This window comes from Lissotriton helveticus, chromosome 11 (genome assembly GCF_964261635.1).
Source record: "Lissotriton helveticus chromosome 11, aLisHel1.1, whole genome shotgun sequence".
NCBI classification, from domain to species: Eukaryota; Metazoa; Chordata; class Amphibia; order Caudata; family Salamandridae; genus Lissotriton; species Lissotriton helveticus.
In genome coordinates, this window is record NC_136072.1 from 969,375,879 (window position 1) to 969,952,594 (window position 576,716).

At 45.5% G+C, this 576,716-nt stretch overlaps 1 protein-coding gene across 3 annotated transcripts; it reads left to right on the forward strand.

The window, feature by feature from the left end:
* Positions 1 to 55,299: 55,299 nt before the first annotated feature.
* TPST2 (tyrosylprotein sulfotransferase 2) lies at positions 55,300 to 478,570 on the forward strand. 3 transcript variants are annotated; one of them, XM_078667304.1, is made up of 8 exons: positions 55,301 to 55,422; positions 252,189 to 252,251; positions 282,868 to 282,954; positions 286,264 to 287,186; positions 379,775 to 379,973; positions 408,597 to 408,647; positions 454,998 to 455,046; positions 478,067 to 478,570. In XM_078667304.1, the coding sequence occupies exons 4-7, from the start codon at positions 286,351 to 286,353 to the stop codon at positions 455,028 to 455,030; spliced, it is 1,119 nt and encodes a 372-aa protein (XP_078523430.1). In that variant the 5' UTR covers positions 55,301 to 55,422; positions 252,189 to 252,251; positions 282,868 to 282,954; positions 286,264 to 286,350; the 3' UTR covers positions 455,031 to 455,046; positions 478,067 to 478,570. The 3 variants fall into 3 exon arrangements, with proteins under 3 accessions (XP_078523432.1, XP_078523430.1, XP_078523431.1); XM_078667305.1 differs by having other exon boundaries at positions 55,368 to 55,479; XM_078667306.1 differs by lacking the exon at positions 408,597 to 408,647 and having other exon boundaries at positions 55,300 to 55,422.
* The last annotated feature ends 98,146 nt before the right edge of the window (positions 478,571 to 576,716 follow it).

The window sequence follows — 576,716 nt, forward strand, 5'->3', positions numbered from 1 at the left end:
GAAAGGCTGGAGTACATCGTCAGCAGAATAGCTCTTCACATGGGGTGCCAAATATCATTGCTTAACAGGCTGTAGTGCTTTGGTCTAGCAAGGGCGGCAGGCATAGAGAGCTAGCGTTCACCTGTCCAGATTGGGGTTCACCTGTCCAGATTGGGGGTTCTGCTCGCAAATTGCACCAAAGCCCTCACCTAGCAGTATATGATGAAAAGGTCATCAAAATGTAAGAGACTGGTGGATTCATTGACCTCCTTTTAGTTGTTTTTTTAACGTTGCCTCCTAGCCGCATTAACTTGGCCAATAAATATTTACACTGGCTAACTGAAACAAAGCAGTCTTGCCAGAGGCCAACAGTAATGTTAATGATTCACTTGGGATTCTTGGATTACTCCCCGAGTCCAGGAGGGTAGGCACACACAGGTATCTGTAAGGATGGATAGAGGGTGTATCCCACATGCTGCAGGTGTTGCACCGGACGAGTTGTGTGTGACTGCACCGTAAGCTCTCAGATGTATCAGGGCTTACCCTGCGATCAAAAGCAGTATGAATAAAGTAATGCAATTAATTATAAATCAGAAAGTGCTTCAAGAGAGAGCACGGCTTCGGCAATGGGGAAAGTTGCTCTCTCAAAATGGCCATGCCTCCTCGGCTCTTATACTTATTTGCTAACATACCCATATTCCTCCTAGCGAAGGTTTTTCATAACTTTGAAAGCACTTTTAGAAGTCCTGATCTGGGGCATTGGGCATCACAGTGTTGATAGCAGGGGCTTGGAAGCGTATAATTTTGAGCATTGTTATTTGGTTTCCCAGACACAATGGGTTTGCCGCCGGTAGACGATAGATACAGTTGCACTGACAGTAGAGAGGGTATTGCAGCTCTTCTCTCCCGCACAAGTATCTTGTATTCCTCGTCCCATCTACTGTCAGTGGCCTACACTTGCTTGAGGTGAAACCTGCGACTCACTGTTGGGAAACAGCGTTTACACCGCTGTCAGAAAAACACAGTGCCAATACAACGCCGGCACTACAACAAACGTGTCGTTACCACACGTTCCATTACAACGCAAGCCGTTACAATGACTTGCTTTAGGGAACTCATTGTTGCATTTTAAATCCAACACCTTCCCTACTGTTGCACAGACTGGAGTTGGAATAGTAAAATATACTATTCTAAACTCCAGCACTTCCCTATAGCAAGTTGTTGTAACAACTTGCGTTGTAATGGAACGTGTGGTAAGGAAGCGTTCATTGGATTGCCCGCGTTGTAAATGTATGCGTTATAAACGCATGCATGAATACGTGGCCTATTCCTCAATGCTCAATCCACCCTCATGTGCCAGCAATTACCCTTCTATGTTTCTAGAACAGCAGCAGCACCTTAACTGAGAAGGCTCTAAAGAGCTGGAGCTCTATTGGCCTAGCAACCATGGGTTATCTTTCCTAAGATGGGCACCGCTTATCTTGAGATCTCAGAACATTTCACTATCCATAGAGGTCAATTCTCAATCTATAATGCAATGACATGTGCACTTCAGCGAGAATGGAACATTAGCACATCTCAGCCACCCACGAAAGCAATCTTAGAGGGCATCCACATTATGGGCCCTCGCAGTCGGCTGAGTACCTGGTTCACAAAGAATTTGGCGAACACACCAATTTGTCCCTTGTCAATCTGCGAGATAAAGGGGAAGCAGAATTTGAAATGGCCTTCAATGGTAAGGAATGGTACAGAATACTGGCTTACCCAGCAACCATTTCTAAAAATGCCAGATTGAAACTTATTTAATCCTGCACCCTACATGGGGCCTACCTTACCTTACCACCAGCAAAATCAACACGTTTCCCTAGTGCAGGCTGCTGTTGTCCCCGCTGCCAGCTGTCTGGCGCAAATATGTTACATACAATATGGTCGTGTACCCTATCTATCTATCTCAATATTGGTTAGCAGTAACAACTCACCTCAGCTAGGTCATTGGGTGTTTCACACATCATAGATGGGTGGTTTGTACCATGAGGTTCTTTTAGTGAACAAAGAACAATTTTTTGACTCACTTCCAGATCTGACCCTATTACTAGCAAAGCGCATGATTACCTGCTATTGGAGGGTGAGAGCAGCCCCCACCCGAGGCTGCTATGTGGTGCCGGTGGGTTTGTAATTCAAGAAATAGATCAATACAAAAAGGAAATTTTGCGACAGCTCGGAAACCATGAGCACTATTGCAAATTGCCGCGTAACCCCACAACTGAAATACAAAATCTAATATCTATAGTGACCAATGATGGGTTAGAGGCCGGTTTTTTATCAAAAAAGGAACATGACTTTCTAAATACCAAAGCCCCGAGAACCCCAGTCATATACTGCCTACCCAAGGTCCACAAGAATTCTGAACATCCCCCAGGGCCCCCCATAGTTTCGGGTTGTGGGTCCATACTAGAACCCTTGGGACACTACATTGATTATTTCATCAAGCCATTTGTGCCTGCCACCTCTTGCTATATTAAAGACACGATGTCAATGATTAACCTCATTGAAGAACACCCTTTTGATCCCACATCCAGCACCATGTGTACGCTGGATGTGGAATCACTTTACACTAATATACCTCAATTTGAGTCTCTGCGTGTGATTGAGAAGATTTTAGACACACGCCCTCGCCCCCACAATGTGCCATCTAACTTCATCCTACAACTTCTGGAAATCTGTCTTATCAAAAATGTATTTCTATTTGAAGGACAATTTTATGGACAAGTCCGCGGAACATCTATGGGGGCTATTTTTGCCCCCAACCTGGCGATTCTGTATATGGATCACCTGGAAACTTCTACCATCCTAGATGTATCAAATCCTTTCCACAGTGGCATTTCCATGAAAAGATACATTGATGACATCTTCATGCTTTAGACTGACTCAGATGGGTCATTAAACCAATTCCTACACTGGCTGAACAACAACAGTGGGGGACTTAAATACACCATGGCTAGCAGCAAGGAATCTATACCTTTTCTTGATATAGAAATAAAACACACTGAAGGCCTTCTCACAACAAGTCTTCATTGCAAACCAACAGGACGAAACACTTTATTGAACTATGGTAGTAACCACCCTCGAGCCCTTAGAGACTCCTTACCCTACTCTCAATTTTTGCGTATCCGCAGAAACTGCTACTTCAAACTAGACTACTTTACAGAGGCTAAAACTCTAAGTGCGAAACTTAGACAAAGGGGTTACCCACGAAAATTAGTACGTAGTTCATTAAAAAGAGCATGGTACTGCCCCAGAGAGACGCTTCTAGAACCCCGTACTAAGAATAATCAAGACAGAATCACCTGTGTAACTACATTCTCCCCAGCCTCTAATGCTATTAAGAAAAGTGTCCTGAAGCATTGGCCAGTACTAAATGCCGGTATCTTGAACTTAGAACGACCACTGTTTGCTTTCAAAAGAGCAAAGAATATAAAAGATCATTTAGTATGTGCCTCACTCCCACAACCAGAAACCAGAAGCACGCTCAATGATTTGTGGAACTTACCAACCCTTAGGGGTCACGCTAAATGCGGCCAATGTATCTCTTGTGACTCCACTGTTGAGGGTAAGACATTCTCCTTTGGGACAATTAAATATGAAAGACACCATTTTACTAATTGTAACTCTGCAAATGTAGTTTATGCAATCTTTTGTCCGTGCATGCTGATATACATAGGGCAAACAAGCCAGAAGATTAAACAAAGGATAGGACAACACAGAAGCAGGATTCACTGTCTAACTGCCAACGCACCTCTTGTGGAACACTTCCTGGAAAAAAGTCACACAGAAAATGACTTCACATGGACCGTGATCACACAGATTAAAGCCCCCCCTCGGGGAGCGGACATTTCTCAAATCTTGAACAAAGAGGAGTTGCATTGGATCCTGAGAACGGACAGTATACGTAAAGGCCTGAACAGGGTCGAGGACTGGACATCACTGCTTTAAAGCTTTTCAAACTTTCAATGCAGAGTATACATTGTTTTGAGTCATCAGTTCATACTGGTTAATTTATTGTGTTATATAGAAGTATTTAAGTCACCAGTTCAATACCTCACTTGTAATCTTTCCTTGCAAATAGTTGGTTCATCCAATACCACTCCAAGATGGCCGCCCCGTTTCTCTCCCTGCCACTAGCCCTTCCTCGATTTCTCCAACCATGCTTATAGTATCTTCCCCGCCCATCTCCAAGCAGCGATCACCGCCAGAACCCAGTCAACCTGCCATCGAGCAAGGGATCTTAAAGTAAGTTACCACTCACCCCCAATCTCCCCTCTTGCGTACCCACGCTTGTCATTATTATCCTGACTGTTGGTCTAACCAAAACCCCCCACCCCCCTTCCCTTTTCTCCCCGCCAGAAAGTTACTCGCCGGAGCATCACGCTGCCGTGCAAGTCCCCGTGGATACTGCTTTAACAAGTAAGTCCCACGAGTAAAAGCGACCATTCGGTTTCGTATATTCGTGACTATGACCAAACTGAATTCTCCCTTTTCCTTCACCCCCCAGCCATTCTTTTCATCTATTGCGCCACGCGCCCGTTTTTGCCAGTAAATTGTGAGTATATGTAACGATTTAAAACCGTATCTCACCGCTCATTCTACCGTTCACGGCAATTTAATACCAAGCCTCTCTCTCCCCAGCTCGCATAAAACCAACCCCAATAAGACCATTACCACGCCTCCATCCTTGGATTCATGCGTTTTCTCCATGGAGGTAAACCACGTTAGACTAAACCTGTCCTCCCTTCCCTCTTCTATGCACGTATCTCACTGCTCCGTTTTTTGTCACCGCGCCGAATAAAGCCTTGGTTCACAACACTTTTTAGGTTTTGCCTAGCAATGCGTACGAAGTACGCATGCGCTAACAAAACCTCTTGAGTTCTATGTCGGGTGATGACCCGCCTCTGTCTATCATTGGCTAGCTCCATAAATGGAGGCTAGCCATTGGAAGACATTGGCTGTCAATCATTCTTTCCCCTCGGAACGCGATTCGGGGGCGTTTCCGTGACTTTTTTTAAGTCCCGCCCCTTTTTCGTCATGGCATTCGGTGGGCGTTTCATCTGGCAGCTTCCAGCCCTCACCTCAGGTCAATTTTTAATTGTATTCACAGTTGACAAATGTAGACAATTCGGGGCCATCTTTGATTAATTCATTAACTTGCTATAGAAACATAAAACGTTTTGTTGATGTTACTTAAATGTTCAGCAAACCGAAAAGCAAAAATCTTAAAAAAATACTACGTTTACGTTTGTATGGCTCATTTTTTAAACGTTGTTTAATTAAATGACTTATGCGAGAAATATTGTTGGCCCGTAGCAAAAGGAATATTTTCCTTCATGTGACTCAGGCTGCGGCATTTCACAGTAGCTGTTGAACTCAGTATAAAAGCGCATAAATAAAGTATCACAGTGTTTCGCTCTGTGCAGGAGTCCTTTCACTATGTCTATGAAAGCCAGTTTCTATTGCCCTGGGGAGGAGTAGAGGAAGCCAACATCTCGCCATGGCTACTAACCGGAAGTGCGCGCGGATTCGGCAAAAGTGACTTTTCAAACCTAGGAGGCAGGCGCGAGGTTTCATGTTTGAGTTCGTTTACTTACTGAAGAAAGGGGTTTAGAGGACGAGCGTGCGGGGCTGGATGTGAGAACAGGGAGCGAGCGAGCCGGCCGCAGAAACGGACACCTGACCCGGTGCTCCTGGGGAGGGGGGGGGTGAGTTGTGTGTGAAGCCTCGGAAGATTGTACTACATGTTGGGTTTTTGAATTAAACTGTGTTGTGGCGAGCTGCGGGAGGAGGGGCGATATGACATTCACAGATTCAAATTAGGGACTCCTTTGAGTCAGCTGTGGCTTCTGTTAAAGAATCCAATAGAACAGCCTGCAGTTTATGATTTACTTCAGGGTGGGAGGGAGGTTGGGTGTTCAACTGAACTACTGATCCCATAATGCATTGTTCGAGAGTAACAGAACCAGCATAGCTCCCATTGCTCCTTGTTAGCAGCAGGGATGTCCCCAGCCCCCCAACTGTGCATTACCGCCAGTCACTGAGGCATCACTCACACTGGAGAGACTTGGCAAGATTGCTAAATCGGTCATCGATGAATCCAAAGGGACAGTCCCCATACTACTGTCCTCGTCATGACTGGGAGCCGAGACTGGGGCTGGTACTGGTGAACATACAGGTACTCCCTCCCCCTCCTTCACAAGACGGTGTTTAATCACTTTCAATGGATCAGCCAGCTTCTCTCCCACTCCGATACCACTGACCTCGGGGGGCACTTTCCCTTTCAAAGACCGCCGACGGAACAGCTGCGGGACAGTCCGCTTGCCTTTCAAAGAAACCGCAGAAACAGGCTTTGTAGTGCCGATAGGCACCGCGACCTTCTCAGCACCCCCGCTGGCAGCTGACGGCTCCTTTCCATCGGAATCACCGGGACCGGCAATGCATGTGATACCGCGTGTCTTCGCTGCTGCTGATGCAGTCTTAGAGGCTGTCTTTGGGGCCATATCGGGGGCAGAGCAAAATGTGAGGTCGATACACCTGAGGGAGCAGGAGCCGGAGGCGGAGCGCACGTAGACCCAGAGCGACTTGGCGGTAAATTTCGCTTGCAACTGACTAAGTCTGTGGATCATGGTCATCCAACTATGCAGCAATAGTCACCTGAGCATTGGCTGGCCAAAAGTCAAGTCTGCATGTCAAGTCAAGTCAAGTCAGAATTTATATAGCGCACTACATACCCATAGGGTCTCAAGGCGCTTGAGGAAGGGGGGGGGGAGGTTTACTTATCGAATATCCATGTTTTAAGTTGTTTTCTGAAGGCTAGGTGGTTTTGAGTAAGGCGGAGGTGGATGGGAAGGGAATTCCAGGTCTTGGCCGCTAAGTAGGAGAAGGATCTTCCTCCCATGGTGGCTTTGCGGATGCGCGGAACAGCGGCGAGGGCTTGGTTGGACGAACGCAGCTGGCGGGTGGGGGTGTAAAAGGAAAGGCGCGTGTTGAGACAATCAGGTCCAAGTTCGTAAAGGGCTTTGTGTGCGTGGGTGAGGAGACGGAATGTTATTCTCTTGTTGACGGGGAGCCAGTGAAGGTCTTTCAGGTGAGCGGAAATGTGGTCTGTGCGGGGGATGTCTAGTATGAGCCTGGCTGAAGCATTTTGGATGCGTTGGAGTTTTTTCTGTACTTTCGCGGTGGAACCGGCGTAAAGGGTGTTTCCGTAGTCCAGACGGCTTGTAACCAGTGCGTGGGTGACCGTTTTTCTTGTTTCGGTGGGGATCCAGTGAAATGTTTTTTTGAGCATGCGTAGGATGTTGAAGCATGAAGATGAGATGGCGTTGACTTGTCTGGTCATCGAGAGTGAGGAGTCCAGGATGATGCCCAGGTTCCGTGCGTGGTCCGTCGGTATGGGGGCTTTTCCCAGTGCCATTGGCCACCAAGAGTCGTCCCAGGCGGAAGGGGATGAGCCTAAGATGAGGACTTCCGTTTTGTCCGAGTTCAGTTTCAGACGGCTGTGCTTCATCCACTCGGCTACTTCTTTCATCCCTTCGTGTAGGTTGGTTTTGGCGGTGGTTGGGTCTTTGGTGAGTGAGAGGATCAGCTGAGTGTCATCAGCGTAGGAGATGATGTTGAGGTTGCGTTGACGTGCGATGGTTGCGAGGGGGCTCATGTAGACGTTGAAGAGGGTGGGGCTGAGTGATGATCCTTGCGGGACGCCGCAGATGACTTCGGTGGCCTCTGACTTAAAAGGGGGAGGCGGACTCTCTGAGTTCTTCCAGCGAGGAACGAAATGATCCAGTCCAATGCTTTTCCTTGAATTCCGATGTTTCTGAGGCATTGTATTAGGGTGCTATGGCAGACTGTGTCGAAGGCCGCGGAGAGGTCAAGGAGGATAAGGGCGACTGTGTCTCCGTTGTCCAGTAGTGTTCGAATGTCGTCTGTTGCTGCGATGAGGGCGGTCTCGGTGCTGTGTTTGGCTCGGAAGCCAGATTGTGAGGAGTCGAGTGATTTGTTGGTTTCGAGGAAGGTGGCGAGCTGGTTGTTAATGGCTTTCTCAATGACTTTGGCAGGGAATGGGAGGAGCGAGATGGGGCGGTAGTTTTTGAGTTCGGTGGGGTCAGCTGTGGGTTTCTTCAGAAGGGCGCTGAGTTCCGCGTGTTTCCAGCTTTCTGGGAATGTGGTGGAGTTAAGGGAGTAGTTGATGACATCTCGGAGATGGGGTGCGATGATGGAGTCTGCTTTGTTGAAGATGTGATGGGGACATGGGTCTGTAGGGGATCCTGAGTGGATGGAGTTCATCAGGCGAATGGTCTCTTCTGTGGTGATTGGGTTCCATTCGAAAAGGATATTCGGAGGAGGTAACGGATCGGAGGTGAGTGGAGTGGACAGGTTTACAGGTTGATTGTCAAAGCTGTTATGGATATCGGCGATTTTGTCATGAAAGAATGAGGCAAGGGAGTCGCAGAGGACTTGAGAGGGGGTGATGTCGTTAGAGCTGGCGGTGGGGTTGGTGAATTCTTTGATGATGTTGAAAAGTTCCTTGCTGTTGTGGGCGTTGTTGTCTAGTCGGTCTTTGAGTGCTGATTTCTTGGCTGTCCGGATTAGTTGGTGGTGTTTGCGGGTGGCGTTTTTGAAGGCGGCTTGGGTGATAGTGTTTGGGTCTGTTTTCCAAGTTTTCTCAAAGGAACGACAGAGCTTCTTGGATTTCTTAAGGTCATCGTTGAACCAGGGGGCGTACTTGTTTCCTTGCTTGATTTGATGTTTTTTCAAGGGTGCTAATTTGTCGGCGGTTTGGGTTAACCATTGTGTGAGGTTGATGGCGGCTTGGTTAGGGTTCGTTGAATATGCAGGGGGTTTTTGAAGGAGCGATGTTGAGATCTGGTCGATGGTGATTTTGTTCCAATTTCTTCGCAGAGTTTGTTGAGGGTTGTTGTGGATCGAGGTCTTATTGTAAATAAAGTGGATGCAGCTGTGGTCCGTCCAGTGGAGGGGTGTGGTATGAGTGAAGGAGATATGCTTGCTGGAAGTGAAGATCGGGTCGAGTGTGTGTCCTGCATAGTGTGTGGGGGTGTTAACAAGTTGTTTGAGTCCGAGATTGTCGAGATTGTCCAGAAGGGTGGTGGTGTTACCGTCGTTGCTCTTTTCCAGATGGAAATTGAGGTCTCCCAGTAGAATGTATTCTTCCGAAGGGAGGGCGTGTGGGGTGATAAAGTCAGTGATGTCTTCGCTGAATTTTGTACGGGGTCCTGGTGGCCTGTAGAGGAGGGTGCCTCTGAGTGTTGTCTTGGGGTCGGTGTGGATCTGGAAGTGAAGGTGTTCGGCGATAGCGAGGTTGTCATCTGAGCTGGTTGAGACGCGGATGGTGTTCTTGTGGACGATGGCGATGCCTCCTCCTGTTTGGATGGGGCGGTCCTTACGGATGATCTTGTAGCCGTCCGGGATGGCTATGGTGATGTCTGGAGCTGAAGAGGCATTCATCCAGGTTTCTGTTAGGAAGGCGATGTCCGGAGAAATGGTGTCGAGTAGATTCCAAAGGTCGATGGCGTGTTTGTGAACCGAGCGGGTGTTGAGAAGGATGCATTTGAGGTGGTTGGTGTTGGCTCTCTGTTTGGTGTTTGTGGATATGGTTTGGGGTTTGACGCAGGTGAATTTGCAGGAGTGGCAGGTGAAGGGTCCATGGGTGTGTCCTGGTGCTGCTTGGGCGCAGGTAGTGAGTCGCCCGTGGTTGAGTGCAAAGAGGGAGGAGGCGTCGTATGTAATGCGGGGAGGATGGGTGAAGCGGGGACCAGGGGGTCTGGCTCTGGGCGCGGTCCAGGCGCGGACGGGCGTAGACGGGCTTACCTTTGGCGCACCTTCGGCGCGGCCGAAGCGCGTGGACGCTGCGCGTGAGTGCATCTGTCATAAATGGAGAGTGGAAGGGCGGTCAGCTGGGAGGCGGGGGCGAGGTGGAGGGGAAGGTCTGGGGCGACACAACAAACAAAATGGCAGCTACAAAAACAAAACACTGCGAAGCAGGGTGAGCTAGGGGAATCACGATAAGAAAGCTGAGTGAGCAATGCAGCGCGTGTTAAGCTGTATTGGAACAGAGCGTATCTAGAGGGGTCAAAGCGCTATGGGATAATAATGGCCTACAGGTGATTCTAAGCACAATGCGACTCAGGCGTAGGCAGAGCACTATATCAATGAGGCGCTATGGGGCACAGACGAGTCAATTACAAAGCGGTGAGCAATTAATGCAAGCGCTAAATCAATGAGGCGCTATGGGGCCCAGACGAGTCATACTGCCTACAGCAAACACCACAGCAGACTGAAAAGCGGACAATCGCCTGGGCAAGAGGAACAGGGGGTGGTCGAGGCAAAAGACGATAGGGGAGGAATTCACCAGGGGAGCACTGACACCAGCCTATTCAGCCGAGCAAAATCCTAGATTCGTTCCCACTTAACGATGTGTTGGTTACTACATTTCGGATTGTCAACAACACTCTTAATTCGAAAGCAGAACTATGAAAATCATAATGCAGCAGTACTTAAATCAGAAACCTGTTAATGACTGGACTGCTCGTCTTTGAATAAAAAATGTATTCCTTTTATGGATATTGATTCTATCCAAGCAAGGAGCTGGGTGTGGTTACTTTTCAGTACAATGCAAAATTGTAATAAAGAAAAGGATAATGACAAACTACCAGCCGTGCCCACGTCATACAAGTCCGCTTCCCCCACGCCGCGAGGCTTACGCAGGCAGGGAGGGGTGCCTGTTTCGCGGCTTGTCCAGCCCTGACTGACCAATGAGATGCCGAGCCCGCCTCCCTCCTACAGGTGAGCTCATTAGGCTGCTATAAATCACTGAGCCTGACACGGCTTCTGTTTGTTGGGTCGGGAGGCGACAGGGGAAAGAGGGTAGTTTTGGCGGTGCATATTGACTCCGAGATGACTGAATGAACTAAGTTGTTTATTTTTGTGAACAGTTCGTGAGAAATCGTTTTTCTTTGTCCTCGTGAACGGGTTTACTTTAAAGCGCCATTAAATGTAATAATATGCAATTATTTAGTGGTAGGCCTTGAAAGTGTTTAGAAGTTTGGTTCTCTTTGCCCCCAAAAATGTTGCTTTTGAATAAATACTTGCTGGAAGAATAGCTCTAACTTTTCCAAAGGCGAAACCGTTGCATTGTAAATGCTTGTTTAAGTATGTCACGTATTTTAAATGCCGCATGCTATGCAAGCACTTATGAAATCTTTTTTTTTTATTTCAAGTCGTTAGCACTTATGAAATCTTGTTCTAGTATTCCGTGGAGACGCCACCAGTCACTATAGTTATTCGATGTCACCCTTTCGCTTTTACAGTGACACAAACTGTCCCGCTAAAGATTTCGTGGAGATGCTATCAGTTACTATAGCCATTCAAAGTCATTTTTCGTTTATATAGTGCTAAAAACTTCACTAGTAGAAATGGAATAATCAATTGAACTCATGCCTAGCCTCTTTGATTTCTAACAGTAATTATTTATGTTTTTCCCTCTCTTTTCCCCATCTTATTCATGTTGTTCTGTTATATATTAGAGGTTTTGTTAATTTGAATATGTTCTCAAGACAAACTTGATTTATTCCTTGTCCTGATGATGATGCATGTATTTTATAATTGCATCGAAACGTCGTCGACCTAAGAGCACCATATGTTTCCTACAAAGTCACTATAATGTCTTTTACAATGGTTGCCAAAATGTATTCTAGTCTGCAATACTGAATAATAGTACAGACCGCCTTGTGCGCCCTTGCATAAGTTGCTTTTACCTGTTTTGTCTTGTTTTCTGTGGGTCACAGGCTGTGCCCACTTGTATTTAAATGTTCACCACATGTGCCAGATCAAAATATTCGTGTGAAATAAATTTCCTGTCCGGCTGGACAAAGGACATACAAACTATTTAGTGTATGTTAATCTTTTCCCTGATCCTAAATTACTAGGGTCCTCTGTTCTGTGAAATAGAATACTGCCCAAGGACCCTAGTGCTATTCCTTTTGGGTTTACCTTGTCATGTTTAACAGCCGGTGGGTGGTGTCATGTGCAGAAGATAACAGCAGAGCACTTACACAAGAGGAGACGAAAGGCCAGAGGAAGCGCCTTCTTTCACAGGGCTGGGATGAACTGCTTATACCGCAATAGAATAGCCTCAAGGACAACAACTTACCCCTTTAAACACCCATAGACACGCCCTTAAGTGCAGCGAAGGCACACTGCATTTGTAGCGCTTTTGCAGTCGCCATAGCAGTACCAGACCAATTAGTAATCTACACACATCTGCTTGTGCATGTTGTGATGGGAGTAATAGTTGAGATGTCCATTATACACTCTGTTGTGAACATTGGGGGCATATTGGATGACAGACAATCATCCTCACCCTAAAACACGTCACCAGATTGTAGGCTAAGTGAATCCTTTACCATCTCCCAGGCTGGAAAGTCATACTCCATGCACAGGAAAATCCCTTGGTTTCATGGTCGTTTTTAGGATTCCTGTTCTGCTCCTTGTCTTCACTAACATCCTGATGAGAGCAGGTGAGTCAACACAGTGCTTTAAATGGCCCTTTACTGTCTGGTACTGAGTACTTGTAATTCTTTCATTTGAAAAGGAAAGTATTTGGGCTTCTCAGAACTGCTGCAATACGTTTAATTGGAGAGTACTGGCACTTCTCAGGAGCAAACAGGCACTCCAAAGAGACCTGAAATACTATATTTCCATTTAAACCACTGGTTAACTAGTTTACACCAGAACACGCTTGATAATGTAATGGTTCTCAGATGGCGCACTGATGGAAGTCAGCAACTGCGAAGGTTACACAAATTGTATGTATCTGTACCTGGGATAAACTGTGTTCTGCTTGAATCGTACAATCTAAAAAGTATCTTATCAAGAAGAGATGGAGAAAGCTGAACATTTTAATGAAAAGTTTACCACATAATCATATAGAAACGTGTTAAAAACATTAACATAGAAATGCATACTAAAGTAGATGTTTGGAAATGTGCTTTTATTAAATGTGCAAAAATTGAAATGCTGCTTAAATTTACAGAAAGCTTTTATTACTATCGTTCTCCAACTGCAAGGCCGCACTATTCTTTTATTCTTCTCTATCCCTTTTAGAAAAATAAATGCCTTTCATAAATAGTGATTTAACGCTATAACTGAATTATAGAGCCTGATCATTTTGTGAAACGTGCTGTTTCCTGCTAAATGTATTTCTCTACTTCTCACACCATATGACTTCATCTATTTAGATTGTTTTCTTTGTCACATATTCATAATGAGCACGTGCATTTATGAAAAGAAAATGCAACTGCAACTTACATTTTGTGATCGGACCAGGACATACCAGAATTCAAATGTTTCATTCTAAAGAGCAGCTCATTGTTACACAATGGGATAATATACAGCTAACCGAGTGGGCTTGCAAAGGTTCCCATGAGAACCTTCATAGATGTAACTTTTTGTAATACGTTGTAGCCACCTCTGAATAACTTCATGTTGACATGGATGTTTAAGACGGCAGACCATCAGAAGATCTTCCTCTATTGGATGCTGGTGACATTTTCACCTGTTTTTTACAATATGTTTATTGTCCTTTCAATATGGTACGTGCTCCTAGCTAGAGGGTCAAGTAATTTCTATGCACTTCTATACCTCCATGCCCCTCAGCACTTTGTTGTGTTAGCGCGAATTACCATATTCTATTGCTGACAGTGATTTTCTTTGACTTATCCTTATGCAGATTGAGGACACTTTCTGTCTTTATGTTTATCTTAGCTACTGTTGTGATTTCTCTCACTCTCTCGCTCATTTAGACCGTTGCTACTGCAACTGGCTGGTGTACTCGGCTGAGTCTCCAGAACTACCCTTTATGGGACGTTTGATCCTCTTCTTAGTTATCTGACTTTGCTTCATAATTCTACTTTCTCTTTTCCAGAAGGAACTCTTTATGGATTCTTGTTAGGATAGGATAGGTCTTATAGATTGGAAAAGGGAATATATTCTGAATGGAATGAAATCTCTTAGATTATTTATGTAATTGATCTGATCTGACTAACCTGAATAAAAGGAACAAAAATATCGACTAATCTCTGAATGAGAAAATAAACTTTTAAAACTTCACGAACCTCTCTTTAATGGCTGAAAATTAAATGCAAAAGATGATGTTGTTATTGTGAAAATTATGTTGTTGTGAAAAGGTGCAGAAATTCCAGTTTTGTTATGCAAGTATGAAGTGACGTTATTTACGGACATTTTATAAGATTTCTGTGCTCGCAAGATGTTATTAAATAGAGGAGCAGCCAGACATGACTTGCATCTACCTCATTCAAATCGTTCTTTGTTGGATCATATTGCCAAGAGGAAATCTCTGCACACAAGTTGGACGTGATCTAAACCACAAATAGAAACCTTGGAGACATAGGCAGAACTCAATAGTATAGGCCGGGCTTCTCTGCCAGTGCTTCCTTTTTTCTGATGCTTTTGCCAATAGCATAGGATAATTCTGCAGCACTTTCAAGTTTTCCTAAATACTAGCGATTGAAGCTCCTCTGCGCTAGAAAGACAACTAGCAAGTTGCCAGCTCTTACATGAAAGAAATGTTGAACTCAAATTTAAAAAATAATACAAGTAGCTATTTTTTTAGGAACAAACAATGATAACACCTTCTTTCTGCTTTGCAGAAATCACTAATAGAGTTTGCCTCACCAATGCAAATTATGATTATTTTTGACCTGTGATAATTATTCCTGTCTCTCTCTATAGGTTGTAACCGCTACTTTTGACGAAGTGGTTTACTTGAAGTAGACCTGGACCACCACTTCCAGAATGCATTAAGTTGTTAAACAGAATTCCATATTTGGAAGAAGAAGCCCTCGTGACACTATATGGTCAGCTGAATCAAGAAATATTAAACACATTCAGAGACCCTAGTCTATTATTTACTACCGCTCTCGCTTATTTTCATGATAAGAAAAAAAAATCGTAGTGCTCTCCATTTCTCACTCCTGTTTGTAAGATTATAGTGTGGGTAAGCTTGCCATAAGGTGTAAACCATGAACGACAATTCATCAAAATGCCTGGGGTAGTGAAAAAGACATCATACACCATTTGACCTTTACTCACTCACACACACATGCTTACACATACATACAGATGCAGACACACACTCTCTCGCATAAACACACTCACACCCTCAAGCACACATACAATATACATTTAAACACATTTTTTTACCAACTTCAGCTGCCGGGGTGTCATAGTCAAGCTAATTGTACTCCATTCTTTAGTACGCCAATAGTGAATAAAATGCTATTAATCATTATTTCGTAACATGGGGAGATAGGTCCTGGGACGTCAGGCCAGCTGGACCATGTATAATATCCTTAAAAAAGACAATTGCTGACCTAACAGATAAGTGATCTCCTTCTTTGGAGAGACAAAATAGAGAAAAAAGTTTCAAAATTTGTCTGGTATTATTTATTTTATACCTTCTTACTTTCTGTTTTGTTTTTTTGATTTAGAAATTCATTTTTTCCGAAAAAGATATACCATACACAATTAACATACATTTAGTCAAAGACACATATACAAAATACATTAAATATAAACAACAGAACATCAATCTTAGTGTTTCATATATACATTTGCACAAATGTTTGTGCAACACCAAAAACATTCAATATTTACACTCTCTTCCTTCAAACAAAGTGAATAAACACTCAATTAAGGAAGAAATCAAATGGAGAAAAACGATAAATGTTCAAAGCAATATAGCAGAGGACTGAAGGACTAAATCCAAATCTCAGTCAGGCAAGAAACCACTTATTGCTAGCTGTTTTTAGGTACTTGTCTCCATTATGCCGACGCGTTTCGAACTCGCTTTTGACTTTGCGCGTTCTCGTCACGGCTTTATGATTTTATCCTTGTAATAATCGTCACCGATTGATGGGGTTCAAAAGATTAACTGCGGAGGTCCCCGTCGCAATTTCTTATTCAAGTGTTATTCGTGTTGTTAATCACTCCAGGGATGACATACGCCGATTGGTCATGGAAAGCCACTGCAAGCGATGTCTGCAGACTAACCAGAGACACCGGGAATAGGTCGCGTCTCTGCAACACCCAGCGGACCCCGCCCTTGACTGCGAGATCTAACTTTGCTGAAGCGGACCGCTTAACAAACGCGCTCTCCGCCTCAGCCCACAATCCACGCTAGCGAGCACGAAGTGCAGGCAGGATTGTGGTACATGAGGGGCGTCCATGACCAATCGGCGTATGTCATCCCTGGAGTGATTAACAACACGAATAACACTTGAATAAGAAATTGCGACGGGGACCTCCGCAGTTAATCTTTTGAACCCCATCAATCGGTGACGATTATTACAAGGATAAAATCATAAAGCCGTGACGAGAACGCGCAAAGTCAAAAGCGAGTTCGAAACGCGTCGGCATAATGGAGACAAGTACCTAAAAACAGCTAGCAATAAGTGGTTTCTTGCCTGACTGAGATTTGGATTTAGTCCTTCAGTCCTCTGCTATATTGCTTTGAACATTTATCGTTTTTCTCCATTTGATTTCTTCCTTAATTGAGTGTTTATTCACTTTGTTTGAAGGAAGAGAGTGTAAATATTGAATGTTTTTGGTGTTGCACAAACATTTGTGCAAATGTATATATGAAACACTAAGATTGATGTTCTGTTGTTTATATTTAATGTATTTTGTATATGTGTCTTTGACTAAATGTATGTTAATTGTGTATGGTATATCTTTTTCGGAAAAAATGAATTTCTAAATCAAAAAAACAAAACAGAAAGTAAGAAGGTATAAAATAAATAATACCAGACAAATTTTGAAACTTTTTTCTCTATTTTGTCTCTCCAAAGAAGGAGATCACTTATCTGTTAGGTCAGCAATTGTCTTTTTTAAGGAGATTAATCATTATTGGCATAATGGAAAAAATCAACAGAAAGAAAGAAAAGTGGAGTCCCCAGCTGACCATAAGGACGAGCTGCCCCTGTGTTCCTGGTACTGATTTTGCCATGTCTGATGCGAGGGGTCAAAAAGGCAGTGACAAAGGTCGCAAGGGGCAAGCCAGAGATAGCAGCTGCGACCCCTGGCGACCCCTAAATGACGTCCCTGGTGTAAACACCCACCCTTCTACAGGTTTAGTGATAGAAGCAGGCTATTTTATTCAAACCAGTAGGGCTCCAGCACTTTGAAGCTACAGTAACTTCCGGATATGTGAACTTTAAATTATTTTACAAATCTTTAGAGATCTAATTTTTTCGCGAGCAAAATGTCCTTATTCTAGTGAACTAACTCTAATGAGATCATGGGCACTGTACTAGCAAGAGCCTTTTTTAGCAGAATAACTTATTTAGCATTTATACTATTAGTTTATAAGCCTATCGGGGCATATAAAGAGTAGAGGTGGGTTATAGCTGTGTTATAGTGAAGGTCTTTCTTGTGCTGCAATTCCTGGGGGAAAGGCTTACTTAAGGAAACTAGGGCCTGATTTAGACTTTGGCAGATGGAGGTAAATCCCTCAGTATGACAGAATACTTTTACACCCACCATATTGAGGGTTTTCCACCCGCAAAATTGTGTCCATCTCCCCAGTGAACATATTTTAACATTGGCAGGAACAGCCGTACCAGTGTAATAAAAGTTTGATGAACGGTACCGTCAAAATAATGGTACAGTCCATACCAAACTTGTAACATGTTTTTGCATTTTCAAAAACAAATTCCCAAAACAGACTTTTGTTTTTGAAATACAACAACTAAGGATCCCACACCATGGGAGATGTCTCCCGTGATTTCGGGGTCATTTTGTAGTTTTCATTATCCCTTGATGCCAGGTTTTACTTGGCGGCAAAAGGAAGTAAAAACTGGTCATTCGACTCAGGTGGGCCATCAAATTGCCAAACCTCTGATTGCCCTTACTCCGTCAGAGGAGTATGTCAACGACAGAGACGAAGTAGCCTCCATCGCTGACACTGAGAGGGTACTCTGTCGCCATTGAGGCAGAGTACCCTCTAAGCAAAACTCTAAATCAGCACCCTAGTGTATTTTTCTGTCACCATTTTTCAATAGCCTACAGTAAATAGTTTTGCAGTTTTAGTTGCCTGGATTGGCCAGTGGATGGCGGATTAAAAATTATCACTTAATATTAACACACAACCCTAATTGCCTTCCAAAGTTGCCCTCCAGAGAGCAGATTCCTCTAGTAGAAAAAAGAGAAATACATTGAATGATAACTTTGAACTTTCTATGCATATTTAGCTGGGAGATGTTAGTCTTTTACCTACATGCGTATTAAAAAAGTTATGACATTCATATATTTATAAAATAAAGAGACAGGATTGACTTCAACTATAATACATTAGCTAAAGATTGTTAGCACCCTAAGACTTAATCTTTAAACATTAATATTTCCATTCATTTAATATGCAATATAACAACGCCAACATACTGTGCAGAATCCTCAAGTTTGTTTTGCCTTTTTTGATCTGCATTTGCTGCCATTTTGACTCTGGTCGAGGTGAGATTTCCATTAAGTCTGACCGTTTGCATACTTTTCCCCTAAAACATGGAGCAATATTGGCTACATCCAATTTGATTATTTAGCTTTTAAATAAGCCCACATTATGGTGGCTCAGAAAATGCACTACTGGTGTGAAATGTAACTGGCATATGTGGCTTTCAGCATACATTTACACCACTCACATGTGTGACTGAAGAACCTTGGCTCCAGGTTCACTATCATGGCCTGTCTCACTGCATCTTGAAAACCTTGAAATAACATGGCACAGATAAGTGCTCTTACATGTAGAAAACAAACTGTTATATATTAGATATGTCACCCACCTAATGTGCCTTTTACCCGTTGCTTAATTTGAGCCGGTAGTTGCAGCCCACTGGAACGAACTTTTGGGAATCAAAAGTTATTTTTCCTCAACAAAATTTGATTCGAGCAAGCACGATAAAAACATGAAAGGTGAAAAGGCGGAGGAGACTTAGGTGGTCAGTCAGCTGACCTCCAGCTGCCATAAACCCTTTAAATTAAGGGACTACAAATGCAGAAGAATCAAACTAGAAGAAAACATTATAAAGCAAAGCATATTTGTATGGTTTGAAATCACATAAACCTGCAGAGAGAAGAAATTACTTTATGTTCACCTTCTTGCAACAAAACCAGATGTAGTAGGTCAACCTGTGACCTGAAATATGCAACATCCAAACAAATAACAATGGCGAAGTAAATTCCCAGAGCCACATGTTTACTCAAAGAATATGGCCTACATGCCCATCCCCCACACACTGTGTTATGATCTGCAGAAAATGGGGCGCTTTACAGCAGCCCCTCTTTGGCCATACGGAGGTCTGATTCCAGACAACAAAACAGAATGGGCACACGCCTATAGAAAGATGTACTTATAAGCTTTTAATTTGGAAGAATTCTTTAGAAACTTTAGCTGTTTGCCCTAGATAAAATAATCTAGGACTGAGGAAAAGTCTTTGTTGCACAGGTAGACCTACTGATGTTTAGATGACCTGCCCTGTTTCAAGCCACAGCCTGAGTCCAGCAGGCTCCTTTGTCACTGTGAGGAGCTTCAGCCTCAAAGACCTCCGAGATTGGAGACCTGTGAAGCTGCTCAGCCTTACCTAAACTGCAGCTTGAGCATCTCACTCACCCACCACCTTCTTAATTATCTACTAACTCATAAAAAACATTCACCGAGTGACTCATCCACCCACTCAGTCATTAGTCTACCTCTTCACTTGTTCCGCTACAAACACATAACTTTGTCTGTCTACTTCTTTTCCAATCACCACTTCCCAGCCAGGCGCTCTCTCATGAAGCCACTTATTCACCCATGTATCTACTAATCCACCAGCTTGTTCATCTATCCACAAATCCACAACTTGTCCAATTCATATGTGTCAACGGACCCGATTCAGGCGGGAGACTCTCGATTTGTTAAGTCCAAAATGGCCTTATTTTACCTGTGTCACATCTAAAATTTCCTCTGCTTCAATACAAGTCAGTGGGGAAAATACCTTTCCCCGATACTGTTTTCAAATTCTCCCACTTTGCGGTTCTGCAATGTTGGCATATATGCTAATTAGTGCAAGGTGAGCCTTTTTGCCCCAGAAGAAGCAAGAGTAACGATGCTTGCAGATCTAAGGACTAATCTGCTAAATATAAATGACAAAAAAATCTTAGCACATGTGCAATGGCTTAGCTTGGTCAATAAGGGTGGGGGTGGGGTGAGGTTCAGAGTTTCCTACAATCATACCGGCATATCATGTGTTGATCATCATGCTGGCAATTTAATAGAGCGAATTGCACGAGACAGTGTAGACACAACTGTGACAATATTGGAGGAAGGAATACGATTACACAATGCATAGGACAGTTCCAGTTTGAATGGCAACGAGACAGGTATAGAGGTAGGGGTCAACAGAACTTTGTGGGAAAAGGGATCTACACCAATTAAGTTTGAGGTTTTAAGCTATTGTTTTCAGTTCTATCCAAAAGAGATGGCATTTGAGCTGTTATTTTGGGAATTTCAACAAGGTTTTAGATTATGATATAAGGCTTGAGTCTAAGGAGATGGGGAACAATCTGAAAACAGCAGCAGCAAATCCAAGTGTAGTTTAGGCAAAAGTGTTCAAGGAAGTAAAAGACGGGACAGAGTCTTGGGCCTTTTTTTGGAGTGGCCTATAGAGAAAATGACTATTTCTCCTTTGGGTTTGGATCCCAAAAAAACCAATTAGGTGTGTTTCGACTAAAACACCATCTTTCATTGCCAGAGGTTGAGTCAATACGTTATTTTATTTCCAGTGAAGATGCAGGAGTTAAGTATGCATCAGTTACTGATGCCATCGCTGCATTAGTCAGGAGTTGTGGATAGGGGGCAGAAATGGCAAAATTTGACATCAAATCTGCTTTTAGGCTGCTTCCTGTTCATTCAAAGGATGTGTCTCTGTTAGCAGCTTGAAGGAATATTCATGTGGAGAGACTGTTACCAACGGGCTGTTTAGTTCTTTCCTACAATGTTTGGTTTGCTGTCAGATCTGGTTTTCAGTGTCACCCAATATTTGGATGATTTTATTTTTGTTGGCAGGAATGATTCTGGAGATGGTGGTGGGGCACTTCATCCTTTCTGAATGCGATGGAGAAGATGGGGGTGCGATTACATCGATGACAACTGAAGGCCCTGCTACTGTTCTGACATTTCTAGACATTGAGTTTGATTCAACAAGATTGAGGTGCGCATCGCCAAGGAAAAAGTACAGATGGTGTTGCAATTGTTGGAAGAGGCAGCTTACAAAACGAGCATTTGCAATGCAATCGGTCTCGCCTTTGGGACCTTATAAGGATTTAGCCATGCAGCACATTATCCTGGGTGCTGCAACATCTACTGTTCTTTAACATGGAAGCTTTGCCACCAATAGGCACATGATTGCACTGCTTTTAGTCTGATACAACTCTTTCAGCCATCTTGCCCTACATTTGATTATCACCAGTTATGTACACCCCAACCTTACTGTAAAAAGTATTCCTAATTCTTCCCAAGGTTGGGGGTTGCATAAAGTCACACCTTTAAGGGTATAATTTTCTTTAATGAGGTGAAGTAGTAGCGTAACATTGCCACTTTCGAGAAGGGTTGGGAGGGATAAGGGTTTTGGGATGTGTCAGCTCTGTAAAAAAAAATTACAGTCCTTTTCCTTTGTGGACAGCAGTCTACGCAAGAGGGGATTTGAAGAGATTTAGAACATTTCAGACAACTAAACCATTCAAAATATAATTGTAAACACCGAGGCCACAGGCTGCATGTTTGGGGGCTTTACATGATTATTTTGTTGCACCGTGTGATGCATTTAATTTGAGGACAGATTACGTGAGCTTTACAGACCTTACATTGCTGATTCCTAAATTTGTTTAGCTAAAGTTCTTCTAACCCTCTTAACTAGAGGTGGGACTGTGTGAAGGGCTGTTATTTACTACAAAGAGATGTCTAAAAATATGGGCCTCCCCGGTTCATCCCCTAAAACACCCTATGACCCGAGTGATGTTGGTTAAATGACACCAGCTGTGGGGCCTCTGTGATGGAGCCTGGTTCTCTTTCCCAAGTCCTAGTCCCCCACATTTTCCTTTCGGTGGTCTGTCCACGCGCAAAATTACGGGACCCGAAGCTCCAAACTGCATTACAGAAGTTTGTGTGTATGTGAGAACTCAAAGTGGGAGTATGTATTACAGACTGAGATCCGGGAAAATACCTGGGGCAATTCCGGCGCAGTGGAAGGCGCTGCTGGTCCTGCATTAAACCCTCCAAAGGCTACAGGCAACTCACGGGTGTTTGTCTTCCCCCCTCCCGCCGCCGCAGCTAAGACCTTTGCGGCCGCAGTGCGGAGGAGGGGACTACATCCCCCACAACCCTCAGCGGCGGCAGCGGAAGCCAAGCACAGCCATCGGCGCCCGGAGGCGCATAAAGCCCCACCTCCACCTCGGCAGAGTGGGCGGAGTACCGGGAAAATACCTGGGGCAATTCCGGCGCAGTGGAAGGCGCTGCTGGTCCTGCATTAAACCCTCCAAAGGCTACAGGCAACTCACGGGTGTTTGTCTTCCCCCCTCCCGCTGCCGCAGCTAAGACCTTTACGGCCGCAGTGCGGAGGAGGGGACTACACACCCCACAACCCTCAGCGGCGGCAGCGGAAGCCGCGCACAGCCATCGGCGCCCGGAGGCGCATAAAGCCCCACCTCCACCTCCGCGGCGCAGGACGCGCGCGGGCTGAGCCCGGGCAGAGGGTGGGCCGTCTGTGGCCGTCGGTGAACGGAGGAGGACGGGACGGGCCACAAATTTTGGCTTTTCTGAAAAGACACGCTCACCCCAGGTACTGACAAAGTGATTAACAGGGTGGAAAAACAGCAAGCGGCTAGTGAAACACCGACCAGATCACTGTTTCAAAAAGGCTTACACAATAGCAGCAGAAGCCATCATGGCTACAAAGCCCAAAACCCGTTCCACTAAAAATAAATTAGGCACACCTGCGAGACCTAAGAAGCCAGGGGTCGAAAATGCTACCTTGGCACCCCTCAAGGGTACCCCAACTGCACTAGACTTAATGCTAAAAAAGGTGGCGGGGGAGATAGAGCGAACGGAAAGACGTATATCCATGTCATTATTAACAGTGCCACTCTCACCCACGCAGTCGATAGATGGGAACTATAGCCAGATTTCTAATAGGGACACACAAAATGATCCAAGTGACGAGGTCCCATGTGCTCAGTTACCCAGGGAGGACGAATCAGTGTTAAGCACAGGGGAAACCTTATCAACGATGAAGGATGCGAGAAAAGGGGGGACGAAAAAGATACCAAGACGACGCCTGAAGCGCCCTGCCAGGAGTATTGAAGTAAGAGTGAGGGAGGATGTGCCCTCTACTCCAGAACCTAGTGCTCACTTTGTTCCACCAGGCTGGGTGAACGATATAGTTCTAGATTTGCAAAAGCACCTCGAAACCTTCATAGTTAATCAAATCAAACCTTTGATTAGTAGACTGGATAAAATAACACATGAAATCCAGAAGCAGGGAAAGGCTAAGGATACACAAACAGCAAATCAACCAGTCAATTCCAGATTAGACTCCACTGCCCCACCACAACAATCCCGACAGATAAATAATTGCGTGAGCAATGCCCAATGCAGCATTGCACAGGTACATACTGAACCGAATACACCACCAAGTAGGGGTCAGAAGGAAGCAAGGAAAGTGCAGGGTATTGGGGGGAATGATATAACATCAAGCCAGGGAAACCCTGTGTCTAGGCCACAAGGACCCCTCCCTACACTAAACCATGACTTTGAACACCACAATAGACACCAAGCCCATCTTCCATATGTCAACCTCCCGCCGGAAGCAAGTCCGTTTGCAGTTATATTTACAGGGGTCCCTGAACTCAGAATAGGGCAGAGAGAATCCCAGATGGAACTGAAGGGGGAAATTGCTAATTGGTTAAACCTCCATAGACCATTGCAGGCTGAAGAGGAGGGGGAAATCTTATATGTCAGAAGGGTAAGCTGGGTGGGCAGTAGACGAAAAGATAGAGAAGGCAACTGCGTTATTGCAAATTTTAAGAATCCAAACTTAGTGCAGTATATACTGGGGAATCATAATAGAAACACCACGAGTACAATCAGGGCAATGCCATTAGGTTTTTTCTACCCTAGAAAACTGGTTGCCTATCCCCCAAACCCCAAACAGGGGACTAGAGGAAGGATTGTGGACGACCATTGGGTAAGGCATAATGATAGCAGTGCGCAGTACCTCTCACACCAAGTAGGCCCCCAGTGGACCAATAGATATAACCCCCTTTACACGCTAGACGGAAATAAATGACAAGGGCTGCCATGCAGGGCTGAAGTGGGCATAGACAATAGGGGGAGGACCAAGGACCAGGCACCTATGGAGTCAAGAAATGCCCTAAGAATGCAAGCCTCAGTGGACACCGAACCTAACACTAGAAGCGAGGGGATTGGGTTACAGGTTAGTCCACCGCCCCAGGGTCCAATTGAAAGGGATGCCCGGGATGGCAATATAAGAGTTATTTCCTGGAATATAGCAGGGATAGCGGGTAAATTTGAAGACCCAGATTGGAGAAAAGAACTCCAGGGCTATAGTATATTAGCCTTCCAAGAGACCTGGGCAGTGGACCCGACACTGTACCAACTAGAAGGTTTCAAGTGCTTTGCTGTCCCAGCACAGGAAAGTAGAGCAGGGAGAGCGAGAGGAGGGTTATCCATTTATGTTGACATAACTTTAGAAGGTAAATGGACAGTCACATCCTGGACATCGCATACCCTGCAGGCACTTAGTTACAAAGGCAGAGGGCAGAAAATACAGCTGTTCAATTTTTACAACCCAGGGCCCTCACAAGGGGAACACGTAGCACTACTGGAATTAAGCAATAGATTAAGGGAAGAGACGGAACAAAGAAGCAAGGGGGGGGGGAGTTCAATCATTGTATTAGTGGGTGACTTTAATTGTCATCTCTGTCCAAACATTTCCACTACACAAGTAGATTGGGATGCCTGCCCACTACGAAAGGGGTCACATTTTGAGCACACACAGAGGGCACGTTACTATCCACTATGCTAGATACCTACTCACTAGTTCATACCTTGGACATGGTAGCCCAGGAGAGGGAGGATTCATATGTTCCTACATTCAAAGGTAGAGGTTGCTCCTCAACGATTGATTACATAATCATCTCTTCTTTTGCTCTGTCCAAAGTCAAGAAGGTAGTAACAAAATGGAGCCCCTTTAGTGATCACAACCAACTAACTATAGATTTAAACTACGGGGGCCGTAGAACTAATAGCAACAAAAGGGAGGGCAGGTTGCAGCCGGTAGCCCAAGGAAGGCGCCTTAAGTGGACAAAAGTAAACCCGCAGGAATTCTATAAAACACTAATAGTGGAAGGCAGGAAATATGTGGAGGAGTGTTTGGATCTCCAAATAAAAGGATCAGATCTAGTAGCCTCTTATGAATCCCTAACAAAACTAGCGGATAAATTGCTGGAAACAAAAGGCCCCATTAAGAAATCAACTCACCCACGTTGGTTCGACTTAAGTTGTTCCAAAGCACTAAGGAATTTTAAAAAAGCCCTTAAATGCAAACCAAGGGACACGGCACTAGTGGCCAATTGCAGACAAATTTACAAAGCCAAAACAAAGGAGAGGAAGCTGGTATTACAGGCAGAGGTATGGGCAGACCTGAGAGAGGCAGGTGAAAACAGGGATTATTCTGAATTTTGGAGAATTGTGAATAGGCCCTGTTTTCAGGATAACACTACCCCAGTTATTAGCGCAAACATCCTTCCTGACCAGTGGGTTAGACACTTTGAGGACCTGTATAATAACACCAAGGGGCCCACACAAGAGGGATTGTGGGAAGGTGACAGGAGTGTAGACCTAGCCTTTACACTTGAAGAACTCAAACTAGCGATACAAGGGCTCACACGCAATAAAGCACCAGGCCCCGATGGAACACCACTGGATCTATACAGAAGCAATATAGAACTATGGGCACCTATCCTAACAAGGGTCCTAAATGCGGCGGTTAGGTCTGGCCTGCCACGTTCCTGGTCCACCGCACTGATAGTACCTATTTTCAAGAAAGGGAGCCGAGAAGATCCCAAATGCTACAGGTCGATTTCTCTAATCGATGTTTCAGCAAAAATACTAGGGAGGGTGATATTAAATCGGCTAACTGAGTGGACCGAGGAACGCCATACCCTAGTGGACACCCAGTATGGTTTTAGATGTGGTAGATCAACTAGCGGCCAGTGTTTGAACCTATATTTGTTAACTGCTAAATATACCAAAGCCAGCAAGGGCACTGTTTATATGGGGTTTATGGACCTGGCAGCCGCATTTGATAATGTCAACAGAAGTAAACTATGGACGATGATGGTCACGACGGGCATGGAAGTGGAGCTCATTAACATCCTAAAAGAGCTCCATTGGAACACTACGGCTAAAGTGAGATTCAGCCCAGAGGGGGAACATACGGAAGCTTTCCCTTGTTCAGGAGGAGTAAGGCAAGGTTGCATCCTTGCTCCTTTTCTTTTTTCGTTATATATCAATGGACTAGAAAGCTCCCTCATCTCCCTTGCCCTGGATTGCCCAAGAGTAGGATCGCGTCAAGTCCCAGTACTCCTGTACGCGGACGACACGGTGCTGCTGGCCCGCACACCGAGGAGTTTACAACATCTGGTAAATGGTTTCGTGGAGTTTATGGCTAACCTGGACCTTGCAGTAAATCTAAAAAAGTCTTTTGTTATGGTGGCCGGCAAAAAACCAGCCAAGAAGCCAGTGTTCAAGATAGGGACACATACTCTTGAAACGGTTAACACCTTTCCCTATTTGGGCCTTTTGTTGGATAGTGACATGCATTTTAAATTGCTAGTTGAAGAACATTGCTCAAAGCTTATATCCTCCAATGGGGCAATTCTAAATTTTGCAAATAGACTGGGCCGGTGGTGTCCTGAACAAATAATGACGCTCTATGGCTCTATCACCACGTCAAAAGCAGTATATGGAGCTGAGGTGTGGGGATTCAAGGATCCGACAAAACTACAAATTGAAGAAGACAAGTTCTTTCGTAGAATCCTCAAAATTCCAAAATCTACCCCCTCAGTCATTGTACACCAAGAATTGGGGATGGGATACATCTCGGACGAGGTGAAGATAAGGCCTAACACTGCTTGGATTAGAATATGGACCAACCCAGAGGCTGAATTAACCAGGGAAATTGTAAAAGACTGTCTGTTAAGGGACAATGCACTCCAAATCCCCTGGTTGAAATATGTTAATGCTACTCTGACAACTATCCGCCAGTCTCATTTGTTTCTTGATCACACGCTGATTACAAATAATTGTAAAACGACAGTGCAGAAACTGTTATTAGAAAGCTTTGCAGCTGCCAGACTAAAAGCGGGGATACTTAAGAGATCAGTAACAGCACATAGCCTAGTAGACAACGGGGTGGGCATGGAACCCTATCTGTTTTTAATGTATAATCAACAGGACAGATTTTTAATGTGTCGTTTTAGGCTCAATCTTTTATCTAATATTTTAGCTTATCCTTCGGGCTTTACTGTAACGATTGAGCAGAAGGGTGCCTGCGGCTGCGACAATAGGTCTCCGCAGGACACCCTTCATTTTGTACTTTTATGTTCATTTTATCAATTGCCTAGGCGTCGATTTCTGGTCCACATACTTAAAAGCCAGAAAATACGCCATGCGAAAGCAGCCCTGTTGTTTTTACAAAAAGCAAAGGACACGTATACCCTGTGCGCCATTTCAAGCTTTCTAAAAATAGCTGTTAGATTAAGAAACACAAGAAATTTACTTTAGCACGAATTTTTTCATCAAATCATGATCCATGTACAATGTTCCCAGTCAATGTTTTAAACAGTCGTAATATTTAGAAATGTAATTTAATAACATTTTATGCACTGTTTATCATGTATTTTTATGATGATTTTTAATTATCGAAATAAAAACGGACTTGACTTGACTTGACTGAGATCAAGTGAGTGTAAGCCAGGCCACTAGGATGTGTGTGTGTGACAGGGGATGAAGGGTGTGCGAAAAAGAACACTGTCCTTGTGGCTCCTAGCGGGGCAGAGGACTTCAAACCTCGCATTGCATCCATGCCGAAATACCCGTGCTAACAATCGGATTTTAAACATGACATCCTACCGGCTTCATGTTTCTTCACAGGGCTGTACTATCGACCTCGCAAAGCTGAACTGCTTTATTTGAAGATAACATCCATAACAGGGAAGCAGGTTCATTAATCTTCTGAACTGTCTTAATGGAAATGGAACATGTTGCGAGCCACATGCCACGTGTATTATTTCCAATGACCGATAAATCTTAGAAAATAAGGGAGGCGGGGCTAGATCGAATCTGGTGAATTAGAACATTTGCATGCTTATAGAGGCTCGTCAGTACAAATCCGCACAGAGTAGACAAGCCCCAGCACTTAGCAGCCTTACAAATGGCATATGGGCGCTATACATCACTGATTAACACACCGTTCTACGCGATATATGTTATTGTATTCTTAAAAGTCTTAGAGAGTTTTTTGGATGGCAAAGACATGTGGAAAGTAACCCATAGATTCATCAAGCATCCATTTTGCGATTCCTTATTAGCGAAAAATAAGGATTCGCTAATAAGGAACAGCAAATGCTATGCATGAAGAACTCGCTTAAAAAAATAGCGATTTCTTTATTTATTTATTTATTTATTTTTTTAAAGAACCTTTATTTCAGTTAGCATGAAATTACAAACACGGGCCTACAACCAGTGTGGCCGGCCGCTAATCAAATCGAGCAGAAATTAAGTAAGCAGTATCACAGCAATCCGGCGCTTAAAAACAAAGCCACATACAGGATATAGCAGAGAATCAAGATAATACGCGATACCAAGGATTTGAAACGGTTAATTTTTAAATAACCAAAAATTAAGTCGATAATCGACATCGCATTGTCATTCCCGCTCCCAACACAGTCAGCTAAAACACATTATCACTCCGATGATGAGCATAGATTGAATGGGAAAGGAGAAGAGTACCAAAGTCAGAATAAATGCAATAGTCACGTACCAAGCACGGTATACGAGCCCCACCCCTGAAAGGGAACGTACTATGGGAGACATGAAGACGACAACATCGAAGAAAGAAAGGGCAAAGGGCCATAGAAACAAAAAAAAAAGCAGAAAACAAACCCATCCCCCAACCCCCCACCCTGCACCCCTGCAAAAGGCTACGGCCTACCCCCCCAGCAGCGTGCCTGTCGCCCTAAATGAGAGCCCCGAAATAGAGAAAAGAAGAAAAAATTTGAGGAGAAGAGCCGGCGATTCGGTTACCCATTCCCTCCCACCCCCGCATACTAAAATCGTATAAACAGAAACAGTATAGAAGTATACGTATCAGCAAGCACATAAAACGCAATCAATTACAGCCCCACTAATCGTGCCCTTGAATCACCATTAACCAGCAAGAAGTCCCTCCAAATCCCAGACGAGGTCACCCCTGGCCACTTCTGTCAATAGTAGCAATGTTGAACAGTCCTGCAGACAGGATACAATTCGGTGCAAAAGGTCCGATCGTTCCAATCAGACCAGGTAGCGCAGCCGCCCAACATGGTCGTAGCCACCGAGAGACAACTGACGATGCATGGCGGAGGTCGGATTGCAACAATACCCAGACCACCAACAGTCTCAAGTCCAAAAACAGGTCCGCCAAGCATGGAACAGAAAGCACAGGATGTGGGAAACACCGCAGCACAGTCCGGGCCTCATATACCATGGATCGATGCAGCTTCTCCACTCGCTGGACAGAAAAAGGCCCCGGTGAGACAATCACTAGCGGAACAGGTTTAACAACAGTAAGCTCAGAAACCAAATCTATTCGCACCTCCAAGACTGGAAACTCATCCGGGGAATATGACACTGCAGCAGAGGGAGACGCATCGGCACCAACGCGAAAGCAACCCAGTCCGCTACAAAATGGCGGGTCAGCAATGGCGGCGATCCTTCCTTCCAAGTCCCGGGCTCCCCGGAGCAGGGCAGTCCGCAGGGTTGTCAGCGCTGCCAATACGTGGCTACGCGTAAGCGTTTCCCCACATAGCCAAACTCCGGGGGTCTCAAGTTCAGCAGATTCTCTGTCCCTGGGAGGGGTGCACCCCGAGGCGCCATCCGCCATTTCAGCCATCCCGTTCTCCTCCTCTTCCCCTCCACTTCAGAGTCTCGTCCGACCACTGGACTCAGCAGGCCCCACGGCTGGATCTCGACAGTCGGCGCTTGCTGCAGAAAGGAGAGTCACCAAAAGGCCGGACGTGCTCCCCGCAGCTCGCCGGGAGCCACCCGCCGGATCCCGGACGGGACTATCAAGATGGCCGGGCGTCTCACCCAAGGGGAACCGGGCAACATGGGCTCTCTCCGGCTCAGCAATATCTCGGGTTCACGGGGCAACCCACTATTGGGAGTGGGTTGATACCAATTCTCCCGGATCGCGGCTCTCAGGCTCTCACTGAACGGCTTCTCATCCCGACCAGGGCCGCCAACGCTACGGTCACTGCAGGGCACCCACTGCACTCGAGGCCCCGGCTTCAGCGCCACGAGGCCGGCAAGCAGACGGGGACGGTTCTTCGGATCTACTGCACGGTGGAGCCCCAGAAACAGACGGTAAGTGATTGCTTCCCTTCAGCAACTTAGATCAGCAAACCTTGCTAGGGATTATCTTCAGGATATACGTGCGGGGAGGAAGGGCCACGGAGCCAAGCGTTTATGCAACCGGTCCGATCGCCATCTTGGCTCCTCCTGAGCGATTTCTTAAAATTCCTTAATTGCGACTTGCAATTAAGGAATACCTCCCCATTCATTCCTAGAAGCCCATAGGAATGAATGGGAAGACAATCTCAATTTGCGATTCTCAATTAGAGAATCGCAAATTGAGATTGCAATTTCAAGGGTGTCAAAAGGACACCCTGTTGCACCCCTGAAATCTGCATATGGGTACATCTTGCACACACACATGCCCTAAGGGCATGTTTGTGTGTAAAATGGAACTTTGAAAAATGCACTTTAGTGCATTTTTCAAAGTTTTTGCAAATTACCATGAAGTTAAACTTCATGGTAATTTGCTCCCCCTATTAGCGAATTCGCTAATTTTTTAAACTTTAATGCATTGCATTTAAGGAATCTCAATTTGAGATTCCTTAAATGCAATAGCAATTTAAGTAATCGCAATTTTGCGATTTCTTTAATTGCGATTTTTGCATTTGGGATGATACATCCCAAATGCAAAAATACCGGTCGCAAAGGGGCAGTTTCTGAGAAAAACCACACAGTGCACACATCACTGAAAGGTCCATCTGGAATGTTTTTTAGATCCTAGTGGCTCACCTTATACCTTGCTTCCAATTTTTTTGCCATATTTGTTGTATTTCAGAAGGCTCATGGGTGTATTATTTCAAATTATTTGAGCCCCGGTTGGGTATTGCATCCAATGGTCGATGTTTTTTATAGTTTTTTACTGTGCTGTCTTGCCCAACTGAACACAATACTCTATGCGAGGTCTCCAAAACTGAATACAGATCTAAGTAAACACAAAATCCGCAGAGGTAATCTTCAGGTTGTGGCATAATATGCCAGAAACAACTCATAAGATAAGCTGAGTAATACTCAATATGAGCAGTGCTTTAAATTGGCAGGTACTCAGTACCTGCACTTCTTTAATTTGCAAGAGATAGTACACGCCATTCTTGGCTCTGCTCCAATGCTTGTAGTGGGAGAGCACCGGCACTTCTCAGTAGCCAGCAGGTGCTCTGTGACAAGGAGAACCTTTGCTTATATGTTTCCATATCAATCACTGAATGTGAGGCATCGACCATGGGATGCAATACCCAACTGGTGCTCAAATTATTTGACATAATACACCCATGAGCCTTCTAAAATACAACAAATGTGGCAAAAAAATTGGAAGCAAGGTATAAGGTGAGTCACTGAGATCTAAAAAACATTCCAGATGGACCTTTCAGTGATGTGTGCACTGTGTGGTTTTTCCACATACCTTTTCGGTTTCTTTCATGCTTGCTCCCATAGTAAAGTCTTGCTGCATCCCATTGTAAAGTCTTGCTGCATCCCATTGTAAAGATGTGTAGGGCGGCCTAGGCCTGTATGCTGGGAGCTGTGCAATGAAGGATTCACACTAGTAGGGTCTCAGTGGGGGAGTAAGCCTCAAGAGTCCACGTGCTCTTTATTTAGCGCCTGGGCCACACCCGGCCGTAGGGTTTGCACAGAGCACACATAGTCTTTGAGCATTTGACTGGGGCAGGATTGGGCCTTATTTTGTATCACTGGCTCCTGAGGCTAAACAAGGAATGTTCACCTCCCTGGAGTGGCTTTTGACTTCTACCAGATTCTCCCTGTAAATTCCCCTGGGGTGGTAAAGGGTGGAGAGCCATTTCCTTTGGAAAGAGTTGGAATGTCAGAGCCATGTCCTTCTTCCACCAGGCTTCTGGGGGCAAGAGGCATAGCTTTGCCTCCCCTTCCCTCTAGGTCCTCCTAGGCCTCGATCTACTTGAACAAGGAGACATTCAGAGTCACCACTTTTCCTCCTCTTAGGGTTGATGTCATGGTGCCTTTGACCATGTCCACAGTCTATGATACCGGCTCATAAGGAGCCCTGAATTTACATCCTGGTTGCCGATTGCAGTTTGGCATATCTGCTCTGATCTCTGAGACCTTGACTCATTGATTATGGCTGGCCTGGTCATTTGTTCTCTTCTTTCACCTCTGGGCGCTCACAACGTCAATAACAGCAGGATTCCCTGCAGGGGCAACTGGGATGGTGTCTGGTACGGGCATTCCAATCATTAGAGTCATGAGAGAGCAGTGGGAGGTACAATGAGCGGTGTTTCTCTAGGTCCTGAGGAAATGATGCAGACTACAGTCCATATCTATGCCTTTGTTGACCGCAATGCAAAGACGTTTGTTCAAGGTGCACATGAAGCGCTCCACACCTTCGTTATCCTGTAGCCATTGGGGAGTGATCTTCTGTTGGGTGATCCCCAAGCATTCTAAGTACTCTTCAAGCTCTGATCCTTGGAATGGGGTTCGTTGTAAGTTCAGATTTCAGTGGGAAGGCCAAAAATGTCAAAAACAATTCTCCAAAAATGGATGAAATTTTATGGAATTTGGTGGATGAGGTTACTTCCGCAATGGGGTACAAAAATGTTTTCCTACAATAGCTGAACTGAAAGAAGTTTGGTGGACGAGGTTATTTCCAAAATGGGGCACTTTGGATATCCATCCTCCATCATAAACCTGTCACTCGGGAAGCTGTGGAAGTACAAGCGCATGGTTCTTCAGTCACAACATGGGCCGAAGGGCTTGTTCCTCTTGTCAGCGGTCACACAGGTAACTTTCTAACTGTTTCTTCAACTGCCTTGTCAAGCCATGGGAACCACACCTTCTCTCAAAGGCGAAATTTGGTATAGTATAGGGGGCCTCACTGGTGTCCTTGATGTGTCAGCTCCATAATCCTTTTCTGGAGTGTGAGTGGCATCATAATTTTATTTCCACTCAAGAAGATTCAGTTGTTTGTCGAACTTAGTTCATCCCTTACCCTTCACAGCTTAGAAAGCATAGCCTTGTCTGCAGTTACCCATCGCTGTGCCTCAAGCAGGAGAAGCTTCCTGATGCATGGTAGTTATCACTTTCTGGATGCCATTGTCACCTTGTGATGCTGTCCTAATATCTTCTAGGGTCATTATCTTCAGACAGGAACTATGTACAATTAGGTTAATGTACTCTTCAGTGCTGTTGTCTGTAACTTCTGGACTCCCTCGAGCCACGGGAGGGTGCTCTGACGGGTAATCAGCTGGGTTGCTGGCTCCTGTGCCTGGAGGAAAGGTTAAAGTGGACTGCTGACATTGCATCACCCACCTCTCGATTCATGGAGTAGGATGTTGGGTGGTGCCCCTAACAGACTTACTAGTGGTTTGTGGTCAGTAATCACTTTAAATTCTTGCCCATAGGGGTACATGTGAAAGTGGTGGCCTCCCCACTTGATGGCGAGAGCTTCCCATATGATCTAGGCATATCTGGCTTCAGTTGCTGCTAGTGCACTGCTCGCAAATGTTAGCGGTACCCACACCCATGGTTCCTGCTCCTGAGTGGGGACCACACCCAGCCCCACTGGACTTGCATCGACCACGAGCTCAGTGGTCTTCTGGGGGATCAAAATAGGCCATGGTAGTGTCATGCTAGAGTGCTTGATTAATACTGTTGAATGTCGCTTCCTCCGGGTCACTCCATTATCACTTTGCATCTGATTTGGTGAGTACCCTTAGTACACCCCCACGTACAGCTGCAAAGTTTTAGTTCAGTTTGCTTTTGTGCATTAATGAATCAGATAGATTTGCGAGGCTTGGCAGGAACCGTGATTTGTTGCCATGCCTAAAACACTTCTGACCTTTTAAGTTTTAGATGGCTCCATACTTGCAAGGATGTGCCCACATTCCACTCTTGGAAAACACGGACTCCAACTGGGAGCCACCGCTGGCCAACTCGCTGAAGGGAGGAAGCACAGTCATTGAAGCATGCATGGGCCTCCACCCAGAACGTGCTGGCAGTCTTATCGCCATTGGCACTCTTTGTGAGTCATTTGCCCAGGCCCCAGAGAGATGTATTCATCCCTTTCTTTGGCCATCCAGTTTTCTTTCGTTCTCCATCCTCTTTTTCTAGGTGGTTAGACTGGTTGCATAATTCTTTTGATAGTATGTATAAGAGAGATAAAATTTATTTCCTGCTGGGTTAATTTATAGTTCGGTTTGTTGTGGTGTTTTTTTGTTATCTAAAACCTCTTTCTTTCCATGTTAAATGGAGCACACTGCTGTCTTTATAAATATAAATTTTCCTTTTTCTCACATCTGTGTCCATCTGAGCACAATCGCTGTTGTCTCTAGTATTGGGGCAGTGTGTGATATGGTCTCATCGCCACACTGGGGGAGCGTCTACCCTAAATTAGCACCTCGCACTTCTCCATATCAGGAAGGGCCGGTGGTGGCCCCCTCATACCTCGATGGGGTGTGTCTCATCCAGTCTCACCTCACCCTGCTCCAATCGCCACAGACCCCCAATTTTCAGTCACGGCCACCGTGCCACTAGGAACACTAGGCAGTGGGAGGTTGTGGCTGTTGAGACAAATGACCGGTATTTTGCCAAAGCAAGCTGCTACTGAGCCATGGCACAGGCAAGTGGTGGTGGTCATAATTGCCCTCTTGTTGTCATTGTAAAATTGCACAGGATGGCCTAGGTGTGTATGCTGGGGGCTGCGCAATGAAGGCTGCATACTGTAGTGTCCAACCCAGCCCAGGCCCTCGCCACTGACTACAACACACACATAGAATAATTACACATGTCTTTATTCTTCAGCGTGTCATTAAGAACTCAACGTTCTAATCCTGCCTTCATTTCATTACCCTCCAGCGCCTACATCACACGTCTTTGGAGTCCATCAGGAATCAAAGGGTTCTGTCATTCATTAATACGACACTACACATACTATTGGGGTTTTATTGCGGGTGTGAGCCTATAGCAGCCACATCCCCTTTATTTAACTTCTCAGCTGTGCCCGACTGCAGGGGCAACTATAGCGTAGTTGAAGGTAGCTCCTTACACCTGGTAAAGTGGTTTTAATGAAAATGCATAATTGTATGGTATTACCACTGAGTGATTAACCTGATGAGTTCGAGATATTTTGATGAGAAGTTGTGTTTATTAACATCAATAATGTAGGCCACGATTTTAAAAGGGTTGTTGCTACCTATCGCCTATTTGTTTGTTTTTTATTGGGTTTTACATCAACTTCATAGCAAAAAATCAGTTGTTCGTTCCGTTGCCTTGCAATATGCAAGGCCACAACATCCTACTCCACATAAAATCAGGTGTTTGCCCTCCTGACCTTCTTTAACTTTTCCCCCAACTCCCCAGGAGCCTTGCCCAATAATTGTACATGTGCTAGATCATTATATGATGTCCACGAGTGTCCTAGTGGGAAATACAACTCACATAAGAATGTAATTGTCTTTCTCAGTGTTTGGATCTGTAGCTTTCGTAGGCTTGTTGGGCAGCTCCTGTAGGTGCCCCGAGTACTAATGAGTGACAGGTGCAGGCAATCCCCCAGGTGATGCTTCTGGTAATGGGGGTTTCGGGTATTTTAGGATTATTCACCAATGCCTCCCAGGCCTTGGCCATATCCAGGGAGCCTATCCAACTTCTTGCTTCTCTCAACAACACACCTCCCTCATATTCCACCCATCTCTCAAGTTCACTATGCCACGTGGTCACTCTTGGGCCTTCCAGTTCCAAGTAATTTCTCTTTTAGCCTAAATAATAGCCAGATCTTGAAATCTACAGGTTACCTTGATTCGGAGGTATGTGGGAACCAGCTCATTAGGCAATGGCCGTTAGAACAGGGGACCCCCCTCTTTATAACTTCAGCGACTACCAGTGTTATCTTGTCCCAGTAATTATGCAGCGAGGAAAAAGTCCACAACATATGTAAAAGCTCCACTTCTACTTCCCCACATCTTGGGCATGATGCGTCGGTCATATGGAAGTGTTTTTTATGGCGCCCTGGAGGAAAGTGTGCTCTGTAAAGGGCATAGTAAATGATTAATTTGAATTGGGCATTCCTAGATACCTTGGGGACCTTGTCTAGGACGGTCTCCCAATCCCTTTCTGGTATTGGGATCCCTAAGTCTTCCTTATTAGCGTTACACAAGGTCTCCAGGGTAAGAACATTTTGTCCGTATTGCCCTATATATACCTGTGACTGCCTTGAAGTTGTTTGAAGAAAGGGCAATATATTGATAACTTTTATGAGGCTTTGGTTCTGACATACCAGTATTCCAATGTTTATGGAATGCCACCATCACTGCTCTATGGCGTAAGAAGTGGCCCTGCAGAAGGTCAAATTCTGACCAAAAATTCCTCGAACTGAAGAAGCTCCGCTGTGCGGAACAGGTCCCCCACTCTCGTCACTCCCCGTCCTCCAATCCCCCCTAGTTTCTGCCGTGAGGCAGCATCTCTAACATAGTCATGGGCAGGTCAAGTGAGTATGGGACGTGCCTATGTGGTTTCTGTAAACATCTGTTCCAGCACCGAAAGTCTTGGGTGTCATTGAATGAAGGGCACCCGCTCTCAGCAGCACCCTAGACAGTCTGTGAAGCTCCGGGCCAAACAGTCATATGATGCGCTCTGCGGTCAGTCTGCCTGCCAACCATTGCGCAAACCATTGGAGTTGCACTGGGAGATAACAAGTCTCAAAGTCGGGAACTGATAGCCCTCTCTCTGTTGTCAGGCGTTGTATTGTGGACAGCACCACACTCCTGCAGTCCAACCCCCATACAAACGCTGTGATCAAGGAATCCAGCTCTCACAATATTGCCAGAAGGATACATACTGGGAACATCAAGTAAAAGTATAGCAGCATAGGGAACGCTACCATCTTAAGAAGTGCCACTCACTATTCTCCTGATAAAAGTAGAGTTTTCCAAAAATCTGTGTTCTTTCTCAGCAATCTGATAGCTAGCCCTACGTTAACCTTTAGTAGATCAGCTGGGACATGACAAATATCGACCCCCCCAGACAGGATAGGCAGCAAGACTCCCATTCCAGTAACTCAACCGCTCCAGAGGATCACAACCCTCTGTCTGGAACAGTCTAGATTTCTGCCAATTAACTTTTAAGCCTGATTAGAAGTCAAACTCTTTCAACATGCCCCTAGCCCCGGCAAGATCTGCTGCCATGTTCTAGAGGAAAATCAGTAGGTCATCTGCGTACAGGGCTTTGCAGTGATGATGTACACTAACCTGTGTACCCTGATATCTGCTCCCTGATCTAGCCAGGCTGGCCAAGGATTCCATGTCCAGCACAAAGAGCAAGGGTGACAGAGGGCATCCCTGCCTTGTCCCACCCTATAACTCTCAGATATGGTTTGACCCATGCAGATTCTAGCTGTGGGGTCCGTGCACAGCAGCTTGGTCCATGCCAGGAAGCCTTTCCCTAGCTGCATGTGTTCCATCACACCATACAGAAAGCCCTACTGCAAGCTGTCAAAGGCCTTTTCTATATTTACAGCAAACACAGCTGCTTCCTTGTGGTCATAATTAGCCTCCAACAGCGTCAGGAGGTGCCATATGTTGAGTGCTGGGTTGCGGCCATGAATGAAATCCGCCTCGTCGGGATATATTAACTTGGCAATAAGCGGAACAAGTCTAGTAGCCAAGATCCTGCTTAGACTCTTGTAGTTGATGTTTAGCATCGACAACAGTCTATAGGTTTTAAAGTCATATGTGGGTTTTCCCGGCTTTAGCAAGGGCATCACTAGTGCCTCTTGGGTAGATCCCCAGAAAACAGTCCGTTCCTCTGGCCGCGCTGTAGAGGTCCTCCAGTTCGGGGTCCAATTCTTCAAAATAAGTTGCATAAAACGCAACTAGGAACCTATCTGTTCCCGGTGTTTTACAGCGCTCTAAGCTCTTAATTGCTGCCTTTACCTCCCATAGAGTAATGTAGCCATCTAGTTTCTCTGCCTCCTCTTCTGTGAGGTTCGGGAGAGGTAATGGTGCCAGGAAGGCATGTACTGCCACTTCGTCATTTACTGTTGTGCTCCAGAATAGGTCGGAATATTAACAATAGAAGAGTTCATTGATTCACTCTTGTCTGTTTATATAGGTTCCATCCTCAGCCTCAATTTCGATTATGACTGAACCTCTCTTCAGTGGATTTGCAAGCCAGGCCAGCAAGAATCCAGTTTGATCCTGCTCGGCATGACCGCAATTTACAGCACCGGGCGGACTACGCTGCTGGCAGGCACATACTGGTTGTAGCGCCCACGCGCTGATCCGGACCCCTCAGTGCGGGGTCAGTTCTGATTCAAGTCTGCTTCAGGCGCAACTGCAGTCCAGCACTCTGTTCTCCTTCTTTGTGCTTTTCCCCATTTTGCTTCTCGCAGTCCTCTGCCTCCAGCCTGCAGTCCAGGCCCCAGTCTGCCCAGCTCCTCGCAGGTGGCTCCAGGGAGTGGCAGTTTGGTTGCTCCTCATCCCGCTGCAATCCAAACTCACAACGGGGTGGTCCCCAAGTCTGGTCCCCCAGTCGGCCTCAGGGGTTGTGTCAGGTTCAGGCTCTGGCTGATCCCGTCTTCAGCCTTTAGTTAGGTTGCAGCTCCCATCTTGGTGCAGGGGCCACGTGGCTCTGTTTTTGTCCCGCTGTGGCTGCAAGTTGCCCCCAATAACTGCAGTTGTGTCTTAGCCAGGCACCACGGGCATCAGGGGCTTCACAGCTACATGTTTCTGCCCCAAGTTGGTCTGTTTTGTCAGGATGGTGCTGGATGGGACTTCGATAGCACTAGCGCCACTCTGAGCTTCCTAAGCTATTGGCGCCACACCCCCTCCTCGCCATCTTAATCTTGGACAAAGTCAACTCTCTAGCCTTTCCCTACTACGTAGGCACTCAGCACACAATTGGTAATTTGGAGATAATGTTTCAAATACTATGTCATGCTGTCAGTGGTTGAAGTGGGCGGGATCTGAAGGGCACGGCGTGCCCCTACTTTGTTAATTTGTTGCAATCCGTTCCCCTACTTTTCTGTTTTTAGTAATGCGTCCTAGAATAGCAGAACTTGCGAAAGCCTTTAGATAAGGTGTGGCCGTTCGAGAACGGGCGGGGTGAGCAGAGAAGGAAAAGGACTCTGTCTCTCTTCCTTCTTGCCCAAGGAAGACAAGGACAGTACATGCTTCCGCTCTGCTGCTGGCAGCTGCCCCCATCTCTCTCATGTCTTCCCCTCATTGTCTTTTTTTCTATCTTCTCAGTTGCTGAAAACCGTGACTTCAGAAACTGCTTGAAACCATCTCTTTCCTTTAATTGTTCCCCTGTGAAATGGATCCATAAAACGAAAGAAGCCATTTTGCTGCAAATGTCTGTAAAGTGTTGAAGACGCTTCTCATAAAGAATTTAGCAGTTCTTTATTTGTAGGCTGAAGACAAACTTCGGGTACCAAGGGCCCAAGAGCACGAAGAACGGTAGCGTTCAAACAGGCCCAACAGAGTTCCGAACTAGAACATGAAGGGCACCAATAGCCTTACTAATACCAATTTACATAACAATAGACCGAAACAGAGAAGAAAAACTGAGGCAGCATGCCACAGTGTATTCTTCTGACATTTTCCTATTCCAAAGTGCAGCCTCAGGGCAGAGAGAAAAAAAAGTTCAAAATAATGAATGTTATGTTATGTTAAATGAATTTCTAGAGCGCGGCTAACACCATTAGGTTTCTTGGCGCTGTGCTGGGGGAGCAGTGAAAAGAATGTGAAACGGAGTCTAAAGGTATGAGGCAGTGAAAAGGAAAGTTTTAAGAAGTGATCTAAAACCAGGATATGAGGGTGCAGACCTGAGAGAAAGTGGGAAGGAATTCCAAAGGGATGGGGCCAGAAAAGAGAACCTAAGGCCCCCGTGTTTCTTCCTCTTGAATCTAGGAATAGATAGCAAGGCCATTTGGGATGAGTGTAAATTGCGGGATGGGGCATACGGATGAAGGAGGGAAGAAATGAAAGAGGGACCTTGCCCGGAGAGGGACTTTGAAATGATACAGCCTAGCTTGAATTTACAGCGGGCGGATACCGGGAGCCAGTGGAGACTCTTTAGAAGTGGGCGAACGTGCTGATCTCTCGGCTGGTGGTAAATCAAGCGGGCGGCTTGATTTTGGATCAGCTGGAGTCTTTTCAGTTGGTAATCAGGAATGCCTACATACAATGCGTTAGCGTAATCAAGTCTGCTGATCACTAACGCAAGTAGCGCTAAAGTGAGTGCTTCGGTGGTAAGTAGGCGGGAGATTTTTCGGATTTTCCTGAGTTGGAAATGGCTGGCGGACACCACTGCGCTGATCTGGGGAGTCATAGAGAGATCATTACTAATGACGACACCCAGACTTTTGGCAGAGTTAACTGGAGAGGGAGGGCTTCCAAGGCTAGCAGGCCAGATGGAAGGCTGCCAAGGATTGGAAGCTCCCCCGACAAGAATCAGTTCAGTCTTGTCGGGGTTAAGCTTCAGGTGGTTTGAGCTCATCCAGTTGCTGATGAAACAAAGTGTATTTTGGAAGGTAGAAATAGAGTCATCAGAGGAGTCGATGGTAAAAATCAACTGGATGTCATCCGCGTAGTTGAACGCGGTGACACTCATCCCACGAAGGGCACGGAGTAAAGGGGCTAAATACAAATTAAAAAGGAGAGGGGACAATGAGGAGCCCTGAGGAACACCACAGGTTAGCCCTACCTGGGTGGCAGAAAACTGGGACAGCCTGACGGCTTGTTGACGTTCCGTCAGAAAAGACTGAACCCAGTCCAGGGCGGTCCCGTGGATACCGGCCTCTCTGACACGGCCGACCAGGATACCATGGTCGACCGTGTCAAAAGCGGCCGATAGATCCAAGAGGACTAGGGCTTGTCGAATGTTAACATCAGCCCCTCTGCGCAGTTCGTCCATCACGGAGAGAATAACTGCCTCCGTGGAGTGCGCAGGTCTGAACCCTGCCTGCTTGGAATCAAGGACACCTGAGTCCTCAATAAAGGTGCTGAGTGTTTGAGTTACGTGCGATTCCAAGACTTTACTGAGGAAGGGGAGAAGGGATATAGGGCGATAGTTGCTCAAGATAGAGGGGTCTGCCGAGGGTTTTTTCAAAATGGCAACCACCTCGGCCTGTTTAAAAGAACAAGGAACTTCCCCTGTGGCCAGGGAGTTGTTTATAAGGGCCAGGGGAGGTTCAGGGCAGGAGGTGAAAGCTGCTCTAAAGGCCGAGGGGGGGCAGCAATCGCAAGGGGAGCCGGAGGAAATTTTAAGCAGGAGTGAGAAAAAATTTGTTATCGAGACGGAGGGGATCAAGGTTAAAGTATGAGGGTTGAGATAATTAATGGGCTCAGTGGGCAGGGAAGGGACAGGCGGGGCTTGGGCAGCAATACTAGATTTGATTTTGACAATTTTTTCTATAAAGAATTCGTTCAAGGAGTCACACAGATGTTGGGAGGGGAGGGGCCCTATTGTGAGTCTCGCTGGGTGAGAATATGTCCTTTGATTTGTTTGCGGAATCCATGATTTTATTCGAAAAATAGGAGGATTTGGCCGAGGCTAAAGCTGTTTTGTATTTTTTAAGCAGGGAGGAGAATACCTCCTTAGTCTCGGGGGAATACCCTCGGCGCCACCGCCATTCTGCCTGACGGAGGCCTAATTTTAGAGCTCTCAGATCCTCGGTGAACCACCTTTGAGCGTCATGACAGCGTCTTGCTCTAACTAATTTTAAAGGAGCTACTACGTCGGCAGCAGAGGTAAGCCAGCGGGTGAGGTTCGATGTCTGAACATCGATAGAGACGGATGGATCAGGGGTGGGGGGGACTGAGGAACTAAGAAGAGAACTGAATTCATTTAGGTCTGACCTATTCCAGTTATGAGCCAGGAAATTGGTTTCACGAGGCTTAGTAACAGGCCGGGGCATCCCTAGAGTGAAAGTAATTAAGAAGTGATCTGACCAAAGGCATGGCAGGACCAGAGGGGCAGAAATATCCAGGCAAGATGTCCAAACCTGGTCTAAGGTGTGCCCTTTTATATGGGTGGGCGAGTGGATATGCTGAATACAATTCAAACCTAACATGAGGTCTGAGAAGGCCAGTGAGCCAAGGGATTCATGGGTATCCGACGGCCAATAATTAAAATCTCCCAGGACCAAAACGTTGGAGTTATTGATGGTGAGCTGGGAGATAAGATCTCCAAACTGGGCAGGGAAGTTGGGCATGGGTTGAGGAGGGCGATAAATCAGGGCACATATGAGAGAGGACCCTGGCTGTTCCAATCTAAGTACCAAGCAATCCGTCATGGGGATGCTGGTAGAGGGCACTATGGAAAAACGAATCGGATGCTTAATGATAGCAGCAACCCCCCCTCCAACCTTGCCGGAGGCACGGTTGGCTTGTAGTATGTAATATCCAGGGGAGATGGCAGCCAAGATGTCGGGAGAGGAGTCATCTGTTAACCAGCTCTCGGTCAGGAACAAGATGTCCGGTTGTTCTGACCCCAGCAGATAAAAAATGTGTAACTGGTGACTGACCAGGGACCGGGTATTAAGGTAAAACACAGATAAAGAAGAGTTTGAGGCTCTTACTAATGAATGAGTACAGGGTCTGGGTTCCGAACCTAGGGACCTGGGGTAGGACGAGGAATGGTAATCTCTGGAAAAGAGTTACGGGTAGTGAACAAACCAAGAGAAGCAAGCCTGAGGGCTGACTCGGGTGGGGGAAGCGCGGGATTGTGGCATAAAATAAGGGAAGGGCGGGAATATGTAAGGAGAGGGACAGAGTAACGCGCCCCTAGCCCCGGTCAGCCGCGGACGGGCGCAGACGGGCTTAACTCAGGCGCAACTCCGGCGCGCCTACGACGCGCCCGCTGCGCTCGTCCGCTGCGCTGACACACGGGGGCCGTTGAAATAGGATGGTGGCGAGGGGGGTGTGGCGAGGCTCTAGCTCGCCAACCAACCCGCTCCAAGATGGCGCCCGCGGCCGCTGGGGAGCCCGTTAGGCGGTCTGCCCACAGCAGGCGGCTTGGCCTCTACGCGAGTGGCGATCTGCTCAGAAGGTGAGGGTCCCCGCTAGTAGTCAGCGGAATGTAAGTAGGGGTATTTAAAAATGAGGTCGCAGCTAGTAGTCAGCAGGGCCAGGTCGAGTAAAATGCTGCTCGTTATCAGCAGGACAGAAGTTAAAATAAGAATAATGGCAGCGCTCCAGCAATCGCGCGTCAGCCCCCTGCCACAGGGCTACTTGCAATCACTTGGAAAAAGAGGGGTGGTCCTAAAATAGGATGGTGGCGAGGGGGGTGTGGCGAGGCTCTAGCTCGCCAACCAACCCGCTCCAAGATGGCGCCCGCGGCCGCTGGGGAGCCCGTTAGGCGGTCAGCCCACAGCAGGCGGCTTGGCCTTTACGCGAGTGGCGATCTGCTCAGAAGGTGAGGGTCCCCGCTAGTAGTCAGCGGAATGTAAGTAGGGGTATTTAAAAATGAGGTCGCAGCTAGTAGTCAGCAGGGCCAAGTCGAGTAAAATGCTGCTCGTTATCAGCAGGACAGAAGTTAAAATAAGAATAATGGCAGCGCTCCAGCAATCGCGCGTCAGCCCCCTGCCACAGGGCTACTTGCAATCACTTGGAAAAAGAGGGGTGGTCCTAAAATAGGATGGTGGCGAGGGGGGTGTGGCGAGGCTCTAGCTCGCCAACCAACCCGCTCCAAGATGGCGCCCGCGGCCGCTGGGGAGCCCGTTAGGCGGTCAGCCCACAGCAGGCGGCTTGGCCTCTACGCGAGTGGCGATCTGCTCAGAAGGTGAGGGTCCCCGCTAGTAGTCAGCGGAATGTAAGTAGGGGTATTTAAAAATGAGGTCGCAGCTAGTAGTCAGCAGGGCCAGGTCGAGTAAAATGCTGCTCGTTATCAGCAGGACAGAAGTTAAAATAAGAATAATGGCAGCGCTCCAGCAATCGCGCGTCAGCCCCCTGCCACAGGGCTACTTGCAATCACTTGGAAAAAGAGGGGTGGTCCTAAAATAGGATGGTGGCGAGGGGGGTGTGGCGAGGCTCTAGCTCGCCAACCAACCCGCTCCAAGATGGCGCCCGCGGCCGCTGGGGAGCCCGTTAGGCGGTCAGCCCACAGCAGGCGGCTTGGCCTCTACGCGAGTGGCGATCTGCTCAGAAGGTGAGGGTCCCCGCTAGTAGTCAGCGGAATATAAGTAGGGGTATTTAAAAATGAGGTCGCAGCTAGTAGTCAGCAGGGCCAGGTCGAGTAAAATGCTGCTCGTTATCAGCAGGACAGAAGTTAAAATAAGAATAATGGCAGCGCTCCAGCAATCGCGCGTCAGCCCCCTGCCACAGGGCTACTTGCAATCACTTGGAAAAAGAGGGGTGAAAAATAAATAAATAAAGCAAGTCAGAGTGGTCACAAAGTGACCAGACTTGTTTTATTCACACTCAAACACATTAGCGACACTTTACAGAGTTTGCCAGTGAAGCGCCACTTGTTTTATCGTCTTTCTTTTAACAACTGGGCATATTTACAAAGAAGTGAGAGAGCGCGGCGTTAGCCGTTTAGGCTTAACGGCATGCTCCGCCACTTCTGAAATGCAGGACTGCACAAAATTTTCAACAATATGGTGCAGTCCTGCGTTTCCTCCTGCGCTGCCTAGCGCCAACACAGTCACTCTTGCACCATAGTGCAAGGGTGCCTGCGCTGTGGCTGAATGATTGTTTATGTGCAGGAAGGCGTCCCTTCCTGCACATAAACAATGTCAAATGGCGATTTGTAACTTCTATGTGTGCTGCTTTGTGTAGCAAATATAGAAGTAGCACACATAAAAACAGCAAAAACAAGGAGAAATAAAGCATTTCTCCTCGTTGCGCCCTGTTAAGCCCACGTTGTTCCTGTTTACCTCACATGCTTTACTTAATCTTGCATTCCCTATGAGTGTTTGCTTTTCCCAAGATGTTATTACTTTTTTTCAGGAAGCATATTACTCTTCTAGTGCATAATTTGAATTGAGTCACATCCAGGTGTTTATAGCTCAGTACAATTTGGTTATAGCTGAAGGCAGTGTGAGTTTTTCTCAGTGGAGCGGTATGGTGTTTAGTGAGGGAGAGTATGTGGCACTATGGCTAGAGCAGCCGGATTTGCAACTGGGGAACCAGGTTCAGCCTTCGTGACCAGGCCTTCAGACCACTCTCCTGAGGGAGCACATTCCCATACCTGACCTTAAAAGGCCCAGCTAGACTGTAGAAGCCATGGTGTCTTAGCACCAGCAGGTGGACCCTTCCAGTGGCAAGTGTGGGTTAACCATGAAGGCCTGTTCATCACAATCAATGCTGAACATCACCTCCAGTCTTGCGGGCAGGTTTACGAAGCAACACACCCCAGAGTGACAGTGACTCTGTCACTGAGGTCACAGGACCCTTGAAGTCAGTCCACCTCACCCATTGGTACCTCAATTGGCCTTGTTTCAGCAGTACTAGTGCAACTCACCAGGGACTGGCAATGCAGGATTTGCACGCACACCAACCTAAGTTTGCAAACTTCACAACCTCTCTCCTCCATGCACAAGCACTTTTAACATGTGCTGCCTGCTTTGGGGCAAGTAGAATTATGGAGCAAGAGAGAACAAAATGATGCCACAGTGTTGACTAAATTATGCAGCAAACAAAAAGGCTGCAGCGTAATGCGGTATATTTTATGATACTTCATTATTTTGACATTTGTATACATACTAAAAGTCTCAGCAAATATTTTGCCTCATTAGTACCAGTGTAACAACCAAATGCAGCAGTGAGAATGTTAACCAGTCTACCTCTGCTAGAGCCCTCCACTTCGCAGCAACACAAGTCACATTTGTAGTAATGTTTGATCCATTTGAGCTACAAACAATGTATTAGTTAATATCACCAGATTATGCAGCACATTATGTATATGTGGCAAATAGGGCAGATCCATAATTAGGTGGAAAACATTTGCAAACTAGGATATTTTGTCATTCATGTTTGAACTGCTTTTGTGGAAAAAGGAAGGAGAAGGGCTGATGACAGAAACTGCATGGCTTGGAGACAAGTGGCCTGTGCTTCCACTTTTAAGCGTATTTGGGACATTCTTTGAATGGAAGCGCATCCCACTTTGTGAACGAATTTTAATGTCAATAACACATATTACACCTTAAATAAACACGTATCCATTGGTTGAATTAAATAATGTAATAAGTTGTAACTGGTCAGTAAAATACCAAACAAATACTAAAAACAGGGATGTTTTGCTCTTTCTGGCCACACCTCTGACTCAACCCACTGACCCAGTCCACGGGTTATTCCTGCCCTCTGATTCTCCACCGACAGTTCCCCTACTTTTTTCCTTACTTTGACCACTGCAGGCTGTACTGTACAACATGATGATTTGTTCTCAAGCTTCAATCTCATGCTGTGTTAACAAAGTGAATGCTTTCCCAAGGTCTCACCTATTGGGACCACAGTGTGATTCTCATGAGAATTGCCCTTGATTGTAACAGAATTTGTACTAACTATAAGGTGCCAGAGGAACACCAACTATAGGAACTACACTATATGAATCTGTGGGACAGTGTTGACAAATGTGATTTTAAACCGTATTGTTCTTCCTCTAAACTCATTGTGTTCACACTAAATGTATGATCTCATTGTATTTCACCCTTTAAAATGGGCTTTAGCCAGAGAATTTTAGGTGCATCCTCCCCTGATCTTTGGATGGTTACACTCTTTTGGTCTGACCCCTGATTTATGACCTATTTACTGAGCTGAATTAGACTGTTTTGTTATTTATTGATTTGCATTTTATTCTGAGCTTCATGCTTCTATATTACAACTGACTAATTGATTCTTTGCCAATTATTTGTATTTTGTGTTGCCTTTACATTTTTAATGACCCTCAACGGTTAATCTGAAATGATATTTGATTTACATTTTGACCAAGTCCATTTGTGGAGCAACAAAATCTTAAGAAGGCTAACACCGCTGCTGGTTCACAAATAGCACCTTAGATTGAAGACAGGGCAAACACAACTACATCACACCCATAACTACTTTGAGTGCCACCATAGTTATGAAGACACTTCCAAATGTAATTCACACCCTCTCTATTATCTGAAGGATGACCCTCCATTATAGAGAATCCTTTTCTCCATGACTATGGAAGGGCCTTCCCAGTGTGTTCGACCAGCTATTGCAGTATTATCCTTCTACCTGTGTTTGGTACTAGTCTGTAACTTGCACACGTCACTTTTCTTTTGTAACACACTGTTTGTTACCTCTTATATTTTGTTTGATTTTGATACTTGCACAAGTGCCACCACTGCCTATGTAACGTTTGTTCTTGTGCCCGAGTGTCTGCCATTTATTGCAGTATTATACCTCTACTTGTACTTTGTACGCTTTTGTAACCTGCACACATGTCACTTTTTAGGTCAAGCTGGAGTTGCATCCGATAGGATGCTCCAGTTCGACAACTTTAGTCAGCCGTCTCGGGGGAATTAGGGACAGGAGGGTGTTACGCGCCTCTGTTGCCGATTTGGCTGGGTTTGGGTGCGTGAACGCGCACGCTTTCGCGTTGGTGTACAGGCACGCAGGCACACACACAAGCGCACATGCACGCAGGCACACACACACGCGCGCAGGCAGGCACGCACACACACACACACACACAGGCACACAGACACACACATACAGGCAAACTCACCCCCCCTCCCCCCTTACCAGGCTCGCACCACTGTGGCCAGCGTGTCCAGGTCTTCCAGCCGGTACTGCGGCGGCTCCTCTGGAAGCGGCGGAGGCGGCTCCTGCACAGAGGTAGGTAGGCACCAGGCTGCCTCCTCTCCTTGCTGTTTGCCAGTGCTGCTCGCCGGGCCGCCCGGCGCTCTAGCCGCCCCAGCCTCCATCGGCGGGGATCCCCCCTCACAGCCGCTGTCCTGGCCACGGAGTCCCCCGTCGGACGCCGCCCCGCAGGCCGGAACACAGCACTAGGAGCCCGGGGCTTCCGCGCCACATTACCTCGGCTCACAGGAAAGGCATGTGGATCTCGCCGGGGGACAGAAGCTCCAAACGGAGACAGCGCACCTACAGCCGGCAGCGGCGCCCAGCTACACACAGAGCGGCGCGGAACACACAGCCCCGCCCACTCAACAACTAGTAGCCAATACCAAACGCCCTAGGTCTCAGTACAGGCTCTATTGGCTGTGGCACGTTCCCACTCCTCCCAGCCCGGATACCACACTCGCGTTTTTTTTTTATTTTCATTCGCGGCCGCCAATGCTTGTTTTCCATGATTTAAACTCTTTAGTGTGATGTAGTTTATATGCTTCTTTCTGTAGGAGGAGGGCTGGAGGGAAACTGGCATTTACAAATGCAATAGGTTTGACCTTGTTTTTTAAATTTAACGCACGGGCGCGCTCGTGCGTGCGGGCGTGCCTTTATCTTGTTTATGAGTCTGGCCATTACAGCATAGTTACCGTAGTTACTCTTACAAGGCAATACATTTCCGGGACTCCATTTGCTCAGGGATATAACCTGAGCAGATAAAACTGTCCAAATGGCAACAACATCGCATCATAATGGCAAGTAAAATGTTTTATGCTTTTAGCATTCTATGTAGAGATCCGCTCTCGCCTCTTCAGGGAGGGAAGGCAGGGTTGGGGCTCGTTCACTTCTACATGGACAGACCCTGGCAAACATTCTCGAAGCGGGTCTCAATCACGCAGGGGCAACTGCGGTTTGATTAATTGGCCCGCGTGATAATGACTTCTGTGTCAGGCCCACAGTGTTGTCAACTGCAAGGAACCTTGTGCTTTTTGACGGCCCTGAAATAGGAGCGTTAGCTCTGCTGCGAGCATTCTAGTGAGGAATTTATCAGGCCCAGGGGAAGCTGTTACAGGCACCATGTCGAGGCTGAAACAGTTTTCTCTCATCATATTGTTCCTGTTTTATAGGCCAAAGATATGTGTATGGATCTTTATATGACTGATGTGCTGTACATCATGCACTGATATACTGCAGTGAACATCACTGAAAAGATGGAAGGACCATTACAGGTTAAGAGGAATGACTGTTGCTTCTTTACAGTGAAACCACACAGAACAGGCTGATTACGACACACAATATTACTGCACTGGGTTTGAGAGTCGTAAACCAGGACGCTGCAAGCTTGAAGCGATTGCAGGTCGGAAACAAGGGAAACAATTACCAGAAGGTATTTCACCGAAAAGTAAGATCAAATGTTTCTTGAAAACTGTACCAGCAACATTTATCTCAAAACAGTAGCCATATATTGCAGTTTATTCATATTTACTCCAAGTCCTACGTTTAATTTGCATAATTAAATGAGTAGGGCAACTGAATCAGAAATAATCAGCAATCTATATGCATTCTGAAAAATAGATTTTACAATCTGGTTCAGTATCACTTAATTGAAGACTGGGACGTACCTCAGACCCAGACCAAACGCACAGCTAAATGTGCCGCTTTGGCAGTAATTAATTCCTTTTATAAACCACTTGAACTTGTTTCCGTCATCCTTGTACTCATCTTTTTCATTTAACTCGTTTAACTTATTGTCCCCACTTGACTTCGTGCGCCCCGCATTCAGTATCACTTAACCCAGACCCCACTATTAGCACTACTGGAATAGATCAAAGATGCTACAGACAAGTTTCAAGATTTGTGGCGAAGGCAATACTGCTTGTAAAACGTAAAGCGCACTTTTCACCATTGGGAAGAAAATCTCACAGCAAGGATTGTGATGTAACAGCACGGCTAGAACTTCAGACCGAACTCGGTGAGATAGCTCAGTGAGTTCAGCGCTAGCTGCTGGCGCCTGTCGAGCCATTAGACGCAACTTGAAACCCTAGAGCCAGCTAAGCCTTTTCTCGCTCATGATGAGCTTAAACTGAGCACCATCGAGCAGGTGCCTCATAACACATCATCTCTATAGCGGTTCGAATCGGTCGACATGTAACCAAGCGCTATAAAGCCATGTCATTATATGTAGAGTAGTATTTATATTCTGTGCTAAAACAAAGAAATCACTTTTATTTTGCTTCTTGCTAAGGGCGCTAGCATGGGCGGGCAAAGCTAGGCTCGCATTTCACTTGTCTAAACACGGACTCATTTATTTGTATCCTTCTGTTTGTGTAGGGGATACTGCATAACCCAATGGCTTCAAGGCGCTTGATAGAACCGGTCCGGGGCTGGGATCGTGATTGCGAATCTTGACCTGCCGAGGCCTCGCAGTAGTGAAGGCGTTGTAGGTTCTGTAAAGCCCTAGTTAGGGCCCGAGGCATCAGGGCGCTGTAGGGAGCTCGGGAACCAGCCCTGGAAGCCCAACAAGAGAAACAGAGCCGGGCCAGACAGGGCCGAGAAGCATTTTTAACGTTTTTTTAAACATCAAGCCTTATTTTTTAATAAAGGAAAGTTAGGATGCTGGTTTATGTGATTGTTATATGTTTTTAAAGATGTTGCTAATTACGTTTTATGGAGATTTGTCTTAATAAACGTATTACTACTGCAACCAGAAGCGACTAGAATAGATAGCAGGCACTACACGCCTTCAAGGCACACGTTTCTGAGCTGGCTAATCGGGCCCCCGAAGCGCAACTACTTCACTCATTCAGAGTGCACTGTGTGACAAAGTGATCCAGGAGGGAGCGTGTGAACTGACTCCGCACTTGTTTTTGATGGCTGAACGGGACCCTGGTAGCTCGTGAGAGATAGTTCACCGAAGATAAGCATTTTGTGAGCGTCTGCCCTGATACACGCAAAAAGGGAAGTTTATATCATGCGTTTATGAAGCGCTTCATACGGTTGTCTGTGCCTTCTTCACCCCCGCCCTCCCTCCATTTGTCTGCGATACCTATCGTTTGCAATAGGTCTCGCATTTACGCGAGTTTGCGCTGTTGGCATTGTAAATGGCAATGCCTTTTATTCATGTTTTGGTTTTTAAAACATAAATATAAGGCATTGTCATTTACAATGCCAATAGCTTAAACTTGCGTAAATGCGAGACCTATTGCATTGCAAATGCTTGTTCCTCTTGTAATGCACCGTTTGCTACCTCTTGTATTTTGTTTGCTCACAATTGTCATTTGTGCCTCATGTAACTTAACGTTTGCTTTTGTAATTTGTTCATTTGTAATGTTCTCCCCATTTATCAGTTCTGTTCCTATTGTAAAGCGCTCTGACACCTTCGGGCAAAGTCCGCGCTATATAACAAGCATTGGAAATGCAATAGGTCTCGCACCATTAGAGTTAGTGCTTTTAGAATTGTTTATGGGTTTTTTTTGTAAATGTTTAGCATTTTTGTTTCCTGTAGCCAATGCTAAAGAATTACAAATAAAAAAAGCCATAAACATTTCTTAAAGCTCTAACTGAAATGGTCTGAGACCTATTGCACTGTGTGAGGGTGAGGGGTTGAGGATGAGTGAGGGTGAGGGTGAGAGTGGGTGAGGGTGAGTGAGGGTGAGGGGTTGAGGGTGAGTGAGGGTGAGGGGTTGAGGGTGAGTGAGAGTGAGGGAGAGTGAGGGTGAGTGAGGGTGAGTGAGGGTGAGTGAGGGTGAGGGGTTGAGGGTGAGTGAGAGTGAGGGTGAGTGAGGGTGAGGGGTTGAGGTTGAGGGTGAGGTGTTGAGGGTGAGTGAGGGTGAGGGTGAGTGAGGGTGAGTGAGGTGTTGAGGGTGAGTGAGGGTGAGGGTGAGTTAGGGTGAGGGGTTGAGGGTGAGTGAGAGTAGTTGAGGCTGAGTGAGGGTGAGTGAGAGTGAGGGTGAGTGAGGGGTTGAGGGTGAAGGTTTGAGGGTGAGGGTGAGTCATAGACGCCACTGCTACCAGTCAGTTCCCCTCCACAGGTCCCGCTTCATGAGGCCGGTGTACTGTTGTGGTATAACTTGGCTGTGGAAGTAGGCTTTTCTGGAAGGGCGGATTGATGCATTAGGGTTTTAAGCACTACATTGCAGAGTGAATGACAATGTTGTGGTGGTGGGGGTGGTGGGGGGTGGAATAGTCTAAGGTAAAGAAAGTGCGCTTGCACTAAATGTCCTCGCCAGTGTTACTGAGATGGGTGTTCTGGTGGTACACGTCATATACTCCATTCCTCGTATTTTATTTATCCCAAATAGTTGTAGGGAGCAATCTTTTATTGACCTACTTTAATTCATACATCAGCTGGCCTTACACACATCTTTTTAAATGGTGGCAGGATGCAAGTGCAGCGATCTGTAGGCCCTCAGTTTGAATCCGGCAAGACTGATTCGGAGGTGGCTAAACTCGGTAGCATTAAAGTTCGTATTAGTAGCGCCCGTCACTTAATGTGCCGAAAACTGCAGAAGGGCGGTATTAGGCGCTGTATAAAAAATACATAAATCTCCAATAATTGTGTAAATGCTGGCCGCGTTTTTTCTTCTAGAAAGGAGTTAAATCCTACGTTTGAAATAATCTAAACAATTAAACCTGTAGTGAAGTTGGTGGTTTAAACAAAGATCCGTTTGACCTCTCTCCCTCTTACCAACAGAGCTACAAACGCTACGACAGGCAATCATGAATTTCACGTGTCGTCTGGTCTGAATTGCATAGCAGGAGCGCGCCTTTGCATCCCCTGTAGTGGAAAGTTAGATATTCAAGGGGTCTCTTCAACGTGATGGCATAGTAATAATAATAATAATGCACGACTGAAAGGGAATCTGCGGTAATGCCTTAAGAGCATAGCCGATCTGGACTGGCAGTGCGCAGCATATAATTCAGCCTGTTATGCAGTGGCATTAAATATACATATTGTCGTGGAAGCGGATGCTTTCAGACATGTAAAATGGGGGTTTCTCGGTGGGGTGCTGCTCTCGCTGAGGCCCATCATACGCACTGAATAGGTGATATCTACAATGAAGTAGCTTCATGCAGACGCACTCGGGGCTGGGAGGGCAGCGAGAAACCTTGAACTGCAGGGGCAGCGCTTGTTTAGCAGCGGAGTGCTGGATGCTGCCAAGGTGAAACTGCAAGACTCAAACGCACGATTAGAAGCAATTTAATCTTATTAGCAGAGAGAGAGAGTGGGGAGGAGAGTAGGAGGAGGAGGGGGGAGGAGAGGAGGAGGGGGAGGAGAGTAGGGTAGGCACGGCGAAGGCAGAGAAGGGGAAGGGGAGGGGGAGGAGAAATGCGACACGGCGGGCAGGGGGGGGGGGGCGGAGCGGGGGTGTGGGAGGAGTGCGCCTTGAGGGAAAATACGGCTGGGGGCAAAGCGGATGCTTTCAGACATGTAAAATGGGGGTTTCTCGGTGGGGTGCTGCTCTCGCTGAGGCCCATCATACGCACTGAATAGGTGATATCTACAATGAAGTAGCTTCATGCAGACGCACTCGGGGCTGGGAGGGCAGCGAGAAACCTTGAACTGCAGGGGCAGCGCTTGTTTAGCAGCGGAGTGCTGGATGCTGCCAAGGTGAAACTGCAAGACTCAAACGCACGATTAGAAGCAATTTAATCTTATTAGCAGAGAGAGAGAGTGGGGAGGAGAGTAGGAGGAGGAGGGGGGAGGAGAGGAGGAGGGGGGAGGAGAGTAGGGTAGGCACGGCGAAGGCAGAGAAGGGGAAGGGGAGGGGGAGGAGAAATGCGACACGGCGGGCAGGGGGGGGGGCGGAGCGGGGGTGTGGGAGGAGTGCGCCTTGAGGGAAAATACGGCTGGGGGCATGTGCGCGCGCTTTTAAGCTCAATGCGCAGGCGCATTGAGCTTAAAAGTCACGGGCACTGCAAGGAATCGCCACGATTCCTTGCAAGTTGGACAAAGAGTGGATAAGCCCCCATAGTCTCGCTTGCTCGATGCGCATGCGCATCGACAGGCGAGACCTAAAAACGCTTAAAATAAAATAAATGTAAAGATACTATTGGGCAATGGGATGTTGTGCTTTCACCAGACGTAGGTAATGGTGGATCGTGGCATCCCACACAACAAAATAAATAACATCCGATGAGAAAATAACGTAGTCTCACGCATGTATACCTAAATACCCACAATTGTGCATCCCAAACGCGGAATATCTCAGACTGCGTGCCTATTCTACCAGTCTCGCTGCTCCCCAATACTTACCATAGCTCCTTCGGGAGGGATCTGGAGCAGTGAAAGCGCCCTAAGCCCGCGGCCATCTTTAAATTGTGTTCGGTGTGACAATTAATCACAAAACTGAGTTTTTTTCTATACATTTCGATTATTACTTTTCCTTTTCAGTAAGTTTGTAGCGGTAAGGTGATTCCCCATTTTACTGGATGCTTGGTTTTTAGCAATTGCTTTATATATCTACAGCTACATTCTTAAAGAAACGGAAGCAAAAAAACGCCAGACTTCTTTCAAACGAGCATGGATTAGCTGCTTTTACGGTATGTGTCTGCGAACGTGCGTTAAGAAGAATTCCCTTCAGCGTGTAACCGAATGTAACGTAACAGCCCGTCACGTTTGCTACAGACGTCACTGTGAGTATCGGTATATCGCAACAGGCTGTAGCCGAAAGACAATGCGCAAGCTCAGAGCGCTGACCAGGGCTGGGGAGACGGTTGGAGAACAGTGGGCAGATGCTCAGATGAGGGGGCGGGGACAGGAAGCACAGGGGGCGGGGTGGAGTATGGTTGCGACCGCAGTAGGAGGAGAGGTGGGAGGTCTGAAGCTCTCCAGCTAGCGGCTGCTTGTGTGTGAGAGAGGTAAGGTGACGGCAAGAGGAGACCCCCTGTTGCAAAATCCTACTGTTCTAACTCGAGGTACGCTCAGTGCAGTGCCATGTGACTGTTTCTGTGGCACCCCTAGTTATTTGCCGCTCCGCGTTCAGTTTGATTCTGTGCTGGGGGTGGGAGAAGATTGAGGATTCCGCTATGGCGAGGTAGCCTTGGGCCACTGCCGGTGCACTAGGTGGTCAAATAGAGATCCAACATGCTTATTTACATTTTGTTCGTTAGCAGAGAGTTCGCGAAGAACCGACAGAGGGGTGGGCTTCACGTGGGCAGATGAGATAGTCGGCTAAACAACCATTAAATACGTAAATAAACAATTCAACGTAGTTTACATTTTTGACGCTACCTGGTGCTGCACTTGGACCTGTTTAGGCTAAGGTGACACTCGATAGAACTTAATTGTATAGGTTTCGGACTCCTACCTATTTCAGAGACTACCTATTTCAGAGACAGTCTGCTGAACCAGTGCAATTGTTATATCAAAGTGCTTCCGTAGCCCAATTGTTGATGCCGGCCACTATAGTTGCAGTATAGTTATATTGATCCGATAATGAAGGATCTGATCATTGAATATGTTTAGAGCAGTAAGGACCCGGTTTATTTAGCTGTTTTCCTTTAGTTGGTGTACAAATTCTAGTCAAGCATTAATTAAAGCAAATACATTGTAATGTTCTATGGCCTCGAAAATAACATTTTCTGTAAACGCGCCCAGGGAAGCAGGGAGATATAGTGATCCCGCCTCCATTTTTAAAGGCTGTGATACTTAAATGTTGAGCTAAAATAAAAAATCATAGGCACCCGTCTTAACTGTGCCATAAATGTTGGTTTTGGAAAGCAGGGTCACTGCTTGTGAGGTGCAAATATTATAATGTATTTGTTTGTTTCCCTCAATAATAGCCTCTCTTTTCTTGTGTTATCTGCTGAGTGTTGAATTCCGATCACCCTGGATGTCTTTACTCCCCAGAGAAGCGGTTTGGGGAGGGGAGCGATTTTGAATGGAGGTGAAGGGTAGACTTGTAACGGACCAGCAAGCAGATACCACGGGACTCTATAGAGTTTCTCTATGGACTGCTTACCATCCTTAATTTCGCTGACTATAGGATGTGCATCCTCTTTAGAGGTGGCTACAGGTTTTTTTACCACTAGACTTTGGTCCTTAACTGATTTGAGGGTAAACTGTTGATCACTCCGTGTTTCCTTTTTTATGTAAACGTAGAACTCGAGGAAATAAGCGGTTTACAACCGTGCAATATCAGTACGTGATGACTGTCTCTAAGTAACTTAAGCGTCAGCACAATGATTTGTTATACCCGCAGGCACCAGATGTTTTTTAATGTCTTGGTATCATCTCAGTCTTTCGTCTAACGCATTTTGCTTTCAGCTATATGTTTTCATGATTATGATTTGCATGCAAACCTACATCGTTTATGGGTCAAGAAAGTAGGTCTAATAAGAAGGGATTCTAAACTATAGTATGGGCAGTTTTACCAATACCGTTTCATGATAGTGGGAGTCAGGCACGCAGCACCTGGATCTTTAGTGAAGTTACAGCTTGCAGTAGGTAATTTATTGCATGACTAAGGACATAACTATTCGATACCTGGTAAATGGAAGCTATTTACTGAAATGGTTGTGGAACCCAAATTAAAGTTGCGTTTATACCTATTTTAAGTGGCTCCTTGTGCACATTTCAACACAGAAAGGCATAATGTAAGGGGATGAAAGCTGTTTAATAGTAAATCGTTTTTAGTCCTGTTTCCAACCGAGGACAGCATCATAGTAAGAGAAACTCTGTATCTAAGTGCTTAGTTTGCTCTTGAGGCACTTCCTTTTGAGTTCATATTTTTAGGCTGGTGTTTCCTAATAATTTAATTTGTCTTTTTGGATGGACTAAGGTTACCCGATGAATCCATGTCATCATGGATGCCATTTTCCGGTCTTGAACTTTACTTTTTCACTTCCTGCATTGCTAGGGGTTGTGGTTTTAGTTTAATTTAAGTGAACCAATTGGACTAATACTCTTGATAACAATGATTGGTAAATATGAAGCCTAGAAATGTAACTTGATATCACTATTGTCATGGAGCTGTATGGACGCTGCACACATCCCTTGTTTCACATTAAATCTTATACATTTTTCTTTTCTCACAGCTATTAGTTAAATGCTAATTTTATAATTTTTGTCCCCTTCACATGTATTTCATAATTTGAACTCATTCATCCCCATATCACATTGTCTTCTTTCATGCGGGCGTACAAACTATTGAAAGAGGTGAATGGATTATATTGTCCCCTATAACTTGTCATACAATCTTAACTTTGAAAAAACGAGATTTGTGACCTGTGATAGCATGTTATTGATATCTCATCATCCTTTAACTAGGTCTAGGATTTTTTTAGAAACTTGAGGTGGCCAAATACTTGTCAAGAATGAACAGATAATCTAGGAAAAAACTAGTTGAAATTCTTGTCATCAGCCACAAAGGAGCTGATTCGTAACACGTAGCTGTACTCCTGGATTTTTCTGCATGTTTAACGGATTTCAAAAGTCCCTTGAGCACTGAAGAGACACCTTCCATATGAACACCTGCAGATTATTTAGAGGTGGGCGAGCCACTGAAAGCTTGAGCAAGTCTCGAGCTAGATGCCTGGCTGTGGTGCAGCTCGAGGTCTTCGTGATCCCTTGAGTCCAAAAGGTGCCAAGCTTTCATGTGGCTTCCGTCTGTTAACCACACTTTAATCTCATTTGCCAAGAATAAAAGACAATGCGTTCATTTTTTAAAATATAAAACAGGGGAACGAAATAGCTGTCTAGTGGCTGAATACATATCTACAAAACCTGGGATCAGTCCAGGCTTCCCTGTTTAATTGTGTGAAACTAGGTGACTATTTTATGTCTCCGAGCCTCCTGTTTTTTAAGCACATAACACCACACTTCAAATACATGACTTGTCTTTTATTTCAGTAATTGTAATGGCCTCTGGGCAGAGGCGGGGCATGAATGTGTCTGAGTTCACATTTAAAAACTGGCAATACCCCTCAGTGCCATCTGGTGGGCTAAGGGTAAACGCTCCCGCATATTTAAAAAAAAACACACGCACACTTTGAGTTTTGAAAAGACAGACATTATCATAGTTTTAAATGGTGTTTGTTGAACGGTTTCCCTGGCAGGAAACTTCCAGGGCCTATCCCATGCACAGGCTTTTAGAGCCAAGCCAGATCATAGGCTCAGCTCTCACTGTTAATTTTTTGGCTCGCCCACCTCTCAGATTACCTCCAAGAATAGTTTATGAGGAAATATTAATTTGTACAATTCCTCCCCTATTTCAGTTTGGAAAATATATTAAGGGGATGTTATGTGCTCTTTCGGGGGTTTAGTTACACTGCTTCTACATAGTTTGGGCTTTGTTGTTTGAACCTAGGGTGACAAATGCACTGCCAATGTTGGTAACAGAGATCAAATATGACTTTGTAGCATTCAGGGCATTAACAATAAGCACTCCAGTGGCAGCCCCACTAACCTCCACTGCTGATTTTTAGGTCTCGCACCTGGCGACGCAGCGCTGTCGCCAGCTAGCTATTGTTGCTGACTTGCCTCGGAAGGGAGACAGGAGATGGGCACGCACAGGGGCGAATGGAGCTTGTGAACACGCACGTACAGACACATGGTGTGCACATCTCCTGTCCTCCTTCCGTCCTCGCAAGCCACAAGCAGTCCTTCAACATCAACCAGCTCTTTTTTCGTTTTTGTGGATAACAAAACTTGGTTGACGGACCCTGCCTGCAGAGACACACCCACTACTACCTTTGCCGCGCTGCATACTTCGCTGAGTCTTACCGAGAAGCAGTACGGAACCGGAGAGCAGTCAACAGTGCAGCGGCAAGTAAGTGAAGTGTTCGTCGGCTTCTGCATTTTGGACGGTGGGGAGGTTTAAAGGTACAATACGAGGAACTATAAGGACAACAAATAGATTCCCTCGTTTAATACGGACAGCACCATATGTTTTAGTTTCTTAAGGCGGCAGCTGCATAATGTCGGAAGAAACAGTAAGAGGTCGGGAGGCCGCCTCCAAGGAACTATTTAGCAATCTACCCAAGGTAACCAATAAGGGGATTGCCTCTGCATCGCGCGGGCAGGTAACGGTCTCGACAACGGAAGCACAAATTAAAGATCTTTTCAAACGTTGGAAAAGTGCATGCGTAGCGAGTGCACCAAATGGTGGGAACATAAATCACTGTCAATGTATATAGCAGAGGGCCCAGTCCCTCTACGTTTACGAATTCTCCTGGCACCCAGCTATGAAAAACCTCACCCCGAAATGTTAAAGAGATGGGGTCAATGCAATTTGGACGCTTCAGCTAATTTGGTGCAACTACTGATAGAATACGCAGAAATTGATCGTTTGGATTTACTAAAAGAATTGGAGGAGATAAACACAAGTCTGCAAAAATTTGAACCAAACGACATGATAGCAATGTCCAGAAAAGCAATACAGGAACGGCTAATACAGCATGAAGAAAAAATCAAAGCACGCAAGGCTTACAAATTTGCGCGCGATAAAAACGATTACGAGCAAGGAAAAATCTATACATTTGCGTGTAAATTCGATAACGCAAAATAAATAAAAATGAATCCGAAGCATGCCCCCGCAAATGTACCATCCACATCAGTTGGAAACATGCAAGAAAATCATGCAGAACCTGCTCCTGGAATTAGCGATACTGACTCAGTGAACAGCAGAATATACTCTGACGACAGTAGTTCAACCAACATAACCACAGGAGGGCCTCAAATGGTACTCGACCTCGGTGAGGAAGTTGATTTTTTAGTAAGTGCGTGCCTCCAAACTCTGCGCCCTCTCAATCGGCGTCAACAACAGCAACAAAACGGGCCAGAATTAACAGAAGCCGCAAAGAACGCCGGAAAAAACATAAATACAAACAGCAACAAAAAACCCAAAAAGAGGAATCAATACTGGCGCAAAAAGAATTAAAAGACAGAACAATAATAAATCTATCAACTACTACACTTACTATCGCTGAAAACCAACTTCTAAGCCTAGGATCATCACATTGCCCTCTGACAGACTTCAACTATACTTCTACCAGAATAGACATTTTTCGATTTATACGGAAACTGAAACTACGCACATTTTTCAACATTAAAGATGGTCTGAATAACACCATGGAGACTAATGTACAATCTACTACCAATGTATTCCAGGCCCGGGATGCAAAAGCATTGCTTACCTTGCAACAAATGGGCACTGAGAATAACCAGGTGGATTGCAATCTGTCCACACAACAGGAACTTGTGGAAACTGATATTGAGCAGTCTGGTGCGCGCATGAGCCCGTTCAAACCAACTTCTTGTTTCATGCCAACTATGCCAAAAGACTCTATCGATTCATTTCATGAGGTAGTCACATCTGATTTGAAAAAACTTTATCACCAGGTGAAACATCGAAAAAGAATTAAAAGCCATAAAGAAATGCAATATTGGGCCCTCATTTCGAAACTGAAGAATGATCATAAAAATATTGTGTGCAGCTCTGACAAAGGGGGGAACATAGCAGGGGTGTGGAATTCCTATCGCCCGACGCCCGAGACATGTTGGTTTCTGTCAAGGGCAAGAAGATTGAATGTGGATTTTGCCCGACGGACAACTAGATATTAACTAACCATAAGCAGGATAAAGCTGTTGCACTCTGGTGCACACAGACCGTCACAAAAGCATAATGAAATTCAATCCGCATGGGAAAACTATCACGACTTGTAATAGACTAGAAGCACAAAAATCTAGCCTGATATTTGCCAAGGAAATACATTAAAACCATTCCGCAGGAAACTGCATTCTTGCTGTGAGGGTGTGTTTAGGGCCAGGCACTGTTTTGCTATTGGTCGCGAGGCGCCACACACTGTTCGTGAGGCAGTGAAGGAGGGAGAACAAAGACAATGCAGTTTTGTATAATTCATCTTCAGAAGCAGCTGGTAAGAGGTTGGGGGGCTGGGAGGGATTCTCCCCACACCAAATCTCGTTGCTCTCAGCTGGAATGTTTATGACCGAGTTTCCTGCCTGCCTCTCCTTGCAGCTTGCGCCTCGTGGTTCTGACTTCTGTGCCCCTGCCCCAGCTATTAGTTCCCCCAGGGCCTCTGATACCTTCTCACATTGGTGTTTTCTTCCACTCGGGCTCCAATATCCGCCCCATGCCTGATGGTGGTGTTTCTTTCTTTCCCTCCCCATCAGGCTTCCTATGATAATGGCTCTTGTCACATAACGCTCTTGCGCTCATTCTTTCCCCTCAAATCCATCCCTCACATACTTGATCCTGCCAGGCTTCTGATGTCCAATATTCAGACTAAGGGAAACTGGGAAATATGGAGTGTGTCAGATCGATTTATGTATTTTCACTTCTGTGCTTAGGGGCCTAGGTTTGTGTGCAAGGGTATATGGATACAGTCACTGCACCACAGAATCACTCACAAACCGTCTTTTGAAAGCTATTTATTTTCTCTACAAGAGCCAAAATAAGTGAACGCCACTACCTGGTCTTAAACCAGCAGGCCATCGGCCGTCAACCAGCTGTCAAGCGGACTCACATCTCCAATACAGGCTACATTTCTCCATTCTTCCCTGCACTGAGAGCGTGTCGAACCTGTCTGTTTTTTTCCATGTGTTGATTCCAGAAGGCAAGTTCACCTTTCTAATGGCACTTAATGCAACTGCTTGATATCATGCACTGACCAGGCAACAGGATAAACCATTTGGGAAGTGTTTTGCTGCATGGTAGGCCTGCTGAATGTGTTTGCTGCAGTGTGCCTGTGTGTTTGCAGGTTGTGTGTATTTGTTTACAGGGTTCGCCTATCTGTAGTTATGTGCTATCAGCAGATTGTGTAGGGTGGAATTGTGCGCGTTTGGAAGGTGTCTGTGTTTGTCATTGCAATGTTGAGTGTATGTGTGGCACAAGTGTCTCTGCATTGGGTTGTGTGTATCAAAGGTGGAAGGTGTGTGCATGTGTGTACCTCAAGGTCTGTCTCTCTGTGTCGGAGTATGTGTCTGCAGGGACTTTCTCTGCATACTCTGTGTGTCTATGCAAGGGGGTTTGTATTTCTTTTCAATAATGTGTGCTCTGTTCCAGGGTGTGTGTATCAGTGCCAGTCTGTGTGGGTGTCACTCCCAGAGTGGGTCTGTCTCTGCAGGGAGGGTTTGTGTGTCTGCCAGGGAAACTGTGTCTGTAGTTGGGTACTGTGTCTTGAGGTGTGTGTCTCTCAAAAAGTGTGCATCTGCTGTGTCATGTGTGCAGGGTTTCATGTGTGTTCGCAGGGTTTGATGTGTGTCTCCACTAATGTGTATGTCTCTGACGGGCTCGTGCATCTGTGCAGTGGCAGTGTTTGTTTAGTGGACTTGTGTGTTTGAGCAGTGGGTTTGTGTGTGCAGTCCGAGGGATACTGAGCCACAGTCCTACTACTGGGTTAAGGCAGGACTACAAATGGCCTTTGACTTTATTGCAGACATGACTTTCCAATGCCCCTTAGGGCTGGTGAATAAAATTCACCTGTAATCAAGCTGTTCACATTTTGGTCCGACATATTACTCTGAAGCAAATTGGCTTCAATGTACCCAAATATTTTGCTGTGAGAAAAGGGGAGAATGTCATGAATTGGAAATAATTTGATTTGAAATCATATTCCAGAGATCATAGTTTAAAAAAAGCATTAAGTGCTGTGAACTATCTTCAGGCTGTTCAATCACTGACCAACCGAGACAACACAATTTAATGTTAAATTCCAAAATTTTTATTTTTCTTTTTTTTTGCTTTGGTGCTCACCTACATCATTTATTTCTCTCCATTTGTTCTACTAATTCAAACCGTTACTGAAAAATCCTATATTAATAGAATTTATTAGCTACTCCATAAGTGAGCTCCCTCAGTCGTATTAGTGACTACGAGAGGGTTTATTTGTTCCCTTATAGAATCTCCTTGTGCTTTTCTCACAGCTGTGAGTGTTGGCATAGCCATCATTCAGAGCACCTTCTCCTAGCGATGGGGGAAAAAAATGTTTCATCACCGGGTGAGTGAATTCACCTATGTAGTCCAGGTGGGAGAGGGCTTCAACTTCGCCCATAAGCTCCTCGGTTGTGAGGGAGCTTTTTTGAAGCTCCCCTTACAGTACAGAGTGAATAAGAGGTTATTAATCCTCCCCTATTTAGCCCTCTTTTCTCTAGGTGGCTTTAAACGAGAACCTCCCGTTTCTCTTAAAGTGATCCCAGCATAATGGAGGCATGTGAGGAAAATTTTCCAGTCCCTCTGCAGTGAACTCCCCTATATGCCAAGAATGGCTGAGAGAGATAATCATATAATTACTGGTTCCGCCTCCTCCTCTTCCTCATGCAGTTTCAAAGGGCCACATTAAGTCAAAGTAATTACGCAGGTTACTTTCTGTATCAACCTGTCCTTTTTGTGAAATCACTGATGACACTTTAGTGATGAGAGAGATGGACAGTTGCTTTGTATCTTGGGTTTTAGAGGGCACAGGCTTAAGTACCTCTCCCCAGCATGGAGGTCCTGCATGTCATGCTTCCCTGCTTTTAATGCATCACTGCATTTCCTTGTTCTACTTCTGTGCAGGGGTGTGGAATTTATAAAATAAACTGCTTGTCCTAGGGATGAAAAGCAACTCAAATCTACTTGTCCTAAAATAAAATCTACTTGTCCCACCTATCGATAACATCAGTCACAAGGGCGAACACGAAAACCTTTGCCCATTATATAGCTTGAATATCTTATCTGTATTTGGGTGTGGTAAGTTTAAGTTAATGTTTTCAGGATGGTTTATATGTATATTGGTAAGTGGATATAGATGCAGCATAGATTGAATGAATGTACCATTAAGGTGGTACATTACAAGGCTGCGTTGTGGGCATGATTGGGTCAAGAGTTGTCAAACGTGTACTACAAGTTGATGTGCTCGTGTTGCTCACTCTGGATGTGCTGCTGAAGAGAAAATACTGACACAACTGAATGGCCTGTTACCATGCTATGCACAGGATGGTGCTAGCAATTGTGTCTAATATGTACTGTTGATATAATGAGGGGGGTCTGTTTTCTGTAGGGGTGTTAGTTGTAACAAGGCACAGATAGAGGAATATAACCTCCACGGTCAGATGAACAGATCCCACAGCTGTTTTCTGATAGGCCCTGCGACATCCACAGAAGTAGAACAAGGAAATGCAGTGATGCATTAAAAGCAGGGAAGCATGACATGCAGGACCTCCATGCTGGGGAGAGGTACTTAAGCCTGTGCCCTCTAAAACCCAAGATACAAAGCAACTGTCCATCTCTCTCATCACTAAAGTGTCATCAGTGATTTCACAAAAAGGACAGGTTGATACAGAAAGTAACCTGCGTAATTACTTTGACTTAATGTGGCCCTTTGAAACTGCATGAGGAAGAGGAGGAGGCGGAACCAGTAATTATATGATTATCTCTCTCAGCCATTCTTGGCATATAGGGGAGTTCACTGCAGAGGGACTGGAAAATTTTCCTCACATGCCTCCATTATGCTGGGATCACTTTAAGAGAAACGGGAGGTTCTCGTTTAAAGCCACCTAGAGAAAAGAGGGCTAAATAGGGGAGGATTAATAACCTCTTATTCACTCTGTACTGTAAGGGGAGCTTCAAAAAAGCTCCCTCACAACCGAGGAGCTTATGGGCGAAGTTGAAGCCCTCTCCCACCTGGACTACATAGGTGAATTCACTCTCCCGGTGACGAAACATTTTTTTCCCCATCGCTAGGAGAAGGTGCTCTGAATGATGGCTATGCCAACACTCACAGCTGTGAGAAAAGCACAAGGAGATTCTATAAGGGAACAAATAAACCCTCTCGTAGTCACTAATACGACTGAGGGAGCTCACTTATGGAGTAGCTAATAAATTCTATTAATATAGGATTTTTCAGTAACGGTTTGAATTAGTAGAACAAATGGAGAGAAATAAATGATGTAGGTGAGCACCAAAGCAAAAAAAAAGAAAAATAAAAATTTTGGAATTTAACATTAAATTGTGTTGTCTCGGTTGGTCAGTGATTGAACAGCCTGAAGATAGTTCACAGCACTTAATGCTTTTTTTAAACTATGATCTCTGGAATATGATTTCAAATCAAATTATTTCCAATTCATGACATTCTCCCCTTTTCTCACAGCAAAATATTTGGGTACATTGAAGCCAATTTGCTTCAGAGTAATATGTCGGACCAAAATGTGAACAGCTTGATTACAGGTGAATTTTATTCACCAGCCCTAAGGGGCATTGGAAAGTCATGTCTGCAATAAAGTCAAAGGCCATTTGTAGTCCTGCCTTAACCCAGTAGTAGGACTGTGGCTCAGTATCCCTCGGACTGCACACACAAACCCACTGCTCAAACACACAAGTCCACTAAACAAACACTGCCACTGCACAGATGCACGAGCCCGTCAGAGACATACACATTAGTGGAGACACACATCAAACCCTGCGAACACACATGAAACCCTGCACACATGACACAGCAGATGCACACTTTTTGAGAGACACACACCTCAAGACACAGTACCCAACTACAGACACAGTTTCCCTGGCAGACACACAAACCCTCCCTGCAGAGACAGACCCACTCTGGGAGTGACACCCACACAGACTGGCACTGATACACACACCCTGGAACAGAGCACACATTATTGAAAAGAAATACAAACCCCCTTGCATAGACACACAGAGTATGCAGAGAAAGTCCCTGCAGACACATACTCCGACACAGAGAGACAGACCTTGAGGTACACACATGCACACACCTTCCACCTTTGATACACACAACCCAATGCAGAGACACTTGTGCCACACATACACTCAACATTGCAATGACAAACACAGACACCTTCCAAACGCGCACAATTCCACCCTACACAATCTGCTGATAGCACATAACTACAGATAGGCGAACCCTGTAAACAAATACACACAACCTGCAAACACACAGGCACACTGCAGCAAACACATTCAGCAGGCCTACCATGCAGCAAAACACTTCCCAAATGGTTTATCCTGTTGCCTGGTCAGTGCATGATATCAAGCAGTTGCATTAAGTGCCATTAGAAAGGTGAACTTGCCTTCTGGAATCAACACATGGAAAAAAACAGACAGGTTCGACACGCTCTCAGTGCAGGGAAGAATGGAGAAATGTAGCCTGTATTGGAGATGTGAGTCCGCTTGACAGCTGGTTGACGGCCGATGGCCTGCTGGTTTAAGACCAGGTAGTGGCGTTCACTTATTTTGGCTCTTGTAGAGAAAATAAATAGCTTTCAAAAGACGGTTTGTGAGTGATTCTGTGGTGCAGTGACTGTATCCATATACCCTTGCACACAAACCTAGGCCCCTAAGCACAGAAGTGAAAATACATAAATCGATCTGACACACTCCATATTTCCCAGTTTCCCTTAGTCTGAATATTGGACATCAGAAGCCTGGCAGGATCAAATATGTGAGGGATGGATTTGAGGGGAAAGAATGAGCGCAAGAGCGTTATGTGACAAGAGCCATTATCATAGGAAGCCTGATGGGGAGGGAAAGAAAGAAACACCACCATCAGGCATGGGGCGGATATTGGAGCCCGAGTGGAAGAAAACACCAATGTGAGAAGGTATCAGAGGCCCTGGGGGAACTAATAGCTGGGGCAGGGGCACAGAAGTCAGAACCACGAGGCGCAAGCTGCAAGGAGAGGCAGGCAGGAAACTCGGTCATAAACATTCCAGCTGAGAGCAACGAGATTTGGTGTGGGGAGAATCCCTCCCAGCCCCCCAACCTCTTACCAGCTGCTTCTGAAGATGAATTATACAAAACTGCATTGTCTTTGTTCTCCCTCCTTCACTGCCTCACGAACAGTGTGTGGCGCCTCGCGACCAATAGCAAAACAGTGCCTGGCCCTAAACACACCCTCACAGCAAGAATGCAGTTTCCTGCGGAATGGTTTTAATGTATTTCCTTGGCAAATATCAGGCTAGATTTTTGTGCTTCTAGTCTATTACAAGTCGTGATAGTTTGTTCATGCGGATTGAATTTCATTATGCTTTTGTGACGGTCTGTGTGCACCAGAGTGCAACAGCTTTATCCTGCTTATGGTTAGTTAATATCTAGTTGTCCGTCGGGCAAAATCCACATTCAATCTTCTTGCCCTTGACAGAAACCAACATGTCTCGGGCGTCGGGCGATAGGAATTCCACACCCCTGTCTGTGGATGTCGCAGGGCCTATCAGAAAACAGCTGTGGGATCTGTTCATCTGACCGTGGAGGTTATATTCCTCTATCTGTGCCTTGTTACAACTAACACCCCTACAGAAAACAGACCCCCCTCATTATATCAACAGTACATATTAGACACAATTGCTAGCACCATCCTGTGCATAGCATGGTAACAGGCCATTCAGTTGTGTCAGTATTTTCTCTTCAGCAGCACATCCAGAGTGAGCAACACGAGCACATCAACTTGTAGTACACGTTTGACAACTCTTGACCCAATCATGCCCACAACGCAGCCTTGTAATGTACCACCTTAATGGTACATTCATTCAATCTATGCTGCATCTATATCCACTTACCAATATACATATAAACCATCCTGAAAACATTAACTTAAACTTACCACACCCAAATACAGATAAGATATTCAAGCTATATAATGGGCAAAGGTTTTCGTGTTCGCCCTTGTGACTGATGTTATCGATAGGTGGGACAAGTAGATTTTATTTTAGGACAAGTAGATTTGAGTTGCTTTTCATCCCTAGGACAAGCAGTTTATTTTATAAATTCCACACCCCTGACATAGTGATCTGGCCTCAGGCACAATACAATGCTGAAGCTAACAGACAACTCTCAGATATTGCCTGTTACCAGATTGCTAACATGAAAGAGTATGACCAGGCCAGAGACTCACTAAAAAAGATGCTACACAGGTATAGGAGAGAGGGCCTTATATCAATGCAGGAATTTACATTTCTTAATGTTGACCATCCAGTCATGCCCAGGTTTTACCTAATACCAAAGATACACAAAGGTACATTACCAACTCCGGGCAGACCAATAATTTCTGCCATAGACAGCATGGCAGAACATCTGGCGCAATTTATTGATTATTTTTTGCAAGAGCTGGTGACTAATTTACCTACTTTTATCAAAGACACTGGGGATTTTTTGAAGAAAATTAAAGACATCCCATGGACATCAAATTCTTTACTTATAACTTTGGACATAGAAGCTCTTTATACGAGCATTGAACATCAAGCAGGTCTAACAGCACTAGAATATTTTTGGGGAACAAGACCTCTCCATCGTTATAACCATAACAAAATGATTTTAGAATTTGTAACTTGGTGTCTTCACAATAACTACTTTGTCTTTGGTAAAGATGTATATCTACAGAAGAGGGGTGTCGCCATGGGGGCCTGCTTTTCCCCCAGCTACGCATGCTTGCACGTAGGCTGGAGGGAGAGGTGGGTCCTCATGGGAGAGCACTTTCAAACATTTTTGGAGCATGTGGCATTATGGGTTCGTTACATTGACGACGTGTTTTTAATTTGGAAGGGCGATGAAGAGAGTGCTAGAATGTTTATCTCAGGTCTCAATATCAATTCAGTAAATCTGAAATTGACTTCAAACATCAGTAGAGACTATGTGGACTTTCTAGATGTTAGTGTCCCCTAAAAATAACAAACTTTCCACCACCCTTCACAGAAAAGATACAGCTGGGAACTCGACCCTTCACATGAGTAGCGCCCACCCACGTCACGTCATAGACAATATACCCTATGGCGAACTGCTTCGCCTCAAACGAATCTGTAGTAGTGAAGTGGAATTTGGTAAATGCACTTCTGAGGCAGTGACCAGATTCGAAGCTAGAGGGTACACTGATAAGATACTCAATATGGCAATCAATAAAACCAAGCAAAGAACCAGAGAGTCACTGTTTTTACCCAAATCTTCCAATAACAACACAGGTATAGATCAAACCAAGTGTAACATCAGGTTTATTACAGCGTTCAGTTGCCAGGAAAGGAAAATCAGGGCTATTCTGACCAAGAGTTGTCCCATTCTTATGACGGACAGTGTTCTGTCATCTCAACTCCCTAGCAACCCCATTGTTGCATTCCGCATAGTTTCCATGAGAACATTGGTGTCTAACCCCTTTCCTGAATTAGCCATAAGTACATCTTGGTTCAAACCCCGGCCGGGGTTTTATAAATGTTCAAGCTGCAGAGCTTGTAAATTTGGGATAAATACTACCCACTACAGTACCCCCTTTAGTGCCGTTCCATTGTCCATCAAAGGAAATTACAGTTGCAAGACGGAGTATGCTGTATATGTTCTGGGGTGCACCTGTGGCCTGAGATATGTTGGCAGCACCAGGCTACAGGTGCATGCCAGAATATTGCAGCATCTTCGAGCAATTGTCAATAATGACAGTTCTTACCCTGTCGCGAGACACTTTAGGAGTGCACACAATAACAACTTACAGTGTCTCACTTATTTTGTACTCACCTCTGTACCCAATCCTCGAAGGGGAGGTGACAGGGACAAATTGCTTCGCCAACTTGAATCAAAGATGATACTAGAACTGGATAGTAAGGTTCCCAATGGACTTAACACGACAGAGGACCTTTACCATTTTCTGTAGGGCTCTATGGAAGATAAGGGGATGGCAATGTCTGATGGATTTCTTTGGGTGGATACTCTATATACACTGTTCCTTGGTTCTGAGCCTCCTTTGCCCGTCTTGATTTCATTCTGTAACATTGTATATTTTTATGAGTCATTACATTTATCTTATTCTTTAAGTAAAACATTTTTTTTCTTTTATTAGAAAATACTTTTTTCTTTACATAACACGGGGTGACACAGTTCTGGTTTATTAAATCCAGCTGTATGGGTACATTTAACTCTTTCATGGCAATTTTTGTTAATTTTCCCAAATACCATCATAGGTTCCACTATTTCCATCTAAAAAAATGTTAAGTGTAGGTTGTTCAGGCCCTATAACACTATGGGGCTGCCATCTATTTCAGATGTCTCCATCAACAGTGACGTTAATTGATTTATTCATGACAGCACTTGTATTCATTAGTAGACATTGTATGAATTGATCCGTTTACATTGCGACATTTTGCACATTCCATTAATGGAAAAAATAGTTTTTAGAAATTAGTATATTTGTATGTGGTTTTTAAGTATTTAAAATATTACTTTTAACACATGTTATACTATTTGCACGTTGCACAAATGTTTACAATATGCGAGATTTTGCACATTTATATCATGCTGCTAACAATTTGATACAATGTTCTTAGATCACTAAGTACTGTATTCAGCCAGCTTGTCAAAACCTACATTTATTTATGACACTTCTGCATTTATGCAGGTATATACTTTCTTGAATTAATGTAATTAGAAATAATTATGTTTTATTAGTGGAACAAAGATATATTATATTTGTATGCAAGGGATTCCTTCAAATGACCTCTCATGGAGCCATGTTCACTTTCATAGTTTGTTGTTTGTCTATTAGTCACATGGTGTACATCACACCATATAAGAATAAGGCATTTGCATTCGCATTTTATTGTGATCAAGGGCATCCGCCCGAAACGCGTCATTCCGCTGTTTGAAACTGGTGCAATAAAACATCTTGCCTTACTTTTGGGTTTCGCTGGTCTCTGTACCCACTGGTTGGAAGTTCAAGATCGTGTGTTTGGATTTATATATATATATATATATATATATATACGCACGTGAGCTCCAAGCGTGGCACGGTTTCGTGTGCATGCTGCCTCACCCCACTTACCGGCTCTGTGCTGCTCCTTGGCTGGTCTCCGTCTTCAGCCGGTCACTGCAGCAACAGGCGGGGCTCCGTCTTGTTTTTACAGTGGTCAGTGGTCTATATGCAGATAACTGGCGTTCCTAAGTCTGCGACCAAGCTCTGTTATTTGGAGGTACTGATGTGCAGAAAAATATTTTAGAACCAGAACCCATGTCTTTAGAGAAGTTTTTGTCATTTGTTTCCTCTCGTATGGCACCAGCAAGAGAAACCATTTGTGCAGTTCGTTTGGTGAGCATCTAAATGTGTTAGAGGGCATGGAATTCCATTTAGGATTTACTAGTGATAAGAAGTTGAATTAACACAAAGTTAGCCCGGCTGACTGTTAAACACATGTGCCACCAACCTTTTTTTTGCAGCTAATCAGTTAATTGTCCTCGTAGTTTGGAAAATAATTTTTAAAAAATATTTTTTGCTGCTTAAAAAATCGGATCATGCATGCCTTTTCTGCTGTATTTTACAAACCTATTTACAACAAGGGGTGGTGATGGACAGAGTCTCTGAATTAAGCAGAGTACTCTCACCCAGTCAAGAGATCAGGGCTAGATCCAACACCGTTTTTTAGCTCATTGCACCATCCCAGTTTCAGAACCTGGCTGTATGCAAATTAGTCTGTCCCTGGCCCAGTGCATCATGGGAACAGGGCAGACCAGACTACAAAAGCCAATTCTTACACTGGGAAGGAAACAAGCTTCCGGGGACCGGTTTCTGGCATTTCAGCCGTCTTCGGCCCGGCTTGCTTGAATCCTGATGGTGCAATGAGCAAGGGACTCACATCTGAGTATACCCTTCCACGCTTAGGGTGGACAAAATTATTTACAACAAGGGGTGGTGATGGACAGAGTCTCTGAATTAAGCAGAGTACTCTCACCCAGTCAAGAGATCAGGGCTAGATCCAACACCGTTTTTTAGCTCATTGCACCATCCCAGTTTCAGAACCTGGCTGTATGCAAATTAGTCTGTCCCTGGCCCAGTGCATCATGGGAACAGGGCAGACCAGACTACAAAAGCCAATACTTACACTGGGAAGGAAACAAGCTTCCGGGGACCGGTTTCTGGCATTTCAGCCGTCTTCGGCCCGGCTTGTTGTAAATATTTTTGTCCACCCTGAGCGTGGAAGGGTATACTCAGACATGAGTCCCTTGCTCATTGCACCATCAGGATTCAAGCAAGCCGGGCCGAAGACGGCTGTAATGCCAGAAACCGGTCCCCGGAAGCTTGTTTCCTTCCCAGTGTAAGAATTGGCTTTTGTAGTTTGGTTTGCCCTGTTCCCATCATGCACTGGGACAGGCACAGACTAATTTGCATACAGCCAGGTTCTGAAACTGGGATGGTGCAGTGAGCTAAAAAACGGTGTTGGATCTAGCCCTGATCTCTTGACTGGGTGAGAGTATTCTGCTTAATTCAGAGACTCTGTCCCTCACCACCCCTTGTTGTAAGTATTTTACAAACCAGCAAAGACCTTGAGATGTAATGCAACCTCACAAATAACTTTATCATAAGTCTGAGAATAGTGTTACTGTTGCCAGAAAAAATGTTCAGAGGACCCCTACATTTCATCTGGATTCTTTAGCCAGTGTATAGAACCAGCCAATTCTAGTATCCAGCAACGGACTAATTAGCTGTAACTTGTTTTGAAGAAAAGGTTTTTAGTGCAGTTCATTCGATCCGGAGCCTTCATAGCAAAATCAGTATTGAAGAGCGTTTTGTGTATTTCACAATTTTTAAAGGAGTTACTGATTGGCAGCTCTTCCCTAAGCAGGCCTTGAGATAAATTCCAGCGATTTCTTTGTGGTGGGGTATTCACAGTGGGAGTGAATGATGTATTTGTTTTAAACCTCGCCTTAAACCCCAAAAGATTATTGGCGATGCAAGCCACAGATCTCTAGAAGCCCAGTGCGGGCAGTTATTGCTCCTTGTAATTTAAACTGGCTGCACATCCTTTTTTTGATCCCTCATCTGCCCTCTGCTGCACCACAGATCTCGTCAGGTCTCCAGTAGGTCAGAAACACACATAGAAAGAAAGGCTGGCAGGTGTCATACTTGCCAGATAATACATTCAACTCCATACACAACCCCCCCCCCCCCGTTCATCTTTTTTTTAATATATTTCAAAATAGTTTTTTATTGTTTTATACAACATATGACATATAATCATCAACGCTTTGTCGTTACAGGGTGGCAACCCAGACAGGTTGTGTTAATGGTAGTACAATTTCACCTTGTATAAGTTTGGCTGCCCCCTATCCACTGTCTTAGTAAGAGGAGATGAGTGTGTGGAAAGGGGAAAGGATAGGAATTAAGGTAGAGAGAAAAAGAGATAGTATTAAGAAGTTTACTTTCTACACGTTAGTGTCGTGATCCTGTGACGGTGTGCCTCAGAGCCGATCGTTTTATTTTGTTAGTACTATTCATGTCCCACTATAAATGTTATTTAAGATGTGGAATTGTTTGGTAACATCCTGTAGGCGCAGATTACAAACTGCTAAACTTAGTTTGGGGAACATGGGCTCGAGTTTTATACTGTTGTTTTTAACGAAGTTTGATGATTAAACAGCATATCACAATGCGAAACCCTAGCTTCTGCTTTTTGTCACAAAGTACATTGTCAAATTACATGGTGTCTGCAGGAGAGATATGAGGCAATAAACTCTACCGCTTCCTTTACCACGCATAAAAAGCAGTATTTTGGTATTTGGCAAGAGACCTTGAAGTTTTGCAAGTAAATAGTTGTCACCGTACCATATGTAATCTGAGTCGGTAGACAAATTAAAGGACTCGGGTTACTTAACCAATGTTTTAGAGAGGATATTGTAGTATGTGGTCGGTAGGGAACTCGGGATTTTTTTTGTAGTTGTTTTTTTTAAATTGTATTTACATGACGAGAATTTACTGTAATATTGTGTGGTTCTTACAACGAAAGGGGTTCTTCGATAAAGGTAACCACAATATTGCAGTGAAAAGTCAGCTACGCATGTTGTTTTAAAAGTACGATAGCAGTGTATTCCTTGCTGTTTGGATGACATCATTGTCTGCAGTGTACACAAACTGTTGTTTTAAATAGATTGCCATTCTTACAATATTTTTTATGCGTTTTGTTTATTAAAGTTGGATTGCCACTGTAACACTGCAGCTTGCGAGTTCTTGAGTAGCGTTTCTGAAAGACATGCATGGACAATAGAACGTTTTCAGTATAATGTGCTGCCAAATACCACTCAGTGTAACTAACATAATGCTTATCCTTTGCTCGGCTACTCCAGTGTACTGGCACGTATGTTTTGTAGCTTGTTTTTCGAAGCATGTCCTGCCAATTTTGGTGAGAGGAGATGTGTTGACAACACATAAGCGCTTGATAATACTGATCTAGACGGTCATTTTCTACTGAAATAGTCGTTCAATTTAGGAACTCTTAATGGAACAACGAAATGCAGCGTTTTAAACTGTAGATTTAGTGAGTTAACTACCAGGTGTGCTACATACCAGGTGTGCTACACCTGCTTCATTTGGATTGAGGTGTGATGCTGCCTCAACTCTGCTCTAGCAAAGAAAAAAAAGATAAACAGACTTTAACATTTGTGAGCTCACACATAAGTCTGACATCTCAAAAAACAAAGAAGTTTGCGAAATGGACTTATGGTTTTTGTCAAGTTTACGGATATGAATACTATGTATATCACGTAATGAATTAAGTTTTTTCGTGGTTACATTGTTTTAAACACCCGATTATGATGTATATTTCACACTGGTCTTTCCGATGCATTGTTAGTCTGTAATTTTTGCGTAATAGTGAACAGCATAAGGGCGAGGCACTCTAAATGAGTGTTTGGGAATTTAAAAGCTTGGGGAAAGTCCAGCAGCATTTCATCTAGCAGGTTCATGTTTCAACGTGGTGCATTATGGGTCATTGAGCCATTCGAGAGTACATGGCGAGGTGATAGGTTTGGTTAGGCATGGGAGGAGGGGTTTCATAACCTGAGTTAATTGCAGGTGAAGAAGAGAACGGTTGAGAACACCATTTTACCTAGGGAATTGTTTGGGGAAGGATTCATGGAGGAAGAAGCAACAAAGGTATGCGAATGGATGGGTTTTAACTGGGGATTTAAGTTATGGGTAACAAGGCAGAAATAATAGGGGCATTTCTCAGTGTTGGGGGTGAGTAAGCATGCGGACAGTATAGTGGGAGAGCTGAGGGTTGTGTACACGTTGAGTATGGGGGAGTTTTCAAGCTTGCGTGTTTAGAGGGAAAGTGCAGTTACAAGGTCACTTTTAGGTCTCGGCCTGCGTAGGCTGTGCATGCGCAGTCTCGCTGGCGAGATCTTATGTTTTACAGAGTGGGGCTTGAACCCGCCCCTCTTCTCCATTGGCTGGCTTCCTAAACGGAGGCCAGCCATTGGAGAAGAGGGGCGTCTGTCCATTTAATCCCCGTCTTTTTGGGATTGAGGGGTGTGTTTTTTCGTTTCTTTGTCTCCTTTTCCCATTGGCTGCAATTTTAGATTCCAGCCAATGGGAAGAGGAGAGAAAGAAAAACACGCCCCCAGTCCGAAAATGACGGGGCTTTTCTGAGAGTCATTTCGGCTTCACCTCAGAGGAAGATGGTGGTGTGCATGCGTGGTCCGCTTTCCAGCTGGAGCTCGCTTGTTTTTAGCAAGGGTAAAGAGGTGCTGCATGGGGTAAGTATGAGCAGCTGATGGAAATTCGTAACATTGTACATCACAGTATCACGGAATTCTAGGCATGCATTCGAAGGGGTTATGTGTAGAATGTTGGGGGATTAACGACCAAGAGGTTAAGGTGTTAGCATTGTTTTCTGTGGCGTTGGCTTGTGGGCCTACTTTGTGAACAAATGTATATTTCTGACAAGATTCCGGTTTCCGAGCCATCATCTCGTCTCAAAAACAAGCACAACGCTGCCAGTTAAGTCCTTCTTCCTTGTCCAGTAGCCGCTGCCAAATTGTAGTTTTATTTCTATGTCATGCGTATGTCAGGGCTTTACGGCACATGCTTTCGCTTTACGGCTTGCTGTATAGCTCTCTTCGTGGCCGGGACTCCTTCCCTCCTCCCTTTCTACGCTTCACCAAGATGGCCGCCGGGGTAAGAATACGGAGCTGACTGGCCTGGATTAGGGAATCGGTTGCCATCCGCCTCCGTGAAAGGGGCAGCGGGTTCAGAAAAGTGTGGCGGTTGCTCAGGGTAGTACTGATAGAGTATTTCGATCGGGGTTCCTGTTGGAAGAGCAGACTGACTGGAAGATTGGAGTTATTCCTGGGCTGGAAAATCATAAATTAAGCTTAGGGACAATAATGTTGGGGTAGGGTACGCGAGACCACCGGTATACCGCAGGGCGCCTGGAGACCTTATAGTTGGGTAAAATTTTAGTAAGTTCTCGCTTAGGAGATGGAGTTGAGCCATTCAGGCGTGGAAGATTTCGGTCCGAAGCTCCAGAATGCATGCATGAAAGTTAGCATTTTCCAGTGGCTTGTTGCTGTCGATGAAGCCTGTGTGGCTTGTTGCTGTCGATGAATGCATGGTAATGTGCTACACGCTGTGGTATCAAGTTGATTGACAACGGCACTTTAGCATATGAAGGTTGTATACCGGTTCTTAAGGTGGCGTACACGCAGTTGTTACTACTCCCTTTTAAAAATGGGCACTTTAAGCCAGTCCTAGATTTTCGCCAGTTACATGGAGGACGTGGGAATATTTTGTTAAACCTTTCCCAATATACGCGTAAGTTTGTAATTCCCAACGTGCTTAAGGGAATTGTTTGAAAAGACAGGACTGGCTAAAAGTAGCCATCATAACGTGGTGGTAGATGGCACCATCAGTAAATGTGCACACGTTTTCGTTTGTCAGCACGAGAAATGGATCTCGGCGCTGTATCCTTTAAAAATATATATTGGCGCAAGGCGTTCAGCTGTGCTATTTGGCACCCCATATGAAGGGTGATTAGATTTAGTGTATTTTATCCTAAAGAACATAGCACACTAGTAAAACCAGGTGCTCTATGTAGCACACGGACATACCAACAAAGGGAATTTAAAACTGCATAGCTCTTGTGATGTAGAATAAATTGCGCTGCAAGATGAATAATTCAATATGTAGTCTTAAATTACGTATTTGTTTGTGCTTGTTAGGCGATATTGGTTGTGTTATAGATTGAACGACTGGTATGATGTGTGGGGTTGTTGGAAAACATGGATGACTGATTTTGAGATTGAATGATATGATGTGGTTGACAGCAGGGTGCTGATCGATGTTGATTGTGTTGGCGTTTGTTTCTATTTCAAGTTTTTGTACTTATTTTGTAACTTGGAAGCTTTGTAATTTGGGGGTCTTGTCCAGTGTCCCAGAGACTTTATTTCTTGCCGTGAAAAAACACTTTTGCCTAATCTGCATGTCTTATAGTATAGGAAATAGTCTGGTGTAATATGTATACTGGTGACGTTTCTGTAGCCAGTCTGGGGATTTTGTCTTGCGTAAGGTGTCCGATTATAAGTCAATTGTTAGAATGCATGCATGTTGGGCATAGTGTGTGTTGTGTGATGACCTGAGCTTTTGCCTAAAAAGTGATACCTACTGTCCCTTCTGCCTCCACACTTTGTGCTTTCCCTCCTTAAACTCAGCTATGCTGATGGCTGAGTACTGCATCAGCAAGGCCTGCAATTCTATTTCACTCGTCTGTCTTAGCAGATCGGCGTTTGCTTGATTAGGTAGAGATTGTTTGGCTTCTGAGGGCTACAGATAGTGTCCTGCCTCGCTCTGGTTTGTGAAGGCCAACGAGGCAGATAAGCTGGCAGAACAGAGGGAACTTCGAAAGCAAGATCATTTTTGTTTAGTGATGTAACCGTAGTGCCGTAGTGGACAAACTGTTGGCGTAGACCAAGTGGGCGTACAGGTTTTCACTTGATCTGTTAACTGTTTCTTCACCATGTTCAACAAAGGCTGTGTTGGGTAGTTGAACAGTTGGCATGTGAGTGTGTGGAATCAGAGGGTGAGGAAAGAATTTATAATGGGTCAGTGTCCAGTTCCACCAACTATTCGTAACCCAGCTTGTACTGTCCTGCAAGCAGGTTGCGTCACCTGTGACCGTGTTATTGAATTGTTCCCCACTTCGTACCACGCTGTCTTTCCCACTCAGCCTAGTCACCAACTGAACTAAGGTGAGCAGGCAAGTCGATTTAGGATCAAATCGGTAGTATTTTAACTGCCTGAGCTGGGGCCAAATAGACTATCTGCTTTAACAGACGCCTCTTCAGTTCCCAGTGGACGCTGGTTGTTTCAGTATTGGATTGCCTTTTTAACATGAAGCCTCCAATAATCTCCAGGATATTGCAGCATAGACATGGAAGTTTTGCAGAACAATATTGAGCTCTAAGCAGCGTTTCTGTACCACTTTAACGTAACTGAGTGAGAATGAATGCGTCAAAGTGAGTGAGAATAAGTAAAAATGAGTGAATGAAAGTAAAAATGATTATAAGTGAGTGAGCAGGCACCACCACCACATCCGCCACCACCACATCCGCCACTTCCACCACATCCACCACCTCCTCATCCACCACCACATCGGTGTGTGTGTGGCTCTATGTGTGTGTGGCTCTGTGTGTGTGGCTGTGTGTGTGTGTGTGTGGGGCTATGTGTGTGTGTGGCTATGTGTGTGTGTGGCTATGTGTGTGTGTGGCTCTATGTGTGTGTGTGTGGCTCTATGTGTGTGTGTGTGTGGCTCTATGTGTGTGGCTCTGTGTGTGTGTGTGTGTGGCTCTGTGTGTGTGTGTGTGTGTGGCTCTGTGTGTGGCTCTATGTGTGTGGCTCTATGTGTGTGGCTCTATGTGTGTGGCTCTATGTGTGTGGCTCTGTGTGTGTGTGTGTGTGGCTCTATGTGTGTGTGTGTGTGGCTCTATGTGTGTGTGTGTGTGGCTCTGTGTGTGTGTGTGTGGCTCTGTGTGTGTGTGTGGCTCTATGTGTGTGTGTGTGTGTGGCTCTGTGTGTGTGTGTGGCTCTGTGTGTGTGTGTGTGTGGCTCTATGTGTGTGTGTGTGTGGCTCTATGTGTGTGTGTGTGTGGCTCTGTGTGTGTGTGTGTGGCTCTATGTGTATGTGTGTGTGGCTCTATGTGTATGTGTGTGTGGCTCTATGTGTGTGTGTGTGGCTCTATGTGTATGTGTGTGTGGCTCTATGTGTATGTGTGTGTGTCTCTCTGTGTGTGTGTGTGTGTCTCTGTGTGTGTGTGTTTCTCTCTCTATGTGTGTGTCTGTGTGTGTGTCTCTGTGTGTTTCTCTCTCTATGTGTGTGTCTGTGTGTGTGTCTCTGTGTGTGTCTCTGTGTGTGTGTGCGCATCTGTGTGTGTGTGTTTCTCTCTGTGTGTGTGTCTCTCTCTATGTGTGTGTGTCTCTGTGTGTGTGCGTGTGTGTGTCTCTCTGTGGGGCTCTGTGTGTGTGTGTGGGGGGCTCTGTGTGTGTGTGTGGCTCTGTTTGTGTTTGTGTGGCTCTGTTTGTGTTTGTGTGGCTCTGTGTGTGTTTGTGTGGCTCTGTGTGTGTTTGTGTGGCTCTGTGTGGCTCTGTGTGTGTTTGTGTGGCTCTGTGTGTGTTTGTGTGGCTCTGTGTGTGTGTGTGGCTCTGTGTGTGTGTGTGTGTGTGTGGCTCTGTGTGGCTGTGTGTGTTTGTGTGGCTCTGTGTGTGTTTGTGTGGCTCTGTGTGTGTTTGTGTGGCTCTGTGTGTGTGTGTGGCTTTGTGTGTGTGTGTGGCTCTGTGTGGCTGTGTGTGTGTGTGGCTCTGTGTGTGTTTGTGTGGCTCTATGTGTGTGTTTGTGTGGCTCTGTGTGTGTGTGTGTGGCTCTGTGTGTGTGTGTGTGTGTGGCTCTGTGTGTGTGTTTGTGTGGCTCTGTGTGTGTGGCTCTGTGTGTGTGTGTGTGGCTGTATGTGTGCGTGTGTGGCTCTGTGTGTGGGTGCAAATGCAATAGGTCTCGCATTTGCTAGACCTTAAGCTATTGGCATTGTAAATGACTGTCATTTATCTATCTGTTTTCAAAAGCAACACATAAAGAAAAAATTTGTCATTTACAATGCCAATAGCTCTAACTTTTGCAAGGCGATACCGTTGCATTGTAAATGCTTGTTAAAATTGGCACAGGTTAAGTTTTGAAAACCACCTAAATCCTAATACAGGGTAAAAACATCGGTCCTATGATTAATGCGAAACAACTTCTGTCGAACAAGTATGGTACTTGTTGAGTAGCCAAAGTGGCTAGCTCCCCCCGTTTCGAAACCAGAGTTTACGTTATGTGACGGCCTAAGGGTACTCCTCTAAAGATCATCGAGAAGATGATAAACTCCCCAGACAAGAGAGACCAAGGGGCAGAATCGGAAAAGAACAAAAAACTAGAGGCAGACACCTGAAACTCCGAACACATAGAGCATCGCAATATGAGGACAAAAAAAAAAAGAAAAAAGAAAAAAAATTGGCACAGGTTTGGTGAAAAAAATGCATTATGTGAATCCGAGTGACTTGAGGCCTTAATTTAATCGCCTTGTTCTTTTATTTATAGCAAACCCACGAAGAAGGGCCATTCAGAGCCCGAAATGCATTGTGTAGCATCAGAGTTGCATTTGAGAATTGTTTACATTTTCGATCGTGCCCAGAAAAAGGCCCGGATGGGCATATCTGAGGCATGTGAAGCTGGTGAAACTGTAATTGCCTCATGTGTGGAAAAAAAGAATCAAGATAATAAACGAAGCTCAACTAAAAGGTTTTGGAGTACATTCGTTAATAATGTTTGAATTGAAAAAGTTGCTGGTGAAGTATGTGCAAGAGTTACACGTTCAAGCAGTGCATCTGGCGCAGGAGTCGAACTTTGCTCCGTTGTTGTTGATTTTAAATAGATTGCCATTCTTACAATATTTTATGTGTCATGATTATTAAAGTTGGATTGCCACTGTAACACTGCAGCTTGCGAGTTCTTGAGTAGCGTTTCTGAAAGACATGCATGGATCATAGAAGGTTTTCACTATAATGTGCTGCCAAATACCACTCAATATGACTAACATAATGCTTATCCTTTGCTCTGCTACTCCAGTGTACTGGTACGTATGTTTTGTAGCTTGTTTTTCGAAGCATGTGTTGCCAATTTTAGTGAAAGGAGATGTGTTGACGTCACATAAGTGCTTGATAATACCTGATCTAGACTGTCATTCTCTACTGAATCTCTGATCTGTAAATACTTAAAAAAGAAATGAGCAAGTAGTTTATAAAGTAAACGTAGGTTTTCAAATGATTTGATTCCTTTCTCATCGTACAAATCACCCAGTAGAGTAACTCCATATTTCGCCCAAGATTTGCCTGGTTGATCCTGAAACACCTCGGGGAACAGAGGATTCCCCCACAGTGGAAAGTTTTCGTGAAATGCTGGAAATTTTACATCTAGCAGAAATAGCTCGCCAAATATATACAGTGTCTCTGACGGTCTTGAACCTCACTCGCTTGAAATAGCTTGGGTCCCTGATTCCGTATAGGAACTTTTCCCTCTGGTTGCCTAAGATAAACCTAAAAACTGAGTCTGTCTGGTCAAGACCAAGCAGACTACGGAATCGACCCGTAAAAGCAGCCCAGAAATAATTTTTTAAATCCTGGAAACCAGAGTCCGCCTTGATCAAATGGAGATTTAAGCAACTCAATTGCTCTCCTAGGTTTTTATATCCTCGTATAAAACTGCTAAAGATCCCCTCAAGTTAAAAAATATATATATATTGGGGACTTTTAAAGGAATGGACCGAAACAAATATAAAAACTTAGGGAGTATTTTCATTTTTATTAGGTTACATTTACCTAATAACCATATAGGAAGCCTATACCAGTTTTTGAGCAGTTTCATAGTTTCATTCAGAAGTGGTAAATAATTTAAATCAATAATCTGATTGACTTTAGCTGTTACCTTTACCCCCAGGTAAGTCACAGTAGTGCAAGCCCCGGTAATAGAGTTTTGGGCCCCAAAATTAGTAAGCACTTGAGTCTTATTAGCATTCAGTTTATATTCTGAATCATTACCAAATTTCTCTGCTTCTTCCTTGATGCTTGTCATGGCCTCCCCTGGATTAAATGCGCAGAACGCAATAGCCTCAGTATATGCCGTGACCTTAATTTTGGAGATCTCGGATTCCAACGGCTTAATATGCATGCAGGATTGTAAAGTGCAAATGAATGGCATTATATATATATAGAGCGAACAATAATGGAAACAAGGGATAACCCTGCCTAGTCCCGCTAAGGATTTGGATTAATGTAGATCGAGACCCCATATGAGACAACTTAGCCTGAGGATTACAGTATAAAGCCTGCACCCAGGACTGGAACTGTGATCAAAGACCAACCTTGACCAGTACGACCCATAAGAAATCCCACCTGACCCGGTAAAAAGCCTTTTCAGCGTCTAATAAAATCATGCCGAAGTCTATCTTTTTTTTCTCTGCAAAGTCAAATGCTCCAATAGCCATGTTAACATGGGCAGTAGTATCCCTGCCCATGACATATCCATGCTGTCTTTCAGAAATTAATCCCGGCATTAACTGAGCCAGGCGGGTCGCCAAGACTTTTGAAAATATCTTGGCATCCGCATTGATAAGAGAAACTGGCTGATATGATTCGCATTCTGTTGGTCATTTACCCTTTAAAAAAAAAAAAAAACACAATCTGCGTCATACTCCACGACTCCGGTACCTGCCCGCTGATAGCCACCAGTTGTATTACCCTACTGAGGGGCGGAAGCAAAATCTTTTTTAAGGATTTATAAAAGTCTAGCGCTATCGAGGCATCTCCTGCCGCCTTCCCCGTTGGCAATGCTGATACCTCCCACTCCACTTCTTCTACTGATACTGTCGCATCTAATATAGCAGCTTCCTTGGCATCTGCCACTGGCAGGCAGCTATCATCGAGGTATCGTAGCATCTCATCTCGGTTTGGTGTCCACGTAAGTGAATAAAGCTGTTGATAGAACAGCAAAACTTGTTCTAAAATGGCTGAAGGTTCTGTATGCAAGAGCCCATCTGCGCCCTTTATAGCGCTTATCCTAGTTTTAGCCTTCACCTCCTCTGTCTGATAGGCCAGCACCTGCCCTATATGTTTCCCATATTCGTATTGTTCTTTTTTTTAAAAATATTTTTATTATCAGCACATAATGAAAAGTTGAACACAAACAATACATATATATCATCGTAATCTATACATAGAGCTATACAGAAAGGCATAAAATAAACGCTGAAAAAGAAGTAAATAAAAAAGTATACAAGAAAATTCATATCCTAGAATAAAAAGAAGATAAAGTCCCTGCAAAGAAGATTTTAGATGAAGTTGCCCCAAGTTTTCTCAAATTTAAGCAAAGATCTGGTACCCCTTATTCGAGCTAACCCAGCTTCCATATTGTGGATTTCATTAACCAGAAACCACCACTACATAATCTGTGGTGGCTGTGGCGAGATCAAAGCCCGAGCTATACTGAGTTTAGCACAAGATAACAAAATAGTAATTAAAGCTTTTTGGGGTAAGGTAGTGCTGTGTATATCTAGAAGTACAGCAGATGCTGACAGTTCTGGTGGTCTTACCATTTTAAATTTCAAAACTTTATCCCGATTAAACCAAAAGTCCTTCAGATGAGGGCAAGAAAATAACATATGTTCTATATTTGCACCCACAGTATCGCATTTAGGGCATTTGGTACGATCGGTATATAATGGGTTTGAAGACCATTTAAGAATCACTTCCGGGGTATGATATAGTAAACAAGAGGTTTTGAACTGTTGCAGACGAAGGCTAGCTGAATGAACCAAACTCTTTATTTTAGAGAGAGAGTGTGAGATCTTATCCGTATATATCGTAATTCCAAGTTTAGTACTCCATTTCTCCGCTAGTTTGGAGCAATCTTGTTATACATAAGAAGTTAGACAGTTATAGCCAGGGCTTATTACTGATTTAGTTTTAAATAAATAAAGGCAATCCCAAATATCAGATTCTGAAACAGCAAAGATTTTCATCCGACGTATCAAAAAGTCATGAATTTGAATATATTTAAACCTCATAGATTCTGTCAAATGATATAGATGTTTTAATGTCTCAAAATCTCGACCTGACCTGGTCAGAGCCGGTCGCTCCTCCCGCTGCCACTGCATTCATCAGATAAGTACTGAGAACGCATATCGTGCCTTCGTGCCGCTGCATTTGTAGTAGTCCTTGAGCCTGCATATTGAGCCTGTATCGATTGAGCCTGTATCGATTTTAACCGTGACTCCGTGCCCCTGTGTTGATTATCCTGCTTTTTAGCCCGTATTTGTGCCTCCGTGCCCTGTGCTGATTGTGCCGCATATTTAGATTGTCTCCCTGCCTCCGTGCCCCTGTATTTATTTACTGTGCCTCCAGAGCTCAGACAACAACCACCTAAAGTGCATCCTGCTCAACACCCGCTCAGTCCACAGACACGCCATTGAACTATGGAACTTACTCGACACCACATCGCCGGACGTCGCCTTCCTTACGGAAACCTGGATGAACGCCTCATCAGCGCCCGACATCCCCATAGCCATCCCGGACGGTTAAAAGATCATCCGAAGAGACCGTATCAACCAAACAGGAGGAGGCATCGCCATCGTCCACAAGAACACCATTCGCATCTCAACCAGCTCTGAAGACACCCTCATAGCCACCGAACACCTCCACTTCCAAATACACACCGACCCTAAGACCACACTCAGAGGCACCCTCATTTACAGACCCCCTGGACCCCGCACACAATTCAGTGAAGACATCGCTGACTTTATCAGCCCACACGCCCTCCCCTCCAAAGACTACATTCTCCTTGGAGACCTCAACTTCCACCTAGAGAATAACAATGACAACAACACCACCACCCTGCTGGACAATCTCACCAATCTCGGACTCAAACAACTGGTGAGTACCCCCACCCACCTAGCCGGACACACGCTTGACCCAATCTTCTTCTCCAGCAAGCACATCTCCTTTAATCACGCCACAGGACTCCACTGGACAGATCACAGCTGTGTCCACTTCAGCTTCAAAAAGACCATGACCCACCACCAACCACAACAAGCTCCCCGCAGAAACTGGAACAAAGTTACCACCGACCAGCTCACCACATCTCTGAAACAAATCCTTCCCACCATATCAACGGACCCAAATCAAGCAACCATCAATCTCGCACAGTGGATCACCCAATGCGCCGACGAATTAGCACCCTTGAAAAACCATCACAACAAACCAGGGAACAAAAAAGCCTCCTGGTTCAACAACGACCTCAAGAACTCCAAAAAGAACTGCCGCACCCTCGAGAAAGCCTGGCGAAAAAACCCAACCACAGACAACATGACCACCCTCAAGGACACAACCCGCAAACACCACCAACTGATCCGCTCCACCAAGAAAACAGCATTCAAGGATCGACTAGACAACAACGCCCACAACAGCAAGGAACTCTTTAGCATTGTCAAAGAGCTCACCAACCCCAACACTAATGACATCACTCCCTCTCAAGACCTCTGCGACTCTCTAGCCTCGTTCTTCCACAGCAAGATCGCTGACATACATAACAGCTTTGGCGACCAGACCACTCCCGTCACCACCGAATTGAAGTCCCCCTCCACCACCCTTCGCGCCTGGAACCCGATTAGCACCGAAGACACCATTCGCTTGATGAACTCAATCCACTCCGGATCTCCAACCGACCCATGCCCCCACCACATCTTCAACAAAGCAGACTCCATCATCGCACCCCAACTCCGGGATATCATCAACTGCTCCCTCAACACCGCTACCTTTCCAGAAAGCTGGAAACACGCCGAACTCAGTGCCCTCCTGAAGAAACCCACTGCAGACCACACCGAACTTAAAAACTACCGCCCCCTCTCACGCCTCCCATTCCCCGCCAAAGTCATAGAGAAGACCGTCAACTGTCAGCTCACCGCCTTCCTCGAGTCTAACGGCTCCCTCGACCCCTCACAGTCCGGCTTCCGAGCCAAGCACAGCACCGAGACCGCCCTCATCGCAGCCACAGACGACATCCGGTCACTACTCGACAACAGGGAAACAGTTGCCCTCATTCTCCTGGACCTCTCCGCAGCATTTGACACGGTCTGCCACCGCACACTGGTACAACGCCTCAGCAACGTCGGGATACAAGATAATGCTTTGGATTGGATCATCTCGTTCCTCGCCGGAAGAACCCAAAGAGTCCGCCTCCCCCCTTTCAGATCAGAGGCCACCGAAGTTATCTGCGGCGTACCACAAGGATCATCGCTCAGCCCCACCCTCTTCAACGTCTACATGAGCCCCCTCGCAACCATCGCTCGCCAGCACAACCTCAATATCTTCTCATACGCTGACGACACACAGCTGATCCTCTCCCTCACTAAAGACCCAAACACTGCCAAAACCAACCTACACGAAGGAATGAAGGACGTAGCCGAGTGGATGAAGAACAGCCGCCTAAAACTGAATTCAGACAAGACGGAAGTCCTCATCCTAGGATCATCCCCCTCTGCATGGGACGACTCATGGTGGCCACTGGCCCTAGGAAGCGCACCCAAACCAACAGACCATGCTCGCAACCTGGGATTCATCCTAGACTCCGCCCTCTCGATGACCAGACAGATCAACGCTGTCTCATCGTCATGCTTTAACATCCTACGTATGCTCCGAAAAATCTTCCGATGGATCCCAACCGAAACAAGGAAGATGGTCACCCAAGCACTGGTCACAAGCCGACTGGACTACGGAAACACCCTCTACGCCGGAACCACAGCCAAATTGCAGAAGAGACTTCAACGCATTCAAAACGCCTCCGCTCGACTCATCCTAGACATACCCCGCCACAATCACATATCCGGCCACCTGAGAGACCTTCACTGGCTCCCCGTCAACAAGAGAATAACGTTCCGTCTTCTCACTCACGCACACAAGGCCCTCCACGACCTAGGACCCAAATACCTCAACACTCGCCTGACCTTTTACACCCCCACCCGCCAACTACGATCGTCTAACCAAGCCCTCGCCGGTATTCCACGCATCCGAAGAACCACCATGGGAGGAAGAACATTCTCCTACTTAGCGGCCAAAACCTGGAACTCCCTCCCCACTCACCTCCGTCTCACACAAAACCACCTCTCCTTCAGAAAACAACTCAAAACTTGGCTGTTTGATAAGTAGCGAACCCCTCTCCCCCAAGCGCCTTGAGACCCTCTGGGTGAGTAGTGCGCTATACAAATTTTTACTTGACTTGACTTGAAAATCTAAAAAGCCATGGGTTGCCCAGACGCTAGCCCTGCTGTCATTAAATATCCCTGGAAGTCCTGGGTTGTCCCAGAGCCTCAATTTAGAGTGATAAAAGGAGGTTTTACAAAAAAGCATGATACCAAACCAGATCTTAGCAATGTCTCGAGCTGTCTTAAATTTAACTCTTTTGTAGAAATTTGGGTCGTTCAATCTAAGCAGAAACATTCTTGCATCTAAATTCAGCATTATAGTATGAAAGAAAAAATTATTAAGCTCAGGATTAAGTAAGGAACGAAGGCGTCCTATTAAAGTTGCCCAAAAATAAAGTTTGAAGTCTGGGAAGCAAAGACCTCCCATATCAATAGATCCTTTTAGTGAGGATAAACTTTTTCGAACTTTTCTATAACCCCAAATAAAGCTGCTAAATATTCCGTCTAGCTTTTTAAAAAAGATATTGTTTAATGCCAAAGGAATAGAACGGAAGAGATAAAGGAATTTCGGCAGGATTTTCATCTTAATTAAGTTTATTCTACTTATTATATTTAGTGGTAGTCTATGCCATTTTTAGGTCTCGCTGGCGTTGCAGGGCGAAGCCCTGCCGCCAACGAGACTTATAGTCGCCTTGCTCCCTGCCAAGGGAGTCAGAGCAGTGAGCGAGCAGCTCCAGACCTGTGCACGAGCCGACTCAGGTCCGTGAACGCGCGGGAACGTCAACGTGCACGTTCACGCGCGTCACGCTCCTGTCCGCCCGCGTCTCTTCTCAGGCGCGCTCCAGGCCGACTTGCGGTGTGCGTCACAGCGTGTTCCAGCGTTTCTGTGGCCGTAGGTAAGTGAGGGCCGGGGGGGGATTTGTTTTTTGCTTATTTGTTTGCTTGTTTTTATCAGAGGTCTCTTTTGAGTGGAAAGCTCAGAAACAGCGCTTTATTCCCACCAATACCGCTTTAGCGTGTACACTGGGCATAGCTTGTTTTATTTGAAGGAACGTGCCTTTCACCAGTCCGTTGCATGCCATTGTTTATTGTAATACGCCCAGCTTCAAGTGCGTTAAGGTAACCATGTTCCTGTTTACATGTCAAGAGCTTTACTTAATCTTGTTTTTAACAGCAGTCTGCACGGCCCCTGAGGGCCTATTACATGCTGCAATGCTGAGCTCATTATCGCCCCACCCCTACCTTGTCCTTGCATACCAGTGCGGATGCTGCCTCCTCTTCCCCTACTGCTTGTTTAATTTGATTTAAATCTAGAATGTGGACGTGAAGCTTGATTTGAATGTTAATCTGAAAGGAATGCTGTGCTTTCGTCTTTCCAGTGAGTATTCTCGGTTTAAAAAACAAAAAGGGCAATTCTTCAGTGTCCCCTCCCCCGCGCCACCCCTCTAATGATGTTTAAAGAAACATCTGCTTACAGTTTATGGGGGAACACTTTTACCCCATGAAGGTAACCTTAATCAAAGAGGATAAGGAAAGACACCTCATAGCTTATGCTTACTATATTAAACCGGTAGACCATTCCCATTCGACATCCGGTAACATTTAGAGATATTCGGCTTTCCCTCCTTTTCCTTCGTGGTCAGTAAGCATCCCTCGACTCACTCTCTAGATTCTCTGTAACTCTTCTGGAACTCAGGGCCCCTGTGCAGACGTCAGAGAACTCGGACAGCATCACTGACAAAGCCAACAGGTAGAGCGTCATCGCTGCATATTGTTTTTATCAGCACAACTGCTAGCATGTGATTAGAGCAGTCAGACACAAAGGTAAGCATTGTGCTTTGGGTATAATGTGCAGTGTGCTTGCTACATGTGCATCGTCATTGTGCTCTGTGTATAATGTGCACTGTTATGTGAAGAACGTGCCTCGTCACTGTGCTGTGTGCATAGTGTGCATTGAGATATGTGATGAACGTGCATTGAGCAGCACGTGTAACGTCACTGTGCTGGGTGTACAGTGTGAACCGTGTTATGTGAAGAATGTGCAGTGTCATGTGTATAACCTGCTTCATTGTTTATGTATATTGTGCATTGTGCCACATGTGTACCATGAATAGTCATTGTGCTCTGTGTATAATGTGCATTGAGCTATGTATGTAACGTGCATCGCCACTGTGCTAAATGTATGTGCTATATGTATAACATGGATTGTACTATGGGTATAACTGGCATGTACTATGCATAACGTGTGTTTTGTGCTAACACACAAAGAGACTGTAAACACCGCATTGCTTACATCACTTCCTGGGTGAAGGCAGCTGAATACACAGACAGTGAGCATGCTTGCAGTGTGACCTGGGCCCTACATGTGAGTTCCCTTCATATGATCAAACTCTTAAGCAAGGCACCTTCTGGCCAGACTCAATCCTTTCACACATAGGACTTCCAGGTTTCCAAAGTGCGAGTCCATTTAAGAGCAAGCTCAGGAACAACAAAGCATTGGCAAAGCCAAAAAGTCTCACCTTTAAAAGACCCGGTCGTCGATTTTGCCAATGATTGTTTCCCTTGACATTATGAAAAAGAATAATTACAAAATAGCTGTCCGTGCATCACAAAGCTGCGTGTGCGCCATTTTGGCCGTTCAAAAAAAATAAGTCATTTACCATCCAAGATGGCAGGCAGCCATTTTAGAATAGTAAATTTAAAAACAAGTATCCATGATGTTATGCAAAGCAACAGAAGCAAGCACTCTGGTAGCAGTGTGCTATCTCTGGGCCTTTGCAGCAATAATAATAAAAAAAGAATAAAAATAAAGCAACAGTGGGAAGCCGACAGGCGGGGATCACGACGAGTGGCGGAACCAGTGACCCAGTAATAGTCTGAAGATCCTGAGCTCTTCATCTAGGAATTATGAAAACATTTTCTAAGAGTAAAAAAAAAAAACATTGAAGCGGAGGTGTAAGGAGGTATAAAGGAACAATGAGAAAGCAGGGAGAGTGGTAAGCATAAGAAGAGTGGCACATAGAGACAAGCTGTGTGCTCCGTGGAGCACTAACAACCAAATTAAACAAGCATTTGCAATGCAACAGGTCTCGCATTTACACAAGCTATCGGCATTGTAAATAACTGCCTTTTATTTATGTTTTGGTTTTTGAAGCATAAATAAAACGCATTGTAATTTACAATGCCAATAGCTCAAACTCGCGTAAATGTGAGACCTATTGCATTGTAAATGCTTGTTTTAGAAGCTGCTTTGTAGATTTGACCAGCACACCATAGTTAATGGGAATTATATCACTAATCTTGGATGAAATTTTAACCCCCAAATAATTAGCTGCCCTGCAGACTCCCATAGTTCCCCCCGATAGCTTATAGTTGGCAACTATCTGAGGTTTTTTTCGCATTTAGTTTGTAGCCAGAGACGTTGCCAAATTTTGCCGCTTCAACCATGATACCCTCTAATGCTGTTGTAATATTTGATGAATATACCGCTATGTCGTCCGCGTATGCGGTAATTTTCAAACTATGGGGTCCGGAGCTAAATGGAATTATCTTGGGCTGAGCCAGGAGCGCTGATAGAAATGGCTCCATAGAGATTGAGAAAAGCAAAGGAGATAACGGGCACCCCTGACGGGTGCCGCGTGCGATGGGAAAAGCAGAGGATAGTAGACCTGAGTAACTGGTTTTAGCCATAGGTTGGTCATATAAGGCCCTGATCCAGCTGACTATGTTACCCCTGAGACCAATGAAAGATAGCACAGTCCACAGATAATCCCACCCCTCTCGGTCAAAAGCCTTCTCGGCGTCTAGTAAGATCATGCCGAGTGGGGAGTCTTCAGTTTCTGCAATATCAAAGGCTGTGATAGCTGTATTGGTATGAGTTGTTGTGTCTCTGCCCAGTGCGAAACCGTGCTGTTGTTCGCAGACAATCCCAGGGTTAATCAGGGCCAATCTATTTGCCAGCACTTTGGCGAAAACCTTCGCGTCAGAGTTGATCAAAGATATTGGCCTGTACGACCCACATTCCTCTGCCGGCGTATCTTTTTTTAAAAAGAAAATGATTTTCGTTATATTCCAAGAGTTCGGGGCTTTCCCAGTTAACCCAATGTGCTGTGTTACAAGGAGAAAAAGAGAAATTATTTCCTCAATACAAATTTTGTATACTTTCAGAGGAATTGAGTCCAACCCTGAGGCTTTCCCTGTTGGCAGAGATATAATAGCGTGTCTCAGTTCCAGCTCGGTGATATTATCCGAGAGATCTTCCAAGCCTGGTTGATTGGATTTTTCCTTAATATTACTTTCTAGGTATTTAAGTATATCCGATGTAAGGGGTTGATTCTCCGGAGTGCAGAGAGTATTATAGTAATCTCTAAATTGAGTCAAAATCTGTACCGGTTGATTATATTTAATTTGGTTAGGACCTTTAATACATTTAATACAAGTCTGGGCTCTGTCATCTGCTACTTTATAGGCCAGTAGCTTGCCGATCTTGTCCTCTCCTTCATAGCACTGAATTTTGGTCTTGAGCATTTTGGCACAGTTTTTTTCCATTAAGGTAGTTTTAAGATTAGATTTTAGTGATTCTAGTTTTAATTCTATGTCTAGAATATTGGTAGAACTGAACAAAGTGCCTTTCCCAATAAAATGTCATATTCCCTAATATCTGCTATTAATTTGTTAGCTCGTCATGAATAATGGATTTACATCTTATTCAGCACAGGAGGGGAAAAGTCATAGCACCCAAGGTGTTAAGAATATATTGTTGCGCATGGCCTCTAATACTGGCCTTACATGTATCCCAAACACATATATGGGAGGCGGTATGAAGATTTATCTTGATGAATTCAGACATATGGAGTTTAAGTTGGGAGATATAAACTGTGTCTGTCAATAGATAGCGGGGGAAAGAGAACAATCTGGTGTTATTTTGGCCCTCATCATAGCTATAGTTTAATAAAATGGGGTTGTGATCAGAAGACACCCGGGGGTAAATTTCCATAGAACTGTTCTGAATAATTTGATCTGTTGCCCAAGCCATATCTATCCGCGTACAGAGTTTATGGGGAGCAGAGTAAAACGTGTGACCAGGGATATTAGGATAGAGAGAGCGCCATACATCCTTAACATTGTGTACCCTGCTTAAATTTAAAATGGCAGCCCTAACTTTGTGCATGCGTTGAACAGTCCCGAGTCTAGTAGTATCCTGCTTATAATCCATAATGCAGTTAAAATCCCCCATTATGATTAATTCGCCCTCCCAACCCAATAATTCCACATTTAATTCATCAAAAACAAAAGCATCATCACTGTTAGAGCCATAGATTCCACATCACCCATCGACCCAATTTATCAGTGCCAGATCTCATTGTTTCGATTCTGGATCTTTTATCCTTTAATATGGCAACCCCCCTTAGAGAAACCATTTGAGAAGAGCAGATTATGACCCCCTAGGCCAACTGATTAAGTAATTTTCTGTCTTTATACGATATATGTGTCTCAGATAGAAAAATTAGCTGAGGATTTTAAAGCTTTAATTCTTCAGCTATAAGTCTTCTTTTATTCTTATTATTTAGGCCGGCTACGTTCCACGCTAGACATTTTAATGTATGCATTTTTGTAAATAGTCTAAATCAATTTTGCCATACTGTATGCTATAAAGCAATGAAAATAAAAAAAACAGTGCAGCTCTTTTAAGTTTAAGCATTTATCATAATGGGCTGGATTTTTAAATATTTTAACCCTTCACATACCACCCACCCCTCGGAGAACTGGGCCCGCCCCCCACACCCCCTCTCCCTCAGCCCAGAACCAGAGGGAGCCCCTTCCTTATCTGCCGCCGTTCAAAGGGCAGCACAGAGCACAGTAGCACCGGGGCTATTGGATCACCCATTCTCTCTCTCTTTTTTTTTTCCTTTCTTTCTTTTTCCTTCCTTCCCCCTTTCCTTTTTTCTTTCTCCATTCCCCCCCCCCCCGCCCCCATCTCCTCACTTTACCCCTTTTTTTTTTTCCCTTTCACCGCCCTGTTTCTTTAGGTTCCTCTTTTTTTATCCTTATCTCCCCCTTTAAGGGCCAGTGAGTAAAAATAAAAAAAATGTAAAAAAAATTTTGATAGCTATTATGATCACTCATCTCTAGCCCAGCAGTTAGCTCAAATTTGATATCATACTCTGCGCTTCGTTTTCATCCGAAAAATAGTAAGTGTGAGCACCTTTAATGACTTTGAGGCGGGCAGGTTCCTGCAAGAACGCTTGCCCCCCAATAGCTTTGAAGGGGTCTATACGCTTTTTTAGTCTCCATCTCCTATCCATCGTATGTTTGCTCAAATCTGAGCGAACAAATATAGACATATTCTCATATTTAATAGGAGAATTGGGGCGTGCTTTAAGAACTACTGCCTCCCTCAAAAGAAAATTCCCAAAGTAAATTATAAAGGGCCTAGGGTATTTGCTATCTCTCTTCTTCTGAAATGGGGGGAGACGGTGGACTCTCTGGACCTGAGAGTCCCAATCCCAGTCAGCTAGATCAGGTAGAGTTTTATTTAGTAATGCCACCACATATCCCCTAGCATCTGACCCCTCCACTCCCTCCAATACACCAAAGAGTCTCCGATTTGATCGGCGTTGACGGTTTTCCAAATCCTCAACCTTCAGCTGTAATGCCAGAATCTGGCTCTCGTGATCCTTTAGTGAAGTCTCGGTGTGGGCCGAGCACTCTTCAATGCAAACTACTCTCTGTTGAAGGTCTTCTATTTCCTGCGATATCCCGCCTAACTTAGAGGTCATTTCAGTCAGTGATTTCTGGAGTTTGGTGTTGTCCCCGCGTAGTTGCAAAAAATGTTCTTGCGCCTCAGCACGGTGACTAGATAATGTATGTAAGATAACCTCAAAAGTGGACATCTCAGGGCAATTTTCCACAGAACCTTCTGGAATGATATTGCAGGGAGAGCCGGAAGGTAGACGTGTCGATGTATCAAGACCATGGCTAAAAAAAAAAAAATGGCATGATGGTTCAAGGTTAACAGGGTAGATTGCTATTGTAGAACTGGTAGTTAAACAGGTCGGGTTCGGGAGCAGGGCAGGATCTTCGTCCAGAGCTAATACTGGCTCCGGCAAAGAATGAGCTTGGGGTGAAGAGTGAGTGTCCATCTGTTTTTCCTGAGATTCATCAGCAGAAAGGGCTGAGCCTGAGAGTCGAAGAGTAATACTCTTCACTAGTCCCTTAGCCTGCATCCATTTTCTGAGGGGGCTATTATCCAGATTAAGATTTTTTTCGTATTTGAAGCAAGATTAATTAAGGATAAACCTTCTGCTGGTGTTCTTTTCCCTTTCTTGTTCTTATTCTTTGACTTCTTTTTTGTTTGTTTAGCTTTGCCCCTTCGATCCGCCATAAATTTGGCTGTTTCTGCAGCAGTTCCGCCCCTTATCTCATGCTCTTCTCCTTCTTCATACTCGGACTCCTCAGCAGAGCAGTCTCTGTCAACCTCGCCTTCAACCTCGTCATCCCGAACCACAGCCCCCACGGAGGGTAACACAGTCTCGATTGTTGTACTGACCGTACTTTCCCCCATAGTAGTTCCTGGACGATTGATTAAGTCCAGTTCCAACTCCTTGGACCCCCCCTCAAGCAGCTGCCTCTTTAACGTTGGCTGATAGCATGTTCAGCTCCTGAAGAGAAGATTCTGCAGCCTCTCCTAGACTTGAGGCACCTTGTTGAGCCGATATGCTAGATGGATCATTTTTGGCTAGAGAGATACTGTCCTTAGACCTCTCACTCCTTTTCATTGTCATTTTTCTTTCCCGGGTCTAAGGGCGCCCCCTGGCTGTTATCTACAATGGGATCCGAGTTGGTAGTTAATTCCTTAATAGATTTAGTTGCACATTTTTTAGGAGGAATAGTATTGTCAACAATCAACACAGGAGGGCGTAGTACCTGTTTGCTTGTCGCTGTGCCCCTCACTGGTGTATTTGCTGCTTCCACCGGCAAAGATCGTGATACTGCCAGTGTAGTTGTCCCAACTGTCCCAGCTGTTGTTGCAGTCATAGCGGTGGCTTACCCTGGCGATGTTGTAACTTGATCTATTACTGCCGTCTTAGTTGTTCAAGTAGACCTGGGCACGTTTTTTGGAGCCATCCTCTCCACCTCAGCAATCCGAGGCCCGTGCTGCAGTCGCCACCAGCTGGATGTTTAGCTGGATGTATAGCTCTGGGCTAAATGAATCAGGCGGGAAGTGGAGAACAACCCCAAACGCCCAAGACGGCGATTTTGGCCAGAGCCAAAGCATTCGGTGTTCGTGAATTACAGCAAAGAAACAATGATGCAGAGGCAGTCTGTCCGGTGCAACAATGTAGCGGGGCCGTCAGCTCGCAGAGGAGCACCGGCCGCACCCCGCACGTCACACGCAGCCCTCCGCATATCTCAGCAGCCAGCGCCGGCGGCAGCGCCAACAGCACGCCGGCGTCTGTGAGCGCTCTCTCCCCTTCAGAAAGGCTTTCGGCTGAAAAGAGGCAAGGGTAGCTGAAAAGAGGAAGAATCAACACTCGACGAAGCTCCTTGCGGGGTTGAACATCACGGGAACGGGTAAGTCCAAGAGCCCCGGCAGCTAGCTGTGCTCTAGGGCGTCCTCACTCCGCCATCTTGGACCGCCCCTCACTTGTTTGTATTTCAACAAGTATTATTTTTACTTTTTTTTAATTTTTTATTTTCGTATTGTTCTAAGCAAAGTTTGCTATAACTAGCCGCAATTTTGTCCCTATAGAACTTCTTCACTAATATTCTTGCATCTATTAACGACAGAAGCAGGCTATCTTGAATCCTCTGATCTTTCTTTACTGCCTCCACATGCCGTTTCCTAATAGTGCGCAGGGTGTTCACCAATGTCTCCATTTCGCCTTTGCGCTTTTTATTCTGTAATAAGATGTATTTTTGCGTTATACCTCTGGCTTACACTTTCATTGTGTCCCAAACAATAAATGGGGATGCTGTCCCTGTGTTTTCTCTAAAACATTCCTCAAGTTGTTGGGCCATATTAACAAGATATTCACTGTCCGACAACAGATACCTGGGAAAGGAAAATGGCCTGACTTCCCTCTTGTCAGCTTCAACCTGAAAAGATAGAATAATGGGATTGTGGTCTGAGGTAACCCGAGGGCATATTTTCATATCTGATGCTGAGATTAAACTGTTCGAAACCCAGGCCATGTCTGTCCTGGAATACGAATTGTGAGGAGCTGAATAGAATGTATAACCTGGTACAGTTGGGTATAATTGTCTCCATGCATCCTTAACAGACTGAAGCCTTGCCATTTGAAACATCACAGCACGAGTCTTCCGCATTCTAAGATTAAGACATTTTCCGGTGGAGTCTATGCCGTAATCTATGACAGTTAAAGTCTCCCATAATCAGTCTTTCACCCTCCCAGTTTAGCAGTTCTAAATTAAGATATTCAAAGATAACCGGATCATCCACATTAGGACCATATACTACACAAGCCGCACATTTTTTACCCCTTAATTCAAACTGTGCCAGTGCCCAACGCCCCCATTGATCAGATTGAGTTTTAATCACTCTGCAGTTAAGCCTCTTATTTTTTAAAATAGCCGCTCCTTTTATAGACACAGATTGAGTAGTACAAACAATGGTATCATACCCTAAGTACTTTAACATGTTTCGATCTTTATAAGCGAGGTGAGTTTCTGTTAAGAAAACCAGTTGAGGCTGATACATTCGTAGCTCCTCGAGGACTAACTATCGCTTATTTGCACTATTGAGACCAGCCACATTCCAGGCCATACATCGAACCCAATACATAATGAAATTTCTGCCTTTCAAATAAGTCTCCTTTACCACCTCCAAATTCAACTAAGCAGTTATTTTTAGTATAACGCCTTCTAATCCAAAAGAAGATACCTGAAAACCTTCCATTTGCCTTAAGCCAACAGTACCCTAATGATGAATTTTTTTGCCCCATTATAACACCCTTACCTCTACCACCCGAGACCAAGCTCCAATAACCACCCTGTCCCATGGAAGAGGTCTCCTCCGCCCCCCCTTTACAAGCTGCCGCTGACTGGGCAGCCCTCAGAGGCACAGCCATAGGTGTCGCCCCCCCCACCCCCCTTGTTCTGCACCAACAATTGTATAAGATAGCGCTTTGCTTATCAGAATTGGAGTGAGAAAGAAAAATATGCAGGACTCAAAAACACAATTGAGAGAAAAAGGAAAAAGAGAAAATTAACCAAATAGAACCAACTAAGTTAAGCAAAACCCCCGTACACCCATTAAGCTTTTGATCCATGTCTAGAAACATTAAACACCCTTATTCTGGATCTTCTCTGCAGCTTCTGCTTGCCACTTAGCCACTGCCTGTTCGGTTTCCTTTTCTTCAGTAAAGAAATAAGTGCGTCCATCTTTAAAAACCTTTAGACTTGCGGGTTCTTGCAGAAAGGCCTGAGCACCAAGGGCTTTTATCAGATCTATGAATTGACGCAGCTTCCAACGCCTATCCATTATAGCCTTGCTTAAATATACAAGCTTACAAAAAAAGTAACTGCTTCAACTGTTACTGGAGAGTTAGGTCGGGCTTTCAATGCAACTGCCTGTCTCAACAAGAAATTTCCAAGAAAAATCAATAGTGGACGAGGATATTACCCCCCCCCCCCCCCCCCCACCCCCCTTATTCCTCTGGACTAATGGTACTCTATGCACGCTTTGCAACTGAGCATCCCAATCCCAATCGGACAGATCGGGGAAGGCCAAATGTAGTAGTTGAACCATGTAAGCCCTAGGATCCGCCCCTTCTGCGCCTTCTGGGATACCAAAAGGCCTGAGATTTTGTCAACGTTGGCGATTCGCCATGTCCTCCAGCTTAGTCTGTATACCTGAGATCTGAGCCTCATGCTTCTTGCGAGAACATCTGTAAGAGCGGATAGTTCTTCAGTGTCTGCAACCCTCTGTTGCAACTCCGAGATATCTCGGGTTAGCCCCCCCCCCCCCCCCCAAATTTATCTGCAATCTCCTGTAGAGACTGTTGCATACTATTGTCTTCCCGGATCTGCATATAATGCTGTTGAGCTTCTTGTCTCTGCTCATTCAAAGACTGTAAGATCAAACACAGCGAGGGTGTCGTAGCTTCCTGACTACCTATTGCTACATCCCTTAGTTGAGCCGCTGCATGGGTAGCCTGGGCAGCTTCTGCAGCATAGGCGGCTTTCTAAGCTGAAAATACTGTCTGCACCCCATCCGGGACCCCAACTTAGAACTATCCCCTGCTGTAGACACCTGGTGAGCCTTTGTCAAATTGCTCTCAGTGGGGCTGTTACCCGTGATCCGTAATGCCATAGTCTTGACCCCCTCCTTTCGCTTGCACCCTTTTTCCGTAAGGGGCTATTGTCTGAGATAATTTTTCCACGTGGAGATGCCACGCATTGCCCAGCAAGTGTTTTTTTGTTTTATTTTTAGCCTTGGCTTTCCCTTTCCTACCCACAGGTGCTTTAGCTATATCGGTAGAGGCCTCTGGAGAGAGCTGTGGAGAGAGCTTGCAAGATCTTCAATATCATCGTATGAGCCCAGCTCTTCACCTTCGCCTTCTTCCTCCAAAATGACATCTATAGCATCACACACTTTTATGCCTAGTTCGCCACCTTATCAGCTCTCGCCTTATCAACACTCGCCGCCACCACTGTGTGATTCATCGGATTTGATTGATTGAGAATCGCCGCCGGTGCATTAGATGCATTAGGTGGGCTCCTGCCAGGCACTTCAAGCCTAATCACTGACTGAGTTGACATGAGAGCTGGGGATAATACCCCTCCATCTCCTCTCCGGTGCCTGCATCACTTCCATTTACAGTTCTGACCCCCACTATCCGTGTCGGCTGCAAAACTGTTACACTCTGGAATTGCTGCGAGCAAGACTTTGGCAATTTTGTTGCTGGTTAAATCACCCCTGTCCAGATTGCCAGCAAGGAGTTCTGCAGCTTTCCCTGATTGCAGCAGACGCGAAAGTGGCTTACCAATATTCATGCTGGATTTATCCACCGTGCTCCCACCGTCCAACGTGCCTGCTTCCCCTGCAACAGCCGTTCTACCAGCACGTGTATTCCTTGGGGCAGTCTTTGGCGGCGCCATAGTTCTTTTAGCTTCAGACACCGAAGCCACTGCTGGAGTCACTACTAGAAGCAAACCAGACGTGTCGAGCATCGACCGTCCCGCCAGCCTCCAGGTAGACAGCCGAGACGCCCACAGTGAGCGCCCGATTTTAGCTGAAAGAGGCTGCTACATTCTTTATCTTTTTTGCAAAACGGAGCTCTTCAAACGCTCGATAGCAGCAGATTAACGCGCTTATTATCAGAGTCCTGCCACAGCGTAAACGCTTATCCCAATTCAATCAAAGGTGCGGGGAGAACCTCCATGCGGCTGCTGCTCCGTGGCGGCTTCAATCCGCCATCTTTCTCCTCCTGGCAGATGTTCCAAAGCAGAGTAATAGTCTCAAGGCCTCTTGGCTTTGCCAATGCTTGTTGGGTCTCGGCACAACTCCCTAGTGATTCTGAGCTGACCAGTTATTCTCCTCATGTGAAACTGTGTTTTTGCAAAACATCCTATCACAGAAACATAGAGCATGCATGTCTATGTCTCAGGGAAAAATGCATTGGCAAAACCAACACGTCTCCCCTATGCAAGAGCCATTGACTTTGTCATTTGTCATGTGATTTAGCCATGTTGTACACCAGTGTAGCCACTTTACAGCTTGGCTAAAAGTCAGTGGCGTAGAGGAGAGTAGTGTGGAATGGCGAAGAGTGGGGTAGAAATGGTTTCCCCCATGCAGAATGCTCTCATGGGGAAAACAGAATGAGCATGACACTTAAACAGATTGTTCGACCTGGCATCTTTGGCGTGGTTTCCCCTGACATTTTGCCTCTACCTCCTGTATTTTTGACGCTGTGCTGGATTTAGTTTTTGCTGGTTTAGATGCTTTGGGCACTTGGCCACTGCTGATCAGTGTCAAAGTGTAAGTGCTCCCTGAGTAAATTGTAAGTGTAATTGGTTATCCATGATTGGCATATTTGTATTACCAAGAAGTCCCTAGTAAAGTGCACTAAGTGTGCCAGGGCTGGTGATCCAAATGCCACTAGTGGACCTGCAGCACTGATTGTGCCACCCACATGAGTAGCCCTAAAATGGTGTCTCAGGCCTGCCACAGCAGGGCCTGGGTGCAGTCTGTGAACTGTCATGTCAACCTGGCCAGTGTCCCCACTGACCAGGCCTAACCCTTCCCTTTCTGTACACATTGGACACCCCTATGGAAGGCCCAAGGTACCCCCCGGGGCAGGGTGCAGTGTATGTGAAAGGTGGAGCATGTACTAGTGCAGGTGACATGCTCTGGTAGTGAATTACAGCCATTTTAGTTTTTCACTATTGTAAGGCTATCTTGCCCATAGGCTATCACGGGGAATGCTGTGTGCAGTGGTTACCTGCATATCTTCCACTAGGAGCAAGATAGGACATACAAGTCTGGTATCCCTGAACACAGAATTTATTAACACATCTTTTAGGAAAGGTGGTTTTTAAATCCTGTGTTTGAGAACAGCACTTTTTAGAAAGTGGCTGTTCTCTTGTCTGACCTTTCTGTGTGCCTTGGCCTGTTTGTGAATTGACTGTCTGGTTTGTGAGTGGCAGGGGCTGGGTGGCTCCCAGAGGCTGAATGGGCCATCCCTGGGCTGAATAGCTCCATCTAGAGTGGTGGGAGAGGGTAACACCTGGGCCTGAATAGGAATGTGCCTGCCTTCCACAATGCTGGCTCTACCTCCTGCTGGGCGACTGACGACCCTGCCCCTCTCTCTGAAAGGAAAGGAGAAGCCAGGAAAACAAAGTGCTCAAGGAACATCCAGAACTGGTTCAGACCGGCCCTCCTGCACAAAGGGAACAAAGACTTTTAGTGGTATAAGTACAGGACCCCAGACTACAGAAAATTAGATCATCCTGGAATCAAGAAGGAACCTCGGCCAAGGAGAAAGCTGGAAGACTGAAGAGGAAGGACTGTCCTGCTGTGTGTTTGTGGGCTGACCTGCAGTTGCTTTGCTGCCAAGGAGAGGGAAAGGACTTTGCTTTGTGCTGTGTCCCCTTGCTTGAAGAGATCTCCAAGGGCCTGAGTTGAGCTGGGTCCCTGTTAAGAAGTCTCAGGAACAAAAGGACCTCACCCCCAGCTTCCCCCTGAACTCTATTGAAAGAGTTCTGTCCTTCCTAGAGTGCTTGGGCCAGTTGTGGTGCCTCTGGAAGTTGTACCTGTTGGTTTGGAAGCTGGACAAGAAGAAACTGAGTCTTTCTACCAGGTTTTACGCATCGCTCGCTCGCGGAGCGCATCCCCGTCAGTGCAAGTAAATTTCAGTCGCCGCGAAGATCGAGATCGTTGCAGCGCCTGTTGCCGCAGCAAAAACCGACGCATCCTTCGCTTGCGGAACGCATCGCTCCGGTGCGGGAAAAGTACCATCGCTGCGAGTACCGTTGCACCGCCTGTCGTCACTGGGTGAGATCGTCGCACCGCTTGCTTGTGGACCGCATCACGTCGCTGCGAGATTTGTCGCAGAGCCATCGCATCGAGGGGCCGCAAGGGGAGAAGATCGATGCTGAGCTGCGCATCGTCGCTGCACCTGAGATCGTTGTCGTCCCGAAGATCGTCGCATCGTACCTTTGCGAGACGCTTCCTATGAAACCTGCGCACTGGAATCCACACAAGGTATCGCATCCCTCCCCATACAGACCACAGTCACCGCAACACGCCCGCTGTGTCCAGCTGGGTTGTCATATCGCCTCCCCAGGGTCTCAGGAGTGACGCATCACTTGTTTTTCAACGCTGCAGTTTTCACTTGGAAGTTTTGTCGCATCTAAAGGTACTGTTGGCGAAAACGTGAAGCAACTGCAAATTATTTTAAAGCAACCTTAAGAACTCTTTTGAAACCATATTCTTGAACTGACTATGTTGGATGTTTGTCGTTTTGGTCTTGTTTAATTTAGATTAAATACTTTTATTTTTCTAAACTGGTGTGTAGTCCATTCGTGGTGTTTTCACTGTGTTACTGTGAGTGTTGGCACAAATACTTTACACATTGCCTTTGATAAGCCTGTCTGCTCGTGCCAAGCCACCAAGGGGTTGAGCAGGGGTTATCTAAAGAGTGTATCCCCCTTACCCTGACTAGAGGCCAGGGTCCCTATTTGTCACAAGTTCCTACCTGTGCCAACTAGAGACCCCGAAATCTAACACAGACAGAATAGGATGTGCCCAAACCCCCTCTATTTACATATATGGATGTATTTAGAGTTGTTGTTTTTTTTTGGTTGTTAAATCCAGGGTTTGACAGACATTACTCAATTTAGGAAGTTCTAATAAGGGATATCACAAGTACTAATCTACCCCAAAAAGGTTTTACCGAAAGGTAACCAACACCAATCTGTGTGATTCTATTTTAAAAAAAAGTATAGAGTCTTAAACACTTGGCATTTACAGTCCATTCTTAAACACCCATTGGCTTCAATATATGCATTTCACGGTAAGTCAGGCGTACTTCCTTTGTCATGACTGCTCATAATTAACACATTTGACCAAGGTCATACTGTGTGTATTGTTAATTTACATAGCAAGTAAATTAGACATCTAGCTTCTGACTTACCGGCTTCTAACAAACCAACTAGGCCTATAACCATTATCATTGGATTGTTACCATAACCAAATTAGGCTACCTGTACTCTGCATAAGCATTTCTACAAAGCAACTATCATGATATTGTCATAAAATGTTAAATATGTATAACATTGGAGTCGGTAAACCAATATTGAACCCTTTCTGTAATGGCATAACAAGGATTCTCAAGGTGGAGATCTTCTACAGTGTGAAAATGACACCACAACTCTTCCACCACTATAGTTATATCTAAGGCTAGCCTTGATCTATAACCTTGATTAATGGCTTTTATTAATGGCTTGTCACCATAAACAACTCAGTACTGCTGTGGCAAGCATACATTTTAATACAGCTTTCTGAAAGAGCAGTATAAGCACTCCTTTTTATTGGAAGAACAGAACTTTTGTCCAGTCAAAATCTGTACTTCAGGGAATCCACATTTGTGCACGCCAAAATCCCCTTTTTTAGTAGTGAAATGTTCAAAAATATGTCCTAAATTACAGTTGGTAAAACAGCAACAGTCCATCCTAAAATGGCATAACCAGGGTTCTTTACGTGTAAATCTTCTTACCCCATATGCTCTTAAAATGCAAATCTTCTAACGCCTTGGATTTCTCTAAGGGAGTTAACCAACACCAATACACTTACCTAGTACATTATCTGCAAGTGCTCCTTTAACAAAGTACCTTTCTACAAGCTTTAACACACTGTAATAATGATCCACCCCAAAGAGCCTGTTGGTTTTACCTAAGCCTTCAAAATAAGAAACTTTTCATAATAAGCGTTTCAGGCCTATAGTCTTACTCGATGGCTTGTCAACTCCAGTCTTGCTTTGTGGTGCATAAGCTTTCCCCTAAGGCAAAACGCACAATACAAGTACACAACGTCTGACCAATCAGATTATATACTCTGGTGGAATCAACTTTTGGGTGAAGCCAAAGCTCTCTCCGCATTTATAAAGTTACAGATATGTGCAAAATTACAGTTGTCAAAATAATATACAACCCTTTCTAAAACGATTTAACAAGGATTCTCAAAGTACAGATCTTCTACCCCTCCGGATTGTGTCAGGGAGTAACCAATACCATAACCTTTGCATACTGTGGTCTGTTATGTACCTCCAACATAGGACTAAATAGCAAAATTACCTTTCAACTATGTGTCCTACCTTGGTCTGCATAAGGGTTCTAGCACTGACCTTTTACCCAGTTATGTAATGAATAGATGTCGATCAGTTTCCTTGGTACTAGCCTCATTTATTATGCATGAGGATTCCTAGAAAAGTCCCCTGCACATGATGTGTGTATATAACAGGATTAACACACTCTGTATAAAAGTCATGGTCATCTTCATCCTAAAGCGAAAGAACTACTTTGCATAATTGCAGGTACTGATTTAGGCTTATTTGCATAATTGTACTCAGAACACATCGATTGTGTTAGGAACCCCGAGGCTATCTTTATGGTATAAAAGAACCATACCTACACTAGATGGACAGAGGGGACGCTTCAATGCTGACTCAAGACACGGAGGTCCAGGCCTGCTTAAGCTCCTGCGCAAAGTGGGCTGACATCCCTTGCAGGGTGTTCAACTTGAGACTAAGACTGGATCCGTCGTTCTCTCATATCAGGTAATTGAGTATGCTCTTTCCTAGGGGATTCTTGGCTTTACACCTATATACATGCCAGGGACACTTGGGTAGGGTGTGCATTGTCTGAGTACGCTTGATTATTGTCATGTTTTATATGTCTGCATATATTCACTGGTTTAGCACCATGGTAGAATTCTACCATCCTTTTTTTAATTTTGATTTCAAAGTATTTGATTACATTTTATACATACAGTTATCATCGCTTTACCATTACAGAGTATCAGCCCAAACTAGCTGTCCTTGCCGAGGATACAGGTGAGTGGTATACAGATTATTACTAGACGACTGGACAAAGTAATATGCTCACTTATCCACCCGGATCAAAAAGGATTTATGAAGGGGAGACAGTTAAGGGAACTAACTTATGATCTTATTGGAGCTATTGATATGGCACAATTGTATAAGTCCTCCCTGGCGGTAATTGCATTCGATGCCTCCAAGGCTTTCGCCCAAGTTAATTGGACTTTTTTATTTAAGGTAATACAGCGTTTGGATCTGGGTGAAAAATGCATAGCAGCAATTAAAGCCATCTATAAAAACCCCTCAGCTAAAATCTTGGTCAATGGGAATCTAACAAGTGATACAGATTAGAAGAGGAACTAGACAAGGGTGCCCCCCTCCGCTGATACTTTTTAACATGTATATCGAGCCCCTAGCCTATAAATTAAGAGCATCACAGAAAATTATCCCTTTTAGAAATAACGGATGGGAGAAAAAATAGGGCTGTATGCAGACAACTTTGTTGTATTTACAGGGAATCTAGAAAAATCCTATTCAGAAATATGGTTAGAGATAGAAAACTTTGGAAAGGTTTCAGGGTATCTTCTCAACCAACAAAAGACAGAGTTAATGAAGTGGAATACGGACTTCGAAAGCATTTATGAAAAGAAAGAGATACGATACTTGGGAATCCATATAGTCCATAACATCGACAAGATCGCACAAGTCAACTTTGACAAAGTAACAAAAGAAGTACGCTCCCAATTACAATCTTGGGGGGGGATTATCTCTCTCTTTCTTTGGTAAATCCAATTTAGTAAAAATGTCGATTCTTATTAATTTGCCTTTTTGTTCAATACTATCCACCTGGAGTTTCCAAAAATCTGATTCAGGAAGGTTAAGGGATTTTTTTCAAGGTTTATTTGTTGTAATAAGTGCCCAAGGATTGCTCAGAAAAAAACTTTAAAAAAAAGGACTATGAAGGGATTGCAATCCCCGATTTATACCTGTGTATATGTGTGCATTTTAGTTCAAAAACTTCAGATAATTGATGCTGGAAGACTATGTTCTCACTTCTTTTTAAAGCTCTTAAAAGGGATCCTTTTAAAATTTGGCAATCCTAAATTCTTTAAAAAAGTTAAGTTGAAGATTCTGATAGCATCAGTAAAACTTTGGTCACAAGTGAGTCGTCTTCTAAAAATTCAATACTATAATAACATTACTCCGATCTGGGACTCTCCTGGGACACCATGTTGTTTGATAGATGACCTGGCGGAACCTCTGAGAAGATGCGAGATTAACACTTGGGACAACTTCTAATTGAGGCAGATCTTATTTCTTGGCCACATTTATTAGCTATAACTGGAAACTTGATCTCAAAGTTTAAATATTATCAATTGTTAAGTTGGACTAAAGCATCAGAAAAAGAACTGAAAGGGAACCCGAACTTAGCACTAAAGAGCTGTACTTGCGGCATTAAGGAAAAAGAGGTGTCAGATTGGTACTGGTTACTGGCTCAAAATGGAGAAGAGGAGCAGGCCTCATTTATGGAGATATGGAAGAAGGACCTGCCAGATGAAGATCTCGAAACTATTGGGCAAGTATCTATGTCACTTCTTTGGTCTTGTATAAATGCTGCACCATTAAAAAAGAATCACCTCTTTACAGCTCATAAGGCCTATTGGACCCCGCAGAAAATATCGAAGATGGGAAACCGGGAGGTTAAGAAATGCCCCAAATGCGGATAAGATAGAGCTAATGAGGTTCACATGTTCTGGAGCTGCCCGTTAATATCCGCATATTGGAATAAAGTGGGTAAGACCATATCAGATATTATGGGGCTAGAAATAAAACTAACAACCTTATCTGTAATTTTTGGGTTACCTCCTAGCGAAGTTGAAAAACGAAATCTAACAAAAAACCATAAAGCTTTATTTTTTACCTTGATTCTCCTAGCCCGTAGGGAACTTTGTATTAAATGGATATTACCATGTGCCCCTACAGAGAATGAATGGATTCACTCTATCCAGAGGGTAGCCCGATTGGATCAAGCAGGCAATTTCACGAAAAAGACTAAATATTGGGAAATTTGGGATAATTAGGCTGAGGCAGGGGCGAGACACATAAAATCTATGGTTTTCTAATCTCTCCACTTATGTTCTTTGTTTTCTTTTAGACATACATGTTCCTTGGTCCTATTATTAATAATATGTTTTAGACAAAGTCCAGGGGACTGGTCTAATAGGCCACTCACTGTAATGTGGGTCAATATTGGCCGCTTGACTTTCAAGATTGAGGCTGGAACCCGGGTAAGTAGTCGAAGGTGCGGCTCTGGAGATGCATAGTATCCTCTTCTCCCCTGTGGGGATGAAACCAGACCGGTAATTTCAAAATCTATCCTTCAGACACTTGAAGGGGTCAGAGAAACACTCTCTCTTGGTTTTCGGAGCATGTTATCTTTAAATGAGGACTAAAAAAATAAAAAGTGGTATACATGTTTGGCTGTCGTCCTTTCCACTGTCTTGCTAGAAGAATAAGAGTGGATGAAAGGGGAATGAAGGAGAATAGAAGAGAGAAGGGAGGAGATAGAATACAAGAAGATTACTTCAGTCGTGGGTCTCTTCTGGGCCTGTGGGGATATGCTTTGTGGGCAGGCGCCCTTCAGCTAAGTTCACGGGAGTTCGTAGGGGTCCAGGTACTTGTCCATTGATGCCCACATTCCCCTTTTTGCCTGTCTCCAGGGTGAGTTCCGCAGGGCGGCACTGTCTGCGCCTCTGAGGTACGTCACCCAATTGAGCCATCCTTTGAATGTGGTCTTAGCTGTATCCTTTCATTTGGAAAGTACCATTTTCACTGCTGAGGTCAGAAAGAGATCCAACAGGTCCCTGTCGTGCTGTGAATCTAGCTCTGCGGTCATAAACGCAGTGGCAAGGGTAGAGAACTCTGGCTTTAGTGTGCACCCCAGCGAAATTAATATTTTATCCCAGAACCCTTTAATTTTAGGACAGTAGAAGATGAGGTGTACTACGTCCCCCTTTTCGTTGTCGCAGTTCCAGCACAGGTCGTTTTCCCTGAGGCTTAGCGCTGCTAGGCGAGCTGGGGTCCAGTAGGTCTTGTGTAGTAGCCAGAATTTTGTCTGAGCTAGTACTGGGGAGATTTTGTTCCATGAGGGGGAGGCCCAGAGGAGATTCAGTTTGTGCTCGCTTAGTGTGGGGCCAAGTTGTTTTTCCCTGTAGTCCGCTGGTTTATCATTAATTTTGGTGATGCTAGGACGTAGTAGCTTGTAAAGGTGTGATACCTGGTGGCCTATTGTGTTGCGTTTCATCATGTATTGTATAATTGATGGGTTGTGTTGTGCTAAGTTTGCTTTTGTCAGGGCTGTTCTGATTTTTAGGAAATTGTAGAGCTCGATGTCTGGTAGGCTATGTTTCCCTTTTAGCGTGGTGAACGTGATGGGGTTGCCTCCCTCTTTCAGTTGGGCTGGGTAGGAGATTCCTTTCCTCTTCCATGTCTCTATGGACAGGGGCTTCCCCCTATACTTAATCTTGGTGTTTGCCCACAAGGATTCCCATTTCGAGTTCTTTACACTGTACTCCATTTTCTTGTCTATTTTGAGCAGGGCCATTTTTGTGTTTTTGAATATTGGGTTGGAGGCGTGTGTGTGTTTATTACTTGTTAGGAGTACCAGTGGATCTAGGTTGTTCAGGAAGGCTCGCTCGATTAATAGCCATACCGACGTGTACCCTTGAAGGGGTGACAACCAGTAGGCTCCTTGTTTTGCTAGGAATGCTGTTTGGAAGGTTCTGTAGTCTGCTAGGTTTAGTCCACCCAATTTTTTGTCTAGGCTTAGTTTTTTTATGCTTATTCTCGCTTTTTTGCCACGCCATAGGTATTTATTAATCATCTTGTCTAGCTTGCGGTGGAAGTCGTTAGTGAGTAGGAGTGGAAGCATGCTTGGCAGGTAATTAATCATCGGGGTGATCATCATCTTGACTGTTTCTACTCTACCCCACCATGTTATAAATTTGGGGTACCAGGACTCTAAAAGAGTCTTTATCTTCCCTAATAGTAGCTTCTCATTTTGGTCTAGTGTGGATTTAAGGTAATTGCCGAAATGTATCCCTGATGAATCCCGTTTGCCAGGCCAGGCCCGATCCCCCCCGAGTGTGTCCTTAGTGGAATGGATGTTGAGGGGTTTGCACTTAGACTTGTCCCTGTTGAGTTAATATCCGGAGTAATTTGGGTATGTTTCTATGGTTTCTATCAGGGCCGCGATGGAGGTCGTAGGTTGCTGTCACGATGAGGATGTTGTCCGCATACGTGGCTAATTTGACTTCCACTTCGTCAATGCTGATCCCCTTCACTTCCTTGTTAGTTTTGATATCTCTGATCAGGGGCTCCAAGGCCAGCAGGAATAACGAGGGGTATAAGGGGCAGCCCTGTCTTGTTCTGCGTTGTAATACGAAGGGATCAGAGACTGATCCATTAACTTCAATGCGTGCTCAGCGGTCCCCGTATAGCGCCATTACCCTCCGTTTGTATGTTTCCCCAAGGTTAAATGACCGCATGCAATGTTCCAGGAAGTTCCAAGATATCTTGTCAAACTTTCTCGGCATCTAGTGTGATAGCCACAGCTGGCTCATCTATTTTGGAGGTGCGTTCTAGTATGTGAGCGGGTGCCACAATGAAGACATTCCCCATAGGTGGAGGTTTAATAGTGACGTCTTGGCAGACCAAGAAACCAAAACCAAAATAGAGGAGGCCATAAAGGATTACCTTACGCATAATGACTCACAGGATACTGACCCCAAGATTGTACGGGATGCACTTAAGGCGACAGTCAGATGCACAATAATAGGAATCCAGGCCAAAATCAACAATAATTCTAACCAACAACTGACCCAACTCGAGCAGGACATCAAAAGACAGGAGATTGTTCACGCCAGAGACACACAGAACACTAGCACCCTAACAAAGCTCACTAGGAAAAAATACGCGTACAACAAAATATTGAGTGAGAGGGCCGAGCTGTGGGTGAACAAATATAAGGCCATTAATCTCTGAAAGGCTAATAGAGCTGGGAAGCTCCTAGCCTCCTACCTTAAGCACAAACAAAGAAAGTTTACCATCTCATCAATCACCGACTCACGCACACAAGACATAATGAAATCCTACGAACCTTCAAGTCTTCTATCAAGAACTATATAAAAAACATCAGGCCTTAGACCGGGAAGGTTGTGCAAAATACCTAGACAGGCTAGACCTCCCAAAAATAACGAATGTAGAAGCTCAGAAGCTAGGACAGGAAATAAGCTCGGCAGAGATAGAGATGGCAGTCAAGTCCCTTAGGGATAACAAAGCACCAGGTCCAGACGGTTACACTGCCACCTTCTACAAAGCTTTTCTAACGCACCTGAAACCCACCATGAAAAAGGTGTTCAACCACTGTGCGGAGAAGGGATTAGTACCCCAATCCATGTCCGAAGGGAACATAATTGTAATCCCAAAGGAAGGCAAAGACGCACTAATACCCAAAAACTACAGTCCCATATCTTCAATCAATCTGGACTGCAAAATATACGCTAAAATCCTGGCCACAAGAGTGAACCCCATACTACCAAGACTAATAAGCAACTCACAGGTAGGGTTCCTAAAGAATTCTACCTTCTATTTACTCTGTTGGTACTTGTAATCTTAGCAAAACACAGAAGATGATGGATGGAATGTTGCACATTGGCAAAATATTCACCCCAGTCACAGATCTGGGTTTAATCCATCGTTATTTTGCTCACCACGCCACCCCAGTTTAGACATGGCCATATGCAAATCAGTCTTGACCCTGTGCCTCATGGGAACAGTCCAGCCCGAACTGCTAAGCCATGTCTTCCCTGGACCGGAATCAGGCATCCTAGGACCGGTTTCTGGCTTTCAGCCGTCATCAGCCAGGATAGCTTGACTCTAGTGACGTAGTGAGCATGGGAACCACGTCTGGGCATACCCTTCCCACATAGGGTGAACAGTAAAACACACAAGATGATGGACGGAATGTTGCACATTGGCAAAACATTCACCCCCAGTCACAGATCTGGCTTTAATCCATCGTTATTTTGCTCACCACGCCACCCCAGTTCAGACATGGCCATATGTGTTGTACTTGTAATCTTATACATTTGCTTCTGCCTAATGATTGTCGTAGCAAACATGTTTTATACGAGAATGAAGCTGGTTCAATAAATGCTTATTGAAATTGGCCTTGAGCAGTTGCTGGAGGTTCCCACTCATTTGCGGGTCATATGCTGAATGGTGTCTCACCAATAACTCTCAGTTGACTATTGTGGAGGTTTTACCATTGTGCTTGTCAGATCACTACTCGATCTTATTCAACATAAAAGCCACTCATGATAGGCATGTCTCCACTCGATCTCGCTCTTTACAAACATACCGCCAATGGTCCAAAATCAAACACAGCCTGTAATGTGGAAAAGTAAATTTTGCCATGTTCTGTGTCCCTATGCGTCATCCATCATATGTTATTTGTGCATGATTAATATGCATATGTATTCCCTATGTTCGATTAAAGACGCAATTACAGTTGTGTCCACCTCTAGTATGCCAGTTTCCAGTTCTCGTGAATACTACGAATATCAGGCCCATGTGAAGTTACGTTGCCACGTTTCTCAGTGTGCACGTTATTCCATTGTAAAGTCCCCGTTTCTAGGCCTCAGAAGGGCCTGGACACCAGATTCAGCTCCTGTCTCCTGTCTCCTGAAGCCTCGCTGAGGAGCGATACAGCCCCCACCTGTATCCTCGACCCTTCACTTACTTCCTGCCTCGCAGTGCCCGGTTCAGCCTGGCTCTGCCTCTGAGTCTGCCAAGAGTATGTTATGATTCCAGTTATCAGTTCAGTACTCCTTCTCTGCATTCCTAAGCTACTGAATCGCATCAATAGTTTCCGTCATTGTCTAGCCTTTACGTCTCCACGCTAGAGAAATACTGCATTTTAATGGTCATTTAATATTCTTCATCACGCACTACATGTAGAATAATGCATGCTCCAGTCTTAGAGTCCGTTAGCCTCTCCCCTCCTGACTCTTAGTTCATATCAACATGTTCCCTAAACATCAGATACTAGATACTGCTTAGGTACATGTCGCCCTGACTCTCCAGACTTCAGTCTCTGCTCCTAGCACAGAGTTCGAAGCCCCCAGCTTCTCCTAGTGATACGTCATTGCCAGTTTGCGCGCACCATCAGGTTAGAGGTCCCGGCTCCTCAGGTAGCCCCCTCCATGGTTTCCGCCCCATTCATGACATATTCTGTTACGTTTGCATCACATGTCTATGTATACGCCCTGTTACACCTCTTTTCACCCTTATCTTTCGCGACTGCTATTGATCACACCCACTGCTCCGCCTATCGTATGTATTGTAATGCAACTGTTTTAGTATATATGATCGTGTATTGTTATTAAATGTTAGCGCGCTCATCCCAGATCCAGCCCCAGCAGCTGCTGGGCCCTGCCATCCTATTCCTATGCAGGTTGTCCTGTTCCTGTCCTTATGCTGTATTAAACCTGCAAAACTCCTACTACCTCGAATCTTGACTCTTATTTATTGAGCTATCTGTTATTCATTTATTCATCCAAAGAAATAGAGGTATTATTTATTTATTTACCACATAATGGCGCCCGAACAGGGACTTGCCCTTTCCCCACGCGTCGGTGAAGCCACACCGACCCCCTGACCCTCTGCAGTCGTGACGGAACTCTTCTGCGCACCGGCAGATATTTCTGCTTCAAGTATCCCTCAGGCCCACGGAGGAGACGGAGGAGGCGGTCCAGCATCCAGACGAGACGGTGGAGGAACGCGGCGAGTCCCGACCAGAGCCCAAGCCGAGAGTCCAAGGTCCGAGGTATCCGGAGGCCCACCCGTAACAGAAGTCCGAAGTTCGTCCGTCCGGCGTCCAAGCAGTCCCGTCCAGTCTGAGGCCTTCCGTTCTTGCTGCCCGGTGAGTACCGTTGCTGGGGTAGTATCTAGACAGGGTCAATCTGATTGACTCTGGTCCGTGGGTTGGTGGTACACAGTCCCACAAACGAAGTGTCCACTTCGGTGGATGCGGGTCCTGACGTGTCTCTGTATGAGACCGGTAAGTTTCGTACTGTTTCAGCAGTGCATCTAGTTTCTGTTCTAGTCAGTTCGGTTCTCGAGAAAATTAATGTATTCTGTTTTCCGTATTCCAGGTAGTATTCTGTTCGAACTGTTATTTTGAATGTTCTTCATGTATCTTGATGTCGTGGAATGAGTGTGAAGTAGTTATCGTGTTTATTGTGTATCGTATTGTGTCCAGATTATAGTTCAGTCATGCCGTTCTTTTCAAAACTGCGTCAGTTGAGAACTAGAAAAGGTCTGCTAGAAGCAGCAGTTCCTGTCCCGCCTAGGGACAGTCCAGGTCATTTTATGTATCAGAAGCATGGCATAAGCGCCATATTGTATCTAGATTTATGGGTCGAGTATACCAAACAGTTAGAGGAAAAGTATAGATGGCCTGTGTCAGGCACATGGGATGCCGAGTGCATCATGAGAGTAGAAGAAGCATTATGGAAAAAGAAAGCCAGACAGTCACAGAAAGATGCCATTGAGTTATGGCGCAAAGAATCTCATAAAAGAACCGAAAAAGAAATCAGAAAGTCAGAATTAAGTAGAGAATCCTTGGAACGAGCCCAAGAAAGGGAATTAATCGAGATTGGTGAACGAGTTAAAACTGAACAGTCAGACAGACAGAGGCATGCTCTTGTTAAGGGTATGTATCCTCTTCTTGCCGAGGGCCTGCCAAAAGCGACCCCGGAGGCATCCAGTAACTTTCCGCCACCATTAGTTCCGACCAAGCTACGTCACAAACAGACCGCAGCTGATATTTTCATTTCGTCCTATTTGGACGACACAGTCCCAGAATATGCAAATCCTGTTCGCGCTCCGCCAGTCCCTGTAAATCAGGCACTCCCCGATTCTCCAGACACCGGGGTACCCCTTGCAGTACCTGTTACGGTCCCCCCGGTCCAGCCCGCCATACCAGTTCAGCCCGCATTTCAATTTCCTGCCACACTAGTACGGAGAGGATCAGTCGACGATTCTAGTTTAGGGGCCGCAGGAGGAGGTCCTCCTCAGACCCCGCCGCCACACAAGCGTTTAACGTCAGCCGAATTACATGCACAAGCGTCACAGCGTACGCCCAGACATCAGTCTGTAGCAGAAATAAGAAAAGCCCTTAATGAATGCGGCTATGATCCAGTCCCAGGCGAGGATAATATGGTTTTATATTCATTACGTGTAAGAAAGGTGGCCGAGTATCTAGTCACCCTACCGAATATGAAAGAAGATCTAGACAGAATATATCATTTCATCCGTACAGGGGATGATCCAGAAAGCATTGGCGAAGTCATGTCTCAAAGGAAAGCCGAGATCCAGCTCATGATACTAAAGTTTTTGATTAATTGTTTAATAAGAGAACAAGATTACCCGTCCAAAGATCAAGCCGAAATGAGAACCCTGACAAAGTGGAGTGATAATATAGCCGAGGGTAAGCACAGGACCATCAGTGCTATGGAAAGTATGTACAAGAAAATCCGTAAAGAAATAATGATACACGAACAGCGTAAAGCAGCACAAGTGAGCGAGAAAGAAAGTAATTCTGATACTGAAGAGGTAGACGACGAGAATCCCGCCAGAATAGCGTATGTAGGAAAATCTAGATTTCCAGATCGCCATTTACGCCTAGAACACAAGTCAACTTTCCATCATCCAGCACCAGAACAAGGTTCTCTAGAACAAGTGTTTCAAGCTACCGATCACATTCTGAAATCACGAATCGGTTACAGTGAGTTAAGTACTATGCATGAACAAGAACTAGCCCGATCAGCAGTCCGATGGACTACTGATTCTACCACTTTTCCAGACGAAATAGTGGCACAAATGTTTCTGAAAATGCCCCCAGCCGAGCAACGACTGGCGGGTATGTATATGATTCAGCACCTCATTACATTGTATGAGGGTCAGCACTCTGATCCAGGCCCGTTACATGATATCCTGAACGAGTTACTCCAGTATAGATGGAAAGGTTTAGGTACCGATTTAATCAGTGTCATTCTAGAACAGCGTCACAAATATAGAACATTTTTGAACCCGCATTTTGTTCATGTCTCACCCCCAGAAAGTAAACCATTTTACATGGAGAGACAGAATCCGTTACGAGAAGTCCACCCAGTTAGAGGAACGGGTGGCGAACTAGAACGAGTGTTTGTTTACACTCCGATTACAAAGATGGAACTCCTAGAGATGAAAAAATGAATCCCCTGTCATGATAAAGATCCAGCAGGGTTCCATCGAGAATTAAAAGACATGCTCCGTATGGGAGAATACACGTATCCAGATATAATTAAAATGTTAAAGGTTCTGCTGCCCGCAGGGGTGTATGAAAAGCTCAAGGAAAAAGAATGGGAGGTGGGAGAGAAAAAGATCGATTGGGCAGTTCTAGAAGCTGAAGACAAGGCACGAGTACCAGGTACCGGCCTTGGAGATAAATGTAAAGAATTACCAGAATTATTAATACAAGTTTTGCCCAGGTTATTGACAACTAGAAAGGAAGACTGGGATGCAATCTCAGCCTGTAAACAGAAACAAGACGAAGACATTAGTGATTTTTATTCTAGATTTGAGAAATGTTTTAGCATCAACAGTGGCCTCAAGACGAGTAGCGAGTCATACCCTCATCTTTTTGTTACTAAATTAGTCGAGAATTCAAGTCCACAAATTAAGAATCGAGTTTTGAAAGTCGAAAGTACCTGGCAAGCTAATACCCCGTCCCAGATGTTACAGATGCTCCAATACCACCAGAATAGAATCAGAGAAGAGCAAGAACACGAGAGAAAACGTATGAAAGACACGAAAATGAAAGTACTAGTTGCACAATCTGTTCCTCAAGACAGTCAGAAGAGGGGTCCGAATCAAGCCAGTCATCCTGCAGCTCCCGTTAAAGGGAACTGCAATTATTGTAAACAGCCAGGTCATTTTATAAACGAGTGTGCAGTTCTGAAACACAATATAGCCACTGGTAAGACTAAAGAAAGACCACGTCCGCCTAGACAAGAACAAGTTTCACAGATTCCTCAGCCACAGAATGCACCACAGACAGTTACAGCACCGCAGCCCGTCGCTGCAACACAGCATGTTACACAGCAGATGTACCAGTATGCACAGTCTGAGTATCCAGAGTACCAGCAGTATTCATGAAACAGCCTAGAGAGGGAGGTAGGCTTGCCTCTCATCGAGATACCTGTAGATCAAGAAGGTCCCTATGTTCACAGTCAAATATTAGGGAAAGACAGAAAGTTTTTGATTGATACAGGGGCAAGTAGGACCACAATTAGCCACGCCGAAGTTCCAGGGGCTCCGCTGTCAGGCTCAAGAAATGTTTCCCTTGGATTTTCAGGAAAACCCATTGTAAATGAAATATCAAAGCCAGTTACTCTAGAAGTAGGTCCATTGTCCCGCACTACTGATCTGTTACTTACTAAGTCATGTCCAGAAAATCTATTAGGCATTAAAACACTGAAAGAATTAGGTGCAGTTATATGCTGTTCCCCAGAGGGAATACGATTGTTCCTGCGTGACTTTAAGGGTCACTATGTATTACGAGATTTTGATCCCAGATTGTCCAATGTTCCGCAGCATCTATGGGCGCAAGGTCCAACTGATGTTGGTTATATGCAAATCACACCCCATCGTGTGACTCTCAAGCCAGGTGTAGTGTTACCACGAATCAGACAGTATAGATTGCCATCGGAGGCTGTAGCAGCCTTATCCAAAATTATTGACGAGCTCATCGCTCAAGGAGTGGTTGTAGAAACTGACTCCAATGTATGCAATTCTCCGATCATTCCAGTCATGAAACGTACTGATCCAAATGCACCCCCAGTATATCGATTAGTGATTGACTTACGAGAGCTTAATAAATGTATTATTCCCCAGTACCCAGTTGTCCCAGACATCTCTTCCCTATTGACAGCCATTGATTCAGAAGCCTCATTTTTTACAGTCATAGACCTCAAGAATGCATTTTTTAGTGTCCCCATTCATCCAGACAGCCAGTTCCTTTTCGGATTTTGTTTAAATGGAAGGAGCTATATGTTCACACGAGCTCCTCAAGGTTTCACAGAAAGTCCTAGTATTTACAGTCAAGCACTTAAGAGACAACTAGACAACATTCACATGCCAACTGACACTGCCCTGCTCCAGTATGTCGATGATCTACTGATCACAGCCCGTTCTGAACGTGACTGCGAGCGAGCGTCACTGACGGTTCTGTATTTCCTAGCCGAGATGGGGCACAAGGTGTCCCCTTCGAAGCTTCAATTCTGTGTCCAGCAAGTGGTATACTTAGGACACTTACTGTCCAAGAGGGGTAGGCAGTTGACACCTGACCGTATCCAGTTAATAGCGAGTCTTCCTCAGCCCAAGACCCAGAAGGAGGTACGCGCTTTTATCGGCCTCACTTCTTATTGCCGACAATGGATTCCTCAGTATGCATTTCTAGCCAAGCCACTGATACAGTTAACGACACAGGAGGCAGCCGTATCGACTGTCCTCCCTTGGACATCTGAACATACACTCAGTTTCAATGAGTTAAAGAAAGCCCTATGTCAAGCTCCAGTTCTAGCTACACCAAACTACAGTAAGCCTTTTATACTTTTCGTCACAGAACGCGAAGGTACAGCATTATCTGTTCTCACACAAGATCAAGCAGGACAATACAAGCCCTGTGCTTATTTTTCGAGCACATTAGATCCTGTAGCCCAGGCTCTGCCTGCGTGCCTCAAGTCAGTTGCAGCCACAGCACTAGCTATCAGACAAAGTGATTCCATAGTATTAGGACACTTCCTGACAGTACAGGTTCCACACTCCGTGGAAGTTCTTTTAAACCGAACACAAACTCAGCACTTGACAATTGCACGTTTAACAGGTTATGAATTGACACTGTTCCAGCCACACATAGAAATCAGACGCTGCAACGTTTTAAATCCTGCTACATTGTTACCGTCAATTACTTCGAATTCTGCCACACACGACTGTGTGGAAGTAGTTAACATTATGACCAAGCCAAGACAAGATCTGACAGATATTCCACTACCAGATCCCGACCTGACACTTTATGTGGATGGTTCATGCATGAGAACTAGTACAGGAGAACTAGTAGCCGCGTATGCAGTGACTACTGACACTGAAGTTATTAAGACACACCGTATTGACACCCTGTCCGCTCAAGCAGCAGAGCTAGTTGCTCTGACACAAGCCTGCATACACGCTAAGAACCGGAAAGTTAATGTTTACACAGATTCACGCTACGCATTTGGAGTCGTACACGACTTTGGAGTGCTCTGGCAGGAGAGAGGTTTCATGACTTCTCATGGAACCAAGATTCGGCATGGTCTCCTTATTCAAGCTCTGTTAGATGCAATACATTTACCGACATCCATTGCTATCATGAAATGCAAAGCACATACGAAGGTTACTGACACTATTTCCCAAGGTAATGATCTAGCAGATCGCACAGCCAAGCTTACAGCTCAGACCCCAGACATTCCAGTTAACATGACACACACCCTAGATCCGACTACATGTATGACAGTTAAGGACCCTACTCAAGATGTCATAGATATCCAGTTACATGCTACTCCCGAAGAAATCAAGAAATGGTCCGAACAAGGAGGGGTCCAGACAGATCAAGGATGGTTAACGAAAGGAAAAGCCACTTGGTTTCTCCCCGACTCTATGGTTCAAGTCATTATCAATACCGCACATAGTCCAGCACATTTAGGAGAAAAAGCTATGTTAGACAGTATCCAGAACATTTGGTTCAACAAGCATTTACGAGCTGCAGCCAAGCAGAAAGTCCGTACCTGTATGATATGTTGTCAGTTTAATCCAGGTAAAAGTGTCCCGGTGGAACAAGGTGGATTCCAACCTCCTGACCACCCTTTTGAAGTCCTCCAGATGGATTATATTCAGATGGAGCGACGTCGAGGTTTCAAGTATGTCCTTGTAGTCGTATGCGCTTTGTCCAGGTGGACAGAAGCATATCCAGTCCCAGATTACACAGCCGCGACCACTGCCAAGCAGTTGGTTCGTGAGTTCTTCCCCCGTTATGGACTCCCTAGGGTCGTATATTCTGATAACGGCCAGCCATTCTCCTCAGAGTTAATGAAGCATGTTTCCCTTTTGTTAGGGTACCAGTGGAAGTTCCATTGTGTACGCCATCCTGAAGCAGCAGGTCTCGTAGAGAGACATAACCAGACCCTGAAAATTCGCATCGCCAAAGTATGTAAAGAGAAAGGTGTGGACTGGCTAGTAGCTCTGCCAGTCGCTTTGTTCCATATGCGCATGGTCGCACATTCCAGATCAGGCCTGTCCCCGTATGAGGTCGTATTCGGCCGCCCCCCTAACATGTGGGGTACACCCAGACCCCGAAGTATTACCGATGTTTCAAGTAATATGCTGACAGATTACCTAGCTTCCTTTATGTCTGCCCTCAACTCTTGTCGTTCACAGGTTGCCGCCGCATTTCCAGACAATACCGAGGTGGCACCGCATGAAATCGTTCCAGGATCCATGGTCCTGGTTCGCAATTTTGACCGCTCAAGTCCGCTAGAGCCTCGCTGGAAGGAGCCCCGACAGGTCCTCCTCGCCACCCGTACAGCCGTGAAGTTGGAGGGACGCAAAGGCTGGGTGCACCTTTCGCACGTAAAGAAATTTTATGGACTGAAACCCGTCTCAAAGAACATTTCCCAGGATTTGAAGGATTGCCAAAGTACTATTCTCAAGGACTGTCCCGCAAAGAACAATGATACTGCACCCTCCCCGTTAGAGAAAACTCCGCAACAGGAGTATAAGTTGAAACTCCGGTCTAGTAAAATAAGTCAGCCAGTTTGATTGTCTTAAGTCCTCCCCTAGGTGAAACGGTTAGACTGTTTCTGACATGTATAAAATAGACCCCCATAGTGAGAGAGTTAGTCAAAACTCAATCCGATGTATCGTTTTTCTATGTTTCATATTATTTCTCAGCATTATGATTTCCTGCACCAGTTATGCATTTTATCTGTATTTTTCAGTTTCTCATGTAAATAAGTCTGCTAATGCTACAGTAGAACACACGTTTAGTGATCTGCCTCCTCATGAACTCTCTTACCGCCTCGCTATGCGTAATAACTCTTTCATCCGCATGTTACATTATTCACACCAGACCAGCAATGCCACTAATTGTTGGGTGTGTGGCCGACTCCCCCCTTTCCAGATACCGAAGGGAGTTCTGCCACTCTTTCCTTATCCATTTTCACATAATGGTTCGTGTGGAGCATGGTCCACGTTAACGTCATCCTCAACAGATATGTCTTTTCTTAACAGTACATGTTTTCCAGACAAGCAAGGTCTTCCCCACAGAACAGGGTTAGATCTAGAAAATGAAGTGTATAATTTAGGTAATTATTCTTCGAATTTCATGGTCCTGAATGTTCAGTCTGATACTACTCCAGACTTACCTGCAATTTCGGTACTACCAGTCAAAGGCGAATTATGTGTCCGGAATAATGGTTCTACACACGTAGGACATAGTGATTGTACTACTATTGTCAAATATAGTGACAGTGGGAAATCTATTTTCAAAGCTTCACGTCATTCTTATTTTATTTGTGGTCAGACCGCATATGTTCGTCTGCCCCTCGATTGGGAGGGAACCTGTTACATTGCCTTCCTACTGCCACCTGTTTTCCTAGCCCCACCTGATTATCATAGAAACACACATCTAGTACACATTAGACATAGAAGGGAGTCCCCCATTGTCGATTATACTGAAACTGCTCTAGAACAGTATACAGATTTCAATAGAGGTTTCTTCTTCTTTATAGGACCTATCCAGAATAGTAAGCTAATCCGTAGGTTAACCAGGACCCTTGAAGTAGTAGTCAATGAGACTGCCTCTGCTCTAGGTAACTTAACTGAAGAGTAATCTGCTATGAGATTTGTCGTTTTACAGAATCGTCTCGTCCTTGTCGTCATATTGGCCGATAGGGGCGGGGCCTGTAGAGTCATCGGATCTAGTTGCTGCATTTTCATTCCAAATAACGCGCCGTCTGTTTATTCAGCTATAACCAGACTCCATAAAATTGCCCATCTGTTACACCAAGATCCAGGCACCTGGACGTGGTCCGGTTGGTTCTGGAACACAGTTTCCGCCTGGGGATGGAAAGTATTGTCATTTCTAGGTATTGCAGTAGCGATCATATTCAGCTGCTGCCTCTGTATACAATGTGGCCCTGCGATTTGCGGCATTTGTGCTACCTCTTGTATTCCTAGTCCCAAGCCCCGTTCTAAAACCCGTTCCCAGAAAATTCGAGACGAGCAAATGATACTGTATGAAATGATAGATGGTATCATGAATATTGATGTTTCCTGATGGAAACGTAGTGACAAGGAGGGAATGTGGAAAAGTAAATTTTGCCATGTTCTGTGTCCCTATGCGTCATCCATCATATGTTATTTGTGCATGATTAATATGCATATGTATTCCCTATGTTCGATTAAAGACGCAATTACAGTTGTGTCCACCTCTAGTATGCCAGTTTCCAGTTCTCGTGAATACTACGAATATCAGGCCCATGTGAAGTTACGTTGCCACGTTTCTCAGTGTGCACGTTATTCCATTGTAAAGTCCCCGTTTCTAGGCCTCAGAAGGGCCTGGACACCAGATTCAGCTCCTGTCTCCTGTCTCCTGAAGCCTCGCTGAGGAGCGATACAGCCCCCACCTGTATCCTCGACCCTTCACTTACTTCCTGCCTCGCAGTGCCCGGTTCAGCCTGGCTCTGCCTCTGAGTCTGCCAAGAGTATGTTATGATTCCAGTTATCAGTTCAGTACTCCTTCTCTGCATTCCTAAGCTACTGAATCGCATCAATAGTTTCCGTCATTGTCTAGCCTTTACGTCTCCACGCTAGAGAAATACTGCATTTTAATGGTCATTTAATATTCTTCATCACGCACTACATGTAGAATAATGCATGCTCCAGTCTTAGAGTCCGTTAGCCTCTCCCCTCCTGACTCTTAGTTCATATCAACATGTTCCCTAAACATCAGATACTAGATACTGCTTAGGTACATGTCGCCCTGACTCTCCAGACTTCAGTCTCTGCTCCTAGCACAGAGTTCGAAGCCCCCAGCTTCTCCTAGTGATACGTCATTGCCAGTTTGCGCGCACCATCAGGTTAGAGGTCCCGGCTCCTCAGGTAGCCCCCTCCATGGTTTCCGCCCCATTCATGACATATTCTGTTACGTTTGCATCACATGTCTATGTATACGCCCTGTTACACCTCTTTTCACCCTTATCTTTCGCGACTGCTATTGATCACACCCACTGCTCCGCCTATCGTATGTATTGTAATGCAACTGTTTTAGTATATATGATCGTGTATTGTTATTAAATGTTAGCGCGCTCATCCCAGATCCAGCCCCAGCAGCTGCTGGGCCCTGCCATCCTATTCCTATGCAGGTTGTCCTGTTCCTGTCCTTATGCTGTATTAAACCTGCAAAACTCCTACTACCTCGAATCTTGACTCTTATTTATTGAGCTATCTGTTATTCATTTATTCATCCAAAGAAATAGAGGTATTATTTATTTATTTACCACAGTATAACCAGCTCCTGATTGACTCTCAGCCCGAATCCGCTGCCGATCTTGAAAACCTCACTAACAGTTGCTCTAATTGGCTTTGTTTCTCATCCTACACATTAGCTCCCGCTAAGACTATAAGTCACAGCTGATGCAAACCTTCAGCGCCATGGTTTTCCGAAATAGTGAAACCTCAAAAACAGATTTGTTGGAATTAAGAAAGGGTATGGAGAAAAGACTACAATGAGCCAGGGAAAGTGAAATACAAGCAGGATATCGCAGCCTGCAAGGCCATCATAATGGAAGAAAAATCTAGTTATTTTATCCAGGAAATTGCCGGCCAAAAACTCAGTGAAAGAATTACTTTCGACAGCGAATAAGCTTTCTAATGATCCTTCTAACAATATCTGTAATCAGCCCTGGTATGTACCCTGTATGTTCAAGTGTTCTGCAGATGCTGATTTATTGATCAAGCCAAAGTATAAGCACATCTACACTCAATCAATCAGGGTTTGTATAGCGCGCTACTCACCCGTGAGGGTCTCAAGGCGCTGTGTGTGTGTGTGTGTGTGTGTGTGTGTGGGGGGGGGGGCGGTGTGGGGGGGGGTCGGGGGGGGGGGAGTGGGGCGGCTGCTCCTGGTCAGTTGAAGAGCCAGGTTTTGAGGTCTCTCCTAAACCTCTCCAGGGTCGGCGAGCGTCTGATGTTCACAGGGAGCTCGTTCCATATTTTCGCTGCGATGTAGAAGAAAGCTCTCCCGCCAGTTTTGTTTCTGCGGATGCGGGGGACATCTGCCAGGGAGAGGTCGGCGGAGCGGAGGTTCCTCTTGGGTACGTGGAAGGATAATCTCTTGTTGAGGTATTTGGTTCTGACGGGGAGCCAGTGGAGGCCTCATAGGTGTTGGGTCATGTGTTTGTTACGCGGTGTCCCGAGGACAAGGTCTGGCTGCGGCGTTCTGGAGCTTGTGTAGAAGAGTTTTGTTGATTCCGGCGTAGAGGGTGTTTCCGTAGTCCAGTCTGCTGGTTATGTATGCGTGGGTGGCGATTCTTCTGCAGTTGGGGGGGATCCATTTGAAGGTCTTACGGAGGATGCGAAGGCACTGGAAGCTGTTGGAGGCGATGGCGTTGATCTGGCGGTTCATGGAGAGGGAGGAGTCGAGTATCATGCAGAGGTTTTGAGCTTGGTCTGTAGGGGTGGGTGGGCTCCCGAGGGCCACCAGGTGTTGCCCCAGGCGGCGGTGCGGGGTCAGAGGATGAGGACCTGTGTTTTCTCTGACTTTAGCTTCAGGCAGCTATTCTTCATCCAGGCTGCCACGTTCTTCATTCCTTCCTGGAAGAAGAGTTTGGTGTCTTCGGGATTCTTTGTGAGTTAGAGGATGAGCTGAGTGTCGTCTGCGTAGGATACGATGCTGAGCCCATGCTGTCTGACGATGGCGACGAGGGGGGCCATGTAGATGTTGAAGAGTGTGGGGCTGAGTAATGATCCCTGGGGTACCCCGCCGCCGATTTCCGTGAGTTTGGAGAGGAAGGGAGGGAGTCTGATCCTTTGGGTTCTGCCGGAGAGAAAGGATTGGATCCAGTCATGGGTGGCTCTTTGTATTTCCGCGTTGTGAAGTCTGGCTGCGAGGGTGCGATGTGAGATGGTGTGGAAGGCTGCGGAGAGGTTAGAAGGATGAGGACCGCGGTGTGTCCCTGATCCAGTAGCATGCGGATGTCATCGGTGGCGGCGAGGAGGGCGGTCTCGGTGCTGTGGTTGCTGCGGAATCCAGACTGGGAGGCGTCTAGGATGGAGTTCTCTTCTATGAAGGCGGTCAGCAGGGTGTTTACGAGTCTCTCTGTGACTTTGGCTGCAAAGGGGAGGAGAGAGATGGGTCGGTTGTTTTTTCAGGTCCGTGGGGTCGGCTGTTGGTTTCTTGAGGAGGGGTTCAACCTCCGCCGGTTGTCGTCTGGGCAGATGCCTGAGCTGAGGGAGGCGTTCACGGTGCGTCCTAGTTCAGGTGCGATGACTGCGGCGGCCCTGTGGAATATGTGTGGTGGGCAGGAGTCTGTTGGGGCTCCTGAGTGGGTTTTCTTCATGGTCGTGGTGATGAGTTCGATGCTGGAGGGATCCCAGGACGTGATTGTGGGCTTATCAGTTGCGGTGGGTAGGGGGGTTGTGTTAGATGTTGGTTTGCTGAAGTTGTTGAGGGCCTTGATCTCCAGATGGAAGTAGGAGCTGAGCTTGTCGCATAGTTCCTGGGAGTGTGTGATGTCCGTGGCTTTGGCGAACTGCTGTATGACGTTGAACAGTTCCTTGGCGTTGGTCAAGTTGGTCTGAACTTTGTCTCTTATGAAGGTCCGTTTGGTGTCTCTTATTCGCTGGTGGTATTCCTTGAGGGCACACTTGTGGTTGTTCCGAGATTCTGTAGTTTTCAGGTTTCGCCAGGATTACTCTAGGCGTCTGCAGGAGCGTCTGGCTTCTTGAAGCTCTGAGGTGAACCAGGCGGCTTTCAGAAGGCGTTGTTTGGCAGGGGGGGGGGGCGGAGGGGAGTGAGCTTGTCGCCGCATCAGGAGATCCAGCGGTGAAATTCGCTGGCTGCGGAATTGGTGTCGTTCGTGGTGAAGGGGGGTTTTGACGGAGGGTGGTGCTGAAGTGCTCCTCTGTGACCTTGCTCCAGTTCAGTCGTGGCGGCTGCGGGTTTGGGTGTGGTGTTAGAACTGAATGTAAGATGGACACAGTGGTGGTTAGTTCAGAGGTGCTGGGTGGTGTAGCTGAAGCGGGTGTTAGTTCCTCCCGCGAAGATGGGGTCGAGGTGTGACCCGCTCTGTGGGTGGGCGTGTTGTCGAGCTGCTTCAGTCCTAGGTTGGCGAGGTTGTTGAGGAGAGTGGTGGAGTCTGGGTTTTTGCCGTTGTCGAGGTGGAAATTCAGGTCTCCGAGTAGAATGTAGTCCCTGGAGGTGATGGAGTGGGGTGCGGCGAGTTCGGCTATGGTGGTTGCGTGGTGAGTGCGCGGTCCCGCGGTCTGTAGATCAGGGTGCCACGTAGGGTGGTCCTGGGGTTAGTCTGGATCTGGAAGTGGAGGTGTTCTGGGTTGGAGTGGGGGTCACTCGTGCTGGATGTGGAGAGTCGAAGTGGGGTCTTGTGTGCAATGGAGAGTCCTCCTCCTGGGCGGTGCGGCCGGTCCCTTCTCTGCATCTTGTAGCCACTCGGGATGGCGGTGGCGATGTCGGGCCGGAGGTGACGTTGGTCCAGGTTTCTGTGAAGAACGCAATGTCGGGTGAGAGGGTGTCAATCAGGTCACATAACTCTACGGCGTGACGGTGCAGGGAGCGCACGTTGAGAAGGATGCAAGTCAGGGTTTCGGTGGTGCGTACATCGTGCGTGCCATTGACGGTCGAGGGGGGCTTTGTCGATAGTGAAGGATCTGCGGCAGGGTCTGCACGAGAACTGTCCATGGGTGGGGTTTGGCGAGGATCTTGCGCAGTCGGCTGTCTTCCAGGGTTGAGTGCGTGGAGGGTGGTTTAGTCGTAGCGGAGGAGTCTGGGAGGACCAGGAGTCCTGGCGCAGGTCGGGTCGCGGACGGGAGCAGACAGGCTTGCCTTTGGCGCGCCTTCCGCTTTCGGCCACCATTTGAAGGGGAGGGACGTGCAGCTTGGAGGCGGGGCGGTAGGGGGAGGAGTCGTAGGTCAGCGGTGGGGGTAGAAAAAAAACAGAAGGGGACACAGCTAGGAGCAAAGAGGAATATCACAAATGCACAGCAGCTGGCACAATAGATAAACATTAAGCACATAATTAAACACACAATTTGCACCAGAAGAAAGACTGAAGGCCTTCGTAGCCATGTCACCCCTTGCAGGGTGTGCCCCAAACTGGCTAAGGCTAATGCCTGCTTCCTGCATCACCCAAGGGACCCACCTGGCAATAGTGGGTGAAGAAACTGCCTTAAAGGGTTTCCGAAGCGAAATGAGTAGCTGTCTCTCCCCTGGGGGACAGAACTCCGTCATATCCTCATAAGCTTTGAGGCAACGAACCACACAACGTTTCGGGGAATCAGGAAACTCTGGATAAGAAATTGACCTGGTATGGCACTTCCGTGCGTCTAAGCAAATTAAACGTTACACCATCTGGAGTAAATATTCGGTTAGAAATGCCTAAAGCCCGTACGTCTGACCCTCGCCTACAAGAAATTAGGCACAGAAGCATGGCCAATTTTGCTGACTGCTCCTTCCTGGAGAGGTACTTGTTCTGCTGCCAGGATAGAAATAGGTTAAGGACTTGATTAACGTCCCAAAGTAACGCGACTTCAGAGGTAGGGACAGGCGAATGCCACGCAACAGACGGCAAACCAATGGGTGTTCACCCACTGGGGCGCCATCCACTGGGACGTGGCCAGAAGATACCGCCGACCTGAAGGTATTAATAGACCGATAAGCCAAACCGTCGGAGGCCATTTGGGCCAAAAAATTCACGATGTGAACCACATCTGTGACCAACGGATCAAAATCCCATCGCACACACACCAACTAGTCCATCTCTTCCATGCGGATCTGTACCTCTTGATAGTACTGTCCGCCCACGCCTGTGAGATAAAGGACTCAGCCTCTCGCGAAAGGCCAGAGGCTTCCCTTCTACTCCTGAAATCCGCCACGCCATGAGCCTCAGCGAGTTTGTGAACACTAGCGGATGAGGAGACCCGTCCGGACTCATGAGGAGAGTCTGAAACTGGGGGTGTAGGATTGGAAAATCCCAAGAAAGTTCCAGTAGAACTGGAAACCACACTTTAGTCTTCCAGAGCGGGGTGATCACAACCAGATCTGCTGCTTACCTGCGAACTTGCGCAGTCACCCTCATAATCATTGCGAAGGGCGGGAACGAGTAGCCCTGTTCCGCACTCCAACTCTGGAAGAAAGCATCCGTCGCTGTTGCCAAAGGATCCAGCCGCCAGCTAAAAAAAGTGGGACCAGGTGGCCCAGTCTGGACGCAAACCGGTTCACCGAGAAAGGACCCCAAAGGTTGCTCAGCCTCGCGAAAACCGACTGGTCTAAGCGCCAGAGACTGGAATCCCGAAAGTGGCGAGATTGGAAATCGGCTTCCAGATTGTCTCTGCCCGGGAGATACTCCGCAGTGACGGAGACTTGATTGTCGAGGCAATACTGCCAGAAACTTGCTGCCAAATACGACAGGGCCTTTGACTTGGTGCACCCCAGATGATTCACATAACGGACCTCTGAGATGTTGTCCATTTTCAGGAGTACACAAGACTGCACTGAATCTTTCGTCCAGCAATGTACTGCGAAGGACCCTGCCAGAAGCTCCTAACAGTTTGTGTAGCTTCTGTTCGTCGGGTGACCACAACCCTCCTGTAGAGAGATCCCCGCATCTGGCACCCCAACCAAGCCTGCTGGCATCCGATTCTATAACCATGTCCGGAGCAGATCTGAAGATTGCTCTTCTGTTCCAGGCCTCAATGTGGTCCAACCACCACTGGATTTCTGACCTTGCCTCGACGGACAAGAGGACTTTGTGTGAATACGGATACCCTTTGCGAAGGAAGAAACCTTTGAGGCATTGCAGGGCTCTGTAGTGGAGCGGGCCCGGGAAGATGGCTTGTATGAAAACGGACAAAAGACCCACCACCTGAGCCAACTGGCGAAGGGAAATCTGCTGTTTGGCCAGAATGTGACACAACTCGTGACAAATTTTGGTCACTTTCCTGTCTGGAAGACTGAGTGTGGAGGTAGTGGAGTCTATGACGAATCCCAACAATGTAATGCTCTGAGTGGGCTGCAACAGAGAATATTTTCTCGTTGATCACAAACTCTAGATCCTGGAGGAGCGACACCGCCATCTGAAGCTGTTGCAACAGGCGGTTGGGACAAGCTGCCATCAAGGGAAGCTCATCAAGGTATACGATCATCCTGACATCCCTGGAGCATAGGAATTCCACCACCGGCTTGAGAACCGTGGTAAAGCACCAAGGGGCCGACGATAGGCCGAACGGGAGAGACGTGAACTCGTAAGTGCGGTGACCCCAGAGGAATTGAAAAAACCGCCGGTGGGGTGGGAAAATCAGAACCACCAGATAGGCATCTTTGAGGTCCAAACGAACCATCCAATCGAGAGGCCGGAGAACATCCCTGAGACGATAGATCCCCTCCATCTTGAAATGGCGGTAAACCAGCCATTGATTGAAGTCGCTCAAGTTTCACTGGTCTCTTGCCGCCATCGGTCTTGTCGACCGGAAATATGTTGCTCAAAAAACCCCAGGCATGCTGGGTAGTAAGGGTGATAGCACCCTTCCTGAGAAGAGAAGAAACCTCTTTGGCCACCAGGTGGGCGTCCTCTACAGAGAGGAGGGGATGTTTGCACTGGGGTACCTTCGAACTCTATGTGAAAACCCCTCACAGTTTGTAGAACCCATGCATCGTGCATGATGGTTAACCAAACCTGAAAATACCTTGCCAACAGCACTCCTATGTCTTGTAGGGAAGAAGGGAGAACTCTCAACTGGGCTAGAGGCTGCAGCTCCTCCACTGTATCCTCTCCCTTTACCCCTCTTTCCTCTTGTGTGGTAAAAGTTTCCGAAACCTGGATTGGTCCCGATATTGTCTCTGGTTGGTCTGGCGTTGTTGACGACCGGCCGAGCGGCCCCTTCCTCGGCCAGCCCCGCGAAAAATACGGGGGAACACCTTTTTGATCGTGGACTGAGCCGGGTCTAGCGAGGTGAAGGTGTTAACAAATTTACCGAGCTCCTCACAAAGGGCTCGCCAAATAGACCACCCAGGGCAAAAGCGCCCGCTTCAGAATCCGCCAGGTCCCCTAACTTCGAGTCAATCTTAATAAGAAGAGACCGGCGGCGCTCCGTGGAAAGAGCACTATTAGCATTGCCCATGAAGATCACTACACGTTGTGCCCAGCCAGATTGGGTCTCGGGGGAAATAATAGAGCCTTACCTCTTCCGCCATATCCAGAATTTTTGTGATCGGGCCTAGGGGGAGCTTATCCTGGCAGGCCCTCCAGGATCTATCTATCCCCTTTTTGGGGTTCCTTATAAATTTCTGGAGGAAGGTGCCCATCCGTGGGTCAATATCTGGTGTCAAAGCTACCTAACCATCTAGGGTGGGTCGGGGCACTCTGCCCGCAAACAATTGTGAGCTTCTTTCTCAAGGGGATGCCGAATATGGGCGGCCACATAAGCAGCAACCTTATCGGCTGGTGTCCACTCAGAGGACCGACGGTGGACTATGTCATTGGGATCCAGCAGGACCACGGTGCTCGGTGGATCCTGGGATGTCCCAGGAAGAGACTGAGGGACTCGGACTGTAGGAAGGGGAACCTGACTGGTCGAAGAAACCGTGTCTGGAGCAGGAGGAACTGTGGCGGTAACCGCTGGGCGACTAGCCATGAAGGCCTGCGTAAGGCGTTCAAAAGCATCCCCATCCACACCCACCTCGCGGGAACGTTTAGGTGGTGGGGAGCACAGAGGGTCCTGAGTTGAAGTAGTAGGAATTTGGGGTGCAGGGAAGGGAGCAGTCTGTTGCGAAAGTTTGGCAAAAGCTTGCTCTATTTGGCGTGAGAGCCTATCCTCTAAAGGGGAAATGGCCTGGTCAACCGCCTTGTAAATAGAGGTATCCACTGCCTCATAAAAGGCATCACCCCAGGGCATGACAGCGAGGGGGTCTTCCTCCTCTTGATAGGCGTCATAGTACTCCATACTGACGACACCGACTAGCTTTGTGAAATAAAGCAACGTGGACTTCCGCTGGGCCTGCAAGTCGAGGCCTTCACAGGTTGGGTTGCTGCCTAAAGTATTCTTAGTAGCGCGGATAAATCGCAAATATATGGGTTCAAGCCCAGAGACAAATGCTGGCAAGCCAAATCAAACAAACCCTTTTACAGGGCCAACTGGTCTGGGTAGCGTCCCTTTACAATTGCCCCAAGTAATACTGGACCTCAAGAGTCGTTCAACAGCACCAGCTGAAAATACAGGCTCTGCCTTCAACAGGATGTTGTGTGCCAAGGCATAGAGCGTGGGCACAGAAAAAACGGCCAGGCGATTCTCAAATACCGCTGCGCTACAACCCTTGAGGTGTCTCCCTCAGACCAGGGCTCCTCCGTAACGCGGGCACGACGTTTAAAACTCTCTGAAGAGAGATCAAACCGCGCGCTGCGCCGCACTGCCTCCCGCGTCCTCTGGCAGCGGGAGGAACGGAACCACAGCCAGCGAAAAGCCACGTAGGGACGGAGAGCCGTGCCCGCGGCTAAATCCCTACAGCGTAGCCCACACGCTTAGGGAGATAAAGGAATGAACGCTTTGCCCGCGAAATGACAAAAAAAAACACACGCGCTGTATAACTAGATCAAAGCGCGCAAACACAGAGCCGATTAGCGGTTAAACTGCGCACATGAAAAGCTTCACACGTTCAGCAACAATAATAATAAACACGGCGCCAAATAGCACCCGCCATACAGTAAACACAATTAACATATCAAAGCACCAAACCGAGAAAATCTGAAGAGTACTCAACTTGCTGCGTAGCAGCTAAGAAAGAGAAGGAGAGGGCACTGTTGATGGACTATGTTTGGCTACCTGAGCCCTGATTGGACATTGGATTTATGCACTGTGATTGGTTGTTACCATGTATTTCTTGTTTTGACTACATGTTCCCTTTGTTTCATGGGAAATGTAGTCTTCTGTTAAATCTTCGCTGCTGTTCATTAAAGTGAAGAAAGAAGGCATATTTCCTCGCCTCCAGTCCTGACAAAAGAGCCATCCACTGGGACATTCTTGGATTGTGTTGGGTGGATATCAGAAATTCCGTTTGCATTTTGTTGAAAATCGCTGTGTGACTTGTTAACATTATGGGTTTTAGTGTGAGCTCTGTAATACTCCCTAAGATTGCACGACTGTGCTATGTTGGATATATGAGCATTGTTCTGTATTATGTGGTTTGTGTGATTTTGTGTGTTTTGTTTCTACTGACGAGGTTGTTGTAGGACTGGTGATTCCCCTTTATATCATATGTCGCTGTGCTAGATGTGTGAATTCTGTATGTTTTCTGTTTAATGATGGGTAGCAGAGACAAAACATTGTAGCCAGTTTTAATACATTCCATTGCATTGCTTACCTGGCTACAGTTAGATTTAAACCTTGATTGAAGACTGCTAAGTGCTCTAGTGGGGATATCAATAGGAAGGCCATTTGTTGATGAATTGGATAGAACTATTGATCCATTTTCTTTAGGCTTTAATTAGTAATGTATAAGAAGTTAATCACTCCCTATGACTGTGCAGAGATCAAGGACATTTTGCCTACTGGACATAGCTACCCAACCCACTATAGCACAAACTCTTTAGTTATCAGTATGATTGTGGAAATGAGATTGCCCGCCACTTCAGTTAGATAAGCCTCTCTAGTATATTATTCATTGACAGTATTATTTATGCTAGTTCGAGTTTTTTAGTAAGTTCTAACGCCCTTAAACTACCATGTAAAGGCTGTCTGACTTTTCTTGGTTCTTTTTCATTCCCTAGTCTTACAGCGCAGAAACAACGAGTTGTCCTGCGCTTTAGCAAGTAATTATTAGGTCTCGGCAGCGAGACCTATTGTTGTTAAAATGCCTCCCCAAGGGAGACACAGGTGCACGAGCCGCTTAGGGTATGTGGACACACACAGCGTTACTGAAGGCCGAAGGCACTCACAAACGCGCATACACACACAAGCGCACACACACACACACACACACACACCGCCGCCGCCCCCCCACGCACAAACACACACACGCCGCCCCCCCCCCCCAATTAAGCCCCACTTACCGTATCAGCGGCCTCAGCCGCCACTCCTGACGTCTGCTGCCACCGCGGGGGCTTCTCGCATAAGAATGCAGAACTGGATGAGATCCCTCGACTCTGGGAGCACCCTGCAGATCCGAAGCGTCCGCCATCCATGAGGTCGCTGCAACTGCGGCCTGCATCGGGCCTCTGGCCGGTCCACACCACGGGGGCTCCTCGTACTCTCAGGCAGGGGCTGCGCACTGCTGTGCACGTGTGCACGCCCCTGGCGACGTGCGCGCCCCTGGCGGCCCGAACCCAGGTCTGCCCAGTAGAACGGCGCTCACTTCATCCCTCTGTGAGGCAGAAGGTGAGTGTGAGTGCAGAGTGCGCAGTGTGCAGAGTGTGAAGTTGTGAGTGCGCAGAGTTGTGAGTGCGCAGAGTTGTGAGTGCGCAGAGTTGTGAGTGCGCAGAGTTGTGAGTGCTGTTGAGTGCAGGGTGCTGTGTATTGGCAATGTAAATGACAATGTCATTTATTTATGATTTAAAGAAAAAAAAAGAGATGTCATGAGCAATGCCAATAGCTCTACCTTTAATGATGCCGAGACCATTGCATTGTAAATGCTTGTTAATATAACTTGCCATTAATACATAGCCTTTGCTCTCAGTGCGAGTGGTTTAAAGAAATTCAGCAAGCTGTATTCCCAGCTAGCATTACTGTCATTCGTTCCAAAATGAATTGCTTTGTACGGTTTTGTAGAAATTAACAATTTGTGGCTAATAAATAATGCTGCTGGAATGCTTGTTAATTTTATGCAAATGATAGAGAAGAATAGAAACAAGATAGGTATTGTATTGTTTTAAATGAAGAATCCATGTAAAACCATTAGGGGCAAATTGTAAATACAAATATTGGCACAGCTAGTAGGTCTCTGTAGAGAAACCTTTTGACTTTCCCTTTGTGTTGTGTTTGGACTTAGATTGATGCCATTAAGGAGGCGGGTGGCAGATTAGAGGTTTGTCACCAGTCTACTCCTAGAGGTCATAAAGCTTACTAGACTACCAGTGATTGTTTTTTAGTTTGTACGGGGTTGGAGTGCTTACCCGTGTTGGCATGGGGCTGCACCCCATATCCCACGACCCAAAACAGTCTACTGCCTCCTTGGGTGGGAGGCAGAATAGGGATTTACCACCTCTCTGCTGGCCCATTTGTCAGAACAATGCCAGTTTCCGCTCACGTGCTCTGGGAGTGGCTGTATTGTTCAGGCTTTTGATCATCAAAACTGTACCAGCAAACAAGAACATACCTGCAGCATTTAGGGTTTCCTGGATGTTGTCTGATCCTGGACCGAACAGCCAGGGCATTACTGAAAACTTGACTCTGAAATCGAGGGGAGGAGTGGCTTGCATGAATGTTGCATGTTTTCCTTCCCAGAATGCGTTGCAAGTATCGGGCATAAGCGGAAATAACTGAATGTATGCACATTTCTAGTGCGGAATCAGAAATCTGCTGGAATCCTAAAATGTCCTACCACCCAGTGTTCCCACATGTCTCCTGATGAAAACAGTACTCTCCTTGTGGGATGGGCCTGTAGACACGCCTGGTAGTAGCAGAGGCTTTTTGCAGTCTCTTAGGAACTTCACCCCTTTTGTAATTGTGCTGCCCACAATAACTTTTCAATTTAAAAAGAAGCCAGCTACAATCACGAATACATCAAAGGAAATCAGGATGCTGGAAACCCCTTTTCTAAAATTGCTTTAACGAGTGAAAGGCAATACAATTAGCAACATGGAGCTAGATGGATTGAGGAAGTTGAAACTTGACACTATACTGTCTCTTTAGTGGGTCAAAAAGCACAAAATGTAATCGTGCACTGCTGTGGTAGCTGCTGTAGTTTATTTTGTCATCTCCTGTGATCAGAATGCCTGAGGAGGAGTGTGATCTGCTCTTTCTCTCTTTCATGAAAGGAGAATGTAAGCAAATAGCCTTATGTTTGCTTACAGTCTGCGTCATTCAGAGGCAAGGCTCTGTTTCCAACATTTCCAATGTTTGTTTCTATACCAGATTATCAACAGTTGTCTTCGTGGTTTGTGAAGTGTCCCTCATGTGGCAAGAGGAATTCAGAAAATGACCCCAAGATCTTCGTGTAGACTGTCCTCTAAACTTGATAATTTGAAGTATCATTTTTTTTAGAATATAAATAAGAGCTCGCAAGGACTATAAGGGTATCTAAATACGAGGCAGTTAGGCTTTAAGAGAATGCAGATGGAGAGTCTCAGCATTCTGGGAAAGCACAGTACGATCTTCTACTCACAGGTAGCAACAAATACCTCCTTCTCTCTAAACATATTTTCTTCCTCCATTTGATGTCCGTGAGTTCAGCGTAGAGAAAAGGCATGTTGTTATCAAGACTGATCTTGAAAAGAAATATGTTGCGGATTGATTTTTCTCATAAACTTTGAGGTACTTGCATCAGACTATTCTGATGGTTAATCTGAACCATGAAAGAAGACCGTAGTCACTGTCATTCCAGATATTCCTTATGTACCTTGTGCGGATAGACCAAAGTCACCTACTGAAGAGGTCCTGGATGGTGAAGTGCATCTGCAGAAGATTCGTTTTCAAGAGGCAACGCTATACAAGTTCAGACCGCTTACGCGGAGGTGAACTTGAAACAAACATACTGAGACCGAGGATTTCTAGATAAAATCATACAATCCAGGACATGATAAAACACCAAGATGTCATCGGATACCTGAAAGAGAATGTGTTCCAAGTAGGAACTGAACTCCTGTATGCAAATGGACACAAAGGAGATTAAGGAAACCACATCTGGAGTATTCACTGCCTCATTACACCATGCCGCAGCAGGGAACATAACCGAACCGAGGCTTATTTACCTACAACCACTGTGTAAAGAACATCACTGGTGGACACCATCACCACGTTATGTCTTGGTGAAATTTCGATCAAAGTGTAATCTTACAATTGCAGCTCCATTCAGATGTCCCAGACCAAAACTTCAGTGACCATCTCAGTCTCTCAGCACCAAGTGGCATACAAGCATTTGCAGTTGGGTGCAGGGCTCTATTAGCCAGATGTGATTTTTAGGTTTCGCACCTGGTGATGCAGCGCGAAGCCCTGTCGCCAGCGAGACCTATTGTTGCTGACTTGCCTCGGAAGGGGGGACAGGAGAGTGTCACGCGCAGGACGGACTGTAAATGTGAACACTCCGTGCACATCTCCTGTCCCCCTTCCGTCCACACAAGCCAGCTGCATGCAGTAACTGTGCGCATGCACACACACACACACCCTCCCATCTCCCTCAACAACAAACATGGCGCGCTTTCGCTTTCCCTCCCTCCGCCTTATCTATGGCTTGTCTCCTACCGGCACTGCAGCGCTGTTACCGGTATAAATATCTCTTGGAAAAAATATTCTGTGACAGTTTTAATTTTCTCCCGCTAAACCCTAGCTCATGTACATGCTACTTTATTTTCTGCACTTATGACTGCGTATGTAAAAGCTTCCTCTTTGTGTTGTCTTTTAACGTACTGGCCACTCTGAAAGAACCTACTTACCTGTTTTGGGATTGTGGAGGAAATCTGAGCCAGCACTGCAGCTGCAGCCCTTCCCTCGCCATGCACATGAGAAGCGGTGCGGGATGAAGATGTGGCGAGGTGTTTGCACTAGCCCTTAAAAGAGTATAGTGCCGCGTGCTCTGAAAAGCCACTGTGAAGGACGAGAAGGGGTGCCGCTACGATCAAGAGTAAGCTGGGCATGGGTCCATCAAGCAGATGGGGAGGAGGTGTCCCGCATGGCTCGAGTACAGCGAGGCCTGACTGAGAATGAGCAGACTCCGCCAGAAGGTTGGATTGCAAGCCCTTAAGGGTCTAAAAACTACATTGACCTGCAGCACACCCCCAACAAAGCAAGTGCAACCAACGCCCTTCACAGTTCCTGTACGCTCTGCCTCACCTACCAGCTGAGAACCGGGTGTGCAAGGAAGCGACACGCGACCTAAACAGCGATGCTGTGTTCGGACTGCAAAGAAAGAACCTGGCGCAAGTCTGCATGGAAGGAAAACACATGGCAGGGGTGACCTGCAACCACAGAAATGACCACTGCCTGAAGAGGCTGCAATGCCGTCTGGCCGCTGCCGGGCTAGCACTTATGTTCAAGAAAATTCCCTTAAGTGAAAGTTAAACGCTCACCGGGAAAGGCAAGCTTATTCTGCCAAGCTCTACCAGCGCTCCGAGCCCAGCACCAGCCCCCATGTGGTTTGCAGGCACTGAGGGTCTGCTGTGATGGGTGAGTGGCAGCAGCACAGCCAGGAGTGTTTCCCCAGCCCGATCCAGTTGTCAAGTGAAGTGGTTTCAGGCCGCGCGACAGCAGAGGAACGACCTGCTGCATTGGGGAGGCCACTGCAAGTCGATAGAGAGAGTCGCAGGAACCAGGGCTTTAAGTGGGCCGGTCTCAAGGGGTCTGAGCACTGGCAGTTTTTTTTAAAGGGGTGGCTCGAAACGGGTCTCTGTCGGGTTCTGTTTTGAGCCCTGGCACAGGTGGTCAGTTTTTTTCCCGACTGCAGTGACAGGAGTTTGCTGTCACTGCAGTCCGGAAAAAAGTGCCAGGGCTCAAAACAGCCCGATAGAGACCCATTTCGAGACATCAAGCACATCGATGTGCGACTTCTCACTAGTGGAGAAGTTAGGACATGACGTCATGCCAGGTGAGCGTTGTGGGGGAAGGGAAATCCTTTAAAGAGTTATTTTCTTTCTGGATTTCCCTTCTCTTTCTGCAATGCAAGAGCAGCAACATTGTGGTAGGGTCACCTGGGCTTTAATTGTAAGCTTTTTCAATATTCTATGTAACAATCCATAGTTGCAGCTTATTTATCTTATGCAACTAATAACCATTGACAAAGCCAATAGTCCGTACTTGTTGTAGGGATGAGGTTACTTGTTGTCTCACATATCTGGATGCAATGACAGAAAGAGCAAAATACAAGTTGGGTGGCACACTATGCTAAACACAGATTTTTAACGTAAGTTTGTTAAAGCCACGCCCCTAATCACACTGGCCACGCCCCTTTGAGAGAATCCCCAACCCCCCCACCACCTCCTTAATTTCTTCAACTCACTTAAAGCCCTGGCTGGAACACCACCTGGGGTAAAGGCTGCCTCGACTGCAACGCAAAGAAAGAATAGCACAGTGAATAACATTTCCAAATCCCCACACAGTTTTGCAAGCATAATGTCATACTGGAGTAAGCAAAGGAAGTGATCGCCTGCTATACCCTGCATACCGTCAGCCCTGTCCTGAGAAAACCCGGATCTTTACCCAGTACTAGCAGCCTGCACTGTGAAGCTGAGACATGCGGTGTGCACCACGCACCCCTAGTGGCCACTACTGCCCTAGCGGCAAATTAGGGAGAGACTGCTAATCCTCAAGTGCCAAAGTGCCAGAAGTGAACTCAAGCAGCATAAGCACTGCACAGAACCCTGGACCAGAATTGCGTGCATGGACGAGATTTTTCAGCTTCATAAAGTAGCACCGCCTGGAGTTTGCTTTTTCGCTCTGCACCCAGCCACAGTAACGGACCCCTTGAGAGCAACCACGTCCTGTAGTGGCTAAATTAAGTGAAGAGTGACCTATGAGTGAAGCCTTGGGCGCATGCCAGTAATACCCCAACCACGACACACCGACACGATGTGGAGGGGCCCTCGACACACCGACACGATGTGGAGGGGCCCTCTGAGCATTTGCACTGCCTGCATTAACACCAAGCATGACTCAAGTTGATATCACGTCCCCTGACGTGATCTGAGAAGCCCCAACGGTGGAGAATTAGGCCAGCGATGAGCCCCATCCACCCCATCAGGGAACAAGCATTTGCAAAGCAATAGGTCTCGCATTTACGAGAGTTTAAGCTATTGACATTGTAAATGACAATGCCTTTTATTTGTCTGTTTTAAAAAAACAACACAAATAAAAGGCATTGTCATTTGTAATGCCAATAGCTCAAACTCTCACAAATGCGAGACCTATTGCATTGCAAATGCTTGATCTTTTTCCTCACAACACTAGAGCACATGCTGCCAAACAAGATGTGTGTTTTTGAGGGTAAATTCTCACCAATATTTTGTTGTGGCATGATTAGAGCGTTGTTGGCTCCATTTTACATAAGCTGCAATTCACTCAGTTCTAATTCAAAGAAATCCATTTTTTCCCATTAAAGCTTCTAAATAAAATATTCGAATACTAAGTACTGCTAGTTGTATTTTCGGACCTTAAAAATAAATGGCATTGTATGTTTATCTTAAGTAGGTTTGGGCCGTGAGAAGGCTTTTTGGACTGCAGATAGTGTGGTTCCTCTGAACAAGAGAGGTGAATTCTAAACCATCTACTAACATTTGAATGTTAGATCATTTTTTTATCGGGTTGTATTTGCTTCAACTGGCAGGTTGGTAAGACATGCTTGTCGACTTTAGGCATGTGCACAATCATTGAACTATCCAGCTGCTTACTCTCATCCCCTTGTGCCTATCGTGGACCAGAATGAAACGGGGTCAGATTGCTAAATTATGTGGAATTTATTAGAAATGGCCAATTATTTCTATTTCTATTTCTAATTCTGTGTTGTATTCACACCCAAAGCCAACTCTAACGCAGCAGCCATAGGCCATTCTAAGGCCAGAATGTGGTCTATGTAGTACTCCGTAACATAACGGCTGCATGTGAAAAATTCACACACCTGCCCTAAAAACAACACAGTTCTAGCCAAAGCTACAGGTGTTTATAGCTCATAGTCAGCAGTATCTCGAACCTTGAATACTGATCTCAAAAGTTTCCAGAGGTATATGTGCAGTGATAGAGGTTAGTTGGATAGGATTAGGAGTATCTGGATCGGGAGGCTAGCTAAAGGCAATAGAGGTTGTGCAATTGTTTTTTAAAAATGTCTTATGGGCCTCTTTGGTCCGAGTTCTTGAATGTACAAATTTAGTAAGTGGTTCAACCCGCACAAGGATGTGACCTGGAGTGTCCGGTAACATCCGTTACCACAATTCTTTGACGAATGCTTCATCCATGAGTTGTCTGGCGCACAACAAAATTACATTGTGAACTGCGGCATTTAACTACTATTGGCTGCAGCCAAACCCTTTTTAGGAGTGATAAGAGTTAATTAGTAATTCGGGTTAGAGGTTAGAGAGTGGAATGAGTATACATGTTAAGTGGTGGCGAGGTAAGCAGGTTGTAGCGATTTTTATTTTACAAGGCTCTGAGATAATATGCTTCAGAAAAAGTTGGTCTAAGTTGGAAAAAAAATCTGTTTGTTCCCCCACATCACACATCAAGCTCATACATCGTTTGTGTCGTAATCAAACTAATGGTAGCAGGGTAATTTTTGTTTCGCCACAAGATTGTGTTGGTCTCACCATCTGTTTATTTTACTCTACCAGTCAAGTACTTTGGGGCCTGTGCCACTGTGCCACTCGTTAGTCACGCTTTATTGTAAGCATTCTTACTGGCCTCGGAAAAGCAAATTCCGAATACTACTACAAGCTCACTGAAATGCCAAGTACCTCTTTTTCAGGCATTGAAGTATAAAGGAATGTGAAGTCTAGCAATCATCAAGGCTTCCCCTTGGATGATGGTGTTGGGGGTAGCTGGCTAGTTTAGGCACCACAAATCATTCAAAATGTCCACCAAAAATATTTTATTTTATAATAAAATATAAAACTCATCACTAAATAGGTCTGTTTTGTAGCTGTTAGACCTGGCATCATTGGTGTGAGTCTCCCTTCCATTTTTGACGGATTGCCTCCTCTGTTTGGATATGTTTTTGCTGGTTATATGCTTTGGGCACTTTGCCACTGCTATTCAGTGCCACAGTGCAAGTGCTCCTTATGTTAAATTGATGTACTAATTGGTGATTCCATGATTGGGTTATTTGATTTACCTGTCAGCCCCTAGTACAGTGCACCATGTGTGCCCAGGGCTTGTAAATCAAATGCTGCTGGTGGGCTTGCAGCACTGTTGGTGCCACCCACAGAAGCAGCTTGTAAAGTGTGTCTCAGGCCTGCCATTGCAAGGCCTGTGTGCAGTCTAGTACTGCCATGTCGACTTGGCAAGTGCACCCACTTGCCAGTCCCTAAACCTTCCCTTTGCTTCATATTAGACACCCCTGTGGTAGGCCCAAGGGCAGGGTGCATTGTAAGTATAAGGTAGGACATGCTCTAGTGTGTGTAGCATGTCCTAATAGGGAACTACAGCCATTTTTGTTTTTCACTATGGCAAGGCTACCTGTTCTCCATAGACTAGAATGGGCAGTTAGATTATTACATTCTTATAATCCTGACTGACTCCAGGAACATGGTAGAAATTCGAATTTAGTATGCCTGAACTCAGAATAATAAATACATCTTTTAGTAAAGTTTGTTTTAATATACTGTGTTGGAAAATACCACTTTTAGAAAGTAGGTATTTTCTTGCCTGACTGTCCAGGCCTGCCTCTGCTAGGTTGTGTATTCCTTGTCTGGGTTTGTGAGTGACAGGGCTGGGGGATTCCAGGAGACAGGCTGGGGCAGTCCAGTGGTGAATAGAGAGATCTGCATCTAGGTGGGAGGGAGGAGTTGCACCTAGGACCTGAATAGGGCTGGGCCTTGCCTCTACAATGCTGGCTCCACTTCCTGTGGCTTGTCTGATGTCTCTGCCCTGCACTGTGAAAGGAGAGAAGGAATCTTGTCAACAAAGTGCTCCAGAGCTGTGCCTTCCCTCCCCTGTGCTGGCTCCACCTCCTGTGGGGCGGCTGATGTCTCTGCCCTGCACAGTGAAAGGAAGGAGAGTCATGTAAACAAAGTGCTCAGGAACTGGTTTGGACTAGGCAGAGGCCTCTCTGCCTTCAGAGAACAAAGGATTTTGGGGTATAAATATTGAGACCCTGAGCCCAAGAAATTAGATCACTTCTGGAACAAGAAACCTTTTGCCAAGGAGAAGAACCAAGGAAGCTGCAGGAGTTTGACTGTTCCTCTGCCAGTGTGCTGTTTGCTGGGTTGGCCTGCAGTGGTTGCTTCATTGCCAAGGAAAGGAACTTTTTAAGGACTTTCATCATCTACAGAATATTCTCCAAGGGCTTGAACTGTGCTTGCCTCCTGCTGAAGTGTCGGGGACAAAAGACTTCATCTCCAGCTCCCCTCTGAATTTCCTTGCTGGGAATTCTCAACTCCAGACATTTGCGTGTCGCTGGGAGCTGGAAGCGCGACGCATCGAGAGGAAGCGTGTCGCTGCCGCAGCTGAAATCGTTGCATCGCCGGAGAAGCGAGCCTTAGCCGCATTTCCCTGGAAGCGTGTGTTCATCGAAGCTGCCTGCTGTCGCATCACAGGAGAAGCGTGACGCAGGGCCTATCGCGGCTCCAAAATACAGAGTCGTCGCAAGGCTGCCAGGGCATCTATGCATCATCATCATCGCATCGTCGCTTCAAGGGCACCATTTTCTCGCATCGCAACCGGATCACCGCATCGCATCAAGGCGCCATCTTGCACATCGCAACGGGCCCGGAGGCCGAGAATCTACGCATCACCGCCACACCGGTAAGGATCACGACGCATCCCCTACTCTGCGCAAGCATTGAGGCACGACGCATCATTTCCCCCGGATCACGGAACCGACGCATCTTCCCTTTTGCGAGCCTTTTGTTTAGTTTGCGTTACGCATCCAGGTACTTTGTTGAGAACTTTGTTGCATTTATCATCAACTTGAACTAAGCAACTTTTATCATCTTTAAGTCATCTTTAAGTATAGTATTGTGGATTTTTGTTGTTTGTGTTCTTGTTTTAAATCTATATAAAGAATACTTATTTTTATAAACCTGTGTTGTGTCCATCTGTAGTGTTTTCACTGTATTGCTGTGTATGTTCACAAATGCTTAACACTCTGCCTCTGAGATAAGCCTGTCTGCTCGTGCCAAGCTACCAAGGGGGTGAGCAGGGGTTATTAAGGAGTGTAATCCCCTTATCCTGACTTAGAAGTAAGGGTCCCTATTTAGACAAAGGTGAATACCATTGCCAACTAGAGACCCTCAGATCTAACAGTAGCTGTAATCCATTGCAAAATGCACTCTTTGTTGCCTTGAGCACATCGTTGAAAAGAAGTAGTAGCAGCCAGCAAGCGTCAAAAACCCCAGGACCTACAGGTGGAGCAAAGTGACAAAGTTTGCAGATTGGTGGGTTAATACAACAGGAGTCGATAACTAGTCATTGCGATGCCTACTGTTTGACTGATAAGCTCCTAGGACCCCAGCTCCAAACCTCAGCAACCAGACTCTGTTGATTTCACGGCGACTTATTTGAACTGCTCAAGGCCTTTGCATAAGGAGTCTAAACAGCACAGGATAAAAAGGCTTTTTTTTTTTTAACATCATCTCGATTATGTGCAAGCAGTGCATGGTGGTTGAAGATCTACCTGTGTAGGGGAACTCGAGTCCTTAACTTGTTCCATCCAGCTGCAAGCACAGCCAGGCCAATGCGACTTTCCTTCATCCAGACACTCGCATTATATCCTAAGTACAGTTAAGATTTGCTTCCTGGAGAACCCCTATAAATGTAATCTGTCCATTGTATTTTCGCTTTCCAGTTGAATGAGCAGCTGTATCAATTCAGTGGTTGTTATGACTGTCCCATTCACTTTCAATTCAGTCAGTGTTGATGTGGGGTTTATTCCCGCCTGCTAAACTTGAGCCCACTAGTTGGGCAGCTATTTTTGTCAACTTTACCAATAAATATATTTGCTTTTTCCTGTTCTGGGGAGCTTCCTCATGCACTGTGCTTTTGCTGTGGCTTTCCACAAGCATGTGTGGAATCCGCCACTAAACTTAACTATTTATTGTGCCCCGTGTAAAGATTTATGCCCTTCTTGAGTCTATTTTCACTGATCTGGGGATACCGGTTATTTCTATAATGGATCACTGAATTGGGTGACAGACAGTGCAGATCGAGTTCTTACTAAATTTTCATCAGTTTCAAGACTGCAAACAGTACAACTCCTGCCAAAGAAGTACAGTTCTTTTTAGGTCTCGTAATGAGACCTCACGTGTGCTGTATTTTCTGAGACCTTTAGTTTACTTACAGAAGGCTTAGAGGCTGCCCATTACTTACTTTTGGTTCGCTTCAGTGTCACACTCATGGGCTTGCTTTTCATAAATTGGTTCCACCCCACCTGCTGTCTGTGTTGTTGCTTGCTCCCACCCGCTGTTTTTGTTGCACTAGCTCCCAGCCCACCCGCTGCCCATGCTCTCCCTCTCGACTGACCAGCTTTGCGTGTTGTTGCTCTCTCTGACCCTCCACTCCCCCTTCCTCCTGGTTTCTTTCCATACCCCACCTGAAAAAAGCACTATAACTCTGCCAGCACTGCCTCGGTCAGTGATTTTTTTCCACCCACACCCTCCATCCCTGTTGGCCCCCTATACGCCCTCTCTCCGTGTTGCCAGTTAAAAACAAGCATTTGCGATGGAATAGGTCTCACATTTACATGAGTTTGAGCTATTTGCATTGTAAATGACAATGGCAATAGCTTAAACTCTTGCAAATGCGAGACCTATTGCATTGCAAATGCAATTTATGTAAAAGCGCCCCATGACATGCTTCCACGTTCATGGTGGCTGCGCCCCTTTCTTTAGATCCGCCCCTTTCTTTAGATCCGCCCCTTTCTTTAGACCCGCCCCTTTCTTTAGACCTGCCTCATCTAAAGACAGGGGCGTGGTATGGTGCGCTTTTACAACAAAAAACATCTGTTTGTGAAGATGACAGACAAATGCATTTTTTTTTTAAAGTGCCCCATGCTACAGTTTCACTTTATTAACGTCCACACACCTTTCGTTAGACGTGGCTCGTCTGAAGAAAGGGGAAAAGCTACCTTTAACAAATGCTCCCACCTGCAGAGTATTACCTCCAAATATGGAAGAGGGTATTTATAAATTGTCTTATAGTACTAGGACCACCAAAGGCTGAGTTATAGGCAAAAATTTGTTGTGACTAAAGGACCCGCAAAGCGGGCTCCCACCCAGCGTGTTTCCCTGTTTTTGAAGGTGCACACAACAAAAACAAGAAATGCTTTTATTTGTAAAAGCACCTCATGACGCACTTTCACAATAAAGTCGGCTGTGCCAGTTCTTTTCACAAGTCTTGTCTAAAGAAAGGGGCGCGGCCGTCATTTAAAAAAATTTAAAAAAAGTGTTGCAAGAGAGCTTGTCATGCCTGCAACAGCCGGGCAGAAATACATTTAGAAAAATTGCTCAGAGGCTGTAATTAAAGCCTACTGAGTAACCACACGTAACAGGGAGTGTCGTCATGGGAGGTTACAAATTGAGACAAGGGTGTACTAAGGAGGGACTACTAAGCCTATTGACCAATAAAAGGCCACAGTTTCCAAAGGGCAATCACACAATCCAATTAAAAATATCGGCAGAGAGTGGGTGGAGCTTCAAGTCCATACCACAATACAGCATGCCTCGCAGAGCAGCACATTCGTTACCCAGGCTCGACCTAAAAACAGTATGAATCAGGCAGCGCTGAATGTGTCATAGCCTTTTTAGGTCGATAGTAGCGCAGCGCGCATGCGCTGCTATATGGGAAGCTTCTTACAAGTACGCAACACTTCTCCGTGTGGGTCTGACTCCTCCCACTCATCGGATTGGCTTTTGCGTGTGTGTTTCACTAATGAAAGCACGCAAATGGCTAAAGGCGGGTGCATGTCCCACCTCTTTTTGTAATGTTACCTCCCATGGCGTTTTGCTCTCGGGAGATAGTAGTGGCGTGCAGGGCGGCAGCTGCATTCTTGCTCCCGCCGCTACAACTCCTCTTGAGCTGCTTGTTTTCATTAGCAGCCTGCGCTTCATGTTTGCACCCCCTCCCACTCTTCTTTGTTTGTTATTTGTAGCACAATCTGAGTCTCAGCTTCAGCTCAACATTCTGTGATCCTGGGGAAATCACTTAATTTCCCCGTGTTGGTCTTCCTCCGAAAAAATGAACGTGACCGTGTGTAATGGAACTGGAACTTATGTAAACCACTCAGATACCGTTGGGTAGAGTTGGCGCTATATAAAAACTGCAAGAACAAATGAATACATGCGAGCGCATTCCGATTCAGGATAAAGACATGTGAAAGCCAAAACACCGCTTTGTCGATTTTCATAGCGCTTACTGTCCCTAACGAGGCGCTGAAATGTCAGTGATCGAAAAGCACCCCTTTTTTTTGTATACGACTTGATTGAGAAGTTTACAAGAGATTACAGGACACCAGCAAAATGTTTTCCAATAAGTGAATCTCCTCAAAACAAGCGGGTGACAGTCCGGTGTATCTCATAGGTCCATTGTTGGCTCGCAAGTAGAACATGTCAGTAGGAGTCAGCTGCCCCAGCCCACCAGGACATATACCACCAACATACTCACCAGAAAACACACTACACACATACATCCCACCAACACACATCATATCACAACCCACCATTACATTCCACACCATGCCACTGCCCTTACGTCACTACACTAAGCACAACTTGCACACAAACTTCACAGTACTGAACACAGCAGTTACATTGCTCTACAGCATACCTTAAAAACATTGCCAATAGCTCTGACTAAACACTTATAAGGTCTCAAAGGCAAGACCTATTGGCTATGCCAATGCTTGTTTCCCTTTGCTTTGTTAGTGTTTTAGCCATGTTGTACAGCAGCACAGTTGCTGCGCCACATTGCTGAAAGTAAGGCACTATGGTGTTTTTTTGCTGCACAGCTAAGTATGGACAAAGCCAGGAGCTTGTTTGCCGCTTTTATTTGTATATTAAAATCTGCATGCCCTGCAGGTTTTGCAGTAAATTTACAGATCTATTAATTTTCCTGTTGGCTTAAGGGCTGTATTGTATAAAGTAAATGTTTATTGTAATGTATGTAAACAGAATCAATCATTGCTTTAATACAATATTAACATTAAGCCAGTCAGTCAGTCAAAATTGGCTTTATTTCGATATACACATATCTTTAAAAGCAAAACAATACAGTTTTAAAATGCATAAAAAGCCTTATTTCATAGAAAACAGTTATACAAAAATCAAAGTACGAAATACAAATGGCAGCAATAAATTACATAAAAATAGCCATTAAAATCTCGAATAAACAATATAAGAAAGCCTTTTTGACCTGATCAACCAAGCCCAGATTAAAAACTTCGCCATACCACAGACAAGTAGGGGCCGTGTGTCCGATTTCAGAATGCGTAGGGCCTCACCACAATGTCTGGTACCTAATTCTTTGCAGAGGGGTTTCAACCACCTAGAGCGAGGGGCATTGTATGCAGGGCATACAAAAAGAAAATGAGGGACTGTCTCGATCATGGTCTCACAGAATGGACAGAATGGAATGGTCTGTACAAGAGGCTTCCATCTGGCAGTCAGTTTGTGGACAGGCAGCACTCCTACTCTGAATTTAAAATATAGGGCCCTATCTCTAGGTTTTGAAATAATATCGAGATAGGGCTCTCGAAATGCCACCTCCTTTTGTAGTAGGAATTCGACAGTAGATCTACCTACATTAGAGTTTAAATTTATCGAATCCCTTACCCATTTCCAATAAGAGTTTTTCAAGACAGGCTTGGGCAGTGCGGACCTAGACTGCCAAATATCTCCAAGACCCACTTCTCCAAGTAGACACTTCACATCCTTTAGCCATCCTATTTTGTGCCAACCAGGCATTGACAGAACCTCTTTTAACCCCTCCGCATAGCTGGCAAGTTCCGGAACGTGCCCAGAGGAGAAGAGGGCGTAACCTTGCCTGTTCCTTGATGGAGCGACAGCCCATATCAAGGAGTAGGGGAACAGAAGGGGTACTATAAGGGAGGCCCATCAAATCCTTCAAGAATTTGTTTTCTGAACAGGTTAACTGGTCCACATTCTGCGCCCCCCAGAGCTCCGCCCCATACAGCGCCGCACTCACACCTCTTGCCTTATAGATATCCAGTACTGGGGCGATTGGTTTAAAGGTAGAGGAACGTTGTTCTTTAAGCAGGGCCCCCACCACCCTTTTGTGGTTTAACAACATTTTCTGGAGATGACGGTTCCATCTCATGGTGTCAGAGAGGCGGATTCCTAAATAGTCAAACTCCTTAACCCTTTCAAGGCATACTGAGTTCAACACAGGAGGCCTGCCTATCTTCTTCGGGGGTTCAGGATCAGATATTTAGTCTTTCCTGTATTGATTTCTAACCCCCTCGCATCACAAAAAGATTGGAACCTATCAAGGAGGCTCTGCAGCCCAACCGGGGTCTTCGAGATCAGGAGGGTATCATCTGCAAATAGGGGCGTGGGTATTCTTCTGCCCGCCAGTGATGGAGCATCTGCAGGATATTGTAAAAGATGCTCCACCACACCGTTAACGTATAAAGAAAACAGTGTGGGGGTTAAAACACAGCCCTGGCGGACACCTCTATTTACAGCTATTCTGGCGGTCTTTTGGCCCTGATTTCCCCACCGAACCTGGGCAAAATTTTCTTCGTGGAACTTAATTACCAAAGACAATAGATACCGTGGCATACCCAAATCAGATAGGACCCTCCATAAACGGCTGTGGGGCACTAGGTCAAAGGCAGTCCGTAAGTCTATGAAGGCGAGATACAGACTGCCTTTGGCCAACACAACCACCTTCCAATATAGCAACATTAGGCGGAATGATTGTTCAATGGTCCCTGTACCAGCCCTGAAACCCGCCTGGAAGTCAGAAAGTATCCTGTTCTCCTCTACCCACTGTAGGACCCTCCCCCAGACCACCTTGCCTGCTACCTTCTGTGAGGAGTCCAATAAACTTATAGGGCGATAATTAGCAGGGTTGTCCCGGCTCCATTTTTTGAAAATCGGGACGACCTCAGCGCCCATCCATGAGCTTGGAAGAGGGGCATCGTAAAAACTTGCATTGAGTAGGGATGCTATAAACTTTCCCCATTCTACTTTAGAAATGCGGATCAAATCTCCTGGTAGGCCGTCCAGCCCCGCAGCTTTGTTTGGGATAAGACAAGAAATTGCATCCTCTACTTCCTTCCCTGTAAACAAACCGTTCTCACCTAGCCCAAAGAAGTCCAATGAGTAATTCTCAGTTGAATCGTCCCCCTCGCCCGAGGCCACAGTATACAATTTAGAAAAATGATTAAACCATGACACCTCTGGGATATTACATGTTACAAGGGAGTCCACGGGTTTGTCCTTGGCTCTGACCAAATCCCAAAAACTCCTAGAGTCCCTCCCAGCACTAGCCCGTTTTAGGTCACACCAAAATTGATTCTCCCACTCTTTCTTCGCTGTACGAATAGCGCGCCCATACATCTTCCTGGCAGTACTGATTAGACTACTATCCCTAGTTTTAACCGCCATAATTACATCTCTTTTGGCGCTTCTGCAAGAGGTAGAATACCAGCCTGGGTTGCCTTTGGGAAGCCCCAACCTGTTGGCCCTATAGCCTGGATTCTGTATGATGAAAAGGTCACCCAATGCTTTAGTAGTGTTGCTAAATAAAGTAGAAACCTCCTGGGGATTTGCTGCAACAGTATCTAAACTAGTTAGAGCACCGGCCATAATAGATCTTATTTCCAGAATCTTTCCATCATCCAGAGCAACCTTTTCCCATTTCAAACGTCTCCCACAGTTTGAGGGGCGAACTTCGCACGATGACTTCCAGACCTGGGGTACTTGCAGTTTTTTCCCACCCGTCCAATTAGAGGACAATGACAAAGATAGTGGGTTGTGATCACTGTCAGTTGAGGGTAAAACTGCCATGTCCAACAAGAACTCCCAAAGTCTAAAGTTCAACAGGATGTAGTCAATTCGAGATGAATGACCTACCCTGTTAAAAGTATGAGCCCCACAAGAATCTGACTTTGTCCGTCCATTAACTGCCCTGACACCATATTCCAAAGTCAGGGCATTTAAGTGGATATCTCCTGAGGTCCAACTCTTGATTGGTGGTATTGAGAGGAATGGGATACCTCTCCTAGCATCGTCCTCTTGGCAGCCCAAAATGTCATCCACCGCTAGGGGTTCAAAAGTGCAGTTGAAATCCCCTGCTATCATTATAAATGCGTCAGCACAACCAGATCTGAGTTCGCCTTCGAGAGCTAATAGTCGATGAGGGCTTACTTCCTTTTGAAGGTCTAGCATAAACATTAAAAATCTCTAGGGACCTCCCCCCTAAGGGCCCTCTGATTACTAATCTGTGTAAGTCCAGAGACCTAGTGTCTATGCTTGTTATATGGTAACCCAGTGAGATACTTATCCAGATCAATAACCCCCCTGAAGGGCGGCCTCTCCCTAAGGGGGCAGGGACTGTGGGAACAAAATGTAATATATCCGACCTTGAATCGAGGTTCCACACCCCAAGTTTCCTGGAATAAGCATATTCCAAAGGCCTCAAGTAATGAGTTCCATTCGGGTATATCCAACTTACGCGATATGCCCGCTATATTCCAGCTAGCTATTTTCAGCGTCTCATCCTCTGCATTGGCCGGTGTGAGAGAAGAACTCTGTGCAGGAAAACCATCCCAAGGCCCAGAGTTGGATGAAACAGCATTCCCTGGTATCGGCTGGTTGGGGGCGACAGGGGCGGAATCACCTGGATTTAGATGCATGATCGGCTCCCCAAAATAATGGGAAGCAAAAAGACCATCAGGAACCTGAGGCACAATATTATTTAACTGAGGCTCGGGGGAATCGTACGTACAATTTGGCTCTGTATTTTTAGCAGACCTGGCCGACACTCTGCCGTCAGAGTCGTGGGAAACAGACGTATGATAGTCAATCCACCCCCTCTAAGCCTGAAAGAGCCGCGTAACGATTTTGGAGGGGTATAAAGTAATTGTCCTGAGAATAAGTTATGACCCTGGGATTGGGCATAGCGACCAGTGAGGATCTCGGATAAAAATAGGTCAGTTCACAGGGTGTGATGGGATTATTACCATTTTCTGGAAACCAGTTTAAAATGTAGCTTACTGCTCTGTGGTCCCTAAAGTTTATGACAATTATGTCTCCCTTTTTGTCCTTTGTTCTACTTCCAAGCCATGAAAGACGGCGAACATGTAATATCTCGCCGTTTAAATGAGGAGGAAGTGGACGATTCTGCCTAAGCCAATGCATAGTTTTGTTTTTTAACTGGGCATAATGTTCCCTCTTACCATCCTCTAGTATTGGGACTCCAGTAAGGACCACCACCAGCGGAACCGCCTCGGGTGGCAAATCCACTTGGAGCCCCTTTGACTTTATGGATCTAACTGGGCTTTTTCTGCCCTGCTTGCTTTGAGCAGTGGTTTTGTCAGGTGGTTTCACTCCCGCCTGTGCCTCTCTAGCAACATGTTGTACAGTTTGGAACGTTGGTTTATGAGTGACTATCCTTGGGGATTTTGTTTTTTCCGACTCAATGGTATTTGGATTTTTTTGGGCAATAATGTTTGGGACATGTACCATGGGAGGAGATACCAATACTGGCAGCGCATTATGCTTAGTTACCCCTGAGTTTACAGCTAGTGATTCCTCTAGTGTTTTAAGCCGATATTCTAATCTTGTTAGTCTCTCTATCAACAACAAGGTCGAGGATCTAATTAACTGTTCCATGGTTCCCTTCAAATCCATATCGGGAGGATCTTGTATCAACCGTTGTGATGGGGTTCCCTGTGCTGGTATAGTGGATGTCTTTGGTAACGAACCTTTAGCAGGTTTACCAAAGTCAGTGTGGCTGATCTTTTTCCTCTGTGGGTCGATTCCCCTTCTCCTTCTTTTTCTTGGGGGTGAGCCTTGTATTCGGGGTTGCTTTATATTGATAGGCTTTTTTCGCGTAACCTCTGCCACTGGTAAGGGTGTGTCAGGTATAACTTCCACTACTGGTAATGATTTGCAGGGAGAAGATGGAACAAGGCTATGCAATACATTAACCATATCAGGTGTAGAAGTTACATCTCGCAGAAGGATTGGGATAGGGATGCTGTTATATGTTATGTCAGGATCCTCATTTTCATCGGGACAGCTAATATGTAATGAGGTATCTAACTGCGACTGACCAAGGGAGGGGCGTTTATTTTTAAGCGATTCAACAGAGCGGCGCCGCTCAGCGCGTTGCTCTGCGAGTAGACTTTCCCTCTCAGTATCGGGAACTACCCTAAACACATAGTCGTCCAATGTCCCTTTATTAACGCCATTAGCCAAAGGCGGTAATCCTTTTGTTGTGCTCGATCTCATGATGTATTACAATTAGAGACTAGAGTAATGTAGGGCACAACCACACTACGCTATGCTTGCACTTACTAACGAATATGTCACTTTGATTTAGAATGGTAGACTGAAAGAAAGTGGGCCCAGCCCGGCGTCCATCGGCTCCTGAGGGCTACAGAGGGCCCGCCCTTTGCCCGGCTCGTCCCGCGCTGCGGGACACTGGTCCAATTATGTAGTCATTATGACGGCTGGGGGCGGGGCTGACAGGGGCGCAGCCCAGGTGATTGTGGGCGTGCAGGGGCTCCTGGGAGAGCGAGTCCCCGCCACGTAGCGCCTCTCCCCTGATGCAGGTGTTACTCCCCTCCGGCTTGCACACTCCACACTCTGCTTCCCCACCTGCCGGTGTTGCGATGCGGCACCCGCGAAGCGGGTGCGCCGAGAAGTGTAGGCGATTAGAAGGTAACAGGCAGAATCCGGGACAGGCTTCCCAGAGGTCAGTGTCCAAGTGCTGATAAGGGTTCCCACTGCCCTGGTGGATTCCGATGTTGAAGTACAATTTTCCGGCTGGCGGCGGGGCTGACAGGGGGTGCAGCCCAGGTGATGGTGGGCGTGCAGGGACTCCTGGGAGAGCGAGTCCCCGCCACGTAGCGCCTCTCCCCTGATGCAGGTGTTACTCCCCTCCGGCTTGCACACTCCACACTCGGCTTCCCCACCTGCCGGTGTTGCGAAGCGGGTGCGGCGAGAAGTGTAGGCGATTTGAAGGTAACGGGTAAATAGAACTGTGGCTACCTGTTGTGGAGGTATTAGGATTCTGAGGAGAATCGTTCATTATCTCTCCCCCCCCCAGGCACGTAAGCAGACTGTAGTCGCGTTGGTGTCTTCCCGGTTGGATTACTGCAACGCCTTGTATGCAGAAATCAATAAGGGCCTTATTCAACGCCTTCAGAGCGTGCAGAACGCTGCGGCGAGATTTGTGTTGGATGTTCCCAAGTCTTTTTCTGCCACCTTAGCTAGGAAGAACCTTCATTGGCTCCCGATTCAGCACAGAATTGTTTTTAAAATTCTATGTCTGACTTTTGGAGCACTTTGGGTAAATCCCTCTGATGCCTTAGGCTCCTTGCTAACTTGCTACTCTCCAAGCAGGAGCCTTCGCTCCTCCAACTTGAATCGTCTGTGTATCCCACGCATCAAGAAAGTCAGATGGGGAGGCAGGGCTTTTGCTACCGTGGCCCCCCAAATGTGGAATGTCCTCCCCGCTGACATTAAGGCACAACCATCACTGTCCCTTTTTAGAAAAGCATTAAAAACGTGGTGTTTCATTAAGGCCTACCAGTAAGTCTGCTTTGTGGATATCTAGATATTTGGACTAGGCGCCTTGACGCCCTATGGGCTTAGTAGCGCACTATAAATCGGACTTCATTCATTCATTCTAACAGGCAGAATCCGGGACAGGCTTCCCAGAGGTCAGTGTCCAAGTGCTGATAAGGGTTCCCACTGCCCTGGTGGATTCCGACGTTGAAGTACAATTTTCCATCTGGGGGCGGGGCTGACAGGGGGCGCAGCCCAGGTGATGGTGGGCGTGCAGGGACTCCTAGGAGAGCGAATCTCCGCCATGTAGCGCCTCTCCCCTGATGCAGGTGTTACTCCCCTCCGGCTTGCACACCCCACACTCTGCTTCCCCACCTGCCGGTGTTGCGATGCGGCACCCGCGAAGCGGGTGCGGCATGAAGTGTAGGCGATTTGAAGGTAACAGCCAGAATCCGGGACAGGCTTTCCAGAGGTCAGTGTCCAAGTGCTGATAAGGGTTCCCCCTGCCCTGGTGGATTCCGACTTTGAAGTACAATTTTCCGGCTGGGGGCGGGGCTGACAGGGGGCGCAGCGCAGGTGATGGTGGGCGTGCAGGGACTCCTGGGAGAGCGAGTCCCCGCCACGTAGCGCCTCTCCCCTAATGCAGGTGTTACTCCCCTCCGGCTTGCACACTCCACACTCTGCTTCCCCACCTGCCGGTGTTGCGATGCGGCACCCGCAAAGCGGGTGCGGCGAGAAGTGTAGGCGATTAGAAGGTAACAGGCAGAATCCGGGACAGGCTTCCCAGAGGTCAGTGTCCAAGTGCTGATAAGGGTTCCCCATTAAGCATAAATCAATGCAGTCAATTAAATTAACATTTCTTGCTTCAGTTATTATGAAAATGAAATTGGAGATTCTATGAATACATACACTTAGGTGGGTAGTAAAAAAAATATGTATGAAAGAAATGTTTTTAACAGAAAGACGTACACTTATTGATGTAACTCCTAGTACCTCAGTCATATTTTTCATGTGGGCGTATCTGGTAAGATACCTTACTGTTAAGAAATCTCTGCACGACGTCCTTAAAGGAACGAGTTACCTTTATTGTCAAATATGACCCTGACACATTCTATCTGGGGAGCAGCCACAACTTCATTCTTCCCTGAAGGCTTCACCAGCACCACAGTCCTCCCCACCCCCCCACACCCCTTCAGATTACATTTTACCAGGGTGCTTACATCAGAGTATAGTGCACCTCCTTTTTAATACACAAAATTAAATTGTCATTTAAATATAAAATACAAACATATTAAAAATACTAGTGTACAATATATACATGTTACTCTGAAAAATAGTACGAGTTGTACTATTATCCAACTATACGCAAATCCTACAATTAATTTAAACCCACTATGCAGTAGACCAACATAACTAAAGTATTATTCATTTTTAATTACTTTTGTTCTGAAAAAAAAATCTACATTGTATTCAACTTTATACCACAAGTAGTAGCACATTGTTGTAGTTGCCAATATTTCTTCTATAAACAAATATAATCATGCCGTTTTTACAATCTAACAACTCCTCGAACAAACTTGCTTAATTTGTTGTCCAATCCTGAACTTGATACTTAGGAATTTTCTTCCCTGCCCGGAGACTTAACTGGGGCTAGCTCACCTGCTGATGTTTCTTCATATGTGTCCTGCCCAGCCGGGTTGGGCAGCTGGCAATGCATCTGTTCACACTCCCCCCCCCCCCCCCCCCCCCCCTCAGTTAACCAGTTAAACTTTTTCCTTAAAAGACCGGGCCCATCAACCGGAGTGGTGGTTTGTCGTTGCGGGTTCTCCTGTTTATACAACCTGTCTTCCCCTTTTCACAAAGACACAGAGATGTCAAACCTTTCCATCATTCAACAATACTGAGTTACTAAGGACCTTTTCAACCATTAATGGTTATGCTCTGTTTTTCAACATCCCTCTTCTTTTTACTCTTACTCTGTCACATACTGAAATGTGCACAGGTTTACAATTATGCTTAGTGTAGTAATATATCTTGCACACATTCTGTGCCTGTTTCAACTTTTGCTTTTCATCCCCTGGTGACCAGTTCACTTTTTTAACAGTCAACATCCAACCCACATTGTCCCTGGTAATAGGTGTCCTCTCTAATCCACTCACAAGGGCTACATCCGTAGAGTAATTCTGTAAGGCCAAATAGTGCAAAGTAACTCCTCCCCAACTTATTGCTGTTGGTCAGTTAGATAATCCCTTTATTTATATGGTTAAATCTTTCTACTGCGCCATTTCCGGTAGCATGGTACCGTGAAGTAGTTTCATGTGTGATATCATTCCTACGTAAAAAGTTTTTTTTTTAATTCTAGCGTGAACTGGGGACTGTTTAGAATGCATTTGGGCAACTCTTCTTTTTTCCCCCAAAATACTTTGTCTAAAAATAAAACAATGTGACATGCATCAGCCTTGCGCACGATCTCCATCTCGGGACACTTGGTGAAATTGTCTACCATCACTATCAAGTATTTCTCTTCACTGTTTTCCCACACAGGATTATGGCATCATCCCGTTCTTTCCCAAGGCATGCTCGGACTACTTATGGAATGCTACAGAGGTTTAAGCGTGGTATGGATCTCATCACAATTTTCCCATTGGATGCAATTACTTACTTTCCATTCAGTTTTTACATCTAGACCTGCCCACCAGTACTAACTTTTCACTCCATTCTTAGTTTTACCTACGCCTAAATGTCTTTCATGTCAAAGTTTCAGAAACCCTCCTTCAAAGGACAATTCATGTCTTAACTCCTAAATTGCTTCTAAATTCTTCTTCATGTTCTTTTCCGGCCGCCTTTCGGTAATACTTTTCCCTATCTCTACAAGAGTTTTGTCCATGTTTTTAACATTCACTCAATCTTCCTCAGTAATGCCAGGAATTTCACCCAAGATGTTAGCAACACAAAATGTATCCAACTCATTCTCACTCGCCCCTCCAGGGTAATGGCATGCAGCTTTAAAAATCTGCCCAACATTCTTCGCACCAGCATATACTGTTCATCATAATTGTAATAAAGTAAACTTACAGACACGAGGGCAAGACATGGTGATGCATTGTATAAACCTTTACTGGTCAAAACCTTTGTAAGCCATTTATGATCACTGCCTACGGTGATCTTTCCCCCCCCCAGTATACTTGCAGAAATGTTGCAGGCAACAGACACAAAGCGAGTGCTTCTTGCTGTATCACTAAATGTTTCTCTTCTGTCTTGGTTAATGAACAAGAAGCAACTGCAATGCTTTTTCCCCACCCGACTTATCCTTCTGTGATAGGACAGCCCCAATGGTTCTACCACTGGCATCTGCAGTGTCCTTTAGTGTCTCCACCACACATCCTATTCCCTTCTTTTTCTTTCCATCCACACACAGAATATCCACATTTATGTTCTGCACTAACATATTTAGCTCTGTGTCATCAGAAGAACTGGACTGAAACTCAATATCTGTATCTACAATCTTAACAGATCTCCCTGCTTTTCTCTGGCAAACCTTTTAAAAATGTCCTATAATGTCACACTTGCAGCATTTCTGCTTGCATGCTGGGCATTTCTTATCATTAGCCAGGTGTTTGCTGCTCCCACATATATAGCCTTTTCTACCACTTACAGGTGGGTTAGATTTCTTTTCATTGTCTGACTTATCTGGTTATTTCTTCCCAAAGGATTCATGGGAAGCAAATTGGCATTCACTTTATCTTTCCCTTCAGATAGCACAGCTTTAGTGCATCTACCAGCCAGTTTTACCCTCTTACCAGTGTCTCACATATTGAAGAAGGGAACCCCCTTTACTCCTGCCAAGAGATTTTCCTGTTTGCTGGGATTTGCCACGATTTGCCGCATGCATTGCAATTTGGTTATGGATGGGTTCATTGTGAAGATTACCAAAATGACATCTAAATGCTAGATTTTTCAGGGCGGACACAAAATCCTCTATTGACTCCTCCTTCCCTTGCTTCCTGTGGAAGAATTTCTAACAGTCTACTGCAACGTACACTGTGTTTAAAGTAAGTATCTAAATCTTGTAATGCATTGGAAAATACATCACCTTGGCCTTCAGATCTTTGTTTTTCCCTATGAGATTTATAAATCTGTTTAGCCTCCTAGACCCAAACGGTGCAAGAGTATTTTCGGTTTCTGCGGTAAGATCCTCTTCATCCTCAAAGGTATTCATATAATTCACAAAATACTCTTGCCATTCTTCCTTACTTCTCATTTGCCACAGACCTGGATCAGATTTTAATAATGATTTATTACCCTTTTAATATAGTCCATATAACTAGCCCAGATGTCTTTCAAAATGCTTTTGTCACTCAACTAAGCAGCACTGGTTTTATTGAGCTTTTAATCATGGAAGCACTTATTTTGTCCAAGGTTTGAAGCTTTGCCCTCCACCTTGCCCCCTTGGCCACAGACGTCTGCTTCAGCCTAAACCCACTGAGCTGTCTTACTAGAATTGGATGCTGGGACCATCACGTTGCATACAAATATCACCATTGGAGCTTACATTTACTGAGGTGTTATTGTGTGTGGACAATTTAATTTGCAAATTGTTCACCAAATGTGACCAACGTGGGTCCAGGAGGACATGCCTATGGCTACATTTGCAGGATAAGAACTGGCTACATATATAAATGTTACATTCAGGTTACATGTATGCAGATGTATAGTATTGAAATAAGTGAAAATGTTCCATATATTTGACCTATGTTGGCCACTGACTGTTAACATTGGCCTCTGCAGTGGATGTTTAGCCCGACTGAGCTATGTTAGTTTGACTGAAACCTTTATCATCTACGAACAGACCTGGAAGTAAACCTTTAACCAGAGCATCTATTTAGAGCCGACAGTCACCATGACAGTGTCATCCAGCAGAACCAGGGTATGACCCAGAGATGTGAAACCGAGACTTTAGACTGGGGAAACCTCTTGGTTTTAATATGAAGTCTGTTAATTGCTGCTTTTGAGTTTAGGGTACAGCTCCTTTCTGGATTTGATCTTGAAGTGCGCCTTTGTACACCTGTGGCAATATACACATTTATACAAAACCTGGTGGAACATGCTCCACTTGCATGTAATCATTGCTTCATTGTCATTCTGTGATTTAAAGTATGCTATCTTGTGGTTTGTGTTATGTTGTGTTGTGTTGACTAACCGCCCAAAAACGTATCCAGGCACTTAAGCCGCTTACCTAATATGCGTTTTGGCATTTCCTAAATAGGCTTTTTTATTTATTTATTTCAGATAGTGCCAGTTGGCTATTTCAGATCACTTTGACGCATACTGTAATCTTACATTTGTAATGTATTATTCATTTATTAAGAGTATTTTTTAGTGTGCTGCTCACCACCTTTCTTCGATGCAGTTAAACACGAGTGGGTACTTGCCTCTTTCCTTATCCACCCTAGACTTCCTGTCCCTTTATCATACGTTGCAGGGTTTTATCATCCTTGTTTTCTCCATTTGTTATTGTTTTCCTATCTGTCTTCCCCCTTCTTCCTCCCTTTCCTCCAGTTGTCTGTTTTCCTTTGGGCCAAAGTCTTATGGTGAAAAAAGTCCCGGTCCTCTACAGTGAGTGTTGTACCCACCATCTGTATCCACCAGACAAAATATGTACGGCAGAGAGTTAGATTCCAGCCGATGTGTGTCGGCTCACTCAAATACTCATTAGTGCAGTCCACACCTGAAAAAGCAGTTCAGGTGAAGGCGAACTGGAACAGTTCTGCTTTCTGACTCTTCCTAAAATGCATGTAGTTTTGCTCTATCCATGGTCTTAAATTTAATGTGCACTGCAATGTGGGACACCGAGCTCCAAAGGTTCTGCCTCCATGTTTCTATAAATTCAACATCTGTTGGCTCTCGGTGTGCTAACGCAGAATGCAAGGTCCTTCTAGGCGTGTAGGTTTATTTAAGTTAGGTTCTGAGAGTGGAGGTGGACTATTACTGCGTTATTCTGCAGTGTGGTCTTGATGGAAACCGAAATGTCATCCCACATCCTGGGTGCATAAATGCGGAAGGCTTTTTGCCCTGTGTCTTAGGTCTCACCTGCAGACAGTGCATGCACTGTCACTTTGAGGCTTATTGTTTACTGTAAGGTGCTTGGAGCCCACCCATTGCCTAACATTCTTTGGCTTCATTGTCATATATTTGCTGCCTTCTAATTGCCCAACGCTTGCTGATGTTCAACAATTTGCAGCAAGCGATCAGGTACTGATTAATTTTCTTATTAGTATCTTTCTGCTTTCCATCTGCTACTAGAGGTGCACCAGGTACTATTTTATTTACACATCCCTCCATCTCGTTGCTTATTTGTTTCCTACCTCCCTAGCTTCTTCCCTTCCAACCCCCTGCCCCCTTTCCAGCTCTCACCCTTGTCCGTGTTGCTTCTTTGCTCCCTCCTGTTATTCATGTGACTTATTGTCTCCCACCTTCCATTGTCTGTTTCCCCCTCTCCTCGACCCCACCCGCCCCCATAAGAAAACAAGCATTTACAATGCAATGGTTTTGCCTTTGTTAAAGTTAGAGCTATTGGCATTGCTCTTGACATTATTTTTATTTATGTTTTTTTAACATAAATAATGGCATTGTCGTTTACAATGCCACTAGCTTTATCTCTCGCAAATGACACACACAAACACACACAGAGCCCCCCCCACACACACACCCACACAGATCCCCCCACACACACAGCCACACAGAGCCCCCCACACACACAGCCACACAGAGCCCCCCACACACACAGCCACACAGAGCCCCCCACACACACAGCCACACAGAGCCCTCCACACACACCCACACAGCACAAGCAGGCAACAGGGGCACATGGAGGCACAAGCAGGCAACAGGGGCACACGGAGGCACAAGCAGGCAACAGGGGCACACGGAGGCACAAGCAGGCAACAGGGGCACACGGAGGCACAAGCAGGCAACAAGGGCACACGGAGGCACAAGCAGGCAACAGGGGCACACGGAGGCACAAGCAGGCAACGGGGGCACACGGAGGCACAAGCAGGCAATAGGGGCACACGGAGGTTCAAGCAGGCAATAGGGGCACACGGAGGCACAAGCAGGCAACAGGCGCACACGGAGGCACAAGCAGGCAACAGGGGCACACGGAGGCACAAGCAGGCAACAGGGGCACGAAAACGGAGGCACAAGCAGGCAACAGGGGCACACGGAGGCACAAGCAGGCAACAGGGGCACACGGAGGCACAAGCAGGCAACAGGGGCACACAGAGGCACAAGCAGGCAACAGGGGCACACGGAGGCACAAGCAGGCAACAGGGGCACACGGAGGCACAAGCATGCAACAGGGGCACAAGCAGGCAACAGGGGCACGAAAACTGAGGCACAAGCAGGCGACAGGGGCACACGGAGGCACAAGCAGGCAACAGGGGCACACTGAGGCACAAGCAGGCAACAGGGGCACACGGAGGCACAAGCAGGCAACAGGGGCACACGGAGGCACAAGCAGGCAACAGGGTCATGAAAACAAGCACAAGCAGGCAAAAGGGTCACAAGCATGAATTGTAATTTAGACGGGGCTGAAGTGGAGAACGGTCAGTTCGGGAAGTAGTGCGGCTGGTGCAGTGGTACCAGGCCGAAAGGTGAGAGGGGCTGTCTGCACCCCAGTTTGGACAGTTTCCACTACCTAACAGGGATTGGTGGGAGGGGGGCGTACTTCTTGCTTGCTTTAGGGCTGTTACTTCGGGGACGCAGTGCACGCTGCTGCCTGCTGCCGCCGGGACACGACAACAGGCAGGGAGAGGACAGGCTAGGAGAGAGCAGGGAGGGGACAGGCTGGGAGAGGGCAGGGAGGGGACAGTCTGGGAGAGGGCAGGCTGGGAGAGGGCAGGTTGGGAGAGGGCAGGTTGGGAGAGGGCAGGCTGGAAGTGGACAGGCTGGAAGTTTAAAGGCTGGGAAAGGACAGGCTGGGAAAGGACAGGCTGGAAGTGGACAGGCTGGGAGAGGACAGGCTGGGAGAGGACAGGCTGGGAAAGGGCAGGGACCATAAAATACATAGATATAAAATCATTTAAGATCCCCCGTCTTGTAACCATGTAACAGACAGACATAGAAAGTAAAAAAATATAAAACATTTATTAATCTTCATAGCGCCTCGAGAGGCTTCGCACCTCCTCCCCTACAAAAAGGGAACGAAAGATACTTATGTAAGGAGAGGATGTATGCAATGCAGCGCCTTGAAGCGAGACCGGGGACTCTGAGATGTCCCCAAGCGCTGCCTGCCGAGAATGGATCAGAAAAGGTGTAACCGCAATGCAGCGCCTGGAAGCGAAGACTTGAGGCTCAGAGCTCCCGCCACACCCACCCTCTGCATAGAAAGTGCCAAAGTTGGTATACACTTAATGCAGCGCCTTGAAGACAGACTCTGGCCTGTCAACGCGGTGGGGGCGGGGGGAGAGGGCTGGGGTTAAGGCTTCGGCGGAGGACGGCCAGGGAGCCGGGTTCAACGGGGTCACCTTGACTCTGACCTTGGACATGTCTGTAGACCCTGGTGCAGCGCCTTGAAGCGGACCATGGGCTTCAGAGTCGCCCACATCCACAGGACGACATGGAGGAGAGGGGGGGGGGGGGGGGAGGGGTACGTGCAGCGCTTTGAAGCGTACCCCACAATCCACAAGAGTAATATCGGATGGGAAGGCAACACCGCGAGGACGTGGCCTAAGGACCAGAGCGGCTGACTGTGGCACTGAAGAAACAAGTTCGAGTCTCGCATCGTCTCAACATCCTGTGATCCTCGGCACACCACTATATCTCCTGTGCCTGAAATAGGATGTGACCGCGTGTGATGTCACCGCTGCTCATATAAAGCGCTCCAATACCTTCGGTCGAGATAGCCTATATAAAACTGAAAATATATAGCAAGCATTGGCAAAGCCAGGTCCCGCCTATGTAAGAGCTGTTGGCTTTGTCAATGTGTTGAAGCCTATTACACACCAGCCTGGCTGCGGTTCAGCATGGGAATGTAATTACCATATTGATTTGCACTTCACTCCGATCTGAGGCGGGCTGGGCTGTCGGGAGGGCGGTGTGACCTGCGGCAGGCAGCGTCGAGAGCCTGATTGCACGGCCTGAGAGCTGGAGGGATGCTGTGAATCAGCTAGAGCGGCAGGTTGGAGAGGCACTTCTCCGGTCTCCCCGCGGGCGCCGCCATAGTGCTTGCCGTCTTCCTCTCCTTCTTCCCCGGGCTGCGGGGGGCGGGCACTTCCGGCCGGCCGCGCTAGGATTGGCCGGCCGGCCAGTCACGGGGCAGGAGAGACGCAGAAGTGCCGGCAATGCCGGACCAGACTCGGGGGCGTTCCCGGCGTCGCGTGACGTCGGCAAAAGGGAAAGAATGTCAGGAACGCCCCCGTGTCTGGTCCGGCATTGACGGACAGGCCCCTCGTCCAATGGCAAGGCTCCGTTTACGGAGCCAGCCAATCAATGACGAGGGCCGACCCAAAGCACCCTACAGTTCTCAACAGGATTTCGCCTGCGCGAAAAAGCTGCGCAGAGCGCAGCTTTCGCTAGGCAAAACCTAAAAAGCGGGTATCCAACGCTGGACACGCCATAGAGCTTTCTATTATTGTTTTGTTGCCCGTAATGCTCCTCCCTCCTCTTGTCCTTATGGCCCATGCCCACCCGCCTTAAGAAAACAAAAGCATTGACGCAACAAGTGCTGGCCACGTCATAGCGCTTTTTTTTAAATTATGACTTTCCATTTAGCGATGCTGAATAGCAAAGGCTGCTGTACATAATGGCTAAAAAACATTGTCGAAGCCAATAGCTTTCGAGTTGGTGAGATATATAGGCTTTGCCAGTGTTTGTTTGTAAATGGCCTAATACTTCAGCAAACTATCGCTTGCATGCTGCCATGTTTAGGTGACATTTTCTAAGAATAATCACTCTGCTTTTTTAGGTGAAATCTATTTCAAATCAAGTAGTAGCCATCAGTCTTCTCTAAAAGGCTTTACATGAGTTTGCCATGCTCTGGCCCCGAGAAGGTTATGTAGTTAGAATTATTTCATCGGCATGGTACGATGCACTCTTGGAACATCTTGCGAAAACTGAAACTGTTCTGTTGGAAATTAAGAATCTATCCAGAAACAATGGTTCTCTATTTATACCGTATTTTTTTAAAATGGAGTCCAAACTTTCCAAGTACATGTGTGGAGGGTGGCAGCATCTTACCCTGAGAACTTTTGTGCACAGCTTTTCCCAGCCGTTCCAAATCTAAATGAAGTGTATACTTGTGTTCAAGTAGTATCGAAAGGAGCCCTGTGAACTGGAGATGTTATACTAGGAATGGGCAGGTTTTCGTTTATTAAGAGTCGGTGTCGGGTCAGAATCTTACTAAAAGCACTACATGTACTTCATGCCTCAGTGCCTACTTTGTTTTTAAGCAGCTGCAGAGGCTGTCTTTGCTCTTGCCTGCAAATAACCACTTAACAACTGAGATAGGTTTGCTGAACGACTTGCTCGTTTCTGTTTTTTTTTAACTCCCTCGGCAACTTGGAGACCTCTTATTTTGAATGCTGTTTTGAGAATGTTTATATTTTGCTAAGAGAATTCCTCGTAATTACTTTTTATTGGTAAGTATATTTTACTCTTAAGTATAATATCACAAATCCACTCGCACTAAAGCAATTTATGAGCATTCTTGGTTTTTTTTTTAAACTCTGAAATTGCCAGATTTTCTTTAAGGGGGCTGCCCATGGATTCGAATTCCTAACTACCGTCCTTCAGTTTTACCCAGCACTTGGCCTGTCAAGATGTAGAGATTATGGTTTAGGCTCGGATTTTTTTTTCTTCTCGTCCTTCATGGAGGGCCAGTCGTTATAGTTTATTATTTACAGGTCTGAGTGTTTTCCAAATTCATGATCTATACTGGCCTCACCTGTAAACTGAGTGGTCTTTCTTGAGGCATAAATGGCACACCAGTTTCGCTGAAAATAGACAAGGGACTAACAAATCCCTCTCCATATTTGATGTAAATAAGATATAGAAATCATAGTCCAGTTTGAGGGTGAGCTGCACCATATGTAATGACTCCGAAACACAATCCGTACTTGCACTGGCAAGTGAGCCATGTACTGTCTAGAAGTGGTAAGTGCCCATTGACCATGCTTCGGTCTTAATATTACAGATTCATTCATTTATTGGTCCATGGTTTATAGTGATTGGACTGGTAAAGCATTTTATCTTCACACCTAAATATTTCCTGGCCTGGAGTTTCCACTTTTGTTTATTGGGGTTTATCAAATCACAGTGAGCAAAAGTCACCTGAATTGGCAGTTATAGCTGGTAAATCTTTGTATGTGCCTCAGTACGTCAAGTTCCTTTGACTCGCCAGATTGTATGTAGACATGCTTCTGCAGTTTTTGCTAATCAATCGATTAAATCTTCATTTAATGCAGGATATTCTGCCTTTATAGGGTGTAGTGCCCCCTGTATTAGGACGTAAAGCCTCTGACTTTCAGAATTGAACATCTATTTGTAATCTGAACGATTAGGCTATTCTTTCGAGACTCTGATGTCTCTATTTTGACAATTGGATTTGCCCTATGTAACATATTACACAGCCTACAGTGTGTACATTATGAAGTATGTGCGCCTTCAGAATATTAATGTTTAATATAATAAAGCATGATCTTCTTAGCTACAGAGGGAAAACTGTCATTAGTGTTGATGTTCCAGGTCAGACTACCTTGAGTAGCAGTGATGTGTTCAGCATTTGGGTTGAGTGAGCTACATTGTTAATTATATTCTTTCCACAGCTACAGTTTGTCTATGGATTTCATGGTTCTACTATACCTCCCCCACAGCGTTCATATGATGAAATAGAGTGATAACATTCTGTATTGTTGACACCGGGACGCCATTTTGCTGTAGTTATGACATATACCATATTAGCTATAAACCAGGTTGAAGTAAACAGGCAAGATTTAATTTTTTTTTAAAGTGTAGCATTTGAATGTGAGGGCATAGGTGGATGTTTTTATCTATTATGGCACGCTTTAGTCAGTTTCTTCAGATAGTTCACTGTCTCTATAAATTCCGTGATTGTAAATATTAAAATAGTAATATTTTAGAAGCCCACTAAGAACGTTTGAGTATTCCATTTTGTGGCAACCACAAGTTTTTAAAGGCTAGGGAGCGTGTTACAGATAGTGTCATGTTTGCAATTAGTATTTTTTGTTCCAAAACTGTGCAAACAGACCGCCAAAAGAGATGGAATTAGTTGATTTCATTTTTCTCTTTTCATCTTCAGCTTTCTTACCCAAATCCTTATTTTTGGACCTTCGTGCTTGAAAGTGACTGCTCTGAGTATGCGTCCTATATTCCTTCTGCGATCTTCTCACACATATGAGTAGCTTTAAATTCATCTTTATTGTTTCTAAAATGTAATTCAATGCATATAACCACGTTTAAAATTCACATTTTGTTTTATGCATCTATGTCTGGATGCATACCTTAAACATTACTAAAGTTGATATGAAAGTATTTTGAAATATATAAACCTCTTGTTTAGACTACATTAAGGCAGTTTTATTCATAATTAACTTGCAAGTCAAACCCAACTGGGTTCCTTTAAATGTGTAGCTGAGTATGTAACTGCGATCTTCACACATAATCCACTCTGTTGTTCCGCAGCCAAGGTGTAGGGTTGATGTGTCTGGAAAATCATACTAATTCAAACACACAAGGTTTACCTGTTATGCCCATAGTGAACTTCTGGTAAACAATAAGCCACTGAAGTCTTTTTTAGGTCGAGCCTAGAGTCTGCACGCAAGCGCTGCTCTAGGTAATATCTGTGGTAGCTCAGTATATGAGGGAAGCCCCGCCCTATTTTTTTTCATTGGCTTGTGTCTTTGTCCTTCGTAAATGCTGCCTCCGGATTCGTTTATAGGCTTGTTAGTCCCTCCATATTATGGCCATGTCGTCATTTGTCACCTCCCGTTGCTACTGGCCCCTTTATTTTGAGTGTTAAATGGCATGTGTTATTGAAACTGTGAGCACTATTTTCTTTAAAGGGGTTCTCCTACTGCCTTCTCTACTCCCCCTCCCTCCCCTTGTCCGTGCCTTCTCACCCCCTCCCCCCGCCCGCACTCCCGTTGTCTGTGATCTCTACCGTTTGCAATGCAATAGGTCTTGTGTAAATGCAAGTCCTATTGCATTGCAAATGCTTGTTTTAAGCCTCGTGACCTGCGTGGCAGCAACACGTCAAAGGAACAAAGGGCTCTTTCATAAAATATGTACAGGTTGTCTGTCTCTAGGAAAAGAAGCAGGCTGCACGGTCTACTCGCGCTTTCCAGCGGAGCCCGGCCATGTTATGTTATTTTACTTTTATAAGGCGCTCAGTTACCCAAGGGTTTCCCGGCGCCGCCTGAAAAAGGTTTGCAAACAAATGAAGGATGGAAACCTTTTGATTAAAAAGCCAGGTTTTCAACATCCTACGAAAGTGCACAAAGCTAGGCTCATTCCTCAAAGGCAGAGGGAGAGAATTCCACAAAGTAGGACCCAAATAAGAAAAGGATCGACCACCTACCCTGGATAATCTATATCTTGGGACCACAAGTTTTGTCGGATTAGCTTAACGGAGAGGACGAGGAGGGACATACAGTTGAGCAATGAATCTCAAATATTGAGGGGCCTTACCTATTTTAATCCTATACATATAAGTTAAGGTCTTGAATTTAATGCGATTCTTCACTTACAGCCAGTGGAGATCACGCAAGGAACTAGAGACAGATGTAAATTTAGGAATCTGGCAGAGCAGGCGAGCAGCAGCATTTTGGACAATTTGCAGCTTATGAATAACGTCCTTATTGGCTCCAAGAAAAAGGATGTTGCCATAATCCAGGCGAGAGGTGACCAGAGCCTGGATTACCGTTCTTTTTGTGGAATCTGGCAACATCCATAAAATCTTTTTGAGCCATCGAAGTATGGAGAAGCATGTTGCAGCCACCTTTATGGCTTGAGGCCTCCTCGAGAGATGATCATCGATTATAAATCCCAAATTACGGGCTTTTTTATTTATTTATTTTTTATTTTTGTCCTCATTTGCCTCTTACAAAGAAAGAAAAAGACGAGAACCATTTCACTTGCACCAGTGTAATGGAGGGAAACACACCCTTTTGTACATTTGTGCAGGATGCGGGGGAAGAAGAGAGGAGTCACCAGCTTCGAAATCGTATCCGCCCTAGTCAAAGGAAGCTTAGTCTTTTAGCCTCGACTCCCCTGCAACAAACCAGCTGTACTGGGCAGATAGGGCATACTCATTGGACATCAGCGTTTGTTTGTTGCTCACACCACTTAAAAACCGGGGACCAGAAATTATGCCTTTTAAAAACCCTCATATCCAGACTGGCCACATACTTTACAGAAGACAACCAGTCCAGAAAACTGACGACTAAAGGGTCTACTGAGTTTTGATAATATTGATTATTCTGTAGGTGTGCCCCCTCTGAATATCCATTTCCAGATTTTCTAACGTGTCCACAATGAACCTTTACCATTAGTATACTTATGAAAAACCATAAAATGTCAAACGGCTACATTGCCACTACCAGCATAATGTAGTGGGTCCCCTATAAGAGAATAAACCCCTACTTTATAGTGTTGTATACCTCATCAGCAATCCACAAGATGAATCATGGAGTTCTGTCATCAGAATGTCAAGTAAACTGTAGGCAGGACCGTGTCCCATACCTCTTCGGTTTCAGCCCTTCTCATCACAGAGTATAGAGCTCTTCAGGCCGCACTCTTGGCCATAAGTAATGTAAGCACTCTCCCTATTCCAATCTGAGAGTATATTAGCCAACACTGATTTCTGCATCATGATTCGCAATCTTTTCTCTGTTGAGAATTTTCTCTGTTGAGAAAACGAAGTCCACCAACCTGCACTCTTCTTAAGTCTTCAAGTGTCAGCAATCCAAACAAACATCTCTTGTCCTAGCTGAAGGGTTCTGCCTGACCACTCAGACCTCAGTTGTGCTCTGTCCCCAGAATATCAGAATCATTGAACAGCACCACACTATATTCTTAGACTTGTACTTGGAGTAATTCCCAAAACCGAAACCACACATTCTCTGTAATTGTGTTAGTGTCGTATCGGTCTGCTGGAAGTAATGTGATTGTAATAACATAAATATGGCATTTCAGGACACCAGTTCAGGTCCATTCGTGTTCAGCAATTACTGATACAACAGGCTCAAAATATTCCGGCCCATATCAAACATTACCCCTATATGCATGACTCTCTGCATGTCAGGCCCAGAATCACCTCACACTATGTAATTTGCTGTTCAAGTCAGCAGGACGTAAGGCAGGAGTTATCCAGGTGGCATGCTTTTGTTCTGCCAAACTTACTGAAACTTGTACAATGTTCTAGAATCATATAATTAACACACATTGTGATCCTCTTTGCTCACCACAGATCTATGTATGTGTACTCACTCACTTTGCAAACTGTGCTGAACTCCACAGGGTGTATGCAGTGCATATGCCATTGTCATTTTAATTGTCAAAGCCACCTGCTTCAGCAGCAAATGCCTCTAAAGTTAATTTTAAGAAACACTCCACCAGTGTGTTCTACCAGCAATCTTCATCAAAGATACTAGTTAGACTGCACATTCCGAAAACACATCTAATCCGTTCTCCCATTCAACTTGTCACATGTTATCCTTGTGCAGCAGCATAATGTAACTCGATCTGGCACCGACATACCTTCCTCAGTCAGGGTGAGCTTCGTGATCGCAACCATCCTCCAGCTGTTCCTCCAAATGACATCGGACATCATTGAGTTCAAGAGCCCGAAGAAAACCTTATTGGTGCATTTGTTTAAGTTCTGTTGCAGAAGCAGCAAAGTTACCATTTTTGGATAGAGCAACTCTCTCTGACACGGAGAGGGTGAAATCTTTCTAAAAGGTTACAGTTCAACTTATTGCTCCCAGTGTCCTCCTTATATTCTTGTTATCACATCCTCACTGTGGTGAACCACCCTCACACCCAGTTATTTAAATATAGTTGAAGTTCACCTAAGAGATCTCACTAAAGTCTCTTGAGGCTCTGAGGCATCCAGTGCCTTAAGTAGAAATGGAAAGGATTCACCCTAGTTGACTCGAAGCCCAGAAAACACAATTTTCAACATTGGTTGAAGATCGGTCACAGGATTGCTAATAGACACCTCATTGGTATACAAGGAAATTGTGTTGTCTCCAGCCAGTTTACTCTCTGGCAGAGCCCTCAGTTGGTTTAGCGATCAACTTCTCTAGTATCTTGTTATAAGTGTTCAACAGAAACTAAGGTCTGTAGGAAGTTCATATCAAGGAGTCTTTAGCTTGGAGACCACCACCCAATGCACCTCCCTTGTTTTGGGGTGGAAGAAACCCTTCCTCTTAAGTATATAGGACGAGTAATTCTGGTACCAACTGACCTTGATAAGTGTCAAAGAATTCTGACTGCATCCCATCTAAGCCAGCCATCTTCCCCTTACTCATCGTTCAGATCACCTCCCAAATTTCCAGTGTTTTTTTTTTTTAAAAAACTTTATTTTTGGTTATGCAAAAAAAACATAAACACTCCCCCCCCCCCCCCCCCCAATTGTGGCATTGTACAGAACCGTTGCATACAGGACGACAACCTCATTAAGGCACATTAGGGACAAAAACATCGCTAATCATCAGTCAGGCCTTGGGCTTGTAAAGCAACCTTACAGTACCATCAGTACATGGCAACCGTGAGTCGAGGCAGCGACCGAGCGCACAAAGACAATCCGGATCTAACCATCCCCAATACCCTCCCCCCTCCCCGTCAGTTCCCGATCCCTCAGAGGTGAACAGTTCTGCGCTATTCCCCTCAGAGTCACTCAAGGTCAAACCAGCAGTACACATCACTCTCCATGCCAACAGGTCTTCCTGCAATCTCTCGTCTCTACGCGTACATTGCATATGAGTCTCTTCCGCCAATGACCACTCCCGGACATCCCTCAGCCATGCAGAAATCTCAGGGGCCCTCCGCCCCATCCTGGTAATGGCTACCCTATGCCGTGCCAGAACCAACATAAGCTGTAATAGTTTATAGGGGACTTTCCTCTTCCTAGTCCGGGGAACCAGGGCTAGCAGACAGTGGAGCGGTGTCAAGGTTATGCTAAGGCCGGTAGCGGCGGCAATCCGTCCCACCACCTCCGTCCAAAAATCTCGCACCAGGGCACACTCCCAGGCCAAGTGGAGAAACCCCGCTCTCTCAGTACCGCACCTAGGGCAAGTGTCCTCCCTATCTGGCAAAATGCGCTGTAAAGAGACCGGTGCCAGGTATGTGCGATGCATAAAATTAAAGTGTGTGAGCTTAAACCGTGCATTACAAGAGACCTTACGTGTGAGACCCCCTATATGCCTGTGCTGCCCGGCATCCAGTGTCTCCCCCAGATCTATCTCCCAGGCACACTACGCAGGCTGGAGAGGTGGCTCAGAGTCCTGACGGAGTGCGTAGTAAAGCAAAGAAATCAACCTGCGACCTCTACCACAGGTGAGGATGATGTTCAAAGTGTGAAGTCTTAGGCGCCTCTTGAAACTTGGGCTACATCTCCTTCACCACCTCCTGCATACTGCGGTAATGTAAATATTGTCCTCCCCCCCCCCCACTAGGCCAAAGGCCCCCGCAGCCTCCTCGTAGGAGACAAACGAGTCGCCCGGATACAGGTCCGCCAGAGTATCACAGCCTCCAGCCCTCCAATCCCGAAAAGACATGTGTTCCTCCATAGCTACAATAGGCGCCAAAATCCAAACTGGCAACTCCCTATGAAAGGGGGCCCGCCACAGAACCCGCTACACACATCTCGGCCAGAGTGCAGCCGCATGACGCACCACATAAGGTAGAGTCGCTTCCGCTCCCCTCCCCTTCATCATCGCCACCTGCAGTATCCGCCCGGTGGCTCTCCCGGCAAACAGTTGCATCTCCCACCCGTCCGCATCCGCGAACCACCTCGCTGCCGGCAACAAGTGTGCTGCGTAATAGTATAGTTCAAACCTCGGAGCCTCCAGACCTCCTACCTCCCAGCTCCGAACCAGGGTGTGTAACGCAACCCGGCTGCGTCGACTCGCCCAAAGCAGTGATGTCAATAAGGTGTTAAGGGTACGAAACATTCGCGGTGAAATAGGGCAGAGTGAATTCTGAAGGACATACAGTGTCCTAGGAAGCATCACCATCTTTGCGACAGCGAGCCGACCCATAAGGGAGAGCGGCAATGTATTCCAGAAGGTCACCGAGCTCTGCAAGGTCGTAAGTATCCGGCCGATGTTTTGATCCAGCATCTGCGAGTCCGTCAGGGCCTCCTGCATACCCAGATACCGAAAAGCCTCCTGTTCCCAGCGCAATCCAAGATTTGGAGCGCCCATCGCCGGGCCGTCCCCGTAACCCGCCAGAGGGAAAATCAAGGACTTGGCACGATTAATCCGCAAACCCGATGCCTCCCCAAAGCGGTCGAGGTGATGCAGCAGTACGGGCAGCGACTCATCCGGCGCCCTCAGATAAAAAAGAGCATCATAAATTTCCAGTGTTAGAAGTTAAAGCTGGAGGTCCTTATTCCGTTTGGTGGAGAGTCATGGGAGGCTTGCCTCCCCCAATATTCTATTAGTTGTTTCTCATATTTTATGAGTGGCTGGGAATAGGGACTATAATAAGCAACAAATATTGCGTTAACCTCAGATTTAATATTTGAAAGAGTACCATCTCTACATCTTGGAGCTGTCAGCTGTGGTCTTGCAAGTATTTTCTCCGTCTAGTCTCCCTCACATGTGTATTGTATTTATACATGGCTGTTACAGGATCAGCTACACAAACAGTCTATTACACATCTTACCTCTGGAGCGTGTGCATGATTTCCAAGCTTGGTGATGTCTCTAAAGACAACCCGCTTAGCCCGATGGTTTCATTTGCCATATTCTCAGAGGATTTAGAATACTAAGATTGCCAAGGACTTTAAGACAGGCAAGGAAGCTAGGCATCGGAAACCACCCAGGGCCTTAATCTCTGAGTTGTCCTTCCAGGCACCACTCTTCCATCTAGCCTTTAAGCCAACAGCAGTTTGCTTTCTTAGTCTTGTAGGTTTGGACGACCTATTACAATTATGGACCTATAGGTCTCAGCATGCAAAGTGTAGATTACTTTAAAAAAAAAAAAGAACGACATGACTCAAGGTGGCAGCTGCATAATATATTGTCTGTTTTCCCTCACCCACTCCGGCTCCTTCTAAGCAGGCAAAGTTGTAGTACAGGTCATGTTACATCAGTCTTCAAATTAACTGGCCTGTGTTATCCTTTCATGTAATCTGGCCTGGTTAAATAAATAGTTGGTGTGATTGTGGATTCTGGATTATGAGTGTGCCATCCTTCAACTCTTCCACTAATTCACTCTTTAATTAATTCACCCACTTTTCCTTCATTCTTCCTCTCAAGCACTCACTTCTTTTCCACTGCATTGATCTACAACTCAGCCACTCTTCCACACCTTCATTCTTTCTTGCACTTTATCACCCAATCTGTGGCTTAATTTGTTTCACATAGCCTACCATAATCTGTTAATGCACTCATCAGTTAACTTGCCAAATCTCATTCACCTATTTCCCTACAACTACCCTTTAGTTCATTCTCTATCCCATTTAACTTTGACTTTGTTCCCAATCACAATAAGAGTTATTTCTTCTCACTTGATGCTGCAGAACTCCAGCTGCAGGTGAATTCATGTCTGAACACATCCTTGGATCTGCAGCTCGAGCAGTGTGACCATACCACTTGGCTAACCTCCTCACCACTTTTCTGGTACCTCCTTTAGTTTGACACACTAGCGACAAAGAGCACAAGTCGCCCTTCCACCTAGCATCAGGCTTCTAGGATGTGGAACCTGTCAGATGTCTCTGATTGCACCTTTGCCTCTCTACTCATGGTAGACGTATGTGTCATCTCAGCACCCAGCTATTCTAAATAGGTGGCACACACCCACACTTGTAGGAGCCGTCTGTCCAGTAGACGCAGAGCCCAGCTACAAGGTGGTGCATAAACCACATCAGGAGGTGTACCACCATCTTTCAACAGGGAGGAACATGGCCGTCTTTGTCGAGCAGTGTTTAGTGGAACTCATAGGGCTTTATGAGGTGTCTACCAGTTTCACGTTCCAGATGACCTTATCGATCAGTGCTTTTGCAGAATTTGGGAGCGCATGATCACCCACTGGATCAGGTGTGAACAGGGTGGCAGCTGCCAGGCTCTGAGGCTGCTTTTGCTCCTTCAGCTGCTGGTCACTCCTTCCAGCACTTGAAGTTTTGCACCGGCTTTACTCAATATAAACTTTATTACATAACTCAGGCACTTATCTTCCACAGAAAAAGCATGCATATTAGAATTCAAATAACAGCCTGCTATATTAAACTACTGTTAAATTAATTAAAACCTATTTATTTATAAGCTAAAATGTTCACATTAACTGTTGCAGCCTTCAGACCTTAGAATATCAGCACAGGCTTCTCCATTAATGAGAGCATGCAGTCCCATCCCAAAAGAAAAAGAAGGTAGATCAGTACAGTGTTGATGTTTTGCACTATGTAAATCAACTGATTTTGAGTAACAGCCATTGACCTGGACTGTTTTTTTCACACTGCAGCATGCATCTTTACCTAAAGACATAAGATTACCTATAATGAAAATTCTTGTAGTACTTTGAGCATAAAAGAGCTGGCAATGCTGTCGTATGATATTATATGTGATACTGTAGTAGACTCATCTGGTATAATAATGTGACTTGTATAATCATCCAGCTAACTACAAAAATCACCCAATGGTCTTTCACTTGCTTGATGCAGAGAAGTGTTTAATAGAGTAGACTGGACATTCTGCCATAAAACATAGGCAAAAACTGGTTCAGGGGTTCAAATGTTTTGACATGAATTGTGCCAATTTCAAGATGTATCAGTCTTTACAATTAATCGCCAAAACTCTGAAGGCATGAATATATCCATAGACTGAGAGGAGAGTAGGGATGCTCTAGAGAGACATGGCTTTGAGTGAGGCCTTTAAGGGCTTTGGAAGTTACTCTCCTCTGAACCATAGAGACTATCTATTCCAGTAATGTACCACATCTTTTACATTCCCTGTATACAAATTTGTACAGCTGAGGCAAGCTAGACGTCTCCTGGATGGAGAGGATCAGCTGCATCAAGATAAACTGTTGCATTTGGCAGGCCTCTATCGAACCTATTTCGAATAGAAACCCTGAAAGCCATACAATGTAAGTGTTGGAAATTCATATGGAATAACTAGGCACTCTTTTCTATAAATGGTTCCAGATATGGGTAGGTAAATCATGGTGACCTAGTTGAAGACATCATTCGATTTGATTGGTCCTCCTGATGCGAGTTGGAACAAGAATTTAGTAAGATACTCCTGTGCGAACGCTTGTGGATGCCACCTATGATATACATTATCATGCGTTCTTTCCTGTTTGCCACTAGTATCCCACTGACCTATTGCAATAAATCTGTCTAGTTATGCCAGAGTATTATGTTTCCTGACTTCTTTCATTCAGATAGTGGGCAATTCCGACTTTCAGCCAGAGGTTACGAATATAGCCTTCCAAAGACTGGCTGAGGACTACCCATCATATCCACCCCAGGCATCCTGTAGATGAACAGTGCCCTTAAAATGATGGAGCAATGCTCAGGGGAGCACTAATCAGAAGCCATGGACACATATTGTTTGAAGCAACTTCTACACCGAACACATTGAAACCGGGAGCGAGCAGAGAAACCATGACAATGGAGGCTCTTTTTGCTGAAAGGATGACCACAAATGACATCTACTGTCTATCGGGGGCTGGGTTCAACAGCCCAGACATGTTAGAGCCATTGGAACATAGGCACTCATTTTCATATTGGGTAGTCATGTAGCCAGGATTCAAAATATTGATCCCATTTTAATTACACTAAAGTGGAACTGCTGCTCAACCCTCTTGTTGAGCTTCTAGGAGATGTGCATTAAGAAGGCCTTCACCATCTCTTCCCCTTTGTCAGATGGTGAATTTCCCTTACGCTTTTGGTTCCCAGGCTGATGGTTGCTCCGCAGTGGAATGCCACAGATCTCCCAAACAGGAGTTTGGGGTGGATGAATGTCTGGCATCTGAATGCCATGGAAAAGCTTACGATGATAGTTGGGGATAACCTCCAGCAATTTTAGAGATGGTTGTCTCCCTTCCATACTCCATCTCCCTCACTTGTTCCCCTCCTTGATGGATTTGTGCTGCTTGCAAACTTAGGCTTTAAAGGGAAGCTGGGGCAGGGAATTGTGTTCAATGAGTGGGATAAGTGGATAGTTTTGGGTGTGTCCTCATTATTTTTTAGCAGCACCGTCTCAGTGGAATCTTGATTGTGCTGTATGCCATGCTAGATGCCTAGAAAAGAGCTCGCTCATTCTGACTGGAAAACTGTTGCTCGGGTCATTTTTTACGCTGTGGATGATTGGTCGGTGTTTCTCCTGGAGATAAAACTATGAATAAAGCTTTTTTTTTATTCATTCTAGCCTGGGCAGGGTGCGACATCAAGATTGGTTAAATAGATGGTAAAATAATTGGAATATAATATTGTAACTATTATGGTTGCCACTGCTATAAAACCTTCTACTATTCCATGTTTTGCAAAAGAATATTCATAGACTTATCAAATGTCAACTTCAAAGTTAAAAAATAATAACACTGGAATATCGGTCTGTTGGGTACAGGGGCTTTCTTAGATTTCACACCATTGCTAGCAGATAAAAACAAGCATTGGAAATGCAATAGGTCTCGGATTTATTTGAGTTAGAGCTAATGGCATTGTAAATGGCAATGTCTTTTAGCCATGTGTTATGGAGTGTATGCATGTGGTGTGTAATAGAATTATGTGGTTTGGATTGGAATTGTTCACCCTGCACACTCGCACACTGTTCACCCTGCACACTCGCACACTGTTCACCCTGCACGCTCGCACACTATTCACCCTGCGCGCTCGCACACTGTTCACCCTGCACGCTCGCACACTGTTCACCCTGCACGCTCGCACACTGTTCACCCTGCACGCTCACACACTGTTCACCCTGCACGCTCACACACTGTTCACCCTGCACGCTCACACACTGTTCACCCTGCACGCTCACACACTGTTCACCCTGCACGCTCACACACTGTTCACCCTGCACGCTCACACACTGCTCACCCTGCACGCTCACACACTGCTCACCCTGCACGCTCACACACTGCTCACCCTGCACGCTCACTACTCTGCACTCACACTCTGTACTCACTACGCACTCACTACTCACTACGCATTCACTACTCACTATGCACTCACTACTCACTACGCACTCACTACGCACTCACTACGCACTCACTACGCACTCACTACGCACTCACTACGCACTCACTACTCTGCACTCACTACTCTGCACTCACTACTCTGCACTCACTACTCTGCACTCACTACTCTGCACTCACTACTCTGCACACTCACTCTGCACACTCACTCTGCACACTCACTCTGCACTCACTACTCTGCACACTCACTCTGCACTCACTACTCTGCACTCACTACTCTGCACTCACTACTCTGCACTCACTACTCTGCACTCATTATGCACTCCCTACTCTGCACTCATTATGCACTCCCTACTCTGCACTCATTATGCACTCCCTACTCTGCACTCACTACTCTGCACTCCCTACTCTGCACTCCCTACTCTGCACTCCCTACTCTGCACTCCCTACTCTGCACTCACTACTCTGCACTCACTACTCTGCACTCACTACTCTGCACTCACTACTCTGCACTCACTACTCTGCACTCACTACTCTGCACTCACTACTCTGCACTCACTACTCACTACTCTGCACTCACTACTCACTACTCTGCACTCACTACTCACTACTCTGCACTCACTACCCTGCACTCACTACCCTGCACTCACTACCCTGCACTCACTACCCTGCACTCACTACCCTGCACTCACTACCCTGCACTCACTACCCTGCACTCACTACCCTGCACTCACTACTCTGCCTCACTACTCTGCACTCACTACTCTGCACTCACTACTCTGCACTCACTACTCACTACTCTGCACACTCACTCTGCACTCACTACTCTGCACTCACCACTCTGCACTCACCACTCTGCACTCACTACTCTGCACTCACCACTCTGCACTCACCACTCTGCACTCACACTATAATAATCCTTATGTCCTGTAACGAAGGGTTTGCAATTATTGAAATAGTTCACTGCAATAACCTACTTTTCTTAGCCTTGGACATGTACTTTACTAAGAACCGGCATGTTAATAAATATATAAATACGTGCGACGGCAATAAAGCAGCATTGAAAAACAAGGATTTGCCATTATTGAAATAGTTAACTGCTATAACCTACTTTTCTTAGCCTTGGACATGTACTTTACTAAGAACCGGCATGTTAATAAATATATAAATACGTGCGACGGCAATAAAGCAGCATTGAAAAAGAAGGATTTGCCATTATTGATATAGTTCACTGCGATAACCTACTTTTCTTAGCCTTGGACATGTACTTTACTAAGAACCGGCATGTTAATAAATATATAAATACGTGCAACGGCAATAAAGCAGCATTGAAAAACAAGCATCTGCCTTCAATTACCGGCACCTCTGACAGCTGCTAATTGAGAATTTATGGCATTCTCCTGGACGGGGAGACAGCATGCGCGCACACTCCGTTCAAGAAAACGACAGAGTCGTGAATGCGCGAACGGACCCTGACATCTGGTAATTGGGAATTTATGGCATTCTCATGCGCGTGTTAGCACGGAAAATGCAGGAAGTGAATAGAGAAAAATTCCTAGGGCCTATTGCGTGAACACTTACAAAAACACAGCCGTCAGAGGACCAATGACCATGCAGATGGCACACAACACCACGAAAAATTCTCGCGCACTGAGGAATTTTTACTTCACGATTCTGAGCCCCTTAACAATACGGCTCGGAGCTCCGCCCCACTTCTGACGAAGTGGTGACGTAGGCCGAGCCCTAAAAATAACAAGCAGATTGTAATTTTATTTCATAAATGCTATACTCCAGTTGAATCTTTGGTAATACCAGTATAATTTAGAAGCACATTCTGCTTGTTAAAGGATTTGGCATATGCTTATGAAATGTATGTATTAGATTTTAGTACCAGTGATTTCAGATATATCTGGCTTTTAATGCAAACTATTTTGTGTTGAGATCTCCTGAATTTTGCATGTACTCGATTGATTCTCTTCCATAAAGCAAACAACCTTTTTCGTGTAGTGCATCATTTCCCACTCTTTCCCTTAGAGGTGAATTCTGTTTGTAGCTCACGTTTCAAAGTGAAAAAAGACAAAACATATCAAGATGACATTTAATGTGTCCAAAATCAGTAGTTCTATTTTTTAAGAAGTTCAGTTTGAAAATATTTATTCACCGGCTGAAATTGCAAAGATAGTACTTTGGATACTAGCTTGAAATACACCCTAATTATTAACCTACGTACTATTTTTTGTGTGTTATTTTATGATTACTAAATCTTTAAACATTATTTTAAACTTAGTACAGTGCTCTTTGTTCTTTTTGCCCCATTTCACTTGTTTAGCTATCCTTAGTTTAAGACTCACATCTAAGTTAATGCCAGATATTTATCTTGGTTTAACCCAGTGGATGATCATGTATGAAAAGGGTACATTTTTGGATTCTGAACCTCCAAAAGAAATCCAAGGAAGTTAATAACTTATCCTGTCAAAAACGAATGCAAAAAGAAAATTCTGCAGCCTAGTCACGGGTTGTAAAACTAGATTATTAGAGAAATTTTCTGAATGTGGATTGAAATTTAGGTGATGTAAGCCACAATTAGTAGTAAAGGAGGATTCGGATGAAACTTTTCAGTAAGACAGGAGAATTGGCTGTAAGGCACTGAACATTTTAATGTACTCTTTTGCTGCACTGACGTTGATTGACGCATGTCCTAATGTACCCATCTTGTCTGTTGAAATTCAAAACTTTGAGGGTATAGTAGTGACTAAGCAATCAGAACAAGTACCCCAAGAAAGCCAAAGCAAGTCCTATCCATTCTGAAACTAATTTTCATTGTGAGTTTCTTTTCAATACGTTAATATGCGCCCCATTGCCTTTAGGAATCCTGGGCATTTTATTACTGCAATGTACGAACTTTACTGCAAAATTGTTCCCAGAACATATATACAGTGACTGTTACTCGTGCAGAACTGTTATTATTGCCAAAAGTAGGCGCACTGCTCTCAAACGTTGTAAAGAAATCCCTGCGCTCCTCAAAACATGGGCTCTGCAACTGGGTTAGCAAGTTGTTGGGATTGCAGCTATGTGTTGTACTTTAAAACAGAATGAATTAGGGCTTTGTTGAGTCCTCTTAAAAGTTACAGTGAAACAAATCAGCCTTCTTTAATGTGTAGTGTCACGATGACACTGATCCCTTGCCTTGACAGTCCTTTGTTTCTTTGAACAAAAGGTTATGGTCCTGTGCTTGTGCAGCTTGCACAGCGATGCGAGATAAGAAAGGTCAGTCTGTGCCTTTTGACATTTTCATGCTTTGTTCTTTTTTTCTGGAGAAGTTGAAAGCAGAAGCTCATTAAGGCGAAAATTGAAATGTGATATTGTTCCTGAATTTACTTCAACCCATCCCATGTTTAGTGCAGTAGATCTGTTAAATATTAACACCAAGTGCCATGTGCTAGTCTGTTCAGACGTCATGGATCATTATATTAGTATTTTTGTGAGCGCTCCGTTTAATGCCGAAGCAGACCCTGCGCTAAGATGGTAGTAAAGGCCTGTCATCTTGGTGGACCACTGCTAACGCGGGATTACTGGTTACTAATTATCTTACCAAATCCCAAACTATGTCGACTGAATCGTTGGTACCTGTCGTTGAGTAAAAGGTAATCTCACAATATGTCAATCAATTTAAGAAACTTACACCACTCTAAATGACCACTGACCAAATTTAAGTTTTAAAGATTTAATATAAAGTCAAAGATAACTGAAGATACAAACTTCTCAAAATGAGATTCAAAAGGTAAATGGGTATCACTATAAACATGAACTTCTTGAATAATCTAAGTCTGAAAAACAGAATAATAAGTACAAACTCGAAAACCATCAGGGTTGCCAAAATGGATATAAGTTGCAACCTCAAAGTCATTACAGAAAAGAAAATTAAGGTTAGTCTGTCCCTACACTATACTAAGTGACATCCCTACTTAGCAAGATCTTAACCCTCTAGGTGTCAGCCGTGGTGACTTCCTAAGAAGATCACGCACTTCTCTTTGTCTCTTCTCTGATAATGGGTCTCTCCTGATCAGCCTATCTGCCTACCCATCCGCTTCCTTAGGCTCCCAAAATCATCTGCTCTGCTCTCCTCCCGGGTCGCTTTCCCTAATACCAAATCACATTTCAAAAAGAAACGCCCCTTGGGACGCCCCTCACGTGGTACATCTTTGCGCGGCAAACTCCATGATGGTACTCTTGAAGACCCTCGTTATAGTTGACCTTGGTTCCCAGGCTTCTTCTCCAGTGCGCTGATACCCCCTGAAATTCCTGGAAACTCCTACAGGCCTGCGCAAGGCGCCACTGAACAAAGTCCCTTTCATTCGAGCTGATTAGGACCCTCGCACCTGCATTCAGCTCGTCCTGCAGTGGGCCTCAAATTCCAGACTCCACCATATCTTTAGTCGTAAAACACTCTCAAAGCTCTGTGCTGGACACCTCGCGACCTCTTCTCTAACGAGCACATGACGATTTAAACGACATGACATTATCTCCTCTGGCCTACTTGATTTACATGCAGCAGGTCCCTGCACTCTTAAAACGTTAACTTGATTTAAACAGCAAACATTCTTAACTAGCATACGTTTCTAAAATAACACATCTATAAAGCATATACTTTTAACCCTAAGTTCAATAGTACATTTGGAAGAACCATGTCAACCTTATCTCACATTATTTTAGCAGCACGTTCAGGTTTGCTGTGAATTGCCCTAAGGCCTACACATTATACTGGATTTCAAAGTTACATTTAATTCGGACATGATTCTTTTAACATGAGAACATGAGGTTTTCACATATATTCCAACATTTCTACATTAATCTCACACCGTTATAATTATAGTTACTCTACTTAACATTCTATACCTTTCGCTACTGAATATAAAACACTCTGTATATTTCACTCCTGGATATAAAACACTCGTGTGCAAAACATGTTTAAACTAACTACGTGCTTGTAAATATGGCGTACTTATACATTTTTTTCAAACTTGTGCTCTCTCAGTCCCCCCTTTGATGACCTTCAGGGGTCATCATCACCAAGACACCAAAAAAATGTAGAACCCTTCAAAGTGAAGACAGGGCAGTTCCACCTCTTTTCATACTCTCTAATGCTTTCAGACTCTTATATTGAGTGTCCTGCATCGCTGTCAACTCTTCTTCCTGTTTCTTCATAGCTCTCTGTAACCTATTTGCTCTATAACATTGATACAAACGCACCAATCCCCACAAAGTGATTACACAAATCACTATTATGATGATGGGTTTCAGTATGTACCAAACGATACCCTTTCCTAAGTTGGCAAACCAACTTCCAACTTTACCCATTCCATGACCTACTTTTTCCCACACATTTACCTTTGCTAGGTCCTCAATTTCGTAGTGTATGGCAGTGATATTTTGTATATACTTCTCTAGAGGTTTTGAATTGTCTGGAATGTAAGTACAGCATTCCTGGACCTTCAAAGCCTTACAGACTCCTCCCTCTTTTGCTAACAGAACGTCTAGAGCAAGTCGGTTCTGAAGAACCATTGCCCTAATCGATTGCATCTCACCTTCTATCAGCATCAATGATCTTGCAGTACTAGCAGATAGCCTATCTACGACTGTAGCTAACCTCCTAATTTTGATGTCATTCATTATCAATCCTAAGAAAGGGAATGCAGCACCGAGTACATCTCCAACTACTTCTGCTGCACCCAGCCCTCGCTTCCATCTAGTTGATATTTCTTTCTTAGGCGTGTCTAAATTCTCAACATGATATATTTTAGGGAAGACAACAGCCAGATAGCATGATCCGTACCAATTATCTGGTAACTTCACATAGGCATTTCTTCCACATACAAAATATACATTTGGTATGGCTTGCATCCCTTTCAAAAAGTTCTTAGAGTAATACTCCAATTGAAAGGCATGTTCACAATGGACTTGACCTACATAAAAGTTTTCATAATAAGAGTAACTCCTGTGTATGCACAGTTTTCCCCGTTTATCCTTATCCAAAGCAATTGGACCAATACTACCTTTTCTTTGATGTGCCCTTTCCTCCTTGGTCCAATCTGTTTCCCATTGTCCTGATGCTTTCAAAATCTTCTGCCTCCTGTATCTAGTATCTACCTGTGCTATAAACTTTTTCTCAACCTCTGATATTTGACAAGTCAGATTGTTTCTTCGAGCATGTGAAGTATCTAACGTTTTCCATGGAATAAACCATTTGTGTAATCTGTCTTCGCTTTTGTAGTAGTCCCATTTGTTCAAATGCTTGAAATTCGGGACCTCTGGCAATGTCGAGTCGAAATTCGAGAAGTAATACTCAAATCCGTCTCGTCCATAAAACATGCTCAACAATAAACTGCACGTTATTCCATATGTCAACGGAAGATGATGGTATCTGATACCCTCCTCCACTGAAGCTGGTAATTGCATACAAACGTAACAATCCTTCACTTCCATGGCATCAACATATTCATAAAGCAATTTAGCATAAGCATTTGACTTGTAATTTCCCTGTGACTCATCTGTGTGAAGCCTTTTTATTTCTGCATCTAACAACGCTTTGTCTTTCTCATTGATGTTTCCCTTCTCTTTAATAATGGTAGTTTTCGGTGTTGATACTCCCTTATCCTCCTTGACTGCGGTTTCATCCCCTTCGTGTCCCACTAGGAATGAAACAGTTACCACTAAAATTATAAGAGAAACCACTACTCCTAAAAGTGTAACAGCTATACATTTTGCCCTGCGGTTCGGGTTGCCAGCCTCCATGTTCTCAAACAGTGTAGTTCTTGACTTTCTTCCAGCATTCACTTCTTCTTCTTTTCAAACAAAGTCTTTCTCTCTTGCAATGTCTTTCTTTGAACACTTGGAAGCTTGACAATTTGTTTCCGCAAAACAGTTCAAAGTCCAGTAGAAAATAGACAACCCTAGCCCTTCTCCATCCACTAAAAGGAAACCCCTATTACTTTTCTTCTTCCACTCGGCGCTAGGTTATCTTGCAACAAGTTTACAATTTCTCTTCAGAAGTCTTATTTTCGTCTGAAGTTATGTATGACTCAAGGAGTGACACTACATCTTCATAAATGTCCATCCGAAGTATCATTCCCTCAGGTTCTGGGCAGTTCGTACCACAACATGGAAAGTCAACTTTTTCTAGGATTGTTCTCCTTATTTCGCTCAAGACAAGTGGACGGACGAAATTGAGAGTTAACGTTTTTTCAATTTCTACTCCTGGTACTATCAGTTCTACATCCACAATTACAAAGGGGTCCGTTCTAATCAAGATCACTTTCTTCACCTTTCCAGTTCTTCGCCCCTTTGAAGACATTCGTAATATGGTATTAATCCACAACAATAAGCGCTCCTAGCATTTCCACTACTCGCTCAAGCATTTCCAAACAAAGAAGAGTTCCCTCCAATATTGGATATCGTGAACAGCAAACTGGAAACTCAACTGTCTCTAAAATCAATTTTCTTATTCCACTCAGGAGAACAGGATGAACGATGTTGAGTGTCAGCAACCTTTCGGTCTCCGCTCCTGGCAGTAGAAACCTTATTTGCACTGTGATGATCGGGTCAGTTCTGATCAGTTCCACTTCCCTGATCCTCCCTGTTCTGTGTCTCCCAGACATCTGCAACAAGGTAGGTCCAGTCGGGAGTAGAGTATCTTCTGCTAGGCACTCGCACCCTCCTTGATCTTCTAAGACCCTCCTCGGCTTGATCCTGGATATCTTCTTCTGGATCTGAGTCTTCGGATATAGGAGCAAGCGTTTCTTCTTGGGCCGACCTCAAACTTAGCCTTCTTCTCCTTGCTGGCCAAGTGGCAGCTCCAAGCCTTATTCTCCTATTCCTTGTCCTCTCACTTGGTTCTTGGTCGCTCTGATACGGATCTGAGTCTGAGTCGTATTCACTTCTGCTCTCTCCTTCAGTTGCGTCTTCTGTCTCACTGCCGTCCTGCCTTCGCTCTTCTTCTGAATCCGTTGCGTTCCCTACTTCTTCCGACACCCCCTCAGCTGCCTCAATCCCTTCTTGCAACTCTTCTTCCACTTCCGGGCTTTCGTCTGGGATGGGAGCTGTTCCTTCTAGAGGTGCTGGAACTCTTCGAGTATGGGAAGCATGGATCCAATTTGGCAGCCCCCCGCACTTCACCGCGGTGTTCGTGATCAGGATTACCTGAAAGGGCCCACGCCAGCGAACATCTAGGCAGTTCTTCCGGACGTGTTTTTTTACCAAGACCCAGTCCCCTGGGTTCAGATCATGACACAGGTTCCTCGATGCTGGAACTTCAGCCGCATGCACCTGAAGGGACACAGAATGGATGGCGTCAGACAGTCCTTTACAATAATCCAAGATCAGATCATCTGTAATATTCAATAGGGCAGTAGTTGGAACTGTAGGAAGTCTCATGGCCCTCCCCATCAGGATCTCGTGGGGAGAAAGACCTGTCCTCCTGTCAGGGGTGCTGCGCATGCTCATGAGCACTAAAGGAAGAGCATCTGGCCAACTCAAAGATGTGGATGCCACTACTTTAGCCAATCTATTTTTCAACGTGCCGTTCACTTGTTCCACAATTCCTGAAGCTTCTGGTCGATAACTACAATGCAGCTTTTGGTCGATATTCAGTGTGGAGCACAACATCTTCACTATTTCGCTGTTAAAATGTTTTCCTCTGTCCGATTCCAAAGAGGCAGGCACCCCGAAGCGCGGTATCAACTCCCTGAGCAACAATTTAGCCACTGTGAGTGTATCGCACCTACGTGTAGGGTATGCTTCAACCCATCTGGAAAATACGCATACAATCACCAACACATACCTAAGGCGATTGACTCTTGGCATTTCGATGAAATCTAATTGCATTCTATTGAAAGGCCCCCCCGACCTCCCAATGTGACTCAGTGTGACTGGTGTTCGTTTGCCTACGTTCAGTTGTTGGCAGGTAACACATCGCTTACATACTGATTCTGCTGCTATTCTAAATTTAGGGCAATACCAAGTTTGCCTAAACACTCATCATAGCATCCCTTCCTAGATGTACTGGACCATGTATTTCTCTCGCCATGGGATTAGCTAATTCTTCAGGTAACACAGCTCTCCCATCTGCTGAAACCCAAAAATCCATTTCACTTCGCACGCAACCTGCTATTTCCCATGCCTTTTTCTCTGTTTCAGGTGCGTTCTCCTGCATTATTCTTAAATCCTCCCAAGTCTCTACAGTTTCTAACATCATACTTAATTCAGTCTTTTCTTCTGCACCTTCTATTTCCACCTTTGAGAAAGAATAATTTTGTTCCGCACAATAGCGTGCGACTTCATCAGCGTATCTGTTACCTTGTGACACAAAATCTGTATTCTTAGTATGAGCTACACATTTTACTATTGCGATGTCAACTGGACCTTGTAATGCTTCTAACAACAGCCGCACAAATTCTCCATTTCGAATGGGCGAACCAGAGGAGGTCATGTAACCCCTCTGAGACCACAACTGCCCGAAATCATGAACCACACCGAAACCATATTGGCTGTCAGTGTATATGGTGACTCTCTTTCCGTTTCCTGCTATGCAGGCACGAGTTAGGGCAATAATTTCTGCTACCTGTGCGGAATGTACTCCTTCCAGGCAAGCGGCTTCCACAACTCCAGTAATGGTACAAACAGCATAAGCTGCTCTCAACCGACCAGTATCGTCTCTTAAACATGAGCCATCAACAAAATAAATTTCATCGGGGTCAGACAATGGCTCATCCACAATATCTGGTCTGGGTTTCGTGCATAGTTCAGTCACATCAAGGCAATCGTGGTCTTCACATCCTTCGCCTTCTATTACAGTAGGTAATGGCATTAAAGTAGCAGGATTCAAGACAGAGCATCTCCTGAGAGTCACGTTCTCCGCGGCAAGAATAACTTGCTCGTAGCGCGTGAGCCTACTATTGGTCAGATGCTGCGTCTTCGTCCTGGTCATTAACAATTCAACTGAATGCGGTACATACACCACCACTGGATGTCCCATCACAATACTCTCGCTCCTTTCAATGCTGACACCCGTTGCAGCAACGGATTTGAGACATCCGGGCAACGCTGCGGCTACTGGATCTAATGTAGCCGAAACATATGCAACTGGTCTACGGGCATTTCCGTGGGTCTGTGCCAAGACTGACAAAGCACATCCCTCTCTCTCACAGCAATAGAGTGAAAATGACTTTTCGTAATCTGGCATTCCCAGAGCCGGAGCACGACACAAATCGTCTCTCAGCTGTAAAAATGCCACCAGACATTCTTCATCCCATGGTACCGGATCACTCACCTCCTTGTGCGTCAGTTTCTGTAAGGGCTTTGCTTTCAGTGAGAAGTTAACTATCCACTGTCGGCAGTAACCCACCATTCCTAGGAACATTCTAACTTCTCTCTGTGTTGTAGGCGCATTCATTTTCATTATCGCCTCAATCCTCTCTGGGGACACCTTACGTTTCCCTTTTTCTAACCTATGCCCTAGATACTGTACTTCTGTCAGACAATACTGCAACTTGCTCGGAGATACCTTATGTCCATCTTCAGCTAAATGGTTCAGTAAGGCAATTGAATCTGCTTTACAAGCTTCCTCTGTCTCTGACGCAACAAGTAGGTCATCTATGTACTGTACCAGAACAGAGTTCTGTGGCAGTACTAGATTCTCAAGATTCTTCTTCAACAACTGATTAAAGATGGATGGGCTGTCTGTGAATCCTTGTGGGATTCGACACCATGTTAAAACGCGATCTTCCATTTTAAAAGCAAAAAGATACCTGCTCTCTTCATCCAATGGGATTGAAAAGAAGGCCTGGCAAAGATCTATCACTGTGAACCATTCTGCTTGACATGGTATTTGAAACAGTATCACTGAAGGATTCGGTACCACGGGACAACATGAAACAACTATGTTGTTAATCTTTCGTAAATCCTGAACTATCCTAAACTTCCCGCTAGGTTTCTGCAAACCCATAATCGGGGAGTTACAAGGACTACCCACGATTTCTTTCAGTATTCCCTGTTGTATCATTGACTCGATCACAGGTTTTATTCCCGCAATCGTTTCCTGGGACAACTTGTATTGAGGCGTTCTTGGAAACTCAACATTTGGTTTTACCAGAATTTTTACCGGCTCTACCCCCTTAATCAATCCTATTTCTTCTCCTGTGAAATCCCATACCTCTGACGCCACTGCATCTCTTAAATCTTGGGGAAGATCTTCTATTGTCAGAGTAGGATATAGTTCTACACAAGATTTTGAATTGGCCACCTTAAAAGTAGCATCTTCGTCGGTAGTCTGTACCTCCACTCCTTGCGGGGTGCAGTATATGGTGCAGTTCAATTTGCACAACAAATCCCTTCCTAACAGACATACCGGACTTGAGTCACAAACCACAAACTGATGTTCGTTCATGTGGTTTCCAATTTTCACAGACACTGGTTCTGTCAAAGGACTAGTCATCCTTTTATTTGCGACTCCTACCACCTGAATAGTTTCCCTTGACATCGGCAAGTCTGGAACCACCGCTGACCTCAGAGTCGAACGAGTAGCCCCAGTGTCCACTAAGAACGTAGTGGGACATCCTGCCACTTCTGCCTCAACAAATGGCCCTCTCTGATCCACTTCTAGAACTGCCCCAAGGGTACAGTCCTCTTCACTGCTCACCCGTTGTCCTGTCAATGGATCAATGTAATAACACTTTTCTTCCTCGACAAACAGAGGCATTTGTTTAAAGACCTTTCCCCCAGCTGCTATCTTCGGTGGCTGTGGGAATTGGGCCCGTGGAGCCGAAGTCCCCCCTTTGGCCACCTTACTACTTGGGACTGTCACCTTTTGCACTGGGACTTCTTGGACCTGCTCTTCTACTTCTAGCTCTCCATTTTCAGGGTTAAAGGGACACTCGTGTCGCCAATGCCCCACCTGGTGACACTGATGACACTTTGTCGTTTTCTTTAAAGTGGCAAAGTCTATCCTAGGCCTCTGTCCTTCCTCATTGTCCTTATTCTGACCGTTTGGTTTTCGTCCCATCCCCTGCTTCTGCTGGCCACCCTTCCCAGCGGACTGCATTTGCACCACCATCAATTTCTCCTTTAGATTCTTGGCTTTAGAATCTATCTCGTCACTGCAGTACCTCGCATAACGTAAAATCTCATCTAGTGGTTTGTTCTGCCAACAGATTAAATGTTGCTGTATCATCAAACAAATATCAGGTCTCAACCCCAAGACAAACTTTGACACAAACTGCCCTATATCTTTGGGATCCATTACATCTAGTCCACTGTATTGCTTGAATGTTTTCAATAATCTTTCATAAAACTCGTGAACTGTCTCCTTGGGTTCCTGCCTTGTTCGGTCTATTTTTACCCAATCTATGTCCTGTGGTGGTACCTTATCTTTCAGCCATGCTATTACCCTTTCATACTTTTGCATGACAATCTCGGACGGTCCATTAGTCCGAGCATCCCTCACTGGTTCAGTATTTGGCCATTCAACACTAGTCTTACAAGGGGTCCACAGATCAGATGGGACCACGATGTCAAACAACGTGTTCAAATCAATCCACAATACCTTCGAAATTTTAACAAACCTCTCTACCTGCTTATACCACTCTACTGGATTGTCCCGCAACTTCGGAAATGAGTTGGTAAATGCAGCTAAGTCTCCTCTACTCCAGGGCACATGTACATAATTTCCGTTTGATATTTCTCGCAAAGGGAATGCCTCCATATGCATTACCCTTCCCTCGGGGGTCATCACATTTGCACTTCGTCTAACCGTGCCCTTTTTCGACCACCTTTCTTCCCATTTATCCAGTACCCTCCACACTCTTATCCCTGATACCAGCTCTCTTATGTGTGTTTTTAATCCAGTAGTTCTCTTCTCATCTAGATCCTGATCTGCGTACTGTAATCTGTGGTTACTCTGCAATGCCCTTGTCCTAGACAAATCCACGGCATATCTATCTGCCAAATCAGTCAGTTTTTCATGAAACGCTCTAGCTTTCCTAGTAATATCCTTTGCCATGAACAATAACTCATCCTGTTCATACAATTCTATCCTTTCCAAAGGCAATGTTCCATCTATTATCTCATCAACATCTGATTTTAAACTAGTAACATCAAGCCTTTTTGCTTTAGTTTCAGCTTTTAAGACACTCAATTTAGCTCCTCCATCCGCATCTCTCCCATCCCAGCTCCGAGATCTACGTTTAGGTATTGGTGAGTTATAGGGAGTCCTCCCCTGTTCCCATCTCTCTAGATCCCATGCCTTTCCATCTTCTCGGGGTGGGTGGTGAAACACTCCTTCATGCCTCTTAGCCTCTCTCTCCCCATCCTGGCTAGTTTCACGGGATGCAGGGTAAGATGTTCATTACTCCCTCTTTCTTCCCTACTTCCCTGTGATTCCTGATTATTCGAGGCATGGCGGGACCTATCGCTGTTCTCCTTTCTCCAATGTTGAACGTCTTCCCCAAGTGTATGATGAAGGCACCTAAACCTATTCTGAAAAGCCCGTACCGCCTCATCTCCTCCTTTCCCCCAGAGACGGGACATTTCCTCACATTCTACAATCCTAGTATTTTGTTCCGGCTGTTCTCTCTGATTTGTAGGACATGCATCCCCTCTATTCTCTTGACTTTGGCCTTCCCGGCCCTGACTGCTTTCGCTGGCCCCGCAATGAGATACAGTCCCGTTACCCCTGCTTTCCCACTCTGGTTCCGTTCTTGTCCTGTTACTCGGAGATACTATGGACCCGTCCCATTCCCTCAAATCAGCTCTTAACTCTGAAAAGGATCTTGGCCGCGGTCCCCTTAGATCCATTGGTCCTCTCGGACCTCCCTGTTCTGAATTGGGACCGACAGTTGTGTCTAATGGGGTGTTCCATGTTACCGAACCTGGCAATTGCTTCCATGCATTTGTCACGTTATTCCTCCTTTCCATCTCGATCCTTTCTCTATCCAATTGCCTTTGTTGTTCCCCCCTATCTCTCTCAGAGTTATAGATCGAAACTATGGGTCCTATGGTAACAGGCACTTGAAGAGCGTCTGGTAATCCCACAGATTCAGCCCTTTCGGTGGTTGGCGTTTTCTGCACCACAAACCTTCCCACTACACTCTGTACAGTGTTGTTTGGAGGTGTTTCTCCGCCTTTGATAGGTGTCCATTCCGATATAGGGAGTGGTGTATATCCCTCTGTCATTTCCATCTTCCCTTGCGAGCCCTCTATCTTCTATTAACCCCACTCTCGGAGGTGGTCTATCCATTAACAATCTGTTTATCAGATTGTCCTCCGACTCGCTTTCCTCGTCTTCTTCCATGAGGTTTCCTCCTCCTGACACCTCCCTCATCGGATACATTTTTTCCACCTCAATAGTCTGTACTCTCCAACGCTTTTCCTCCTCATCCCATTTGGAATCTCGCACTGCCCTTACCGATCGCGTCAGTCTTTGTTGACGCCTGTTCAAATTTCGGTCGTGTGCAGCCTTAATCCATGCATTAAGAGCCTCAAACTGTGTTGGTCTGGGTGAGGGTTTCAATGAGGACATGGTTGCTTTTAGCCGATGTAACACCTCTAATTTAAACGTCCCGTACCTCGGGAACTGCATTTCCTCATTCCCTTCCGTAAGCTTATTCCAAGCCCCAATCCACAATATGGTATGCAGCCCCACATTCGTTGCCATATAATGAGCTGGCGTACCCTCCGGCGGAGCCTCTTCCCCATAATAATGTTCACTTCGTTTACGTTTAAAAATCCCTTTCAAACACTTAAAACACTTCATGATTTCTCTTTTCTCTACGTTTGTTTACTTCCTGATGACACTCCACCAATCTCAGCGCCGTTCTCACTAACTGGCCTATCCGTACGCGACTTTCCTCCGACGTCACGCTAGCCGCCCAACCAGAGCGCGGCTTTAGCTAACGTCACACCAACCGCTTAATCACAGCGCGGCTCTAGCCGACGTCACCCGTCCCCCTTCGCAGCAGTTCCCCTCCTTTCTCAGCTCGTCTCCTCGGTCATGCACGCGTCCCATTCATACTCTGAAAAGTGATTACTTCCGTCCAAGCGATCACCTTTCTTGACTGTACGCCCACAGTCTTTCTGTAGTTGTCACCTTAACTTGGCGAAATGTCTTTCCGTTTACTTCCAGACAATCGCCTTCTCCGATAGGTTACTCACACACAGTAACTTTCGACCAGCGTCCGTTACTCATACACTCACTCTTACACTCCCCCTATCTTGGATCCACGGCGGTCAATGGTACCTCGTGACCTCCGTACTATGGTCGACAACTACCCTGGATGTTCGATACACCCAAAACCACTTAAGCTCTGGCCTGAACTTAAGATTTCACCAGTTCACCCGTTTACCAGGTAACCAGCTTACCAGGTTGCGCGCGCTCACAACCTTCTCTCATTCACACTACAGGCATTCAACTCCGCAAGACATTACAATACAAATACAACACAAAACACCGCAATCTGTTCACGCATGACCCTTTTTATACTCACTCTCCGATACTGCTGCTTTTTTCGCACCGTCTACACCTTCGGCACACGATTCTTCCTCTTCTCGTCTCTCGATGTCATGGGGCCTTGGGGTAAACTAACCTCTCTAGATTACCTTCCTCAAGAAGATAACCATCCTCTGCTACCAACTGCTAACGCGGGATTACTGGTTACTAATTATCTTACCAAATCCCAAACTATGTCGACTGAATCGTTGGTACCTGTCGTTGAGTAAAAGGTAATCTCACAATATGTCAATCAATTTAAGAAACTTACACCACTCTAAATGACCACTGACCAAATTTAAGTTTTAAAGATTTAATATAAAGTCAAAGATAACTGAAGATACAAACTTCTCAAAATGAGATTCAAAAGGTAAATGGGTATCACTATAAACATGAACTTCTTGAATAATCTAAGTCTGAAAAACAGAATAATAAGTACAAACTCGAAAACCATCAGGGTTGCCAAAATGGATATAAGTTGCAACCTCAAAGTCATTACAGAAAAGAAAATTAAGGTTAGTCTGTCCCTACACTATACTAAGTGACATCCCTACTTAGCAAGATCTTAACCCTCTAGGTGTCAGCCGTGGTGACTTCCTAAGAAGATCACGCACTTCTCTTTGTCTCTTCTCTGATAATGGGTCTCTCCTGATCAGCCTATCTGCCTACCCATCCGCTTCCTTAGGCTCCCAAAATCATCTGCTCTGCTCTCCTCCCGGGTCGCTTTCCCTAATACCAAATCACATTTCAAAAAGAAACGCCCCTTGGGACGCCCCTCACGTGGTACATCTTTGCGCGGCAAACTCCATGATGGTACTCTTGAAGACCCTCGTTATAGTTGACCTTGGTTCCCAGGCTTCTTCTCCAGTGCGCTGATACCCCCTGAAATTCCTGGAAACTCCTACAGGCCTGCGCAAGGCGCCACTGAACAAAGTCCCTTTCATTCGAGCTGATTAGGACCCTCGCACCTGCATACAGCTCGTCCTGCAGTGGGCCTCAAATTCCAGACTCCACCATATCTTTAGTCGTAAAATACTCTCAAAGCTCTGTGCTGGACACCTCGCGACCTCTTCTCTAACGAGCACATGACGATTTAAACGACATGACATTATCTCCTCTGGCCTACTTGATTTACATGCAGCAGGTCCCTGCACTCTTAAAACGTTAACTTGATTTAAACAGCAAACATTCTTAACTAGCATACGTTTCTAAAATAACACATCTATAAAGCATATACTTTTAACCCTAAGTTCAATAGTACATTTGGAAGAACCATGTCAACCTTATCTCACATTATTTTAGCAGCACGTTCAGGTTTGCTGTGAATTGCCCTAAGGCCTACACATTATACTGGATTTCAAAGTTACATTTAATTCGGACATGATTCTTTTAACATGAGAACATGAGGTTTTCACATATATTCCAACATTTCTACATTAATCTCACACCGTTATAATTATAGTTACTCTACTTAACATTCTATACCTTTCGCTACTGAATATAAAACACTCTGTATATTTCACTCCTGGATATAAAACACTCGTGTGAAAAACATGTTTAAACTAACTACGTGCTTGTAAATATGGCGTACTTATACATTTTTTTCAAACTTGTGCTCTCTCACCCTGAACACCGTACATCATCTTGGTAGTTTACATCTGACAACTGCTGCTGCTCTTGCTTGTAAAGTGGTGTCCGACAGCGGGTTGCATGCAGTCCGAAGGTGCCCAGCCGTGGTGTTCGTGTCTTGTTTGTATTTAGAAAGCTTTCATATTTTCATTGATAATGTTTTCTTTTTATATATGTGAATTGTTCAACCGTACAAAAGCGCGTCGTTTAACTAGCGGGATTGCTGTTTCAAGGCCACAAGCTGCCCACTTGTTTTTATGAATTTAAAAAATAGCGCTGTGCACATCCCTTCATGACCAGATCAATAGCAGGGGGTCTGTGTTTTGACATAAGAGGAAATGCAGCCAGTCAGGAGTTCACTTGGGGAGCGGGCTGGGTAGGGGAAGTGACTAGGGGTTGTAGATTTCGTTGCAGCAGTCCGATGAGAACACCAAAGCTTGACCCCAGATCCACACCAAAATGGATTAGTTTTCATTTTAGTTCTGTCTTTTCTCCATGGAGATAAAGTAGGCCGAGCTGGCATCTTAGAGAGTGGATGGTCTAGCTGGTGACTTGTGTTTTCAATGATGTGAAGGCATTTAGTTCAGTAGTAGCTTTAAATATTCCTTTACAAATGTTAAAGGATGGAAATATGTTTGGTAAAGTATTTCTCAATGGTAATCTGAATTTGTAGTTTATAATTGAGTAGGCTGCTATGGCAAAAGTGTAATACGATTTATACGCAGCCCTAAATGCCATGCATTTTTAATTCCGAGAATAAAGTCAAAATATTTTTAATACGTGTAATTGTCCATCACACGAGTTTGTCTTTAAGGATGTTGTCATCACACTTTCAAACATATTGTGGGGGCTATCATGATATGAATTATGCAACTAAAGCCTCAGTTGAAACTTTACTCCAAGCAGTAACCACATTGAAAATAGGATTAGCTTCCGTAAAATAGGAAAACATGCAATTGAACGGAGAGTAGAACTGAAAAATTATTAGTTCAAAGGATTAAGGAGTATTGGAGATAATTGCAGGTTGAATCCAATCTAGCTGTAAAGTTTTAAAGTCGGTCACAAGGACCCAGGAATGTGAAGGCTGCACTCGCTAGAAGTTAAGCTCTCAAAATAAAATAAAATGTTCCTCACAAGCTGCTTATTGTGCTGCCAGGTCTAAAACAAATCTGCATGCACAAATGAAACGTAGTAATGCATTCATGTGCACATCTCCTTTTGAAAACCTGTGGGTCATTCGTGGGGGTTTGAGTATGTTACTTTTAAAAGGCCAGGGCACACAGTCAGTCAGACATTGCCTGATTTTGAAACTTTTGCATAGCATAGTTCATTGTGCAGCTGCCGTCAGACCTCCTAGATCAATCTAAAAAAGTGTTCACGAGTATAGTCCTGGTCCCTTGCTATACGTGTATTAAAAAAAATTGTTGTTTAGAGACTTTCATTTTTGATTTGTGTTTTTGTATCATTAGAGAAGTAATTTAGCTTTGGTAGACATTGCAAATCTGGGCTGAGTTTTTCTAGGCAACATTTAAAAAAATGGCGGATGTTGTGCAATAATTATGTAATATTTCTGGAACCATGAGACCTATATACTTTACTTTGGGTGTCAAAACATAGGCTATGGGGGTCAAGTAGTTTTATAGAGACCGACAATAACTCCTCAGAGCAATCTTTCCACTATTTTCCATAATAGCGGTTCTAAAATGATGTGTTTTAGCCATCATTGTGATCTTTTATTTTAATATTTTTGTTTCAGGTTTTCTGTTGATTCCAATACGTACACATGAGCGAAGCAGGTGGCAGCAGAGGCTCTACCACCAGACAGTGTTGCTAACTACAAAAAATTAGAGGACTCGTACAACAAAGAAAAACGTGTCATATGCCAAATTAACCAAAAGAAAAGCTAAAAACAACCGTGGCAGGACCAATGAGAGTTCTAAATGTTGCAGAAATACAGCAAGACGAAGTTCATAAAAGATTGAAACTGATGGATGAAGAGGATCACATATTTAATCATTTCAACAAATGCTGTAAGTCCTATACAATGGGGAAAAACCTGTCACAATTGCACAAACCAGTGAATGACAAGAATCCGAGTCTTCTGAGAAAGTGACAACAACCAAACCCAACGTCCATCCACTTAGAAGGTCGATGGCTACCCCTCGTCCACCTCCAACAACTGATCAGAATGCAGAAGATCCTCAATGTGTTATCTGTGTTTTAGCCAGAACAAGGACCAAAGGTATTGATGAAAGAACACAGTACAGACTAAGAGTCTCAAATGGTCAACATGAATGTATCTGCAGTTCCTTCCATGATGAAGTTTTCAGCCAAGTAGCTGATCTAAACAATGAGGTGAATGTATTTGCTGCAGATTTGTATGCCAACCCGAACTGTATGTGTGCATACATTCAAAAATATGAATGTGCAATGAGCTCCCAGCAGCAATGTAACTGTCAGCCTTCAGTTAAGTTTGTACTCTTTGGAACAGAAAATGTAGTTTTAAAGCCTCACTTGAGTGCTGACTACAGGTTCACACTCTGTGAGATCAGAGAAATAATGGTCAACATTGATAAAACTGTATTGATCCATAATAATGAAATTTATATTTTTCTAGTGGGAATGTACAGTGACAGAATTAGTTTTGGTCAGTCTAACAAAAATAATTTGCCACTTATGGTGTTCTCAGCTGATTTGACTCCTGTAGTACTTGCTACCAAAATAAGATCGCAGGATGCAGTAAACTCAGCAGGAACTGTTTAAAAAAAAGTCCTGAAATATTTTGATTTTGGAGTTAATGACAAAATTTGTGATGCTCCAAAGCTCTGCAAATCATGGGAGTCAACAGGAATGCCTGTTGATATCTTAACATTTTTTACATCATTGTTTAATATCAGCAAAGCAAAACTGTTATAAAGTTCTTGAGTTCGACACAGAAGCTGACAAAATTGATGATGGCTTTGAAGATAGAAGCGAAGAAGTGGAAGACAATCCCATGAATTGACAGGCTTATGCTGTACAAATGTAAATCTTTTCCAAATCATGCTTTATGGATTATATCACGGCAAAAAGAAAACTTTACTACTCATGTTGACTGCCCACGCAATCTATGACAAGTACACAAGTAGAGAGCTAATCACTTCAATTGATATGATTGGTGTATCAACAAGTTACGACATAGTACAGAGCAGGAACTTGTTAGCAGCTCATGCTGTAAAATCTTATGTATCCGACAGCACACCACTTCTAAGTCACTTTACCAAGAAAGTATTTACAGTTTCTGCTCTTGATGATTTTGATTTTTGAAGATGGCTCTTCTTTGTCTGGAACATCCAGCACACATGATACTACCATGGTGCTTGTTCAATACTGTACCAACGAAGTAGCTGTTGGAAAACAAGCTGTGTCAGTTGAAGGCATAAACAAACATAGCTGCAAACTTATAACCCAACTGTCTTGCCAATTTGTGCATAATCAGTATAATCCATGAACACGTCTCAGTCTACCAGAAAGTTTCTAAGTGGCTTAGGATATGGATCTTCTACCTGAGGCAGCGGTCCTCAAAGCCGATTTAACTAAATGCATTATATCGCTTATTCGGTGTAGGATGAAGAATTAAGAAAAGTCACTTCCACTTTGGGCTGGAATTCATGCTCAAATCTACCAGAATGCTGTTCTTACGAATAAGGTTGGGTTTATACCAGTAATACCATCTCCAGTCACAAACTAAGCCACAGTACACACCGCTCAAAGAAATGTCCAAAATGTGTGTGCTCATCTTGAAGACCGGCCTATCCAGCCACCTTTTTGTGATGACGTTGTTTTTCATATTGTAGCTGTCATTTTTATAAGCAATCCAATAGAATTTGATGATGTTTATCCTATGATGGGCGTTTTCCACATGAAAAAAGTTTGCATTGCGGTGTGCAGGAAGTTTTCTCTGTGGATGTGGCATAGATGATGCACTGTCCAGTCAGTATTGAGAGAACCTCATTATCTTTGTTTGTTACAAGGTATGCTCATCCTATCTGATGCTATAAACCCATTGCTTTGGAATGCTTTCTGAAACAAGAATGACAAATTAGGGTTTACATATCCTATCTCAGAAGTGAACAAGGCACAGGGTGCACTTCATTCCAAAGACATCTTGCATAACCAGGCAATGTTCAATACACTCAGTTCAAAATCAGAAAATCTGAAAACCAAGTTTGTAGAGTTTGTCAAAGAATGTGAAGAAAAATCAGAACTTTGCAAGTGCTAGGGAAATGTTTTACACATGATCACTCTAGTGAAAAACTTGGTACATGCTGATCAGGAAGGTGATTGGGAGCTAACATGTGACAACTTTATAGGTACTCATTACTGAAGAAGGCTGTTGTTCAGTTAAAGAATCTCTAGGCAACAAATTGGTCTGAAGGAAATATTAGACCATGATTCTATGATAATAGCAATAGACTTAGTGTACCACTTTTAGTACAAAATTATTGTTAAAATGGCTAGAGAGCTCATTAATTTGTAAGGTTCTAATTAAACAATAAATATACAAAAAAAGAGATGACTATACAGCACAGTTTCAGACCTTGAATATTTGTTGGTGATAATCACTCAAAGAAATATAACATCACAATGTGTACAAACAATACATAAAAAATATCTAGACAATACAAGTTATGCATGATATTTTGAAGAACCACCATTTCTCGATGGCATAAGTCACTATATTGTCTCATTTTGCACAACTTTTATTGTCTTGATATTTTTTATGTATTGTTTGTACACATTATGTTATATTTATTTGAGTGATTATCTAGACCTCGCAGTGTCATATAATCCCAAGGTATTTATAGTTGCACTAGCTATGTTATATCACCAACATATATTCAAGGTCTGAAATTGTATTGTATAGTAATGTCTTTTTTTGTATATTTATTGTTAATTAAATTAGAACCGTACAAATTCATGAGCTCTCTAGCCATTTTAACAATAGTTTGTAGTAATAAAATTAATTTTTTATATAATTAAAAGTGGCACATTGAGTCTATTGCTATTATCATAGATTCATGGCCTAATATGTTCTTAAGACCGATTGGTTGCCTAGGGATTCTTTAACTGAACAACAGCCTTCTTAATTTCATGCAGCAGAAAGGAAACCCCTTTAAAATGACTGAGCCTGTGTGACTACATAACTTTGTGACCAAATATGTGGACAACGATATAAAGGCACATCTACTAGATGTCCTGGAACATGGATCGAAGCTATACGCAGAACTGAAGCAGGAGAGACTTGTATTGAAAGAGAAAAAGCTTTTTGACATAATCATTAAAGCTAAACTGCCACACTTTAATTGACATAGTAAAAGTTTTGTCCAGCCAGCCACTACAAAACAGGTTACAAAAAAACAGCTTTTGCATGCACATAGAGAGATGGATGTAGCAAAGGATAGGGGGAAATTAATGAAGAACTTACTGCAGCATGATCTTCTTCCAACAAACTCATTATTTGATGGAGATGCAGCAGCCAAACCAGGGAATCGCAAACTCGTACAAGAGCTCGAAAAAAATCTTTCACTGAAGAATTTCAATTTGAAAAGGGGACCTCATTGAACACTACTGTTGTTGTGGACTATGTCACAATTGAGAATGGACAAGATTTCATCCATGAAAAACTTCAGAGAGGTTGTTCAGACTGTAATACAGATATCAAAGTCAGTGTGCACCCTGCAAGAACTGCACATTGTCTTTAACAGTTATCTTGAACTATCTGTCAAAGAATGTGAGAGAATCAGACTAATGTCTAGAAGTGGAACAATTGACCCTGCCTGCATCAAATTTGACACCTATACCTTTGCAACTTGATACATTCTGTTTCTCAACATCAAGGTATTTGAACTTGGAGATGTTAACTCGCCAAAACATTGCTTATGCTTCAGTGAACACTGAATTTCCAATTATTTCAAGTGGAATGATTGTCAATGAGTAGTTGGTGCCTGCAGAGAGATATTCAAAAGGTACAGGCCATATTGTACAAGAACTTAACAGCAAATTGGAGGAAGCTGACCTTTTGTGTTGTGCCACATGTTGAGTGGGCTGTTCGAAATGGTTCCAATCAAGTCATTGTACTGTCAAATGTCACAGATGGTATTATTGTGCTACTTAGATTTGTTTCAATGTTCACAAGTCAGTGATTGCCAGAGTTATGCAACAGGCGAGAAAAGCCACTTTATCCCGCTTCATATTCTGTACAAGAAGCTTGACCGAGAGATGCCCAGTGTTCTTATTGAGGCACGTATTTTTATATGGGTGATGACACTATGAGCAAAATTGGAACAAAGCTCAGAGCTTTAACTGCTGAATCTGTGAAGTTTCTAAACATATTTGTGAGACAGAAGAAGAATGTGACTTTAAAGACATTAAAAAAAATACCAGGTGCGTGTGTGGAAAGCAAATTATGACTGTCAGACATTGACTATCTTCGGTACAGTGAGTTCAAGAGATCAGTGTTCTAAGTGACCTACCGCCGACATCCTATTCTGTGTGTGGACACATTTGGAAATTTCTAAAGCTTCTCCCCACAGATGTATTTGCAAAACCTGTGCTACAAAAAGAGAATTACCCTGTCGATATGCTCTTCTCAAATGTTCAACATTCTGCACCCGTACCACAAGCAATTGCCGAAACAAACAAAGTTAACTATGAAAATGTGGGCTTACAGGACGGCTATGATGGAGTTCCATGCCTCCGCATAGCACCTGGGATCTTTGCGCCTCCTTGCTCCTCCTCCCTTCCAGGATGCTGATGGCGGCAGGTAGCTGGCGTTTCCGCTGCTGCTCTTAGCTCTCTGTGACATGGCGTTTTGGCGTTCTTATGTTTTTGAGTAGCAGCAGCTGTGCCCGTATTTCAAGGGATTCGAGATACCGAAGTTGGTAGTACATTTCTCGGAGCATTTTCTCGACGCCCCAGCGGACCAGTGCCGTGCCGGCAAGCACCCTGCGAGAAAGATCGCAACTTCAGCTGCTACATCGATTTTGGATATCCGCTTTCGGTGATGGCGATGGGTAAGTCTTTCCAGGCACGGGGCGCAGCTTCAACCAATACCCACAGCGGCGGCAGGCAGCCTTAAAAAAAACATAGGCAGCAGGTGGCACGAGTCGTATTCCTGCATAAGGCTCCTGTTTAAGGCTCTTGAACAGAACTTTGAAAAACCACTAAAACAAACAGCTGGTCCTTTGCTTGTCAGATCTATTTGTTTGTCAGAGGGATTGGCGGTACCTGCAAGCTTGAGCCAAGGCATTTTTCCCTGGGGGCCATGACCACAATATCCAGCATGCTCTGCTTCCCCCATTGTTTTTGGGGCTATGGGTGTTAAAGAAGCTTGTAAATAGTTAAAAATTGGTGATCGCAGGATGGACTGACTTTGAAAAGCAAGCTTTCATCAACTCACAGAACCTCTCGCTCTACTACCTTGTGTTGACGCCATTTACCCCATTCACCTCGGGTAAACTGAATTGCAGAAGTTGTTCTTTTCCTTTTGTTTTGTTTTTGGCAAAGTAACAACGAGCTAATTGTCAACGGTTTTTTGAGTGAGAAGGGAGAACGGAGATACAGACCAAACAATATGGGCAAACGTCTTAATGCATGCAATAAAGCAAAAACCCGTCGACAGCAGGCTAAGGAGGCAGAGGATGCCGCTAAGCTGGCAGGCAAAGGTGAATGCAAAGAAGATGATTCCTCTGAAAGCTCAGATGAGTTGGAGGGGTCCTCCACTGAAAACTGGTGAGAACACGGAGCTGGCTGAGATAGGGAAGGTGAATACTGGCTTGGAGGTACCCCAATCTGCTCAATCTGCTCAGGATGGTCAAAATGAAGAAAAAAAAAAGCTAAGACGCCTGGTGCGATTAAGGGTTCAAAGCAATTCCCTCTGTCCGAGAAAAAAACCTAGCACACATTCAATTAGCAGCCCTGCTCAACCAGTTGCTCTCTCAGTATCCAAGCACCTTCCAGAAACATTAGCCGTCAGTGTTTTCAGGGAACTCGGATCCAGCACTCAGCATGGTGCCCAATACTGTTTCAGTACCCAAGGACTCTCAGCACAAAGAGGAGATGAATCGGCGAATGCTGCAGTGTCACAAGGTCCTAATCCATTGACCTCTGGTACTCCCTTCGATTCCAATACTGGTCACGTAATTATTAGTAAGCCACTCTCACCCTCTGTAGACACCAAATCTGCACACTTGACTGACCCATTTAGCCCCATCTTAGATACAAACACAGAGACTGTGGGTGAAATCCAGATGTCAGTTAAGGACATGCTAAATCTAATTTTAGATGAGGTGCGTGAGATGAAAAGAGTACAAAAAGCCGAACTGGCCTCAATTCACCAGCGATTGGAAAAGATTGAGGATTTGGTCTCCACCTTCCCACTGCTTCTTCAAGAAGCTGAGAGCCGAATATCAAACCTGGAAGACCAGATGATGGAGGCAAAAAAAGAAGTCAAAGTGCTCTCCAAGACCACACGGGTGCTGGAAACAAAACTGGACGTTTTGAAAATTATAATAGAAGATCTAACCTTCGATTAGTGGGGGTCCCGGAGGGTATTGAGGGGTCCAACACTGTGCTTTGGGTGACTTCCTTTTTAAAACAGAAAGTGATCCTAGAATATGAAGGGGACTTAACCATTACCAGAGCGTACCGGGTACCTGGCCAACCTTTCCCCAATTCCACACTCCCTCGTACAATTTTGTTAAATTTTTCAGATGTCCGGATAAAAGAAACAATTCTATCTAAAGCCATCCAGCAAAGACAATTTGCAGTAAATGAGACCACCAAATGCCGCATTTTCTCTGATATGTCCGCAGCCGCCGCACGCAGAAGGAAGGAGTTCGTGAAACTTCTGCATCTGTTTAAAGCCAATGGAGCCCAAGCTATGTTTCCTCAGCAGTCTAAACTGAAGGTGTTGGTCAAGGGCAAATTTGATATGTTATCAGATTTGGATGAAGCACAGGATTCGCTGAAGGAAATTTCACATGGTCAGAAGGGGTAGAAATCTCTATATTAACTATTCTGTTTTGAATAATGCTGCAAAGTCTAAGATGTGTTCTCCTTTTCGATCACAGCTAATGGTGGTTTACAACTTGCAATCTAAATGATTTGAGGTATGCTTGGTATGCTGAATTTCATGGGGGGGGGAGTGGGGAGGTGGAGTACAAGGGGTCCCAGGGGTTAAGGGGTGTAACAACAAGACACCCCAAATGTTAGGGGGAAGGGTTCTGTGGCTGGCGTGGGGGAGGGAAGTAGGGCCACAGGATGGGGGGGTTGGGGGGAATAGGTGTCATGGGTAGGTGGTGGTGGCTGATGGGGGGGAATGGCTGGAAGGGCTGGCGGGGGTGAAAAAAGAAATGAAAAAATGAAGTCCTTGGTGTTATTTTGTTTAATTATTTTGTGGCTGACATGTTTTTGGCTATTCGTAAAGTGTAAAGATTCGGTCTGAAAATAGACAAATATGCAATTAATTTTGAATGTCTAGTAGGGAGTGTTTGAAAATTATTTCTTTTAATGTTAATGGCCTAAATAATAAAAAGAAAATGTGGCCTATAGAAATGTGGTTCAAGAACGAAGATCCCTCTGTAATTTTGCTACAGTAGACCCATTTCCTCTCCAAAACTCGATGAGTTTCTAATGTTTAAAGCTTGGGCCTCATATCGAGGCTTTTCCTCATTTTCTGAATCATAGCGAGGGGTTGCGATATTTCTAAATAAGAACATCCATGCTGAAATTATACATACAGAAGAGGGCGGTTCAGGGCGTTGGTGTTGGGCTACATGTAAAATCCAAAATAGACAGAGACCCATTACTTTTGTAAGCTTTTATGCACCAGTAGATGATAACGCTAGAGCTTATGAAGACCTGTTCCAATCTTTATTGATGGTGGCAGGAGATATTGTCATCGGAGGGGATTTTAATGTCCTTATGAACTTAAACTTGGATTCAACTACTCAATCAAGAAAGCAGCTCAAGCCTAAATCACTGAAAACTATTCTTAACTATAAAATAACACTAGACCTTTGCGATCCATGGCGTACACGAAACACGTTAAAAAAAGAATACACATGCTGGTCAGGCAGATTTAAGTCTTCCTCTAGGATTTATTTTTTTCTTGTTTCTAGACTACTTAATTTGCAACAACAGAGGACTCTTCAGAACAGGTTCTCTGATCACGCAATGTTAGTCACTGAGTTTGTTTTAGGGAAAAACTCATAAACGCTGGGTGTTCAACAAAACATATTTGAACGACGAAATATGGGTCGCATCATTGAAACTAGAGATCAGAGATTTTGTGTTTCGTAACATTGAAACAGCCCCACTTAATATTGTTTGGGATGCCTTAAGGGCCTTCATTCGCGGCGTCGTTATAGGCAAGGATGCAGCCTCATTGACAGCAGCTAGATCTAATAAGAACTCGTTGGAACAAAGAATACAAGTTTTAACCGATTTAAGGCAGGTGAACCCCTCCAGTAGTATTCAACATCAATTAAATGAAGCAAAACGGGAACGTAGTGCAATTTGTTTTACCCAGAGCGAGGAGATTTTTCGTAGACAATCCCAGAAAATGTATTTTTTTTAAGTTCAAGAAAATTTTATTTGATATTGAAACGAAAAAAGCAAGGTGTCAATACAAAGTACAGTAAAAATATAAAACATTGGAAATTGTGAGAAATAAAACAAGCATAAAATTATAGACAATATCAAAAGGGAAGATCTGGGCATTAGAATCAAATAAGGAAAAGGTATGAGATACATTAATCATGAAAGCATGGGAATACCTGGAAGCAGTATAAAAATAATGTGATATAGGAAAGATAAATGGAATGTAGTGGGCATTCAGGGAGGCTTAAGGACTTCTTGTTGCGAAGGCAGTGGATGAAACAAACGATTGGCACATGTATCTAAGTAAAGCGTGACAGGGAGCCATAAGTCCATGCACTTCACAGCCATGTGAGCCGGAAAGACAAAAGCAGTGTCAAGTCTGTGGTTATGGCAAACGTTAAACCACCACGCCTTAAAGGAAGTATTGGAGGAGTCCTTCCAATTTACCGTGATCTGCTGGAATGCAGCAGCCAACAACAAATCAATAATCTGAGGTTTTATTTCAGCATTGTCCCAGCAAGGGGAAAGGCTACCTAAGAAAATGTTAATAGGAGAAAAAGGAATACATGTGTGAAAAATCAAATTGATTTGAGCCCAAACCTGTAACCAAAAGTCATGAACAGATGTACATAAGAATAACATGTGAAACAGAGTGGCTTGTGGGGATGAGCAAGACCAGCAAGTATGAGAAGTGTTTGGAAAGCGTTTATGAAGGGCAAAGGGTGTATAGAGGAGTCTGTTATAAATAAATAAAGACAATCCCGGAAAATTTATGAAGAAAGTAAATTTACTGGGAAGTTTTTAGCTTGGCAGGTCAGAGAGCAAGCTGCCGCTAATTCGATCAGAAGTCTAAAATGCCCAGTGACCCACATAGACACAGCAGATTCGGCTGAGATAGGGAAGATAATGCTCCCCCATTATAATATTTACAGTCAGCAACATAATATAGACCAGCAAAAGTTAACAGACTTTTTAGGAAAGTACGCATAGCCTTCCCTTTCCCAAACTGAACAATCGACAATGGCGAGTCCAATTTCTATGGAAGAAATAGAGTTAGTAGTGAAGGATCTCCCAAACAAGGCCTGTGGCCCAGATGGTCTGCCTGCTGAGTTTTTTTCAGTCTTTTTTTGCGCCTTTTCCGATATTTTTTTTGCAATTACTGAATTCTATGCTGGATGGGGGCCCAATACCAGATTCATTTCGGGAAGGAACTGTGGTGAGCTTTTTGAAGAAGGGGAAAGAAGCCAAAGACCCAAACTCATATCGACCCATTACCTTATTAAATTCCGATTATAAAATAGCTACAAAATTACTATCTATGCGCTTTAACCAAATATCAACAGATCTGATCCATTCTGATCAGAATGGATTCATTACAGGTAGGCAACTGATCACTAACACGCATTATTTGATTGAAGCTCTAGATTATTTTGAGACACGAGGGATTCCAGCGTTAATTTTGTTATCAGATGCTGAAAAAGCTTTTGATTTGGTGGTTTGGGAGACACTTTTTATTATTTTGCAGTATTTTTCTATTCCAGATAAAATTATAAACCTAATCCGGAATCTTTACACGGGTGCCAAAGCCAATGTCATCATAAATACGGTAATGGTTGGGTCAGTCTTAGTCAAGCATGGCACAAGGCAAGGCTGCCCATTATCACCCGTTCTTTTTGCGTTTTTTATTGAACCCTTAGCAGTTGCAATCCGGAATTGAGCGAATATTCTCCCTCCCGTCCCTTTAATGGCTAAAATCAAACTATAATCTGACGCTATTATGCTGTTAATTAAACCCGAATTACAATCACAAGTTAGGGTACTTCAGGATCAATTAAAAAAAAACGGAAATTCTGGTATGTGGAGGTAGAGATCCAGTACTGCATTCTGACATAAGTTGCTGTATTAATACTAAACCAAAAAGATATCTTGTTTTTTTTCCTAGCTTCAGTCAATGATCTGTATAGGCTTAATTTTGACCCCCTTCTTCAAAAGATCCGTGTAATGTTCGCACGGTGGAACTCACAGCCACTATCGATTCTTGGCCGGGTCGCTTTGATAAAAATGTCCGTTCTTCCTTTATTTAATTTTTTGTTCTCTACTATTTCTTGTTTTTTGCCAGGAGTATTTTTTTTCTAAGGTAGAATCTTTGTTTTCGGCTTTTGTCTGGGTGGAAAAAACACCCCGAATCGCAATGGGCACTCTCTGTGAGGAATCTGATCAAGGAGGTCTCTCTTTGCCAAATCTCAGGGACTATTATTATGCATATTTCGCACAGTATTTGTCGAGATTTAAAAACCTAACTCCTGGCCAAAACTTATTTATAAATTTCTTTTTCGATTTAATTTGCCTAGAAAGTCAGATACCTCCCCCTCTGCAGGTACTTAAATCTCCCAAATTAGTCTGCTATAAGACAATGCTATGGTTTTTAAAAAAACGTTGCGCTATGTTTAAAAGATATTCTATTCCCTTGTTTAATTCAACAACCCTGCTATCCAGTAAATTTTCGTTAATAGGGATTAAAAGAGGGTCAGAGATAGCGGAAAATTGGCCCAGGGCAGGATTTTCTAAAGTAATGGATTTTAAAAAAAATGGATTATGGATAACCCCGATAGAGATGGCATGTTTAATTCACAGGAACTTTATGTTGATCGGGTCTTATACTATGATTTATAAATTTTTGGGGCAATTGGATGCTACACAGTTTAATCAGCCAGCCCAATTGGTTAATGACCTTTTTTTGAATGAAGGTGCAAGGAAACCCGGGGATTGGAAGCGCTGTTTAGCGCAGGGTAGGGAGGAGGACTTAAGCCAAAAAGCAATTAAAAAATGGCAGGAACAAGAAAATCATATATTATCTTTGAACACCTGGCGGACTATTAACAAATGTAATTTCAACACACTACAGGGCGCCAATTGGCGCAGAATGTTATTTTTTGGTAAATGGTTATTGTACCCTACACCTGCGGCCATTTCTAAAATGTATGCAAATCATTCACCTAACTGTTTTAGATGCCTACAACATGCTCCGGCCAATTGGTCCCATGTAATGGTCCACTGTACTAAAATCAGGGTGTTCTGGGATGAAATATTTGTTTTTTTCCAAACCTATTATAAGATTATGATTTCCTTAATGTAAAATTGATGCTTTATGGTTTTGATCCGGATCTCAAGCTCTCTGACCAGCTAGCTAAATTAGTGTATATTGCAATGGCAGTGGCCAGGTCTTTGCTATTGCAGAACTGGCGGTCAGAACAGATCCCATCCATGCAGGAATGGTTACAGAAAATGAGGAGAGTCAGGATAAGCAAACAAATCTATGCATTACGGGCAGGGGGGTAAGAAAATTTGATAAAATCTGGGGAATGATTAATTTTTATATGTGGGATATTTGGGATGGAAGTAATTGTTATTATTGATTGTATCTGCCGGCGTGATATGCTCTATGATGAATTTAGTTTTTCTGTATTATTGATCAGTAATGTCACTAAAGGACTTCAATAAAAAATGTAAAATAAATAAACTATGAAAATGTGTCTAAAACCGAAATGAAAAACATTATTTTTTTTTATATTCAGATCATAAATATTGTTTGGTTTATACATGAAAGGATTTAAAAAAAATTATACTTGTTTCATTTATATATATATATATCACATATATATGTGAATACCGACGAAGGGAGTGTTCTCCCGAAATGCGTCTATTCTGAATTAATAAACCCCCTGCTATAACCTACTGCCGTGCTTGAGAGTGCTGCTTTCCTGAAACCCCGGCGGGGCATCTTTGGGAATTCGGAGCTTACATATTGACCGCGGACACCATTGCGGTTTGAAAGCACCCGCTTTTAGAGTGACTCGTTTTGTGGTGTAAAGGGAGCGTATATATATATATATATATATATATATATATATATATATATATATATATATATATATATATGTATGTGTGTATATATATATATTTTTTCTCTTCATCCTTTATTATAGCTGTCAATTTGAAAATGACGAAAGGGTTGCTCTGAGGAGTTATTTTCTGTCTCTTTAAGACTACTTGACCCCCCAAAACCTATGTTTTGACACCAAAATGAAATATTTAGGTCTCATGGTTCCTGAAATGTTACATCACCACTGAAACACATCTCCAAAACAATTTGGCCTGGATCAGCAATGTTTAGCCAAGTTAAATTAATTCTCTAAATATACTAAAACACAAATCAAAAATGATAATCTCTTGACAACAATTTTTTATGGAGGTATATCAACTTTTGAGAAATAGGAAAACAGGACATTGAACAGATAGAACTGAAAACATGTAAGTTCAAAGGATTAAGGAGTATTGGAGAGGATTACAGGTTGAATACAATCTCGCAATAAAGTTTTAAAGTCAGTCACAAGGACCCATGAATGTGAAGGCAGCACTCGCTAAAAGTTGAGCTCTCAAAATAAAATGAAATGTGCCTTACAGGCTGCTTATTGTGCTGCCAGGTCTCAAAAAATCTGTGAATGCCAGCATCCTGTTTGACAAGCAGTTTTATAGAAGCACTTATAGTGATTTATGCAACCTGTCTTTATATGACTTCAAAAAATTAATACTTCTTGGTGTCATCTACAAGTGGCACAAATGAAACGTAGCTTTGCATTAATGTGGACATCTCCTTTTCAAGGTGTACCTGAGGGTCATTTGTGGGGGGGTTGTCGTAGTTTATCTTGTCCAGGGCACACAATCAGTCTAAAATTACCTGATTTAGAAATGTTTGTATTGCATAGATCATTGCACAGCTGTCGCCAGACCTCCAAGGATCAACCTAAAAAAGAGTGTTCAGAAGTACTGCTAAGATAGGCTTTGGCTCCATTCATATGCTGATGGACAGGAGAACATTTTGATTGGCCAGAGCTCATGCTTACACCAAAACAGTGCTTCCGTTCCATGCTGCTGTGTTAATTTTGTTTAAGCTGCAAAAGCAAACCACAGTACGGCTGCCTGGAAGAGGACCACTAACACGCAGAAGTTATCAAGCTTTCAATGGACTGGAATTTGAACTTTTAGGGGCAGCATATAGTAGTGTTAAAAATCTTAGATAAATAAATAACTGTTATTTCTGTGGCAGTAGCATAGATCCTCCATTCTTTCCCTCATTAACTTTAGACTTAGGGGTGCAGTCATGTGTTTCAGAGCAGTATGGAATGACCATGGCTACAGTAATTAACATGTATTTTAGATCTGCCTTGACAGCGCTGCAGTCGTTGGACCATTTGTGATCACTAAAAAAGAGCTTCCTGAGTGTTGCTGAGAGAGAGGCTTAGGCTCCACCCACATGTTGGTTTCCCTAGGTAAAGGATTTTTATTGGCTTAAGTTGTGTGCTTCCACCAAAAAGAGTGCTTGTATTGCATTGTTTGGCTTAAGAGAAAGCTTACAGGAGGACCTAGTTGAATATAGTCCTGATCTATTTATTAGGGAAAAGGCAGTAGACCTGGTGCATATTGTGAAAAGCATGTTCGTCAATAGGCATTAAGGGTGGGTTGTTATTACTCTGTATTAAAGCTTAAAGATAGGTATTTTGTTCAATGGAATCTCACAGAATTCCATAGAAGGCAAGGATGTTGCTTACCCCCTGGACAAACAGTTGGTATAGAAGATTTGCTCTGTGATAAAGCTTGTTAAGCCCTCTTGGGAGAGAGAGTATTTTTCTTTGCCAATTGTAATTTTGTATTCATTTGTAATTTTATCACTGCCTTTTTGATGTTACCTTGTGGGTTAATCTTAAGCTCAATATAGTACTTTACTCCTAAATTGGTTGTGGTGACATGCCAATGATAACACCTATAGTCCTGATGTGTACGCAGAGAAAAGTGTTTACCAAATCCCATAGGTCTCTCTGTTTGTTAAGAAACGTTATGACAAATGGCATTAGACCGTGCTTATTTATTGTAAACAACATGTGTTAAAGTCAATAGGTCTCTAACAGTAGATTATTATCACACAATGTTACAGCCTGCACACAGGTATTTGGTTACATGTAATCTCACAGATTAGAATAATAGGCAAGTGTTTTGGTGTTGATCATCCACTCTGACAAACCATGGGAGTAGAACATTTTCACTGTGATTAATCTTATTAGGTCCTTTTGACAGGGGCTGTATATTGTTTTGCCAACTATAAAATTACAAATATGTACAGTAATAGAAGTGCAAGCATGTTGGTTTCCAATTTATACACACCTACCTCAGTAGGCTTGTGTTGGTTATAGTGTCAAGCCAATGATACAAACCATAGGCCTTATTGGTTCACTGGCAAAAGGTATGATAGATTCTGTAGGAGCGAACTGTTAATAATATAGAGTTTGGACAAAGTAAGTAGGTCTGACTCGCATTTGTGAAAAGCATGTTAAAGACAATCGTTTTTAAGAGTGAATTGCTATTACACTGTTCTAAAGACTGTAGGCAGGTATTTTTTAAGGGTGTATGAAATTCACGGAATTTGCCATCACGTAATATCATAAGATTTTGCAAAAATTATGTGAAATGCAAAATAGTTAAATTACTCCAGTACTGGATTCACGTGCTTGAATCATTCCCAGTCGTCTTGATGGAAGTCCGCTTTACCTTTAACATAGTAGTACTATGATGGGTATAGACTAGAAAAGACCTATGCCTCTTACTTTAGTAACCTATCATAGTTCATATTAAAAGAAGAGTCTAAAGTTTTGGCTAAATTAATCAGCATGGATAACCCTCTAGAACACTACCATGATAAACCCAGTACCTGAGATTTTCTACTGCACGTTTTGCTAGGGAGCCTCCCTCTGAGCTCTGCTCAGCTTTTCACATCTACAACTTCTGACAGAAGACTTCTGGACTTCATTCTTCAGCAGAGTAATTTTATTTGATATATATTCTTAGATATATCTATCTATCTATCTATCTATCTCCGCTCCACCTCGCACCAGCCTGGTGCACTCACGGACGGGTGTCGTTCATGCGGGGGTGCTCCCGCATAACCAATGCGCTTCACACTTCTTCCGGGCAAAATTCCTCCCAAGGATCACAGCACTCACGAGGGCAGGTTCAAAGCTTTATTAAACGAACCTTCGGCACAGATGCGTTTTGGCTAAACTGCCTTTGTCAATGTTTGCCGTGAAACGCCTGCCGTCACCATTTTTAAATTAACAGCACATCCCTGTGGCAACATAGTAGAGGGACTCATTCAAGATACTATACATCACAATCTGCCCTAAATTTCGGCGCCATATTGGAACAGGGACTGTTTCATGAAGCCCGCTCCACCACAATTTTACACTTTTAAACCGTCAGACATCAAGTCAATTACCCGTCATAAATGTGAAATATTCTCACAGAGATACTGCGCCATGTTATAAATACACATGTCGAAATGCATGCAAAAACATGACTGTTCACATGAAAAATTACTTGGAAAAAAAAAAATCAAGCCCTAGATAGGCATTCGCCCCCATTTAAAGTCGGTGGCCCATTGTCGACTAAGTACTCGTCGTCGTCTTTGAAAATGAAGCCGAAGAATCAGTCACCACCGTCAACAAAGACACTGTTGTGAACAAAGATAATGGTATTGCTGGAGGTGAAGACGACGTCGCCGAGTCCACCTCTATCGGCGGCCATGCAACAGTCGACGAAAGCCCTCCTATCAATGACTATTCCTTTCCCGCCAAAATCACTGTTGACGGCCAAATCACCATCGCCGACGAGCTATTCGCCGACTAGGACTACTGCTACACCTATGGGAAGAGAGATTACCCCAGAACATACTTCCCCCAGTAAAATAATGTCTCTTTTACCCACTCATCTCCTGGAAGAAGGAGATTAGGAAGAGGATCGCCTTTTTGGTGATGTGTATAGTCCTCCTGACTTGCACATTTAGTGTCAGCCGGATGCTGATAAAGAGGATGAGCAAGAATACTATGGTCAGGCCTATCATGCCCACCTTAACCATGCCATCAGCAGTATCAACAAGAGATGGTGGCAATGCCATCTGCGTTACTCTTAGATCTGTAATTCATGTTAGAATATTACCGCCAGCGCTTTCCACCTTAAGTGTCTGTTGCCAAATCTCCACCTCTACCAGTGGGATCACCAGTACAACTAAATACTCCTACGATATTTTCCAGTTCTGAATACTCCAGTCTATTCCACTCCAAGAAGCGATCTCTTCGGATGAAGAGAGGAAGGAGAACTTCGTGACTCAGCCACAGAATTGGACAATTGATGTATTTGCCTGCTTCACCAACATCTCCTTCGGTAGATTCTCTGCCAGAGGACATAGGAGGATTTCATAATCTCTTAGAACGTGCAGTGAAAAGATTTGCTCTACCAATGCTTTCAAAACAATCTGATTGTTTCTTGTATTATTTTAAGGAACCGTTTTGTAATTCCGTATGGGCTATACCCATAATTAACTTCATCTGGGGAAAAAACCCCGGCCTCTATACCGGCAGTACTTCCACACCTTGGTAAAAAATACAAAACTACAGATGATGAGCCAGCATGTCTCACGAGGCACCCAAAACCAGATCCCATGGTCATGCAAGCTGCTCAACGGCGCTCAAAAAATCCTGCGCCACCTCTTTCTACTCCTCCTGATGAGGATGGCAGACGCCTAGATTCCATCGGTAAATGGTTATCAGCAGTATCTGCACTAACAGTGAGGTTGGCAAATTGTCTGGCGGTCCTAGGGCTCTAGGGTCCCTAGATGTGGTCGGACATTGCTCCCTACATTGACCAACTGCAGGAGGATGCCAAGGAGGAGACAAAATAGAGAGAGAGAGAGACTGTGACGGTCTCTGAGACTGTGACGGTCTCTGAGACTGTGACGGTCTCTGAGACTGTGACGGTCTCTGACTCTGAGACTGTCTCTGAGACTGAGACTGTCTCTGAGACTGTAGCGGGGAGGGGGGTATCAACAGTACAGATACCCTTCGTATTCCTTGAATACACAGTCATACCGTCCCCAATTCCAGCAAAGACAACCACCTCAGGCATCCTATGTCACATCGAATAGGGAAAAAACACCACGTGCTTTCAAAGATACCAATTGCCGACAATTATATTTTACAGGCTCCAGCACCTCCACCTCCTTCTCATTCTTTTCCGCCACAAGCCCACCCTACCTTGGAGGCAACATTTCCAACTACCTCTACCAATGGCAAACCATTACCACAGATCGGTGGGTTCTTCACCTGGTACAGTTTGGAAATACACTGGAGTTTTTCCAAAAACTACTTAATACCCCACCACAACCCTCCCTCCAGAGGCATCTCAAGGCTCTTCAAAAGAGGTCAAATTCATGCTTCGCAAAGGAGTGATCTAAAATATCCCAGGCTCCCACAGGGTTTCTTTTTGATCAGAAAAAAGTGAAGGCACTGACAACTGAATTTAGACCTCAGACACCTTAACATCTACTTGAAAAAACAATTGTTTTGGATGGTCACATTGCAGGAATTACTAAAGCTCCTAAACCAATGCAACTTCATGGCTACCCTAGACCTCCAACACGCCTATTTCCGCATACCTATTCACCCAAGGCCCAGGAAATACCCGTGGTTTATGGTTGCTGGACGCCACTACCAATTCAAGGTGCTCCAGTTCGGTCTCATGTCCGCACCCAGGGTTTTTACAAAGTGCCTTGCACCAGTTGCAGCATTTCTCAGACGTCAACATCAAGCCTTTCTATATCTGGGCGACTGGCTGATCAATGTACCTTCCAAGAAAGCAGCGTGAGCTTTAGGAGAGTAGGATCTGCTTCTTAGTTACCCACACTTTTTACCGTTGTTTCACTGTTTTTCGACTTTAGTCTGGTGGGGCCCTACTATCCAGGACCCCAGCCTAGCTGCTTCCTCTCTAAAATGATTCCATATACTTTAGGTACACTCCAGTTTGGTTACTGGGGTACCCTTATGAGTCCCTAGTATATGGTACACTAGGTACAAAGGGCATAGGTACACCAGAGGCCTACCAGGGGCTGAAGAATGTATTATGCCACCCCTGGGCAGCCTTCCAAAATGAAACCACAGGTCTGCTACTGCAGCCTGTGTAAGGTGGTGTATGCACCCCCTTACTTAGATATAGGTTCCCTACATCTACCTTATATCACTACACATATAAACCTATCAGTCACCCCTATGGCGGGTCTTATCAATCCTGAAGGCAGGGTGATGGTTTTTGTGTGAGAGGGTGCCCCTGCATGAGCAGGGCCCCTCTGCAGCCTTCGGAATCCATTCTCCGAGTGTTGTTCTGTGATGCAGCTAGACCAAATACTCTTAAGTGCATTATAACCTCGCCTTTAAATGCTAACTTTTGAATGGCTCCAAGGAAACATGTCGTGTTTGGTGTAAAACACTTTGGAATCATACCCCTCCGCGCCTGTCCTGGCATCGGGGGTATGATTCCACCCTTCTAGAGGGAGAAACATGACCACACCGGTAACCAGCTTAACGGAACCCTGGCATCACAAAATGGATGCCACAGACACGAGTCTGGCCTCCTGCTGCTGGACGAAACTCCGGCAGTGGAGGCCTGGACAATAAGTTTCCTAACACAGGGAGGTGTCGCCACCTCCCAGACAGGTTTTAGTGTATTGAGGCTGGGTGGGTGCACTCCAATAGTGTTTTAAAGTCAGCACTGAGGGCACACTTGGTGTCCCTGTGCATTGCTCAGTTCAAACCGGTTGCAGGGGCTACCAGCCCCTGCTCTGGCGTGAAACTGGACAAAGGAAATGGATGTAGCCACCCCTCTTTCCAAACCCTCCCATAGGTGGGTCCCCAGAGTTTGTCCCACCCCTTCCTTGGGTATAAGATGGGAACCTGGCAACAGGACTTTAGATTACACCTGGACGAAACTCTGATACTGAATCCTGGAACTTCGACGATCTGCACGACGCTGGATGACTGAAGAATCTCCCTTGGAGTAAGGGAGTTACTCCCCTGCGTGGCAGGCACCAAAGACACATCTGACCGGTTGGTATCTCCGAAGCTCCCGCCGGACTCCGATGAAATTGCAACACAGGAGGTGCATTTCCAGACTTCCCAGAGGCCGACCCGAGTCCCCAGCACAGCTGAGAACCGTAGACCTCGTGGGTACAGTGGAACCGGAACCCCTGGACACTGTGCACATTTGCAAGTGCATCTGCTTCTCGACGATCCTTGAGGCTGTGCATTGGGTTGCTTGTAGCCCAGACCTTGAGCAGCATTTCCACCGAAGATTGCTGGTCTACACTCCACGAGTGTTCCGTGAGCCGGCCCTTTGTGTTTTCGCTCGAGGTACCTTCGCGATCCCTGGTCCGTCGACTGGTGGGTCCCTGAGAAGGCAACTTTGACTTTCTTTGGGATTCCCTGGTTGCTCCAGACGTGCCCTGACTCTCCATCCTTTGGGGGGTTCCCTGAACCTTGCTGGTCCACACCGAAGTAATTTTCTCTTCCTGCATGAACCAACTACGATTCCCGACACCATTTGACACCTATGCACCTGGATTCCCTGGGCAAGGTAACTTGAGTACTCCAGTGTTCCCGTGGGTGTTGGACCTAGAACCCCTTAAGTCTAAAGGGGTTTGCTCAAAGTCCTCTCCTAAGTGTCCTTAATCTTTAAAATTCCAACCGCGACTTTCCCCATAGAAGATAACGACTTCTCCCGGCTGTGTTCTCAACCTGCACGCGTCCCCAGTGAGTCCCCTGTATCACTATCTTGAGTGGTTCCTTGTGGTTCCAGCGATTCTACAGGCTCTAGGCCTTGTGTCTAGTTAAGTCGTGGTTCTTATACCACTTTCTTAATATATGGTTTGGTCACCCCCGGGGCCCAGTGTATATTGTGCTATTTACTGAAGTTATATTTTGTTTAAAGAGTGTACTTTGCTCTGTAATCTCATAAAGAGATTACTAGAGAGTGTTTAGTAATCTATACATATATTTTATTTATATATACCTTGTGTGGTTCTCCTTTCATTTTAGACATTCAAGAGGTTATAATCTGGTAAACCAAGCTGCTTTACACTCCTTCAAGACTTAGCCTGAAGGCTGCTCTCCATAGCTACCTCTAGGATAGCTTTCAATAAAGGTTTTCTTAAACCTAACATCAATAAGGGTTGTTTGGACTGGTGCAAGGTACTCACTATAACTAGTGGACAGCATATGCCAGGCCAACTTCTCACACGAGCATCCACGAATGCCTGCACAACTCTCTTCCAGCGATTGGGTCTTTTTCTCAACCTACAAAAATCCAACCTGAACTCATCACAAACACTTGTCTTTCTAGGAGCCAAGTTATACGTGGTATGCTTAAAGGCTCATTCTGCGCAAGAACGACAACGGCTACTCATGCTAACAAATTCCATCAGAATAAAAAAATCTTTCTGCCCGACTTTGCAAATCACTCTTGGGAATGATGTCATCATGCATACTGCTCATCACACTCTGTCGCCTCAAAATGCAACCCATTCAGGAGGAGCTGGACAAGCAGTGGGTACAATCAGCTGGCTCCTTCGACAACATCTTCAAAGCTACTCCACGCATGCTAAAACCCTTAGAGTGATGGGCAGACAAATATCCTCTTTCAGTCGTGCTACCCCTACAGCAAATAACTGCAGCTTTAGTGATTACTACGGATTCACTCCTGGAAGGATGTGGACCTTCCCTCCAAGAGCTCCAAGTAAGTGGCAGTTGGCATCGGACTCAAGTCAATCCTACATAAATTTACTGGAACTGAAAGATGTGCATCTGGCCCTCCAAGCTTTTCAGCCCAGAATACAACATTCATCAGTGATCGTCCGAACGGGCAAAACCACGACGATGCACTATATCAAAAGGCAGGGCGGCACAAGATCCCACCCGCTTTCCAGAAAAGCACTGAATGAAATGGGTTATAACTCACAATATCTGCCACAGAGCGGACATGTTCCGGTAAAACAAAATACTGTTTCAGACACATTCGTCAGGCTCACAACATCATGCCTCGAGTGGGAACTACATCAGCAAACCCTACACAAGATCTCACTTCGCTGGGGCAGACCATACTTGGATCTATTCACAACTCCCCAGAATCGCAAATGCTGATATTGGGCAAGTTGGCCTCCCTAACCGGGGTCATGGTGAATACCTTTTTAATTGCATGGTCCGGCATCTTTACTTAAGCTTTTCCTCCCATTCCTCTCCTCCCAAGAGTCCTCAGGAAGATGAAAGTCGAACCCTGCAAACTGATTCTCATTGCTCCAGCCTGGCAACGTCAACACTGGTACACGTGGAGAGTTGTGGCTCACTGGTTAGAGGCGGCAGACCTGTAAGCAGAGAACGGCCCGGGACCAGGGTTCAATTCCCGACGCGGCAGGGTCTTGGACCAGGGTCCATGGACTCGATAATTCTCGCCTCAGTGCCTACTCTAACCAGGGAACACACTCGGTAACTCTGGGCATTAAGCTTGCCTCATCTCTACAACGGCCCCCCACAGACGCCGGGGATGCCTGGTTTCACCCTGGAGATACCCAGAAAGGGACCATTTCACAGGGAAAACCAGGACGGGTTCCCCAGCGGTCTACAGCGCCAGGACACTCGGGTAGAGTAGCAGTGCGCTTTACAAGTATCCCACATTTACACATTTACATTTACACAGAATTAATTCTCCTATCCCAGGTTCCACGCATCCAGCTTCCAGTTTTACCCAATCTTCTGACAATGAACTAAGGACAAATCCTACACCCGGATCCCAGTCACCTCCACTTATTAGCATGGCTCCTGAGTTCAATGAGTTTCAGCATTTGAACATACCCAGGGAGTGTGGGGAGATCTTAGCCAGGTTCCGGGCTGTCGGTACAAACAAAACCTACTGCCTCACATGGAAACGTTTCTGCATGTGGTACCGTCAAGCAGAGATACATCTGCTTTTCCCTTTTCCCATATCCATTGAATCTGGCGCAGTAAGGTTTAGCGCATAATTCGATAAAGGTTTACTTGGCAGCTATTTCCCGTTTTAGAAGAAATTTCCTCTCCACCGTTATGGTCTTCTAGAATAATCAAAGATTTCCTCAAACAACTGTTTCGTGTGTGTCCTCCTATAAAGCCTCCATCTCCGTAGTGATAGTTTATCACTGTTTTCTTGCAATTTATGAAACCTCCCTGTGAACTGATTCAGAAAGCAGAGATCAAGTTCCTGTCAGGGAAGCTGGCTTTACTCATAGCTTTAACCTCAGACAGAAGAATCCGCGAAATTCAGGCTTTCATTATACTGGAACCATTTCTGCAATTCAGAACTGAGGGTTCTTCTCCGCACAAATCGAAAATTCATTCCCAAGGTCCCATCTGACTTCCATCTTAATTAGCCTGTGGTACTTAAACCTTTCTTCCCAAATCCTTTGACAGCAGCAGAGAGGGCTCTTCACTCGCTAGATGCCAAGCATTGCCTTAAGTTTTACCTGCAAAAGACACCAGCTTTTCACAAGACTTCTCAGCTGTTTGTCACATACAGTGCTCCAAGAAAAGATTTCCCGCTCTCCAAACCAAGTATTTCTAGGTGGATTTCAAAAGCCATACAATATTGCCATCAGATGGCAGGCATACCTTTGTCTTCAAAAGTCCGAGCTCATTCCTCTACAGCTGTATCTACTTCTACAGCTTTATTTGCTGGGGTGTCGCTTCTTGAGATTTTCCGTGCAGCAGCGTGGAAGAATAGAAACATATTTACTCAACACTACTGCTTGGATTCAGCAGTTCTGAACAATACGGCCATGGGTCAAGCAGTGCTCCGACATATTTTTCATTAAGGTGAGCCACCCTTGTCTACCCTCCTACCACTTTTCCTTTATGCACATTTCCATAGTTCAATATGGTTTTCTGTTTAATGCTTAGAGAAATATATTGCCTAAGTATTATTTATGTTATTACACTTGCTATTGATTGCATGTTGTGAGGATAAACTGGTATATACTTATTGAAATTGAATACTATTGTACATGTGTGTTGAAACCTTAGTCGGGTCGGGGACAATCGATATTTGCCCGGCGGTATTGCCTCTGTGACCCTCTAGTTATTTAATCAATGAAGAGGCAGGCGCTGGAGACTGGAAAGCAGGAAACAAGGTTTTTATTCTCTCCGGAGGAGAACACAACGAAACGGACAGAAGGTATCGTTCTGAGGTGCCCTAGATACATTTCTGAGGCCTGGCCTCTTATACACTGTTTTATGACTTTATTGCAGATTACACATTCATGTTAAAGCTTTGATGTATGGAAAAGACATTCCCGGAACTCCCCTTTGGGCCCGTTCCCACACACATTTACAGTTGAAGTCCCCACCCTAGTCACAACAGGTGATGAGTATCACGCAGCTGGATATTCCGCCGATTCACGGAATGTGGGGGGTTTGATCGGATCTCATGGAGTGGGGGCTTTGATCAACCCGGGGATCCTTTGATGGGGGAAGCTTTCTATTGTACGGGGAGGGGCAAGGAATGGTATCGGCAGAGCTGGGTGTCGGCCTGGGAACGGGGAAGACAAACGGGCACACGGGGAAAAAGGGGGTTTGCATCTAAGGGCCGGAGATCATTAAAGGGAAGAAGGGAGGTGTCGCGCTGGGAACAGGATGAGGGCCTGGGGCAGAGCAGCGCCGAAGAGGGGTTTATGATTCAAGGCAGGTGCAAGCAGGGGGGTGGTCAGCGTGCAGGCTTAGTGAAGGCGAAGGGCTATGTCAGGGGCCAGCGGCATGCAAAAGGGTTCGTTCTGATCGGGGCATCTTAAAATGGCGGGTGCGCACGACAAAAGTGTGGCATCAGGGGAAGAGGCAAGATGGCGCAGATAATGTTCACCAAAACGTACTAATTTTCAACAGTCCTCCCTTTAACATATTCAAGACATCTTGCTGGTTCATTTTCTACTCGGTTCTATTGTGGTGGGCATGAGAAAGAAAACGGTAGGAACCCTAGATGAAAAGAGTTGTAAACAATACATTTTAACATTTCTAGTTTTTAGGAGGTGGACCTATTTGATAAACTTTGATCAATTTGTTTAGCAGGAAAGTCATAGGAATGCAATACAAAAACGATTCTGTAGCGAGAGCAGCAAGTACATTTCATAACGTGGACTGGCAGGTTATTACATATATCAGATTCGGATTGGAGCATGATCAATACAATGGCGGCTGGGAGAGAAATGAGGCCTAGCAGAAACGGCGATTGAGGATGTCAAATGTTCGAAGTTTAACGAGTTCTCATTATTCTTTGTTGCCTTTCGTTGGCGCTGTGGAGCACCGGCGGTGGAGCTACAAGTCCAGCTCTATTCTAAGTTCTGCGTTGCAGGGCACGACCCTTTCCTCGCGTTTCTGGTCGGAAAGGTCCTTTTCGCCCTGTGTCCTTTGAGGTGATTGTCAGAAAGTTCAGATGGAAGAAGAGCGTACAAAACAGTCCATAGGGTAGGTCGGAGGAAAAGGGGGATGGAGCAAGGCCAAATTAGGAACAAACTAGGGGAACGAGAGACTTCAGATAGGCGGGCGGGTGACCGAATTCAGAGAGCGGGGACTTGTCGGCAAACACTGGACATCGAGCAGGGGCATCAGGTCGGCCCTTTCTTCTCATGTTGTCGAAAACAGTGCCTCGTCCTGCAGCTCTTTTCTGTCGTGGTCTCGCCTTGGCTAATGTCGCAGGTGTTCCTTAGTCTGCAGTCAGGCCTCGTGCTCCCACATCCAGTCCTTCTCTCCTCCAACAGCAGTACCCTTAAACAAGTTTGAAAAGACAGTCTTTAGAGAATTTGCAGATGAAGATAATCAAAAAGTCTATTTCTCTCCCAGCTCCAGGCAAAGAATGAAAATGCCCGTTATATTAGTGTTCACAACTGGCATATGAATGACCGGTGACGGGCCTGTTGGATTTACTATGACTTTCCTTCACAATTATTTATTACAGTCACGACAGTTCATCTGATGGTGACCCACCTTCGTGAGACGAACCTGGCAAAGATATGCCGTTCTCTAGAGTTTTACATTTACAAAGGGTACTGTGAGTTGTCAACATGGTACTACACAGGCATTTTGCTGAGAGACGAACATGGCTAAACATTTCTTTTCTATCGATGCATCCTGCTTTTCAACTACTACGGGGTTCATTTCGATGATTTCTTTACCATGGACTAGTCTGTTAACCTTGTAAAACATCATTCTGGATCCTACGTAACCTTTTACAGCCCGATTACTTAATTAGAAAGGACAGGGGTTTTATGGGAAACAACCAGGGACATAGGAAACTTGTGGTAAGGGCATAAATCGACCCATCTCTCACAACCGGAAATGAGGGGTAGTTTCATAACTCCAGTTTTTGGGCGGCTGATACAGGGGATGTAACAGGGGTGATCATTTTTCCTGTTTGGGTATTGCGACAATTCGGGGTGGGGAGGGTCGCGTATTCTGAGGTCCTTTCTTATACCATAGGAGCCGTTGACATGTAGTTCCCTTATTACGGGCCAGATTAGGGAACCTCTGTCGTCTTACCTGTCCTTTCCCTTACGGCCCCACCCTCGGTTCATTGACTTCTAGCGGAAAAGGAGAGGTAATGACGCGGTCTCAGGGTGATTGTATTAAAGACAAGTTTTTTTTTGTGCAAATACTGACGGTATTTGAAGCCAATTAGGTGGTGTGCTAGGGGTGGCAGTCTGCCAATTTCGGGGCTAATCACTCGGAAGAGTGGGAGTGCAAAAATAGAGAGAGAGAGAGAGAGAGAGAGAGAGAGAGAGAGAGAGAGAGAGAGAGAGAGAGAGAGAGAACGGCAGGCTAAATAGTACACGTGCAACAGAGAGGGTGGCAGTGTATTCAAGAAAGGCTATTTAGTGCATTACACAGTAAAGGGCATTCACGGGTCTGCGTTAGAATCTTGTAATCATGCAGTTTGAGCATTAGACAGGGTAGAGGGGACGTGCCTTGAGAAAAAGGAAAGAAGAAAGGAGGTACCATTTTGTCGCACTTTCTCGCATTCTCGGTCCTTCGACCAGTTGGGTCAACGCCTCAGTCACACACACACATTCTCTCATAGTTTCGCATCATACGTGACATGGGTTCATTCGTCCGGTCTGGTTTAAGGGTGATCACTTCTTATCAGGTTGTGCTAATTTTTCGGGTTTGTTCGATACGTGAGTAGTTTGCAGGCGTGCTTAGGCACCACCTTGCGGCGCTAGTCTGCTTCGTGTATTTAGACATGGCAAGGCTTCGGATCTTCGCCACACCTCGGCTGTAATCTCTGATGTAACCTGCAGAGGGAAGAAAAAGGGGGTGGGGGAGACAGCATTCGCGCATATTCAGATACATGGATTCATAAGTCCTTTACTTACCTCTTACTCGTCTTTCCTCCTCGGGGCAGGGCCCCGGGGGTATGGTTTCTGGGGTCGGGAGGGGAGGGGGGGCAGTGTGCCCTTATAGGTCGTGTGCGGGGAAAACGTAAAAAGGAAACCAGAGGTGCCTAGTACGAGGTATCTAGTCAAAAGGATGTATCTCACTATCGGGATCCTTAAACCTCTTTCAACGCTGTGGCGTTCTAAGGTTCTTCGGTTCTTGGGTCAGCTCCGTTCCCTGATACCTTGGAACGTTGTACTTTATAACATTTACACCATTTCATTTCACCCTCCTTTTACATTCCCTCATTTACACCGTTCGTTTTACCCATCCTTGGAAGTCAAGGTCTTCCTCTACGCGAGAGTACATGGGTCAGTCGCGTACTTTGAAGGCAGAGTGTCGTGTTTGTCGATCCGATCCGTCCTCCAGGGCTGGGCAACCATCTTCTTTTAACCTTAAAGAGAGAGCAGAGTAGGGTGCACAGAAAAGAACTTTCCCACCGATCCCACATTTTTAAAATAAAGCATGCAATACCCGTCCATAGTTTCAAAAAAACTTTATTTCGCAAAATCATTTCAGCACGTGGATTATGAGGGTGCGGTCGTATTTGGCCGGTCGTGGCAATGGCTAAAGTGCGTACAGTGGGGGGGTGTCGTTTGCAGCAATAAAAACATCGGAAAGTTTTATTCATTCATTTGTAAGAAACTAAAACGTCTATTAATTGGCTGGGGGTTCGGGGGGCATTTATTTTCATAATTTAGAAGCATAATCATAATAGTTGCAATCAGATTTCCTATATGTATACCGTATGTGTGCGTCGTAGATGAGGTTATACATCAGCTATAAAAAAATATAATACATTGTACATTTGTAATCAACATTTGTAACGGGATCCTTTCATACTGTTCGTCGAGTGAGCTCTCCTTGTCTTTTCTAGCCAAGTGTACAAAGGATCATATAAAGTCTCAGAACATCAAGTTTATATTAGTGCGAAGGAACACCACGAGGTGTTCGTAAGTTCCGATTGATACCAGCGCCATCTTGAGCGGGGCCGGCTCAGTCCGGAAGCAGCATCAGGGGAAAATGTTTCCCATTACTGGCAGTTGGACCAGAGTCCTTTTCGGCAGTTCTAGAATTCATGCTAACAGAGGGAGTGGCAATGTCACGTTTATTTCGTTGGCGATCAAGGCAGCCGTCCCTTACCGGAAACCTGCAGAGGCCGAAGGTTCCGCCGGGGACCTTTGTAGGATCTTCAAGGCTGCGGAGATGCTGTCGGAGATGGGGGCTCGTGCCCCAGTGGGCAAATGTTTGAGTTATATTGCTGGTCAAAGTTACTCTAGTGGCCGGGGCCTGCCTTCCAGCGGACCCAGACGCCATTTTGAGGCCCTACAGGGGCCACTCTCGTCGAGTTTGCAAGAGTGGGAGAGATCCTTCGGAGTGAAAGGAAGAGGTCCCTGTTGTGTGAAAGCGGGACGTTCAGCTGGGGTGCAGCTGTGATGCCCCCACCTGGGGGGCGAGGGAGACTCGTTCGCGCCGTCTCCTTCTCCCGGTGCACTCCATGCTGCTCTTTTTTCATCGCCCCGCATGAAGGTCTCTCCACATCCGGTGTTCCCCAAGTCTTGTGCTCAGTGCTGTGGGAGTATGGCCACCTGTGGCGCGCATTCGGCGCGGCACGAGTATCAGTGCAGTCATTGCAGGTTCGGTGTTCCGAAAATATGGCCACCATTGCACGTTCGGTGCTGCGCAAGTACTGGGGTGCCACCATGGTGTGTTCGGTGCTGTGGAAGTATTGGCACCATCGCCTGACTGGGGGTGTTCGGCGTCGGGCCGGGGGCTGGGAGACCTCCTATCGGTGGAGGTGGGAGAGGCTCGTCCGCGTCGCCTCTCCCTCCCAGCCCAACTTGGACAAATTGTTGTGGAGGTACGTGCAGGACATCCCGCCGTCCAGAGCTGCTGCGGCTGTTACGGAAGGGAAAAGGAAGAGGTGCCTCGTTCTTCTCTGGACATGTGGCGGGACTACTTAAGTCTATCCAGGCCCGTTGCGGCTGGCCGAGGAGACATGTGGCGGGACTACCTACAACTGCCCAGGCTGCTGGCTCCTGCCTCTCCTCCGGCTCCCCCATACGTTAAGATTTCCTGACCAAGAGTTGGCGGCCGGGCCCGCCTTATATGGGTTGCCGTTGGTTGGGCGTAGCCGTAACCCTGCCCTACTTTGGAAGGTTCCAGAATGGGGGGGGGGGGGCGAATGTTCTGTTTGACTTTCATTTTCTACAGTTTACCGTTATTATTCCTTGTTTGTTGTGCTAAATTAAAAGTTCAAGTTCATCAATGGTCTACGGATTTTGTTTTACCATTTCTTTCTTTCCAGGTTGCTTTTATGCTAAGTTTCTGCTAACAGAGGTTGAGTAACACGGAAACACGTGTAGAGGGATGACGCAGATTCGTACATTACATACACACAAACTCAGACGGGGGACAGTACAAGTACGACATACAAAGACCCAAGACGAATATAAAACAGTTATTGGTCATGATTATCTCTTTCCGTCTGTGAATTTTAAAGCGAGGCTGGGTTCCCGTCTTGACGTTGCCCGACCTAGGAGAACTTGAGCATGCCGCTGAAATTGTCCTGGCGAAATCTGTGCCATCGGGCATAATCAAACGTGGTGGTTCTATCTGGTCTGTCTATGTAAGTCGGGTTCTTCTTTGTCTCGCGCTTTTTCTCGTACTGCCGGTCTGTCGTTCCTGTCGGCCCTTTGCCTTTACTCACGCTCAGTAGAGTCGGGCATTGGGCTTTCCAGTGTCCGACATATCTACAAAAAGCGCATTGGTCTGGCCCTAAGTCTGGTCGTCTTTTGCATAGTGTCGGGGGATAAGTTGTGGGTAGCGGTGTCCTGGGGTTGTCCTGTCGGTATATTTCTCTACTTGGTTTGTCCTCGTCTTTTCTCTGTCGTTGCATAGCCTCTCTGCGCCACATACCGAGACTGTCGAGCATAATAGGCGTTGTCTTATTATTTCGAAGGGCTATTTCTAACGTTTCTATTTTATCAAGGTCAAAGGATCCTGCCAGTGGCCACTGTTTGTCTTGACTTTCTTTGGTATACCTGTGCCACAATTTATTATAGGCTATGGTAACTAATCCATAGTTTATGAACATGTCCTTATTAGGGGTGCCTTCTAGTGGAGCTATATGGTCCACCTCTAATACACGGTCCGGGCTGAACCAATTATCAATCAATGGGGAGAAGACAGACATGACGGCTCGTAACGAGGGACTAATAAGTCAGCAGTGCCTATCTTATCACTAGGTGCAAAGACTAGACAGAATATTCCTATTCTACGTTGTTTGCAGGCAGTGAATACCTCATGAACAAAAATAAAAAAGAGTAACCAAGAACGCGGAACAATCAAGCAATTAATAAATAAATAAATAGGATAGAAAAAGGACAATGGGGAGAGTAAGTAGAGCGCAAAAGTCTGCGTCCTCTACCCTTTCACTAACCGCAAAGAGGAAGCTGTTGTTTCCGGTTTGCAGACAGAGAATCTCCAGAAGACAATCTGTGAACAGTAGTTCGGGGTTAAAGAACCCAGTTAATCAGTGAGGGAGTGGGGAGTCTCCCAAAAACCGTTGAGAAATAATAGAGTCAGTGGGGGAGAAAGATAGGCGCGACGGTTAAGTTACCTATCCTTCACCGTTTGCAAAAGAGAAGGAGCCTACTGTTTCTCCGTGTGCCGACAGTGAATCTCCAATTAGGTCAAACAAAGAGTAATACTAGTATTTTATAAATAATCAAGCAATCAAACAATCAAGCAATCATTTCGCACCTTGTCGTGATTACACGACCTTACCCGGACCATGTGGACAGTTTCTTGTCTTCCGAATCCAGCGCCCGATCGTCCTCTTTTTCTCGTATTTCTCACGGCACTCCTAATGGTCCCCAGTCAGGACCGTAGATCACTCGAGAGAGGTCTGTTCGGAACTAGTGAAGTTCGGATGATCGGCTGCCAGACGAGGGTCTATTGGGCAAGAGCTCTCCCGATCGTTGCAGTCGTTCACTCTGTCGTCGGGACCTCTCCCACTGGATCCACGAGTCGCTGATGGGCCCCACGTTGGGCGCCAATTGTTGAAACCTTAGTCGGGTCGGGGACAATCGATATTTGCCCGGCGGTATTGCCTCTGTGCCCCTCTAGTTATTTAATCAATGAAGAGGCAGGCGCTGGAGACTGGAAAGCAGGAAACAAGGTTTTTATTCTCTCCGGAGGAGAACACAACGAAACGGACAGAAGGTATCGTTCTGAGGTGCCCTAGATACATTTGAGGCCTGGCCTCTTATACACTGTTTTATGACTTTATTGCAGATTACACATTCATGTTAAAGCTTTGATGTATGGAAAAGACATTCCCGGAACTCCCCTTTGGGCCCGTTCCCACACACATTTACAGTTGAAGTCCCCACCCTAGTCACAACAGGTGATGAGTATCACGCAGCTGGATATTCCGCCGATTCACGGAATGTGGGGGGTTTGATCGGATCTCATGGAGTGGGGGCTTTGATCAACCCGGGGATCCTTTGATGGGGGAAGCTTTCTATTGTACGGGGAGGGGCAAGGAATGGTATCGGCAGAGCTGGGTGTCGGCCTGGGAACGGGGAAGACAAACGGGCACACGGGGAAAAAGGGGGTTTGCATCTAAGGGCCGGAGATCATGAAAGGGAAGAAGGGAGGTGTCGCGCTGGGAACAGGATGAGGGCCTGGGGCAGAGCAGCGCCGAAGAGGGGTTTATGATTCAAGGCAGGTGCAAGCAGGGGGGTGGTCAGCGTGCAGGCTTAGTGAAGGCGAAGGGCTATGTCAGGGGCCAGCGGCATGCAAAAGGGTTCGTTCTGATCGGGGCATCTTAAAATGGCGGGTGCGCACGACAAAAGTGTGGCATCAGGGGAAGAGGCAAGATGGCGCAGATAATGTTCACCAAAACGTACTAATTTTCAACATGTGCTACTAAACTGCTAGCTATTCTGCTTCAAGCATTTGAATGTGTGAAAGTTCAAATACTGGAGTAAGAACTTTTACCTGTAACTGTAGTTCTCCAGTATTGGAAGCTTTCATAGATTCACATGCGAACCACCCTCCTCCCCCTGGGTCAGCTCACCTCCTTCTATCTCTGTATATTTATGCTAGCACTAGTGCTTGAAAACCTGAGGTACTGGGCTTCTGTCAGGAGTGTTCTAGAGGGTGATTCATGCTGAGTGGTTGAGACAAAACTCAGGTCTCTTTTTAAATAAGGACTATGATAGGTTACTAAACCAAGAGGCCTAGGCCTTTTCTAGTCTATATCTATCATGGTTCTACTATGTTAAATGTACTGGGGACTACCATCATGACGATGGGGAATTATTCAAGCATGCAAGTCTGAGAGTTCCCAATCCTGGAGAACCAGAGCTACATGTAAGTAACTAATTTCTTCTACTGTTTTAGTGTGAAATGTGTTTTTGCACCTAGCGCAAAAACAATAGTGCAAAAACACAAGTACCACACACAAATGCTACTTGCGCTGTTTTTTTGGGGGGTTTTGCAGCGTTCCCTGCTCCTGCACTACAATTTTGCCATCAATAGCAATGCAACATGGTATGAAGCTGTAATTTCAGGAAATTTGCATAACAAGTGTAGCACTGAATTCCCCAAACTTTATCTGAAATTAGGGAAGAAGGGGAACTTGTGATTCAACCACAAGGCCTTTCTCAGAAGCCAGTACATGCCAGAACATTGGTGTCAGGTAGACCTTATGGAACTTGGTCAGTAGAAAGGCACAACCACCTACTATGAATTAATATCCAAATATTGAATGATGTGCTATTGCCATGCAGATGTAAACTGCCTCATTATGCATGCACAAATGATAATTGATATATTTCATGATTTGCGCCGGTCATAATGACGTTTGCTGAACTGTTGTCTCACTGGCTGTGTATTATTCACATCTCTCGAAATTTAGCTGAGAAGGATTTTACTTGGACAGTTCCTTTAGGACTCTATTCACCACAGCAGTATCAACATTCACCAATACTCTGTAATATTATTCTACTTGAAAGTCTTCACCATTTCAGTCATCTGGTACCTTAAGTACTGCTTTATACTCATCTAGACCTGGTTATTCAACACATAAAAAACTCAACCCACCAAGGCAGACGTCCTATTTGCGGAGGAAAAAAAAGTAGACACTAAGCCAATCTCAGTATTTAAACCTCAACTTTCGCCCAATGCTCGGTCACTCAGATTCACCCTAGACACCAACCTCCCCCTTAAGCAACATATCCCCAGGAAAACTATCATGACCTGGTAACAGTTCTGTACTAAAAAATGTGGAATCATTCCTTCCATAGAGCAACTTCAGAACTGCCAATCAAGCGCTAATACTCTTGCATTTGATGGTGGTAATGCCCTGCTCCACAGTTGCACAGACTTTAGTTGCCCCCTTAGATGGTCTCTACCCCTCCAGCACACGTCAACAAAGTATTAAGAAAATATGACCACATCACCAGTACCCTGATGAAACTCCACTTGCTGGTACTTACTGCCTTCAAAACCAGCTGCATCAGCTACAAAGTAATCATGACTGGCAACCACCCTCCCCCCCCCCCCCTTTCTCCTCCTTTCTGATCCTCAAGTGCACTAACTCATTTGGCTCTCAGGACTCGTATAGCCAGAACACCATTAGACTGCCGCCCTAGTACAAAACAGAAAAAATAAATGGGTAAAATGTCATCCCCATCTATGCACACATGAGTATGTGGGATGACATTCCCATATGCACCAGTTCTCTTCATTCTTTTTCAATTTTGGAATGAACTGCAGATGCACCTCTTTAAGGAGTCCTACTTCACTGCAGTAATAGTGTACTAAGCTACTCCTAAAATCATTCATCAAGTGTACATTTGCCTTTGGTCCTGTACAGCACTCCACTGCCTTTTAGCTAGGTTGGCACTACATAGGTACAGGCTTACAAAGTGGCCGAAGTGGGTGGGATCGGCAGGGCACAGTGTGCCCTGCTTCTTTATTTCAATAGATTCCGTTCCCCTACTTTTTTATTTTGAAAATGCGTCCCAGGACGGCAGAAATAGCCAGGGCCTACAGACAAGGCTCGGCTTTCGTTGCAAGTCAGGGGCAGGCGGGTGGACAGAGAAGGAAAAGAACTCTGTATTTTCCTTCTTGCCTGAGAAAAGACAAGGACAGTGTCCACTTCTGCGCTGGCAGCTGCCCCCTCTCTCTTTCTTCCTCTTACTCCATCTCTTTCTGTCTAGCTCCTCTTAAACCATGACTTCAAGAAACTGTCTTCGCCCTTTCTTCCTTTTGTTTATATGTTCCCCTGTGAAATGGATCTAAAAAAGATAAACACTTTTGCTGGAAATTGCATCTTTTTCTGACATTTTTCTATTCAAAGTGTAGCCCCGGGAGTAAAAGGTTCAAAATATGAAAAATAAATAACTATATAAAGTAAGACATAGAGGTCGTAAAGTGGCCAGATTGATTCTTCTATTCACCTAAACACATTTGCGTCACTTTACAGAGTTTGCCAGTGAAGCGCTACTTTTGTCTTGTCTTTCTTTGAGCAGGATTGTTTTTTTGGGTGGGGAAGTGCACTAATCCTGGAGGTACTGCAATGCCTGATTGATGGGTGGATTGGAAAATAAGATGTGTACTGTGGCTCTGGGTTCACGGATGTTGTTTTTTTAAACCATACTGTTTGTTTGTGTAAGGATATAAGCAATGGATATTGAAGTGGGTCTCTCCAAATCCATGTAGTCATGTCCTTAACTTTTCAGGCAAAAGCACTCACTAATTTCTGAATAGTTAGTGTAAAAATGTTAAGGTGACCAAGTTGTTCCTGCTTAGATTTCACAAGCTCTACATAAACTTGCATTACCTATGAGTGTTTGCTTTTTCCAGGATGTTGTTGCTTTTTTTTTTATTAGGCTGCATATTACTCTTGTCTGGTGTGTATTTTTTATTGAGTCTCATCCAGGTGTTTATAGCAGGGCACAATTGGGTTGTAGTTGAAGGCAGTGTGAGTTTCTCTCGGTGTGGCAGTATGCTGTTCAGTGGGAAGAGGATATGGCAGAGCTGCCAAATTTGGAACTGGAGAACCAGGTTCAGCCTTCATGACCAGACCACTCTCCTGAGGGAGCACATTCCCATGCAAGACCTTAGAAGGCCCTGCTAGACCTTAGAAGCCCTGGTGTCTTCGCACAAGCAGGTGGATCCTAGCGGTGGCAAGTGTGGGTTAATCTTGAAGGCTTGTCCACCACAATCCATACTGAAGTTCACCTCCAGTCTTGCGGGCGGGACTTTAAAGCAGCACATGCTGGAGCAAGTGTGACTCTATCACTGAGGTCACAGATCCCTTGAGGAGGGATGGTTCTAGGTCGGTGCAACTGGTGTGACCGCACCAGATGCTGACTTTGGGTGGGGGCGTCGTGTTTGCACGTTTGTAAGTATATTATGGTTTTAAAAGTGCTTGCTGTCTCCATCCTTGCCTCCAGCAATTTTCAGCAGCAATAAAAATGTCATGGTAACTGGTGATTGTTTTTCCTAGAGAGAGATGGGAGTGCTGTCTAGTTGAAGTTTAGACTCATCGAAAAGTAGCACAGTGTTAATGTGACCGCTGTGAAGAATATTTACCATGCACATCACAAAGTGCACATAATGTAAATAGGTCAGTTGGTTACTGCTTTTGCTAGAGAGGTCCTTTTGTTACTTTCAATTTATATGTTAAAATCCTAATATAGAACAATGAGCTATTAACTTTCATCTAAAGGGAACCTCCAACCATAGTATTACGTTTTAAATTCTGAGTTTGTGTTTCCCCCAGACCAATCACTATTAAATTATATGGTCTACTAGCATGGTTGTCATATCACTCCTGCACCTTACAGTCCTTTGTCTTATGTAACATTTCCTATACAGCAATTTGCACACATATAATTGATTGTCTCTGTGTAATGTGTGTGATGTAAAGTGCTCTGATGCCCTACACTGCTATGAGTGGCACTGTTAATCAAATTAAATGCATCTGAGAGTGGTTATGGAGACTTGAGCAGGACTGTTAAATGGTGGCAGTGAGGGAATCCATGGCTGAGGTGGTCAATGGGTAGGGCACCAACAAAACATTGTTGCTAAGGGTGCCACCAGCGCTAAAGCTGGCCCTGCCCTTGTGGCCAGTCCGCCTCACCCATTGGTACCTCCATTGGCTTTGTTTCAGCAGTAGTAGCTGCGACTAACCAGGGATCGGCAGTGCAGGGTGTGCACGCACACCAAACTAAGTTCGCAAACTTCACAGTCTGCTTCATGCACAAGCACTTTTAACATATGCTGCCTGCTGTGGGGCCACCGAAATTATGCAGCAAAAAAGGCCAACATTATGCCACATTGTTGACTAAATCATGCTGCAAAAAAAAAAGGCTGCACCGTAATGCCTTATATTTTCTGATACTTCATTATTTTGACATTTTTACACATGCTAACAGTCTCTGGAAAGATGTTGATGCAGCAGGGAGAAAGATGACCAGTCAACCTTTGCAAAGGGCCATCCACTTCACAGCAACACAAGTCATGTGTTTTTTTTTAACTTTTGATCCGTTTGAGCTACAAACAATTTATTAGTTAAAATTCTCAGATTATGCAGCAGATGTTGTATTATGTGCCTAATATGGCAGGGCTTCTATTATATAGAAAACATTTGCAAACTAGGATATTTTGAACTGCTCTTGTGGAAAAAGGTAGCAGAAGTGCTGATGACAAACTCCATGGCTCGGAGACAAAGGTCTTGTGATTCCACTTTTAAGCGTATTTGGGACATTCTGTGATTGAAAACATATCCCACCTTGTGAATGTATTTTAGTGTCAATAACCCATATTAACTCTTAAATAAACGTGTATCCATTGGTTGAATTAAATAACATAAGCTCTAACTGGTCAGTGACCAATACTAAAAATTGGGGGGTGTTGCATAATCTGGCCACACCCTGACTCCGCCCACTGATCCAATCCTGGGGTTATTCCCACCCTCTGATACTCCGCCAACAGTTCCCCTACTTTTTTCTCCTCCCATTTCGACCACTGGGCTTACATATGCAGGAAGGACAATGAGAAGTGGGAACACCAGGGAAAAGAGACTGTGGCTTGGGTGGAGTAAAGTATTTAAATGCACTCTAGCGCTTGGTAGGTCTTATTTTCTCAAAGAAAGCAATTTGTTCGTTTAATGTAAAAAAAAAAAAAAAAAATGTACACCCAGAAAGAACTATTTGCAAATGACACCTGGCAGTATTCTGGTCTGTAACCCTACTTCAAGCAGGCTTATGTTTAACATGCATCATGTTGTATCTTTGGTAGGAGAACGTTTCTTTTCAAGCTATCTTCAGCGTTCGTTAAATAGACACTTCCCGATACTGCTGCTTCTGAAATCATTGCGCCTCATCCATTTCGATACAAGCACCTTCATTGAGGCAGAATTTACATTAGCAGCAAAGTAGGAGAAAGACTTATTCCTCTTCTATCTATCTTATTTAAAAAATTAGTGAGAATAATTGAGAGACCGTTTAAGCAGTCTGTTGCCAGAACCAAAAAGCGAAAAAAGGTGTGCAAACAGGATCTGTACATCCTCTCCTCTCTTGAGTTGAACAGCCTTTTTACGGCGACTTGGACTCTGATTGTTGATCAGTTGTTTGTGTGCCCAAATACTGTTATTTTCCAGAGACTGTAAAAACACAGAAAGCCGCTGGACTGCAGCACAAACTAGAGTGTGACAGATTACTGGAGCATAGCATGGCATGACTTAGAGCGCACAAGATGTACTGCATGTGCACAAAGCTGACTGCAAGAGCATAGTGTAGAAGAGATTTCAGGAAGAGTACAGCAGCATAGGAGAAACTTTAGAAGCACAACACCGACTGCAGGAACTCCGCGCTGACTGCAGGAGCATGACACAGACTGCAGGGACTCCGCAATGACTTCAGGAGCATGACACAGACTTCAGGAGCTTCGCCCTGACTACAGGAGCTTGACACACTGCAGAAGTTCCGCACTGACTGCACGAGCTTCGCTCAGACTGACTACAGGCACAGCCTAGGCTGCAGAAGCACTCATGAGGTGGTCAACACACAGACGGATTCAGAATTCTTTGGGAAATCAACAGCAGCGCAGCACAAGGTGAAAGGACAAAAAACATCAGAAAGACCGCAGCATCTCTTTGTGAGCAATGCAACAGTATCTCCCTTTTATACATCTTTTCTTCTTATGCGTTTCGTTTCCCCAATTGCTATCTTTCTTTCCTTTACAAATATTTGTTTTTTCCCCCCTGTCTTACCACTCTGTATTCTCATTATTGCTTCTCCACTCTTTTGCCATCTTTTTTAGGGGCGGGTTAGAGATAACTTTCGTTGCCAGAGCACTTTATACCAAAATAAATGTTAATGCCGTCTCTAACCAGGCCTAAGGAAAGAGGAAATAGAATTTGAATATAGAGACGGTCCATGACTCCATCCCTTCCATGATCATTCTCCTTGGGCAGCTCAGCTGTTGTTAATGTACCCAAAGAGTGTACATTGCTGTGCATGAACCGTCAAGTGTCCGTGCACTGCGGGTAGGCATATTGCTCTCTTTCCTGTTTCCCGCCATCACCCCTGAATTAAATCGCACCTGTTGCTGCTTATAGTGCTTTTCTGTTCCTTTGCTCTGCAAGCTATGCTAATGACAGCAGTTGCTGTGAAAGATTACCAACAAAGCATCATGTGCCGGATAGGGTGACCAACTGGCATGGGTGCAAATTCAGGATGGTGAGTGTAAAAATTCAGGCTAAAGGGTCAAAATTCAAGACACAAATCCAGGACAGGAGGTCAAAATTCAGGACAAAACTACGGGACAAAAGGTAAGTTTTACAGACCCATCGGAGGAGGTCACGCAATAGTATATAGCCCCATCCATATCCGAACATGTTCAGCCATTTGCAAACCTATCCATCATGTATCCTCCATCCATCATTTCACTCATCCATCATCCATCCTTTCACCCTATCCATCCGTACACTCATCCATCCACTCTTCCACCCATCCATCCAGTCATGCATCCATCCAACCATCCAGCCATTTACCGTTTCACCCATCTTTCACTTACTCATCCATGCACCCAATCAGTCATCCTTCCGCCCTTTCAGTCATCCCTCCTCCCTTTCTCTCTCCGTCAACCCTTTCACTTAGCCATCCTTCCTTCCATCCATCGCCCCACCCATCCATCTGCTCATCCACTCATAAATCTGTGCTTAGTAAGTCTAGTGTACCGCCCGACTGGTATATTGCCTCTTCTGTCATTGTATCCAGATATATAGCACAATAAGTAACGTTACACCTACAACAAGCCAGAACTATTGGCTTTGTCAATTGTTGTTAGTTGCATAAAATAAAAAAACAGCAACCATGGCTTCGTTTAATATAATATTGAAAATGCATCAGTTCTAAAATTATGAGCATTCTTTTTAACTTCTTTCACCAGCTTCTTTTCATGAAGTGGATACTCACGTAGCAGCAGTGGCGTTTTTGCACATTTCTTCCATTTGACAGAATGCCCTGCCCTAGACCGTTGCAGGAGGAGGCCCACCACATGCTGTAAAATCACAAACTGGCCCATTGTCATTCTGTATGTGGCAATCAGCCACATACAGATTGACAGTTGGCAGTGTGGGACTGCTCTTGTGCTCAGAGGATGATTGTGAGGCGGCCCCATCAGGGAGTTGAGGCTTCATGCAGGGGAACAGGGCAGGTCCTTACAATGCCCAAAATTATAGACAAAAGGCATCCGAAAAAAGATCCTCAAGGACAACCGAGGTGCGGTCCAAATTACGGGCGGTACGTGAAATTTGTGGACGGTTGGTCACCCTTCTGCCAGAAGCAGACCTGCTGTGAAGAGAAGACCCAACCATCACCGAAGGAGAGGCGCCACGCTCGGTGGTCACACTGCAGTGATTCTGCTCACATTCAGCTGCTGGAACGATATCTCTCAGCAGGCACCGTGGACAGGAGGCCAGGGCGCCAAAGCACAGGAGGTGCCGATGCCAAAAATGGCAGCTCAAGATTGCCAACTTGGGCAGCGTCAGCAGAGAAGGTTTCACTGCAGGAAGGAAAGCTCAGTAGTAGCAAAGGGCACTACAGAAGGGAACCGTCATTTATTGCTGGATAGCGGGGACATTCCCAGCCATAGGTACTTTCTGTTTCTCCCATACTGACTTCCCCAAGAGTCCTGTGCGCCACCCAGGTGACCTCAGAGCAGATGACCCTAGCTCCGTTTTGGATTACTGGGGCTGAGGCCAAGGGCGTTGTGCTGTCCGTGAGCTTTGATGAATGTCCACTGTCTGGGTGGATCCCAGAATCACCTGTCCTCAGGGCTGGACTGCAGCTTTCGCTGATTGGGTGGATTCCAAGCCAGGGAGCTCACGGACGAATAGGTCCAGGCCGGGAGTACCTCTGATGAAAGTGTGACAAGGCCTCCCTCATGCACTCCCTCTGTGAAGCCGATGGCCTGAGTTACAGGGGTAATTCCTCACCAAAACCAGTGGCAAGTATTAGGCTTGTTCCATTTTTTTTTTCTCACATCAGAGTGCCTGAAACGAGTCGACACGCACGCACGTCTTTGGGGGAAGTAACTTCTTTACATCCCACCCTGACAAAAGCCCAGGACCTATTTAGGCCAGATAGTTAGGGCTGAAACACGTTGGTGCTAGAATAAGGGTCATAGGACCATCACATCCTTAGTCACCCTATTTGTATATATTTTTCTGTAGTAGGGGATCTCTGTTATAGTCATAATCTAGTGAATAGTCCCGCCCATGTGCGTGGACCCCGGAGCAATCAAAAATAATCTCTTACAGTGTCGAAAAATGCAGACCTGCACAGACACTTAAGAGAGAATTAAAGACAGATAATGCAGCCTATAACACAGGCTACACTGTCCAGTACTTCAACTAGAAATTCCACCAAAAAAATCCACAAAACAGCAAAGCCTGTACAGATTTCCCTTGCTTCAGCAGCAAAAACCCTCTGGAATGATAGAGAGGAGGATCTGGACAGACAAGCCCCATAGGCTGCCATTATGTGGCTCAGAACAGGATACTGTGCCTTTAAGAGAACCTTCCAGAACTTCACAGTATCCCAGAATGCACTGCAGGTCCCTTTTACTTTCAGTTCTTTTTTCCGGCTCCTGCAAGCAGGACCCTGGAGCATTGAGCTCTCCCTTTTCAAGGGTTTATTGGTGATTTTTCACTATTAATTTCGTTTTGAGTGCTTCTAAAGTACCTTAGTGCTGTTCTTCTTGGGTTTTGCTCCTTTTTGATGTCAAATATGCCTGCATTATTTGACAAATGCCTGGAGTGCTCCAGGAAGAAGGCCAAATCGGATTCCCATGAGGTGTGTATACTCTGCCTTCCCTCTTCCCATGTCCCAGAGGAGTGTGAGATTTGTCAGGGCTTCTCTGGCAGGACCCTGAAGGAAAGAAAGAAGATCAGGCTTCAGGGACTCGAGGAAAGAAGGCTGAAGGCACAAGGTGGGTCTGGAGGGGCTCCTTCTACCCATGCTGAGGCCTCTGGGGGGCTCCCCAGGGGCAGGAAGACCAGCAAACGTGCCCACTCTCCGTCTGGGTCGATTGCAGAGACCACGACGTCGAGAGGAATGACTGCGGTCTGTTCCCCGTGGCGAAGCGCCGTCTGCTCTTGACGTCGAGGGATGTGCACAGACCGCCGTCGAAGTCTCCGGTGACGATTTCGTCGTCATCCTCGTCGGTCTCGACGTCGAGTGATCGACGTCGAAGGGCCCAGCGTCGGCGCTCGCCGTCGAGGCGACACCGCCGTCGGCGAAGAGGAGGAGAACATCGTCGTCGAGGGGATCCTCGTCGTCGAGGAGTGGTCCGACGTCGAGGCGGAAGAGGCCGCCGTCGAGGTGGAAGAGGTCGCCGTCGAGGTCGCCGTCGAGACGCAAGAGGTCGCCGTCGAGGCACAAGAGGTCGGCATCGAGGCGCGAGAGGTCTGCGTCGAGGCGTACGAAGTCGGCGTCGAGGCATGGACGACAGTCGACGTCGAGGAAGAGACGCTCGACGTCGAGGGGCCGACGCTCGCCGTCTGGTCACCGTTCTTCGACGTCGAAGAAGCGGGAGAGGAGGCCTGATGCCATGGGAGGCTCTCCGACGTCCCAGGCTGGTGGTGGATCACCAGGCTCGGGGTATGCCGAGGTGTATACGCCTTCGCAGGTTACACCTCCGCCGCCATTGCCGAGGGGTCCCCCTCCGAGGGTTCCTACCCCATCTCCTTTACCTCCGCTTCCGCAAACTGTACCTCAACCTCAGGTGCCGCTGAAGCCGCCTCCGGTTCCTCCGAGGTCGTTTTCATTGCCCAGGTTTCCGACACCTCCCAAGGGTACTCCTAAGCCGCAGGCCCCGGCCAAGCCTAAGACGCCTGCGCCGGTGGAACCGGCGGATCGCCCGAGGCCTAGGAAGTCTAGATCGCGCTCCAGACGGAGAGGAAGATCTAGGAGTCGGCGCAGATCCTCCACTAGATCTAGACGCCGCCATAGGAAGCGAGGATCCAGGTCCCGCACGGACTCCTCCAGGACACGATCCTATTCGCCCACCATGTCGGATTCCCCGGGGACAAGGGTGTCTCCTGTGGACGACATCAGCACGTTCCAGGAGGTTCTCCTGAGGGGGGCTACGAAATTGGGCATCACGGTGACGGCTCCTACACCTACGACGTCTGTGATATTCGAGACACTTCACAAGAAGCATCTGTCTCGCTCTCTGCTGCCATTGGTGCCAGGACTGGTCGAACCTGCAGAGGAGCTGTTTCTTACGCCTGCGGTGGTGAAGGCCGCTCCCTCCCGACTTCTGAAGAAGTACAGAGCACCGGATTCGGACCCAGCCGTCCTGCGGATGGACCCAGTGCCCGACTCAGTTATAGTGACGGCGGCCAGGAAGTTACTCTACCTCCCCGTCCTCCACCGTGCCGCCGGATAAGGAAAGCCGATGGATTGATTCGGCTGGGAGGAAGGCTTGTGGAACTTCTTCCGCGACCATGAAAGCCTCCAGCGATTCGGCTTTGCTGGGGCGGTACAGCCGTGCCCTGTGGGACTCCCTGGAACAGTTCACGGACCTTCTGCCACAAGACAAGAAGGAGGACTTCCTAGAAATACTTAAGGAAGGGATGCTGGTTTCAAACCAGGTCATCAGCGCGGCTGCGGATATCTCGCTGTTGGCAGCCCATGGTTACTGTCACGGGATTAACCAGCGCCGCCATGCTTGGCTCAGGCTCACGTCACTCAAGCCGGAGGCCCATCAGCGGGTGGCCAATCTACCCTTTTCCGGAGAAACACTGTTCGGAAAACATGCCGATGATGAGATGGCCCGCATGAAGGCGGAGGCGGAGACCCTGATGGCTGTGGGCTTGGAAAAGCCCAAAGAAAAGAAGTCCTACCGCCCGTTCCAGAGACGGTTCGGTGCTCAGGGGAAAGGACGAGGACAGTCTTCGGGACAGCAGCAGCAGCAACAGCAGCAGTTCCGGATCCCCTTCCAAAAGCGCCAGAAGGGTAGAGGTGGACAACAGTCCTCTACAGCTAACAAAGGCCCGGCCGGGTCTCGACCCTGAGTGGTTACTTCCCCTTCATCCGTTACCCGCTCCGGCGGGGGGAAGCGTTCAACTTTTTCTGGCAGAGTGGAGAAAAATTACTCAGGACAAGTGGGTGCTGAATATTGTTTGCAATGGATACAGTCTTCGGTTCATCAGCCCTCCTCCATCGATTCCTCCGATCAGCTCACAGTATCAACTGCGCGAGCTCCATGCGGAGGCCGATATCCTGTTAAGGAAAAGGGCGATAGAAGACGTGCCTCTGTCTCAATGGGGAAGAGGTCTGTACTCCCGGTTCTTTCTGGTCCGCAAGAAGGACAAGAACGAGTTCAGGCCCATTCTGGATTTGCATATACCAAACAACAAGAGAGTGTTAAAAAGAGTAACAAATACAATAAATAAATAGATTCCAAGTCAGGACGCTATTAAATCCCAGGAAAAGCAGTTATATGCAGTAGGAGAAATAGAGTGCACGTGCTCAAAAGTCTAGCTAGAAGAACCCTCAGGCTCCAATAGAACATTGGGAGCCAGTTGTCATCATTGGGTCCTTTTTATAGCTAGAGAAAATAAGAGTGAATTAAAAAGAGTGTGGACCACTCCTCAAAATTACTTTAATAAGAGGGTGGCTCTAACTCCCTTAAAAACAGTGAGTGAAAAATATAATTAATTTTTCTGGACTAAAAGAAGGTTTATACAATGAACCCTTCAGTCCAATTCAACAAGTGAATGAAAAAAATGATAAAAAGGTACGGTCAACATGTTTCTGCTTTAGGAGCGGTAATTCAGCTCAGCATTCTTCAGGACCTACAAATACACTATTCAACTGCTCAGTTGTCAGAGCACGCTAAAGCGCTCGGACCTGAGCAGTGGACATGTGGAACCATACGACCTGCAGTTGTCGATGCTCCTATTAGGAAAATTCTTCCTTGAGATCATTAACCTCCTTGTTGTAGGGGAAACAATCAGAATATTGTTTTGTCAGGTGTAATGCCCCATGGGCGTAGCGGCAGAGGGAAATCTTCACGTTTGGTCTTTGTCTCCAAACGGCTCCCCGCTTCAACACCTAAAAGCGACCACATCCGCCGCCGGATGTGGTCGCGGATGTGGTCGCTTTTAGGTGTTGAAGCGGGGAGCCGTTTGGAGACAAAGACCAAACGTGAAGATTTCCCTCTGCCGCTACGCCCATGGGGCATTACACCTGACAAAACAATATTCTGATTGTTTCCCCTACAACAAGGAGGTTAATGATCTCAAGGAAGAATTTTCCTAATAGGAGCATCGACAACTGCAGGTCGTATGGTTCCACATGTCCACTGCTCAGGTCCGAGCGCTTTAGCGTGCTCTGACAACTGAGCAGTTGAATAGTGTATTTGTAGGTCCTGAAGAATGCTGAGCTGAATTACCGCTCCTAAAGCAGAAACATGTTGACCGTACCTTTTTATCATTTTTTTCATTCACTTGTTGAATTGGACTGAAGGGTTCATTGTATAAACCTTCTTTTAGTCCAGAAAAATTAATTATATTTTTCACTCACTGTTTTTAAGGGAGTTAGAGCCACCCTCTTATTAAAGTAATTTTGAGGAGTGGTCCACACTCTTTTTAATTCACTCTTATTTTCTCTAGCTATAAAAAGGACCCAATGATGACAACTGGCTCCCAATGTTCTATTGGAGCCTGAGGGTTCTTCTAGCTAGACTTTTGAGCATGTGCACTCTATTTCTCCTACTGCATATAACTGCTTTTCCTGGGATTTAATAGCGTCCTGACTTGGAATCTATTTATTTATTGTATTTGTTACTCTTTTTAACACTCTCTTGTTGTTTGGTATATGGATTTATGAGGGGCATGAGAGTGTTTTCCCTTTGGCCCTTACTCTCTTGTTGATGAAGCCATTCTGGATTTGCGACAGGCGAACAAATGGATTCGCAGAGAGAAGTTTTGCATGCTGTCGTTGCATCAGATTTATCCTCAGTTGCAACAGGGAGACTGGCTATGTGCAATAGACCTACAGGATGCGTACTTCCATGTGCCCATTGCACACAAACACAGGAAGTTCCTGCGATTTCAAGTCGGCACCAATCACTATCAGTACACAGTACTTCCGTTCGGACTGAAGTCTGCGCCCAGGACTTTCTCGAAGTGCATGGCAGTGGTAGCGGCACACCTGAAGAAGAACAAGGTGTTTGTCTACCTGGACGATTGGTTGATCAAGGCCTCCTCCTTCTCGGAAGCTCAAGTGCACTTCCAGAAGACGTGCGTTCTCTTGAACAAGCTGGGGTTGCACATCAACATGTCCAAGTCTGTCCCGACTCCGGTCCAGTGCATTCAGTACTTGGGGGCCACCATCGATACGAGGTCAGCAAGCGTGTCTCCTTCGGAGTAGCAACGATTATCGCTTCGTCGGAAGGCTCAGGCTCTTCTGACCACTCCTTCTACAACAGTGAGGACGGTGTCTTCTCTTCTGGGATCGATGGCCTCTTGCATCTTCCTGATGCCACATGCGCGGCTGCACATGAGACCGCTGCAGGAGTGCTTGGAGGATCAGTGGGACCAGAGGAGAGGATCTTGGGACGACAGGATACGACTGTCTCTGCATGCTCTTCAGTCTCTGAAGTGGTGGTTCAGCGGAGAATCTCCTCAGAGGGGTTCCCTTCCACAAGGACATTCCCACTCAGACTATCGTGACGGATGCGTCTCTCGAGGGCTGGGGAGCGCACTCCAGAGACTTACAGATTCAAGGGACGTGGTCCCCGACGGTGTCCACGTACCACATCAATTTCCTGGAACTCAGAGCTGTTCACTTGGCACTGAAGGCCTTTCACCCGTCCTTCCAGACCAACTCTTTGCTTGTACAGACGGACAATACGACCACGATGTATTACCTCAACAAGCAGGGGGGGCTCGAGATCACGCACCATGTCGCAGGAGGCGCAGGCGATCTGGCACTGGCTTCTGGCCCGAGGACTGACGATAACGGCCTTCCATCTGCCAGGTGTGCAGAATGTTCAGGCAGACGCACTGAGCAGACTGATTCAGGAAAACCACAAATGGGTCATAAACGACTAAGTACTAGGAGAAGTCTTCGCAAGGTGGGGAACTCCAGACGTAGATCTGTCCGCCACTGCAGAAAACAGCAAATGCCGAGACTTCGCCTCCAGGTACTACCAGCCGGGGACGCTGGGGAATGCGTTATGGATCAACTGGTCAAACAGCTTTCTGTACGCTTTTCCACCCATTCCCCTGATTCCGACGGTTCTCATCAAGCTGTCCCAGTCCAGGGCACGGATGATACTGATTGCCCCGGAATGGCCCAGGCAGTGGTGGTTCACGAACCTGCTTCACCGGTCTCTCCTTCCTCACATGAAGTTGCCGTGCAGGCCGGACCTTCTCATGAAGTTCGGGGGGGTGATGTTGCACCCCAACCTCTCGTCTTTGAGTTTGGCGGCATGGCTCCTGAGATAGTGCAATATGGCCATCTTAATCTCCCAGAAGATTGCATGGACATACTGAAGGAGGCTAAGCGACCTTCCACTAGGACTTCTTATGCTTACAAGTGGAAGAGGTTTTGTATCTGGTGCAAGTCCAAGAACTATGACCCCACGACATGTAAGGAAGATGTCATCCTTCCATACCTTCTTCATCTGGCGCAGTCTGGCCTTAATGTTCATTCCATTAAGGTCCATCTGGCTGCATTGACTGCCTACAGGAAATGCCCTTCACAGACTTCCTTCTTCCAGGTCCCTGTGATCAAAGACTTTTTGGAAGGCTTGAAGAAAGTGTTTCCTCCTGTCAGGCTTCCTTCGCCTTCATGGGAACTGAATGTGGTGCTGTTCAGGTTGATGAAGGAGCCTTTTGAACCTATTCATAAGGCTTCGTTGCAGCACCTGTCCTGGAAGGCGGCGTTCCTCGTGGCCATTACATCGGCCCGCAGGGTTAGTGAAATTCAGGCGTTGTGTTGCCAAGAACCTTATACTGTATTTCATGCTGCTAAGGTTGTTATGCGTACTCACCCTAAGTTTCTTCCCAAGGTTATTTCTGATATTCATGTCAACCAGACTATAACTTTGCCTACGTTTTTTCAGAATCCTTCATCTCCAGCGGAAAGGTCTTTATATTCCCTGGATGTACGGAGGGTGTTGAAATTTTATCTGGATAAAACCAAAGATATTCGTAGGTCGGACCAATTGTTTATCAATTATGGATCAGTCAGGACAGGTCTTGCTACCTCTAAGCAGTCCATCTCGAGGTGGATTGTCTCCTGCATACAACTGTGTTACCAAAAAGCTAATAAGACCTTAGGAGGTAAACCTAAGGCTCAGTCCACCAGGGGCAAAGCTGCCACGACTGCTTTGCTCCGTAATGTTCCAATTGCAGAAATCTGCAAGGCGGCCACTTGGAAGTCGGTCCATACCTTTGCTAAGCATTACTGCCTGGACACTGATGCCAGAGCAGACGCTCAGGTTGGGCAGGCTTCGCTGCAAAATCTGTTCGCACAATAGTGGTGTTATTTCTCGTTTCTCCACCGCCGCTTTGGTGTGGGGATGGGCTTGCCATTCTATTCACTAGATTATGACTATACACAGAGATCCCCTACTACAGAAGGAGTCGTTTCTGTCCTGTAACTCCAGTTCTGTAGTAGGGGTATCTCTGTTATAGTCATAAGCGCCCGCCCTCCTCCCCGGTGGAGAGAGAGATATTCATGTAAGGAATGCTACAGGTCTGGCGGGTTCCGCCTTCAAAAAGAACTGAAAGTAAAAGGGACCTGCAGTGCATTCTGGGATACTGTGAAGTTCTGGAAGGTTCTCTTAAAGGCACAGTATCCTGTTCGGAGCCACATAATGGCAGCCTATGGGGCTTGTCTGTCCAGATCCTCCTCTCTATCATTCCAGAGGGTTTTTGCTGCTGAAGCAAGGGAAATCTGTACAGGCTTTGCTGTTTTGTGGATTTGTTTGGTGGAATTTCTAGTTGAAGTACTGGACAGTGTAGCCTGTGTTATAGGCTGCATTATCTGTCTTTAATTCTCTCTTGTGTCTGTGCAGGTCTGCATTTTTCGACACTGTAAGAGATTATTTTTGATTGTTCCGGGGTCCACGCACATGGGCGGGACTATTCACTAGATTATGACTACAACAGAGATACCCCTACTACAGAACTGGAGTTACAGGACAGAAACTACTCCTAACATTCCATCCCACCCCATTATTAAAGATTTCTTTAGGAGTGGGGGAGGAATTTTATCTTTAATAGTACGCCCCCATACACAATATCTTTAAGTGCTCCCTGAATAACGGTTGAGCCCACCCCGACTTTTAGCAGTCGGGGTTATCCCTATGATGAAGCATGTCAACATTGGAGTGAATGAGGGCTATTTAAAGAAAAGGGTCTCTTTCCCTTCCCACCCGTAACAACGGGTTGGACACTATTCTACTGTTTCTCTTGTGAACATGTTCATAAGAGGATCACATTACACATTTAGGAACCCCCCACCTGATTGGGATTACTTTTGTGTTGCTTGATTTACATAGAGAAAGCAACCATCAACCGCAGAAGGGACATTCTTATGTTTTTAACTTGATTCCAGAATCATCTGTCCTCAGGGCTAGACTGCAGCTTCCACTGATTGGGTGGAACCCAGAATCATTAGTCCTCTGGGCTGAACTGCAGCTTCCACTGAGTGGTTGGATCCCAAAATCATCTGCCCTCGGGGCTGGACTGCAGCTTCCACTGATTGGGTGTATCCCAGAATCACCTGTCCTCCGGGCTGAATTGCAGCTTCCTTACACCATGCGGTACAAGGGCAGTCCAATGACAGGGGAAGCTCGACACCACAGAGACAGCATTGTGAATATGGGGTCATCATTCAGTGCAGCACTGCGGCTGCGGAGCCTTCGAACTACAGGGCAAAACGTTATTCAGTCATCCCAACAACCACTAGTAGCAGTGGTGGGCCACACCGAGCACACCAATACCCCCCACTACGGCACCGTACCGCTGGAGGGTACCAAGGCACAGTGGCAACAAGTTCGGAGAGACCAGCAAACTTCATCTCTTCTGGGTTGCAGCAGACTCCAAAAGGTGAGTATTGTGCACCCCGGTATTTGCTTTCTTCTCATAGCAGGCTATTGGCCACCTGTAAAGTAAACATCTTTAATTTTAAGACCACATTTATTTTCAAGGCAGAGCAGCTTTTTACTTCAACACTAAGGGTAAGCAACATCCATTGGTATAGCATTTAGATATCACTCCAGTCTATCACTGCAGACCACCAATATAGATCACATCTGTCCAAGACTGCAGGCCATCAGTGTAGATGGCACCTGCCCAGCACTGCAAACTTACTTCACACACAAAGATAGAGGATAGGCAGTAACCGCTTTGTTACACAAACAGAACTTTTACAACTAAGCAACAGAACACATTCTCACCAAATGCACATGGGCAAGAACAGCACTGTATCAGCTTCCTTGAAATAGTACAGTTACAGCAGAAGTGAAGACATTCTCCCGTAGAAAGTGAACAAGTGCCCCATACACACCAACAACCTTAGGTTCCCTTACAGACATAGTACAGGTAAAATGTGTAGCAGCACTGGACGCTTCTTTGATACCTACGCCAGCAAACACAGGCACACAAGAACAGCAAAGCTAGCACAGTATACATTTCTCTCACTTAACTAACATGTAATCCATACAGTAGCAATGTAGGCTTCTCTCACACACTGGGACTGTGAAGACCGCAACAGTACAAGCTGATTTCTGAGTGTCTGTCTGTTAGTGAGAGAATAGAGTGCTAGTGCCAGTATAGAGTGTGAAATATTGAGCTCTCGAGTTTTCCTGGGTCAGGACTAAGGTCATTAAATCACGTTTTGACCTTTGCATTCTGGCACCTGCAGCGTTGTATGAATAATACAAAAAGCCAAAATGCACGCACCACTGAGTAATTTCAATAAGCCCAATATGGGAAAGCCAAATAGGTCAGGCTTACATTTGTCTTCTCGTTGGTGAGTTTGTGAATGGTATTTAAGGTGGGGGTTGAATGCGTGCAAGAAAACGTGACCGAGTGTTTGGATGATGAATGAGTGCGTGGACGAATGGGCAAGTGACTCCATGGATGCAAACCTCTTGGCACTTTGTTACAAGCCAGACTTGGACTTGCCAGTGCTTTTTTACTTGCTTCAGTAGCTCATTCAGAGTATTTAACAAGCTACATCGTACATAAACCGTATACAGAAAGCAGTCCGTAAATTGACAACTGCAGTTTCCTTCCACTTTTAAGAATAAACAAATATTTGTGGAGTCCTTGGCAACTGTTTGCAGAAGTACAACTGATGTCAAATTAAGGATGGTGTACAGTCTTTATCAGGCTAGGCCTATGAAGGATAGCTTTGTGATCGTCTGATCTCTTGAAAAAGTGATTTAGCAGTCAAGGGGGTTTATTAGACATGCATGTATACTGAGCTAAGTAACATTTTGGACGTGCCTTTCAAATAATTATTTGGTTTAAACAGCTGCTGTGCCCATTCAGTTGTAATGTACTATTGAAAAAAGTGCATACAAAAATGTAATCTGAAAATGAATATTAAGCCATTTTGGAGAATTTCAAATTGCACATGTAAATTTGCTAAGATGTGTCTGATCTACGACCTTGTAAGGACACTAAAAAACAGTGAATTTGTTGAGGTCAAAGCTTGTGTCTTATAATAAAGTATCCAGACTGTTGGGAGATAAGGGAAGTAAGTGGTGGGTCAGTCGTGTTAGTACAGTGTTTGGTGTTGGAGGGATATCAGCAACCTCGCATTGCTAGAGAAGTGTGGATAAGTAGGTTCAGTTTCACAAGCTTGCAGTGTTTTTGGAACCTTTGTGCTGTGAATGGAGCAGTCTAGTAATCAGCCAGGGACCTGTGCTTCTCTAGTTAATAACACATGCACTATCTTTAGATTGCTAGGGAGCCACCTCTTGATGGAGCCAAAAGGCCTGAAAATGTATTGTTTTTTTTGCTATTCTGTTTGGAACACTGCAAGCCGTTACACCAGCCGTGTAGAGACTGTAATGGGACAAGTGCAATATGTGCCCTTCAGTTGCACTGTTTTCTGTTCCTAGGCGTCTTGACCCGAGATCAGGTTCTATGGTATTTTAGCAATTCTGTTTGGTATCTATGTGTCTGAAGGTTCTTGGTCCTGACACTACTATTTGAGACAATGGTTAAAATGGCTGGTAATTATTCATCCTGCTTTTTAGGTCTCGGCTAGTACCGCGCTGAAAGCGCGTTCTCGCCGAGAACTATAGTCGGCGTCTCAGCAGTCTGAGAACGCCGAAGGGAGACCAGACCTGGCCGCGCGCAGCGTTTCCCCATAGGATAACGTTGTGCGCGCGGCCAGGATTTTTCTCCACAGCTTGTCAGAAAGGACCGGATCGCGTCGTTCGCCTCTGTGGAATGCAGGGGGAGTCTGCAGAGAGGCGCGCGGCGCTGATAAGCGTCGAAGCTTGTTTAAAGATTGTCTTTTCCTCCGCATAGCACAATATTTACTGCTGTTTGCACCCGGTTGCTATAGAGCGCTAACGGTAGTGATAGTTGCACACACTGCTGCTGTCTCCAATCACAACTGTCCCCCCTCCCCCTGTGCTCTCATTCATACAGAAAACATATGGGCTGATGTTCCTTCCAACGGTGCTCGTGCGCAGCATCCGATACTCACACACAGGCGAACAGAAGCCCGTGTGGGGGAGGTTTCTACCCCCTACCCCCCACCTCTATAGCCTGTTGTACTCAAACATACATGTATTCATTCAGGTAAAAGTACACAGAGATCAGGACTAGTGACGGATTAAGTTTCCATATCAAAACTCTGTATGGTGAGCGGATACCTGCATCAGCCAATCAAAATGCTTCTGCGAACAACTCTTTACTGCCTCTTTAAACTCAATGAGATTGTGAAGCAGGGATATTAATCAGGCATGGGTCGAGGTGAGAGTTATGTTAGTAGCCTTATGGCATTAACGCTGCCGGGCATTAATAGGTATTAATTGCCCCAGATCATCTTTACATGAAGGCCTGTTTCATCTCAGGCCAGAATTGCAGGATAGGAAATTAATAGTGGTTAGCGTCATCAGTTTCTGTGTTTCTGATAACGCCCTGCGCAGAGTGCAATAATAATGCACATTCATATGACAACTAATAGTGTGAAGACGTTAGTCTTCTCAGCACTTCCAATCCACAGCTGTGTTTGTTGGATTTTCAGTTTACAAACTCCCAACACCAAACACGGGCTCTAAAAAGGACAAACCTCTCTGGAGTAAAAGCAATGTGACGCTGTACCTTAAATTCAAGTTAAAACTAATAGGTATCAAAATAGTTTGTATCAGGGGCCAACTGGAAACAAATCAATGTTACGTCATAATACTACTACCTAATTTTAAATGTCACATTCAAGGACTCCACGCTCTTTCTCCCCTCCCTCGCCTTCCCAGGCTACTGTACAACAAACAGCAGACTCATGGAAACAACCACATTTCAAAATGGTTGTGGAAAGGGCACGGTCTGAATGTGGGAGCTTAGGTGGAAATCAGGCCATAAAGTATATGTCAAAAAGCAGGAGAAGGTCCCATCTGTTTGAAATACACAGACGGATTCACTGGTTAACACGACCAATAAACTCGCAGACTCCAGCATGGATTGAGAAGAGCAGCCACAGATAACCCAGGGTTATCAGTACAAGGCACCGCTCACCTCCGGTCAGACTAGGAGACCAGGCGCTGCACAAGGAGGGCCCGGCGAGCAGGCGTTTTCAGGGGCCATCTTGCATAGGCCTTATGGGAACTGCAGAGGTATCCAGGTCTAGAACATTATGGTACCCACCCTTATGACGCACATGCCTTCTTGCTGGCCGCTGAACTAGAGCAGAAACTAGTTCATTCATAAAGCATCCTACCACGCAACACCAGACCATTCACAAAGAACCCAGACACTCCACACCGGATCAGTCAAAATGAACCCAGCCATTCAACACTAGTAGATTCAAAACGAATTCAGACATGCTACACCAGTACATTCAAAACCAATCCAGCCACACAACACAAGTCCATTCAAAACGAATCCAGCCATGCAACACCAGTACATTCAAAACGAATCCAGCCATGCAACACCAGTCCATTCAAAACAAATCCAGCCATGCACACCAGTACATTCAAAACTAATCCAGCCATGTGACACCAGTCTATTCAAAACTAATCCAGCCACGTGACGCCAGTCCATTCAAAACTAATCCAGCCACGTGACACCAGTCCATTCAAAACTAATCCAGCCACGCAACACCAGTCCATTCAAAACGAATCCAGCCACACAACACCAGTCCATTCACAAAGAATCCAGGCACACAACACCAGTCCATTCAAAACGAATCCAGCCACGCAACACCAGTCCATTCAAAACGAATCCAGCCACACACCCCCAGTCCATTCACAAAGAATCCAGGCACACAATACCAGTCCATTAACAAGCATTTGCAATGCAATAGGTTTCGCATTATTAAAGTTGGAGCTATTGGTGTTGCATTATTTAGCAATGCCAATAGCTCAAACTTTAATAATGCGAGACCTATTGCATTGCAAATGCTTGTTACGTTTTGCTGCAGTTGTGATTGTCTGACTGCTTCCACAAGGACTCTGGCACTGATCGCCATGAAGTTGGGTCCTGATGGAGAATGATCCCCCACCAGGGTGACTCATTTAGAAAGCAGATAGTCCGTAACATTGTTCCCAAGAATCAGTCGATCACCAGAATTATTCATGGTAAACCTTCGCTCTTAATATCAGGGTATAGGTTAACTGAGCCGGAGGGTTGACTGTGCGTGTCTTAGATTCCTAAACATATTGTCTCCCCTATACTTCTGTCAGTGGTCTGGATGTCCAAACAGAAAGAAGAGAACTGATTTGAGAAGCCCGGATTTAGTGAACTGATCTTCTAAAATGTGAAATTCAAGTTACTCGTAATTTGTTCGTCCCAGTTTTAAATTTCACTGTGTGGACTGTTCTGCATGCTTGAGTAATACTGTGAAGCAAACTAGCTTCCTGTTTTTGACTCGAGTCCGTTTGCAGTCTGGGTGTTATCATGTGCATTGACACCAATGAGCTGTCCAAGTGTTGTCTATTTCTTCTCGGACCGCACTACCCATACTCTTGCCTCCAAAGGGAAACGCAACTTTAGTGTCCCGGGCGTCAGCAGATTTAAGGCAGTCAACATCTATGACGGCGGTTCTACAGCCTAACTAAGTAATTGCTGCCTAATAGATCAGGTCTTCGAGGATTTTGTGCCGTCAGAGAATTGCATTCTGAAATATGTTGTAACCTCTCTTGCTCTACAGTAACCTTCTAAAGTGGTCTTTGCTCTGTGAATTCATAAGGCACATTTGAAACGTTGTAAAAACGAAACAAGTAATGAATTTGTCTTTGACAGCAATGCTTCTTCGTATTATAGTCCGCTGCATGGTTCCAAGTGCAGGCTTCTGTTTTTAGGCCTGGCTACAAATAGCTTTGTGCTGTTATATTTTCTGTTACCAGTTCGTTAAAATCTATACATAAACTACAGTTTTCCTCCAAGAATAAACAAATATTTATGGAGTCCTTGGCAATTGTCTGCAGAAGTACTGCTGATGTCAAATTAAGGTAAAGTGTACAGTCTTTATCAGGCTAGGCCTATAAAGAATGGATTAATGACCATCCGTTATCTCTTAAACTGATTTAGAAGTCGAGGGAGTTTCAGAAGTTTCTGTTTGCCAAACTAAGTAGCATTTTGGACCATAACTGTGCCTTCAAAATATATTTGGTTTAAACAGCTGCTATATCTGAATGTGTCTATGATGGCTATTTGTTTTCGTGTTATACCCACTGCATTGATCTAAGCGCAGTCTTCAGTTTTTAGACCTGGCTACAGATCGCTTTAGCTGTCAGATTTTCTGTTACCCGTTTTAAAAAATCTATACACAAAGTACGCTTTGTCTCCTGCCAGAAGAGTATTTCCTTTTCACCTCCTGCTATTAGCTATTTAAAGAGTACACTCAGCCATCGCAATATTTATTACATTATTTATTTTTCTTTTACTACTGCAACTACACTACCAGTGTCATCAATCCAAATACCACAGCAACACCAGACCACTATCACCACAATTACCACACACCAATACCACCATTGCAATACTTTCACCAGCTCCACAACCACCCCCCAACACTATTGCCAACATTGTCATGGTCACCAATACCACACCATCAAAACCAGTATCAGACCACAACCACTACCTATACTAATACCACCTATATCTCCACCAATGCCGGGCATCAGCAATTCCAATAGGGATGGCTTTTTTGTGCTGCTACATAGAAATGTGTTTACGCATACCTGTTTGTCATATTCAAGCCGGCCATATTTTTGCCAGTGCTTGAACGATTATACGATCACAGGTGTGTCTTACTAATAGCACATATTCAACAACTGAAATGTAGGATATTTTCTGAAAGATGCAGGCTTCGGCAGAGCAGTGGATCATATAGTCCATGGCCGTGCGCTTCTCAAAAAGACCATAGCAAATCTAGACCACAGGATTAACAATATTTTGTTTTTGATGAAAAGCCAGTTCTTCAACATATCTGTGTCTGATTGGCTCAGTCTGTTAAAAAGAGAATTTTGGTAATTGTAAATATATTTGCACAGCACAACATTTGTGAGACTCCATGCGCAATTTGACATTGATTTCAGTGTATAAATGTAGTTTCTATTTATAGTCTTGCTAAGCAGTCAGTTAAACGATATGTGTCCTCAGAGTATCTGCAATGTGACCTTTATATACACATCTGCTTAGTTTAGTATGCTGTGGCCATACCCTGTATGACATGAGCATTGATCTCTAGCGTATCATCACGAAGTATCATGGTTCTACAAATCAATATTCACTTTGTCTTCAGGTTATTTGCTGTCTGTCGTGGCTGCTTTTGTGGAAGACATTCAAATGAAGATATCACCGAGAGGTAGGTTTATTTTTAGAAGTGTCCGTTTGTATTGAACGTCTGGGGGTGGTCGTCCATGAATATTTCACGTTGGTTGGCATGTCATCTTTGCATACATTAATAAAAGACCCATTAAAAAAACAGGGAGTGAAGAATTATTCACATTAGGCTGGAACTTCTTTTCTGTATTTCTAACAACTTTTGAAATCTGAACATGTTGGATGTTCACCGTTTAACTATTTCCTGCCACTCATATTGCAAAAAACTAAACCTAACCAATAACTTAGACTTTTGTATTGTCTATGCGCATGTGCACAAAACACATTATTATTTCACAAACTGACGTAGATTATACATGTGTATATATAGGCATTGAAAGCTCAGATGTAGTGTGCCTCATTCGTCCCAAGCAGTACATATATCAATGGGCTCTGGCAGCACATGCATCAGAAATCTTAGGCAACAATGAGCATTAATGGCCCCAGGTGGAAAACCGCATCCGTGCTTGCAGGCAGTAATACTCCTCAAAGGCCCCTGGTTGGCTGGGGTAAATGGGTATGTGCGTGGATGATCAATGGGTTGAGTGAATGGATAAATAGGTAAGTGGGTAGTACGAGCTAATAAATGAGTGGAGCCATTAATGGATGAATAAGCACTGGGATTGACGAATGATTGGATGAGTGAGTGCTTAATAGGCCTCTTCACCGGTCATAGCCAGTGCTTAATTTTAGCCAGTGGTTTCCAGTGCTCGGTCTGTCACTTAATTGTGATCACCGGCAATTATGATAGTCTACCACATGGTGTCACTGTTTGTTTAATTTAGAGTTGAGCAAAACTGTTATTTGTTAATTAAATCTGCATTAAAAATGACAAATATGTGCCACCCAAGCCATTTTAGAAGGGTCGAAAATAGTCTGAATTGCCACACTTGTAAGAATGTGATGGTTGATAGTTGTGTTGATACTGTCATTGGCAACGTTGGCAGGGGAAAAGGGTGGTGCAAGCTGCAGTGGCGTCCTGACACCTAATTTGTGTTTGCTTTTTTGCAAGTTAAGCACTGGCCACAGCTATGAGATTGCTTTGCACTATCGTTAAAAAACCATTAGTCTATGTTCAGTTTCACCCTTCAGTAATCCGTTCTGCACGTTTCCTACTGGCACCATCACTGCTTAATCCTTATGAGGAAAGGGCTAGCTCTTTGTGCAGGGTACTGCAAAGTCTGCTGTATTAATCATTGACATACACCAGTGTTAACACAGACTTCAGACAGTAGGGTATGCTGCGAGCATCCATCTACTAATTCCTGTTTAGACAACAATCGGTGCCATTTTTGGTGAGAACCAAGATGGTCTTTTATAATTAAGGGACCTTATCCAGAGTAGTGCACAATCAGAGGCCTTGGTGGTGGACACCCACAGAAGCAAGTTAGCAAAGATACTTGCAGAACATGTTCTACTAATATAAACAGCCCAGCTACCTCCCCTATCCCACCTTGCTTACTTAGAGACTTATCCATAAAAAGAACTGATAACATTTTTAGAGGCACAAAAAGGAGCTAGCAAGAATCTGATGGGAGTTATAAAAGGAAAGACAAACTACAGATTCATCTAAATTACTCTCTGATATTAGGTCCTCAATGGCAATACTAATCTCAAAATATGAACCTAATCATTAAAGCAGAAAAGAGGCTGACCAAATGATGCAAATCTGCAGTATGTTACTTGGTATGTAGAACTGAGTTTCTACAAACTAAAAGCCATCAAGCCCAAATCAACGTTCTCTATTATTCACCATCTGATTGTCGACTGAATATGGTCTCAGGTTCCAGCTCAATTCCGGCTACCAGCATTACAGATTTCACACTCCTAACAGCCAAGAGCACTTTAGTAGGGAAGAGTGCCTTAAATTTGACGGCCCCAGTCCTATCCTCAGGTCAGCAGGAAATATATGGGAACCCACTGAAATATAAGGAGCACATGCTAGCTGTAATGAAACCGAAATTAAGTGCCCTTTTGAAAGGCAGTTGAAACATTTTCGTTGTACACAGTCTCAAGGAAGGAAGCCATGGAGACATGCAGAATAAGACCTCTATTTTGACTCGGAGACAAGATAGCCCCAGCAGTGCTTTCATCATGTCTTTGACATTAAAAAGACTATCTTAGAGCGGTCGGCATCCTCTATCGAAGGTCTCCAAGGTCTTAATCAAATATCGTTGATTATCCCGTTTTAGCATTTTTATAAAAGGGCTTCAGGTGGATACTTCTAACCACAGATTCTTCACCTTGTGAATATACTCCTGCACCAGACAGGGATCCGGAAAACTCAAAAAGCAATTCTACTACGTGCTGGTAGATGACGTCGTACAACTCCGCATCAGCTGTGTTCTGCCCGGAATTGATGAGCGGAGCCTCGTATGAGCACCACCCTTATATTCTGACATCAGTTCCTTTCTTTCTGTACCTTCAGACTTGAGTCCAGAGTTCCGCACCTTCTTTCTTCACCCTGTGATGAGATTCTTTTGAAAATATTCCCTTTTGTAAGGTTCATGTCGCTCCCAAACACGACGGGATTTAAAATGTGTAGGGACTGTCGCAAATTGATGTGACAGATTCCCACTAAGTATGCCTCTGGTGCTCGAGTACGCAGAAGGACTCCAAGACGACGATCATTGTGCCCAGATGATCCCAAAAGTCATCTGAGAATGATAAGTGAAGCTCTACGTGGTGAAGCACTGGAAGGCTTCTCGCTGGTCCAGCTCGAGTTTGAAGTTGAAAGCTCAAATCTACTCCTGAAGTCATTCCTGTGGAAGATCTTTACAGTTGCAGTAATCTGGTAAGTCAAAGAAGAAACACAAGAAGTCCAAATGGAATTCTGTCCCCTCCTGCCGCCCTCGCAATCCAGTAGTCATGAAGCCATCACTGTGCCTACAAGTCTTCTGCCATGGATCGATTCCATCTTTGGTCCAGGCTCCTTCGACTTGCCAAACTCACACCTGACTCCTTTGCAGTAGCTCTTCTTTGGAGCCCTCCTGGATACGATGCACTTAAGTCCCTTTCCTCCAGACTACTGAGTCCTGGGCATTTGGGCTATGATCATTTCCTCTGTCCGGGGCCCCACCGAGGCTCCCGGTAAGCTGTGTTGCCCCGGTAGTATCTGAGGGATTCAAATATTTGGGGATCTTTGTCACCAGAGATGAGCAATTATTCATACAAAGAAACCTTACCCCGCAGGTGCTCCGCCTCCGGACAGATGTGACACACTGGCACACCCTCCCAATAAGCTTATTGTCTGTCAGTTTCACTTGCAGCCAGTTATTCCAATGTAAAGACTCGAAAGCCATATGATGATCTATAAAGCAAGCAAACAGGCTGGTCCGTTTTACCTTTAGTGTCTCCTGGATGACTAAGGAGAAACGGAGAATGTCATCTAGAGTGCTTCTGGCTCTCCTGAAGCCAGTTTGTTTGGGGGTATGAGGTTGGTTGAATGGGCCCAGGAGTCTAGTTCTTTTAAAAGCATTTTGTCATAGAATGTGGCCTCTACGTCAAGCAATTTGGACTGGATTCCAGCTCATACAACTAAGAATTCTACAAAGATCACAATATCTTAGAGCACACTTAGTTAAAATTGGCAGCGCCGGATTGGATTGGTGTCCCAGGGGATTTAGGCAAATGGGTAACTTCATATTTACATTATGGTCATGCCCTTGACTGGAGATCTTCTGGAAGGGGGTATTCAGTGCATGAAAAAAAGTCCAGAAGTCCTAGTGGAACCCAAAGTGAAACTGTTTGTTCTAGATATATTGGAGGAGAAGACCCCATTTAAAATATTTTGCAGCCAAATTTGGCAGCCTAGTCCTAAAGGCAGAAAGACGAGATATTGTCAGACTATGATGCGCAAAAAACCCCTGAGATAGGGATATGGAAAAAGGATATGGACTGGTGCATGGTTGAGCATGTTTGGGGAGGCACAGATACCCTTGCATGGATCAGTAAATGTACAGACTGTGGTATCTTGGTTATAATAATGCTAAGAATGTTAAGTAGTTAGTTGTTTCTCAGTGATGTAACATACAATGTGGAATGCGGGAAAGTTCAGATGATGCTGGGAAGTCGGAGAGACTGGTCAGGGGGATCCAGATGTGTTTGTGGCTGGAGGGTTTCTAAGGGTTAAACAGAAGTTAAAACATTTACTTACTCGGCTCTGGAGTCCCTGTCCTATGTTTACATGGACACATGCATTTCAGCAAGGATTATTGAGACCACCTACCACACTACACCAATGAGCCATCTCCTACTCCCTTAAGCAGCCAATCCCCTCTACCTACTAGTAACTCTACCTCATCAGAAACGGATGTTCCCAGCAAGTCCAAGAAGTAGGGCTGCACTCAATGCTTCACTTAATGACCCTTCTTAATTAATGCTTCTTTATAGATATATTTTATTTATCAAATGTATTTTTTTACTTTATTGATTGAAAAATTGGGTGCATTTGTTTATTTTTACTAAAACAATCTTATTATGTAGCAGGAAACATATATTAATATTTCATATGAAGCGTTTCCTCTTTATTGTGACATACTTTGTAAAGTCACATTTTATTTTTTTAAATAATCAAACATTTTTTAACAACTCAATTATTGTGTCGAACTCATTACTGAGAAACTGTAAATTATTTGACATACCCTGCCATCATGCCATGGTGATGATGTTGTTTGACTGACTGAAGATCGGCATGAAATTTTACATGCAAGTCATAAATATATCTGAAAGAAACAGGTTAGTATTAGATTCCTTACCTTAGAATATCCCCAGGCGTCAGTCTGGATCCGGAAACTTTTGCGTAGCAGTACCCCTGCGCGTCGGTAGGCGTCTTCTGCAGGCGTCCCCTGCGGCTCCGCGTCCGTCGTCGGCGTCGTGCGCCGTGATGACGTCGCTGGAGTATATAGACGCCGCCTCCGCGCGCTGATGTCAGTTCTTCTTTTTTCCGCGCCAGTTAGCGCAGATCCGAGAAGTGCAGTACTCCGGTCTTTTGACCAAAGTTTTTTTTTTTTTTGTGAATCCTTGATTCTTCTTACGGTGCCGGTAGGATGCCCGGTTTTAAGAACTGTGACGACTGTGACCGCACGATGTCGGTCACGGATCATCACCGACTCTGCCTCCGGTGCCTGGGCCCCGACCACGCCGTGGACGACTGTGTCGACTGCCGGGCCCTGACGAATAAAGCTAGGCGGGAGCGGTCCCGCAAGCTACTCGAGCTGCGGGGGTCGGCCCCGCGTCGAGAGCGGTCCCGGTCCGGCCGGAGGTCGAGGGAGCGGTCGAGGGAGCGGTCGCGGAGCCACCACGAGCGCTCCGGAAGTCGTCACCATTCCTCTGGTTCCTCAGGTATTAAACACAAGAAGTCGGGGCGTCGTCATCGTACCCCCGACTCCCCCCCGACGCTCGCTCGATGCGGCCGGGGGTTCGGGTGGCCCCAACCCCGCGGCTCCGCGTGAGTCGCCGGCGCGGCCTGCTCCATACCCTACGGTCCCTGGGCAAGGCGCGACGCCCGGGAAGATAGAGGAGTTCCTCATGGCCATGAGGGCACTGTCTCCTCCGACGGGGCCTATGGCGCCTTCGGGCCCTGTGCTCCCGTCCGGGGGCCCTAGCGGTTCGGGTGCTCCTGCCTCGACGCCGTTGGGTGCTTCGGCCCCGGCGCCGCCGACGGCTCCGACCCCGGCGCCGCAGGGGCCCTCAGGGTCGACGCCGGCTGGTCTACCGGCCTCTCCGGCGCCGATTCCATCGGGGTTGCCCCCGCGCGGCGCCGGTGCTCCGGCTCCGGGCGGCGCCGCCCCCGTACCCTCTCCGACTCCGGACGCGGAGTAGGACCGGCGTCACCCGACGCCGAGTCCGACGCCGATGGGGCCTGTGGACCCCGGGGAGCCGGTCTACATTGTTGATTCCGAATATGGTGAAGATGTAGATTACGGAGAGGGTTGGGAGGGGTCTGAGGACCCTCTGTCACGCGAGTGTCAGTACAATGTGGACTGGACAGGTGATTTGGGTGACGCCAGTGGTCTGGACGACTCTCCTAACCCTGGCTTTGTCTCGCCTCCTACCGTGGCTTCGGAGGAGGGGGCTGCTTATTCAGTGGTGTTGATGAGGGCTGCCAAGGCCTTACACCTTGAGCTCCCCGTCGCGGCCGTGAGGCCTAACATCCTCACTGAGGTCTTCAAACCGCAGTCATGCCCACAGGAGCCACTGCTGCCGTTCAACGAAGCCTTGTCTGGCGTTCTTTTGGGCACGTGGTCCAGGCCCGCTTCAGGTTCGCCTGTTGATAGGAACGTGGCCAGACGCCACCGTCCGTGTCCGGATGACCCCAAGTTCCTGTCCACCCATCCCACCCCTGAGTCTGGTGATCCAGGCCTCGACTTCCCAGACCGCATTCCCGTCGGCCCCGCCTGACCGGGAATCCAAGAGGTACGGCCAGTATGGAAAAAAAGGTGTTCTCGTCCCTGAGTTTGGGACTGCGGTCTTGCAACACCGCATGCCTCTTGGGCCGCTACTCCCACTCTGTGGGATACGGTCGCGGACTTGCTGCCAGAATGCCCGCAGGAGGTACGGGCAAAGCTCGGCAAGGCTATGATTGAAGGCCGAGACGCAGCAAAATACTCCATCAGGTGTGGTCTTGATACGACCGACTCGCTGGGCAGAGCGATGTCCACGACGGTGGCGATTCGTCGCCACGCCTGGCTGAGGTCGCCAACTTTTCGGCAGATGTCCAGAATGCCTTGATGGACATGCCGTTCGATGGCAGTCGCCTCTTTGGCGACAAAGCGGACCACGCGCTGGAGCGCTTCAAGGACTCCAGGGTCACGGCCAAGTCCTTGGGTCTCTCGACCCAGCGCCAGCAAACGGGTTCGTTTCGCTCCTTTCGTGGCCAAGGAAGGGGCGGTCCCACACGTGCTGCCAGCCACGCGCCGCAACACATTTCTCAACGCGGTGGCGGCCGTGGAGTCCGCCGTGGAGGCGGTCGGGGACAACGGCGAGGTCAGACCACACCTCCCCCCGCAGCATCGGCCTCCAAGTCCTCCTAGTCCGTGCTTTCAGGCCCATGTGACGCCAGTGGGTGGCAGGGTTCGCCATCACCACTCCCGCTAGCGCGCAATCACATCGGACAGGTGGGTGCTGCAGCTCGTCCGAAGGGGCTACTCCCTCCCCTTCGAGACCACTCCTCCAGCCATGCCACCGCAGAACCACCGTGTGTCGGGGGACCACTTGACACTTCTGCAGGAGGAAGTTACGGCCCTCTTGGGCAAGGGGGCCGTCGAGCGCGTTCCTGGGCCAGAAGTAGGACGTGGTTGCTATTCCCACTACTTTCTGGTACCCAAGAAGGACAAAGGGGGCCTTTGTCCTATCTTGGATCTACGGAACGTCAACGGCTTCCTCCGGAAGGAGAAGTTCAAGATGTTGACTGTGGCTCAGGTCTTGGATGCTCTAGACCCGCTAGACTGGATGGTAACGTTGGACTTGCAGGATGCGTATTTTCACATCCCCGTCCTGCCGGCCCACCGGTGTTACCTGCGGTTCACGGTAGGCCACGAGCACTTTCAGTTTATCGTGCTCCCATTCGGCCTTACCAGCGCCCCACGGGTGTTCACAAAGGTGATGGCGGTGGTCGCAGCCCATCTGCGCCGGTTGGGGGTTTCAGTCTTCCCCTACCTGAACGACTGGTTGTTGAAGGCGGGCTCGCCCCAGACAGTCGTCCACCACCTTCAGATGACGGCAGACCTCCTGCACGAGCTGGGGTTTTCCATCAATGTGCCGAAATCACACCTGTGTCCCTCTCAAAAGCTCCTTTTCATCGGAGCGGTTCTCGACTCTGCGCAGTTTCGGGTTTATCCTCCGGAACGGCGAGTCCGGGATATACAGGCTTTGATTCCCATCTTTCAGCCGTTATCCCGGGTTTCGGTCAGGTTGACGCTGCGGCTGCTGGGGCTGATGGCTTCCTGCATCCTTCTGGTGCATCACGCCCGGTGGCGGATGCGGGCTCTGCAGTGGGACCTGAAGTTTCAGTGGGCCCAGCATCAGGGCAACTTGTCCGACCATGTCTTGATCTCGGAGGGCACTGCGAGACAACTGCAGTGGTGGCTTACGGACCGCGATTGGGTCAGAGGATCCCTCTCCCTTCCCCAACCGGAGCACGTGGTTGTGACGGACGCGTCCCGCCGGGGCTGGGGAGGCCACTTGGGAGAGGCAGAGATCAGAGGCATCTGGTCTCCGGTGGAGTCCCGGCTCCATATAAACCTGTTGGAGCTGCGGGCGATCCGTCTAGCACTGAAGGCATTCCTCCCCTTTGTCAACGGGAGTGTAGTGCAGGTGTTCACGGACAACACCACCGCCATGTGGTACTGCAACAAGCAGGGCGGAGTGGGGTCGTGGACCCTTTGCCAGGAGGCTCTGCGTCTCTGGCAATGGCTGGAACGTCAGAGCGTGACTGACGGTTCAACACCTGGCAGGTTCTCTGAACGCCAGGGCGGACGAACTCAGCCGTCGGTGCTCGGTGGATCTCGAATGGCGTCTGAACTCTGACGTGGCGAAAGGCCTCTTTCTGCAATGGGGAGAGCCTTGGTTAGATCTATTCGCCACAGAAGAGAACGCGCAATGTCATCAGTTCTGCGCGTTGGAGTTTCCAAGACGGCACTCGCACGGCGACGCCTTTCGGCGCGAGTGGAGTTGCGGTCTATTGTACGCCTTTCCGCCTATACCACTTCTGCCCAGAGTGCTGAAGAAGATCAGGCGCGACCGGGCCCAAGTTATCCTTGTGGCTCCGCACTGGGCTCAAAGGTACTGGTATCCCAAGCTACTCAGCATGTCAGTCGGTCCCTCGATCCGCCTGCCCCTTCTGGAGGACCTTCTGTCGCAGCAGCAGGGGACGGTCCTCCACCCGAACCTGTCCAGTCTCCACCTCCATGCGTGGAGATTGAGCGGCGACAGTTGAGGCCATTTGACTTGCCTCCGGAAGTTTGTGATGTGATTCTGGCAGCCAGGCGTCCCTCCACAAAGTCGGTATACGCCTGCCGGTGGAACAGATTTGTGGCATGGTGCACAGCAAAGGCTGTGGACCCTCTTTCTGCCCCTCTCTCCGAGGTTCTCCTCTTTATTCTCTCTCTTGCCCAGCAGGGCTCTGCTCTGGGCACTATCAAAGGCTACCTTTCTGCCCTTTCGGCCTTTCTAAGGCTGTCTGATCAACCTTCTTTGTTCAAGTCCCCTATTGTAACGAGATTCTTGAAGGGCATCACGCACATGTATCCACCTGTTCCGTTTGTGATGCCTCAGTGGGACTTGAACCTGGTTCTGACCTTCTTGATGTGTGCTCCCTTTGAGCCACTTCATTCCTGTCCTCTCCGTCTCCTGACTTTAAAGACTGCCTTCCTGGTTGCCATCACCTCTGCCAGGAGAGTGAGTGAGCTCCAGGCTCTTTCTGTCAAACCTCCTTTCAGGTCCATTCATCCAGACAAGGTGGTTCTGAGAACTAGACCTTCTTTCCTGCCCAAAGTAGTCTCTGCTTTTCACATCGGGCAGTCCATCACCTTACCCTCCTTTTTCCCACCTCCGCATCCTTCAAAGGATGAAGAGCGGCTCCATCGTCTGGACCCAAAACGTGCGATTTCATTTTATATGGATCGCACTCGCCAGTTCCGGGTGGATGACCAACTGTTTGTTGGCTATGTGGGTGCGAAGAAGGGACGGGCGGTGCATAAATGGACCATCTCTCGGTGGGTCGTCCTGTGCATCAAAGCGTGCTACTCTTTGGCTCGGAAGGAGCCTCCTGTTGGGCTGAGGGCCCATTCCACTCGGGCCACGGCGGCTACTACTGCCCTGGGCCGGGGAGTCCCCTTGCAGGACATTTGTCAGGCGGCTACGTGGGCCTCGCTGCACACGTTTGCAAGGCACTACTGCCTGGACAGTCAAGTCCGGAGGGATGGCTTCTTTGGCCGTTCTGTTCTCCAGGACTTTCTGGTGTAAGCTGTATTGGTTCGCAGACCCACCACCGGGGTTGGTATTGCTGGGGTATCTATTCTAAGGTAAGGAATCTAATACTAACCTGTTTCTTTCAGATGAACAAGTTACTTACCTTCGGTAACGATATATCTGTAAGAAACAGTAGTTAGTATTAGATTCCTTACCGCCCCACCCATTCTCCCCGTTCTGCGAACTGATACATAGGGTTAAGGTCATCCCCTTCAGGGCCCTAGTTTCGCATGGCACCAGTGTTGGTTCTTACATGGCTCTGCGTGTTCTGGCGCGGAAAAGCTGTGTGCAAAGAACTGACGTCAGCGAGCGGAGGCGGCGTCTATATACTCCAGCAACGTCATCACGGCGCACGACGCCGACGACGAACGCGGAGCCGCAGGGGACGCCTGCAGACGATGCCTACGGACGCGCAGGGGTACTGCTACGCAAAAGTTTCCGGATCCAGACTGACGCCTGGGGATATTCTAAGGTAAGGAATCTAATACTAACTACTGTTTCTTACAGATATATCGTTACCGAAGGTAAGTAACTTGTTCATTAAGGTTACTGCGGCATAAATTGATGTCTAAAAATGTAAATGTATATTGCATTGCTAATATTTATTGTTAGGGTTCAATGTTGAAAGCAATTTTGAATAGCATAATGTTAAGTAATTCCAATATCACTAGGCTTTAATATAAATAACCTATAAATAAAAAATAAAAACGAATTATTAAAATTATTTTTGGTTATAAAGTTGTTAATGTCACATTTTACAACGTTTACCATAGTTTTAAAGCAGTTAAATAAATTGACACTATATGTAAAAAAAAAAGTACCACTTTCTCTAGGCAGGTAGTAAATTTTGGCGCTAATTGTTAATGTAAGATTTTCCTCTCGACATGCAATAGCTGTATTAATTTTGTGCATGGGATTTTACTGCACGGCAAAATCGCATGCGTTTATTCCTCAAGCGATTTTACTGCACAGTAAAAGTGAACACGGAAAAATTGCAGACGAAAGCTTGAAATTGAACGGTGCAAAATTAACGCATGAAAATACACAGTAATTTTGCTCCGCCTGAGTTTTGGGAGCAATAGTGTTCTTCAAGGTGTGCCCAAATTAACGTTTCGGAAAAGTCTGTCTAGCCTGTTGGACTGCCCCCTGGTGTTTAACACACAAGTTCTCTCAAGTATATCACCCAAAAACTACTAAGATTGGAGGCAAATAAATGCAAGCATTGGCAAAATAAATGTGAGTTGTGCGCACGCGCGCGACAGCAAAAAGTGCTGTGCACGTCGCGCTCGCTAGTGCGCGTTCTCGCATGCTGATCGCCGGCCTGGAGCACTTCTAAAGGACCTACTTAATTTCTCACAAGAGCAGCGCATGCGCGCTGACTCTAGCGAGACCTAAAAAGGGGCACTTTCCTGCACACATCATTATTTTCCAGTAGTTGCCATACCTTTTTAAAGAACGATCCATGACGAGCTAACCTTAGTTAATGAAACACTATATGGTTGTACTCTTTGTATAAAATGTAAAACATTTGTAAATATAAGAAAGGTTCATCATACTGATTTATAGCCCCATCTTGGAGAAAGTCCACCTACGCTTCATTATGCACAATATTATATCACAACAAGTACATAAGCAAATATTGCATTCAGCAAGTGTGCCTTCGTTTTCACAGTGGTCAAAAGCTCTTAACAAATAAAGCTCATGCTTGACTTGTAGGAGCGCAGTAAGAGAGGTGTAGGTTTACAGAGAGACTTCATGCAACACATCTTCCACAAAGGGTTATTTAAATGGAGCTGATCTAGTTAACCTGGGAATTTCTGGAAGTGTTTGATTTGAGGAACTCCATATTTATTTGAGGCAACACAAAAGGTAAAGAGCCCTCTTTAAGGAAATGAATTATGGTACTACAGCTGTATTGAATAACACATTGGTCCAATACAATTATTTAAACCAGTGTATATGGAAAGCGTTTCAACTCCACAAAATTGCTGTACACAGTGTTTATCGACTGGCCCTCAGTTCCTGCTTCACAAATCTACTGCACAATAAAAGCTGTCTCAGTTGATCAGCCCTGTATCTTTCCAGTGCTGGTAGTATTTAATTGAAGAGTGAAGGAGAAAGTCCATTAACCCCTTCGGCGCTCATGACGAGCTGAGCTCGTCATGAGTTGTGCCGCTCGCACGCTGATGACGAGCTCAGCTCGTCATGTAACGCGGCTTTTTGAAAAAAGCAGTGTAGCGCAAAAATAGCCGCCGCACGCATGCGGTTAATGCTCCTCATGAGCTGGTTTTCCTTGGTTTCCTTGTCATATGATTTGTTTAAGCTACTGAAAGTGGCTACATTTTCGCCCCTATGATGTTATTACCATTCGTGACCTTTGCCAATGTTGATCATAGAATATTTGTGCAACTTGAGTAAAAATCGTCTGCCTTCTTCAAGGAACTTGGACATATTTTAATGTTTTGAAAGAACACCTGGAACGGACAAGACAACGTGATTACTTGAAATTCTAGTGATCTTCTATAATCATGGAACTCATCCCCACATTACTGGAGATTCATGCCAATCCTCCCGTTCTTTTTCGCTTTTTGCTGGACCTACCATTCCATTTAATGTTCCCCTCGCAACAGTTTTCTTGGCCTTTTTCCAGAAATAAAGCAAATTGAATGCTGATGCTTCACCAGCAGGTTGTTTTACATAAAAGTAAAGACTTTCAGCAACCTCACTAGTCACTCCTTGTTTGCCTTGCCATCAGCATGGTCATTGCAGTGCTGCTGTAAATCTACTACGCCTGTAGACTGCATCTACTCCCCGCTCTTACTTCATTGGCAGAGGATGTCCAGTATGCATCCTGTACACTAAAAGAGTTACCTCTGCTTGTGGCAGCCATAGTCGCTGCACTCTTCATAGTGCTGAGGGCATTTTGGTCAAATCCTAATCTCCACCCTTAGGGTAGAGAGTACAAGCCTGAATACAATGTGTTTTATGTCAAAGATCTTTACTTAAAGGAGTTCCTTCCACTGTTATTCATGGATATCTTGTAAGGACAGCTATCCCACAGCAGGATTCTATTCTACTAGACAGCAGGAATCAAAAACCTCCTCTAACTAATTTGTAATGCTACAATGCCCAATGAGGTACAGTGATGTTTGGTGTCCAGGAGAGCTGAATGTACTCGTCAACCAGGAATTATCATTGCCAACTGAAGAAATGATCTTCAATCATCTTTTAGGACCACCTCGTGCTTTTACTGCTGCATAATTTTGTTTTATGGAAAGCTTGTAATGTGTCAATCAACAGATGCTAAAAAATACGAATGTAGTAGTTGGGAAACTCTATATTTTAAGGCTTAAGATCCTTCAGTGTGTTTCACAATAATTTGTTTTTACAGAGGAAACAGTCAAACACCACTTACACAAGCTCGTGAACTTGTGTCCAGTTTTAAGGAACTTGCATTTGCCTGAGACCGCAAATTTAATTAAACACTCAACAAGTATGTACTTTTAAAAACGTAACATTTGTATAATTATGGCCTCCTATCTTAGAAAGAACATGTACTATCATCTTCTTCCACTATTGTGCATATGAGAGCTACCCATCTAGTTGTGAAAGTAGTAGGAAATGTAGTAAAAATGTCATTTATAACCAAGTATTTCTAGCTCTGTGTCCCCTAACATATGCAGTGCTCCTATTTTATTTTGAACCGTCATAAAATGAGTGGAACTGGAGGTGTTCTAAATTGTTTTTTCAGGCATTGTCAGTAATAGTAAGTCTTATTCTTAGCCTGCCTAAGATAAGTTCCTTGGACTAAGCAGAAGCCTGGCGAAACACTTTTAATGCCCAGTTTTAATTTACTGATCTTATGATTTTATTTTTTTTAGACAAAGACCAACTACATGGTTTCTTGCTCCAGTTTGGGCAGTTTTCAGAAAACCAGCCCACTGGTGATCATTTCGATAATAAATCTTGGCTCAGCTGATCTATGTGGGGCGTATTCTTGGGTTGTAGGCAGACACAAGATCATCTATATTGAGAAAAAAAACATGATGTTTATTGATAGATGTAGATTTTCAAATCTCTCCACCCATTTTGGAGTTCGTAACAACCAAGGATATTCCTAGCTGAAATGCCTACTTCATGTAAAATACTGAACAAGTGGTATCTTACCTTTGGGAGCCTGTTTTATACAACATTTCTTTGTTAACTTGCTAGCCTATTTTGACCGTGGATGCAGAGCATAAATAACGCTGCAGTTTGCCTTGGTATCGATTCATAATGGTGAGGGCACATCTATGCCATCTTCAGACAGCTCTTTTAGCTGCTCTGTAAGGTCTGGTGCATCGTACTTAGAATCTTAAATTTTTATGGCCATCTTGTTATGTGGGACAATTTTACCTTGTAAATCATTCATGGTGTCAAGATCTGATAGTGAAAGATTTCTCAATATCCATTTTTCTGAAAGTGCACTTTGTCAGCTCGTCCATTTCAATCACTCAACAAGAAGTGAGAAGAGCAAACAAGACCAATCAGGGACTTTTGTTGGTTCCTGATAACAAATGTCATGTAAATATCCTCTCTGATTCTAAAGTGGCTTGAGCACGTCCTACAATTATTTTTTTAAATCTCAATGTCCTGGGAAACATTCGAGGGAAGCTCAAGCCTATGGCCAGACTAGTGGCGACTGGCGTTATCTGCCTCCTGAATGTATCCCAAAAAACAGCTAGCCTGCTTTTGTATGATATAAATGCATTTAGGAGTGGCAGGAAGAAGACTTGATGGAAGCATCCCTCTGATGATCCACCATTGGGATGGCTCTGGAACAAACATTAGCCACCTCCTCCCAATGCTTCCTCAGCAAACACAAGTGTGGCTAGTGGAGAAATGCAGGAACCAGGAAGGGTTAATAATGTGTTGAGTAGTTTAAAGTGTAGATTTGATTCAGAATGCAATGTATCGTATAGAAAGAGGGATCCAACTGGATCATCACTTCCTCTTGTATTGTAATGCAAGGGAATGATAATCTTTCACAGCCCACTGTAACAGTGGTTCTTCTCATAGGCTGCACGAAGTTCCAAGATTTGGACTAAATACCGGAGTATCTTATCATCTGGGGATGAAAACATGGGCCATGATCTGCATACACTACTGACAATCTCATGGGCCCTAGACAAAGATGAACCCTTACAACTGATCGTATATAAGCTACCATTAGGGACACCTAGTTGATAAAATGTGTATAGATAGGTGAAAATACTTTTAGTTCTCAGACACTGCCCCCATATTATGTAGCAGTAGACCCCTGCATCCACACACAGCAGAACCACATTTCTTCAAACCTGTTTTCTTCTCCCAGCATTCAGTCATTCTGAACTATGCAGAAGCACAAAGCCACTTAAACTGTAAGTAAGTGCCATAGAACGATGTTTAAATTTTCATAGTACATGGATTTTTGCTGTGCTTTCACATACATTTCACAGTGGGTCTTACTATTGCTAGAACTGATGCTTTAATCTGAGTTGTTGATTTGCAGCTTCACTCTGATTCACACGTTTTAGTTTTTTATCATAATCTTGGAACATCTTTATTTTGTTCCACTTGCAATCTTCATTTTCAAAGGTTTCAAGGTTTCACCTGCACAGCGCTTGCGCAGTGCTTGACATCTATTGTGTTTAATATAAATCTTAAAAGGGGATTACATCCAACCCTCACTTTTCATTGATTGGTATGCTGCCACTTACTTTTCCTCTGTTTCTATTGGCTGTAGCATAGTTTTTCCTGTTCTTCCGCGCGTGTATTTGTCTTATCAGTTTCCCGAGGCTCAAGTACTGGCTTCATCTGCTTTGTGAGACTTTTTTGTAAGCTTTTGCCTGCATATCGCTTGTGTGCTATGCTTGTTTTTCAACTGCTTTATTTTCGTAATTAGGCAGACTCACCTTCCTACTAGCAGCAGGCACCCACGAGATTCGCATTACAACTCTCATGCCCGTGTGTATACTGTGTTGAACACGCGTTATCTCCCATGGGAGTAGCGTCCCCAAATGGCACACCTTGATGAAAGTTTCAATAAAGTATTATTGATGGTTATCCATAGGTTAATTTTATTCTTGTTTGTTATTCATACTATTCCATTCATAGTACATTTGTGAAAACTTATTTCTTTCCATATTGTTCTGCCCAATGCATTTCGGGCGGAAGCCCTTCATCAGGGGACTTTGAATGTTCGGAATTTTCACAGGTTTACCGTAGTGAAGTATCTGGAACTGACGAGTTCACAGTCAGCTGTATGTTAGACGCGAACGCTGGTGTCCGTAGTAGAACCCGGGCACCAGCGTTCTTGTCTAACATACAGCTGACGGTGAACTCGTCAGTTCCCGATACTTCACTACGGTAAACTTGTGAAAGTTCTGAACATTCCGAGAGAATCAAAGTCCCCTGATGAACGGCTTCCCACCCGAAATGCATTGGGCAGAACAATATGGAATGAACTAAGTTTTCATTCATTTCATTAATATTTATTTCGGCAATTTGCCATAAAAGATAGGCATAAAATTAATCCAGACAAAAATCAGACATCAGTGTTACATCAATAGAGGGAAAACACACAGATAGAAAAGAAAATGCCCCTATACACCTCAACCTCCTACAATAAAAGTAATCAAATAACCAAGTACTGATTAATTAAAACAATCTATAATATTACAAATTAATGAATGAGGACAGTTTGACAGTGTAACTAAAATCTTACATAAAATGACCAATACAGGAAATGTTTACACTGACTAATGCGTATACTGTATCAGGGATGAAGTACCCTAGGAATTAGAAGCAATCTCTTGTGCCATACTGCTTCGAGAAATTTGGCCATTGCAAAAACAATTACTTTTGAGAGATCAGTTTTAAGAATTCTAAAGGCCTCAGAGCATTTAGCAAACCCTAGATTTTTACATAAAGGAATTATCCAGAACCTTCTAGCCGCAATGTAGGCAGGAGAAAAGAAGACTAAATGCAGTTCATCTTCAAGCCTACAATTGCAGCCAGGGCAGTTTTCCAGGGAGTGCTGGTTCCATTTGCTGGTAAATGCTCTTAGGGGAAGGGTACTGTACCGCCATTGTAGAAATAATTTCCTGGCCAGATTCGGAAAGATGTCATCAAGAATTGACTCAAACTTATTAGAGTATTTCACCCCAAGAAAAGTTTTAGCCAGAGAATCTGGGCGTGTACCCTGTGTGTGAGATGCAAGGTTACATGCATGAAAAGTTGCCACCAGATGTTTACGGGACACTCCCTGACAGGCCACTTCAGGATCACTCCACAGGGTCGGAAGGCCCAGCCGAGCAAACTCAGTTTTTAGATATTTGAACCATGGGATGTTCTCTAAGCAGGAAGAGCAAGGATTTCCTGCAATTCCAGCCTATATTTGGCTAACTCGGGAGTGGACCATATTCTTCTCCAAAAGGTTAGGGGCTTTACACCCACTACTTCGTCCAAAGGTTTCAGACCCAGGTCCAACCTGAGGGGCAGAAGAAGGGTACTAGCCGGTAACTTTAGGAGTTGTCTAAGAAACTTATTTTCTACAGTGACCAACTCTTTTTTGCAGGCATATCCCCAAAGCTCACTTCCATAGAGGATCGCACCTCTGGCCTGGAGTCTATAGATCTCCAACGGGGGTGCTAGCGGTCTAACAGATGATTTATTAGAGTTGACTAGCCTAATTATACCCCCTGCTATTTGAGCCAATCTGAGCTGGGACTTAGCTTGATGATCACCCCATTCCAATTTATCATTCAAGGTCACACCCAGATACTCGAACGTAAAAACTCTTTCTAGCCTATTCAGGCCTATAAATGGATTAGGGTGTGTTTTTTGGGGGGGATTAAAAATCATGTACTTGGTCTTCAGGGCATTTATTTCGAGACCATGCTCTCCAAAGAATGCCTCAAACCCCTCCAGAATACGCTGAATCCCCATAGGGGATTTCGACAGTAACAGGGTATCGTCCGCAAACATAATTGCGGGCACCCTGCTACCGCCGAGCCTAGGTGCATCTGTGTTAGGGACATTATTTAGGTAATCGATTACCCCGTTGACAAAGAGGCAAAACAGGGTCGGTGCAAGAACACAGCCCTGCCTTACCCCTCTGCCAACGGGAAATCTTTTTGAGAGTCTACCCATCCTCCCGCACCGAACCTGTGCATAATTGTGTGTATGTAGACGAACAATGATGTCTAAAAGGGCAGCGGGAATGCCAAGTTTGGCGAGTACCGTCCAAAGTTTACTCCGCGGGACTAAGTCAAAGGCTGCGCGGAGGTCGACAAAGACGGTGTACAACGTACCCCCCTCCACCCGCACCGTCTTCCAAAAGAGAAGGGCCAGCCGAAAAACTTGGTCCATAGTTGACACCTTACTCCTAAACCCAGCCTGGAACGAGCTTAAAATTCAATGGTCAGACATCCATTCCTGCAGGCGATCAAGTATCAGCCTCGCGAAGGTTTTTTGTGAAACATCAATGAGGCTGATTGGCCTGTAATTGGCTGGGAGCAGAGGAGAGACCTTCTTGAAGATCGGTACAATCTCTGCTCCCAGCCAAGTACTAGGGACCGCCATTCCCCCGAGGATTGCATTAAAAACTTCCAGCAGATAGGGAGCCCAGACCCTAGGTTGGTGCTTAAATAAATCTCCCGGGATTTTATCTAGCCCGGGGGCTTTGCCCGATGGCAGCTTTGATATTACATTATAAACCTCCCCCAGTGAGAATTGCATTGGCTCAGCGCCCACCAAAGTTAGAGATTGCATGGTTGACCCGCCGGGGAGTAGAGGGTGTTCAGACAATAACCCATCTTGGAACTTGGGCAAGCCAGGGCTGACCTCTTCATAGAGGCTGCGGAAGTGGTCCTCCCACACCGAAGCCGCTATATTGGCCTCCACAGCTTGAGTCGGCTCGGCAGACCCTGTTCTCACTATCTGCCAAAATTTACGAGCATCTCTAGTCTGGAGGGAGGCCAGCATATTTTCCCAATTGGAATAATCCCATTCCACCTTTGCATGGTGGATATCTTGCTTCAGTTCCGCCCTCCTAGTCTTGATTATCTCTATGTCCCTGGGGTGCTTCAATACTGCGAGGAGGTTGGCCTTTGCCTTCCTACAAGCTGAATTGAACCAGGAGGGATCTATGCCCCCTGCGGAGCCCTTTCCGCACATTTGGGTTTAAAAGTTCCACAAGGGTGTCCACCAAATCCCTATGGAGGGTACCCAACTGGGGAAACCGATCTTCTGGAGAAGATTGATTAATAAGGGCCCCAACACGCTCAAGTGTGGGGAGGATCCGTGCATAGAGCTCGGAAATGTGGGCGGGATTATCCAAAAGCTTGGCCCATCTCACTCTGCGCCTATCATTAGTTAAAATTAATTTAGGGTCTGAAGATGCCTCTGCCGGCTGAACACCCGTAGGACCACTGGGCAAGACCAGCAAAAGAATCAGCGTGTTATGATCGCTGTCAGTTCTTTGGACTACTGCAAAGTCAGAGACCTTGTTCCAGTCCGATATCTGAACAAGGATGTAGTCCAAATGAGACTCCTGCCCTGATTTATTGAAGGTGGGTTTTGAAGGGATGTCACTCATGATTCGGCCATTACAAGCCCTCAAAGAGTTACTGAGAGTGAGTGCCAGAATGTGTGTTGCTAGGGGAGTCCATGGCTTAACTGGGGGGCCGACTAATTGCGGAATTCCCCACTGATCCTCCTCCAGAAGTGCTCCCTCCATGGACAGGGTTAACGGCTCATACTGACAGTTAAAATCTCCCCCCAACAGGATCCTAGCACACTTAGGTATTGTGGGCAGAAATAAGGAGAGCTCATCGATGGTGGGTGAGGGCTTCGATATACCCATCGGTCTGGAGTATACATTTATCAGCGCGTGTTGAGTATGGTTCGGCCATTCCAACAGCACGCACTGAACATCCAGTGAATTGGTTTTAAGGGCCCTAGCCTTGCATCCCAAATGGGATGCCACCCATATGCAGAGGCTCCCCGAGGTCGTCCTTTCCCCTCCCATTTAGCTGGAATTGAAAAGGTTGCATAGCCTGATCGCCATTTGTCCTCCCGTGCCCATGTCTCCTGAAACAGGCATACATCCTGGGTGTCAATAAAAGACCCCCACTCAGGGGAGTCTAATTTACCCTGAAGTCCGGCCACATTCCAGGAGACAATAGACAAACAGGATGTACGCTCGCTGGAAGGCATAGCTGGGGAATCAAGTATAATAGCCACAGTGCTGTCTGTCAACTCAGGAAGGGGTTCGATAAATTGGATTTCCGCACCGATCACACCCTCGCCAGTGGCATTCGTTTGATCACCCATGCCCTGGTCAAGCTGTAATCTTCAATCGCAGTCCATACCTGAGAACACATCAAACCTATTTACTGACTCCAAGGGTGTAAAAGGTCTCAGGGGATCCATTCTCCTATTGGAGTTTCTGTTAAGCCTAGGGGGTACCGTATTCCACCCGAAGGGGTCAGCAGCGGGTAACGGGTATGGAACTTGTGACAGGTATCTAGTATTGTAAGATTTTGAAGGGATAATCTGATTGGGTACCTGGCCACCAATGTAGGTGGGGGGGAACACTAGGGATCTAGGGTAAAAGTAAGTCAAGGGACGAGGAACGATGGAATTGCTGCCACCACCCAGGGGCCAATTTAATATGTAATTGACTGCTCGAGGGTCTCTAAGATTTACAACAACTAAATCTCCCTCGTTATCCTTGACCCTACTACCCAACCAAGAGAGACGCCGGACATGGACAATATCACCATCGATGTTATGTGTGAGGGGTCTAAATTGGCTGAGCCAGTGCATAATTTTATTTTTCAACTGGTGAAACCCTTCCCTCTTATTATCTGGCAAACTAGGGACTCCTGTCAGAACAACCACATATGGGACAGCTTCAGGGGGTAGTTCTACTTGGGGGCCTTTACGGGAGGGAGACCTGGTGTATCTGATAGTACCCCGTGTGGTCTCCTGTGTGTTTTCTGCAGAAATTTTTCCAAGTCTCATCGGAACTGCACTAGTTGGTTGAGGAGCTAAGTTGTTATTCGGCTTAGGGGGTGGAGCCTTCTGTTGCTTGGGGTTTGTTGGTTTAATGGATTGGGCAGTACCTTTAGAAACACTGGGAATGCACGATGTTACCACGGCTGGGGGTGGAGCAACCCCACTCACCAATGCCCTGGATGATCCCTCATGATTACTAATAGCAGTCTCAATATTCTCAAGCCTTTTCTCAACCCTCCTCAGCCTCTCTATGATGGGTAAGATGAAAGCCCTTATTAGGTGTTCCATATTATCCAGTGAAACGGCAGTAGATACATTCATTAGGGGGGGGTCACCAGGGATATCGATTAGATCAATAGAATTCACAGCCTGTACAACTGGTGCCAGTGGTGGTGAAAATGTCAAGTTTGGCATAATAACTTGGGCGGCCATTAGGGCCGAGGCAGTTCTGGTACTAGACTTTGAGGGTTTACCAAAATCAGTATGACTGATCTTGGGCTTTTGCGGGTCGCCCCCCTTCCGTCTTCTTTTGGCAGGTGGTGGGCCATGGACCTTGTTTTTTTCAGTTTATTTTGAGCAGGTTTAACCTGGGCCAGAGTCCGGGTAATCGAGTCAGCATCTATCAAAATCGGGCTGGAGAGAGGAATGTCACCTATGGGCTGGTCTATGGGGACCAAAGGTGTTGGAGTGCATTCACGTAGCAAAAGTGGAAAGCTCTCCAAGGATAGAAGATCTTCATTGCTGGCAGTGCATCCTACGGCAAGGGAAAGGGCGTTGAACGGGGGATCTGTGGAAGCCCTGTTCTTCATACATTCCACGGAGCGACGATGCTCTGCACGACGCTCTGCCAGTGACTTTTCCCTATCTTGATCGGTAAGAGCCTTTGTAAAATAATTGTCAAGTGTGCCATTATAGTTACCCCCAGTCTTCTCAGGGAGTACTTTGTCAGGACTTTGGGCCATTGCGGACAGACAGGCCACCTAAAAGTGACAACAAAAACAGTGGAAAAGGGTAGGCCCTGCCCGGCCTCACTCGGTCTCTGAGGGCCTCAGAGGGCCCGCCCTTTGCCCGGGCTTCGTCCCGTGCTCCGTCCCGCGTGCGCGGCTATGGGCACTCCTATATGCAGAGAGGGAGGGGGAGGGAAGAGTCGCAGGTGCGCCTGGTCGATTCGGCGTTCCTCCTGCTGGGACTCGCAGTCCCGCGCCCACTGGTCAGTAGTTTGCAGAGTGCAGAGTCAATTGGTCCCCAAATAGATGTGCCCAATGATTATGGAAATCCTCACAGGCTCAAGAGGAAGCGTTCTCCTCTTCGGTATCGGCAAACTGTCTCCCCACAGAACGGCTGCGAGCAAATGTACTATGAATGGAATAGTATGAATAACAAACAAGAATAAAATTAACCTATGTATAACCATGAATAATACTTTCATGAAACTTTATTGAAATTTTCATCAAGGTGTGTCATTTTGGGACCTTACTCCCACGGGAGATAACGCGTGTTCAACGTTGTAATTTACCCTTATGCCCAGGAGGGTTTACCAATATGGCACCCACCACCAGGAGAGATTTCAATCAAGTTACGTAAACCCAGAGTGCGACAGTCCACATTCCATTTGGATTCATGTGTATACTGCCACACTATGCACTTCAGTGCCAGTCGCTGTGCAACTAAACCGGTTGTACTGTACGGTATACAAAGAATGCTCCTAAAGTAGGCAGCAAAAACCCAATCACTGGAAGTGCAATGCTTCACTAACATGCAAAACCCTTAAGTGGAGTGAGACGGATACCTTGTGCTGTACAAGTCTTTGAAATGACCAAGCCTAAAAGTGATCCAATTAGGAAGTTCCACAAAATCCTGTCATCCTCCTCATTATGAGAATCTGGCACTGCCCACGTGTACAAGTCTATACAGTGAATGTAGCAGAAAACCGAACTGCTTTCACACACGTCATACTGTCCATTTACTTACATTAAACCAGGGTGCACATCCTGCTTCATTGTCAAAATCTTTTTTAAATGAAGCCTACTTAAAAAAAATTGAGACATTAATGTAAATGCAAACATCTGACAAGGTTAAATCCAGCGACAATAGTTTTATTTTTTCTGGAATGGATACACTGAGTATATAACTCACATCAGTATTCTGAAGAGGATTTTTATTGAGGTTGCATCATTAAACTACCTCAGCTGATAAGCTGACTTAAATTCTCGAGCTCAGAACGAGCTGTCCACCACAGTTTATCAGAACTCCTGGTCATTTGCGCAACAACTAACTAGCTGCCATTGCTTCAGCAAAAAGGGAAAGCAGGCCGCTCTGTAGCCACCCCTTCCTACTTCCTCCCCACTTGCACTGACAGCCCTCCCTTGTATGCGTCATCCTCACTTCCCCCCCTTTGCTTGCCACCTTAGTATTGCTAAAGGGTCCTTATGGTGGGGGCTGCTTGCATTCCAGAAAGCTTAGGCATTTCTCTCTACATCTTCAGGTCTCTGAAACAATCTGCCTCTACTGGACTTTGCTTAAATGTGGTTTGCCGAGAAAAAAAATCTTTCCAGTTTCCCCTCTCACCTCCCTCTCTCTTAACTTATTATTAATCCCTTAGGCGAAACTCTTGCATTTACCAATGCTTTTTACGGGCTCGGCGACGTCACCACTTCGTCAGAAGTGGGGAGGAGCTGCGAGCCGTATTGTAGCGGGTTTCTGGCTCGTGCTGGGAAAATTCTTCTTTGCTCGTGCATTTGCAGTGCTTTATTTTATATTCTGAATGGTGATTGGTCCTCGCGGTGCTGTTTTTTAGTAGTCTTGATGCCATTTTTGGCATTTTCTGTGCGGTTTCGCGCACGGCAGTCCATTAATTTTAATTAGGAGCTGTCAGGGTGCCCTTCTAATGCAATCCAGATGGTGGGAGCGCGTTCACCATTCTGCATTGCATGTATAGGGCGCGCGTTCGTCAGCAGCTTTTTTGGGGCTGAAAAAAAGGCAGTATTTAAATACGGATTACGTTAAGGTAGTGCTTACTACAACCACCATTTACTACCACATTATGAAATCAGGATTTGGAAGGTGGGAATGTGTGGCAAGAACATTTGTGCATATTCCTTGTGTGGCATTTTGCTTTGTAACTGTGTGTTAAAAATAGCAATATGTATGTACATAAGCGGCGTTCATTTGTGTTCTCCGTGCCCCTTGATGTAAACAGAACGAATATCGCTAAAACTCTGACTGTGTTGTCTCCCTAGCATAGACCCATGCACACACGTCCGCGACAGCCATTTTAGGTACCATGGTCTCCCTGTCCACAATCACTCATCAAGCGCACTTCCCTGACCCTGCGAGCACCCCCCGTGCACCCTGACTGCCCCCGCTCTCTCATGCCCAAGTCATGAGCCCTCCCCTCCCGCATGACTCTGTCCCTAAAGAATCGCACCCCGCGCCTGACCAACACCTCCTTCCCGCCCTTGAATACCCCTCTTGTGATCAACCCTTCCACAGCATTCGACTGTCCACACTGACCCTCCCTTTCATGAATATCTCTCCTTTGATGACCTCTTCCTCTGAGCCTGAATGTTTGCACGGACCACTGGTCATCCCTTAGCCTGAGGATACGGTTTATTGCCCACTACTCTATGCGCTCGTCTCTCTCGGAAGAAGCTACTATTGATCACGGCCACCCCACCCCCTGAGACTCGATCAGACACACACATTCCAATGGAAATCAGCAGAACACTCAGCTGCGTGACAGCCCCTCCTCTTGCATGGAGGATAAGGGCCCGTACTGTAGCCACGTGTTGAAATACCTTCATACTATACAATGTATTGATTGTAATATAGGATGCCTGTGTGTCACGAACCTGTGTATAAAAGGCGAAACCTCAGAGAACTTGTTAGAGCACCTCCCGAAGACACTATGCGAGTGTCCCAAAGGACAGGCTCTCCTCATGAGTAATAAACTCTGTTCTTGTTTTCCTACTTCAAGTGCCCGTCTCTTTATTTGGTAATTATTCAAGATGGAAACGAAGAGTCGCCCTGCGCCAGCAGCCTGGGCATCCGGGGCGTTATGGGCTGACTTTTCGACATGTGTTCTGTTGTTGTTATGCTGCTGTTCTATTTTGTTGTGCTGTACTACAATCGTGTTGCATTCCGTTTTGATTCTTGTTGTGATGTCGCTTGTTGTGTTTTAATTTTGTTATAACTTTGCTTTGTGTATTTATTGTGGTATACTTTGCTGTTTCCTACGGAGATGTCAACCAATGCTGCTACATTTCCAGTGAAAACAGCACATTTTGAAAGTTTCCATGACAAGAAACCATTTACCAAAGTCTAAGGTGGTGAAATAGCACTCAGGCTCTTTTTTGGGGGGGGGGGGGGGGGGGGAGGGGAGGGGAAATGTTATATAGCACGAACTCGACCCGAAGGATGGGCAGATGGACACATTCCTATTCCTTTTACCACCACCAGTACTACCACTACCAGTATTATGGCCAGCAGTACCACCACCACCAATGCTACTGCTACCAGTACCACCACCACCAGTACTCCCGCTACCAGTACCACCACCAGTACCACCACTACCAGTACTACCACCAACAGTACTACCACTACCAGTACCACCACCTCCAGTACTACCACTACCAGTACCACCACCACCAGTACTACCAGTACCACCACCACCAGTACTACCACTACCAGTACCACCACCACCAGTACTACCACTACCAGTACCACCACCAGTACTACCAGTACTACCACCATTAGTACTAACAGTACTACCACCAGTACTACCACAGCCACCATGACTACCACTACTACAGCCACCAGTACTACCACTACTACAGCCACCAGTACTACCACCACCACCAGTACTACCAGTACCAGTACTACCACAACCAGTACCACTACCACCACCATTACTACCACCACCAGTACCACCACCACCAGTACCGCCACCAGTACTACCACTACCAGTATTACGGGCAGCAGTACCACCACCACCAATGCTACTGCTACCAGTACCACCACCACCAGTACTCCCGCTACCAGTAACACCACCACCAGTACTACCACCAGTACTACCACCACCAGTACTACCACCAACAGTACTACCACTACCAGTACCACCACCTCCAGTACTACCACTACTACCACTACCACCACCACCAGTACCACCACTACCACCACCACCAGTACTACCAGTACTACCACCACCAGTACTACCACTACTACAGCCACCAGTACTACCACTACTACAGCCACCAGTACTACCACTACCACCACCAACAGTACTACCACCACCAACAGTACTACCACCACCAGTACTACCAGTACTACCACAACCAGTACCACTACCACCACCAGTACTACCACCACCAGTACCAGTACTACCACTACTACCACTACCAGTACCACCACCACCAGTACTACCAGTACCACCACCACCAGTACTACCACTACCAGTACCACCACCACCAGTACTACCAGTACCACCACCAGTACTACCAGTACTACCACCATTAGTACTAACAGTACTACCACCACCAGTACTACCACTACTACAGCCACCATTACTACCACTACTACAGCCACCAGTACTACCACTACCACCACCAACAGTACTACCACCACCACCAGTACCAGTACTACCACAACCAGTACCACTATCACCACCAGTACTACCACCACCAGTACCACCACCAGTACTACCACTACCAGTATTACGGGCAGCAGTACCACCACCACCAATGCTACTGCTACCAGTACCACCACCACCAGTACTCCCGCTACCAGTAACACCACCACCAGTCCCACCACCACCAGTCCCACCACTACCAGTACTACCACCACCAGTACTACCACCGACAGTACTACCACTACCAGTACCACCACCTCCAGTACTACCACTATTACCACTACCACCACTACCAGTACCACCACTACCAGTACCACCACTACCAGTACCACCACCACCAGTACTACCAGTACCACCACCACCAGTACTACCAGTACCACCACCACCAGTACTACCAGTACCACCACCAGTACTACCAGTACTACCACCACCAGTGCTACCACTACTACAGCCACCAGTACTACCACTACTACAGCCACCAGTACTACCACTACCACCACCAACAGTACTACCAGTACCAGTACTACCACAACCAGTACCACTACCACCACCAGTACTACCACCACCAGTACTACCACCACCAGTACCACCACCACCAGTACTACCACTACCAGTACTACCACTACCAGTATTACGGGCAGCAGTACCACCACCACCAGTCCTACCACCACCAGTCCTACCACCAACAGTACTACCACCAACAGTACTACCACTACCAGTACCACCACCACCAGTACTACCAGTACCACCACCACCAGTACTACCACTACCAGTACCACCACCACCAGTACTACCAGTACTACCACCATCAGTACTACCAGTACTACCACCACCAGTACTACCACTACTACAGCCACCAGTACTACCACTACCACCACCAACAGTACTACCACCACTAACAGTACTACCAGTACCAGTACTACCACAACCAGTACCACTACCACCACCAGTACCACCACCACCAGTACTACCACTACCAGTATTAGGGGCAGCAGTACCACCACCACCAATGCTACTGCTACCAGCACCACCACCAACAGTACTCCCGCTACCAGTACCACCACTACCAGTACTACCACCACCAGTACTACCACCAACAGTACTACCACTACCACTACCAGTACCACCACCTCCAGTACTACCACTACCACCACCAACAGTACTACCAGTACCACCACCACCATTACTACCACTACCAGTTCCACCACCACCAGTACTACCACTACCAGTACCACCACCACCACCACCAGTACTACCAGTACTTCCACCACTTCCACCATCAGTACTACCAGTACTACCACCACCAGTGCTACCACTACTGCAGCCACCAGTACTACCACTACTACAGCCACCAGTACTACCACTACCACCACCAACAGTACTACCACCACCACCAGTACTACCAGTACTAGTACTACCACAACCAGTACCACTACCACCACCAGTGCTACCACCACCAGTACCACCACCACCAGTACTACCACTACCAGTATTACGGGCAGCAGTACCACCACCACCAATGCTACTGCTACCAGTACCACCACCACCACCACCAGTACTCCCGCTACCAGTACCACCACCACCAGTACCACCACTACCAGTACTACCACCACCAGTACTTCCACCAACAGTACTACCACTACCGGTACCACCACCTCCAGTACTACCACTACTACCACCACCACCAGTACTACCAGTACCACCACCACCACCAGTACTACCACTACCAGTACCACCACCACCACCAGTACTACCACCATCAGTACTACCAGTACTACCACCACCAGTACTACCACTACTACAGCCACCAGTACTACCACTACTACAGCCACCAGTACTACCACTGCTACAGCCACCAGTACTACCACTACCACCACCAACAGTACTACCACCACCACCAGTACTACCAGTACTACCACAACCAGTACCACTACCACCACCAGTACTACCACCACCAGTACCACCACCACCAGTAGTACCAGTACTACCACAACCAGTACCACTACCACCACCAGTACTACCACCACCAGTACCACCACCACCAGTACTACCACTACCAGTATTACGGGCAGCAGTACCACCACCACCAATGCTACTGCTACCAGTACCACCACCACCAGGACTCCCGCTACCAGTACCACCAGTACTACCACCACCAGTACTACCACCAACAGTACCACCACCTCCAGTACTACCACTACCAGTACCACCACCACCACCAGTACTACCACCATCAGTACTGCCAGTACTACCACCACCAGTACTACCACTACTACAGCCACCAGTACTACCACTACTACAGCCACCAGTACTACCACTACCACCACCAACAGTACTACCACCACCACCAGTACTACCAGTACCACTACCACCACCAGTACTACCACCACCACCAGTACTACCACAACCAGTACCACTACCACCACCAGTACTACCACCACCAGTACCACCACCACCAGTACTACCACTACAAGTATTACGGGCAGCAGTACCACCACCACCAATGCTACTGCTACCAGTACCACCACCACCAGTACTCCCGCTACCAGTACTACCACTACCAGTACCACCACCTCCAGTACTACCACTACTACCACTACCAGTACCACCACCACCAGTACTACCAGTTCCACCACCACCAGTACTACCACTACCAGTACCACCACCACCAGTACTACCACTACCAGTACTACCACTACCAGTACCACCACCTCCAGTACTACCACTACTACCACTACCAGTACCACCACCACCAGTACTACCAGTTCCACCACCACCAGTACTACCACTACCAGTACCACCACCACCAGTACTACCACTACCAGTACCACCACCACCACCAGTACTACCACCATCAGTACTACCAGTACCAGTACTACCACCACCAGTACTTCCACCAACAGTACTAATACTACCGGTACCACCACCTCCAGTACTACCACTACTACCACTACCAGTACCACCACCACCAGTACTACCAGTACCACCACCACCAGTACTACCACTACCAGTACCACCACCACCAGTACTACCAGTACTACCACCATCAGTACTACCACTACTATAGCCACCAGTACTACCACTACTACAGCCACCAGTACTACCACTACTACAGCCACCAGTACTACCACTACCACCACCAACAGTACTACCACCACCGCCAGTACTACCAGTACCACCACCACCACCAGTACTACCACTACCACCACCACCACATTAACACACTCCATAACACTTAGCAAAAATACATTACCATTTACAATGCCATTAGCTCAAACTCAAATAAATCCGAGCCCGATTGCATTTCTAATGCTTGTTTTAATTGTATTTTTCCCTTCGCTGTTCCTGTTTTCAGAGCGCTACTTAGTGTGAAATAAAGTATGCCTGTTTACCACTATGTAAGGATTGTGGGTATGAACTCAGAGGATAAAGGGCTGGCGAAGTGGTAAGTGGTAATGTCAAAAATATTTACTTGAAATCTTCAGTCCCTAAACTAATATCTTTATCTGCAAAATATTTGATCTCACACCTTCATCCTCTGGAGTCTGTATAATTCAAGTAGAAGGTGTGCATTCTAGGTGTGTTACGTTTGGGTCAAACATGGGTTTCTGTCGCTAGTAGGTAGTTACGATGAGTACCAGTAAGCAGTGTCCATAGTCATATCCAGGATAATGGAGTCTCATCTTGAATGGTATCCTGCCAAGCATTGAAGCACTCCGAATGGGATAAAAGAGTTCGCATTTATGGAGTAGGAAATTTATATATTTTATATCCTATAAGATTTTACTTTGACTGACTGGGTATTTGGTTTACAGAAATGTGACATGAGGGTAAAAGTAAATGTCTGTCTATGAAGGAAAGCGGAAATCTCGTCTCACCCAAGTACCATGCTAAATCCATCTACTTTTGACATATGTGTGTCATATCCCAGGACCTCACAATGATTTTCATTTTTCAGATTCAGCAGAACAGAGATCAGTTTCTGCAACTTTAAAATGGCAGTAACCTTGCTGAAAATGCAAGGAAATACGGCGGTCTCCCCAAGGTAAATCTATTGTTGTTTGTTCTGGTCAGTCACTGGTGTTTGATGGACTGTTTGTTACATGGAGTTAATTAATGGACAGTATATAGAAGGAGTCCAAAATGCAACCACCCTCGATAAAGCTATAGCCAGTATTCATGTAAGCATAAATGTTGTGGCCCTTAAAGGCAAATAACTTGAACATGTCAGCAGTTTCGTCCAAGGAGCCATTAGGCAATGTCACTGGAGTAGTCAAACCTAAATCCCGGTCTGTTCTTTTGCTGATCCGTCCTAAATATGTATTAACACAACTGAAATGAGCAGTTTTCTGCCATCGCCTGCTAAAATAATACATTGCCACCGGTCCTTCTAGCTTCTGTATATCACTTTTGCCCTGACTTAAGTAGCTATACAGAAGAGTTCATTTGAAACGAATGAATGACGTTTTTTTATAAACCGCTTACTATTGTAGTTTTACCCTTTTATAGCTTTGTGAATGGTACTTGTACCCAAATCACTGATACTTCATATTTGCGACCTGTATTTAATGTACAGATTCCAGATGCAAACGATTGACCCACTGAGCTATCGTACTGATTTTCTTCTTTAATATCAAAATTAAAACTGCTGTAAGAAATGTAGCTTTTGATAAACCTGTTTTTTAAAAAAAAGTATTCTGTTGTGTAATGAAAAAAATAGTTTTCTAAGAAGAGTTCTGCGTCATGTTGCAACCGGTGGTCAATCTTGTAAGCAATTTTGTTTTACTATTTCTAAACTCCAGAATGACTTTCCCTGTAAAAAAAATATTCCTTGCTAGACACACTGCAGGAAATGTCACCTCAATATAATAAAGTGTTTTAACTGGTGGCATTTGACATGTAACATCATTGAAGTTATGTAACTCTGATTGAAACACAGTATTACCATAGTTATAAAAAAATATGGGCGAAAACAACAAAAGTGTATACATTTGCCCTGTTTCTTTGGGGGTGTGGGGGGGTTTGCGGAAAATACACGTGTAGTACGATCCTATATTGCCATGAAGGAGCGCTGGTGACAGTATAAACCACGAGATTGAAGTCCGAGTGCCCTATTAATCTCGCCTGATCCCGGAGATGGTAATATAGGACTAATATTACCCATGTTATTAGTTATGGATTTTTTATTACTTGATTTTAGCACTCTTTAGAAAGATTTGGAGCATTTCAGCTTCATCCTGTTTTATTTGTAATGTTCATTGTTTGCCTGAGACTGCATGTCTGTCAATGTTTTGAGAAATGTGCAAATGTGTGTTTTTGTTAGGGAATAGGTTATGTGCCAAAATATAATTTGTGTTACCATGAAACAGTAGTTACCATGAAACAGTTGTATTAACCATCGATTTAACTTTCTTTGTTTAGAGAAGCTAAATCCGCTGCAAATTAAGTCCGCCCTGTGACTTAAAGAAAATATTTCATTTTGAAAACTTCTTTTCTGTGAATACCAGCTTTAACACCACTGGCAGACATTCCATAAACGTCTTGCTCAAGTAAAATATAGTATATATGCAGATGTGCAGAGTGTGATATGCTATTTATTATCTTTGAGTGTTGAGGAGAGGCCATGACTTATGAGAAGTGAAGCCTCAATTGAGTCATGAGGCCCATCAATGGTAATACATTGAATATTATAATCTGTGCGTTTGCATATATGATCTATGCCCGGGTATTTTTTCATGTTTACTTGTTTTAACAACAGGTATTTAACCATAACCAGGAAACGAGCGAGGAGTTAAAACTTTTTTAATATGATAAAATAACATTTAAAGCACCTTGTGGCTAATAGGAGAATTGTTTCCCTGTGTAAAGTACTTGCTCGTAGTAGTAATGCGTTTTTAGTGCAGTTACTGTAAATAACGTGCTATTGCGACACACATCACTCCCTCTCTTTGAATTCTGGCACAGATACTGAATCCTGGCATGGCCAACTGAACCTATCATCATTCTAAAGTTGCTGGAATAAGTACGTAGTCATGGGCCGGCTCAGCTCACGCAGACATGCTGCCGGCTCAAAAGGCCCGAATTGAAAAAAAAATGTTAAAGCAAACTAGTGAGATCTTTTTAAAAGCAGCGAACCTCCTTGCCTGATACGAAGTAGGATTCTTCACCAGTTGTGGGATAGTTAGGGCAGCCACTGCAGGTATTTTTTTCGTATTTCTGTGTCGATTTTATTTTGTGTGTTTACTGTTATGCGTTGTAGATTAAAAGGGCTCAAAGGGATAACCTTGTGTCTCTTCTTGGGAAAGATGTTACCAAAATAACAGTTTGCCTGGTTAATCTGATTGACTAGATTTCTGGGGACATGGAACCGCCTCCGAATCCTTCCGTGCTAGTACCCAGTTGAAGGGTATCCTAAAAATGGTACTCATACATTGGTGTGGAGGACATGGTGCTAATTATTGACAGCCGATGCCTTCTTGGATACTTTGGGATACCAGACTCTAACGCTATGCGTGTATACTATACTGACCTCGTGGATTCTGAAGAAAGGGGAATGTTCCTATTTCTCCAGTTGAGCCTGAGGCCTTCCCTGAAGTGGCACGGGACTCCACTTCAACAGCACGCCTGTAGGTTGAGTGGGCGCCATCTTGACGAGACATAACCGATACTGCGACATTGTTCAGCAGTAAGCAGTTTTGGGTTCTCGTGCTAGGAAAGTCGCTGAGTGTTAATTAACGAGGAGCTATTCAGAGTAATGGAAATAATTTTTTTTATTGTGTTTATAAAATAATGGCTAGTACTTATTGTATTATGTTTGTCTTCATATGGTAGTTGTGAAGCCCAAAATAGTAAGTTTTTAACTGAATAAGCTGTTGTTTATAGTAAACAATGCAGCGGTTAATAGATATATGGATCAGCCAGCTCATTCCACATTGCATCCCCGACACGTGCTTCCCGACGTACTCCAGCTTGGCCGCACAGTGTTTATTCCCGTAAACCATATCACGATTGAGAATGGTAGTGTGTTCGTGATTATGTTGTTTAGAAGACTTTGTTTAGAAGACTTGTGACTATCAATTTAGTCTTTTGTACATGAAATCCACCTCGGCTTCTGTTTTTGACTAAATGCTTCCCCCTTGTGGCTCGATTATATATTGTATGTTTCAAATATCCTGTAAAATGTTAATTTACTGTTTAAAAATGGACCCTATAATTAATGGTTCTCAATAGAAAAGAAATGTCCATGAATAATGTTCACGGTAGCAGTGAGGGGTACTACATAATCTGCTTAGCTATTTGATACTATTCATAGTGGATTTTGATTGTTTCTGTTTTATATTTTTATACTGTCCAGGTTTGCTATGGAATGGTTATTAACTGTTGACTGAAAGATCAACGAGAAGGCACATCTAGCAACCCTGGATGTGGGAAACCAATCAGAATGCGTGTAACAATAAGGAGGCTGCTACTGGGATCTTGCCTCGCGTTTGCACTAATGGTGGCGGTTCATCTTGGCCAGCAGATGCTTGAATGTCAACAAATACTCGGCATGAGCAATCACCGGAAGATGAAACCTGAAAACGAGCACCTGGTTATGGTGGATTCAAACAACATAGAATACCGTTATAGTAAGGAAATGCCTTTAATATTTATCGGTGGCGTGCCAAGAAGTGGAACCACGCTAATGAGGGCCATGTTGGACGCACATCCCGAAATCCGATGTGGTGAAGAGACTCGAATCATCCCCCGGTTGCTGGCCATGCGGCAGGCGTGGTCCAAATCCGGAAGAGAGAAAATGCGACTAGACGAAGCTGGTGTCACTGACCAAGTCTTGGACTCCGCCATGCAGGCTTTTATACTGGAAGTAATAGCCAAACATGGAGAACCAGCAAAATATTTATGTAATAAAGACCCGTTTACATTGAAATCGTCACTATACCTCTCTAGAATATTCCCGAACTCCAAGTTTCTTTTGATGATACGAGATGGCCGCGCCTCGGTGCATTCCATGATCACCAGGAAGGTGACAATTGCTGGGTTCGATCTGAACAGTTATCGAGACTGCCTTACAAAGTGGAACAAAGCTATTGAAGTCATGTACTCTCAGTGCTTAGAAATCGGGCAAACAAAGTGCCTCCCGGTTTTTTATGAACAATTGGTTTTGCATCCTAAACAGTCCTTGGAAATGATTATGAACTTTTTAGATATCTCCTGGAATGAGGCAGTGCTACATCATGAAGAGCTCATTGGGAAGCCTGGAGGAGTATCTCTTTCAAAGTAAGTTTTGGTTGTCTCCAGATGTGCACATTTTGTTTATGTACAAGTTAGTCATGTATTGCAATTTCGGTGAGATTGAAAACTTTCAGCCAGATTCATCATTGAAAAATGGGCTCGCAAAGGGCCAGATTCTGAGAATCTGGCCCTTTGCGAGCGCAATTTTTGCATTTGGGATTCATCATCCCAAATGCAAAAATCGCTAATTGCGAAATCGCATATTTGCGAGGAATTGCATTTAAGGAATCTCTTTTTGAGATTCCTTAAATGCAATTCATTAACCATTTATTATTTGCGAATTCGCTATTTCTGGCCGCTATTTACCGCGAAGTCTGACTTCGTGGTAAAAAGCGAAAACTTAGAAAATGCACTTTAGTGCATTTTTCTAAGTGGTATGTTACACACACACATGTGTGTGGTCGCAACATCAGGCAAAATTTACATTTCAGGGGTGCTACAGGGTGTCCTTTGGACGCCCCTGGCACCCTTGAAATCGCATCCTTATTTGCGATTAGCAAATTGCTAATCTCAAATAAGGAATAACTTCCCATTCCTATGGGCCGGCCCATAGGAATGAATGGGGAGTTATTCCTTATTTGCGATTAGCAATTTGCTAATCTCAAATAAGGAACATGTAGAAATCGCAATTATTTTTGCGATTTCTACATGAATCCCGTTTTGCGAGTCTTTAATAGCGATTCCTTAATAATCGCTATTAAGGACTCGCAAAACGGGACATTGATGAATCTAGGTGTTTATCAATAGACAAATGACAAATCGCAAATCTGATATAAAATATTAATTGATTATACATATTTTTTCTGAAGTGCGATCCGTCATACACTACTACCGCTTTTGTATCTTAGAAAATATTATTGATGTTCTCTAACGTTTTACAGCCAGGGTATTGTTAGGCATTCTCTTTTTAATTGAAGACATTCTGTCATGCCACAAAGGGTGTTGTGACACTTTACGCAATAAGGCAGGCAGGCAGATTTCCACCACATGTTAGGTACATGGAACAGCTACATATCAAATGTTGCTCTGCTAAACGATGCTCTTTAAATAAATATTTTAGAGTTGTTAATTTTCAAAATCTATCCTCATCGGCTTATAAGTTCTGAAGTGGCACTTCTGATAGATACATCTGCAGTGTGGATTCCTCACCTTGTGAATATCCCCTTGCGTCAGCAACATTCGGAAATTCTTTTCGTAGCTTCGCTCCGACGTGGACTTGGACATCATAGAGGCACGGCATCGCTCGCGACTCCGTTGACGACACCGACGCCTATAATAGGCCCACGCCGGCGTGATGACATCAGTTCCCTTTTTTCCGCGTCGTCGACGCTAACGGTTTTCTAGGGATCTTCCGTAGCTTTTACAGTAACTTTGTTACTTTGTATTGTTAGTGTTACTTTATCTCCTCTTTCAACATGTCTTCGAAGAAGACGGGTTTTAAAGCCTGTGGAGAATGCGGCAGAACCATGTCCATTACGGATCCGCATGAATGTTGTTTATGGTGTCTTAGCTCCGACCACGATGTTAAAGACTGCCGATCCTGTAAGAAGATGACTCCTAAGGCCCTCCGGGAAAGAGAAGCTAAGCTTATTGTTGCAAAGCTTAAAGGAAGTAAGGAGAAGAAGAAATCGAGATCACGGACTCGACGCTCGAGGTCAAGATCTCACTCGAGGTCGCGTTCGGATTCGTCCTCGGCCCATGCTTCGAGATCTTCAAAAAAGAAGCATAAGAAAAGATCTCATGAATCCCGACATCTTTCGAAGAAAGATTTGGGTTCTAAGCCGAAGTCGCAGGTGAAGCTGGTCGAGAAAGAAGTGGTGTCTTCAGCTTCGGAAGAACAGGACGCCGGAGGTGAGGAGTCACATGCGAATTCGCCTGGTTCGCCGAAGCAGACAGCAAATCCATCTCCGGTTCCATCCCATTCTCCGGATCGGGAGGATGAAGGTGAGGAGGAGATAATTGGAGAGGGAGAGGCTCCGTTGCCCGAAGGTCTGTCGACTCCGGTGCACCAGCCTGAAGAGGAGGTCGACGTCGTATCGACTCTGCGCCCTCAAGAACCACCTGGGGGTTCGTACCCAGCCTTCCCGGCTCCAGGTCAGGATCCAACGCATTTTCTAAATGCGATGTATGGTATCTACTCCAGGGCTATGTACCCCTCTGGGGTTCCTGTTGGTCCCACGGGTCCGATGGCATTTGGTCTGGGTGTCCCCCAAACGTGTCCGGCAAATACCCTCCACGTTACCCTAACGGCACAACGCCGTCTATGCAGTGACAATAGGCATTACCCGCCATTGTTGAAATACGCTTTTCGGTTTTCACTACCATTGATTCCTTGTGCGGACCCTTGCACACTCTAATTTTGAAAAACCCGAACAGGAGCGGGTTGGAATTATCACCGTTCCCCCAAAATTACGATGTTCCATACTATTGCAGCCCTGAAGAGTCATTGGGTTAACACCCTTACTGACGAAACACGTGTCGGCTGGTTTCTTTCTGTATGGATCTCCTTTGATAGGAGAAACATTCACATACTAATTAAAACAGGAATGGAAAGAACATTAGTGTGTGATCTTATCCTTGAAAGACCCTAACTTGATTACTCATATTGTTAAAACTGTTGTGTGCGCTTGATTGGTCAGTTTGTCCCCCAAACCTATGCCCCTGCGCCCTTCATGCCGGCTCCGGCGCCGCATTGGCATTTTCCGACACCGGCGAGGCCTTCGACTCCGAAGCCATCGACGCCGAAGTAGACGACGCCAAATCCTTCGACGCCGATTCCATCATCTCTGATGCCGAACGACGTCGTGGAATTCTTCCTCGTCCGGCGTCGGTCTCGGCGCCGACTTCGACTGAGTCGACAGTGGATCCGACGACTTTGAAAGGGAAGCACAGATCGAGGCGTGAAGCCCAGAGGCTGATGGAAGAAGAGAGCTATTGTGAGGAGTATTTGGAGGAGGGTGAGCTACAGGATCCTGAGGACCCTTATGAGGATCTTTCGGTGGCCAGTGGTCTTGAACTGTCCCTTGAGTGGGATTTAGTTTCAGTAACAGACGAACCGTCTAAAGATGTGGCTCCTTACCACGTTATGATTAAAAAAGCGGCAAATTTGTTGAACATTGCTTTACCTACTGCTGAGTTCAAGTCAAATCTGCTCACGGAGGTTCTTCACTCTCCATCATCTGTGACTGAACCATTGCTGCCCTTTAATGATGCCCTTAAGGATCCTATTTTAGAGGTTTGGAAGAAACCCTTGTCAGCTCCTGCTGTGCCTAGGGCTGTTGCCAGAAGGTACAGGACTGCTCCAGATGACCCAGAGTTTTTATCCACTCACCCTCTGCCTGAGAGTTTGGTGGTGCAGGCTGCCTGTTCCAAACGATCAACAGGAGCTTTTCCTCAGGTTCCAGCTGAAAAAGAGTCGAGAAAGCAGGATCAGGCTGCTAAAAAGATTTTCTCCTCTGCTAGTATGGCACTGAAGTCCACAAATGCGACCTGCCTGATGGGACGTTATATTCACGCCCTTATGCACACTGTAAAACAGTTGGTACCCAAATTACCTGAGGAGGATAGAAAAGACTTCCAGGAGGTTATCTCTGACACTCAGGCTGCAGCAAGGCAGGTGATTCAGAGTGGGTTGGACACGGCGGACTCTGTGGCAAGGGTCATGGGCTCTTCTGTAGCTACGAGGAGAGCTGCGTGGCTGCAGTAGAGTGAGTTTTCTTCAGATGTCCAATCTACGTTGTTGGATCTCCCCTTCGACGGATCTGGTTTATTAGGCAAGAAGGCAGACGCTGCTTTAGCACGCTTTAAAGACAGCCGAGCGACAGCCAAGTCATTGGGCCTTCAGACCAGGGGCACTTTTGGAAGGCGTACTAGAGGATTTAGCAGATCTTCCTTTCGATCCTACAAATCTACGCAGCAGCAGCCGCAGCCGCAGCAGCAACAAAACACGCTGTACAGATCTTATAGGGGCAAACAAAGAGGTCGTTCTCCAGGCCGTCAAATCTCCCCCTCTTCCCCTTCCCAGCCCTCTGCCAACGCAGCAAAGCAGCCCTAGATCCGCCATTCCGGATCATGTGGGCCCAGTGGGGGGCCGGCTTACCCATTTTCTACGAGATTGGGAATTGATAACATCGGATCTTTGGGTTCTCATTCTCGTGGAGAATGAGTAGGCTCTTCCCTTTCGGGAGTTTCCCCCAAATTACCCTCCTTGCCAGGGTTTTTGTTCGGAGGACCACCTGCTTCTCCTGCAGGAAGAAGTCCTGGCACTGTTCAGAAAGGGTGCGATAGAGGTGGTTCCGGAGCAGGAGAGGGGTCAGGGATGCTACTCCCGGTATTTTCTGATCCCCAAGAAGGATGGCAGACTTCGGCCAATTCTGGATCTCAGGATCTTGAACCTTTACCTGAAACAGGAAAAGTTCAAGATGCTCACTCTTGCACAGGTTCTTCAAGCGCTGCTGGAAGAGGATTGGATGGTGTCGATCGACTTGCAGGATGCGTATTTTCATATTCCCATCTTGAAGTCGCACAGAAAGTATCTCCGTTTTACAGTTTGATCGCAACACTACCAGTTTGCGGTCCTTCCGTTTGGTCTTACTACTGCGCCTCGAGTCTTCACCAAGGTGATGGGAGTGGTGGCAGCACATCTCAGGAGGTCGGAGATTCCTGTATTCCCGTATCTAGACGACTGGCTGATCAAAGCAGAGTCGCCAGAGAAGGTGCTCCATCATCTGCAAGAGACAACTCATTTGTTGCACAGGTTGGGTTTTTCGATAAATGTACCCAAGTCTCACCTGGTGCCCTCCCAGCGCAACCTGTTTATAGGTGCGGTACTGGACACTACTGTATGTCGTGCATTCCCTCCTCCTCAAAGGATTCGCGACATACAGGAAATTATTCCTTTATTCTTCAATGGAGCGGTTGTTCCAGTCCTGAAGGTCCTTCGCCTGCTCGGTCTGATGGCTTCTTGCATTCTGTTGGTCAACCATGCACGCTGGCACATGAGGGCACTCCAGTGGTGCCTCCGCAGGCAGTGGTATGAACACAACGGAGATCTCAGGGAGTCAGTGAGGATCTCCAGAGAAACTGCGGCGGATCTGTTTTGGTGGAGCGTGGAAGGCAATCTGTTGCAAGGAAAGCCTTTTCAACTTCCTCCATTGGTGGCCACGGTAATAACGGATGCATCCACTCTAGGGTGGGGTGCTCATCTGGGGGACCTGGAGGTCAAGGGTCTTTGGTCTCCAGAGGAAAGGTTGCTTCATATCAACCTTCTAGAGTTGCGGGCGATACGTCTGGCGCTCAAGGCCTTCCTCCCTTCCCTTCGCGGTCGGTTCAGGTCCTGACGGACAACACGACCGCGATGTGGTACATCAACAAGCAGGGAGGAGTGGGGTCGCAGTGTCTCTGCAGAGAGGCTCTGCGTCTCTGGTCCTGGGTTCAGGACCATCAGATTTGTCTGATGGCAAATCATCTGGCCGGTGTTCAGAACGTTCGTGCAGACAGTCTCAGTCGGCAGTTCTCTGCCGACCGTGAGTGGAGGCTTCATCCGGAGGTAGTTCGTCACGTCTTTCGGACGTGGGGAACTCCTCAGGTGGACCTTTTTGCCACTCAAGAGAATGCTCACTCTTCGTTATTCTGCAGTCTCCAGTATCCGATGCAAGGAGCCTTGGGGGACGCGTTTCAGTTGAGTTGGAGCTCTCAACTCCTTTACACGTTTCCGCCCATACCCTTGATTCTTAGGATTCTGAGGAAAATTCGCCAAGACCGGGCCCAAGTTATATTGATCGCCCCGGATTGGCCAAGAAGGGTGTGGTACTCAGACCTTCTCCACCTCTCCTCTCACCCGCCGCTCCGTCTCCCTCACAGGGCAGATCTCCTCTCCCAGATGGAGGGGCAGGTTCTACACCCCCACCTCCAGACCTTACACCTTCATGCCTGGAGATTGAACGGGACAACCTGAGTTCTTTTTCTCTCCCGCCTGATGTGGTGGATGTCATCTTGTCAGCCAGACGTGACTCCACTAAGTCCATCTCTTCTTATAGGTGGTCAAAATTTGTCGCTTGGTGTGGGGAGAAATCTATAGACCCTTTGAGAGCCCATTTGTCTGATGTTCTCCAGGTTGCCCTTTCTCTGGCGCAACAGGGGCTTGCTGTTGCCACAGTGAAGGGCTATCTTTCAGCGCTGCCGGCATTTCTCTGCTTGCCTGACCAGCCTTCGCTTTTTAAATCTCCTGTGGGTTTAATGTTTTTGAAGGGCCTCACGAATAAGTTCCCTCCTACTCCTTTTATTGTGCCTCAGTGGGACTTAAATCTTGTTTTGACCTTTCTGATGGGTGCTCCCTTTGAGCCTCTTCACAAATGTCCTATGAGGCTTTTGACTCTTAAGACAGTTTTCCTCGTTGCAATAACCTCGGCAAGGAGGGTAAGTGAGCTTCAAGCTCTTAGTTCCAAGCCCCCTTTCTTGTCCATTCATGCTGATCGAATGGTTCTTAGGACCAGGGCTGCTTTTCTGCCTAAGGTGGTGACTCCTTTCCACCTTGGTCCATCTGTTACTCTCCCTACCTTTTATCCTCCCCCACACCCTTCCAAGGAGGAGGAGAGATTACACCGTCTGGACCCCAAGAGGGCGGTGTCTTTTTATCTGGACAGATCTAAAGACTGTCGGTTGGATGACCAGCTCTTCATTGGTTTTGCTGGCTGCAAGAGAGGAAGAGCGGTCCATAAAAGAACTTTATCAAGATGGATCGTCCTCTGTATAAAGATCTGCTACTCTTTGGCCGGTAAGTAACCTCCAGAGGGTATAAGGGCTCATTCAACTAGAGCTAAGTCGTCAACCTCTGCATTGGCTAGAGGTGTTCCTGTAGAGGATATTTGTAGGGTGGCAACTTGGTCTTCCCTCCACACTTTCGTGAAGCATTACTGCTTGGATTCCGAGGTGAGGAGGGACGGTCACTTTGCACGCTCTGTTCTCCAGGATTTCCTGGTCTAGAAGAGTGGACACCCTCCTCCGGGAGTGGGGACTGCTGTGGGACTCTATTCACAAGGTGAGGAATCCACACGGCAGATGTATCTATCAGAAGAACAAGTTACTTACCTTTGGTAACGCTTTTTCTTGTAGATACAATATCTGCCTGTGGATTCCTCACTGACCCACCCGCCTTCACCGTTGTCCACTCTTCTGTGCCAGAGTTTCTATTATGTATTTATTTTATTGTCAAGGAGTTGTTTATTTCAAATGTTTTATTGCATTTGCTTCACACTGTGTGTGTTACCTTGATATTTGTACTGCGTATACTGTGTATATGTCTACTGTCATTGGTCTGTCCGTGTGCCTCGAAGGCACGGAAAAAAGGGCGGAACTGATGTCATCACGCCGGCGTGGGCCTATTAAAGGCGTCGGTGACGTCAACGGAGTCGCGAGCGATGCCGTGCCTCTATGACGTCCAAGTCCACGTCGGCGCGAAGCTACGAAAAGAATTTCCGAATGTTGCTGACGCAATGGGATATTCACAAGGTGGGGAATCCACAGGCAGATATTGTATCTACCAGAAAAAGCGTTACCGAAGGTAAGTAACTTGTTCTTTAATAGTTATAATTTGATACTATTTTTTTGCTTTAGATAAAAAGGCTACTTTCTCTTTCTAACCTAATTCACCAACACCCATATGCTTTCTAGCTCAAGTTCGATATTCTTCTAATTTATAACGTGTGTACAAGGTTGTTGATTCATTATTAAAGCATTTTTGTCTTTCCCTAGATCAAATCATGACAGTCCAGATGCTGTTTTTAAAGCTTAGCATACAGTTGCTCCTATTTTCTTAGATCTGCTTTTGTCATTGAAATTCTCAGCATTTGAAAGATTTGGTGACAGATTATTAACATACGAGTTCAATTCCAACGTAGATTGGCATATTTTGTAACTATTGTGAGCCACAAATGCTTAGCAAGATCTCACCCTACATCTCTTTAAAAATATTGTCAGTGACTCCACCTCAAGATGGCAACCAGAGTAGACTGGCTCTGGTTCCCACTTGACCCTGAGGAAGAACACCAAAAGTCACTGCAGTTGCACCCGGAAATCCCCTGTGTATCGGAGACCTCATGAAGAAAATAATTTGGGTGCTCTGGAGCGCGACATGAGAGTTCTCAGTGGGGTGCCATCCAGCAGATAATCACGGCTGCCGCAGTCGTGAGCCTAAGGTGGCCCTGTCCTAAGCTCTGCCTGTGGAAAATGTTGAGGTTCAATCTGAAATACATTCTGCTGAAAAGGGGTTTCCTATACTGGCAGGGCTAGTATCCTTGGTTGACAAATCTAGCCCCTTGAGCAACGCTGAGCAATCTTCCGGTCATCTCTGCCCTAAAACGACTCAACATATGCCGCAGTCTACAGTCTGCAGCCTTGAACCCGGGAACTTGGAGGATTATACCATACTGGAAATTGCCATACCGTTAGAAAAAACGAAGTTTTGGAGGGCAATTTGTAAACACCAGTCACTTGGTACAGAGAATGTCATCGGATACTCACGCTAGTTGCTCCCGTATGCTAACCCTGTACAGTAGTACCCCCTCTAGTGTGTCCCGTGTGTATTCATCAGATTTATCAAACCTGGAGGCATCAGAGGCGTCCCCAGATAAAGAGGTACAACATTTATTAGGAAATATTAAATATAGCGCATAACTGATTGGGGGAGAAGGGCAATCTTGAGATACTTTGTTAGAGAGGATTCTCTCGTCAATTTTATCCTTGTTGGAGAAAACCACTATGAATTCTGATCATATACTGGATGCCCTTTCACCAATCTTAATGGGGTTTCATAAGCTTAATTGTGTTAATCCCAGTATAAGTAAGCATGAAAAGGGCATTGAAGTAAAATCCCAGGCATGCCAGACATGCATAGGGGTGTCTAGTTTGGGAATCCAGGTTGAGGTTCCGGGAGATAAGGGGGTCCCCACTGCTTCACCATTGAGAGCCAGTGCCTTGGATAGCTCTGCCCCTAAAAAACAACGGACAGGGGATACTTTGCACATCAGTCCCAGGGGCAACACAAACATAACTGCACCTATGAATCCATTACAGGTGTACCCTATTTTTAAAAAGGGAACACTAATATTAATATGTCTTGCACTACTGATTCAGTAACCGACCACCTCCTCGTTAAATGGCCCATGGGTAGTTTAGAGGCTGTTACCCCTGGGGGGGTGCCCCTACGAAAGAAAATAATGGATCCAAAGGATAGAGGGAGAAGAGGAACAGGATCCGGCGCATGCCAAGGCGTAAGCCCTAAAAATTGAGGCTTTTTCTAGTACCTGAGAAGCCAGATATCTCAAAACTGCCTCAAAGTAGGAATGATTCCAGGCCTCCAGTCTTTGACGACGGCCAATATCTGGGGCATTCAGAGATAAATCCTCCCCCTCCCAATACTACTACGGTAGTTGACCCTTCATGGAATGTATATGTGGAGTTGGAAGGGCAGGAAGATAGAGGGATTCCCAAATTTAATGAGGGGGGAGTGGAAAACACCTGGGAGAATTTTAAAGTACATATCGACCCGGATGTAGTGCTCCGAGGAATCAGGAATGACCATAACTCAGTGCACTTAACAGCACAAACTTATGTTGCTGTGCCAGATTTAGGTCAGGCCATGGATAACGTCCCGGGTACTCTCCCACTACGGATTGATCCCAGCCAAGGGAGGTTTCTGGAAGGGGGCCCGACTTTGCTTCTTGTACAAAGCAGAATTCAGTGTTGAAGTCTGAACTAAGGTTAAGCAATAGGATATGTGAGGGACATAGTTCTGGGCATGCAACTAAAATTCTGATTATTGCTTCTCTATTTGGTACTGAATCAGCTCTATTCAACAGAAGTTCTTTGTTGCAGCTGCTGTCAGAAATAGAGGATTTAAGATTAGTAATAAGCAGAGATATTGAGCTGGTCTATCTAGATTTTAGTAGTGGTCCTCCAAATACTAGTCCCATTTAGCTCAGGGATAATTGCAACACTAGTGTTGGCTAACACGATTATTTTAGAAAAGAGGGATACATGTTTTTCCATATGTGGACCCGTTGGTGGCCCGCTTGAGTCCTACAAGAAAGACTCCCAGGAGCTAGGTAGTATGTTTCCAACTACAAGGGACGTTATAAATCCGAAAGATATAAACATTTTGTTGGGTAGCTCCTCCGGAAATAGAGAGATTAATATTATAGGACCTGAGCCCCAAACCCATAGGGGAGGAAGAGCTGGCACAGTGGAGTTGGGTAGCTGGTTTTCTGAATGGCTTAAGAGATAATACAGAACTCGCCATGCTGTGGAGGTAGCCCACTTGGAAAATTTTTGTCTTGGAACCTAGCGGGTGTTGGAAATTCTAATCTTAAATTAAACTCCTTATTAGAACACAATCCTGAAATAATTTGCCTCCAGGAAACATGGAGCTGCGTGGATTTCAATGCTGAGAACTTTTTTGTATTTTGTTGTGCAGCAAAACCTTCAACTAAAGGTCATGCAAGTGGTGGACTAGCTATTTCGCTCAGCTGCAGTATAAATTGGAATCCTGTGGTTTTTCTCTATCCTTCCAAGGTTTGCATGGGTTTGAAATTTAGGTTGGGTAATGGTAAACAAGGTCAGCCTGCATCCCTTTTTTGGTAAATGTATAAATTCATGCAGGAAGAGCAACTGATTAACTGGTTGAATCTATTTTTAGGTCTCGCCTGAGCCAGCGCATGCGCTGCTCTGGCGAGACATTTAGTAGCTGCTTTAAAAAGCCCTACCGTGCCGGCCCCCAGCTTGCTAGAACGCGCAAAAGCGTGGAGATGTGCCATCACTTTGTCCCGTCGCACGCGGGCATGTGCACCACTCGCGTCACCACTCGTGTTTTTCTTTAAATTACATTTTTGCGCACACAACTCCCGGTCGCACGACCAATGCTTGTTATATGGGAACGATGTGTTGTGTTCATGCTTATCTTAGCTGGGGCTCGAGGGAACTCGCGTGGATCTATGATCAAAATATACTCTGATCTTGGGAACGGTGTTTGCGTTCTCTTGAGTCAGTTGGATTGCTGTTCTGCCCGACTGGACATGTTGGCCCCTTGCCTCCTTCTAACTCAATAAAGAAGTGTAACTCAACAGTCTCCGCGTGGACTTAACATTGGCTTCCACTGTTATAATTTTGTTGACTCGCCCATCTCTACTTTACCCTAACTCTTGGTGTCCTTCTTCTTCCACATTGGTCACCAAGCACGCCCCTGTTACGACCTCGCCTGTTGACGCTGTCTGGGCGGAGCTTGTTCCGTCTTGTTTTCATGTGCGGTTCCTTTCATCCAAGCAGTCAGTGACTTGGAGGCTGGATTGATGTCTGCCGATGGCAAGAACAGTAAGGGCATGCATTGCCAGCGATGTGGCTCTACGGTGCTGCAGCCTGGGGCCGCGAAGTACGAGAGGCGCGAGGTGAGGGAATCTCACCAGTAAAAGTGCATTCTATATAAATGCATGCACAATATTAGTAAAGGGGCGCTGTATGAGTTGAGGCGGAACTGGGACATACAGGAAAGGGTGCAGTACGGTAGAGATTGTAGGTGGGGCTGCATCCTCAAGGGGTGGAGAGACATGATTGGCGGGGTGCTTGTCCCACTGGAGTTAGTGCCAAGTGGCCGTCCTGGAGGGTAGGAGATCGGTTGTGTTGTGTGCGAGACGCTATTGTCTTTTCCTACTCGGTTAGGAGTGACTGTAAGTTGTGCCAAGAAGAGCACCAGTACCTGAATATGTTGTAGAGTGCACTGATAATAAGCGATTAATGGCAGTATTAAGGTAAAATACATATAGGCAGAGAGTTTTCACATTAGGATTGGAAAAACACACACGTTAATCTACTAGATCACTCAATCTTTGTATTTGGACCACGAGGCATCCAGCAATCACAAAACTGGTCAATACAAATAGAACGAGGTATCAAGCAGAGTGCAAAACTAATAAAATCATCTTTAAAAAAAATTCGATTGGAAAGGTAGAGCGTGAGAAAATGATAGTCTTAATGTGAGCTGTGATGGAGTTCCGACACTGCTCTGGTTAGGACGACAGAAGAGTAAAACCATTTTAATTAAGTGAGTTCTTGCCTTGGATTTTGTGTGTGTGTCTCTCTCTCTCTCTCTCTCTCTCCCTCTCTCCCTCTCTCCCTCTCCTCTCTCCCTCTCTCCCTCTCTCTCTCTCTCTCTCTCTCTCTCTCTCTCTCTCTCTCTCTCTCTCTCTCTCTCTCTCTCTCTCTCTCTCTCTCTCTCTCTCTCTCTCTCTCTCTCTCTCTCTCTCTCTCTCTCTCTCTCTCTCTCTCTCTCTCTCTCTCTCTCTCTCTCTCTCTCTCTCTCTCTCTCTCTCTCTCTCTCTCTCTCTCTCTCTCTCTCTCTCTCTCTCTCTCTCTTTCTCTCTTTCTCTCTTTCTCTCTCTCTCTCTCTCTCTCTCTCTCTCTCTCTTTCTCTCTCTCTCTCTCTTTCTTTCTCTCTCTCTCTCTCTCTCTCTCTCATCACACCATCGAGCGGAATGATCATGACCGGTGCTATGCTGCTGAATTTCATATAACTATATTTTATCAAAACTCCCACCTCGCTTATACAATTAATCAACATATCCCCTGCCATCTTTAAACCTCCTTTCAACCCCAGAACAACCCCCCAGACAAAAACACCTTAACTTTCAGCCCCTTTCATTTCATTCATCCTCCTTCCAAACCTCACCTAAGCATTGCTCCCTTGTACTGCATCTGACAGCGACCCCCTCCAGCAATGCCTTAACCCTTCTGGTCTTGTAGCGTGTCCGCTACCATGGAAAACCCTGATTTTACGTTTTTCTAGCCCCCATCCCCATTTATAGGCTGTGTTTCCGTTCACTGCCTGTCACCCCAACAGCCCCCAATTAATATCCCAACACGAGTGGCCAGTCGCCCAGAAGCCAGTGCGGATGCGTTTCCATCATTGTATCGCTAATTTCTTTGCTAGTTGGTCCTGCACTTCCAGCAAATAAAATGAATAACTCCAGAATGATAAGTGTACCCACCCTGACGCCCTATTGTTAAGTCCTCCTTCGTGATGTCGTAATGCACAATTATTCCTATACCCCTGTTTTGATTAAAACACTGCATGTCCCTGTTTACTTTGCACATGGCTTTCTTGACCACATTGTATTTAACTGACCCTCGCTAAATCAGTCTAGCAATCAGTGCTGTCCATAAAATGTATGTCCCCGTTCAAACGCTCTCAATAATTTCAAAGTCCTGTTCTATGACTTTTATCAAACCCAATCCCAAGAGTGCCCGATAATCAAACATTGCCACACTTGGTCCTGCTACGCAACTTAGAACTGAAAATAATACTGTATTAAAAACATATCTTCTATTTACCTAATGTGATGAAGAACAAATTCCGATGACCATCTTCCCACTCACATAATGTCCCTCGGAGAAATCCCAGCCGATTAGCCGCAGATGCCATTCCAGTCCTAAAGGAATGAGTGCTAAAATCCCCTGACTTTTCCCCCCACTCCAGCCAGCACTTTCTTCATTACACCTAGGACCTGAGATGCCACGACTTCTTCCCGTCCTGGTGACAAAAAAAGTACATTTCTTTGTTCTGCCAACTGCTCTAAATTGCAGCCAAGCTCCCACTGGTCACAGCAACACTCATGCTGCCTAACACGATTTCCCACTTGTTCAGATTCCGATTTTTTAATTTATTTTACTTCCTTTCAATCGCAAATTTTTCCTCTTAGAGCAGCATCCTCAACATTTGACATTGTCTTTGCTGTCCCAAACAGCTCAGAAACTCTCAAGACTCCAAATGATAGCCATCTAACTTAGCAACACTTCAAACCTAGACAAGCATTGGCATAGCCAATAGATCTCGCATTTGGGACTTTATAAGTGTTAACAGTTGGTGTTGTTGCACCAAGGATATTACTAAATACTTATACGGTCTAAAAAGCGGATCCTATTGGCTATGCCAATGCTTGTGTACGTTTCCCGTAGTGCTTTAGCACAAGTTCTCATTTCTTTTAAGGGATGGATTGATAAGCTGATGCTTTAGAGAAATTGCATTTAAAATTGTGCTTTGAAACTGCACAACCTTTTACCAAAACTTCCTGGAATTTCATAGTTTTTTTGAGATTCCAAATATTTTCTCGTGGACTAATACCTCGCATATCATGCCACACAATCTCACCAACCCACTTCAAAGGTAGCATCTTTGCAATCTTCTCATCCTCCGCCTCACTGTCCGGTCTAAGCCCGCTCACCTTTGACTGGGCTAACTACCATGCTATTACATTTATCATAATCCCTCATAAACCCTTCCCCACAGAAAGGTACACCAAATAATTTAAAAACGTCTCTGTTGACACACTCAGCACATATCAACTCACATTAACCACAACAACTGACAATAAACGGACTGCCACGCTTAATAGCCTAATACTCTCCGGATTAGACCATCATACTCCTTCAAATCACCAGCACACCAACATCCAAACCCTATGGGAGAGGTGTGGCGCCGCGGCCAGGGCGACTGACGTTGGAATCTGGGGATCACTGTTCGATCCCCAGCGCCGGCGGCAGATTAGCCCAGCACCATTGTAGTGTAGTTCCTATTATCCCAATAGGCTCTGCGCATTGGAATAATACCTCCAATAGTATAGACCTAGACCAGACGTTAACTAGGTCGTCTACTGTCGATATTAGACTTAAAGTTTTGGGTTTGCCAGCTAGCTCAGAGTTCACTAGAAACTTTCTCGAATAGGCAAGGAGGAGTTGAACCTCCCTGGATAGACAAGAAGGGATTTAGTTTCTGACAACCATAGAACATGACAACTTTGCTCTCCCCTAATCAAGAGTGTATCTCTAGAGTCGTGTGAAAACAAAAGACAACTTATTTTACTCAGTCAGTACGTGCATTCTTAGTTTCACCAGATTGTAGAGAAAAGGAAGAGACGGGCGTGTTCAATAAAAGATGTTATTTATTGATCAGTCTCTTTTCTCGTACAAGAGAAATGAATCGATATTATCGCAATACTTATGGTTAAGTAAAGTGCATACAATAAAAGCAGAATTATGAAATAATACTGTAAAAGCATTGATATGGTTTCTAAGCCATATGCTATTTAAAATGGATAAAATATGTACATGCACATATACATTCGACTAATCGTACTCAACTGGTGCTTCTAACCACGCCTACCCCGGTGTACCTGATCTAAGCCTAATACGTGGGCTGGAGTAGAAAGTAGCAGTTTTGAGTTAAGTTTGTTTTGCCAAGTGACTGACTCAAGAATTCTCTGCAAGGGGTTATTCAGTTCTGTACCTGAGATCTAGGATGGTTGAGGGATGGTATCTCTCGTCTGTGGTCTCGATATTCCAAGCTGCCTGCAAGGGCTGCTCGGAAGCGCCGGAGCTGGATTTCTCGGCAGGAGAAAGGCAGCGTCTCGTTCTCAGCGCGTCAGGAAGGCGGGGCAGCGCCAGTGGGCTTCGCTCTCTGCTGGGCTTCGGCAAGTCTCGCTGCTCCGATCTCGTCACCACCGCGTGTGTTTGCTTAAGGCAATGTCGGTAATATTTATACCTGTAAGGTGCCGAGATTGACGTAAGGATGGACATAGATACGTCAATAAGGATGTCATACGAGCTGGTCGTTAGCACATTCTTTTACTGAAGTTCTTTGAGAAATCAAAACAATGGCCGCAGGGATTTTCCCAGGTTGTCATAGGTTTGATTTGTTTTGAGAACTCCGTATGCCTTATCAGGGGCTGGAGGAATATTGCATGTCTAATTAGATGGCAAGCGTTATGACCTAATCAGATAACGCGCTCCTGTGCCGTGGTCTGGCTTAATCAGATAACGGTTTCTGCATCATGGGATGGCTGCTAGTTAATTTGTTAACCAGAATAGGGTCAGGAATAGGGGGATCTATACAGAACCTATAGGAATACATCACACCCACTCCACGCTAACTATGGCCATATTTACGAATCTAGGCATAGTAAAACATACTGTAGAGTATCGTGTATACCTTACCACCCCAAAATACACATAATGCATTTTGAAATTATGTAATATACGGGGAAAAAATAGTCACATGTACTATATGCACTCAAGCAGTAGAATAATGCTAAATTAATCACGCATATGTATACATTATTAGTAATTGAATATGAGAATTACACATGAAATGGCTCTTAATACCGAAGAAAGGTTCGAGACCACTTCATCACAGTTCAAAAACATTTATGAACATACCAGCGGGCAGCTAATGTCTATGAAGTTTCTAAAAATAGAAATTAGTTCTCTAAGAATAGTTCTTACTTTAAGCAGAAGATAAGTGTCCCGAAAAATTTATAAAAATATTTTGGGGCTGCTAAAAAAAATTGCTGTCCGTGAACTGGAGGAAAAAATTGTTCTTGCTACTTTATTATTAAAGTTGAAGGCCAAATTCAAGGTGTCGGGAACGCCGTGTGGTAGCTTGCTCAAGAGTCGTTATTTCTGCTCTGGTGAGAACATCATATCATTGAGACTGCTGAAAAAGCTGTCAACAGCTTCCTGTGAGAGTTCCACCAACTCGGAATAAGATGTAACCATGCATTCATGTGCATGATTGTCTCCATTGACGTTTTGAGTATTATTGCTGACAGAAGGTCGTACCTGATCGATGCTGCTTTCATCTTGATCTTCACTACCCCTTAATCGTAGTGGTGAAGTTTCCACGAATGCCGTCATCAGGATTGGCAGCCGTTGAGGGCAGCACAATGCATGAGCCGTTACCGGACCCAACAATGTTTCTGCATCCATTGGCGCATCCGATTGTAGCGTCAGACAGGTGTCCAACACGCATTCTTCTCCGCACAGCATGCACCTTAATACAGGTAAAACACATCTTTGCCATATCGGCCGAAATGAAAGAAACCAAGTCATGTTCAGGTCTCTAAGCCGGGTTAGTCCCAGGATTTTTGATATCCGGTCCCGGTATCCAATGGCTCGGATTGTTTCTTCCCTTGTCGCAGGTGTTTTGTCTGTGACATGGTTTGCCATAACGAAATATAAGGACCAAGAATAGGATTCCTGCAATTAGTCCCAAAATGAGGGGAACTCCTCCAAAAATCGAATGGACGAGGTCTTGAAAAATACCCAGTATGGCTTTGAATGGTGTTAATGCCCCTGAAAACAATGTCTTAAATACATTTGAGACTCCACTGGTATCAGAAATATTTAAGATTTCATTCAGGATTTCTGCGAAATGTATGGGGGAATTAGTTGATAACAATGAGTGAATCTCTGCAGTCGTCCTTGCGACTAGGAGATCATACGTTTCTTTTGATGACGTGAGCCTGGTCGGCGTCTGAAGAAGCACTGTTTTCATTCTGCTTAAAGTATCAATTCGAATAGAAGTAATTTTCAAGTTAGGCCATGTCCTTGCCTCCCTGTCTGGAAAGGAGCTGGGGAACAATAAGCGTCCACAGCACATGACCTTCGCAGTCGTACTTATGAGATAAGGAACCCCGGGCTGTAGACTACAACATCTGCGATCCACAATTAGGATGTAACTCCCGTTATAGAGTCTTTTAAAGAATGGTTCTATCTCTGTTGCAGGTGTGCCTAGCTGGTGACATGAAAGGTTATTTGAGTTCCCTTCACAGGCTCCATGCAAACTAATTCCATTACACAGAAGTGTACCGCTTAGTGACATTGCACAATTATTGCCACTAAGGAACACTTTCTGTCCTTTATTACTGACACATGCATGTGAATAGGACAAGTTCCATGTTGACTTAATGTACCATTTTCCCAATTTTTCGTACATGCCAGCCTGTATATATTTTTGGCAGTATTGAAACCTGAAAGTAGATATCGGAATATTATTTATCCCATGTATTATCCATTCAATGACAGGTCGTTCTGACATTGTCAATGGTAATCTCTCGAGTTTCTCAATGCTCAGGATTGTATAATCAGCACCCTTTTGTGCCATACTGATTTGTTTATCAGTAAGGTTAAAGATATTGAATAGTGACGTTGTGTTGATTAAATGCCAAGGCACATAACCTGAACGCAGATTTTGTAACGTCCATCCAAGCTGTATAATAGAACGCAATTGCGACTGGCCGTGTTGTAACAACAGTAAGTCTTAGCGATATTATGTCGATTGCTGAAGACACAATGCTGTCCAATGAAAAAATTCTGGAGGACAGTCATTAACCCATTGTCCACTACAGAAAGCGATTTTTCCAAATTAATACGGTCAATTTCCCGTATACTTTCTGCTGTCTCAATTTGAGTTATCTTCCAGGCCTCGTTGTAAGCTGCATATATAGAGGCTGCTATGAAGCGTTTTTGACGCTGTTTGCGCGGTCCCATAATGAAATCACGCAAGTCAGCACCATCAGTAAGTAAAGTTAGGTGTTGCTTAATTTCTGTCAGTGTGGAAGTTTGTAGCCATTGAAGGCAGAGTTTGCCCACACTGTAGGTGGTGATTATCCCTGGGTGTTGTCTTTGGGAATATCTAGGGTCTGGCCTGGTCAATGTGAACCCCTGTGTTTTGTTCAGGAATCTGTCTTGACAGTTATTAGTATCTGTGGGCCAGATTAACCATTGTTTCCAATCAGGATTTGTTCTGTTTTGGTTTAATACATAGTTTACGTCTATCTCTTCATCTGCAGAGTTATTGCTGTTCATTGTTGGTTTTGGAATAGACGGTTTATTTAAGTCTTTGATTTTGGCTAATCCAAGACAGGTAGTTTGTTGAATAGTGTCATTCAAGAATATCATTTGTTCTGGGATCATGCAGGCTCTAAACAATGATTCTACACCCTGAACTTGCCATTCTCTTGTACCCCAAACACTTTTTACTTCCACATTTTTGTCCCAATAATCAAAACCAAATGTATTCATTTGTTCAAAAAATGAGTCCGAATATATCAATTTCGTGTTTGTAAGCATGGTTTTTGGTCCTGTCTTATTCGACAATTTAAAATAAAATGTTTCAGCTTTACTTGTATTGAACCCTGAAAAATATGAATATTTGTCATAAAAGGTTCTTGAGCTTCCTTTTGGAGGGGTTGCACAATGTTCCCATTGATTATAATTTAAAACATTTCTAGGTTGTGCAGATTTATGTAGAAAATGGTTACCATAGTGGTTGTAGCAGTACATACTATCATAATTAGACGAACCCTGCAAATAATCATGTTTGGTAAATTTAGCAGACATCACTAGGTCAGACATCATGTCATTAATACTTTCAAAGTCCCAATCATCAGCAAATGAGTTTGGTTTTACAAAGTCACTCAACGAGATCTTGATTTGGTGTGGATATTTGAGGATTTCAACCGGACCATAAATTTCATAGTCGGTATTGTCCCATGCTACCCCACCCGGTATAGGATTGGCTGTGAAGTTGACTGAAGAAAGTTCTCTTTTCTCGACGTGTGAAGACGTGTGTGGTTTGAGGACCAAGTTGATTTTCTGGTTTGCTGTGTCCATTTTTGCATATTTTCCCTCAATGAAGCGTCCCAAGCATAGTACCATGATGAGCCAAAGTATGAGGATAAATACACCAAAGGACACCCAAAATTCAATCCATGGAGAAATCAGATAGGTTTCTTTCAGTTGTTTCAAAAGTTCCTTAGCTTTGTCTTTAAGGGTTTTTGTTGATGGCTGTGTCTTTGATTCACTGAGGTCTTCAGAGGAATCATTGAAGTTTATGAAGTAGCCGGATGCTGTTCTATCAATTGTTCCAATTGCTTCAGGATTACTGTTTCTTGCATATTCATTTGTTACTTCATTGTAGGTTGGTGTGTCTCTACTAAACGTTTTTATTTGGGTTTTCAGAGGTGTGAGTTCCATTGCATTGTTGCATAGTCCTTGTTGTTCTGTAGGCGTTTCGAATGTGATTAGCCTTTTAGTTAGCACCTCTGTACTTGTAGCAAACCTCGGTGTTCTACTACTTATCGGGAGTTCACTTGGCCTACTGTTTATCGGCCACATGATTGTGGTTTTACCAGGTCGATGGATACAACTCGGTTCTCCTTTTTACCAGCAAGCGGCGGTAGTACAACTGATCTTGTCCCGTTGATGGACAAGACAGGAACTGCTTTTCTGTAAGAAGGCCCAAATTCCTTCTTTACCGCAATCTTTTCTCGGACTAGATCCCCGATTTTTGGAATCCAGACAGGTCTTGCTGGGACAGGCGGTGTTTCTTCAGTGGTTGTTGGCTGTTGTTTCAACTTTATGTTGCTCAGGTCTTTTCTTGTTTCGTTTAAGTCCTGCAAAATAGCCAAACGATCTTTGATATCAAAGCTTTTTTCTTTCACCACTGAAGTCTGACTGTCAAGATCTAAGACTAACATCCTAGTCCCAAACAATAATTCGTACGGACTGAATCCCTTCAGAGAATTTCTTGGCAGGTTGTTTAGACTACGTTGGACACTTATTAGATGTTTGACCCACCCAGCTCCCGAACCTAATACCTTTGCTGTTATAGATCGCTTTCTGCCTTTGGTTTTTTCTTTACACCATCCCGTATCCCTCAGGAAGGAAGTGAGAAGATTCCCGCAAATGCAATGCTCATTCTGGCCAAGCACTCCCCACAAACCCGAGAGGTAATGGAAAGATATTGGTCAGTACGTAGCATGCTTCTAGCGTATATGCCATTATAGACTTGCAAATCTTGATATAACAGTTCTGGCGTCAGCCGAAAGTTGGTGTCTACATTATAAGTGAAAACTAGTCTCTGTATGTTAATACGACGCATTTTTCATATTGGGATTATTTTTTATTGTTGATCCTTTCTGGTGTGAAGCGCCAAGGTAATATACCGTTTCTTTCACCACTGCGATCTCTGTTACAGTTTGGGCAGTTTTTTACAAAAATGGTATGATGCAGGCCCATGCCTGGCCACCAGTACACTGATTGTAATTCCTCCAGAGAATCCTTTAGTTTGAGGTGTCTGAGACCCTCGCCCATATGTGCGTCTGCTATTAACAAGCTTCTCCTATCCATGTTTGGAATCACTCTATCCCCCACTCCAGGGATTCGAGCAAAAGGAACGGAGTTTGCATCGATTATGTATGTATATTTGAGTGGGTAACTGATCGGTAGCGCTGAGCTGTCGCCTTTTGATGACGTTTTTACCGCCAGCATTGTTTCACCGTCAATGTATTTTACTGCACGCTTTTTTCTAGCTACGGAAGCCGATTCAGTTGCTACCGTTGTGGCTTTCTCAGCCAATGAATTCCCTGCAACGTGAACGCCATCACGCTGATGACTCAGTGAGTGTATCACGTGAGTCTTTGGTAGTTCTCTTTTTAACAGAACTATTTGTTCCCAAAGCAGTTTTTGCTTTATTGTTGCACCTGTGTCATCTTTGTAACCGTTTTGAATCCATTTCTGCAAATCGCTGTTATATGATTTGACGCAGTAATATGAATCGGACACTATAAGTGTCGGGAATTTGCGATCTGCATTATCTAGCGCCATTTTCAATGCTATTATTTCAGTCTGTTGTTCTGAATTAGTTTCTACTGAGTGTGTCTTTGTTAATAGAGGTCTTAGTATACCTCCGCGCCACACTTCTTTTGTAATCTCACATGTGGGGTTGTATGCTTGTTCTCCCCAAACGGAGGGTTGCGCATGTCCGTCTGTATAGATTACACAAGCGTACTGTCGTAATGGCAGAATGTCGATTGGCAGAGGGAATGTTCTTTCATATTCTAGATATTTTAGTTCCTTTAGTTCCGGATCAAAGTAGTATTTTACTTTGTCCATTGTAATGGAATTCACCCATTGTATCCATTCCGGATTCAATGCTGTTGTTGGTAAATTACACGGGGTTGTTAATGCCTCAAAGGCTGATTCTGCTGTTCTGACTGTGATGTGTCTACCGTCAGCTTTATCTTTTTCTCTAGCTATTGCGGTTTGAACTGCATGAACAATGTTTTCTTTAATGCTGAATTTCTTTTCAGCTTCTGTGTACAAGTGTGATTTGGATGCAATTGGTACCTTTTCTCCCTCGTTAGAGGTCAGGTATGTGAATCTGCATCTTCCTGGGATGACTCGAATCACAAGGTTGCTTGTATTATCGCGTGTTTCTAATTTTGTTTTAATTAACATATCTGTTTGTAAGGATCTCAGAATTTCTGTGTGTATTTGAGTCCAATTGGTTTTTTTAAAATCAGGTTTTATTAGATCATAAAGGGGTTTGACCCTTTCTGCGTAATTTGCAATGTATGTTCTTCCGAAATTTAGGACGCCTAGAATTGACTGTAGGTTTTTTAGTGTTCTAGGTGCTTGGAGTACGGCACATTTCTCTAGGAAATTGTCAGCCAGGCTTTTGCCTTCACTTGATAATTCATATCCTAAGAACAGGACTGTTAGATGGGCAATTCTAGATTTTTTAAAGTTGAATTTGTAACCCTCTGCTGCGAACCCAAGTATTATGGTGTTCACTCTCTTCAAGTGAGTATCCAAGTCATCATCTGTTAGGTATATGTCATCGACATAAGATAATGCTTCGTCATCATATGTTTGTAGTAACTCTGTTACTCTCGCTGAGAATAATCCTGGGCTGTTCTTGTACCCCTGGGGTAACCGACAGAATTCTTTTTGAGCGCCATTTATTGAGAACGCTGACAAGTATCTGCTCTCTGGTGCTATATTTTGACAAAAGAATCCATTAGAGATGTCTAATGTTGTTTTATATTTTTTGCGCACTATGTTATTCATTAGTGCAGCACTATGCGAGTTTTGCACTGCAAAAGTTTTGCAACATGAGTTAAGGTGTCTGTAATCCAAAACTAAACGATATGAATTGTCTGGTTTGGAGACAGGAAACAAAGGGTTGTTCATTTGTGAGGTGCAAGTTTCAATCACCCCCTGGTATTCTAGTTGATCTAGAATTTCTTTTACCTGTTTTTTAGCTTCTTGCTTGATTGGATACTGCCTTTGTGCAGTAGGTTGTGATTTTAACTGGATTTTGTGTGGAGGAGATTCCTCATCCCATCCCACATGATTTTTATATAAAGCAGGAGCTTGAGCTACTGCCCACTTTCTTGCAAGTGTATATTTTTTATGAATTGGAATATGATTTGAGAAGGCAGGCATAATTATTTCTTCGCCATGTGGGCACTCCCTGACAAACTCTGGTGGCCAGTCTTTTTCAGCTAGAAGGATGTCATAGCCCCTGGAGAGATTATCCCAAAAAAGGCCCCTTATTTTTCTAGTCTTATCCCCTTCTATACGTAAAGTTATTTCATATATTTTGTGAGGTTTGCTAACTCTGGTGTCTGCAGTTTCCACTTGAATGTATTCATTCGTGTCCACTGTCTCCAGATGATTCATAAGGACTTTGCGTGCTATGCTCACTTCTGCTGCGCTGTCTAGCATTGTCTGAGCCCACTCTCTGTTTTTCAGCTGTGTCCTCAGTATTCTCGGCATAGTTGAATACTTTAATACTGGCTACCTTCTTCTTTGGAAACTGTAATTTTTTATTTGGATGAGCAGGTTCCTTGTCTTTGGACTTGGCGTGCCCTTCCCTGGGTTCCGATCGTCCTCTTCTTTCCGATTTCTGCGAGGAAGTCTGAAAAGATTGAGAGGGACGTGTATCAAAATCTTTATCTATCAGGTTTCTTTATGTTATCCCTATTTCTAAGGTTGTATCTTTTCACAGAGGGCTCCCTTTGGGGAGACTTGGGTCCTTGGTCCGGAGATCTTTCTCTCCGCCGAGGAGACCTTCCTCTGGACTGGAATCTTTTTTCTTTTGGATTGGATTGTTTGTTTCCATCCCAGTTCTTCTTTTGACTGTTTAGATTATTTTTAATAAATACTTTTTCAGGACTTTCAATTAGTTGGGGCTTCACTGGTATTCCACCCAAACTATCTCTACCTAGTTCTTCATAGGATTTTTCTATAATTCTGGCAATTTCAGCTGGTTGGTCTGCTATATCTGTCTCTTTTAACCTCTGGCGGATCGCCACATTCGCTGCTTCTCCTTTTATGTTGGCTAGTAATATTGCCGAGACCTGCTTGAAGTCTTTTAGTAATTTCATACCGAGAGTTAAAGCGGGTTCTGGACCGTATTCGTCTTGAATTTGTTTTAGCACATCTGGTATTACTGACATGGATGGAACTCCATGTGTTTTTGTGTAAATGGAAGCAAAGACTGTACCCCAAGTGTCACAGTCCTCCACGTGTGGTGCGATTCCCATTGGAAGACAGATAGTCAGAATCCTGTGTTTTTCTACCGGGGTGGTATCTGGAAATACCGCCTCTATTTGGGTGATTTTTTGTGCTAACCAGAATGGTATTTGTTCCCGTTTAGCTGGTACTTTACCTAGGCAGGACTGTATGTTCTGTGGTGTAATTTTATTTGTGTTCCCCTGATGAGGGGTCAGCTGTGGAATTTTAATTACTGGTTGGACAGTTGAAGTCCGCATTACATATTGGACTAATTGTCTATATATTTTAATTAATTGTTTTAGTTGTACTAAAAGATCTGCTGCAGACATTCTTTCGATGTCTGGATGTGGTGTGTTTCCGGCTAGGACCGGCCACGTTGCTCCTGGTCTACCTAGTGGACCGAGCCTGGTGATGTGATTATTATGTTTTAGGGCGCCATTAAACAAGAGCAGGTGCTCTTGGAATTTGAGTGGTACTTCCACTTCCTCGAAAGGAGTGTACTCATTAGGAGGTTCCTCTATTTTATAATAGTGGAAGTCCTTTGTTACAGCATTAGCTGCTGGAAAGTTTATCCATGAATAGAATACCTCTGTCTGCCGATATTCGTGTGCCTCAATTACGAATATGACTGTACCACCTCTTGGTGTCAGTCCATTGTCTATAAGTTTTAACGTTATAGATCTTCTTATGTTGACCGGGATGAGTATTATATCCGGGTCTGCTTCTTGCATAGTATTATCAGCTTCTATTAGTTCAGCTGCTAATCTAACTCTCTCTCTTTCATCATCACTTTCTGACATTTTACTGTCAGGAAGGTTATTCTGTTTGTTTGCAGATCAGGTTTCTATGGAAACAAAGATTAGATGCACAATATTTTGGAACAGTGTATCCTTCAACGTTGATTGAACCAAGAACCATACATAGGAGTTCCCTCCTGCGAGGTTTGGCGGATTTTACCTCTCACCCACTCCAGACGTCTTTGGAGTATTATGGGAAAAAAGGGTCTGAGTGAAAGAGCACGACTGAGTTACTCTAAAGTCTTGCGTTAGTTTTATCGCCTTTCCAAACGTTGGGCGCCATGTAGTGTAGTTCCTATTATCCCAATAGGCCCTGCGCATTGGAATAATACCTCCAATAATATAGACCTAGACCAGACGTTAACTAGGTCGTCTACTGTCGATATTAGACTTAAAGTTTTGGGTTTGCCAGCTAGCTCAGAGTTCACTAGAAACTTTCTCGAATAGGCGAACCTCCCTGGATAGACAAGAAGGGATTTAGTTTCTGACAACCATAGAACATGACGACTTTGCTCTCCCCTAATCAAGAGTGTATCTCTAGAGTCGTGTGAAAACAAAAGACAACTTATTTTACTCAGTCAGTACGTGCATTCTTAGTTTCACCAGATTGTAGAGAAAAGGAAGAGACGGGCGTGTTCAATAAAAGATGTTATTTATTGATCAGTCTCTTTTCTCGTACAAGAGAAATGAATCGATATTATCGCAATACTTATGGTTAAGTAAAGTGCATACAATAAAAGCAGAATTATGAAATAATACTGTAAAAGTATTGATATGGTTTCTAAGCCATATGCTATTTAAAATGGATAAAATATGTACATACACATATACATTCGACTAATCGTACTCAACTGGTGCTTCTAACCACGCCTACCCCGGTGTACCTGACCTAAGCCTAATACGTGGGCTGGAGTAGAAAGTAGCAGTTTTGAGTTAAGTTTGTTTTGCCAAGTGACTGACTCAAGAATTCTCTGCAAGGGGTTATTCAGTTCTGTACCTGAGATCTAGGATGGTTGAGGGATGGTATCTCTCGTCTGTGGTCTCGATATTCCAAGCTGCCTGCAAGGGCTGCTCGGAAGCGCCGGAGCTGGATTTCTCGGCAGGAGAAAGGCAGCGTCTCGTTCTCAGCGCGTCAGGAAGGCGGGGCAGCGCCAGTGGGCTTTGCTCTCTTCTGGGCTTCGGCAAGTCTCGCTGCTCCGATCTCGCCACCACCGCGTGTGTTTGCTTAAGGCAATGTCGGTAATATTTATATCTGTAAGGTGCCGAGATTGACGTAAGGATGGACATAGATACGTCAATAAGGATGTCATACGAGCTGGTCGTTAGCACATTCTTTTACTGAAGTTCTTTGAGAAATCAAAACAATGGCCGCAGGGATTTTCCCAGGTTGTCATAGGTTTGATTTGTTTTGAGAACTCCGTATGCCTTATCAGGGGCTGGAGGAATATTGCTTGTCTAATTAGATGGCAAGCGTTATGACCTAATCAGATAACGCGCTCCTGTGCCGTGGTCTGGATTAATCAGATAACGGTTTCTGCATCATGGGATGGCTGCTAGTTAATTTGTTAACCAGAATAGGGTCAGGAATAGGGGGATCTATACAGAACCTATAGGAATACATCACACCATGTGACTCTGGGCAATAGCTTGCTTAATCTTCCCAACGGCCCCCAGCGCCTAGAGACCCTTACGGGTGATTGTGCGCTTTACAAATGTGGATTATTATCATTATTAGACCATCATACTCCTTCAAATCACCAGCACACCAACATCCAAACCCTAACACTCAATGCACCCAAACAGTAACAAAAGAAACAGCCACAAACATGGAAGTTCTAGTCACTACATAATGTCAAAGCGATGAAAATATGCCACAAAACACGCACAAGCAAGTACCAAAGTCAGACTGGAAAAGGATTTCAAATTCATCTTGTGAGCAAATAACTAGAAAAAAATCCTCATCAAGAGTGACAGTCATTGCATCAACCCACAAACACCTCCATACATCCCAACAATCCACCTTCATCAAGCACTACATTGCTAACATAAATTTTTATCAAGCACAACATTCACACTCTCACACTCGTAATGACAGGCCAAAAAAAACCTGTAGTAACTTCTCCCTCCTTCAAAACCCAGGGCCACTGAATACGTATCATCCACTGAAAAAGACAATACTAGAAGGTTTCCAACCACCAACCAATCTACCAATGCTTTCTCCTCAACCTTGATATTGTAAACTCCACTCTACTGTAAGACACTTTACCTGCTTCACAAGATGGCAGATCATGTCCCTCTCAAAAAGCCACACCTGAACTAAGACAAGCTCTCAAGGTAACAACCCACTGCCACATCCCATTTTAGAGAAACTCCTTGAGGCAGACTCCAGTTTCAAAAGCACATTAGATGCTTCACAGATACCACTCTGGGTTAGTTCCTTGCTGCAGACATAAGAATGACTTGTGATGGAAACAGCTGCCACCTTATGCTTGGAGACCTGTCAGTGACATCTGCTACTACTGGATATCATGCTATACTATTAGCATAACTCCCACATTGGCATCTTCAACACAACTCTGGACCAGTTCACATCTTTCATTAGTTTCTTCAAGCACATCCAGTGTGCCCCCACATCTAGTTTTTTACAATGTCCATCAGCGCTTTATATTCGTAATGTATTGATGTCCAATCTTATCTGTTCACCCAGCAAGATATCTCTCTTCAAAGTACAAGGTCGATATCTAACTACATAGCACAAATAACTTTAAGTAGGTTCAGAGGCAATGTTTAGAGACCTGCCTGGATATCTTGCCCCCGATATAGCAAACTGAACAAACCAAAAATATCCTAGGGTCTAAAATGTGGTAGAGAACACTATAAATTCATTTTGAAAACCAATACCACGATAACTAAATGCCGAAAAAGTAGGAAATATTAATTACATTTCCGGATTCCCATAATTCATCATTCATCATCTGGGTCTCCTCTGGAAGTCAACCTAGTGACTCGAAGGGCTACAACTCCATCATAATGGTGAAGGAGCCCGAGGATGTTTTCATTTCAAAAGGAGGATAACTATCTAAATTACCAGATGTGAGCAGTGGAGTGTATGGGAAATGTCCTCCTGGTCCTCTGAACCAATTCCACACCTTATTACCTTCAATAGTAGCAGATCATGTCACTTCCCCCTCCAACTTTACACTGTTGGGTGATTTCAACATCCATTTCGTCGACCGCTCAAACAATACAGCAAACGAGCTAACCGCGAGCCTGGCCGCAGTTCAGCTTGAGCAACAAGTCTTAGCCCCTACTCACATCAAGGGGCACTTGCTCGACCCAGTGTTCAGCAATTCTACCGAGCTTAAAGTCACCCCTGCAATTCGATTACCCTGGACCAACCATTTTTTAATCCCCCTCACTTGGACCACCCACAAGCCTGGTCGATGCACTCCTACCCCACGAAAAATGAGGAATTGGTCAAAAATCCCACTAGAAAAATGGTCCTGCTCCTTGGCAGAATCTAGACCCTATCTGACACAAAATATCTCCTCAGATAATCGGAGCTTTGACAACTGGATTCGAAACTCTCTGGACTCCATACTACCTATCCGGGAAGTCAACTTAAAGAGAACACGCACGACCGCCCCCTGGTACTCAGAGGAGCTCAGAGCAAAGAAGCGCCACTGCAAAAGGCTCGAAAGAAAGTGGCGGCTGGGATATGCCACCATAGACAAAACTGTCTACATGGAAGCCATCAAAGCTTACAAACTAGAAATAAAAAAATCACAATCAAAATACTACAACGAACAAATAATCAAAGCCAGGTCAAAACCAAAGGAGATTTACCAAATAGTCAAGCACCTAACCAAGCTCCCCCCCTCTGTAGCCCTCGATGACAATCCCACCGCACGTTGTGACGACTTAGCCGAATTCTTTTTTCAGAAAATAAACAAAATTTATGTAACATTTGTAAACTTAACCACAGACCCACCACATGCTGCCCAGTCATCTAGGGAAACAGAGACCTCTCCTCGAGAAACTCTGAACAATTACCCCCTGCTAGACCTAGACACCCTGGAAAACCTATCACTCCAAGTAAAATCGGGGTCCCCCTGCGACCCAGCCCCCCCACGTACCATGACTGAAGCTAGCCACGTTATTCTCCCCACTCTCCGAGAGTTGCTTAATTACTCCATAATAAAGAGTACGGTCCCTCCTAGCTGGAAGAAAGCTATGGTAAGAGCCCTCCTGAAAAAACCTAATCTGGACCCCAATGACTCTAACAACTACCGCCCCATCTCCCTGTTACCTTGGGCGAGTAAGATACTGGAGAAGCATATCAACCATCACCTGTCCAGATTTCTCGTGTCTAACCATCTACTCTATACATCACAGACAGGGTTCCGTCCCAAACATGGAACGGAAACGGCCATTCTAGCAGTAATGGAAGAAGCCAGGCGGATACTGGACCAAGGAGGATCAGTGGCAGTGATCCTCCTCGACCCGAGTGCCGCCTTTGACACGGTTTGCCATAAAACTCTACTATGCCGACTCTCCAACCTGGGAGTGTCAGGGGACGCCCTGACCTGGCTGAGATCCTTTTTGAGCGGAAGGACCTTCCAAGTCTTCGAGGGAGACTCCGCCTCCACTAGTAGACCTTTGAACTGCGGGGTACCACAGGGCTCATCATTAAGCCCCACGCTGTTCAATGTGTATATGATGCCGCTGGCTGAGATCGTCCGCCCGTATGATATTAAGATCATTTCATACGCGGACGATACTCGGTTAGTGGAATCCCTCGCACAGAAGAACGGCTTACCCACTCAGCCCAACCTGGCGGCATGCATGGAGGAGGTTAGGGCATGGATGACTGCCTCCTCCCTAAAACTTAACGGGGACAAAACGGAGCTCATGTTACTCGGTCCCCCAACGCTACCAGCCTTCGACCACCTTTGGCCCATTAGCTTGGGAGCTCCACCAACCCCGAAAGACAATGTTAAAAGTCTAGGGGTTTGGTTGGATAAATCTTTAACACTAAATACCCAAGCAACCAAAACATCCGCAACCTGTTTCGGCCTACTCGGGATGCTCAAAAAAATTCTCCCAGTGCTTCCTTTTGAAGCGAAACAAATTGTGATTCAGGGGCTAATACAATCGCGACTTGATTTCAGCAATGCAGTATATGTAGGGGCACCTGAATACGTGCTGCAAAAACTCCAGCGAGTTCAGAATTGCGCCGCACGCACGTTACTTCAGATCCCACGCAGAACCTCAATAGAACCAGGACTGTGAACTCTTCACTGGCTCCCAATTAGGGAGAGAATAAAATGTAAGGCCATGTGCCTGTCTCACATAAACAAAGAGATTCTATCAATGTGTAGTGATATATTTGTATTATTTGTTTTTTGGTGGTGAAAAAATAATGAAAATACTCTCTCTTAGGGTAGTAAAGATGAGAGCGCAATGTGCTTTTTAAAATACCCCTCACACACTAAAAAAATCCAGTAGTGTCATGCTTCATCATTGGGGTCTTCCCGTCGGTCAGGTCGTAGCACGCCCCGCCCCGTAGAGGGACGGGAAGACCCCAATGATGAAGCATGACACTACTGGATTTTTTTAGTGTGTGAGGGGTATTTTAAAAAGCACATTGCGCTCTCATCTTTACTACCCTAAGAGAGAGTATTTTCATTATTTTTTCACCACCAAAAAACAAATAATACAAATATATCACTACACATTGATAGAATCTCTTTGTTTATGTAAATCAGTTTGGAGGGTGATTCTGTCAACACCTCTGCACTTCCTCTATTGTTTTGGAACATGTGCCTGTCTCATCAAGCCTTTTGGAGAACTGGACCCAAGATCAACCACGCCCTTCTCTCTCCCTATGGCCCCAACAGACCACTCCGTACCGCTCAAGCCTTCTTGGCGACAGTCCCCAGGATCAAAAGGTCCAGAGCAGGAGGTAGATCCTTCATGTTCAACGCGGCCAAGTTATGGAACTCACTCCCTATACAACTAAGATCCAATCCCAACCTATCATCCTTCCGTAAACAGCTAAAAACTTTTCTTTTCTCCACTTAAATGTTCTCAAAGCAATGACCTCATAGGGCACTATCCTCTCTTCTCAGCGCCTGGACGCCTTAGGGCAGCAGTTGCGCTTTACAAAACCTCTTTTCATTTCATTTCATTTCATTTCATGTATGCAGTGCAACAGTGATATGTGAGATTAAAATTGATTCACGACAGACCCAATATTTAATATTGTCCAACGTGACCCAAACTAAAAACAAAAGACAGTTTTAACAAATAGCTGTCTAAAATTATTAAGTGGTCAACATGTTTCAGCACATGTGGACACCGATCTGTCCTGTGCCTTCGTCAGGACCCACCAAACCATTTTTTTTGCTACTGCAATAGGTGAAAATATTTAGAAAAAATGCAAATAATATAAGAACACTCGAAAAGGTTGGAAGCAATACAGCCGGATTTGTAGCGTGTACAATCCTTCCTCAAAGACACTAGTATACCTTGAGGTATCTGTAAGAAAATTATATTCTATGTTCGTGTTGAATATCAAAAGAAATTAAGTGTTTTCAGTACTGCAGACATAGTGGCAGTAACGTTGCCAGCTATCATACTCTATCTTGGGGCATAAGTCACTTATTCTTACCTCGAGTTTCTGAGGAGACTACCTCACCCCACCTGGCAACAGCTCAGGGGAAAGTAGGCACCGCTCTAAAAAGGAGAGAAGCAGAACAATCCATCATTTTCTATGGTGTTCCGCCTATCCTAACATCCTATTGCTCATCATCGTAATCCCCATTAACAAACAGAACCATATCCACACACACAGTCAAAACCTACTTGTCTAGTTGTATTTCACCTCCCCTTCACGGGTTTATTCAAAACTACTCTATTAATCTTGTCATTCGCATACTGGACAAAGTCACCCATGATGCGGTGCTTTATCATGTCCCTGGAGAAATGTATAAAACGTCTTATCATACAACACGTCGAGGTGTTAGTGCATAAACAAATCAATGTACTCGTTCCTGCTATTGGGCTTGAGTTTCATATTCTAACAATCATATTCATTGTATGTGTTACTACTATCTGAGGGCACCTCTGTTCTCTACAGAACCAGGGGACTGTCAGAGGCAAATAACCTCAAAAGCATAAAATGGTCTCCCAAACCGATCTCGTGGTAACTGAACAATTTGCTTAATCACTTAGCCCCATAAGTGTTTCTCTGTTAGGCTTTAAACAGAGCATTTCTCAATAAACATAGACAACTCGCTAGAATGAAATGGTCGCACAACCCGATCTCGTGGTCACTAAATAATTTGTTCGTCTGCTTGACCCCGTCAGTATATCTCTTTTACACTCCAAACAGCGATTCTCATTCTACGTGGGCAACTTGCTAGCATGTATATCTTAGTTCTTAGTCTATGTAGAAGTTCTTACTTAGAGCGGAGCCACTAAGTAACGCCCTCCTCTGTATTTGTTCTCATCTAAAAGCAGAGCGCTCCCACTTAGATATAGTGGTATTGGTTTTCAACATGAATTTATAGTGTTCTCTATCACATTTTAGACCCTTGGATATTTTCGATATATAACTATACCTCAAAGTGCCAGACAACACGCGGCGCCACACAAAACATCGTATCTGGATGCCTCCGGTCCATCAGACATTCAGCTTACCCAAACGCTCATTAACGCAGCATGCTTCTTGGCATGACTCTCCTGTATGCATCTCACACCCCAAGTCCTTTGGTTTGCAGATAGACATCATGTTACCAACTATGTTTCCAGCAATGAAGTTAGCCATTCCTGGATCTCAACAGCCTTTGTTCAGTCACCTGTCAATGAGAGCTATGCTGATCTCGGTCTCACGGAGCATATCCTGTCTCCACTTAAAGTTACTCAACATGCAGCTGGTGCCTGACTAATTACCCTAAGAAGAAATTTGACCACATCACCCTCACCTTAACACTGCTACATTGGATCCTATTGCTACTGAGCAACACATTCAAGAAAGCCTATGAAGGGGAATGGAGCGGTGTGCACATTACAAAGGTTGTTACTCAAGTCCTGTAGAGACCTACAATGCAATAGATTAGGAGCGTCAGATCTCTGGTGGTCTTCACCGAACATGTAATGGATCCATCACATGGATGGAGATCCATAATGTCCAGAAGACGGGCAAGGAAGCAAGGGCTGTGGACCAAAGTCCCTTGAAATCTCAGCTCTCTCCTCCTTTTGCAACCATTCAAGATACAATTGAAACCCTTTCACTGTGCACCTGTCATGGAAACGATGATGCTTCTCCAGCCCACCTGAGCCGCCACCCAGGCCTATCAATCCGTACCCAGGCATATCAATCCGTCCCCAGGCTTAGCGCCTTACTACAGATGTATCATATGGCTCACATATGTGCCCCTGCTGCTATATAAACGTCTTTGCCTGCTGAGTGCACCCATGTACACCTGGCTTCCTGCATAACGCGTTCAGATGCCCTAAGAGCCAAGGCCATGCACTATGAGTTCCCCCAATAAAATAAACTGAAAGTAACACCTCAGTGGTCAAGAATTGACACCGTCAATGGATAGACAATGCTGTTCTGACTACACTCATGGAAACCCAAACTGCTCAGCATGCACTGTACAGGCCTTGCTAGGTTTTAAATAAACATGTCTATGTATATGTTCCCAGATAACCTAGATTTTACTTTGTTCATACACGTGTGTGAAGACCAGGATACATCCATACACTCCTGTGACAGATGAAGAGGACCCCGCATGTCCCAGGGGGTTGCACATTTACTTGAATGTTTTCAGTACACTTGCTAACTGCACCGTGTAATCATTATTATCAGCGATTAAAGGCTTGTCAGTATTTCATTACCATCTGCCTTACTTCAAAGGGCTGATTGCGACGCTTTGTTATAAATTGTGTCGCTGCGGTTCTTTCTTTGACAGATTATTAGTCCGAGGCTCCGCCCCCTCACGTGAGGCGCTTGAAGCATCCTTCTGAGCCGGCAGGATGGAAGTGCCGGCAGGATAAAAGTGCCGGCAGGATAAAAGTGCCGGCAGGATAAAAGTGCCGGCAGGATAAAAGTGCCGGCAGGATAAAAGTGCCGGCAGGATAAAAGTGCCGGCAGGATGGAAGTGCCCGCAGGATGGAAGTGCCCGCAGGATGGAAGTGCACGCAGAAGGTTTAATGCCTGGAAGTGTAAATTTCACAACCCTTAAGCTGTGAATTCAATTTTATAAGGTATTTCATTCAATACTTTTAGTGTGAATATGTAAGATTCCAAAAAGAGGAAAAAAACAAATAAACCTAGTCAGATCGGAGTCTACGCACGAATACACTCTAAATTAGTTGGCCAGCTGAGACATCACCTTACCCTACAAACGGACTGGTAAAGCAGGTACTAACTCGATGCCACGGCTTAGTAAATAAAAGGAACATGTTTACTTGACAGATAAGAGACCATTTGTTAATGGCAGGATGCAGCAGTCTGTCCTGTGCTTTGTTTCTGGAGGTTCCAGGTTAGTGAACGTCGGACAGTAACCATCTGAGCTGGTGATTATCTCTGTAACAGAAAGATGCCTAGGTACTAAGCTGCCAAAGCTCCAAAGAGGAACAAGCATTTGCATAGCCAATAGGTCTCGCCTTTGGGACCTTATAAGTGTTTAGGGGTGCAGCAGTTGATGTTGTCGCACCAAGGATATTGTGCTGCATAACTAAATACTTATAAGGTCCCAAAAGCGAGACCTATTGGCTATGCCAATGCTAGTTTCCTTTGTGCATAAGATAAGTATCTCCGAAGGGTGCACCTTGATATTGATGGTGGGTGATTTTAATGCTAAAATCTCGAACTGCTCCTCTATGGCTTTTTCCAACCCTTAGTGCAGGACGTATGGTCAATTTGTGAATCCTTACTGCCTGGCCATATTAGATCAGGTAGGCGGGGCTTGTCCTACTTGCATAATCTGAGAATGCTTGATTTTGTGCTGTTGAATGGCAGATTCCCAGATGATTCTCTGGCTTATTTTACTTTTCATGGTCTACGCGGGCACTCGCTGATTGACTATATTGTGGTATCCTATCAACTCTTTGGTGCGTGTACGCAATTTAAGGTACTGCCTACAAGCCTGAGCAATCATGGGGTTCTGTCAGTGGATGTCAACATGGAACTTGAGCTGTCAGAACCTTGGAATCGAAGGGATGATAGCATTTTATATGACCGAATGGGCGCACTTTTTGGTTAATAAAACCTTCCATGTTGTAGGAGGATTATTGAAAATGCGAATCCTGGCACTAGTCAGGAAAATCTGATCTCTAGGTTCGAAAGATATAGGCCCTAATTGGATCATGCGGAAGCAAAAAGCAAGCCAGCAGTGCTAATCTTTTAGTGCCTAAGTTATGGGAGGTAAAACATAATTGCAAAATTAACACCCTAATAAGGGCACAATTTAAGCAGTCTTCAACGTCCAGACAAAAGGAAATTAATAGATTAAAACAGGCAAGAAAAAGAAAATTGACATCGGAGCGTAGAGGGGTGGAAGATGCGTATTAGGTCAAGTTAAGAAAGGTTGCACAGTCCGTTGATACACGTAAATATTGGACTTTTAATTGCCAAATTGTGTGATGGTAGAACTCTTGTGACTTTTGTGTACCCTGGACTCAGACGTCCCATAAGATACCTTCAGGAGAGCGATTCAAGAACAAAGTCACTCTAGGTTGCTGTTCTCCCGTTTTCACAAGATATTTTGAGAACCAACCAGTTTCAGGTGGAAATTAGGAAATACGAAATTTAGCAAACACAAATAGAAGTTCACCCAGGAGAACTAGTCTATTCCAGCCAGAATCCTCAGGCAAGTAACCGCGCACGCAACCACCCGAACCATAGCGTATGTGAGAGAAGCATCCAGTGCGACACTGAGATCTCAAGACAACCTCTTACACTTCAGGACACTCCTGAAGCAGAGCTATTCAGGCTGACCAGTGACTCACCGCAGCAGTTTTGACCATGGATAGTAAGCAGCCACAACACTGTCCCAAGGTCTTAATTTGATGATCGCATAACATTTTCTAAGACAGCCCCCACATGAGCCAAACAAGACCACTGTCTTTACAATTGGGGGTGGGGTCGCACACTACTCACACACCAGCGGTATCGCCCCTAAGGACTGTGGTCAATGTAGTTACGTGTTCCGCGATGCATCTTCTTTCGATTCTCTGCCATCTTCGCTGTCTTCGCCATCCCTGGACACGTGTTTCGGGGTATCACCCCTCGTCAGCAGGGATAGGCCGTGTTATGGGGTTGCCGGTGCCTGCCAAATATCTGCCAGGTTTAGTACCACTCAGGCGCGCAGGTGTGGGGTCCCAGGCTCGTCAGCCAACTGCTCGAGGGAGCTTTAACATTACAATTGGGGGTGGGGTCGCAAACTACTCACACACCAGCGGTATCGCCCCTAAGGACTGTGGTCAATGTAGTTACGTGTTCTGCGATGCATCTTCTTTCGATTATCTGCTATCTTCACCATCCCTGGACACGTGTTTCGGGGTATCACCCCTCGTCAGCAGGGATAGGCCGTGTTATGGGGTTGCCGGTGGCTGCCAAATATCTGCCAGGTTTAGTACCACTCAGGCGCGCAGGGGCTGGGTCCCGGGCTCGTCAGCCAACTGCTCGAGGGAGCTTTAACAACCTGGCAGATATTTGGCAGCCACCGGCAACCCCAGAACACGGCCTATCCCTTCTGACGAGGGGTGATACCCCGAAACACGTGTCCAGGGATGGCGAAGACAGCGAAGATGGCAGAGAATCGAAAGAAGATGCATCGCGGAACACGTAACTACATTTACCATAGTCCTTAGGGGCGATACCGCTGGTGTGTGAGTAGTGTGAGACCCCACCCCCAATTGTAAGACCACTGTCTTTGCTGACCTGCTGGGTGGGTGCCCAGCCTGACATTGGCACAGGAGGCTTAATGTGCCCTCAGTGGCTGGAGACCACCTGAAGGTCCGGCCACACAGTATGACTGGTCTGCTTGCGACATCCTGCACCTATCAAAATAACTCCTGGCTTTAACACCTCTTAACTTTCACCAGGAGAATCCTGGTGTCGCAAGAAGGTTGAGCTCCTTAGATTCAATTTACAAATTAACCCAACTCTTGAATTGCCTGTGGATCAAACCATTCAGAGATGGTCTGTTTATATAGGTGAACTAGGCAACCACCTATAGTGCAAAGTTATGTAGGAACATTTTTTAAAGTTTTTTAAAAAGGGGGGAGGTGGGGGTTGTCCACTGCATAGTTTGCCTAACCGTGCCAGTGGCTGGAAACTAATTTACGGCCACTCCAGAAACAATTTGTTAAAGTGACCTTAAGGAGACTTGCAAGCCCTACATAAAAAAAATACAGAGAAATACTCATTAATTCAAATTTCTCATTTCATTGCCACTTCTGGATGCCATGGGGCAACTAATGGCAATTTGTGCCAAAAAGCTATAGTGTGCAAAAGCAATAAAAGATATTCAGAGTGAATTTTAGAAAAGTAATACATGTACCTCCTTTTCAATTTGCTCAACGTTTTATTGGGTATTTAAAGCCCAAACCAAACTTTAGAAGGCAACAATATGAATATGAAACTGCGTGGTGAAAGAATTATTCTGTTTTTAGATTGGGCTGGTTCCCATTGAAACAAGCATTTGAAATGCAATAGGTCTCGCAATTGCCAGATTTTGAGCTATTGGCATTGTAAATGACAATACTACCTTTTATTATGTGTTTAAAAAACCTGCAATAATTAAAGGCATTGCCATTTACAATACCAACAGGTCTGAGTTTCTAAAATGCGAGAACTATTGCATTACAAGTGCTTGTTATATAATGGAACTACAATACTTCCCTTTTGAGGACGATGGAATAGTCCCATATGCATAGCAGTAAGAAACCGGACACAAGAATTGTGCCCAGGCTGTGTCGTCCTGTTTAACAATAGCAATTGGTACGTCATCAGGGCCTATCGCACCTGAATACTTTGCCCTTTTAATGAATCCCTCTATTTTATTATACGAGGGGGGCTATAATCGCTCCCCACTGAGGAGTCAGAGACAAAGTCTGAATTCAGCCCAGCCAAGGAATTTTAATGCATATAACTGGGAAATGTATGTGGTTCATTCTACATCCAATACCAAAATGGGTTTTGCCTTACATATTGGCAAACCACACTTCACATAATGTGGTGTAATTTTCGCAAAATAAAAAAGTTATGTAATTTCTTTTTTGTTTCGTTGGTGACCCCATCATCCTGTTTAGATTTAGGCCCATTGCAGTCCAGTTAACATTTTACTGGAGTTTCAGCTTGTTTGGGACCATGTGCAACCATCCGGCTGGTTTGGGGGTGACGTGAAAAGACATGAAATGGATGAGACCACGTCAGGTATTTGGGGGTGCACTGGTGAGGGCTGGGTTGCAAAAAATACCTATATTTTTCCTTTTGCTTGTCTACGTATTGGGCTGGTGGCAGCAGATAGATGACGGATTGGAAAATCCGTTATTTTTAATTAGTAGAGTAGTTGCTAATGTTTGACTGGTGTAGGTTTCCAGGACTACTCCTGAAATTGCTCATTATTCCGACAAACGTTTTAATTCATATCGAAATGCATGATGAAAGCTAGGGTTAGGTGTGTTTCTCTGGCCTAGCACAACTTGCTCTTAGCGATGTATTGTTAACGGGCGGACAACGAACTGTGTTGTGCTGTGTGGTTACCTTCATCTAGCATTGTAAACTAATGTACAAGCAGCAAGGCACTCCCGGTCCCTGCTTTTGCACAGGGACAAACAGAGGGTCATTCAGACGCAGAGGAGGAAAACTCACTCAGGAAATTGCAGGTCTATGCAAAGTCCATCTAAGCGCGCCGTCGCAAGTGCATTAACCCTACGAGCAACCTTTATTGCGATAACTTGACAGACTGACATGCACTCCCGGTAAGCGTGAAGGCGCTTTCTAGGAATCTGGACCTCTTCACCACATGGATTAAAGCACACCCAGCCCTGAGTATTAAGGCCTGTCCTCAAGGAGTGGCATCTCTAGGAAACACCTCTGGGCCAAGAGAGGCTACTAAGAATTTAGATCTCTCTTTCTCTTTCTCTTTCTCTTTCTCTTTCTCTTTCTCTCTCTTTCTCTCTCTTGCTCTCTCTCTCTCTTGCTCTCTCTCTCTGTTTCTCTTTCTTTCTCTCTTTTCCCTCTCTCTCTCTCCCCCTCCTCAGAGCCTAGCAGCCATTCCAGATATACTTCAGATTTCTGTTAAAACCAGCGCTGGTTTATGAAAATGATTAAACGTACATTGACTGTCCAGATGATATAGCACTTTATGACAGGTAGTGCCTTGATCTCAAGGTTGGCAGATTTGTTTTTGATACACACAGATAAGTGATTGCTGTGGGTCACACAGTGCTGCAGTCAAGTGAGAACAAATATATCGGAACCAAAAGCTCCTGTTTCCACTGCAGACAGATCGCTTCTACCAACCAGTCCCATCTGTGAAGCCTCTCCCAAGTGCAGAAACATGAACAGAAATCTCTCCAAAATCTAGGTTATGCGCTCTAAGCCCTGATTTAAAAACATCTCCGTATCTCCTACAGACAGTCTACACTGGCTCCAGTCCAGCCTCAACTTGCATGCACCTCACTACTCCTGTTCTCTGCCCCAAAGCCCCCCCCCACCCCCCCACGTGATAACAAGCAGTCCATCTATTACAATGCCCACTGGTGCATTTACTGTGTTTGTCGGATACACTCTTCTAGGTAAACAACTCCAGGAAGCCGATCCTGTTTACTGCTCACATTTTATGACTGCATCGCGTGATCCAAAATCCGGTGCGGTAGGGGCAGGCCATGGATTCCAGATGTGCCTAGAATCGATTCGATACATACTGTGAGCTACGTGAGAAGGCAATCGAGTAACCTCACAAAAGTTTTTGACCACGGTGTCTTTGGAGAACGCTCACGCTCGCGCTGCTGTGACAGGCTGTTTATGTCGCTCGCGGCTTCTGCACGTGCATTTATCGCTGTGGCTCGTTTGTAATGGGGCTTTTTCGAGCAGCACCGGGCTGCTGTTTTAGCCTTGGAACGTCATCGCTGCTGATGCCAGGGAAGACTGAAAGACCTGCCTGCAGCAGGTATGTTAACCCCTCCCACCCTGGTGATGGAACCGCTCCGTCACCAGCCTCGGTCGCGCTGTGCTGGTGACGGAGCGATTCCGTCACAGCCCGCTCGGCGCGCCTGCGCGGCGCTGATTTCGCGGCGCGTTCTATTAAGCGGGCGGGGTCGTGACGGAACCGCTCCGTCACAAGCACAGAGCACCCGAGGCTCGTGATGGAGCGGTTCCATCACGAGCATGGGAGCGCCGCACGGCCCCCATAGCGCTGCGGCGGAATTGCCGCCGCAGCAAAGGGGTTAAAACAATTAAGCGCATCGCTGCGGCGGCTGTGCGCGGGTAATTTAAAAAATACCGCGTTACATGACGAGCTCAGCTCGTCATGAGCGCACGGCAGGTTACGCTCATGACGAGCTGAGCTCGTCATCAGCCTGGAAGGGGTTAAACAAAGTAGTGCTCGGAGGCTGTTATCAAAGCCTCCCTAGCAACCATACACGTAACAGGGGGTGTCGCCATGGGATGTTACAAAATCTAACAAGGCGGTACTGAGTCAGGACGAATAAGCCTTTTCACCTATGAGGAGCCACAGTTTACAGTGGACAAAGACAAAACCCAATGAACAATATGGGAGTAGAGTGGGCGTGGCTTCTCTCCCATACTCTACAACAGCAGTCTCGCAGAGCGAGCAGCGCATGCACGCTGCCTCTAAACTCGACCTAAAAGTACAAAAAAACTCTCCTGCTAGCTTTAGGCAGATGGCATTATTGGATACGGCTGGAAAATTGTTTGCCAAGTGCATACTCCTTCACCTTCAAGACTGGGCTTTTGGAAACGGTTTTGTCCCTGCAGAGCAAGCCAGGTTCCACAAACATAGTAGTACCCTAGATAATATTACCGCCCTGCAAACTAATTGAAAAATGCCCAATGAGCAGGGGTATGCCATTATATGTAGCCTTTATAGATTTCTCCACGGCTTTCGACCGGGTTGACCAGGGGACACTGTGGAGAAAATTGGTCACTATAGCTATTCCCATGCACCTGCTTTGATTAATTATCGCATTGCACTCATCCAGTTGGACTCGAGTCCTGATGGGAGGAGCCATGGGCCTGTCAAGTAGAATAAGAGACCCACGGTGGGCTGAAGCAAGGGTGCCTACTGGCTCCTCTTCTCTTTTCTCTTTATATTAATGATTTGCCGAGCAGGGTAGGGCTTTGTAAAGAGGACCCCACCAAAGCTAGGAACTATGAAGTTAAGCTGCCTGCTATATGTGGATGACCCCATTTTGTTAGACCTAACTCCAATTGGACTCCAAAGGCGACTTACAGAGTTAGCAAGTTACTCAGAATATTCTTGAAAATAAATATTTCAAAAAGTAATATTATGGTCTTTAGATATCAGGGATGTCAGAAAAAATATGCACTAGTTCTTGGGGAATGATAAACTTGCTGTGATGAAGTTATATCCATATTTAGAGAGTATTTTCACAAGTAAGTGCTCCAGTAGCAATCACCGTTGACCATTTTAGAGGTAAGGCAATTTCTCAGGCTTCCGCAATTAGTAGACTTTATAAGCATTGCGGGAAAAGACACTGCACATGTTTTGTCAATTTATAAAATTAAAATTCCTCCAGCGTTGAGTTATGCCTGTGAAACAGTAGATGAATAGCAGTGACATCATTTTGAGAAAGCAGAGGGGCGATCTGGCGCCAAAAGTGTAATCTGAATCGCGCCGCACCCATAGCGGTGCTCTGGCTCAAATTTGGGCTACTCTCCTCGTACATGTTCTCTATGGCTGCGTGCTTAAGATTGAGCAATGCACTATTGAACAGTTTTGAGAACCCTTTACGGGTAGCAATGCGTGAGGAAATCTTTTACACCCTGAAAGGAAAAGGTGTTTTCTTTAGGAATTACCAGAAAGCCGTAAATGTATTTGATTTTGAGAATAGCTGAATGGGCGCTCTTCCTAAACAAGTTTTGAAAACAAGAATTTAAAAAACTATTTACAACGTATCTCGTAAAAGAGATACGGCATTGTGTGCAACGCATCCCAATAATGACTTTATAGTGGGAGGTAGTATTTATGAAAAAAAGCCACAACCCTACGTTATATGGAATCTCCCCATGGAGTGCGCAGAATAATCCTGTTGCTTTGGCTGAATTTACTTACCTTAAGAATTGTAACAGGAGCTTGGGAGTGTCTTCCTAGGCAGGAAAGACTTTGTCACCTATGTGGCACTTGTGTGCAGGACTTAAATCGCGTCCTATTTGTCCCCTACTACAACCTTCACAACATTGATACCGAAGACCTTTTTTCCTAAAGTATAATATTGCCACAGTTGAGGTAGAGTGAAATAGTTTGGAGTACAGTGGCACAGAGTAGAGTTCTGTAAAGTGACGCAGCTTAGTGCAGTGGTATAGAGTAGAGTGGCGCAGTAGCATAGAGTGCTTCGGCATAGAGTAGATTGTTTCAAAGTTGAGTGATGTTTCATAAAGTGGAGTGGTGCAGGGTAGAGTCTAGTGGCGTAGAGTAGATTGTTTCCAAGTAGGATGAGGTGGTACGGAGTAATGCGGGGTAGAGTGCAGTGGCATAGACCACAGACTTGAGTAGAATGGTGTAGAGTGGAGTGGCGCAGACTGGAGTAAAGTGCAGTGGTGTACAGTAGATTGTTTCAGAGTAGAGAGAAGTGACATAGAGTGGTGTGGGGCAGGGTGAAATGCTTTGGCATAGAGTGCAGTGGCACAGAGTGCAGTTTTGCCGAGTAGAGTGGCATAGAGTGAAGTGGCGTAGGATGGGGTGGTGCAGAGTAGATTGGCCTAGACTGTTGCAAAGTAGAGTGCACTGGCATAGAGTAGCGTGGTGCGGAGTAGAGTGCAGTGAAATGAAATGAAAAGATAATTTATATAGCGCGATGGCTACACTGAGGCGTTCCAGCGCTGCAGAGGTTTGGTCTAATGCAGAGTTGCTGGAACTTATACCGGTTTTTTAAAAAGCCAGGTTTTGAGGAGATTTCGGAATGTCAGCAATTTGGGCTCTGATCTGATTGTGAGGGGGAGCGTGTTCCAGATCTTGACCAGGTTGTAGGAGAGTGAACGGCCTCCACACCTCGCTTTCTTGATTCGAGGCACTGTGGTGAGGTAGGAAGTCCCGGATCTAAGGTGTCTATTGGGGTGGTAGGCGTTTACAAGGGGACAGTTAATAGGGGGACCTGTTCCCCAATAGGACCGGTGGGCGATGCACATGGCCTTGAATTCAATCCTAGATTTTACCGGGAGCCAGTGGAGGTCTTTTAGTCGGGTTTTGACTGAGACTCGTCGGGGGATCTCGAGAAAGGTCCTGGCAGCACAGTTTTGGATAATTTGGAGTTTGTTTAGTGTGGACTGTGGAGCCCCGAGGTATAGGGCATTCCTGCAGTCCAGGCGAGAAAGGATAAGCCCTTGTACCATAATCCGTCTTGAGTGAAAAGGGAGGAGGGGAAGAATCTTGCGTAGTAGCCTCAGGAGCTCGAAGCATATGGCAGATAGCTTGGTTGCCTGGTGATTGAAATTGAGTGCTCTGTCCAGCCATATGCCGAGGCTTTTGATTTGTTCTTTGGGTAGGGGGGGGACATCCTAGGCAGAGGGGCCAGATTGAGTCAATAGGTTTGTCGATGGTATTTCCCAAGAGCATAATCTCTGTTTTCTCCCCGTTTAGTTTTAGGCAGGATGAAGTCATCCATGCGGCGACTGCTTCCAGACATTTATGTAAGCTATGGTGAGAATTGAATGGGGGGTCCAGTGCTACCACTAGCTGCGTGTCGTCCGCATAGGTGATAATTTTCAATCCAAAGGGGCGGACGACCTCAGCTAGTGGGCTTAAGTAAACATTAAAAAGGGTGGGGCTTAGGGAGGAGCCCTGGGGCACCCCACAATTCAGGGGTTTGCTGGGGGAGGTATATTCTTTCTCGAATACCTGGAACAAGCGGTCTGTGAGAAAGGATCTCAACCAGGTGATTGCCGTTCCTGAGATACCTATCCTGCTAAGACGGTGGAGAAGGATATTGTGGTTTACAGTGTCGAAGGCGGCACTAAGGTCGAGGAGAACGATGGCCGTTGACCCACCGTTGTCCAAGATCCTTCTTGCCTCCTCCGTAACTGCGACCAAGGTGGTTTCTGTCCCATGGAGGGGCCGGAAGCCCGTCTGTGAGGGGTCAAGTATGGCGTTTGACTCTAGAAAGTTTGTCACGACTGAGTTGACATGTTTTTCTAGCAGTTTGCTGAGCCAGGGTAGCAGGGAGATGGGTCTGTAGTTGGAGGGGTTGTTTTGATCCAGGCTCGGTTTCTTTAGAAGAACCTTGACCATGGCTTGTTTCCACGGGGGCGGGACGGTGCCAACGTGGAGGGAGGTGTTGAGCAGGTTCAGAATGGTAGGTGAGATCTGACTGGTGACCGGGATGAGATCTCGCGGAGGGGCCGGGTCATTGGGTGAGCCTGATTTGACCTGCTGCATGATACTCTCTAAATGATTGAGATCCAGGGGCGGGAGGTGTGTAAGTGTGACGGGGGATGGTGACACTGGGTCTGGGTCTAGAGAGCAGCTGGTCGGAGGGGTGTGTTGCGAGAAGGAAGAATTAATAGTTTCTATTTTGCGATAAAAGAATTCCGCTAGCTCATCGCAGTGAGCCTGGGTATTGCGGTGCTCCTTTGGTGTCTCTGGCAGTTGAAGGAGGGATTTTGCTATTTGATAAATCTCCTTAGGCTTTGAGGCTGCCTTATCAATTTTTTCCTCAAAGTACTTTGCCTGCGCAAGTTTAATACTAGTTTTATAGCTTTTGATTGCTGCCCTGTAGGCTGTTTTTCCAGTGGGTGAAAAGTCGAGGCGCCATTTCCTCTCAATTTTTTTTTTACCGTTCCGTTTGGAATCTTGGAGGTCAGCGGTGTACCACGGGGCGGTTGCGTTCCCCCGTTTGGGGTTGGTACTTTTAAGTGGGAGCACCAGATCGAGAGATTTGGTGATCCAGATGTTATAATTCTCGTTGCCCTCTATGGGGTTGGAGATTGTGGTAGGTTTGGTCGATTCAAGGTTCTCCAGCCATTGTGGCTGGGGAAGCTTGGACCAATTCCGGGATTTTTGGACTGTCGTGGGTTTTAGTAAATGGTGTTTGGGGGGGGTCCACGTTAAAGGGATGAGAAAGTGGTCTGTCCAGGGGAGGGGAGAGGGGTTTCCAACTTGCATGTTAGGGCAGTTGCTGAATATAGGGTCCAGAAGGTGGCCTTTTTGATGGGTGGGCCCAAGGACCTGTTGCTCTAGTTCGAGGGCATCTAGACTGGAGGATAATTCTCTGGCATTCGGGTCATTGGGGTCGTCAAGGTGGGTGTTAAGATCTCCCAAGAGAGTGAAATTTGCAGGGCTAAAGGCAAGGTTTGCAACAATTGGCGCGAGGTTAGGAAGGAATTGTCCTTGTGTCCCGGGTGGGCGGTATACAAGCATACCAGAGAACGTGTTTGTGGGACTAAATTTTATAGTAAAGGGTAGGCATTCACTGTCTGGGACAAAGGCGGGATGCTAGCGATTTCATAGCATGTCTTGTGGATTAGTGCTAGTCCACCTCCTATTCCTGTTTTGCGGTCATTGCGTAATATTTGGTATCCTTGAGGGAGGGTTTGCACCAGGTCAGGTTCTGATTGTTCGTGCAGCCAAGTCTCTAAGGAAGAAGATGTCCGGGTTTGCATCCTCTTATCAGTACAGAGATTTCCAGGGTGTTTGGGAAGGGACCTACAGTTGAGCAAGAACATAGAGTATTCTGAAGGTTCTGTTTTTGGGTTCGGTGATAATTGAAACCCGCACTGACTGCAGGTGGAGTGTTGTTTTGATAGATCCCAGGAGTGGTGACATGGTGGGGCAGCCTCCCTCCTTAGTTGGTGGAGGAAGCGCAACCTATATTTTCTGATACGGGTGGGTGACCGGACAGGGGGGGTGGCCCCTTGCCCCGGACGGCCGCGGACGGGCGCAGACGGGCTTGCCTTTGGCGCGCCGCCGGCGCGCCCGCTGCACGCGTCCGCTGCGCGTACTGAAGGCCATCCGGTTAAATGGGGTGTTGCCGGTGAGGTCCGCCCCCTCCTCCCCTCTAGCCCGGAAGTGCTCGGAGCTCCGCTCCTCCCTCCACAACAATCGGGAGAAATCCCGTGGTGGACTGGGGAGGCGCGGGGAGCCGGGCGTTCAAGGGTGCAGGCAGGAGTGCGTGCAGGTAATTTTAAGAAGTTGCTGGTATTTCAGGTTAAAATCGCTAAAATACAGTTGTTAAAATCACAGTATCACAATGTTTTAAAAAAGGTGGATGGGTACCGGTAAGAGCAGTCGCTGCTCTGTTTTTCCGTGCCTCTGCTGAGCAAATGCGGAGTGGCAGCCTTTGTAGGGTGCTGCCGGTGAGGTCCGCCCCCACCCCTCTAGCCCAGAAGTGCTCGGAGCTCCGTTCCTCCCTCCACAACAATCGGGAGAAATCCCGTGGTGCACCGGGGAGGCGCGGGGAGCCGGGCGTTAAAGGGTGCAGGCAGGAGTGCGTGCAGGTAATTTTAAGAATTTTAAGAAGTTGCTGGTATTTCAGGTTAAAATCGCTAAAATACAGTTGTTAAAATCACAATATCACAATGTTTTAAAAAAAGGTGGACGGGTACCGGTAAGAGCAGTCGCTGATCTGTCTTTCCGTGCCTCCGCTGAGCAAATGTGGAGTGGCAGCCTTTGTAGGGTGCTGCCGGTGTAGGGTGCTGCCGGTGAGGTCCGCTCCCTCCTCCCCTCTAGCCCAGAAGTGCTCGGAGCTCCGCTCCTCCCTCCACAACAATCGGGAGAAATCCCGTGGTGGACCGGGGAGGCGCGGGGAGCCGGGGGTTCAAGGGTGCAGGCAGGAGTGCGTGCAGGTAATTTTAAGAATTTTAAGAAGTTGCTGGTATTTCAGGTTAAAATCGCTAAAATACAGTTGTTAAAATCACAGTATCACAATGTTTTAAAAAAGGTGGACGGGTACCGGCAGTGATGTACAGATTACAATAGCCTAGAGTGTAGTGGCATAAAGTTGCATTGCCATAGAGTCCAGTGATGTAGAGTGCAATGGTGCAGAGTGGCATAGAGTGCAGTGGCGTAGAGTAGTGTTTCAGTATAGATTAAAGCGGCGTACGGTGCAATGGTGCAGAATAGATCAGCTTAGAGTGCAGTTGTGTAGAGTGTATTGGTTTTGAGTGAAGTGATGTAGAGTGCTGCGGCGTAGAATAGAGTGGTGTGGCGCAGGGTCGAGTGCAGTACTGTAGAGTGGATTGGCATAGAGTGCACTGTTGTAGAGTGGAGCAATGTAAAGTGTAGTTGTGCACAGAGCATTGGCGTAGAGTTGCTGAGTAGACTGTCGCAGAGTGCAGTTGTCGATAGTAGAGTGCATTGGCATAGAGTGGTGAAGAGTAGAGAGACAAAGCAGTGGCATGAAGTGCAGTGGTGTAGAATAGAGCCTCATAGAGTACAACAGTGTAGAGTGCAGTGGTGCAGAAGTAGATTGGTGAAGAGTGCATTGGGTTTGAGGAAAATAGTGTGGAGTGTATTGGCATAGAGTGCAGTGGTGCAGAGGAGCGTGGAGCTGATTGGAGCGAATCTGAGTGCAATGGTGCTTGGTAGATTAAGAGTAGAGCAGAGTGGTGCATGGTAGAGTACATTGGCAAAGAGCAGAGAGGTGTAGAATGCAAAGTAGATCAGATTGGTGTAGAGCGGATTGGCATAGAGTGCACTGGCTTAGAGGTACAGAGGAATAATGTTCAGTGTTGCTGAGTAGAGTGGCATAGAGTGTAGTGGCACAGAGCGCAGTGGTGCATAGTAGAATAGCGTGGGTAGAGTGCATTGGCAAAGATTAGTGTAGAGTAGAGAGGCATAGAGTGAAGTGGTGTAGGGTGCAGAGTAAACTGCAGTGGTGTGGAGTGGGGTAAAGTGAAGTATGTATGGTGTGGTAGCATACTTCCATTACATACAACACATCTTGAAATGGCCTTTGCATTTGCACATCTAGTTTTACTGAAAAAAGTATACAGTGCTGGACAGCCTAACATAGATTGAAATACAAATAGAAAGCAAGCAACTGTTAGTTACAAACCACAAAGTCAATAGTAAGCAGTTGGCAGAATGCATTTCCAGGGAAGCTTTCTGAATGTCCCCAAGATGTTGTTAGCAAGGCTTCAACCTAAAAAGGAGACCGCGGATAGGACACATATAGTGGGGAAGGCGGCGCTTGTCACTATTTAAGCATATACAGCCCAATATGGATGTAGATTCCTGGAGACAGCCAGGACCTGCAGAAGTAGATCAACATAGGTGAGGGCAAGAGGAGTGGTCAGAAACGCAACATCTAGAGAGCTCAAAGTGCCTTTGCTTAATGTTGTTTTGTTATCGTTCCAAGTTTGTTGGATAAAGGAAACTAGGCCCGACACACATAATGTACACAAATTGACAGGTATATTGATAACAAAATATATTCAGGTACATTTGCCCTAATATAACTGAACGTTAAAGGTCCATCTTTCCCAATAAGCATAACAAAGGTATGGAGATATGTTGAGAAATCAGGTCCTTATGTAAGAAACTGTAGGGGTGGCTATTCTGTTAAAGGGAACCCTAGCTGGGTTAAACCACACGGCCATTAGATCCTCTAACGGAAGCTTCTTAATCCTACATACAGAACTCCGTGGATTCCCTTTTACCTTCATCAATGTATATAGCTCAAATTCACAATAAGAGGACTTCCTCATCAACATTGTAGAAAACTGTGTGGGCACCACTAGAGAATCACTGATTCTCATAAGTGATCTAGAAGGTAATTTAACATATCTCTTGCTTTGGACCGAGACAGATATGCACAGGCGTAGAGATAAGAATCTAATTAAGTGCCAACTTCAGGACTAAAAAGACAGATTGCACTATTGCAGCTGACACAGTATTTCAAGGAGCAAGGAAATAAAGCAGATAGGCTGCTAGTGTTGTACCTATGTGCTCAATGGGCAAAAGCATAAATAGCATTAATTAGGACAGCACAGGGTACACTTGCCACAGAAGAACAGGCTAAGGTAGCGATGTTCACCCATTTGTACCAAAACTAATACAAGGCAGGCTCAGTTGTTTTGGGAACCCCTTAACCTTTTTAATGAGACCACGCAGGTCTACTGCTTCTGCCGCTGGATAATCTGTACAACTCTTTATGAAAGTGGGAACATAATGCAATCGAAATGTGGCCCTAAATTACTCTTCTCCCGATACCTGGGAAGGATACTAAGAAGTGTAAATCATATCACCACATTTGCTGCTAAATGCTGTTGCCAACATTTTCACTAAAATCCTGACCAATGGACTGGATAAGATGCTTCCCTTGCTGGGAGGGGCAGATGAAGTTGACTTCATTTAAGGCAAGCAAGCCACAATAAAATACGTAGAGTAGTCCACCTCATTGAAAAAGCAAAGCTGAAAGGTTTCCCTGCTCTCCTGCAATGCTTGACACAGGGAAGGCTTTCGAGAAGGTGAGCTGGGACTTTCTAAAAGATGTCTTGACCAAACTGGGGATACGGTCAATGTTTTAAGGATAGAATTAGCCCAATTCTCCAGTATTGGATCTTTCATAGACTCACATGCTTGAATCATTCCCTAACGTCGAAGTGGGAGTCGCATAGTACCATACTGAAGCAGTACATAACATTACCATTGCCTATTATGACAATGAAACACTCCCTTTAATTATGTAACTATATAATTTAAAAGGAGCCAAACTCTAGCCAATCAGGTGACCTCACCCTCAAGAATACTCCCCATAGAGGCTGATTGCCTCAGCTTTTCTACTGCATGTTCTGTGAAGGGAGCTCTGCTATGTTCTTCAACCAGATTGGCAACATTTACCTACAAACTATCATGTGAGAACGATTAAAGTAAGGGCTTTTCAGGACCTGTGGGGAAAAAAAACTTAATTCTGAAGACCCTCACAAGGACTGTATCAAATGTCTCCACCCAACCCACAAGGAGAAGGACTACAAGATCTGTTGCACCTTTTCCAAATAGGGAAGGGAGGCGTATTTTATGGCCACAGAAGCTGGAATCAAAAAGCTATCCTCTTTCTGAGGAGAAAGATAGTGACAACTCTACAACCTCTCAGAAAAGGTCATGTAAAAGGGAAAGGACACATGACCAAGAAACATCAGAGGTGTCTAGAAAGGCCTTGAAAAATACTCATCAGGAGTGAACTAGAGAAAGTTCTCCCAATGATAGAAAAGAGAAATTCTCCTCAGAAACTGCGAGATCTTGAACATACCTGTGGGAGTGCGGGTTTGATAAACAGGCGAGGAGGCTGTAAATATATTTTCCAAAAGAGCGTGGTTTATTGTCAATAAGTGAGTTATCAACTGGGGCAGAGTGTCTCTCCTCTTGGTCTTCTCCAGATTCACTGGGTGGGGAGCTGGACGGGGTTGTCATAGAAGATGTTCCGGGCTCCTCTTCAGTCTTGGTGGGGTCTCCCTGGAGGCTCATAGAAGAGGAGATAGAAATGGAGCCGTCAGACACTCTGTTCCAAGTGTAAATGTATAACTCTACCAGTCACCACACCTGGGAGTGATGGAAAAGATGTTTGGAAAGGGTGTGCACAGGGGTAAACCAAGTTTAACTAAGGAAATGGTAAAGGAGGACCACCGTCCAAACTTAACATGCGGCGGGTGGATACTGCCGAAAATGTAACCATAGAAGGGGGTGGGGGGAATGAAAGAAGATACATTTCGTGCTCTCTTTGTCGGTGCCCGTTTTGCATTACACCAATGTGCTTAGAGACTTCTTAATAGTAGAAGCGATTTCAATATCCCCCAAGCAAAGTACCCCTACCCTCCCTTTAACACACCTCCCGCTTTCACTTTCCAGTTCCGCGGAGGCGGTATCACTCACCGGCTCCGCCGCAACTCTCCTGAGTTGCGTCGCTCTCCAGCCTCCTCCGGTGGGCACCACCAATCCTCGGTCCACCGCTCCTCAGGATCCTCGTCTTCTTCCTGACCGTCTTCAGTCTCCGCGTCCTCCTGGATTCCCGCGTTATCCTCCTCAGGTTTTCTCCGGTCTCCGTCGTCTCCTCTTTTCACTTGTCCGTCTTCTTCTCCATTGGTCATAGACAACTCCTTCCTGTGTCCTCCGTTTTTCATTGGATTGCCGTATCTACTTCCTGGTTCATCTCCGCCTACTTCCGGGGTGTTTACTGGGCCTCGCTGTGGGAAGACATTACACGGGGATAGTGATTGGTACACCCGCGATTCATCCTCCAAGTCCCAAGATGCATTAGGCTGCCTCTGAACCACGGAATGTTCGTTCCATGACGACTTAAAGGTAAGGTTGGCGTCCTCTTTATCACATCCCCTTTCCCTTGCTGTCTTTTTACTGGGGATCTGACTGTGGGGAAACCTAGATAAGTAGTCCCCATTCCCCTGTTCGCTACCTTTCCTATATTTGGTTTGAAACCTATAGTGTTGTAGTGACAAAAACCACCTTAGCACCCTCCCATTATTGCCTTTATTTCCGGCTAGCCACTCTAGAGGGGCATGGTCAGTGTATAGGGTAAACTCCCGCCCCTTAAAATAATATCTTAATGTGTCTATGGCCCACTTAATGGCTAATGCTTCCTTCTCTATGGTAGCATAGTTTCTCTCTCTGGGGAACAGCTTACGGCTTATGTACAGAATAGGTCTTTCTCCCTGTGGTGTTTCTTGTGACAAGACTGCTCCTATTCCTTGATCTGATGCGTCAGTCTGAAGGACAAAGGGCAGAGAATAATCTGGACTTACTAGAACAGTATCCGCAGTCAGGGATGCTTTCAATGACTCAAAGGCCTGTACTATGTCCACCGTAGGAGGCTTTAGTATTTCTTCTGTTTTAATAGATTTTTGGAGTAGGTTAATGAAAGGGGCTGCGATCTGGGAAAACCTCAGAATAAACCGACGATAGTACCCGAGTAACCCCAGGAAAGCCCAAAGATCCTTCTTGGATTGGGGCAAAGGTATCTGTGAAATGGCATTCAATTTAGATGTTTGTGGTCTTATCACCCCTTCTCCTAACAGATATCCGAGATATCGTATGGTGTGAGCTGCGAGATGACTCTTAGCAGGATTTATTTTCAGACCGTATTGCCCTAAGGTTTTTATAACCTGAAAAAAATGTAGCATATGTTGTTCCCAGGAGTCACTATATATGATTGTCATCAATATATGCTCCTGCATACCTCTCATGTGGTTGCAATATCACCTTCATAGCCCTCTGAAACGTAGCCGGAGCACCATGTAATCCAAAGGGTAACACTTTAAATTGGTTCAATCCATCAGGAGTAGAGAAAGCTGTTTTTTCTCTATCTTGTTTTCGGAGGGGTATCTGCTAATATCCTTTACACAAGTCTAGTGTACTAATGTATTTGGCCTTCCCTATTCTCTCGACCTTTTTATCCACTCAGGGAAGAGGATAAGTATCGAACTCAGAGATTTTGTTGACTTCTCTAAAGTCAATGCAAAAACGTACCGAGCCATCCTGCTTCGGCACGAGGACAATGGGTGAGCTCCACTCACTCACAGAGGGCTCAATTATGTCCATTTACAGCATCTTTTGTATCTCTTCTTTAATGGTTTGGCGCCGGGCCTCTGGGATACGGTAGGGTCTAAGGCGTACTTGTTTCCCAGGGGGTGTTTTTATGGCATGCTCCAAAAGAGCGGTCCTACCAGGGAATGAAGAAAAAGTATCCTGAATTGGCTTTAGGTTTTTTTTCAGTCCATTTAAGAGTTCAGGGGGAAGACCAGCATCTCTGCATTGATAGAACAAAAGGGGTCTGGGCTTCTGTTGTGTTTACATCTACGGGTACTGGACCCTTCCATTTCTTTAACAAGTTCACATGGTAGATTTGTGAACCATGTCTAGCTGGATCTATTGCAACCCGGTAGGTCACAGGAGTGACCTTCTCCAAAACAGTATAGGGTCCCTGCCACTGCCCCAACAGTATTTGATTGGAGGATGCCATCATTAATAGCACAGAATCCCCTATGTGAAAAGATCTCATTTTAGCCCTTTTGTCATATTGTTCTTTCTGTACTATCTGTGCTTCTTCTAAATTGTTCCTTACAATTGTCCCGATTTGTCCTAGGTGGGTGCACAGATTAGAAACCTAGTCTGTCAGTGGTTTGGTATCATTAGGCTCTGTTTCCCATTTCTCTTGGGCCATTTCTAGAAATGTACGCGGTTTATGCCCCTAAAGCAGTTCAAAGGGGGAGTATCCGTTACTCTTTTGTTCCTTCCACCTAATGGCGAACAAAGCGAGAGGTAACATATCCTCCCATTGTCTGGATTCTAGGGCTAGGAGTTACTTAAGGGTGTCTTTAATTGTGGCATTGTACCTTTCAACTAACCCATCCGTTTAAGGACGATAGGCAGTCGTCCTAATCTGTTTTACTCCTAACAGATCGCAGACTTGTTTCATTGTGTGACCTAAAGGGTGTCCCTTGGTCCTTTAGCATCTCTTTCGGGAATCCAACACTGGAAAACACTGTTATCATAGCTTTAGCTATGTTAGGAGCATCGGGTCTACGTAAGGGTAGGGCTTCAGGAAACCGGGTAGCATAATCCACCATGACAAGTACATAACGGCATCCACTACGAGATGGTAATAAAGGCCATATTATGTCCATGCCTACCCTACTAAAAGGCTCACTTATAATGGGAAGGGGTTGAAGGGGTGCTCTGGGAGGATGGTATCTGCTGTTTCGTTGGCACACTGGGCATTCTCTGCAGTATTTCTTTACTTGTTGATAAATGCCGGGCCAATAGAACCTTTCCATAATTTGTTTTTCCGTTTTATCTACTCCGAAATATCCTCCTAATAAGTGACTGTGCACTAGGTATAGAACTTTATTCCTGAAAGGACCAGGCATAATCAACTGAGGGTTCTGGTTGGGACTTCCTTTCCTGTACAATAATCCCTTCCTCTTGAAAAAAATAGGGACCTTCGTGGTGAGGGTCTTCGTCTTCTAAGGCCTTGTTCCAGGCCGCTTGTAAAACTGGATCTTCTCGTTGTGCTGCATGAAAACTTCTGTCGGTTTCCCAGGGGTTCTCATCCTGTATAACTGGTATAACCAACCGATTCTTGCCTTTCTCCGCCCTTCTTTGTCTCTTGCTTTTCTTGTCCTTTGATGGAGGCTATTCTTTATTGATATCTTGCGAAAAAGGAGCAGTGGCCCACCATTCTTCTTCTTCCTCGGATTACCATGTAACAACTGAGAAAGCTTCGGGTAATCGTTCTCAGGTATAGCCTATTCTGGTAATTGGGGTATGAGTCCTACCGTTAAGGTGGTTCCTGGATCACTAGAATGTTGTATTTGAACCTAGGCGGTGGGGTAGGGGTTGGTATCGCCATGAACACACCTTATGGCTACTTTCCATCAATTGGGCCTAAACGCGATCATTGATCTTGAGGTCGAACCACACTATGGGGACATCCGGTATCTGCTAGGGCTGTCATGGGACGACCATTCACAGCTACGGTACAACGGTAGGGCGAAAGTTTCTTTTCTGGAGGGGAGCAGAAGTAGGTACGGGTTACGCCAATTTCCCTGGGCTCTTCCTTTTGAGGACAGAACCGGGCAATATGTCCCATTCCCCCACACTGAAAACATTGGGGGTCCCATAGGAGGAGGTCTGATTATCGGAGTCCCTGGAATGATAGTAAGTAACAGGCTCGGTTTTTTGTACTATAGGCGGTCGAGGATGGCGATGTACTCGTGGACCTCCTGTTTTTCCTGTAGTCTCCTCTCGCCCCTGCTGAATTTCCTGGGCTCTGTTGTATGCACTAGCTATCTCTACTGCAGTTTCAAAAGTCAAATTGGCTTGTTGTCGTACCCACCTCTGAATGGGTGGATGAAGTGAGGACAAATACTGTTCCAAATATATTTTAGCCATAATTTCATCCTTATCTGTGGTGGCTGGCTTTAGCCATCAGTCTGCCATGTCTTTTACTCTAAAATATAAAGCTCTAGGGGTTTCTTGGGGCCCTTCCTTCATCTGGCGTAATTTCAACCTATAGGTCTCGTCATCTACTCCCAACCTCTCCATGATCCATCTTTTTATGTCTGCATAGGGTACCACACCTTGTACTGTGGCTGCCTGATACGCTGCTTGCAGGTCACCCGAAAGGAGGGGCCCCAGATACTGATCCCATTTGTCAGGTGGCCACGATGCGGCTGTGGCCATTCTCTCAAATTAATTGAAGAAGTAATCAGGGTCTTCTCAACTTACATATCGTTGCAGTACTACCGAGGGGAGAGCGGTGGGCCCTCTCTGATGTCCCAGGACTTCAGTTATTTTATCCATAGCAGCTCCATGTGTTTGGCTCTGGCCGGTGAGGACTTGTTGCAGCTTACCCCGATCTTCTTCGACTACTGTCAGAAAGCGTTCCATTTCTGCCATTTTAGCCATCGCGCCTCCATTTTGCCTTTCAATTCCACTTCTGACACCACTTGTGAGAGTGCGGGTTTGATAAACAGGCGAGGAGGCTGTATATATTTTCCAAAAGAGCGTGGTTTATTGTCAATAAGTGAGTTATCAACTGGGGCAGAGAGTCTCTCCTCTTGGTCTTCTCCAGATTCACTGGGTGGGGAGCTGGACGGGGTTGTCGTAGAAGATGTTCCGGGCTCCTCTTCGGTCTTGGTGGGGCCTCAAAAAAGAGGAGATAGAAATGGAGTCGTCAGACACTCTGTTCTAAGTGTACATTTATAACTCTGCCAGTCACCACACCTGGGAGTGATGGAAAAGATGTTTGGAAAGGGTGTGCACAGGGGGAAAGCAAGTTTAACTAGGGAAACGGAAAAAACGGTAAAGGAGGACCACCGTCCAAACTTAACATGTGGAGGGTGGATACTGCTGAAAATGTAACTATAGAGGGGGGTGAGTGTGGGGGGGGCGAAAGTAGATGCATTTCGTGCTCTCTTTGTCAGTGCCCGTTTTGCATAAAACCAATGTGCATAGAGACTTCTTAATAGTAGAAGCGATTTCAATATCCCCCAAGCAAAACACCCCTACCCTCCCCTTAACACACCGCCCGCTTTCACTTTCCAGTTCCCCAGAGGCGGTATCACTCACCGGCTCCGCCGCAACCTCTTCAGCCTCCCCCTCCGGTGGGCACCACCAATCCTCGGTCCACCACTCCTCAGGATCCTCGTCTTCAGTCTCCGCGTTCTCCTGGATTCCCGAGCCTTCCTCCTCAGGTTTCTTTGGTCTCCGTTGTCTCCTCTCTTGACTTGTCCGTCTTCTTCTCCATTGGTCGTAGACGACTCCTTCTTGTGTCCTCCGTTTTTCATTGGATTGCCGTATCTACTTCCTGTTTCATCTCCGCCTACTTCCGGGGTGTTTACTGGGCCTCGCTGTGGGAAGACATTACACGGGGATAGTGATTGGTACACCCGCGATTCATCCTCCAAGTCCCAGGATGCATTAGGCTGCCTTTGAACCACGGAATGTTCGTTCCATGACGACTTAAAGGTAAGGCTGGCGTCCTCTTTATCACAATACCACTCCATCTTCTAAAATTGGAGTGCGCCAAGAGAAGTCCTCCTCAAAGTCTAACATTGCTTTATAACTGTAGACTACATCGAAATTGGCTTTGTCGTTGACAACGATGGTGACTGAGGTGATGTCAACATCAGTGTTGACGGCGGCTACATTGATGACACCATCCACTACATCATCAAACGTCGATCCCATCAGCAAAAGTATAATAGGCTCCGTCGACAGCGGCATTAGAGCAGTTGATGATGACGAAGACAACATAGTTGACATTGAAAGCAGCAAAAAAAATACCTTGCAACAAGAAAGCGCAAACACAAACTCCACAGTGACTTTGTGAACGACACCATCGACAATAGTGAAAACCTCTAAACATTTCCTGCTTCCACAACATACTTCACCAAGTAAGGTCTCTCCTCTCCTTCCAAGTCACCTTCTTGATGTGGAAGAACCACATGAAGACGCTTCTGTTGCAACGGCCCTTCTGAGCTCAACGTCAAGTATCAGGAGGAAGATGAGGAACGGTACTATGAGGACTATTACGTACCGCAACTGATGCAATACTCTGAAAGGCCTGAGCAACATGGGTAACTCTTCCCATAATATGGCTACTCTCCTTCCCAAGAAAGCATGGTTAAGATTCCTTTAGCCTTGTTCCAAGACCTTCAACACATGCTGCAGAATTGGTATAAAAGATTGCCTGAACCCCATAAGACACCATCTCCAACACAGCCTAGCATTCCACCTCCCTCTCTGAGACCACCTTGTCCTTCTCTTCATCTAGAAGAGGTTACCAGAGGTTCCAGCAATTTCAACCATTCCAACAGCAGCATCGACCATCCTACCAGCAACAGACAGTCCTATTGACCACCAGCGGCAGCTTATACTAAACAAGCGCCTAGAAGAAAGCAAACCTCTCAGGGAACAGACACTAGCAGACAGCAGAGACCTTATACAAGTGCTTGTTAGGCCCAACGCAAATGACCAAACAACGGTGCTAACATTTCCAGCTTATCCCATCATTGGTGGCAAATAACATTCGACCGATGGGTGTTAGACCTCATCACCTATGGTCCTACTTTAGAATTCATAAAAATACTGCCCAGCATTCAATCAAAGGGAGTGCACCCACCTCAGCCACACTTACTCCAAAGGAAGCCCGCACCATCTTAAACATAGGAGCAATAGAAAACGTTCCCCACTGCCAAAAAGGAGTGGGTTTCTATTCCTGCCTTTTCTTAATAAAGAAGTCGTCGTGGGGGGGGGCGGGTGGGTGGGGGGGGGAGCGGGGGGTGGGGGGAGAGAAGGCGACCCATTTCGGATCTCCGAAAATTAAACCAATATCTACTGAGGCAGTCCTTTTGCATGGTAACCCTTCCAGACTCCTGCACATTCTCACCCATGAATATTGCATGACAACATTGGATCTACAGGATGTTTATTTTCATATGCCCATACATCCCAAACTTCGCAGGTTTTTAAGATTCACTGTAACCGTCACTTACTAACAATTCAAAATCCTCTCTTTCGGGCGAAGATCAGCACATCGCCTCTTTACAAACTGTTTTGCTCCTGTGGCAGCTTCTTTAAGAACAAGCATTTGCAATGCAATAGGTCTCGCATTAGGAAAGTTTGAGCTATTGGTATTGTAAATGACAAATATTTTATTTATGTTTTGATTTTGAAAATAGCTAAATTAATAGCTTTGTCATTTACAATGCCAATAGTTTTAACTTTCGCAAATGTGACACCTATAGAATTTGTAATGCAATATGTGTTGTATTTAAGTGACTTAGATGTATTAATATTATAAATAACAATGGATTTAATTTTTTTAAAATAATTAATACTTAAATAAGTTATTGTAATTTATAATGGCAATAGCTTTAACTTTTGTGAAGATTATGTTCAGTGTATTTTATTGTGACGAAAATCCAAGAACCGAAGTGAAATATTAACATCTTTTTGTGGCATTTGTAATAAAGCTTGAAACATTGAGAGAACATATTTGAAACAGATGTTGAATGGTTGCACAGATTGATGTTGTGGTAGCGCTGAGTGGTGTTGTGGTGGCGACGAGTGATGCTGTGGCATTCAGTGATGCTGTGGTAGCGCATAGTTATGTTGTGGTGCCCCTGAGTGATGTTGTGGTGCCCCTGAGTGATGTTGTGGTGCCCCTGAGTGATGTTGTGGTGCCCCTGAGTGATGTTGTGGTGCCCCTGAGTGATGTTGTGGTGCCCCTGAGTGATGTTGTGGTGCCCCTGAGTGATTCTGTGTGGGTGCTGAGTGATGCTGTGGGCGATAGAGTGAGGCCGATAGATAGATAGATAGATGGAGTGAGGCCGATAGATAGATAGATAGATGGAGTGAGGCCGATAGATAGATAGATAGATGGAGTGAGGCCGATAGATAGATGGAGTGAGGCCGATAGATAGATGGAGTGAGGCCGATAGATAGATGGAGTGAGGCCGATAGATAGATGGAGTGAGGCCGATAGATAGATGGAGTGAGGCCGATAGATAGATGGAGTGAGGCCGATAGATAGATGGAGTGAGGCCGATAGATAGATGGAGTGAGGCCGATAGATAGATAGATAGATGGAGTGAGGCCGATAGATAGATAGATAGATGGAGTGAGGCCGATAGATAGATGGAGTGAGGCCGATAGATAGATGGAGTGAGGCCGATAGATAGATGGAGTGAGGCCGATAGATAGATGGAGTGAGGCCGATAGATGGATGGAGTGAGGCCGATAGATAGATGGAGTGAGGCCGATAGATGGATGGAGTGAGGCCGATAGATAGATGGAGTGAGGCCGATAGATAGATGGAGTGAGGCCGATAGATAGATGGAGTGAGGCCGATAGATGGAGTGAGGCCGATAGATAGATGGAGTGAGGCCGATAGATAGATGGAGTGAGGCCGATAGATAGATGGAGTGAGGCCGATAGATAGATGGAGTGAGGCCGATAGATAGATGGAGTGAGGCCGATAGATAGATGGAGTGAGGCCGATAGATAGATGGAGTGAGGCCGATAGATAGATGGAGTGAGGCCGATAGATAGATAGATGGAGTGAGGCCGATAGATAGATAGATGGAGTGAGGCCGATAGATAGATGGAGTGAGGCCGATAGATAGATGGAGTGAGGCCGATAGATAGATGGAGTGAGGCCGATAGATAGATGGAGTGAGGCCGATAGATAGATGGAGTGAGGCCGATAGATAGATGGAGTGAGGCCGATAGATAGATGGAGTGAGGCCGATAGATAGATGGAGTGAGGCCGATAGATAGATGGAGTGAGGCCGATAGATAGATGGAGTGAGGCCGATAGATAGATGGAGTGAGGCCGATAGATAGATGGAGTGAGGCTGATAGATAGATGGAGTGAGGGTGATAGATAGAGTGAGTGAGGCCGATAGATAGAGTGAGGGCCATAGATAGAGTGAGGGTGATAGATAGAGTGAGGGCCATAGATAGAGTGAGGGCCATAGATAGAGTGAGGGCCATAGATAGAGTGAGGGCCATAGATAGAGTGAGGGCCATAGATAGAGTGAGGGCCATAGATAGAGTGAGGGCCATAGATAGAGTGAGGGCCATAGATAGAGTGAGGGCCATAGATAGAGTGAGGGCCATAGATAGAGTGAGGGCCATAGATAGAGTGAGGGCCATAGATAGAGTGAGGGCCATAGATAGATAGATGGTTGTGTGTGTGGGGTTGTGTGTGTGGGATTGTGTGTGTGGGGTTGTGTGTGTGTGTGTGTGTGTGTGGGGGGTTGTGTGTGCGTGTGGGGGGTTGTGTGTGTGGGTGTATGTGTTGGGGGGGGGGTTTGGGGGGTGTGGGGGGTTGTGTGTGTGGGGGGGTTGTGTGTGTGGGGGGGTTGTGTGTGTGTGTGGGGGGTTGTGTGTGTGGGGAGGGTTGTGTGTGTGGGGGGTGGATGGGTGGGGGTACGAACACACAAGTACTGTATAACTAGCACATTGACCCATTGCCAGGAAGCGCCGAATGGTAGATGTGCTGTCAGTGGAATCAAACTGAAAAGAAAGAAAAAATAAAACTGCAATTGTGCTCTGGTAGGACTAGTGCACAGTAAATCTACATCTAAAACATACAAATGCTGGATCTGAACTCGCACACGCCTGTGTAATCGTACACTGTGGAAGAAAGGTACTAACACTATTCAGCCCAGATTTGCAATGTCTACTAAAGCTAAATTACTTCTCTAATAATACAAAAACTGAAATCAAAAATGAAAGTCTCTAAACAACAATTTTTTTTTAATACACGTATAGCAAGGGACTGGGACTATACTCGTGAACACTCTTTTATAGATGGATCCTAGGAGGTCTGACTGCAGCTGCAATATGAACTATGCTATGCAAAAGTTTCCAAATCAGGCAATTTCTGACTGATTGTGTGCCCTGGCCTTTTAAAAGTAACATATTCTAACCCCCACAAATGACCCACAGGTACACCTTTGAAAGGAGATGTGCACATGAATGCATTGCTACATTTCGTTTGTGCTATTTGTAGATGATGCCATGCAGATTTGTTTAGACCTGGTAGCACAATAAGCAGCTTGAGAGGAACATTTTATTTTATTTTGAGAGCTTAACTTCTAGCGAGTGCAGCCTTCACATTCCTTGTCCTTGTGACCTACTTTAAAACTTTATAGCTAGATTGGATTCAACCTGCAATTATCTCCAATACTCCTTAATCCTTTGAAGTAATAGTTTTTGAGTTCTACTCTCCGTTCAATGGCATGTTTTCCTATTTTGCGAAAGAGAATCCTATTTTCAATGTGGTTACTGCTTGGAGTAAAGTTTTAACTGAGGCTCTAGTTGCATAATTCATATCATGATAGCCCCCACAATATATGTGTAAAAGTGTGATGGCAACATCCTTAAAGACAAACTCGTGTGATGGACAATTACACCGGTAAAAAGTCTGTTGACTTTATTCTCGGAATTAAAAATGCATGGCATATAGGGCTTCAAATAAATCGTATTACACTTTTGCCATAGCAGCCTACACAATTATAAATGGCAAATTCGGATTACCATTGAGAAATACTTTACCAAACAAATTACCATCCTTTAACATTTGCAAAGGAATATTTAAAGCCACTACTGAGCTAAATGCCTTCACAGCATTGAAAACACAAGTCACCAGCTAGACCGTTCACCCTCTAAGATGCCAGCTCGGCCTGCATTGAGAAAAGACAGAACTAAAATGAAAATTCATCAATTTTGGTGTGGGTCTGGGAGCAAGCTTTGGTGTTATCATCTGACTACTGCAACGAAATCTACAACTCCTAGCCACTTCCCCCACCCAGCCCCGCTCCCCAAGTAAACTCTGGACTGGCTGCATTTCCTCTTATGCCAAAACACTGACCCCCTGCTATGGCTCTGGTCATGAAGAGATGTGCACAACGCTATTTTTTTTAATTTATAAAAACAAGTGGGCAGCTTGTGGCCTTGAAACAGCAGCCCCTGAGGAACCAGGCCTTTACGGGCCTAGCGGCGCAGGGCACGCCTAAATCTCAGAGTTCACCTGCTTTGTTATACAGAGACACGGGACACTCTGTTAAGCGTAGACAACAGGATTTATTAGCTGCAGCTATGCACAGTGATCCTAGAATTACACCAATGGTATGTTCTCAGGAGACTGCCCCTTTACTCCGGGGCTCACAGTCTTATATATTCTTTTACATTTGCCTAAGAAAACTCCCAATGCGCAAAATTTAAACCAATGAAAAGATATGTTTTTTCGGAAAAACAAGACGTCACATGATTAGATTAGCCACCCCCTAGACCATGTTTTGACTCACCCCACAGGTGATTCAATAATGGTGTCCCTGAGGTAATCAACAGTTGTAGACATGTTTGTGTATTGCAAAGAAGTCCATTTGCTAGGCAGGATAAGACGGGAAGAAGGACAATGAAAACCAACAAATGGCCTGAAACAAGGATTAGTGTGTCGAGACAAGAATACTGAAGGCCAACAGACAGTTTGGATAAGGTTTAGTGAGTCTGACTAGTTCCCGGAATTTACTTTACCTCAAGGATAGAGGGGTTATTTGATACGTGACAGTACGAAGGGCAAGAGTTTTCTGTCTGCCAAGCTGCCTGAGTGAGGGCAACACAAAATGGAGGTGAAATAAAAAATGGAGTCGGAACCGAATTTCTTCACCCCGCTGGTTAAACGACGCGCTTTTGTACGGTGTAACAATTCACATATATAGAAAGAAAACATTATCAATCGATGAAAAAATAAAAGCTTTCTAAATACAAACAAGACACGAACACCACCGCTGGGCACCTTCGGACTGCATGCAGCCCGCTGTCAGACGCCACTTTACAAGCAAGAGCAGCAGCAGTTGCCAGATATAAACTACCAAGATGATGTACTATGTTCAGGGCACACCAACATGACAGACCTTTACTTCCATCGTAGCGCAGAGGCTGCTTCGGCATTAAAAGGAGCGCTTGACAAAAATACTAATATAATGATCCATGGCGGCTGAACATACTAGTACCTGGCGTTAATATTTAACAGATCTACTGCAATAAACATGGGAAGGGTTGAAGTAAATTCAGGAACATTTCCACATTTCAATGTTCGCCTTAATGAGCTTCTGCTTTAACTTCTCCAGAACAAGGCATAACAAAGTGCATCTTGCCATAAATAAAATGTTAAAAGCACACCGATTACTCACAGCTGTCGCTTAGCCTGAATGCAGAATTAAACAAGCCGTGAGCGTGCACATCCCGAAACCGGAAGTTCGGCAGTGTCACGCCTGTCGTGGGGTGGGACTTCCGTCTTCTGAGGGAAGCCCGTGCCCACGGAGTGGCTGGCCCAGAGGAGCTGGGGTGACGCAGGGCTCCCATGCCTGAGGGAGAGCCCCGCAGTGGCTGCAGTAGTCCGGAGTGGCGCCGATGCTGTGAGTGGGGCTTAGTTGTACTGGGGGTGGCGGCGGAGGGGGTGTGGTGTGTGTGTGTGTGCGTGTCTCTCTGTGGGTGTGTGTGCGCGCTCGTGTGTGTGCGTCTCTGTGCGTCTGTGTGTGTGCGCTCGTGTGCGTGTGTATCTCTGTGTGTGTGCGCTTGTGTGTGTGTGTGTGTGTGTGCGCTCGTGTGTGTGTGTGTGTGTGTGTGTAACGCGAAGCGAAAGCAGGGGTGTGTGGCTGTGTGTGTGTGTGTGTGTTGGCCGTTACTGCATGCGAGTAGTGCATGAGGCTTGCAAGGGAGACAGGAGATGGGCCTCAGCGCGTAACTGTATGTGGTGAACGCGCGCGTGCCCCAGTCCGGCTTGCCTGTGCGTGCCCATCTCCTGTCTCTCTTTCAAGGCCCTTGCAAGCAGAGTTGACAGCTATAGGTCTCGCTGGCGACAGCACTTTCGCGCTGTGTCGCCAGGTGCGAGACCTAAAAAAGGGTTATTAGGTATTTCCATACATCGACTATTGGCAGATAAAAGCACCAACAGCCAGTCAAGCATTGAGTACCACGAAGGCTTGCCTAGCATTATTCAAGAATTTAGGTCTGTCAGTCACCAGAAATCATTGATTCTTCCATCACGATGAACAGTGTTCCTGGGAGCAGCTTTGGATACAAAATTATTCTTATCTTAGGACAGGCAACAAAGGCTCAATCAACTAGCGTACAAACCTTTGGGAAGAAAATCCATTTAAGTAATTCTGTTCAAATCACTCTTATGGATTATGTCTTCTGCTATATCTATATTGCCTTTCTTCCGTTTGAAAACAAGACCTTTACAGGAGGAACTAGACAATCCATTGATTCAGACGGAAGGATCGTTCGACGATCTGTTAAAGATCTCTCCAGGCATGACAGAAGCTCTAGCCTGGTGGACAGAAGCAAACTATCCCTCCTAAGACTTAAGTCTTCAGATACCCAATTACTTGATAGCCATGGATGCTCCCTTAAAGGGCTGGGGTGGCCATTTGCAAGACCTTCAAATAAGTGGGAAGTAGTCTCTGGCCCAAAAGAGCATGCACATCAATTGGCTAGAACTCAAAGCAATTTATTCAACTCTTTAAGCTTTCCTGCCATGGATAGCAGGCTCATCAGTTTTAGTTTGCACAGACAATACCACTAGCATACGCTATCTGAACATATCAGGGGGCACACAATTACTGGGCCTTTCCCAGGAAGCACAAGGGATCTGGAACTGGATTATGACACACGGAATAAAACTGTGGTCAGAACATGTTCCTGATACGAGTAGCCTCTTAACAGACACATTAAGCAAAACAAAGAAACATTAAGAAGAACAAAGAACAGCTGCCACGAATGGGAGCTCGATCAGTCAGCTCTGAACAAGATCTTCTCCCTATGGGGCAAGCTGGCACTAGATCTCTTTGTTACAAAAGAGATCTGGAAATGCCAGTTTTATGCAAGCTGGCATCCACATCAGGGGGCGGGGGGGTATACCTTTTGGATCAGATGGTCAGGGATCTTTACATACGATTTTCTCCCGTTACCTTTTATATCCAGACTTCTCAGCAAGATGAAGACAGAACAGTGTCATGAAATCTTTTTTTTAATTTATTTTTTAAAATTTTTATTGCTTTAAGATTTTAATACAAACATAGGTTATGGCAAAGCAAAAAGTTACAACTGCCAAAACAACAATATTAAGAGTCCAAAAAGAAGAATAGGAGCAAAAGAATAAAGAAACGGATTAGAAAGGGCAAACTATCACAGGGGATGAAACCGAGAAAAAGAAGCAAAAAATATATATATATTTTCATCCTATCCATTCCGTAATTGGGCCCCAGATTTTCCGGCCCATATCACATCTTCTGCGTCCTTTCAACTTGTATACAGATGATTCCATATTGTATATGGCCATTAGTCGGGCCCTCCAATTAATAAATGTAGGGGGGGTCAGGAATGATCCATTGGGAGGTTATACTCGCTCTTAGAATAGACATATCTATGAACAGGAAACCTTATTCGGCTTTGTTCCACCCTGCTAACCTTTGTTTGACCGACCCCCACAATTACTAAAGTAGGTGTTAGCAACAATTCTTTGCCAGTGATCTGGGCTAAAAATAATTCAATATCTTGATTGTATTTGAACAGTTTGGGGAAGGAGAAGAACATATGAATCGTGTCGGCAGCCAACATGCCACATCTGCTACACGAATTCCCACATCTACTAGACCATCTCGATATTTTCCCAGGAGTATAATATAAGTAAAAAACTGACATATAATGCTGGGCATTTTCTATCCCACCTCTCATTTTGTATGATTAAGTCGTCGGTAGCCCAGAAATAAGTGTTTGATAAATTAAACCAATCAAGATTTCTTTTCTATAAGCCCCACCAACGGATATTTTGCAAACTTGTCCTCTCCTGATGTACCTTGTTTAAACAAATAACATCTAATTTGTAAAATGCCAGGTAGGATGCCCATATTTAGCTTGAAGTTCAGAAAAAGTAACACCTTGGCCATCCGCAAAAAAGTTACCCAATACATTAATTCCTAGGGTGCTCCACCTGATAGTAGGGAGCAGAGCGTGTGACAAAGGAGTATGAGCGTTAATATTTGCTATGCCGAAGCGGCGTCGGGCTTGTTTCCAAACAGAGTAGGCAGATTCAATGATTTTACATTTTTTATAATCGCTTGGTACCACTTTTTTGACTAGACAATCACGAGCATCCTCCCCTAGTAAAACTTCAAAGATAGTGTGTCTAGAAAATCTGGCACCCCTGCCTTAGCACCCACCACTAGTATTCCCATTTGCTGTAATAGTGCAGCCCAATGATAAAACAAAAGGGAAACCCCGTACTCTAGGAAGAATCAGCCATTTGGCCACCCTTCTAGCTCCGATAGCCCCACAAAAATCTTATACAGGCCCTTTCTGCACTAGAAATACAATGTACTGGAAATTCTATGGGGATAGTCCTAAATAGGTAGAGAAATTTAGGAAATATGGACATTTTGATAACATTGGCGCGGCCATGAAGTGAAAGGTGCAAGTGGTCTAACCTTTCCAGAGTCTGGTTCACATCTTTGATAACAGGAGGCATGTTGATTTCTGGTATCTGATCTACAGATGGGGCGATCTTCACCCCCAAATAGGTAGCAACTGGGGTTGTTGGGAGCCCTTTCGGCTTTGAAAAGTCTGAATGTAAGACTTGGCTTTTGGCAACATTCAGCCTATATCCAGAGACTGCACCAAATTGTTTAGAAACGTCATAGAATGCTGGGAGGGCAGAGCAGATATCCTTAGTAAAAATGGCCAAATCGTCGGCATAGGGTAGAGTTTTATAAGCCACGCTGTTAACAATCGCAGCCTTTATCCGTGGATTGTTATCCAATTTGTTCAGGAAGGGGTCAATATAAATTGAAAATAAAAGTGGGGAGCAGGGGCACCCTTGGCGGGTTCCTCTGCTGATGAAGAAGGGGCAAGACTCTTGACCAGCAATTTGGACAGAGGCTACTGGGGATAGATAAAGCGCCAGTATGGCTATGATAAACTCCTTTGGGAATCCTTTGATTTTTAGCAATAGCCATAAAAAGCCCCAGGAGACCCTGTTGAAAGCCTTCTCGGCGTCCAACAGGATCATTGCCAGAGGTTGTTCGCAGACCTGGGCCCAATCGAATAGTGCAATTGCCCGCCTGATATGATCTGAAGTGTCACGACCAGGTATAAACCTGTGCTGATGAACGGACACCAGGAGGGCAATAACCTTCCCTAATCTAAGTGCAATAATTTTAGCATAAATTTGCTATTGACTCAAATTAGAGAAATTGGGCGGTAGGAAGAGGGGCTGAGTTCTGGTTTATCTTTCTTCTTGAAGACTATGATAGTAGTCTTATGCCATGAATCATGCCATGAATCAGGTGTCTGGCCATTCTGCACAAGTGAGAACAAAGACTCAAGCTCTGCATAAAGAATATGCCTGAATGTATGGTAGAATTTAAGGGGCAATGCGTCAGGGCCAGCAGCCTTCCCTGCTGCCAGTAAGGTTATTGCTAATTACATCTCCTCCCTGGTTATCGATGCGGAAAGTAAGACGCTATGTTCCGGTGTAACCCTAGATGTTGTGTAATCACCCAGAAATTCCTCACCAGATGTGACTTCCTCATCCCCATCTGGAGAATAGAGTGTTTTATAGAACTCTTGGAATACCTCCAACACCTTGCCCGGTTGATCCTGAATCTGGCCCCTTTTTTCCTTAATTTGACAGATCCGGTTTGCAACAGCCTTATTTTGTAGCCTTTTGGCCAGCAATGTGTTTTCGCCGAACTCATAGATGTCCATTTTATACTGGATAAATTTAGCAGCAAGTTCCTCCCCTTAATATTGAAATAACTTATTTTTACCGATAGCTATCCGGTGTTGGCATTCCTTTCTTTTGCCCTCATCAGCAATTACTCGAATGAGCTCCTCCTCCACTTCTCTGAGCTGATTAACCCAGCCATCGTCCCTTCTTTAATCACTTTCTGACGATGAAGTGAGAAACTGAGGGCCCCCCACGGCAGCCTTAAAGGTATCCCAAGCAGTTAAATCAGGGGCTGTACCCCTGTTTCTACTAAAGAAGTCAGTTATCCAGTTTGTCATATAACTGAAATATTCTTGATCTAACAGTAATTTTGGTTCTAATGTCCTGGTTGCCGCTGCTTGTCTAGGGCCGTTCGATGGTATTTGGATTATTAACGGGTTGTGGTCTGAGATTAGCCTGGGATGAAGCTCACAACTACTGCCTTCCTGAATTGGGTCTGAGACAAAAAAATTATCTAAACGAACAAATTTGCTGTGGGGAGCTGAGAAGAAAGTATAACCAGGCTCCGTTGAGCGCAGTTTTTGCCAGACCTCTACCAAGGCATGTTCGCGAATAAGCCCTCGCATGGCTTTAAATGTCTTGCACTTCCTACCAGAATATGGGGTGTTGCCATATAAGTCAAAGTTGGCATTCAAATGTATATTGAAGTCCCCACAGACCGCTTTGGGAGAGGACCATGACGCAAGCTCGATACTCGGGAAGTTTAAAAATAGAGGGGTCATCCAGATTAGAGCCATACAAAGAACAAATAGTATATGATGACCCTTTGATTAGTAAATCGGCAATCACCCAACGGCCTAGGCTATCCACCTTCACTTGCTTAGTGATAGACACCCCTCGCCTAGCCAACCCCGGTTGCTCCAGGAGACATGAGTCTCCTGTAGGCAAAGTAAGTCTATATCCAGATGCCTAATAAGTTTGGAAAAAATGCCCCTCTTTTTTCTGTCATTCAACCCGCAACAATTTAAAGAACAGATTTGTATGTAATTCTGCCTACCCATCAGCCCCAAGTTCTGTCCAAACTAGCCCAATACGCCCAAAGCAGATCAGCCCAAAATTTCTAGTCCCAATGTCACAACAAATAAGCTTGGCCAAATGCATATTTTGACATATTTTGTGTTGCTTGCCATAACTACTTTTAGGTAAAGCTATTTACGACCCCCAACCTCACCCTCCCATTGGGCCCTCCCCAGCCCGTTTCCCCTTGCCCTTACCCACCCTGGTCCCCCACCTGCCACCCAACATCATCAGAGGCATGGGACCGAGTGGTCCCTGGTGATGCTGAGCTGTGTCCCTACCCTCTCACCACTGCCCTATAGGTGTAATCATATATAAATGAAGAAATTACAATGAGCATCGGAATAAGAAAAGCAGATAAAGAAAGGAAGAGAGACCGGAACTGTAAGAGACCAGAGAAAGCCGGGCAAGTAGATCAACAAAAATAAGCAAAAATCCAGTAAGCAAAATTAATTCAAGTATTAGCCAAAGGAAAGAAGTCAGACAAGTCCCAAACGAGCAGGTGGAAGACTGTCCCTTAGCAATTTTTGAAGGATAAATCCGGAATTTTGCCCGTTCTTCATGGAGACCAGAAACTCCTTAGCCTGAACCTCTGACTGGAAAAAGTGGGTATGGCCTTTAAATATCACTTTTAATTTAGCTGGATTAAGGAGGAAGATCTGGGCTCCCTTTGCCTGGAATTCGGGAATCAGTTGGCGAAGGTGCCAACGCAGTTCGACTATCTTCTGACAGAAATCTGGGTGCACAAAAAAATTGCAGCCTTTCCCCACTCTTTTACGATCGGGCCTTGCCAGATCATATAGGGACTCCCGAGCCAGGAAATTGTTGAGGGATATCAAGATGGCCCGTGAATGATTAACAGAGTGACACCCTGAAATACGCTGGTTAAATGGGAAACCAAGCACCCTTTGTATTTAGGTCTTCCAGTCCCATTGGGAAAGATCTGGGAAGGCTTCCTCGACTAGCTCGATTACAAATTGGCGAAGGTTAGAGCCTTCCTGGCCCTCCGGGATACCCAAAATTCTGAGGTTGTTCCGCCTTGAGCGGTTTTCCAGGTCAGTCAGTTTATGCACGGTATCATCCTTAGCCGATTGCATAAGTTCCGTTTTGGATTTCGGTGAAGCCATTTCGTCTTCGAGTTGGGAGATCCTGGATTCTGCTTCGCTGATCCTTGTGGAAAAGTCTGAGCATGTCTTGGCTATACGGCAGATCGAATTTTCCAACTTCCTGCAGACACCTTGTGTTTGGGAGCTTCCAGCTCTTGCCTCCTCTCTATGTGCCATCATCACCTGATAGATTGTGGCAAGTGTAATTTCTTCATTGCAGGGAGGAGCTGTAGTAGTTCTCAAAGTTGCTGCTCAGTCCATTATGCTTTTTTTGTCTATCAATTCAGATGAGTAGGAATAGTCCCAAGCTATGGTTCCTGCAGTCTAATCCGCCAGAGTGGGGCAAATAGAAATTGCACAAGCTTTTTTAACTGGATCTGTGTTTAATTGAGAGTGGTCGGCGTCACCCTCCCAGTGAAAACTGCTGGTATCGCTTCCATCATCAGCCCAATCCTTACCCTGAGTGTCATCATCATCTGAAGGGTTAGATACATCGGACTGGGAAAATAATTTATCGGCAGTATCATCCTCCCTGTTAGGGTCGATGCTTTCCAGTTGAATGTTCTGGCCTGCTGCTGCTTTAAGGATGTTTGGATGCTCTAAGTGCTCTGACTCTGGAGCTGCTGTATCTGTTAAGGGGACTGCATTTACCAGAATGCCTTGTGCCTGCTGGACGAAAGTTAGGTCAGTTAAATCAGTCTCTAGACTGGCAGGGGAGACATTCCGAGTACTGCCTGAGGCATCGCCTGATGCATCTTGGGCAGCTGCTAAAGAATCTGTGGCTTGAGAGGACAGTTCATTCCCTGAAGTAAGCAAAAGTGAAGGGGGAAAATCCCCACTGACCTGAGCGGCCTGCACCACTGGACAGCCATCCAGAACAAGCACTGATGACTTTGGTTGGACGTACCCCCTGGCCCCTGCGGGGGTGTTGAGTGATGATTTGGCCTTCTGGGATTGTGCCGTGAAGAGCGCCGGTACGGTCTTCTTCTCCCGACCCGAGGTGTGCGTTTTGCTGGCAGACTTCGTTGCAGAGACAGGTGCTGTCAGAGGATTGCCGATCTCCCTATTACCAACTTTACCGTCGTCAGGAGGAGTCTTCGCCTGACTGCTTGGAATGGGCAAGGAGCCACGGCCCCTGGCGCTTCTGTTGGAAGCCTTTGACGGCATGGCGGCAGCTGTCTGGACCGTGCCGCAGAATGAGCCGCAACCAGAGGCAAAGATGAGGCGGCTTCGAAGATTCGTCTACTGCAAGAAGCCAGAAAACAAGGGAGCGGGATGATCCGAGTCCACAACAGGGAGCGCCAAATCATCAGAGGAACCCGGTTCTGCTCTGCACTCTGCCACTTCAGGTAAAAAGTTTAGCGGAGCTCTTCATCACGGGTGGACGGGTCATTGGTGGTGAGTAGGAGAGCAGCTCAATCAGCCGTCGGTACGGCCACCATCCTGCCACACATGGCACACTCATATGCCAATAACACAACAAAAAGAATTGCATCAACAGCGTGTCATGAAATCTTGATCGCCCCAGGGTGGCCCAGACGGCATTGGTTCGGAAAGCTGCTCCTTCTATCCGAAACCAACAACATTCAGTTGAAATCATTCAGGACACTATTGATAGTGAACCAAAGCCAGGTACTTCATTCAAACATGACTTCTCTCCTCTTATCTGCATGGCTCCTGAATACTATGAGTTAACAGATCTAAACATCTTTGAACACTGCAGAGACATTCTTGCAAAAGCTAGAGCAGACACCACTAATAAAACGTATAAAGTGGAAGCATTTGTGCCAATGGTGCCTGAAAATGAATAATCGCCCTATTTGCGCACCACCAAATACTGCATTATCTCTTGTCACTGACAAAATCTGGATTGGTCCATGTGTCGATTAAGGTACACCTTGCTGCAATATCAAGATATTAACACTCTTCAAATTCACTATATTTATGGTCTAACAGGATCATTGCGCAGTTCTTTAAAAGTCTATTTGAGGTTTTCCCTCTAAAATGGACTCCTTCTCCTACGTGCCAGCTTAATGTAGTGCTGCCACAGTTAATGAAAAGTCCATTTGAACCAATACACAAAGGAAAGCTCAAATTTATGTCATGGAAAGTAGCATTGCTGTTTGCTATGACATCACCCTGAAGGATTAGTGAAATACAAGCCTTTATGATTAATGAGCCTTTATTGCATTTAACATTCGATTCTGTTATACTCGGAACCAATCCGAAATGTATCCCCAAAGTCCTTGTGGACTTTCATCTGAATGAATCTGTTGTACTAAGGACTTTCCTTCCAAATCCTGAGAGCAGCGGAAAAATCTCTGCATACATTGGATGTCAAAAGATGACTAGAATTTGATTCACATCACACCAAACAGTTTAGAAAGAGAGACCAACTGTTGATAACATATGGCAGGCTTCTCCAATGTCTGTCCCGGAACGCCAGATCTGTGCCAGATTTTTGGCAAATCCACGTTTAAATAAATGTAGGTATCCTAAGAATCGGGCATGGATCCGGTCCTCCAGGACTGACATTGGAGAACCCTGACATATGGGAGTCCTCGTCAGCTGCGACAGGCTGTTTATGTCGCACGTGGCTTCTGCGTGTGCATTTATCGCGGTGGCTCTTTTGTAATAGGGCTTTTTTGAGCAGCACCGGGCTGTTTTTTTAGCCTTGGAACGTCATCGCTGCTGATGCCAGGGAAGCCTGAAAGACCTGCCTGCAGCAGGTCTGTTAAAACAATTAAACAAAGTAGTGCTCGGAGGCTGTTATCAAAGCCTCCCTAGCAACAATACACGTAACAGGGGGTGTCACCATGGGTTGTTACAAAATATGACAAGGCGGTTCTGAGGCGGGACGAAAAAGCCTTTTCACCTATGTAGAGCCACAGTTTACAGTGGACAAGGACAAAACCCAATGAAAAATATGGCAGTAGAGTGGGCATGGCTTCTCTCCCATACTCTACAACAGCAGTCTCGCAGAGCGAGCAGCGCATGCACGCTGCCACTAAGCTCGACCTAAAAGTACAAAAAAACTCTCCTGCTAGCTTTAGGCAGATCGCATTATTGGATGCGACTGGAAAATTGTTTGCAAGTGCATACTCCTTCACCTTCAATACTGGGCTTTTGGAAACGGTTTTGTCCCTGCAGAGCAAGCCAGGTTCCGTAAACACAGTGGTACCCTAGATAATATTACCGTCTTGCAAATTCTAATTGAAAAATGCCCAATGAGCAGGGGTATGCCAGTATATGTAGCCTTTATAGATTTCTCCACGGCTTTCGACCGGGGGACACTGTGGAGAAAATTGGTCACTATAAGGATTCCCATGCACCTGCTTTGATTAATTATCGCATTGCACTCATCCAATTGGACTCTGGTCCTGATGGGAGGAGCCCAGGGCCTGTCAAGTAGAATAAGAGACCCACAATGGGCTGAAGCAAGGGTGCCTACTGGCTCCTCTTCTCTTTTCTCTTTATATTAATGATTTGCCGAGAAGGGTAGGGCTTTGCAAAGAGGACCCCCCAAAGCTAGGAACCATGAAGTTAAGCTGCCTGCTATATGTGGATGACCCCATTTTGTTAGACCTAACTCCAATTGGACTCCAAAGGAGACTTACAGAGTTAGCAAGTTACTCAGAAGATTCTTGAAAATAAATATTTCAAAAAGTAAAATTATGGTCTTTCGATATCAGGGATGTCAGGGAAAATATGCACTAGTTCTTGGGGAATGATAAACTTGCTGTGGTGGAGTTATATTCATATTTAGAGAGTATTTTCACAAGTCAGTGCTCCAGTAGCAATCACCGTTGACCATTTTAGAAGTAAGGCAATTTCTCAGGCTTCTGCCATTAGTAGACTTTATAAGCATTACAGGAAAAGACACTTTGCACATGTTTTGTCAATTCATAAAATTAAAATTCCTCCAGCCTTGAGTTTTGCCTGTTAAACAGTAGATGAATAGCAGCGACATAATTTTGAGAAAGCAGAGGGGCGTATCTGGCACCAAATGTGTAATCTGAATTGCGCCACACCCATAGCGGTGCTCTGGCTCAAATTTGGGCTACTCTCCTCTTACATGTTCTCTATGGCTGCGTGCTTAAGATGGAGCAATGCACTATTGAACAGTTTTGAGAACCCTTTACGGGTAGCAATGCGTGAGGAAATCTTTTACACCCTGAAGGGAAAAGGTGTTTTCTTTAGGAATTACTAGAAAGCCGTAAATGTATTTTATTTTGAGAATAGCTGTATGGGCGCTCTTCCTAAACAAGTTTTGAAAACAAGAATTTAAAAAACTATTTACGACGTATCTCGTAAAAGAGATACGGCATTGTGTGCAACGCATCCCAATAATGACTTTATAGTGGGAGGTAGTATTTATGAAAAAAAGCCACAACCCTACGTTATATGGAATCTCCCCATGGAGTGCGCAGAATAATCCTGTTGCTTTGGCTGAATTTAAGAATTGTAGCAGGAGCTTGGGAGTGTCTTCCTAGGCAGGAAAGACTTTGTCACCTATGTGGCACTTGTGTGCAGGACTTAAATCGCGTCCTATTTGTCCCCTACTACAACCTTCACAACATTGATACCAAAGACCTTTTTTCCTAAAGTATAATATTGCCACAGTTGAGGTAGAGTGAAATAGTTTGGAGTACAGTGGCACAGAGTAGAGTTCTGTAAAGTGACGCAGCTTAGTGCAGTGGTATAGAGTAGAGTGGCGCAGTAGCATAGAGTGCTTCGGCATAGAGTAGATTGTTTCAAAGTTGAGTGATGTTTCATAAAATGGAGTGGTGCAGGGTAGAGTCTAGTGGCGTAGAGTAGATTGTTTCCAAGTAGGATGAGGTGGTACAGAGTAATGCGGGGTAGAGTGCAGTGGCATAGACCACAGACTTAAGTAGAATGGTGTGGAGTGGCGCAGACTGAAGTAAAGTTCAGTGGTGTACAGTAGATTGTTTCAGAGTAGAGAGAAGTGACATAAAGTGGTGTGGGGCAGGGTCAAATGCTTTGGCGTAGAGTGCAGTTGCACAGAGTGCAGTTTTGCAGAGTAGAGTGGCATAGAGTGAAGTGGCGTAGGACGGGGTGGTGCAGAGTAGAGTGGCCTAGACTGGAGTGGTGCAAAGTAGAGTGCACTGGCATAGAGTAGCGTGGTGCGGAGTAGAGTGCGGTGATGTACATATTACAGTAGTCTAGAGTGTAGTGGCATAAAGTTGCATTGCTGTAGAGTCCAGTGATGTAGAGTGGCATAGAGTGCAGTGGCGTAGAGTAGTGTTTCAGCATAGATTATAGCGGCGTACGGTGCAATGGTGCAGAATAGATCGGCTTAGAGAGCAGTTGTGTAGAGTGTATTGGTTTTGAGTGAAGTGATGTAAAGTGCTGTGGCGTAGAGTAGAGTGGCGTGGCGAAGGGTCGAGTGCGGTGGAGTAGAGTGGCTTAGAGTGGATTGGCATAGAGTGCACTGTTGTAGAGTGGAGCAATGTAAAGTGTAGTTGTGCACAGAGGATTGGCGTAGAGTTGCTGAGTAGACTGTCGCAGAGAGCAGTTATCTATAGCAGAGTTCATTGGCATAGAGTGGTGCAGAGTAGAGTGACAAAGCAGTGGCATAGAGTGTAGTGGTGTAGAATAGAGCCTCATAGAGTGTAGGTTCATAGAGTACAACAGTGTAGAGTGCAGTGGTGCAGACGTAGATTGGCAAAGAGTGCATTGGGTTTGAGGAAAATAGTGTGGAGTGTATTGGCATAGAGTGCAGTGGTGCAGAGGAGCGTGGAGCTGATTGGAGCGAATCTGAGTGCAATGGTGCTTGGTAGATTAAGAGTAGAGCAGAGTGGTGCATGGTAGAGTACATTGGCAAAGAGCAGAGAGGTGTAGAATGCAAAGTAGATCAGATTGGTGTAGAGCGGATTGGCATAGAGTGCACTGGCTTAGAGGTACAGAGACATAATGTTCAGTTTTGTAGAGTGGCATGGAGTGTAGTGGCACAGATCACAGTGGTGCATAGTAGAATAGCGTGGGTAGAGTGCATTGGCAAAGATTGGTGTAGAGAGGCATAGAGTGAAGTGGTGTAGGGTGCAGTGGTGCAGAGTAGACTGCAGTGGTGTGGAGTGGGGTAAAGTGAAGTATGCATGGTGTGGTAGCGTACTTCCATTACATACAACACATCTTGAAATGGCCATTGCATTTGCACTTACATAGTTTTACTGATACAAGTATACAGTGCTGGACAGCCTAACGCAGATTGAAATACAAATAGAAAGCAACCAAATGTTAGTTACAAACCACATAGCCAATGGTAAGCAATGGGCAGAATGCATTTCCAAGGAAGCTTTCTGAATGTCCCCAAGATGTTAGCAAGGCTTCAACCTAAAAAGGAGACCCTGGATAGGCCACATATAGTGGGGAAGGCGGCGCTTGTCACAATTTAAGCATAAACAGCAAAATATGGATGAAGATTCCGGGAGACAGCCAGGACCTGCAGAAGTAGATCAACATAGGTGAGGGCAAGGGGAGTGGTCAGAAACGCAACATCTAGAGTGCTCAAAGTGCCTTTGCTTAATGTTGTTTTGTTATCTTTCCAAGTTTGTTGGATAAAGGAAACTAGGTCCGACACACAATGTACACAAATTGACCGGTATATTGATAACAAAATATATTCAGATACATTTGCCCTAATATAACTGAACGTTAAAGGTCCATCTTTCCCAATAAGCATAACAAAGGTATGGAGATATGTTGGGAAATCAGGTCCTTATGTAAAAAACTGCAGGGGTGGCTATTCTGTTAAAGGGAACCCTAGCTGGGTTAAACCACACGGCCATTATATCCTCTAATGGAAGCTTCTTAATCCTACATACAGAACTCCGTGGATTCCCTTTTACCTTCTTCAATGTATGTAGCTCAAATCCACAATAAGAGGACTTCCTCGTAAACATTGTAGAAAACTGTGTGGGCACCGCTAGAGAATCACTGATTCTCATAGGTGATCTAGAAGGTAATTTAACATGTCTCTTGCTTTGGATCGAGACAGCACGGGCGTAGGGATAAGAATCTAATTAAGGGCCAACTTCAGGACTAAAAAGACAGATTGCACTATTGCAGCTGGTGCAGTATTTCTAGGAGCAAGGAAATAAAGCAGATAGGTTGCTAGTGTTGTATCTATGTGCTCAATGGGCAAAAACATAAATAGCATTAATTAGGACAGCACAGGGTACATTTGCCACAGAAGAACAGGCTAAGGTTCACCCATTTGTACCAACACTAATACGAGTCAGGCTCAGTTGTTTTGGAAACCCCTTTACCTTTTTAATGAGACCACGCAGGTCTACTGCTTCTGCCGCTGGAGAAAGTGGGAGCATAATGCAATCGAAATGTGGCACTAAATGACTCTTCTCTCGATACCTGGGAAGGATACTAAGAAGTGTAAATCATATCATCACATTTGCTGCTAAATGCTGCAACAGAGACGTTATATTACAAACGGTTTTCACATCACCTCAATTGAACTTGACAACGGTTAGGTTTCCTTCTTCCTTGACTTCACGCTAAAGGTACAGCTGCAGTGACGAAGCTTTCTAGAAATTAAAAAAGCATTGCATGACAGACATTAAATACGTAATGCTCTTCTCGGCCAGTCTACGAGTGGAATCGGAGGGAAAGGCCTGGATTTTCGCTACCCTAGAGAAGGCACGGGACTGGCTTGAAGGCTGGCACACGGCAGGGAAAAAGGGTCACCAGAGCCAACGGAACAGAACAGGGAAACCACAAGTGGAACAGAGAGCGAGATCCTCCACAGAGTGAAGCCTGGCGGCTGACGGCGATAAAGAGTACTAGTCAGGGCTCTTTACTTCTTTCATAGACTTACAGTGCCCATGCGGAGAGCCCTACATGAACTTAATTCCCTGGCTTGCACGCCTTCAGGAGGTGGGCGAGATGAGCTGGGCTGCCGTACACGAGGGGCGAGAGACGAGGCAACATGTAGTAAGATGGGGCAAGTGGAGAGGCTGAGACATTGCACCAGTGTTCCTATATTGTAATTGTTGAACGGATGTGGGGTTTATACAAGCTCCACAAGTTAACGGGGTGGTCAATAGGCACTCTGCAAGTTTGGGGTGGCGGGAGGTTCTGATACTGCCATGCAGGGAGGCGGTGGGGTGGTGGGGGGGTCTAAACTCCGAAAATCTTTGGTGAGCAATACGTTGCACGCCCCAATGATCCGTTGAACCTCATCGGTGGAAAGGAACAGGTTGGGGTCTGTGTAGTTGGAACATAAGTTCTCCAGTATTAGGGGTGTCTTTCATAGATTCACATGCTTGAATATTCCCCGTCGTCGAAGTGGGAGTCCCACGGTACATAAATAGCAGTAATATATGCATGTATACATGAGAAATATAATAAATAAAATATACATACATATAATGCAATAGAAAAATAAACTTGAAAAAAGTACCATAGAACAGAATAGGCCCATTGAAAAGCCCAAGGGAGAATTCACTTTAGTAACATATTAGAGTCATTATGTGTTGGTCCACATTCCAGCCAATCAGGCTGTAGCCTCCTCTAGAACCTTCTCCTCAGAAGCCCAAGTCCTCAGATTTTCTACCGCACGTCGTGTGAAGGGAGTCTCCCTGAGCTCTGCTCAGTTTTCACCAGTTCTAGCTGTTTTTCTCTTCAGAAATGTCATCTACAAAGAAAACCTTGTTCAAGGCTTGTCCATCCTGTGGTAAATTACGTCTTTTTCATGAGGACCCACACAGTAAGTGCATTTACTGTCTTTACCCGGATCATAATGCCTCTACCTGCAAGTTCTGTCGCACTTTTCCCCCTAAGACATTGAGGGATAGAGAGGCCCGTCTCCTTCTGTGGTTGCAGAGGTTGAAAACTTCAGAAAATGTGGTTTCTGATGCTGAGAGTGTGACATCTGGATTTTCAAAATCCTCTCAGAAGCGTGGGTCTGAGACCGAAGTACCCTCTCCTTTTCTAAAGAAGAGTAGACTGTTGGGGTCTTTTAAGGATGTCTCCCCACAGGATTTGCTTCAGGGCGCGCCTACGGGACCTGGCTCTCAGGCGTGTAAACCCAAAATTATGCCCTCTTCAAAATCGGGCACCGGCTCGTCGACGGGCTCGTCGACGTCCTCAGCAACTACTAAATCAGTCACGGTTGTTTCTACGTCGACGACCACTTGTTCACTGTCAACCAGCTCCGCAACGATGACGACCATCTCGTCGACGAGCAGCCAAGAGGTGAGGCCCATCTCGTCTATTGTAAAGATCTCGTCGACGATCAAACCGTCGACGAAGAAGTCCTCGTCGACGCGCCTTCCGTCGATGGGTCCTCCGTCGACGAAGAGCAAGCCATCGTCGTCGACGATAATTCCGACGACGGGATCTTCCTCGTCGATGAGTGCTTCGTCGACGCCTGCCTCGTCGACGCCTGCATCGTCGACGGCAACAACATCGTCGACGGTGACCACTCCGTCGACGACTGGTCCGTCGACGGCTACTTTTTCGTCGTCGAAAGCATCTTCGTCGACGGCGAAGACTGCAACCTCGTCGACGACCAAAAAATCAACGTCGACCAAGCAAAAGCTGCCAATTCATACGCCTGTTTCTGCGGCAACGGCACAAGATCAACAGGGTGGTGCAAAGACTGTGGAGATCTCGTCGACGGGCTCGTTGACGTCGCACCAACCCTTACAGACTTCTACCACCTTTAGAGTGGTTACGGCCTCGTCTCTCAAGTCTGTTCCACTCATTCAGTTAAGTCCGATAATGAGTGGATCTCAGCCTCTGGACAAATTGTTCCAGTCTGGAGAAGAGGAATCAGGAAATGACTCTGAAATAGAGCAAACTTATGAGCCAGCATCCAGTCCTTCTGAATTACACATTAAATGTCAGGAATACACTGACGAGGATGAGGATGAACATACTAACGTCGAAGATGGGAATGAACTTTTTCCAATTGATGTGGCAGAACCAACTACTTACGAATAGGTTACACAAATTCCTTTGTCTTTGGTACAAAACCTGCAACATATGCTGGACGACTACAATCGTAGGTTTCCGCCATCATTGCCTACTTCTCCAGCACCTCAATCGCCCCGGCAGTCTCCAACGCCTCGGCCTAAGTCTCCGACACCTCGACCTCAGTCTCCAGCACCCCGACCTTCGTCTCCAGCGCCTCGACCTCAAGCTCCGGCGCCGGTTGCACCTACGTCTCCATCGGGTGTTTGTTCTGATCATGGGAATCAAACTCCTCATGACACTGGGGATAACGACACCGATGATGACATGCAAGATTGGGACAATTATAGGGCACAGACGCCTTCTACTCCACCGGCATCGCCAAGAGCTTCTCCACCAGTAGATATCGCGAGTTTTCATAACCTTATGGTTCGTGCTGCGAAAAGGTTCCACTTAACAATCGAGGCACAACAAACTGATTGTTTTCTATACGATTTTAAGGACTTACCTCAAAAGCAAACGCATACCATTCCTATTATAGACCACATATGGGAAGAAGGTCTAAAGTTAATGGAACGTCCAAATTCAATACCAGCTGTTCTGCCCAGATTGGACAAAAAATATAAAGCGCCTCCTTCTTCTCCGGCCTGTTTAGTTTCCCAACCTAAAGCGGATTCTGTGATCACTCAGGCTGCACAAAAAAGGTCTCGAAATCCGGCCATACCTCTGACATCTCCGCCTGATCAGGATGGCCGTAAATTAGACTCAATTGGTAAAAAATTTACCACTATGGCAGCGACAACCGTGAGAGCATCCAACGCCTTGGCTATTCTAGGTCGCTACGACCGACAAATGTGGTCTGAGATTGCTGGTCTGATCCCTCAGATGCCCGATTCCATCCGGGATGAAGCGCAGGCCATCATTCTCGAAGGAGAAAAAATTTCGGCAGAAATAATCGACTGTGCCGTCGATATATCCTCCACTGGTTTCCGGCAACTAGCGGGTGCGGCAGTCTAGCGCCGTCAAGGCTGGCTAAAATCAACCACCTTCCGTCCGGAGGTTCAATCCAGGGTTTTGGATTTACCCTACGACGGCGAATCTTTATTCGGTAAACATGTTGATGATGCTCTGGAGCTGATAAAGAAGGACACGGACACAGCAAAGTCCTTAACAACATTACAATATCGGAAAAAGCCATTTCGTGGGGCACGCGGTAGAGGAGGAGGAACCTCTACTTTTCGTGGAACAGGCCAATATCGATCATACCACTACAATGATAACAGACAGAGGGGCTCCTATCAGTCCCAGGGTCGTTCATCCACCTCCAGACCATACCAGCGTAAGTCCAATTACAGAGGTGGAGCAAACACCAACAAAAAACAGTGACAATCCAAAATTTTACCCTCTGGCGATTGTACATCTTGGAGGTCAGATCTCAAAGTTCTTCTTCAATTGGTCCAACATAACCACCGACCGATGGATCTTGGACGTTGTTTCAAAAGGACATACTCTGGAATTCACGAAATTCCCCCCCACTCGTCCACCTTCGGGTCCACCTTCTCCCCATTTCAAAGAACTGATGGCTCAGGTGAAGCTACTGATCCAGAAAGGAGCCATAGAAGTGGTACCGCAAGGTCAACACGGCAGGGGATTTTATTCCCGTTTCTTTCTCGTAAAGAAAATATCAGGAGAGTGGCGTCCCATCTTGGACTTGAGGGCTCAGTACAAGTTCATCGCATCAAAGACTTTTCAGATGCTAACCCTGTTTCAAATCTTGAATTTCCTCATTCCAGGAGAGTTCTTTTCAACAATAGACCTTCAAGATGCATATTTCCATGTGCCTATTCACCCCAGTCACAGGAAATATCTCCGTTTTACAGTCGGCCAATTTCATTATCAATTCAAGGTCCTACCATTCGGCCTTCGATCAGCACCGAGGGTTTTTACCAAATTTCTCACCCCGGTTGCTGCCTACCTGCGTCTACAGGGCATCCAGTTCTATCCGTATCTGGACGACTGCCTAATAAAGGCCAAAACTTTTCAGTTAACGGAACAGCACACTCAAGTATGCATTTCCCTATTCGAAACATTGGGTTTGTCCATCAATTACCAAAAGTCCCACTTTCAACCATCTCAACAGCGAGACTTTCTAGGAGCCTCGCTCGATTCTCGGCTGGGGCAAGTCTTTGTTTCTCAGGAGAGACAAGTTTGAATGCTAAAGAAAGTACAGTTCCTACAGTCAAGACAGTACGTTTCTGTCCGGATGTACAAATCATTCCTTGGCATGGCTTCTTCGTGCATTCAGTTAATTCCCAACTGCAGACTGCACATGAGGGTTCTCCAGGAGGAACTAGACAAGCAGTGGAAGCAGATATCGGGGTTGTTCGAAGACAAGATCCACCTAACGCCCGCATTCAACGCGCTTTGGAGTGGTGGGCTCATCCTCCAAACATAGCGACAGGTCGTTCATTCAGAGACGAACCACCAACACTTACGCTGACGACAGACGCTTCCCTAGAAGGTTGGGGGGCGCATCTCGACGGGATGTCCGTGAAGGGGAAATGGACGGCGTCTCAACGCACTTGGCACATAAATCGCTTGGAGTTACTGGCGATTTTCTTGGCCTTGAAGTCTTTTCAGAGATTAGTGCAGGGACAAACATTGCTGGTGAGAACGGACAACACCACCAGCATGCACTACATCAACAAACAGGGCGGCACAAGGTCCCTCGTGCTGTCCCAACTGGCACAGGAAATATGGGATTGGGCTATCCAGCGACAAATACATCTCACAGCTGTCCATGTACCAGGTGTGGCCAATGTTCTGGCGGACTCGCTCAGCAGAGCCCTGTCGGACAACCACGAATGGGAAATCAATCGACCAACGTTGGATTTCGTCTTCCGACAGTGGGGCCGACCACAGTTGGATCTCTTTGCAACTGCTCTCAACAGGAAGTGTCCACGATTTGCGAGCCGGCATCCACACAAGGAGTCGAGCGGGAATGCCTTTTCAATAGACTGGTCGAACGACTTCATCTATGCATTTCCTCCACTTCCGCTCATTCCTCGCCTGTTGCACAGGATGAGGTTCCAACAGTGTCGAATAATCCTGATCGCACCCAAATGGCCGAGACGTCCTTGGTTTTCGGATGATCTTCTGTTCTCTCTGACAAATCCGATACAGTTGCATCCTCTGCCCCATCTTCTCACGATGCAGCAAGGTCAGATATGCCATCCGGATCCAGCATACCTCCAACTTCATGCTTGGAACCTGAGTACAATGAATTTGCACACATGAATATCGACAAGGATTTTAGGATGGTGCTCGCTAGTGCTCGCGCTCCGTCTACCATCAAAACTTATCAGCTAAAGTGGAGGCGTTTCTGTGCTTGGTGTTCCACTAAAACTCTGGATCCCATGTGTGCTCAGCCTGAGCAGATCTTGCCTTTCTTCCTGTCATTAGCAAGATCAGGACTCTCACACTCCACTCTAAAGGTGTTTCTGGCTGCAATTTCTCGTTTTCGCCATGATAGCGTAACATCTTTGTACTCCTCCAGAATAATTAGACAATTCTTCAAGGGCCTCTTTCGGATGTTCCCACCAATCCGTCGGCCTCCACCTACTTGGCGTCTGAATCTGGTTTTGTCTCAACTACTTTTGCCTCCTTTCGAGCCCATCCATTCTTCCAGTCTCAAATTCCTCACCTGGAAAGTGGCTCTTTTGCTTGCTCTGACTTCATCCAGACGCGTCAGCGACATCCAGGCTTTCACTATACAACCACCGTTTTTACAGTTCTCCAACGAGGCTGTTACTTTGAGAACAAATCCCAGTTTTATTCCTAAGGTTCCCAGTGACTTCCATCTCAATGAACCAATTATTCTTAAGACTTTCTTTCCTGCACCACAATCTGCAGCGGAACGCTCATTGCACACTCTGGATGTGAAACGTTGCCTCAAGTTTTACATTCAACGCACAGCAACATTTAGAAAGACAAATTAACTATTTGTAGCATATAGCCCAGTGTGCAAAGGTCAATCTGTAACCAAACAGACTATCACCAGATGGATATCGTCTGCCATATCCTACTGTCATCAACGGGTCGGCAAGCCCCTTCCTGCTCCAGCTCGAGCTCATTCCACGAGAGCTGTCTCGACTTCTGCGGCCCTCTTTGCGGGGGTACCTCTAAGACACATCTGCAGAGCTGCTACTTGGTCGAGCAGCCATACTTTTACGAAGCACTACTGCCTGCAATCAACAGATGCCGCGGATGCGGCAGTAGGTCAAGCGGTGCTGTGGAATCTTTTCCGATAAAAGGTGAGCCTCTGTTGCTTCCCGCCTCCAGTCATAAAGGTTTTTTCATGTTTTCTTATTTATTGCTTATTAAGTGATATGGTTTGCCATGATTTAATCATATATTGCCTTTATGACTAATGTATGGTTTACTGCTTTCTACTCTTATTCAAGCATGTGAATCTATGAAAGACACCCCTAATACTGGAGAAGAACAAAAGTTACTTACCTGTAAACTGTGGTTCTCCAGTATTGGTGTCTTTCATAGATTCACATGCGACCCTCCCGTCCTCCCCTCAGAGGCTCTCTTCTCCTCAGGCATTTATACTTACTTGTGCTACGAAAATCTGAGGACTTGGGCTTCTGAGGAGAAGGTTCTAGAGGAGGCTACAGCCTGATTGGCTGGAATGTGGACCAACACATAATGACTTTAATATGTTACTAAAGTGAATTCTCCCTTGGGCTTTTCAATGGGCCTATTCTGTTCTATGGTACTTTTTTCAAGTTTATTTTTCTATTGCATTATATGTATGTATATTTTATTTATTATATTTCTCATGTATACATGCATATATTACTGCTATTTATGTACCGTGGGACTCCCACTTCGACGACGGGGAATATTCAAGCATGTGAATCTATGAAAGACACCAATACTGGAGAACCACAGTTTACAGGTAAGTAACTTTTGTTCATAGATTGGTTTCTAAAATTTTTGGTTTTTAAAATTCCAAGCTTTAAATTGTTTTCTGTCACACAGCAGCTGGGGGGGGTACCTGTTATTTGCCAAAAAGGAACATTTTGGTTTTAAAATTCAAAGCTTTTAAATTGTTTTCTGTCACTCTGTTTCTTGAGCACACGTCCTAACTAAATACTCACTTCCTGACGGTCCCACATTTTGTGGGCGAGACGCCATCTTTGGGGAGGTCAGCACTCTAGTCGCTGAGCACTTTCCCTCCACCTCAGCCTATAAAAGCAAATGCTCTTGCGACCGTGCAGCGCTATCAAATGCTTGTACTAGCAGGGAAATTGAATTGAACCCAGAAGCTGGCGGGTACCTGGTATTTGCCAAAAAGGAAAGTTTCTTTTTTAAAATTGAAAGCTTTTAAATTGTTTTCTGTCACAAAGCAGCTGCGGGGTACCTGTTATTTGCCAAAAAGGAAAATTTAGTTTTTAAAATTCAAAGCTTTTAAATAGTTTTCTGTCACTCTGTTTCTTATATAAACTTTCCTCGGCCCCATGGTATAACACCAAGTTAAAAGACCTTAAAAAAATCTGCAGAGCCAAAGAAAGGCTCTGGAGAAAGGAATACTCAAAATATGATAAAAAGCATTATGGAAAATACAAGGAAGCTATAAACAAGGCAAAATCTACCTATTTCACTGAGAAAATTATGGCTTCCAAAAATACCTCTCGAGAGCTCTTTAAGACAGTCTCTAAACTATCCAAGCTTGCCAATACTAAACATTTTAAATCAACAAGTCAGTTTTGCAACAAAATTGCCAATTTGTTCCACGATAAAGTAGTAAAAGTATACAACGAATTTTCTACTGACGTAAATGAGACTAGATTAATCGCATGCAAGCCGGACTCATCAAACACACAAGTGTTCCTAAAAAAGGTTAGACATCTCACACAGGAAAAAGTTGAAAAACTCATCTTGACAACTCATTCAGGTTCCCCTTTGGACCCTTGCCCAGGCATGGTCTTTCATATGGCCCCGGAAGCCATTGCCAAGGTCCTGACACCCTTTCTGAATAACATTCTAGATAAAGGACATTTCCCGACGTATTGGAAGAACTCTACTATAAAACCTATTCTGAAAAAGCCGACTTTGGACCCTTCTGAAATGGCAAACTATCGGCCTATTACTTCTTTACAATTCCCCTCTAAAGTTCTGGAAAGAGCAGTAAATGAAGAACTGCTAACTTTTATAGAGTCAAACGATATACTAGACCAAGCACAGCACGGCTTCAGGCCACGACATAGCACCGATTCTGCATTGATTACAGCCACTGAAAGCTTACGTGCGCAACTAGATCAGGGCGGGAAGGCAATATTAATATTGCTTGATTTATCCGCCGCGTTTGACACGGTTGATCACCATATACTTTTTCAGCAGCTGGCAGAAATAGGTAACAAAGATAGGGCCGCAGACATTCTTCAATCCTACCTAGCAGATAGACAACAAACAGTGACGTTAGATGAGCACAAATCTCCCTCCTTTTTTATACCATGTGGGGTACCTCAGGGATCGGTACTCTCGCCCACCCTGTTTAACATATATGTAGCCCCACTGACCAAGCTTATTCGCTCTTTTGGCTTTACAGCCATATGCTACGCTGACGACACGCAAATTGTCGTCTCACTGACTGCTATATCAGAGGAGAGGACGTGGCAGCACGTTTTAACTCATGCATTAGACATATTATCAATTGGATGCAAAGCAATTGCTTAAAGTTGAACGCCGGGAAGACGGAGGTAGTAACGTTTGGCAGGGACTCTTCACTTTGGAACTCCGCTTGGTGGCCTGATACAGCGGGATCTTGCCCTCAAACCCGTAAAAAACCTCGGAGTTCTAATTGACGATCATCTTTCCCTATCAGACCAGGTCAACAGCATTTCCTCTTCCTGTTTCTATACCCTGAAAATTCTTAGGAAAATTCTACCTTTCATCCCTATGCCCCTCAGGAAAAGGGTAGCCACAGCTCTGATTTTGTTGAAAATCGATTACTGTAACTCACTCTACCTTGGAGCCAAAAAAGTGTGACACATAAACTGCAGACGCTACAGAATGCTGCTGCGCGACTTCTACTGAATCTACCCAAATACAGCTCCATAAGTCATGCAATTCGAGAACAGCTGTACTGGCTCCCTATCTTCGCTAGGATCCAATTTAAGTCCTTGTGTATCTTACATAAGGCATTGCACAAAAGGACTTGGACAGATCAGATGTTGAGTGTTCTGCTCCACAGAGAGTTCTCCACTCCACCTCGGCATCCTTACTTATAGTTCCAAGGATAAAGACGCTGAAAGGGGGCCGGTAGAAGCTTCCGATTTTTAGCTCCGAAGCTATGGAACTCTATGCCCCTGCATCTTAGAACCCAAAATAATCTACTTCAGTTTAGGAGGGACCTCAAAACCTGGCTGTTTTAGCTGTACATAACCAGCTGCATTTCTCCTTACTCTGTATTTTTGATAGTTAAGCGCTAAGATGCCACGGCATACATGCGCTCTATAAAAACCCTCATTTCATTTCAAGGTAGGCGCTACACGAAAAGCTGCAGATAGTACAATCCATGCATTGGGAAAGTTTGCAATGACAACGGGCAGGCAGAGGCGGACGCAAAGCCCCCCACAAAGCCTGGTGGCGGGTGGAGGTCTTGCCGCACTGACACAGTTTAACAACTCATATACACTTGTCTGCAGCATTAAAACAGGGGCTTAAACTGTTGTCCTGGAATGTGAATGGATTAGGGGATAAGATTAAAAGAGGAGTTGTCCTACAATATATAAAACGTCACTCCCCTGACATGATTCTACTCCAGGCGACCCATCTACTGGGCAATGCATGTAAAGCACTGACGAGATGGGTATTCAAACTCGTAGTGCATTCAGCATTTGGCTCCGGTTCCCGGGGGGTTGAAATAATGACTCATAAGACATTCCATAAGACAACTGAGTGCACATGGATAGATCACTTGGGTCAATTTATGGTCGTTTTGGGGACGTGGGAGGGAAGGACGCAAAACTTAGTATCTGTTTACCTACCTCCGGGCCTTCAGACCCCAGCATTTAGAGACCTTGGTGATCTCATGCTTATTTTACTGGAGGCCAGACTCCTGATTGGGGGTGACTTTAATTCAATAGTCTCGGATTCTTTAGATAGGTGGCCCTTGAAAACATAACCTCCCGCTCATACACAAATCCACAACTTTATGGAAGGTATGGGCCTAGTAGACGCCTGGAGGACACTCCATCCAGGGGAACAGCAGTACACATATTATTCCAGGGCTCACCGCAGTATGTCCAGAATACACTACATCATAACGCTAGTGGACCAGTTGGAGAACATCAAAGAAGTGAGCCACCTAGCCAGGGGTATATCAGACCACTCACCCGTATGGACCCAAATCGAGGTGGGAGGACCCAGAATTGGTTGAGTAGCACCTATTAATCCATGGTACCTCAAGAACCCTCAGCTAAAGGAGAAAATTGTACAAGACACAGAATTGTACTTTCAGGAAAACGAACGGTCGGTGGACTCTGCTCAGACATTATGGGAAGACTATAAGGTTGTGATTCGGGGAGCCGCTGTCTCTCAAATATCTGGGGTTAAAAAACACAAACAGGAAGAATTAGTGAATTTAGAAACAGAAATACTGGCACTAGAGTAGAGGCTCCGGGAGGCACACCTAGATGAAAGGAGACCCGCCTTCGCGTTAAAGACGAAGGAGTATTCTGCAGTGGCCACTGATGCCGCCAAGGCATTGCACAGGGCGACTCTCAGCAAGATCTTTATGGTGGGGACAAAGCCGGAAAATTGTTGCCCTGGTTGGACCATAGCGAACAAGCAAGTGGTGGCGGAGCTCGTACTGGAGTCCAGGGAGAGACTCACTGGGCCGCAGGAGATAGCGGATGCCTTCGGCATCCACTATTGTGATTGACCAGGAGCTGAATACCAGAGGTCGAAAAATCCATACACAACTTAAGGATGGCAAAGGCGTTGGGCCCAAATGGTGCACCCATTGAACTGTACAAGTTGGCCTCGAGTAAGATCGCACCCTATCTTACCAAAATTTTTCGAGAGAGTGGGGAGGCGGGACTGCTCCCTGTCGACCAAAGGGTGGCGACGATCGTGGTAATTCATAAGATTGGCAAACCTAAGAATCTATGCTAGTCTTACAGGCACATATCGCTGCTCAATGCAGAAGGTAAGTAACTGGCTAAAGTCTTGGCCACTCGTTTGCTGCGCGTCCTGACGCAACTGGTACACCTGGACCAATTGGGCTTTATGCCAGCTAGCAACACTTCTTTTAACTTGAGGAGACTACAGGGAGTATAGGACCGGGCCAACACGATATCCTAAGATGCAGTGGTGGTGTTCTTGGACGCGGCCATTGTGTTTGACATGATAAAATGATCTTACATGTTTGCAGTATTAAAAAAATTGGGGTTTGGCCCGGGCTACTTGGGGTGGGTCTGCCTCCTCTATTCCTCACCGCTCACCCAAATTGTGGTAAACAATAGGAAGTCTTCTGTGTTTGAACTTAGTACGGGTACCAGGCAGGGTGGTCCCCTCTCCCCATTGCTATTTGCTCTGATGCTCAAACCACTGGCAATGTGGATACGGAAAGGGGGGTAAAGTGGGCGGAGGGCTAGGAGGACCGTATTTCGCTATACGCCAATAACATCCTACTGTATTTGGCATCCCCCTCAGCCTCCCTCAATAGAGTGCTTCACGTGTTTCATGGTATTTCAACAATTTGCCGGCTACACGATTACCTGGTCCAAATCGGTCATCTTTGTCCTTAGTGGAGAGATGCCCTCTCTGCCAAGAGGGTTTCGAATAAGGGAAGGAGAGACGGGGTTTAAATATCTGGGGATCCGAGTCTCTAAAGACCTGATTTACTTCTATGAGCACAATCTTCTACCCCCGCTGCAAAGACTTAAAAGTGACGTCCAGCACTGGAGGTCGCTCCCATTGACCCTGCTGGGGAGTGCAGCCTTATTTAAAATGATGCCTCTTCCATGGTGTTTATACGTCTTACAGAACACGCTGCACCCGGTGGGGGCTGATTACTTTCGAACCATAGATGGTGCCCTGAGGGAACTCCTTTGAGATGGCAAATCACCTAGAATTGCCATGCAAAAGCTTATGCTGGGGTGGTACGATGGTGGGATTGGTCTCCCGACATTAAGAAATATTTTTGGGTGGCACAACTAGCCGCTATAAACCAGTGCATGTACAGACCACAGGGAGACCCCAGATTTAACATGTACGAGTGGCAACACCCGGGCGGGAGCTTTGCAGGGGCATTGTACACTAATCCAGCCAGGAAGAAATGGTCAGGGCTTCTGGATACGCGATACATGTGTGGCGGGTGGCTACAAGGAGTCTGGGGTGGGATCTGGGGAAGATCACACTGGCCACCCCACTCTGGGACACCAACCTACTTGGCAACATGCGACACACCTGGGGATTTGACCGTTGGGACTTAATAGGGATCTTTAGGGTTGGGGATCTATGGAAGGCAGGAAAAATCATTCCCTTTGCCCGATTACAAGTAGATTATGAACTGGCCAATACTGAGTATTTTAGATACATGCAGGTCCGACATGCGTTACTCGCGGTGATAGCCCAGGGAGAGACGCCGCCAGACTCCATTCCACTGGAGGATAGGGTCCTAGATGGGAATCTTCCAGAAAACGGCATATCGTTAATATACAAAAAACTCTTCAAAAACATGACGGACCCTCTAGTTCGACTAAGGGCCAAATGGGATTAAATGTCGCCTGCCTGGATGATAAAGAATGGCTTGAGGCCCTGGCCTCTCCTAAAGAAACTGCTATATCTGCCAGGCTCCATCTTGTGCAGCTGAAAATACTCCATTGAATATACTTAGCAGGACCCATGTTAGTAAAGATGGGCTATAGTGAGGAGGCAGGATGCATGAGGGGATGTGGATTGGAGTGTACTTTTACTCATACATTCTGAGAATGTACAATAATTCAGAGATACTGGTCGTCCTTGAAGAAATGAATGGAACTCGCTTGCACGATCGACTGCAGCATTAAACGGTCTCCTAAATATCTGGGGCCCCACTGACCCAGGCACCATAGACAGGACATGGGTGAATCTGGGGATGGCAATTGCCAAGAGAAATATCGCTGGACATTGGAGGGTGGAGGAACCACCAATGCTGGTTGATTGGCGAAAAGATATGGATTGGTGTATGATAACAGAGAAAGCTGTATACGAATCCAGAGGTTGCTCCACTAAATGGACACAGATTTGGGGAAAATTAAATGATTACAGGGGAGGGAAATGTGATCCCCCGGAGCATGGGCCGGGTGCTCTTATGGGAATGCTGGATGTTGTCGGCCCCAATGTAAATGGTTTGTAAGGTTTCTGGGACTTCAGATGTGTAGCAACGCCTGTGCTAGCACAAATTCAGGTATATGTGAATTCAATATTGACAACTGTGTTTGCTCCTTGTCTCAAATAAAAAGTTTTATTAAAAAAATGCAAAATAGTCATTCATTTGATTAGTCTGTCTTCTTTTGTTACAAATGTGAAATAACGTTAGAGGCAGGAACATATTCTAATCCGTTATCCGTATGTGAAGTTAATGATACACTGACATTGAGCTTATAATATGTAAAATGGCTACATGCCAGTACAGGTTCAAAGATTGAGATTGTTGTTCTCACAATCTGGCTATTTATTGCCACAGGTTGTGGAAAATCTGCCAGTATGGGATTTTCAACTGGACGGATTCAAGGAGTAGGTTTGGAAATATGAGTGTTCCTAGGTGATTGGCATATCAGTAAGGCTTCAAACATCTTGGGTAATTATACACCTCCCCAGATGTTTTAAGCTCAGTTAAGGACTTTAAGTTAGTGCCACCAAAGGCTCGCATTCATGTGTTAATTGTCTGAAGGGCAGGCAGACAACCCCATATTTCATTGCGCTATATGGAAAGGTGCTTCTCCACCAGCTAAACTGTTTTGCTATTGGAGAAAAAAAGCTAAGATGCAACTATAAACCTTTTAAGTAATTAGCCAAGTCCAGCAGATATGCTAGTTACTGAGCATTTTTTTCTCACTATAGTCAGCCATATATGTCCGACAGATACAACTGTGGAGTAAAGGGTTTCTGTACTCTGCCCAAGTTTCCGGATGCACTGTCCTAATATGTTCAGACAATTGGCTTCAACAGTGATATGCCAAAAGAAGGTACAGTACTATTAGTGCTGTCTGATTGGAGGAGGAATTTGAGGTCAAGAAATTCGAGAAAGGCTCACTGATAAGTGAAAATAATAAGTGATCTTTGCCATGAATGAACCAAAATGTCCCCTCCTACTTCATGTGTGTGATTTCTCCAGAGCAGTTTATACTTTTGTCATGCTTTGCTCAAATACTGGCAATGGAATGTACTCAATTCATTGATCTCAATGATTTTCTAGGATAGAAAGATCAACCGATCAAGTGATCAAGCCGGTGAATTTGGAAGCATTGTCGAAATGGGTTGGGCACTTGCCAAATGACGTCGTTCAGGAGATGCCTCAAATAGCACCAATGCTTGCTCGACTTGGTTATGACCCATTGGCCAACCCACCAAGTTACGGAAACCCTGACCCTTTGGTGGTCAATAACACTAACCGGGTAAGTATTACAGTTGCCAAAGTATATATTTTAGTCTTTATGAAGTGCTTTATTGTTCTCGAATTCACGAAATGTGGCTTTATTTTTGATTATTTATATAATAAACAGTTACTATAAGGCATTCGAGTAATGTACAGAGATGGATATTCTGCTAAGAAGAATATCAACCTGGAAGAGGCAGTAAAAGTGTGACCAGCAATAGGCAAAAACTGATGCAAAATTCAGAAGTGTAGTCTGTGTAAATAACAGCAGCACTGTGAAATTACCCCCAGGCGTCAAACTGAATCTGCAAAGTTTTTGTCAGCAGTACCCCAGCGCGTCGGTAGGCGTCATCGTGCGGCTCCGCGTATGTCGTTGGTGTCGTACTCGCCGAGATGGCGTCGCTGCAGCTCTTTAGACGCGGGCTGACGTCCGTTCTTTCTTTTTCTGCGCCAGCAATCGCAGATCCAGAGAGAGCGGTACCCCCAGTCACTTTTTGACTGAGTTCTTTTTGGGACTTTTTGTCTGTTTTCGAGTCTTTGACTCCTGGTGTATAGGGATGCCCGGTTTTAAGTCTTGCGCCGCTTGTCCCCGCACAATGTTGGTGACGGACCCGCACCGTGAGTATCTCTACTACCTGGGGCGTGACCACGACTCCGAGTCGTGCCCCGTATACTGGGCCATGGCTCCGAAAACTTTGCGGGAGACGGTCCCAAAAGTTGCTGGAGGCCTGGGATTCGGCTCCGCCATTACCATCGTTCAACGAAGTCTTCGCACTCTGGTCAGGTAAGGTGAAGCACAAGAAGTCGAAGAAGCGTTGTCGCTCTTCGCCTTCCCCTAGCCTGTCGCACGACACGGCTGAGGGTGCGGGTGGTGCCACCCCTGCGGCTCCGGCGGAGCCTAAGCAATTGCCGATGGCCTACCCACCTTTTCCGGGTCCATCGGCAACTCCGGCCCAGTTGCAGGACTTCCTGCCTGCCATGGCACGAGTCTTTGGGCTGTCAGGCCCTGTCGGCACTCCTCGGGGTCCAACTAGGGGTCCTCGCTCTTCTGCGTCGTCTGCTCCGGCCCTGACGTCGCCAACTACTCTGGTCTCGATGCTTTTTTGGCGACAAGGCAGACAGTGCGTAGGAGCGTTTTAATGACTCACGGGCTATGGCCAAGTCCTTAGGCCTTTCGGCCATGTGTACTCCTTCTGCTTTTCGCTCCTTTCGTGGCCAAGGAAGGGGTGCCCAAATACGTTTGTTTCAGTGCCACAGGCCTGCGCCGCAACAGTCTCAGTGCAGCCGCAGATGTGGGACCTGCAGAGGAGGGTCACGGGGCCAGCAGGCGGGTCAGTCCACCACCTCCCCGGCCAATACTTCCTCCAAACCTTCCTAGTTTAGTGTTTCAGGCCCAACAAACGCCAGTGGGTGGCAGGATTCGCCATCACCTCCCCCACGGGCGCACCATCGCCTCGGACAGGTGGGTTTTGCAGTTAGTCCCAAGGGGTTACTCCCACCCTTTCGAGACTACCACTCCAGCCATGCCGCCACAGTACCACCGCATGTCGGAGGGTCACTTGACACTTCTCCAGCAGGAAGTTGCGGTCCTCTTAGCCAAGGGGGCCATCAAGCGCGTTCCGATGCCAGAAGTAGGTCGTGGTTGTTACTCCCACTACTTCTTGGTTCTAAAGAAGGACAAGGGCCTGCGGCCCATCTTAGACCTTCGGAGCGACAATCGCTTCCTCCAGAAGGAGAAGTTCAAGATGCTCACACTTACTCAGGTCTTGTGTGCCCTAGACCCGCAAGACTGGATGGTGGCGTTAGACTTGCAGGACGCTTATTTTCATATCCACGTACTGCCGGCCCACCGGCGTTACCTATGGTTCACAGTAGGCCACGAGCACTTTCAGTTCACTGTGCTCCCCTATGGCCTTACCAGTGTCCCTCGGGTGTTCACGAAAGTGATAGCAGTGGTCGCAGCTCATCAGCGCAGATCAGGGGTTTCAGTCTTCCCCTATCTCGACAACTGGTTGTTGAAGGCGGGCTCGCCCCAGGCAGTCGTCTCTCACCTCCAGACTACGGCTGACCTGCACTTGCTGTGGTTCTCCATGTACGTGCCAAAGTCGCACCTGATTCCCTCTCAGAAGCTCCTCTGTATCGGAGCGGTACTGGACACGGCGCAGTTTCGAGTTTATCCTCCCAAACAGCCGGGACATTCGGGCTATGATTCCGATCTTTTGGCCCTTGTCCTGGGTTTCTGTCAGGATGACCATGAGGCAGCTGGGACTCATGGCCTCCTGCATCCTGCTGACCATTCATGCCAGATGGCATATGCGGCCTCTGCAGTGGGACCTGTAGTTCCAGTGGGCGCAGCATCAAGGGGACCTGTCCAAGTACGTCCAGATCTCAGAGGGCACTGCGCAACAGTTGCAGTGGTGGGTCATGAACCAGCATTGGGCCAGTGGCAGATCACTCTCCCTTCTCCAACCAGAGCACACAGTGGTGACGGATGCGTCCCTCCTGGGATGAAGCGGCCACATGGGAGAGGCGGAGATCAGAAGCCTCTGGTCTCTGGCGGAGTCCAGGCTCCATATCAACCTTCTGGAGCTCCAGGCGATCCTTCTTGCACTGAAAGCATTTCTTCCCTCTGTCAAGGGGAGAGTGGGACAGGTGTTCACAGACAACACCACCGCCATGTGGTATTGCAACAAGCAAGGTGTGGTTGGGTAGTGGACCATTGGGTCAGGAGGCTCTGCGTCTCTGGACATGGCTGTAACATCAAGGTATTTCCTTGACGGTTCAATACTTGGCAGGTTCTTTGAACGCCAGGGCAGACAAACTCAGCCGCAGGTGCATGCTGGCTCACGAGTGGCGTCTTCACTCTAAGGTGGCGCAAGGTCATTTTCAACAGTGGGGAGAGCATTGGTTAAATTTATTCGCCACCGAAGAGAACGCGCAATGTCATCACTTCTGCGCATTGGAATTTCCAAGGCGGCACTCGCTCAGGGACGCTTTTCGTCACGAGTGGAGCTGCGGTCTATTGTACACCTTTCCGCCTATACCACTTCTACCCAGAGTTCTGAAGAAGATCAGACGCGACCGGCCCACGTCATTCTTGTGGCCCCGTACTGGGCTCGAAGAGTTTGGTATCCCAAGCTACTCAGTATGAGCATGGATCCCCGATCCGACTGCCTCTTCGGGAGAATCTTCTGTCGCAGCAGCAGGGGACAGTCCTCCACCCGAACCTTTCCAGCCTCCACCTACGTGCGTGGAGATAGAGCAGCGACAGTTGATTCCATTTGGCCTGCCTCCTCAAGTCTGTGATATCATTCTGGCAGCCAGGCGTCCCTCCACTAAATCGGTATATGCCTGCAGGTGGAACAAATTTGTGGCATGGTGCACAGCAAAGGTTGTGGATCCCCTTTCTGCCCCTCTTTCGGAAGTCCTTTTGTTCCTTCTTTCTCTGGCCCAGCAGGGCTCTGCTCTGGGCACTATTAAGGGCTATCTTTCTGCAATTTCGGCCTTTCTCAGGCTCCCTGATCAGCCCTCTCTTTTCAAGTCCCCTGTTGCCAATAGATTCCTCAAAGGCATTACTCACATTTTTCCTCCTATACTGTTTGTGATGCCGCAGTGGGACTTGAATCTGGTTCTTACTTTTTTGATGTGCGCTCCTTTTGAGCTGCTTCATAACTGTCCTTTTCGTTGACTTTGAAGACTGCCTTCCTAGTTGCTATCACCTCCGCTAGGCGCATGAGTGAGCCCTCTAGGCTTTTTCCTGTAAGCCTTCTTTTCTGTCAGTTCATCCGGGTAAGGTTGTGCTTCGCACTCCTCCTTCCTTCTTGCCAAAGGTTGTCACTGCCTTCCAGATCAAGCAAACTATCACCTTGCCCACTTTCTTTCCGCCTCTGCACCCTTTCAGAGAGGAAGAGCGGCTCCACCGTCTGGACCCAAAACGGGCACTCTCATTATACGTCAATCGCACACAACAGTTCCGGGTGGATGACCAGCCCTTTGTTGGCTACGTAGGTGCCAAGAAAAGCCGGGCTGTACACAAGAGGACTTTCTCCCGCTGGGTCGTCTTGTGTATCAATGCGTGTCATTCTCTGGCTAAAAAGGAACCTCCGGTGGGATTACGCACCCATTCTACCAGGGCGACAGCAGCTACTATTGCATTGGGATGTGGTGTCCCACTGCAAGACATCTGTCCGGCATCCACGTGGGCCTCGCTGCACACTTTTACTAAGCATTATTGCCTTGACAGTCAAGTCCGTAGAGACGGCTTCTTTGGACGTTCTGTTCTCCGTGACTTTCTGGCGTGATCTTGGTTCGCAGACCCACCACCAGGGTTGGTATTGCTTGGGTATCTATTCGAAGGTAAGGAATCTATCACTAACGTGTTTCTTTCAGATGAACAAGTTACTTACCTTCGGTAACGAAATATCTGTAAAACATTAGTTAGTGATAGATTCCTTACTGCCCCACCCATCCTCCCCGTTGTGCAGACTGATTTCTAGGGTTAAGGTCATCCCTTTCAGGGCCCTAGTTTCAATTCACCAGTGGTCCGTATCTTGCATGGCCCTGCGTTCCTGGCGCGGAAAGTCCTGTACAGAACTGACGTCGGCGCGTGGGCACGTCTAAGTAGCTCCAGCTACGCCATCTCAGCGAAGCCAACGACGTACGCGGAGCTGCACGACGCCTACCGACGCGCAGGGGTACTGCTGACGAAAACGTTCCGGATCCAGTCTGATGCCTGGGGGTAATTCTAAGGTAAGGAATCTATCACTAACTAATGTTTCTTACAGGTATATCGTTACCGAAGGTAATTAACTTGTTCTTTGGTCAAGGAGGTACTTTGAGTGGTCCAAGTAAAAAGGTGCATGCTCTACAGCAGTGGGAACACAGTCTAAAGTGCCTCAAGTAATGCAGTTAGCACTTGTCATTTAATGTCCATACTTAAATAGCAAACTTTGTGTTGAAATGTGCCAGTACTTGATTTCAGCAGAGAGATACGTTGACTTCAGTGACCGTAGAAAGAGTTGAATTATAAAGACCAAGTACCTCACTTGTTCTGTTTTTAGGTCTCCGCTGCTGACATGTCCTGCTGTTTCCAATGTACATTGAGTGTGCTTTGGTTCAGGTCCTTGCTCATGTTTGGATATGCTTTCTTATCTATCTCAGTTGTCTCCTGTTCGTTTAATGGCTAATCCCCCTGTGTTTGTCTCTTCCAGGAACACAAGTCTCACAGTGTTCTGATTGATTGACATGTACCCTTCAACTGTTAAGATTGATTGATTGATTGCTTGCATTCAGGAAATCATTTCTTCTTTATCCTTTAAGCACGCCACGGGCGTGCATGTGTTTTCTTGCACTGGCCCCAAATGTTATTTCCCCCCTTATTTTTGGCCCTGCCCACTCGATTTCCATGTTGCTTCCCAGCCCCTGTCCTTACCTCATCTATGCTGTCTATATTGCCACTCACACACCCCTCCCCCTAGCTTATTCATTGCACCACTGCCCTCCCCGCTTGTCGGCCCTTTTCACCACCCAATCGTTACTCTTTTTCCTCTCTTTTCAGGAGTTTTCACTCAACACAGTAGGCACCCACCTTAAAATGAGTTTTATTCATTTCAAGATGGTTTCAACAAAAGAACACGCATGGCAAACACAAAGAAATGGGTTTGTAATATTGGAACAAATGCATTCAAACATTGCTGCCATGGATGCAACATCTTTGGGTTTGCTTAGATGAATGTATCCCAAGATGGCCACAGTGGATGTGTAGATTCACTCTGGCCATCTTTCAAAGGGTTTGTTCAAATGCAGTCTGTGTAACAAAGCGTTATAAAATAGCTGATGCTTATTTTTGTGCAATACATTCATGTATGCATGGATACACGAGCATTATCAAAGCCTTTTAGTTTTCATTGCTGAGACCTATTGGCTTTGCCAATACTAGTTTATGTATTTTCTCACGGAAGCAAATCTGCTTCTACCCGTCCTAAGCAACATTAACTATTTCCATTTCACTTAATTTTCCTCTGTGACATAAAATATTTGGAATAATTATTTATAAACACTGGATTTCTTGATTTTCCGATTGAGGTGAAACAGTTACCCTCACAGATATTTACCTTCTGAATTATATATTTAAGCGAGTCACCTCACATATTTCACATACACTGTCGTCCTTCCAGCTTCAGTTTCTTCTCAACTAAGTACACTGAATGATAATTAGTTTGCAGGATGAAAGAACCGGTTTCACACTTGCAGAAGAGAGGGGAGGAGATGAGCATAATGAACAAGCGTTGACAAAGCCACTAGATTTGGCTTTTGTGCACACAGCCATCCATGCAATTATACAACAGATCCCTTAGACACCCATGTCTGCAGCTACGTGCATCTTGGCACGCAGCACACAACTACTAAAAAAATTCAAGAGGATATTTCTGTGCCCTCCCTTTCATCATTGTTACATTCAAAATAGTATCCCTTCTCCTATGCTATCCCTGATGAATCATTAGTTATCCATCACAAAAAACCTATGAGGCCCCTTTCTTATTTGACGTTAGCCCAGGTTCTGATGAACACAGAAAAAATGACTTTTTCATCCATCTAACCAAAGTACACTCAGCATTATACCAGAATGTAGTATTAAAAATGCATAAAGGTGGATCACTGACACTTTTGTTCAGAGACAAAAAAATGAGGAGAAATCAAGTCATTGAACAAGAAGCAGGCAAACGAGTTTGGCAATAAAGCCAACTAATGGTAAACGAAGAGCAGGCTTTAAGCCCTCTGTAAGTTTTTGATATGTCCACAATGGTTTGCGCTGTCTGGTAGGTGAGACTTATTCAAGGGGTATTGCCGCTGCCTCAGATTTAGTCTGTTACCTGATTCTATGTGACTCTTACTCACTAGATAGACACTGTTTAGTGAAGGAGCACACATTTGGGCATGTACTGGTGATAATGACTTAAGCAGTTGTCACAATTCATAAGGCTGCATTTTTACTAGACACATAATTGCTGCGAACCCTTAATACCAGCTCTTGACACTTGGGCCCCCATTAGGATGGCGTGCGGACATCCCATCGGTAAAAGGGCCCAATGTATGCATTAGGATGCGCCCGCCACAGTGGCGGGCACATCCCTCATTTTTAACATTGTGGCGGGCGGTGCTCACTGCACCTCCCGCCACAATGTTAAAAATGTATGCATGCATTTGCATACAGGAAGCGGCAGGCACCGCGCGGTGCCTGCTGCTTCGTGTATGCAATCCGCCCGACATCCTAATGGGCCCCTGAGTGTTTTAGATGTAAAACATGTAACTTTACACTCAAACTAAACTTGTCTTCCTAAACGGAGACATGTACTACACAACACCCACCGCTACCAGCCCTAAAATTCATTCCTCCGCCGGAATCCCTTTTCAAGATCTCCATTGAATAACATTCCTCCATACACAGTCTCTTATTAAAAATAAATACACATTTTTGGAATTTCTAGAATGTCACTCTCCAGATATTACATTTGCTACAGAAATCTGGGCGGATCTCACATCGGTCCCTGATTTACGAATTGCCATTCCAGTGGGCTAAAGTGTTTTTAGACTGGACCGGCCTGCTAAACACGGGGGTGGGCGCTCAGTTTAAAGCATCATCTGAGCCTATTATTCATCTAGACTATGAAGCTCTTATGTTTAATTTTAAATTGAACAATGCAGTCACCTTCAATGGTGTCTAATCTATCGCCCCGCCTTCCCACCACCCCCGGGCCCAAAGTAAAATTCATCCATACCTCAATCAAGTTCACTGAATCCTGTATGGATCTCCCTAACTTTACAATCCTTGGACATTTAATGTTCACTTAGGCATCTCAGATAGTTGACGGCCTGCTTAGTTTTGAACCTACTAAATTAATGTAGTAACCCTTCTGGCAAATCACACCCTCGATGGTATTTTTATTAGTAATAGTGAGCAAAGTTTTGAGAAAATCCTGCCCCTCTGTGGACTGACCACAAAGCATTGTTTCTCTCGCTCAAGTCCCTACCAATATCAGTCGGAGCCCTATCGTATCTACCTGAACTAAATTCTGTTTTTGGAAATAAATAGACAATTCATGATAAGTGTTGGACCCGGCCTCGTGGCGTGGTCCCACTTCTTCCGCATAGCGGGCCCTGGACAGCATCGACCCCTGTCCTCTGACCTAAAGCTATCCCCTCCAACCTTCACGAGAGCCGCCACCCTTGGCGACCCCCGGCTCTCCCCCTCGGGAGCCCGGCGACCCCTGCTCGCCCCACTCTGCGGATCCGACCCCAATTCCGGCCCCCCATTTCAGGACCCGACTCCATCTTGGACCCTCCACGTCCGGACCACGTGGCCTCGGCCCGACCTCGGCCACAGCCCCAGCGAAGCCCCGGCATCGAGGCACCAAGATCCAACCAGGTGGTAAAGCGGCCACTTGGCGGATCCAGGAGGAGGGGAGTTTCGATGGGCCTCCAGCCGTCCCCGGACGCCTGGTTTCGCTCGCCCACCGTCCTCCCTGGGCGCTGGCTCCACCCCCCTGCTGGGTGTCAGGACACTCTCATCCCGCCCCACCTGATCCCCAGGCACGAGGGTCCGGACATCAAAGGACTCCAAACCTATATCTGGGGCAGCTCTGGGATGGGTCAGCAGTTGTATCCTGGAGTCGAGAGCCCTGCTGACGCTGTCGCGGCTGAGCCGGAGAAGAACTCGCTACTTTGAACCCTGAACCCATCTTTGGAGTCCTGCTGGCGCTGCCGCGGCCCAACCTCGCTGAAACCATCTTCGGAGCCTGCTGGCGCTGCCGCGGCCCAACCTCGCTGAAACCATCTTCAGAGCCTGCTGGCGCTGCCGCGGCCCAACCTCGCTGAAACCATCTTCGGAGCCTGCTGGCGCTGCCGCAGCCCAACCTCGCTGAAACCATCTTCGGAGCCTGCTGGCGCTGCCGCGGCCCAAACCTCGCGGAGCCCCCCAGCTCGAGGATTGAGAGCGGAGTATAGGGTATCCCTGTGCCAGACTGGTATTAAGACTGTCCCGCTACCCCTTTCCCTCCAGTTACCGAGACTCTAAGGATCCCTCGATCCGTTTGTACATATTACCGAAAGAACCAATCGTTAGTGTTGATAAAGATTCTAAGAAGTACTCTCTTGTGTGGGGTCCCTTTGGAGTGGTGTGATTACTCTACTGTGACGATTCTAGGAGAGGGCCCTCACCCAGGAGGCCTCTCGACGGCGCTCGGCCAATTCCATCAGGAGAGGTGGGCCTCGGGGTGGTCAGTCAGACATCTTCTGCCTCCCCAGGGACTGCCTTTCTAACAATAAGATGTCCTCTACCCCTTGGTATTCAAACGCACTAAAATATTAAAACAAAAATGTAAACATCAGGAAAATGGAGATTAAACTGTTGCCCAAATGAAAAACACTAATACAAGCTACTAATCTGCAACTATAACTCCATGATCATGACAGAAAAATTCAGATATTTTACAGATAAAAATAATTTCACTAAAAACTCCTATAAAAAGTTATATAAAACAGTGACAACACTGTCCAACTGCAATACTGATAACACTATAGACTCCAGCTAAACCCTGTGCAATTAACTGTCCAAATGTTTTCAATCAAAGGTTAATGTAATCTTCAATGTATTTACTTCCAATCTGAATGGCAAGCCCTCCAAGTACAGAAGTGATAGGCCGTATGCTATATTGAATATATTTTTAGCATTCTCCCCTCTCACCAGTGATATGATTCTATGTCAAGACCGAAGGCTTCGGATTATGCTATACTTCACTTTAATTTTCATAGCAGCCAATTTTAATAACCCCAACAAAACCACATTTCCTTAAGTCCAGGGAAATTGGAGAAACAGACAAGCACATCCATGAACAGCATTGTTCAATCAGAATCCAGGATATAGCCCCTCTTCAGCGTCCTGGTCTTCCTCTTTTTTTGCTGCTCGCAGCAACAGATGACTGTTACCCTTTTTTCCATAACACTTTGATCTTTGAATATTGTTTTTTGACGTGTTAATGTTGTCAATGCTGTTGTTTTATTATGCGGTAATCGCGGGGCCGCTTGCCAGTCCTATGTGATTCTGGTCTGCACTTTGGCAGGATGCCTGTTTAATGTTTTGGTGACAGTTGCGGGACCATTTTCCGGTCCTACCTGACATTTTATTATCCTGGTGTGTTTTTGCTTTTCCTGGTTTATAGATACAGCGGGCAGTCGTGCGTCCGCTTGCGGCCGCAATGCGACTTGAGGAATGTAATGTGTACCCTGTGGCGGGGTGCGTTGAACACCTCCAGCCACTAGGTGGCGCTGCATGAGCACGCCCCCTCGATGGTTGATGGCGCGCGGAGTTCGGATTGCCCTGTCAGAATCCGATTCTGCCTTCCATAGCCTCCGCCAGCCCCTGAAGGGAGACGCCCTCGTGGAGGGTTGGTACAAGCTGTTCAACCTGCTTTATTCTGACGTCCTGTTCGGTGCATGTGTATGTATATATCTTTTTTCAATCAGGATCGAAGTTTGGCCTGCAAGGGACATGCTCCCAGGAGAGGTCTTTGGGCCTTATTGATGATGTATCAAAATGATTTTGGCATAAGGCAGGGTCCCAGGGGCATTGATCTCTTTGGAGATAGGGGCTGCACCCTATACACATTACCAATTGCTGGTCCCCAGCAACCATAAAGCAGTTTTTTCATCAGAACTGCTGGAGGTAGTCAGCTGCCCCACCAACCTTAAGCAGGGTGCGGTTGGCAGCATTAACAGCCCTAGTTTCAGTGGTTTAACTGAGTTTGTGAGGAATGTCCGACCAGGCAGACATGCAGTGGGACAAGGATCCCTTAGCCCAAATTCCTTGGGACGATGATTTTTTTGACGTGGTGGCCTCGTCAATTTATAGAGCTATGGAGGAGGTAATGGCCCCCATGGAGGAACATTTAGCGCAGCAGATTGTGTTTGACTACGCTAAGGGAGCTCTGCCTGCGACACATGCCCCTAGTAACCCGCAAGCTGCACAGGGGAGGAGCCAGCCCCAGCCAAGCACCCCAAGGTGGACGGTGTGGACCAGGATGCTTTTGCATGCTTGTGGGAAGCGTTCCCTGCCCATAACCAGTCCTTGGCAGACCGCCCCACCTCCCCCCATATCCTATCTGCCTCCGCCAGCGAGCAAGGGGCTGGAGATGATGCCCAAGAGGATACAGATGAGGAGGCCGGTCCATCCAGGCCAATGACGTCCGGCAACAACCCCTGGGCCTATTGACACTCAAGGGGTGGGAGACAGCTCTGACATGTTGGATCCGGAGTTAATTGTACACCCTCGGTCGTCTGAATGCGCGCCATCCTTGAAGGTGGCGAGCTACTTGGCTAGCAAGATTCGGTCTCCCATGGGGAAAGCGGCTCGTAGCCGCCTCCGGACTGAGTGCCATCGGCCCTCCCTAGATGGTAAAGTTGCCCAGACCCCTGAAATGGATCCCAGAATGGCCATGTTCTTGGCCAAGTTTATTAAGGACCCTATATAAGAACGCATAATAATAATAATAAGAAGAAGGGTATAGACAAGTCCTGGAGGGTGTGCCAGGATAAGCTTTTGATGCCCTGGTTCTGCTAACTATGATCCTGGACATTGCCGAAGATGCCATGGCCTCGGGGGCCCTAATATCTCCAGAGGCCCTTTCAGGTTGGGCACAGCGAGCAGTGGTGTTCCTAGGGAACACCAACTGTGCGCTCTCTATGGAGCGGTGGCGTTCCATCCTTATCAAGGTGGACCCAAAGTTGGGGGACCTGGACGATTCTGAAGCCTGAGAAGGTGGCCCAGGTTGTTGGTTTGTTTAGCGAGCCTTTTATCAAAGAACTTGGTAAATGCATTCACGTCCCTTAATAAGGCTCAGTCCTCTATCAAGAGGGTTTTCTCTTCCCGGGTATTCCGTGGGGGGCGGTCGAGGCAGGAGCCGCACGACCGGCCATGCCCCCCCAAACTTCAGAGGGCAAGGCTCCAAGCGGGGGCAGAATCAAGATCAAGCGCGCTATCACAACTTCTACCCCTCCCGTGGACTAAGATCAAGAGGTCGGGGCTTCAGAGGTGGCACCAACGCCTCTAGCGCCAATAAGTGCTTCCGCCTCTTCTCTTGTGCAAGTGGGAGGCCGTTTGGCCAGGTTTGTGCATGTGTGGGAAACCACCACGAGCGATGCTTGGGTGTTACAGACAGTCTGAGGTTTTCAAATAGAATTCTGCGGCATTCCCAGTCAAGAGAGCAGACCCAAGCCTTTCCAATTCTCGCGGCTAGAGGCGGAACTGATCGATGTGAAGGTCTCCTCCCTCCTCGCCGTAAGGCTTCAGCAACAACATGTTTTTGGTAGACAAGGCAGATGAGGGGGCAGCGTCCTGTGCTGAATCTCTGCGAGTTTAACGAGTGGTTGGTTTGCTGCCATTTCAAAATGGAGGGTATCCACCTCTTGAGGGACGTTTTACGCCCTGCGGAATGGATGGTCCACTTGGACTTAAAAGATGCTTACTTGGCTATCCCGAGTTTTCCACCACACACAAAATTCCTGCAGTTTCTTTGGCGCCAGCGGGTGTTCCAGTGTACCACTCTGCCTTTCGAGCATTCCTCCGCTCCTTGGTGCTTCACAAAGGTGCTGAGACCAGTGGTGGAGCACCTTCGAGCTCGAGGGACACGCCTCATTGTTTACCTGAAGACATGCTTCTTTTGGCGCAAGACCCCCCACTGTTGCTAGAACAGTTGCAGAAAGGCGGTAAGCCTGTTAGAGAGGCTGGGGTTTGTCATAAACACCAAGAATTCGCTGTTGGTTCCGGCTCTGAAGGTTGCGTTCTTGGTTTTCGTGATGGACTCTATTGAGGCAACTCTATGCCTTCCCTCAAACCGTCACGAGCTGCACCGGACATTGGCCAAAGAGAGAGTGCCCCTCCGTCAGTTTGCCGCGTGGTGGAACTTCTGTCAGCCTCCATCCATGCCATTTTTCCAGGCCCATTGCACTATTGGGCACTACAGCAGCTGAAAGCGAGACACTTGTGGAAGGGACTTCCTTACTCTCATCCAGTGCCCTGTCCGACGAGGCTCAGGAGGAAATTCGCTGGTGGCCCACTCATATGGAGGCATGGAATGACTTGGCAATTTCCGACTCTACCCCAGACCTAGTTATTGAGTGTGACGCAAGCAGGTCGGGCTGGGGCGCCAGACGTGGGGATTTTTCCACAGGAGGGTCTTGGTCACTGCAGGAGCAGGCTCTGCCTTTCTATTGTTTGATGCTTTTAGGGTGTTCCTTCGCTGTCTGGCTGGCCCAGAGACCAGGTTAAATCGTGTGTCCTTCTGAAGTTGGCCAATGTCTCGGCAGTCAGGTACTTAAATCACTTGGGTGGCACTCGGTCAAAGGTTCTCTCTGACCTAGCAACAAGCCTTTGGCAGTTCTGTCTCGATCACCAGATTTCGTTGACAGCGGAATATTTCCCTGCACAGGAGAATAAGGTTACAGATTGGCACTCGCAAAACTTTCGGGATTCCATTCTTTATAAGTTGCACCCTGAGGTTTTCGCCATGGTGCAGAACCTTTGGGGTCCTTTTTCAGTGGATTTTTTTGCCTCCAGACTGGATCATCAGGTGGCCCTGTTCTTCAGCTGGAGGCCGGATCCTCTGGCGATGGCAACTGACGTTTTCCTGCAGGATTGGGCGCTGGAGCAGGCTTATGCATTCCCACGCTTTGCGATAATCATAAGAGCATCGGCGCAGATCAGGCGGCAGTGGGCGGAGGTGGTTCTCATCACCCTGATTTGGAGGTCGCAAGTTTGATTTCTAGTTCTACTGGAACTTTCTTGGGATTTTCCAATCCGTCTCCCCCAATTTCCAGAGCTGCTTCTCAAGCTGTATCAGGTTCCGCATCTGATGGTGCTGAACGGCTCCCTACACCTGGTGGCGTGGAGGACTACAGGGGTAGATGGTCGATCCCAGGCCTTTCCATGTATGCTTAAGACCTCTTATCCAATTTGGTCGCGGTTGGTGGTATTAGTTCCAGGTATAGGCGCCAAAAAGGAAAGTACACCTGTGTTATTAACAACGAATAGTTATTTGGATGGTGCTAAAAGGAGAAGAGAACCACACTCTCTCTTCTAATTCGGCTAGGGCCACACAAGACTGAAACTCCTTAGCACACGTTAGATAATTCAGAATATGTATATATAATTTTCATCATACAACACAATACATTCTTAAATAATTAGGTCCTTATTAGTCAAGGTGTTCTTTGGTGTTGTTTAATTTCTGGATACGTCACAGCCAACACGTGTTTCGTCGTAATGGGAATGTAACCCACGACTTTCTCAAGGCTGTTAGGCAAAGAAAATGAACATTATCACTCTGATGTTCCATCAATCATTTGATATAATGTACATTTGTGTGCATTAAGATACTTCAAATGTATTTAACCTTGGTGCAATGATATGGTGGTGTTCTACATTTAACCGATTAGTGTACAGTACATTCATTAGTGTCATCTAATGATGATTATTTACACACTGTGCAACTTGTGATTAACATAGATTTCATCTGTTAACCCGAAGGTCTATGACCCATTTCAAGACAAATGGAGAAACCAGTGTTTTGAGTGTTTTACCGTGTGGTACAGATATCCGCATGCAGAAAGGATAGTGCTTTTAGATATTCTGTCAATTTAGTGTTGTCATGCATAGTGTGGGAAATATTAGAGATACCTAGTCTTCTTAGTGATGCTGTTTCTGTTTCAAGGGAAAATGCACAGAAATTAGGAGAACCCCCAATTGATATGCAGGCATATTTACAGTCCAGGTTATTTATTTAGTTCCGTGTTCTATGTACTTACAGTAGTTGAGGTGATATTTCCAACCCTCAAGGGGTTCTGTTAGGGGACCTTGTTCGTATCGAGCGGTTCTTGGTACAGTATTCTGTATTTAGGTATTCACAAAGGCAGCTGTAATTTAATAGTATGTCCAGTTATAATTCTATTTACTATGTTTTCATTCCATACAATTTCTTGTTTGAATCGGTTCTTAATTAAAAACCTCATCTATAATGTTTATTCTATTGATAGTGTCATTCTAAGAAAAAAGTACAATTGTCTAGTGATTGGCTTACTGGTAGTTAGTAAACTCCAGTTACAGATGCTCACGCCACATTATCATTGTATTATTTATTGGATCTAAAAATATTGCCACCATAGACATATATGTAATACCATTCTAGTAGCGGTTGTTAGCTTCTGCTATATAAATCTATGAGAAGCGAGGGATATCGGCGGCACCATAATTTGCATTAATTCCTGGTTCAAAGTTATCTTGTTCACTTATAAACACGTGCTTTGTAACTTGCTCGTAAAAAATCCACTTGTATAGTGGCAAAGGGAGGCGGCTACATCTGGGCAACAGCATCGCGTTTTTGCTGAAATGGCACCACGAGTCTAAGTGACTTAAAAGGGCGGGTAAGCCTGATCCCTAGTAGCGCGTTTGTACTAGTAGTGTGCCATAAATCTAAGTCTTTTACCAAAGCTAGCGCTTTACTCTAGAGTTTTTTCGTAGCAAAATTCAGCGTTTTCTTACCTTTCGCTGTTAAATCTAGTTCGCGGACTCCGTCCCCTCTGCTCAGTGTAGGAAGCAGTATCTCTCTCCTGTGGTAACTTTCTATTATTCACTTGTAATTGGCTTGCTGTAGCACGTGATTGCGGGTACTTCCGGTTTACCGGGTTAGTATGTGGCTATTGATTTGCTGGCTTAAAGTTGGTATTTGTGGCGGCCATCTTATCATATCTTGTATTTCTACTATCTTTGGGGGGCCAAGTAATGAAAACCGATCAGTTTAAAGTATCCTACTGTTACGCCCAGTAGTATATTTGTTAGTGAGTAGTGATTTAAAAATTATTAGTTACGAGTCTCATAATAAACGAGTTTCTACTTAGTTAATTTACTCCTATTTTTATTATTATTCTTCAGAATCTTTATGATATCCTTTGTTTGTGAATATATATATATAGTGTTTCAGCATTATTTTAGTTTATGTCCCCAGTTTTCGGAAAGCCTCATATATGGTGACTGTGATGCTAACCTTCGTTGTTTTGTTTATGGGATTGAGATAATATATCTTGGTGCTATTGTGATTTGTGACATAGTGAAGTTGGTTTGTGAGGTCACGTGTAGATTTTAACTTCAGAAACGTACAATGATAGTGTAGTGTTACCATGCAAATATTTGTAGCGTTCTAACGATAGGTCATATTTCTATAAGTATTGTGACGCTATGGTTTCTCCACTCAAAATTGGGACAGAACATATAGATAAAACTAACCGGTGATTAGACCATCATGAGGATAAAAACATACAGTACAGGCTTATTTCATACATTTGAATACTGTTTCTTTTGTTATTTATCATTACTTTTAGTCTAATACTATTCATTTCCTCTCTGGGCACTTTTGCACTTGTTTCTTGCAGCATCTTACATGGGTTAGTTTAAGTACCCAGAAAGTAATGAAGCTCATGGTCAATGTTGAGCCCTAGGTCCACACTTCTCAGAGTTTGTATCCAAGTTGCCTCCCTCCTTCTCAGTGCCAACTCCCTGTTACCCCCCCTTGGGTGGGTGGGTACATGTTCAAAGCCATAATATTGGAATGAGTGGTTTGATGTTTGTGCAGGACAAATGGACATATGTGCAGCTACTGGGTAGCGCATGTCTCCCTGTTTCACTGCCCTGATGTGTTCATTTATTCTGTCTCTCATTGGTCTTTTAGTGCTTCCTATGTATCTTTTGCCGCATTTACAGTCAAGTGCGTACACCACAAATTTGGTAAGACAGTTTATAGTAGTACGGATGCTGTATTTTTTGCCATTTGGTCCATCAAACTCCTTTCTTTTTTTATAAGCCCATTTGCAGGCTATACATTGACCACAGCTAAAAAATCCTAGTTCTGTGAGCCAGTTGGTCCTAGTTGCGCTAGTCGGATAGCTCGGGCTTAATATATTCCTCAGTGTTGTGCCTTTTCTATAAGTTAGTGTAGGCCTCTCTGTTATGTATTTAGTCAGTGTTGCGTCCTTCTTAAGGAGGTGCCAGTGTTTGTTAAGGCTTTTGCGCAGGACTGTGGACCAATTGTTGTATCCCGTTACTAGTCTGATCTTGTCTTCTTGTTTCTGTTGTTTGGTCTTTTCTTTAAGTGTGTCCATTCTTGTGATTCCATCTATTCTATTTACTGCCTTTAGTAATTGTTTCTTGTTGTATCCTCTGTTAAGAAATCTTTGGACCACCCCTTTTTTTTGGTCCTCGAATTCCTTATCCTTGCTGCAATTACGGCGTGTTCTAACCAGCTCCCCATAGGGGATTGCTCTTTTTTGGTGTTCAGGGTGTGCACTTGTTGCGTGCAGTAAAGCATTGCAAGCTGTGCTTTTCCTGTAGAGTCTGCTTTGTATTGTTTTATTCTCTATGTAAAGTTCAATATCTAGGAATGGGAGTTTGGTGTTACTATATTCCATAGTGAACTTTATGTTTTGGTCATTGTCATTTAAAAATTGGTGAAATTAATGTAGCTTCTCTGGTGTGCCTGTCCAGATCATGATACAGTCATCAATGTACCTTCCCCAGAACAGTATGTCATTATTCCATTCGGAGGCTTGTGGGCAGCAACAACATTGATCAATTCTTTAAATCAGTGTCAGAAGATTTAGACAGACACCACTCAACAAACAGGGCAACACACACACACCGAGATAACCTATCCATTGGTGAGAGAAAAGCACTCCTAGAACTAAGCCAGAACAAAGACCTGACGATAAGAGAGGCAGACAAAGGAGGCAACATGGTGATAATGCGAACTAATGACTATGAAAATGAGATCCTCACCCAACTACACGATACCGAATGTTATGAGGAAATAAAAACAAACCCGATATGGAGACTAACAGAGTATATCAACACTCAGTTAAAAAAATGGCATGGGATGGACTTAATTAATGATAACGAACTAGCTTATCTGAAAACTGACCGACCCAGATACCCATGCATATACACAGTTCCCAAGGTACACAAACCCCATATTTTCCCTCCAGGCAGACCGATAATATCGGGCATCGGAGGTCCAACCGAAAAGATATCGGAGTATGTGGACATCTTTTTAAAACCTCTAGTATTGAACCTACCATCCTATATTAGAGACACCAAACATATCTTAGGGACCATGGCAGATCTACCATGGGAAGACAACATGTTGCTAGTCACATTAGACGTAGTCTCCTTATACACCTGCATCAAAAGGGACATAGGACTAAATGCTGTAAGAAGAATGTTATCCAAACGACCTGCCAGTGCTTGGTCACACACTGAAATGATACTGGAAATGGTTGAAACCATACTAGACAATAACGTCTTCCTATACAGAGACAAATGGTACAGGCAAAAACAGGGAGTGGCTATGGGTTCCAGATTCTCGCCCTCATATGCCAACCTAGTAATGGAAAGGTTTGAGGAGACGAGGGTCTGGGGCCCACAAGCCTCCAAATGGAATAATGACATACTGTTCTGGGGAAGGTACATTGATGACTGTATCATGATCTGGACAGGCACACCAGAGAAGCTACATGAATTTCACCAATTTTTAAATGACAATGACCAAAACATAAAGTTCACTATGGAATATAGTAACACCAAACTCCCATTCCTAGATATTGAACTTTACATAGAGAATAAAACAATACAAAGCAGACTCTACAGGAAAAGCACAGCTTGCAATGCTTTACTGCACGCAACAAGTGCACACCCTGAACACCAAAAAAGAGCAATCCCCTATGGGGAGCTGGTTAGAACACGCCGTAATTGCAGCAAGGATAAGGAATTCGAGGACCAAAAAAAAGGGGTGGTCCAAAGATTTCTTAACAGAGGATACAACAAGAAACAATTACTAAAGGCAGTAAATAGAATAGATGGAATCACAAGAATGGACACACTTAAAGAAAAGACCAAACAACAGAAACAAGAAGACAAGATCAGACTAGTAACGGGATACAACAATTGGTCCACAGTCCTGCGCAAAAGCCTTAACAAACACTGGCACCTCCTTAAGAAGGACGCAACACTGACTAAATACATAACAGAGAGGCCTACACTAACTTATAGAAAAGGCACAACACTGAGGAATATATTAAGCCCGAGCTATCCGACTAGCGCAACTAGGACCAACTGGCTCACAGAACTAGGATTTTTTAGCTGTGGTCAATGTATAGCCTGCAAATGGGCTTATAAAAAAAGAAAGGAGTTTGATGGACCAAATGGCAAAAAATACAGCATCCGTACTACTATAAACTGTCTTACCAAATTTGTGGTGTACGCACTTGACTGTAAATGCGGCAAAAGATACACAGGAAGCACTAAAAGACCAATGAGAGACAGAATAAATGAACACATCAGGGCAGTGAAACAGGGAGACATGCGCTACCCAGTAGCTGCACATATGTCCATTTGTCCTGCACAAACATCAAACCACTCATTCCAATATTATGGCTTTGAACATGTACCCACCCACCCAAGGGGGGGTAACAGGGAGTTGGCACTGAGAAGGAGGGAGGCAACTTGGATACAAACTCTGAGAAGTGTGGACCTAGGGCTCAACATTGACCATGAGCTTCATTACTTTCTGGGTACTTAAACTAACCCATGTAAGATGCTGCAAGAAACAAGTGCAAAAGTGCCCAGAGAGGAAATGAATAGTATTAGACTAAAAGTAATGATAAATAACAAAAGAAACAGTATTCAAATGTATGAAATAAGCCTGTACTGTATGTTTTTATCCTCATGATGGTCTAATCACCGGTTAGTTTTATCTATATGTTCTGTCCCAATTTTGAGTGGAGAAACCATAGCGTCACAATACTTATAGAAATATGACCTATCGTTAGAACGCTACAAATATTTGCATGGTAACACTACACTATCATTGTACGTTTCTGAAGTTAAAATCTACACGTGACCTCACAAACCAACTTCACTATGTCACAAATCACAATAGCACCAAGATATATTATCTCAATCCCATAAACAAAACAACGAAGGTTAGCATCACAGTCACCATATATGAGGCTTTCCGAAAACTGGGGACATAAACTAAAATAATGCTGAAACACTATATATATATATTCACAAACAAAGGATATCATAAAGATTCTGAAGAATAATAATAAAAATAGGAGTAAATTAACTAAGTAGAAACTCGTTTATTATGAGACTCGTAACTAATAATTTTTAAATCACTACTCACTAACAAATATACTACTGGGCGTAACAGTAGGATACTTTAAACTGATCGGTTTTCATTACTTGGCCCCCCAAAGATAGTAGAAATACAAGATATGATAAGATGGCCGCCACAAATACCAACTTTAAGCCAGCAAATCAATAGCCACATACTAACCCGGTAAACCGGAAGTACCCGCAATCACGTGCTACAGCAAGCCAATTACAAGTGAATAATAGAAAGTTACCACAGGAGAGAGATACTGCTTCCTACACTGAGCAGAGGGGACGGAGTCCGCGAACTAGATTTAACAGCGAAAGGTAAGAAAACGCTGAATTTTGCTACGAAAAAACTCTGAGTAAAGCGCTAGCTTTGGTAAAAGACTTAGATTTATGGCACACTACTAGTACAAACGCGCTACTAGGGATCAGGCTTACCCGCCCTTTTAAGTCACTTAGACTCGTGGTGCCATTTCAGCAAAAACACGATGCTGTTGCCCAGATGTAGCCGCCTCCCTTTGCCACTATACAAGTGGATTTTTTACGAGCAAGTTACAAAGCACGTGTTTATAAGTGAACAAGATAACTTTGAACCAGGAATTAATGCAAATTATGGTGCCGCCGATATCCCTCGCTTCTCATAGATTTATATAGCAGAAGCTAACAACCGCTACTAGAATGGTATTACATATATGTCTATGGTGGCAATATTTTTAGATCCAATAAATAATACAATGATAATGTGGCGTGAGCATCTGTAACTGGAGTTTACTAACTACCAGTAAGCCAATCACTAGACAATTGTACTTTTTTCTTAGAATGACACTATCAATAGAATAAACATTATAGATGAGGTTTTTAATTAAGAACCGATTCAAACAAGAAATTGTATGGAATGAAAACATACTAAATAGAATTATAACTGGACATACTATTAAATTACAGCTGCCTTTGTGAATACCTAAATACAGAATACTGTACCAAGAACCGCTCGATACGAACAAGGTCCCCTAACAGAACCCCTTGAGGGTTGGAAATATCACCTCAACTACTGTAAGTACATAGAACACGGAACTAAATAAATAACCTGGACTGTAAATATGCCTGCATATCAATTGGGGGTTCTCCTAATTTCTGTGCATTTTCCCTTGAAACAGAAACAGCATCACTAAGAAGACTAGGTATCTCTAATATTTCCCACACTATGCATGACAACACTAAATTGACAGAATATCTAAAAGCACTATCCTTTCTGCATGTGGATATCTGTACCGCACGGTAAAACACTCAAAACACTGGTTTCTCCATTTGTCTTGAAATGGGTCATAGACCTTCGGGTTAACAGATGAAATCTATGTTAATCACAAGTTGCACAGTGTGTAAATAATCATCATTAGATGACACTAATGAATGTACTGTACACTAATCGGTTAAATGTAGAACACCACCATATCATTGCACCAAGGTTAAATACATTTGAAGTATCTTAATGCACACAAATGTACATTATATCAAATGATTGATGGAACATCAGAGTGATAATGTTCATTTTCTTTGCCTAACAGCCTTGAGAAAGTCGTGGGTTACATTCCCATTACGACGAAACACGTGTTGGCTGTGACGTATCCAGAAATTAAACAACACCAAAGAACACCTTGACTAATAAGGACCTAATTATTTAAGAATGTATTGTGTTGTATGATGAAAATTATATATACATATTCTGAATTATCTAACGTGTGCTAAGGAGTTTGAGACCTCTTATCCAATGCCTGGTCCGATAGCACGGTCAAGAGACACCGATCAGCCTGGAGGCGATGTTGTAGTTGGTGTGTGCAACGGGGTTGGAATCCTGTGGGCGCAGACGTAGTGCAGATCTTGAACTTTCTGTCAAGTCTAGTCTAACAAGTTTTGGCCTACCGGTCAGTGAATACCTTCCGATTGGCCATTTCGGCAGGGCACATTCCTGTTTAAGGAGCGCCTGTACGGGAACACCCCTTCGCATGTATACTTCTGAGGAGGCTCATTTTGTCTCTACCTCCTGAACCGCGTTACCCAGAGTGATGGGATGTCAACAAAGTTCTCAACTTATTTTTGTCTTGGCAGCCCAATGAGTTCTTGTCCAGGAAGGAGTGGCCGGCTAAGCTGGCGATGCTCCTCTGGCTAGTCTTGTGCAGACAAGTTTCAGATGTCGGTCCCTGGATATCACGGGCAGGGTTTTTTCTCCTACCGGGGTTTCTTTTACTATTCATCGAAGAACCAAATGTCACACGAGAGTGATAAGAGTACCCTGAATTTCCAGAGTCCCTGAAATTGTGTGTGGTGCAGTGCTTAAAAGCATATGAGGAGATGTCTTTGGAGCTTAGACCTCCAGACGAACAACAGCTTTTGATTGCCCTCCGCATAAGAGCGGTTCATCTCCCATGATTGCACGTTGGGTGCGGTAGGTCATGCAAGAGGCTGGTATTAACCTGCGACAGTTTGGGGCCCATTCTGCGAGGGGAGCGATGGCTTCCAAAGCTTCTACGCTTGGGGCAAGGTTGTAGGACATAATGAACGCTGCGGATTGGTCCTCGGACTCAACCTTTAAATGATTCTACTTCAAACCTTTTATTGATATGGCCCGCTTGGTGATAAGTAAGCTTTAAACTAGCATAATCCGGTCCTGATATACAATGAAACATTTCCTAGCTTTCTTAGCGGAAAGTTTCAATTCTATTAAGGACTTGGAGGCAGAGAGGTTGCGATATACCCGCCTGTTGGGAGTAAGTACCTTTTCTCTATGTCTTATTTGGCATGTTGGTCTAATTCTGGGGTCTATTTGGGATGGAATTGTTTTTCAGTTAATGAGCAGTTTTAGGTACTGGTGATTCAGAGTCCAGAGTTTTTTCTCTGTTACAATGGTGTTCATTGGAATGCTTCAAATGTTCGGTGACTAGCTTCCAGTTCTGATCCATTTTATTTGGTTCCAGGAGGAGATTCTGGAAATCAGAATGCGTAGAGTTAGACGGATGGCGTGATTTACGCGATGAAAGAGGAAGACCGGGCCACCTAAGAGGGGCTATATCCTGGATCCTGGGTTCTGATTGGACAATGTTATTCATGGATGAGCTGGTCTGTTGTTTGTTTCTCCAATTTCCCTGGACATATGGGAAATGTGGTTTTGTTGGTATTATTAGAATGGCTGCTATGAAAATTAAAGTGAAGAAAGTATAGCAAAATCCTCGCCTCTGAGCCATTAATGGAATTGAAACTTTGTTACGAAAGCTAGGACATTTTTAATTGCTAAACTCATTGAGGTCACGAAATCGGGTGCCCCTACAGATCAATCTCCCCCCTAGTGTGGTCCACGGCATCTCACTAATCTGATTTACTAAAATTGATTTTGATCTTAGGGCATTTTCCTGCTGCCTGGAAGAAGGAAGCGGTTTTTCCCTTGACCCCCAAACCATGAAAAACTATTGACCTATTTCACGCCTTTCTTTGCCAGCCATGGTTCTTGAGAAAGCCATGAATGTGGAACTTGTGACTTTCCTTGACGAACATAATCTTCTGGACTTTTCTAAGTTTGGATTTACTGTCCCAAGTGGGCCTTGCAACTGCTACAGAAGAAATTAGATCCATTGTGGACAAGAGTGGTAATGCGCCTCTGATTCTGCTGAACTTATTGGCCATGCCTGAAACAGGCAACCACTCGCTGTTAATCAACCGTCTGGAATCCATCAGCCTCATGGACTCTGCCCTCTCAAGTTCATTTCTAGCAGATAGAGATCAAGTTGTAACTTTGGGAGATTTTGTGTCTGAGCCTTTTTCCCTTACTTGTGGGGTCTCACATGGATCATCACTGAGCCCCACTCTTTTCAATAATTTTGTCACCCTTTGGGCGAACCTGATTCGATCTTGTGGTTTCTCTCTGATTTGCTACTCCGACAACACGCAGATTATAGTCTCAGTCGTGTGTGACGTCGAAAAGGTGGCCAAACAGTTAAATGGCACAAATTGTCACCTGGATAAAGGGTATTGCCTCAAATTAAACTCTGATATGATCAAGGTACTTCTATTCAGTAAGGACACCTCCTTCTGGACTGTTTCTTGGTGCCCACAAAATCTATGCCCTCTCCCCTCCAGTAAAGAAGGCTAAAAACCTAGGTGTCCTTTATGCCGGTTGTTGGAACTGGCCCTTTTTGCAGGGTTATCCCCAAACTTTTTGCTTCTTCCTCCCTTATTTTTCCTGACCTGTGGCTGTTGGCAATAGGACTCAGCACACTTTACCACTGCTGATCAGTGCTAAAGTGCATATGCTCTCTGTGTAAATTGTTATTGTAATTGGATATACATGATTGGCATATTTGTATCACCAAGAAGTCCCTAGTAAAGTGCACTGGGTGTGCCAGGGCTGGTGATGACAAATGCTACTAGTGGGCCTGCAGCACTCATTGTGCCACCCACATGAATAGCCCTAAAATGGTGTCTCGGGCCTGCCACCGCAGTGCCTGTGTGCAGTCTGTGAACTGCCATGTCCTCCTTGTTTAGTGTCCCCACTGACCAGGCCTAACCCTTCCCTTTCTGTACACATTTGTCACCCCTATGGAAGGCCCAAGGTCCTTGGGCAGGGTGCAGTGTATGTGAAAGGTAGAGCATGTACTAGTGCAGGTGACATGCTCTGGTAGTGAATTACAGCCATTTTCGTTTTTCACTATTGTAAGGCTATCTTGCCCCATAGGCTATCATGGGGAATGCTGGCTACAGTGGCTACCAGCATATCTTCCCATAGGAGCAAGATGGGACATACAAGTCTAGTATCCCTGAACTCAGAATTTAATAACACATCTTTTAGGAAAGGTTGTTTTTAAATCCTGTGTTTGAGAACAGCACTTTTAGAAAGCGGCTGTTCTCTTGTTTGACCTTTCTGTGTGCCTTGGCCTGTTTGTGAATTGACTGTCTGGTTTGAGAGTGACAGGGGCTGGGGAGCCCCCAGGAGGCTGGATGAGTCAGCCCTTGGCTGAATGACTGCATCTGCATCTTGAGTGGTGGGAGGGGATAGCACCTGGGACCTGAATAGGACTGTGCCTGCCCCCCAAAGTGCTGGCTCCACCTCCTGTGGTGCGTCTGATGTCTCTGCCCTGCACTGTGAAAGGAAAGAAGGAATCATGTTAACAAAGTGCTCCAGGGCTGTGCTTTCCCTCCACGATGCTGGCTCCACCTCCTGCTGGGCGGCTGACGACACTGCCCCTCTCTCTGAATGGAAAGGAGAGGCCAGGAGAACAAAGTGCCCAAGGAACACCCAGAACTGGTTCAGACCGGGCTCAGAGCCCTCCTGCACAAAGGGAACAAAGACTTTTAGGGGTATAAGTACAGGACCCCAGACTACAGAAAATTAGATCATCCTGGAATCAAGAAGGAACCTCTGTCAAGGAGAAAGCTGAAACTGAAGAAGGAAGACTACCCTACTGTTGCTCTGCTGGACTGACCAGCTGTTGCTTTGCTGCCAAAGAGATGGGAAGGACTTTGCTTTGTGCTGTGTCCCCTTGCTTGAAGGAATCTCCAAGGGCCTGAGGGAGAGCTGGCTCCCTGTTATGAAGTCCCAGGAACAAAAGGACTTCACCCCCAGCTTCCCTGAACTCTACTGAGAGAGTTCTGTCCTTCCTGGAGTGCGTGCCCCATGTGTGGTGCCTCTAGAAGTTGTACCTGTGTTGGGAAGCTGGAAACCAAGCTTTTAAAGACTTTCTGCAAGTTTTGTCGCATTGCTCACTTGCGGAGCACATCCCTGACAGTGCGAAGAAATTCCTGCTGCTACGAAGGCCGAGATCGTCGCAGCGCCTGTTGCCGCTGCCAGAGCCGTCGCATCCTTCGTTTGCGGGACGCACCAGACAGTTGCGGGAAGATTACCATGATGCGAGTGTCGTCGCAGAGCCTGTTGTCGCTGGGTAAGATCGCCGCACAGCTTGCTTGCGGACCGCATCACGTCGCTGCGAGTGTTGTCGCAGAAGCCATCGCATCAAGGAACTGCGAGGGAGATATCACCGCTGGTCCGCGCATCGTCGCCCCGGAGATCGTCGCAACTCCAAAGATCATCGCATCGTGCCTTTGCGAGAGAAAACTTCCTACGGAACCTACTCACAGGAATCCATACAAGTCTGCCTTCCTCCCCATACAGACCGGATTCGTCGCAACACACCCGCTGCTGCAGCATGGTTGTTGCTCCTGAGACCCCAGGGTCTCAGGAGCAACGCATCGCTTGTTTTCCACCGCACCAACTTCAGCTTTGGAACTTTGTCGCATTTAAAAGGTACTGTTGGCTAAACGTCACGCAACTGTGGATTATTTTATCGCAACCTTAAGAACTCTTTTGCAACCATATTCTTGAACTGTGTATGTTGGGTTTTTGTCGTTTTGGTCTTGTGTAGTTTAGATTAAATACCTTTATTTTTCTAAAATGTTGTGGAGTCAGTTTGTGGTGTTTTCACTGTTACTCTGAGTGTTGGTACAAATACTTTACACATTGCTTTTGGATAAGCCTGACTGCTTGTGCCAAGCTACCAAGGGGGTGAGCAGAGGTTATCTAAAGAGTGTTTCCTCCTTACCCTGCCAACTAGAGACCCCCAGCTCTAACACCGGAAAACTATCTTTCTCGGGTCAAATAAACCAGGTTACTTCATCCTATTTTTTCCTGGTAAGAATTTTGAGGGAGATGTTTCCTTTTATTCCTCCAGAACTTCAAAAAGCTATCATTATTGCCTTGGGCATCTCTAGGATTGACTATTGCAACGCTCTGTATGTAGGGATTAAAAAACATCTGTTGAACAAGCTCCAAACTCTCCAAAAAGCTGTGGCCCAGCTACTTATGAAAATTCCAAAATTTAACTCTGTCTCTCAAAACATCCCTAACCTTCAACGACTTCCAGTTCGAGTGTGAGTGAATTTTAAGGCTCTGTGCATGTCACACAAGGCTCTTCACAACGCTGACACTTATTTCTTTAACCGGTTGACCGCGGTGCGAATTCCGCTGCGGCGCGTGTGAAATGAGGAGTGGGCGTGGTTCGGACGGCCCCCGGTCGTCCTCCGTACACGCCCACCGTGGCGTCGGATGGCCGTCCGCATCAAACGGGTTAAAAAGAAATTCCAATGCACGCTTTGATCCACTGCAGTCAAAATAATGATCATCCACAGGTTCAGCAAAGCCGACTGGGGTGGCAGAAGTTTTTCCTTTGACACTTGCAAATTATGGAATTTGTTGCCCTTTGAGCTTAGAGCACAATCTGAATCGCAGCAGTTTAGGAAACTGTTAAAAACTTCACCCTTCGCACGCTCCTTACTGTATTAGGTCTTTCTTCTGAGCTTGTTGTCTGACGCTAGCACCAAGAAGCCCTTGGGCTTTTCCACGCTTTATACGTGTTTACTTACTTCTAGATGTAGATGGCACAGTATGGAACAGTTAAGAGGCTCAGGAGTAATTTGGAACGAGACTTCACATAAAATGTGGTGAATCTATATTGGAATGTTGGGAGCTCCATTGAGGACAATGAAGTGGCTCATGGCTAATAATGGTCTTTTGCTCCATCATTTCACTGTTAGTCTTTCTGTTTTTCCATTTTTATTAATTTATGCATTCTATCCTGGGGGGTGGAATGTTCTGATAGCCTTATAGCCTTCCGCCTTAAGCTACACCGATTGTGAAATTCCCTCTTCCTCGTTCTAGTCCCAGGTGTGTGTCGGGCCTTCAACTCCGGCTCAAGGCCTTTAATAAGCGTGATAGACCTCAGCGCTGGTTATAAGGCTATATTATAACTGTTTAGGCCTCTCCAGAGGGCTGTTCTGTTTTTTTTAAACAGCAAATGACCGTTTAATATTATTTGATCGAACGGTCATTTGCTGTTTGCAGTATGTTACTAAAGAAATAAACACGTTTTTGGCATTTTGTAAAAGAAGAATAAAAGAAAGTTTTGGCATTTCGAAAAAAAGATGATTAACATTATACACTGCTGGGCTAGCCAGTGTTTAACTGTGCATATGTGAATATGTTTTGAAAATGCAATATATACTTTTAATGGGAGACATGGATTTATGAGAGGTTTCTCTAGATGTAAATAAATGACTTGGCTAGTAAGTGCAATCACTGCTGAGAACGAATTCTGCACGACTGATGAAAACAGCAGATGCTATTTGCACAGTGTGCTGAAGTTAATATCCCTCTCCGTAGCATGGCAGTTGCAGCAAAACCAGCATGTATGCTACTGCTCCACGTTTACCATCGGTTTCCTTTTACTTTCGTATCTCCAACTATTTTCCATTTGATTTCATAAATCTCAACCTTAAAGGAATAAGATTTCATCGTTGTGGCAGAATGACCGTGTATTAAGCAAGATGTATGTTTTTCCCCCCAAGGTTTTGAAGGGTGATTTTAAGGCTCCAAGCAACTTGAAAGGAAATATTCAGGTAATTAGTCGTGCTGGTTAATTTAATTCTATTGTTCATTCTTGGCTCTTTACTGGTTTAGTCAGTTTTAACATTCGCCTTTTGTATACACTGTATCGTACATGTTTCACGTTGTTTGAAATGTATACACGCCAGGGGACTTTTTATTTGTATTTAAATGGTTTTATTAATGTACATTGCATGTTAATTCCTGTCTCCTATCCTTTACGGATTGGTTGTTCTGGCCGGAAACACATTTTCCTAAGTGGTTTTAGTAGAGCTATTAAATATTAAGCAAGTTGACTTATGCACAGGGCTATACATATCGCAATCTAAGCATGGGGCTTGCCATCAGTCACTCGGGCCTAATTTGTGCCTGTGCTTAGAGCTGGTAGTTATCAGCACTTATTTATGGGAACCAAGACTTCATTTTCCCAGTCAGATTTTGACCCAGAGTAAGAGAGAAAAGGATGTAGACAAAAATAGTAAAACAATAACAAACAGAGAAGGCAGGGGCGAAATATATTCTGCAATATTGATGTAAAGTGACCGTAAGATGAGTGATGTAAGAAAGAGAAATGTAGTTGAATTAATTCAGGCCGCCTTGTAAGGCAGAGTGAAAGTTTTGTTACGCCAGCATAATCTCAAATCATTTAACTCATTTTGTGTTAAATGAAATTGTCATTACGCCACATTCAAATCTGGGTAAAAATCCTATTGCTAAGGCAAAGCAACAACACAAACGAATAGAACGTTGGCAGCTGCTCTCAGCACTTGTTTTTTGCTTTTTTGTTAGCGCAAAATGGGTCTTTGCATCCACAATAGATGGAAGGAGACATTTAATGCTATAAAATAGCACTTAATGCCAGATTTTCAATTTGATGAACTTTTCCAAAATATTACGTAATTATACTAAAGGATATTACGCAAAATTTCTCACAGTTGTACAGTACAGCCTTGATATTCAGCAACTAACCACCATAGGCAGCTCCTAAGAAAACTTTGGGCACTTATTCATTTATTTATTTATAAATTAAGCATAGTAGTCAGCCAGACCTTTCAAGACATCCTAGGTTGTTTAGGATTTTTTTTAATACTAAACCTTATCCCAGAATAATTTTAAAAATGGTTTAACAAGACACACTTTAGCATTTCGAATACATATCATTTTGGATTTATCGGCTTAACTCCTTAAGCAACGACTCTAGTGACTGTGATGCTGCCACAACCATGCGTTCTGCTTTGGCACAAGAAAGGTTACAGCTGATTTCCTTATTAAAAATGTCAGAGTATGTCAAGGGAATCTACACAGGGACCTCCTAATTTAACACCTACTTTTATGGAGCAAATGAATTAAGAAGTTCTGCATAGTAGGTTCTTTGATAGTCATAACCTTTGAATAATTCCATGCTGTCCGCACGGACCCTGGAATACCTTCACTGTATGTAGAACATACAGGAAAAGATCTGTATAGTGTCCATCACTGAAAGTCATTTTCCATTCATTTGTGATGTAGATTGTCAGGGTTGTTGTTCCTTGAGAATGCTGATAGACTGCAGGATATATGAACTGGAAAGGGACTGTGCCTGAAAGCATAGAAAAAGAAAAAAAACTGTCTGATGAGTTAACACAAGAAAACACAAAATGTGACCTTTACCTTAACGAAACCCAGAAGAACCCCATCCCACAATTCACTGTAATGGCAGTTTGCCTGTGAGAGTTAGTTTTTTTTGCAGCTTCTTCTGAGATGATCTCAGAACACCTCTGGTGATTTTTATTCCCTCAACTTTATTACTAATGTTAAACTACTTTTAGTGCTTTTCAAAGCTTTTCCCTTGCCATTTATCACCTCCTGTGTCAAGTGAAATACTTTTACAGTTTTTTCTGAGGAAAATTCTGTAAACAATGTCAGCTCTTTTCACATAGTACCCTCCTGGGGCAGAAACAAAAGCTTCCTCCGATGCCCACAAAGTTTGTGTGATGAGTCTATCTCTTCAACGCCTCACAAAAGGTTTTGACGTTTGCAGTGTCATTTCAAAAAGGACACTTTAAGAAAGAGAAGGCATCAGACTTAGTGGATGGATGGAAGATATGAAGGCAGACAAATGTGGGAGAAGACTGGAGAGGTCTCTTTCTCTGCATTCTCCTGGGATAAGGCACAAAACAGATAAAGACTCACTTAAGAGGAGATCAAAACCCCAAGAATCTCATTCTCAACACCACCACTGTCATCGTCATGCGTCGACGTCAAATCAATCGCCTTCAGTGTTGAAGTCTGTTCCCCCCCCCCCCCCCACCCCCACCCCCCCACGTTGACGGCACATCACCACCGTTTGATGTCTTTATTGACTACAAGGCCTTGCTCAATACCAAAAGACAGGTACGGCACTGACCTCATGCTCTCTTTAAGCACCATCAACTCTTCATTTGACAGAAAGGCACTGATCAATGTCCTGATCACACAGGTCAACACCACTTTCTCATTGTTCGCCTTCATGGTCACGTCATTCGATGTCACGATCATGCCAGACTTTGACAACTAAACACTCGATGGCAAAAAGACATGCCTCTCCACCAAGGCTTTGTCCATGAGACAGCATACAATGTTGAACACCTCTCAACGTCGTACATCATTCAGACGGAAATCTCTTCGTCCTCTTCACATTGGTGTGGTCCATCACAGCGTATGGACCCTTCCTCACTTCAACAAGATTAAAGTCTTCCGCCAATCCGTCCCGGTATTCATCCTTCTGATCCTCTTCAGATTCCTTCTCAAGAGCGACTTCAATGTCACCTATTCGCAAATGGGACGCTCTTTTATCTATAAAAACTCCCACAAGGGCTAGATCTTAGTCGCCCCCTGTCACCGTCAACTCCATCACAAACAGGATCTTCAGATTCCTCTTCATCATATATACCAACATTTCCACCCGTCTCCCCATCTGCATCTTCACCAGTTGATGATATCACCTTTCTAGACGCAATAGTCAGAGGAGCTTCTAAGCTCAACATCCAACTCCTCAGCCATCAGTATCTGATATACTGGAAACTCTGCAACCTAGAGCTACACCAAGGCCTCTTTTACCTCTTCTTCCAGGGCTGTTAAACATAGTTCAGGAAAAGTTTCTGACCCCGGCTACAGTAAAATCTGCAACTCCAAGGCGATTAAAGAAATACTAACCTTCGCTTCAGGATCCAGACTTCCTCAAGGCTGATCCTAAACTGAACTCCATAATTGTCACAGCAGTACACAGGAAACACTCCTCTTCTCCAGAGACCGCGGTGCCACCTGACTGAGAAAGCAAATGGATGGATGCTATAAGGAAGAAAATGCGTGGTACAGCATCTGCATATGTGCAAAATGCCAATTCAGCAGCATTATTGGGCAGATATCATCGGGCAATTCTGAAAGGAATGAAGTATTTCATATCTGTTCTACCTGAGCACAGACAACAGGATTATATAGAGATGGCCAGAGGGGGCTCTGTTATATCAAAATCAATCCATCAGCACTATAGTTGACTCTGTCCGTCACTGCTTTTTTCCCATGGCATTTCACTAAGACGTACATCCTAGTTGAGACGCATCTTTAAAGCCAGATGCCCAGCTGAAGATTGTTAATTTGCCTTTCTCCGGATCCTCCCTCTTCGAACTGCACGCGGAAGAGGAAATGCTGTATATAAAAAATGAAGCCGAAATGGTTAAAGCAGTAGGTTTAGAGAAACAGAAAAAAATCTTCAAACAGTGTAAACCCAAGGACAAATGGCATTTTTACCATAGGATTCAAACCCCTAGATGGCCCTACCAATACCAACTACAACAGAGATAACCTTAATGATCTTTTCAAAACCGGTATCAAAGAAGATCCTCTCCGCACAAGCCCTTGCAGACAAGGGTAAAAATTCTCAATCGAAGCAATGAGGATCACATACCCCCTCCACAATTATCCACTCGGGTGGAGGGATCGGTACAGTTTTATTGGACAAAATTGACAACAGACAAATGGGTCCTAAATATTATTCAGAAGAGCTACATTCTTCATTTCCGCAGCACTCCCCCGCCGGCCTCTCCTCAATAAACCTCAATGGCCCATTTGCGCGACCTCAAGCAGGAAACATCTAATCCTACTGCACAAGAAAGCCAAATAAGTAGTCCTGCAACATTAAAGGAACAAAGGAGTTTATTTGGGATACGTTTTGGTCAAGAAGAAAAATCACCTACACCAGATTTGGCCAATTCCGGACCTCGGGTTCCTCGACAAATTTACAGAGAGAAATTCAGAATGCTTTCACTGCACCAAATTGTACTGCACTTGAGAAAAGACGATTGGCTGTGTGCAGTAGATCTACAGGATGCATATTTTCATATTCCCATACTACTGCGTCACAATTTCTCAGATTTGTAGTGGGCTATCAATATGCGATGCTCCACTTTGGGGTAAAATCATGCCCACAAACGTTTTCCAAGTGCATGACAGTGGTTGCGGCTCAACTAAGAAAGCAAGGGATTTTCGTATATCCATACCTGGACAACTGTTTCATCAGAGCAGAGTCTTTTCACAAAGCAAAGGACGACTACACCACCACAGAATTTTATCCTGGCAAAACTAGGTCTCCAGGTCAATGCACAGAAGTCCATTGAAACACCGGTTCAGTACCTCACATTTCTAGGAGCTACTCTCGAAAAGAAAGCACGTCTCCTTCGGAGGAGAGAGTTTTTTCAATTCAAATGAAATGTTCACAAATTCTGCAACAGACGTAGCCGACGGTTCACAAGGCAGCGTCTCTATTAGGATCAATGGTGTCCTGCATCAATATTGTACTGAACGCACGTCTGTACATGAGAACCCTACAAGCTTGTCTGGATGATCAATGGTCTCAGAGGACAGGCCTTTGGGAAGATTAGATTCTCCTGACATCCAATGCACACCAATCCCTGTCATGGCGGTCCAACTCAGACAATTTCTAACAAGGGTTCCTTTTCAAAAAGCAACACCATCTCAGACAATCATCACTGATGCATCACTAACAGGATGGGGTGCCCACATGAACAATCTCACCATCCAAGGTCTCTGGTCTCAAAAAGAAAAGAATTACCACATAAATCTGCTAGAGCTAAAAACAGTATTACTGGCCCTCAAAGCTTTTCTTCCACCTCTTCAATTAAAGACCTGATCGATTCAAACGGACAACACCACCATGATGTTTTACGTCTACAAACAGGGTGGAACAAGGTCCAGGCAGCTATCTTAACAGCCGCAAACACTGGCATTTGGCTGTGGAGAGAGGGCTTTCCTTTACTGCCTTTCACATCCTGGGGATTTTAAGTGGAAGCAGATTTCCTCAGCCGTTTTCAGGTGGAAAATCACTATTGGGTCCTCAACGACCAAGTCGTAGATTAGATCTTCCTAAAAGGAGGCACCCCAACATTAGATCTGTTCGCTACCACCCAAAATTCAAAATGCCTAGACATCGCAACCAGTGCTCCAAAACCGAAGTCTCTAGGCAATGCCCTTTTGATATCCTGTTCGACTCCATTTGTGTGCGCCGTACCACCAATTCCGCGGGTGATCCAAAAGCTACCGAGATCGCGCACCACAATGATCCTCATAGCTCCGGATTGGCCGAGACATTGGTGTTACACTCTACCTACCTTTTTTCCAAATCCTACTTATGCAGCAGAGAGAGCATTACCCTTGCTAGATCTTAAGAGCCCTTTGTTTCTACTTAGACAGATCAAAAGCTAATCGAAAATCTTCCCAACTGTTCATAAATAATTTTTTTAAATGATTTTTATTGGCCTTTAGAATCAACACAAACACAGATGGCAAGTCACAGTTAATTTTCTGCACTTCCGAGCACCCCACCCTCCCACCCACTGTCCACATCCACAGCATCACGAACAGTTCAGTAGTACCCATCTGCCACCCACCAAACATAACAGTACCACATGCCATCACCCTCCAGGGGGACTTCAGAGGTCCCAAGCCCATGGCCCACCAGCTAGCAAGAGGGGGCATCGTCCCAATCAGTGGGGTTCTCAGCGTGTCAATCCAACCCCAGGCCCCCATCGAAACCATGTTACTATTTCCATTTCCCCCACACCCTGCAGAACTTTCGGGGACAACCCCAGGCTTTGTAGGTCACTCTCTCAGCCGCCATGTACAAATCCATCCCCCTCCTCCAGTCTCCCACTTGAAGGGGCTTCCCACTCTCGCGCCAAATCCCTCTTCGCCATCACCAAGGCCAGTATTACAAAGATCAGGTGTGGGATGCTCCGATCCATGTCATTGGTTACTCCCACTAACACAAATTTGGGGTCCGATGCGAGCGTCCCCTCCAGTACTTTAATCAGGTCCCCCAATATGTACGTCCAGTAAGTGTGAATGATGGGGCAATCCCATAGCGCGTGAAAGAAGGTTCCCTGCGGGTGTCCACATCTCAAACAGGGATCACTAGCTCTACCCATGCGATGCATCCTGGCTCTGTCATAATAGACCCTGTGCAGTATTTTATACTGGATGAGACGCAGTCTGGATTTAATCACGACTTCCCTATGGTGCATCAAGTCTGCCTCCCAGTCTATTGTGTCCATTTCGCCCACGTCCTGTTCCCAGACTGCTCTTAGCTTCCCCAGTCTGTCCGGTGTATTATTATTCAAGGTTTTATATGTCAGGGACACCAGTTTATTAGGTACGTGTTCCTGCAGCAAACGCCCCTCTAGCGGGGCATATTCTGGCAATGGGGAGGTGAGCGCCACCTCGGCCTTCCAGGCGTGGCGTAACTGCTCAGATTTGAGGAACTGCGCTGAACTCAGGCCATACTCCGCCCTCAGGGTCCCAAACGGTTTAAGCTCTCCTTTCGCCCAGGTGTGACCGGGAGCAGCCGTCGCTTCCCGACTCCCCCATACAAATAGTGCAGGCTAGTGCGGCGTGCCATGGTGGCCCTTTCCAGCTTATACGTCGGGTGGTCCGCAGATGCATGGAGCCACTCGTTGATCGTGCAAGATGTTCGGCCCAATAATATGCCTCCACGTCCGTTAGGGAGATCCCTCCATTATATTGATTCCTCTGGAGCGTAGCTAGGGCTATTCTTGGTTGCTTCCTTAACCACAATAAGGTGCTTAGTTCTGCATTTATTACTTGGAAGGTCTGTCTAGAAAGGGGGAAGTATTCATTCTGCAGGGCATACAGAAAGCGGGGCAGCGTGATCATCTTAAACATTGCCGCTCGGCCTAAGATCGTTAGGGGGAGGGACTTCCATCCGAGGGCGTCATCCGCAAAGTTCTTAATCACTCTCTGGATATTTTTTTGATAGGAAGTATGTTTGTTGGTCGTCAGGTCGATCCCCAGATATGTAAACCCTGCCTGGGTGACCTGGAGGGCGCCCGGTAGCGGGGGCCACTCCTCCTCCATGCGTGGGCTATAAAAAAACTATTTGTGCCAGTTTATTATGTACCCCGAGAAGGAGGTGTACCTATCCAGGAGTTTGAATAGCGCAGAGACAGTGGCCGCCGGTTGCGTCACATATAGGAGTATATCATCCGCGTAAAGCGAGATCTTTTCCTCCTGCAGGTCAGCCTGTATTATACGGAAGCCTTGCACCTCTTCGGCCTGGCGGATTTCACAGGCCACTATTTCAACAGTAAGGGCGAATAACAACGGGGGCATCCCTAGCGGGTCCCCTACCTAACAGGGAAGTCGTCAGACAGCATATCGTTCACTTTAACCCGGGCTCTGGCTTCCGTATATAGAAGCCCTACCCACTGTCTAAAATTGGGGCCGACCCCGAATTTAACCAGCGTCTCCTCCAGAAAGGGCCAGTGAACAGCATCAAACGCTTTTTCAGCGTCAAGAGAGAGGAACATATGGGGATCCTCCCTCTGTTACACCTCCATAAGCCAGTTATGGGTCCGCCGTAGGTTTTGCCTGGTCGCCCTGTCCGGCAGGAATCTCGTCTGGTCCTGATGTACCAGGCGGGAGATCACCTGGCGCAGGCGAAGAGCCAGGACCGTAGCCAGAAGCTGGACCTCTACATTTAGGAGGGAGATTGGTCTGTACAACGCGCAGACTTCAGGGGGCCTGCCCTGTTTATATATAGGCACGATCGTGGCCATTCTCAGGTTAGGTGGAAGAGTACCCTCTTGGGTTGTGTCTCTGAAAAGCGCCGGAAGGTGGGGTATCAAGAGATCAGTACTTTTTTTAAAGAATACCACCGCAAGACCATTTGGGCTTGGGGCCTTCCTCAGTCGAAGCCTAGGTATTGCATCTCTTATTTCGATGACCGATATGTCGGCCTCGAGTGTCTCATTATCTTCGTCAGTCAAGACCGTGGATTGGATATTGGCCAGGTAGGATCTTGAGTTCGTCTGGGCCGCCCAGTTCCCTGGCTTTATAAAACTCCTGGAAATAGGATGCATACGCCTGGGCGATCTGGGAGTCCCCTTTCTGTAACTGACCCTGTCCATCAACCACCCTATCTACCCACCGGACATCCCTTTCCCTATGACTCATCTAAGCCAGGAGCTTTCCTGACTTGTCCCCATCATTATACAGTCTGTGCAGGGTTGCAAGTGCCTGTGCCTTTGCTTCATTCGTAACCAGATCCCTGTACTGGTGTTGAGTGTCCAGGAGACGCCGAAGCACTTGTGGGTCCCTACCTGCCAGGTATTGCCGTTCGACGTCTATGATTTGGGCTTCCAGGGTGTGCAGTTCCTTTTGAGCTTTCCGCTTCTCCCAAGATATCCTACTTTGTGCCCTATCTCGAAGCACTGTCTTATATGCTTCCCATACTGTAACCCCCGACTGTACTGAGCCTATATTTTCAGCAAAATACACCTTCGTATCCGCCCTGAGGCCCTGCATTATCTCTGTATTCTGCAGCTCCCACGTTGGCAGTCTCCAGCCCCCATCCCGGAGTCACGGCCTCCCTCCTAGCCTGACCAACAGTGGCAAGTGATCCGAAATACCCCGTGCCAGGTGTTCGGATTCGTCATCCGCCCTAAAAGCATGCCGGGGGAGGAAGATATAGTCCAGTCAGGAGTGTACTTTATGTGCCCCTGAATAATACGAGTAGCTTCATGCGTCCGAATGTAACCATCTCCACACGCCTGTCAAACCTAGGGTACCCATAGTCCTGGCCAGTTGCATTGTTGGGGAGCCGTCATCTCGTAACCCTGACCGGTCCAGGGGGGTGGACATAACGTCAAAGTCGCCAGCTATGAGGTGTTGCGTATCCGGCGTGTCTAGTAGGACCTCCGCCAACCCTGACAACATCCTGGCCTGGAGTTTCGGGGGAGCATAGACCGAGACTAGTGAAACCCGCTGCGTCCCCCATGTTCCCGTCACCCCTACATAGGTCCCCTGGGGGTCTGTCCAGGTCCGGGTCACGTTGAAGGGAGGGGATTCTTTAATCAAGATAGCTACCCCCCCTTGATCCCGCTGTGTAACCTGCATGAGCCAATACTTTGTAAGCTCCTCTCGCCAAGAAACCACATTTCCTTCCCTTAAGGTGGGTCTCCTGGAGCAGACTACGCCCGGGCACAATCGTTTAATGTGTGCTGTTAACAACGCCCTTTTAATCTCGTCACCCAGACCATTGACGTTCCAAGTGAGAACCTTGCAGGGGCCCATCACCCTACCACCCTCAGGGGCTCCATGTGTGGTTACAGTGGCCATGTCGCGGTTGTGGTCAAGTGTGTCTCGTGGGTGGGCCGGACGGCATGTGGCCCTACTAAAGCGGAACTGCGTTCCATATGCCAATCGAACAGAAAACAAAACGCAATACAGAACTTCCCCAACCAGAAAACCAGCTGAACTCTCCCACCCCACCCCCCTCCACTTCGACTCCTCCCGGCAACATGACGGGAAGCGGACTCTAGGGCAGGTAGAGCCCTCCCTCGCCCAACTCACGCCACAAGTTCCAACTCCTGTGGGTGTCCCATAACCATCTGGGTGAAGCCCAGAAAAGAGAGATCAGAAGAGTCTGCACTAGAAAAGAAGGAGAGAGAAATGGAAAGAGAAATAAAGGAATCAGCAAAGTGACATGGGAATTAGAGGGATAGAGATAGGGTTATGGGAGTGCGCGTCCAGCTGGCACACTCCAGCTGAATAGTGTAGGTCATGGTCAACCCTGCATACCCCGGTTCACGAGTTAGTCCGGGGGGGACAGACTGGGATGCCTTGCGCCAGGCTACGTTGCTTATTCCAGTGCCAAAATCTCTGCTGCCAGGGGGTGCATCGAAGGGTCCAACACCTCCTCCCCTCCAGAGGAGGACCGGTCGCTTTCAACGTCCGCAACTCCGTCCACTCCGATATCGGAGTAGCGGAGCGCGTGCGCACCCGCCGTAAGAATGGAGTCAAGTGATCCACCGGTGCGGCGTCTCCTCCTTCCCGAACCCTTTTGGACATATGGGGTAGCTTCCAGGGTGCGACCCTTTCGCAGTTGACGAGGTCAGAGTGAGCGATGCGAGTCCAGAGGTCGGTTGCCAGGCCCGCCCGAGGGCAGCGGCCCACTCATCTGCGTTTCCGGCCCTCTCAAGAGGGGGCGTTCCTCAAGCCATTGCCACGCCTCCTCCGCCGTCTGGAAGAAGTGAGACTTGCCCAGGAAGAGGACCTTCAGTTTTGCCGGAAAAAGCAACATGTATTGGATTTTACGTTCTCTGAGTTTTGCTTTCACGGAGTCAAAGGTGCGCCTCTGCTTTTGCACTTCCCTACTGTAGTCTGGGAAAATCATTGTTTTCATGTCTGATGTCTCCCAATTTCCGGGCTTCTCTTAGTATCATATCCCTATCAAGGAAGTTCAGAAAACGGGCTATCACTGGCCGGGGCTGGACTCCCACAGGAGGTCTGGCCAGCAACGCCCGATTGACCCACTATATGACAAAGCAGGAGGAGAATTTGTCAGCCGGGAAGGTGTTCCGTAGCCATGCATGGAGAAAGTGAGGCATATTCGTTCCCTCGATTCCTTCTCTAAAGCCCACAAAATGGAGGTTATTGTGCCGGGCCCAGTTTTCCGCGTCATCCACCCTCCACAGCGGTTCCTTATACGAAGACTGAAGCTCCCGCATACCTTTATTGAGGTCTTGTACTGTATGTTTCACCTCGCCCAGCCTCGTCTGTGACTCTACCAACTAGGTTTCGTAGGTCTTGTCGCAGTAGGGCCACTTCCGTCCCCACCGCACCAATCTGGCCCTCCAGCGCTGTCCTGGATCGCCTGGAGGAGGGTATCTGTGTCAGATCGGGCACCTGAGCTCCAGCTGTGGGGGGGGCAACGACCTTCGTATATTGTTCCATTTTGCCTTGTTGTGGTGGTTTCGGGCCCCCGTCCCTTCCCATCCTGAGATTCCTCGGGTCACCCTCCGCCCGCCTGTGCCCCACTGTCAGAATGCTCCTGGCTTTTGTCGCAGGCGACGGTCGCAGCCAGATTACCAGAGTGGGGAGAGCGTCAATCCTCCCACAGCCTCCCTCTTCTCTCACAGGTCACCCGCCCGTTTGGTGCAAATCACATAAACGTCTTTACCCGCACCAATGCCCACCACCGCCAGGTCCTATGATGTCCCTCAGACCCAATGGACCGCTCCACTCTTCCGATGTTGCCCCTCTAGCCACGTCCTCTGACCCAGCCCCACCCGTCCGCCGGGGCACCCCCACCGCAGGCATGGGGGGGACAATCTAAGGGCTCCGCAGCCTCCACCGGCGCTATTGCAGGGATTACACGCCAGGCCAGGAGGTCGAAGACGGGGGGTGGGAAGGTTGAGCCCCGCTCCTATTCTGCCAGCAAGATTCAGGGGCCCGCCTCTCCCTGCCCCGCCCTCCCCACCGCCTCCATACCTCCAGGTTGGTGTCCTCACTCCGGGCCGGGAAGCGTCCAGTCGCCTCCGAGGCTCCGTACCCCAAGGCCGCAGAGCTGCCCTCTCTCCCGGGTGCCTCGTCCCTGGGCCGGCAGGGGCCTCTCACAGGCCGCCAGCTACTCATTCACTGCTTCCAGCAACCACAGGTAGGGCTCTGGCTCACACCCTACCGAAGGCAGCACACGCAGCGCTCATGGCCCTTCCAGCCTCCCCCGGAGCTCAACTTCCAGGCACCGCCTCGGCCTCCAGTCACTGTAGTTTGCTATGGTAGGGCGGGAGCCTCGCGGCTCCCACCCTACCATAGCAAACTGCTTTGGTTTTTGAAGGAGAAAAAACCAAAGACGATTGCTTTTCTACATGGGGAGCAGCAGGTTAGCTGCTCCCCATGTAGAAAAGCAATGGCGGCTCCCGCAGGATGCGGGGAGCCGGCTGGGACCGTGGGGGGATTGGGGACCCCCCACGGCCCCCAACACGGAGGGCGAGCCCCGGGATGGGGTCCAGGGGGCTAGTAGTGGCCCAGGAGAGGGGGCCACGCGGCCCCCCCTCCTTAAAAAAATGTAAAAATGGCCACAGGGGATGGGGTCCCCGGGGCCATAAGAAACCACAGGAAGGCAGCCCCCCTCCAAAAGATATATATATATATATTTTTAAAAAGGCCATGCCCCGGGGGATGGGGTCCCCGGGGCTGAAAAAGGCCTCGGGGGGGGGGGGGGCGGCCACAAGGCCCCCTTCCCAAAATAAAAATAAAAAAAATAAACATTTGGGGGCAGGCCCAGGGGGCTGGGGTCCCCAGGGCCAAGAAAAAAAGAAAGAGAAGGGGGGCTACACAGCCCCCCTTCTTAAAAGTAAATAAGACGCCCCCTCATTGCACACGTTTGCAGAGGGGGAACTGATTCCCCTTGAATACTGGGGGTCCCTGGGGTCCAACTAGCCCACCAGGAACCTCCAGTATGCGCCAGGGGGCTGCGTTACAGAGAGGTGTAATGAGGCCACGCCCCTTTTTACAACACTCTGCAACGCCGAAATCTAAAAATAAATAGTTAAAAACAATATAGTAAACAGTATTAAAATATAACAATTAATACATTTAAACATTATCATTTACAAAACCTTTGAAATTCACTGAAAAAAACCATAGGTTTCAGCCACGGTATAGTTAGGAATTAGCATTTAAAAAACCTGAAAAATTCCCTGAAAAAACCATAGGTTTCAGCCACATTATAGTTAGGAATTAGCATTTATAAAACCTTAGAAGTTCACTGAAAAAAACATAGGTTTCACACGTTATAGTTAGTTCAGCTAACTATAACTCGCACGCCAGCAATGCACTGCTGATGACGTCACATATCACTCATGACGTCACTGATGACATCATCCTTGTGAAAGTGGCAGACCTCCTCTCATCATAATATAACCTTTGATACACACATTCAAAAATAGAAACTAACATTTTCCAAAAAATTGAGATACCAATACCAGTTACAACAAACTATTCAGTAATTCCAACATCTACATACACATCCACTCATTCACCAACAGTTCTATATAGTCACTCATACTTGTACTCACTCATCATATGTACTCATACACCTATACATCCTGTTACACACCGACACTCATCCATAGAGTTACTCACACACATACTCACACATGCAAATAAACTATCAAACATCCATTTACTTGCATATACAGCTATATACACACCAGTAAACTTACTTCTACAGAAACGTACACATACGTACTCTCTTAAACAATCACTTATAAAAACACATAATTATTTATAAAGGAACTCTTCCAATCTCTCACTCTCACATATACTCACTTATATACATCAATACTCACATATACTAGTTTAAAACATATGTGGTTACTCATAAAGATACTATTGAGACAGTCATTCACTCACTAACACACCCATACACACACTCATCCACCCATACAGTCCTGCACACATGCTGTCTTCAAAACACATACATACAGTGTCACTCATTCATGCATCTATGCGCTAAGTAATACTCCCCACCAAACCATACAGACACTCGTACTGATAGTCAAAAAAAAAACTAATAACCGATATAGACACTCATGTAGCTACTCACCAACCCATGCAGCCACTTATACACAAAGTGAGACACTGATACAGATATTTACATATTTAAACATTACTCACTAATACATGTATTCACTAAGATACACTTAATAAGTCAGTTATACAATTAAATTGATGTTTTTTTTGTAAAATTGGACATCCATTTATTCTTCCATCGACCTTTAGATATACATATATAAAAAAATATTTATTTTCAGAAAGACACACATTCACCGGATGATGTCATCAGTGATGTCATTTGAGATGTCATCAGTGATGTCACTGACCATGTCATGAGTGATGTAATATGTGACGTCATCAGCAGTGCATTGCAGGCGCGCGAGTTATAGCTGAACTAACTATAACGGGGGAATTTCAATGGTTTTGTATGAGTGAAATGTCCAGCTAACTATAACGGGTGAAACCTATGGTTTTTCCTGTGAATATATATATATATATATATATATATATATATATATATATATATATATATATATATATATATCTGATCAAGACCCAGTGGGGGTCGAAACGCGTCATGGCGGACTGGCTGGTTGGATACATGGAACAATAAAGATTTGATTGGCACAAGAGTTGTGGGTCCACTTTTCGTTTCTTGCTCAAACTACGGCGTGTGAAACAACGATTGGAATATATATATATATATATATATATGAGCAGCTGAAACGCGTCTGGAGAACACTTAAGACTGCTGCCCCTTTTTAACTAATAAAAGCATACATGCTCCCAGAGTTGGCTTCGGCATATTTTTTACCTTGGATGTTGTCACTGCAGGATGCTCTGAACCTGTGTTGCTGAAGCAGCCCTGCCAGGGTTGGAGGCCCCCCTATTCAGAGGATTTTGTTGGAATTCAAGGTGGGGGCATGACTCGCTCGTTTTCCCTCAAGGCGAAAGGAAGGATTATCCTGTTATCAAGTCCGACATGGGAGCGAGTAAGGGACGCTAGAGGAGTATTCCAGCTCCTCGGGCGAACACTGGGACTGTTTCCTTTTAAAATTGCACTAGTGGGACACAGTATTGACAGCTCTTCGAAAAGCGCATTAATCTCACTTGAGGACAGTGATGCATAAAAAACTATACATGCACTACAGCACAAATTGACGAAAGATGCAAAAATGCTTTTTGAAGTGCATTATGGGCAATGAAGGAATCGCGAGCATCACGAACGTGCTTGCGCAGAAAGTATGCCCGTCCAATGATTAAAGCTGAATGAGCAGCTGAAACGTGTCTGGAGAACACTTAAGACTGCAGCCCCTTTTTAACTAATAAAAGCATACATGCTCCCAGAGTTGCTCTGGCATATTTTTTCCTTGGATGTTGTCACTGCAGGATGCTCTGAACCTGTGTTGCTGAAGCAGCCCTGCCAGGGTTGGAGGCCCCCCTATTCAGAAGATTTTGTTGGAATATATATATATATATATCTACTGTAAGGTTTTTTGCTTTATTTAATGCTCGGTAAGCCTTTGCATTACGCGTTTCTGTTGACAAGCGACCTTAATCACATGCTCATTACACAGGGACGTATCCCAGACTGACTTTTAAATCCTGTGAGTCAGACCTCCACTGAAGACCGACTCGTGACAGCTTCACTCATTATTCTGATACATTCTGAATCCACAGACTGTCACTGGTATAGCTCTTAGGCTAAGTCCCTCCCTGCCCCCTTACCCTCTCCTGATTCAGAGATCAATCTTAAATGCTTTTATCTAAACACTAGGTCCATGGTTAAACACCATACGGACATTTTCCTTTTGCTTCAAGTTGAGCAACCAGATATTTTACTCCTTACAGAGACCTGGCTTAGCGCCGAATCCTTGCCCGACATTTTGGCAGCAGTTCCCTCGAATTACTACATCCTGCATGTCGATAGACCGGCCGATAAAAGGGGCGGAGGGGTCGCCGCGATTATTCACAACTCCCATAAAGTGTCTCTCCTACCGCCCTTTGATCTCATAGGATCAGACAACTTGATTTTTAAAATGGATACTAATTCTGGATCATTACTTCTTATCCTTATATATCGTCCTCCTCAAAATATGCCCACTTTTGCAGCATCCCTAGCTGAACAGCTTGCCCCTTTAATAATTTCTTACAAAAAAATAGTGTTGTTGGGCGATCTCAATCTTTGGCTGGATTCTGTTGAGTTAGACACTCACGCAGCTGCATTGAAAGAGGCCCTCCTTGACATGAACCTTACTCAACAGATACATCTTCCAACCCACGAAAAAGGGCATAGCCTTGACCAGATTTGGTCTCAGAACATCTCCTTGGCTATCAATTCCATCACGCCCTGCATTTGGTCGGACCATTTTCTGATCAATTTCACTATGACTATTGAAAGAAGTAAGAAGCACCAGTCCCAGATAGGAGGAAAAACCAGATTATGGAAGAATGTCGATATCCCTGCTTTTATTGATTCTTTAACCTCCTCCCTCCCCTCATTAGATCAGGATATTGAAAAAATGGAAGAAGCCTTTTCTGAATGGCTACTCCAGGCAGCCGATGCTCATGCCCCCTGCATCAATTTTCCCCGCTCTCGCCCCAATGACGCTCACAGGTGGTTTACACCTCTTTTGAAAACTTTTAAACTCGAAGTTCGTCAAATGGAGCGAAAATGGCGAATAGCCTACTCAGAACAAGATAGAGCCAATTACTGTAAGGCCCGAAAGGACTATCAAAAGCTCATTCAGAAACATAAAACAGAATATTTCTCGGAAAAAATTCTAAATGCTCACAACAAATCGAGAACTGTTCAACATTGTGGAAAATCTTAGCGCCAGTGACAGAACCTCTCTCCCGGTGGTTCCCACTCAGGAGCTCTGTAACTCGCTAAACTCCTTCTTTGTTGACAAAATCTGCACTATAAAACAGGGTATCTCCACCACTCAGTCCCCCCTCCTTTTGGCGGACACCTTTTACAATCCTGTGACCCTGGATTCTTTTCCCTCCATCAATAGTGCTAATTTAATTAAACTTCTTGCTAAGATTAAATCAGGCTCTCCTGATGATATCTGCCCCCCTTATATTCTGAATGAAGTAGGAACTAGCATCTCCGCGGGTCTACTTTCTATGCTGAATGGATCGCTCACACAGGGCAAAGTCCCAAATAATTTTAAAAAGGCCCTCCTCATTCCCCTTTTAAAAAAGGCAGGAGCCAATCCGCTAGATCCGCTCAATTATAGGCCCATATCCCTGCTGCCTTACTGCGCCAAACTTTTGGAGGCTCATGTATGTGACAGCATCTCCAAATTTCTGGAGGAATCAAAGTACCTTGCACCCAATCAGGCTGGCTTCCGCCCTTGTCACTCTACTGAGGGAGTCATTCTCTCGGTACAGAACACTTTGAGGCGGAACGCGGATGCAGGGATCCACCAGGCTCTGGTGCTACTTGACCTCTCTGCTGCGTTCGACACGGTCGACTACGCCATCCTGGTCGACCGTGTCGAGCAGGCAGGTCTTAGGGGCCCTGCGCTGAGCTGGATCCTCTCATTTATCACTGGCCGCACTCAATCAGTTAGACTGGGTTCCTTCACTGCCCCTACTATATCTACCATCTGTGGGGTACCTCAGGGCTCATCTTTATCACCCCTGCTTTTTAATCTGTATCTACGTCCCCTTTTATACTCCCTCAGGAATGCGAAAGTCACCATCCTCAACTATGCAGATGATTTGCAGCTCATCTTCCCTTTGAACACCAAGGACTCAGTGGTAGAATTTCAAAACACCATGTCCCACATTATGAGTTGGATGAGCTGCAATCATCTGAAACTTAATCCAGGCAAGACCGAATTGGTCTTGCCTGGACAGAGTGCACTTAGTTGGAACCCTAGCTTCTGGCCTTCTAGCATGGGTGCCCCTCCATCTAAGTCATCCTCGGTTAAGAGCCTGGGAATTTTCATTAGTGAGGATCTCTCTCTAAAAAAACAGGTAGGAGCAGTCGTGTCATCCAGCTTTTTCCAGCTGAAGAAAATTAAGAAAATTGCCTGTTTTTTCTCCCCGGCTGCTCTTACACAGATTGTCATTTCCCTGGTTCTTTCCAGACTAGATTTCTCTAACAGCCTTTATTTTGGCCTTCAAATTGGAGAGCTTAAACGCCTCCAGCTCGTTCAGAACCAGGCAGCCAGACTCCTCCTGAATCTCTCCAACAGGCAGTCTGTTAGACTTGGCTTGCAGCAGCTACACTGGTTGCCTGTTGAGCAACGTGTTGCTTTTAAAGCAGGATGCATCTTATTTAAGTCTCTACATGACTCTGGCCCCCTATTCATTAGAGATCTATTCAAAAGATACAGCCCTTCCCGGAATCTCCGGTCCATCCATAAATCCCTTTTGATCGTCCCTCCCTATAAGAGGAAACGTCTCGGAGGCAGCTGCTTTGACCACCTTGCAGCTGCCTTCTGGAACTCTCTTCCCCTTGATCTCAAACTGAATGATAACATCCTCAGTTTTAGACACTCTCTGAAAACCTGGCTCTTCTCGCAGGCGCATTACTGAGTTGTCTCACTTCTACCGGGATTGTTCTGTTACGCTCCTTCCTACAGCGCCATGAAGCCCTTGGGCGTACGAGCGCTTAATAAATTTATTTTAACATTAACATCATATCATTCCATAGTATTCGCAACAACTTTGCTCGTCATACTATTTATAGCTAATTACTACTTGTAATTTTAAATACACACAAATATAATTTGCATTTGCTTATTTAGCATGCATGAGGGACTTGCATAAATACCATTCCAAATACTGTGATACTTGGTACATTCAACACATCAATTGCAAACAATTGGGCCATTTAAATGTATACCCCTCTTCCAAAACTACTACCGGGACAGTGCCCTTACTGTACCTGTTCCCACAGTTACCTGCTTGTTTGTGATTGCCTCCCCTCAACACAGTTTTTTACGCTTATAATATTTACGCTATACCTCAAATTGTATGATTTCTCTTCGGCTAGTGCCTTAATTTCATCAGCTCTTAATTTACGTGATGCTGTCTAGTTCTTTTAGTATTCCTTCATCTTGCATGTTTGACCCTTCTCATTTCTTCTGCAAGCTTTCATGTTTATTCCCTCTCAGCATTTCTTTCCTGACCTTCTCCTCATTTTCCCACTATAGGCAAGAGTGAAATTCCTCCTCAAAGTTTAAACCGTTTGGGGCCTTACTATCGAGTACTAGTATATATCTGGTTTCTAGTTCACACAGCCTGCGGGTTCGGTCTCCCCCTCTCCTATCAGCTGGCACTGCATCAATTACAAAGTATCTAATTTGAGTAGGATCTTTGTTATGTAGCAACTCACAGTGCCTGGCCACTGGGTATGTTCTATCCCCATTCGTTATGGCCTCATGTGCTGGACCACCCTCTTGTGGACTTGCAGCGTAGTGCTGCCCACATATTGCAGTCTACATCCACACGTCAGCACATATACAGTGAACTCCGTCTTACAGTTGTAGGATCCTATAATCCTCCTTCCCCCCCTAATGTTGTCACATAGTTCACCATAGCTTGGCCTATGCTGCATGCCCTGCACCCGTTACACTTCCTGAATCCTGGGGGGGGGCGGTCTAAGCCAGCACTCTCCCCGCTCAATTTCTGGATTTGATTTCACAATTGCGTTTCTTGAAGACGGTGCTCTTCGATAAGTGTCTTGGTAATACATTTCCAATTACGGGATGTGTTTTTACCAGGTGCCAATTCCTCTTGCACAACTCCCTTAACTTCTCATGCAGGGTGTTATAGTGGTCAAAAACATCACCTGGGACTTGCTTTCCCCCTCCTTTGAAAATAAGATTATTTTCCGTCTTTGCTTTTTGGCTGCTATCCTTTCCTCCTCCACCACCCGCTTGCTATAGCCTTGCTGCAACAATCGCTGACCCAACCCCTCTTGACAGTTAAATCATTCACTGTGCTACAGTTCCTCTTTGCCCATAGCATTTCCCTGTACGGTAGGCTCATCTTGGTGTGTTTGGGGCGGAAGCTTGTAGCATGCAATATTGTTACATGCTGTGGTTTTCCTATGAAGTCTAGTTTCCAACTTCCACCCCTTGGACAAAAATTTCTATGTCCAAAAATGTTACCTCACTCTTGCCAATAGTGTGAGTAAACTCCAAATTTAAGTTGTTGTCATTTAACATGATAAACTGTTGTGCCGATTCAGTGGTGCCCCTCCAAATTATAAACAAGTCGTCAAAGAATCTATTCCACATGACCACATTTTCGTCCCATATTTGAGCCTGCTTCTTGGGAAGCACCTGTTCCTCCCACCAGCCCACATACAAGCATGGGAAGAAATTGTCATTCAGACATTTCTTTGCCATGGAGAGAAGCAGATCAGTATGCTTGAGTAGACCTGCCGGTCTCTCTTGTAGAAAGTGGTTGATGGCTCTCAGCCCATCCGAGTGGGCTATGCTGGTGTACAGGGACGTAATGTCAAGTGCTATTAGCGCATAATCAGGCTCCATTGGTGTTTCGTAAACCATTTTTAGTAAGTCACTACTGTCCCTTACAAATGATGGCAAGTTCGATAGAATAGCGTCAAGAAAAAGTCAATATATTTGGAAGTGTTCTCCATCATCCTCCCAATAGCTGATATTATCGGGCGTCCTGAAAGGCAGCTTGCATTTGTGTGTATATGTTTGTGTGTGTGTGTATATGTATATGTATGTATATGTGTGTGTGTTTGTGTGTGTATATATATATATATATATATATATATATATATATATATATATATATAACAAATCCTTAAAAACACGAAATAGGGCAAAAACTCTGGCCTTGATCACATGACATGCTTAAAGAACCCACACCCTTAAATACCATATGGCTCTATCCAGATCACTCCTATACAATTCATAGAAGTAAAGAACAGACTTCACGAATAAAGTGCAAAGTGTACTTTCCTAACAAGATAAATGTTAGAAAAAACAAACACAATAATATTATTGAAATAATCAATACAATGAAAAATGTGTGTATATATGTGTATATATACTCGAATGTATGGACAGACGCGTTTCGGCTACACCTTCCTCAATGTGACAACAACAACAAAAAAAATATATATATATATTCACTGAAAAAACATAGGTTTCAGAGACGTTATAGTTAGAAATGAGCATTTAAAAAAGCTTTGAAATTCACTGAAAAAAACATAGGTTTCAGAGACGTTGTAGTTAGAAAATAGCATTTAAAATCAGTGACTGACCATGTCATGAATGATGTAATATGTGAGATCATCAGCAGTGCATTGCAGGTGCGCGAGTTATAGTTAGCATAACTAACTATAACGGTGGAATTTCTATGGTTTTGTACGAGTGAAATGTCCAGCTAACTATAACACCCCTGAAACCTATGTTTTTTTCTGTGAATTTCAAAGCTTTTTTAAATGCTAATTTCAAACTATAACGTCTCTGAAACCTATGGTTTTTTCATTGAATTTCAAAGGTTTTTTAAATGCTAATTTTTAAGTGTAATAGTAGTTACACTTATTTTTTTGTACTGATTTTGTACAGTTTTTTAACTGTTTATTTATAAATATTTTATTCATTAAATAACATATTTTTTCGAAAATTGCAAAACATTTTTTAAATAAATTCTAACTGAAATATTGTTTATTTTTGTTTTATTTTTTTTATTTTAATATATTTATATTCTTTAAAAAAAAAATCGGAGTCGCGTACACATCACGGTGGGTGGGTGGATTCTAGCCGCCATTTTAGAAAACGTCGTGAAGGATCCGCCTACGGTGTGCGACGTCTGCGTGTTTTTCAGTTACATCATATACATTTAATATTACGTGATGTGAGCAATTGGTATGTGACCAGTCCGCGACTCCTGCTCCTGTGCATTCGCGACACATGTGCATTACGGTGCGCGACGCTTGCGCGGTGGCGGGTCCCGCATGACGTCATATACGTGCTGGGGAGCACTGGGTGTGCGACTCCCGCAAAAAGTTATGTTCTAAAATGATATGTATGTGTCTTTATTATACATATTAGGGCAAGAGATTATCTAAGATATTCATAAAAATAATATATTTGTACTTATAATAAGCTTATATTATTTTTAAATATATTTTCGCGAAGTCGCATCGGGTGTGTGCTTCGTGAGCGCAGACTGCGCGGATCCCATGTGAAGTAAAAAAAAAAGATTTCATTGGTTCATAACATTTCCCGCTGTAACTTGAAGAACCCCACCCATTTTAATCATTCTTGTTGGAGCATCATTAGAGTGACATCTCTTTTCCTACAAGAACCCTTTTTGCTTGTTTTTTTTTTGGTGTTTTTCAAAAAATATCAAACAAAATGGCATCTGGACAGCAGCAGGAGGAAGTATCTTCTGAAGAAGAATTCTTGCAGGAGGCACCACGTCCACAGAGGCCGGAATCTGTCGTGTGGAAATTCATCACTTTTCCACCTGGAGAGAAGAAAGTAAATGCGAGAAAGGTGACGTGCAAAATTTGTGACCGAGTCCTGACAAGAGGCAGTGAAAAAAAATACTCTTGTGGCACTGCTTCTATGTACAAGCATCTCCGGACCACACATCCTTTCAATCTTGCTCGAGAGGAAATGAGGTGAGCTGCTTTGAACCCCCCACCTGCTGTGGCAAGTACGTCTGGAGCGTCCTCAGGAACACCTGCAATGGACATTAGACCAGAATTCGCCTTTCTCGAGCAGCACTGCGTGAAGTGTAAGACACTTATATGCTTCAGTGAGCAGTCGGTGGATGCAGTTTGTGCTGCGCAACGCAACCATCGTTGTTAATTTTATTTTTTGTTGTTTTTGGAATGATAAGTAATTCCAAAAGTTTCCTGTTTTATTCGTTCTTTTTTTTTTGTTCATTTTTTGAAAAAACACCCCAAAAAATACAAATAATTTCAAAAAAATACAAAAGTTCTTATCAGAACTACCTTATCAGGTTAAAGAAAGAACTATAATTGCAAGGTAATGTGTGAAAGTTTGGCTGAATATATGTATACGGCATGATTGACTGAAAGAATGCATTAGTAGTGTATGGTGAATTTACAGGTGAAGATTTATGAGGAAGTACTGTAGCGTGACACTGCAAGCTCTTTAGCTGCACTGCACTGTGGCACTTCCGAAGCACAGGGATGTGACAAATGTACATGAATATGTTGCAACTCTGCGCTTCCCTCTGCACTGCTGCACAAACTGCAGCCATGCGGTGACACAGGTACCCTTGCACCATGGTGCAGGGATGTCTGTGTCGTGCGGAGATTGTTTTTGTGCAGGAAGGGACACCTTCCTGCACAAAATCAATCCATAAAGGCATTTTCCTCTTTCATTGTATGCTGTGGAATGCAGCATGCATTGAAAGAGGAAAAAATGAGGAGAAATGAAAACAATGCTCCTCGTTGCGCCTTGCTACACCAACTCTAGGATGGCGCAGCATTCACACACATCTCCAGATTTACGATTTCTCATAAATCTGGAGATGTCTTGTTCTATGGGTGTTGCGTGGGAACACCCAAAGCAACACCTATGGAACACCCCTTCCACGCAAAGTTCTGTCTATGAAGGGGTCGTATTTACAAGGAGAGGAAAAACCATGCAGGGTGGCTTTTCCTCTCCTTATAAATATGAAGGAGTGCCTGGCGCCATCACTGCGTTACAAAAAGTGACGTATTGGTGGCACAGGGTGCTTGTAAATCTGCCCCATTAGTGCTTAGGTAATGGCAGACTGATACAATAAGAGTATAGTGCTGGATGGGGGATTTAAGAATTGCATGAGACTGACAGGAAGTATCCTACACTGCATGGGTACTACTACAGTATTTAATGTAGTGGCCCAATAGTATGTATCTGCTTAGAGATTTGTAGGGATTATGCACAGAATATTTTATGTGTACTTGTGTTGGTGCCTAGGTCATTTTATAAGAATACCACTAGTAACTGGAATGATGGCAGTGCTGCAAACAGAGTGAAAACTTAATTTAAAAGTGCTTAGATATTGGTGGAGTGATAGGATAAGTAGATAGTGGTAGATAAGTGATTAAAGAAGTGCATGGGACAGACTGGACGATTCCTGCACTGCATGAGTACTAACTGGGTATTTAGAAGTGTATCAATAGTATGTAGCTAGTTAGAGGTCTGCTTGGATAGTGCACAAAATATTATAGCTGTACTTGTGTTAGTAGCTAGGCCATTCCATAAGTTCATGACTAGTAACTAGAATAATTACAGTATTACAAACCGAGTGTATAGTGAATTTATAAGTGCTTAGGTATTGGTGGAGCAATAGGATAAGTAGATAGTGCTCGATGGGTGATTGGGGAAATGCATGGCACAGACAGGAGGATTCCTACACTGCATAGGTGCTCACTGGGTATTTAGAAGAGCGTATCAATAGTTTGTAGCTGGTTAGAGGTGTGCATGCATAGTGTACAAAATATTGTACCTGCACGTGTGTTAGTGACTACGCCATTCCTTAAGTATACGACTAATAACTGGAGTAATTTCAGTGTTGCAAAGAAAGTGTGCGCTGAATTTATAAGTGCTTAGGAATTGGTGGGTGATAGTATAAGTAGATAGTGCTGGATGGGTGAATGGAGAAGTGCATGGGACAGACAGAAGGATTCCTAGACTGCATAGGTACTAACTGGATATTTAGAAGAGCGTATCAATACTATGTAGCTCTTTAAAGGTATGCATGCATAGTGCACAGAATATTGTAGCTGTACTAGTATTGGTGTGTCTATGGTTTCGAGAATGGTAGTCTGCATTTTAGGGTGTGAGGAGGTGCATCAGATGATCACTTGGATGATGTCGTTTGAGATGTCATGAGTGATGTCAATGACCATGTCATGAGTGATGTAATGTGTGACATCATCAACAGTGCATTGCGGGGCGTGAGTTATAGTTAGCACAACTAACTATAACGGCCGAATTTTTCTTGTTTTGTACGAGTGAAATGTCCAACTATCTATGACGTCCATGAAAACTGTGGTTTTTTAGTGAAGTTCTGGGGTTTTTTTTAAATGCTAATTTCTAACTATAATGTCTCTGAAACTTGTGTTTTTTCAGTGAATTTTATGTATATGTATTTAATCTCCTCTCACTCTTACAAGGAAGGAATCAGCACTCTGGTTGTAGTTTGGAAGTATTTAATCTCCAAAGAACGTGATCCACGCGTTTCGGCTCGTCCGAACCTTGATAACTATACAAGATGTCATTGTAGTATCCTTATTTAAATGTACAAATGCCTAAAGTTGCTAACATTAACAAAGGACTACATATTACTTTAATTAAAAAAAGCCCTCCTGCCATGCATGGTCTGATGTGCTGCCACTGCCCTCCATTTAGCATGATGTACCAGTCCACTCCTCCTGCCCTCCATTGCCCAATTCTATGCCCCATAATTGACCTCCTGCTTAGCCTCTGTGCTTAGCTTGCTGCCCCTATTCTCCTTCCCCCTGCCCTCTGATGTCTGTGTGCATGCCCCTGCTCCATCCTTTTTGCCCACCATGTTCCATGGACCTGCCACTCCTATCTACTCTGAGTGTTCTGTTGAGCTGCCACTCCCCTCCCACCTGCCTAGCATTGTCAGATGACTGTAACCTGTCCCTGCCACCTCCACCCTGCCTGTCCACATTCCATGCCCCTATCCCCGTCCTCCTGTCCCCCATGGTCCATTTTACTGCCAAACCCTTCTTCCCTCCCTGGTCTGTTGTGCTGCAACTGCTCCTCCTGCCTGCCTCGTGTGGTCTGTTGTGAGGTCCTTTCCCCTGAACTCTCTTGTCTGTGCCCAGGTCCTGACCCTCCCTTCTATCCTCCATGGTCCTTTGTGCATGCCCCTGCACTCTCCTTCTTGCCCATCATATCCATTGTGCTGCCACTAACCCTCCCACTTGCCATACATGGTCTTCTGTGCTGCCACGGCCCCTCCCAGTGTGGTCAGCTAGCTGCCCTTGACCCCCACCCACCTTCCCTCCATGGTCTGTGTGTATGCCATTATAGTCTCACTGTTACTCTCCATGGTGTCTTGCTTCTAGTGCCCATCCTGCCTGACCTCCATGGTCAGCTTGCTGCTCCTGCCCTGTCCCCTTACCCCCAGCCCACTGTTTCCATGTGCAGACCCCTATTCTCTCCCTCCTGGCTTTTCTGTTCCATTGTAATGCCCCTGATCCGTCCATTCTGCTCTTTATGGGCCGTTCTGCTGCAACTTTCGCTCCTGTCTGTCCATTATGGTTAGCTAGCTACCATTGCCTCTTTCCCCTCTGTTCTCTGTTGTCCATGTCCCCTCCCTATTGCTTTCTATGGATTGTTGTGCTGCACTCCTGTCCCGCATGCCCTGGGTGGTGTATTGTGCTGCTGCAAACCCTGTGCCTGCCCTGTGAGGTCAGTTTGGTGCACCTCTCCATGTCCCTCCTGTCCTCTATTATCCGAGCCCATGTCCCTACCCCAATTTCTCCTGCCTTCCATGATCCAATGTACCAAACTTGCTAACATTTTGTACTTGGTAAGAGGGAGATTTTGAAAAAAGAACTGAGGTATTGATTTTTCCCTTTGACTTACATTAAAAAAGAGGAGATTGTAGACAGGAGACAGATCACATTAAGTCCATTTGGGCTTAAAAACATTGCACGTTTCTTGGCTGAATCGGGTCTGTTGGCATGTATGGTTGTACTACCACTGCCTCTTCCTTCTGCCCACAATGGTATATTATATTACCACAGCCTCTCTTGCCAGTCCTGTATTGTTGGTTTGTTGCCCCAGCCCCCCCCCCCCCCCCCTTTCCACTGCCCTCCATAGTCTGTTGTGCTGCCACTGCCCTTCCTGCCTGCCCTGTGTGGTCAAATTGTTGCCTCTGCACCCTCTTACCTGCCTTCAATTTTCAGCCTGTGCCCCTGGCCTCTGCCTCTCAACAGTATCCTAATGAACAACTAGATTGCTAACATTATATATTTATTACAAAAGTTTGTAACACCTGACGTCATCATGATGTAATCAAAACTGTAATACCTAGAGCATTTCCTTTAGAAATTACATCTATGAGAGGGTCTTATTTACATCAGAATTATGTTTAGTGCTCTAAAAAACCAAAATGAGGGCATATTTTCTGAGTTTTCAAACAGTGACAAAGCACTTTTAAATTATTTATTCTCTTTGTTTTTTTAATCCAGTTGACCACTTGATTAAATGGTGCAGTTAGGGCAGAGGATGTGGTGTTACTTCCAGAGCTGCAGACTTTGCAACTGGGGAACCAGGTTGGAGATTCGGCTTCAGCTCGACCTTCTTTGATTCTGGTCAAATCACTTCATCTACTCATGACTAAAACCAAAATGAATTTGTTCTTGTGTGATGTAACCAATGCTCATGTAAAGCACTCCAATACCTGACAAGTCTGCACTATATAAACCTGCAAAAACACAAAAAATAAAAAGTCTTTTGCACACTTCTGTCATTGGGCTACATGTGGGCTACATCTGGGTGATATTTGTGCTAAATTTTGGCTCTTTTGTCTCTGGTGGCCATCTTGAGAGATTTATTACTGCAGTCTCCTCAGTAGGAAATGCTTTCAATTTTTTACTTTGATTCCATCAAGAAGGTATTCAGATATGTCACACATTTGCCATAAATTCTGAATGTTAGCACTCTAGTTGCTCATTAGATCACTATAGTAAAGCTACTGCTCACCAGGGAAATCTGCTAGTGGTATTCAAAGTGCATGTTTCAGTCTGCATGTCAGAATTTTTTAATGAAATAGAAGAGGATTTGAGAATCAAAATGTGCCCTAATTTTTCTTTTTGCAGCACTAATCATAATTTCTATGGCAAAATGAACCCCCTCATTTTGTTCCTTTGCAAATTAAATGTTTTAAGTGTTACCACTTTATTCCAATCAAGATGGCTTCAGGTGTGCCATACTTTTGTCATAAGTACGACTGTCAGCGCTTTAGTTGTTCTTTAGAACACTCTGGGACATTCTGTCATTGGGCTATACTTGGGCTACATCTGGGTGATATTTGTGCTACATTTGGGCTCTTTTGTCTCTGGTGGCCATCTTGGGAGACATATTTGTTATGAAGTTTCCTAATTTCCTCATTTACCACAGTCTCCTCAGTAGTAAATACTTTCAGTTTTTTACTTTGATTCCATCAAGAAGGCATTCAGATGTGTCACACATTTGCCATAAATTCAGAATGTTAGCACTCTAGTTGCTTATTAGATCACTGTAGTAAAGCTACTGCTCACCAGGGAAGTCTGCTGCTGGTATTGAAAGTGCATGTTTCAGTCTGCATGTCAGACTTTTTTAATGAAATAGAAGAGGATTTGAGAAGTCACTCAAAATGTGCCCTAATTTTTCTTTCTGCAGCACTAATCATACTTTATATGGCAAAATGAACCCCCTCATTGTGTTCCTTTTTAAAGTAAATGTTTTAAGTGTTACCACTTTATTCCAATCAAGATGGTTTCAGGTGTGCAATAAGTTTGTCATAAGTAGGACTGTTAGCGCTCTTGTTGTTCTTTAGAACACTCTGGGTAGCTGCAGTACAACACAAAGGAATCAACTGACAGTCTCTGCCCTTGTTGGATGTAGATGTTTTACTGAGAATGTCAGACTTCATTCTCACATGACTAAGAAAGATAATGTGAATTTACAGAAAATATGCTCTCAGTTTAGCTTGTAGATCACCTTCCAAACCTCTGTGGGAAAAGCATGAGAAAATAGTTTTCTCTCAAACATGATTCATGATATCCCAGCAGAAGGTTTTTTCACATTGTAAAATCACCTTAGAACACACCACAATTCCTAAAATGAGTATGGTACCATCAACAAATGATTTATAATATAACTAAAGTCTTAAAACCTATTAACTGCAATGCTTTTTAATGAGGTGCTATCATGTATATTGATCCCAAGATGGCTGCCAACACTTCTTGGATGAAGTGCTGACAGCCAATCAGATCTCACGATGAGATGTGCGGTTAGGCTCCGCCCAAATTTATATTATTTCTTTTTCCATTAATATTTTAAAAACTACTGAACGGATTTTCACCATTTAACAAAAAGGGTTCTTTCTGGGCTACCTTTTTGCCAAATTTGCTGTAATTCCATTCAGCAGTTCGGGCTGTAACCGTGTCTAAAGTTTCCTATGGAAAATTGCATGGATAAAACACGTTTTGGGACATCACATTTTTCTCTGCCCCCGCATCACCCCGAAACTTTCAAGATAGGAGCGGACCGAAGCAGAAAATTTCGCAAAGATTCGTCAATCAGCGCCAAAGTTATTGGGAATAGAATGTTGCGATTTTCCCATGGTAACTAGGTCCTAACTATAACTACCTACTGGCGACCACCAGTGGGTAATATATAATCTCTATCTCTGACAGACACTATACTGAGTTTAATTAGCTTGCTATTCTATGCAAGCGTTAGGACTCTCAATGTAGTTCCTATGATGCAGAAGCTAAAGTTATGTACCTAATAATAATAATAATAATAATAATACCTGTAGGTATAGTTCTGCATAGTAGGTGTCTTTATTGAAGTCCTAAACACCCTCCCTTCTCTCCGTCTGTCAGGCTGTAAAATATTCTTGTCCTGTACTTCCCATAAAAAGAATTGACTCTACAGGCAAACCGTCGCTGCAGTGCATTGTGGATGGGGTTCCTCTGGGATTCTTAAAGATGCAAGTCACATTTTGTGATTTCTTGTGTTAGCCTATCAGGCTGTTTTTTCCTGTTCTTTCTATGCTTTCAGGCACAGTCCCTTTTCTTATGAAAAAGTGTTGTAAGCTTTGCAGTTCATCTGTCCTGCAGTCTTTATTAACATGCTTCTGGAAAATACAACCATTATAAATCAGTGGTTCCCAAAATGTTTCGACCCACGGCTCCGTTGGCCTATTGGCCACATCTCCCACTGTGTTACTTTTTTTTGGAGGGTCTGGAGGATTGAAGCCAGGCCTCAGAAGTACTTTCATTTTTCTCCCTGAAATTAATTGGGATGAACCTAATGAAGGTATTATAATAATATACGCAGAGTGTTTCTTATTATTAAGGCTTTACCTCTAATCAAATATTTGTAGTTACACTTTTTTGCCCATGCCTTTTGAGAGACCCCTCTCAAACTTTTTTAACCAACTTACAGTACTAGATAGCACCCCTATGCACGTAGGCTCCATTGCCAAAGTGTTTCTACGCTTGAAGAATATTTGCAGGGACTTCTACCCATGTCATACATGCCAACGCACCTGTCTCAGCAAGGTGACTCGTGTTTTTTTAAACCAAATACAGCTTTATATTAGCTGTCTCCGTCCTAAAATGCCCCCAACTCATTGCATGGTTGTTAACAACCACAGGGGCTGTCCCAAAACCCCGACAAGCAGTTATAGCATCAAACAATCGGTTCAGGGAGAGCAAAAATACCTTCCAAACTATACGTGGTCTAACTCAGAAAGAAATAGGAAAGGGAGAGAAGGGATACGAAGTAAATGGAAAAGCCTATGGAACAACGTAATCAGTATCACAAAAAATATTTTATTATTTAAAATCATTAAAAACAACTACGCTCAAGACAAATAATGCTGGTATACATAAAGAAACATATAACAAAAACCAGACAAGTGGCACATAAAATCTTTACATAATAAAAAAGGAACAACATAGACATAAACACAATGCCCTTAATAAATTTAGACCACAAAGAAACGTCGACGGCGTTTCGACCGCTGCTTGTTTTAAGCGGTCATCTTCAGGACAGAAAATTGCCTGAGCGTTGAATATTTTAAAAACTAAAAGAAAATACTAGTTGTTTTTAATGATTTTAAATAATAAATATATTTTTTGTGATACTCATTACGTTGTTCCATAGGCTTTTCCATTTACTTCTTATCCCTTCTCTCCCTTTCTTATTTCTTTCTGAGTTAGACCACGTATAGTTTGAAAGGTGTTTTTGCTCTCCCTGAACCTATTGTTTGATGCTATAACCCAACTCATTGCAAGCCAAATAAATTTCTCAGATTTTTTTTAATTAAGACATTTTGTTGTAAACTGCCCTCTTTCTTGCTTCCAAATGTTGGCATTATGCAATATATTGTGTTTTACTTACCTGTTCTAGTGGAGAGAGCCTGCCTGTCTAGAAATGTGTATGTACTGGAGGAAATGTGTAGTGGAAGTACCTACGGTTCAAGTACACATTTCAATACTTAACACTTAGTGTGTTTAAGAGGCAGGACAACTTTATTTTCCTGATAACTTGCAATTGTGTAAAATGCATTTGGAAAAAAACTAAACTAACAACGAGTCTAACAAAATAAATCCGGAATCTTATGCTTTGGGATTGTTGGAACGTGGAGATCCAGTAAAATATGGAGGCCATCTCCCTAGATATGCCATCAATTAAGACCTAGGTTTACAACTTTAGGCATGTCGCTTACAATTCATCAACCTCATGCGATTGTCTAATTAGTTAACTTCGACTTTAAATGCTTTAAAGTATTTGGTGTGCGGCTCCCCTGGCTAGTTGACGGTGCACCAGGGAGCCACGGCGTACAGATTGGGAACCCCTTCTATAAATGAATGAAAAATGACTTTCAGTGATGGACACTATACAGATCTTTTCCTGGAAGTTCTACATATATTGAAGGTGTTCCGGGGTCCGCGCAGGCAGCACAGAATTGTTCGAGGTTTATGACTTGAGTGAAGATACCTACGATGCAAAACAGGTTACCTTTTTTATTCCCTTAGAGCAGGACCATTTATTCTGTCTGAAATATCAACCCTTGCCATGTGCCAGTTATTAGGAGCTAGAATAATATGTATCAGTCTTTGTCCAAGCATTACACCTTGGACACTTTTGTTGAAAACAATTTAGAGTAATTTTGAGCTCACTTATACTCTTGCGATGTGTAAGCATTCATCTGCTCCCAGTATGCTCTGCTCATGGTTAGGGATAAGATGTTTGCCCCAGTATTGGGACTTTCATAGATTCCCATGCTTTTGTATCATTATCCGTCGTCGGAACGGGAGTCTCGGTAACAAAAATAACATAGCAGTAGGCACCAAAGAGAAAGAAAAAAGGCCTAGGCCTCATTCCCTTTTGTAGCCCATCACTCTCTTTGTGTAAAAGAGACCAAACTTAGGCATCAGCCAATCAGAAGAGCCTCACCCCTTAGAACCCTCCGGAAGGAACCTCAGAGCCTCAGATTTTCTACCGCACGTTGTGCTTAGGGTGTCTCCTTTGAGGTCTGCTCAATCTACTCTTCAGGAGTTTATTCTTCAACATTTTTCTTCAGTTTGTCTACTGATCCTTCCAGGATGTCTGAGAAGAAGAAAGCCCTTTTCAACCCATGTTCCACTAGTGGTAAGAAAAGGCTTTTCATTGAGGATAAGCATGAGGATTGCATCTACTGCCTCTATCCTGACCACAAGGCTGCGGACTGTAAGATCTGCCGCACCTTTTCAACTAAGACCCTCCGGGACCGTGAGGGTAGGCTTCTGACATGGCTCCAGAAGTTGAAATCCAGGAAGGATACTGTCTCCAGTGACAGTGAGGATTCGGCATCGGCATCTTCCTCAAGAAGGTCAGTGAAAAGGGGTAGGGGTTCCCCTTCTCCTTCTGTGGAGCGTCCTTCTAAGGCCTCAAAAAAGACCCCCACTGAGTCTGAGAGCCAGGGTCCAGGCAAATCTCCTCACCAAGGTGGAAAGGAGAGGGTAGGACCATCTACGCCTTCTGAAGGGTTGAAGACTGATCCAGCCTTCAAGAAGCCCTCTTCTTATTCTTCTGACAGAAGTTCCAAGTCGTCGACGAAGAAGACGTCGTAAGAAATTGAAACAGAAGCTGAAACTGGTTCTGTCGACGGGCTCGTCGACGGGACAATCGACAGCAGGATGGTCGACGACAGATACAACAGCGTCGACGAGGGACTCGCCGACGACGGCATAGTCGACGAGAGTCTCGACGACCGCAACATTGACGACGACGACGGCTGGGGTGTCGACAGTCTCATCGTTGACGGCATCGACGACGCCCATCTCGTCGTCAAGTGTTTTTGTGTCGACGACGGCTGCATTCTCAATTCCGTCGACTATTTTGTCATCGGAAAAGAGTATCACAATTTCCATGACCAGGATTACCCCGGACATGACATCTCCCAGGAGGGTAACCCCTTTTCCTCCAGCTCTACTGTTCGATGAGGACGAGTCCGAAGAGGAGGATCAGGACTCATATGGCTATGCCAACAGCCCCTCTCAACTGCTGGTTAAATGCCAGGAAACGGACTCTGAAGGAGGATATGACCAAGAGGAGGGCTATAAACGTCATGCTGCCCAACCACAGCAATACTCTGGTCAAGAGATGGTTACTGTACCATCATTTTTCCTACAGGACCTGCATAAAATGCTGCAAGATTATAAGTCTAATGCTGCACAGCCTGCTCCAGCTCCTGTGGCGCACGGCATGCCTGTCATGGCACCGACCTCAACGGCTGTTCCTGTATCACCACCGCAGGTGTCTCTTCAGCCACTGACATCGACTCCACGGGAGCCTTCCAGACCTGCTGACACGCATGATGATTCCTCGAAGGAGGATCATGCTTCGGAGGGTAGAGAATGATCAGGCCTCTGAGTGGGATGAATGTCATTCCGGACCCTCCATCTCCATGTCAGGATCCGGTGGATTCTCCACCTGCAGATATCGGAGGTTTTCATCAGCTGATGGAAAGAGCGACAGGAAGATTCAAACTGACCATGCCTGCGGTGTCCTCCGAGTGTTTCTTGTACGATTTCAAGGAACCTTACAGAAGAACAAGATCCATTCCAATAGTGCAACATCTCTGGGATGAGGGCCTTAAGGCTATGAAAAATCTAGCGACGGTGGTCCCTGTGATACGCGTCTAGATAAGAAGTACAAGGCGCCTGATGATGGTCCAGCTGCCTTGACAGGCCACCTGAAACCGGACTCAGTAATTTCTCAGGCGGCGCAGAGAAAATCCCGCAACCCCTCTGCACCGTTAACAACTCCTCCGGACAGAGGGTAGGAGATTGGACAATGCCGGGAAGAGATTCTCGTCCATGGCGAGTCTTCTTGTGCGAGCAGCTAATGCCCTAGCAATATTGGGCAGATATGACTGTCAGCTTTGGTGTGAGGTCGCACCGTTCCTGGACCAGCTACCTCCAGAAGCGAAAGCAGAAGCAAAGAAGGTCTTGCAAGAGGGGAAGGCGACATCGATGGAGGTCATTGACTGTGCCATGGACATTGCCACGACGGCTTTTCGTTCTTTGGCAGGAGCTGCGTCCTTCGTCGCCAGGGGTGGCTGAAGGCAACCTTGTTTCGACCCGAGATCCAAAATAAAGTCCTGTATCTTCCATTTGATGGAGAGGCACTGTTCGGGAAACTGATTTGATGACACTCTCCAAGACATCAAAAAAGACACTGAGACTGCAAGATCCTTGGGTACGCTCCAGTACCGTAAAACACCTTTTAAAGGATCCAGGGGTAAGAGTACGAACTACAGAGGATCTTACCAACAGCAAAGATACTCTTCCTATGGTTCAAGTTCACAGCAGTACCGCCAGCCTTACCAACAAAGGCAGGGCCAATCCTCCAATTACTCAAGGCCTAACAACAGAGGAAAGCAGGCTCGCCAGGGACGCGATGCGTCCAAGCGCCAATAGCGGCCTCCTGGCTCTTCCTACTGGACCCTCCTCCAAGAAGTCATCAGTTGGAGGCAGGGTATCAAAATACCTTCAGAATTGGTCCAAGATAACATCGGACCGTTGGGTGCTCAACATCATTCGAAAGGGCCATACCTTGGAATTCACCCAAATCCCACCAACAAAGCCCCCCGCAGCCGTTCCATCGAGACACCTACGACTTCTGAGGCTCGAAGTTCATCAAATGCTCCTCAAGGGGGCTATAGAGCCGGTTCCCTCCGACCAAACAGGACATGGATTCTATTCCAGATTCTTCCTGGTCAGGAAGACGTTAGAGAAATGGCGCCCCATTCAAGATCTCAGGGAGCTCAACACCTATCTCCTCTCCCTATCTTTCCGGATGGTTTCCCTTCAAGACATCCTGAAGTTGATCAATCCAGGGGATTTCATGGCCACTCTCGATCTCGAGGATGCATACTTTCATGTACCGATTCACCCTAGCACACAGAAGGTTTCTACGGTTTACAGTATCCAAGAGCCACTTTCAATTCAGGGTTTTACCCTTTAGTCTTCGCTCAGCCTCGAGGATTTTCACGAAGGTGCTGGCACCGGTAGCGGCATTCCCACGAAGATATAATTTTCAAGTCTTCCCTTACCTGGACGACTGGTTGCGGAAGGCTCCGTCCAGGGAAGCAGCGCAGGACGCTGTTCAGGCTTGTACAAACCTATTTTGCAATCTGGGACTCACGTAAAACAAGGACAAATCTCTGGTTCCATCCAGGAAGGCACGATTCCTGGGAGCTATCCTGGACTCAAAACTTTCAAAATCTTTTCCAACCCTAGAAAGGCGGAGAAAACTTCAAACCATGGCTCTGGACCTACGAAAAAGGTGTCTTTCAGTTCGCCGCTACAAGTCTCTGCTAGGGCTAATTTCATCATGCATACCCCTGGTTCCTCACTGCAGGCTGCGAATGCGGCCTCTTCAGGAACAATTGGACATCCAATGGAAACAGGTGCACGGATCATTCGACGACAAGGTGACTGTCACCCCGACAATGCAGAGAGCGGCCCTGTGGTGGGCAGACCAAAGCAACTTGTCCCTAGATCTATCCTTTGTAAACGATCCGTCTCCTCAAGTAGTGACAACGGACGCGTCGTTGGATGGTTGGGGAGCAGTGATGCAGCACCTGCATGTCAGTGGCCATTGGTCTCTGGCTCCACATCAATCTACTGGAGCTCAGAGAGATAAAACTGGCTCTTCAAGCTTTTCTCCCACGTCTAGGAGGTTCACAAGTTCTCATCAGGACGGACAACACCACGGCCATGCATTATGTGAAAAAGGAGGGAGGAACCATATCTCTCCCGTTGTCACAGGAAGCTCAGGAAATCTGGGAATGGGTTATCGTTCACGGAATGTCACTACAGGCAGAACATTTGACAGGGGTTTTGAACGAGAATGCCGACAGACTGAGCAGGTTATCATCAGTCAGTCACGAGTGGGAGCTAAACCAACAGGTTCTAGAAGAGGTATTCCGCCAGTGGGGCACACCGGCGATAGATCTCTTTGCCACGCCGTCCAACAAAAACTGCCAGTCTTATGCAAGCAGGCTTCACCACCGCGGATCTTTGGGGAATGCGCTTTCGATAGCCTGGTCAAGAACATTTGTCTGCGCCTTTCCCCCCATCCCACTGATCCCGAGACTGATCAGGAAGTTCAAGGTGGATCCTTGCAGGATGATCCTGATAGCCCCTGCTTGACCGAGACAGTTCTGGTACACGGAGCTCCATCTGTTGTCGCTAGCTCCGCCTCTTCCCTTGAGGCTTGTTCCAGACCTACTCATAATGTCAGAAGAACAGGTTTGGCATCCGGATCCACAGTCATTACACCTGACAGCATGGCTCCTGAGCAGTGAGAATTTATGAATCTCCCCATCTCGACCGAAATGAAAGAAGTCCTCTCCCAAGCGAGAGCCCCTTCCACAAACAAGACGTACCGCCTCAAATGGAAGAGATTTTGCATTTGGTGTAGGAGAGAGAAGATTGACCCTTTTTCTTCAAAACCTCATCAGCCTCTGCCTTATCTCTTGTCCTTGGCTAAGTCTGGGCTGGCCCATTCTTCTATAAGGGTACACTTGGCAGCAAATTCAAGATACAGACGGTCGGAGTCCGGACCTTCTTTGTGGTCTTCCAGAATTATTAAGCAATTTCTAAAAGGCTTGTTTAGGGTCTATCCACCAGTGAGGCCTCGGCCTCCTACTTGGCACCTGAATCTCGTCCTTACTCAACTCATGAAAAGCCCGTTTGAGCCAATTCATCGTTCAGACATGAAGTTCCTGTCATGGAAATTGGCTCTCCTTCTTGCCCTCACATCGGCAAGATGTGTTGGGGAATTACAGGCTCTCACAATCCAAGAGCCTTTTCTACAATTCAAAAGAAACACAGTTATCTTGAGAACCAACCCAAAGTTCATACCCAAGGTACCCTCGGACTTCCATTTGAACGAGCCGGTTATTCTTAAGGCTTTCTTTCCTCACCCGGCTACACCAGCGAAGAGATCGCTACATTCTCTGTATGTGCAGCGATGTTTGAAATTCTATTTGGATCGCACCAAGGGATTTCGGAAATCCTCACAATTGTTTGTGGCTTTTGGTGGTCCGAGAAAGGGTCTCTCTCTGTCAAAGCAGGGAATTGCAAGATGGATTACCAGTGCCATCCTACATTGCCATTCTGCAGCAGGTAAACCACTGACTGGCAGGGTTCGGGCACATTCCACAAGATCAGTGGCGTCTTCAACAGCCCTCTTCGCGGGGGTACGGATAAAGGACATTTGCAGAGCTGCTACTTGCAGCAGTGTCCACACCTTTACTAAGCATTACTGCTTGGACTCCTTGCAACAAGAAAAAACTGCAGTGGGCCAGGCAGTCCTGAGGAACCTCTTCCACTAATTGGTGAGCTTTCCTTTCTATCCCACCTTCCGTAATTTAGCACATTTTGTATCTTTGTCATGTTGGCTTTGCAGTGTATACTACGACACAAAATTTGGGTTTTATATTGCTAACTGCTTGCTACTCTGATACAAAAGCATGGGAATCTATGAAAGTTCCAATACTGGGGCAAGAAAACAAGTTACTTACCTGTAACTTTAGTTCCCCAGTATTGGTAACTTTCATAGATTCCCATGCGCCCGCCCACCTCCCCCGGGGAAAGCTCAGCCTTCAGCAGAAATGGTGGCTACACACAACGGCTACGAAAATCTGAGGTTCCTTCAGGAGGGTTCTAAGGGGGGAGGCTCTTCTGATTGGCTGATGCCTAAGTTTGGTCTCTTTTACACAAAGAGAGTGATGGGCTACAAAAGGGAATGAGGCCTAGGCCTTTTTTCTTTCTCTTTTGTGCCTACTGCTATGGTTTTTTTTTTACCGAGACTCTCATTCCGACGACAGGGAATGATACAAAAGCATGGGAATCTATAAAAGTTACCAATACTGGGGAACTAAAGTTACAGGTAAGTAACTTGTTTTCTTTCAGCTTAAGCGGTGGCACTGACCTTGATGCATCATACTGGCAGCTAAACCCGCCGTTTATTGTTTGCTCTGCAATTTGGCTACTGGATGCAGAGGCACTGCGGGGGCTGAGCTAGATCTAATTTGACACTGAGCAGCTATGGTGGCCACACCAGGATTGGTCTACTAATGTTGGTGTGCTCCAGATGCATACTAACATACATTGACTCGTGCTCTGAGTCTCACTCACACTGGTGCAGTGCAGGAGTGGCAACAGCTAGGGATGATAAAGGACGCAGTAGAAAGACTGAAAACAAAGAGACAAAACAAGAACCAGCAAGAGTTATTTAGAGGTAGGGAGTGTCTGATGATGGATTAAAGATGCATGAGGTAGAAGCAAGGTTACAAGCCTTAATAATCGTTACTCCAACATTCAATAGCACCAGCCACAGGCTTTTGAGCAAAACCTTGCCACGCAGCTTATTGTTTAACAAATTAATCACTTAAAGTGACTTATACTATGTTGTGATGATTGGACAAACCCTGTGTGTAAGCGTCTCACTACTGCTGGTTGACACTTTTGTTAGGACAATCTTTCTCTCCCACTCGTACACCCATGTCGACATTAAGTGGAACGATTGCAATGTGAAACAGAACCACAATAGCCATACGTCCCAAAAATAATTTTAGTACATAGGACAGTTTGTAACATTTAATATTACTTCTCTCAGAGGACAGGTACATCAATCATGCCTTATTTACAATTCAGTGAAAAGACAGACTTCCTCCATGATGATTATAATGATTGTGTGTGTGTGTGTGTGTTGGAGTAAGTGGTACGTCCATAAGCTTGCTGTCTGTGTCTTATGTAGAGGACACCTTTGACCAGTCCCAGCTTTTTTATCCAGCGGCACTTTGTATTCCCAGAAGTAGACTGATGTTGCATAAACACTTACGGAGTATTGTGGTGATTTAAAGCAATTTCTAGGCCCAAAAGGGTGTTGTATCGGCCATTTATTTAATTTTATGGGTAAAACGTTGTTGTATTCGCAATAAGATTTCACACACAAAGCATTGAAAAGTCATATTTAAATAAAAGTAAGCTTGGCAGTTTTGAATATCACGGACTAAAAATCCACAAAACAGCCGATTTCCCAGAAGACTAGTTAAACTGCATAACGTATGGCGGGTCTTTCTGTGTACTTATGCAGGAGGCTGCCTTTTCCTGACAAGAATTCAAAATATCTCTTAAACTAAGAATTTCGTCCATCTCAAATTTTTCACACTATCAACATGTCCAGTTTGCCAGTTGGGCATAGCACAGGAACATATTGTTCCTACCCTTCCTTTTTTTTTTTAAGACAAAATGGGCTTGTTGATAGTTGTGAAACATTTGAGATGGGTATTTTGAATTCTTGTCAGGAAAAGGCAGCCTGAAACAATATGTTCCTGTGCTATGCCCAACAGAAACCACTATAAACCAGTAGTGTCTGCTGGGTATAACACACTACAAATGCACAAAACATGAGGAGCCCACTTTCCTAGATAAGACAAGTTCAACAATGTTTTTGAAGCCAGAGTTGAGAGAGGTGCAAATGCAAGTCCTTCTGCTTGCCAGGCCGGGTCGCCCCCACGCTCCTCCTGCTCCTGTCCTGATTGCTGGTTTCCTGTTTGCTGGTCTCTGCCGCCACATGCGACCCAGCCGCCCGCACTCGCCTTTTCCCGCCGCTGCCTCCCTGCGGCCCCGCCAACCGATTGGGCCCCCCCCCCCCCGCTCCCGCCACCCAGCAGACCCTCCCTCCCGGCTCCCTTCTTAAGGGGACATCGTCCTGACCTCGGGAGCGACCACTGTGCTTTGCCAGGCCGGGTCACCCCCACGCTCCTCCTGCTCCTGTCCTGATTGCTGGTTTCCTGTTTGCTAGTCTCTGCCGCCACAGGCGACCCAGCCGCCGCTGAGCCGCCCGCACTCGCCTTTTCCCGCCGCTGCCTCCCTGCGGCCCCGCCAGCCGATTGGCTCCCGCCACCCAGCGGACCCTCCCTCCCGGCTCCCTTCTTATGTCGCCTCCACGCACGCGCAGCGTTGACGCGCAGCGGGCGCGCCGATTGTGCGCCAAAGGCAAGCCCGTCTGCGCCCAGACCGCGCCCAGCGCCAGGACCCCTAGCCCCCGACGGACCTACGACGCCGCCACCCTCATCGCACTCAAACCCAACCGACCGAGAGCCTGCCACCGAGCCACCCCGAGACGCACCCACGGACCCTTCACCTGGGTCAGGCCTGCAAGTTCACCTGCCTCCGGACCTGCACCGCACCCGCCTAGCCAAGCACCAGCAGCAACCACCTCAAGTGCATCCTGCTCTATACCCGCTCCATCCACAGACACGCCATCGAACTTTGGAACCTGCTTGACACAACCTCACCAGACGTCGCCTTCCTCACGGAAACCTGGATGAACGCCTCCTCAGCACCCGACATCGCCATCGCCATCCCAGACGGATACAAGATCATCCGGAGAGACCGCGTCAACCAGACCGGAGGAGGCATCGCCATCGTACACAAGAACACCATCCGCATCACGACCGACTCCAACGACACCTTCACCACCGCCGAGTATCTCCACTTCCAGATGCACACCGACCCAAAGACGACCCTTAGAGGGACCCTTGTCTACAGACCCCCGGGACCACGTACACAATTCAGCGAAGACATCACGGACTTCATCAGCCCGCACGCCCTCCGCTCCGCTGACTACATCCTCCTAGGGGACCTCAACTTCCACCTGGAGAACAGCAAGGACCGCAACACCACCGCCCTGCTGGACAACCTCGCCAACTTCGGACTCAAGCAACTGGTCAACACCCCCACCCACTACGCCGGCCACACGTTGATCCCGTCTACTCAGCCAGCAAGCACATCACCTTCAGCCACTCCACCGGACTTCAGTAGACCGACCACAGCTGCGTCCACTTCAGCTTCAGAAGAACCACGACTCACCACCACCCGCAACAGGTTCCTCGCAGGAGCTGGAACAAGATCACCGCCGAGCAGCTCACCACCTCCCTCAGCCAGAACCCACCCGCCAGCACAACGGACCCCAACGAAGCAGCCCGCAACTTCACACAGTGGCTGACCGCCTGCGCCGACGACCTCGCGCCACTTAAGAACCCGCCCAGCAGAAGCAAGAAAGCCTCCTGGTTCACCGACGAACTCAAGAACTCCAAGAAGAACTGCCGCACCCTCGAGAAAGCCTGGCTCCGCGACCAGACCACAGACAACAAGACCGCCCTCAAAGACGCCACCCGCAAGCACCACCAACTCATCCGCACCACCAAGAAGAAATCACTGAAGGAACGACTGGACAAAAACGCCCACGACAGCAAGGAGCTCTTCAACATCGTCAAGGAGTTCTCCAATCCCAGCACCAGCAACAACGACATCACTCCTTCACAAGATCTCTGCGACTCTCTCGCCTCGTACTTCCACCGCAAGATCGCCGACATCCACAACAGCTTCGGCGCACCTTCCACGCACCCAACCGGCGAACCAACGCCCCCCACCGCCACCCTCCGCACCTGGACCACGGTGACCACCGAAGACACATCCCGCACGATGAACACCATCCACTCCGGTTCCCCAACCGACCCCTGCCCCCACCATGTCTTCAACAAGGCCGACTCCACCATCGCACCCCAACTCCGGGACGTCATCAACTCATCCTTCAACACCGCCACCTTCCCGGAGAGCTGGAAGCATGCCGAGCTCAGCGCCCTACTGAAGAAACCAACAGCGGACCCCACCGGCCTCAAGAACTTCCGCCCCATCTCGCTCCTCCCTTTTCCTGCCAAAGTCATCGAGAAGACCGTCAACAGACAGCTTGCAGCCTTCCTCGAGACAAACGGATCCCTCGACCCCTCGCAGTCCGGGTTCCGAGCCCTCCACAGCACCGAGACCGCCCTCATCGCAGCCACCGACGACATCCGAGCCCTGCTCGACAACGGGGAAACAGCGGCCCTCATCCTCCTGGACCTCTCTGCAGCGTTCGCCACCGTCTGCCACCGCACCCTAGTGCAACGCCTCAGCAACATCGGTATCCAAGAAAAGGCACTGGAGTGGATCATCTCGTTCCTCGCCGGAAGAACACAGAGTCCGCCTCCCCCGTTCCGATCCAAGGCCACCGAAGTCATCTGCGGCGTACCCCAAGGATCATCGCTCAGCCCAACCCTCTTCAACGTCTACATGAGACCTCTTGCAACCATCGCACGCCAACACAACCTCAACATCATCTCCTATGCCGACGACACACAGCTGATCCTCTCTCTCAGCCGAGACCCCGACACCGCCAGAACGAGCCTACACGAAGGGATGAAAGACGTCGCCGAATGGATGAAGAGCATCCGCCTGAAACTGAACTCAGACAAGACGGAAGTCCTCATCCTGGGACCATCACCCTCCGCCTGGGACGACTCCTGGTGGCCTCCCGCCCTGGGCACCGCTCCCAAGCCAACAGACCACGCACGCAACCTGGGCTTCATCCTGGACTCCTCCCTCTCGATGACCAGACAAGTCAACGCCGTCTCCTCATCGTGCTTCAACACCCTGCGTATGCTCCGTAAGATCTTCCGATGGATCTCCACCGAGACCAGGAAGACCGTCACCCAGGCACTCGTCACCAGCCGACTGGACTACGGGAACACCCTCTACGCGGGAACCACAGCCAAACTACAGAAAAAACTCCAGCGCATACAGAACGCCTCCGCCCGACTCATCTTGGACATCCCCCGACGCAGCCACATCTCCGGACACCTGAGGGACCTGCACTGGCTCCCCGTCAGCAAAAAGATCACGTTCAGGCTTCTCACCCACGCACACAAGTCTCTCCACGACCTGGGCCCCAAGTACCTCAACGACCGCCTGACCTTCTACACACCCACCCGCCAGCTACGCTCTACAAGCCTCGCCCTCGCCGCCGTACCACGCATCCGAAGAGCCACCGCCGGAGGAAGATCCTTCTCCTACCTGGCAGCCAAGACATGGAACTCCCTCCCCATCCTCCTCCGGCTGACACAGGACCACCTCGCCTTCAGGAAACAACTCAAGACCTAGCTGTTCGAGCAGTAGCAACCCCTCCCCCGAGCGCCTTGAGACCCTTCCGGGTGAGTAGCGCGCGATACAAATGCCATGATTGATTGATTGATTGACTGCTGACGTGGTAACAGCGCATTAAGATCAAGTACAGACCCAACCTGGGCAGACAGTAATTCTACCCTTCTCCCCCATGCCCACTTACAGTACCAGATTGCATAGTAAATGCACAGAAATGCAACCGATCAGGCGAGGTAGGTCCCAAGAGTGTTCCATCATCCCAGATACTGATGCCAGCCTTGAAAAACAAGAAGAGTCCCAGACTCCTTCCACTTCAAATGCAGGTTCTCAGTCCACTAAAACCATAAGGAGCGGCAAGCTCCAAATAAGAACAACCACCATGGCTAAAGGACCTGACATGAGAGGCATAAAACAGTTTGGGAATGCACCAGAAAAAAGGAAGTCATATCCCTGATAGCAACAGAATTAATCAGTTTTCAGTGAAAAATCGTCATAAAACCAGGACTAAGAAGGAAGAAAGTCAAAAATACAGTGTCTCCACATATAGCATATACTGTAGATGGTGGCACATCCTTGTGTCTTTGTAAGTTATATCTTGCCATTCCACAAAGATTAGAGGTGTACGAATATGCATTAATAAAAACTATGTTGTATACAGGTGGTATGTCAGACATCACTCTGCAATGAAAATCTTTTTGATAGAAAATTGAGTCATTCCTGTAGCAGGGTGGACAGTTGTATTCTGTGCACCTTCAACCACATAAATTAGGGATTTCTGATTTCAGAAAAATGCTATAAATAGTGTTCCAATACTTGATTTTGACTTTCCTTCTGATTGATGCTAACAGGTGTTAACCAGACATAAGCTCTTCTTTGCCCTTTCCAACTGTACAGAATTCAGTTGTATACTGAAAACCATATAATCTGATATAAAGATATGTGGTGAAGAATGCCGATATTGGGTGTTCGAAACAAAAATATGTTCCATACGAGTCTCTTTAGAAATTGTCTTTGAGTTACCAGAAACCAAATGTTCCAATAAAGTTATTATCTGCCAAATGGCACTGTTAAAAAGTTGTGAGCCAGGGCTTGAGATGCCTAAAGGCCATGGATGAGAGCTCTTAAAATAGGCACATATCCGATGAGTGCCCTGACATACAATTTGTCTTTGCAGCAAATGAATCTATGAACAGTCCCATAATATATGTGAAGCCGCATGGCAAAGAAGTAAAGTGTCATGGCATCAATTTAGGATTTCTTCCTGAAGATCCCTAGCTGCCATGTATAAGGCCTTGGACTTTAAGAGCACATATACTTATTACGTAAATCTTTTATCTTCTGCACGGATATATGAGGAAAATGCAGTTCCTTCATCTTTGTCCAAAAATGAACATGCAAGTCCCATTATCTCAGTAGGATGCAGATTAACTGATGGGTGTGAATCCTTTGTAAAATTTTGGGCCAGCCATCAGCCACTGGGCCCAGGTACTTTGAATTTGTATTGGAAAAAGTAGTAGTCCCAAAGTTCCCAAAGTAGTGTATGAACGTTGATATTGGCATTACACTTGCAGGCTTCTCTAATCAGTCCCAATTTTCCGAAACAATCAAGCTGCCGGTGTTGTTTTTCTAGTCCAATACTAAAAGTCAGCTATCATGGTTCTTTCTTTTAGTGAATAGTTCCGTTCCAAGCAGAACACTAATTGAAGATTGGATGTCCCTAAATAACTACTCCAATAGCTCTGTTGAGAGCATGATAGAGAAAGGAGGGCTGCTGAAAATCTGCTTCGTAGACTGCATCTGAGTACCAAATAGCCAGAGCATTTACTTTAGTTGTAATTAATATGGAAAATAATGTAGACCTTTGTGTTTTCCCTTAGAGTCCAAATAATTAGGTACTTGCATTTAAAATGCGCAGCCTATTGGTTTTGCTGATGCATGATGTTTTTGTTTTGTTTCCATAAAATAACAGCTTGCCTTCAGCCTTTGAGAGGATTCATTTGTTATTTTCCATTTAACTTTGTAATGTGGAGAATGGTTCTTCCAGAGCCCAGATGGTTGTTTGAGTAGCAGAGCGTTTGCTCTGTTAAGAGTAACATCATAATGATTCTAATAGCACTGCTGTAATTTAGTTGCGGATAAAGATTATGGTTAAAGTGAAGTGTCCTCTGCATCAAAGGGGTGTTTTAACACGAATGGCCTAACTGCAATGTATGTGTTTCCTAAGTTCATGCCTAAAGGGGGATTTGAAACTCTGTCACATGCTATGCCTTTTAAAGTGTAGACCTTGAGTGCATCACATATGCAAGCTAGAAGCCATCGTGAAAGTGTTCATTAGTGAGGGAGTAGCCAAAGAAATGGACTCCCTGACTCACACTCCTTGTATGGATTTATTATCCATTGCTTTTATGAACCCGAAAATTAGAAAAACGTAGGTCAGACCTAGCAAACAGTTGCTGCATGATTGACTTTTGCATGTTTTAAATAGTAAGGTGAGAGAAACATGGACAACTTGACCATGGATAGCAGGGTGGTTTCCTATTGCTTAGATGAGCAACTAGCTAGAGGTGATTTGTAGCTGTTCTCCAGGAGAGTTACATGAACAGCTAAGAGATCCTCTCTTGTGAGTGTTTTTTATGAGACCACATAGGGCTATTAGATTCAATCAGCTTTATCTGCTCTGTAGAAGTTAGCATCTAAGGCAACTAGTGACCTTTATAAACTGTGCCATGTGATAGTCAAAAAATGCTTGGTGTATGTACTTTTTGTGGACTGAGTAGATACTGAATCTGACTTATTTTTATGCTTAGCTAGTTGACTTAATATAACCAGAATCTTTTGGAATTGTATTTAAATGTATACTGATCTCAGAATTACAATATAAAATATGATAATCTTTATGTATAGCTACTATGTTTTAGTAGAGTTTTATAAGAAAGCCTATATATCTGGTCTAACTTGTTAAATGGACCACCAAAACTAACTGATGTCCCCTGATGTACCAATTGGGAATTTTGATCTGTTAACATTTTTATAAAACTTTCAAGAGGATTTTTATCTTAGTAAAGCAATGTGTTTTTTGTTTGGGAAATAGTGTATAGTATGTGTAATGTTTATTATCTGACAAAGACAAGTATTACAGATGTTTTTCTTTTTGTGCTAGCAACAAGAGAACTGTAAATATTTATTTCCTTATTTTCAGATTAATCAGAATACATCATCAATCCATTGGTGAAGTTAAAGGTGATCAGGTGTGTATAGTATGGCAAAAAGTCTGCAAGTAAATGGTGGATTTTATGAGTTACATGTCAGCACTTTTAGTCAAACTATGGAGTCTGAGCTGGAAATTTGAATTGTTGGTGGTTCATTTATAACCAGTGTAAACTGCCAATCCCTAGGTTTAGTTTGAAAATATAAATAAAAGAAGGAATAGGTTTGTGTTAATTAATCAAAATCATTACAAATTACAACTGTCAGCACCTTGGTAGACCCAAGTACTTACCAAAGCACGCCATACGAAGACCAGAATAGAAATAGAGAAGAGCAAAATGCCAGGAGGACCTTACCCTTCTAAAAGTTCTCCTCTTCAATTGTCATTACATCATCACCACAGCTAAAGCCATCTACTACAAGACCACCATCAATGGAGTAATCAACAGAAGCAAAGCCCTATTTATCGCCGTAACAGAATCAGATCTTACATCACCAGTGCATCCACATCACCACCTATGCCCAGCCACCATACCACTAACTTTTCATCTGTCAACTCTGTTCACCACACAGACCGTTCCAACATCCTGAACTTATTCAAAGCCACCTCCTTAAAGGGTAGCATCCCTTGCCCCAGTATTGGAACTTTCATAGATTCCCATGCTTTTGTATCATTCCCCGTCGTCGGAATGGGAGTCTCGGTAATAACAAAATACCATAGAGTAGGTACAAAAGAGAGAGGAAAGGCCTAGGCCTCATTCCCTTTTGTAGCATATCAGCATCTTTTTGTAAAAGAGACCAAATATTAGGCATCAGCCAATCAGAAGAGCCTCACCCCTAGAACCTTCCTGAAGGAATCTCAGAGCCTCAGATTTTCGTAGCCGTTGTGTGCTAGAATCTATGAAAGTTACCAATACTGGGGAACCAAAGTTACAGGTAAGTAACTTGTTTTCTTGCCCCAGTATTGGAACTTTCATAGATTCCCATGCTTTTGTATCAGAATAGCAAGCAGTAAACCATCATAAACACATTTTGTAAATAAGTACTGTATATCATCACAAAAGAAATCACAAAATGTGTTACCACTGGAAGGTGGGATAGAAAGGAAAGCTCACCAATCACTGGAAGAGGTTCCTTAGGACAGCCTGGCCCACTGCAGCATCATCCTGCTGCAACGACTCTAAGCAGTAATGCTTAGTGAAAGTGTGCACGCTGCTCCAGGTAGCAGCCCTGCAAATGTCCTTGATATGCACCCCCGCAAAGAGGGCTGTAGAAGATGCCACTGACCTCGTTGAATGAGCACGGATCCTGCCCACCAGAGGTTTTCCTGCTATCTTGTGGCAATGCAAAATAGCACTTGAAATCCATCTGGAGATCCCCTGTTTGGACAGAGGAAGACCTCTGTTCCGACCGCCGAATGCAATGAACAACTGCGTAGACTTACGAAAGTCCTTGGTCCGGTCAATGTAGAATTTGAGACATCGTTGTAAATCCAGAGTGTGCAATGTTTTTTCCGCTGGAGTGACTGGGTTCGGAAAAAATGTTTTTAGAATCACTGGCTCATTTAGGTGAAAGTCTGTAGGTACTTTGGGGATGAACCTGGGGTTTGTCCGCAAGATGACTGTGTTCTTTTTGAACTGCAAAAACGGTTCCTGGATAGTAAGGGCCTGCAATTCCCCCACTCGCCTTGCGGAAGTGAGGGCCAAGAGCAAAGCTAGCTTCCATGACAAGAATTTCAGGTCTGAGCGGTGAATCGGCTCAAAAGGACCCTTCATCAGTTGAGCCAGGACTAAGTTCAAATGCCACGTCGGAGGAGGAGATCTCACTGGCGGAAAAACCCTGAACAGGCCTTTGAGGAATTGCTGGACAATTCTTGAAGACCATAGCGAAGGACCAGAATCCGATCTTCTGAATCTCGAAATCGCCGCCAAGTGGACCTTGATTGTAGAATGGGATAGATTAGACTTAGCTAGCGAAAGTAGGTAAGGCAGGAGTTGATGAGGTTTTGAGGTGAACGGATCAACCTTTTCTTTGTTGCACCAAATACAGAACCTTCTCCATTTAAGTCTGTATGTTCTGTTTGTTGAAGGCGCTCTTGCCTGGGAAAGAATGTCCTTGATCTCCTTGGAAAGAGGGACATTCATGTATTCTCGCTGGTCAGGAGCCATGCCGTCAGGTGTAATGACCTTGGATCTGGGTGCTAAACTTGTCTTCTGGACATTGTCAGGAGATCCGGAACAGCTTCTAGACCTATTGGAGGAACTAGCGATAGCAGATGGAGCTCGGTGTACCAAAACTGTCTCGGCCATGCCGGGGCTATAAGGATCAGCTTGCATGGCTTCGTCTTCAGTTTCCTGATGAGGCGTGGAATCAGGGGAATTGGCGGAAACGCATAAAGAAATCTCCCCGTCCAGGCTATTGAGAGGGCATTGCCCAATGAGCCTTGATGGTGGAACCTGCTGGCGTAGGCTCGGCACTTCTTGTTGGTTGGCGTCGCAAATAGGTCCACCTCTGGTGTGCCCCATGTTTGAAAGAGCCGATCCAGAACCTGTTGTTTCAGCTCCCACTTGTGACTGACAGAAGTGAGTCTGCTCAGTCTGTCGGCGCCCTCGTTTAGCGCCCCTGGTAAGTGTTCCGCCTTTAGAGAAATTCCGTGAAGAATTGTCCATTCCAGAATCTGTTGAGCCTCTCGCGACAAGGGAAGTGATCTCGTACCTCCTTCCTTGTTCACATAATGCATAGCCGTGGTGTTGTCCGTCCTGACTAGCACCTGTGAACCCTGGAGACGCGGAAGAAAGGCTTGAAGCTGATGCCTAATATTTGGTCTCTTTTACAAAAGAGGCTGATATGCTACAAAAGGGAATGAGGCCTAGGCCTTTCCTCTCTCTTTTGTACCTACTCTATGGTATTTTGTTATTACCGAGACTCCCATTCCGACGACGGGGAATGATACAAAAGCATGGGAATCTATGAAAGTTACCAATACTGGGGAACCAAAGTTACAGGTAAGTAACTTGTTTTCTTCTCCATCATGAAATCTTTGTAAGGAGAAACCCTCACAGCGCTCCTCCACATTGGCAATACCTTATCCAGGACACCTTCCCGGACAGCCTGAAGACCAGACCCTGCTGAAAACGCCTACACTGGATACATCAAATAGCCTACTTAAAGGCTATCAATCAGGGTCCAGTTAATGCAGCAGTATTGAAATAATCATGCTACTCCAGGTAGTCAACATTGCCTCTTCTTCAACAAACACAGTGACCCTTTTCTCCTGGTGTTACTCAACCACTCTGCAGCTTTTGAAAGTCAACCATCCAGTATTGATCCATGTGATGAAATATCACAGACCTCATTGGCACAATACTACAATGGTTCACATCCTACCTCACCTACCAATGGCAACTCATTCAGATAGGAGCAACCAAACCTAGACTCTCCTAACAGGCTTCACAACTCAGCTGACAGAAAAGGCCAAACCCCTAAGATTTACCCTCAACTCATACATCTCATTTAAAGAACACATTGCCAAGCAGTCTAATTCCAACTATCTGTCCTGAAAAATTATATTTGTGGCATGCGTAGCTGTAGATCTGCATGCTCTGCATACTCTTACCATCTAGTGTTGGACTCCGACGAGTGAAACGTATTATTTTTTTCTAAGAAATGTTTTGAGTCACGAGGGATAGCAATTCCTCCTATGACTGGTAATGCGCATCAGGATCGGCTCCATTTTTAGATTGTTTTCTTCCGCCATCATGTTTAGCCGTGCATTGATAAAGCATGGGGTTAATGTCTCTTGGTGCTCTTCGTCGCCTTTCGGTTCTTCCACTCCCGTTGGCAAGAGACCATTATTTATGTTTTGGGGAGGGGGTGGTTTGCAATTGGTTCGCCTCCATTGTGGTTTTGTCGTTTTTGTGTTGGGGATTACTTCAGTGGCTCACCCCTCTGGGGGCCTTCTCATCGCCCTTTGGCCTTGAGAATGCACAGGCCATGATGCAAAGGACTCCCTTTCAGTACGGTGCACAGTATCACTCAAAATACTCCTCACTGGAGCATGAAGACGCCTCCTGTCCTGCTTTTTCGCTTTCCAGTACAAAAAGACTCCTGAAGGGGAAGCAGAGGCCGTAACTTATGCTGACCAGCCACTTTCTTTCAGCCCATAGCTGAATTCTCCCTTGGACTCCAAGACCGAAGACCTGCAGCCCCAGCTGGGCTACCGTCAGAAAACATCAACTATACGGTTCCACAAATTGATTCACATTGACCATCCCAAAATGTCGAACACTGCCCCTCTGGGGGTTGGGCTTCGAGCCCACAACCCAGCCAGCAGCCCACAGGTCCGCCACTGCCTCCCACTGCCTCCCAGCCATGGCCACCACTGTCATAAGGCTTTGGAGCTGACTCTGACTCCACTCCCGGTGCTGAAATAGCCGCCCAAGATTGAGCCTTCCTGTTATGCTATGTTATATATTTGATAGAGCGCGACAGCTGCCTCAGCAACGAGGCGTCCCAGCGCTGAAACCATAAAATAACCAGAACAGAAAGGAGGGGAGGAAGGATGCAAAAGGTTAGGACAGTGGGAACAGATGGGTTTTAATTGCCTTCCTGAAAGCGGACAGATTGTCCAGGCAGCGAATGAAAGGAGGTAAGGAATTCCATAGTTTTGCTCCCAAAACTCTGAAGGAGCGGCCCCCAACACGGCAGAGTTTCGTACGCAGAATCACCACCAAATGTTGGCCCGTGGACCGCAGGTCGCGTTGAGGGGTATAGGGTACTGAAAGCGGTCAAAGAAGTTCAGGGCCATTATTCTTGAGAATTTTAAAAGCAGTGGTGAGGGTCTTAAATTGAATTCTAGATTCAACCGGGAGCCAGTGAAGTCTTTGTATGGTGGCTCTAGCAGAGCACCTCCTGGGAAGACCCACAACAGCCCTGGCCGCTGAGTTCTGTATCCGTTGAAGCCTCGCTATTTCTGTTTTGTTGGCGCCTAAAAGAAGAACACTAGCATAATCCAACCGAGAGAGGATGATGGATTGGATTATGAGCTGGCGCGTTTTGGAGTCGAAGAAGCCAAGTATAGGATTAATGCTTCTCAGCAGGCCCACACAGGTAGCGGCCACTTTTTTTGTGTGGGTTTGGTAACTCGGCGAGGAGTCCAGCCAAACCCCTAGGTACTTTACCAGAGTTTTTGGGGGGTGGGATGGGGCCCAGCAAGGAAGGCCACCAGTGATCGCTCCAACAGCTGGAGTTTTTTCCGAGGAGTAACACCTCCGTTTTCCCTGCGTTCAGCTGTAAGCAGTTGCCTGCCATCCACTGAGCAACTGCAGCTAGGCCATCCCTGAATCTCGAGGCTGAGATCGGGGGGCCCTCAGTGAGAGTGATGACAAGTTGAGTGTCATTGGCGTATGACACCAGCGTGAGGTCCCACTCTCTGGCCACTTCCGACAGAGGTTGCATGTAAAGGTTAAAAAGGGAAGGGCTGAGTGCAGAGCCCTGGGGGACTCCTTGGCCTATGGAGTGAGGTTGGGAAATGAAGGGAGGAGCTGAGACTCGGAAGGATCTGTCCGTCAAAAAAGAACGGAACCAGTCAAGGGCTAGATCGCTGATCCCAATAGCTTCCAGGCGTCTAAGCAGGATGGTATGGGAAACCGTGTCAAAGGCTGCGCTGAGATCAAGCAGAATCAGCGCCGCACTCTGACCGGCATCCAGTATCCTCCGAAGATGTTCCGTGGTGGACAAGAGGGCAGACTCAGTACTATGACCTGGTCGGAACCCATTCTGGGATGGGTCCAGGATGTTATTTTGGGCCATGTGATGTGACAGGACATTATTAGCATAAGCTTCTGCAAGCTTCGACACCCAGGGGAGTAGTGAGATGGGCCTAAAGTTTTCCGATTTAGAGGGGTCCAATGTAGGCTTCTTAATAATGGGGGTGACCCAAGCTTGCTTCCAGCAAGTGGGGACCACTGCTGAGGAAAATGAGAGATTCAGAAGCGTGGCCAGTGAGGGCAGAAAGAACTCCAAAGATTCAATAAATTGAGCCGGTCTCATGGGATCTGACGGGGAGCCGGACTTAACCTTCCTACAGAGTTTGGCTAGATCACTGTGGGAGATCTCGGGTAGAAGTGGTAGCTTGGTGCCTTTAATAAAAAGGTTGGAGGATATAATAGAATCGGAGGAGTCCTGTGGGAAGGTACTGTAGATTTTCCTCACCTTTTCGATAAAAAAGGTGGCGAGATCCTCGCATTGCTGTGCGGAGGTAATGCAAGAGGCTGGATTGCCGCCGTTTTTAAGTTTTTTCACCAGATTGAAGATGGTTTTTGTGGGGTTGGAGCTGGAGTTGATTTCTTTAGCGTAGAAAGATGCGCGGGCCGCGCGTATGGCTTTGTGGTATAGTTTTAATTTAGACAGGTACAGGGCTTTATCCCTGTCTTTAAACTCCTTTCTCCAGTTGCGTTCGGCTACTTTAGCTTCTTTCTGCAAAAGTTTCAGATTGTCATTGTACCACGGGTTAGAGGGGGAGCTACGTCCTCAGCAGCAAATACTCTCTTGATGGCATCAGGTCCCTAGACGCCGATGCTAAAGGACTCTTCAGAGACTAAACAATACTCTGCGTCAAAACCTTCTTCAAAGCCGAAACCTACTTCGTCATCCAGTTCACCAACAACTTCCAATTAATTCTGCAGCGCCTACAGGAAGAGTTGGACACTCAGCAGAAACAACTTTTTATTCACGACCAAATGGGCAAGATTTCTGGAAAACCACCAACAAAGTTGCTGAGGACTCTTTCTCACAAAAGGAAGTTTACTTTTGAGGAGCAGCTCTCTCTGGGATTCTCACCATTTCCAAACCCTAGGAAATGCCTTGACAGGGGAAGTAATCCTCTACCCTCTCGGCACCTGTTCTTCCTTCTCCTTCTCCTCCTCCACCACCACATAGGCTATCTTCACCAGAGGGTTCCACACATTCATCTTATAGGGGAACAAGAGGCATAGTCCTTCAGAGTTTCTAGGCCCTTATGTAGTTCCATATGACCCTGATCCCTGGTATGATCCTTGGGAGGAATATAACGCTCCCCCCTGATGAAGCACGGTTTACCAGCTTAGGTTTATTTTTAAAACACCATACTCACCTGGGCCCATAAAACATTCACACAATAAGCTGGCAATCCTGCGCTAGCGATCAGGGTTCAACTTTACGTTATAATGAATTATATTCATATACCATTTCTTACCAATACCTTAGTTTCAATTTCCTCTGGTCGATAGATCAGGTTGTTAGTATTATAGGCATATATAGCAATTTACCTTTTTATCTGAATGACCACAGACTCTGGAGAGTTTTAAAACCTTTATCTGTGCAAAAATTCTGTGAGTCAAATACCAATACATGTCAAACACCAAACTTTTCAAGGAGAAATAATGATTTAAGTAAAGACTTAAAGACTTAGTAAAATCTCATGACGTTGGTACCTGGGATGGGTGGGAAAGGTACAAGAACATACCATGCAGATTTATATTTACCTACAATGATGCGAGGACCAACCCCTGGTCAAGGGCTGGAAAAGGGGGCTCCCGACTATACAGGAACCAACAGATCAGGACAGGTGCCGGATAGGACAGGTAACCTCTTCTAAGTGCAACGCCAGCATTACACTCCTCTTTGGTGCTATTTTCATCGATTTCCCCTACTAGATGGACCGATTCTTCTTCAGCAATCACCCGGTTCTTCTTTTAGAGTGCTCGACCAGCCCTCTGATCTCCGTGGTATCTACCGTCTTCTTCCACAGTGTTGGGTCAGTGACAAGTCGGACAAAGTAACTGACTAAGCCTACCTTAGTTATACTATTCTCAGTGTATGTACCTCCCTCCAATGTTTCAATATTCGTGTATTACCTTCATTCGATTGGTCAATGGGATGGGTTGAGGTCATCACACCATACTAATGTGAAGTCATCTTCTTTGGTTTAATTGTTTTATGTTCCCACCCTTAATTTTACTTTCCCATGTTTTATTCCTCCCAGCAACATTCACATTACTTAATATACAATGGATAAAAAAAATTCAATTCCTCTTCCTCTCTCTGGGTCAAGAGGTGAAGTTCTCAGGCGCATCTCTGGTAAGATGGGTTTTGACAGCTCTTCAGTGTCACCGATCGAGATCTTTTAGTGTCCCCGACGCATGCATACACATTTTCAAGATGGAGATTTCAGCCACCCTCCAGGCCCAAATACGAACTAATAATAAAGACAAAGAAGAACATGGTAGAATACGAAAATAAATGAATGCACTGTATACCATTTATTCCTACTCTAATCCCATTACTTTATTTTAACTATTGGATTAGCAAGACATGCAACGTTTTAGTTTATGCACAGCCATATGCATTAGCATGTGAGGTTCAAAGCGGACATTTTAATACTTCTGCGCAGCTGCAAAGAATTCCCACCAAAAGCAAAGGACGTATATGCAGTAGACGCATGCACAGAAGAGTTCCTGCGTTTTCGGCAGCCATATTAAGACACTCGAGTTACTTCTTAGTAAAGCACATAGATAAGCTTCCCCTAGATAAAGAAAATGTTGTGTGGTGCAATTATTAGTAATCACAAAATATGTTGATTAATTTATTACATGTTATTTCGAGAGGACTGAATCCAAGAAAGTTTATGTACGAAACCTTGCTACATCACCCCCCCAAACGCAAACCATGACCGTGATTTGTACCCAGCAAAGCCGTCCTCTCCTGACGACACCACTTCTTATAATGAGGTTATTCACAGGGCGCCACCTTCCACAAGGTCGACCTTCTCACAATCCTTTAGGAAGATAGCTAATGTATTGAAACCCTTTCTAGCCCCCAGCATTCTGTCCAATATCTTCCCATGATCAAAGGCATGTTACAAACTGCTCAGGACACCTTTAGAGACCTTCTGAAAGCCAGAGCGGTTACTCCGAGGGTGGATTAAAACTACAAGCCCTCTTCCTTGGACCCAGCTTACATATAGAGTCAACTTCCTCCAGACTTGAAGGTTGTGCACACTGTACGTAAGCGAGCTACTGCCCAAGGTACCAGTGATGCCCCACTGCCAGACAAGAAGACTAAGAAGATTGACGTGGTGGACAAACAAGTGGCCACTCAATCTGCCACCCATTTGCACATTGCTAACTCAATCAGCTTACTCTCCAGATACAATAGGGCCCAGTGAGATGAGATGGGGGGGCTGATCTAGCACCTCCAGAGTTATTATCAGCAGCCAGCACAAGAGTTAGCCACAGAGGGACAGAACATCTCTAATACAATCAGCAGGTGTGCTCTGGAGCTGGCTGACACCGCCGCCAGACATATGAACTCGAGCATCCTCATTTGTCACTCCATGTATCTGGCTTTAAGCCAGTGGTCAACCAGCATCAGATTAACCTGCCCTTTGCAGAGAAAACCTCGGTGCGCTGCAGGTTGAACAGATACTAGAGAAAATAAAAAAAGACATGGCACTGGCTGAGGCAATAGGGTCTATTCAGTCCCCATCGCCACGTGGGTCTTTTTATAGAACCCAGTTTTGTGGCAGCGCCAAAGTGCCCTCTCTGGAAGCTTCCACCACCTATCAGAGGCAGCAGCAACATCATCAACCCTCCCGAGGTTACTCCAGGGGTGCCTAAAGAGATAATGACTCCAAAGGCAGGGTCAAAGGGTGCCGCACAGCAAGCCGCTCCCACAAAACAGTGACTCTATCTCCCCTGGAACACACAACACCCATCGGGGGTAGACTGCAGGGGGTTCCTCTCCACCCCCTCTCCCCCAACATACCTTTTGCACAGAAATCCAGCGCCTTTCACAAGAGGATGTGCAAGCACTCCTACTCATAGGGGCAATAGAACCTGTGCCGCCACACCAGCATGGTAAAGGGGTGTAGTCCCTGTGCTTTCTTGTCCCTCAAGCCTATCCTCAACCTTGGGCCTATCAACAAGTACATGCTGTCTGAGCACCTCCACATGGTCACGCTCGAGGATGTCATTCCTCTGCTGCAGCAAGGTGACTTCATGACCGCCCTCGGCCTGAAGGACGCCCATTTCCACTTTCCAGTGCCCATCGCTACCTTGGTTTGTGGTAAGGGGACAGTATTTCCAGTTCAATAATTAGCCCTTCAGGTTAAATACAGCCCCCAGAGTCTTTACAAAATGCCTTGCTCTAGTAGCTGCTCCTCTCAAGAGGAGCAGCATCCATGTCTTTCCTTACCTTGACAACTGGCTGATAAAGAGGAGCACAAACAGGCAGCAGTGCTTGTCCCACAGCCAGATCACCTTAGATCTTTGGCCATCAATGTCGTCAAGTGCCACCTCCAGCCTCTTCAAATACAGCCCTTCCTAGGTTGTAATGTATTGTAATGTATGTATACTTGTAAAGCGCACTGTTACCTCGTTACGTGGTGTCCTGGCGCTGTATACCGCTGGGGAACCCGTCCTAGCTTTCCCTGTGAGAGGGCACCCCAAGGTGAGGGCCAGGCATCCCCGGCGTTGCTGGGGCCGTTGTGGAGATTAAGCAAGCTATTGCCCAGAGTTGCAGAGTGGGACCCATGGTTAGCGTAGGCACCTAAGCGAGAATTATCGAGTCCGCGGACATTGACCCAAGACCCTGCCGCGTCAGGAATTGAACCCTGGTCCCGGGCCGACCTCTGCTTCAGGGTCTGCCGCTTCTAACCGGTGAGCCACACTTCTCCACATGTTCAGTTCTCAATTTCGTCATCAGGAAAGCGTATCCTAGCCCTACACAGGTTCAAGCCTTCCAGCTTCTGCTGCTTCTTTTTCAGCTAAATTGCCACCTAACTATGAGGATAATAATTTGCTTCCTCTGCATGATGGCTCCCTGCAACGCCATCATTTGCCACGCTCGCTCACATACGCATCCCCTTCAAGAGTGCCTTGCAGCACAGTGGTCACAAGCAAGGGGGTCTCTGGGAAGATGTGCTGTTGAGTTGGGCCAGCACACATTACTCTCAGCGGCGGTCGAACAGCAACAACCTGTTTGTTGCCAGGCAGACCCTTTCTAGACCCGGTTCCCCAAGTGACCATTACTATGGACGCCTTTCTCACAGGCAGGTGGCCACATCTACAGGATATGACCTTCAGGGGATGTGGACATCCCTTCAACAGGGCTTCGACATCATTTTCCTAGAGTTATTAGCAGTCACATTAGCTCTCAAGGCTTTATTCTCCCAAGTGCATCACAAGGTAGTCCTGGTCAGAACAGACAACATGACTGCCATGTACTACCTTCAGTAACGAGGAGGCACACACTGTCCCCAGCTCTCTGTGTTAGCGCATAGCATTTGGCGTTGGGCAATTCACCACTTAGTAAATCTGTCAGCGGAGTACCTTCCAGGAGTGGACAACAGTTTTGCAGACCTCGGGATGTGGCAAAAAGTCTACGAGTGGGAACTCCACCCACAATTCCTACTCTTGTACTTCCAGTATTGGGGGTTCCCTGACATAGATCTGTTCACAACGGCCTAATGTCCAAGCTTCGCCTGTAGGTTTCAGCACCCACAGTTCATGGGCAGTGCACTATGGATGACTTTGTGACATTACTAACCTGCAAGTTGCTGAAAACATCTTTTTAAGGAAACTTGTCTGTCTCCCTCTGTCACACGGAATTGGGACTAATGCCACCAGAGGACTATGTTAAATTAGCTCCCCTGATGATCTGGAGCGCAGTTTCGATTAAGCAGAAGACTTTACTTAACCAGACCATAATTAACAATCGTAAGTCTTCAGATAAAGCATCTACATTTATTTGGTTGAGATACGTGAAGAAACACGTTGCCCTATTGGTGAGAGAAGACTGATACTATAACCCTCTGTTAATATCTATCTATAAACAACAACTAAAACATGTGTTTTTCACTATCAAGGGACAACAAAAACATGGAAAAGAGAGGGGAAAAAATAGGGTAGCTAGATATCTCCCCCTCGTTACTACTAATATCATGGAACCTTATCTCACATTTGCATTTTCCCATACACAAAGCTTTTACCTGATTAGATTCAGGTTTGACATGGCGCATAATTTGGCTTCCTAACCAAGCGCCTTTTATCATGACTCCCTTCTAAAGCTTTGACCGTGGGACTCAACAAGTCAGTCTCTGCTACGTGTTTTATTTTTTGCAAGTTATATATTATCCAGAGGAAACACTTTTTAATCCCACTTTTAAAGAATTTGAATATTAGGCACTGTAAGCTTTATTTTATTTGCAGCGCCTTCAAACAGAATATATATGTCTGATGGTCTATAAATATAATTCCTCTGCTGTTCGTCTAAAGCAAATAGTGGGGAAATAATATTGTTATATATCTGGTGTATCTGCCTGAATCATACATTCGTACAGTTGACACTCTGTCTACTATGTATATACTTGTATAAAGCATGTTCTTTGCAATGATAGTGATTTATGTTTTATTTTTGTCTGCTGTATCATTGTATAGGCCTTGTTCTAATCGTGTTACTTTGCTTTGTATTTTGACCTTGAAACTCGTCTGAATCAAATATAATAATATGCAGATACGTTAGGTGTACATTTTTGAGGCTTAGGAAATGAATTCGTTTTTATTTTCTCAGATATATAGCTTTGTTTGTACTGTGTTTACTTGTTTTGATCCGTATTATATCGTTTTAGGGTTATACTTTTTTGTATGCAGAATAAAGAAATTTATGACTATAGCACTATGGATGAATTGGTCATGGATATTTGCCTACACTTTTTTTCCTTTCCCCCTACTTCCGTATGTGATTCAGATGCTACAGCACATTTCCTCACCCTCATCCTTGTGGCTCCCTTGTGGGCCAGACAGCCATGGTTTATGACAATCCTCAAGCTGTCTGTGGTCCCTCATGAGAGACTACCCAACCAGCCAGAACTTCTCAGTGAACACCAGGGCACAGTAAAGCACCGAACCCCAAGTGGCTCAAACTTTCTACTTGGGTCCTGAGGTCCTACAGTTTCGTTACCTCAATTTACCTTCTAAATGTATGTCCATCCTCAAAGAGGCTCACTGTGCCCCTCCATGAGCCTGCTATGCGGCAAAGTGGAAGAGGTTTGTTCATTACTGCCTACTCAAACAGATTGATGTACTAAATCCAACAGTAGAAAGCATTGTTTGCTACCTCTTTCATTTACAATGTTCAAGTCTAGCTTACACGTCTATTCATTTAAAAGTACCTGTCATTGCAGCTTACCTACAGAACAGGTACCACTATTCACTATTCAGAGTTGCCGTCATTAATGCCTTTATAGATGGATTTAAAAGGGTTACTCCCTGCTCCCACCACCAACCTTCCCCTGCCCCCCACCCCCAACCCACCACTTTTGGAATCTCAATGTAGTCCTAACCAAATTCATGAGTTCCCCTTCTGAGCCTCTTCACTCTTTGCCCTCTCCAATTCTATCTTGAAAAGTTGTGTTTCTAGTGTAGACATTTCCCTCAGGAGTGTAGGTAGGCCCCAAGTTCTCCCTTTAGAATAACTTTTTTCCTGGTTCACCATAACAAAGTAATCCTCGAAACTAACCCAGCCCAAGGTGGCCTCTCCTTTCCACCTAACCCAGACAGTTGAGCTCCCAGTGTTTTTTACACACCTGGACTGTGTTGCATCGAGAGCCCTCCACACTCTAGACTTTTAAGGGGCTCTCAGCTCCTACATCAATAGGACAAAATAATTTAGTAAGACACAACAACTGTTTGTCCTCTATACTAAACCATACAAAGGCAGTGCCATTTCAACAGCAGGGGAGCTCGGTGGCTAGTCGGGTGCTTTCAAACCTGCTATGCCAAAGCTAAAAGACATCTCAATGCTCCATCTATGCCGCATTCTACACGCAAGAAGGCAGCCTCCGTAGCCTTTCTGGGTAACATCCCTATAGCTAACATCTTTAAGGAAGCTACTTTGTCCAGCCCCTAACAAGTTTACCAGGCACTACTGTGTGGATGTTCTAGCACGGCAACAAGCTCAAGTTGGGCAGGCTGTACTACATACACATTGTGACCGTCTTCTGCAACATCCTCTGGATAACTACTGCTTAGGAGAGAAAAGCTTTACAGTCTATGCAGAGAATGTGTGTCTACAGGCTACACAAATCAAGAGCAGAGAATGTTACATACCCTGTAAGCATGTGGCATGTTGGCTGTAGATTCACATGCTGTACCCTCCTCAGAAGCATTTTAGTTGTTGAAGATACTTTTCTTTTGGTTTTTTTATTTACTTACATGCTCGTCTTCGTTACCTTCTGTGCTCCATGTCTAGCCTCACTCACTGGTCAGGAAAACAATCTTAACAATGGAGCTGATGTCCATGCATATTACCAGTGATAGTAGGAGTCACTACACCTCTTGAGTCTAACAACTTCTTCAAAGAAAAACAGGTTGTCCGATGCTGGACAACCTGGTCCAACATTACATAGGAGGCAGGAGTATGCAGAGCATGTGTAATTCACAGCACTACATGCCACAAACAGATGCTTACAGGATAAGTAACCTAATTAAATCCCAGAGACCACTCCGCTGCCCTGAAAGGCATCCATCAAACAGCAGCCTGGCTCAACAAGACTTTGAAGAAACTGAAAACTCACCTCTTAAATTAACACCCCGGGCTGACTTATCACTTGTTTTATTAACTCTACCTCTGCTAAATGTGCCCCCCCCCCCCCCTTCCATCTGGGACTTGCCCTCACTACAGCTTCCCAGTGTTGTTAGCCAGCTAAGCTTAAACTTTATAAATACCAAAACATACATACAAAATGCCTCCTATTGATACAGAAAGTAAAATGCAGTTACTAACATCCGTCATGCTCCACAATACATTCAGGACTGTTTCATGATTTTTAATACACTGAATCCTGATAATTTACAAACTCTAATTTCAACTCCTCATATAAATAAAACATAAAGTAGCCTATAAAAGTTGAAATCTAGTTCAGTTTGAATGAATGAATTTATTTATTGTATCAGGTAAGTAAAATTGTTACAAAAGAAACTGGGCACACACTTTCTTCAATCTTAGATAAAACATGATCATTTCGATTAAAAAAATCTATTAATCATGGCTAAAACATAATTTTTGCGTTAAACAACTCTAATAGCCACGACCCTAGACCATGAACAACAAGTAACAGGTTTAGACGCTAGTTTGAAGCTAGTCAGTGACCGAGTCTTTACTTAAGTTCTTTTACCTGATGTGCAAATTTTGCTAATCTAGCCATTTCCATTGGAGTCTCCAAATTAAGAGTTTCATGGCATCTGCACAAGTACCTATGCCAGATTTTAGAAGCAGTGGTTTCAATAAAGTGCGACATTGAAATATATTTAATTTCAATAGAAATTTGCTTCTCGGCAGGCCGGCTTCCGCACCCGGCACTCTACCGAGAAGGTGGTCATTTCTGTGATGGACGAACTTAGAGAGGGGCTAGACACCAACACTCCTCAGGCCCTCGCGCTCTTAGATCTTTCCGCCGCCTTTGACACGGTTGATCATTCCACTCTTCTCACCCGTGTCAAGGCGGCGGGCATCGAGGGCCCTGCTCTGACCTGGATCAGCTCCTTTCTCATGGATCGTTCTCAGGCCGTCCATCTTGCTGATTTTACTGCCCCCCCTCACTTGGTTCGGTGCGGTGTCCCCCAGGGTTCCTCTCTCTCTCCTTTACTATTCAATCTTTACACTTTTCCACTTATTTTTGCACTTCAGCACATGGAGGTCACCGTGTATAATTATGCCGACGACCTCCAACTCATCTTCCATCTGTCACACTCCCCTACCAGTATACTTAATTTTCAGTCTGTCATGCTGTTCATCAGTGATTGGATGAACAGCAACCACTTGAAATTAAACCCGGACAAGACAGAACTTGTTGTCACTGGTTGCACTCCCAGTCCCTGGTCCCCTAACTTTTGGCCCCCCTCCCTGGGCACCCCCCCCCCCACGCCTTCTTTCTCTGTAAAAACCCTGGGGATTTCACTTAATAAACACCTCACTCCCCATTCTCAGATCAGCTCTGTTGTTTCCTCTAGCTTCCTTGCTCTCCGCACTATACGGAAAATTTCTCGGTTCTTCTCTGTCCCTGCCCTTAAATTAATTTTGATGGCGATGGTCCTGTCCCGGCTGGACTACGGGAACATCGTATACAACGGCGCTCCTGCATATGCCTTTCGTCGCCTTCAGTTAGTCCAAAACCAGGCTGCTCGCCTGATTTATGGCCTGCCCAGATTCCATCACATCACCCCTTTACTCCAATCTTTACACTGGCTGCCCATCAGGGAGCGGGCTCTCTTTAAATTGGGTTGTACTACATTCCAGGCCTTGGCGAGAACTGCTCCTGATTTCATCTCCGCCGCCATTAGTCCCTATCACCCCAATAGAGAACTTCGCTCCTCCACCTAATTTTTTCTTTCTGTTCCCCAATTCAAGAAAAAGAAGTCTGGGGGCTTGAAATTCACTGTCCTCGCCCCTACCTTTTGGAATTCCCTTCACATTAGATCTATCTTCTCTTATCTCGAATTCCGTAGGGTTCTTAAGACCTTTTTATTTTCTCACGTCTTTCCACCTCAGTAACTCCGCCTCCTCTGCTACGGGTTCAGCATCCTCCAAGCACCAAGAAACCGCATGGTATATGTGCGCTATACAAATCCCTGTAAATTCAAATTCAAATAGAAGCATATAATGGCTCATTCAAAGCTCTTAAAACCTTTGTTTTTTTAATCTTGATATCGGTGGTTCTTTTTGACTATTTGAACATTGTTTCAAGGCTTCCTTTTTAAAACGTACTCTGCCAATTAAAAACAAAGTTTTTGAAAGAAATAATTAGTTTGAAGCTAAAGAACAATTGCAAATAATGTGTGTAAGAGTCTGTCATCAGCATGCCTCATAGGCTGCAATTCCCAGAATGTAATTGAAAGATTGCCTAGCTACAGTGGAAGACATAAAGTGGACAGAACTAAAATCGCAGCTGAATAAATGTAAACTTTTTGTACTGGGTAAGGTGGATATATATGTATGTTTGTGGTTTCGTGTGCAAATATGACTCTTTTCAGGATTGAAAAAACATTGTCTGGTTAACTCTCGTCAGACCATTAGTATATGAAAGGCATCTAAGTTATTCTTGACCTGTTTTTAAAACATTTTATTACATTCAGAACCCCAATCTTCACTTAATTTGAGATCTTTAAGGGAGCCCTTCACATAGACAGCCCCTGGGTTAGAATGAACTGTGCAATTGCCATTATGTAAGTCCTCATCAATCCTTGTAAGGAGTTGTGATGTAATGAGTTTGAAAACATATTTTGCGTAATTGCCTCCGGAAGCACAAAAAGCAGAATTGCAATCTTAGGTGTTCTTGGTTTACTGCTTAAGCTGGTCTATAAATCTTCCAGAAAAAGCATGTAGGAATAAATTACTTAAGGAATGAACTTTGCTCCAATGACTCTTAATATACTCTGTAAAATAAGACTTTTATTTATTATATAGACTTCTCAGAGCAAATATCAAATGTGATGCCTTGTGTTACCCTATTAATAGATGGGCTCTAGAGGTGCAATACTCCTGCATACAGACCGCTCAATAATTGTAAATACTGATCCTTCCAACCTTATTGTGTGCTGTAGACAGGGGTCCTTGACAACTCATAAACCATTTCTTTGGATTCTCTTGCATTAATATCCAAATCTCTGTGTAAACCAACCATGGTCAGTGCACACCGCACCAGGTCATTCGTATACTGCAAAACAGACATCTGTTTATTACCTCTATTTTGTGGATATACATTCTTCAGGGCCAGACAGGGAAACCAAAAGCAGCCCGCTCCCCTCGACTCCTCGTGCAATCTCTCTTTCCATCCATGCATTCTCTTCTACTCTCTTCTCCTTCTCCTTCTCTGAGCACTTTCTCTTTAACTTTCCCCTCCCTTTCTTTCTCTTGCGCTTGAATTCTTCCCGTGCCAGCTTCAGTGAACCTCAGGAAGCTTGGGAAAGTGACTGAGGCACCAGGAGTGGCCCTGGACTTTATAAACTGGCCTCCACAGGCTTCAGTCCACTGGGTAAATGCCCAGAGGAATACAAGATCTGCCCGGCCTTGAAATTCCTAAAAGCTAACTCTTCTGGATACTGTTGCCCCGGTGCCTCACTTTACTTTTACACAGGTGTCCTCAAACAATGTTTGAATGAGTCTGAGTGTGACAGAAGAGACAGTCACAGTTTTCAAGTTTCATGCACAAAAAGAAGCTTGATCATTGATATAAAAGGCATACATGGGAATGCACTTTCTTGGAAAGTAATGAATGATTAGTATCATGTTGACCATAATGTTGTCTTTTGACCCACATGCAGGTTGGACATCAGTTGATAATAGATATCCTCAGCCAATACTTGTAATTCAGTTAAGTGGAGCCTAGCAAAAAATATGGGCTCAGCGTCCATAGATTCAATAATTCTGCAGTTGCTGGGCTTTGTGAGATGCCTTCCTTTATAAAGTGGATGTGGAGGGCATTTGGACAGTGTACAAGGCTTTCCTAGACAATAGTGTCTGAATAACTTTGCGTAAAATAGGCAGTCCTTGAAAAATGCAGTTGGTAAGCCATTGTGAGCAAGGTCTACCATCCAGCTGGCTGACGTAAGATTACATTCCAACGCAGTCTCCATCTGACCCACTTTGCGTCCCACCTCTGCCAGGCTGGTCTCATGCACTACATTCCTTGTTTGTGACAGACTCTGAAAATGACTGTGATGCAGGTGATGAGACTGGCCAACCGTACCATGAAGGAAACTTGTATGATGACATTCGAGGATGCAGAGAGCTTTACACCTCCTCAGATTCTGGCCTCCTTTGCAGTAGTCATGCGGAGGGCGGCCGAAGTGCTCAACGTCCAGCTTTCTACTTTAGAGGTCAAAACTAATGTCCTGACAGAAGCCCTCCTGCCTGGGCAAACCAATACCGAGCCCTTGCTGCCTTTCAATGAGGCACTCACCAACTCTTAGAGGCCTGGGTCAAACCTTACTCTGCCCACCCCTCCCCCCCACCTCCAGTAAATTTCCAAATTGCGAGGCGCCACGACCTGCCCCAGTTAACCCCTCCTTTTTGTCTCCCTCTCCTTAAACTTGGTGGTGTAGGTTTCTACCAGTTGCACAAATCCTAAAATATTCCTGACTACTCCCCCAGAGAAGTAATCACAGAGTGAAGACCTTCGGGAAGAAGGTATTTTGTTCCACTAGTTTGCCCTTAGAGCATGCAGTTACTCAGAAAGAGTGTCTTGGCGCTGAAAAGACGCTATCAGATGCTCTTCTTCCCCTAGGAGCGGGAGACCAGGAGTTAGTTCTGGAAAAGCCAGGTTTTAAGCATTTTCCTGAAGACCGCTACATCGGCCGCTTTACTGAGAGTCAGTGGGAGAAGGTTCCAGGTGTGGGCTCCATGAAACCGAATGGAGCATCTGCCGGATCGGACACAGCGTATCCTGAGGACTGATGCCAAGCTCAGAGAGGAGTACCTCCGGGTTCTTAGCGGCACATAGTGCGTGACTCTCCTTCTGAGATATTCCGCCCCGATTCCCCGAAGGCCTTGAAGAATAGTCCTAAAGCCTTAAAACTGATCCTCTATTTTATAGGGAGCCAGTGCAAAGCCTTAAGGTGAGGAGAGATATGAGTCCTGGGCTTAAGTAGAAGGACGGCTCTGGTGGCTGCATTCTGAACCACCTGTAAGCAGTTTAGCAGATATTCAGGGAGGCCTAAGTACAGGACATTGACATAGTCCAGTCTGGAGATGATCAATGCCTGGACTACGGTCTTCCTTTGTTCCAAAGGTAAGAGGGGGAGAACTGGAAGACATTTGCCCTGTACTGACCAGGTCATACAGGATGGTTGTGATGCTGCCAAGTTTACAATCTGCTATGGAATGGATACCGCGGATTCCATCAGGCGAGCCATTGGCATAAGTGTTGCTATTAGTTGTCATGCCAGGTTGTGGTCAACAGGCTTTTCAGATGATGTCCAGTCGTCCCTTATGGAAATGGCTTTTGATGGGACTTGACTCTTTGGAGGCAGTCTTTGAATGCCAGGGAAGATGATCTCAGCCTTAGACACCTAGTGGATCTCGAGTGGCAGTTGCACATTGAGGTGACACAAGGTCTCTTCCACGAATGGGGGAGAATACTGGCTTGATCTATTCGGCAGAGCCAAGAATGTGCAAAATCAGCAGTTCTGCATGTTGGAGATATGTTACATCTAGCATAGGACATGGGACTTTGGTGTGCCATCCTGGCTATACCTCTTCTGTTCGGAGTTCTGAAAAAGATTGGGACCAATTGAACCAGAGTCATTTTAGTGGCCTGGATTGGGCATGGAGGCTATGGTATCCAGAGTTCCTGGGTATGAGCATTCGTCCTTCGATCAGACTGTCCCTCCAGGAGGATCTGGTGTCGCAATGGGGCAGGGTCCTGCACATCAGCCTTCACAATCTCCACCTTCATGCTTGGAGATTGAGCAGCGACAGCTGAATACCTTCAACCTTCCTCTGGAGGTGGTTGATGTCATCTTGTCAGCCAGGCGTCCTTCAACAAAGATAGTATATGCCTGCGTTGGGTCACACTTGTGGCTTGGTGCAGCACATGTCAGATTAACCTGCTCCAGGCAAAGTTGTCAAACGTTTTGTTGTTGATTTTGCCTCTCATCCGGCATGGCCTTGCTCTGGGCAAAGTTAAAGGGTATCTTTTGGGTCTTTTGGCCTTTTTGCAGTTGCTGGATCAGCCCTCATTATTTAAATCCCCCTGTTGTAATGCGTTTTTTAAAGGCCTACAACATATGTTTCCTCCCTCTCCTTTTGTCATACAACATTTGGACCTTAAATTGGTCCTCAACGTATTTGATCGGTACTACCTTTGAGCTTCTTTATAGCAGTCATTTGTGGCTTTCCACCCTCAAGACTGTAGTCCTTGTTACTGTAACATTAGCACAGCATGTAAGTGAGCTTCGAGCTCTGTGCCCATCAGCCGTACACAACCTTCTTCCCAGACAAACTGGCTCTGCGAAAATGAGCATCCCTCATGGGGAAAGTTGTGATGTTGTTCCATGTAGGTCAAAATATCACCTTACCAGTGTTCTTTGCACCTCACCCCTCTAAGGTGAAAGTGAGTCTTCATCGCTTGGACCCCAAAAAGAATGAATATGTTTATTGTGTTGTTACTTAAAATCATTACAATATTAAGTTAAAAACATATATCATAGATTAAAAACGGAATCAAGCTTTAAAATCGTACCAATAAAAGGGTATGTACCCAGCCGTTTCTGACTGTGTAGTTAGCAAATAGAGATAAAAGTATCAATATTGTTAATTTGTTGAGCACCTAAGGAAAAGTAGCCCTTGCAGAGTGAAGTTCTCTTATGATGGAGCACGTCAACCTATGAGTCACTCTCTCCGTGAGTCATTTTTCTTTCAAGAGTGAACGAGCTTGGTAAATGAATTTGTCAAAATTGGCCATAATCATCACTGTATACAGGGTGTAGAGCTGGGAAATGGCGTCCTTAGCTGTGCCAGTGCCCAGTAGGAGGAGTGTGGGTCTAAGGTAGATTTGGTGGGCTTGCCGCAAAGCCGGGCAACAGGAGTATATGTACCAGGGACTCCCTTCTATGGTTGCATAAACGACACTCGGTGATATCTGTGCGTGCTTTCCAGGTTGGATATATTTCTTTTATGGGAAGCGGGTGTAGTCTTGCAGCTAAGATCTGATATATTGCCAGACTTCTCACGGCCTGCGTGAGGTCCCCAAAAAGAGCACTTGGCTTGGTCATCAATCAAACTAGTGGTCAACGGGTGAATGATCTGCTCTTTGTGGGGTTCACGGAGAGAACAAAAGGAAAGGCCATGCAGCCAAAGAACCATCTCCCACTGGATCGTCCTACACATTGGCAAAAAAGCAGGTTCTGGAAGGGCTGCAAGCAAATTCTACCGGGCCAAGGCAGCGACCACTACAACGGCACACAGAGTTCCTGTCCTGGACATCTTTCGGGAAGCTACGTGGTCATCACTCCATATGCTCACAAAGCACTACTGTCTGGGTAGCCAGGTGCGCAGAGGGGGGCATTTCACCTGCTCATTCCTGCCAAACATATTTTTTTGAGTTCATTCACAGACCCACCTCGCAATAGGTACTGCTTTTGAATTTATTCAAAAGGGGAGGAATATGCTATTAGCAGTCTCTATCAGAAGACCAAGTTACTTACCTTTGGTAAAACTCTTTCTGGTAGAAACTCTAGCTACCTGCAGATTCCTCACCAAGCTTCCCATTCTCCCTATTTGTGGATTGGACTCTACCCTTTAATGGGATCCCAAGTCTAAAAATCTGTACTTTGGTCAAGCCATTTTGCCGTTGGGGCTCTGCATCTGGGGGCGTGGACAGTCTCGAAAGCAACTGACATTGGCGCTTGGGGGTGGTGCCTATATTGGCCCCGCACGCCATTTCCGGAATGGAGTGGCATTCATGTGGAGCCACATGGCGCCACCTACTTGCACGCAGAGGCACTGCTCAAAAGTTTCCAGATCCAGTCTGTTGGCTGAGGAATCTGCAGTTAGATAGTTGATACCAGAAGTTAAGTTACTTGTCATTTATGATGGAAAATTCCATTACACTGAATTACTTTAACCTAAAGAAGCCTTTGCAATTGTTCATGTTACTTATGTTTGGACGTTTTACCATTTACTAAACAGCTCTTAAGAGGTTAATAAAACTTCGGTACTTCGGTGTATTTCTATTTTACAAGTTGCAGGCAGATACATTTAGCCCTCCTCTGTTATATTCCCAGAATATTTGGTGATTTTGCAAGGTTCTACACGCAAACCATGCCTCATGTCTATTTTTATAGGCCATTTCAGTAGAAGTATTCTGCATACGTTGATATTGGGTTCAGATGTGAAACAAGCCTAAACCATTGAATCAGTTTCTGCTCTCAGCAGCCAACATGTACAAAAACGATTTCCCTTTCATTTCAGATTGTTTGAATATGAGTTGTGTGCCTGTGATTAACATCCTCTCTCTTAATTTAGAACTCAAGAAATTGATCATCCTCATGAAGAGAGAAAGACTTTGCAACCGACAGAGGAAATTAGTTATCCAAGCATATTGCTTGCAAAATATTGCCAAACTGTGACTGCTCTACGAAGAATGTATTTGCATTTGTCTGCAGAACTCAAACGTTAGAGCTCTTCATACAGTACATTGTCATTTGTTTTGTTTGTTTCTAATTATTGTGGGCATAAAGATGCGAAATGTCTGTGAATTGATTTTTAGTGCTTCAATTAGATCTGCATTGAAAATAAATTTTATATCCAGTTCTCAGAATGTTTTTATAAATATCTATATATATTTAAAAATGTCATATGCTATTTTCTAATTTGCAAAAAGAGTACATTTTGGCAGCTTTGCTAACATTCATGATAAGTGATCTACCGTTCTTCGTACCCACCCTTTTGATTTACAAAAATTGAAAATGCCAAGCAGTGTAATTTCTCCGTCTCTTACACTCTGATTAAAGTATTGTTTTACTACAACATTATCCATTTTTTTTCTGTCTGAAATCACAAACATATTACTACAATAATCTAATTTTGAATATAAAATGTCAAGTGTGGTTATCTTCAAACCTCTGAAGTAGCTTAAAAACATGTTTTCTCTTATTTGTGTTTTTTTTATTTTAGTTTATTTTTTTAGAAGAATTGAATTTTTTTCCTGAGAACCGTTATTGCGTAAACGTCACTGATTCATTTTTTCCCAGTAGTTAAAATACCAATAATGTTCTAGTAGCTTGTTTCTAATGAGTCCCCTCATTCCTTACAGCACGAAAGCCTCCCAAATTGTTTGAGCATTCTTTCAGGATGAGTACAGATTTGTTATTAATCAATGAGACGCTTAGCAGGTTCTCACATACATGGAGACGAATGGTCACTGCACACTTTTGCATCTGTACCCCAGTGGGCCACATCCACACTCTTCCCTCTAGTAGTTCAATTTTGGGGCACCATTACAGTTGTGACATCATGTTTCGCTTGTCTAAAACTTGGTAGGCAAAGCAAAATGAATGCTAAAATAAAACTACTCCTCATGAATTGAAGCGAAGAGGCATTGGGGATTATTACCCATGATCTACAAGATGCCACCTGCCTCTGTATATCAAAGAGCTTGGTTATACCCATGAAGTTAATGATAACTATATATTTGGTTAAGTTTAGGGAGCTCGAGTTGTGGTCCCCTATACCTGCGGAAGAAGCGAAATCATGTATGTTGTAGAAATTAGCTTGTATGCAAAACATCAACACACAAAAGGTGTAGGATTTGAAGGCTCATGATGCTGCATATTTTGGACTTTGCAATTCTCTTTCAGGAAACCGCCTTGCAAGAAAGGACAAAATGGTACCATGAGTAATAGTTGTAGATTGGTGCACTGGGATATTGGCCAGGCACGGTGCGTCCATTGGGGCGGTAGCCCCCCCGCCCGCACCACAGCGCTGGCGTCGCGGCCCAAGGGAGAACGAACTGACAATCATGTCCGTCAGCATGACGTCGGACCGCCCACCAGTCCGGCGTCATGTTGACTGACATGATGGTCAAACCAGGAGCAACAGGCAGCAGCATAAGTGCGCATGAGTGGGGACGGAGGGCACCCTGCCCACTCATGCGCACTAGTGTCTGCTCTGCTGGCGCATGCCCATTAAGAGAGCGAGGGTTGAGCAAAGGCTCAAACCTCGGTCTCCTAATGGGCAGGCGGGCGAGTAGTAACCGTGCCCTTAGCCAATCCTTGCGCTGCTGGCAGCACCATGATTGGCTGAGAGGAGTTGCCAGTGCCACCCACCGGCCATGCCAGTCGACTCCTCCCCAGTGCCGTTGGAATCGTGAAGGCGGCAAGCGACTTCCCCAACATCACCCTGACCCGATCCAGCCAGCCAGGAAAGAGGCAGCTCAGTAACCGGCAGTAAGGGAGGGTTAACTTTTAATTTCCTATGGCCCCCTCCTCCCCCTCCCGTGAGCACGCCGGCCGATAATTATGCACAATGCTTCAGCTGAGAATATCGTGTTTTTTAAAACAAACCTTTGTCTTAAAAAACAATGGCATGGTACGAGTCGAGTGTTTCTAGAGCGCTTCCTGCCCCTGCGCTTCGCGCCAAGCAGACAGTGCTTAGCGAATGCCATGCCAGTAGTAGGGGTGAGGGCTTTTAGAAAGTTACACTACTACTGAGTAACTACTCGCGTCGCGTGCGCTCTCCTCGCGCACTTATTTATCACATTTTTATTTGTATGTAGCGCGAACCCGTTTCTGAGGAATAAGAGCGCTTTACGTGAGCACCAGTTACATCTCAGTGCAGCTGCCCCATGCCCTTTCCGTTCCAGCCACGATTAAAAAAAAGTCCCCTCATACGCATAGTATCATCTCCACCGGGGGTGAGGGGCTACTACACGGGATGGGGAGGCGTGAGGCAGGGTTGGGGTAGAAGGGCCAGGGGCCCAGAGCCGTGTACCCCATGTATGTTCGATGGGTGGGGGTGCGAATCTGCGGCCATTGGCATCATTGCTCCGAAGGGCAGAGCTGCGTAGAGGGCGCTGGGTTTCCACCTCTTTCACTCTGTGATCTCAGCTTTTCACCAGTGTCCGTGTGAACAGAGACAAGAGATCTTGTGACACACGGCGGCACCATGTGCAGGCCTGTATGATAAAAGAAACTACATTGTCCATGCAGGGACTGTCATTTTTCATCCGCAGAATCACCGCAGCCGTCCGATTTTCTGTTTCTTCATTCACTCACACCGACACCAATCGGCATAGTGCTGTTTGCTGCTGTGTAAAGCGTTTCTTGTAAATCTGCTGGAATTTCTCTCTTGCTAAAACATGTATTCAGCAGCTGGTATGGGCTGCTTTACCTTGTCTTGCTGGGTCAGAAATGTATTTATGGATGGAGATACATTTTTGCATTCATCTCACAGCCTGGCAAAAGATGCATTAACCCATTGGAACTCTTGAGACAGAAGCTTACCGAAGCACTTCTGTGCCATTAAAAGTGTTCCGTCGCGTGCTGACAAGCCATATTCAATGATGCCTGTGTTTAGCTGTTAATGAGCTCCCCGCTTTTTAGGTTTCGACTGCAAAAAGCTGCGCAAGCAGCTTTTGCGCAGGAGAAATCTAATGAGAACTGTAGTGTGGCTTTGGGTCGGCCCTCGTCATTCATTGGCTGGCTCCATAAATGGAGCCTAGCCATTGGACGAGGGGCCTGTCCGTCAATGCCGGACCAGATTTGGGGGCGTTCCCGAGATTCTTTGGCTTTTGCCGACGTCACGCGACGTCAGCCGAAAGCCGGGAACGCCCCCGAATCTGGTCCGGCATTGCCGGCACTTCTGCGTCTCTCAGTAGTGTCTGCCTAAGTTTCTTGATAAATGCCAACCTGCTGTTACTTTATTGAAAATAAGGTTGATATTATTGCCGTCAGTTTCTTGTAAAGTGTCTTAAATAAAACTATCAAAAATTACTCGCTAGGGATATAGTACCTTTTTAAGATGGCCGTCTTTGTGACCTAATCCTAGCTTCGAAGAAGCTCCTCTTCCATGACGGCAGCCACTATTGCCCGGTCCGTATATAGTACAGGTAAATACACATTTCAATGTGTGTATATAACATCTGCCATGGTTACGGTAACCCTTCTCGCCAAGCTTCTGCTTCAAGATAATTACTCCGATGCTGATCTACGAACTTTGGCCAGACCTTCCCAATCCAAGATGGCCGCCTCCGGAGGGTGGTAGTACGGATGCCGAGAGGTCCACATCCCTTGTTGGCAGTTCCCTATTTGAGTGAAGCTTCTTCCGGGTTCTTTTTTTCTTTCAATAACTTTATTGAGCGTCGCCCCGTCACACTGCGGGTCGGAAAGGGTGTGTGTTGGTTGCAGTATGTAGACGGTGGAGCAGGGATAGCAGCGTTCTCGCCCCTCCGCCAGCGCCATGGGGCAGTAGCACAGCTCTGCGGCCAGCATGAAGTACAACGAGAAGGAGCTGCTGTCCTTGTCCAAGCAGCCGGCAGAAAAGGCTGATGAACTACTCATGAAGGGGCCCAAGAAGGGCAGCGGTAGGTCAGACGGCATAGCCCACTCTAGCAGCTTCTGCTTGCGTGACACACTTCAGGAGGGGTACTTTAAGATGTCATCAACACCTAATGAGTTATATGTGGTGGCTTATAGTGTTGGAACTATTTGGGCATAGCTGTCAAGTTTCCCCAGCTCCATAAGTGATGTGCTGCTTCAATCCAGCTTGTTTTCCTTTCAATGATGGGATTTGTAGTCCTATTTTATCATGGAATAAACAAGACAAGTCCCAATATGCAAAGAAAAAACCTGGACCTGGGAAACTTGGCTGAGCTTTTTGGGGTACTGATGAATAAGTGACCAAGTGTGCACCAGATGACAAGTACCACTGTGGGCCACAGGGGATAATGAGTTCCGTCGCTTATCCTGCTTTGAGGGAAAAATCAGGTGACAATTGATGCAGTGGCATTGAAGGGGAGGGTTTATGAAATGATTGTGTGGGGTGGAAGTGCCGGCACCACAAAAGAGACAGCAGTGTAAAAATGTCAAATGAGAAGCGGGCAGCGTGATGTACAAAGGGATGGCGAGCATGCTACTGTGGCGGTACCAGATGCCGAGGCTGCACTGTATGAGTCCGAAAGATGATAGCCACTGATGGAATATCACATTAAGAGGAGGGTGTCCTATGGTGAGGGGCTCTGACGAACAATTTTGGAGAAACACTGTTTAGGAGAAGGGAAGCATGTCTAGGGATTTCTGCGGAGGATTGTATAATTAAGGGTTTCACTGATTTGTTGATAATGGGCACAGCCAGCAAAAAATGTGATGGTACTGTGGGTTACTGGATTTTTGGATCGTTTTGGATTACCTAGTGACCAGTCAGCACTGTGGGTGTCTAACAATGAGAGATGGCACTGAGTGAACCAGATGAAGTAAAGAATTGACAGTAGTGTTCATTACAAAGTTATGAGAGGCATTGATTGCTTCGGTTCTTCATGAGTGGTTATCCATGCCCCTAAGTAAGGGTGACGCCACCGGGGCATGAAATGATTATTGAGCAGTATGAGTTGCCAGAGAATGAGAGGGGTTTGTGATTAAGGACAGTGGGGTATTTGTCGGGTGACATTGTGAAGGGGCACTCTTGAGTAAAAATAGGCAGGAGGTGGCTAAAATAGAGGCAGGACTGCAAATACAAATGGGTACAAAATGACGAAAGGGCACTCGAGGGTACCAAATAATTAGGGTGTTGAATATTTGCTAAATGTATTTTGTAGAAAATAATCTCCGGGTCAAGTAGGTCCCAAATGATGAATGTGCCAGAAGGCTGTTTTATGATGTGTGCACCAGTGAGGGTGAGCTGCCAGGTGCTGATGTGGCACTGTGAAATATTAAAAAATGCTGACGCCGTAGGATGCAAAATTAGGAGGTATTACTGCCAAGTGCCAAATATTGTCTATGGCTGGCACTGTGGAAATAATTGAAGGTGGTCTGCTGGTATGAATTATATTGTGATTTGATTTTTAATTTAGAATTGAGGGAAAATAAACTAATTGTTCCCCCTACACCACACTACAATGATGTGCTAGTAGCCCAATTACTAGGAGACACAGATTCCATGTTATTTTTATGTGTATGTTATAACTTGCGAAAATCTAGGCAGTTGTAGTGACATCTGCATTAATCCGTTCCTTGTGACATATCCCCGGAAATTCATTTTATGAACCACAAAAGGAACCCTGAACTCTGTTTCAGCACTTTGGTAAACATCACACACATTAACGACCTGTAACTGGCCTAGCGAAAGGGACCAGTACCTGTAAAACAAGTTGAACTGAAGACAAATTGGATGTGGTGTACTGTTTGATGAAGAGCACTGGTTATTAAATCTACAGGGGCACGGTCCCTCAGTCAGGTTGCTTGGTAGTATACGAAGTGATGTGGGTAGTACTATGTGACATGCAACTTTAACCGTGAGCTAAGCGAAAGGGTCTTATAGTGAACTAAATTAAAGGGCATTGTAATTTATTAAATCAGGAGTTGCTGTGTTCAACTAAAGTTACAAAGGCCAATTTTGTGTGCTAAATTATGGATGACACTGTATTGTATAAACTGATGGAGAGTGTAATACATGAAGGATGCAGAGTCCACTTGATAGGTTAAGATCCTTTATTGCAGGTTCCTTCCAGGTTAGACAGACAAGTTAAGATTATAGGTAGACTGTAGATAGACCCCACCAGGAGCTCGCTGTTGATAGCTCAACCTCAGATGACCAACTGCCTCAATAGGGAATAGAAAGGTACAGTCAGCTAGAGAGACTCCTTGGCATTCTATGATGTCATAAGTATAATAGTATTGTCTAGCCAGAGAGGAACAGTGAAGATAGTATTTACTACACATCCTCTCTCTTTATGGAGTAATAGCAGAACAAAGGAATAATCAGCAACAATCTCTCTGGGTGTGGGTCTGTGTGTTTGTGTGTGGCTCTGTGTGTGTGTGGGGGGGGGCTCTGTTGGTGTGTGTGGGTCTGTGTGTGTCTGTATGTGTGTTTTTGTGTGGCATTTGCCAGAGATTAAACTATTGGCATTGTAAATGACAATGCCATTTATTTATCTGTTTTGAAGACCAACACATAAATACAAATTTTGTCATTTACAGTGCCAATAGCTCAAACTTTTCAAAAGGCGAAACCATTGCATTGTAAATGCTTGTTTTTACACTGGCTTGCGGTAATTGGCCGATTTATTGCTCTTTCTTTTCTTGACCGTGAAGCAGACTCACTCGTTTCATCAAAAGCAGTTCTTCAATTGCCTTCGGGTCCCGTTCCCACTCTATAAACACTAACACTCTTTGAAGTGCAGAGTGACTCACTCTGCACTTCAAAGAATGCTAGTGTTTATAGAGCGAGAACGCAGACTAGTGCAGTCAGGCCCAGTGCTTCTCTACAGTGCTCCTTTGCTTTGTGTAACCAGGGTTGTGCTTCACAAGTGTGCATCCAGTACAACACCTCTATTGTGTTAAAACGTTTGTTTACAGATTTTCGGGATCAATTGATTCTTTTAGGGTGTACAAAAACTCTTGGCACCCCAGAAATACCTTTCTGATTGACTATAATGTTTTTGAGACTGATTCCATGTCGCAATTATGTTAAGCATAACGGCCCACATGCATCAAGCATTTTTGGAGTCGCAAACGGTGCGATTCCTTAAAATCGGCCGTTTGCGAATGCAAAAGTGCTGTTTGGGATGCATCATGCTATTTTAGAAATTGCAATTTTTTTGCAAATTCTAAAATTGCGATAGCACATAAGAAATCGCAATTGTGCAATTTCTAAAATGCTATGCATCATTTCTTAAAAATGTGCGATTTTACAAATTGGAAGTGCAAATTACCAGGAAGTTCAACCTCGTGGTAATTTGCGAAATTGTTCAAATATGCACAAAAATGCATTTTTTAAACTGTTAAGTTACAGACACACATGTCCTTAGGACATGTGTGTATGTAACTTATACTGAAAAGTACATTTCATGGGTGCAGGGGGGGGTCATTTGCACCCCCCTCTCCACCCTTGAAATGCATTGATAAATTTCGATTTCAAATTGCGAATTCGCAATTCCCATTCATTCCAATGGGCATTTTGGCCCATAGGAATGAATGGGAATTGTGAATTCGCAATTGAAAATTTGCATTTTTTATGCAATTCGGTAAAAATAGCGATTTTTACCGAATTGCAAAAAAAAAGCAAAAATATTCATGCATAGGCTTTTGCGATTTCTAAATTGCGAATCGTTATTTTTCGCAATTTAGAACTCGCAAAAGCCGATATTGATGCATGTGGGCCAACATTTCTTTTTGAATGCTGCTAATCTGTGACCTGTTTAGTTATTTGTTTAGTTGTGCAGTTTAAATAAAAAAAAATCTGTGAGGTTCTCAGCATTGTATCTTGAAGTCTGCTATGAAGCTCTGGGTATACTCAATAGGCAGCTACCATGTTGTTGTAGTACGACATCCCTTTATTAATGTAATAACTGTACTTTTACAATTGCATTATTAACCTTCTTGCTTCTGGAATTTGCTTGAAAATGCACCATTTACCCACTCTTTTTTAAAAAAGGTGCTTGCTCGCCACAGTGCTCGACCCAGACACTTTACGGCCCACCACTTCCAAATGTCATCAGCCACCCCTGATATTGGCTACACTCTGCGTATGTACATTGCATTGGAATGTGTACTGTTCATGTGCTACTTTATATTTAGGGTCAGCTACAGTGGCTTGACGGTCATGTCAGCCAGGTCTTGCATCAATAGAGCCATGTATTGTGGAAAGCACACCTCTGCACTCTGGATATTTCCACTGTTGTCCACTCAAATCCAAAGGAGTACATGTAGTCGGAGATAAAATAGAGCAGTTTAATCACGCTTAACCGGATGCAAACGAAAAGGGAAAAACATGTTCCGTGAAGGGAATGAAAAACTGCAAACAATTCTCCTTTCATATTTATACTATATTTCAAACGAGGATGTGGTCAGACTCCACTCCCCTCCACTAGCCTATTGGAAATTTCCTTCCAGTTATACATACAAAGAAATAGCTAACCACACTACATTTTCAAGGTAAGTAATATGAGAAAGACTCACATGGCTTGACTAATTGCAAATTCGATGGAAACAAATGTAACTTTCCATCTCGGAGAAGCACAAATGATTAACAAGGTGAAATTATTCTAGCAACCATTCAGTACTTTTCCATGGGCATGGAGAGCAAAATAATTCACAATGTCAGCACGTACAGGGAAAAGTTTCTCAGACAACATACAAAGTCAGGTAGATTTAAAAAAATGTCTGCACTCCTGTTCATATCATATAATCTTTTTCTCAACTGGTCCTTGAACATAGGTTCAACATTTTGTAATTACCTGCTATGTCTAACCTATAGTATCAGTAGTAGATAATTTGGATTGGTCCCTCATATCATGATAGTACTTCATTTTCCGATCGATATTCTCCATTATAGGGTTGTTAGCACGGGAAATAAGAAACAAATGGACCTCTATAAGAAAGCTAATCTGTGAGGGTAGTAACACTAATGTTCATTTAATCCCATATTTCGTCTTCTTGCATCATAAGCATATTCTGTTGTGGAACAGAAACTGGAGGGTGCTTGCAGGCTGAAAGGAACACGCTGCAGCACATGGAAGACAATTCACACACAGTCGGCACCCTAAAATAATCCCACCTATAACCAAGACTATCATTAATAGTTTCCAACCCCATGTGAGCAGTACTTCTCTAAACCAACCTGCCTAAATCCAATCTCCAGTATCCTGATGTATTTCAGCAGCAATTTTGTGAAGTTTTTGAATGGCCAAATTCACTTAGGGGCGTTATCTGGGATATACATACAACATGAACTACCAATTAAGAGGCATGCCAGCCCCTTCTCTGCTAAAAGAATGTCTGAAACAATACGATTTTGAAGGGGAACAAGACCGGTAGCTTACATTTCTACAGTAATGTTGCTGAGTGCACCAGCAGTCTCATTGATAACAGCTTCCACTACCCTGGTCAAACGGCGGACCTGTACACTATTAGCCATGGCACCCCAGAAAGGCACCAGACCCTTCATTACATCTATAAATTGCTGCAGCGTTGTATCTGTCTGGTAAACATGTACTACCCATTTATTAAGTCGCTGTGTCTTGTGATAATCAGAGCTTGCAAAATAAGTGGGAGAGAATAAATGCTATGCATCTGCCTTACAATCCTTTAGGGAGCCAGACATAAGCCTGATTTCCACAAACAAAATAGGTGTTTTGCAAGGTCTCAAATGATGGGGAACTAGTGCAATTTAATAATCTCTAATATTGTATCTTTTATAGATTCACATGCTTGAATCTTCCCCGTCGTCATGGTGGGAGTCCCAGAGTAACAGTAAAATAGCAGTATGAAAATCTAACAATGACAAGCCCATAGAAACTCATATACTTTTGTAACCTATAACCATTGTTATAAAACATCCAAACTCCAGCCAATCAGCTCAAACCATAGAATCCCCTTCCTCTGCAGGGCCACCATACCCTTAGATTTTTTACCGCACGTCGTGTGCTAGGGAGTCTGAGCTCTGCTCAGTCAGTGTTTCTTCTACTGCCCTTTTGAACTCTAGCTAAAGATTTATCTTAGGTGTTCTTCTCATCTGAGGCACCTGTCAGGAGTGTGAGTACTTTATTTTGTTCATCAGGGTTGTTTAGGTCCTGTAAGACTTGTGGAAAGTCCAGACTTTTTTCTGAGGACCCACATAAAGAATGCCTCAACTGCCTTTACCCAGAGCATAAGCCCAGAGAATGCAAGTACTGTTGTACTTTCTCCTCAAAGAACCTTAAAGATCGTGAGGGTAGGCTGCTCATCTGGCTGCAAAAAACTCTGATTCAGAGGCTGAGGAGAAGCCCCTTACCTCCTAAAAGAAGAATCTTTGTCTTCATTTCTTAAAGATGCCAAAAGAGCCAGTTCTCAAAGTAAGGCGAGAGTTGAGGTAAAAAGAGCAAGTCTAGCCCCGCCTCATCACATCAGAGGTCCGCATCAGCTCCTCCATCAATGCCTCTATCTCCTCACAACGGTTCTTCTGGTGACAAAAAGGGCCCGTCAACGAAGAAATCACTGTCTACGACTTCTGGCTTCGTCATTAGCATGTACCACGTCGACGAATTAAATTACATAGAGTGTGTCGACGACCGTGGTGATGGTTTCACTGTAGACGACCGCACAGGGTCTATCTCTGTCAACGAGAGTTTCACAGACGACGCCTTGGCAGGTTCCTCACCGTCGACGGCTATCATTTCGACTGTTGTTACGGCGACGATCCCGTCCCCTTTCTCATCGTATGGAGACGCTTTCCAGGAACACTATTCATATGAAGAGCAAACTCAGGAACCCTTCATTAATGTTCCAATTTTATTAGTATCTGACCTCCGACTAATGCTCAATGATTATTATAAAAGATTTCCAGAAGCAAGTTCTGCTCCTCCTTCGCTTCCCGCATAGGAAGCCAGCACTGTGGGTGCTACCTCTGCAGAAGAGCAGCGTTATTTTAATTCCTTCTCAGGGTGCTGCGCAAAGTCAAGATGATGATGACCAACAGTTGGAGGAAGGGGAATTGCGTTTGGACCAGGATATCCAGGATGAGTGGGATGATTATGCGATTCCCACTCCACCTTCCACATCTCCTCCCTCAGCTGACTCTCCGCCCGCAGATATCGGTGGGTTCCATGATCTGCTAGAATGTGCCTCCAGGCGCTTTGATCTTCCCATGCCAGTCCAACAGACCCAATGTTTTCTTTCTGACTTTAAACCTCCTTCACAATGCTCTTCTTGTTACATCCCTGTTGTGGATTTCTTGTGGCAAGATGGCTGAAATTAATGAAATACTAGTTTCAATCCCTGCTATAGTACAAAACTGGATACAAAATACAAGGCACCCGAAGATTCTCCCACGTGCCTAATCGAACATACCAGGCCTGATTCGGTCATCATGCAGGCAGCTCGAAGCAGGTCAAAAAACCCTTTCTCTCCATGTTCAGCTCCCCCTGACCAGGAGGGATGTTGTTTAGACAATATTGGTAAACGGTTCTCTGCTTTGTCAGCCACGGCCATCAGACCCTCCAAACCTTTAGCTATCCTGGGAAAGCATGTGGACAAAGCTTTGCAATCGATAAAAAAAGAATACAGACAGCCAAATCCTTGGAAAATCTTCAGCAAAAGAGATTTTCTTCTTGCAGAGGCAGGGGTCAATATCTCTCACCCACAGTTTCAACAGCATTTCCAACCCTTTCCTCAACAAGGTTTTCATCTCAGTGTTCCTCAGCCCTTTCGGCAAACCTTTACTTACAACCTATTCTAAGCCAGCAGCATGTCAACTCCAACCTTCAGGAGGTGGAGCTAACGACTCTAACAGGAGACAATGAGATCCCTCAGGCCCTTGCTATCGCAGTCCCACTTCAATTCGGCTCCTCTTACTCCAAATTATTCGATCAATGGAAGCTTATATCTTCCGACAAGTGGGTGTTAGACACATTTCTCCACGGTCACACCCTAGAATTTGTTCAACGTCCTCCCAACATGCCACCACGATGGACGTCTTATCGCCACCACCGGGTTCTCATCAGAGCGGTCCGGTTGCTCCTATCCAAGCAGGCAATCGAGAAGGTACCACCATATCAACGCAATCGGGAGTTCTATTCCCACTTCTTTTTGATAAAAAGAAAGATGAGGAAATAGAGGCAGAAAATGGACTTGATCACTGAACAAGTTCATCAAATCCCAATCTTTCAGGATGTTATCACTCCAGGAAATTCTGCTTCTAATGGATGCAGGAGGCTATGGGCCAGATGTAGGTAACTTCCATTTAGCAAGTCCTTAATAGCGATTATTACCGAATTGGTATTCAGGACTCGCTAAATGGAATGTAGGTAGGAATCGCTAAAATATTAGCGATTCCTTAACATTCCTTAATAACTAATCGGTAATTCCAATTTGTTAAGGAATACCTAGCCTTTCATTCCTATGGGCTAGGAGGCCCATAGGAATGAATAGGAAGAGATTCACTATTAGCGATTCGGTATTACCGAATCATTAATAGCGGGAGGTATTTCAAGGGTGCCAGGGTTTTCAAAAGACACCCTGTTACACCCTGTTACACCCCTGAAATGTGCATGTGTGGCACACATCCATGCCCGAAGGGCATGGATGTGTGCCACATGGTACATTAAAAAAATGCTTTTTGTAAGAAAATCGCTATTTACCACCAACTTGAAGTTGGTGGTAAATAGCGATTCCTTAAGGCTGAGGTGCACTGTTTTCAGTGCTACGTACATTGCATTTAAGGAATCGGTATTTCCGATTCCTTAAATGCAAGAGCAAAATAAGGAATCGCTATTTTGCAATTCCTTATTTTGCATGTAGGTTCAAAGTCACCTACATCGCACATGGCTAAATACCGGTCGTTAACGCAGAAAATTAACGAATTTCAGCGTTACCGACCGGCATTTAGCCACCTACATCTGACCCTATGTCTCCCCTGGCTCTGCTAGGCGCTTATTTTCATGTTCCAATTCACCCAAAACATTGTCAATTTCTGAGAATCGAGGTGGCAGGGTTTTGGGGCTGAAGTCTGACCCAAGAGCCTTCACCAAGTGCCTGGCTCCGGTAGCAGCTTTCTTATGATGAAATGGACATCAGGTATTCCCTTATCTAGACGACTGGTTGGTCAAGGCCTCATCGCTTCAAGCCGCCAGGAGATCGACGGTTGCGTGTATCCATCTTTCTCGCTCCCTGGGGCTCAGGATAAATTGGAAAAAGTCCTCCCTGGTTCCCTCCAGATCAACAGTGTTCCTAGGAGCAACTCTGGACACTACACTCTCGAAAGCTTTTCCCACAAAAGAAAGAATCCTCCGGCTGCAAAGGACAGTGAGAGGTCTGGCCGCAAAAAAGTTCACTTCAGTACGAACGTACAAATCAATTCTGGGGATGTTGTCACCTTGTATCCCGCTGATTCCCAATTGCTGCTTAAGGATGCGACCCCTCCAAGAGGAGCTCGACGCTCAATGGAGGCAATCTCAAGGCTCATTCGAGGATGTCATTTCAATCACTCCGAAGATGGTCTCAATGTCTTGGTGGATGGTCAAAGAGAACATTTCACAGGGTCTCTTTCCTCATGAAAAACCAAAGATGGTCATGACGACCGATGCTTCCATGGACGGGTGGGGTGCTCATCTGCAAGGATTGCGGGTCGACTGGAAATGGTCTTTTCAGCAAGCTCAGTATCACATAAATTACCTCGAACTCAAAGCGGTCTTTTTGGGTCTTCAAGTATTTCTGCCCAAAATCAGGAAATCATTGATTTTTTTCTGTACGGACTACACCACCATGTTTTATCTGTTAAAACAGGGAGGGACAAGATCTCAAATACTCTCAATCCTGCTTCAACAGATTTGGGAATGGCTGATACACAACGAGACAGCAATCCTGGTTCAGCATGTGCCAGGAGTACAAAAAGATTTGGCAGACTCACTAAGCAGAGACACAAATCAGTGTCACGAGTGGGAATTGAACTACGAACAGTTAAGAAAGGTTTTTCATCACTGGGGGTTTCCAACCCTAGATCTGTTTGCTACATCTCATAAAAAAATGCAGATCCTTCGCCAGCAGGTTCCCTCAACCAGGCTATCTGGGAAATGCCTCCCACTTCTCATGGGAGGGAGCGTTTGCTTATGCTTTGACCCCCCCCGTTTCCTCCCATACTGAAAGTTCTCCAAAAGATCAAACGAGAACCTTGCAGTGTCATTCTAATAGCCCCGGCATCGGCGCAACAATACTGATTCACAGAGCTGTTTCGCCGATCAAGGGGTTCGCCCATTCACTTACAACCAAAAGAGGATCTCCTTTCCATAAACCAGGGTCAGGTGGTTCACCCCCAGGTTCCCACACTCAACTTGACAGCCTGGCTCCTCATCACACAGAACTTGGCGGATTAAACATTTCTGAGGAATGTCAAACAATACTGCAGATTGCTCGTGCTCCCTCCACGATAAAATGCTATTCAGCTAAGTGGAAAAGATTTTGTATGTGGTGTGTCACAAATTCTCTTGATCCGCTTTCTTCGTCACCTGAGGACGTTTTGCCTTATCTATTATCTCTTGCTAAGGCTGGTTTGGCATACGCATCCATCAAGGTGAACTTAGCAGCTATCTCCAGGTTCAGACGTCGTTCTGGGTCTTTGTCCCTGTGGTCTGATAGACTAAAAAAATTATTAATGAAAGGACTTTTCAGGCTCTTTTCTCCTGTAGCGCCTCCTCCAGATCCATGGCAATTAAATACTGTATTGTTGCAGCTCATGAAATCACCCTTTGAACCTATTCTCAAATGCGACTTGAAGTATCTATCTTGGAAGGTAGCCTTCCTGTTGGCTATCACATCAGCAAGACGCGTTTGTGAGATTCAGGCCTTTACCACAACAGAGCCTTACCTTCAATCACTCCAGACAGTCTTCGAAAAAAACCATCTTTCATACCTAAAGTGCCTTCAGTGTTTCATCTAAATGAGCCAGTGGTTTTGCCCTCCTTCTTTGCAGCTCCTTCGTCACCAGTTGAGTGGGCTCTTCATTCTCTGGACATTAAAAGATGCCTAAAATTCTACTTACAAAGGACTCGTTCTTTCAGGAAGTCTACTCAACTACTAATTGCCTTTTCTGCCCCGAGGAAGAGTCAGGCTTTGACACCGGCATCTATCGCTCGTTGGATCTCATCAGTTATTATTTTTTGCAATGAGGGGGCTGGCTGTCCTCTGGTTGTCAAATCCACAGCGCACTCAACGCGTAAGGTGGCTGCTGCTTCTGCCCTGTTTGCTGGAGTGTCCTTGCCTGATATCTGCAGGGCAGCGACGTGGGCGAACGTCCATACTTTCACGAACCATTACTGCTTGGAATATGTTTTTTCTATTATTAAGCATTTATATGCATTATTCTGAGTATGTGTTAAAGGATTAGTTGTTCCTTGGGTCGTATGACTGGATGGTTCACCTTCCTGCCGCATTTCGGACCATTTTTCTTGATAAAGTACTGCTTCCTATTCTGATTCAAGCATTTGAATCTATGAAAGAAGCAATACTGGAGAAAAAACAAGTTACTTACCTGTACACTGTGGGTCTCCAGTATTGATATATTTTATAGATTCACATGCGACACACCCTCCTCCCCTCTTCAGGTTCACCTTTCATACCTTTTTATTGCCTAGGGCACTCGTGCTCGAAATGTGAGGGTTTGGTGGCCCTGCAGGAAAAGGAGAGTCTATGGTTTCAGCTCTGATTGGCTGAAGGTTTGATGTTTTATAGCAATAGTTATAGGTTACAAAAGTGTATGAGTTTCTATAGACTTTTCATTAGATTTTCATACTGCTATTTTACTGTTACCGTGGGACTCTCACCATGACGACGGGGAAGATTCAATCATGTGAATCTATAAAATATCTCAATATTGGAGAACAACAGTGTACAGCTAAGTAACTTATTTTTTGCTGTACGGGAGCAAATACTATTCCAAACAGCAAGGGGCCCTTCACCTTGAACACAAAAAGAGGCATTATGAGCATGCACATTGCCACATTGGACAGCTTTATCTCATTAAAGGATAATCGCATAGAGGAGATGTTGTAGCCTGTGAATTCCTCCATGGTCCCATAGATCTTAATAGCATTTGGCCAGCATAGATAGTAGAGGTGATCCCTAAACTGGCTCTGTACAGTCTTATTAGTGACTTTGATAAAAGGAGCCAAATTCAATTCCCACCAGGCACTGCAACATCCATTGTAGGATAAAGGTAGGGGAATAAGAGGTGACTTCCTTTTGACTGAAGATGGCAGGAAGCCACATATCCAACACTATGTAGCATTATAGCCAAGATGGGTATTATATAAAACCTGAGTGAAGCCATTATTCACATATTGCAAGTAGTGTGCTTGCACACCGCTTGCTTATGAGGGGCGAGGGTTATATACTGATGCTCTGGTATTGGTGTGGTGACTGATGTCATTGACTTGGTGACTGGGTGGTTTTCTTCTAACTACCGTTCTGGTGGTTAGAAGAAAACCACCCAGTCGCCAGCATTCCTAAGATTATTATTAGAAGACACAGAAGCAAAACAATTTTCACTTTCTTAGTCCAAAATTGTTGTATACCAGACACTAGAGTCTCCCCCTCCTGCCACCGATCAGAGGGTGACTTCCCAAACGGTCTCAGTTCAGTATTCCTAGTCTTACCCATAATGTATTTGTGTATGATATACAAATATTGTTCTTAATGAGTGTTTGATGCTTCTCCTAGTATGTCTTTATGCTCAGACTTTTTTTTTTCTTTTCTACCCTTACCTTCCTTGAATGGATAACCTTGTTTCTGCGGGACTCTTTTAACAGCCAAAAGCAAAGTAATGTGGCTAAGACCTCATAGAAATCCCTATTTACTCTACCAAAGAACATCAAGAGTTCCCAGTATGTTTTACTTCAAAGCCTCACTGGCAAGCTTATGTACAGGTCTATCACCAGGACATTAACGCTGGTAAGAAGTCCTATTATGCCTCAAGAATTGAAGCTGCCTCCAACTCTTGTAAAGAGATTTTTAGAATAGTTAAGGATTTCACCTCCACCTCCTGGTGTACCCCTAGGAACACCCACTCCGAGTCTTGGATTACTGAGCTAGCCAATTTTTTTGCCAACAAAATTCAGCTCATTCAAGCTTTTTTTCTCTGCAGCGACTGCTCCGGCGATTAGCAATTTGCCTGTGTCTCCTTTCTCTCTCAACCAGCTGAACCCCTCACTTTGGGTCTTTCCACCTATTACTTCCCAAGCCTCTCTTAACTTACTGTCCAATCTAAAATCTGGTTCCCCCTATGATCCCTGCCCCGCAAAACTGATTGCACAGGTGGCACTTGTGCTTAACCCCCTAGTCAACCCCGTACTTAAACTTTCCTTGAGCACTGGAATGGTCCCTAAGCGGTGGAAACAAGCCCTGATACTACCTCTTCTAAAAAAAACTAATCTCGACCCTAAAGTACACGCAAATTATAGACCTATCGCGCTTTTGCCTGTCCTAGCGAAAGTATCTGAGAAGCATGTGCATATCACTCTTGCTAATTTTCTGGAATCGAATTATATTCTGCATCCATCACAATCTGGGTTTCGCTCCAATATGAGCACTGAGACTGCACTGCTCGAAGTCACTGAGGTCTTATGAGAAACTTTGGACGCTGGCGGAAGAGCCATGCTGGTGATGCTCGACCTTTCGGCGGCATTTGACACCGTCCCCCATGACCGTCTCCTTTTTAGACTCTGGGAGATCGGTCTAAGGGGGTCGGTGTTCAGCTGGTTTAAATCTTTCCTTGCTGATTGCAAACGGTCTGGGCGCCCCCTTTCTCTGCCATGATGCCACCTTTGGAAGTGGGAGTGCCTCAGGGCTCTATATTAAGCCCCACGCTTTTTAACATCTACATGTCCCCACTGGCGGCTCTGGCAGAGGCTCTCGGAGCTCAGACCGTGTCGTACGCTGACGATACTCAGCTTCTTTTCACGTGCGACAAAGGCTCCGACTTTAATGGCAAGTACATCAGAGACTGCCTTGAGGCAGTTTTCGGCTGGTTTCAGCTGAACTGCCTCAAGTGCAACTCTGCTAAGTCGGAAATTCTTTTTTTTGGCGGCCCTCCTGATCCTAGCTGGAAGGACTGGTGGCCTCCCGCCATGTTTCCCCCAGCAAGTGACTCGGTTGTCGCCAAAAATCTCGGGATTCACATTGTTAATGGCCTCTCTTTTAAACCCCAGATATCGGGCCTGGTGGGCAAATGTTTTGCCATCTTAAAGATGATTTGGAAATTTCTGCCCCTCCTTTCAGTTGATAATAGAAGAGTTACAGTACAGGCACTGGTCGGTGCTCGCTTAGACTATGCCAATGTTCTTTACTTGGGTCTCCCTGATTTCCTCCTTTCTCGCCTTCAAGTCGTCCAAAACTCGGCAGCACACGCCATTTTTGGTCTGACTAGATGGGCCAGTGCTAGTGCCCTTCTTACCACCCTTCACTGGCTTCCGATAAAAAAAACGGATCATTTTCAAAACAATGACGTTGGCTTTCAAGGCACTCCACGGCCTGGGAGCCTCCTATCTCCAGAGACGGGTGAACTTTTACCTGCCTTCCAGACCACTCAGATCGGCCTCCCTTGCCTTGGCCACGGTTCCTGCCATAAGGCGGGCCAGATGTGGTGGGCGCTCTTTCAGACGTCTCGCCCCGCAGTTATGGAACACCCTTCCCATGTCCCTTAGAACCACGGACAATCTGCTCACTTTCAGGAAGTGCCTAAAGACCCTGCTGTTCACTCAATAAAGGTACTTGGCTCTCCCACACCCCGGTCTAGTGAAGGATCTTAAGCGCCGGGACACTCTTCGAGTAGCCGAGCGCTATAGAAAACCCCCACATAACATAACATACAGGTCCAGACGTTGGCGGTCTTGACCACCGGCATGGGTTGCTATCCCTCCAGAGATAGTTTTTTCATTAAAAGTCTATAGTTTTTACAGTCCTAGGTCTCAAATTATATCTAGGGGAATCACAATCCGGAAGCTCAAATAGAGGTATTGGTATCAATCTGGGCTTAACAGGAGTGAATTTGATCAGTGGATGCGCTACTTCTTGCTCAACCAGCTCACCATCATTAAAAGATACTTGCTGTGGAATTTGTTCACTTTCCAAATCAAATCCCTTGCTTCACACATTGATCATAGGACAAAGGCAATGGAGCGTTCTTAACGTGGCTGACATGAAGCCAGTGTTTGTGTCCCATGCACTTGAAAGCAGTCGAGTGACGGGTAGCACTTACACCGGTCCTTTCCAGCGTGGCTCAAGACTAGATTTCCTCTGAAAATCACAGGTGAAGACCCAATCATACTGCGCATGGGCATCGGCTCCATCCCCAGATTGTATTTTTCCGCCACCGGGCTCGGATGTGTTTCCAGCGCTCTGTGTTGGAACCGATTTCCTTCGACGTGCAAGCCTCACCAGCTTCCAGAATTTAGTTTCGAATGTGTTTCCAGTCGACGCTACTCTTCAACATCGAAGATTTCGATTCCGGTCATCAACGACGGCCTTCGGGCCTAACTAGGCCTCGACTCCAGCTCATGGAAAGGACGCCATTTAAAAAGTGTCCTCAATGTGGGTCGAAGTTTCCCTACACCGACCTTCATGAGGTGTGTAACCTTTGCCTCTCCCCGGAGCACGAGGCAAGAGACTGTTCCGCTTGTGCCTCCTGCCGCTCCAAGAAGACGATCCGGGATCGTAGAGCTAGGAGAACAATGGCTCGATCTTCAGCTCCGATTCCAGACGACATCTTCGCAGAGGGCGTCGACATCCTAGAACAACATGGCGTCGACAGCAACTCCAAGGCAGAAGATTCCGAAGTCAAGGACATCACTCCAGCACAGCGGGTCGTAAGTAAGACCGTCGACACCGACCCTTCCTCAACACAGTCAAAATAGGCTCCGGTCGCACACTCGCCCTCGGGCTCGGGTGCACACCGAGACACTGCTTCTACTGCCCCACCTATGGGCCTGGCTAAGAAGCTAGCTAAGCCTTCCGGCGACTCGGGCTCGAGACGGCCTCCCCACGGTGCCGGCGCACACCTACCGGCACCGAAAAAGACAACATCACCTACCACGCCGGCATCGAAACAATCGGCGCCGAAGCATACTGCTAGTCCCTCGGCACCAAAACCCAGGTCGGAACCAAGCAAACATGCTTCGGATTCAAAAAGACCACCGGAACAAAACAAAAAAATTGGATCTGAAAAATGCACCAGAACCGAAAAAACCATCGGAGCCGAAAAAACCATCGGAGCTGAAAAAACCATCGGAGCCGAAGAAGACTCCTGCTTCTCTTGTTAAAGACATTGCCAAAAAAAAAAAGAAGCTACTGCGGTGCCGAAACCTCCCTCCGCACCAAAAGATGGACTTATTTCACCCAGACCCTGCACAAAAGACTCTGGTTAAAGATCCAATCAGTGGTCGATTAACTCGAAGTTAAAAAAACGACCACTGGATACACCTGCACCGGCTCCTCATCCAAAAAAGGACATGGCTACCTCGCCTCTAAGAGTTCCTTCCCCTTCTCCCCCACTTATGCCATCATCACCTGTGCCCCTACAACAACATTCCCCTGCATCCTCTATCATACCAGATGATGACAACAGGGATGATAGCTCTGATGATATAAGGGGTAATGCAGATGCTCCATCTATTCCTCCAGGCTCACCGGTCCCGTGGGATGATTATAACACCCCAGACATCCCAAATGTCCCTCAGGACAACATATACCCCTCTAGACCTTCCCCACCAGAAGACACTATGGGCTTCAATCAATTAGTACACAGAGCTGCGCAGTATCATGGGGTGGACATGCATACAAAAGCTGTAGATGAAGACTTCCTAATGGATACCTTTGATAATGCACAAAGATCCTCATCCATTTTACCCATGCTTAAAGGAGTGAGTAAGCATGCTTCTGAAGTCTTCAAAGACCCAGTTAGAACTCGGGTCATAAACCCACGAATAGAGAAGAAATATAAAGCCGCCCCTTCAGACCCAGCATATAATAAAGGCCCAGTACCACTAGACTCGCTTGTGGTTTCCAATGTACGCAAAAGAGCAAATTCACAAACATCAGGTGAAGCTCCCCCACCAGATAAAGAGTCTAAGCTCCTTGGCGCATCTGGGAAAAGAACTGCGTCTCAAGCAGCAAACATGTGGCATATTGCCAATACACAAGCATTATTGGCAAGATATGACAGGGCACATTATGACGAATTAGAATTGTTAATGCAGCCCCTCCCTGATAAGCACAAAGATAGAGCAAATGAGCTTATCCAAGAAGGGAAAAAATATTACTAACACCTCCATTCGTTGTGCACTTGATGCAGCAGACACTGCCTCCAGAGCAGTTAACACCAGTGTTTTGTTGCGTAGACATGCCTGGCTACACATATCAGGGTTCAAACCTGAAGTCCAAAGTGCTATACTTAACCAACCCTTCAATGAGCAACACTTATTTGGACCCAATGTAGATGTATCCCTAGAAAAGATGAAAAAGGATACAGATACGGCCAAATCTATGGGAGCCCAGCAGTCGCAGGCTCCCAGACGTTCATTTCGCCGCTCATCTTACAGAGGCGCCACCAGGGGATACTCTTCAGACACACCTTCTACCTCGTACAAAGCCCCCACACAATCCACCTATAGTAGGGGCTACCAAAGGCATGGTTACAGAGGTAAAAATAATAAGGGAAGAGGAAAAAACAACAACTTCCGCTCTGCCTCTACCCCTGCCCAATGACTCCCCTCCCCCCGCCCCATTCCACCCCTGTCGGGGGAAGACTACAACAACTCTTACCAGCCTGGGAAAACATCACATCAGACAGGTGGGTGCTTCAAATAATTCAGTCAGGTTACTGTCTAGAACTAACATCCACCCCCCCAACCATACCACCCAGGCAGCGTCCAATGTCACAGGAACATTTGTCACTGCTTAGGCAGGAAGTGATATCCCTCCTGCACACAAATGCAATAGAAATAGTCCCAATGCATCAGCAAAACAAAGGAGTATATTCCCTTCTTAATCCCAAAGAAGGAAGGATCTCTAAGACCTATCCTAGACCTCAGACCTCTAAACATTTACATACAGTCTGATCATTTTCATATGGTCACACTCCACCAAGTCCTTCCGCTCCTGTTACAAAATGACTTCCTTGTCATTCTAGACCTCAAGGACACCTACTTTCACATTCCTTTCCACACAGCGCACAGAAAATATCTCAGATTTGTGCTGGACGGGCAGCACTACCAGTTCAAAGTGCTCCCATTCGGAGTCACAACAGCACCAAGGGTGTTTACCAAATGCCTAGCAGTGGTAGCAGCACACTTAAGAAGACCGCATATTCACGTCTTCCCATACCTAGACGACTGGCTCATAAAAGCCAGCTCATACAGCCAGTGTGTACAACACACTCACGCTACTATTCAACTGCTACACGACTTGGGGTTCACAGTAAATCACACCAAGTCACATCTGCAACCTTCACACATACAACAATATCTCGGCGCTACAATAAACACCCAACTAACACTAGCCTATCCCTCTCCAGCCAGGATAACAAGTGTACAAACTCTCCTAACAAGATTCAAACTACAACACTCGCTTCCAGCTCGACTGTTCATGCAGCTCATAGGAATGATGGTATCTTGCATATTTATAGTACCTCACGCAAGACGGCAAATGCGTCCACTTCAAGAGTGCCTAGAACGCCAATGGAACCAGGCTCGTGGTCAATTAACGGACCTAGTGTTGGTAGACAGTCGGACTCATCACTCTCTGCAATGGTAGAACACCAAAAACCTTTCAAAGGGCCAACCGTTTCTAGAGCCAGTTCCTCAAATAATCATGACAGCGGAAGCATCGCTCTCCGGCTGGGGAGCTCACCTACTGCATCACACCATGCAAGGCAGGTGGACACCGCAACAAAAGTTACTCCACATCAACCACTTGGAGTTACTAGCTGGTTTTCTAGCCCTATAAGCATTTCAAAAACAAGTATCAGGCAAAGCTGTCTTAGTCCTCACAGACAATATGACAGCCATGTACTACATAAACAAACAAGGGGGAACACACACTCTGCAGCTCTCTCAGTTAGCACAACAGATATGGAGATGGACTATACCACTAAAGAGCTTCCTCTTAGCCCAACATGTTCCAGGAGTACAAAACACCATGGCAGATCTGCTAAGTCGACAGACACAGCAGATCCACGAGTGGGAACTTCATCCGCAAGTTCTTCAACCGTTCTTTCAAATGTGGAGACAACCTCAGATAGACCTCTTCGCCACCCACGAAAACGCAAAATGCCCAAACTTCGCCACCAGATATCCGCACCCGCTGTTCAAAGGCAATGCGATATGGATGAACTGGTCAGGGCAATTTCCGTACGCTTTTCCTCCTCTCCCACTACTTCCGTTAGTGGTACGCAAGTCACAGCAACATTCCCTAACACTCATTGTAGTTGCTCCAACTTGGGCCAGACAACCGTGGGACACCACGCTGCTGCAACTATCTGTGGTGCCACACCAGAAACATCCAATCTCCACGCCTATTAACACAGAACCTTGGAGAGATCAGACACACCGGACCCAGCTCAGCTCAACCTAGCGATCTGGCTCCTGAAGTCCTAGAGTTTGGTTAACTCAACCTTCCTCCAGAATGCATGAACTTTATTAAAGAAGCTAGACGTCCCACTACTAGAGCATGTTATGCTGCTAAGTGGAAACGGTTTGTGATATACTGTCAAAACAACCACATAAATCCTTTAGATGTGTCTATTCAACACATCATAGGATACCTATTACACCTTCAAAAGTGTAATTTAGTCTACACATCTATCAGACTACACCTTGCTGTCATTGCAGCATATTTACAAAATAGACAACATCTATCTTTTTTTAAAGTACCTGCTATAAAAGCTTTCATGGAGGGACTCAAAAGAATAATCCCTCCCAGAATGCCACCTTCACCAGTGTGAAACTTAAACATTGTTCTCACACGGTTAATGGGACCTCCCTCCATCTAAATCAATCTGTTGAGCTGCCTGTATTTTTCTCGCAGCCATAGTCGCAGAAAGAGCTCTACACACCTTAGATGTCAAAAGAGCATTACTGTACTACATCGAAAGGACACAAACTTTTCGTAAAACGTAACAACTTTTTGTGTCTTTTTCACCACCACATAAAGGCAACCCCATATCAAAATCGGGGATAGCTAGGTGGATTGTTAAATGCATACAAATATGTTACCAGAAAGCCAAACGTACGTTAACAATTCCTCCAAAAGCCCATTCTACAAGGAAAATAGGGGCTTCAATGGCATTCTTAGGGAACATTCCCCTAGATGATATATGCAAAGCAGCTACATGGTCTACACCGCACACATTCACAAAACACTATTGTGTAGATGTGCAAACTAAACAACAAGCCACTGTGGGCTAGGCTGTACTAAAAACTCTGTTTCAAACAACTGCAACAGGTACGAGTAGTTGCCGCTAAAGGTGGGTACCGCTATACAATCTATGCACAGTGTGTAATCTGCAGATCATATGCCTCGAACGGATAATGCTACTTACCAGTATGCATCTGTTCTTGGCATGTAGAGCTGCAGAGTTACACACGCCCACCCGCCTCTCCGGCTGCCTTTATCTGTTCCAATATTATCTTAATTAGATACAAATCACATGGACATCACTACTTCTTGTACAGCTCCATCACTTCCCTAATGGCGAAAAACAATCTGGGGATGGAGCTGATGCCCATGCGCTGTATGATCCAAAGGAGGAGTCACCTGTCCTGTGACTTCCAAAGACTTTTCTACAACAAAAACAAACTGCAAACATCAGGGCCCAACACTAGGTGGCCATCTATGCACAGTGTGTAACTCTGCAGCTCTACATGCAAGAACAGATCCATACTGGTAAGTAGCATTTTCCTTTTTAGTCAATTGGTCACAATAATCAACAAACAGAGGATATTCAATTTCACAAAATCTCTTTGATCTAGGTACAAAGCACACATTTGCAGGCCTCCCCATGACTACCTGAAATGGAGATCAACCCATTTTCAAGTGTTCAGTATTGCACATTGAAAACAAAGCTATGGGCAAAGCATCAGGCCATTTTAATTTTGTTTCAGCACATCTTTCCCAGTTTCCCTTTCAGTATGCCATTATACCTCTCCAAGAGGCCTGCTACCTGAGGATGATGGGCAGCATTGAACTTTTGCCTTATCTGCAAGCCTTTGCAGATCAGGACCATCATTTGGCCAATGAAGTGTGACCCATTGTCGCTCCAAAGAACTCCGGGCAAGCTAAATCTCGGGAAGCACTACTTCAGGAGTACTTTTGCCATACTTAAGGCTGTGTTATCACGTAGAGGGTAGGCCTCCGCCCATTTACTAAATGCGCAAACCACTACCAGAATGTACTTGAGCTTGCCTACTTGTTCCATATTAATAAAATCCATTTGCAGGACTTCAAAGGGCCAATATGGGGGTGCAAAGTGGCCTTTTCCTGGGTTATAAGTAGTGCATATCATGCAACTTTTTGGCATGGGACTCTGCCACCCTGGGATTCAGTTTGTTGAACCATATATGATCTAATGTAGCCACTATTTATTTAGCACTAATGTGAGCTGGGCAGTGTGCCATAGTAACAATAGCGTTAACATAACAATTAGGAAGCATCCATCTTTGTTTTTCTGACCGATCTACCCAACATCCTGTATCATCTAATCTACCATACATCTGCCATGTCTCTATCTCTTCCATAATAGCTTCCTATTGTATCCTCTATGGGTCCCGGAGTAGCGTGCTACCCGCCGAAAAAGCACTTCGACGCCTCGTCAGGGGTAGTAAGCGCTATATAAATGCAATTACAATACAATACAATGTCAACGTATTCCATTCCATATTTCTTTGGGGAATAAGGCATCAAAAATAGATCCAAGTCCTTGAATGTCATTACACACAATTTAGTGGCTGACTCTAGGGCTTCATAAAACCCCATTGGATTTTTCCTAGTCTGGCAAATCTTTCTCTATTGCCATTAATTCATGCCTATTCCGCCGAGTATGGATAAGTTGGGGAATGCGGTTCTGAACAGGAATGCCAGCAGCAGCAGGGGGTGCAGGAAGGGGGTGTATTTCCCTCATGGGATATTCCCCATTAATTTTTTTTATATTTTCTTCTAACCTTATCCCAATGCAAACAATTTTCAACAGCCCGTGAGATATCTGGGGAAGGGATCATGTGACCCTGTGCATCATGCCACAATTGTAACACCTCTAGTGGGGTATTTTTTTTTTTTTTGCACCATATTCACTAGTCGTCTCTCTTTTCAGTCATATATTGAATGAGTAAGTTTTGCTGAAAAACATCATACCTGTTTACAGTTGGCATAACAGTATTCATGGTGGCATTGTTCATGTCATCCAACCATCTATGGGCTATCCGTTTGAGCTCTTCTGGGTCAGCTCTCTGTGATCCATATCTAGTATTAGGTCTGTCCCTCCAATTCCCACTCCAATCTTTCAAATTACCGCTATGCTTGTGAATCAAAGTTGGGGTACCTACAGGCGTGTTTCCAGCAGATTGGGATGCAGAGGGGGTTTCTCCAGTCACTAGCCTTGGTAGAAAATGTACCTGAGGGGTAGTCAGTACATTTGGTGTTGGTATTGCTTGTCCTGCTTGTGACAGCAGACAGATTAAGTATTGGTCTGGGTGGGACAGCAAGTTGCTGACCTGGTAGTGAAGCAGGAAGAATTGGTACATTTGGAATGGGTACTAGAGGTGCATTTCCCTGCTGACCTACCTGTAATGGTACATTTTGTGCCTGTGCGGCAGGCATGGTATCCTGTGGAATGCTTGATGGGGGATTCTCCAATCGTCTCTCTAGTACCTCATCCCTGTCCTCATGTTTCTCTTGTGTCACATATGTCTTGTTAGTGGTCATTCTAAACTCTGGCCAACATTCAATCATTTCGTTTTGTTTTAATTGATCATATGCTTTGGCTTTCTGCAACACTCCCTTTTTCTGTTCTCGTTCCTTTTCTTTTTGTTCTTTAATTACTAACATTGTAGCATGTTTTTCCCATTTATTAAAACTGTCCCACATCGCGTGTCCGACCTTTTTCTCAAACAAACATTGCTGCAAATATTGAATTTCATCTAGATCAAATGAACCGTCCAGCAGCCATCTCAAATCCTCATTACCCTCAGTATATCGATGCCACAGTCTGTTCTACAAATTCACACCTGTCCCATATTTCGCCATCTTCTTCCATGCAGGACTACCCTGAACTCGGACGGGGTTGTGACTCATCCAGGCATGGACTCATGAAACCGCAGTGACACCGTGAAATATATTTCATTTGTTTGTTCATTGTGCCTTAAAGTCCAAGACCACCTAAATGAGAAAACTTCCCAATACAATTAATACAGGCCTATTTATCAGGTCCAACCTGAAACCCAACCAATATAATGCAAACAAAATTCTCAATACCAAAAACTAATCAATAATTCAAAACACCTGTTACAAAGTAACTCCGAACAATCTCAACAAGTATTTGCTATAGACGTCCGACTCTCTGTACTTCAGCCACTTTTCACTTGACCAGTTTGGAACCTCTGCCGGGGAGATCCTGTTGCCAAGAGACAGCAGTTCGGGACTTCAGATGGCAGCGACTTCAGATGGCAGCGGCAACAAACTAGTCTCTACTGCAGGGGCCCCCACCATCTCTTAAGTCTCGGGTCATGTCACTTCAGCCACAGACCCAAATGCTATTGGATTTCCCACGTATTGGTCTCTGTTCGGGTGCTATTTGTGGAAAGCGAACCTCTTTGCTCTGGATAATTCCACTCTTGTCCACTTAAATCCAAAGGAGTACAGCTAGTCGGAGATAAAATAGAGCAGTTTAATCACGTTTAAGCAGATGCAAATCAACAGGGAAAAACATGTTCTGTGAAGGGAATTAACAACTGAAAACAATTCTTTCATATTTTTACAATCTTTCAAACATGTCTTTGTGCAGACTTCACTTCCCTCCCCTAGTCCATTGGGAATTTCTTTCCAGTTATGCATACAAAAAAATAGCTAACCACCCTACATTTTCAAGGTAAGCACTGTGAGAAAGACTTGCATGGCTTGACTAATTGCAAATGGCATGGAAAAAAATGTAGCTTTTCATCTTAGAGAAGCACAATTGATTACCAAGCTGTAATTATTCTAGTAACCATTCAGTACTTTTCCAAGGGCATGGAGAGCATAAGAATGCACAATGTCTGCATGTACGTGGAAACATTTCTCAGACAACATTGTACAAAGTCAGGTAGATTTTAAAAGAATTCTGCACTCATGTTCATATCATATAACCTTTTCCTCAGTATTATGTCCCATAAGGACATTACTCACCTCACTATCATTACAGATCTACAATTGAGCTTTATTTTCCAGCCTACTGGTCTACATCTCATTATATATCGAACATGAGATATTTAGAATTATAGATGAGAAGTGTAATTTGGTGGGTAACTTTGAGCCAGGAGCAACCTCATTAGTTATAGTCTGGCAGAGTTGAAGTGTGGCATGTAGTTGGATAAATGGGGCAGGATCTATGGTGATGGGTCATGGAAAGGTCGGATGGGATGTGTCCTCAATACAGCAAGTTAGGGTAGACAATGAAAGGTCTGGCCATCTCAGGGTTCGAGGCCCCTGGCCACAAGAGGTCACTTTACGGGAGAGGATTTGGCCTAACGGCTAGAGCGGTCGACCTCGAAGCTGTCGAAACAGGTTCAAGTCTCTGCAGGGGCGCTCAACATCCTGTGATTTTAGGCAAATGACTTAATCTCACCATGCCTAACAAAATGCATGTGTCTGTCTGTAACTCAACTGGTGCTCCTGTGAAGTACTCTGATACCTTTGGTTCTAGTTTGTGCTATATAAAACAAAAGAAGAGGTCCATTGCGACCAGGGGTTTAGTGTAGTTCCTATATTCCCAATAGGCTCTGCACATTGGAATAATATATCCTATAGATTTGACGTAGGACTTAGGTCAGTAGGTCTCTATCAAATATAGTAAACTTAATTGTGAGTGCCAGCTAGCTCAGAGGTCACTAGAAACTTTCTCGAATTCACAAGAAGGGATTAGTTTCTGACAACCGCATAAACATGACAACTTTGTTTCCCAAGAATAAGAATATATCTCTCAGAGTCGTGGAAACAATAGAGAAATATTTCACTCAGTCAATTGTGCATGCTTCGTTTCTACAGCGTTGCAGAGAAATAGAGAGACAGGCGTTTTCAATAAAAGGTTTATTGAACTGTCTTCTTTCTCATGCAAGAGAGGTGAACTGCTACAATCGTTAGACAGAATGCAGAGTAAAATGCGTACAGCGAGAATAGTATTATAAAAATAATACTGTAAAAGCATTGTATGGTTTCTAAGCCATATAAAAATACAAACATAAATACACAGGCTAAAATACTCAACGTCATGAATGAACTCCTAAGGAATAGATGTTCATTGTAAAACTAACTGAGTTCTTGGAGAAATCAATATTCAAGCAAGGGGAAGTCCCTAACGCTTTAAGCTGGTTTTCCAAGAAATCGTAACGTTTGGTGAACGGATGGAAGTAGCCATGCCTGTATTTGGGTTGCATGGGCTATGCCTAAATAAGGGCTTGATTTCTATGCTTATATATGGGCAACGTGAATTGTACCTATATAAGGGCATGAATTGGGAAAATTCAATCGGAACCTAAAACGCCTCACAACACCCACTCCACTTTCTTATGTACAACTTCTACTAAATTCTAGACACGTTAAACATATCTAAACATGAGGTGTTAAAACCGACCGAAACACATAAAAATGCATTGGTACTGTTTGTACACGAAAAGAGCATTTGTGCTGTACGCATTTCAAGCAATGTTTCATTCAAAGCATATAGTTTGACAAATGAAATGCTATCCAAATGAATCATGAAAATACATTTATGAAATGGCTTGTAAATACAGAAGAAAAAGATGCCGAAACCATTTCATGTCATAATACATATAACTGTTGGTATTAGGACAAGGTCAGTTATTGTCTCTGGAAGTTTTCAAATAATTCTTGTTCTCTATGAATAGTTCTACTTTAAGCAGATTACTTTGTGCCAAAAAATGAAAAATACAAATTTGGAAAACAAAAATCAATCATAGGAAAATGACTTCCAAAGTTAGAACTTTGTTTTGAAAAAATGAAGGTGTAATTCAGAGTCTCTCACAACACTGTGTGCCAAATCAAAAGTCAGTGTTATTGTTTGTAGAAAACATCATATCTTCTAAGTCTGTGAAGAATTCGTCTACCATTGTAGGTGAAAGTTGGATTACCTCGTTAAGAAGATCAATCGCACATAGATGTGAAGCATCCCCGTCAGCATTGGTTGCATTAGCAATGTTCGAATCAGATGGTACCCGTGCGCCTGTCGCTTCTCGTACCTCACCGTCAGCATTTTGCGTCTGTGAGATCTCAATATATGCCGTCATCAGAATTGGTAGCCGCTGGGGACAACACAGTTCATGAGCCGTCACTGGTCCAAGCAAAGTATCAACATCCGTTGGCATGACTGATGGGAGTGTGAGACAGATGTCTAACACGCATTCTTCTCCGCATAGCAGCAGCGCAGAACAGGTAAGATGTGGTATTCAATTCTCTTAGACGAGTTAATCCCAAAATTTGGACGATGCGCTCATGACACTTCATCACCAGTAGAGTTGTCTCCACGGTGAACTGGGTGTCGCTTGTGGATTGGCTTGCCATATCGAAACAGTAGGAGCAAAAATAGTATCCCTGCAGAAAGTCCCAAAATGAGAGGCAATCCGCCAACCACAGAGTGCACAAAGTTTGGAAATATTCCTAGGACTGCTTCAAAGGGTGCTAACCGTCCCGAAAAAATGGTCCTAAATACATGTACAATACCGCTCGTATCAGACATGTTTAAGATACGACTTAACATTTCTGAGAAATGTATAGGGCAATTTGTAGTTAAGAGGGCATGTGTATCTGCAGAAGTCCTTGCGACTTGCAGATCATAGGTCTTTTTGGGCGAGGTCAGCGGCACAGTTTTCTGTAAAAGGATGGCTTTCATTCTGCTTAAAGTATCAGTTCATATAGAAGAGATGTTCAGTGAAGGCCATATCGGCGACTCCCAGTCTGTCTTAGTTTTTGGAAACAATACTTGCATACAGCAGGTGACCCTGGCTGACACAGTTACTAGATAGGGTAAACCTGGCAACATGCCAAAGCAGCTGTGATCGTTCAACATGAGGTAACTTCCATTAGAAAGCTGTCCAAAAATTGGATCAATCACCGCAGCTGGTGAACCTTGCAGGTGGCAGGATAAGTTGGTAGAGGAACCATCGCAGGCCCCTTGTAAATTAGTACCCTGACAAAGGAGAGAACCGCTTAGTGTGTTTTCACAATTTTTACCACTAAGAAACACTTCTATGCCCCCACTCCAACATCTGTGTGTGTATGGTAATTCCCAGGAAGTCTTGATGTATTCTTTACCCAACCTTCCATATGTGCCTGCTGGTATGTGTTTTGGGCAATACTGAAAATGGAAAATTGTAACAGGCAGAGTGATTGTTCCATGTATAATCCATTCTGTGGCAGGTCTTTCAGTGACAGTTAATGGCAATCTTTCCAGTTTTTCAATGCTCAGCACCATATAGTCTGCTCCCCTCTGTGACAGTTTGATCTGTTTATCAGTGAGATTGAATTCTGAAAACAGTGATGTGGTATTGATTAAACACCCAAGGCACATAGCCTGAACGCAGGTTTTGTAACGTTCAGCCTAATAGCATGATAGAACGTAATTGCGACTGACCATGTTGAAACATGACCAAGTCCTGTTCCATGATGTCTATAGCAGAAGATACTATGCTGTCTAAGGAATATATCCTGGATGACAGAGTTGTTAACCCATTGTCAACTACAGAGAGAGATTTCTCTAAGTTAATACACTCAATTTCTCGTATTCGTTCTGCAGTCTCTGATTGCGTAACCTTCCTTCCTTTATTATCAGTATCAGTATCAAAATCTTTATTCGATTGTAAATTTTACAATCATAAAAGTTCATTTTAAAACATCAAGAATCCACAGTTAAAAACGATTACACACAGTTCATTTTCATAGGCAAAAAAAAAGACACAGTAAACAGTACAATATCAGACAATAAAAGCATGGGCAATATATAATTAAAAATATAAATATCTGTAGGCTTAAAAAGCACCAGCACAAATTTTTCAGCATGGTTAGCCATCCATGCTTTTCCTAAAGCAGATGGCTTTTTTTAAAAAATTACAAATAAACAGGGTACAGTCAATATTCAGTAGTTGTAAGTAATAAAGTGCGGGTTTAATTTGTGTAAAACTCATTTTTTTAAGGCACGGTTTAAGGTATAATTTCCGTGGAGTGGAGTAATAAGGGCAAATAAAAAGGAAGTGTGCCAGATCTTGAGGAGACTTTCCGTCGCAGCCACAAGCTGGCAACACTTCGCCCCGCTGGGCGCCACTTGGGAATGCCAAAAGGAGGTGATAGAGATCAAAACGGAACCTTATTAGCAGGAACCGATCATAGCTAGGCATAGGCCATGTCAGGTAAGGTTCTATTTGCAAGCATGTTTTTATCAGTAGATGTTTCCTAATACTGACCTTCTGTATCTCAACCTCTTCTCTGTCAGTACATCTTAACAAAACTAAGGCATTCTTGACCAGGTTCACATCAGATTTTCTAATTGTGTTTGGGGCATAAAACAGATCATGTCGGCCAATTGCCGTTAAGCTGTCCTTTATATACTTGATCCATGGTACCTTAAATCTCCCATCTAGCTGTAAAGCTTCTTTTAGTATGGCATGTGTTAATGGGATTTCATTGTTTAACCAACATTTCAGCCAACATAGAATTGGGCTTACTGCTAATCTGTCACCTAGATAAGGGACCCCCAGCTCCTCATGTACAGAGTAATTCCCAATACCCCTAGGTAGTCTTAGGAGTTTTTTTAGGAAATTATTTTCTGTGACCTCTAGATCTTTTGCCTTGCGATAGCCCCAAAGCTCGCTCCCATAACAGGCAACAGCAACGCTTTTTGCCTGGTACAGCTTAAGCGATGCGGCCAACGGGCAATTGCCGATTTTTTTTGCAAAGCCAAGGATGGCGGCATTGACCCTTGCAGTTTCTCCCTTCTTTTTGGAGACTGCTGGGCCCCATGATAACTTATGGTCTATCAGAACCCCGAGGTAAGAAAAGGAGTTGGTTGATGGAATTTTTGCCCCATTTATACTGAAATTGCCAGGTTTCAGAATGCCCTTGCCTGTCTTCATAACGAAGGACTTAGAGTTGTTTATACTTAAACCACGTGACTCCATAAATTTGTGGAAGGAATTTAATAATTTCTGAAGACCAATTGCTGTTCTGGAAATAAGAACAGCATCGTCGGCGTAGAGTAGTACAGGTACCCCTCTGCGCTCGACTAAGGGGTAGTCTGCTTCTACAAGTAAAAGAAATTCCTCCAATTCATTAATGTACAGGTTAAATAAAAAAGGGGCCAAGATACAACCTTGTCGGACACCCCGTTTTATTTTAAATTCATCCGTTACATTAAGGTCTTGAGAGTAACGGACATTCGCCCTTGTATCTGTATGCAGATCGGCGAGAAAATTAACGAGGTTCCTCTCTACGCCCATTCTCAACAGAGTAGCCCATAATAGGCTTCTGTCTACGCAATCAAAGGCGGACGACAGGTCCATAAAGGCCATGTAGACGGTACCTTGTCTCGCCAATGTATACTTGCTTAGAATAAGGTATAGGTTCAGACACTGCGTAATAGTCGAGTGATCTGGTCTAAACCCATATTGTATGGGTGAGAGGATTTTGTTTTCTTTAGCCCAAAAAGATAACCTGTTGAGGATTACACCCCCTACCACTTTAACTACTGAATTCAATAAAGAAATTGGCCTGTAACATAACGGGCTACTGTGATCGCCCTTCTTAAAAATGGGAACTATAGTAGAGAGACCCCAAGTTCTTGGGCAACCAGTTTTCACCGCTGCATTGATTACAGCCGTGAGAACCGGGGCCCAAAGCGGGATACTAGACTTAAACAGGTCCGGCGGCAATCCATCCGGACCCGGGGCCTTGTTGGAAGTAAGACCCTGTATTCCCCTAACAGTCTCTTGTACTGTGAAACACAAAGGAATCACAGCTGGAGTTAAAAAGTCAAAGACTTCCCATTGCTCATTGCTCTTGAAAATTGTACTGTAATGGGACACCCATTCCCCCTCTGGGATGTTTGTTCCAATAGCTGTGTCATTAGGGTTTTCAAACAAAGGTTTGTTAATCATTTGCCAAAACTTACTGCTATTCCCCAACACAGATGGATCTAGGAGGGATTCAATAACATTTGCCTTGATTTCCTTTTTTCTAGTGGCTATTGCTTTCCTATAAGCCATACGAAGATTTTTTATCAATTCAAGATCTCTTGGTTTGGTTTTTAATGCGAGTTTCAGATCCCTGCTTGCCTTTGAGCAATTATGATCAAACCATTTAGAGTTATTCACACTATGTCCCTTTGTTGGCGCTGTGAGCATGGAGCTAATTTTAGCGACCAACCCCTCGAATCTACACACAATGTTCGAGGGGCTTGAGTCAGATGAAAGACAAACAGACAGCTCCGCTTCACATGCGCTGGTTATATTAGTGTACAGGGTGTCTTGATTTACCATTGACCATTTAATGCGACGCCTGCCATTTACACACCTTAACGTGCCAGGATCGACACGTGACTGACATTTAGCAAAAAAAGGGCCGCCCAAGTCTATAACAAGGGGATTATGATCACTATATATGCTAACGAGAATAGAAAAATACAAGACCCATTGAACAACATCCGAAGAAATTAATATATGATCAATAAAGGAACCCTGACCATGCCCTTTAAAGGTTGGGGTGTCAAAGATTTTAGTATCAGGAGCCAACGACATTGCTACAATCAAGTTGTGCTCATTCATTAGATCATTTAAATACTCACCCCCCCTGCCATGGGAGAAGTGAAAGCCTCCCTCATTATGACACCCTAAAGACCCCATTGGCGTGCTGGCTGGGTTACCACATGGTTGAACATTAAAATCACCTGCTATCAGCAAGTGCCGTGAAACATTGTAAACATTTTTGCTCAAAATATCATTTAAACAGGCAATATTGCAGGTTTCATTATTACTATTGGCATTATAAAAATTAACCAGTGTTACCACAATCTTCCCAATTTTTAGATCAATCTTCTGTAAATTCAGATTTACACTATGGTAGTTGCTTGTGTTACAATTCAGATCTTGGCTAATGAAGATGGCCAAGCCACCTTTGGCTCTACCCCTAGTCGAGGCAACTGCTGGGGTAATAAAGCTTAAGAAGCCCTCCATATGCACTTTAGTTTCCTCTATCCAGGTCTCTTGGAGACACACAATACTGAATTTTCTTATAAATGATAACCATACTGGGTCTCGTAGCTTATTTGCCAATCCCGCAATGTTCCAGGAAATTAATTTTGTACTGTTATTAAGGGCAGGACTAATAACAACCTCTCTGGTTGATTGTGAGGTAATTAAAGTAGGCGACATTACACCTGCCGCCACCAGACCCACAGTACGCTCTGCTTGTGTCTCCCAGTGCTCAGATGTATCACTAATAGATTGCCTTATAGCTAATGGGGGTGTGAGAGGCACCTCATTTTCCCCTGAGAGCACTGTGGGTAGTACTTTATTGGGACTACTGTTTTTAACAGTCATACTGTATAAATTTTTTCCATGACAGCAACCCCCTTGCTTCTCAGGTGACCTTAAGTTACATGAAGCACTTGCCCCACCCCCCGTTGCTTCTGCATTCTTTAACCATCAGTCGCAGTCCTCTAGGCTGCTAAAAGCCATAAACCTATTGGAAAGCTCTAGGGGCGTAAATGGTAACAGGTTTGACGTGTTCCCATTGAGACCAGTTTTATGATTAAAAGGTATGGTGTTCCACCCGTGTGTGGCTGATGGTAAAGCCGGTTGGTACATGTATACGGGATTTAGAGCCTCGATGTTAGGGAACTGAGCAGAGAAAAAGGTATTGTTTTTATGGTGTTGTGAAGGGAAAACAACGGATCTAGGATAAAAATATGTCAGGGGGCGTGGTACTATACAGTTCTTTTCATTTCCGTAAGGCCAATTCAGGATGTGTTGTACGGCTCTCCTGTCTCTAAAGTTTATTACCACAACATCACCACCAATGTCCTTCGCTCTGCCCCCCAGCCAGGACAGGCGCCGGACATGAACTATCTCACCGTTAATCGCAATGGGTTTGGGTCTATAAAGAGAGAGCCAATGCATTATTTTGTTGTTTAACTGTGAGTATCCCTCTCTTTTCCCAGTGGGCAGTTCTGGAACCCCGGTGAGTATAACCACAAACGGTAATGCTTCTGGGGGGAGTTCTGTCGGTGGTGCCCTAGACAGGCCCCCTCTTCCCCAGTTATTCTCCTTCCCTTCTAGTCTGGGGGATCTTCCCAAGGAAGTATTGGGTTCCCTAGATGGAATAATTGCAGAACTAGTTGGTAAAGAGATAGTAGGTTTACCCTGTATGTCAGTTGAAGCTGTTGTTAAACGGGTTTTACAACTATTACCGCCAGGTGCTTTCGGTGCCACGTTTATAGGATTAGGAGTGGCTGAAGTTGCTGCAGCAACCTGACTAATACTTGAACTGGGTTTAGACTGTGTGGGGCCCACAGCGTTGTTTAAGAGGGGTTTGGTTGATATAGTGACTTGTTGGAGCTGTACTTTGGACTGACCTTGTGAACGAACAAAATTACCTAACACAGTCAGATCCCCCTCAATTTTACCTAAACGTGCCTCCATCCCCCTAAATCTGTCTGACAGAGCAAGCATGTAACTACGTATGATCAACTCAATATTATCCAGAAGCGACTTAGGAGTAGCAGGTTGCAAGTCCTCCTCCGTCTGGATAGAGATGGTATCAGGATCTGTAGGAGCTTGAGGTAGAGGTAGCGGTGAAGTGGGGCTGACTGTTAAAGTTTGGTTTGCATCAAGAGGTCCCATTGAAGGTAGTATAACAATGTTCTTCTTTTTACCAAACTCAGTGTGACTTATTTTGGGCTTGTTGGTTGATAAAGTTTTTCTTCTTCTTTTAGGTGGAGGTGGCCCATGCATTTTAACAGTCACTGGCCTCGGGCTTTTACCACGTACAACTTTGCCAGGCCTTATTGTGGGGGATATTAAGATCTTAGAAATGTTAATATGATCAGTGGACACTGTAGGGGTAATTTCTTGAGAATGGGAAGGAGACAATTCCGGAGCTAAACATTCTTGAAGGAGCAAGGGTACGCTACAAGCCAGTAGGGTGTTATCTACTGGGAAGCTAATCAGGTCGTCGTCTAAGGAGACAGACATTATAGGCTCAGAAAATGTTCTGTTTTTTATTCGATCGATGGAACGACGGCGATCTGCCCTCCTCTCCGCTAACAAAAGCTCCTTATCAGTAGCTGGTTTAATGAAGTAATCATCCAGTGTTCGGATGTTAGTATTTTTGTCCAACCCCACTAATACGGGACTTATAGCCGCAGCGGCCATTCAATGATTGGAAGTGTTCACGAGGTGGGCACACAACAGAGACAGTTACTTACATGAACCTTGTGCCAGGGTCTATGGCCCAGCCCAGCCTCTTCTAGCCGATGAGGGCCGTAGAGGGCCCGCCCTTTGCCCGGGCTTCGCCTGGGCGCTCCCGCGCGCGACTTGCGATGCGAGAGGCGTTCCTCTCTTTTCAGGCGCCTCCGGGCGCAGAGGTGGCGTCAGGGACGCGACTCAGCCGCCGGGGCACCTGGGAGGTGTAGTCTTGACCCCCGGTGGCTGTAGGCACAATGGCGGTGCAAGCGCGACGGCCGTTCCCCTCACGGCGTCTCGCTCGCGCTGCACAGCAAGATGAAGGCGAGGGCAGAAGAAACAACAACAGGAGCCGTTCCCCTCACGGCAGGTGAGCAAAGATTTCCAGCATCCCACAGAGCGCTCGGCGCTCCTCTCTTTTCAGGCGCCTCCGGGCGCAGAGGTGGCGTCAGGGACGCGACTCAGCCGCCGGGGCACCTGGGAGGTGTAGTCTTGACCCCCGGTGGCTGTAGGCACAATGGCGGTGCAAGCGCGACGGCCGTTCCCCTCACGGCGTCTCGCTCGCGCTGCACAGCAAGATGAAGGCGAGGGCAGAAGAAACAACAACAGGAGCCGTTCCCCTCACGGCAGGTGAGCAAAGATTTCCAGCATCCCACAGAGCGCTCGGCGCTCCTCTCTTTTCAGGCGCCTCCGGGCGCAGAGGTGGCGTCAGGGACGCGACTCAGCCGCCGGGGCACCTGGGAGGTGTAGTCTTGACCCCCGGTGGCTGTAGGCACAATAGCGGTGCAAGCGCGACGGCCGTTCCCCTCACGGCGTCTCGCTCGCGCTGCACAGCAAGATGAAGGCGAGGGCAGAAGAAACAACAACAGGAGCCGTTCCCCTCACGGCAGGTGAGCAAAGATTTCCAGCATATTATAAGCAGCATAGATACCAGCATATATAAAACGTTTATGACGCGGTTTTCTTGGTCCTAGCAAGAATTCCCTAAGATCAACGCCATCTTTAAGTAAAAATAGGTGTTGTTTAGCATCCCTAAGTGTAGATCTATGTAGCCATTCAAGGCATAGTTTCCCTACACTGTACGTTGTTACTATTCCTGGATGCTGTCTCTGAACATATCTTGGATCTAGCCTAGTGAATGTAAACCCCCGTGTTTTATTCAGGAATCTATCTTGGCAGTTGTTTGTGTCTGTGGGCCAGATTAACCATTTTTTCCAATCAGGATCTGTTCTGTTGTGATCCAAAATAGTATGTACGTCGACCTCCCCCTCTGAAGTGTTACTGTTATCAGGTGTAGGTGTAGGTATGGACGGATTGTTAAATCTTTTATCTTGGCTAACCCAAGACAAGATGTCTGTTGGACAGTGTCATTCAAAAACATAATTTGCTCAGGTATTATACAGACTCTAATTAAAGCTTCTAATCCCTGCACTTGCCAGTCTTTTGTGCCCCAGACAGTTTTTGTCTTAATGTTGTCTTTCCAAAAGTCAAAACCTAGTGAAGACAGCTGAACATAAAAGGCTGCAGAATAAATTTGCTTGGTATTTGTCAACATACTTTTCATTCCTGTTTTGTTAACATTTTTAAAGTAAAACTATTCTGGATTGGATACATGATTTGTAAATACAGCAGACATTTCTAAGTCTGACATCATATTATTAACAGTCTCGAAGTCCCAATTATTAGAAAGGTACTAGATGAAACAAAATAATTCAAGGAAATCTTGAACTGGTGTGGAATCTTCAACAGCTACGACCGGCCAAAAATGTCATAATCAATTTTGTCCCAAGGTGTACCCCCTGGTATAGGAACGGCTGTAATGTTCACTGATGACAAGTCTCTTTGTTCACTATGAGATGATTTGTGTGGCTTGAGTAGTAAATTGATGTTCTTATTTGCTGTGTCCTTTTTAATATATCTTCCATTTATCAGCATTCCCAAAGTTATTACCAGAGTCAACCAAAGTAGAAGAAAAAGCACACCCAACACAATCCAAAGTTCAATCCATGGTGAAACCAGACAAGTCTTTTCCAGGTGATGAAAAAGTTCTGTTGCTTGTTCTTTCAAAGTTCTTTTTACTGGCCTCGTTTCCGGTTCGCTGGGATCCTCAGAAAACGTATCAAAGTTAATGAAATAGCCAGAGGCAGTTCTGTCAATTGTAGGGATTGCATCAGGATTCGTTGAAATCGCTGGAACCACTTGAGCACTTGATACACTTGTGTAGCCTGAAGCTACTTGGTTGTAGACAGGTGTTTCTTGACGAACTGTTATTTGGGTCTCGAGGTACAAGTTCCATAGCTTTGTTGCTTAGTCCTTAATTTCGCACTGAAAATTCTTCAAAGGTGATCAGTCTCTCAGTTTGAACCTCTTGGATAGTAGCCAGATTAGGGCGTCTGCTACATTGGTGGAGTCCACTTGGCCTACTGCTTATGATCGGCCACATGATGTGGTTTGACCAGGTCGAAGGACACAAACCTGTTCTCCTTTTTACCAGCAAGGGGCGGCAGTAATACTGTTCTTGATCTGTGGATTGCTAGGACAGGTACAGGTTGTCTGTAAGAAGGCCCAAATTCCTTCTTGCCTGCAATCTTTTCTCTGAATAGATCCCCAAGCTTAGGAATCCAAACTGGCCTTGCTGGGACAGTCGGTTTCTCTTCAGTGGTTGTTGGCTTCAAGAACACGTTACTTTGTTTCGTTCTTATTTCATTTAAGTCCTGCAAACCAGCCAAACAATCTTTGATATCAAATGGTTTTTGTTCTACCACTGAAGTCTGACAAACGAGGTCTGATATTAACATTCTGGCTCCAAAAAGGACTTCATATGGAGTGATACCCCCTAGAGAACTTCTTGGCAGATTGTTAAGACTACGTTGGACACTTCTCAGATGTTTGACCCACCCGTCACCTGAGCCTAATACCCTAGCTTTTATAGATGGCTTTATGTCCCGTTTCTTTCTCTCCACTACCGAATTTCCCTCAGGATGGAATGGACTAGAGTACCGCAATGCAACGCCCAATTTGGCCATGGCCACCTTGTAAGCTCGAGAGCTAAACGAGGGACCCTGGTCAGAATGTAGCGTGCAGACTGCGTATGTGCCGATAAAGACTCGCAAATCTTTTATAACAGTTCGAGCATCAGCCGAGGGCTGAGGCCGCATCCAAATGAACCTCGTCTTAATATTTGTGGGATTGCATTTGTCCATAGGGACGTCTGCATGTAGATAGTCTAGCGTGTCTAACAATGGTGTCTGTACTGGCCTGGCTATACTATAGTCAGGTATCTGGCGGCGTTCCGTGCTGCGATCTCTATTGCAGCCTATGCAGTCAATGACAAAAATATGAATGTGAGCATTCATTCCTGGCCACCAGTACGTCTCTATTATATTCAATATAGTTTTAGAGATTCCTTGATGTATCAGACCCTCTCCCAAATGTGCTTTGTATATCAAAGCTACTCTACGCTTCCTGTTTGGAATCACTCTACACCCCACTCCACGGATTTGTTTTTTTTAAACTTTATTTTTCAAGGTTTTTTCAGTGGTACAACAAGAGTGATGCATTTACAACCACACAGTCCAGCATATAATCAGCAATGCGTACATGTAGCCGGTCATGACAGCAGGGCATGAAATACATGTCAATACAATTAGTGAGCAGTTTAAATATGTCTCCGTCTGCGTTTCCCTGCCCATACATCAACGCAAAGTCCATTTGGCAACATAGGATAATTAGCAATACAGAGTCTCACGATGGCTTAATGCATAGTTATTCATCCCCACGGGACTGCTAGGGGTACAGAGGAACAGCAAATATTACAAAGGAGTCATGTCCCCCAGGCTGGCCAAAACAGTCTGCATTGTATCATCATGCAGTCAATGTCCAGGTAGGTAACCAAATCCTAAATCTCCTGTGTCCGCCCCTTGTGAGGGCGTTTCAGAGGTCCACCCCCCTGCGGCATTGTGTCTGTGACGAGTGGGGTATGTCTACGTTATCAGATTCGTTGCCGTCTAGCAGGTAGCATTGCAATGGGGCCCAAATATCAGCCGGCCTGGAGGAAACAGGTAGTAGTTCAGAATAGGTAGCGAACTGTTCCTGGCAATATGTAGGATCATGCAACCAATCTTTGAATTTAGGGGCTCTGCCTCTTCACCACCTACAAGCTACTCTCCTCTTGGCCACTAGGAATGCCAGTGCGACAAACTTACGATGTGCTGCTTGTATCGGCTCTACATACCCTAACAGAGCAAGTAGTGGAGTGGGCAGGACCTCAGTGTTAATCATTTGAGACAAGGCCCTAAAAACCTGATGCCAATACGCCTGCACACTTTCACATTCCCACGGCAAGTGTAAAAAATCAGCCTCTGGAGCGTGACATCTATCACAGCTGTCAGTGTCACGTAGATTAAACCTGTGCATGCGGACCGGAGTGTAATACAGCCTATGTATGAATTTGTAATGTATCATTCTGAATCTGCTGCTCGAGGAGACGCGTTCAGTCTGTTGTAAGCAAAATTCCCATTGCTTATCCGTCTAGCTCCTGGTCCCATTTGGCCCTGGCCGCAAGCGGCGGTGTTACTTTCAACGTATGTACAGTCCTATATATCGTCGATACTAGCTTTTTGGGTGTTTCATCCCGGAGGATACGGTGCAGTGGTTCAAACACTGGAGGCTCATCAGGAAAGTCAGGAGTGAGTGCCTTCAGTCCCTGGCGCAGTCGAATGTAAAGAAAAGTGTCAAGAGGGGACGGGGCCGTGCCCGAGCATAGGTGGTCCAGTGTGCGAAACACTCCGTCATGGTACAAGTCCCCCCATGCTGTAACATTTAAGCGCTTAGCTAGTTTCTGGAAAACTGCCTCCTGCAGCAAGGGCATATCTGGGTGATAAGTGAGCGGCAGCAGCGGTGACTATATCAGGGTAGCGTTTAACATGGTTTCTAACCGGGCCCACGCATTGACAGTGCTCATCACAGTCGACGGCGTCCGATCTCTTCCCTTCTATAGGGACTGGCTGAGCCAGCCAATGCTCCGCCGCCAACTGGGGCATATATCGAGGCTGATGTATCCAAAAATAAGCATAGTGCGCCTGAGCAGCATAATAATACAATTCAAAATCAGGAATACCGAATCCCCCACGGTAGTACGGCCTGATGAGAATATCCCACTTTAGCCGGGGCGTTTTGCCTTCCCACACTAACCGAGTGAGCTCTGATCGAAGCTGTTGGAAGAAATATCTACCAGGATAAAATGGAACAATTCAGGAATAGATAAAGCAACTGCGGCAAAATCACCATTTGTATTAAAGATGCTCTACCCGCCATCGACAGTGGTAGTGCAATCCACCGCTAAATGTTGTCAGTGATGCGAGACATGGTTGTGCCATAGTTGGCTCGTAGTAATTCATCTCTTTCTTTTGTTACATGGAATCCCAAGTATGTGAAATCCCCCTCACACCAGGCAATAGGATAGTCTAAAGCAAATTTCACTGTTGACGCCGTGAGGGGAAATAAGCACGATTTGGCCCAGTTGATCTGGATGCCAGAGAGTTCTCCGAATCGAATAAACTCCCTGAGAACTGGGTTTAGGTTGTGGCTGGGATCGCGTATGTATAGGGTAATATCATCTGCATACATTGAGATCAATATCTGTCGCTGATTACATTGCAACACTTTTTCATTATGATGTTGCCGCAATTTCGCCGCCAAGGGCTCAATAGCGATCGCAAACAATAGGGGCGACGAGGGGCAGCCCTGTCTTGTGCCTCTCGTGATAGGAAATCCTTGAGAGATCCGCCCATTCACAGTCACTTTGGCTACTGGCGACGTATATAATAGTCTGATCCAAGATATAAAAATAGCTGGGAAGCCCATGCGTTCCAACACCTGAAACACATAGTCCCATTCCAGGGAATCGAAGGCTTTGGTGGCGTCCAAAAAAATGGCAGCCATAGGTAAATCCTCCTGAACATTATTCATGACGGTAAAGAATGTGTGCAGGTTGTGTGATGTCGCCCTGCCAGGAACAAAGCCCGCTTGGTCGGTTAAAACCAGATTAGGCAGCAGGAGGTTGATGCGCGCTGCAATTAATTTAGCAAGTATTTTCACGTCGCAGTTGAGCAATGACAGTGGCCTGTACGATCCTCCTGGACATTAATCATGACGGTAAAGAATGTGCGCAGATTGTGTGATGTCGCCCTGCCAGGGACAAAGCCCGCTTGGTCTGGTAAAACCAGATTAGGCAGCAGGAGGTTGATGCGCGCTGCAATTAATTTAGCAAGTATTTTCACGTTGCAGTTGAGCAATGACAGTGGCCTGTACGAATCACAGCTACTCGCCGGCTTCCCTGGTTTGAGCAATGACGTAATAAGAGCAACAAGCATGGATGTCGGGAGATGCCCTACTTCCAGTGCATCTTCATAGACTTCCAGCAGGATCGGGGCCATGAAGTCTATATATGTTTTATAAAACTCTATTGGGATCCCATCCCATCCTGTAGCCTTACCCGATTGCATTTGCATTATAGCGTCCCGTACCTCGTCGATTTCAAACGGAGCACTTAGAAATTGCCTCTGTGCATCGCTCAACCAACCTAAGGATATATCCTGCAAATAGTCATGCAAGTGAAGCTTCCCGACTCTCTTGGTGGTGTATACAGTGGTGTAATGTGCGATGTATTTGTCTAAATTCAAGATATTGTCCATTTTTTGGAAGTCTTATGTATGGCCGACCTGCACCCATTTTTTTATCCTTTATTTTCGACATTTGTCCACATTCTTTTATTTGTTTATTACACTAACATTCGATCGTCATGACACCAATATACTTGGCACCCATTGGTTCATAACACACCCAGTAATCGTGAGTGAGTTCCCCTTAACAACAACACACATATTTGTTCTCCAGCAGAATTGGCATCAGTTGGTTCACAATAAACCACGTGACCGCGAGTTCCACCTATCAGGCTTCGCCTTACACTCAACCCCACATTCACGAGTTCTTTAACTCATTACGTGAATGGTCAGATCGTATAGACGACGACCCGCGTCACACGCGAGCAACAACACGACATGGACATTTAGAAACCGCGCTTTTTGCACTAACTAAGTAAGTTTTTGACATTCCTTTTAACGCGTGTCTCGATATCGCATCCGCTGGTTAGAACGCACGCTTTTATTTACATGTTCGTTTATGTTTCAGTTTCAAACGGGTACCGACTACAGAAGAATAACACGTGAGAACATTTACATGTATTTTTCTCTCTTGAGCTTTTGCATGCATTCACACTAGGGCACATCAGACGTTATTGATGGGAAAGTCACGAATATTTAAATGTCTAGCCATGCTTTTTTGTTTATGTGGCACACGATTATTCGACACTGAATGTATTTTTGTTTGGTCTTGCTTCTAGCTTTTGTCCCGGACAAAGGGCGGATAGCCCGAAATGCATTGGACATGTATTGTGTTATTTCCATTGATCAATTGATGAACTTTATCACTAAATATGAGATGTTTTGAAATGGAACTGATGAAAACACAAGAAAAGTTTTCATTTTGAATAAAACTTTATATGAATCATTCTTTGAAAATTGTGCAATTGGATCATTAAGTGGAGCGCCAGGGGATGCCTGTAATGACCATTGCAGGCACTTCTTTGTACTGTACTTTCCGACGTCTTTGATAAGGGACGCCACCCAGGCTGCATACCTTACAAAAAAAAGAAACCTTTCTCCATTCGAACTTTTCAAGTAACATTCCTGTTGTGCGACCTCCCATTCTACCTTTAGTATTGTTTCATTTTTCCTTGTCATTGGGTGGTCTGCACGCCACATAGAAACTTTAAAAAAAAAAAAAAAAAAAAAGCTGTTTCACATCGTATCAATTGATACTATTCACCCAATATGCAATACGAGGAAATAGCGAAAAGCACTGAAGCAAGAGCTGAAACATTCGCCTTTGATGAAGGTGGAGCTTCCAGAATTTACTCTCTGATTGGGGAACAGATTGACCCTATGTCTTCCAATAAAACCAAAGAACAAAATCTAAAACAACTACTATATCTATCAAAAAGACATATAAACCAAAAACTACATGCAAATACATTGATTAAATACCACAGACTCCAACGAATACCGAGAGGACTTCGCATTGCCCTTAAGCCTTCTCTATGTAAGAATTCACAGAAATTTCGAGACAAATGGTACGCGATACTTAATAAGTGCTCTCTCGACCTTATACTATTAATTATAGAAGAGTTATCTGGCATCTTGAATGAGCTAAAGAAAGAAATAGAAGACACCACGGAAGAATTATCCTCTATGCTCACAGAAGAAGAACTCAGTACTCTACTACAGGATGTGAAAGATCAAATTGACAAACACACCCAGGATTTGAATGAGAGGAAAATACGTAAGTTCAGGCGTGACACGCTTGACTACAAGCTTGGAGAAGTGTACACATGGGCAGACGTGTATGCCCAAAGACGCAGGAACCGACCATATACCCCATACACGGACACCTCTTCCTCTGGAAGTGATATGTCGAATAAACCACCCACGAACAAATCACAACCTTCAACGAAGAGTTCCACCACTTCCCAAAGAGAGCAACACAGAGAAGATGTACCATTGACATCGACCACTTCTAATGTTTCGGAAGTCCCTTTTTTAGAACGAGGCCCCCCAGAAACCGAAGACTCAGGAGGGGAAAAAGAAGGACCCCACACAAGAAGCGCAACCACCAAAGACAGGGACAAGACCATTCCGAAAGAGAAGGAGAAGAAAAAACCGACGAAAAACAATTAGTCATTAATTTTTCAGATTACCATCTCAGAGATGAAGAATTGAAGTTATTACAGAAAGGTACTTCTTACGTTCCAACGACGACCACCAACACACTAGAGCTAGAAATTAGCTTCTTTAAACTAATGCGTAAACTAAGACTCAGACTTTTTTTGACAATGTGTCGAACAGACCCGTCATACAAGACCAGGATCAACTGAAAGGGTTGAGACCGAAAAGCACATTCATGGCGCCCATGAGCCACAAGTCACTTGATCTTTTTGAAACTCTTGTCAAACAAGATCTGTTGAAAATTAACTGTCAAAAGAAACGGCATGACAACATGACCAACAAAGATATGAGCATCCTAAAAAGACTTGCTAGCAACAAAGACATAATTTGTACTAAAGCTGACAAAGGCGGCGGATTAGTGATTATGAATTCTACCATGTATAAACGCAAGGTACAAGAACACATCAACGATAAAGACACTTATGCACCCCTACTATACAATCCGACCAATGAATTCCAGACGAAACTCAACGATCTAATCAACAAAGCTCAAAGCGAGGGAACCATCACTGAAAGAACAAGTACATTTCTAAAAACATCACACCCCAAAAGCCCGTCATTTTACATGATGCCGAAAGTTCACAAGAACTTATTGGATCCTCCGCTACGCCCAATAGTCTCAACAAAAAATAGTCTACATGAACCAACTGGGCAATTTATAGACCGATTGATGCAACCCACAGTACAAGACATGGTCACGTACATCCGTGACACAACAGACTTCCTCACTAAACTAAATGCTTTGGAATTCAACCAGCAAGAACAATTGATACTTTGTACAGCTGACATTAAATCATTGTACACATCGATCCCGCATGGCCCAGGGATTGAAGCCATGGAAGAAGCCATACTATCCACAGACTACGATTTCAAATTAAAGACCTTTCTGGGGGAGGAGCTACGCTACGATCCACGATGGCTGCTTGAGCTCCCGGCTCCGTCGACCTCCGCCGGCAGCTCGCATATCCTGTCATGTATCCTTTACCTATGCCGGACTCCCGTGTGTATGAAGCTCGCCTGATACCGGTGGTGCACTCCCGGACCTTCTAACATACTGGGTGGCGGAGTTATGTCGTGTTCCATTTTCGGCCTACTCCGGGGCTGAAGCCGGGACCTCGATTTCTAGCCCATCTGGGCTGGAATTGATCAACAGCGGCTGTGGAACCAGTGTTTCGTCCGGTCTTCCGTACTTGGATCCTTTTTTGCATTTCCGATCTGCAATCCAGTTACCAGCTGGCACTGAGGACTCGGTCTCGTGACACAGGGTGTGCATCGTGCGCCGTGGTCAGGGGGCGCTCGCCCGGAGACCCTGCTGGGGACGGCGGTGTTAACGGGGGGGCCCCCGCGATCGGCGAAGGTGTCGTGATCACCAGCGGAGGGAGCGCCTGCTGTTTCCATCGGCTTTGTGTGTGCCTGGAGCCTCGGAAGTGAGTCTGGGGCTCGAGTCCTGCTTCGTCTCTTTGGGGGGGGAGATGGAGAGGACAGATGGCGCACCATCATTGAGGTCCGTGATGGCCGCCATTGGGGCGCTCCACTCCTAATTCACAGTCACGTATGACCGAATGTCAGAAACGCTGGGAAATATCTGCTTGCGACCGGACGATGATGCTGCGACACACGATCAACATTCTGTGGTTCCAGTGGAAGATTTGGCCTACTGTTCTGAGGTTCCCGCGTGGCAGCCTGACTCAGCTCACTTCGATGATTTTGGCCTCGTGAATGTTGCACCTAAGATCGTAGTTAGCTTTCCCGGTATGACTCCTGCTCGGCGAAACATCGTTGCCGAAGGTTTTGATCGCCAAGAACAGCTCTTTAGTGACCATCGGAGAGGTCTGCTTATCTCCTTCATCTTTCCCCGTTGGTCCTGTGGATGCCGCCATCTTGTATCCTGTCCCCGATCCGATTCAGCTGCTTCGAACTGCTATGGATGTTTCGATTACCACATGCCTACTGTGGCTTGGGTGGCATGGGTTTTCATAAAGAATCGCACTGGTCAGGGCTGACTTCATCTTGTATTCTGCCCTAGATCTGAAGCCACTGCTTTGTACTATCTGGGACGCTTTGCTTTCTGCGAGACTTCTGGCTTGGGCGACGTAGATTATCGTGAAGAACCGAACTGGTCATGGCTGTCTTTGACTTTTGGGGTTAGCTACGCTTTGTGATCTATGCCGGGATTGTACCGTGTATCTCACTGGGAGTCGGGTGGTTTTGGTTGAGGTCCTCCCCATATTGGTGCTTAATACTTGCTTTTAATCATGGGCAATTTGTTTTGGGGAGGTCGCTAATGGCGGGGGGTATAGGTGGCCGGGAGTATGTTTGTTCTTCTCCTCCTCCGCTTTCTTTCTTTCCCTTCTTTGGGGTGTTCCGGGGCGACGGGCACGCTGTTAGTGGGGTAGGCCGTAGCCATTACAGGGGTGCAGGGTGGCGGGTGTTGGGGGGGTTTATTTTAGTTCGTTTTGTTCTATGGTCCCCTTCCTTTCTTCCTCTTTCTTTGGGCAGGGTTTTTCCTCCCTTACAGTAGGGTTGGCTGTTTTTCCTTATCTTTCTTCTTTCTCTGTTTGGCGTCTATACTTGCCTATACCTTACTGTTGGAAATGGGGGTTGCCCAAGTCTCAAAGGGGGTAGCATGGCATCAAGCGGGCAGGCCAAACTTGGAGGACATGTGAAGCACTCACGCAGTACCCACAAACGACACACCAGGCACACCACAAAAGAGACGCAACTCCACCTTTAGTTGGAAAAGAATAATTTTAGTATTATCTCCAACCTGCAAGGTAAAAAGGAAAAATACACTGGTAATCATAACATGGCGCCAACTGGCACCCAAGCCAAGTATTTCAGTGGGGGATTATTTACATGGGACAAAAAGGGTTTAGTCCATAGTCCATAGTGTCTAGCTGAAATATAAAAGGGTTAGCATTTGGCATGTAACATCAGTGACACCTATATAAGGGAAAAATGCACTTGGCGTATTTGCCCATTAAACATGCAATCAAACATTAGGGGTAAGAACCCAAAATAGCTGGCATTGGCGACTCCTGCAAAAAGAATAGGAATCACCTGGCATTAACATTAGGCAGGAACACCTGTAATAAAACATCAGGTTTCTTCCCCCCCTCCACCTAAGGAACTATGCGTCAGGCAGGGCCAACTCAGGCCTTCATCCTCGGTAGCGGCTGTAATTACAACAGGCAGCATCCTGCATAACCCCTGTAAGGAAAGACATCATGGCATACCAGCATCCACTAGCAGGTGGGCATAACCATAGGACTCTTAAGCCACTTTCGCAAGCTCTACAGGGCATACAGAACCCCGGTGCTATAGCCTTAGGGAAAAGACCTGGGGAACATGACTCCTTAGCCCCCAACCTGCAACACAAACATCAGGTAGTGCATTGGCATTAATAACATTTGAACCAGGCTTGAATCCCACTGCACTTGGGCATCGATCCCCTAGCTTAGGCGTAACACTGGGCATTTCATCACAATGCAGCTTAGTCTACTAATCCTCCCACCGCAGGAGCAAAGGGGGGTAGTCAACCTCTCCCTACCTTCCCCTATTAAAACATTTCACAGGGGTGCAAGTCTATGACCCTGGTAGCTTCACCATAAACATTCCACCAAGCCCGCCCCTGCAAGAAAGGCAATAAAAAGGAGCTCAATTAGCATTTCCTGGAACCAGCACCTGCACATCATTTCAATAGTCACGGATCAACCAACAGGCAGGAAACATCAGGTAAGTAGGCACCTTTCCTTAGGAATTTACAACCACCAGCACCCCCAGCGCGGGGTTAATCCTTAATAGGCATCCGGCCCAGTTCTGGTACCTTAAGGGGGCCAGTCTCTAGTCCTTCTGAGGGGAGGGGCAGTTCTGGGTCCCCCTACTTGCTTCAGGAAGGCCCCGTTTCTGTGCCGGTTCTCCGCCCTCCCCGGGGCTTTACCTGCTATCTTCGGGCCTTCAGGCCCCTTGCGTGGACTTCTGGCGCCTACCTACAGGCATGCGGTTCCCTCAGTCGCGGGGCTCCTCTCAGCTCACTGGGGGCCCCGTAGCCTTTCCGTTGCCTCCGCCCAGGCCTCTCCTTACTCCCGAGCCGGGCGGGGGACTCACCGGCAGTGTGGGCACCCGCTCCGGCTGGCCTCCTTCGCCGGCCACCAATCCCTGCGCGGCCTTCTCGGGGGCTCGGCCGCGCAGCCAATCCGTGCGCGGCGTGGCGGGGGCGTGGCCAATGACGCCACCAGGCGCCCCCGTCACATGACACGGGCCTGGACGGCTTCCAGGCCTAGCGCGGCCCTCACTCTACTTCGGCGGCCCCCTCCTGGCATCGGGGGCTGCCGCGACGATGCACACCCCAGCAGGGGGGTCTCCTCACGGCGGCGCCGGGCGGCAGCGGTGATTTTCGGCGCTGCCACACAGCGCGAGGACCGGACAAGGGGTAGGCTCCCTTTCTGGATATTAAGTCCCTTCACAGTCTCCTCAGCACCCGGGCTGCGACGGTGATCTCCGGCTGCGACAAGGGGTAGGCTCCCTTCTTAATTAATTAATGATGCGGCAGACAGCGCGCTGAAACGAGGGTAGGCTCCTCCAGCGTGATTCTCCTCAGGAGAATGGCGCCATTCACAGCGCACTACTCCCTCCTCTGCCCACACAGTCCTCAGGGCCAACAGCACTTCGGGGGCCACATCATTCACAGGGCACAGTCCCTTGGGGGCACAATCCTCCCCAGGCAGCTCCACAGGCAGCAACAGTCTTTAGACATCCAGCGCTTATGGGGTGATACGGCAGTTTACGCCTGTCAGCTGTCCACAGCCCTTCACCATAGGCACCTCACAGCCCAGCGCTTCCAAATTATAGCGCTTCTCACGGAGGGGGGGGGGCGAACAGTTCCACAGCCAGCCCCAGGGGCACACTCCTCACCTCCTGGGGGGTTCAAGCCCACAGCATTCCTCCTCTTCTGGGTACCTTTTTCCCTCAGCGCTGGCGTAGTCCAAGGTCCCACAGCGTCAGGGACCTATGAAGAGTCCTCCCTTGTCAGGGGCCCATGGGGACAGCAGCGGGGGGGGTTTATAGGGGTGCAGGGCCCAGCTCACAGGTCCATGTGGCGGTAGCACCTCACAGCAGGTCCCCCTCCCTTCCTTGTCCCAGCGCTGACTGACTCTCTGGTGACACTTCACCCTCTTTATACCCTCCTCCCAGGCAGTGCCAGGACCTTCTAGAATGTTGGCACATCTAGCCTAAACTGGTTCTAGGGGAGGGGGTGAGCACCCTGGGTGCCAGGCTTTCCCTCCAAAACTAGGGGTAGCTGGGTAATATTATCTAGACCGCTGACCTATGTCAGTCCAGTGGCAAAACCCATGGCCATGGCATCCATTTTAAAAACAATACATTTCAGCCAGGTACATTTCCAAAATGGGGGTGCAGTTTTAAAATGGGGGATTTTACAAGTGCTCACATTATGTCAGGTAATAACATTTTTCAAAAGATGTCTCACACCACTCATGGCCTATACAGGTTTAATCCCATGGGGGAGACAATCTAGATGAGGGGGTCAAAAGCGAAAAATTTTGGGGGGAAAAGGCCAAGTCCAACACGACTCCCCCCCAGCCAAAAGCCAGGGTAGACATATCAATGCCTTGATGGGCTTCCCTGCTTGGGGCGGAAAAAGGTGGACGAAGGCCTGCAACTACAGGAGCACCTGCAGTCTCTCCTCCACTCTGGAACCCGATGGTTCTCTTTCGCAACCCTCCCTTCACCAACAAAACCACCCCACTGGTGTTCCCTAGTGGGATGTTTCTCCTTCCTAGAGTGGGAGGCTCTAGCCTCAGGCTTGTAATTCCCTTGGACCACTCTCTTCTCTCCAAACTGCCACTGGTCCACCCACCTGGGGTCTACACCCTCAGACTGACCAGCCCTTAGGGGCGAGGCTCTCCTCCCCCTACTTCTCCTCCTAGGGTTCCTCCATCTCCTACGCTGGGGGACACCCTCACACAACTCTCTCCCCAACCTGGAGCCAAAACCCACAGGCTGAACTGGTGACAGGGGCGAGTCCTCCCTCTCCCTGCACCCCCTCCCAGAATTCTGCACCCTCCTACCCGGAGAAGTACCCCTGGGAGTCACTTCCGGGGGGACTCTGATTACAGATGTCCCTCCCACCAGGGCAGGCAACTCCTGTCCCTGGCCACCCAACCCGGGATCTATGCCCTGTGGCTGAGCCGGTGACAGAGAGGAGACCTTCCTCCCTCTGCACCCCCTCCCAGAGTTCCGCACCCTCCCACTGGAAGTGGTACCCCTGGGAGTCAATTTGGTAGAGATCTGCTTTACAGGAACCCCACCTTCCAGATCAGGCAACCCCTGAACCTGAAACCCCAGTCCAGGATCTAAACCCTGTGACTGGTCAGTCCCCCGAACCACTGGAGCTCTGATTAATGATGCTCCGGGTTCTCCTGACATGAGGGGATCCTTTCCACGAGAAGGCACACCGGGACAGCCTAGACTCCCAACCTGGGGTTCCCTAAAAGAACTCTCCAGTCCCTGTGACTGCAGTTGGGGCATCTCGGGACACCTCCCCGTCTCACTCCCTCCTTTAGATGGGATGTGAGGCCCTACAACCCGCCCACTATCCTGGGACCTAGCTGGGCTTCTCACCTCTCCCGCCACGCTGGGTCGGAAGATCCCTGCACCTCTCCTTTCTGGATCACTCCCCAATGTCTTCCCAGACGCTCTGGCACTTACCCAGAGGTCTGCCTCCCGTGCAAGTTCCCTGGGGTCTGAGAACCCGCACTGCAACAGATGGTGACGCAGTCTTGGGACACAACTCCTTAGCATGTGCTCCCGGATAACGGCATGGCACAGCCCTTCCCAATCCTCCACTGCTCTCCTCACCACCCAATCCTCCAGTACAGTCCAACACTCCTCCTCGAACTCTTCCCAGGACTGATGGGACAGCTTTCCCCTGCCCCTAAACACTAACCCGTCCTCCTCTTCCGGGGAATCAGGCACAGTCTCTTGGGCTTCGGGAGTGGGACTCCTTGCACTGGACCTACACTCGCTGCCACCACTGGATCCCACCCACCTCGGTGAATCCAGACTCCTGAAACCACTCTCAGGGGTCAAACTACCCACCTGAGCTGATCTCTCTTTGGCGAAGGCCCTCTCCGCCTCCGCCATCCTCTCCAGCGCTAGGACTTTTTCAGTCTCTAGTCGCTGCTCTTCTACCCTCAGCTGCGCTAAGCCCTCGGCATGCCTGAGCTTTGCCAGCGCCAGCTGATACTCCCTCTCTTCTCGCCTATCTACCCACTCTTCTGGGGACAGGGAAAGGGATGGGGCAGTGCCCCCGGGACTGGACCCAGTGCGAGACTCCCTATCTCCGGTGTCCTCCACAGCTACTGGCGTCTCTGCCCTGCTAGACTCTTCCTCCTCCTCATCGGAGCAACTACCTCCCTGGGTTCTGGATGGGGAGCCCTCACTCTGGTCTCTAACCCACTGACCCTTCAACACTTCGGGGGGGTAGTCAGACAAGTCCCCATTAACCTCTAAGGCCTCTCCCCTCTTGAGGGCCTCATAGAGAAACAAATTCCTCCTAATGTTCCCTACTGGGGGTATCCCTCTCTCCAGGAGGAAGTCTATCACCTCCTGTTCGGTGTACTCCATCAGTTCCACTTCCTGGTAAATCAACCCCATCGTGGCGAGGTACACCCGGGACACACCCTCCCAGTGGAACAAGGGGACACAATTCAAAATACTCTTCAGGAGGAAGCAATCAAAAAACAATATTCAGCCAAACAGCAATAATCCCCACAACAAGGCTCTACCTGTGGTGTAACCTGTGGCCGCTGTGGTACTGCGCAAACACAAGTCCTATCCCACCGCTCTGCCACCAAATGTTGGAAATGGGGGTTGCCCAAGTCTCAAAGGGGGTAGCATGGCATCAAGCGGGCAGGCCAAACTTGGAGGACATGTGAAGCACTCACGCAGTACCCACAAACGACACACCAGGCACACCACAAAAGAGACGCAACTCCACCTTTAGTTGGAAAAGAATAATTTTAGTATTATCTCCAACCTGCAAGGTAAAAAGGAAAAATACACTGGTAATCATAACATGGCGCCAACTGGCACCCAAGCCAAGTATTTCAGTGGGGGATTATTTACATGGGACAAAAAGGGTTTAGTCCATAGTCCATAGTGTCTAGCTGAAATATAAAAGGGTTAGCATTTGGCATGTAACATCAGTGACACCTATATAAGGGAAAAATGCACTTGGCGTATTTGCCCATTAAACATGCAATCAAACATTAGGGGTAAGAACCCAAAATAGCTGGCATTGGCGACTCCTGCAAAAAGAATAGGAATCACCTGGCATTAACATTAGGCAGGAACACCTGTAATAAAACATCAGGTTTCTTCCCCCCCTCCACCTAAGGAACTATGCGTCAGGCAGGGCCAACTCAGGCCTTCATCCTCGGTAGCGGCTGTAATTACAACAGGCAGCATCCTGCATAACCCCTGTAAGGAAAGACATCATGGCATACCAGCATCCACTAGCAGGTGGGCATAACCATAGGACTCTTAAGCCACTTTCGCAAGCTCTACAGGGCATACAGAACCCCGGTGCTATAGCCTTAGGGAAAAGACCTGGGGAACATGACTCCTTAGCCCCCAACCTGCAACACAAACATCAGGTAGTGCATTGGCATTAATAACATTTGAACCAGGCTTGAATCCCACTGCACTTGGGCATCGATCCCCTAGCTTAGGCGTAACACTGGGCATTTCATCACAATGCAGCTTAGTCTACTAATCCTCCCACCGCAGGAGCAAAGGGGGGTAGTCAACCTCTCCCTACCTTCCCCTATTAAAACATTTCACAGGGGTGCAAGTCTATGACCCTGGTAGCTTCACCATAAACATTCCACCAAGCCCGCCCCTGCAAGAAAGGCAATAAAAAGGAGCTCAATTAGCATTTCCTGGAACCAGCACCTGCACATCATTTCAATAGTCACGGATCAACCAACAGGCAGGAAACATCAGGTAAGTAGGCACCTTTCCTTAGGAATTTACAATCACCAGCACCCCCAGCGCGGGGTTAATCCTTAATAGGCATCCGGCCCAGTTCTGGTACCTTAAGGGGGCCAGTCTCTAGTCCTTCTGAGGGGAGGGGCAGTTCTGGGTCCCCCTACTTGCTTCAGGAAGGCCCCGTTTCTGTGCCGGTTCTCCGCCCTCCCCGGGGCTTTACCTGCTATCTTCGGGCCTTCAGGCCCCTTGCGTGGACTTCTGGCGCCTACCTACAGGCATGCGGTTCCCTCAGTCGCGGGGCTCCTCTCAGCTCACTGGGGGCCCCGTAGCCTTTCCGTTGCCTCCGCCCAGGCCTCTCCTTACTCCCGAGCCGGGCGGGGGACTCACCGGCAGTGTGGGCACCCGCTCCGGCTGGCCTCCTTCGCCGGCCACCAATCCCTGCGCGGCCTTCTCGGGGGCTCGGCCGCGCAGCCAATCCGTGCGCGGCGTGGCGGGGGCGTGGCCAATGACGCCACCAGGCGCCCCCGTCACATGACACGGGCCTGGACGGCTTCCAGGCCTAGCGCGGCCCTCACTCTACTTCGGCGGCCCCCTCCTGGCATCGGGGGCTGCCGCGACGATGCACACCCCAGCAGGGGGGTCTCCTCACGGCGGCGCCGGGCGGCAGCGGTGATTTTCGGCGCTGCCACACAGCGCGAGGACCGGACAAGGGGTAGGCTCCCTTTCTGGATATTAAGTCCCTTCACAGTCTCCTCAGCACCCGGGCTGCGACGGTGATCTCCGGCTGCGACAAGGGGTAGGCTCCCTTCTTAATTAATTAATGATGCGGCAGACAGCGCGCTGAAACGAGGGTAGGCTCCTCCAGCGTGATTCTCCTCAGGAGAATGGCGCCATTCACAGCGCACTACTCCCTCCTCTGCCCACACAGTCCTCAGGGCCAACAGCACTTCGGGGGCCACATCATTCACAGGGCACAGTCCCTTGGGGGCACAATCCTCCCCAGGCAGCTCCACAGGCAGCAACAGTCTTTAGACATCCAGCGCTTATGGGGTGATACGGCAGTTTACGCCTGTCAGCTGTCCACAGCCCTTCACCATAGGCACCTCACAGCCCAGCGCTTCCAAATTATAGCGCTTCTCACGGAGGGGGGGGGGCGAACAGTTCCACAGCCAGCCCCAGGGGCACACTCCTCACCTCCTGGGGGGTTCAAGCCCACAGCATTCCTCCTCTTCTGGGTACCTTTTTCCCTCAGCGCTGGCGTAGTCCAAGGTCCCACAGCGTCAGGGACCTATGAAGAGTCCTCCCTTGTCAGGGGCCCATGGGGACAGCAGCGGGGGGGGTTTATAGGGGTGCAGGGCCCAGCTCACAGGTCCATGTGGCGGTAGCACCTCACAGCAGGTCCCCCTCCCTTCCTTGTCCCAGCGCTGACTGACTCTCTGGTGACACTTCACCCTCTTTATACCCTCCTCCCAGGCAGTGCCAGGACCTTCTAGAATGTTGGCACATCTAGCCTAAACTGGTTCTAGGGGAGGGGGTGAGCACCCTGGGTGCCAGGCTTTCCCTCCAAAACTAGGGGTAGCTGGGTAATATTATCTAGACCGCTGACCTATGTCAGTCCAGTGGCAAAACCCATGGCCATGGCATCCATTTTAAAAACAATACATTTCAGCCAGGTACATTTCCAAAATGGGGGTGCAGTTTTAAAATGGGGGATTTTACAAGTGCTCACATTATGTCAGGTAATAACATTTTTCAAAAGATGTCTCACACCACTCATGGCCTATACAGGTTTAATCCCATGGGGGAGACAATCTAGATGAGGGGGTCAAAAGCGAAAAATTTTGGGGGGAAAAGGCCAAGTCCAACACTTACTGTCTCTGGGGGGGGGGGTTTCGGGAGGGCGTGCTCGCTGATCGCTTGCTATTACATTGTCTTTTATTCCTCATCAGCCTCGGCGGGCATAGTGTGCCCAAGGTTCGTATTGCTCATCACCTGGACTTGTTTGCATTGCGGGGTACCTCCCCCCAACTCTTCTTAACTTCATGTTGTGGTGTTACGCCACCGATAGTGCAGCCATTTCCGCTTCTTCATAACTTTAAAATTAAACCTTTGATATCCTTCTGCGTTGAGACATATACAATCACATGCTGTATCTGTATTGTCGATATTATATGGTCATATATACGTGCACGACTCCTGATCTGATTCCTGTGTTTGCGGCCGGCCTCTGTGGTTGTGGGCCTGCGCTTGTCATACTTTGATTAACTCAATAAAGGTTTAAAAAAAAAAAAAAAAAAGACCTTTCTGATGGAACTTTTAATCTTCACCTTGTACCATATTTATTTTAAATATGAAAATACGTGGTATCGGCAACTGATCGGTACGAGCATGGGCAATAGCGCAGCACCGGTATACGCCAATCTGTTTATGAAATCGTATGAAAATCAACATATCTTAAGCAACCCACGCTGGATAAAGAATCTGAAGATGTTTGTGCGATACATCGACGACTTGTTCATTATATGGAAAGACTCAGTTGAATCACTAGAACAAGCCCTTATGGAACTCAATAGCAAAGAAGAAAGAATACAGTTCACATGGGAGATATCCACGAAATCCATCACGTTCTTAGACGTCAAAGTGATTCTAAACGGAGGAAAAATAGAAACTGAAATGTTCCGAAAAAAGACTGACAGAAACAACACCCTCCATTATGACAGTTTCCACCAAGAGTCCTTAAAACGGCATTTACCCTTATCACAGATGATGCGGGCGAAACGCATCACATCGAATCCGGAGAAAGCCAAAGATACCATCAAAGCAATGGGAGACAGATTTCGCTCTAGAGGGTATCCAGAATCCTTAATTAAAGAAGCTGAACACAAAGTTGAAAATCTACAGAGGAGTGAGCTATTAACCATCAAACAGAAATCAAAAGAGGAAAGAACGACAGTGGTGTCAAAATACTCCACAGTGAGCCACAACTTCAAGAGAATCATCAGAAGTCATTGGAACATCCTCAAGGCAGAACCGGATTTTAAATAGTCTTTTGAAAAGCCTCCGATTTTTGCATTTACCAGAGATAAAAACTTTGGAGAAATGTTGAAACACACCCCAAGTGATGCTAGACAATATCGTGGAACTCGCCCATGCTTACAATGTGGCAATTGTAATAACATTATAAGAGGAAATCAAATAGCGCACCCAATGCAAGGCCACAAAATCAATTTGAAAGTAAACGCAACCTGTGAGAGTTCAAATTTAATCTACATGCTAAAATGCCCTTGCGGAAAAGTGTACGTCGGCAAGACGGAACGAAAAATTAAGATCAGACTAAATGAACATAAGTCTAATATACGCACTAAAAATTTAAAATCTTCAGTAGCTACGCATTTCATGGAAGCCAATTGCAGTATGTGGTATTGGAGACTGTTGAGAGAATCGAAGGAAGAGACAATAATCGATTTCTTTTGCAAAAAGAAAACCACTGGATTTATTTATTAAACTCCAGCAAACCGAATGGTCTTAATGACCGAATTGAATTTCTGTGTTACATATAACAGCATGTATTTGTATAAATTCAAGATATTGTCCATTTTTTGGAAGTCTTATGTATGGCCGACCTGCACCCATTTTTTTATCCTTTATTTTCGACATTTGTCCACATTCTTTTATTTGTTTATTACACTAACATTCGATCGTCATGACACCAATATACTTGGCACCCATTGGTTCATAACACACCCAGTAATCGTGAGTGAGTTCCCCTTAACAACAACACACATATTTGTTCTCCAGCAGAATTGGCATCAGTTGGTTCACAATAAACCACGTGACCGCGAGTTCCACCTATCAGGCTTCGCCTTACACTCAACCCCACATTCACGAGTTCTTTAACTCATTACGTGAATGGTCAGATCGTATAGACGACGACCCGCGTCACACGCGAGCAACAACACGACATGGACATTTAGAAACCACGCTTTTTGCGCTAACTAAGTAAGTTTTTGACATTCCTTTTAACGCGTGTCTCGATATCGCATCCGCTGGTTAGAACGCACGCTTTTATTTACATGTTCGTTTATGTTTCAGTTTCAAACGGGTACCGACTGCAGAAGAATAACACGTGAGAACATTTACATGTATTTTTCTCTCTTGAGCTTTTGCATGCATTCACACTAGGGCACATAACACGTTATTGATGGGAAAGTCACGAATATTTAAATGTCTAGCCATGCTTTTTTGTTTATGTGGCACACGATTATTCGACACTGAATGTATTTTTGTTTGGTCTTGCTTCTAGCTTTTGTCCCGGACGAAGGGCGGATAGCCCGAAATGCATTGGACATGTATTGTGTTATTTCCATTGATCAATTGATGAACTTTATCACTAAATATGAGATGTTTTGAAATGGAACTGATGAAACACAAGAAAAGTTTTCATTTTGAATAAAACTTTATATGAATCATTCTTTGAAAATTGTGCAATTGGATCATTAAGTGGAGCGCCAGGGGATGCCTGTAATGACCATTGCAGGCACTTCTTTGTACTGTAATGTGCGATGAAGGCATTAAGGATCAGCGTCGTGTCCCTGTATACCAAGCCGCCCGACCCTACAATCTCCAGTATGACATTCGGCTGGCGCGTCATCTTGATTGACGCAGCCAGCGCTTTCCCTGGTCTCTCACCTTCGCCATATCGGCGAGCCGTCCAATGCCTTCTTCTGAATTTGGCTTCCCTACCCGCCTCTTCTGTGTATTCCGTGAGCCTCTTCTGTGTATTCCGTGAGTTTCCCCCGGATTTGTGATAGGATTGCTTTATCTGGGCATTCTGCTAGGGATCTGTCAAGTGCTCTGAGTTCAGTTTCGAGAGTGGTCAGTTTTTTTAGTATACCCTTAAGGACCCCTGACCCTTTCGCTATACAAATCCCTCTCAGGGTAACCTTAAAGGCGTCCCAGATAGTTTCTACGTCTTTCACTGAGTCCTTTTTGCGCGCGAAGAAGTCTAACGTTTCCTCTCTCAGCTCTTCCTGGAACACAGCGTCCAGAAGCATGGTGGGTTGTAGTCGCCAGGCAGTTTTCGACAGACCAAGGTGCTCAGCCTGTAACGTAATCTTTACCGGGGAGTGGTCGGAGAAAGTCCTGGCTAAGTGTTGCGCTCCTACAAGCGCTGGGCAGAGTTGCGGGGAAATAAAAATGTAATCTAGCCTAGCCCATGATCGAGCTTGTGCAGTGAAGTGTGTGCCTTCACGTGAATAAGCACGCGTGTCTCGATATCGCATCCGCTGGTTAGAATGCATGCTTTTATTTACATGTTCGTTTATGTTTCAGTACCGACTACAGAAGAATAACACGTGAGAACATTTACATGTATTTTTCTCTCTTGAGCTTTTGCATGCATTCACACTAGGGCACATCACACGTTATTGATGGGAAAGTCACGAATATTTAAATGTCTAGCCATGCTTTTTTGTTTATGTGGCACACGATTATTCAACACTGAATGTATTTTTGTTTGGTCTTGCTTCTAGCTTTTGTCCCGGACGAAGGGCGGATAGCCCCAAATGCATTGGACATGTATTGTGTTATTTCCATTGATCAATTGATGAACTTTATCACTAAATATGAGATGTTTTGAAATGGAACTGATGAAAACACAAGAAAAGTTTTCATTTTGAATAAAACTTTATATGAATCATTCTTTGAAAATTGTGCAATTGGATCATTAAGTGGAGCGCCAGGGGATGCCTGTAATGACCATTGCAGGCACTTCTTTGTACTGTACTTCCCGACGTCTTTGATAAGGGACGCCACCCAGGCTGCATACCTTACAAAAAAAAGAAACCTTTCTCCATTCGAACTTTTCAAGTAACATTCCTGTTGTGCGACCTCCCATTCTACCTTTAGTATTGTTTCATTTTTCCTTGTCATTGGGTGGTCTGCACGCCACATAGAAACTTTAAAAAAAAAAAAAAGCTGTTTCACATGTATCAATTGGTACTATTCACCCAAGATGCAATACGAGGAAATAGCGAAAAGCACTGAAGCAAGAGCTGAAACATTCGCCTTTGATGAAGGTGAAGCTTCCAGAATTTACTCTCTGATTGGGGAACAGATTGACCCTATGTCTTCCAATAAAACCAAAGAACAAAATCTAAAACAACTACTATATCTATCAAAAAGACATATAAACCAAAAATTACATGCAAATACATTGATTAAATACCACAGACTCCAACGAATACCGAGAGGACTTCGCATTGCCCTTAAGCCTTCTCTATGTAAGAATTCACAGAAATTTCGAGACAAATGGTACGCGATACTTAATAAGTGCTCTCTCGACCTTATACTATTAATTATAGAAGAGTTATCTGGCATCTTGAATGAGCTAAAGAAAGAAATAGAAGACACCACGGAAGAATTCTCCTCTATGCTCACAGAAGAAGAACTCAGTACTCTACTACAGGATGTGAAAGATCAAATTGACAAACACACCCAGGATTTGAATGAGAGGAAAATACGTAAGTTCAGGCGTGACACGCTTGACTACAAGCTTGGAGAAGTGTACACATGGGCAGACGTGTATGCCCAACGACGCAGGAACCGGCCATATACCCCATACACGGACACCTCTTCCTCTGGAAGTGATATGTCGAATAAACCACCCACGAACAAATCACAACCTTCAACGAAGAGTTCCACCACTTCCCAAAGAGAGCAACACAGAGAAGATGTACCATCGACATCGACCACTTCTAATGTTTCGGAAGTCCCTTTTTTAGAACGAGGCCCCCCAGAAACCGAAGACTCAGGAGGGGAAAAAGAAGGACCCCACACAAGAAGCGCAACCACCAAAGACAGGGACAAGACCATTCCGAAAGAGAAGGAGAAGAAAAAACCGACGAAAAACAATTAGTCATTAATTTTTCAGATTACCATCTCAGAGATGAAGAATTGAAGTTATTACAGAAAGGTACTTCTTACGTTCCAACGACGACCACCAACACACTAGAGCTAGAAATTAGCTTCTTTAAACTAATGCGTAAACTAAGACTCAGACATTTTTTTGACAATGTGTCGAACAGACCCGTCATACAAGACCAGGATCAACTGAAAGGGTTGAGACCGAAAAGCACATTCATGGCGCCCATGAGCCACAAGTCACTTGATCTTTTTGAAACTCTTGTCAAACAAGATCTGTTGAAAATTAACTGTCAAAAGAAACGGCATGACAACATGACCAAAAAAGATATGAGCATCCTAAAAAGACTTGCTAGCAACAAAGACATAATTTGTACTAAAGCTGACAAAGGCGGCGGATTAGTGATTATGAATTCTACCATGTATAAACGCAAGGTACAAGAACACATCAACGATAAAGACACTTATGCACCCCTACTATACAATCCGACCAATGAATTCCAGACGAAACTCAATGATCTAATCAACAAAGCTCAAAGCGAGGGAACCATCACTGAAAGAACAAGTACATTTCTAAAAACATCACACCCCAAAAGCCCGTCATTTTACATGATGCCGAAAGTTCACAAGAACTTATTGGATCCTCCGCTACGCCCAATAGTCTCAACAAAAAATAGTCTACATGAACCAACTGGGCAATTTATAGACCGATTGATGCAACCCACAGTACAAGACATGGTCACGTACATCCGTGACACAACTGACTTCCTCACTACACTAAATGCTTTGGAATTCAACCAGCAAGAACAATTGATACTTTGTACAGCTGACATTAAATCATTGTACACATCGATCCCGCATGGCCCAGGGATTGAAGCCATGGAAGAAGCCATACTATCCACAGACTACGATTTCAAATTAAAGACCTTTCTGATGGAACTTTTAATCTTCACCTTGTACTATAGTTATTTTAAATATGAAAATACGTGGTATCAGCAACTGATCGGTACGAGCATGGGCAATAGCGCAGCACCGGTATACGCCAATCTGTTTATGAAATCGTATGAAAATCAACATATCTTAATCAACCCACGCTGGATAAAGAATCTGAAGATGTTCGTGCGATACATCGACGACTTGTTCATTATATGGAAAGACTCAGTTGAATCACTAGAACAAGCCCTTATGGAACTCAATAGCAAAGAAGAAAGAATACAGTTCACATGGGAGATATCCACGAAATCCATCACGTTCTTAGACGTCAAAGTGATTCTAAACGGAGGAAAAATAGAAACTGAAATGTTCCGAAAAAAGACTGACAGAAACAACACCCTCCATTATGACAGTTTCCACCAAGAGTCCTTAAAACGGCATTTACCCTTATCACAGATGATGCGGGCGAAACGCATCACATCGAATCCGGAGAAAGCCAAAGATACCATCAAATCAATGGGAGACAGATTTCGCTCTAGAGGGTATCCCGAATCCTTAATTAAAGAAGCTGAACACAAAGTTGAAAATCTACAGAGGAGTGAGCTATTAACCATCAAACAGAAATCAAAAGAGGAAAGAACGACAGTGGTGTCAAAATACTCCACAGTGAGCCACAACTTCAAGAGAATCATCAGAAGTCATTGGAACATCCTCAAGGCAGAACCGGATTTTAAATAGTCTTTTGAAAAGCCTCCGATTTTTGCATTTACCAGAGATAAAAACTTTGGAGAAATGTTGAAACACACCCCAAGTGATGCTAGACAATATCGTGGAACTCGCCCATGCTTACAATGTGGCAATTGTAATAACATTATAAGAGGAAATCAAATAGCGCACCCAATGCAAGGCCACAAAATCAATTTGAAAGTAAACGCAACCTGTGAGAGTTCAAATTTAATCTACATGCTAAAATGCCCTTGCGGAAAAGTGTACGTCGGCAAGACGGAACGAAAAATTAAGATCAGACTAAATGAACATAAGTCTAATATACGCACTAAAAATGTAAAATCTTCAGTAGCTACGCATTTCATGGAAGCCAACCACAACATTTCCCAATTGCAGTATGTGGTATTGGAGACTGTTGAGAGAATCGAAGGAAGAGACAATAATCGATTTCTTTTGCAAAAAGAAAACCACTGGATTTATTTATTAAACTCCAGCAAACCGAATGGTCTTAATGACCGAATTGAATTTCTGTGTTACATATAACAGCATGTATTTGTATAAATTCAAGATATTGTCCATTTTTTGGAAGTCTTATGTATGGCCGACCTGCACCCATTTTTTTATCCTTTATTTTCGACATTTGTCCACATTCTTTTATTTGTTTATTACACTAACATTCGATCGTCATGACACCAATATACTTGGCACCCATTGGTTCATAACACACCCAGTAATCGTGAGTGAGTTCCCCTTAACAACAACACACATATTTGTTCTCCAGCAGAATTGGCATCAGTTGGTTCACAATAAACCACGTGACCGCGAGTTCCACCTATCAGGCTTCGCCTTACACTCAACCCCACATTCACGAGTTCTTTAACTCATTACGTGAATGGTCAGATCGTATAGACGACGACCCGCGTCCCACGCGAGCAACAACACGACATGGACATTTAGAAACCGGGCTTTTTGCGCTAACTAAGTACGTTTTTGACATTCCTTTTAACGCGTGTCTCGATATCGCATCCGCTGGTTAGAACGCACGCTTTTATTTACATGTTCGTTTATGTTTCAGTTTCAAACGGGTACCGACTACAGAAGAATAACACGTGAGAACATTTACATGTATTTTTCTCTCTTGAGCTTTTGCATGCATTCACACTAGAGCACATCACACGTTATTGATGGGAAAGTCACGAATATTTAAATGTCTAGCTATGCTTTTTTGTTTATGTGGCACACGATTATTCGACACTGAATGTATTTTTGTTTGGTCTTGCTTCTAGCTTTTTGTCCCGGACGAAGGGCGGATAGCCCGAAATGCATTGGACATGTATTGTGTTATTTCCATTGATCAATTGATGAACTTTATCACTAAATATGAGATGTTTTGAAATGGAACTGATGAAAACACAAGAAAAGTTTTCATTTTGAATAAAACTTTATATGAATCATTCTTTGAAAATTGTGCAATTGGATCATTAAGTGGAGCGCCAGGGGATGCCTGTAATGACCATTGCAGGCACTTCTTTGTACTGTAATGTGCGATGAAGGCATTAAGGATCAGCGTCGTGTCCCTGTATACCAAGCCGCCCGACCCTACAATCTCCAGTATGACATTCGGCTAGCGCGTCATCTTGATTGACGCAGCCAGCGCTTTCCCTGGACTCTCACGTTCGCCATATCGGCGAGCCGTCCAATGCCTGCTTCTGAATTTGGCTTCCCTACCCGCCTCTTCTGTGTATTCCGTGAGTTTCCCCCGGATTTGTGATAGGATTGCTTTATCTGGGCATTCTGCTAGGGATCTGTCAAGTGCTCTGAGTTCAGTTTCGAGAGTGGTCAGTTTTTTTAGTATACCCTTAAGGACCCCTGACCCTTTCGCTATACAAATCCCTCTCAGGGTAACCTTAAAGGCGTCCCAGATAGTTTCTACGTCTTTCACTGAGTCCTTTTTGCGCGCGAAGAAGTCTAACGTTTCCTCTCTCAGCTCTTCCTGGAACACAGCGTCCAGAAGCATGGTGGGTTGTAGTCGCCAGGCAGTTTTCGACAGACCAAGGTGCTCAGCCTGTAACGTAATCTTTACCGGGGAGTGGTCGGAGAAAGTCCTGGCTAAGTGTTGCGCTCCTACAAGCGCAGGGCAGAGTTGCGGGGAAATAAAAATGTAATCTAGCCTAGTCCATGATCGAGCTTGTGCAGTGAAGTGTGTGCCTTCACGTGAATAAGCATTAAGGTGTCTCCATGTATCAACCAGATTATAGTCTTTGATCAACGTGTGCAGTTTAGACCTTGCTTTGGTGTAGTGGTGGGGGGCAGGGTGTGACCTGTCAATGGCAGGGTCGTGTGCTATGTTGAAAACCCCGCCCCAAATTATGTGAACAGGGCCCGTGCTCATAACAGTGGCCCATAGGTCAGTGAGGAATTGAGGATCATCAGTGTTGGGGCCATAGGTGCATATGAGAGTGACCGCCATGTGACCCAGCCTACCCCATAGTATACAGTACCGTCCCTGAGTGTCTTGCGTGCCACCAATCAGTGTAAACGGTGTTCCCCTTTTCACAGGAATCGCCGCTCCTCTAGCATAAGTCGAATAGGAAGAAAAGGCTGTATGAGCCGCCCATCTGGAGGCGAATGAGTGACCATTGACGGGCTTGAAGTGCGTTTCTTGTATGAAAGCAATGTGTATAGCGTAACGGTCCAAGTAAGACAACACCTGTCGCTGCTTCCGCGGGTCTCCCAGCCCCCGTACATTCCAAGTTAGAAGGTTCAATTTAGTGTCTGCCATACACGGAATGTTTTGTATTTGTTTCGCTGCTTGTGAGTCCAGGCCAGCCCGGAATACCATCTGCACTTATCGTGACTTGTATCATCTACAAATAGTTGCACATATAGCGTATCACATCTCGGCAACCATAACTCGCATTCCCTACAATAATAGTCAATTCTCAATACTGTATGCTTCAAATGCACCAGGTGAACAACCCTGCCCCTCCCGTCCCTTCCTAGTCGGCCCCAAAGTAACTCTCCCAATCTGTCAGCAGTCATTCTTGTCATGTGATTATCAAACATCCCATTCCCCTCAATCCCACCCTCCTCCCACTGAAGCGTCCCCAACTCGCCTGAACTGCACATCCACCCCCCTCCCAGCATACCCAACATCAACATTGTCCCTTGCCAACCTTTAGAACAGTAAATTGGGGAACACCCATAGGGGGACATCGTACAGAGCCCGCTCAACCGCCTCCCTCTCCCTCCGGCCTCCGGACCTGTGCCACCCCTAGGCTCGGAGCAGACCCTATTCTGGTTAAGCAAACTAACAAGTTAACTAAGTAGTCAGCCCATGAGGCAGAAAACCCCCATGATGCAGATACCGTTATCTGACGCAGTCACACTACGGCACAGGAACGTGTTATCTGATTAGGTCATAACGCTTGCGATCTAATTAGACAAGCGATATTCCTCCAGCCCCTGATAAGGCATACGGAGTTCTCATAACAAATCAAACCTATGACAACCTGGGCAAAACCCTGCGGCCATTGTTTTGATTTCACCGAGAACTTCAGTAAAAGAATGTGCTAACGAGCAAGTCGTATGACATCCTTATTGACGTATCTATGTCCATCCTTACGTCAATCTCGGCACCTTAAAGGTATAAATATTACCGATATTGCCCTATGCAAACACACGCGTGGTGACGAGACAGAGCAGCCATACTTGCCGAAGCGAAGAGCAGAGCAGACCCCGCTGGCGCAGCCCCGCCTTTCTGACGTGCTGAGAGAAGCTGCTTTCTCCTGCCGAGAAATCCAGCACCGGCGTTTCTGGGTAACCCTCGCAGGCAGCCTGGAATATCGAGACCAGAGACGAGAGATACCATCCCTCATTCAACCTAGATTCCAGGTACAGAACTGAATAACCCCTCACAGAGAATTCTTTAGTTATTCACTTGGCAAAAACAAACTTAACTTAAACTGTAACTTTCTATTCCCGCCCACGTATTAGACTTAGGTCAGGTACACGGGGTAGGCGTATTTAGAAACACCAGTTGAGTACGTTTAGTCAAATGTATATGTGTATGTAATATATTTTATTCATTTTAAACATCTTATGGCTTAGAAACCATATCAATGTTTTTACAGTATTATTTTATACTATTGCTTTTAATGTATGCACTTTACTTAACTATAAGTATTGCAATAATATCGATCCATTTCTCTTGTATGAGAAAAGAGACTGATCAATAAATAACACCTTTTTATTGAACACGCCCGTCTCTTCCTTTTCTCTACAATCTGATGAGACTAAGAATGCACGTACTGACTGAGTAAAATAAATTGCCTTTTGTTCACACGACTCTCGAGATATACTCTTGATTAGGGGAGAGCAAAGTTGTCATGTTCTATGGTTGTCAGAAACTAAATCCCTTCTTGTCTAATCAGGGAAGTTAAGTCCTCCTTGAACATTCGAGAAAGTTTCTAGTGAACTCTGAGCTAAGCTGGCAAACCCAAAACTTTAAGTCTAGTATCGACAGTAGTAGACCTAGTTAACGTCTGGTCTAGGCCTTTACTGCTGTAGGTACTATTCCAATGCGCATAGCCTATTGGGATGATAGGAACTACACTACATGGCGCCCAACGCGTTTGGAAAGGGCGATAAAACTAACGTAAGACATTTAGAGTAACTCAGTCGTGCTTTCTCATTCAGACCCCTTTTCCCAAATACTCCAAAGACGTCTGGAGTGGGTGAAAGGTTATATCCGCCAGACCTCGCAGGAGGGAACTCCTATGTATGGTTCTTGGTACAAGTCAACGTTGAAGGATACACGGTTCCAAAATATTGTGCATCTAATCTTTGTTTCCATAAGAAACCTGATCTGCAAACAAAAGAAAAAACCTTTTGGACAGTAAAATGTCAGACAATGAGGATGAAAGAGAGGCAGTTAGATTAGCAACTGAACTCGCAGCAGCTGATGCTACCATGCAGGCAGCAGACGAGGATATAATACTCATCCCGGTCATCAAAAGGAGATCTATAACTCTAAAACTTATAGAAAATGGACTGACACCTAGAGGTGGCACAGTCATATTCGTAATTGAGGCACACGAATATCGGCAGACAGAGGTATACTATTCATGGATACATTTTCCAGCAGCAAATGTTGTAACAAAGTACTTCCACTATTACAAAATAGAGGAACCTCCTGAAACGTACACTCCTTTCGAGGAGGTGGAAGTACCACTCAAATTTCAAGAGCATTTGCTCTTATTTGATGGCGCCCTAAAACATAATAATCACATCACCAGGCTCGGTCCTTTAGGTAGACCAGGAGCAACGTGGCCGGTCCTAGCCGGATACACACCACATCCAGACATCGATGGGATGTCTGCACCAAACCTTTTAACACAGCTAAAACAACTAATAAAAATACACAGACAATTAGTCCAATATGTGATGCGGACTTCAACAATTCAGCCAGCGATTAAACTCCCACAGCTGACCCCTCACCAGGGGAACACAAATAAAATTACACCACAGAACATCCAGTCCTGCCTAGGTAAAGTACCGGCTAAACGGGAACAAATACCATTCTGGCTAGCGCAGAATATCACCCAAATAGAGGCGGTGTTTCCAGACACCACCCCGCTAGAAAAGCTCAGGATTCTGACTATCTGTCTTCCAATGGGAATCGCACCACACATTGAGGACTGTGACACTTGGGGTACAGTCTTTGCTTCCATCTACACAAAAACGCACGGTGTTCCATCCATTTCGGTAATACCAGATGTGCTAAAACAAATTCAAGATGAATATGGTCCTGAACCCGCTTTAACTCTTGGTATGAAATTACTAAAAGACTTCAAGCAGGTCTCGGCTATACTATTAGCCAACATAAAAGGAGAAGCAGCAAACGTGGCGATCCGCCAGAGGTTAAAAGAGACAGATATAGCAGACCAACCAGCTGAAATTGCCAGAATCATAGAAAAATCCTATGAGGAACTAGGTAGAGATAGTTTAGGTGGAATACCAGTAAAACCGCAACTAATTGAAAGTCCTGAAAAAATATTTTTTAATAATAATTCTACATCACCAAAAAAGAACTGGGATGGAAACAAACAATCCAATCCTAAAGAAAAGAAATTCCAGTCCCGAGGAAGGTCTCCTAGGCGAAGAGAAAAATCTCCGAACCAAAGACACAGGTCACCTCAGAGTGACCCCTCTGGGAAAAGATATAACCTTAGAAATAGGGATAATATTAAAAAGCCTGATAGATATCAAGACATTGATACACGTCCCTCTCAATCTTTTCAGACTTCCTCGCAGAAATCGGAAAGAAGAGGACGATCAGAACAAAGAGAAGAGCACACCAAGTCCAAAGACAAGGAACCTGCTCAGCTAAAAAAGAAATTACAATTTCCAAAAAAGAAGGTAGCCAGTATCAAGGTAGTTAACAATGCCGAGAATACTGAGGACACAACTGAAAAACGGAGAATGGGCTCAGACAATGCTAGACAGCGCAGCAGAAGTGAGCATAGCTCGCAAAGTCCTTATGAATCATCTGGAGACAGTGGACACGAATGAATATCTTCAAGTGGAAACTGCGGACACCAGAGTTAGCAAACCTCACAAAATATACGAAATAACATTGCGTATAGAGGGAGATAAGACTAGGAAAATAAGGGGACTATTTTGGGATAATCTCTCCAAGGGCTATGATATCCTTCTAGCTGAAAAAGACTGGCCACCAGAGTTTGTCAGGGAGTGCCCTCATGGCGAAGAAGTAATTATGCCTGCCTTCTCAAATCATATCCCAATTCATAAAAAATACACACTTGCCAGAAAGTGGGCAGTAGCTCTAGCTCCTGCTTTATATAAAAATCACGTGGGATGGGATGAGGACTCTCCTCCTCACAAAATCCAGTTAAAATCACAACCTACTGCACAAAGGCAGTACCCAATTAAGCAAGAAGCTAAAAAACAGGTAAATGAAATACTAGATCAGCTAGAATACCAGGGGGTGATTGAAACTTGCACCTCACAAATGAACAACCCTTTGTTTCCGGTCTCCAAACCAGACAATTCATATTGTCTACTTTTGGATTACCGACACCTTAACACATGTTGCAAAACTTTTGCAGTGCAAAACTCACATAGTGCTGCACTAATGAATAACATAGAGCGCAAAAAATACAAAACAACATTAGACATCTCTAATGGATTCTTTTGTCAAAACATAGCACCAGAGAGCAGATATTTAACTGCATTCTGAATAAATGGCACTCAAAAACAATTCTGTCGGTTAGCCCAGGGGTACAAGAACAGCCCGGGAGTATTCTCAGCGAGAGTAACAGAATTACTACAAATATATGATGATGAAGCATTATCTTATGTCGGTGACATTTACTTAACAGATGATGACTTGGAGACTCACTTGAAAAGAGTGAACACCATAATACTTGGGTTCGCTGCAGAGGGTTACAAATTCAACTTTAAAAAATCCAGAATTGCCCATCTGACAGTCCTGTTCTTAGGATATGAATTATCAAGTGAAGGCAAAAGCCTGGCTGACAATTTCCTAGAGAAATGTGCCGTAATCCAAGCACCTAGAACACTAAAAAACCTACAGTCGATTCTAGGCTTCCTAAATTTCGGAAGAACATACATTGCAAATTACGCAGAAAGGGTCAAACCCCTTTATGATCTGATAAAACCAGATTTTAAAAGATCCAATTGGACTCAAATACACACAGAAATTTTGAGATCCCTACAAACAGACATGCTAATTAAAACAAAATTAGAAACACGTGATAACACACGCAATCTTGTGATTCGAGTCATCCCAGGGAGATGCGGATTCACATACCTGACCTCTAATGAGGGAGAAAAGGTACCAATTGCATTCAAATCACACTTGTACACAGAAGCTGAACAGAAATTCAGCAAGAAAGAAAAAATTGTTCATGCAGTTCAAACCGCAATAGCTAGAGAAAAAGATCAAGCGGACGGTAGACATATCAAAGTCAGAACAGCAGAATCAGCCTTTGAGGCACTAACAACACCGTGTAATTTACCAACAACAACATTGAATCCGGAATGGATACAATGGGTGAATTCAATCACAACGGACAAAGTGTACTACTACTTTGATCCAGAACTAGAAGAATTAAAAAATCTAGAATATGAAAAAACATATCCTCTGCCAATCGATATTCTGCCTTTACGACATTACGCCTGTGTAATTTATACAGACGGACATGCTCAACCCCCCATTTGGGGCGAACAGGCATACAACCCCACATGTGGGATTACAAAAGAAGTGTGGCGCGGAGGTAAACTAAAACCTCTATTAACAAAAACACACTCAGTAGAAACTAATTCAGAACAACAAACTGAAATATTAGCTTTGAAAATGGCGCTAGATAATGCGGATCGCGAATTCCCGACACTTATAGTGTCAGATTCATATTACTGCGTCAAATCATATAACAAGGATTTGCAGACATGGATTCGAAACGGTTACAAAGATGACACAGATGCACCAATAAAGCAGAAACTGCTCTGGGAAGAAATAGCTCTTTTACAAAAAGAACTACCAAAGACTCACGTGACACACTCACTGAGTCATCAGCGTGATGGCGTTCACGTTGCAGGGAATTCATTGGCTGAAACAGCCACAGCGGCAGCCACTAAATCGGCTCCCGTAGTTCGAAAAAAGCGTACATTAAAATACATTGACGGTGAAACAGTGCTGGCAGTGAAAACGTCATCAAAAGGCGACTGCTCAGCGTTACCGATCAACTATCTACTCAATTATACATACATAATCGATGCAAACTCCGTCCCTTTTGCTCGAATCCCTGGAGTGGGGTATAGGGTGATTCCAAACATGGACAGGAGAAACTTGTTAATCGCAGACGCACATATGGGCGAGGGTCTCAGAAACCTCAAACTAGAAGATTCTCTGGAAGAATTACAATCACGGTACTGGTGGCCAGGCATGAGCCTGCGTCACACCATGTTTGTAAAAAACTGCCCAAACTGCAACAGAGATCGCAGTGGGGAGAGAAACAGTTTAATACCTCGTCGGTTTACTCCAGGAAAAATCAGGAGTAAAAAGGAAGGGTTGCGATTAACATATACAGGCTAGTTCCACTTATAATGTAGATCACCAGCACTCGGCTGACGTCTGGACTGTTATACAAAGATTTGCGAGTCTAAATGGCATATACGCTAAGAGCATGCTACGTTTGACCATTGTTTTCACTCTAGCCCTCCAGCCTGATGGGAAACATGGCCAAATGAGCATAGCACAGCGGGAATCTTCTCACTTCCTTCCTGAGGGATACGGGATGGTGTAAAGAAAAAACCAAGGCATAAAGCAATCTATAGCGGAAAGGATATTAGGTTCGGGAGCTGGGTGGGTCAAACATCTAATAAGTGTCCAACGTAGTCTAAATAACTTGCCAAGAAATTCTCTGAAGGGATTCAGTGCGTACGAATTATTATTTGGAACTAGGATGTTGATCTCTGACATTGATAGTCAGACTTCAGTGGTAGAAGAAAAAAGCTTTGATATCAAAGACCGTTTGGCTATTTTGCAGGACTTAAACAAAACAAGAAAAGACCTGAGCAACATAAAGTTGAAACAACAGCCAACAACCACTGAAGAACCACCACCTGTCCCAGCAAGACCTGTCTGGATTCCAAAAGTCGGGGATCTAGTCAGGGAAAAGATCGCGGTAAAGAAGGAATTTGGGCCTTCTTACAGAAAAGCAGTTCCTGTCTTGTCTGTCAACGGGACAAGATCAGTTGTACTACCGCCACTTGCTGGAAAAAAGGAGAACCGAGTTGTATCCATCGACCTGGTAAAACCACAACATGTGGCCGATAACAAACAGTAGGCCAAGTGGACTCCCAATAAGTAGCAGAACACCAAGGTTTGCTACCAGTACAGAGGTCCTAACGAAGAGGCTCATCACATTCGAAACGCCTACAGAAGAACAACAAGGACTATGCAACAATGCAATAGAACTCAGACCTCTGAAAACCCAAATAAAAACATTTAGCAGAGACACACCAATCTATAATGAAGTACCAAGTGAAAATGCAAGAAACAGTAATCCTGAAGCAATTGGAACAATTGACAGAACAGCATCCGGCTACTTCATAAACTTCGATGATTCCTCTGAAGGCTTCAGTGAATCAAAGACACAGCCATCATCAAAAACCTTTAAAGATAAAGCTAAAGAACTTTTGAAACAACTGAAAGAAACATATCTGATTTCCCCATGGATTGAATTTTGGGTGGGTTTTGGTGCATTTATCCTCATACTTTGGCTCATCATGATACTAACTTTGGGACGCTTCATTGAAGGAAAATATGCAAAAATGGACACAGCAAGTCAGAAAATCAACTTGATCCTCAAACCACACACATCTTCACACATCGAGAAAAGAGAACTTTCTTCAGTCAACTTCACAGCCAATCCGATACCGGGTGGGGTAGCCTGGGACAACACTGACTATGAAATTTATGGTCCGTCGAAATCCTTAAATATACACACCAAATTAAGATCTCATTGAGTGACTTTGCAAAACCAAGCTCATTTGCTGATGATTGGGACTTCGAAAGCATTAATAATATGATGTCTGACTTAGTAATGTCTGCTAAATTTACTAAACATGATTATTTGCAGGGTTCTACAAATTATGATAGTATGTACTGTTATAACCACTATGGTAACCATTTTTTACATAGATCTGCACAACCTAGAAATGTTTTAAATTATAATCAATGGGAACATTGTGCAACCCCTCCAAAAGGAAGCTCAAGGACCTTCTATGACAAATATTCATACTTTTCAGGTTTTAACACAAGTAATGCTGAAGCATTCTATTTTAAATTGTCAAACAAGACAGGGACAAAGACCATGATAACCAACACAAAATTGATATATTCAGACTCATTTTTTGAACAAATGAATACTTTTGGTTTTGATTATTGGGACAAAAATGTTGAATTGAAAAGTGTTTGGGGTACAAAAGAATGGCAAGTGCAGGGTATAGAATCTTTGTTTAGAGCCTGCATGATCCCAGAACAAATGATATTTTTAAATGACACTGTTCAACAAACTACCTGTCTTGGCCTAGCTAAAATCAAAGACTTAAATAAACCGTCTATTCCAAAGCCGACAATGCTCAGCAATAGCTCTACAGATGAAGAGATAGACGTAAATTATGTATTAAACCAAAACAGAACACATCCTGATTGGAAACAATGGTTGATCTGGCCCACAGATACTAATAACTGTCAAGACAGATTCCTGAATAAAACACAGGGGTTCAAAATGACCAGGCCAGACCCTAGATATCCTCAAAGACATCACCCAGGGATAATAACAACCTACAGTGTGGGCAAATTATGCCTTCAATGGCTACAAACTTCCACACTGGCAGAAATTAAACAACACCTAACTTTACTTACTGATGGTGCTGACTTGCGTGATTTCATAATGGGACCACGCAAACAGCGTCAAAAACGTTTCATAGCAGCCTCTGTATATGCAGCATACAATGAGGCCTGGAAGGTTACTCAAATTGAAACAGCAGAGAGAATACGGGAAATTGACCGTATTAATTTGGAAAAATCACTTTCTGTAGTGGACAATGGGTTAATGACTCTGTCCTCCAGAATTTTTTCTTTGAACAGCATTGTGTCTTCAGCAATCGACATATTGTCGCAAGACTTACTGTTATTACAACACGGTCAGTCACAATTGCGCTCTATTGTACAGCTTGGCTGGACGTTACAAAATCTGCGTTCAGGCTATGTGCCTTGGCGTTTAATCAACACAACGTCACTATTCCAAATCTTTAACCTTACTGATAGACAAATCAGTATGGCACAAAAGGGTGCTGATTATACAATCCTGAGCATTGAGAAACTCGAAAGATTACCAGTGACAATGTCAGAACGACCTGTCAGTGAATGGATAATACATGGGATAATAAATATTCCAATCTCAACCTTCAGGTTTCAATACTGCCAAAAATATATACAGGCTGGCATGTACGAGAAATTGGGAAAGGGGTACCTTAAAACAACATGGAACCTGCCCTATTCACATGCATGTGTCAGTAATAAAGGACAGAAAGTGTTTCTTAGTGGCAACAATTGTGCGATGTCACTAAGTGGCACACTTCTGTGTAACGGAATTAGTTTGCATGGAGCCTGTGAAGGGAATTCATACAACCTTTCATGTCACCAGCAAGGCGCACCTGCAACAGAAATAGAACCATTCTTTCAAAGACTCTATAATGGGAGTTACATTCTAATTGTAGACCGCAGATGTTGTAGTCTTATGCCCGGGACTCCTTATCTAGTAACTACGACTGCGAAGGTCAAGTGCTGTGGACGCTCATTGTTCCCCAGCTCCTTTCCAGACAGGGAGGCAAGGGCATGGCCCAAGTTGAAAATTACTTCTATTCGAATAGATACTTTAAGCAGAATGAAAACAGTGCTTCTTCAGACGCCTACAAGGCTCACGTCATCAAAAGAAACGTATGATCTACAAGTCGCAAGGACGACTGCAGAGATACATTCATTGTTATCAACTAATTCCCCCATACATTTCGCGGAAATTCTAAACGAAATCTTAAATATTTCTGATACCAATGGGGTCTCAAAGGTATTTAAGACAGTATTTTCGATGGCATTAACACCATTCAAAGCCATACTGGGTATTTTTCCAGATTTCGTCCATTCGATTTTTGGCGGACTTCCCCTGATCTTGGGACTAATTGCAGGAATCCTATTCTTAGTCCTTATTTTTCGTTATGGCAACCCATGTCACAGACAAAACTCTTGCGACAAGGGAAGAAACAATCCTAGCCATTGGATACCGGGACCGGATATCAAAAATCCTGGGACTCTCCCGGCTTAGAGACCTGAACATGACTTGGTTTCTATCATTTCGACCAATGTGGCAAAGATGTGTTTTACCTGTATTAAGGTGTCTGCTATGCGGAGAAGAATGCGTGTTAGACACCTGTCTGACGCTACAATCGGATGCGCCAATGGATGCAGAAACATTGTTGAGCCCGATCAAGGTTCATGCTTTGTGCTGCCCTCAAAGGCTAGCAATCCTGATGACGGCATTCGTGGAAGCTTCACCACTACGATTGATGGGTAGTGAAGTTCAAGATGAAAGCAGCATCGATCAGGTACGACCTTCTGTCAGCAATGCGAATCAGAATGTCAATGGAGACAATCATGCGCACGAATGCATGATTACACCTATATCCGAGTTAGTGGAACTTTCCCAGGAAGCTGTTGACAGTTTTTTCGAAAGCCTAAATGATATGATGTTCTCGCCAGAACAGAAATAGAGACTTTTGAACAAGCTTGCACACGGCGTTCCCTGAATTCGGCCTTCAACTTTAAAAATAAAGTCACATGAACAATTTTCCCTCCAGTTCACGGACAGCAATTTTTCAGCAGCCCCAGAATATTTTTGCATATTTTTCAGGACACTATCTTCTGCTTAAAGTAAGAACTATTCTTAGAGAACTAAGGTTTCTAAATTTTAGATAGCTTATAGACATTAGCTGCCCGCTGGTATGTTCATTGTTATTATATTCTGTGATGAAATGGTCTCGAACTTTTCTTCTGTATTAAGAGCCATTTCATGTGTAATTCTCATATACAAAATAGCAATAATGTATACAAATGCGATTACTTTGGCATTATTCTACAGCTTGAGTGCATACAATACATATGACTGCAATTTTTCCGTATATTTGAAAATTTCAAAATGCATTTATGTATTTTGGGGTGGTAAGGTATACACTATACTCTATAGTATGTTGTACTATGTTATACTATGCATAGATTAGTAAATATGACCATAGTTAGCGTGGAGTGGGTGTGATGTATTCCTATAGGTTCTGAATCGATCCCCCTATTCCTGACCCTATTCTGGTTAAGCAAACTAACAAGTTAACTAAGTAGTCAGCCCATGAGGCAGAAAACCCCCATGATGCAGATACCGTTATCTGACGCAGTCACACTACGGCACAGGAACGTGTTATCTGATTAGGTCATAACGCTTGCGATCTAATTAGACAAGCGATATTCCTCCAGCCCCTGATAAGGCATACGGAGTTCTCATAACAAATCAAACCTATGACAACCTGGGCAAAACCCTGCGGCCATTGTTTTGATTTCACCGAGAACTTCAGTAAAAGAATGTGCTAACGAGCAAGTCGTATGACATCCTTATTGACGTATCTATGTCCATCCTTACGTCAATCTCGGCACCTTAAAGGTATAAATATTACCGATATTGCCCTATGCAAACACACGCGTGGTGACGAGACGGAGCAGCCATACTTGCCGAAGCGAAGAGCAGAGCAGACCCCGCTGGCGCAGCCCCGCCTTTCTGACGCGCTGAGAGAAGCTGCTTTCTCCTGCCGAGAAATCCAGCACCGGCGTTTCTGGGTAGCCCTCGCAGGCAGCCTGGAATATCGAGACCAGAGACGAGAGATACCATCCCTCATTCAACCTAGATTCCAGGTACAGAACTGAATAACCCCTCACAGAGAATTCTTTAGTTATTCACTTGGCAAAAACAAACTTAACTTAAACTGTAACTTTCTATTCCCGCCCACGTATTAGACTTAGGTCAGGTACACGGGGTAGGCGTATTTAGAAACACCAGTTGAGTACGTTTAGTCAAATGTATATGTGTATGTAATATATTTTATTCATTTTAAACATCTTATGGCTTAGAAACCATATCAATGTTTTTACAGTATTATTTTATACTATTGCTTTTAATGTATGCACTTTACTTAACTATAAGTATTGCAATAATATCGATCCATTTCTCTTGTATGAGAAAAGAGACTGATCAATAAATAACACCTTTTTATTGAACACGCCCGTCTCTTCCTTTTCTCTACAATCTGATGAGACTAAGAATGCACGTACTGACTGAGTAAAATAAATTGCCTTTTGTTCACACGACTCTCGAGATATACTCTTGATTAGGGGAGAGCAAAGTTGTCATGTTCTATGGTTGTCAGAAACTAAATCCCTTCTTGTCTTATCAGGGAAGTTAAGTCCTCCTTGAACATTCGAGAAAGTTTCTAGTGAACTCTGAGCTAAGCTGGCAAACCCAAAACTTTAAGTCTAGTATCGACAGTAGTAGACCTAGTTAACGTCTGGTCTAGGCCTTTACTGCTGTAGGTACTATTCCAATGCGCAGAGCCTATTGGGATGATAGGAACTACACTCACACACACCTCTGACCCTATCCGTCCCTCCACCTTGTGTCCTCCCGAGGGGTTACAGCTGCGCTCTCTCCTCAGACCCGCCGCCGGGTGTAGCCGCGGCGTAGTGTCGGCGCCGTCCGAGTCTCCACTGTATATATCTGCAGGGTTCCGTAGGCAGCACCACAGCTGTTGCCTTACAGCAGTAGTCTGGGGTGATGTGCGACACCCTCCGCCGGCAGTATTGCAGGAACCGCGTTCAGGGGATCACCGTAGTGTAGAGCCCATAATGTGGACTCTCCTACGCGGCCTGGGCGCCTTGTGGAGACCACGGTCTTTCCAGGGCAGAGCCTCCACCCCCGTAGTCTGCTCTTCACAGGCCGCAGCTCCGGGGCGCACAAGTCCCCCACAGAACTTCAGAACCCCTCGGCGGAAACGGACAAAACTCACGTCGATAGTGAAGGACCGATCCCTGAGTCGTTCTGTGTGCCCAAAGTTGTGCTGCGTGCCGGTTTGAGAGGATAAATATAGGATTGTGTTACCAGGAGTCCGGAGCCTCACACAAGTGCGGCCATTACTGTTGCGCGCCCTCTAGCGCCCCCCCCACTCCACGGATTTGTTTATCAATTATGTATGAGTATTCGAGTGGAAACTTATTAGGTATTGCTGCACCGCTGCCTTTGCACAAAGCATTGACAGCTAGCATTATACCGCCGACTATTTTCGTTTTTGAACAAGTGATTGCAGCTACAGAAGCCGTTTGCACATACACGGAATGTTTTGTATTTGTTTCGCTGCTTGTGAGTCCAGGCCAGCCCGGAATACCATCTGCACGTATCGTGACTTGTATCATCTACAAATAGTTGCACATATAGCGTATCACATCTCGGCAACCATAACTCGCATTCCCTACAATAATAGTCAATTCTCAATACTGTATGCTTCAAATGCACCAGGTGAACAACCCTGCCCCTCCCGTCCCTTCCTAGTCGGCCCCAAAGTAACTCTCCCAATCTGTCAGCAGTCATTCTTGTCATGTGATTATCAAACATCCCATTCCCCTCAATCCCACCCTCCTCCCACTGAAGCGTCCCCAACTCGCCTGAACTGCACATCCACCCCCCTCCCAGCATACCCAACATCAACATTGTCCCTTGCCAACCTTTAGAACAGTAAATTGGGGAACACCCATAGGGGGACATCGTACAGAGCCCGCTCAACCGCCTCCCTCTCCCTCCGGACCTGTGCCACCCCTAGGCTCGGAGCAGAGATAGAGGCGGGTCCTGGAATACATTACCACCGGTGCAGTCTCAAAACGTCTTTGGGCGGCCAAGCTCAGGTCATCGACCACCATAGTTTGCAACTTTCTCTGAGTTCAGTCTAAAAGCACCATTGCGGGAAGGCACCTTCATGCGCAGCCAGGATTCAATCCTCGTCTTCAATGTCATTGCCTCGCTCTCGTCGGCCATCTTCACGATTCCGTCCCCCACGGCGTGTCTTTTTCACTTCTCGCAGGAAATCTTCAGCCTGCTGTGGATTTGTAAAGAATTTCTGCTTCCCTTGGTACGTTACCCGAAGGCGGGCCGGATACAGCAATGCATAGTCAACTTGAGCCGCCCGTAGTTTTTTCTTTACGTCCAAAAATTTGCGTCTCTCCTCCTGGACTAACAGGGTGAAATCCGGGAATATGGAGAACGAGACACCATTATAATTCAGGTCTGGCTTAGATCGTGCCGCACGTAGAGCCACATCGCGGTCACGGTAGTTCAATAGCCTGGCGATGATTGGTCAAGGGGGACAGCCAGGTTTGGGCTTGGGCCCGAGCGATCGGTGTGCGCGCTCTACAATTAGCTGTGTAGAGAATGCGTCTGCCCCGATGGATGCCACCAGCAATTTTTCGACGTAATCTTCCATGTGTCCAGTAGCTGTGGACTCTGGAATCCCCGTAACGCGTATGTTATTCCTGCGAATACGGGCCTCCAAATCCTCGTTCTTTGTTGCGATGACACGGAGCAGCTTATCCATCCTCGCCAGTTGTGCCGCATGGCCAGCAGTCCGGTCATCTGAGTCAGCTATTCGCCTTTCCGCCTCCGTGATACGCTCCTCGTGTTGATCTACTTTGTGGACAATGGCGTCCATCCTAGAGGACATGCGGTCTACCTAATCCACAACAGTCGCGAAACGCTGCCGCATTTCCATCAGGAGTTGTTTCATGTCCATGTCCGGAGAGGGATCGTTGGCACCCTGTGTCTCCATCTCAATTGGCGCCTCAGATGCAGAGTTCGGCCTAGGCCCTTTTTTAGCGGCCTCAAACGTGAGTTTGGGCTGCCGAGTATCTGGCTTCCCCATAGCCCCTGCAGCAAGGTGCTATCACCGTCCTGTGGCGCCTGTAACGGCTGGGGGCTGCGTAGCATTATGGCAACGATGACACCCCAGAAGGATGGACAACAAAGGTTTAGGCGTGGGCGCACACAGTCGTCGCCGTACACGGTACCTTGTCCCTCTGTAGCGTTTGCGATCTCAGGTTCAGCAACGCACATAATGCGCCGCATCAAGCCACCATGTCACGGGTTGTGAGGCCAGACGGAGCATCAGCTGGGCGCTCGGATATTGAGCCCGGGAGATCAGTAGTGCGCTCCGCTATTTGAAGGTGCAGCAACGCCAGTCCCCACGGCAGCAATCAACAGTCAATCTGCCAAGGCATATAGCAAATATTGCAGTCATGGGCTCATTGGAACCAAGATGGCGGCGTCAGGTTCATTGAAATCTGGGGACAAGGCTCCAGCGACACCAGCCCCAAAGACTAGCAGAATCGCCACACGTTTTCCAGTGGGTCACTCCACCACTCATTCGGCCTCTACTCCGCATCTTGGAACCTGCCCATGCCCCGCATCGTCTTCATCACAAGTGGCTAGCCGTATCTTCAGCGCCTCTCCACAGCGCAAATGCCTCATGCCAGTCACATACCTTCACGGCTGGATCGGGCAGCGGGGCAGCAGTCTCGTGGTACGCAGTGGCTGTCCCTATCCGTCCCTCCACCTTGTGTCCTCCCGAGGGGTTACAGCTGCGCTCTCTCCTCAGACCCGCCGCCGGGTGTAGCCGCGGCGTAGTGTCGGCGCCGTCCGAGTCTCCACTGTATATATCTGCAGGGTTCCGTAGGCAGCACCACAGCTGTTGCCTTACAGCAGTAGTCTGGGGTGATGTGCGACACCCTCCGCCGGCAGTATTGCAGGAACCGCGTTCAGGGGATCACCGTAGTGTAGAGCCCATAATGTGGACTCTGCTACGCGGCCTGGGCGCCTTGTGGAGACCACGGTCTTTCCAGGGCAGAGCCTCCACCCCCGTAGTCTGCTCTTCACAGGCCGCAGATCCGGGGCGCACAAGTCCCCCACAGAACTTCAGAACCCCTCGGCGGAAACGGACAAAACTCACGTCGATAGTGAAGGACCGATCCCTGAGTCGTTCTGTGTGCCCAAAGTTGTGCTGCGTGCCGGTTTGAGAGGATAAATATAGGATTGTGTTACCAGGAGTCCGGAGCCTCACACAAGTGCGGCCATTACTGTTGCGCGCCCTCTAGCGCCCCCCCCCACTCCACGGATTTGTTTATCAATTATGTATGAGTATTCGAGTGGAAACTTATTAGGTATTGCTGCACCGCTGCCTTTGCACAAAGCATTGACAGCTAGCATTATATCGCCGACTATTTTCGTTTTTGAACAAGTGATTGCAGCTACAGAAGCCGTTTGCACATACACGGAATGTTTTGTATTTGTTTCGCTGCTTGTGAGTCCAGGCCAGCCCGGAATACCATCTGCACTTATCGTGACTTGTATCATCTACAAATAGTTGCACATATAGCGTATCACATCTCGGCAACCATAACTCGCATTCCCTACAATAATAGTCAATTCTCAATACTGTATGCTTCAAATGCACCAGGTGAACAACCCTGCCCCTCCCGTCCCTTCCTAGTCGGCCCCAAAGTAACTCTCCCAATCTGTCAGCAGTCATTCTTGTCATGTGATTATCAAACATCCCATTCCCCTCAATCCCACCCTCCTCCCACTGAAGCGTCCCCAACTCGCCTGAACTGCACATCCACCCCCCTCCCAGCATACCCAACATCAACATTGTCCCTTGCCAACCTTTAGAACAGTAAATTGGGGAACACCCATAGGGGGACATTGTACAGAGCCCGCTCAACCGCCTCCCTCTCCCTCCGGCCTCCGGACCTGTGCCACCCCTAGGCTCGGAGCAGAGATAGAGGCGGGTCCTGGAATACATTACCACCGGTGCAGTCTCAAAACGTCTTTGGGCGGCCAAGCTCAGGTCATCGACCACCATAGTTTGCAACTTTCTCAGAGTTCAGTCTAAAAGCACCATTGCGGGAAGGCACCTTCATGCGCAGCCAGGATTCAATCCTCGTCTTCAATGTCATTGCCTCGCTCTCGTCGGCCATCTTCACGATTCCGTCCCCCACGGCGTGTCTTTTTCACTTCTCGCAGGAAATCTTCAGCCTGCTGTGGATTTGTAAAGAATTTCTGCTTCCCTTGGTACGTTACCCGAAGGCGGGCCGGATACAGCAATGCATAGTCAACTTGAGCCGCCCGTAGTTTTTTCTTTACGTCCAAAAATTTGCGTCTCTCCTCCTGGACTAACAGGGTGAAATCCGGGAATATGGAGAACGAGACACCATTATAATTCAGGTCTGGCTTAGATCGTGCCGCACGTAGAGCCACATCGCGGTCACGGTAGTTCAATAGCCTGGCGATGATTGGTCAAGGGGGACAGCCAGGTTTGGGCTTGGGCCCGAGCGATCGGTGTGCGCGCTCTACAATTAGCTGTGTAGAGAATGCGTCTGCCCCGATGGATGCCACCAGCAATTTTTCGACGTAATCTTCCATGTGTCCAGTAGCTGTGGACTCTGGAATCCCCGTAACGCGTATGTTATTCCTGCGAATACGGGCCTCCAAATCCTCGTTCTTTGTTGCGATGACACGGAGCAGCTTATCCATCCTCGCCAGTTGTGCCGCATGGCCAGCAGTCCGGTCATCTGAGTCAGCTATTCGCCTTTCCGCCTCCGTGATACGCTCCTCGTGTTGATCTACTTTGTGGACAATGGCGTCCATCCTAGAGGACATGCGGTCTACCTAATCCACAACAGTCACGAAACGCTGCCGCATTTCCATCAGGAGTTGTTTCATGTCCATGTCCGGAGAGGGATCGTTGGCACCCTGTGTCTCCATCTCAATTGGCGCCTCAGATGCAGAGTTCGGCCTAGGCCCTTTTTTAGCGGCCTCAAACGTGAGTTTGGGCTGCCGAGTATCTGGCTTCCCCATAGCCCCTGCAGCAAGGTGCTATCGCCGTCCTGTGGCGCCTGTAACGGCTGGGGGCTGCGTAGCATTATGGCAACGATGTCACCCCAGAAGGATGGACAACAAAGGTTTAGGCGTGGGCGCACACAGTCGTCGCCGTACACGGTACCTTGTCCCTCTGTAGCGTTTGCGATCTCAGGTTCAGCAACGCACATAATGCGCCGCATCAAGCCATCATGTCACGGGTTGTGAGGCCAGACGGAGCATCAGCTGGGCGCTCGGATATTGAGCCCGGGAGATCAGTAGTGCGCTCCGCTATTTGAAGGTGCAGCAACGCCAGTCCCCACGGCAGCAATCAACAGTCAATCTGCCAAGGCATATAGCAAATATTGCAGTCATGGGCTCATTGGAACCAAGATGGCGGCGTCAGGTTCATTGAAATCTGGGGACAAGGCTCCAGCGACACCACCCCCAAAGACTAGCAGAATCGCCACACGTTTTCCAGTGGGTCACTCCACCACTCATTCGGCCTCTACTCCGCATCCTGGAACCTGCCCATGCCCCGCATCGTCTTCATCACAAGTGGCTAGCCGTATCTTCAGCGCCTCTCCACAGCGCAAATGCCTCATGCCAGTCACATACCTTCACGGCTGGATCGGGCAGCGGGGCAGCAGTCTCGTGGTACGCAGTGGCTGTCCCTATCCGTCCCTCCACCTTGTGTCCTCCCGAGGGGTTACAGCTGCGCTCTCTCCTCAGACCCGCCGCCGGGTGTAGCTGCGGCGTAGTGTCGGCGCCGTCCGAGTCTCCACTGTATATATCTGCAGGGTTCCGTAGGCAGCACCACAGCTGTTGCCTTACAGCAGTAGTCTGGGGTGATGTGCGACACCCTCCGCCGGCAGTATTGCAGGAAACGCGTTCAGGGGATCACCGTAGTGTAGAGCCCATAATGTGGACTCTGCTACGCGGCCTGGGCGCCTTGTGGAGACCACGGTCTTTCCAGGGCAGAGCCTCCGCCCCCGTAGTCTGCTCTTCACAGGCCGCAGCTCCGGGGCGCACAAGTCCCCCACAGAACTTCAGAACCCCTCGGCGGAAACGGACAAAACTCACGTCGATAGTGAAGGACCGATCCCTGAGTCGTTCAGTGTGCCCAAAGTTGTGCTGCGTGCCGGTTTGAGAAGATAAATATAGGATTGTGTTACCAGGAGTCCGGAGCCTCACACAAGTGCGGCCATTACTGTTGCGCGCCCTCTAGCGCCCCCCCCCACTCCACGGATTTGTTTATCAATTATGTATGAGTATTCGAGTGGAAACTTATTAGGTATTGCTGCACCGCTGCCTTTGCACAAAGCATTGACAGCTAGCATTATATCGCCGACTATTTTCATTTTTGAACAAGTGATTGCAGCTACAGAAGCCGTTTGCCCAGCAGCTTTCGCGGCTTTATCAGCCAATGAATTCCCTGCAACGATAACGCCATCCCGTTGATGACTCAGTGTATGTATCACGTAAGTGCTTTGTAGCTCTTGTCGTAACTGAACTACTTGTTCCCAAAGCTACTTATGCTTGATTGTGCCTCCTTTTGCATCTTTGTAACCGTTTTGAATCCAGTTATGCAAGTATTCATTGTAAGATTGAACACAATAATACGAATCGCACAATATGAGTGTGGGTAATTTGCGATCTGAATTTTCAAGCGCCATCTTAAATGCTTGTAGTTCAGCTCGCTGAGCTGTACAATCTCCTAGAGATTGTCTTTTAGTGACCATTGGTCAGAATTTGCCATTGTGCCAGCGACCTTTAACAATCGCGCACGCAGCACTATAAGCTTGTTTACCCCTCGTAGCGGGCTGTGCTGATCCATCAGTATAAATTATACATTCATATTTTTCTAGAGGCAGAATTTCAGTAGGCAGAGGACATTCTGGTTCATATTGTAGAAATTCCTATGTTTTTAGATCACAAACGTATTCAACGTCAGTTGAAGCAAGAGAATTAACCCATTGTATCCATCTTGGATTTAATGCTTTAGCATTAGGAATGCTTGCTTTTGTCACTGCCTCTAAGGCAGGTACAGGTGTAGCGACCATAATGCGTTTAGCTTGTTCGAGGGCTCTCTCTTTTGCTACTGGAGTATGAACCGCTGTCAGAATTTTTTCTGTAGTAGTGAATTTAATTTCTGCTTCTGTGTACAAGTGTGATTTGTAAGCTATTGGTACTTTTCCTCCTTCGTTAAAGGTTAAGTACGTGAATCCGCATTGTCCTGGAATGATTCGGATCACTAAGTTGCGTTCGTGTACGCGTGTTTGCAAATGTTTTATTGCTAACATGCCTGTTTGTAGTGAACGCTTTAGTTTAGTGTGTTTTTGTGTCCAATTAACTGTTTTAAAATCAGGTTTGATTAATTCGTAGAGAGGTTTAACCCTTACTGCATAGTTTAGAATGTAAGTTCTTCCGAAGTTCAGGAAACCTAGAATTGACTAAGTTTTTCATCATTTTTGGAGGTTGGAGCAGCGCAAGTTTCTCTAGAAAGTTTGCTGCCAAGCTTTTGCCTTCACTTGAAAGTTCGTATCTGGGGAAAACACGTGAATCCAAGATGGCGGAGTGAGGATTCGTGCCGTTGGCTCTCCTGGAGGCTCCGTTCTCCTCTCCTGAGTTCGCAAGGATTTGCAACTTAACGGAATGGCACTGATTGGAACTAAGACGGAATAGAACCGAATCGAATTGAGTATATAAGCGCTGAACCAACAAATCTTAAACTTCCAAAATCTTTTATAAAAAAAAAAACTGCGCTGGTGGCTCTTTCTTCTAATAGTACGCGAATGCTCCGGCTCCCAGACCCGGCCTGGCTGCTCCGGCGGATGCTTCACGACCTGCTCAGCAGCTCCGGGATCGGTTGGGTTGGGCTCAATCTCAGCCGGCGAGTGACTGCCGGCGTTTTGCGGCTTAGGAGAATGTCTCCCAAGAATCCGAATCCGCCGCGTTCGACGAGGAACAGCAAGCAGGCGGCAGCGGCTCCCCCCGCTATAGCCGCTCCAGTAATTACAGCAGCAGCAGCAGCAGCAGTGGCGGCACCACCTCTGCCCATTGCGGAGGCTACGATCGAGGGCGCCTCACCGGAAGACAGCAGGGGCCCCGCTTTGCTCGGCAGAAAGAAAGCTGCAGTTGCCACATCGTTTGGAGAGTCGGAGCCAGCTGTTACCACCAAGAAGCTGAATCCAGCTGAAGATCTGGTTAAAGACAAACAGGTACTGAGACCACCTACCCTTTTAGTAGGGACACAGCCTAAAGGCTCTAAGGACTCTACCCCTAAGATAGCCAAAACGGGGCCTAAATTGACTGCCAAAACGGGGGGGTCGGCAGGAGAAATAGCTCCACAGACTCTAATAAAAACTGCTATAAACCCCAATGCAACTCAGGAGGGGGCCAAATAGCAGTGCCTGTACATAACCATGATGCTGATATTAATGCTGACACTGACTCTGAAGGACTCTTGATTAATCCCTCGGTTGTGCAGCTATTGATAGTGGGGCACAGTAATGGTGACTGTAATGGTGACTGTAATGGTGACGCTGAACAGCCGCTGCTCGGGGGAGGTGACCCAGCCATTCTAGCCCCCGTACCACGGCCGGACCCCTCAAGTGTCACTCAGCCAGCACCCTGTGATACGGGCCCAACCAGCCTGGAAGGACTACCAGAAGCCCACCTGAAGGACGACGAACGCGGGGCACAAAATGAGCATATAGCGCATACAGTGCCTACAGTGAACATCGAGTTGGACTCTTATGAGGACTACGAGGCTGAGACTGAGACCGAGGATGACTTCACTGCCAACCATCTTGTGGGGGGGTGTACTTCTAAGGTTAAGGCTAAGGGCAAACAAAAACAAGGAGAGGTAGCAAGGCTGGTGCTATCTCTAAACGGTCAAAACTAAGCAATAACCAAGCTTTAACGAAGAACTTGCCGGACAAAAGCCCACTCAGAAAATGGATCGAAACGAAGGGCTTGGTCAAAACCATGACCCTAAGGCTCTCAGGAGCAAGCCCCACAGACTCTATACCTGTACTGATCACTCCGGATAAAAGCATCTTAACCGACCCTGTTAGTCTGCCTCCTGAGGACTTTACAGAGGAAGCACAGCCTCAGGTGCAGGGGAATTTGCCTGTTTCGTCTGATATTCCGGAACCAACACTAGCCTACACAAACGGCGCTTGGCATCCTAATATTAATTTAGCTGCCCATATAATAGGCAACACCAGCTTCCCTTCTCCGGAGGGGTCAACTTCCGGTCCTGTTCTAGCCTCTTCTTCACCTGTTATGGCTAAAAACAGGGGCAACCCACCAGATGAGGGATCAACGAGACAAGACTCAAGAACGGAAGCAGCCAACTCCTCCCCCCTGGACGAAATACTAAAGATACTGAGCAAGCAGCTGAGCAACCAACGCTTAGAAGCACAGGAGCACTATCTCCAACTTAGGGAGGACAACAATAAGATGCAATCCTCTCTATGTGACCTTACCACTAAAATCGGGGGGATCTCGCAGGAAACCACGGAACTACAGCAACGGGTGGTAGAGGTGGAGGATTCAACCACTAAAATGACAGTTGCAGTGGAAAAGCACGATGACCAGCTGACTGCACTACAGTTAAAAGTCGAGGATTTGGAAAACAGGCAGAGACGATCTAATCTAAGACTATTTGGTATACCGGAGGGATCCGAGGGCTCAGACCCGAGAGCGTACATTGTAGGGGTACTCCAGAAGGTCTTTCCCGATTTGGCAGACTGGGACTGGGACTCACAAATTCAGCAGGCGCACCGTCTGCCTTTGTTTCAAAGAAATAGAGAGAATCAGTTTCCACGTCCTTTTCTAATTTATTTTGGCAACTTTCTTTTGCGTCAGTCGGTCTGGCAGAGAGCCCGCCCTAACTCTCCAATAGATGTAGGGGAGTTCTCGTTTTTTGCACGATCAGACCTAAGCAGGGACACCATGGATAGGAGGTGGCAGCTCCGTAAACTGATGGACCCCATTAAGTTTTGTGGAGGACAGGTGTTCCTCCAAGAACCCGCCCACCTTAAGGTTATTAGAAGCGTGCGGACACATTTCTTTAATGATGCTAAGGAGGCAGAGGCTTACCTCTCTAGTATCAGCTCTAGCTAGAGCCAGACTTAAAATCACTACAATTGGCCCTAAGGCTGATGGGGGGGGGAGATTATAAATACATAATCTTTTCAAGAGACAGGATTTAGCTTAGAGGGCTTAATAGAGGGTTACCCCTCAGTATATGATAAATGCTTAACAAGTTCCATTCTTATTTAACTCTTGCTTAGTATATACAATGATGTTCGACAAGGGGGGCAGGAGCCTCTCAGGGTGATCCACCACACGAGCTGCCTTTCCAACGGCAGCTGTAGTCGGAGGGTGGTTCTTCCCCGGCTGGGGAGTGAGCCAGGGGGGTGGGAGGGGGGTGGGACCCATCTCCGCAGGTTGGGGGTTAGGGGAGGTGGGGGGGGGGAAATCACTTAAAATTTGTTTGCAGGCTGACAGGGGAGAATATGATGAAGAATTTGATAAAGACATCAAAACACTGTTTATTGAATGGTTTATTGGTGGTGTTAGCTGTTTTAGGGACCAAGACTCATTATTTGATTATTTGAAGCTGGGTTTGATTTTTCTGCTACTTTACAAATGCATGTAATAAAATGTCTAGCTTGGAATGTAGCCGGGCTCAACAGTAAAAACAAAAGATCTTTGGTGTCAGAAGAGCTAAAACTACATAATCCCCACTTCTGTTTATTGTCAGAAACTCACATTATATGGAAGGACAGGAAAATATTAAGCCAATTGGGGTATGACATTATAGTCTGCTCTACTTTTGGGAGCCCCACAAGAGGGGTAGCCATCCTCAAGGATAGGCGTTTCAGGGTTGAAGTAATGCAAACTGCCCACGATAAGGACGGCAGATGGGCTATTGCACAAATTAACTATGAAAACAACAAATATGTTTTATGTGTGGTTTATGGTTCAAACTTAGATGAACCAATGATTTTCGACCAAATAAATATGAAACTTTTGGATTGGGAGGGGGAAATTATTATAATGGGGGATTTTAATTGCATCATGGACTATAAAATTGATACAACTAAGCCGAGTACTCACCAGAGGATGCATAAGACCAGGTCATCTATATTAGACTTATGCCAGACTCATAATATCAAAGATGCTTGGCGGCATCTACACCCAAAAACACCAGGGTATACATATTTTTCAGCGCCCCATAAACTGTGCACTAGATTAGACATGGCATTAGTTAGTGATAACCTATTACAAACTAGCTCCATGGGTCTATGCCCCCGAATCACCTAAGACCATAACGCACTAATATTGACGTTTGACACACCAAGCATTAGGACACCCCCTAGACCAGTCTCTTTTCCTAGATACTTAATCTCAGACTCAACCTATATGACGCAGCTTAAAGCCCACCTCATTGAATTTATAAATATTAATAAGAACTCAGCTGGATGTTGTACGGTATGGGATGCCTGCAAGGCTAGTATCAGGGGTTTCTCTCGCAGGCCTATGTGATCAGGCAAAACGCAGAACGAAGGAAGCACAAGGTCATGCTAATATCAAGCATAACTAAACAAGAAGAACTGCTGGCCTCAGCACTTCAGCTTAATTTGCCAACAATTACAGAAATTAGCCTCAAACTCAGTGCGCTTAAAATAGACATAAAATCTAATTTTATCCAAAAAAGTAGCGCCAAGATTCATAAATTTAAAATTGCACAATACGAGGGGGGGGGGATAAAATCGGCAAAATCCTGGCTTATAAAGTTGCCGAAGATAGAGCAGACACCCTAATCTCTAATATCCGGGGGCATGGCAACAAATTATACAACCAGCCACAAGATATACTTGAGCAATTTGCCGATTACTACAGAAATCTATACACCCCAGACAACTCTGTAAACCATGATCTAATCCGGGATTATGTTGAGGAATATTCATTGAACACAGAGAACATCTCAGGCATGTGCTCACTGTCCGACGATATAACGATGGCAGAATTATATCAGGCCATCAACTTCCTGCCTATCGGGAAAGCTGCAGGAGAGGATACAATACCTCTGGAACTATATAAAGCCTGTAAAATGGAATTGGAACAGCTACTGTTGGAAGTTATGCAATCAGTTGGTCTAAATGGAAAGGCTCCCAAATCTTGGAACAGGGCAAAAATATATTTTTTTTTTAAAGAAAGATAAGCCCAAGGAGGAGAGAGGGTCATATCGAACCATCTCCTTGATAAATACTGATGCAAAAATATTCTCAAAAATCATGGCACTCAGACTAGTTCCTATTATGCCCCAAATTGTTAACCCACAGCAACACGGGTTTATCTCCGGGAGAGATACTACGACACATGTAAACTTGGCCATCACGGCGTTTGACGTTGCGGAGACAGAGTCCACCCCACTCGGCATGATCTTATTAGACGCTGAAAAAGCTTTAGACCGAGTGGGGTGGGACTATCTCTGGAGCGCGCTGTCTAAGATGGGTTTCGTGGCGAACTTCCTGAAGGGTATACAGGCACTATATGATAATCCCACCGCCTGCATCAGCTACGGGGGTTTGACTTCTTCAGAATTTCCAATTATGTGTGGTACCCGTCAGGGCTGCCCCCTCTCACCTCTTTTATTTGCCCTTTCGTTAGAACCTTTTTTGCTTGCCCTTCACTCCCAAACCTTGATTGTACCTTTTAGCTCCGGCTCACAGGAGCTGAAAATGACAGCTTACGCGGACGACATTGCCATTTATACTTCCGACATTGCTGAAGCATTGAAAGGGATCTCTATAGAGGCCGGGAAATTCGGGAAGGTGTCTGGCTATAAACTTAATCCACAGAAGACACAAGTCATAGCCAACTACTCCCCTGCTGTGGTTGTCCCCGAGATCTGCAAAGATGCTACCTACTTAGGGGTCAAAATAACGGCCAAAATACAAGATATTAACAGTATAAACTACAATTAACTGATCAAACGAACTATTCTACTATTAAAAAGGTGGAACAGATTGCCCCTGAATTTGATTGGTAGAATTAATCTCATAAAGATGAAGGTATTGCCAAAGTTTGTCTATTTATTCCGATCCATTCCACTGGCACTAAATAATCAGTTCTTCCTACATCTAGATGGAGTTTTGAGTAGCTTTATATGGGGCTACAAAAAGCCGAGTAGGTCATTAAAATTGCTAAAAAATAATACAAATGTGGGAGGGCTCAACTTTCCAGATTTTAAACTGTATTTCTGGCCTGCGTTTTTTACACGTTTGCGTTCTTTACTTCACGGAGAAAGAGTTTTATTTTTTCACTTTTTTATGTTGAAACAAGACTCACTTTTGTTTTTGCTTAGAGCTAATGACCCGAATTACTACAAAAGGGTGAGATTCAAGACCGCTAGAGACATTGATAGGATCTGGGGCAATGTACTAACATTCTGCAAAACATATTTTTTTCCTCCAAAGCTTCCGTTATGGGGTAACCCAGGTCTCCCGGCTATCTTTACGGATAATATCACTCACAATTGGGCGGTGCTTGGGATTAGGGTTTTGGCGGATTTGTATGGCATGCAAGGGTTCTTGGAATTTAATACGCTCAAACGGATATATGACTTACCGGAAGCCACAAGATACAAACATCTACAGATACACGATTACTTGATTAATAAAAAAAAGATCCAAAATGTTACTGAATGCGATGTATGGACCTGCCTATACTCAAACAAGAACAAATCAGTTATAAGTCAGGCATACAAATCACTCAGTAACTTTAAAGTGAATGATGGTGCTAAACTAGCTGCGAAGTGGGGCACTCAACTGGGTTTAAATATTACCCCGAAACAAATCGAGCATTCTTTGTCTAATATCAATAAACTTGTACGGTCATCCAGCCTTCGGCTCCAACAATTCAGAACAACCTGCATGCTCTACTATACCCCTGAAAGAATTTCTAGATGGTCCCCTAACTCCGTTTATAGCCATCGCACTAAATGCCCTAAATGTTTAGCCGATGCAGCCAATTTAGTACACATGCTGTTCTCATGCCCCAAACTTAAGACCTTTTGGGGGGACATACAGAATGTTTTGAGAATAAAGAATATTATGCTACCTACCTTTACGGCTGCTTCGGTTTTACTAGATACTTATCCCCTGTCATCTACACAATCTGCTCTAGTTACTATACTCATGTCTTGTGCCAAATTAACCCTGGCCAGAGCCTGGATCTGTACGGAACCACCAACGGTTTGGGACTGGTGGGCATTAGCAACAGAGATTTATGCCATGGAGCTAGCCCTAGCAAATTTTAGGGGAACGAGCTCACTGATTAAATTTAATAGAAACTGGGGAACCCTCCTAGAGTAAAAATCTGCTCAATGTTGTACAATTGTTAATTTTCTCTTTTCTTTGACTGATCATGAATGTGGAATGTTCTCATTGTCTTTATATATTAATTCATTAGTTATATAACTACTTATCTTGATGTCCTTTAATATATGTATGAATTTATTTATGTCTTTTTTTTGTCAGCTTGCTAACAATAAAAAAAAAAAAAAAAAAAAAAAAGAAAGTTTGTATCCTAGAAAAAGGACACTGAGATGGGCAATTCTTGAGTAGCAAGTTCACAACTGGCATCATCCAGCAGTCCGACGCACGGAGGAAGATGGAGGCCAACTGACATCGCCGTGAAGAGGCTCCGCTGAGCCTCCCTCTACAACAATGATTAGATCCACCGATCATCGCGGAATTAGCCGGGAATAGCAGTGAACCTGAACCTGTACCACACCGGGATTGTAAAACCCCTGACAACCCCTGACAAACGAGCGTAAAGTTAAGATGTGGCAGAAAATTAGAAGCGGTCCAAACTCACCGGTGCGCTTCGCTATAGCAATCCTTCACGGCACTGAAGACGCTGACAGAGTGCCCGCTCGGTGCTCACGGATGCAATTCGACCTGCGTGGCTGACGGTGGCAGGAATCGTATCTCGGAAGGCTACGGAGCGTGATTGAGGGCGGTGAGGCGCGGAGAAACCCTTCTCAGAGACAGCTCAGCAGCGGCATAGGCAGCGGCTTCAAAGCAAAGAGAGCAATCAGCACAGGGATACAGTGTTGCTTTCTACGCTCCAACGGAACTACGCAAGTAAGAATGACCGGCAAGGGGGGAGAGGAGGAAAAGGCAAAACCTGCCCATCTAGCAGCACACCGCAGATAAGTACAACACAGGCACTCACACGCGTATGCAAAAGATTAGACAGCACAAGCATGAGTTTGAAAAACAAGACTGGAGGTGAAAAAGGGGGCGAGAAAGGGGATGGTCGGGGTATAAACTCGAAGGAGAAGGATTCATTCAATAACCCCGCAGGGAAAAGGAGAAGTACTCGAGCACCCAAGGACAGTAATAGTTTGCAGCCATTAATCTCCAGTAGTTTCGCGGCTGCAGGAGGAGGTCACAAGCCAGCTGCTGCCATAGTAGGCTCAGATACTTTCACAATGGAGGGCCTAATCGAAGCGCTTCCCACAGCGATAGAGGGTGCCAAAGACTGTATTCACAATGGGGCTAACCAACCCACCAGCCCCTCTTCGTTGGCGAGCTCCACAACCCCTTCTGTTGATGCTTCCAGTAACTCTACTCTACCCCCAGCAACGCCACATGCCACTCACCTACTGACAGACTGGAACCAAAAAAATGCCAGATAATCAGGACCAGTTCTTCTCTTTGACGGAAGATTCCGAAATATCAGATATTAGTATTTCATTATCATGCGGGGAAGAAGGCAAACAATGGTACAGCACCCCAAATACAGATTCCCAGATCTCCAGAGCAGGTGCCAAACAACTACACAAAAAAAGAAATAGAGAGTGGGCGCAAAGAGATAACACTCTGTCCGAAAATGAGAGTGCTAGAGAGATGAAATGGGACTACAACAATACCTCTCTTACACTGCTGCCTTCCCCCCCTTAGTCTTGGAGGGGAACCCAACGGACAATAAACCGATGAGTGCTGGCACTGATAGCAGCGAAATGGACTCCTCCCTTGCAGTGGTCCTTCAGTCTAATAAAAGCTTTCAGGACGAAGTCAAGGCGGACAGTCGAAGATCCCGCATGGCGGCCAAAAAACTGCAAGGGCCCGTTAGAAAATTTGGGAAGACCTGCGCCGACATCGCGGATCAAATGACCATGGTGGAGGGAAGGACTGAACAACAGGAAAAATATGTAAACACACTTCAATCACAGCATAAGGAGCATGATGGGATGGTAAAAGACCTAAAAAGCAAGAGCAAGAAAATCGCCAGAAGCGGAACAACCTCCGCTTCTTAGGAATTGCGGAAGGTGCCGAAAAGGACGATCCTAGGCAATTCATGATCAACTTGTTAAGAGGGGCATGCCCAGAACTGCATTCTTGGGATTTGGAGAAAAAAGTGCAAAGAGCTCATCTGTTCCCCCTGTTTCCCAGTAAACATGCGTCAACCTCACAACACCCCCGTGCCATGCTTTTATTCTTTGGGAACTTCCTCCTCAGGCAAGCCTTGTTCAATCTGGCCAGGCCAACAAAACCACGGACATTTGAGGGGGTTACGTTCTTTACGAGACCCGATTTTGCCCATGCCACAGTAGAGCGCAGGTGGAGGCTACGCCAGCTCTTTGAGCTTTTCCAAAAAATTGGAGCAGTAGTATATCTGCAGAATCCGGCAAGACTAATAATTGTTTTAAGGGGACTGTCCGCAGTTTTGTTTCTGAAATACAGGCACAGAAGTATCTGGAGGAACTTTCGGGGCACAAATAATCTCACAAGACTTGAACTTGGGCTATAATCGAATGTGAGTGTGCTTGCGGTTGCCAAATAAGCTAGATTAGACAGAAGGCGAAGTAGCACTCTAACAGTTGCAGATCCTATTCGGTGGCGAGATAGGGTGCAATTTTGGTGCAGCTTTTTTTTGTGGGTTTTTCTTTATTTTTTTTTCTCCTGCTTTTTTGTATTGGTATGGTGGCTCTGGTGGCTTTACTTTGAAACTCCTAAAGACGGGGGGCAACGGGTACGCGGGGCTCTGCATGTCAGATGTTACACCCCTGGCACGGCCAGGTAACCTCCAGAAGTGGTGGGGGGAGCAGGGGTGCGGGGCAGTCTGGTTAAAAAAAACACACACAAAAAATCTCTTCTTTTTTACACATGTATATGTCTAAGGGGAAGGAAAAAGAAAGAGAAAGATGTGAAGCGAAAAGCGTGGCTGTATGCATACATGAGGTATCTTAAAATAATGTGATGGGTCTATTGAGAATTTTGTCTATGAATATTTGGGGCCTGAATGATGCTAAAAAAAAGACAAACGGTGATGGTAGCACTTCAAACTTGGGGGGCAAATATCGTTTGCCTACAAGAAACTCATGTTGAAGGGTCGCAGAAGCATATTCTCAATTCGCTAGGATACCGACTGATTTGTGCCACTTCTCAGGGTGCGCGGGTGAAGGGGGTCGCTATTTTAGCAAAAGGCAAGGGGCTGATCTTTAATCGCTCAAAAACTGACAAATTCGGACGCTGGACAATAGCAGAATGCCAATACTATGGGAAGCAAAAACTGACCCTATGCGCCATTTATGGTAGTAACTTTGAGGCCTCTTTTATTGAGGAGATCTCAAATGAACTAGCGCACTGGCCTTTGCCGCTGTTGATCTGCGGGGATCTAAACATCAATCTACCCCACAACTGGTCTGTAAATGAGGAGTGGCACTATACAGGGCGTAAACCTAAGGTTCTCAAGGCATTAAAACATCTGTGCCTGACTCATGGTCTCGGGGTTCACATATTTTTCCAACCCACATCTCACCCATGCTATACTAGACTATTTCTTTGTATCCAACTCCATTAAATCTAAATGGCAGATAATGAAACTCCCTCGGATCTTGTCGGATCATAACCCCCTTATCGGTGCACTGGAGCTAGACTCCGGAGATAATACACCTAATGTATGGACCTTCGAGAAAGCCCTGCTGTCAGACGAAAACTATTGCAAGCATATGAGGGAGTGGATTCCTAACTTCTTAAAGGATAATGAAGGCAGCGCTTCAATTGAAGTTATATGGGACATGCTAAAAGCAGGGGTGCGGGGAGAGACTACTCAGTACTCACTAAAAATTAACGACCAGAACCGGGTAGCTATGCAGGGGTTGCTAGATAATTTGAGGAAAACCGAGGAAGGCCTAATAGATGGCACAACCAATAGTTGCCAAATCAGTAGAGATGAGGTGGTAAAACTACAGAATCAAGTGGCAATTGCGAAAGCGGAAATTTGGAATACTTTTACTGAGAAAGCTATTAGAAAAGCACTAGCTCAAAAAGAGAGGTTTAATTAAGTTAACGAACAAATTGGGCATCAGCTAGCAGTTCGGATGAGACAACAGGCCACCTCAAATGTAATTTGCGAAATTGAGGATCCCCTCGGATCACGAGTAGAGGACCCTAAACTCATAAGAGACGCGTTTTGGCAGTTCTACCAAAATCTATACTTGGGTGCGGGAGAGGCTGATCAGTCAGAAATTGAGGATTACCTAGATAATTCCCGACCTATTAAATTTGATCTAGAGGATGCAAATAGCCTAGAAGAACTGCCCTCAGAGGACGAAATCATGGGGTAATTAAAAAGCTACCTGGAGGGAAAGCTACAGGGCTAGATTGTATCCCCTCAGAATTCTACGCTGTATTTTTAAATCAAATTGAAAAAAT

Excerpts from the sequence above, each read along its gene's own strand:
- TPST2 (XM_078667304.1), top strand. The coding sequence starts at position 286,351 with ATGCGTGTAACAATAAGGAGGCTGCTACTGGGATCTTGCCTCGCGTTT. Across the intron at positions 379,974-408,596 it reads TGGTCAATAACACTAACCGG|GTTTTGAAGGGTGATTTTAA; the intron begins GTAAGTATTACA and ends TTTCCCCCCAAG. Across the intron at positions 408,648-454,997 it reads ACTTGAAAGGAAATATTCAG|ATTAATCAGAATACATCATC; the intron begins GTAATTAGTCGT and ends CCTTATTTTCAG.